The 437,344-nt window shown below is 44.3% G+C and overlaps 4 protein-coding genes across 9 annotated transcripts; 2 read left to right on the top strand and 2 right to left on the bottom strand.

Moving 5' to 3' along the window:
• Positions 1-46,535: 46,535 nt before the first annotated feature.
• SH3RF3 (SH3 domain containing ring finger 3) lies at positions 46,536-297,909 on the top strand. Its single transcript, XM_054203839.1, has 10 exons — positions 46,536-47,020; positions 204,660-204,935; positions 211,894-211,989; positions 235,472-235,843; positions 248,075-248,175; positions 252,259-252,429; positions 255,746-255,996; positions 260,015-260,319; positions 284,290-284,627; positions 294,635-297,909. Exons 1-10 carry the CDS (start codon positions 46,616-46,618, stop codon positions 294,801-294,803), a joined length of 2,484 nt encoding a protein of 827 aa, XP_054059814.1. The 5' UTR covers positions 46,536-46,615; the 3' UTR covers positions 294,804-297,909.
• Positions 297,910-323,170: 25,261 nt separating this feature from the next.
• SEPTIN10 (septin 10) lies at positions 323,171-359,832 on the bottom strand. 2 transcript variants are annotated; one of them, XM_054222415.1, is made up of 10 exons: positions 359,689-359,832; positions 348,514-348,631; positions 347,610-347,805; positions 345,998-346,184; positions 338,538-338,699; positions 336,870-336,966; positions 336,134-336,302; positions 328,158-328,290; positions 325,222-325,412; positions 323,171-324,011 (listed from the first exon to the last, which is right to left on the bottom strand). In XM_054222415.1, the coding sequence occupies exons 1-10, from the start codon at positions 359,716-359,718 to the stop codon at positions 323,996-323,998; spliced, it is 1,299 nt and encodes a 432-aa protein (XP_054078390.1). In that variant the 5' UTR covers positions 359,719-359,832; the 3' UTR covers positions 323,171-323,995. The 2 variants fall into 2 exon arrangements, with proteins under 2 accessions (XP_054078390.1, XP_054078399.1); XM_054222424.1 differs by lacking the exons at positions 323,171-324,011; positions 359,689-359,832 and adding exons at positions 324,636-324,976; positions 357,544-359,466.
• A 116-nt stretch (positions 359,833-359,948) lies between these two features.
• On the top strand, positions 359,949-365,835 carry SOWAHC (sosondowah ankyrin repeat domain family member C). Its single transcript, XM_054222402.1, has 2 exons — positions 359,949-362,382; positions 363,044-365,835. The coding sequence occupies exon 1, from the start codon at positions 359,974-359,976 to the stop codon at positions 361,627-361,629; it is 1,656 nt and encodes a 551-aa protein (XP_054078377.1). The 5' UTR covers positions 359,949-359,973; the 3' UTR covers positions 361,630-362,382; positions 363,044-365,835.
• A 45,489-nt stretch (positions 365,836-411,324) lies between these two features.
• On the bottom strand, positions 411,325-422,660 carry CHAMP1 (chromosome alignment maintaining phosphoprotein 1). Of its 5 annotated transcripts, none has more exons than XM_054224044.1 (3): positions 421,857-421,954; positions 417,794-421,454; positions 411,325-415,037 (listed from the first exon to the last, which is right to left on the bottom strand). In XM_054224044.1, the coding sequence occupies exon 3, from the start codon at positions 414,974-414,976 to the stop codon at positions 412,109-412,111; it is 2,868 nt and encodes a 955-aa protein (XP_054080019.1). In that variant the 5' UTR covers positions 414,977-415,037; positions 417,794-421,454; positions 421,857-421,954; the 3' UTR covers positions 411,325-412,108. The 5 variants fall into 5 exon arrangements, with proteins under 5 accessions (XP_054080019.1, XP_054080038.1, XP_054080054.1 ...); XM_054224063.1 differs by having other exon boundaries at positions 421,289-421,454; XM_054224079.1 differs by lacking the exons at positions 417,794-421,454; positions 421,857-421,954 and adding an exon at positions 422,644-422,660.
• Between the last annotated feature and the right edge of the window lie 14,684 nt (positions 422,661-437,344).

Below are 437,344 nucleotides of genomic sequence, written 5' to 3'. Positions count from 1 at the left end.
TAGCTCTGCTTGAGGGAATTTGCCAGTATTTCTGCAAAGACGGTGTTCCTTAAAATTGGAAAACATGAAATAATCTACTCAGATAGCATTATTTAACACTGAAGAGAAAATAAATGAAATGCAAAAAAACCAACACACCTGCAAATGGCTTGAGGGCAACTAGAGCAGTTAACTCAGAGGTCATAAAGGAGAAACATATCAACATTACAACTATTTTCATGAGCATCCAACATGTAGGATGAAAAGCTGACAGTGCTTGGTAGATCAGTGGAAAATATTTCTCAAAGGAGACCTTTCAGCCTTGTTGGGATACAAGATTCATAAAATCTATATTCTGTTATATATGCCATTCTTGAAATTTCACAGCTGACCTGACATTTACCATACTGTTGGTCAAATGTGTGCATTGAAAAACAGGGGTGCATTCATTCTTATCTAACACATACCAAACTCCATGTTATGAATCAACATTAAATTATAATTGGGCATTTTTTCATTTTATTAAGAAGGATATTCAATTCAATGATTCCAGTTGTCAAAAGCTGACCCTGGGCTACATGACAAGTTGCTTCCTTCTTACCTCCAGAGAAGAAAAGGTTATGGTTGGTACCATAAAAAGACAGAGAAAACATGACTAAGCCTGGCTGACCTTCCAAAGGAGCTGCTTCTCTTGGCAGCAGGTGAATTGTTGCTGAACTTAGTTCCTTGCTGAGATGAGGTTATATGAGAGACAAGGATGAAGGCAGGAATAGCTGAGCAGGGCAGGTTCACTGGAAATCATAGAATCACAGGATGGTTCAGGTTGGAAGGGACCTTAAAGATGATCTAGTTCCAGCCCCCTGCCATGGGCAAGGACACCTCCTACTAGACCAGGCTGCTCAAAGACTCATACAGCCTGTGTTGGGTTAGAATGTGTTGGGTTGGAAGGACCTTTAAAGGTCATCTAGTCCAACCCCCCTGCAGTAAGCAGGGACATCTTTCACTAGATCAGGTTGCTCAGAGCCTCATCAAGCCTGGCCTTGAATGTCTCCAGGGATGGAGCCTCCACCACGTCTCTGGGCAACCTGTGCCAGTGTCTCACTACCCTCATTGGAAAGAACTTTTTCCTAATATCTAATCTAAACCTGCCCTGCTCTACTTTAAAACCATTGCCCCTCCTTCTATCGCTACATGCCCTTGCAAACAGCCCCTCCCCGGCTTTCTTGTAGGCCCCCTTCAGGTACTGGAAGGCTGCTATAAGGTCCCCCCAGAGCCTTCTCTTCTCCAGGCTGAACAACCCCAACTCTCTCAGCCTGTCTTCATAGAAGAGGTGCTCCAGCCCTCTCATCATCTTTGTGGCCCTCCTCTGGACCCGTTCCAACAGGTCCATGTCCTTCTTGTGATGAGGACTCCAGAGCTGCACCCAGTACTGCAAGGGGGGGAGTCTCACGAGAGCAGAGTAGAAGGGTAGAATCACCTCCCTCAACGTGCTGGCCATGATGGAATAAGCTAGGAATGAGTTTGCCTCCTTGCAGCCCACAGGGTGCCTCTATTCCTGAGAAGAGATAAAGGTGGCAGGACCAGAAGAAAGTGTGCAGCAGAAGGCAGAAGGAAAACAATAGCTTTTTTGCCCCGTTTCCTGTGGAAACAAGGCTCATGTGATGTTTGTGTTCCCTCCTAACAACTTTTGAATCTACTGGCCAACAAAGGTACGTCCTCAGAAGTCTCTAACAATAAGTATCTGACTAAAGACAGTCATCCCCAATTTGTTGCCCAGATTTGGAGAAAGCACAATGTGAACACACCTTATGAGAAAGCAACAAATCCAAGCAGAGAGAGACCTCACACGTTCTCCAGTCACCCAAAAAGCATACATCTTCTTAGACCACACAAGTCAGTCAACCCACAGGACACAAATCTGTAGGAAATCAAGATTCATTAGTTCCAGTACTTCTGGAGCAAGATGATTTTCTGAGGATGGTTTATCATCATGGGTCTGTGAGGCGCCAGAGGATTTTATGTTTTATATCTTTAATCTAAATTAGGTTATTTTTTCATTCTTCTGTTTCTCCCAGTCATCTAAGCAGAAGGCAATCAAAAGCCACAACCAGAATGTGCTCTCAGCTGTTTAGCAGCTCTGCTGATCTCAGGGCACCCAGGCCACAGCTAGGATAAAATTGCAATGCAATACAGGTGCCCAAGGTCCTGCCTCTGAGTGAACTCCTCATGGTCTGGTCTTGAAGTCCACATCCTTACAGGGCTGACAACTGGCCCAGAGGAGCTGCTCGGCAGGGATGCTGAGCATGTGCCCCTTGCAGTGGCAAGGAGCTGTGTAAAAAAGAAGGAGCTCATCTTTTGCTGTCGCAGTCACAGTGGAAAAGTAAGTATGAAAGAAAAAGAAGAGCTACCTTTATCAAAGGGCCTCCAAAATGAGAGCATTTTTTTAAGTTGTCACATTGATGCCTGGCATCAGGTATCAGGCTGAAAGGATTAACTCCCTCTTTCAGCCCCTATGACATCCATGTGTGTCCAGCTACCCTCTCTGACACATCTGAAATTCCTATCCTGAGCACCCAGCCGGAACGAGGGGACTCGCAAGCATCAGTGCCAAAATAAGTATATGTGGCCACAAGGAAGGAAAGGAGGGTTGGGTCATGATAATCTGTGGACTTGTGAGGCTTCTTACTGCTTACCTTTTCTATCAGGATGGGGGGCTCTGTGGCACATGGATATCTGTTGTCACGTAACCATCCTTCCACCCTACCTTTCGTCACATCAGAAGCAGCACAAGGACAGAGTATGTCACTGCAATATTCCTTAGTTTTATCCAGAGGGCCTCTGTCTTCCCTCAAGTCGTAGGAGAGGTAGGGTGGCATGAAAAGTGCCTGCACTACATGTCTAAAACAGACAGAGGGTTTGTATTGTGTGTGTTCTTGCTGCTGTCATCAGCTGAGTAAGGCTGATGGGACTCTTCCTTTTGCATTTTGCGTCTTCTCCCTTTTCTCCTGGGGCTGCCTGGTCCTGCCCCACCATGGTGCAGGACACTTGTGTCCAGAGATGGTGACACAAGGAGGAGGAGGAGAGAGGATTATGAGACACTTTGGTCCTTGGAGATGCTTTCTCCTTTTGTGGTAGAAAATCATCTGCTTTATACCTAAAGCTGAGCCGTCTTTTGTCTCCCAGACTTCCTTTGTCTCCCAGAAGTTTTGATGTTCGTCTTGTTGCAAAACTAATGGCTCAGAAAGAAAAATACTGTAAGAAGAAAAAGTAAAATAATTGAACAGAACATCCTAGGAATGAAAAGGCAGCACTTCTGGGGGTGTGCTTGATAAAGAGCTCCTTTCCCAGGGCTTACATTTATTTCCCAAAACACAGAATTGCAAGCACACACCTACAAAGGGCTTCCATCTTGCATTAGTATCCCACCTGCTTCAAAGGCTGGGCTCACTGATGTTAGGCTGATGACTACACGTGAGTGTGCTCATCCAGGGCTCCTCACCCTCTTCCTTTCCTTCATAATTTACCCAATCCCCTCAGTCAGGTTTGTAGCAACACCTACCACCACCCTCAGCCCTTCTCCTCCGCTTTCTACCTCCATGTGGTTGGAAAATCCGTTCTGCCCTTCACTGGTTCTGTCCATGAACCACAGCACTCCCTTTCAGCTGCTGCATTTTTTTATTAAGTCTGAAAACACAAACGTGAGTGCTGGTTTGTGTAGAGACTAGTCTGAAAAAAGTTTCCTACAGCCAGAAAGGTTTGGTTTATTTCAAACAGTATCTCTCGGGGACACTCTTCAAATTTTCCCGACTCAGTTCTCCAGTTGACTCATTACAAACTCCCAGCCTCACAGATATCTGGGAACTGAAGCTGATTACCAATAGTCACAAAACCTTATGTAGTATTTGGAGAATTTCTTCCAAATCATTAGGCAGACCATTCCAGGCTAGCTCATTTAAATATTTTTTTTCTGTTTTTCAGAAGTATGTCTTTGTACAAAGACGGCAGCAAGCATCTGATAATTACAAAGCAATTAGCTTAGCTCGAACACCAATAGTAACCATGCTCTTGTGTTTGTAGTAAACATTTGAAATAATTAACAACATTTTTCTGTGCCTTCTAGAATGTATGTAATTAACAAATTTATTAATCATGACTTCTTTCCTAGAAAGAATACTTCATGCCAGCTACTGTAGAAGCACTTAAACCAAAACCAAATGAAACCACCCTTTCCCTTGTTTCTGAGAGAGAACACTTTATATATGTTTACATGGCATGTTTATCTGTGTTTACATGACATTTTCTTCACAGTCTTTGAAAAACTCAGGTGGGCTTTGGAGAACACAGGAGGATGGATCCAAGCACAACCCTTTCTCAAATGTCCAAAAAGCCAAGGGAAGAGAGCAAGCTAGGAAAAAGTTAACCTGAAGGGCCAGGAACAAATGAAGACCAGGACACTTGAGATACACTGTTGTAGGAGCTTGTATTAAAAGTACTTTTAAGAGGCTTCTTCCTGCATTACAAACGTCTGTTGGAGTTTTGCTATTGATTTAATAAAAAGATTGTATGCTAGGACAGTCAGTAGCTCAAGGTCTTTTCCACTAGACTTTGGATATAAAATTTTAAACCAGGGATCAGTGGATATTTACTGTGTTAAACTGTATTTCAGTCCGGATTTGTGGCTTCTTTCTCCACACTATCTGTGTCTGCATGTATTGTTTTGCATTGTAATTTTTCCCTTTTGCATATATGTTGTCCTTTTCTATGCATTGATATTTCTGTACTTACTGTAAAATTATTTGCTTTACCAAAGTCTTTCCATATAGTTTCACTTAGTTTTATTCCTCGATGCATATTTTCTAGAAAAGACATTTGTCAAATGGTTGGTTTCTTTTTCTCATTGTATTCATATTTCTAAAACTTTGTCACATTTTGTGAGGTTTTATTATTTGGGGAGGAGAGAGAACTATGGGTATTAAAGAACATTATTCTCTGATACTTCTGGATTTGTTATTTGTTTTTCCAAACTTTTGCAGTACTATGAGACATTTCTTCCTTCCTCATCTTAGTTGTTCTTGCCTATCTTATTGAATTTCAGAATTTCTCTGCTGAAATCATCCAACACAAAAGATGCCAATGTCGGACAGTTTCTTTATCACCCTAACCTTTAGGGGAGCCCTTGGGATATGTATATAGTCAATATAAGTTATGCATACTTACACACATGTTGATGTGCTGTCCAAAATCAAGATGGCAATGTAGGCTGACCTTGTATTTTCTCTGTCTTTTGAAAATAGTCCAACTTAATCAGTGGTAATATCTTTGGTATGAAATTGTCAGAGAATATAGCAGTTCTGAAAAGTCAGACTACAAGTTCCTTAGTCACAGAAGGAAGGGAACAATTTTGCCTACGCTAATACTTATCAAAGTCTTTCATTAGGAAACCTTAGCATAAGGTTTTGACTTAAGGATTTATTTTTTGGAGAAAGGAAAATTTTGCAGTTTGCTTTTTGCTACTATCCACACCAATCTGACAGAGGCATGAGTCTCTGAATATTTCTACTTGCATCTTCACAACGAAAAATGAATGATTCAATTCTCCAAACTTTCTTCCTGCAGTAAATGTGGTCCAACACCGTGGACTTGTTTCCCTGTAATTATTTCTTTTTAGTGATATTGGCATTTTACTGCCGATCTGAAAGGAAATCCTCCCTCTATGCTTTTAATGGCCCATCTCTGGTGCACAGGAGAACACAAGAGATAAGAAGCAGCATGAATGTGAGTGGAAGGAGGGGAGAAAAGAAGGAAAGGAAGAGAGGAAGGCACAGAGCAATGGTTGGGTTGGAGGGAACAAAGAAGAGAAGGGGACAATGACAGGCTAGAAGGATGGGAGCATTAGCATCAAAGGAGAAGAAAGTGATGAGGATTAGCAAGAAGAACAAGATGAGGGAAAACGTGCAGAGGGAGAGAGGGAGAGAGAAAACTGGGAATGACCAAAGGTCAATATAACTTCAAAGGACAGTTGTTTATTTTTCAGTTGTTTGGGTTTTTTTTTTTTCGGTATCTGAAATTAAAATTTGCAAGCTTCTTGGGTCCATATGTATATCCATGGCTGGACACCTAGGCACCCACATGCATGCCTGTGAAGGTGAGAGGGGACACAGTGTGAGACCAGAATTAACGTGACAAAGCCAGAACTCACGGTATGCCCACAGTGAAGATTGCTGCTGCAACTTCCGTCCACAGGCACTGGACGTGTACCCTCCCCAGTCAATGGTACGTTGAACAGGTAGCTCTTGCAGCAGTCCTATTTCTCTTCCTCATGCAGCGTGCAAGCATGAGCATTATTAACGACACAACAGCAAGCCCTGCTACACATGTATTAACTTTCTTATGGATGTTGCCAAGATATTATGGATGTCTCTTGTAAAACACTCAGTATTCCAGAGCTTTACAAGCAATATTGATTGTATCTTCAGCTTCTCTCTAAAATGGGTGGTGTTAGCCTGATTTAATAGAAAAGGGAGGGAGACAGAGGAGAAATGATGATCAAATATGCCCAATAATTTCAGATGTTTGATTCCAAATGCCTCACGACTGATTTTTCAGGTTACCTCACGGTATATAGCACTTGATATATTGCAGAGGAGTTTGCAGTGATTTCAGCGGCAGCCAGCACAAGAGCTTATCACTCTGTCAGACCTGTAAGGCGTGTCTCGTGGGAAGCTAGATAATAAGGCAGGGAGGGCCTGAGACAAGGTTCTGTCAGAGGTAGAGCTTCCAGGACAGCACTCCGCTGCCTGAAGTGTGAAAATGCTCCTTCTTCCCCTGCATCCCTTTGGCTCTACCTTTGACAGTTCCTATGATGAGGAGTTTCACTTGTTTAGTCTTTACAGCAGAGGAGGCAAACTCTAGTACAGTTCATTAGCATATAATTAAACAGAATACTGTCGTTTGCACTTGCAAAGTAATTAGTTAAGTCTTTAAATTCCATCTCAGATGCCTACTTCTGCCTTATCTAGTGTAACCCCTGCCAGTCAGGCAAAGTTAGTCTCCAGCACTGTCATACCTGGTGACTTCCTATACTTGGTTTGCACACAAAACTAAACTGTTAAGAGTATAAGACCCAACTTCTACAAAAAACTTTACTATTGATTACCTCAGTAAGAGCCATAAGCTTTCCTGTCCAAACAGGTAATTGAAACCCTGCAGGACACCTGGGAATGAAGAAGTTTTACACTGGATTGCCAGAGGAGCACTTATTTGGTGTTTTTAAGTAGCATAAATAATGCAATTCTTATACTACTAGAATTTATGAGATCTGAACAGAAATCCAAGAAGTAGTAGGCATTGGAGGTGCCTGAATGATGAACCATCCTACCTGGATGGTTCCTACCAGCCTCCACTTTTGATGGATCAGGCTGCATCCCTCGGAAGTTACATGAAACTTGATCTGATCACAGGAAGCCATGCCACCTGGCAAGAGCTGTAGTTACCAGCATATTAAAGCATATATTTCACTGTTACACTTGCCAGGTAATAAGTGAGGGAATTCTTTAGTTAACAGTTGTCATCTTCAAATATCTACAGGATACTAAGGTCATTCAGACACCTAAAAAGTGAATTAACTTGTAAGAATTATTTATAGACATTTCAAGAATGACGGCCATGTACTCTCTTAAAGAGGCTGGTTAATTCATAGACATTGTAGGACCCTAGGACTGACTTGCTTCCCTACTGAGTGAATTTTGAGGAAGTTTTTCCTTGAACTAAAGGGCATGTTTCCTCCAGCCAAAGCAGGGGTCCAAATGGCTCTCTCTTGTTATGGGGCAGGGAGAAAGAGGATACACCCTGGCGACAGAGTCCAGAGACGGACTTTCCACAGAATTCCATCTTTGTATATTTTTTCCCTAACTTCCCCAACACCAACTTTGTTCTTCACATTATGTCTGGGTAAAAGGTGGTGGTTGGCACTCTCTTTATAGACCCCAGCCTCTAAAACATCAAGGGAAAACTCCAAGAAGCAGAGGAGACCAGAAGAGTGGAGCCCAGGGGCTTGCAGACACGTCCTGCCCAGTCGGCAGAGGGAAGAAATCAGTCCTTCTGCCTGCTCGAGCCAGCCTGGTTGTCTCCCTGGCTCCAAATGTATGAAGCTAAGTCACAAGAAGCTAAAAACCAAAACCTAAGCTGTTGTGCGACATTGTGTGGAGGGGAAGGAAGGGAGGGAAAGAGGGACAGGAGGAAAGACAGAAGGAGAGAGAGTGAGCAGCACTGCAATGCCTCCTCCTCATGCAACATATATTTGCAAAGACAAGTGTCTGAAGGACATCTTGGATGGCTAAAAATGGAGATAGGGGAGCACACACCTATTTTAACTTTGCATCTGCCACTGGCATTTTACAAGGGTTTCTGGGCACCATTTCCCCTGGCTTTTTCGACTCCTCCTTCCCATCAGTCCGTTGGCATGTCTTGTGGCTCAAAGCAAAGCATCACCACTCTATGCTGCAAGAGCAAGGCAACAGCACGGTCAGGACACAAGTCAGGACCTTCTTGTCACTCAACAGCTGAGCACAGGGCCAATGGGAAGGTAGAGGAGATCAAAAGCATAGCAAGATAATGGAAATATTGAGCAGTGGCCTCCTGTGATGGGCAAGAAAGGAGTGATTTTCTTTCACGGATGAGAGGAAGTAGTAACACCCTGGATTCTTCCCTTGTCAAGACCTTTACTTGGATGCAGGTGTCTCCTCATGTTCCCTGTGAGAAAAAACAAAGCTCCTGGGAGAAAGAAAAGGCAATCCTTGCATAAAGGAAGGGAAGGGAAGGGAAGGGAAGGGAAGGGAAGGGAAGGGAAGGGAAGGGAAGGGAAGGGAAGGGAAGGGAAGGGAAGGGAAGGGAAGGGAAGGGAAGGGAAGGGAAGGGAAGGGGACTTGGTGGTTGTCCTGTTTTGATGTAAAGCAGAACCCATTTACTTCTCAGTAATTTTACTTTTCAAGTAGTCCTCTTCTAACTCGCTCATTCTCTGACATTAACAGCATATTTTTCAGACAGCGTGCACTTCTAGCAGCTAAGGTCTGATATTTCTGGAATGGTCTGCAAGAGAGGGTCCTGCTTATACTTCTTGCTATAGCCACAAAGGCCAGCTCACTTACTCCTGCAAAAAGTTGGAGGGTCGGAAGCAGAAAACCTTAGCAGGGTGACACCTACAGGGAGGAGCAGACAGGACAGGTGACCAAAAAATGACCAACGGTGTATTCCATCCCACCTGCATCGTGCTCAGCATAAAAGCTGAGGGATTGAAGGCATTCCTGACCCCAGATCAGGAATCCCATTCTTGTCCGTCACTGAGGCCAGTCTGGGACTTTCCCAGTGCCTGCCGCTGATGGGATTGTCATCCTGGGAGCTTGTATATATTTCATTGTTTCATTATGAACACTATTATCTTTTCTTTTTAGTATTTTATTATTAATACTGCATTGAAGCAGCTGAGTTTCTTTCCAACTCAAAAGTCTCCCTTTCTTCTCTTCTGTTGTCTTCCTCCTTTTCGGAAGGGGAGAGAGCTTAAAGAGGACATATGCCGTTGGGTTTAGTGGCTGGGCCAGCCCAAACCACGACAGTGGTGCATAGTGAAATGTGCCAGCCAGGGCAGAAGGGCATGGGTGCCTCTGTCCTTGCCTCCGCCGAGGTGGTGCTGGGGCCGCACGACGCAGCCCCTCCAGGCCCAGGCGTCAGAGCTCATCCAGGGAATCCAAGCAGCAAAACTAAATCAGCACCTACAAGGACAGAGTCAGAAAGTGCTGGTGAAGCCAGGGAGGTGGGAACAGGCATGCCTTTGTCCCCTGTTCTTTGGGAAGTCCAAAGAAAAAGTTCCTGGCACAGGAGACAGAGCCCTTACTGGCAGCGACTACGGTGTTGCTTTGGCCCCTTCTCAACACGTGTGGTACCCTCAGGGCACGGCAAGGTGACAGAGATGAGCAGTGCCCCTTGGCCAGGCAGTGGGGCTGGGCTGGGAGCCCGCGAGGAGCTGTGATGTGGTCCTTTCCAAAACCTGAGCAGCAGCATTCCTCACTCTCCCTTGCTAGAAATCCAGGTTAGAAGGCAAAACCCGCTTCTTCTGTATTGTTTGTTTGGTTTTGTCTTCCTTCAGTTATCTCAGGTGAAATGGGAGCTTTTGAAGAAGTGCCAATATCTCAGGGTCTACAGCTCCTTGCTGCATCTTTGGGATGCAGACACCACCAGCCAGTGCCAGGATTGCCAGCTGATACATGAGCAGAAAAGTGGGACTTTGCCTCTTTCTGTAGGTAGCGGGTCCAAGAACTCAAAACTGTGAGTCTTGTGATGACCTCGCTGGGGCATCTGCTCAGCCTTGCACTAACAGAGCTTCAACAAGTGACAAGGGAAAACTGCCCAGGCTAGAGTAGGTTCTCCTGACGCACACGGTCTCCCAAGGGCAGGTGCATGCTTCCTCTCTGGGGCCATCTCTGTGCACCTCAGAAATATTTTGGCTACTCAGAGCAGTGTTCAGAGCTTTGAAAGATGGACAGCAGAGTCTGCTACACACCTGGGCTCCTCGTTCTTCTTGCCTGCTTGGATTTGCTTAGTTGCCCATCCCTCAGAGGTCGCCTTCCAGCTTTTGCCTCTTCCTCTCTGGTTGCCCATCACTCCCTTCTTCACAGGTTGATTTTCGCTTTCTGGTGGCATGTGAAGGGCCTGGCAACCTTTCCATTCCAGAGTATTGTTAGACAGGGAAAGCCATGATGAACTTGAACCAATTCTACTCTTAAAAGAAAAGCTGGCTCATTTTACCTTCTCTCCTCGGACAACCGCTGCAGGTGTTCGCTATCTGGAGCTGCTGGAGGCACCTGCAATGGAAATGTGTCAGTTAAGAGGTGGCAAGGACCTACCTGCCCAATTGCTCCCTCAGCTCTGAAAGGCCCATCCCTTGGATGGGTTTGCTCAGCTCAGCTGAGGCAGTTCTGTTGGGATCACAGCACAAAGTGCCATGGCCAAACTGCATCAGCCTTCCTCCACACTTTGGCAGAGCTGCAGGCTGCTGGATGACCTTGCTTGTCCTTGTGCCAGCAGTCCCACCTTATGGGGTGGGGGGGAGGCTTTTGTTGTCGTGCTGTTTGTGGGCCTGACCTACCTGTGCTTCCACCTGCACTGCTGCTGCCTCCTCACCCGGTGCCGCAGAAAGGCCAGCCTCCTCCTGCTCAAAGAGTTCCCCATAGTGCTCAATGAGGAACTCCACCAGCTGCATCACTTGCACACGGAAAACCATTGGTTTCCACAAAGGTGGCTGAAAACAGGTCAAACAGCCTCTCCCACTCCGGACCCTTGCTTCTGTGCAGAAAGCTGCAGCTGTGCCCAGGGCTGCAGCTTTCTGCACAGCAGCTCTACCCATCCACGAGCGATTGCTGAAGAGAGGAGGCAGCCAGGGACCTCTGAGCAGCAAAGCTCGGGGGGGGCCCGGAAGGCTGTAGCCAGCTGCTATGCTAAACACAGCTTACCTTCCCTGTCACCTGCACCAGGACATCCAGGGGCAGGCTGTGCTCCTCAGGTGGGCTGAGGAGGTTTGGCCCCACGCAGATGGCCAGGTTGTGGGCAGTCATCCTGCTGCTGGCCACGTTGCTGCTGATGTTTTGCAGCAGGCACAGCAGGTGCTTGAGGAGGAGGAGGTTGCCTTTGGGCAACTTGCTGGCCACCCTGAGGGAAGTGGAAAACAACGTTAATAAAGGAGACGCTGTCAAGACAGGTCACCCAGGCTGATCTCACCCAAGCCCACCTGAGGGAAGGCTCCCTGGCCACACCTGGTCTACAGCAGCAGGACTGCCTTGGCTGAGGGACGGCCACCTCCCTCCCTCCCTGCCCTTCTGCTTAGAGTCCCTTCATGGAGCAAGCCCCAATGCCTGCCCAAAGTGCTCCAAGGAGAGAAATGCTTCTCTGTGCCACGTTCCCCCCAAGCCTGGCCCCACAGCAGCCAGCGGTGGCTGGCAGAAAACACAGCTTTTTCAAGGAGGCCATCACTCTGCAGGCGAGTGCCGGCCTCTGCCAGTCCCTGCGCAGCAGGCAGGCTGCTGGCCACACTTACTCTTTCAGTGCTGACACCTTCTCCTGCCCGCTGGTCTTCTGCAGGGCGCTCATCCACTCCTCGTAGAGCTCTGCCTCCAGGAGCTTGGAGGGGATCTTACGGAGGAAGTCCTGCAAAGCCAAGGGCTGCAGGTGAGTGCCTGAGCACTCCCGCCGGGAACACAGGCAGCATCCCCGGCACTCTGGCTCACGAGCAGGTGTGTGGGTTTGGGCTCCTGCTCTCGCAGGTGCCCATCAGCACCGACAAAGCTGGGAGGTGCCAGGCCCCAGGTGAGCAGGCTTCACCTTCAAGATGACGGCCAGCAGGTGCGCAGGCTGGCTTTGGAGGTGGACCTCCGCTCCACCGTCCAGGGCCTCCCTGAGCTCACGGCAGGCGTTCTCGCTGGCTGCCAGCCGGAAGATCCCCTCCGTGGATGGCCCGTGCTGGTGCAGGAGAGCCAGCAGGTCCTGCAGGGCACAGAGGAGGAGAGTTGCTTGGCTGGAGACAGGCCCACTAAGGCTGGTGAACCTGTCTTAGGGGCAGGAGCAAGGGTGGGCAGCCCTGCAGCTCTCCCTGGGGCAGGATGCAGGGGTGGGTGACATGGGGAGGAGGTGGCTTTGTCCCCGAGCCCCACCTGGGGTCCCTCTGCTTGGGGCACCGTCCCTGCGGAGGAGCCAGAGGGATGGGCAGCACCAAGCCAGGCGTGCTTACCTGGATGGGTTGGGGCAGTGCACCATCCTGGCTGCAGAGATCTGCCAGGGACCGCCCAAAGAGAGCCCTGCGGCCACCAGAGCCCAACAGCCCCGGCGCCTCTGCAGCAACTGTGGTCCCTCGCCGTGGGAATGGCCAAGGCACGTACCACTTCCTTCTGCGCGTCCCGCCTGCTGCCAAGGAAAATAGAGCAAAGAGGCGTGGAGGAGAAGCGCCAGGCCAGCGCTCCCCCACCCTCTCAGCGCTCTCCCCCCTCCCCCCAAAATCAAGGGAGAGGAGTCGTTTGGGAACGGGGTGCCATGGGGGCTCAGCTCTCTCCGGCTGCAGAGCCATGGGGATGGATGTGCACTGCGGGAAAGGCAGCAGCAGCCCCGGAGCAACATGAGTGGCCGCCTGCGAGAGGAGAAGGGCCGTCCTGTCCCTTTGCCTTCTGCAAACTCACCAGCAGCGTGGCCAAGTCCACCTTGGCTGCCAGAGGGGATGGGAGGTGGCTGCTGCTTGGGACCAGCCTGCAAGAAATGTTCCGTGCTCAGCAAGCAGCCCTGCTGCAGAAAGGGCCCCCTGCGAGCTGACTCAGCCCCTGGCCATGTGTGAGAGGTGGAGACGGCCGAGATGGCAGCCCGAGCCATGCTCACCTCTGCCTGGTGCTCGACCAGCCTCTCCAGGCTGCTGTCGCGGCGTGTGGTGGCCTGGGCAAGGGGAAAAGAGCAGAAGGTCAGAAGCCATGCAGCTGATGGTGGACTGGAGCAGGCTGTGGAGGCAGAGCGGAGACAGGAGGGACACTCACAGCCTTGCGGCGTCTCAGCTCCTTCAGCAGGAGATTGATGGAGGGCAGCTGGATCACGCGGGCTCCCTCCACTCCTTCTGGTGGCCTGTGCACAGGCAAAAGAGCAGAGTGACACCCAAGCCGCCTTCTCCCTCTGCTGCCAGCCCGGGAAGCACTTCCAAGCTGCCCCGAAGCAGCCAGGCAGTGACAGCCGTGGAGCGGAGAGCAGGGCCAGTGGTGAGGCTGGGGCCGGGCGGGTGTTGGCTGGCCACAGCTGGGCGAAGGAGCTGCGCCAGCTGTGCCCGCCGGAGAGCTGCCTGCAGCCCTGGGAGCACCTCTCCCCAGCTGGAAGCGGTGTTTCGGCACAGTGCGGCTGCGCCTGGAGCATCCCCCCGTGCTGAGCACGGGTTCCCCAGGCTGCACGGCCAGGCAGGGCTTACCCAAGGAGGGCGCTGAGCCAGAGCTCCTTCACCACCCGGGAGCTGCGGAAAGAGAGGGGAAACAGCCTGAGTGCCCGCTGCGGCACAGCCCTGCCCCGTGGGGACGGCCACAGAGGCAGGAGAGAGCCCCGTGGGGCAGGAGGGAGGCGCTGCCCAGCCCTGCGGTGGGACGTGGCAGCAAGACTCACCAGAAAGTGATGACACAGGAGCCGCAGGGCCAGAGGAGGACAAGGGACTCGGCCTCCTTGCCTTCCTCCTCCTGGGCGCCATCCTCGTCTGCCCCTCTCCCGCTGCTCAGCACCTGCAACATGGCCAGGGCCAGGCAGAGCTGCGGGCACGGGGTGCTGCCACATCTGCAGAGAGAAGCGTCAGGGAGTGACCTGGAGGTGGCCAAGCGCAGTGGCTCCCCTCCAGCCTCTGCCTGCGGCCACGGGCACGGCCACGGGTGCAGGCAGCAGCAGGGTGCCGGGGGCCTGGGGTTGCTCCTTGGGTGTCCCTGCCCTGGGGCCAGGGCCAGGCCTTGCGAGGAAAGGCAGCTGGGCTCTGCCAGTCTTACTTGGCCTTGGCGATGACCAAGGTGTCTCTGAAGAGGAGGAGGTCCCTCTTCTTTGTGCACCAGCCTTGGGTCACCCACACGGGCTGGCGCTGCCGCGGCTCGGGTGCTGCTCCCGCAGGCAGGCACTGCTGCTCAGGCTCAGGGTCGTCCCTGCGGAGCAGACGGCGTCGGGCATGAGCAAGGTGGCTGCTGCGGGGCCCAGCTGTGCCGGCGTGTCCCCGAGCCGTGGGTGAGCTCACCTGGAGCCATGGCAGCAGTTGACCTGAGTTGACTCGGTGCAATGTTTCCCTTTTTCCAGTCACCAGGGACTTCAGCTGACTGCTGTGACTTTTCAAATATCATGGAGAGTGGCTTGGCAACTACCTCAGACAATTCCCACAGGACTCTGGGGTGCATCTTATCAGGTCCTGTAGACTTGTCTATGTTCGGGTTCCTCAGGTGGTCATAAACTTTGTCTTCACTTCCAGTGGGAGGGATTTTGTCCCGCAGGTGCCCGTCTTGCAATCCTTCGACTTGCAAGGTGTGAGGAGAGAGGCTGGCAGTGAAGATGGAGGCAAAAAAGTTGTTGAGAACCTCAGCCTTCTCCTCATCCGTTGTTACCAGTTTGCCACTCTTGGTCATCAGGGAGGGTATGCTTTATTTAACATTTTTTTTCTGGTTGACAAACCTGTAGAAGCCCTTGTTATTCTTATTGTCCCTTGCCAAGTTCAGTTCCAGCTGCGCCTTGGCCTTCCTGACTGTGGGAAAGGAATGGAAGATCAGCAATGAGGACTGTAAATATGCTCAAGTGACTCGCACCTGGGGTACTGGAAAACACATATGTCACACTAATTGTTATTCAGTCTCGGGTGCTTGCAAGAAAAACACTTGCACTTAGATAATTTAAGTCTATGATGGACTCAGGGACACCTTATCTAGCCGCTTGAGAATCCTGGCCTGTTGTTGAAGAAGATCAAAGCACAGTGGAAATACTATGCCTGTTTGAACACTTTAAATACCAGCAAGAACAGGGAGTCCATGCGTGCTCTCGCTAACAAGGACTCTCTCTCACTCCATGGTGCCCGCGGTCCCTGCTTGTGTGCCTCTACTCGGGTGTTGCTTCGGAGATTCCCCGGTCTGTGAGGTATCGAGATTAAACTTGTTCTTTGCCTTTCATTGGTTGTTTTGCGGTTGTTCCTGCGTCCTGCCTGCATCGGCTCACACACTGACCTCATCCCTACATAACCAGGCAGTGTCCCTATACTCTTCCCAGGACACCTCATCCTGCTTGAACTGCCTGTGCAGTTCCTTCTTGACTTTCAGTTTGACCAGCAGGTCCCAGCTCAGCCATGCTGGTCTCTTCCCTTTCTTGCTTGATTTCTTACACCTGGGGATCGAGAGCTCTTGCGTTCTATGGAAAGCGTCCTTGAAGATCTGCCAGCTCTGTTCTGCCCCCTTGTCCTCGAGGACCGTTTCCCATGGGGTCCTATTGACCAACTCCCTGAAGAACCAGAGTTTGCATTCCTAAAATTCAGGGTCCTGACTATGCTCCTCATCTGATACGTATCCTTTAGAACTGTGAACTCCACCAGTGCATGGTAACTGCAGCCCAGGCTTCCCTGGGCAGCTTGTTCCAGTGTTTGAGAATTCTTTCAGTGAAGAAATTTTTCCTCATACCCAATCTAAACCTCCCCTGGCACAACTTGAGGCCATTTTCTCTTGTCCACTCTTCTCCTTAGAGAAGAGACTGATCCCCACCTCGCTCCAACCTCCTTTCAGGTAGTTGTAGAGAGTGATAAGGTCTCCCCTCAGCCTCCTTTTCTCCAGGCTAAACGACGCCAGCTCCCTCAGCCGCTCCTCACAGGACTTGCTCTCCAGACCCCTCACCAGCTTTGTTGCCCTTCTCTGGGCTCACTCCAGAATCCCAATGTCTTTCTTGCAGTGAGTGGCCCAAAACTCAACACAGTATGCGAGGTGGGGTTTCACCAGTGCCAAGTACAGGAGTATGATCACTTCCCTAATCCTGCTGGCCACACTATTCCTGATAGAGACCAGGGTACTATTGGCCTTCTTGGCCACCTGGGCACACTGCTGGCTCACATTCAGCTGGCAGTAAGACACCAGCTAGGAGAGTTGCGCTCGATTTTTTGTGCTCTGCTGACTCCTGCACAAGCATAGCAAGACCTGCAGATCAGCCGTGCAATTCCTTCCCCTGTTGTGGCCAGCATTTGTTTTCCCTTTGCAAAGGGCCTCGACCCCATTCCACATCCTACAGGGCTCAAGTGACTCAAGAGGCTACTGACGTATTTGGAGCTTTAGGAAAAGCTGGTTTCAGAACTGGTGATGACTGTCAGAAAGGGAGGTTTTTGCATCAGTACAGAGAGATCTGATCCGCAGGACAAGAAGGAAGAACAGAATGTTGGATATAGCTGATCTGGAGTTATTAACCTAATGGAAACTGCGATCTCGTCATGTTTGAGCCAGAATGATAAGAAAGGGTATTCTGCTGTGTGCTGCATATCAGTACTTACACTGGCCAAAGAGCAGCAACGGGTGCTTCCTTCATGTATTGAGCAAGTTGGTTCATCATCTGTCCACCAAGAATTAGTAGTTGTATATAAAACCTGGAGGGTTTTATAGTATGGAATATGCTGTCCAGCATAAATGTTGTCCCTCATGTCCCTCCCAGATGATAGAAACTGCTATGCATAACATGCTCCACATGAAGCTCACATGCCAGCTCCCCAGCTGGGGAGATGTTCCAGGTGGTGGACATTTGCTTACGGAGCTGGTGAGTGAGCCAGCAAGGCCTCCTGCAAGGGATGGGATTGTCTGAGAGCGGTAAAGGGCTGCTCTGACTTAGTGATTGTCCTGGTTTGAGGTAAAACAGAACCCTTTTTTTTTTCAGTAATTTTACTTTTCAGCTAAGCCTCTTCTGCAAAATCACTCTGAAAATGAAAGATTTTGCCCTTATAAGCCTCTTTCAAATGAAGTTTCTAAATTGGTGGTGAATTCAGCCATTGATTCAACCCTAAAATCTAATTGAAATTTGGATCATATTATGGGTAAAAATTACTTGTAATTATGGATAAAAATTACCACCATGATGTCACAATTTGTCACTTAAATGGTGGAAGAAGTCAAAAAGGCTTAGGTCACAAGTCTGTCCAAAACAAATTTCTAGGTCTAGTAGAATATTCCATTCCATTCACTACCCAACCGGTGTCCAAGCTCTTTCTACAAAGTGACAGGAGAGTTTAAATTGACATTCTTTAAAATCAATTACACTTTTATTACTCTTAATATATGTCATACATCTTTAATCTAGGAAGCTTGTATTAAGAGGAAGTATTCAGGATGCTTTTCCAAATATGTGCTTGTAGCACATTTTTCAAAGGTATTGCAATGAATTTCCATTTTGTTTATAACTTTTTCCTTGGCAGATTACTTGCCTTCATGAATGTAGATGGTTTGCAGATTTTATTAATATTTTAATACAGTATTGTATAATCTGAAATGTATGACTGTGGTATATTACTAACCTTCAAAATAGATAATAAATTCAAACCGTCAGCTGGTTAAAAAGACCAAACCCAGCCTTGCAATGATACTTCCATATGAGCGCAGATGATTTAAGGTTAGCATGTAGTCAGAAGGCATGGGTGACACCACCATGTACACCATCTACTACCCACTGACAGGCTGTTCTCCAAATACCCTTCTCGTTTCCATTTTAAAGGTGAACTGTAAGGCCACGTGCTCGCTCACAGGTAGGATCCCGGTTCTGTTTGTCATGAAGCAGTTCATTACCTCTCTCAGACCAGAACCCACCTTCCCTACCTTGCCTTTAGTTCCCACAACATATCAATCGAGCTACTTGGGATTTTCTCCCAAAAGGAATCCAAAGCTTTTTCCAAGATTATTTTAAAATGCTAATTCCTGGAAAAGTATCCTCAGGCTAAAAGGTGTATGTAGGTGTGTGAGAGGCATGTGTGTTTGTTTGCCTTTCCAGCACAGCTAACAACACAGTATTCAAAGTATTCCCTTGGTACCTAGGGCCTGAATTAAATGCCAAGACCTCTTCCAGGCATTTTCACTGCTTGCTGGTTGATGGCTTTCATCTTTTTTATTTTTTCTTTTAAACTAAAGGGTGGAGACAGAGAAAATTGGATTGAGGTGTTGGCAGCAACCAAAGGTTTTGTTTTAAACTGGTGTGTTTTTCTACGCTTTCTCTGGCCCATGGTCTTGATTGCTCTGGGCGAGACTCCTCAGTAACATTAGTGAGCATGTAAATAGTACATGCGTGTACATGCATGAAGTCAATAAACTACTGTTGAAGCAACTACTGTTCAACAGCAGCGGAAAACATCTCTCTTCTGGCAGCCTGCGCAGATGTCTTTAAGATCTTGTGCCTGGAGAGAAAGGTATGTGACCCAGTCCGGCCTTCTGTATCTTGGATTGTCTTTGAAAACATATTCACAGAAAGTTAAGCTTGGAAAGACAGAATGAGGGTCATGAGGTCACAGCTGGTGCACAGTAACACAGGCTGGACTGATAGATCTCACTTGTGCCACTCACTTCAGCGTCCATGCTGGCTGGTTTACCTTCATACTGACTTCTAGCTACGTAAGTACTGGCTAAATTTTTCCAAGGGTCTCCTTTGGATATTTTCTTTCTACAGCTTATGCAGGGTCTGAAGTGCCTCTCTTGTTTTTTATATCCTTCAAAGGCAGAAAGCAGTTCTCTTCTGTTAACGATCTGAAATCAAATTCTCCGGCTGCAATACACCCCTTTCTCTCTTTCCACCCACTCCCTTTGCAATGTTCTTGTGTTCTTCACCTTCCTGTTGCAACACTACCCAGATATTTTACTCTGTTAACCACAAAAACCAAGAGGCAAAATGAATTGCTTGCTGGACAAATATTATGCAAGTCTCTTCCAGAAGTTCACAGGATATCTGTACTTTGCTTGTGGTACAAGCTGGACAAACAAAAATTAAGTTGCTTTCCTAATGGCTATACCTATATTGCCATATTCACGTGAGGCTCAAGCTTGTAGTTAAGCCCAAATTCCCCCATTATCTTAGTGCTTTATATACCGGGCCATGTCATGACTCACATCTGGAGCAAGCCAGCTGCTCACCGGTTAGTCAAGTGCTCAGAGAGACAGGGATGTAGAGGACATCAACAGATTGTACGGATACAAGAGGCTTAAGCCATGGCAAACTCACACCAGCACTTCGGCGTACCTAATGAAGACCTTACAGGCAGGCAAAAAGGCTACGCAAAGAGCAGGGAGAGCAGCAGGAACAGTTGACAGTGGCCAGGACGTACTGCAGAGATGCCTCACTCTACACACCCACAGCAACAGCACAGCCTGGTCTGCAAAAAATAAACAGGTCTGTAAAATTATGAATAATTGAAGACTTGGTAAACTTTTTGGTGTCGTCCCCCCGCCCCCCCCGCCTCCGCTAATACCATCTTTACTTCTATAATGCATCCAGATGATCTTAATTTGTAATTTAGGAGCTACTTAATTACTGTAATTGTTAAGAAAAGTTAATTTAAATGCTTAGCAGAGTCAGTGACCCAACATGCTCTATGAACTGCTAAGGTTGGGCACAAAAGAATGTAATCTTAATGTGCTGGATTTCTTTCCTTCGGGCAAATACAGGGCCAAATGTTCAAAGCTGCTTCTTAAATTGCACATACAACATCTGAGGAGACTTCTGCCTACATGTAAGAAACCTGATTTGCATGCACAAATACATCATTTAATTTAAACATATCCACACATTATTTTGACACTAAGGGAGCATGCAAAATGATGATACCCAGGTAAACACTGCAGGCAATTTTCTATGCTTCTTTCACATGAATAAAAATATAAATAATGGACCATAATTTTTCCGAACTAGTCCTTCAGAGTACCCCGTGAAATGAGAATTCTGGGTTCTGCATCTACCTCTGCAGCTTGTGATCTGCTGGCTTGATGCTTTCCTTGCAGCAGCACTGTTAGGCTTAGTTAATGACTGGCGTATTTTGAGATTCTTGATGGAAAGCCATTCTAGGAATACTAGGAATATTAATCCTCTTTTAAATACAGTTACAAATCACTCCCAGCCTGTTCATTTTCTAGAGATCTTAGAAACATTATTTTCTTTTGGGCTTTTGGGTCTTCCTGCACATTTTTCTACCCTCTTGCTTTATGCCTAAAGCAGACATTTCCATCCCCTCCAGGGCACCACACTTCAAATTCTGTTCTCTAGGTAAGTAATAATAAGAAGAGTGCTCTGGCACTGGGAGACCACACTCAGCAATTTCAACCATCTTGCCAGTGCTTGGGAAGCCTAAAAAAGGGATGATTTGAATTCCGAGTGGGCAAGGTGTGGGCATGCAAGGCAGATTAGGAGAAAAACCTGGTGAGGAAACATTTGAGACCAAGGAGGGAGAGGGAAACTGGGAATGGGACCTGGGTAGCAAGACTGGGAATGGGAGCTGGGAAGAAAGGTGGAGACTGGATGAGATTTCAGTGGAGGGGACACAGGGGGGAAGCATGAGATGCAGGTACTCACTGTAGCGAGAGGTCGCAGGGGACTGGGGAGCTGTGTGGGTTTGGGAAGCAGTGCAGAGAGCTCTGCAGAGTGGTGAGGTGAAATAAGTCATTCAGACAATGACTGCAGCCAGCGCCAAAAGAGGGAGAACTGAGGTGGCACTGGGAACTGTAATGCTGGCCCAGCATCACTAACAAGTTCACAGCAGGATGGGTTTTGCTGTGTAGGTTTTGTCCATGCAGTACCAGAGGCAAAAGTGATGTCCTGAGACATAAAATAACCAGAAGTGCTAGTTTACAGTGCAAATGGTTTGAACCGTCCTTAACATCTCTATCAGTTATAATGTAGTACAACAAGCTGAAATGTAAACAGTCTGGATATAACTAGCAATGATTAATTAGTCATTCTCTCGGAAATGCCTCATCCAAGCAGCAGCAGCTGTACTCCCAGTAAATCCACAAAGATATCTACACTTCATTCCAAAAGCTGCATTTTCCATAAGGCTGCCTGAATTCCCCTCAGAAGCTCTAAACATCCTCCCCTCGCCTTGCAACGCAAATGCAGCAGGCACAGCTGCTCCAAGGAAATTCATGAACCGACAGAGGATTGCCCAAGAAAATGCACTCGGCGAAAGCAAGCCTGATGTGGACCAGCCATGGGGGCTTCCAGGGGGCTGGGTCAGGCCGCGTAGCTGTGAAGGTGCTCCCACAACCCAGGTCTGTGCCAGGCACTCGGAAGGGGGACAGCAGACCCTACAGTCCAGCAGTAAATCAGCTTCTGTGTGATAAGATTTTGACATGCAGGCATAGCCATCTTGAGCAGCAAGGAGACTTCTCCTGCCTGGGAAGTGGTTCATACCTGATGCTTCAGACACAGCATAAATAATTCAATATTATGGCATGAAATTTCCAAATACAAGATATTTTCATCAGTTTTCATTGACATCAGCTGGCCTCATCTTCAAACAGGCACAAAGGACAGCTAGCATCATCCATGTTTCTCTCCGCTCACCGATGGGTCAGTCTTTTCAGCTTCTGCACATTTCTCCTTGTTCTCATCATGTCTCGGCCACTATTCCCACAACATTTTTTTCAAGGTGAGGTTACCACAATCAGCAATTCTTAGTTTATTCCCTCACCACACAAAAGGTATAGACTGATAAATGGATGGTCCTGGGTTAAATCCCCGACCCACATAGGCTGATGATTAAAATTGTCTCGGGACCTACCCCAGCGACCAAAACACCTGGGTCCTTCAGCAGGCACTGGATCAAACTCCGCAGCTAAATAACCCCTCAGGAAAAAAATTAACTTGCTAAAACATAATGACATCTAGAGTCATTTTAGATCCCACCATGGCCCCTGCCTTCAGCTGCTGTTTCACGAGGGAGCAGACCTCTCTCACAAGTCTTGTGCCTTAACTACCAGCCCCATTCAAATGCCTCAGATATCAAGGGCATGTCAGGTGGCAGTAAGTACCTGTGGTTAGACAAAATAAACCCACTACCAATCTTTCTCGTTTTTTGACTTGTGTACTTAATATGAATTTAAATATACATAAATCTTGTACACTTGCAATTCCACAGTGAGTGCTGGAGGCAGTCTGGCCCACACATACAATATTAAGTCACTGTGGCCCATCTGTATTTGTAGAGAAGATGAAAACATTAGTCAGTGTGGACAGATTTTGTATCTAAAGGAATAGAGATATTTTACTGGTAAGTAGTTAAAAGTCAAGGCTCTGTGAAATACCTGCAAATTTGCAGTACTTTAAATTGGTCTTTTCATCATATGACATTAACTTCAGCTGTAAATGTGCTAGTCTGTTGTTAGATATGTTGCCCTTTTTTTGCTTAGTGTGATTTATTTATTCACTCTCCAGAGTCTAATTATATCTTCGCTATTATATAATAGGTTTGAACTCTTTCCCTGTAGACGTAACCTGCAAGATCTAGGGGCATAAAATTTAATCATCTTTGATAATTATATGATGGGACCCCTGAAAATTAAGTTAGAGCAGCTGCAAAACATGTGAAATAATGAGACTTATCTATATTATAGTCCTGATGAAATCTTGCGGAGACCTTACAATACACTTTATTGACCTTCTCTGGGGTACTATAATAATACATCCTATGTCAGATCTACATCACTGTAATTGAATTTTAGAGAATTTCTGTGATGACTTAAAAATTGAATCTGCTCCCCGGTGCCTTTTCTTTCAATACAATCTAAATCCTTTTTTCATTTCCCCTTTTAATTATGAAGGTGGGGAGACTAGGAGACGTGTTATCAGTCTTCCTTGGCCTAGAGCCCTTTGCTTATGCTAACATTTTCCCATCAGAGACCAAATATTGACTATGTTTTGTGCAGAATCGACTCAGGAAGTTTTCTACTATTTTACGTATGGCAGGCAAGAGACTGGCACCGACACACCCTTCATTTCAGCATTCAAGCTCTAGCGCTGCTCTACAGTATCCGATTGCCTGTCCCCAGCTGGACCGCAATGTGCCCTATGTACCTTGTTCCAGTGAGGAGACATTGATGGTCATCCTACCTGCTCAATGGCCAGCTGAGTGGGTTGGGCTCACGAGAGGATGGATCTGACTTCCACGACGAGGACAACTCTCTCCTGGCATGACTTAGCCCAGGTGCATCTCTATGAATTAACTTTAGACATACCAACTGCACTTGGAACATATCAAAGGTTTTGGGGCAGCCTGTAATATACCTTCAATTTTGGCCTCTATCCAAAGGCACGTCTTTGCTGACTTTGAAAAAGGTAGTAGTGATGTTTGAACCTGGTCTTGTTCTGCAAATGGTTGTTGTTGCACCTTGCTCTCTCTTCATCCCAGGGTACTTATTCATATATTTTGCTAATGACTACAGACACAAAGAAAATCAAAAGGAAGTAATGATACACTTTTTAGAAAGCCTGCTTCAGGAATCCAATTGGCTGGAGTTACTGTACTGTGAAAGATGCAGCCAAACCACTTTCTCTCTCCAAGCTAATAATGGCTTTCAATAACAGCAAGTGAGACAGTGCGTGTTAAGTACATGGTGTTTCCCCTGCTAGGACATCAAGTTAGCCAGCTTTCTCTGGACGGTGCTGGGAGATCCCGTCTTTCCTTGTGTCTCCAGCTATGCCGGATTTCTCCTTACAAGTGTATTTAAGAGAAAAAATTTTAGTGTGTTTATAAAACATCTTTTCCTGATATGAAGAAATTGTCTCAGTAGGGTATGGAGAAAATGCGTGTTACTCATTACCACTCTTCCATGCAGCAAAATCTTTCGAGGGCACAACCTTTCCCTCCTCCCCTCTGTGTGAAATCCTCCTCAAGGGACAGTGACACCGCCAGGGATGTGGCACTTCCCAGCAGAGCACACAATATTTACTTTCAAGTCTCTCCACTAAAATCAATTTACTTCTGGTATCGAATACAACGGACCTATATAAAGTCAAGCACAAGGAGTGCGGGTTCTTAATGTGGTAGGGTATTGGGCTTTGACTTGCACGGTTGTGTCCTGACACAGTCGTTCCACAGAGTCTATTTTGTACCTACCCGTGTCAAATCAATGTCCGATGGCCCTGTGAATTCCTGTATGTGCTCAGGAGCTGCCTGGCTGCAAGTGAGTATGCTCCCTTATCTCTCCTCTCTCATGAAAAGTGATAGAAATGTGTAATAAAACCTTTAAAACTGGATCAGGTTAAAATAATTCATAACCATGCTTAGGTGAAACAAGAGAGCCCTCCTCTTGCTGCCTCTCAGAGTTTTTCCTTTCTTCTGGAACTGTCAATACAGATAATAATACTAAAATCTGTCACTTTATGTAACTTTTGATAACGAGCCACAATGACAATGTTGCAGGGTGTGTGTGGGGGGAAGGATTTCTCAATTAAAAAAATCCTATCTTTGCACTCTTTTGGGTACTTCTCATCTTTCATAGGCTACTTTTGCCTCAGCTCTCCTCTTGACTTTTTTGCTGTTAAATGCAAAACATAAATGCATTTGTCACCTCTGCATTTGAGGGAAAAGATCCTGTAAACCTTCTGAGAACACAAGCTATTTTTGTAGCTGAGCAAAGTACGGTTATGTCTGGGCCAGAGCAGGAAACCGCACTTAGCAAAGAAAACTAGAAAGGGCATGGCAAGTTTATAGCAAACACAACAAATACAGGCCAAAATGCACAGGGTGTGCCATTGTAATTATAAACAATCTTTAAAGAAACCGTGTTTTCACTTCATTCTCATCCTGAACAGTTTGTGATAGCTGTAAGTATGCTACAGATGTAGCTATTGTAACTATAACCATATACACTGCGCCAATCTGTATGGCTTAAGTAAACGTTCAATGCATTTGATGAAACCAAGCCCTTGGAGTATCTGCTGGTTTTCCACACTGCAGAAGGCACATTTTTGCATGTTCCAGAACTGAAGCAAATATCTCATTCCATAAATACTTGAGTGAGCCTTAGACTGAAGTTTGCCCACAGGAGAACTGGCTTTGCCTCTGGTGCTAAAATGACTGATAAAGAGCTTGAAATAAATAAATCATTGATGAAGCTTGCATAATCAGTCTTCAAAGTAGAAGTCAAATTAAATAACTATTTGTAAACCAGTTCATTTTACTGTCTTATCACAAGCAAAGCAGAAATTTCAGCTCTATAATCTATTTTCTTGGCCTTTTAACTAAGACAAATCAAGGAAAGTTAATGTGTTAGATACCGGGATTCAGTAATCTGACTTTTGGTTTTGGTTGGTTTGGTTTTAATTGGTCTGATGCTTATAAATACTGAAAGGGTGGGTGTCAGGAGGATGGGGCCAGGCTCTTCTCAGTGGTGCCCAGCAACAGGACAAGAGGTAACGGGCACAAGCTGGAACACAGGAAATTCCATCTCAACACGAGGAAAAACTTCTTTACTTTGAGGGTGTCAGAGCACTGGAACAGGCTGCCCAGAGAGGTGGTGGAGTCTCCGTCTCTGGAGACATTCAAAACCCGCCTGGACGCGTTCCTGTGCAACCTGCTGTAGGTGACCCTGCTCTGGCAGGGGGGTTGGACTAGATGATCTCCAGAGGTCCCTTCCAATCCCTACCAATCTGTGATTCTGTGTGATTCTGTGATATTTTACAGAGGCTAAGGATTCTGGGGGTATAAAATATGCATTTTGTGCACTTCAAGGCTGCAATTTGTTAAGATGTAGACCTGAAAATGTAGTGGGTTTAGAAATTAAAAACTAGAGAATAATGTGTTCATGTGGTGTAAGGCTTGTTTTAGTACAAAGAAATAGGACTGCAGTGTTGGGTATGTGTTATGTTAACCAGTGACAAATTCTGTGGCACCTGCGCTGGGTGGTCTCTAGTAGCTCTCTGCCCTTACACACCATGCACAGTGCCTACAGAACGGGCAGAGATGTGGGGCAGGAGGGAAGGCAGGCTTTTTTTGGTTGAACCAGCTGCCCAAAGCCCCAAGCCAGGTCATTTTGGAGTTAGGAACTGTTCCGGGGTAGAATGGTGTGGATACATGCTGTGGATGCTGTGCCATCCCTCTGAACCTTGTCACCTGAGAAGCTGTCCTGTGTGTTAGGGTCAAACCAGCCACCCTTTCGAGCAGGACATGAGCTGTACGTCTCCTGCTGTCGCCAGGACACTTCCATGCACAAAAGCAATACAGAGAGGTGAACTGTGGCTGGTGCTCAGATGCAGCCTCTTCCCCAACTCTTTAGGACATTTCCAGTGGCCTTTCAGCTGTTTTTTTTTTTTTTTTTTTTACCAGAACACACCATAATGCTACAGTCCAGTAATGTGGTGTTTTTCCAGTTTCCTGGATGACATTTTTTGTGAAAACTGGTTCCATCAGTGCAGAGATGGGCTGAAACTGCTCTACCAAGTCCAATGCCCCAGCTGATGGGAAATCTGAATCTTCGTCTAGCTCTCAAACTCATAATTCATGCCATCACTCTTATTAACCAAATGAAATAAATAGAAGAGGTATGCTGGCAGAAGGTAGCAGTATTGTGTTACATCCTTCCATAATAAAGTGCAAGCCAGCTTGGTGGCCCATCTAAACATTTTCTGTGGCCCCAAGGAGGGAGCATCTGCTATCGCAAGGTTCGCTGGCGGCACACATGGACTGCCTGGGATGCACCATGTTTCTGGGCCATGCTGGAGTGCAGGATTTGGGGTCATACCACAGGCTTGCTACTTGTTTGTGGTCCCTTATCAGTATCTTTTTTAAGAAGGAAATGGGTTCATTGCCTTTTTTTTTCTATTTATTTTAGTGCAAGAGATGGCCATGGAAACACACAAGTCGTGTTCTTTAAGAGCATTTAAGTTGTTTTTGTGATGCTTGACTAAAATACTACCCAACGACCTATTTCTGTAAACATCGATAGCTTGACTTCAGTAGATTCTGTGCACAATGAAAAAAATCTCCAGGAGTAGGCCCTGAAGTACATTTTCTCCAGGTTAACATTTTTTTGCTTTAATAAATAGCTATATTACCTAGATTACTGCCTTTCAGCTCCTGCCTATGTTAAACCAGTCATAATAATGATTTTGCCTTTCATAATGATTTTCTCCCGAGCACGGTGTTATTAAAAGGCAGATGAAGTCCATTACAAGTCTCATTACATTTCCTGTAAAGCTAGCATTATATATCAGATATGGAGAGATAGAGAGCGATATAATTTGCTAAGGGTAGCCTCAGTAAGGGTTTGCTGGATCTGGCCCTTTCTCCAGAGACCTGCTCTGCCTGCACGGCAGTAGCCACACACTAGAGCTGACACTCAGAAGCCTGTTCCTTCTGTGATTAGATCTTTTTTTACCTTGTAATTTCTGCTCGTACAGTATTAATTGGAAAGGCATCCATTATGGATAATAAAGTGTAATTGGTTCTCTTAAATAAATCTTCATTGTCTCCTATAAATCTAGTAGATCCAAGTCTTCAGAAGCCATTAGTTTTTTAGAAAGAGGTCAATGTGTTTATTAATTTGGTCTGTGTGAGCCTGTAAATGATGAAATAGGAAACTAGATGTACAAATTCTACGCTCTTCAGATGATGTTGTCATTCTTCTCTTCTTGATGAACTCTAGGATTTTTACAGTAACAACTAAGTATGAAAAGGATAGTGGCAGGCTTTTGAACAGAAAAGTACAGAATTTTCCAGATTCTCATAAAAGGCATACCTTTCATCAAGATTTTTTTTTTAATTAACTTTATCAATAACTTTTAGTAATTAAGCTTTTTTATTACCTCATCCAGCCATTGAAAGATTTCTGGTTAAATTAAATAATCGTCTTGTCTGGATGTTAATTTAGTGTCCTTTACTAAATGAAATACCCAGCTATGGAAAAAAGGTGGACCATAATTTGAATACTAAAAAATGTATTAACGTCACTAATTCTAGTTCAGGAGATACTAAAGTCAGAATGGATTACTGAAAGAAATAACTTCACTGGAAAAAAAGACTTACTATAATTTAAATTGTAAAATATTCTTAATGTCACTAATTCTCCCTCAATTGCTTTTTGTGTAACAAGCCATTTATCATTAGGATCATTTCAGTCAGTTGTGGTGATAAATGGGTGCTGATTTAATGAATGGATAAAGCAAGGTTTCTAGTACTGGGTGTAAGAACAGCACTAAAACCTGTATGTGTATGTTCCTTTTGAGTTCTGGGGGAAAAAGTGGTGTCCTTTTTTTTCAGATGTTAGTTCCTTGAATGTCTGAAGTCTCCTGACAAACACAGGTCCCTCATGCAAACTCAGTCATTCTTTCAGCAGCAGCATACTCTGTGTCTGCACTTCTAGACGCTGGGTAATCCCACTGCAGGATATACTTTTATATATAAGGAGTAATCTGAGCACTGACTCCTATGTAAGAGGAGGTGGAGCAGTTAATTGTTTTCTAATTGTTTTCTTGTATCGTGTCAAGTGCGACAGGAATTTCTTTTTTTCTTTCTAAAAGCCGGGGTGGAAAGGGCATTGCAGTTTCCAGGCTCCAGTCCACGACAGCTGGGTGTGGGTTACTTCAGTCTAAAGCCTGTTGCTTTCGTGAGACTGCGGTCTCAGTAAGTGGCAGACACTAAGCACATCTCTGAAAGATGTGTGGCCTATTTCTCTTCTCTAAAAATAAAATTAAGGAGATCTGCACAAGCTCGTTTCCCCGAAGTTTGGCATCTGAAGGAGTCCTCTGAGTCTGAAGGGAGAGGGGCTTGTCAAGGCTCGGCTCTTAGGAGCGGTGACAGCTTTTTTGAACTACTCTGAGCTCTCAGGTTTGTTCTTCATCAAAGAGCTCCATGTCCCTCCTAGCCACTTCTCACAGCAAGAGCTGCAAAAAGAAAGGGAGAATTACTGTAGACAGAAGAGGTCTGTGATACATCGACACCTGCAAGAGGAGCTGTTGCTATTCTGCTGCTTCTTTGCACCATCCTTTAACCTAATATTATTCCCTTCTGGGTGTCCACTGATCATCTGTAAGGCACAAAGAGGAACTCCTTTCTATCGTCTGAACGCATAATTTGTCAGCAGCTGTTTCCTACACACACACTTTTCTCTGAGGGGGTGGGAGAGAGAGCACAGACAGGTGCTCCTGATGGCATAACGCTCTCAGGTGAGTCATTAGCGGGTACATTTACATCAGCATTTTAACCCAGACCAGGAATGTCACTTTGAAGTGGTGGTCCTGGTGGTCCCCACTCACTGCCGCGTGGATTGCGTCACAGCAAAGCTGCAGGGTGTGTGAATGGGATTGCCTGAAGGAGATTAAACCAGGTGTGTCTCAGCTGCACACCTAACGTGCCCCTGTGTGGTCCTGGGGATCAGACTAGCAGTTATCCCCCCCTAAATTGTATTGTGTCAACGACAAGTCCTCAGCACCAATGGTTTTGCTCTACAAATCCATGTTTATTGAATTTTTTACTTGGTAAGGCAGACATAGCATGTCCAGTTCACATACTGAGAGTTACGGCAGTTTGTGATCTGGGGTCAGAAAGGTGTTATTCTGCTGGACGGTTTGGCAGGGAGGGGAAGAGTGTGTCCCTCATTCACCGTACAGGCCATGATCTACCTTGATGCATCCATCAGATATCCTGTGACCATGGGAACTGGAAATGCTCTTAATTTCTCCTAATATTTCCTCTGCTGCATTAAAGGTATCACGATTGGTCTTTTGCTACAGGTCTCAAGCTTGTGGCAGGACATTTGTGCGTGGAGGGCGTAGGGGAAATGGCCCTTTGATCAAAGCCTCTGTTGCAGTCGATGGGGACTGGATTCAGTGACCCAGCAGATCCCCTCCAGCCCTGTGCTCCTCCTCCTCCACCTGTAGAAATGTCAGAGAGGAGTGGATGGAAATACCCTCGGAATCAGGGGTGTAGATTGAGAACTAAAGTCAGTGGAGGGTACTGGGCTCCCAATTAATTCGGTACCCTTTTTCACAAGCTTGTTCATATGGTGGTCTTCAGTTACCTTAGAAAGCAGACACTGCTGACTTAAACACTGATTTGGTGGCATTGGAAGGAAGCTGGTCTTCACGCACAGGCTGTGTCCATCTCCCAAGTGCTCTGGGCATTGACAAGGTTGGAGCTTGGCAATTTCCAGAGCAACTTCCATGGATTTTGTCTGAGAGTCTGTAAAAAATGTCACTCTGTCTCAGTCCTGCTGGGTTGCTACCCAAGGGAAAAAGCCTGTCTTCAGACTCACTATTTTCACCAGCACCATATGATCTATCAGAAAGAGACTTTTTTCCCCAGAAAAGATACTTCTGGAATTTAACTCCCCTGACTCAAAATGATGCCCAAAGCAAGCAGCATTTGCCGGCGTTATGAAATGGCTTTCTCACCCACACTTTTCAAATGTGGAAAAGAGAGTCCTGTCTCCATCAACTGTAATTACTTCATTTCTCTCTTGCTTCTACAAAAGCCTTATTCCCCCATCAAAGCACAGCTGTATTTTTACACAACAGGACAAAACACATTGATGAATCTTAAGTGACAACATAATGCAGCTAGAAACTTTCTAAGATCTATAGTTACCTGACTTTGGAGAAAATGCACTAATTCTCAAAAATTTATTTTTTCTGTGCTTTTGAAGGGTAGAAATTACAGTGTATTACAGATGTTCCTCAAAGCACTTCCAGCTATGAAGGTGCCAAACAGCTATGGGATGTCCCCATGAGCCCCTGGCAGTACCCAGCCATGCTCTGAGCATCCCTGGAGGTAACTGGTTCGCTCAGGGGCCCCCCATCCCACCCAGCCTGTCCTCGTGTGCAGCCCTGCTCAGAGCCTGCTGGCTCTGACAACAATTGGATTGGGATATATCCAGCCTGGTAGGCTCAATCTCTCTTTGCAAACCAGTCTTGCAGCTCGGGAAATTGAGAAAGGGCCATTTCCAGCCACTTTCTGGTGACTGGCAATCCAGGGATATTTTTACACCTTCCAGTTTCTTCCACAGCTTTTGCAGCGTGCATGTGTGGGTCTAGCCCTAAGATGCGGGTCTGTGGTGATGTCTTTGTAAAACTCTTGGTTTTGATCCAAGAGTTGCATATTGCCTGTTCTGCAGTGGGTTACTCTCCACTGTGACTACGAACCAGCTCCTCCCATCTAGAGCAGACCATCCCCTCCATTTACTTGTGTGGCAAACAGGTCTCTTAAATGCAGTGCAATGGCAGAACGTTGTCCTCTCCTTTCTATTAGCCTTTTTTTTTCTAATAGTGAAAAACCACCCTTGTTTCCTTAGCATTTCTCTGGGACATATTCCTTTGTAAAATCCGCATCTGTTTCCCTTGTATTCTCCACAGAGCTGTGGATGTTATAAACTTCGCAAATTCTACCACTTCATTATTTAGCTGGGTATTAACACAGAAACCACAGAAAATAAGACCAGACTAGAGGTGATCTAGTCCATCGCTCTGCCTGAGGCGGGATGACCTGTACTTCTGTCTTTCCTGGCAGTTATTTGTCTAACCTGTTCTTAAAGGAAGTTTTTAGCCTCCCGGGGAACTTGGTCCTCACCATGTGGGGGACTGCTAACAGGGGTATAACCCTGCCTGTATATAGCCCTGTGGTGTGCTGAAAAATGCACTCATTTCCCCTTCCTAAGAGCAACCAGCCCCTGAAACCCAGGTGTATGTAAGTCACCGGAGACATCACAGCTCTGTGTGCGATGTGACATGACAGAGCTGTGTCACCTGCTGGTTTTTGCACTGGTGGTTGCAACGTGTGTTTTCCTGGGATACGGCACATCTGAGCTCGCACACCCCCATTTGCCCCGTGCTTTGCACTGCGGCTTACTAATGTAAAATCGCTTTTGACAAAGTGATATCTCTAACCATGCCTCTACCTGTTTTGTTTGGGCTGTGGAAAGAGATCCCACCTGGGCTGTGCTGTGCTCTTCTCCTCCCTGGCAGATGCTCCTCTCCTTTTGTCTGCCATTTAAAAATCTTGGCAAATTTTGCTTTGGGGACTCAAATAATAAAGCTGCTTCAGTATCTCCCTGTGATGACAGTTCCGTTTTATGCAAGGTTTTAAAAAAACCTCACTTCTCTTTTTGTACAGGGTGGTTTACCCTAAAACCTTATTGATCTCTGAGAGCTCCTTTCAGCAAGTGACAGACAGCTCTTACAAGCCTGCAAAAGCCTCCTACTTGTTTTCTGAGGCAGAATGCAGCTCATTCTGATTAAAAAAAAAAATACTCGGGTGAATATATAATGCTTTTTTTCAGAATGTCTATTGCACTATTATCTTTACGTGCCACTTCATTAGTTATTATGAAAACATAGAAATAAGCACTGAAAATGTGCTTTTCTCTCAACCACAGGTACACCAACCTCTTGACACAGCTCTGTAGCACTATCGAGGTGGAGGGGACGATGTGCACCAAACCTCCTTGTGGATGGTTTCTACAGATCAGCCTATGGTTTGGTGCTCCTGGAGCAGATGCTACCACGGGACAGCCTCGGTGAGTTATTTTTGGAGCACGGGCTTGGGGTCTTAGTCTGAAGAGCCAGTGGTAGATGAGGGCAGCGGTAGATGAGGGCGTGCAGGTAGTCTGAAGGGTTAAGGGTGTGTTTAGGAGGGCAACGGAGAAATAGCTGACAGCAGGCGTAAATGTCTGTGTGTTTGTGTGTCTGTTCTGGGGGAAGTCTGTCCCAGAGCCAGGCAGCTGCTTCTGCCAGTACCAGGCAGGGTACCAGCTGCTCGCAGGGATATACAAGCACGCGGAATGATGGACCACCTCCTCCATAGCAGGGCATTTACTCAAGTTACTGAGCACATGTTGCAAAATACCCTGCTTTTTCACTATTGTGGGAACTGGTTGCATAGGTGTCCGCAGCGTCTTTGGCAGGGGTATGCTTCCAAAGGAGTGTTAGTGTTGCTTAAGCTGTTGATTCAGCCAAAGCAGATTGAACTGCTGCTGGCCTTAGTTCTCTTTGATTTTTCTTGGCACCCAGTTCCTCTTAATGCCTTTTCTCCATTACATTTTCGCTAAACAAGATAGTTAAAACCTCAAATCTATGTTCCTGTGGAAGCAGAGACCAATGTTTCCTTCAGATCTAAAGCTGACAGCTATCTGAAATGAAGATAGGTAACAGAAAGACCCAGATTGAGCCCCATTTGTCATAGAAAGCCCTTCCTGGAGCCACTAGACCTCATTCTTCCTTTGCCAGGAAGGAGTTCAGCTGTTTAGACCTCTTTTTCCAGGATACGTGGAAGCTGCTTTGCCAGAGTCCACCAAAAGGAACAGGGACTGACAACAGAGGTTTGTATTTCAGATACTTCTGAGGTATCGATGGTAGCCTCAGCCCACACCGTTATTCAACACTTCTCCACAGCTGAGCCTTCATATTCAGGTGCCTGCTTTGGGAAAAATGCCTCGCCGATGTGCCCGGTCAACACTTCAGAGATGTATACTGATTTCTGTTTGAGCATAAACAAGGCTGGAATAGCTGCATGCTTGACATATCTCCTTTTCATCTGTGCTTCTGCATGTCAGCAGCTCCTGAGATCTGTTTTACCCATCGCCTACGGCCTCCAGAGTCTGCAGTGGTGAAGGATGTGGCTGCCCCTTTGCATCTTCCTTCATGTGCCTGGAGATCATCAGCTTCTTAATATACCTGTATCTGGGCAGCGCGTCTTGAAGAGTCGCAGTCTTTAATGGGAAACTGTCCTTCTCCTGTCTGTTAGAGAGCTGAGGGGAAACTTTCATATTCCAAGCTCTGCATTTTAGCATATTATTAACATTTGTTCGCATATTGAAGTCAAAGTAAAAGCAGGAAGCTGTAAAGCCTTATCTCTTTTCCCAGCTCATTTTGTCAGAAATATTTAAGTAGTTTGGCCCATAGTGTTAATATTACAGGGCTTGGCTGATCCATTTGCATAAACGGGCAGCAGGAAGTGATTAAATCAGTCTCAGCCCCACTGTCACAGAGACCCATGTTACATTGTCTTTCCACTTCTTTGTTGCGTGACGTTTTGTAAAAAAGTATGTGACCGTGTTGCTTGTAGCAACCTGACTTTTGACCAAAGCACATAATTCTCCAGTTGCATTTATTAAATGCCATTACTTGCATACCTACTGTAAACTAGTGTATGGTTGTAAACACCCCTATTATGTTCTGCATTAGCCCAGCAGAGGTGAGTTCCCGGCTAGATTTTTTTGAGAAAACCGTTTATGATATGATTTTGCTGGGGGAAAGAAGATCTTTCCTCAAATTTATTGTTTTCTTGCACCAGCATTTCCTCTGTGTGCAGATTTTTACAACACGCAGTAGCACCGACAACATGCAAATGTGGTCTGGAAAGGCAACGTTGTAGAGTCTGTAATTTTATTGATTATGTTCAGTTTTAAATCATGGGGTGGAAAACCTAATGTGCAATACCCTGGACTATGTAATTTATGCTCTGCAAATGAGGTATAAATGCTGCTCTGCTGGGCCACATTAACGTTTTTTGCACAAGGGTGAATTATTACAGAAGGGGTAAGACAGTATGAACTGGCCTTCCAGTTATAAGCTATTATAATTTGGCTTCTCAGATGGGAAATAAAAAGGAGAAAATTAACATAGTAGAAAGAAACCCTTTTTTTTTTTTTTTTTGTAAATAGAATGCTGGGTACATAGTGAGCATTTCTGCAAATGAAAGAAAATGTGCCTTGATTGTATTCAAGACCTTTTTGTGTTTTTCTTCTGTAAGTGATCTAGCAAATAAGTGCTCTGATTTTAATGCTCATGAGGAAGGTAAATCCCAGAGAAGCGTATGAAGAGTGCTGATTTGTGAAGGGGCACTCATACAGAAAACCCAACACGAATGATCGCTCTTCTCTATCCAGAAAACATTACGGCCTCCATGTAAACATCACACGAAAGAAAATCACCTTGAATGCTGGGCACTGGATGCTTGATTAATTACTTTATTAGAGGCAATGCATTTTTTACATAATTTCTCCAGTAAATATTTCCAACTAAACAGAAACAGAATTTTTAAGGTTTTGCTATTAGTGCCTTTGTGAGTATAATGCACTGACATATATATATATATAAACCCCTTCAAATGTATTCTGGATTGTTTAATGGTAAAAAAAATATTAATATTTCAACTTGGGGAGTCACTTAAAGTTTAATAGTGACATCTAAATGGCTCTCAAAACTAATGTGAAGTTATGAAAATAGGCACAGGGCACGTGAACAGCAGTGGAAGATTTTATCGTCCATTTTGCTGAATCCTGCAAACCTCAGGATCTTGCAATTGCGTTTCCTGTAGAAGCAAAAGCTAAAGATACAAAATCTCAAGTACTTCCTAACCTAATTTCTCTACGTAGAGATGGATGTGCACCCCTCCTACTTATTGAGGACAGATATTATTTGGAGCTGCCATCGCAAAGCACCTCCTCCTCTGACAGCTCTCCACAAGGCAAGAAGCGGAGGCCGCTCCAAAACTTCCCTTCAGGATTATCTTTGGCTCCTTGCCCTCCGCAAAACGTGTGGGCAGCATTTCACTACAGCTGTGGGTGATTTCCTATTCAGGGTTTAAGTGCAAATTAGGGGGTAGCTATTGATCCACAGCGTCTTGCGTTTCATTGGTCTTTACTAGGAAAAAAACCTCCTTTTTTCATGTTATTGAGATCTTTCAAGTCAGCTGAATTAACTATTTCCGTGAGAGAAACTGCCCTTTCACCATGTGATTCATTTCCTCTGCTATTTGACGGAGCTTGTTGACTTTTATAACCTCATTTACAAAAGCAGGCAGCGGTCACAACTTTCAGTTGACCTCAGCAAGAGCTTCTAAGTGTTAAGCTTTTCTGAAAAAAAAATTAAAAATCAGATAATTAGAGTACAGTATGAGGACGGTTTATGTCTTGCCACCAGATTTTGCATGCAAAGAGAGGTGTCAAGCTGGGCTATCATATTAGGCTGAGTTATCATATTCATTATTTCTGAGTAGATTGTTTGCTTCTCTGCTTTAAAGAGCCAATCAGCCTGTTAAATTTTGTATGCATCCAGAGAAGCCAATAATTAGCGAAATATAAGTAAATAAGTAATTTTCTAACAAGACTGCATTTAGAAAAAGTATTTCTTCAGAAAACTTGGCAAACTATAAAGAGGATTTTTTTTCTTTCCTTCTTTCCTCTCCTCCTAGTTCCACCTGGTGTTTCTGCATGGTATTGTTTTACTTCAATGTTAAATAATTCACGAGTTCTATCTCTGGTGCTACATACTTATGGGCCTCCCCTCCAACTAGTTTTCTCTGAATATTTCAGACTGATTTCTTCAGCTCACACTGCTAGAAAATACAAGTTAGTCTGTAGAAGCACCTAACATAGGGAACATAGCATAAAAGATCAGGATTGGGGCAGGAGATTCCCCAGGAAGGAGAATGGTGATGTGAACTGAAAACATCATGGCATTTCTTAAATTGGGTATTTCCAAGCTGATGGAAGACAGGATGCCATTTATGCTATTTTCTTTTATCTCACGTGCTGCATTAAATAACAAGGCAGCACTTCTTTATATAGTGAATTTTGTCATTTCCACCTTTCTAATATTTGCCTATTGAAAACGTGCTGGAACTGTTATTACCAGGCACTTACAGAATACAAGTACTACAGTTTTTCTAGAGATGAGTCATTTCTGAATTTTAAAGATAAATATATACAGGAGAAGGATAAAAAGCACAGGAAGAAGCTAAATTCCACATGTTTCCTATTCATCTTTGCAGGCACTGGGGAAGTAATTATGCCAAATGATGGTAGGGAAGAGCTATAGCTGCAGTGAGCGAAATCTTGAAAGCTCTTCTGTAGGGCATGTTTCTCTATGTGCCTTTGGAGACCTGGCTGGCTCCTCCTCTTCCTCGATGTGACACTGAAGTCGAGAAACCACAAAACTGGCTTTGGTCACATCAAGTCAGGCACTGGGGTGGGGGTGGGGGAGGGAGAGAAGAAAATACTAAGCCATGCCTACTGTCTTTCCAAGAAAGAAGTGCTGCACAAATCATTTTAGCCCCGGATTGGAGGCTGACCGATACTCATTCTAGAAATTAAGTCCTTACAAGATGTCCAAATGCCGCCTACAAATGGAACATCAAAAGACATCTTCCTATGTAACAGACCACGCTATAATCCTGGCAAGCGTGCCCTTATTAGAGCAGAACTCACCTCTTTATTTATTATTCATGAATACATTATAGTGTCTTCAGAAATATATTCTGCAGCAGGTAATCTAGCATGGGAAAACAAAAAATGTGTATGTCTAATTATAAGAGACATTGTAAAGATCCTGTAGCAGTGTACTTCCTTAGCGCTGGCAAAGGACTGCATTATAGATTAAAACAACACAAATATATTACAGTTTGTATAGTGTTTCACTTTTATTGGATGTATGTTGCTAAGAAACAAAATTGAAACGTCTCTTTTGAACCTGAAGCCTCTTGGGAGTGTGCTATTGCATATGAAGCAAATGTTTTTCACTTTAGGAAGGATTAAATTGTAGACCAGGAGAAGCAGGGAGGGTTCATTAGTAGTGCATGTTTTCCAATCTACTGTCAATGAACCCAACTATTATGGTCGTAAAAGCTATGTAAGGAGCTTCAGCTTGTTCTTGGATGAAGTGTTGACAGCTGCTTGTTTGAATATTAATAAAGTCTATTGAGTTATTCGCTGCCTGTATTGTCTGTAGCTTGAAACTGGGAAGACTTCTCTGTGTATTGCATCTTTGTGTTTCCAAGTACATGCCTGTCTGCAGAGATGGTACCCGTTTTGCTCCTAGAGATGGTATGCCTCATTACAGAGAAAATTACAACCTTGTGCTCTATTAAACATTTATTTTGGCAGCATTGTTGGTTGCTGCTTTCCCTCTTTGATTTAAAGAAGTCAATGCTGATTGAAAGAACACGTGTTCTCTCTTACATATGGTAATTAATCCTCATTCTTCCAAACTTTTACAAATAAAAGTCAAAGTTATTCCTGAACCACATGCAAGAAAATAAAAGTTAATTCTCCTTTAAAAAAAAACCCAAACAACCACAACATATTTTTAAGTCAAAAGCATGATACAGAAATGAAGAATTTTACAGTGCACAGTATTTTTTCATGTTTTAGCTGCAGATGGCTTGCTAACTTGATGATGCTTTGATTAACTTGATGGTGCAGCAGCAGTTTCAGCTGGTTGGGTGTCCCAGTTAAGGTTTGAGGAAAACACTGATAACACGATGGTTCAGGCCCTGCTGGGGAGGGGAGACCTGGAGTTTTCCCTTGCAGACGTGAGAACCAGCTACCCGGGCACTGCCACTACCCTGGGGACATGAACACAACTGCTGTGCCTATACAGTACTGGGCAGATATCACAGAATCACAGAACGGTCGGGGTTGAAAGAAACCTCTAGAGATCATCTAATCCAACCCCCCTGCCAAAGCAAGTTCACCTAGAGCAGGTTGGACAGGAATGTATCCAGGCGGGTTTTGAATATCTGCAGAAACGGAGACTCCACCACCTCTCTGGGCAGCCTGTGCCAGTGCTCTGCCACCCTCAAAGTAAAGAAGTTTTTCCTCATGTTGAGATGGAATTTCCTGTGTTCCAGCTTGTGCCCGTTACCTCTTGTCCTGTTGCCGGGCACCACTGGGAAGAGCCTGGCCCCATCCTCTTGACACCCGCCCTTTAAGTATTTATAAGCATTGACAAGATCCGCCCCTCCGTTTTCTCTTCTCCAGCCTAAAAAGACTCAGATCCCTCAGCCTTTCTTCATAAGAGAGGTGTTCTAGTCCCCTAATCATCTTGGTAGCTCTCTGCTGCACCCTCTCCAGCAGCTCCCTGTCCTTCTTGAACCGGGGAGCCCAGAACTGGACACAGTACTCCAGATGTGGCCTCACCAAGGCAGAGTAGAGGGGGAGGATGACCTCCCTCGACCTGCTGGCCACACTCTTGTTTGATGCACCCCAGGATGCCATTGGCCTTTTTGGCCACAAGGACGCATTGCTGGCTCATGGTCAACCTGTTGTCCACCACCATATGAGCAAGATGGACCTCTGGAAAAAAAAAACAGGGCTCCAGGCAAATCAGTTTTCTTGTCTGGCTGCTCTAAGTTGAGTAATTGAGTAATCCTGACTAAAACTGGAAATATTAACCAACCCCAGCTGAACACAGTCCAGTCTCTATGAGAGCACACAAATATGAGAAATTCAGTTGTCAAGTGTAAGTTTAGTGGTAACTGGGCCTTTAAAAACAATTACAACACAAGAAGATTAAACAGCTAATTTTAAACTCTTAAAAGCCTCGCAATTAGAAACATATAGATTAACCATAGCAGTCTCTTCTTCTTCCCTGCAAGGGATTTCTCTAAAACAACTGGACGGGCGTTTCGTTAGTGGTAGGATAGTGATGAAATAGTCTCCTCATGGTTGTGACAAGAAAATCGTAATGGAGGAATAACTACGATGCCATACCTGGGCCTCTGCAAGCGGGGTGGCCTTCTTGCAACCGCGCAGCTTTGACGGCTGAGGCGTGTTCTCCCCGCTGCTGCCGTGTATCCGCAGTCTCCTCTCAGTGAGGTACCGCAAGAAGAGACTTTGCCAGATATCCTCAAAGATGCTGTTGATCTTACATGTGAATTAGCGGGAAGAAATCAACAAACTGGTCAAAAGTATTTTGATATATGGGGTAAATGAATTCATCGCTAACAGAAATATCTTCCTTTCAATTTTTTAAGAAAGATCTGTGTGGACGAGACAATTTAATCGAATTTATGGTCTCCAAAGAAGAGAAAAGAAATAGAATGTATTTTTTATCATCTTATGAAACTGTAACTGACTCCTAGAGAGGTTGAGGAACTAATGGATGTCACTATAGTCAGGACCTGAAAAAGTCCCTCAGGATGAGAATAATATTCCTCTTCAGCCTTTGATGCCATCCAGACAATTTTCACCAAGATTAAAAGCTCCTTGCATCATTTATGCCAAATTTACTGCAAAGAAGGTAATCTCCTTTCCAGGTGGGTTAAATGTACAGTGAGAGCTGCACAACAGGCAACACCTGGCTTGCCTACACCCACAAAAACCCAAACTATGAAGAATGTGATAAAACTTGTTAAAAAGCTGCAGTGGTTTGATAGGCTGCCGTACTGAGACTGGCAATGGACACCGTGTATTCTCAGAGGAAGTACCATTTTAATTCACAAGTTCATTGAAACAAAACCATAATATATCACAGTCATTTTCCTAATATAGAGTGCTTTGACATTTATCATTTGGTTTTATGGTCAAAATGCTTTGCTTTTTTTTTTTTTTTCCAGGGCTATTTTTTGTCTGGATGAATTTCATGAAGACACACTGATTACACAGGCAAGCTGCAAGGGAGGGAGCAGAAGAGCCAGCCAGGGCTGCTGGGGAAGATAAGGCAGGGCAGCTGCAGAGCTCGCCTGAACACCTGCTGCCATTCCACTGCGCTGTTAAACACACACTGACCCGTGGCCAACGTGACCAGCGTGCATGTAAGGAGACAGCGGAGGTATATGGATGTCCTTCTTCCTTTCTTGACTTCAGTGTTGTGGTTAAACACAAAGCGAGCAAAGATTTCCTTGTCAGCGTTACAATACTGTCAAGATAAATTTTAGGAATATGTACTCCTTAACCAGTCTCTTAAGTTGGCGTTGAAAAAAATCCAGAGTGCAACTGAATGCATTTTCTATGACTATTTTATATGGGGGATCTCAGATACGCTCTCCAGACCTTGATGGAAGGGTAGGCTGTCACGCATACGTTGCCAGGACAGGTATTGTACAGCCAATGTACTTTGAGGGAGGTGGTCCTACTGTAGCTTCCGAAAGGATTTTCAGCCACTGATTCTGTACAATCTGTCTTTTGACAGGCAACAGAGAGGTCACCCTCTCCATGTTTAAGAAAAGCTTTTCTACAGAGCTATTGCTAGGCTTCTACGTTGGAGGGGGATGTATATGCACAAGTCCAAGTAGATGATGTCAGTTGCTCTTCCCTTATCCACCAACACTGTAGTGCCATCATAGGAGGCCACCAAATTTGTCAGGCATGATTTTCCCTTAGTGAAGCCATATTGGCTGTCACCAATCACCTCCTTATTTTCCACGTGCCTTAGCATGGCTTCCAGGAGGATCTGCTCCATGATCTTGCCAGGCACAGAGGTGAGACTGACCGGCCTGTAGTTCCCCAGGTCTTCCTGTTTTCCTTTTTTAAAAATGGGGGTTATGTTTCCCCTTTTCCAGTCCTTGGGAACTTCATGACTGCCATTACTTCTCAAATATGATGGATAGTGGCTTGGCAACTTCATCTGACAGTTCTCTCAGGACCTGTGGATGAATCTCATCAGGTCCCATGGACCTGTGCACCTTCAGGTTCCTTAGATGGTCTTGAACCTGGTCTTCTCCTACAGTGGGTGGTTCATTATTCTCAAGGTCCCTGCCTTTGCCCTCTGCAACTTGGGTGTTGTGGCTAGAGCACTTGCCAGTGAAGACTGAGGCAAAAAAGTCATTGAGTACCTCAGCCTCATCCATGTCCTGGGTGACCAGGTCTCCTGTTTCCTTTCGGAGAGGGCCCACATTTTCCCTGGTCCTCTTTTTGTCACCGACATACCTATAAAAGCCTTTCTTGTTGCTTTTGATGTCCCCAGACAGATTTAACTCTATCTTGGCTTTAGCTTTCCTAACCTGATCTCTGGCTGCTCAAGCAATTTCTCTGTTTTCTTCCCTGGCTACCTGTCCTTGCTTCCACCCTCTGTAGGCTTTCTTTTTCTGTTTGAGATTGTCCAGGAGCTCCTTGTTCATCCATGCATGCCCAACTTCCTCTTTGTTTAGGTCCAACAAAAGGAAGAAAAGACAGAGCTGACAAGTTCCCCTCCTTCTCTCTGCTTAGTATTAATATCATTCACTTCAGAAGTCCAAGAGTGCCTTAATTTTTTGAACCTAAATGTAAATAAAGCAAGTAATGTAAGCATAACTGAATGATCATTTAAACATACAGAGAAAATGCAATAGTAAAAACTGACTGCTGTGCATTCCACCGCAAGTTTAATTACATTGACTCATTCTAAAATAATAATGCCCACCATTCTTATAATGCTTTACAAGTTTGGGAAGAATCATACGAATAAGAGCTACTTCTTGTTATTTAGTAGGCAAATGTTCCCTAGCTGTGCAAACTGAGTAGTTATTGTGCTGTAGACCCTTACGAGCAAAGCAAGCATACAAGCAAGGATTCAGAAAAATTTCTATATAATCAATTCCTATTTTGGTAGCAAAAGAGTTAGCCATTTTCAAGGGGAGCATACAAATATATGAAGGCAAAGCTGAAGGTGTAATGTGCACGTACTGTCCCCAGAAATTGCCTTTGAAACCAACATAGATACAGCCACAGACAGCAAAACCCATCAGTCTCCTGTTCCGAACTGAATAGCAAGAAAGATCATGCAGGAAAAGAGCAAGGAAAGCAGAACAGGCTTTTAAAAATTCTTTTTAATTGAGACAGTAGGCGATACCTAGTATGTTATTATAATTTAAAGACAACTACAAATGAAGTCTTGGACTGCTTCAATATGACTCTACTCCCCTGCAACAGAATTTTGCCTTTTTGAGTCTCTTTTTGTCTCCAGGTACTCTTCAAAGTTAATGCGTCAAGAAGGATTTGTTTCATCCGCCACGGGAGTGAAGGCTTCCACAGCCTGAAACAGAGGAGTTGCTTATCAGCTGTCTCCTCAAACACACTCACCAACCAAGGGACGTGTGGCAAAACGTGCAGCTCCATCCCTGCGTGTAAAACAGCACCTCTGCTCAAGAACCGTGTTAATCACATTACTTAATTAGTTCACAAATAATCACTTTATGCTTATAATCTGAAGCTAGATGTTTTGGCAGCTGAGACAGGGAAATTAATAGAATCCACATTTCTTTAAAGTAAACTAAAACCTGTTACATCTTCTGTATCTCTTTCCATTCCTTTCTATGTGCTTTATCTCAGGCTTCTGAGCGTTTCATCTTTTTCTTATTTCCAAACTTAATAATCTGAGCATTTAATTTCTTAATATTTAATGTAGTATTTCCCATGGTCTCTTTGGCAAGGAGAGAAAGTATGCGTGATGATTTTTTTTTTCCCTTTCATTTCCTTCAGGCCTGGCCTAACTCTCCTTTAAACCCAGGCACAGGGAAGCGCACAAACACACACTAAACTTTTAAGCATGAAAACGCTTCTTTTGACATCAAAGGCTCTTCAAACACTTAGGAGGTGTTTTTTCTAGTTGGAGCCCAACTCATAAGTCTCTCCCTCTTCCTTTTCATAGGAGTGTGCTATTACTTGTCTCTAGTCCCTTGTGTAACTTTTATATAAATCTTCCCCTCTTTTAATCTTTTCCTCCCTTCCTTTTTCCTCACTTCTTTTTCTTCTCAGTTTTCCTTCTCCCTATCCTTGTCACGTTCCCCATTTCCTCCATCCTCCCCCATGTCCTCTGGGATGGTTTGAGAGCTCCCTCACCTCCTCCCCCTCGCAGGGGTCTAGTGTAGCTTTGCTCCAGTTTTAGCTTCTGCTCCTCCGTGATGGCAACCAGCTCGTGTTCAGGTGGGTGCTTTACAGGTGGATTACAACAGACTTTCCTTTTACACGTGTCAGTAGCTTCTTTTATTGAATAGCAAATGGTTTGCACATCTGCACCTTTTTAAAGCTGCCCCAATGTCAAGGGACCCTCTCATCATCTTTGGATGCTGGCTCTCCAGTGTTTTTCCGGATTTGGGCATGTATAACTGGGCAGCTCTGGGAGACCTGGTGACAGGTTGGTTTGGCTGCAAGCCCTGGAGTGACTAGGAGAAAGGGTGGATGAAAAGTGCCCTTCTAGTCACCAGAGGTACTCTGGATTTACACTGGTGTGTAACAGAGCACTTTTGGCTTTTATATTTTGACAGTGATATTTAAGTTCTTACCTTTGAAGGAAGGAATCTGAGGTGCTGAAACAATTATGCATTTCATTACAGATTTTCCAGTATTTCCCTCTCCTTGCTGTAGCTATGCTTTTTATCCTTAAAGGTTCTCCATTACTCCCTTTTCTTAAATTAACAGTTTTACTCCAGAGAAAGACCGAGTCCTTGATGCTGTATTTCACATTTCTCCAGGCACCAGTATTATTTATAGCTTAAAATTGTTGAGTTTGGAATTTCTTTCAGCAAGGACGTAGGTTAGATTACTGGACATTACTCAGCAACAAATAATGATCGGAGCTCTGCAACAGAAGCTTTTCTTTAGCTTTACACTTACTCCTTCTATTCTAGAGTAACAGAAGAGCAGTAAGAGATTCATGGCTTTCTGCACACTGAAATTCAGTAAATTTTACTATACAGTGTCTAGATTACCCTTATCACAACAGGGTCATCTTGCTGTATACATCAGAAGTTAACTGTGGAGTCATAAAGCTGACAGAAGGATTTTGTGCAGCCCTCCCGACACAACTCTCACAAAAAGTCAATTTTAAAAGTGTCCCTTGCGAGAGGGATAGGAGGGCTTCTGCAAGCGCTTGAATTGCAATCCTGAAAGCCAAAAGTCCTCTGTTACACCACAGGCACAGAAGAAAACTTGAGTTAGGGACTGGACTACAAATGAAAATTCTCTTTGGCAAAATTACGACGTATTTCAGTAGTAGCATCTGGATTAAGTAGGCCCTTTAATGGTACCAACAGTCAAACGTTAGCCAAAAAGGGATTTTTCAAAAGAAACATTTATCAGAGGAATGGGCCTTCTCCTGCAGCTTCTCTAAGGGGAAGTTCTGTTCATATTCCACACGGGCAAGTGTCTGCAGCTTTTTTTTTTTTTTTTTTTGTTTTAAATCTCCCGTGGTCAGTACACAACCTGCATCCGTAACTTCCAAAATACGGGTGTCTCGCCCCTTTCCAGCTGTGCCCGACCACCAGCTCTCGCGGGTCCCTGGGCACAGCCCTGCAGCCGCACTCGGGGTGCGGGTACTGGGCGAAGAACGGACCGCAGCAGGGCGGGCAGCGGGCGGGAGCCCCGGACACCCGGCAGGGACAAGAGGCGCGACCCTCGCTCTTATTTTGACCGGTTATTTGGGGACGCGCTGAAGCACCCCGCGAAACGGAGGGCGATGCAACGGGGTCCCCGCGCTGCGCCCCGCCGCGCCCGCCAGGGGGCGCCGCGCCGCCAGGGATGGCGGGGCCGGACGGGACGCGGACCCCGGCCCGGCTGCCGGCCCCGTTCCCCGGTGCTGCTCCCCCGAGGGGCAGGTTGTGCCCACCGGCCCCTTCTCGGCCCTCCGCCACCGCGACCCCCTCTCCCCTCGGAGCGCCGGGCCCTGCCCGGGCTGCAGGGGCTTCCCCCCTCCCGCCCCCGCTCGGCTGTCCTCGGCTTCCCCGAGGGGGGTCTCCTCCGCCTGACCCCGGCAGCGTGCGGCCGCACGGCCCGGCCGGCAGCCTCCGCCAGGCAGGAGGAGGGAGCCGCGGCGGAGGAGGAAGGCGGGCGGCGAGCCCTGCTGGGTCGGGTTACAGGGAGCCACGGAGCGGCGGCGAGGCGGCGGGGGCGGGCGGGGACCGCCCGCGGGGCGGCCGCCGTGCCGCGGGCGCCCCCCCGGGGCTCCCCGTCGCTCCCCGCCCCGCGCGGAGGCGCGGCGGGCGGCTCCGCCGGGCCGCGCCGGGCCCCGCCGCAGCTGCCGAGCCGAGCCGAGCCGAGCCTGGCGGCGGGGGCTGGGGGGGAGGCACGGGCGGGCAGGTGCCCTCCTCCCGCAGCGCTCCGCTCCGCGCCGCTGGCATCGCCGCCGCGTCGCACGGCGGTGGGCACCGCCGCCCCGGCAGCCCCCGAGGTCGCCGCGGCCCGGCGGCGGGGGCAGCCCCGCCGCCGCCTCCCCGCGCAGCCCCGCCGCCCCGATGGCCCCCGCCGCCCCGCCGCCGCCCCCCCCCCCGCCGCCGCCGGCCGCGGCGGCCCTAGGGGCGTCGGGGCCCTGCGCTGCCCCGCGGAGGGGAGGCGGAGGCGGCGGCGGCGGGGCGGGGGCGGAGGCGGAGGCGAGGGGGCGGCGGAGCGGCGGCGGAGCGGCGGCGGAGCGGGAGCCGGCGGCGGCGGCGGCGGCGATGGACGAGTCGTCGCTGCTGGACCTGCTGGAGTGCTCCGTGTGCCTGGAGCGGCTGGACACCACGGCCAAGGTGCTGCCGTGCCAGCACACCTTCTGCCGCCGCTGCCTGGAGAGCATCGTCAGCTCCCGCCACGAGCTGCGCTGCCCCGAGTGCCGCATCCTGGTGGGCTGCGGCGTGGACGAGCTGCCCGCCAACATCCTCCTCGTCCGCCTCCTGGACGGCATCCGACAGCGGCCCCGCGCCGCCGGGGGCGCCAGCGGCAGCCCCAGCGCCGCGGCCCCCGCGTACCCCCAGCCCGTCGCCGCCGCCGCCGCCCCCAGCGCCGTCGCCGCCGCCGCCGCCTCGGCCGCCGCCAGCCTGCGGGAGCTGGCGGCCGCCAGCCGCAGCGCCCTGCTGGGAAAGGTGGGTTCCCGGGGACGGGGGCGGGGGCGAGCGGGCCGGGGGAGCGCGGCCGGGCGGGCCCCGTTTGCCGGCGGGACGTCCCGCGGGGCGGCGGAGGCTGGGGGCCTTTCCCCGTGCCTGCCGCCGGCCGTTGGGGTCCCCCCCCGACGATGGGAGCGAGGGGAGGCTTCGCCGGGGATGTCCCCAAAATACTCCGGGCGGCGGGAGGGGGGCGGGCCCCGGGAGTCCCCGCGGGGGCTGGTACCGGCCGTCCGGCGGCTGCCGCCACACCGACGGGCCCCGCAGCGGGGCAGCCCCCGGTGTAGCAGAGCCGGACGCGGGTCCCGGAGTTAAGATAAGGCAAAGTGCCTCGAAAGCGCTTTTATTCGGCGTGTCGGCCTCTGCCAGGTGTCCGTCAGGTGCAGGCAGGAGCTGGCTCCCGCTCTCGTGCTGCCTGCCGGGGCGAGTGGCCAGAGATGCTCGGCCGGTCCGGTGCCCGGTGCTTGCTTCATCCCACCCCCGAGTTTTCCCATCCCACCCCCGAGTTTTCCCCTCCGCTCCCGGGGCGCTGCTTGGAGCGGTTGCAGCCGGGCAGAGTCCCTCTGACAGCCAGAATCGAGTGGGGTCGGAAGCTGAAGTTTCACCTCCCCGGGGAACGTAATTTCATTTTTATGTATGAGGTGTGGGATTTATTGAAGGGGAGGACTGCAACATAGGCATTTATTTATTTTAAAACTGCAGCCGAGTGCCCGATCTTGCTCCCTTTAAAATCGATGGCGAGGGTTTCATTGACTCAGAGGGGACAAGATCAATTCCTCCCAGTGTTCTGTATTATTATGCAATTCCATAGGATAAAATTTACTATAGGACCTCTTTAGGAGTTTTTGGAATGGAGACTCTGAAGACAGTAAACTTCATCTTATTTCTAATGTCATACGTATAGTGAATATATTTAATTGTCTTTGATCTTTTGTGAAATCTGCTTTAGCTGTAGTTTACTGTACAGGCTTTTGATTTGGAAAGGTCAATGCAGAGATTCCTTGTGAAGTTGTATTACTATAGTAAATGTTTCAATTAATTCATTTCCTATTTTTTTTTCTGAGAAAAATGAATAGACCTGTACCGGCGTTTTGAAGTTTTGCCTGCAGGAAATGATGGCAAATGCCATACATTGTTCCATAAAATTCAATTTTGGAGTCTGAAGTGAAATATGCTTGGCAATATTTCTGGAAGGGTAGATCCTTTATTACTGAGCTGTAGACCACAGTGATCTTCAGGTATTTAATAAAGATTTGTCAAAAGTTAAGAGAAGAAAAAAGGCAATGGCATTCTGTCCTCTGCTTTTTTTTTGCTTATTTGTTTTTCAGCTAAACTTAGGGTTGTGGCTTTGTCACAGCAGACAACTCCGCTCATCTTGAGTTTCAGCGTTACAAGAAAAAAGGGCAGTTTGCATTCATTAGGTAGTTTAAAATATGGTATCCTCACGGTCTGGTTTGGCATCCAGATCGTAGTCTCATACAGGAGGTAGGGTCTGCGTGGAAGGCTTGTTGCACCTGCAGGGTTTGTGTGACAGAGGCAGCCCTTGCACCCTGACCAAGCTTTTGTGACCATCCCGTAAGAAGGCAATCTCTGGTTTTCCTACCTTTAAATCCTAGTCAAGCCGGGATGTTACGGGCGTGTGTGGGGGTGTGTGTGTGCGCGCGCATTGAAGGAAATGCTTGATGGGGAAAGTTACTTGAGAGTAATTTTTTATCTTAATGCAAATTTCTAGAGAAGTTGACTTTTCATTATTTTGCCATTAATGGGCAGATTTTTAAGAAGTACTTCCCTAGCCATTATTGCAGATATCATACAGTAAATAAAACCACATCGCATTCTGTCGTTTTCTGACTTTGATGGAATGGAACTTCGGTGAGCATCTTCAGTTCTGTTGTTGGTTCCTGTCTGGGTTGTTATCCATCTGAATTTGATAGAAAGCAAAGTTGCACGTTGACCTGAGAATCACATTTTGGCTTTTATGGTTAACAACTGCAGGTTTTCTTTCCCTTTGCTGGGACTAATGGGTGATTCTGGGGCAGCGGGTCTGCTGGGGCAGAGTGGCTCTGTGGAGCTGTTTGCTTGGCCTTTTGACTGGCCGCACAATTTTATCCTGGGAATCAATGCAGTGCGCTTGATCCTTACAAGGTTCATTACAGTGAAAGAAAGTCTGAACTAATCTGCTTTTAAAAAAAGCAGCAGGGGAGAATAATCCTCCTTGGAGCTGCTGATACAGCTGATTGCTGAGCTGTCCTGCAGACACGAGTACAGCACCTCTCTCTGTACTAAACAATAGATGGTACAAACCCGCCTGGAATTGGGCTTTTTGAGGCTGATGCCGAAGAGCAGAATTGCATCCCTTTTGGTCTTTGGCAGCTTAGCTCCCTTGGAGAGAGCTGAAGTGATTCTTTATGATATGTACATATTTTTTCTAATTTCAGAAGTTGCTGTAGATTCGCTGCCTGGGGCTTACATGCAAATTACACTGTTTTACTAATTAATACCTTTCATTTTAGGTAATGCGATCTATAAAGTGGGACATACCATTATGGGCTTTTATGGTTAGGAAGGAAAATGCTAATTGTGAAATGTAATGGCAGAGAGCCAAGGTCACATCTATCAGACTTCAGTCTTGCCCAGATCCTTGGACCGATATGTTAGAATCACACCAGGGATCTGTTTCTCTGAGAGTTTTAATTAACCTTAGAAAGACAGAGCAGGGCCAGCTTCTGTGTTGCTCTTACTGCTGTGTCTTGCTTCTACACCTTACACTTCGGGGAAGTCTTCTTTGCGTAGACGGTATTTTCTAAAACCGACAACTGTTGTTTAGCACTTTGGCAAAACCCTGGGAGTTCGGTATTTCTTTACCCTGTCTTTGGTCCTTCTTTTCCCATAGTTTCTCGCAGACTTGGTCTATCCAGAGGGCTGAAACCCAGCGTGAGAGGGGCTGGGCTGGGGATGAACCAGCACTTGGGGAAGTTCCTAAAGTTGTCCAGGACCACTCTGCAGAAACACTTCCGAAATAATGTAGGTGTTCTAAGGTGCATGGTGCACATCTTCAGCAGGAGAGATCTGGAAGTGGTGTTTACCTACTGATAAACATTGAAAAATATTTGGGATTCTATCAATATATATAGTGGTATGTGACTTTTGTTAAGCCCGTTAGTCTCCCAACGCCTCTATTTCAGCCTGTAAAAAATCCCAATAGTCTGTTTCTAAATGTTCACATTAAAGATGCTATGTAAATGCAGAGCATGGTATTAGGCATTACAGAAGGGCCCGACTGCTGAAGGAGCACACTGGAAGGGTGAGGGAAGGAAATCCAGCATCTGTTAGAGTGGCCCCCCCAGGGGATAAAGCAGGAGGCTAAGAGTGGTTTATAATGGTAGGCGCATTACACACAAGGTTATAATTTATTGGCTCCTCTGTTTCCATTACCACTGCCGAACCGCTCGGGGAATTCAGGTTCTGTCAAAGTAAATGACTCCCTTAGATTGTTGAGGCATTATGGTAAATCTGCCTTCTTTACTGAGTGTGGGGTTTGGGGTTTGGGGTTTTTTTTTTAAACAATTATTGCAGTTTATCACTTAGAATTTTTTCAGGAGTTCTCAAGATCAAATAGCCAGCTTAATGCATGCAAGTCTTTATTAATTTTCTCCCGAACCAGACATCTCCCACTCCAGGTGCGGGGTTTATTGCTTGCTCGCTTGCAACACAAACTGAGAACAACATTTGCATGAAAAAGAAACAACCTATAAAAACAAAACGTGTCTCTCGGTTTTCCCAGAAGAGAGAGCGCGGCCGAAGCGACGGGTAGGGATGTGCCGCCTCACCAGACAGGGATGCGGGTAAGGGTAGAGAGCAAGATGTGGGCATGAAGAAAATGATGCGTCAGCGTGCTCGAGTGAAGTGACGGATGGGCTGCGCTCCCCCGCCCTGCACCGGGGGCTTCTCCCACCCATCAGCTTTGCGGAGCTATTTCAGGTGGAAGGCTGCCATTAGCTAGCCCAGGGGAGAGGCGACTGCCCTTGGCTTCACGGGAGTTTTGCAAGCAGAGGGAGCCCCGCTCATTTGCCATCTAGGCTTTTCAGTTGCTCTGTTTGTAGGAAGTGACCCCAAAGAGGCATTGAGTCATTATTTTTCATGAGAGCGCTGCCTCATCCTACACTGGATTGAACGTGGAGTAGACCTTGGGGTAATTTTCTGCTGCCGCGTTTCCTTCTCGGATGCATTGTCTGTCAGGTGAAGATCCCACCCAGGGTTACGCAAGAGGAAGCGGATGGAGTCTGCCTTTATATCCATTTATATCCGTTACCAGCAGCAGTGGGTTGTGCAAGGGACACACTTTGTCTTGGGCAGAGGAGACTCTTCAACTTGGCTTTTTAATGACCAGATTTGCGCAGACAGGAGCGCCCTTCTTGTCAGCAGCGCACAGTATCCATGGGCCCATTGATTTACCTCACTTTTGTTCTTTCTCTCTGATTTATTTGCTTCTGATACTGTCGTTTGGCTGGCCAGTGCCTGAACTTTGTCGTGAAGCCATCTAAAACAGGACTGATATTCTACGTGTCAAAGTCTCTCATCTTGAGGATTATTTTTTTTTTTTTTTTGGCTGGCAGATGGCTGAAAAATGTGTTTCAACACAGGAGATTAGCAATGTTACTAAAGGGTATTATGAAAAATATAGCCAGGAGTATTTAAAATCCCAGCAATTAAATCTGTCCTCGCAGAAGTGAGTGAGCAGTGGAGAGGGGATTGCTGAGGGGCTGAGTCAGAAGAATTTGTCATTCACTGAGCTCTTAACGCTCCTCAGAAAACCCGTCATTTGCAGGTGTCATCTTCATGGCCATCATGTTTTCCAGAAACCGAGTATTTTTACCCATCTTTGGATGATGCTGTGGATAAGCTACAAACATGCCTGATGTGACCAAAGGGTGCCAGCGCTGAGAGTGGATTTTTCCTTCTGGATCGGGGTGGCCAGCAGCGGCTCAATTGCACCTGGAAGAGTCGTGGGGCTGTGGAGAGGACTTTGTGCCAGCAGCCCCAGGCCCTCCCTGTTAGTTTGTGCCAGTGTGGCATGGCTCTGCGGGAATCCCCTTGCTGTCAAAGGTGAATGCTAAATTTAATCCCTGCGCGTCATCCCTCTGAATGATTCATGACGAACGCCGCTAATGCTTAGCGTATGTCAGTGTTGGGTTTTCGGTAGCTACTTACTTAAAGAGAGATGGACAGACTTGCTCCCCTCAGCCCTAAGATTCTGTGCACGCTTTAATTCTGGCACTTTATGCCCACCTCCCCTAAATCTCTGCTGTTTGCTGTTTGGGGAGGCAGCGCCGCTGTGGTTTGAAGGCTTGAGGTTGAGTTCTGTGCAGAACGTGGCCGCTGATCTCCGGTGAGCTGCATGAACCTTCTGAGCTTCACGTTTTCCCAGCTGAAAACCTGCCCCAGCAGCACTCACCCACCCGCGCGGGCTTCGCGACCGCCAGGGGGAAGCTGCCCTGCAGACGCAGAGTTGTTACTAGAGAGGCTGGGATTTGGGGAGCTTAAAAAGCGCCGAGTGTACGCGCTGAAGCTACGAGTTATTTTGTGCTGCCAAATGGGGTTTGGCAGAGACGCCGCGCTTTGCTTGCGGGGAACGTGGGTGTGGGGATGCAGTGACAAGCGCCGTGGACAGGCTGTAAGAGGACACGGTATTCCTTGTTCCTAATCCTATCAGTTCGTGTTCAGGCAGAGCCCTGGTGCTGGCCAGGAGCCCAGCAGGTCAGAGTGGCTGAAGGCGCTGGCTGCCCGTGCCGTCTGCCCGTCCCTGCGGGTCAGGGGGAGGCGATGCCTCCTCTTTCTAGACAAAGTTGTGTCTGTGCGGTCAATAAGCCGCCACAGCAAATGCTACGACACTATTTTCTTTACGCCGTGGAGTACTTTATGCTCTGGGAAGGTCTTTTCTTATAGTCCGGAGTTATATTTGGTCGCTGCCTCATAATTTTAGGTTAATAATCCCATTACAGTTGCAATTTGAAAAGTCTGTCTGGGTACTTCGTGAGTTTTTCACTGTTGTACTTAGGATGTCCCCTCTAATTTCACTATCTTCTTCAACATTTACTGCTATCTGTGTAAGAAGCACTGCTTAAATTTCAGATAAAAACCATAGTTCCGTCCTGCACTTCAGTTACCCACCTGCAGTATCTGTAACTATGGGACGCCACTTTCTTTGGAAGTTGTAGCTCACTCTTTCTGAGGAGCCTTTCCTTAAGCTTCAGAAGGCCGGTTATAACTAGTATTTCACCCTGATTAATGTCTTAAAGCATTGCAAGATTGTAATTGCTGACCTCTACTGCACTGGATGGATGGATGGATTCGGTTTTCAGGGACTTGGTGACTTCTGTGGACCAAAGCTGTTGGGGATGCGCAGGGTTTCAGTTTTCCAGCGCTCACTCACCACATATCAAGCTGCATTTTTGCAAGCGTTTTCACTGCGGTCATGTTAAAATCTGATATTTTACAACAGGTTTTCCCAATCTGGGGTAGGCTGTCACGGGAAGAACCCAAGATTAGTTCTAATAGGACATGAGAGCCTGGACGAAGATAAACTACGGGATTTGAGAAAGCTGCGTGACCTTGGCCTTGCCCCAGCTCCCACAGCAGCTGTGCTTCTGCAGCTGGGGAGGGAGGAACAGGAAAACCCAGTGCCAGCTGAAAGCTACCTATTTATCCCTAGTCTTGCACCAAATCAAACTGCCCCTGATTACAGAAGCCTCTTGCGTGGAGCAGACTGGTACTTTGGCTGGAAAGTTACTGGCCTGAGCATTATGCAAAAGAAAAAGTAAAAAAAAAAAAACCACCAAAGAACCAAAAACCCCCAAAAAAGGAGCGTGAAAAAATTTTAAAAAAGTTCTTCCTGGGCCTGGGAGCAGGTTCTCCCCATTTTCCAGCCCCAGATCCTGTTTCTTCTCCCAGTTCGGATTCCTCTGACAGCTTGAGCCGTGCCTTTTCCTGATGGTTCGGGGTGGCGGGGGGGGGTTGCTGATGTGCTAGTTTTCCTCGCTTTGGCTCTGTTACTGTCCTCCTCAGCAGTAATGTTAAACTCGTTACCTCCTCTTTGCGGGAAGTTTTGCTTATGTTGCTAGAGCATTGCTGAAAAACCCTTAAAATTGTTTGAATAGCTTTAAAAAAAACCCACAGCGTGTGCCCAATAATTTAATCTAATTGTCTTTTCATGTAATTTGACCGTTTTTATTCGGTTTAAAAGAACAAACATTAATTTAACGATCCATGGACATGAGATGCCTCTCAGTTCAGGGGAAGGACAGAAGGAGGGAATATTACTTTTGGTATTAAAAAGACATTTTCTTTTCAAAAGTAGAGAGAAAAATGTAAAACATCTGGAATTAAGAGCACTTTCTGCCCAGTCTTTGAAGCACAGCCTCCATCGGCTCCGCAGAACTTGCTGCGCGCTCTGTGCTGGTCGCTCGTAGCTTGGGTGACCAGCAGCCTAATCCCTGCCCAGAAGCAGGTGATGGGGCTGCATCCCTCCTCTGCTGGGGTCACTGGGAAGAGCTGGTCTGTGGCACCAGGCTCCCTCCTCCGCAATCTGCAGGCCAGCTATCGAGGGGTTAAACAGCGAAAAGCACGGTCGGGGTTTGTCTCCTAACTGGTTTCTGGCACTTTCAGGTTGGCTCCTGCCCCAAAGTTTGGCTTCTTGTCCCGCCGGAGCGGTTGGGATTTTTGGTGCGACTGGTCTGTTTGCCTGTGGTTGACCCGAGGGCAGGGTTTTCGGAGGGACGCACGTCCCCATGGACGCTGTGCGTGGAGCTGTTTTTGCAGCAGGTCTCCATCTTGTCCCGTTTTGGAAACTGGAAGGCTTCGCAGTCTGGCTTGCGGCGCTGGGTGCCAGAGGAGGCAAGGCTGTGGGATTCACTAATTAAAAAAAGAGAGAGATGGGGCTGTTTTCTTTCGCCATGGTGATCGCATAACATCAGTCAACTCAGGGATGCTGAGGAATTTTCGTCTGCTCTCCAGGGCAGGGGGACGAAGGTGCAAAGCCCTTCCCTGCTCTGCGGCATTCGGCCACGTTTTCCTTTTGAAGACACCTTAAGGACTTGTGGCAGTGAGGACTTTGTCCCTCGTGGTGGCTGTCAGCTGGAATATGATTTATCGGACGAGTGAAACTAATGCTGTATATGGTTAAGGAGCGCCTTTCTGTGCACAGAAATGGTGTTTATGGAAAGAGGTGGCTTCTTAGTCGATGCTTACAGTGTCTCTCTGCTGTTACAGCAACAGGCGTGAGAGCCTGATTATTCAGGCAAGTTAGCATTCCTTTTTTTTTCCCGAAGTTTTTTAAAGATCTGATCCAAACCAATATGAATTGGCCGTTGCTAATTTTAGCATGGTCTGCTTGCATGAGATAACAAATCCCAGTTTTAGTTTAAAGAGAAAATATTTTAACAGAAGGCTGGCAAGATCATTATCAAAATGCTAATGATCATTTCTCCTACAGTCCCAGTTATTTTCAGAGGGAGGACTAGAATAGACACATCATCTGAATAATATTGATTTTAATATGTATTACTGTCTCATTAAGCTGTTAAAGTCTTTCCCCTTCTGGACAAAGGTTCATTAATTGCTGCAGTTGGTGTATCATTAAAGTGGGTTTAGGTGCTGGATGGGTAGAGGGAAAGAGAGATCTAAGATGTTGATTGTGCCGTCTGAACAGGCTGTGGGTAAAGATATTACGGTCCTAACCAAAAAGAAAAGGATGCTGCTGTGTTTGGTGTGCTGCCTCCTGACTGCCTTCCGAGTGACAGCCAAGAAGTCAGCGGAATACAGGCGCTATCATATTTACTTTACTAAACGATCGTTTCAGTAAATATTATTGAACATGTTTATTTGCAGATTAATTTCAGGCTAATTCCAATCAAAAACTCCTCTGTGAGTTACTATAAAAAGACATGGTTTTATGAATTTACTCTTTAGTTTCTAATTCATTTCGAAACCGCGTTTAACAGGCTGCCTTTTTATTGGCTGCCTTCTTACCTGTTTTGAAATGCTTTTATTGCAGCTTGTATCAGGTTTGCTATATTGTCATCCCTGTAAGCAAATCAATGCGTTTTTCACTTCCAATAGCAGTAATAATTTATGAATTTTTTATTATTTTAACTCAGTAAAGTAGTAGGAAGGAGAAGGAAGATTTTGTTTTGATTGCGTTTTGATTGACTTCGGTTAACATTTATTTATCTGTAAACAAGACACACACACACAAATATATATATATATATGTATGTGTGTGTATAATATAGATATCTCCCTGAACGTACAGTTTTTTGACAGAAAAGCCTGTTCCAAGCATTCTTCTTGAGTCCATATCGAACTCGGTAAATTGTGCAGTGTTGCCGCCGTGTGCTGGGCACGGGTGTATGTTGTGTCCCGGTGCAGTGGCTGGTCCCGCTGCGTCTCTGGAGGTGTGCCCTCTGGACGTCACCCTCCGTGATGGAGCATGCCTGCCGGAGGGATGACAGGCTTGCATGTAGGCAGCCTCCTCTCGCACCCCAAAAATATAGATACGCGCTTATCGTGTGAGGGAGGAGGGATGTCCAGCAAGGGGAGCAGGAGTCGGCTGGAGGGGCGGCGGGGGAGTGGGTACCAGCCTGCTGCGAGGCGCCTGTCCCTGAGGGATGCTGAGGACCGTCGTGACAGGCCTTTCTGCTCTTTGCTGCCGAGCCTCCTTGCGATTTTGTGCTAAAATGTCACGAGACAAGAGACAGAAATAGCACAGGCTTTCCGTGGCAGAAGGGTGAGCTGCAGCAGGATCGAGTGGGCAGGATCCGTCAGCGCCGGGGCTGCTTGCTCCCTGCTGGCTCTAGGCAGGGAAGAGGCAGGCGTGGACGGCTTCATCTTCAGTCCAGAGCATCTTGCGCTTCAGCCAAGAGCTTTCGTGTGAAGGGCCTCGTTCTTTCGCATACTCCCTTTCTAAAACAAATCATAAAAGAGCCCTCGGAGAATACAGTCATACATACACGTTATAAAATACAGTAAAATAATAGCTGACAACCATGAGATGATTTTTTTTTTTGCTTATTCTCTTCTGCTGTGTAGGTAATCATGGTGTTAGATCATAGTGGAAAACATCTGATTGTTTATATTTCACAGTCATGTAGCAATGTAAAATCTGAACCAGTCATACCTTTTTAATGATGAAAAATCAGTACATTGTTTTCTAAAAGGAGAGTATAGTACTTTTGGTCTATACTGCAGAAAGGAAACTTTATTTTTTCCTCGCTTCAGTTTTATTTGTTCTTTTGATAAACACAGGACATCCTTTTATATGCGGTCAGTCTCACTTTTATCTGAGTATCTGTTACCATGGTAGGGCTATCACTGTAGTCATCACTGTTAAAAAGAATTTAGCACACTTTAAAAGAAAGAGCTGCGTGGGGTTCAGCGTCTGTAATAATATTGTTCAGCCAGGGAAAGGTCATTCTGTGCTTTTTAACAAACAAGAACTCAACAGCCAGGGCTGAATGGCCATCTCCCCCTCATCCCAGGCCTCGAAAACAAGGAAGCAAGTAGCTAAGGGGAAGGTCGGCGTCTTCCTCCCTTTGTCTTGCCAGCAGCACGCTGCAAGAGGTGCTGAGGTGTGGAGAACCACAGGGCTTTTGCTTTCCAGTTTCTCTGCTTCTCATGTTTGTTTCACATGGAAACACCGAAAATTTCTGTTGCTGAGAATTGGATTTGCCCATTCTAGTATTATTTTTTTTCAAATACAAAGTATAGCATTGACTATAGAGCTGAGAAGATGAACCCTGTCTGCCCCAGAATGAGAGTGGGAAATGGATTTGGTGCATCGAGTCACCGTGGTCCTCTGGGGGACGCGGGGGAGTTTGAGATGCTCTTTAATGCATCCTCTCCCAGATGTTTCACCCACTTTGAAAAAGTTACTAAAAATAGGAACTCCAGAAGCAAACTGCTGTGTTAGTAGCGATAACAGAAGATCCAGGAAAGGAGCTATGTCATCGTCCCCTTCCTGCAGCACTCTGCCGCCAGTAGAAGACATCCAGCAGGCAGGCGCAGGCAGGAACAGCCTATCCGAGGGGTGGGCTACAGCTCTGCCATCCCCCTTCCCTCTCCATGTGCATCCTCACTCCCCAGCGGGCCAAGGCACTTGCCAATGTCAAGAGCAGAGGCACTGGCACTGGTGGTTGTTGAATTGTTAACCTCCCAAATTAACACATTTGAATCCTTTCCAGCCTGTACGGCAGAGCCTGGCTTTCAGCCTGTGCATCGTCACCCTTCTCTGTGCGGTGGGCGCAGAGGGGAACCAAGAAGATGAGGTCCTTCCGGAGAGGGACCCAGAAGATGAGCTCCTTCCACGTGGATGATGAAACGCTTCATGGGTGACGGGTGCTGCTAGTGGTCGGGGACCCTGGGAGCGGGGTGTGCTCAGTGGTAGCTAATGACGGGATGACTGTACCAGGTTTACTCATACTGAAAGGCAGTACGGGGCCGTGCAGAAGATGAGGGAAGATCATTTTGGATGTTTGGTTTCCTGTGGGAGTAGGGCTCGCACGATAGCTTAATCTTAAAAATATGAGGGGAGTGTTTGTGGAGAATTTGCCCTGACAGCATTGTAGGTTGGAGTTCATGAGTGCAGTCAATAATAAGTCTAATAAGATTTGGAGAGCATGTTGAACTCTCTTTTTTGAGTCTCTGTACCCGGCTCTCTGAGCTCAGGAACGACTGCCACTGCACGGCCAAATGGCACTGATGACATTTTCCTTGATGCTACAACTGAAATGGAGTCGGTGGGCTTGTGCCATGGCATATTTGTCATCAAATTAAAACTCCCTAGACTCACCTTGCTTTGACCACTCTTCACGTAGGCCACCACCTGCTTAGAAAACAGCGGCAGCTGCCTCCTGCCTGTGAGCACGGGAGGAGGATTCAGGTGGTAACACTTGAGCAGTGCTGGGCGGTTTCTGCACTAGGACACTACCCTGTCAGAGGGGCCCTTCCCTCTTTAATTTGATCAATTGAGAATGAATTCCTCTAGTTATCAAAATTGTGATGAAGGGGCTTTTTTAAGTGTCAGTCCATTGTTTTGCATGTAGGAGTAACCATATTTCATTTAATCCTCTCCGTAGTTACCAGAGGGAAACTTTTTGTTGGTACAGGGTTAGGGTTAAAAGAGCTTGAGCTCACATTTAAAATGAGAGATCATGGGAAACTGGATAGAGTTGAGGTTCCTCAGCTGCTCTGATGCTTTCAATGAACATGTGCTTCCTTGACGAGTCAGCTCATGACTTACAGGTTTCGGATAGTGACGCTGACTCCCCGTAGCTGTGGTTCCTTTCCAATGCCGGTGAAAGAAATAGAAGCCAAACACAGAGCAAAGACTGTGGTCACCCTGAAGTTGTCTCATTAACTCATAAACCCAGAGTAATTGGCAGCGAGCAGATAAAGACTAGAATGAATCTCAGGCAAGACAGTATAGGCTACTTGGTTTTTTTGTTTTGTTTTTGTTTTTTTTTTTCTCTTTGAAAAGCTTCCTTGGCTGATGAAGCGCTTTAAAAGATGCCTCTATGAAGCTGTGTAGCTGCAGAGCCAAGAAAGTATGGGGAGACCCTGACCTTTGTAGTGTTTGGTATCCTAGCTGTTTAGTAGCTTTGTCTGAATGAACTTCAAATAAACACTGTGTTGTTTTTTGTAGCCTTTTTTTCAGTAATTAATGAAGGAAAGTGAGTAATCTGCTACTTGGCAGTGCTGCTAGGCACGTGGTAAGAGAGCAAAAGTCTCTCTCTGTAGCAGAAAGGATGAACTGATTTCTTTTTTTACTTCCATCTCTTCTTCCCCTTCAGTGCCTGTAGCTCCAAGGGACTGCAGATTTGGAAGCTGAGAGTAAAAGAGCTGTGATGCCCAAGCTGTTCCTGGGGCACGTGGGAGCCTTGGAGGCCTCTTTAGGATCGTGACTCAGTTTTGGTGGGAGGTGTGAGAAATCACTACTGTAGTAAGTAGCAATATCGTAGCACCTCAGCAGAGCCGTTTTTGAGAGTGTTGCTGGAAGGAAATATTCTCCTTCCTAGGAAGAAAAACTTGAGGAACACTGTTCGAATAGCTTTGCTTCAATGACCTGGTGCAAATATTGTTCAGGATAATGGTTTGCACTGATGGAGTTGCTGTATTACTTCACTTTAGGTCTGCCAGGTGTTACTATTTTCTACCTTACATGCCATGAATAGATTTGCCTTTTCCCTCCTACTTCATATATTTACTTTCTTTGCTCACACAAGAAGCAAAAGGAAACAATTTTGCCAGTAATAAAGGTCTCACATGGAGACCGTGTCCCTGCTGCCGTGTTCCCCGTGTGCTCAGGCTGTGGAGGGGTTTTCCTGGTTCTCCCTTGGCACGTGGCGGGACGCATTATGTTTTCACTTGGGCTTGACCAGAGGTGACAGCTCAGGAAGCCTCCATGGCCCACCCTGTCCAGTCTGTGCCCCTGTGAGGTCCCATGTCACCAGTGTCCCTTGCTGCTCACAGCCACTTGGACAGCAGCAGGTCAGCGGGTCTGTTGCCATCACCCCTGTGGCCCCTCAAGATTGTCCCCCTGCACCATCACCATCACCGCTTGGCCCCAGGAGGTCCTCCACATGGGGTGGCAGACAGCCAGAGGTGTAGAGCTGTTTGGTTGCTCAGACACTTCCTACGCATTTTGCACATGAGCAGCATTGGAGCAGAGGTGGACCAAATTAACAGTCAATGTCCAAATGGAGATCAGTAACAAGTGGTGTCCCTCAGGGGTCTGTACTGACCGATAACTGTTCAGTATCTTTATTAATGACATAGATAGGGATATTGAGCACACCGTCAGTAAGTTTGCAGATGACACCGAGCTGAGTGGTGCCATTGATACGCTGGAGGGAAGGGATGCCATCCAAAGGGACCTTGACAGGCTTGAGGAGTGGGACCATGCAAATCTCATGAAGTTCAACAAAGCCAAGTGCAGGGTCCTCTGCCCGGGTCGAGGCAATCCCCAGTATCAGTAGAGGCTGGGGGATGAAGGGATTGAGAGCAGCCCTGAGGAGAAGGACTTGGGGGTGTTGGTTGACAAAAAATTGGACATGAGCCAGCTATGTGTCCTTGCAGGTTAGAAAGCAAATCACATCCTGAGCTGAGTGTGGCCACCAGGTGGAGGGAGATGATTCTGCCCCTCCACTCTGCTCTGGTGAGACCTCACCTGGAGTACTGTGTCCTGCTCTGGGGTCCACAAGTACAAGGAACACATGGTCCTGTTGGAGCAGGTCCAGAGGAGGGCCACAAAAGTGGTCAGAGGGCTGGAAGACCTCTCCTATGGAGAAAGGCTGAAGGAGTTGTTTAGCGTGGAGAAGAGAGGCCTCTAGGGAGACCTTATTGTGGCCTTTCAGTATTTACAGGGGCCTTATAAGAACGATGAAGAGAGACTTTTTACCAGGGCTTGTAATGATAGGACAAGGGGTAACAGTTTTAACCTGAAAAAGGGTAGATTTACATTAAGTATAAGGAAGACATTGTTTACAGTGAAGGTGGTGAGACACTAGAACAAGTTGCCTGGGGGAGTTGTGGATGCCCCATCCCTGGAAGTGTTCAAGGCCAGGCTGGATGGGGCTTTGAGCAGCCTGGTCTAGTGGGAGGTGTCCCTGCCCATGTCAGTGGAGTTGGACTAGATGATCTTTGAAGGTCCCTTCCAACCCAGATCCTTCTGTGATTCTGTGACTCTTATCACCAGAGAATGGGCACAGAAAACAGGATGTGGCAGACACAGGTACAGACAGTGAAAAGTAAATACTGTGAAATAAATGTTTATGTGTTTTGGGAGGTTACAGTAGTTCAGATCTCTACTGTTGATACCTCAAACATCTTGATGCAGTGAAGATGCTATAAGGAAAATTGCGTTGTTGTGCTGAAGGGTTTCTTTGGGTATGATGCTTCCAAATTGAATATAGAATTGAATAAATATGAAGTCATTCTCTTATCTTTATTTCAGTGCAACTTTGCTGGAGGAATACTTTTCATTTGCAGAAAGGTTTATAGTGGAGAAATTGTTTGACATCCATAGCAAATACAGTCTTTTCTTTAATGTATTGTTTAAATTTCCCAATAGGGATATTCTGTTTCTGAACAATAATAGTAAATTCTTGACCTCATGTTACAGTTTCCAGTTCTTTAATAAATAATAAATAGACGCATCTTTGCTTAACCTTTTTTAACTCCACAGAATGCTTTGTAGAAAATAGTAAATATCAGTGCTCCCTTTGTAGATGAGAAGTTAAAGCACGTCCAAAGTGAGCTGCTACCAGCACGGCAGAGCCAAGGAGCGATCGCACGCCTCCAGACTTGAGCACTGTGCTGTGGTGGCACTTGATGCGCTCAAGCTCTTGTCACCATCCTCGTGTTTGGAAGGAGCATGACAGACATTTCACACCAGATTTAGTTCTGGTTAAAGAGCTTTGATGAGTTTCACCTCCTTTACTGTGTGCTACCGCTCCATTTGGCCTATTTCCAAGTTTAGTTACTTTAGTTACTGAAATTATTTTCCTGTTCTATTTCCTAGTATTAAATTGCTGTAAAATTAACTGGAAAACTACTATTATGTACCCTGTTTCTTTCTTTTGTCTTCACATTCTGGATCTTTTTTGTTTGCGAGTGTTTATTTTTCCTTTGCTTATTTTCTCTTTTATTGCGTCTGTGAAGCTTTTGTTCTCAATTTTCATGTCATTTGACGTAGGAGAGAAGCCAAATAAAATATTTCACATTTCTGTTTCAAGTTAAAAAGCAGTTTTTATGCTGAACAATAATTGTATTACAAGGAAGCCTGATGTGCCCTCAGTGCCATTACAGTATGTTGAATAAAAGGTAATTTAATGGAAACAGCAGAGTATTTGAAAGTTCACTGCATGAAAATTGGATTTTTGCCTTTTATTATTTACATTGCACCTTATTCATATTTAAGGCCACAGGGATTATCATCCTCCTTAATGGCTTTATTTAATAAAGACTTTGCATTTCACAGTATAGGATCTAATGCAGGCTTCAGTCTGTTATCAGGATTTCAATTAACTAGCTTTGGCTTCAGTTGCCCTATAAATCCTATAAATATATCTAAATAATTAATTTGCTTTCACTGGATGTTAGTGGCTACTTTTAAATACAGCTGCTATATACTTAACTGCTAAATGGTACAATTGTGCTCATAACTTGCTTATATTATGTTTTTTTAAAGATGACCTATGTCTCTTAAGGTGATGGGCTAGACCAGAACCGGTCTCCCAAGGTAAAAGACCTCGTAGAGGAACTGTAATTATGGCCGAGGACCATTGCAGCTGGGATGCAAGTGCACCTTGAATTTTGGGAGGAGACGTTAGGGACAGGTGGATGTTATGGATCAACATATCCCCTAATTGGGCTGAAGGACTTAGCGTCCTTTGATCATGGTGATGTACATTGTGAATCAAGGGCTAGACATATCTGATTCCGGGGGGAAGAGTGGTGATAAATATAGGAGACTGAATGAAATCCTGTTGCTCTTTTGGGTCTTCCCTTCCCCTGTGCAGAATCATGCACTCACGGTAACTTTGTGTTCAGGGTTTTCTTTTGGAGTGACATTTAAATGTTCTTGCTAAGGGTGCAAAACAAATAATGATGTTACCCTTTTGGTTATTGAGAGAGACAGATTTGATTTTAAGCGAGCCTAATAAACAGTCAGACTTGAAAAGGTGTGCCTCAAAAATACAGGGATAGGGCCTAGCATTTTCTGAGTTTCCCCTTGTAAATTCTCTCCCCTGCAGGCCAAAATATTGATACCCTGAAATAAGGAATCGGCCAGGGGCCGAGCTCTGGGGTCAAAACAAATAACGAATGAGTGCTAGTGGGAATCACACAGTGTGAGTGCTCAGCCAGCCCACTAAAAATGCCTCCCCTGCCCCAAAACAGAACAAAAATCAGTACCAGCAAGCTGCAGGCAGCAGCGCCGGCGTGTTGACCCCTCGTCAGTGCAGATGAAGGTGCTCAGGGATTCACCTAAGAGCAGCAGGACTTGGCAGCTGTGGAAAAGCGCTGTTGATGTGAGAGTCCCAGTCTCTTCCAATAAGTTATTCCTGCTGGCTCGCATCCCGAGGAGGGAAGATTTGAAACCTTCAGGGACCCGCAAAGACCGGGGCGCCAGTTAAATTTAAAATGCTTAAGTTGCTTTAAAAATATTTTTTCGTCTATCAGTGCGTGATTAACTGATTGTATGAACTTGAAGGGAAACATAATATTTATTAAACATAGTTCACTTAGTCATTTTGGCATTTGATATGCAAAGATTATGCATTTCTCCCAGGAGTTATATTAATAATTTCAGCATGATAACCTTAATTTTAAAAAGGGCTTTTCTTTGCTAAAGGGAGAGTTATCCGTGCATGTGTACAAGGAAGACTTTAATTAAAATTTTTGTTCTCCATTGTTTCAGAAGGTTAAAACGCACTTTCTCCCCCCGTGAGACAAAAAGACTGCTTATATTTAACAGGACTGAAAGGGTTAACGTGAGAAAATGAACACATTCAAGGTTATATTACTGACAGCTCCATTGTGTTGGCAAAGGAAAAAGATAAAGCACAGCCTCAATTTACTTCTCTTGCTAAATAGTACTTTGTTCTGTATTGTTAGGAGAAATCATTCCATATCTGGAGAAGATGGAAAACGTGAAAATCATGATACTGTCTCTGCTGACCCTAAAATAATTTTTTTAAAATCGTTTCTCCCCTTGCCCTCACGGAAGGCTTGAAAGAGAAAGCACTGTGTTTTTCTGAGGAAAGTCTGAGGACTTGAAAGGTGAGCCTCATTTTTGGTGCCCACTGCAGCAGATAAAGTATGGGGGAGTTCTCCTTATGTTTGTCTAATACAGGAAACCGATGCTTTTAGATACATCTACCATGGGAAAAGAGGACATTTGTATTAAGTTCGCAAAATATTAACCATTTGGTACATTACATTTGATTTATCCATGGTAGAGGAGATTATTGCTAGTGTTAGAGAATTGATGGATAAACTGGGGGGAAAAAAGGCAAAATAAGAGTTTGTGTCAAAGCTCCATGTGTTTCCGGTAGGCTCCTACAAGTTTCTCTGAAAACTTATTTCTATGAATTTGAACGGGAAAGGAGGAATCCTAAAAAAAATTCATTTTTTTCCTCTAACAGATGGTGTTGTTTATGGGACAGTTTTAGTAAAAATATAACTTTGCTGTAAATCAGTAGTTGTCCAGAGTAAACTCCACCCATGGATTACGCAGTCCTTCAGAGAACCCAGAAGAAGGGACACCAAGGTAGTTTCTCTCATTGAAACCTATGATTAAGGATGCTGTAATTATTTCTTGGGAGATGTTCACTTGTGCCTGCACCGCCCTCTCCTGTTGAAAGCCTCCCAGAAAAGTCCAGAGGGAATAAATCCCTATACTGCTGTAGCTTTCTCACGTTTCCTTTGGTGGTGCTCCTGATGGGGTTGTCACCTATCCCTCTAAAAAGGTTGGGAATTGCTGCCCAGAAGTTCTGTGCTGGACCAGTAGCCCTTAAATATCATGTGCATCAGCAATACAGGTCCAAAGGAGCCACATCATTGAAAACTGCTCATCTGCTAACCACCAGCTGGCAAAGCCGCTCCTGTAACAAGAAGGAAAGCAAATGAGGAAAAATATGAATGTTTTGATTCAAGAGTTGTATTTTTCTTTGAAGATTGATAGCAAGTAGTCAGTCTGTTAGGAAGGAAATGTTCCTCTCACTTCAACTCACTGCCTCAGAGTGAAACCTGCTTTTGGTTATTTTATTTCAATATAAAACATTGCTGTTTTACCCTTAAAAATGACCACCGTTACTGATTGATAGGAAATTGTCTGCTAAGACAAACAAATTCATCTGTAGCTAATATGAAGGGTCTATTGCTCCTTCCGTACAAGGCACGCGGATCTCTCTCTTGGCTGTTTGTGATCAGTCTGGTTTTCTAATATTTGCCAGTGGAAAGGCCCTGGCTCATTTCTTTCTTCTGAATCATATTTTGGTTGTCTCTTTTCCTACTGCAGTGATTAAAGCTGAGCTGGGCGTACACAGACTATAACTTCAACACAGCTTTGCTGAGCTGCAATGTATATTACTCAAATTTCTAAAATTATCTTCTACTATCGTCGTATTTAATGCCCTAAAGCCTTCTAAACCAGTTAAGAAAAAATGATGGGGTTATCCACATTCAATACTTCTTATCAGGTGTATTTGTATGAAGGATCAGAAGGAGGATGCGATGTGCCCTGGGTTTTCAGCCCAGCCAGGTTGTTTCCCGGGGGACCAGGACTCCTGGGTGCATTGAGGAACATGTCCACTTGGTAGGATGGAAACAGACAAAAGGGTCCTTAACAGGGACCTGGAAAGAAGTACTGAAAAAGCACCAGAAAAGCAGCCGACCTGCCTGCCGGGCTGTGTAGGAGGATCTGGGTCTGAACACAAAGAGTGTGTCCCTGTGCATTACGGGTAGATCGCCGAATCACAGACTGGTTGAGGTTGGCAGGGACCTCTGGAGGACATCTGGTCCAACCCTCCTGCCCTAGCAGGGCCACCGGTTGCCCAGGAACATGAACAGAGACACTGAACAACACATCAATGCAAGAGAGGCTGTGCCAGGTCATGGCAGTGAAGAGAGTGGCTTCAGAAGTAAGCAGTCCTTATAATACTGTAGACCCGCTGCTCTTGCATTGTTAGGAGTTGCATCCCTCTTTGTTCATCTTTAAAAGATGGTTTGGGCTAGTTTCTTGGTTGGGTGGGCTTTTTAAGGTTCCTATCTGTGCTGTTGGTGACTGAAAGCAGAGCTGGGAAGTCCAGTCATCACTCTAGCCACTTACCTGTGAGAGTCTTCCTTCAGACTTTGGAAATTGTCACCTGTCCTGAAAATTTATAGCTTGTCTTTGCTTTGTGGCTACTGTGAGTTAATCTGAAGTATTTATAGCTGCTATAGTTATTCAACAAACAGGTTCAGCCAAATAAGAGACCTTAGCAGAGCAGATTAATAGCAGGGAGCCCTTTATTTAACTTGGCAAGGCTCATCACAAGCCATCAAAGAAAGCAGTCACTTTGTCAGTAGTATTGAATGGATGAATATGATAAACAAAGAGGTCACGAAGTCTTACAGCCTAGTTTCCCTCAGAAACAGAAGTAAGAAGGGCTTGCCAAACAGCTTTAGGACTTGAATATAGGTGTTTTATGTATTCAAAGCATATGGGGTTCATAACTGTTGTTCCCTTCGGTATTAGTGAGTTTTCTCAAAATGCAGGAAGGAAACGGGTCTTGAAGGAGCCCAGAAGTGGCACGCAGTCCATCTGTTTTGCTGAACCGTTTCTCTAAATTAAATCCATTGCTTCCCAAGTAGAGTCGATAATGGGATGCTGAAAACAGAGTATTTTAGAAGCAATTTTGAAAGCAGTTCCCAGCGGCCTATTACAGATGCAGGTATTCTGATGATAATTCCCCGTTCCCAAGTGAGGTACTCACTTAAGGCCCCAAATCAGCAGAGGCTTTAAATGCATACTTGTGTTAATCTCCGTTACAGCAGTTTTGCCTGTGGTTAACTATAGCAGCATGTTCTCAATTAAACATGTGTCTGAAGTGTCCTCTGCAGAAATAAAGGGCTGACTTGAGGTTAGAGATAATTTTCTCAGAGTAGCTACTGAACTCCATTCAGGCTGTACCTGTCTGCATCTATTTAGCACGAGGCAACACGGGCTGCGGTGGCTTGTGTCCTCCTGTCTGGAATTGTTTAAGACCATGGCTGAAGTCTTCCACTTGACTAATTCATAAGAGAGGAGCTGAAGGAGTTCGGCAGAAGCAGGGCTATAAAACGTAATTTCAGGGTTACTGCTCTTTGTCAGCTATTGCAGGGAGGACGAGCATTACAAGTGTCACAGGTGTCTTTAATTATATATGGCCTACTTCCTGAAATATTCATAAGAAATGGAGATATGAAGTGAAAGTTCGGGCTGGAAGGTGTAAAGGTTATTCTTAAATATCAACACGGTGATTTCCCCTACCAGGTTCTCCATCTAGCAAAATGATTGGATTGCTGCATTTACAGACAAAAAAAAAGGTCAAAGCTGTTCTTTCACTCACGCATCTTCTTTTCCTTGGTAAACCATCCCACAATAACGATTGCTGTAGCTATGTCTTAAAGTCCTGAGTGCTGCAGGTATGAAAAAATCCTGGCTCCTGGTGAGCAGCCAGGGAGTGGAGGCAGTGATTTATAGGACAACGTAAGCGTTGCAGAATTCAGAAGTATACTCTTAGTTTTAGGTTTGATGCGTCCTGTGGGCCCTGCAGGACTGGTAAGTCCCGTAAAGCATATGGTTAGCAAATTGTGCGAATTCCAGTCTGAAACAAAGGTAAAAATAGAGGAACTGGTTTTAGCACTGTGGTTTTTACTGTCTGCACTTACGTTAGGATGGCGTTAGAAATCGGAACACTAAACTTTTACAGCTGGGAACAGGTGGAGGATGATGAACAGAAGGCTTGTTCTGGATGTGCAGGGGAAAGGCAAGGTGCAGGCAGTTGGACTTCAAGGGTCTGCTGTTCTAATAACGCAACTCGTTTAGGTGCAGCCCAGCACTAACCCCCCAAGGGCAGTCATCATTCATTTCTGCACACGGGAGACTGTCACCGGCTCGGCGTGTGTCCTGGTCCCAGCCCCTTGCCATGCTGCTGTCAGGCGGGGGCAGCGGAAGGGGAGGAAGGGCAGCCTTATCTTGGTGAACCAAACATCTGCAGCATCATGCTAGTGCCCCCCCATCTCTGGGGAGCGCCTGTCACGGAACGTCGTTCCTCATCTCCTGTGCAGGCAGGGAATAACCTCTCCATGCTACAATCCTGCACCGGACACCAGCCCTCCAGACACTGCTGCCACGTCCCCTGTCCTGTCTGCAGGTGGCTATCGCCTCTCTCCTGCAGAATGGCTAAACTATACGTGACCCTGCGGTGCTTCTTCCCTCTCTGCCCCGTTATGGTCTTCGCTGTGGGTGCCCATGGTGACAGCCGCATCTAGCTGCAGTCATACATGCCTCTTGGCCTCCTCGTGTGGTGTTTCAAGCCAGCTCGTGCTCATTTTTAGGAAAAGGTCATAAACTTAAGCCTTGCTTTAACCAGATGACTTACTTGGAAATTTGCTTGCAGGTGTGTAGTAATCCTACCTAGCAGTTGCTGCTGTCTTGCCAGCAAGGGCCTTGGTGGATGTGGTGTGTTGACTGTTCTCGGGTACCGCTCCTCAGGGGTCACGCTGGCACCATGCCCTGGCAGGGCCCTAGTCACTTCCGGTGCCTCCTGCTAATTCACGCCACACTCTTCTTGCTTTTAAAAGTCAGGTAATGCAGTAGAGCATTCTTGGCCTATGTTTTCCAACACTGAATACATAAATAGGACCATGTGGGCATCACCTTCAACCTCCTCTTACGGGAGACAACTGTGCAAAAAATAAAGGTCATTCTGGAAAGATCCACAAACCACCTGCCTCCCCGTGGCCTGATTCAGCAGAGGCTTCAAGTCACTTACCAGCACTTTTTTTGTAAAGGTAAGATCTAAACTCAAAGATAACAGAAAGAGCAGGAAGGGACCTGCTGTTGTTCATAGATCCCTAGAACAGCATGGAAAAATTCCTGGGATATCCTAGGAAATACAGTATACCCAGATACCCAAGAGACCATCTCTCCCAGCTGGGAACCCATTTGACGTGAGCATGGGAACAGAGTACGTCAGCCTGACACGCGAGGGATTTTGGCATCAGAGTGTGCTCTGCTGCTTCCTACCCAGTACCATCCCTCCAGCTGTGGGAATCTGGACACTGCAAACCCCATTATTTTAAAATTGTCACAAGCTGGCATTTTGTGAGGTGGCTCCTTCCTTGACTTTGAAGAGCAGCTGGTTCCCAGCAAGCCTCAGCATGTGACTGGGCAAATTGCTGCTTTCTTACCCTTTTGGGGCCCTTGGAGTTGTGTTTGAGGTCAAATCGCTCAGCCAGACACACCACCACCACCACCCTCCCCCTATTTAGGTAGGTCTTTGCTGGCATGAAGAGCTCCAGAAGTTGCCTCAGAAGAGCTAACCTGAACATGGGTTCTGTCTGTCTGCATGGGGCATAAGCGCTTGGTTGCAGCTCTTCATTAAAACATGACTGGTGATGGGCCATGAGGGGGTTTTACTAGGCCCCATGGGACTTTTTTATCGTAAAGACAAAGGGGAATAATAGCCAGTGGTCTGCATCAACAAAGTCTGGAGCTCATGATAGAGACAGGCTGTTGGATCTCTAGTTTCTCCTTGATCACAGCAGTGCTCCAGGTGTCCGACAACGAAGTCAACATACTGGGTGGTGTTTGACCAGCAAAACGTGAAAGAATGCTGGTGGCTTCTCCCAAATACCATTCCTCTGCCTGTTCCGTGTGGCTGGGCTGCAAGTATATATGTGTATATATAGGGCCAATATAGTTAAAATTTTGCAAAAATGTATAAACTCTCTGCCTTATCATGGAAGTTCAAGCTGAATTCTGGCTGTTTCATTTGTACAGCTACATGCAGGAGGAAGGAGGCTGACTTTATTCTCAGGTAACAGGACTGCCCTGCTGCGGCTGGTACTACTTAGTTTGCCAAGGGATGGGGGGGTTTGGGTTTTGTGACCATAGCTGTGCTTCGTAGAGCCAGTTGGGATGAGTTGTGGAGCCAGAAAAAATTCTGATCCTTTTACGTGCTGGTTCAGTGGTGTGTGTGTAACTTTTATGTTGGTAAGTAAATCTCTGTTATGAAAAGAAAGCTTTAAAGGAAAAAGAAAGTCTCTCTGTTCATAGCCCCAGACCTGACAGCACTTTGGTTTTCATTATTATTTATATGCAGACAGCATTCTCTGTAAAAGATGCCGGTTTCTGTTTGTCTCACACACCTGGCGACGCATTGCTCTGTCAGGAGTCTGTAGGATATGTGTGTTTTAAAAAATTAAGTGATGTGTATTGAGCTATAAGATAAAAGCATCACAATTTATATTTTATATGTGCCAGCCAAGGGCAAAACACTAAAAAGAAGGAAGAAAAAATTACACCAGACCTGAATAATTTTTATACTCAATTGTTTTATTGTAAAATGTAGTACAGCGTGTGTAATTTACCTCTTCTTGTTGACTGCCTTTGCAGAACTGTATCTGAATCATTTCCTGTTAGTGAATAAAATCAAGAGGTTTTCAGAGTTGTTTAGTCTGGGCAACTGGGAGTTGGTGTAGCTAATGTGTTCCAGGAGGTTAACCACTGTGAACTCTCTTGTCTGAGCCATTTCCCCTTTTCGGGTGGTTTTCTACCCATGCAGTTGCCTTTCAGGTAGCAAGTTATCAGCTGTCTCGCACGTAATGTGAAAGAGATCAATCTGTGGCAATGTGAAATCTTGAAAACATGTATTGCCTGTCTCTGCTATAGCCGGGGAGTGGGTAAAGGAGAGTGACTCTTCCACAGCACTGATTTTTTTCTCCCAGAATAAAGACATTCACATTTTATGTGCAGTATTTTTTTGAAAACCTCATTTTGAATTCACATAAAATCACGTTAACAGGCAGGGTATTTATCTGTAATTCACATCTTTAACTAGGAGAAAGGTGTTTCCTCCAAGGCATGTTAATGGAAATTTTTATTTACAGATAGAATCCAAAAAAAGCCATGAGGAATTTTAGGTGATGCTGACAACAGGGAGTAATTAATGCAGGCTCCTTCTGACCTGTATGCTGCTATTGCTGTGGAAAACTGGGCGCAGGCAGCGCGGCTTTACACAACGGAGCCATCTGGAACGGGCGATTACACGGTTTGCAATTAGCTCCTGGTGTCGAGATCCTCAGGTCAGAGGGTTTCTTCAACATAGCGGTTTCTGTGGCACCAAGTCACTAATCACGCACGGGATGCCTGCAGGCAATTGCTGCTGGCAGCGCTTTCTTCAGCATTTAACCTGGGCGGTTTTGAACAGCAGTCCTTCTTGTACTTTTTTTATTAACTACATTTGTGAGCTTATCATTGATTTCCTGTTCCCCCCCCCCTTTCTTTTTTTCCTTTTAACAGCGGCTGATGTATTTGTAATTAATTATTTAGTGGGCATAGTATGACATAAAAGGGAATATTTTACAAACGATTATATTTTTTCTCCTTTGTGTGGCTTTTCTCCCTGCTCTCTTGTGATCTCCCCACAGCTGATCTCATGGATGATGAAAGTAACCGCTAATGGGCTTCCACTTGTCCGCAGTTAGAGGTGTGCTCCATTTCAGCCCCTCCACGGAGGATAAATTCTCGTCTTCCTTAATGGAAATTTGGAGAGTATTTTTCACATGTAACAGAAGCATGCTAATGGATGGCGAAAGCCAGTTCCATTCTTGGGTTTCAAATTCATTTGTATAGAAGCTCTGGGTTTAATTCAGTTTCAGAATGTGCTCTTAATTCAGTAAAAGAGGAAGAATGGTGAATATGGTGGATAGTGGAAATCTGATGGCCATTATATTAATTTTTAGAAAAGAAACGCATTCTTGTTTCTCATACTGTTCACATTAACAGGATGGCTAAAACCGTGAAACTCCATTGTAAATGATACTGTACAAACCATTTTTGTACACATTTCTGTTTCACTGAAAACAGTAACCAACACTTGAGAAGCATTTTCAAAATGCTACATAAAAAAAAGCAGTATTTTTGTGGTAGGGAGTTTCCAGTAGGTTCATGGTAGACCCCGAATCTAGAGAATTAAGTGAAGGTGAAAGTCTCTTAACAGATTATTTTTTTAATGTATGTTTAACTAATACTCTACCAGATCTTCCTAGCCTGAGGGTCCAAAAGAAGCATTTATTTCCAAATACACATACCTTGACAACCGCAGTTTTTAAAAGGAGAGTTTCACTCTTCATGTATGTGAGTGTAAGGTAAGAGTGCTCGAGGTAGCTTAACACAGTTAAACAAAATATGCTGACACTAATCTGTTTGTGGTGTTTACAGAACACACTCAGTTAGCTTCTGTACTAAATTTTGCCGTATATAGCCAGAAAGGTCATCGGACTCAAATAATATTTTTTTTTTTTTTAATGAACGCTCTTTTATAAAGTCATGAAATATTACTTTCACATGCGCTCGTAGGTTTTGCGTGTGCCCCAGAGGCAAAAGAAACCTTGGGAAGTGGTGTGGCAAATGGCTGTCTCTCACCGTTGCTTTGGGGTGGGCGATGTTGGTGGGTGGGTGGGTAGGACGTGAGCTGCCATCACGCCATCCATCACACGGGGCTTCCTGGGACCCCCACCAGCTCTGCTTGCTTCCCCCCGCATTAGGGTGTGAATCGAAAGTGGAGGCCTTCAGCTTCAAACAGAGACGGAATTTAATGTGGGAAGGGAGCAGGTTGTCCAAGGGGATGAGAGGAGTGAGAAGAGACTTGGGGGTGCAGGGACCCCAAAAACCCTTCTGCTGTTTCCCTTCTCCAACTTCTGCTTAGGCTGGGAAAAAGAGAAATCAATAGCCTTTCTTCTGCTTCGAGAACCCTACCTGAATGTTTGTTACTGATTGTTTCCTATAATACCTCCTGTTTTCTCGGGAAGATCTTTGGACAGTAGTAAGGGAGATGCATCTTCGCTCAAAAGTGCGTTGTCTTCTGTGCTGTTTCTAAAAGTTGGCTTTAGCTGCCTTGTTTGGGCTCTCAAGAAAAATAACAAATAAAGAGCGTTTCAATTATGTGAAGTATATTTCTGAGAGAAGGTTAAAACTGGCCCGTTTGAATGATTAAGAAATGCAGCCAGTGATGGTTCTCCAGAGCCATAACGCAGCGTGTGTTCTGCTGGCTGCACTGCTGGCTCTGCTCACCTGCTTTCCAGTGTTTACAGCATACATATGTACGTTATCACTGCCATTTTTTTTTTCCACGTAACTTAGACCATAAACTCCTGAAAGCCAGCATCCTGATTTTACCTGCAAAGTCCCCTGTTACAGGCGGCTATTCTGTAAAAAAGTATGACCGGTAACCACAACCAGATGTCGTGCAGTACTGAAGCCTCCAGCTGCACCAGGGCACTCACTCGACTGCCCCTTATCTCACTTTCTCTGCTTGTGAAGTCAATGTTACTTAACTTTCTTCTCAAGAGGAGATTCTGTGAAGATTCCTTTATGTTTGCAGCTTTCAGTGTAATACTTTTCTACGGTCTTGCTACTTGTGGACTGGTCTATTGAGAAGTGAAGTACAGGGAAAACTGTGAAAAGGTGGGCATACAGTTCAAAATGAGCTTTTTCTGCAATAGTTTTTTTTTTTTTCTACGTGTTTTGGGTTGGTTTTTTTTTTCTCTAGGTAAATTTGCCTTTCAGAAATAGGCTCAGAAAGCAGAAAAACCGCAGACATGAAGGGGATGTTTTTTCCTTTTATTTATCCAACCACTGTTTTCTAGAAATCTGTCATAGGGCGTTTTTAGGAAGCAGTGAGGACTTCAGATCTTCACCTCTGTGTATTGTCTACAGGCTGCTCCGGATTCCCCGGGAATAGTTAGGAATTCAGGTGTGAAGTTAGATATATCGCTAGAAACATGCAGACGGGCGTACGTACAGCCTCGAGGGAGAAGGCCTGCCTGCTCTGTTTGCAGCGCACAGAGCGCTTCAGCAGCCAGAGTTTCGCAGCAAATTGATGACACTTTGGGTAAGGCTAATGGAATTGCTGTTGTACGAACACAACGCGTGCTGCAGGTGTGCCTGGGGTTAAGGAATAAGGTGTTTTACAGGGACACGTCAACAGGATTACATCGGCAGACAGAAAACACGATTCTTCAAATGCTGATTCTTAGGTTTGCAAGGGGAGATTTTATTCTTCCAGCCATGACATAGCGTTGCATTCCTACAGTCTTAAAAAGGATGTGAGAAGCAGGACTGTACTGAATACTACCAAATCCTACACTTGGTTTTACGGCTTGTTCTCTAGCCCTCTTCTGTTTCTCTGATACTTTAACGCAGCCATGAATTTCTGGTACTTTTGGATCTGGAATTGGTGGAGCTTGAATTAGAGCTTAAAAGGTGAACAATGTTTTTTTTTTACTGTCTACTGTAAACTCTCTCCACTGCAGTTAGTTATGAGCTCACCGCAACTTGGAAATGACAAAGATGGAGATGAAAAATGATGAAACCCTTAGCACATGTCGGTATTTATTTCTACTGCAAAGCAAGAGGCAGGGCAGTTTTTTATTATTTAAATTTGCTAAAATAATTGTCACTGCAATGAGTGACTGTTGGGGCATTACCTTCAGCATCTCCCATGAGCTACACAAACTAATTCACCTTGTTTGCGCGTCTTAGTGCCTGATTTTCCCAGTTTAGTGATGGGAACAGTGCTCCCTGGGGACTTGTGAGTATGCTGCAGTTATCTTACTGGAGCTAAATCCTCTTTGTCGCCTGCCTCTAGGGAAAGCACATAATGTTGCTAACGCTCAGGGAGCCCTAATGTGCTTAAATTAGCCCTACAGGGGAGCTCAGTGCTCAGCGTGGTACCAGGCTGTGGTCAGAAACAGCGGGTTTCTGTGCGTGTCACCACAAAGGGGTGTGCTGGTGGCTGCTGGGGTGCAGCAGGGTTTGGGGGCACGATCTGACAGCAGCACACCTTTGCTCAGCTCCATCATTTCCACCACCTCCCACATTGGGAGTGGGCATGCCGTGACGGGAGACACTCAGGAAAGGGGCTTCGGGTCCCTGGCTCCTGGCCCTGGCTCCTCGGCACTGATGTCTGTCCCCTCCCGCCCGAGCAGTGACAACAGCACTTGAGCCATGTACTAGAAATCACTACTTTTGATTTCTTTGCAATGTCAAAAACCTTGGTTTCTGGTTGCTGTCCTACCAGACCTGAAAGGACCACGGTACGGTTTTGTCCTGTGTTGTGGCCGGAGTTAATGCCGAGGTGCAGGTTCAGCCCTTCATGAGGGTGTGTTTCCATCTTACAATTTCTTCAGCAGTAAAGTCCATCGCAGAGGCTGCTGCCCTGGGTCCCCCCAGCCCCTTTGCCTGCTCTGACCCCACATTCACCATCTTTCAGCATGCTGAGGCAGCTTTGGGCGCCTCCATAAACCAGATCAGTGACAAGGTCCTTTAAACATATTTAAAATAACCTGCAAATAAGGTTTGCTGCTGGAGAAAGAGCATCCTTTACAACCGTAGACTAATCTTCTGCGCTGTTCTCTTGGTTTGGCTGTGGTTTTGTATGGACAACCCAATCTCTGCGTTTATCCCAAGGATGTGTAATGGACATTCCTTTTTCTGTTCTCAGCATGAAATGTAAGGAGAGACTGACATCGCTGGGCCTCAATTTCTGTGAATTTTTCATAGCTTTAACAACAAAAAATCATATACAAATTTTCCTTAGTTTCAACAGACATTTTAAACATGGAGGAGGCATATCAGCAAACAGATGTGTGTGACCACTCTTTTTACTGATCAAGGTTAATGAAGCCATGGTTTTAATTCCAGGTCAAAGGTGCAGGAGGTTTTTTTCCATGTTGTCCATGGAGATTTGTAGGCACTGTGCTACCGTATGTGGAAGCTGTTGGCAGGTTGTGTTTTATTTTGTTGACCATCTGGCCAGCTGCTGCTGTGGACCTTGAGCTTTGTGAAGGTTTAATTTCGTGTACGTTGAGGTACCATCCATTTCAAACTGTATTTTTGAAACTTGAAGGAGTAGGATATTAGATCCTTAATGAAAGGTACATTCCAACCACTTCAGCAGTTACGGATTGGAAATGGAGTGTTTGCAGGAGCAAACATGGACAAGGTGTTCTCTTGGTCCTGGAAACTTGCACTGTTGACGGAGCAGGTTGGCCAGGCTGTTGCGCACTGCAGACTGGGTTAAATTGTAGAGGTTTACTCAAAGGTTACTCATTACGTTGTAGTGTTACGTGGCGGTAGAAAATCCTTTGAGGGTTAGATGGAATTGTCCTGTGGTCTTGCAGGCTGCAAGAAGAATGGAAGAATGAAGTAAAGCAAATGAAATTTGATATAATTTTTGTGTGTTTAATGTAGAAGGCATTTTCAGTCCAAGGTGAAGTATTGTAGCATTCATTTTTTCAGAGGTAAAGATTTTGGTGGGGCATTCTTATAGAGAGGATAATGTTAATGCCAACAACATGGACATTGGCAAACGCATGTATCGTGATGCTCGTTAAATATGCCCGAGGAATAGTGTGAAGGTTTTTATTCAGAAGTAGATGCCTTTTTCCTCATCTGTTTTGTTTTCTCTGGAAGCCACAGTTGGGCTCAGTAGCATAATGTGGTTATCAGTATCACTGTGCCGCCAGTACTAGAGATTAGCCTTGTGGTGTGCTTTAAATAGGACTTAATTCAAGTTTGAGGCAAGCTGTTTGTCTGTGCTTGCTTATGGTGAGAATGTTAAGGACGTTGCATGTTTTTGTTTTTAAATAAATCAAAGCAAATAAAAAGAAGAATTAAGTAAACAATTTATATCTTTGTGTTCAGAATCGGTATTACAAAGACTACTGTGATTTTAGAATAAAGCCAAATAGAAAGCAAATGTATGTTCCAACTTTAGTTAAACTTACTTATCTTTTTCCAACTAGAGTAAGAATTATAACAGGAGTACTTACCATGAAATTTAGGATACATTTAAGGCTTATTGAAATGCTTTTTCCTTAGGTAGAATTCAAAAAAATATGCAGGAGCAGAGTCTAAGTGCACCTCACCTGTCCAACAGCTCCTGTAGGCAGGCTGTTAGAAGTAATGAGAATAGTTCTTATAAACAGCGTGGTCTTCTCCAGGCTATTGAAAAAGCCTTAGCTTTTCGTACATAGTCTTCATTTCTTGATATCCCTTACAACAGGATGCGTCCCTTGTCTTCGCTGCCCTTGACTTGTGTGCCTGGGGTTTCTCCTCCCCAGAGCACGTCGTGCCAGTGCGTTCACGCCATCCGGGTAGGAATTTCCATCGACAGCCTCCCAGCTATCTCACGCCGAAGCTGCCTTAAGCAGACAGTTTATTTACTGGAAAGACATGGGGAACAGCTTGGGGTCAGCGGTTGTGTCTACACCGCTGGGTGTGAGCAGCTGTGGGAAGGGGCCCGATGCCAACCTTGTCTCTCATCCGTGGTGCTGCTCCATGGGAGGGAGGACACCGGTGGGAACACGGAAGGTGGTGTGGGCATAGCGTGGGGCTCCCTGCCTGGCCCACCTGCCTCCTCACATCTCATCTACCTTGAATCGGTATCATGAGACCGAGTTTTAGTGTACAAAACAGCACGGGATCCTCCCCAGAAGGGCCCTCGTCTTTCTTGAGGCAAAGACAGATGGGATTTGTGATTATCCCGAGCACAAGCTAAATTGTGTTCAAACTGTCAGCGCGGAGAAACGTGAACCTGCGGCTCAGGTAAGTTGAGATGTTGTCATTGAGACTAATGAAACAGCACAGCTCAGTGCTACATTAAACAAAACTGTCTTGAGATATTCACCAAATGCACTGATGTGGAAACACGTGTTAAGAGAGACGTGCCTGGGAGCCTGGCGTGCCGCGGAGGCGAGGCATGCAGTAAGCAGCTTTTGAGAAATAAAATTACCGACTCGGTTGCTGCTGTCCTGACTTTCTTACCAGGATGGTAATACGCCGCGCTCGCACCTCAGCCATCAGCGTGTGGTGTGAAGGGCAGTGCTGTCAGTGGAAATGAGGAGGGGTAAATCTGAAGTCCCACGACGTAAGGCAAAAGCACAACAGAAATGGTGTTGTAAACTTGCTGTTGTCCTGGAAAGAACTATGTAAAGCCATCGTTATGACAGTGCATTGTATTATTTTGTCAGTGGAAGTTCACGATACAGGATCATTTGTAAAAGTTGGGTTGGGTCCCTGCTTACATAGCAAGGGGTTTGGAAAAGCTTCCCGTACGTACATCTGCTCGTACTGCCTTGTATGACAGCTGTAGAGACCTAAAATCACACCGCCACGAAGCTTCCCAGAGAACCGTCCTCTGCAGGTGTGTTTTGAGGCTGACTTTCCATCAGCTCTACTGGCTTAAACCATTGTGATTTGCTAATACGCTTTTTTCAAGATTTCTTTCAATTTAGTGGAGCATTTTCGTGCAAAAAGGAACACAGGCTGTGATCCTGTGGTGGCTGCTTAAACTACTGTCCACATTGAGATGCTCCCTGCATCATTTAATGCTGCTGCTCTCTCGATGGTTTTACTCTGCTGTGATTTACAAAGACGCTGGGAGAGGGTGCCTGTAAAAACAAGTTCCAAAGGACTTTGGCAGAGGCCTTCTGCTGTGGGACTGTAAGCACCAGCCCATGAGAGTCACCGCTGTGCCGGTGACAATAAAGAGAAATCCTTCAGTGCCGGGGACTTCCCGCGCTGGGACTACACCTCTGTTAGAGGCAGCACTGGCCTTCAGCTTTTACATATGCCACCTGTGAAGGGCAAAAGAAAAGAGCAAGCAGCTGTGATGTCTTCAACCAGAGAGCTATTAAAGAAGCGCTGTTCCGATAGCGAGCCTGGCATTATGTAGTAAAACAGGCATCACCCTTCTCTTTTGCTCGTTATACTTGTTTCTCAACTACTTCTCTCTGTTCCCATGTAGGACATGTCACACTGCATGAGAGGTGTCAAGGGACCAGCTTTAGGCTCACCAGGTTGGAGGTCCTCTTGACTCCTTTGCTATGTTATATATTTCATTTCTATTGGGATTTTTTTTGGTTTTTTTATCTGCTGTCATTTTAGAGCCATTTGACGGGAATATTTGTGAGATAAATGTTCCTCCTGCAGATAAGGATAAATGTAGGTGTGTTATGGAAATAACTAATAGTGAACACTGTAAAGCAGCAGGGAAGGAGTGGGGACAGATGGGTTTGTTTTTCCTCAGGGAATCTAAAATAAACTTGATTTGTCTTCTTTAAATCCTTACATTCAGTTGACAAAAAAATATAGGAAGTGATGTTTACTCATGTAATAGAAATATCTTAAAAACCAGTTTACATCAGCTAAGGAAATTTGGCAAGTCAGGGATTTATTTATGTATGTATGTATGTAACTGGGTTTATGGGAGGGTTGAGGCTTCACTGTACGCTCTCTGATAGTAACATAATCTGTTTCATTTTCATAGATGAATCCAAAATCTGTATTTGGCATTCTGTGTGTTCTGCAAAGGACATTTCTCTCTCAATTTAGGTCAGAGATTTACAAAGGCACGTACAACAGCTAGGCATTTAATTTTCACTTATGTTAATAGAATTAGACCAGTTTCTTCTTTCTTGCTTTTTGACATTTTTCATTTCACAGTTTTTGTTTCAATTGCTCCTGCCTGGTAAAACGATGTAGGCAAACAGGTCTGCCAGCTCTACTGCTTCCTGTAGTCTTGGTAGACTATTGCATTACCCAGTGATTCGTGCTGTGGTGTTGTTTGGGGTTTTTTTTTGGCTATCTATCTGCCATATTCCTGGATGCCCAGCAAGTCGGGTGAGCAGTAGCTCGAGCTGGACGGCTGGAAGTCCAACATCCCAGAGCAAACAGCCACTGGCCACCGACAGCCAGGCTGATGGGCTCCGGGCACATCTTGCTCACTTCGTCGTGAGGGTGAATTGCTCCTGACGTGGGTGGTAAATCTGACATGGGCAGTGCATGGCAGAACTGATGCCCGCGTGCGGATCGGGTACACAGAATCCCAGATACCTGGCTAGGGTTTTGAATTTATGGTAGGACGCAGAGCAGCCACCACCTGAATCTTCCTCTCTCTAGGACAGATTTTTCTTGTACACATGTAAGGATCTAAAATAGCCATAAGTGCCTAAAATTCTTAATCTAGAAAGCCATAAAAGCTGCAGTTAAATGTTTCTTAACCACGCTTTTCCTTAAAGCGTCCTACTTGTGAAGCTACTAAGTTACTCATTATGGGTTTTTTTGGAGGGGGGGCTATTTTAGTTTAAAAAATAATTCCTGTAGTTGTGCAGATCTTGCTTAGCCGTCACGTCCCTCGGTAGTCTGCCGTGGTGATCAACGTCGTGCCTGGCTTGAGGGAGCGTTCATTTGGACAGACATCGTCAGCTGTGGAGCACGTCCTGGGCAGGATGCGAGCGCCTTGCCCCAGGGCCACGGCAGATGTCTCAATTGCTTTTCAAACTCTTGGACTGAAATTGGTTCATTATTGCCAGTGTCCTATTTAGACCCTTTAGAAATGAGCAGTGAAAGAATAAATTGCTTGCATCTCCATTGCAATGAGGGTAAGTGAATTTTCACGAACATTGGTGTTAGGAATGTGTTGTTTAATAATTAATAATTTTGGTGCAGAAAGAGACATTGCATGGCTATTAAATACTTTTCAGGTGAGGTGGCCAAATCATGCGTCTTTTGGCTCGTTATGCTGCTCTGGTTTAAGACCGCTTCGCCTAATTTAAGTTTGCTGAGAACTACTGTATGGCAAAGGCCTCAACTTAATTGCTATTTGCAAACGTGGCTTTATTAAATAACAAGGTCCACGCTTCCTTTATGTGACAAAACACTGTGAGTTACCTGGTGATGTGTCATTGTTATTAGCATGCTAATCGTATATTAGCATGTGGAAAAATATTTTTTTTCAGTAAGGAAATACTTATTTTCAGTAAGAACCAAAGCTTTCCATCTAGCCAGCTATTGTGTCTCTGTATTTATGGTGCAGTTTTTCAGGAGTTATTCTACAACAGGCATGTAAAACGCTCTCGTACCAAATGAGTAAATGAATTTGCTGCAAATATATCTGTGGTGTCTTCAAAAATAATACAAACGCAAGCCAAGAAGTCGACAGGAACCGCTCTTTGCCCTTACACACATTTAGAAAAAAGAACAGATGCATTTAAAGGCTGAAAAAAATTATGGTTAAGTATATACCGATACTTCTGGAGTTAACATTGGGTCTTGCTACGAGCGTAAGGAGCAGAGTGCAGAGGAGCTGCACAGTTGCGTCTTGCTGGCAATGGCCAAGCCCCCCTCGCTGCAGACCAGGCTCGCGCTGCTCTTCCGTACCAGGGACTGGGAGGACTCTCCGCCTGGGGCTGGAGCTCCTGTCGTCCTCGCCTCCTTCCCAGTGTCACGGCAAAATGTCCATGCCAGGAGGGCCAGCGCTTGCTTCGATTTACATCCCCAAAATGGTAATGCCCACCCTGGAGCCGGCTGCTGGGCATGGTCCACCCACTGCCCTGCCTGCCGCCTCGGGGGTGCCCGGGCATCCTTCTTGGGGGGGGTAAACCTTGGAGAAAGCTTTTTGGTCAGCTCACGGCAGGGTACCACTGGATTCCTTTTTCTGTGGGTGAGATGGAAATGGTACAAAAATAGCCCCCTCGCATCATGTTGCTGTACTCCTGCTTCAAATTCAGCACGGAATTAAGGGTTTACAATGCGGAGAGGGCTGTGGTTGCTTATGGAAATGCAGCTAACAAACAGAGCGGTAAACTGCATTTGCTTACAATATTGTTTAATATACAAAGGTCCAATTTTCTGTGTCCTTAGTCTGAAACCCGATAATAGGCTAAATCTTGTTTGAACTGAACATGTTGTCTCCAGTTTATTTGTCCATTAAAGTTTACTGATAAATTGATATTTCTGTAATGGTTTTAATGCAAGGATTACTCCATAAATCACTATTTTAATAGAAACAAATACAATATTGATGCTAACTTTTTAATGGCAAAGCAGTGGAACGCAATTATCATGATTTATTAATAAACCAAAATAAACCAGGATCTTATGTACTGTCCAAGAAATTGCCTATTTTTTGTTTAATCAGATGTAGTAAATATGGTTTCATCATTGTTTTATAATAAGGTTTTGTATTTCTGAAATAGCTTTCCCCTTTGATATATTAATCAAACTAGCCAATTTAAGGATCGACTTTTTTGCTGCATGTTTTATTTTGCTTTTCGTGCCCAAGTATAGAAAATTACATCACTTTCCTAAGATATATTTGTGTCAGAAGTAGCAAGCCGTGGAGCAGACTGTGCTGGGCAAGTGAAGGACCCCACAGTCCACGAGCTCGGCAGGTCCTCCCTCAGTGCTGCCTCGAAGGTAAGGATTGCTCCTCAAATGGAGCGAGCCCAAGGAAATAAAAAGGAGCAGGACTATATAAAGGAGTGATGGAGATACCCTGTAAGGCCCCATCCCTCTTCTGACCCGGGGGTGTCAGCATCACCTTGCTTAACCGCGTTTCTTATGCACATTTGAACCTCACATATATAATATGTGTGATAGCTGAGCCCTAATAAAGGACCACTTTCAGTCAATGAGGTTTGTTTCTGTCATGCCAGTGCTGCTTCTTCAGTTTCCAGCTCCACTATTCAGTTTTGCAAATGCTCTGTAGTTACCACCTTGTTCTCCGAAAGCATTAGGAATTTTCTTGTGATTCTTCATGTTAACCAAAATGTCCTAAAAAGGCCTGCCCTCTCTCAGAAATCAGTACGAGTGCGAAAATCCCATCCACCTGCCTATGGATGAGAACTTTCATGGTAATTTTAAGTTGCTGTTTTCTGAAATAGCCCCTTTATGTTCCTGTTAAAAAAAAAAACAACACCTGATAATAGCTTTTTGAGGAAGCCTGCAGAACCAAAGAAAAAAACGTTTAATAATTTCCACCTTAACACAATAACAGTTGAATAAAACTATTTTCAAGCTTTATGGAAGTTACTCAGGATTTTTATTTTGTTGAGCGCAATGCAAAAATCCCATTTGTCTTGACTGCATAGTCATCAGCATTGTGCTTTCATTAGCCTAGACGGGTGTGTTGTGAAGTACATGAATGATGAAAGGTCGGTTTTACGCCTACAGCCACAGGAAAACATACACAGAAATTACAGACTAAAATTTCAGGTCCTATTTCTTCTGCGTCAAACTACAGAGCCTCCCCCATTAACTGAAATTGCTGTTTTCTTCTTCTGACATTGCGTTTCTTGGAACACCTTTTCTGAGCTTGCGTAGCGCTCAGCCTCACATTTACAAATATACCGTGTGTGTGGAGGGAGGGAGGGAGGGAGGGAGGGAGATACGTACTTACGCTGTTAAACCTAATGGAAGCTGTTAAAGCCTGAAAGAAGAGATCTCAGGGAAGAGTGTGGAAAAGAAATGGGATCCTAAAGTTACCACCGCTACCATAAATGGATTAAGAAGGTAGTGTTTAAAAATCATAAATCATAGAATCATAACGTGGTTTGGGTTGAAAGGGACCTTAAAGACCATCTAGTTCCAACCCCCTGCCATGGGCAGGGACACCTCCCACTAGATCAGGTTGCTCAAAGCCCCATCTGGCCTGGCCTTGAACACTTCCAGGGATGGGGCATCCACAACCTCCCTGGGCAACCTGTGCCAGTGCCTCACCACCCCCACAGTAAAGAATTTCTTCCTAATACCTAATCTGAATCTGCCCTCTTTCAGTTTTAAACTGTTATCCCTTGTCCTATCAGTACCCTCCCTGATAAAGAGTCCCTCCGCATCCTTCCTGTAGGCCCCCTTTAGGTACTGGCAGGCTGCTATAAGGTCTCCCTGGAGCCGTCTCTTCTCCAGGTAAGAGTTGTGAAAGCAGATTTTGGCAAAATCCAAAGAAAGTAACCAGAGTAACGGTGTCTGGAGCTGATGGCCCTTCCAGTTCCCACCACTAGTTGTCTCAAATTGGTGGTGGTGCTGTCAGGGACACTGGAGTTGGAGTAAAGGAGGGGTGACTGATACTGCACACTGGCATAACCCCCCACCCCAGATCCCTCCCCATGCACTGTCATCCAGGTAGCTGAGGGGCTTGCAGGTTCAGGTCTCTAGGCTGCTAAAATGCCTAGGAGAAACCAAAAATGCAGAGGAGGGGATCCAATAGATGTATGCATGTAGCAAAAACGTAAATGCATTTCTATCACTGTAAATTACAAATATTTTGTAAAGACAACTTATGGGAGATTTCACTTTTTTTCAAATTACTGCAGAAGGGTGTTCCTTAATAACACCTACCGGCTTATTCACAGCTTTTTTTTAAGAGTAAAAAAAGAACAAAACCAAGATGAAATAAAGGTTAGAACAACAAAAATGATTACTTTTATCGAGAAGTTTAGTTTTGACTAAAAAAACCCAAAAAGGCCCAATCAATTTGCTAAATTTGACACAAGCTCTTCTTTGTGGAAATTTAGCCCAGCTGTATGCTTTAATGGTTTAAAAGACCATTTGAGATTTTTTGCTCTTTGTTTTAGATGAATAGAGAGTTTCCTAAAGCGAGAAGTCTTTTTTTCCTCTGTCGAGATGCTGTTTCATTCCTCTTGAAGCACAAAGTTACCCCACCCCTCACATCCTCATGATTTCAGCCTTGAGTGCTGCCTACATTACTGCTACTACTGCACGCTCTTGCTGCTTTTTGCTTGAAGATGGGCTCTTCCAAGGATGTCCTCACCATCAACACAACCAAACCACGTCAGTGCCTAAGGTCAGTGCACCGTAGGTGAGCCCCTGTTGTTCTTCACAGCCTGCTTGAAGGCCATCCAGTTGCAAGGTGGTGCAATGGAAGTTGTTGAAAGAGCCTCACTGAGGCGTGCTTTGGGTTTTATATGCTGTACACAGGCTTCTTTGTTTTCGAGTTTCGCTGTGATGCAGACATTTTGCTGTTGTTTTTAAACAGTATAATTTAATTGTAATAGTTGCTGACAGGGAGAGGAAATCTGGGCCTTTGATATTTGGGTGGTTGCAGCTTTTAATGCCTTGAGGCAAAACAAGTGGTTTGTTTTCTTCAGGCACTCTGGAAGTGAGTTTGAAGATTTGGATACTGGGGAAGGGCATCTCCTTGCTTTTTTCAGGGCGAAGTTCTTTAATTTTTTATTAGCGTAGAACTTCTTATTTCCAAACTCAGCAGCGCTTTAGCAGTGTTTGGTTACCCTACGAGACCTACATTTTTGATTTACAGCTGTTTTTTCAGTGGCGTTAATACACCAACAGGCTGACATTAATACATCAACAGGGCCTAGCAAAGCTATCTGGCAAGGGCGAGACACAATCTTTGTACCCGATGCTCCGGTATTGCAAACAGTTTATGATGTCTGTTGTAGGTCCCTTGAAAATGAAAAGCTTTTGAGAAACGTTGAGATGTCTGTTCCTTTCTTTTTCTGCCCCGCACACAAATCACCCACCATAAGAGAAGACTGGAGCCTGAGGAATCATAATTTAATCCTCTCTTGAGCTGGCAATCTGCTTCAGCAAGTCCTTCGTATGTCTCTTACAGGAGCCCGCTGACCTTCTCCGAATGACACATTAAAAAACAATAGAGCCAGCAACGATGCCTCTGGAGTCGCTGCAACTTTGAGGTCAATTAATTGTCGCTTAGGATGATATATCTGAGCTCGCCATTAGTTTCTCAGCCTGCAAGGGGCTCAGGGCAGGCGTGCTTGCCGCATACGTGGCTTAAAGGCCTAGGTGTCCTTGACACTGATGTGAAGACGGAGGGCAGTATCACACCATCAGCTTCGTAAGCGGAGTTTCCCATTGATTTCAAGGACCTTTATGCTTCTATCTTGATGGCGAAAGTCCTGTGGGAGAGCCTGGCCGTGGAGCCATTTCGGGCAAGCAGTATTCGGGTGTCCTGACCAACTAGCCAGGCAAATGGCTGCCAGCTGTTTATTCAGGATCCTACTGAAGACCAGGCATCTACCTGCTTTTTACCTCAGCAAGTGTTTAGAAACTCAGAAAGGAAATATCCAGCCCAGTCTGTCCAAGCTAGGTTGTTCTCAGGGATTTCATGACACTGGTGAATGCCTGAAGATAGTTGAAAAACTCTTCTTGTAGACATAGGTCATATATAAGTAAACTGATTTCTTTTTTCCCCCCAAGAAAAAAAACAGTTCATTAGCTCCATCGAGCAAATGTGTGAACCCGCACTGTTCCATAGCTTATCTCCCTCGTTTGCTCCTGGGTCTTGTCCCCAGACAGACAGCGGCTGCCCCATACGTGCTGTTCTCCTTCCAGACTGCCTTTCTGAGTGGCGCAGCTGGCTCCCTCTCAGAAAAAAGATATGCGTGGCCTGGGGACATCAGCCCCTGAGGCTATTGCCCGCTGGCAGCTGTACACACGGGGTTTGGCTCCATCCTGCGCTGTGCCATCACCTGGGGGTCACCTCCCTGTGGCTCCCCGAGCCTGCCCTGCGCGCAGCTCCAGGCTGAGCCTCGCTGTCTTCCCTGGTAGATGCATCAGGAGAAAAATAGACATTATGGCAATTTCAGAGCCTCCTATGCAGGACTTGGATTTGGGAGGATGGGATGCAGCATCCAAACAGCCGTGTCTCCAAAAGGTTTATCCATCTTCCTACTTGCTATGTAGAAAGGGCCTCAAAGGCGTTTTAGGTTTGCTCATCTGTTTAACTTCTGGGCGATGCTGTGCCATTGATGCCTGAGTAACAGCTCTGGCATTGTTTCAGTGACAACTTTGAGCTTTTCTTCAGCGAATATATTTAATTACAGCAGCTTTTTAACTGCTGTATCTTCAATACTTCTAATATCTTAATATCACAGAGTATATATATCAAAGATACAAGCCTAAGTTCTATGGGACACAGAAAAATGCAGAACGATTTAGTAGCCATCTGCCTGCTGGAAGTAAATCAGTTATTTTTAGCATTGTTTTGGAGTAGATGTTGAATATCTAATAGAGAAGAACATTGCAATGGTGATTCACGGAAGTTATGACTTACAATAGACGTTACAGAGGAATTTAAGGCTCGTTGTCCGCCGCTCTGTGGTTGTGGGTACTGCAGCCTGTGGCGGCCCGGGGAGGCCGTCCCGGACCAGCACCAGCAGATCAGCCATCCCTTGGGGTTCCCTCTCCTTCTTGCTGCCTCCCCAGAGGCCAGCAGCTCTCCCTGCCGTGGAAATATTTCCAGGCTTTGCTCAAAATGACCACTAACAGTTTGCCGTAGCACGCTTGTCTCCTTTCTCAGCTGTGCTCTAGGAACACATTTGGTTTCTGGGCATCCGGACGAGGCAGCGGATGGGGAGGGAAGGAGGAAGGAGCATTTGCAGCAGCTGCTGCTGCTGTGGGCTTCAGGGGTGGGTTAGCCTGGGGAGACCCAGAAAACAAGAGTATTTGTCTTCTGCTTCACTAACGAGTGAGTGAGTGGCTCATGGTGGAGCTCTGCCAGAAGCATCTATTTTCTTTTGCCCCCAGAGGTGCTAGGGTGGCTCAGTTACACTCCTGGAGAAGGAGGGGAAAAACTGGCTTCAAGGCAACAGCCACCAGTCCCTTGTCACCGCAGGGAAGGCTGCCACACCAGAGATGCTGCCCATCAGGCTGGAGGTCCTGCTTGTATCCCGCAGCCAATTCCAGATAACAGCCTGTGGCTGTGAGACTTGTTCAGGTCGCACATGGATCGCGATGCTGTCAATATTGATGCAAAATGGTCTTTTGAGACACTTGGCAAGAGCTAAGTGCCATCCTGAAAAGTGTATCAAAAGAAAAGATGAGAAACCTTTTGTTTTTTTTTTTAAAAAAAGTGGTAAAACAGAGCACTTGGGAGTTCTCTGAAATATTTTGCAATGTAACACATGTCAAATATTTATCAAATGATTTTCTAAATTCAAATGGAAGTTGTGAATCCTTCTAATGATTCTGAAACTGTGTATTTGTCAAATAAACACTTCATCCAAAAATTTCACTTTACCATATTGCTGGCACTGTAATCTGTTTGCACTGCTAACAAAATCATCCCATTCACTAATCCTGACACTTGCACGCTGGCATTTCACATTGCGGCAGCTCAGTTTGAGAGGGGAGCACAAGTGCAGATAATTCAAGTGAAGTCTGCAGCAAAGGCAGTGCCGCAGGAAGCCAAAGCCAGGCTAGAGCTGTGCAAAAATTTACTGTGCTACTGGCTTGTTATTCTCCAGAAACACAGTTTTAGGGCATCTGAATTCACTTGCTGAATCATTTTGGCTAAGTATAAAACAGAAGTAATAAATCTGCATTGGTTGAAACATTTCCTTTTGGCATTTTCAAAACAAAACCAAGTCAACTTCTTATTTTGAAATTGTCATTCCAAACTTCCACTTGATTTAATACGAGAAGGGGCAGAAAATGCTTTAACTGAAGCAAAGCTTTTCATCAAACCTCCAAATAAATTGCAATAACTGGAGGACGCTTATCCTTGGTCCCTGGTTGGGTTAGCCTGCTGAAGGGCATGTGGCTCTTCACTGTGCCCAGAAGACCAGGACAGACCTCTGTACGTGGGGATGTGACCCATGCGCTCAAGAGGAGATGGTTTGAAGAGGTTCCACCACGAGAGCTGTCCTCGGGAGAAGCCCTGACTTATAAGCGCCCTCCTCTCCCCAGAGCCAGGTTTGGCAGCTGGGAGCTGTATCTGACGATGTCATCCAGCATTTTGTGGCTTTTTCCCCTGTATCTTATTGTAGCCCTGTGGCTGCTGTAGCCTTCAAAGTGAGAAACAAACCAGCCCTGCCACCTGTCAGCCACCCCAGCCCTGTCCCTGGGTGCTCCTGCCTTTCCTGGGGAGCGGGATCTCTCTCTGTTTGTGATCATGTCCATTAATCACGTTTTTAGGAGCCCATCATCTTTCACTAATTTCTTTTTTGCTGCAGATGCTTCTCCATGCTTTTCCACAGTGGGTTTCAGGCAGGCCACGGCACAGCAAAGAGTTGGAAAATGCAGCTGTTCTCGCCCCCAAATTTCCATTTTTGAGTAATAGGGCCTGCAGATCATTTTAAATGAAGCATTTAAAATTCAGATGCGAGCGGACATGATATGGGCAAGCTTTTCTCATGCCACACCACAGTGAAATTTTTGTGGTGTTTGCCCAAACACGATCGTAATTCAAGGAAACAGATGGGAACTGTACTGAGTGCAGGAGTCTCTCCAGCTGGAGAAACTCCTGCCAGCCACCGGCCGGTCTCCCTTTGCCCTCAAGCTGCAAAGCAGGTACAAGTCCTATTGCAACTACCCCTGCAGACCTTTGCATGGGAAGTAAGGGAATTTTCTGGGGAGCTTAATGATTTTTCACCCAGTCTGTGTGTTAGGAATAATGGGAATACCATGGTAACAGCGTTCCCTTGCAAGAAGGAAGTAATATTTTGATGGTGACTGCTATACAAGATGGAAACAAAACTGGTCCAAAAGCTATGATTGCGAAATGAACTTACTAAATTATAGATAAAACTTCTCTGGAATACATTACATAGTTATCTTTCCTCCACATATTGTGTCCTTTTATAGATTTTTATAAAAGGAATGAAAAAAACAGGATACGTGGGACAAATATAACAGGAAAAAGAATAATAAACACAACAGTTTATAATTTGCCATCTTACACAAGGATAAGATTTAAGCATTCCGGAGAAGACACCAGTGGTTGATACGAAGAAATTAAGAACCACCCAACCTTGCTGTAATCCCTAGCTATTGTAAATCTCTTACAGATTGAGAAAATAGATGACAGAGTCTCTTCACAGATAAGAAAAGCTTGTTTGAAAACAAAACAAAAAAACCCCAGACAAATCCTGGACATCGAAGGTTTTTAATTATTCTGGTCCTGATTGAAAAAATATTGAAGAAAAAAAGAAAGGAGGATTATTTTTTTGTAGAAATAATGCAGAACTGTTTTCTCATGTAATTTGAATAAAAATGCTGGAGAGGCTAGTGGAGACATAATTCGAGAAAGCAATATAGCTGCAGTTATTAATGGTTCCTCACCGTTCTGGCACAAACTTCTCATTCTTATTCAGGGCTACTGAGCTATTTTACCAGCCTTAATTCTTCCCACAGAGTTGTGGACGTAGGATTATCCACTTTGCAGCTGGAAGGACCAAAGAGTGGAGACGCGTTGACATTGGATTACGTAGTGACAGCTCTGGCAGTGTGTGAAGTCAGGCTCACAAAGTTGTGTCGTATTTTGATACGAGTGCCAAATGGACTCTCATCATAAGGTAGAAAAATGGAAGAGAGGTGTTTTCATCCTCAAAATCTTTGCGAGTAAGGAAGTAGTATTAACAGAATAGTTGTTTGGGGTTTTTTATTATTTTCACACATAGGAAACTGAGGCACAGACAGGCATTTGCCAAACCTGAAAGTTGGCCTGCTGTGCTAACCGGTGCATTTGCCACGGAGAAAAGGACTTTGCAGGTGCTTTGTAGGAGTCGGTATTGTTAAAGGTTCAATGTTAGTGACAAAGGAGCACTAGAAGATGTGAAATAAGAAAGACGATTCAGTCCGGCGTTGTTGCGGGACTCCTGATAAGCAGCAAGGAACAATGCTTAGCAAGAAGTACGAGAAAGGATGCTAGGAGTTACTAGCTGAACAATGTACTTTGACATACTAAATGTCTGTCTCATTGACAGACTAAACGAAGGAGTGTTTTATCTCCTGGACCCACCGGACTGACATGAAAGAAAGCCAGGACTAACCCTTAGCCCCCGGGGCCAAGTGGCATGGATTGGTTTGCACCCATGTTGCTTATGGTGAGTTCTGTCCAGAGCAGGCTCAGTCCATCCAGCCCACGTAGTACTTAATGCTGAATCTCCTCTGGGCTCCAGATGGTGCTCCAGTAGCCCTGAGGGGTTTTTTATGTTTTTCTTCTCTATTCAGAGTTTTTCACTGTCTGTTAGAGGGGTGGTTTTATTTCATGAAGCTGAAGATGCATGTTACATGACTTGGGGCATGGCATGAGGTCGTAAGACCCAAACTGAACATACAAAACCCATTGGGATAATGTTACAAAGCTGCGTGGGGTGGAGGCAGCCGTACCTGTGGTCTTCCCCATGCTTTAGTGGAGTGCTCCCCGGAGTGAGTTATCCCAAGGAGGGTACCGAGGCACTGGCTCAGGGAGAGCTGGCTGGAGCAAACCAAGACAGAGCCAAGCGGAGCAAAAATTAAGCATTGCGGATGATCAAGGCTCTCATGACTGACCTCACTCTAGGTGTAGCCAGAAAAAGGGGGAATAGATAGTAATTAATTGAACATATGCGATAAGGAAAGAACAGATGTCTTCATCAGCTAATTTGCTTTTGTGTTCACGGAAGGGGCAAAGAAATGCTCCTCAGCAGAGGAGCTTGGGATCACTCGGTGCTGGGCTGGAAGTGTCTGATACGAACTAGGAGTGACCGTGCTCCCACCCCGGTGCCATGCTAGCCCCGGCCTCGAGCTCCAGAGCGGAGCCCCAGCTAGTTTTGTAGGGGAAGAGTGGGGCTGCTGTCACCCCAGGGCTTGTTCCAAGCTCCCGCTTGAGACCTGTGAAAACACGTGTGGGCACTCTGCCCTCCTGCTTCACACAGCGCCCAAGTTAGCCTTCAAGGATGAAGAGGTTGCAAGATGCTAGGAATAAAATTACTTATGGAATGCCAGTTATCTGTGCATTTCTGTGCAGCTCTCAAATTCGTACTTGCGCTGTTTTTTTCTGGGTGCAATGCAATGGGGAGGTACAATGTCCGATAATTTCCTGCCGTGTTACTCTCTTCACGTAGGGTGCTGCGAGCTTCATGGTAGAGCCACGAGAAAAGCAAAAGTCAGAAGAAAAGCAAAACCACTACTTTAAGAATAACAATTAAAAAAAAAAAGTTGATTTATAGGGATTAATAAATGACGATAAACGTTCTTAAAGCAGATTTCTAGTGGGCAGATGGTAAGAGACAGTTTTTGTCACTCAGAATGATAGTGGTTAATTTAACACAAAAGATAAGGAAATAACAGATGCATTCATCAGTTAATTTGCTTTTCTATTCAAAGACAAGAAGAATGATAGTGACTTTAAGTAGGAGTTGTGTCCCTGGTACAATAGGAAAGGACTTATTCCGAAGACAGCAAGAATAGAAGGAGCTATTGAAGATGTCTCTAAGACGATGACAGAAAGCAATAACCAGCTACGTCTGCTGAAGTTTTCCATTTTCGTTGTTCTATCACGGAGGGTCAGATCTCTGTTGATGTAAGAGAATGAAATGTGTTTGTTAATTATGTTTGAATAAGATAACAAACTGTGATCTCAAAGCCATCTGTAAATTAAAAAACCAGGTGGCTGAGCAGCAGAACGAAGATTGCAAATAGAGGAACATAAAAATTTGGGGTGTAAGAACCACTTGTACATCTGGTCTGTTTATGAAGAAATGCGCTAAACTCTTCCTGTATGTTTAGGCTTTACCTTGAGCACAGTATTGCTGGGGATCCCCTTTTGCTCCTTGGCCATTATTTCTATTGAGAAAAGTAAATCTTTTTGCCAGCTGTGCCATGAGCGAGTTCTCCCTGAAGTGAGCTCTCTTGAGTAGAGCCAGGGATGTTATTACCCCGGTGTTATCTCTCATGCTTCACTGAAGGTGTCACTTGGGCTCCCTTTGTTTAACATTCCTGTCATTCCCTCTGCTGGGTGGAGGCAGCTCGTGTCACGCACGCACAAGGGCGGCAGGAGACAAGACCTTCACACAAGCAAGTTGTGAGACTCGCGGAAAAGGGTGCTTCGTACTCTTCTGCTTTCTTCCTCTGACCTAGATTTTAGGCTCTATCTCCCCTCCCCCTTTGGTTTTGGTTTGTTTTACTTATTCCTGGAAATGTGCTGCGATGATCTGCGTTACGGAAGAATGCTTGTCCTTCCAAATCTGAAGTTGAAACTCATTTTCTGCATTGAGCGTGTTTTCTCTGTCTCTACCCTCCTCTCTGCTTAAAGGGACCAAAATGAGCTAATTAACATGAGACTTTGCCCACCATAACTTTTCATAATACAGAACTAATTTTTCTTCTGTACTTAGTGGGCAAATAGTAAAAAAGTTCAAAAGATTTTGTTATTTGGAAACATTTGTGTAAGGTTTTTTTATATGGATGTTAAGTACAGCTTCACGTAAAAAAAAAAATAATCCAAAAATCTTGCCTCCAGATATTCCTAGTGGGCAAAAGTCATTTCCATACGCTTGCAGATCATGCGTGCAATTGATATATGTTTAAGGCGTGAATATGTGAAGTATAAGAATGCATCCAACGTAAGTGGGTACATGTTCCCATTGTAAACATGATGGGCATATCTGTTAAAGAGCTTACCTGTTTTAAGTGAAGTATGTTACTACAAAACCTTTCCTCAGGGTTATTACATTAACTGGTAAGCAGGTAAAACTAGGTAAAATTGGGTTGCAAGTTACGTAGAGTAGAACAAGGCAGAACTTGGTGTCATTTAATATAACTTCTTGGTTCTGTAAAACAAAAAAATGTTCCTCCACAGCATTTCAACACGTGCTTTGGAAAATACATCTGCCTTCATGAATGCTGAGAGGCAATGATATCCAGACGTAACTTGCAAGAATCTTGCTCTGTGTGTTGCAGGCATCTGCGAAGCTTATATTATTGCAGCCCCTCCCTGAAATGAGGAGCATTTAAGACTGTATATATATTCATGGTTAGTGTTAAATAAACCGTGCTGGAAAGCAGCTTTTAGAGTCAGCGCTGGAGTTTGATATGGAGGAGCTGTAGCTCTGTGGGGAGCTCCAAGTTGTTTCCCATCCAGTGTTCACTTTGCTCCTAACCACAGTAGGAGCTGGTACCACAGGATCATGTGAATAGCTTTAGCTCTGTGCCAAAAGCAACCAAAAAATTGGAGCTAATCACATCACCACGTGAAAGGGTTACAGGAAAAGCGTGAAGGTTTCTGGTGGATTAAAACCTGCAACCTTGAAAGGATTTGATTTTAGCCTCGTTTTGGAAAGTCTGGGCTTTCCAACAGTTATCATAGTTTCTTGGAGTTACATAAACTATTTTCCCTTCTGAAATGTATGAATGGATTGATCAACCCGAATTTCAGTTTAATTAAGCTTTTGCCTGTGACTTATTCTTTGATGTGTGTAAATATATTCTGTGTAACACCAGCTTTTATTTTCATGCTGATTTTGAAGTTCTTTAAAAGTGAGATGGGGATGCTTCTAATTGAAGCATTGGCTCAGTATCTCCAAAGTATGGTGCCTCCTAATTATTTATTACTTCCCTCTAGAGAACTATCAAAGGGACACTGACATTTCAGAACACACACTTTATAAAAAAATGCTGGAAAGCTATTTGCGAGATTTGGTAAGCAATCAGAGCCCTTTAGGATGATTTCTGAATTGGCCGTTGTAGTATATGAAGTGCACAATGAAGTTAAATTGTCATTATTAAAAATTAGCAAGTAAAAATGAGGCAGAAGCATCTATGTAGAGTGTTTCATCGCTGCAGACTCAGAATCTGAAACGCCTGTCGCATCTGCAGCTCATTATGACCTGAAATGGGAGAGCGCTTGGGACATCTGCGAGAACAATGTCTAGTGACTACTGGGGCAAGCGGACATCGCTGGCGCAGGGTGCCAGTAAGTCTTTTATCCGCGGTGTCACGTTCCACATGGCCTCCTGACAGCTGGCACGAGAGGTCATCACCGCCTTTGCAGCGCTTTTTCTTCATTTGCATTGAAAGCAGCGAGAAGCCTCATTCGTTTGGAGCTTTTTCAATGGGCAGCTGGTTGTGTCGCCCCCACACTGCCCGGGGGACGAGGGTCTGGTCTTCGGTGCTTGTGGCCAGTGGCTCTGTGGCCGTCTGCAGCGTGGGCACAGGGACACATAGCTCCTAGTGTTGGAAGGGGTGGGTGCTGCGGGCGGTCAGGACCCCTTTCACTGGGGGTTTCCTCCTGGTGTCACAGCCGTGGTGGAGGTGGGAGCGTGCATCAATATGGGCATCGCTCTTCAGAACATGCGGATGGAGGGGCCTGGGGGGTTCGAGTACTCAAACTCAGTGGGAAGTTCACAGGAACAGAAGGAGGTACATCTTTGTCATGCAAGCGTATGTGCCCCTCTCCTCCTCTTTTCAACTCTGGAACATGTGCAAATTAGGAAGATCTTGGTTTTGGTACGCACAAAGCGTGTATTTTCCCCAGCCTTGTTTTCAGGAGTAGAAGAATCATTTTAACAAGCTCTTCCGACAAAATCCAAACCAAACCTCTCTGTTGGTGTAAGCCAGGGCACTGAAGCCCCATCAGTTAAAGTTTGGCAAAGCTGTAAGCGACCAAAAGCGAGTGGGAGGCAGCACCCGGCGACCCTCCTGGGGGAGGGCTTGTGCCAGCCCCGGTCCACGCGCCTCCTACAGCCGAGGTGGTGCTTGCAAGCCACTGGCGCTGCCGTCAAAGTTTCCACTTATCTGGGTCACAAGGCCCAGACCTCACCTCTTCTCTTTAGCCTGCCACGTCTGAAAGGGCTGTCATACAGGACGTAGGTATTTGCTTCGACCTGTTGCTCGCCAGGGTAATTTGAGGCTCAGCCGTACGGGAGGAGTCAAACCGCGTTCCCCTCCATTCATCCGTGCGCATGTAAACAAGAAAATAATGGCCAAACGGAATAAAAAATTAACATCTTGGCTGGAGGGAGTTTTCCTGGGCTCGTGGGGGGAGGTGGAGGTGTGGGAGAGGAGGTGGGGGCTGTTCTGCAGGGATGGTGCAGGGCAGAAAGCAGGCGGCTGTGTTTACAGCAGCTCACTTGTCGCGAGCACAATGCTCGCAATTACCCAAGTAAGAGATGTCAGTGAACGAACGCATTTGGCAAACTATTTGTGCTTAATCTATGCCGATTTGTGAAGTCTCCAGCGGTTTTCTTTGTCCCTTGGGAAAAGGGGGTGGAGGGGTGGGGGGAGAGAGAAAGTGTCCGGTTGCCATGGTGACAGAGCAGGGCTGAGGAGAGACTTATCATATTTTTCATTTTTGATTCTCTATAGAAAATGATGTAGGTAATTACACATGTAGTGATTTGCCGTGCGGCAGAGCAGCTTCTTTTCAGGACGGTGTGGTGCATGTCACCCCATGATATGCCAAGCCCCTTTTGGAGCAGGGACACAAATGTAGTGACATTCTGGTGGGAATATTGCTGGAGAAATTGCAGCAGCGGGAAGGAGAGAGGGCGTGACAGCAGCCCTGCTCTCCTTTAAGAAACAGAATAAGATTCAATTAACAAGTTGCCAGTGGAAACCTGGATATAATTATAGCTCTATTATGCCGGCCGTGTTGTTTTCCCATAGAAAACGCAGTTTTTAATTAACTTGTGGATTTGGCACCGACACCTACGCGCACCCTGTCAGGAGTGAAGTCGGTGTTTCCCCGCTCGGGGCTGGCACTTCATAATAAGTGAAGATGCCGGTGGTGCCCGCAGACCTGCCCTCCAGCAGGATGCTCTGGGCATGGCTCTTCCCCAGCCAGGGGGAGGCAGATGTAGCTCTTCCCCGTGCATGGTATTTTGGGGTAAAGAAAGCAAAACTCAATGTTTTTTCCTCTGTGGTAATGTTATCCTTCCTGGAGGGTTCCTGAACTGGCAGGTCAGCCCCGGGGGTGGAGGGAAGGCTGGGTGGGACAGCCCGGGTTTCTGGGGGAGGAGTGGGGTGAAGGTGGCTTTCTTGAGGTGCCCAGAGGCTGTCCCCCTCCATGCAGTCCATGAGACACTCAGGGCATCCAGTGGGAACTGGGGGGAGCACAAAGTCTGGCCAGCCTCCTGAACAGGACGGGAAAGGACTGATTCTGCATTGTCAGGAGCGGGTAGGGAGGAAGGCTCTGCCAACTAGACCTTGCCAAGATACCCACATGCAAAGTCTGTTTGGGTTTTTTCTTCTTCCACCTCTTTGCCTGCCACCTTTCTCAAAGGCAATCCTGAATTACTTGAGGGAAATAAGAATATTTCAGAGGTGGCAAACACACTGCTTTTAAAATGCAAATGCGTTGTAGATGCATACACCAGGCACTGCTGTTGCTTTTCTTCCGGCATCATTGCCTTGAGAGTAGTTCCGTTTTTGACTGTAATGCAAAACCAGGAGGGGTTTTCCTACAGAAGAACATTTCACTTAGTAGCTTGTTTCTAATGGTGACATGTGTGGGGCGCTCAGGGAACAAGTCTAAAATGGAGGAGGTTTTTAAAGCAATCCTTCCATCTAGTATATTCTCCTAGCTGACAGCAGCCAGCAGTTGGGGAGTTTCCTGAGCCGGGTATTGTGCGTAGTTTGGTGGTCAGTAATGGATTTCTCTGTAAGAAACTTTTTATCATCTCTTTTTGAATCCACATACATTTTTGGCCACTGCCACATCCTATAGCATTCAGATTCACAATTGGAATTATGTTTTCTGTGAAAAGATAGTCCTTTGGTTTATTTCAGGCCTGTTGACTGATGACTTTACCCCAAATGGGCCCTAGTTCTTGTGTGATAAGCAACTGTGAATAGTCATTAGGTAACCAACTTCTCCTTAGAATACATAATTTTACTCAGCTCCTTTGTCATCTCTTTCTTCACACTGCCCGGGCTGAGTCTGTTTTGTGTTTTCTCACATGGAGGGCTCTCCAAGCCCCTGCCTGTCCTTCTCCTCCTCAGCACTTTGCTTGTTCCTCCGTGCCCTGTGGTTAATCTGCAGCTTAGTAAACTCTGAGTTTCCACATAGAAATTAACGAATTTGAATTTATTTGAATTTTTTTGAATTGAGCCTTAGATTGCATTTTTAGGTCAAGTCAGAGGAAGCAGGTTTATCCATGTGTATGCAGTTTGAAACAGCAAGTTGGGAGTTAACAGCAAGATAAATAAATGATACTCTAAAAATAGTTGCTGAAACATTTTCTCTTTTTTTGTGTGTGTGGCCAGTACACTACAAAAAATGTGACAGCCATAGCAAGCCAATGGGTATAAAAAGCCAATGGGTATAAAAAGCCGATGGATAACTTAGTATATGTTGAATGCTTCTCCGCCTGGAATGCGTTGTTTGCTTCATTTAAGATGTTCTCACCATGTGTTATTGTATCATCTCTCTATGAAAGCGATTACACCACTAGTGAACAATAACAGTAAAGCTGAGCTGCGACCACCCAGACGGCCTGGAGAAGATCCCTGTATCCGTGCAGACTCACAAATGACTTAGGTTTTGGGGTTTTTTTCCCCCCTTTTGTAATGATAATTGTGAAGAAAATAAAATGCAAAACCTGTACCGCGGTCATTCTAGGCGGGCAAAAGTTGTACTGTGGTTACGGGATTCCCTGAAACACTCGCACGCCTCAAGCCTTGAATGAGCAGCCAGGATGGGCTGAGGATGGAAACGGGCACGTACACTGGCCTGACCAACCTCCTGGGCTCAGAGCGGGTGGGTAATCAGACCAGCTCAGGGATAAAATACAGTAGGATGAAATAGTGCCGTTTTATTTTCCTTTCTTCAGAATATATATCTGAAAGAAGTCATTGCAAGGTGACCCTCAGGTGTACCGGACAACTGCATTTGGTTCGGTTCCAGCAAAACTTTGAGATCGGCTATTTACAGACAAGGGTGTGCTCTTAGTGGCTCACAGATCGGCCAGGGAAGAAGCAGACTGTGCAGTATTTCTACTGAGACTCCATGTGTGATCACAGGACGTCACTGGGAGCGCGAGGTGACAATTTCAGGTGTTACTTCTTCCGATTTCATGTTAATAGTGGGGCTGCCCTGAGGGATGCCCCACTTACACAGGAAGGTAGTCCTGGGGAAAAAAAAATAAAGGTGTTGGATATATTTTTTTTCTTTTTTTCCATCTTAATATCTGGAAACGAAGAGGAAAACTCGCGCTTTACAAGCAGACAACAGCCTGCGGACCGCACTGTGGCGAACCACCTGGCGTGCTGTATTTATGATACTGTTGGTTGTGCTGATTTTTGCTCTTGCAGAAGGCAGAGGTGCTTGGCAGAGCCCCGAGGTGATTTGTGAGCAGCGGGGTTTGGGTGCCTGGCCTCAGCGGCTCCCCAGGACTTTTCCTGAGCCTGGCAAGGCTCCCGAGAGTAATGGCAGCCTGCAGCTGAAGCTCTGTTTTCTTAAGGCATGCCACAGCCCTGATGCTATTTTGATGGGAATGGAGAGTTGTGAATGAAACGGCTGTGCGGCCAAGAGGAATGGATCGTTTTTTCATTAGTGGCATGCACAGAAATTTGGAAAAAAAAAAAAAAAAAAAAAAGGCAACAAAAATGTTCCCAGTTCTGTTCACCGCGTTGGGGTTAATGCAGTGAAACAAAGCAAAATGCAGAGCTTTTTCAGAAACTGTTTTTCATCTGATGGAAACGCTTCGGTTATTTTAAGTCAAGGAAATCCTGTGTTTCCTCAGCAGCTGTTGCAGTAAAGATGACTGGCCATTTTGCATATATATTTATATTGATGGAGGTTCTTCTTCTTTTTATTACTGAATGGCCCTTTACAAATAACAGATCTTCAGCTGGTTAAGTGGTTGGACATTTGACATATTGTTTCCTGAAAACTCACATGAAAAGATATTTGCATGGGATGGATGTGACCGTTATTACGTGGGTAGGAAGGAAATTTAGTGAAACACCAGAGATGGTGAATAGAAACATCAACGTACGGGCTGCAAGAGAGGTTACAGGGATTACAGCAAGGTTTGATATTAGGCACATTTTGGTTCAGAGACAATCTGAAAGTAGACTATAGATACTGACTCTTAAAGAAGGCGTAGAAGTGATGCTTAGGGACATGCTTTAGTGGGACTCGGCAGTGTTAGGTTTATGGTTGGACTCGATGATCTTAAAGGTCCTTTCCAACTTAAACGATTCTATGATTCTGTTTGCGCCACGGGCCCGATAATACCTTTTGGGTTGGCAGTGATTTTCAGAGTTCAACAGCATTATTATTCTGCCATGCGGATCTTGCTCGAGTGGTTCCTACCCTCCCAATTGACCCTTTTCTGAGGGCTTTGGCAACTTCGCAAGTGGCCTGCCACCTTTGTAATTCCAGTCTAGAAACAAAAGAGGATCTACTAGTAAAGTACGTACTAATTATCTGAATAGCTGTGTGATTCATCCTGGCTGTCCTCATATGGCAGAACTACTTTTCTGTGGGTTTTTTTTTTCCATAGTGAATGACAAAAGGTCAAATTTTCTTGTGGTTCCTTGCGTGAGGTTTCTGATTCTCTGTTTGCAGTAGGCAGCGTCAGGCTTTACAACAATAAGGAGCAGGAAAGTTACTTAATTGCTGTCATTTAATTTCAACTTGTCATGTTTTTTTTACTATTCATTCCCCGTGTAGTTGGTGTATTTTAATAAACCTCTATGATATTAGAAATGTCTTTTGGGTCATCGTGATACAAGGTGCATGAACCCTGTATGCCGTAAGGTATGGTGTAATTATTTTCCAGTCTTGTTATGAGATGGATTTTGTACCTTCAATTAGGATACAGAAGAAGTTGTATTACATCTGTGATCACATGGAATTAAAGAGTTCCCACGGCTGGTGTGTTCTCTGGGAAGCCACAGCAACAACCTACCAGGGAGAAGAGAGTTGGCAAAAAAGGGCATTTCAAGAAACAGGAGAGATGACTCCCAGGAAAGAGGGCAGCGAGCCCTTTCGGCTATGGGGGATTTTTCAAATGTGTCTAGTTTGCAATGACCATCCAGCAATTTAGACATAAAAGTGAGTAAATTGGTTTGGTCCGTTATTTACCAAAAGCTGCAGCTCAACGTGAAACAGAGCTACTGAGGAATTTGTTCACAGTTTTCAAAACGGGTTATGTTGATATAAAATAAATAATACAAAAGGTAAAAAAAAGAAAGGAAAAGTAAATTGAATCAGGTTTTTTTTTCAAATGAAGCACTTCGCCACAGAATGGAAATTCTCTTTTTTTTTGGGGGGGGGAGGGGGTGGGGAGGAGGGATTGGACAGAAAAGAAGAAGTCAGTAAAGCTCTGTTTAGCTGTTTTTTATTTTTTTTCCCAATGCATTCCAGTCTTTCAGGAGAAGGCTCGGTAATATGTCTACCTGGACACACAAAGGTATACAAATATCTAGTACCTAAATACATCAGCCTAATTCCACTCTTGCAGTTCAGTATTCTTGAGGGAAGGGCTCATGATCTCATTCTTTCTGCCTGTTTTCCAACTTTTCTCTCTCAGCTGAAATAGCATTTCTCAAATGACGCTAATGTCAAAATTGAGACATTCTCTTCCTCATGTATACATAGTACTGTCAGCTGATCAACGTGAAATGCTCTCATATAAATCTAGCCTTAAGTAGTGGTATATGAATTCCTGGAAAATACTGTACTGTACCAGTGGAGTGCTGTAAAGTGCCATAAAAGTTCTTCAGGACTGTGCAAACTAGAGGAGGGACATCGTGTTAGACTGAGGACACAGCTGTCTGCACAGTATGTTATCAGAAAAAAAATTGTTACCAAATAGCTAACCCTCAGATACAGAGATGTGGTAGTTTTGCTGTGCAGAGAGGTACTTTATATGCATTTTTCTCAAAAATCTGGCTCTGTGTCAAAATAACTTCCCGCTTTTTTTCGGTAATAGGAGTTCAAACAGGTGTAGCACAAGCCTGTGACAATCCCTTGGAGGCTTTCCCCTGGGAGAAGCTTTGCTCCCCGAAGGTTAGCAGTTCCACTGGGGCGGCTTCCGAGGTTCTTGTAATGCCTGTCCTCTGCTCGAGCGATGCTGGCGGCCAGGGGCCCCGCGACCTCTGCCGTGGTTCTGGTTCTGAACAGCAACCGGCTGGGCTGCAGAAATCAATTTTTAAATATTTCATGGCGGCAAGCAGCTGCCGAAAAACATGCTCCTATTTTCCATATCCCAAAATGAAAGAGAGGTTGGGTTTCTGTCCTCGTTTTTGTTTTCCTTTCCACAGTTGTGGATTTGTGTTTTGTCCGCGGGCCAAGTCTGTGTGGTTCTTGGCAGGCTGCTCGGACATTTTTCTACTGAGCTGTTATCAGAGCATCTTAGTCTGGGCTATACATGAAATAATGCAGAAAGGCTCGATAAAGAGAAACCTGTACTGTGGCCTTACTGTCTTTAATTAACGCTACGTGCGTGCGCGTGTAAGTGATAGGCGATAGGCGAGCCGCAGATGCAGCGTGTTTCATTTTGATGCTGTATTGCTTTTTTGCTCTGCGGTGACATTAATAAATTGATGCAGGCAAGCGTTTTAGATTTCATTACCGCCTGAAACGCCTTTACTTTTTGGCCTGCCCCAATTCATTTATGAGGCATCATCATGCTCAAATTAGAAAGAGACTAAGCTGTATGTGGCTGCTAAGAATTATTGGATTATTCAATTACTGCGAACGGTGCTCAAGGAATATAAAATATTCAAGAAATATTCAAGGAAAAATCCCTAGATAACCTGGCAGCATAAAGGCTACGTGTTCAGGGATGGGTATAGTCCAAATGTAGGGCCGGGGCGGTGAGGGGAAGGGGCAGCCGCAGGGCTGTGAGCGTACGCTGCTGTGGCTGCCATTACTTGGAGCGATTTAACACTCCCCTGGCTCCTCTGGTAACCTGTCAGCGTGATTTATCAGAGGAAGGGAAGGTGGTCCATGAGGCTTTCCAAGCAGAGATCCCCCCAGCTTACAGGGGGTGCTGCCGGGCGCAAGGTGGGGTTTCCACCTAGGGCTGGGGACAGGAAAAGTCTCTCCAGGCGGCGCTGCCGCCTTCGTCACCTGCCAGCTCTGGGAAGCAGAAAACAAATGGCACGTGGCCGAACCTGATACCTTCAACACCGCTTCTCTTGAGAAAATTAACCTTTTTTTTTTTTTTTTAGATGAATGACTTCAGGCAGGAGCTAGTGACGTTTTCCATGCCAAACTGAGCTCTAGGTTACCTGAAGCGGAATATCTAAATTATTTATATCACCAGGCCTGCACTGGCATCGAGCATGGGATTAGCCTGTTTTGTTCATGTGAAGGTTAGAGCCAATGGTTTGAAACAAACATGGCCTTATTAGGATTGTATCTCTGCTTGTACTTCAGACTTTGGCCATCTTTCTCCCAGGAAACCTGGGTTTGTTTTATTTTAACCACGGCTCCTTCATGGTAATAAACATTCCATTGGTGAACAGTTCCACATAACAGAGAATACTCTGGATGGTCAAAATTTACCTTCTGTTGTCTGCTAGGCTGTACAGAAGAAGGCAAGTCAATCTACAACAAAATAACTATTACAGCAAACCAAAGCGTGAATTCATTAATTTTAACGATAATGTTGCTGTTTTACTCCAAGCTTAAGTGAATATAAATGTAACTTATCAAAGAGGCTCTGGCACAACCCATCTGTGCAGGTTTTTCTAATCGCATCTTTCCTTAAACTAGCTGTGCATTTTAAGAAGGAGGAGGAGGAGGAGGAGAAGAAGAAGAAGAAGAAGAAGAGGAAGGAGAAGTAGCCGCCGACCTACCGCTGACTCCCAGCAGCATTTCCCCTTGCAGCAGCAGCAGCAGCAGGGAGCGCCCAGTGCCTCTCCCATGGTTGTTGGGGATGGTGGAAGCACGTCTGATTTTTTTTTTCTTTTGCCACTAGCACGGCTTTCCATGTTGGTTATCAGCAGGTGGCTTAGCAGGGTGGTTAGGATTCGGTGCTTTGAGCAGAGAAATCGTAAGTGAGAGGAGCTAATTCTTTATAAGGCTGGTTATCCCTTCGCTGTTATTTGCGGTACTGTGGTTAATAGGGCAACAGTACTCACTCCAAGAAGTTGAAAGGACGAAACAAAACCCCCATTGTCTCTGTAGTGATGAAGGTAATTAAAAGAGAACGAGGCTGAGAGGTTCCATATGATGTAAATCATTATCTTCAGGCTTTTCTTACACCTCAGACGTTTTTCCCCAAATGAAGTTGACAAGTATTTCTGCTCTGTAAATTTCACACAACTCAGTGATGTTTTTTCTGTTCATTGAGGGGTGCAGAAGGTTCTTGTTACGGTCACTGATTTTCCAAGAAATCTTAATAATTTGCAGACATCTAGACTCATTTAGATGCACAGAAGGAAAAAGACAATTTCATCTTGTTATGTTTTTGTTTTTAAAAAAAAAAAATGCACCCAGGGAACAGATCCTCAGGGAAATCACCGGAAACGGTTACTTGTTGAATTTATAGATCCAAACGTGTTATCCTTGGCCTTGCTTGAAATGCTCCAGTGGGATTCTGTACATTAATATCTCCAAAGATAACCATATTGATGAAGTTAAAGTCATATGGAAAATTGCCTGGTGTAATTATTCATTAAAAATTGTTAAAGCTGCCGTGAGCTTTGAATCCCAAGTCACGCTAGCGGCTGCAAGACAAAGCAGGAGACACCGTATTTTTGAGAGGTACTGTCTAAATGGTGTTTATTTGTCTGAGAATAACGTAAGTCAAAGTTGTTGTCATCATCTTCTGAAGGATCTGGAAGGGAGACTACTCGTATTTATTGTTATAATTATCACCAAACTTGACCCAGACGGGCAGAGATCATTAAACGCATTTTTAACGTTGCCCCCGCCCCCAGGTACTTCAAAGCCAAGGTCAGAGGCCAGCCAGACAGCTGATTATTTCATTTCCCTCCCCGCTGCACAGCGCAGTGTATTAGAGCGGCACTAATGTTTGTGCTAAGATTAGTAGCAAGCCATTTTTAATCTTAACTTGCAGTTGGACACGTCTGACCTATAAAGGGTAGGTGATGAGAAGTGCTGTTAGATTTAGTGGCTTTCCTCTGCAAGAGGGGAGATTGTCAATTTTCTGGCATTTCAGAACTGTTTCTTCTCCGCTGGGAGCGATGACTGAAGACAGCAACTGAAAAAATGCAAGGGGACCTGCAAGCGCTCATCAGCCACCAGGCAGTTCCCAGCCTTAGAAGTGAGCACGTTAAAGCAGGAGGTGTCCCCCCTTTATCCGGCGCAAGGACGAGGCTCTCCCTGCTTGCAAGGATCAAATCCATCAGGGTCGGTAAATTCTGATGTCAAATGTGACTTTTAAGGCGTGACTTCTTGAGTCCGCATGTCTGCAGAGAAACTTTGGAGAATGAGGTTTTTCTAGTTTTCTTTCATACCACTGCTAAATAGGTTTTTTTCAAACAATGACACAACATAACATGTTTGAAGCCAATGAGATCTTTTGATCAACTCTTTTTTTTGGTCTTCCGTGAGTCCATAACACCTGAGCTCCTGGCCCCTGCATCTCATATTCAAGCAAAAGTGCAGAAGGTGTGTTTTGACACCAACTATTTTTTTTTCAAACAATGACACAGCATAACATGTCTGAAGTCAATGAGATCTTTTGATCAACACTGTCTTTTGTCTTCCGTGTGTCCACAACTCCTGAGCTCCTGGCTCCTGCATATGAGATTCAAGCAAAAGTGCAGAAGGTGTGTTTTGACATGATTAACAGAAGTCCTATTACATCGAACAATTACATTAGATACAAATTTTCACGTTCATTTTGCAAAACGTTGCTATATAATCTTATTATCTTGCTCCTTTTCCAAACAAAAATCTCAACGTGGAATGCATGATAAAATTTCATCCTATCACCTATTTAATGGCATCGCGTGAGGGCATGGGAATGTTTCTCAGCGTGCTACTAGGGCTGAATAGTTTGTCAATAATGCATCAGCTCTTTAGCTCAGTCTCGCAGTAATCTTGACCTTGTAGCGCTCCGATTTTGGGGTAGCTTCATGCTTCACAGCCCAGGCCTCTCTGTACTGAGCTGCGTGTTTGTGCAGATATACCTTCCGCATGTATTCACAAGACTGCACAAGTGTCGTCAAGTATTTTCTGCGGGAAGCCTGTTTAATTGCCAGTGGCTCACACGGTGTCATCTACTAAAAGGCAGTTTCCTGTCAAATACCTATTTCGTTCTTAAAGCCTGAATATTGAACCAGATTCTTAGCATGGCTCATACATGATACTGGTCCTCACGTGAAGATGCTGGCTGTAGGTAGTCCCCTTCTGGGTAAGAAATTCCAGAGCACGCGGTGCAGGAAAGGTCAAACTCATTTGCGGGGAGTTGTGTTTAACTGTGCGATGCAGAAGTGAGCTTCATTACCTGCAATTAATCCTCAAGGTTCCTGAATGTCAGTTTACGGAGGCAGCCATGAATGTAGTTCATGGGAGATAATATTTGTTATTCCTGACTTTGAAAAGACTCTGGATAGCAATGTTTGTAAGTCTTTTTTAATGGGAGAGCCTACGAGGAAATTCCATGATTAAATCATCAGTATTGCGGTCTCTGCCTTAAACTGTTTTCTCATAATTAATGCCCTTTTACAACACAAGATCATGGGGCAATATGGTGGAAGATGCATCCCAATATTCTTGGCAGATTTCCACCGTTTCAGAGAAGTCCTTGGGGGAAAGGTTAATGCAGTTATTGGGCAGGTTAATGCTCCGTCGTTCCCTGAGGGCTTGTCATTGATATGGGCGGGGGGGGGGGGGGGGGGGGGGGGGGGGGGGGGGGAGTTCCCCTATAGTATTTTTATCTCAAAACTACTAGTCTGCTCAAAGAGATTGAATGAAATCTAAAAATACATACATTTTATTATCAGCACAACTTTCTCGTAGAAAATATAGGCCAAATTCTCCACGGTCATCATTGCAAAGGCGGAACTGCTAATTGTAGCTGAAAGCGGAAGATATTCTCGATTCTCTGAATTTCACCTTGGGTTCAGATTAGTTTTTGGCTCCCTATTTGCATGTGGGCCTCTGCATACGATCTTACTATTCTGTTATCTGTGTAATATGGTAGACTGGACTGAAAGTAGGTTAAAGAAGAGTGATTTTCTTGCTTTTAAGATCCAATATCAAACTGAAGATGTAATCTTATTTTGCGTTTTGATGTTGATGTGAAGTGTTTTTCAATTATTTTATGTAAACACAGCAGCTTAAAAATACTCACGAACACTGATTTTTGCATAATTGTAGGGTCTGCAACCTGAGAGACTGTTCAGTACCTCCTACAAAATTTGACCCTCCAGAGTCCAGCTCTTTCATTTCTTCCTTCCTGTTGTCTCCTATAGGAGAAGCAAATACACAAAAGGCTTCTTTGCACACTAGAGACATTAGAAAATGTTTCTGGATTAATGTAGCTGCTCACTGCTTTGTAGCCAGTTCTTAAGATGCAGCTTTTTCAGGGTTCGAATCACAACTTTCTCTCATTAGAGTGACTCTGAATTACCGGGGGAAAGGGGAAAAGGAGTTAGTGAGTTTTGGGAAAACACTTGTGTTAGTGAAAGGGCTTTTTGAATATGGAATAGCCTATTTGATAAAATGCTGCTATTTTATATTGTATTGGTTTACGAACTAAGGTCAAGCTTCGTGGCTGTGAATTAGAAACTTAACTGCCTGGATTTTAGTGCGATCTTTCTGGCAAGCGTTCAGTGATCCAGTGAAAAAATTTAATCTTCTTTCTACTTCACTGGTTTGGCCATCGTAAGCAGTGTTATTAATTACAGACTCTAAAGTAGCAGCCCTCTGACTTTTGCGACCTAGTACTCACATTGTCTAAAGTGCTGCATTTGCCACCTTCATGGTACTAATTAGTATGTTTATAATGAGCCTCCACTCCAACACTGTAATCCCCATCAGTCTACACACCTGACAGCAGCTTGCGTGGCTCAGTGGCAAACACAAAATCAGGGGAGCTGCGTTCTCTGCGATATGGAAATGGGTTATGAAAATCCGCCCCCCTCTAATTCTATCCCAAATGTATCGGTGGTTTATCACTACCCTTTCTTTATGCATAATACAAACATTATGGGTTGTGAACATTACAGAGTTTTTATGCAGAGGTTTTAAGAAGCAAGGAATGACAGTTTTGAGCAATCAAAGAGAGAAAGGGATAGATGTGGATTTTAGCATATGTATTCCTAAAAGCTAGCAAATGCTTTCCGTTTATTTTAAGAAGTAGCATAAATGGAAGGATTCCGTTTTTCAAGGCTTGCTGTAAAGTTTGCTTTTAGAGTCGTACATGAGGCATAGGTGGCAAAGGGTGCAGAGTTGTCATTTCTGAGGAGAAGTCATGCTTGTCAGCTTGCAGGAGTGTCTTGTTTGCCGAGGTGTCAATATGCTTTGACACCTAAAAGCTGACAAACCAAAACACCGTGTTGTCACACAAGGGAGACGGTTGGAAAAGGTGTGTGGTGGAAAGTGACTGAAAAACAAAAGAGAGAGAAGAAAAAAGCTTGATGTGCAGCGTGCTGGGGTGCTTTGGCCAGAGGTAACATTCAGGTTTTGGTGGTCCTTGTTACAGGATGGGCCATCTCGCAATGAATTCAGTACGGCCCGAGTTGGGTGGAGCAGCTGTGGGCTGAGCATTTGGGATGAAGAACTGCAGATGAACTTCTAGGGTCTCTCTGAGTGTTGACACGTGCTGCTGGCTGTCCCCCGTGCCGTGGCAGTGTGCTGCTGTGCCACCAGGCGTTAGTTGGACCTGCAGGGATGGCTGGTCTGGTCCCACTCGCCACCAGCCTTCCTCCTCCCCTCCTGCCACCCCTCTGAAGTTTGCTTTCGCTGTGTTTGAATATAAACTTCCCACCCGAATTTTTTCCATCTAAGGATTTAGAGCCATAGGACCTGAAGCTCGTTCTGCCTCAGAGACATAAACATTTTTATGCTGGTCCTGCCAGGCTGCTGCTAGGCAGGGCGTCTGGATCAACCCCCTGCATGTTTTCCTCACTGCTTTTTCTCCCTTTCCTTTCCCCCTCCTGCCACCGCTGGGGTTTGCCCAGCTGCACGAGGGAGCGAAACCGAAAGCAAATTAATTCTATTTCACGTTGAGTTCATTTTCAGCTGGGTTGGTTCCCTCACTGCACAGCATCCAAATATTTATGCTGGCAGGAGGAGGCTGGAGAGGAAGGATCAGCTGCAGGTGGCGAGGCGGGGCCAGAGCATCCTCTTCAGCAGCGGCACTGGTTTATACTGGCTTTATGCGCCTCCATCCCAGCACGTTAGATCAAGCTACTGGGGGAGGTGGGTTTGTCATTAAGACCTTGCAGCGGGAGCTGGGGTGGCCAAAGCACGGCCACAGAGCTCTGCCACAGTGGCTGCAGCTGCTTGCAGGAGGCTGGTGCCATCCTATGTCACCTGGCCAAGCATTGCCAGAGATCGCCTACCAGAGCCTTTCTTCTGAAATTTTTTGAGCAATAGAAGGTGTAGATAAACTTGTACTCTCAAGGACTTTTAAAAGAAGGTCCACTTGGGAGAAACTTCTCTGAATAAAGTCCTGTCACTTTTCAAATTCTTTTTAGAATTCTCCAAATTCATAATAAAAAGAAAACCTGCGATTTCCCTTAATAATAACTTCTATATATACGTAATACTAGGTTATTATTCATGCTTTTATGTTCTTATACTGTGTGAATTACACTTTACTATGTGTCACCTTTTATAAGAAATTCTACTTTTTCTTACATTTTTGTGAAATAATGCACAGTAGTTCTCGAATTTTATGGTTCCCTGAGGACTTTTGGAGTATTTAAAAGATGAGCTTGCTGTCAGCCTCCATATCTCTGCCTTTTTATTTGAAGGAAGTATTGACATCTTAATTTCTAAGCTCAGGTACAGAAATGCATTCATACAAATTTCATACAAAGCTTATGACAACCTATATTGGGTATGTAGCAGTAATAGCATTTTTCTAGCTAAATAATACGTAAATGGAATTGCTTGGAAAGCACAGACTTTGAGGGAGTTTCTTATTGAACAATTACAATGTTGAGTTGTTGGGATTTGCATATTATTCCCATCAAATGGAATTTGCGTTTTTTTTTTGTTTCAGCGTCAGGGATGCTATGCCCAGAGGTGGTGTGCCTCAAGTGTGTGCCTGGACCCAGCGTTCCGAGGTGCGGGGTCCCCCCCCAAAAGCGCTCATCGGTTTCGACTGGGTGCCGGCCCCAGCCCTGGGACGAGTGGGGCACATCGGAGGGCTTGCTGCAATCCCACTGCCCATTGAACCGGGTGTTGGGACTGGGGCTGGGATGAGGTTGTGGAGTGACTTGGTGAACGGGGCTGGTGAACGGAAGAGGGACGCCAAGGGGAAGGCGCCTGCTGGCTGCCTCCCGTTGCTTCAAATGGAGGGTATCTCTCTGCAAGTCCTCCTACAACCTGTGTGTGTGATATCCCCTCCGGGGTTAGTGTACACCCATATCTTAAGGCCAGACTAGCTTTACAGAAACTCTCTAACTTATTATTTCCTCGGGCGGCATCGCATTAATGCAAAGTGCATGCGTGGAAACGCAGAAGGCTCCTGACCTGCCTAATGCCTGGCAGTCAACTTAAGTGAGCATGAAGTCATTAACACAGGACTGTGTTAATGATTTGTTCGGACTCATGGTGTAACTGCAAAAGCTTGAGGTGACCATAATATTAATGGATGTAAAGAGGTTGCTGGCTTGCAAGCGCTCGCCGGCACGGCATTTTGGGATGCGCGCAGCGCCCTGTGCAAGCGGGGCTGGCACATTAGACCAGGGCTGTTCGTATCAGAGGCTGCGGAAACCTCCTCGCTCTCCCCAGGCTGTTTTCCTGGAGAATCTCCTTTCCACCCACATCCACCCTGACAGTTTTTCACGAGGTCTGGCGGCTCTTTGCCATGATCTGTTTCAGATGTAGGCTGCGCTTTTCCATAGGTGAGTTTGAAGCTGACCTTTTGCTGTGAATCCGCTTTTTATTTTTATGTACTTAAAAATAATGGCACCAAAATAAAAAAGTCTTCCTGAAGTTTTGTGTCGGCGGCTTGCCCTAGGAGCAGCCTTGTTTGAAGCAAATCCTACAATGGGTTTTGCAAAGGTCTGAAGAATGAAAAGTACTTAGTGAATGTTTTCCTCATTTAGAAAATATTTTTGGCTTGTCGTTACTCTGTGACTTGGCCTGAAAACTCCGCGTTTATTTGGCTCTGTTGGTCTTGGCTGCGGTGCGCGTCTTCTGCTAATCCTGGAGAGTTAATGAGTTAAGTGCAGTTACTTATTAAAGCGGCTGGCGTTGCAGTGCCCTGCAGCCACCGGGCCCGTGCGAGGGGCAGGGGGAGCCGGTGCCAGGGCTGCAGGGGCAGGTGTGGGGCACAGGGATGCCACATCAAGGCCAGCCAGGACCGTTCCCCAGCATCCATCGCCGTTTGCCCCCTACATCTCCTTTTTCATCATCGTTCCTCTGGTTACAGCCCCGCTCTGCTCCGCGGCTTACCTTGCACCTGGAAAAGCGGGTTCTGTGCCCAAAAGTGTGCGTGCTTTTTTCCCAGAGATGCTAGTAAAAAGTATTATGCCTCTGTACAAATCCTGCCTGCCCCCGTATCCTTAGATGGTCACGGTATGACTAGACTACTCAAAAAAAATAATAAACGCTTAATCCACCTAAACTACTTGCATTTTCCCTGATGAGATTTCCCAGCGTGGAGGGAGCAATAGGTGAGTCTTCCCCCACACTTTTTTTATCCCTGCTGTGCCCCTTAAAGGCCTTATTAGATGGTGCTTGCTTTTCCTTAGGAAACTGATCTTTCAGCGTGATGCTTCCATCAGCATTGCCTCTTCGGTGAAGCCCTGAAGAAGTTTGTATGGAAGGGACGGTTTTTTGTATTTTTTTTATTTAATTTTAAAGTCGGTTGTTTTCACATCTAGCAGATCCGTGCCCCCTGCTTTGGTGCAGCCCCTCATTTTTGATCAAAAGAGCAAAACAAACAAGAAACTCTTTTACCTAGAAAAAGGTCTTGATTTGTTAAATATGGCTTTTTATTGTTGAATTCTGCTTTTTAGCCTGAATTTAGACTTGCCATTAGATACTTCTGTGTCTTTCCCTGCTAGGTTAAAGCGTGCTTTATGACTAGAAACCTCTTTCCTCAGTAACAACCTGAACGTTGCTAATGAGTCACCTCTGAGCTCTCTTGGGTAAATAAGAAAGTCTTTTGGTATTGCTTCATTTCCTCAATCTCAGATAAAGTTTGTAGCATTTTCTTCAATCCAGTCCTGCTCCAATCTGTCAGTATTTTCCCCTGACGGATGGGTGGCCATCAGGACAGGACACGGTGCTCCCACAACAGCTTCATCCTTTTTTCCTTAGACTTTGCTGGTACGCCCGGGATTTTTCACCTGGCTGCGTGGGTTTAATGTAATTCAGAAGAGCCCTCCTTATCAGGCGACTCAAGACTACTTAAATAATTGACACATCCACAGTTGTGTTTATCCCCCAATTTTCGCCCTTCTCCAACTGTTACCAAGAATTGATTGGTGTTTTGTTTCAGATCATCGATGAAAATACTGAGCAGTTTTGTGTCAGAAACCAGATCCCTGTAGGCCCCATTAAAAAACTTGCTGTTGGATGATGAATCCCATTTATGATTAGAGTGTTTTCATTCATGTGTGTGAACTCGCTGTCAGCTGCTTTTTAATCGATTTAGCATCAGCTGCATTGATTTTGTGTAAGTGCTTTTAAAAAGTCGGGGTTGCTAGCTGTGTGCATCTGGGTGCCGTACGGAGGTCTGTCCTGGAGCTGTAGATGGCTTCAACCCATCAAGCTCAAGGTTCTATCAGACAACAGCAACAAGTTTGCTTGATCAGATCTATTTCCTGTAAAACCAGGTTGATTAGAATTAATTATGTTATCATATTTTCATTAAGAGCATAACTTGGACTACTATGTTTAGAAATTAAGAGACATCTATTTCATTTATTTTATTTAATACTTAGGATGAGTCCAGACTGCAGTTTATAACCTATAGAAAATACTATTTCTTTGTTTTCCACAAGCTTTCATCCATAAATTCAGGAGTGTGTGGAATGATGAGCTGCGATTTACTGGCCAAGCCATTCCTGAGTGGCTGCCTTTTCTTTATTTCTCAATTCATGTGTCCGAAAAAAACCAAATGACATGACGTATTATGGGTTTTTAAAGGGTGTTTGTGTGTGTTCTTTCCCCTTAGTTCACTCTTCTGTCTTCTCTCTGCTAGAGAGCTTGACAGACTGTTTTAGCATTACTGATTGCAATAACACACCAACCAAAATTCAGCCATGAAACACAACTATAGTGCTGATTTCAAAAGCTTTAACAAAAGGCGTCCCATCTGGAGCATCTAAAGCTCTCGTATGGTTTGTTTTAGAGTGTGAAAATTGAAACACTCCATTTGGAGAACCCAGAAGTAAAATTGTTTTTGATGTATAATGTACTCAACAGTTGTTTTCTAACACACTTGTTTCTGCTTTTCTTTTTTTTTTTATTAGTGTTATAATTCATAAACAATTGAGGATGCCATTCCATTCCTTGCGATTTCCATTTTTGTTATCTTCTCTATGCTGTATTAAACCTTGAATGAAAACAAAATTTACATGGTGATGATAAGCAGCTCTGGGTTTGATACTGCTCCAGACTATTTTATTTTATTGATGGAGACATTTATTATTTCCATTTCTTTGTCTAGTTACATGGTTACCAATGACATATTCCGTTCAACAGACTAATAAAGTGCATTTCTGTGGCACTTTCCATTCATTGATCTGGAAGTACTTTCCTGACATTCCCTGAGGACGGAGGAGGCATTGTTATTCTGATCCTAGCAAAGGAGAAAATTAGCCACAGAGAGGATAGGTATGGGACTCAGCAGCAGAGGGAAGTGGTTCATTACCTTTACTTTTACCTTACTGTCCAAGCCTGTGACTTAGCCAGAGCACTACCGAAAGTCGTCGATTCGTATGCGTAGGAAGAGAGGTGAAGAAACAATACCATCACCACCTTGCAGTGTTTCCAAAGGGTTCGGTCTTATCAGAAAGTTGTGATGCCTGGTCTGCTGATCTCACTGGGAGCCTTGAGTAGTGCAAAGCTGCACAGTCCAGCTGTTAGATCAGAGCCGAGACCGCTCCTTGCTCATGCCCAGCGATTCGGGACTCACACATGGAGCAGCCTGCAGGTGTTGTTATCAGCATCTGCCAAAGATTAGAGGATGGGTGAGGAGGGCAGTGGGGAGCTGGCGAGAACAGACCACTTCTGTGTCATTAGACAAGTTGCATCACTCTCATGTCAGCTAATTTTTTTTATCTTTTTTTTTTTTGGCACAGGAAGTTTTAAACAGTTGAAATTTCTGTAACTCCCTGGGCCAAAATGAATCAAGGAGATTGCTGCAGGCTGAAACGGTATTTTAGTCATCAAGTGGTGTGTTTTTGTGACTTCGGTTGAGAGTAAAACACAGTAAAAAGAATAATTTTATATTTGAAATGTTCCAGGTTTGTATTCATGGAGTTTGAAGAACAGAGGATTTGACAAAGCAAGCTGTGGGCAAACTAACAAGGCGGACGCCTTTCTCTCCCCAAGTTTGCATGGAGTGTTTTGGGAAACGGACTGTGCGGGCATGAGCAGGCTGAGAGGGGCAGTCAGCGACATTTAGCAGAGAAGACTCTGACAGCTCAAATTCAGGTGACAGCAAAGAACCTGAATAGTGAAGCAATTAAACAGTTGCACATTTTTGTTGAACTTAAGGGTAGTAAAGCGCTCCACCAGCCCGGGACATGAACGCTGTGATTTAGTCCTCACAGAGCAGCAAAATGAAACTGTGAGCCTGACGGTAATGTGGTGCTTTGTGCCTGGGATGAAGCCTGGCTTTTGGGAAGGTCACTTGGCAGTGTAAAACAACCTTAAAGCTAATTTTTGCATGCTATATGCTCGTAATGAGTGAGTTTCCTTCAAAGCTTCTGTCTTAAATGGGGGACTGGGGAGGATGCATTTGGGCGGCATTGCTTGTGCCAGGACTGGCCTAGCTGGAGGTGTCCCTGCCCATGGCAGGGGGGCTGGAACTAGATGATCTTTAAGGTCCCTTCCAACCTAAACCATTCTGTGATTCTGTATGCTTCTATGATGAAGCACCGTCACGTTCCTACAGCCAGTGCTGCTGAGACTCAATCTCTGTGCAAAGTTTCACTGTCTCTCTCTTGTTCCTTAACGTGACCCAGACACAGAGGGAAGAGACCTGTGATGTGAGAAACGTAGCTCTGGTAGGAGTACAGAAGTACTTGTGCCAGCCCTGCGCCTTTCCCCGCTGAGCTCTATGGTTTCATTTTGCTACGCACGTGGCTGCACGCCCTTTCTCCCTGCGGAAGCATCCTCCCCAGGGATGCCTGCTGGAAGCATTTTATGGTGCCTTAGGGACACCCTTCGTTTTGAACATGGTGGTAATTAGCAGATAGCGCAGGAAGGTGGGAAGGATTTTCTCTGGGCATGTGCAGTGCTGACCAGCTCACTTGTCCAGATTCTTCTTTGCTACTGCAAAAGAGGGAAAACAGCAAGTATGGTGACACTAGTTTCCGTGTAGGTTATTTCCTCTCATTCTAAAATAAGGAGAGCGTGAGGTAGATTTGTGTCAACAGAAGGTCATCCTGAGCAGATCTCCTTTTTGAAACATTAAGAAAAAAAATTATTTCCCCTCAAAATCAAGTAACTTAACCATTCCAGGCAGAATTTCAAGGTATTTCATCTTGGACAATACTTGCCCAAAGAAGAGATGACTTGCAGTGTCATCTGTCTGTCTCAGTGGACATGCTGAAGAGAAGATCATTTTTGTGTTAAGGATGGTTGCTCCCACTTATTAACATGATGTTTTTCTAAGTGATTTCAGTGTTTTTCATGTTTTCTGCAAATGCAGCAATGTTATTAATACCAGTCTTGATGAAGGAAGAAGCTGATATTACTCATTTACGCAGGGATGATTCTCCTCCCCTCCCCTCCCCTTCACCAGAAGAGCATAAAATACCACTTGGGAGAGTTTTAAATGCAAACTTTCATGTGGTTTTAAAAGGTGGGAGGTTTCAAACTGATACCTTCTCATCTATGGATACCAATGAATGGATAGCACGGCTTTTTTTTTTTTTTTCCTAGCAGCTGGGATAGAAAAGAAATGGAGGGGAAGGAAGGTCAGCGATTAGAGAGGAATGCCTTGACCTCTATTCCAGACTTAAGTGAAAAAATATGAGAAATACCCCCTAAACTGCCAAAACCACCTGTGGATAAGTGGTGGCTGTGGCAGTTAAGCTGTCATTCGTGAAAACTGAGGAAAGGCAGAGGGATGGCTGTTTACTTTAAACATCTTGGGGAAAGAGAGGATTTCCATGACAACACGGAGTTCGACGCTAGCACTGGACGATGACACCAAAAAAAGTCTCTTTCAAGATATCTTGCTGAGTCTCCTGACTTAGCTCCTCTGTTGCCTAAGCATTTTAGTTGAGGATGTTGAGCAGGGCATGTATGGAAAGAGTTAGGATGAAATGATTGAGCTGATGGAAATGCACCACAGCATCAGTACCTTACCTTTCTGGTTAATTGCTGATACAGTAGGATCAAGAACTATTGCCAGTGATTTACAATCTGATGTGGGCCTGTCTGGTCCAAAATTTACCCCTCTGCAAAATGCATTAAATGCTCAATTTGCAGAGATGTTGTGACATTTGTGTCCCATGATTTTTAAGTTCTCAGATTATAGACACTCTGCAAAATGAACACTATTTTTAAAAGTAAGCACTTCCCAGCCATGCTTGTATAGTGGTTTTGAAGATACTAGAGCCACGTGTTTTGTGAAATAATGCTGAAATAGGCAAGGAAGTCACAATCCCCACAGTGCAACGTATTCTGGTGCATATTGTCCATCCTGTGCTATCCCAGCCATCAGCTGTATGGGAATTGTTTTATAGGAATGGTGACAGTAGCCTGACCTGTAAAGTATAATTCCATTGTCCTCTGACAAAAGTAAATTACAGGATGGGAAGTTTGGGGAATTTACATGGACCAGTAAGAATAAGCCAAGATATGGCTATTACTAATCAAGGCGAGAGTGTTTTCCTGCCAGTTGTTCCTGCACGCTGTTGTTGTCAGCCCCCAGAGTGAAGGAGGTAGGGGGAGAGATGTATTTTAGACCTTGGTGAACATCTCTTGTTCCTGCATTGTTTACGGGAAAGGCAGTGGGAACTGGAGATTTCAGTCTTTGAAATGACTAATATGTGTGTGGGCAGAGTTGCTGCATGTGCAGGGTACCTCGTTCCTTCCCAGCTACCGGAGGCTCTGTCTGTAGAAACCTTTTTCCTGCAGTTGCTCTCCCAGTATTACCCCTGTTTCACCTTCACATCAGTGCTGGCAAGATGGAGACTGTTAATCTGGGTCAAACACACTGGCGAGCTGCTCATTTGTGACACATCTAACCATCATCGAGCCACTTCCACGTTTGGACAACCAAACAGTAAAAATGTCAGTTGCTAAACTGTTTTGTCCGCTGTTTGTTTTGGTCCCCTTTTTCTCAGGGAAAGATTTCCTGGAGGGTGAAGAGTGATTTTTACTGTCGCAGGCAGTGGCGGGGGCCGTGCAGCCACTCTCCTCCCTTTCTGCCTCTCAGGTGGCTGCTGCATCTGACCCCGTCCTCCGCTCTCTCCTCCTCCGCCTGTTTTTCCCCACCCCCCCCCCCCCTTCTTTCCTATCTGCTGCTTTATTTTAATAGTCTGGTGTAACTATCCAAGACCAGCAACGTGACTGTAATACAAAGACAAATTAGAAGCAGTGCTTTCAGCTTTCTGCTAGTGAAGTTTGCCAGGTCTCGCTGAGACAGATAAGGCCATATTAACTCTCTTTAATGACATTTGCCAAATACTACTTGGCAAGAGAGAGGGATGCCCAAGGAGAAGCAGAAACTTCTTTCTCAAGGATTCTTTTTCCCTTTATGCTTTAACATAAATGAATTTCAAAAACAACTTAAGGTCATCTAGAACTGTTTATTTGTTCCCCAAAAGAAATATAATATCCTTAAATACCATTTGAACTGTGATATATGGATGTATAGATATACAGATACATGGTTTCTGCTTTAAAAACAGTGACATTAAAGAGAAGATATTGAGGATTTTTTAACTTTTGCCTTTAATAGATCCTAGTTATTTTATGTGACATGTATTTGTTAATATATTAAAAGCTTTGTGCGTGTGTGTGTGCGTGCATTGCTTGTTTTGTAGAAAAAAGCAAGGAGAGTTTGATATAAAATCCCAAACTGCAATTAATAGCGCACTTATTTGGTCTTCAGTTCTCTGACCAACAGCAAGCAATTGGGAAAAAAAGTGGTTTAAATCAACCCAAAGCAATTCTTTCTTGCCCAAAAAGAAAGAAAAAAACCCCCTATACATCTTGTTCCAGTGTTTTGCCTCTCTCTGTGTCACATTTCATCTTCAAGCTCCGCAATAAAAGCAAATGAGATAAAAGCCCGGGTTAGAAAACCAAAGAGGAAGGGTGAACCCATTGCCTTTTTACTCAGTTGCAGATAATTATACCACTAACCCAAGATGCGAGAGGCTCAATTCCCTTTACTGCCTGGGGGGACTTGAACCCATTTCCAGGAACAGTTCCTGTAAATGTGAATGGGAGCGGCTGATCCCAGAATACCCTTTTTGCTCTGCCAACGGTGTTCCCACTTTGCACAACTTACTTAAATATTCATTAAGCGAAGAGAAAAAGCCAGCTCTCCGCAGCGGAGCCGGATGCAGAGCTTTGCCCGGGGAGCCGTGGTCCTCGGCTCATCACCGCCCTGCTCAACACCCACCGCCATCGCAGGGGGGCTGCAGCATCACCCAGACCCCCAGCTGTCCCACTTTGGGGACTGGAGGTAACACAGTTCCCCGTGCCCACAGGCTTCTCTCTTTCTTCCCAGGTAGTTTGGGATCCGTAACGCACGACCGCGTTGTAACCGTGCGTGGATGCTGTGAGGGCGATGGCTGCGCGTTGCAGAGGGGCAGGTCCGGTGCGGCTGCCTGCAGCAGGCTGGGCAGGTGGAGGAGGCTGATGTTGGCTCCCTGCTCAGGCTGGCGCTGCCTGGCCGTGGGGTCTTCGGCCAGGGGATGGCAGGTCCCCACCGAGTCCCTCCTCAGGAGCACAAAGTCGGGCATGGCAGCGGAGAGACCCAGCTCTTGCACAAGGAAGTGCATTTCCTTCTCTGCCCTTTTCCCACAGCATTTCAGGAATCTGTACCTTTGCTTTCTTCATTTTTATTAAATGTACCTGGACATCAAAGCATTCTGGAAACAGTGCTGAGGGTTTTTTTTTTGTCATTTTCCTTTTCGGCACCTTGAAACTTCATTTCCCGGTAAATTGCTACTTGTGTCCCAACTCTAATTAACTGGTTAGTGTTGGAACAGCGATCAAGGGCTTTAAAACACTCTGGGTAGGAGACATCTCCCTCAGCTTTATCAGCACATTATATCATCCAAGCCTAACCTTATCTTGCACTGTTCTTAATAACTGCTTGTCTGCTTTCCCCATAAATACCTAACCCCTTCCATCTATGCAGCTCCTTTTACTTGGGGAAAAACAAGCAGCCCTGTAAAAGACAGCATCTTGTTCCCTTCTAAGTCCTTTTGGGGGAGTGAGACCTGCAAATCATTACTGCTGGCTTCTTCTTCAGGACGGGTGGTCAGTTCTGGCTCCCGGGACCACAACTCTATGTAGGTACCTCGTTTGCCCGTATTGTTATCCCCATCTCTCTCTATTTGTCTCCCGCCTTCCTTGACATGTTTTAATCTTGCTTCTTTCCCTGACTCCATAGCTAAAAGGAACCCGATCCTTCCTTTGGCGTTCCAGATGTTATGCCAGTAAAAATATCTTGTAATGTTTTCTTTTACACGTACTTAACACACCGAGTTATTCCTTAGGTTTGTGTTTGTATGTGATTTGTAATCCCTCTGGAAAAAAAACATGGTTGCTAATCTCATTTATAGATAATGTGAAAGTATATACAAAGTTCATAAACATTTTAGCTAGTACAAATAAGCCAAAATAAAGTATTTACATGTAAATATTATGAGGATGTTTCTGTTTCTCCTAACACTATCAGTTTTATCTGTACCTCCAGGTTTTTTGTCCTCTGCTTTGTCATCAGTATCTTGATGATGTTAAAAAAATAACTATTTACAAAGTATTGTAAGGGAAGAAAAATCAGTATTGTTTAAATATGGAACTTTTTATTTCTGTTCCTTTGAAACGCACAGAAACAAAGACTGTACATAAATTTAATTTACTGCAATCCAAACTGCATACAATGATATCTTAAAAAAAAAAATTGATAACAGAATCAAGCCAGATGAGTGAAAACTAAATGTACTAGTTCATAAAATAAGCTACTATCAGTCTTTAAGTAAAGAAAAATTTATTAGTTTAACAGAGTCAGTCTGCTCTCAGTCAACTCCATTTAAAGCAAAATGTATCAAAATCAGACTTAAGATCTTCAGAAACTTTAAGTCCATTTATTCAAGTCAATGGAGCCACCTACAGATTTGACCTTGAATATCTGATAAGATATGCAGCCCAAATTTTCAAAAGCGTGTATATTAGATATGTGTGCATAAGCAAATCATGTTTTGTACTAAAATTTATTTACTGGAAGAGTGTATTTTTATAAATACAGCTTCCATAGAGGCAATACCTACTCCTGTGCTGCTTCACCGCATGCTGCTCACTTCTCAAAGGCTGGCTCTTACCCAGCAGAAGACTTTTATGCTCCGTATTTGGTTTGGCAGTGAAAGGTGGCACTGCGACTAAGCTGGAAGTGTTGAACCTGAAGGAATTTCACTCACTGAGAAGTGAGATAAGCCCTTCCAACTTCCTCACAACTTGGCTGCAGGTGGGACACTCTTTAAAAAAAACCACCCAAATTCATGTTTTAACAGTTTTGTGGCTGTTCCCCACCCTCTTTGCCATCAGTGTTGTGTCAGGCCCATGTCAAAGGAGAAGCCTCATCTTGCATTTCAGTAATGAGCAGTTTTCTGAATTGAGCCCTTCGGTGGCACCTTCTGCTGGCAGCCCGGGTGCCCGGTGGCACCGCCGTGCCAGGGAGCATCCCTGCACAGCTCCCAGCGGATGGGGAAGAGACATTTTATGGCCCATCTGATCACGAGGAGCCTACGCCGGGGCATCATTGCGCTGATGTGTGCATGGATGCCAGACCCCATGTTTGATGTAGCATCAGCATCCACGGAGAGGGTCAGGGCTTTGGCACAGCAAGACAGCTGGGGAGTGTTTACTTGTAGTTGGCAATTAAAACGTCCTCCAGAAAACTTGTCCCTGCCTGCCTCACCACTTTCTTACCCATTGGCCTTCAAAATGATTTACAAGGATGGATTTGCCAGGATGGAAAGCTGGATGCTGCTTATTCACACAACCCTGTGGGGGTGAATGCACCCGTGAGAGACGGCGTGGCCTTTTTAACGATACTTAAATTGCTTCTCTTCCTCTCTCGCTCGCTCTCTTTTGAATTGCAGCAGGATCTAAGATTGGTATGAGATGGAAGAGGAACATGGCTGAAACAACTTTGTAATAAAGCTGTGTACAGCCGTGCTGGTGTGGCTTTCCTGCGAGCTGCCTGCGGACGGGAAGGGAAGTGTTACGGCTCAGCTGGGTTCCCAGGAGCCGGCCACTTTATGGGAAAGGGCCGCTGTAGATGTGTTACCTCTTGGTGTGCTGCCAACAGTTTAGCACTGGTCAACTGAAAACAGAGCATCTGCGAGGGAAGTGTGTTCACTCGGCAGCTTCGCTTGCCCTCACTTTTCCAATCAGGTGTTTGACCTTGATAGACTTTTTCTTTTCAGCGAAGAGTTACCAAGGAAAATTTTTCATAGCTATTTCACCCCTAGGAACCTCATTATTTATTTACGTGTATTCTATTTTTGCCCATCTGAAATCCAAACATGTTTGGTACAATTAAAAAAAAAATCTCTCTCTATATATATATTATTTAAAACAGACAGTCCTCACTGTAGTTTTCAGCGTATGCACCCTCCAGCTCCCACCCAAGCCTTCAGGAAAAGCTTGGGAGAACTGGTAAATTTAGAGTATAATCCAAAGCTGACTCATCCTTTCTCTCTCTGGGGGAAGCCAAGCTGGAGAATAAAATCCATAGCCCATGACTGAAAGTACCATGCTTTATTTGTCAACCAGCTGTAGTGCTTAGGATGATCGCTTCAGTTGGAGGGTCGCAGAGGGGCAAAGTCAAGGGGGGAGCATCTGGATGAGTAGGGTGCGGACCTGATACTATCCTCAGTACTATTTGCAGATGCCGTAAGTGCTGCTCCCCGTGGAGATTGCTGTGATAATTCGCTCTGGAGGTTAAAAATCTGGGTATAGCTGTGGGGAGGTCCATGTAGATGAAAAAAAGCCTGCTTATTGCAAATACAGATGTTAACAAATACCCTCTGGACAGTTGCCGCTCATTTTCATGAGGAGTCTGGGGGTCCGTGGAGATTCCTGCTTATCAGCAGTTGAAATCAGAGAGAAACTTGCCCACCGGCCAACCTGGGCTGATCTCCTGCCCCTCGTCTCTCCAGACTGGCTCCTCTACCCTGTGCTAGAGGCAGTTTGAGCACATCAGAGCTTTGATGAATCCTAAATACGTAGTCAATACGCTAACTGTGCTCAGCAGCCGGCAGTATGCTTTCATTATGAGGAATTTTCTCAGCTGCAAGCGCGATGGTTTGACAGTACATCACCTGATCGATTTCTCATTTTTAAAAGTAAAGCGGGCAGGCTATGTTCTTAATTCCTTCTCACTTTGTGTAATTACTGCCAGTTGTCAAAAAAAAAAAAAAAAAGGATATAAAATGCTAACATCTTGATTAGCATTTTTCACTCGCCCGTCTCTAGTTGCGTCAGTGGTGGGTGAGCCAAGCAGTGGAGAGCAGAGCTCGATGTGCCCAGCTCCTGGAGCGCCTTGTCTCTGTTGTGCTTGAATTCCTTCCACTAAGCCCAAATGGGGTTTTGCTCTTTAGTACAGCTCAGGCTTCTGTCCAATCAGTCCAGATTGGCAAATTTCAGTCCAGATGGTTATGATAGATATGGTACCCTCTCATTTAATCTTGACTAAAGAAGTTTTGACAAAGGCCTGTGAATTAAGTGGGCTACGCGTAGCAATGACTGCATGAATTTCACATTTTTGCCTAGTCCATCTGCCAGGCTGAAAAGAGGGAAGGCAGGCAAACCATTTCAGTATAAATTAGGGTGCTTCAATTGCACAAATCCAATTAGTTAACAGGCAGGACATTTCTCTGCTATTACTACTATTTAAAAAAAATTCTCTTTGGCAAAATGCACGTTGAGTAGTAAATCTTTCCTTTTCAGGCTTGGTATCCATTTGGAACCTTTGTCCCACATTTACATGGAAATTTTACTCCCCTTGAACACAAAGCTTTCCTTCTCAGTGTGCAGGCTGCATTAATTGTCAGTAATGTGGACAGAAATATATTCCATGGCATTATATCATCAAAACTGAATGGGATTAATAGCCTGTCCTGTTGTTATAAGAAGTTTGGCACCGTGTGTTTTATCTGTCAGCGAGATGACTATTTATATTGGTTTTGGGTAACTGGCATAATAGCCTTAAGTGTAATTGCTTATCTGAATGCACACAATTAAAGCTGTTTTCTGAAAGGACTTTGTGCTTGAAACCCACTTTGGTGGGTACTTTCTTTGCCAGGATGGAGAGGACAGTGCAGCATGCTTCACGTGACGCTGTAGAGCAGCTCCACTTGCTGAATGTGACCCTTTTTCAGCAACAATGGCCTTTCATAGAATGATAGAATGGTTTGGGTTGGAAGGGACCTTTAAATGTCATCTACTCCAACTCTCCCTGCAATGAGCGGGGACATTTTCAACTAGATCAGGGTGCTCAGAGCCCTGTCCAACCTGACCTTGAATGTTTCCAGGGATGGGGCATCTGCCACCCCTCTGGGCTACCTGTGCCAGTGTCTCACCACCCTCATTGTGAAAAAATTCTTCCTTGTATCTAGTCTCCTTTAGTTTAAAACCATTACCCCCTGCCCTATCACTACAGGCCCTACTAAAAAGTAGTAATAGTGGGTTGTGCTTTAAGTGGTGACAACACTGCTGTAACAGTCCCCCCTGCTTCCTCATGAGGAGCTGGCTCACAGCCCTCTGAAGTTGGTGGAGTTCACGAGGCTTTGAGCCATGCTGCAGGAGCCCGGATCCTTCCCTCCGTGCTGCTTCCTCTCCGGCACAAACCTCCACAGATGCTATTCTCATCCCTAAACAGGTTTTGGCTATTGGTTCCCATCAGCACTGCTGTTGACCTCCACTCTTCTTCTCCTCATGCCATTTTATTTAACTCCTTTCATAGAGACGTAAGTGCTAATGGAAGGCAAAAACCCACAGGAGTAGTTTTCACCCACTCAGGTGTCTCCTTCAGGCATGGTCTGTGTGTGGATCCTCCTCCATGGAGGCATTTTGAATCTAAGTTTCAGCAGATTACTTCAATCTGCCTTTGCAGGATGGAGAAAAAAAAAAAAAAGTAATACATTCTGGTATTTATGCATAGATAAAAACATTAGTTCAAATGGGTATTAATAATAAGCTAGCAGTACTGAGCTGCACGCTGATCATTAGGAGAATGAAAGGGGGCAAGCAATTTACATTCTTTATTCGGTAGTAGTATTGCAGCTGGAAGGCTGAAATGCCAAATAGATTTCACGTTGGAGGTCCATTTTCACACTTTATGAAAACTGAGGTCACACTAATAAAGCACGAAGTTGGATGTGCTGTAAATATGATAAGTTTTCTGCAGGTCTTCAGAAAGTCGTGTGTCCCCCAGTGCCCATACTGAAGCTTATTTACCGTAGTTGGTCTTTTCAAATAGAGAGTGCATTAATTGAACTGCTTAAAGTTTTTGAATCCTGTACTATTCAGGTGCTTTAAGAAAGTAACAACCTAAAAATATCTGCATCCGAAAGACTGTATTTTGACAGCCCTTTAGCTGAACTCTGGGTTTTGAATAGTTGAATCTCCTAATTTGACAAAATGTTAAGATTGTCTAATGGAGATTATTTTTAGTTTTGAAGAGAAAAATATTGAGTCTCTGTTGTCTCTTCCATTCCTCAGTCATGCACAAAAACTACAGAAATATGGGTATTAAATAGTCTTTTAAGCTGTCACCCATTAATATATAGCTTCTTAAAAATAAATTGGCGATCAATAAGAAACTTAATTTTAAGGACATTTCTTGACCATGTCTATCTGTTTGAGCTAGTTGGTATCTTAATGGACATTAATGCAGACATTTTTAAAAAATGAAACAAGAATAACTTGCTGAAGTAGCTGGTTATTTTTAACACACAAATGCACTGGTTACAATGGTTTTTTATTGCTACGGGAATAGCAGACAACACTAACAACAACACAAGATTAAAATTAAACATGTTTTTTAAAAAAGAAGGTTGTTTTGAAAATACAATTAGGAGATGGCAGGCTCTAACTATATATTTCCTGTAGAGCAGTTCTTCTTAAGTTGCTTAATGCAGTTTTGTTTCCCAGAATGTCATTTGTATATGATGTTATTTTTGTTGAATGCGCACAATTACCCACAGAACCTTTCTGAATTAAAGCTAATACAAGTTCTGGAACGTATAATTATTTGTTCATGATAACCGCATGCTGCCTTTCACGCGTGATTTCTAACAGTAAGGTAGTCTTTAACATGTTTAAAAACCCAGGCTTGGAAAAGCAAGCATGGATATGAAGCGGTAGGTTTTCAGCAGGATTTACGCACAAGCTGAGGTGTGTTCTCGAACCGTGACATCTCTGTGCTCGCAGAAGAGCCGTCTCCGTTGACATAAATACTGCGAGACCTGCAGATCTGCCCATACGCAAGTGTTCAGCCAGGCGAGGCAGTGCTGGGGCAGTGACTTGAGGACGCTCAGCTCTATAGGCCACTGGCAACATCTGTATAAGCTAAAAGCCTCCGTTTTAGAATGCGCTCGCTGCCCCCCAGCCCCAGACCTGGGGGGCCCTTCAGGAGCAGACTAGCCACATCCACACCACATAGCCCTCAGCCCCTAATCTCCTCAGAGCCCCACATGGTCTTTGGTGGTCCTAAGACATGATTGAGCATCTTTTAGTTCTGGGTGTACACTTATGCATGTTTTTAGTTCCAGGTTTCTGGGAGCACCAGAGTGGTGTGTTGGTAACATGAGGAGAGGTCCTCCATGTTCCTCCTCACCTGTGTTCGGTGCCTTGGGACCATGGGAGGAGAGCACGCGTAGCGTTTGAGGACACTCACGATGACGGGCTGATACAGCGTTAGAGGGGGAAAGCTGTAAGGAGGACACAGACAAATCTGGGGCAGTCTTCACCATGCCATCCTGGGAGATGCAGTGACATATCCCAGGACCACATCCAGAGACTGTCTTGAGGACACCAAAACAGAGCAGGCAGTGGGCAAACAGCAAGGAGCGGCTGAGCCATCAGGAGCCAGCACTTGGCCTTGCTCCCTGGCCTGCTTTTATTTAAGAGTATAGCCAAGCAGTACTGAATTACAGCAAAGCAAACCTACAGAACATCTGCTCACTGCAAAGAAAGTAGCAGGAGAGTGCAAGGAACAGACGACATTTGACATCTCTATGTTCAGGTAGTGGAAAGGTTGGAGTAAATGTGTAACAGGTTAAATTAATATAGGTTTCTTTTATCGACATGTCTGGTAAAAATTGCTTAGCTAACCAGGCTAGTTCTTTCACTTTTATCTCTGGTCAAAATGATGTGTAATCTAAAGAAGCACATGGTTGACAGTTGGGCATCGCATTACAGTCTTGTGTTGCAAGTAGAATTGAGTGCGCTTAACGAAAAAGGCTGAAAAATTTCCTTCAAAGCAATTTCTGTGAAAACATTGGGATTTTGGCCAAAACATTTATGTGGAAAGCATCTGCTTTGACAAGAAAATGAAGACAGAAATACCTGAAAATTGGAGTCTCTTGCTCCAAAGCCATCCCGTGGTGGTGCAGAGCAGCGGTAGTTTGGGTGCTTCGCGTCCCCAACCCCTTGGTGAGCTATATTCCCGTCGGGGCTGTATTTCCCACAGGGTAGCACAACTTTTTTGCCATGCTGTGCAGGATTACGCTTCTTTCAAGGACAGGCTAAATTTCAGTATGTTGGTAGCAACGGCGCGAAGTGTATTTCGGTGCTCACAGTCCGCAAGGCCTAGTCGGCTCACAAGTTTTTAACGGTTTTAATCACCTGAGATGTACAGTCTAATAGCACAGCTCTCTAATGAGACTTGGCCCCAGTCTACCCTGGGACCTCTTGCCAGCATAACTTTGTTGAGCTGAGCCGTGATAAGGTATGATTTGTGGCTGGCAGGGCTCTGCCAGCCAGAGCTCCCGGCGCGGGCACAGCTACGCTGCCAAACCTGCTGCTGGAGGAAGCTCGCCTGGCACCAGGGCAGCTTGGCCCCGGTGCCGACCACATCCCGGGCAGAAGCTCGTTAGTTTGGTAGAGCAGCACCTTCTGCGCCCAGCTTCCCACTCGCCGCCGCGGAGACCGTGTTCTGCCGTATTTAATTTATCACATCAAATCGTGGGCTGTGGTTGCCTCCTTCATCATATTCCCTTCCAAGGCAGCTGTACTGGACATCACCAGCACCGTCCAGTGCAAGACCCAAAGATGGATATCCGAGATGGAGGCAGGAACCTTAAAAACAACAACTTGGTTGCTGTAATTTGCAGTCTGATCATGCCTTTTTCGCTCAGCAGTATCCCTGACAGGTCCCATACACTGCGTACAGCTGGCCATGTTGGTCCTGTGCCAAATGAGAATTTCCTGGTGTGAAAAGAATCCTCAGTTGTCTATTTTGAATCCTTTCTGGGCTTCCAGTATAGTATAAATCATGTTTAACTGGGCTGTAGAGCTGGCACTGAATACCTTGAAGCAAACCCGTAAATCAGAAAGTGAAAACTGGGTGTTATTGTCCACAAAATACAAAATGGAGTGCCTTATGTTCCCCAAATTACTCTTTTATTGAGCCATATTGCAATGATGATGACTATTTTTGAATGGGGCGCTAACATATATTTTTTCCTCAGGCACCTAGTGGTCACGCTTCCCTATGTAATTCCCTCAGTGGAAGAGTAGAAGCAGGCAAGAGCCTGTTCTCCTGCATCCCTGTAAATCCAGGCAAACTTAATTTGCTGGAGCAGAATTAATCCACTCTGTACTTATGCCGGTTCAACTCTAGTCATGGTCTGGTCTCTTATCTATAATAAAGGCTACTGCTCTGTAATAGCTTGTGGAGAAGTAGAACAGAGGAACACAAATTCTTAATAGTAGGGTTTTTGCTTGACGGACAAAACCTCAAATCAGAAAAACATAAGGCTGATGAAAGACTTTGCTCATGTCTTTCTAAAACCTTCGCAGCATCTGTGCTGGGCAAAAAAAAGGGAAACTGGTTTGCAGGCACAGTTTTCCAATAGCAGGAGAAGTCCAGGGGCACTTCAATGCTGGATTTTGCTCTTCCATCATATTCTATTAACGTCTCAGAGCAAAGGTGCCTGTTTCCTGAACAGATAAAGCTGTGCTGCCAACTGCAGGGTTTGTGGCTTGGCAAATCCCACCCTGGCTGCCAGCTGCCCTAATGAAACTAATGGGAGGTTCATCTGCAATGTGGAGAGTCCTGTGTTCGGAGAGGTTTTGCCTTTGAATGTTGACTTTAAAGTGGCAAACCGCAGCAGGCTGGGTTTAGATGGCTCTTAGGCTTTATTAAGTGCTTTTTGGTTGACTATACTGGGTGATCACTCCTGTCTTGTCCTTACTGCATGATCCCGTGTATGCCACCTTGGCATTGGGAGAAGTCCCAGCTTTCCAAAGGAAAGACGTGCTGCCAACCAGCCTTGCCAGTGCCACCCCTCTCTCACAGGCGGTGCCATACAGGAGTCTGTGGCACACCTGCTGATAGGCCATAAAAACATAACAGCGGCAAGCCCAGGCATCCCTGAATTTAAATATTTTGGATATAAAATCAAAGGGCCTTTATGGGTTGCTCGATGTTCGAAACGCGAGTGTCAGCCCAGCTGCACTGCAGCCCTGCTCCTTGTTAAGCGCTTCACAAAGTGCTTCATGATCCATGTCAGAGCACCCGGACCCACACCATCCAGGTGCTTTCTGGGATGTTCTGTAATCCAAATGACCATCTGACCAAACTGGCTTAAATGTTGTATATCCCATCATTAACCATTATAGAGATCAGCAAGGGAAATGCAGAACGTTTTCCACCCAGGCTTGCAATGTTGCATCAAACTTTTTTTTAGGATTGACTTGCAGCCAGACTGGCATGTTCTGCTCCTGAATAAAACAGAGAGGTGAGTACTGGGAGGCCCCATTGTCCACCCTAGCCACGTCCAGAATGGCCACTGCAGTCTTTGATTTTCCCAATCTGAAGTCCTGTAGCTGGAAGAGTGTTGCCAGGCACTGAAAGATCTTACTGCAAATAGAGAGGGAGCTTCTCAGAAATGATGCTAAAAGGGAGCAGTCGCAGAGAAAGGCAGCAGTATCTGGGACCACCTGGAAGGTGGAAAAAATACACCATAGTCTGATGGATGAGATTAGGAAGACCTCACTTTTCACCCTCTTTTTAAACTCTTCATTCCTTAATCTGTGTCTCCAGATTTCCTTCAATTGGCATCCCAGACTGAGCACTGCTAGATAGAAAAACTCTTTGGGGACGTGTGGTGTGGAGTCTTGAAGGCCTCCATCAGTGTTGGTTTGTGTGACAGGGTACAACATGCATGCTTACAACGACCATTGCTGGCTGATATGGCCAGGTGGGTCCTGAGACCTGCCACTGGTGTAATGGCAGTGTTAAAGGAGACAACATATTTGGCTATTCTGAGAAAATGGTTACGGAGATCAGGAGACCGTGAAGGATTATTGTGATCAGGAGAGCTGTGTTGATCTGGACTAGAGACACAAGCCTCTCCCACCCACTCCCCATGATCAACGTTACTCCTCTTTGGGTGTCTTTCGGTATCTCCCGCTACAGCTCTCCCACACCTTTCTGTGGAGTATTGTATTCTCCTGGCCTGGGCCATGAGCCTTGGTCTCCCGGGCTCCTGTGTGGTCCCTGTAGAGACACCGCAATGCTGGACACACCTTGGCACAGCCAATATTGTGTTTCGTAGAAAACTGAATGGTTTGGACAGAACCGGTTTGGGAAATTGCCGGCAGGACATAACAATTAGGACCCTTCCCTCAGACCTGAAGGACTGATGCTCAGATGCCTGGGTTGAATTGGGCAGGGCAGGCAGCTGTGCCTGGCTGGTCCTGTTCCGACTTAACACCCCAACTACTGAGCTGTTGTGGAAAACACCGAACCCCCCCAGTTTTGCTTTAAAACAGGACGGGGGAAAAGGTGGATGCTGCCTGTTTTCATGAAGGGGCAGAGTTTTCCTAACAGCATGGTGCTGATATTACTGCAGGCAAGGACAGGGGCTTTTGTTTCCAAGTTGGCTCCAGCACTCAGATCCCTGAAGATTTTAAACATCCCTAACTATGTCTAAACAAAATTTGCCTAAATATAATCCTTCCTTTGTCATCCTGACTTCATCTACGCACGCAGCTTTAGTGGTGTGACTTTTCTCCTGGCTATGGCAGCAAAAATGTTACCTGTGTACTCGGACAGAGAAATGTTTGGAAACGTGTTGATTAACGCAGAGTAGTTGAAACATCTGCGGTACTTTTTCCCTTGTGTGCGGCGCATTAGTGGATCAAGAAAATAAAGAAAATGAGAAAGCATTCAGAGTTATCAAGCAATGGGTGACCATCTACATGAGCTGCAACATTTCTCACACCAGTCTCATGACATGGATTTCCTTGCTGCAGTCCTTTCTCCCAATAGATTTTCTGTGCTGAGTGGATAATGTTTCCAGATGGTGACAGGAGGGCATTTTTTCACCATAAACCAATATGCATTTAGTTTCAGGCCACCTTATGTTTTTACAAGATGCAGTTTTTCTTTTCAGAAAACTATTTGAGAGTGAAATTGAATAAGGGTGTTTTAATAGTACACGAAGTATGTGGGTGGCTTTGCTTGCTGTGTTTTAGGAGATGCTGCACCTTCAATTTAACAGACAATGCTACGCTTCACTAGACCATTATATTACTCCACTATTCCTAACATAGCAGTCATATCGAAATTGTATTGCTACATTATACAAGTATGGTTAATTAAACCCAGATATCAGCCCAAGCTCATACAGTAGCTGCGTGGGGGTAAAGGAGAAGCAATGAGTTAGGGGAAAAAATATATATTCTAGAGAAAAAGAAAACGAAAAAGAGAGGGAGGGAATGGGGACAATTAGAGACAGAGCACCGATGGCAGGAGAGCAATTGGATGGCGACCGCCAGTGCTGCAGCCTGACCTGTGCTCTGTGCCCGGCAGCCATGATGAGTAATTAGGGGGCCTACTAATTTTTTTGCAACATTGTTAGAGGAAAAGACATACCTTACCACATGGAACTAAAGAGGGATAGCACAAATGAAGCATAACTGACAGTTTTTAAGATAGATGTTCAACAAAGGTTTACATAATGTCCCTGAAGTGCTAGGCATAATAGGGCTGTGGGTTTAACATGTCTGGAGTAAAAAATATGTATATCCTCTGCACTATCCTTCCTTCCTGCTCCAGCTGGCTTTTAATGCACTGTTGAAAACAATCAAGTACAAACAGTTGTGCTTGAAAGAAAAGCTGATATTCAGACTGCAATTACGTGGGACTACAAAAATTACGTGTTGGGTCTTTGATCATATTCCAGGAAGGCATAAGAAACTACAGCAGTAGTACGTCTTGCTGTTGAGCAGGGCACCCTCGAACATGTGAAGGTCAAAGCAATGCGGGAATCCTCCGCGGACCTTTGCAGAAAATCAGAGCCCCGGTGTGTCGCTTCATGTGGAGTAGCCTGCTGTCAGTCACTGCACTGTTATCATTTGAGTTTTCTTTCTATCTGGCTCATTTAAGACCAGTACCTGAGCTTCAGGGAATAGCTGGTGCTTTTAAGTGGTAGTTAAAAAAAAACACTTTTCTTTGTACTCTTTTTATTGGTGCCTGTTGACCATAAACCTACAAGGGAGAGTTCACTCTGTCACCAGTCTGTCCTTTAATACCCCATTCATAGAACGGCTTATTTCTATTGAAAACCAATACAAAGAAATCCCAAAGACACAGTTGATTTTTGGGGGAAAAAAAGCATTAGTATACTGAAGTGCTCCATGAAAGGACTAACAATGGCTGAATTATAAAACTGAGTGAGCGTAGCTGTGATGCCAGCGGTTAGTATTAAAGTGCATTTATTCATGGCAAACACTGACAAATTAAACCTAGCTGTAGGTTGGTGGGCTTTCATTTACTGCAAAAGCCTTGTTATTGTTTACGTAAATGTGGCATTAATCCTTGAACTTACACCTTTGGAGTATTAGTTTAATGTATGTTGAACTAATAAGACTGAAGAGGTGAGTTTAAGAAGGAACATGTCGCTGCACAAACTGCGTGGTTTGCTGCAGAGTGGGTGCTGGGCATCGGCTGGGATCAGGTGTGGATGTGCATAGAGCGGGCTGTGGAAGCGGGAGCCGTCATGCCTAGCGTGGCCTTGGCCGTGGGCCATGCTGCTCCCTGTCCTGCAGGGTCCCCTTGTCCCAGCAGCCTAGCTGAGGTCCCTCTTGGTAGGTCCTGTTGCACAGGTGTAGCAAAGAAACTGGGAAGAAACTAATTTTTACACAGGGAGAGTGTATTCTGGGACCTGGTTGCCCCCAGAGTAGACCATATTCAATGCCTGCCTTTGGGTTTCAGACAATATGGCAAAAATGGGCAGTTAAAGAGCAGCTTTGTCTGAATGGCCAAAACCTGTGCAAGACATTGCTAAGCACGTTGGAGAGACTCTCATGGGATAATTTCACCTTTTATCAAAAACACTGCTGCCTTCAATTGACTGGGGTTTTTTTTATTCATTAATTACCTTCCAGAGGAGGACACATTAGCATACTTTTTCTCACTGGCTGTGGTTCTTGGGAGTCGTGTAAACAACTGGTTTAGATCTCATTTTTAATTATCTTTAAAATGTGAATATAGGACTACCTTCTTTTTGTTGTTCATGAAGTGCTCCCCACCAAATTGTTGGTGACATTAACCACTAACAGACTAATCTCTTTTTCTTGATAGTATTGAATATACTTTTACTAGGCAGAGTTTCAGAAATTCTCTCGCAACTCTCCATGCTGCAAAGGCTTCTGGATAAATTAAGAAACTTCACACACATATGATGCTCCGCAGTATATAAACAAAATAAGGTTCTTCCACAATAATACCATCAACCTTTATTAAACAGAAATTCCAACATTTACATGTACCTAATCCTGGGTTATTCAATACGTGTCTATATTCTGTCAAAGCAGGTACAATTTAAATGTAAGTCTTGTGATAAATCCTTTATGGTTTTCTCAGTTTCACCCAGAGTATGATGACCTCAGATGGAAATATCCTGAATTCTGGGATAAGTGCCATATAGATAGAGCCTTATAGAGAGTCTCACACTCAAATCTCAACTTACCCAACAGTGACACTGATTAAGTTCAGATCTGAATTTAATTTTAATTGTTTGGGGCACTCCCTAAAAATTATTTTCTGCATTGTTTATATTGGAGTAGCATTTTTTATACACTTCAGTTTCACTTTTTTCCCCCTTATTTCTTTCCTTTTCTCCAGGAGCAAAAAAATTCAAAAGTATAATTGATTGTGGTGCATTTCTTTATATACCTGTCCAGTGTGGTTTTTGACTAGGCTATACTGATTGGTGAACTGCTTGAAATCAAGCAGTCAGCAGTTCTGTCGTGCTCCCCACAAGTCCTGAAGTTGTTTCTATTCCCTTTGTGAAAATGGCTATATCAGCAGAGAGTACAAAAGGAATCAAATTATACTTCATCGTATTACAAAACCACCTGGAAGTCAGTGGAAACATCCCACTCCTCTTTGCCTTCCAGGTCTTTGATCCACTTGAAAAGCCTCATCCACTGTCAGGAGGGCTTACCTCCCTGCTAACTCAGCACTACAAGAAAGTATACTTAAACTGAAGGTTAGTCTCGAAGATGCCCAACAGAGCTTTTCCCCTGTGTGTAATCTTCTTCCCAATGCTTGATTTGGGTCTTCTAGACACAGACTCAATATTGCCAAATCCAAGTATGGAGAATCCAAGAGGCAACCTCCTTTTTCCTTTCTCCTCTCTCTACAAAAAAACCCCAGGCGTTACTTTGAACCTGCAAGATTTACTTTAATCGCAGATGAGACTTGCCATCCAGAGGGACCTTGACAGGCTTGAGAGGTGTGCCTGTGTGAACCTTATAAAGTTCAGTCAGGCCAAGCGCAAGGTCCTGCACCTGGGTCATGGCAATCCCAGGCACAAATACAGGTTGGGCGGAGAATGGCTTGAGAGCAGCCCTGAGGAGAAGGACTTGGGGGTGTTGGTGGACAAGAAGCTCAACATGAGCCGGCAATGCGCACTTGCAGCCCAGAAAGACAACCACATCCTGGGCTGCATCAAAAGAAGTATGGCCAGCAGGTTGAGCGAGGTGATTCTGCCCCTCTACTCTGCTCTCATGAGACCCCACCTGGAGTACTGAGTCCAGCTCTAGGACCCCCAACATAAGAAGGACATGGACCTGTTGGAGCAAGTCCATCAGAGGGCCACGAAGATAATCAGAGGGCTGGAGCACCTCTCCTATGAAGACAGGGTGAGAGGGTTGGGTTGCTCAGCCTGGAGAAGAGAAGGCTAAAGGGGGGACCTACAGGAAGGATGCGGAGGGACTCTTTATCAGGGACTGTAATGATAGGAAAAGGGGTATCCGCCTCAAACTGAAAGAGGGTAGATTTAGATTAGATATCAGGAAGAAATTCTTTATTGTGAGGGTGGTGAGGCACTGGAACAGATTGCCCAGGGAAGCTGTGGATGCCCCATCCCTGGAAGTGTTCAAGGCCAGGCTGGATGGGGCTTTGAGCAGCCTGGTCTAGTGGGAGGTGTCCCTGCCCATGGCAGGGGGTTGGAACTAGATCATCTTTAAGGTCCCTTCCAACCCGAACAATTCTGTGATTCCGATTCTGTGATTCTGTGATTTTTTCTGTTATTCCATGACTGGATCTCAAAGAGAGCTCACTATTGAGAGGATTGGTATTGCTGCCATCTCCAACAGGCCATGTTGCTTGTGGGACCTAGGGGCTTGGGCTTATTAACAGCCCATCACTGGCAGCCCATTAACTTCACGAGCAGAGTGGCTGCAAACAGCACCCGACCTAATTCTTTCCGATTCCTTCCCGCCCAGCCTCTCCAGCATGCCTGCCTCCTGGGGCAACTGGGAATGGTGGGAGTGCAACAGAGGGGGGGAGTTCTGTGGGTCTATTCGCTGGCCTTCAGGATCCACCCCACTATGAAGACTCTCTTGCTCACGTAGGCAGAGGCGCACGCGCGCACACGTGCACGTGGAGGCTGCCGCACTGTGACCGTACAAACCCCCTTTCAGAGCCCTTGCTCGTCCCTTTAATATTTGAGAGCTATTTGGCACTCAGCAGAGAGAAGAGGAGCCGAGCGTCTCGTTATGTAACTCCTATTAGAAGCTGGCGTTTGATACAGCGTAAGTCGCGTTTCTCATCATGAGAAATAAAGTGCGTTTCTCACTTCCCTGTATCCAAATGCTAGCCTTTGATGTCTGTACTTGGCCCTCGCTTCAGCTAAAATCTCTTGTGGCATGTACTTCATAGCCGTGTGAAATAACAGCATGTTCTTCGCCCTGCCAGTTAAGGAGATGCCAAATGATGTCAAGTTGAGGTTGGAAGTGCTTTTCTGCTCTACGACCAGACAGCTGTGCTCTGGAAGCTTATTATTGCCTTTTCGGGATCTCCAAACCCAGTTGCAATGAGATTACTCCGTTCCCATTTCTTCTCCTGCCTTTCTCGTAAACTTACACCTCCCTGCTCGCTTGCTGTTGCTGCAGCGCAACAGAAGGATTAATGGAAGTTCATCTTCCCTTTTGGCCTTGATGCCTTAGTGCATTTCAAAATAAAATAAGACTGTGATAAATTGCGCCCTGAAGAAACCGGAAGCTTAGAAGGAGGCTTTAAGTTTTAGGGAAAAATTAAAGTGTCCAAAGCGACAGGCAAACTCAAGATAATTTGAAAGCTTGTAACTCCTTTCACTTCTGTGAAGCTGAGATTCTCTCCTGGACCCATCCCTGTCCCTCGTCTATGTTCTTAAAGAAAATCTCTGACAACTATTATTCTCTCTGTTATTACAACACTATGTTCTGTACTTTAAGCTTTACAGGGTGGGAGAAATGCCTAGCATGACCTTCAGTCTTTGGTATCCTTCTTTCTTTATCTTTTAGAAATACTTCCCCAAATACAGACTTTATTTTTGCTTTTTATTTCATGTGGTGTTGAAGCCGGTCCTGTGATTTCATGTATTTTTAAGTTGGTAGATTGAACTGCAGGTGATAAAGGCTCTACTTTATCCTGTAAACCAAACTGCCTTTATTAATCCCCTGGGCTTATCACGAGGCTCCAGACTTTTTACTTCCTCTCTCCTAAAAGTGAGCTTCAGAGCAGTAGCTAATTGATAGTGGGAAATGTCTGTTTGTCCGCTTGCCTGGGTACAACGCGGATGCGGTCGGGAGGAAGGGGCTTCTGGGGAGGAGAGGGCAACTGGGTCTTCCTCCCCACGCAATGCTCAGGGGTTTCTGTGATGCGGACGCCTGTCCTGCGTGAACCGAACTGAGACCATCCATTCATCTCCTAGAGGCCAACGAGCAGCCATTACGTACGCTAATGGCTTTTAGTCATTACTGTTGTGGGCTGAAGTTGAACCCTTTATGGGCTTTGTGTCTGGGGATAATAGATGAGCGTGGCAACCGTTTCCAGCTTACCCAATTTAAAGATTTTGCTATATCAGCATGTGCTTGCTTTTTACAAATCTGCTCGGTTGAGCTTCTGTATACCAAAACCCACTTTCATTTACGTCTCTGTGAAGAGCCATGAAAAGATATAATTTTGAATAACTATTATCAATATTGCAAAGGGTGTAAAATGATGTGCACTAGGGGAAGTTTATTTCCTTGTTTGGAGTTGAAGGATGTAATTTTGCACTATAAAAAGGCAATATTAATTTAAGATGCAACTGTATTGGGTATCAGATGTGCTTAATTTTAAGTTTTAATAAGTATGAACTAATCAAAACTCAAATATTTGTTCATAAGGAAAAGACTTCCAATGCTTCTGTTTGCAGGTGCCAAATTACAAACATCTTAAATGGTCTGGGTTTTAGAGTTTTTTTATTACCTAACCTTTGAAGATCAGCATTGAGATATACTGAAACTGAGGCTTTTTAAAAACAGTTCTGACACATACCTGAATGTGCTCAAAAAGTAAGGCTTTCTTTTGAGAGAGCAGGAGTTGATTTATCCCTTCCTTGCAAAACAAAACTATTTGTGAGATAATTTCTAGTCTCTACAGCCAAAAAAGTTTTTCACAACAGAAGGCTCTTTTTTTTTTTCAAGCTTTATAAGCTTTTTGCCTATAGAAGAGATTATTTTTATGACTTGCACACACAGAGGTCTTTGTGACCTACACAAGTGGGTTATGATATGGGGCTTGGTGCCACCAAGAATAAACCGATGCAACTTGCCGTGGGATGTAGTTGAAGCCGTGTATTTAGCAACATTCAAAGCAGGGTTGCAAGTTTATGAGAAAGCTTGCAAGATCGATCCAGAATTTGTGTGATATCTGCCAAAACAGAAGATCTACAGGGGACTCCGCTTTTGTGTTGAACAGTAAGCATCCTAAGACTTCAAGGAATGTACCAAACTAGTTATTACGAGGACTGAAGTATTCCAAAATGTAGTAATGCATCTTGTGTGTTTTGCAGAATATACTAGTATCGGGCATAAAATAACAATAAATTAGCTACAAATTCCTATGCAGTGTCTAATACATTAGGTGGAATCTGCTTTGTCAGTTACTTTAAATACCTCCAGCATCAGAAAAATAAATCTTAAGCTGAGGGATGGAAGCAGCCTGCGGGTGCATGTTCTGCGCTGCTCTCATGAGAACAGGCGAGCCACCAAGCCAGGCACAGCAACTCCTCTCTCTCTAAAGATTTTAGGACTCTACTAAAGATTTTTGGATGGAAGAATGGATATTTTAATGGTGGTATTGGGTGTACAAAAAAGACGAGTGCATGCAATTGCCAAATACGCTTTGAAGTCAAGTAGGCAACAACGCACAACCACAGTGAGGACCATAGCATTTTGTAATCTCTAGGAGTTGGTGATGTTTGGGCATAGAAATCTGGAAGGAAACCCCATCTGGGATTCCTTCCACCTCTGAATAGGTAAAATGAATATAAACATTCATAGAATATAACGTGTAGTGGGTTGTAAAAAACAGGTGAATGTCAGAAGACTGAAATTCTGGAAGAAATAAGAAAAATACAGATGTGGCAAAATCTGTTAGTGAAAAACAAGTGAATGCTAATATACAAAGACCACAAAGAGACGGCAGTGGTCAGGTCTTTGTAGCTCTGAGTATCTGAAGAGATAAGAAAGGAAAAGTTTGTAGCAAAGTATTACGGGTTTTTTTAGAGAAACTGAAAATCTTGTCCACCCCTTCCAATTCTGTCTGGAGGTCTAATAGAAGATACTATCTCTCAATACAAACCTTGTCTTTCATGGAAAGATTTACGTGCCTCTGTGACATGAAATCCATTAAGCAGATCTAATTAGACATCTATGCCAGAATGTCCCCCGAATTAATGAAATACATGCCAGTCGAAAGGAAATCTCAGAGGAGCACCTAAATGGGAACAATGCCCAATAAGTTATCTTTGGTTTCCTCCTTTCCCTCTGATAATGAAAATGTTCAGGCAGCCAGAATTAATAACACCATGAATGGCAAATAACGAGTCCCAGAACACTGGAAGTAAAAAAAGGCAAGTTGGACTTGTGGCCCTTTGACAAAGTAACTGAAGGAGTCAAACTGAGCATCTCAACCAAAATGATTGAAGCCTAATGCCACCTGGTACATAAATATCATGCTTCCTATTTGCATATAGCTTTCTTTTTAAATGATTTTTTTTTCAGTTTCTTAGTATTCAAGGTTATAACATGTCAAACATAACTAATGTGGCAATTTAATCAGGAGTTGCATTGCGTCTCATTTAAGGCTGAGTTATTTCTCCATCTCTGAGATACATACAGATAGATAGATAGATGTATAGCTTTTTATAGACGCCGTCCTCCTACGCCATATAGGAAATGAATGTCAAAGCAGACAATAAAGCCAGACATCACTTCCTCTTGAAATCACAAAAGGAGGGACAGGCAGGAGAAAAAGCGGGCGGCACTAGAGAGAGGAGAATAACCCGAAAGGCTCTCCAAGAATAGCGTGATGAGGAATAGAAGAAGCATGAGAGAGCCTCCCCTCCCTTTCCTGCACACACAAACCCTTCCGCATTAGGGTCCCTGCAGCTGGGGAGAGTCCCAGCCCCAGGACCTGTCGCCCACCTGCCACCCCATCCCGATCTAGAACCTGCCTCTCCACACCCGGGTGGGTGCCCTGGGAGGACGGGGTTGGGGCCGCCTTGCTCACTTCCACCTGCTCCAGAGCTGGGTTGGGGTGTGTGAGCCCTGGGGAACCCGAAGCGGGGGTTCCTACTGCCCCGAGGGGCTCAGTGCCGTGGGTGACAGCCTCCATGTAGACAAGCAGATGGTTTGCAGGGCTGGCTCCAGGTTACGAGAACCCCCAGCTTTGCATCGCCCCGCGCAGTCGGTCGGGCTCCCAGCTACAGCCAGCGACACGCTGTGTGAGACCGCGAACATCATTTATTTGACATCTCCTGTTTTCAGTTTTATCTTTCCTGCCCTTGGCGAGAGCGGAGTTTCTGCCAGATTTTGTAACAACACAGAACAAAACTTCTATTGCCTTGATTATTTTTTAATTCCCGTGAAAAGAAGCCTCATCTGCTTTAGCGGCAGCAAATAAGTGGCACATTTTAATGGCTTTATTCCCTCATAATATTTGTCCTAGATAAGGCCTGGTTGCTAATTACTCTGGCCTTGGTCCTTCCTTCCTCATTCCTGTTGAAACATACCCCCTAACATAGCTTTACTCAGCACACAGAAAAGAAGCAGTGTCAGGCTTTCTAGCTCTTCCATTGCTTTTGACTGACAGCTTAAATTAAAATCCTGTACTTTGCTGACTTTCATTAAAAAGCAAGAATAATTAGTGTTTGGGTGGAGGGGAGGAGGAAAAAAATATCAGCCTCCAAACACAAACTTGCCAACACTTTGAGCAAGAAGTTGTGACATACACAGTGTAAATAGCATCGCCCCTTCTTCAAACCTGTAGCTGGAGCGGCAGAGATTACGGCACAGACAAAACCACGCCGTGGCCCACCAGCTGCCCGCCCGTTCCCAGTTTGCACTGCCCCTGACAACCAGGAGTAAGATGCCTTTTGGATAAGCAAAACAGCTGAGCCTGGGGAATGTTAATCTTTAGGGACTCACGCCACGTAATTTTATTTTATTATAGGAGGGAGGAGAGAGGGGAGAAGAACACCATACTTTGCAATTTTCTACATAACTCTGTGCATGGGGATGTGTGTACGTGTGTATCAGATGTGTGCTTTTTCTGTATAGTTCTCAACCCCATAGAGTGCTGGCTTTCCCTGACCCCCTAGAAGCCTCCAGAAGCAGTTAGATATAAGATCGCGCAGCAGGAACTGTCCCTAGTCAAGGTCTTTTCTTTGAGAAAATTATTTTTCTGCCTAAAATATTCAAAAGGGGCAAAATTGCTTCACGCTATCAAAGATAATCTATAAAGCAAAATGCCTAGCATGCACTATTGGTTGCAATGTGCAAGGCTACATATACATTTCTGTTGTTAAACCAGGGGATTAATTTAGGCTTGGCGCGTAATGAATCAAGGAGATTTATAAATAATTGCCTTGGAGATAAGTCACAGAAAATCTTACATCTGCTTCTTTGTTAGTGCTTCTGGAGTGTAGTCATTTTAGGAAAGACTGAAACAAGCTGATGTAGATTTATTTCCTCTCTCTTTAAATGATCTTGTGGCAGGCAGTTGCTGGGTTGCTTCAGAGCAGCACACGGAGGAATTAGGATTTGCATGCACTCCTGTCGTCTGCGGGACGTCCAGCCCCTACGATTCACAGTCAGAGTTTTCCCTGTATTACTGGGAGCTCTGAATCTGGTTTTGAAGGGGAACTCAGTCCTGACATTAGAGAATAACACATTCAACTCCTCCACCGGCCGCTCCCCGCCCCCAGCGCCGTGTAGCAGACGTCCTCTTGGCCCTTACACACGGTAAATGCACCCGCTGCAAGTTTTCGGTGTCCGATAAATATATTTATGGCATCTAACCGGGAGACGTGCAGGCTAACAGGCACAGGCTGGCCCCGCGTCTCGCCAGGGCCAAGGGAGTGAAGCTGGAGCAAAACCCCGGCTGGAGGGTGGAGAAGCGGCTGTAAATGCACCAAATTCTTTGTTCTCCCCCTGGGTGTGTTTTGACCCCTCTGCAGAGAGGCTCTCGTAAATCCCCAGCAGCAGCCCGAGAGCCGGCAGGGACCTTTTTAAACCTGCTCTTTGGAGATGTAGGAAGGACGAGAGTAAAACTACCAGAATAACAGAGCTACCAGAAACTGCTAATGTTTCTTCAGCCCAGCCTCTGTTTCCAGATGAGTTTAAGCTGTTTTCCTTTCTAGTTTTATTTCATTATTTTTTTCTTGTTTCTCAGTCTTTCCAGAGATTACTTCGTCCTTTTTTTCATAAGCCGTCAATTCACGCTGTGATCTGAGGCACTGAGGAGGATCTGATGCCAAAATGCTAACAGATTTAAGGTATCAAAAGGCAAATCGCAGGAAATAACTCATTTGTTCAGGCATTCGGAGCAAACATTTATAAACTTCTTCAGAAATAATTCCCACTTCCCAAAGCCAAAAAAGTAAAAGGCAGCTTTTCTGGATGTATGGAGACGAGTATGGATAACTAAGAATAGGCTGGAGAACAGGAGAGGAAGAAGCAATCTGCTTTGAATTTTACAAGTTCTGCCTTATAAATTAAGTAAAGTAGGATGCATTATGTCCAGGAAAAAGGACCTGGACAAAAAGGGATTATGAGGACTCTGGAAAAAAACGAGGGCCTTTCCTGACTTGCTGAGTTTACCCTAAAGTGAATGAAAAGTCAGAATCAGGAAATGGAAAGCTGAATACTTCGGACATAGTCTTCATCATAGTTCTCTTAGGAAACACTGGTTCTTCACTCTGCCGGAAACGTGTGATGGGAGAGAGAAATGCTTAACTGAAAACTGGAAATCAACATGCTCTTTTCTTCCATAAAAAGTTGAAATTTTGATGAGGTTAAATCTAATTGCATGAACTGTATTCTATCAAAATAATTTGAAATAAGATGTTCCAACTTCTATTTTGATCAGTTCAATTACATTGACTTAATGAAGTTATGCCTGATTTGCACAGATGCAAGTGAGAGCAGAACCACTCATGTTTTATCGTCTTAAACATACGCTTCTAGAACTGGGAAGGATGCAAGAGTGACTGTCACATTGATCAGTGTACAAATGGGGGTAAACTTCAAGCACTCTTACACAAAAATAGCAAAAAAAAGCAAACCTAATGGACTTAACCTTGGTGCAAAAGTTGTTTATGGGCACACATTTTGGAATAAAAGTGGATGTAACTGAGAAAAGCTCATTGATTTTATACTAAACCCAGCACGTGGCTTATGCGCTATTTGTGAATGGCCTATGAGACTCAGACATGGCAGAAATGGACCTATATCTCACACAGCTGCAGCTCCCATCTGCTCCCGTGGTGTCCAGCCACTGCTGACTGGTTTAAGCTGTGATCTGCTGGTCAGGCGCACCTCGCACAGAGGTCCCAGGGAGAGAGGGACCCACTGGTGGGGTGTGAGATGTCCTTAGAGTCCCACCGCTTGTGTACCCCAGCTCCCCTTGGCTCTTGTCATCAGGAAGATACCCATTACATGGTCCTATATATTGGACACATAGAGACACATCAGCACAAAGGACTTGGCACCATGAATGAAGGAAGCTGAGACACCTGTACATTGGGTTAAGACACTGATTTATCTAGATCACCATAGGTCTATCTATTAACAGTCATATTTTACCGGAGGAGTAGTTTATTCTGGTTTAGCTGGACCCTAGAAAAAAATAACCAACCCCACCGTCACAAAGTCACCATTCTCCTTGATGATACGGCACCAAAATAAGCTGCTTCGAAATGGCACTTAATGTATCCTGAAAACAATTTGGAATAACTATAGTTAAATCAATGCAAGTACTGATGAAGCATTATTCTCATATGGTTGACAGGATTTGGGCCAATTTTTCATGTATTTCCAGCTTGTCTTTCCTTAGCATTTCTGGATTAGCACAGGGACACTCATTGCCAGGTGCAAAACAGGTAGACCCCACGCCTGCTCCTAACGTGCTTTGGGATTCTTCTCGTGCAACTTGTTCCGAGATACTTTAAATTCACCCAGCTGAATGCAAGCGTAGGATAAAGCCTTAATGTGATTTTGAGTATTGCTGGAATCCACTTTTGGCACAGATTATGGTAGTTATTTTAGCAGCGCAGAGGGACACAAAATGATAGTTTAGGGCAGAAAAATAATGAGGCTCTAATAGAGGTAGGCAGGGTATGAGTGTTTAAGCTGCAATCTGGCCAGGCAGCCAGAAGTCGAGTGGCATCTCTTTGGAGCAGAGACGATGGTTGATGTGTGGTTTGATTCTCCAGGCAGGGCTGCACGACGACCCCGGGAACAGGCTGCGGTGGGGATTTTCTGCACATTCAGAGGCAGAAGTACCAGGTCCGGGATCACCAGCAATGCTTTGGGCAGCACCTTTGGTTTCATGTCAATGTTTCCCGTCCAAAGACCGCACCGCCTCAATGTACTTATGTTCTCAGATGTGATAGAGTCACGGTCCGATGTACTATGGCTTCAGGCAGTGAAAGCTGTAACTGCTCTGCCTCTGAAGTGGAAAGTATGTATAATGCACATGGTATCAGTGACTAGTGTTTTATTCATTAAAGGCATCCTAGTTTTGTACCATTATGTCCTCAGCAGACCAGGCGGAACATATGCTTTGAATTGCGATCCGGAGGTTTAGTATACATTTCAGAAGGACTGATGTCATCTTCAACTGCACAGGGCATTAAAATATTTTACAATTGATGCACCGTATGAATAGCCATGGGTATGAAAATAATTCATACCCTAATTTAGGGGCTCTTGTACTCTACTCCGACTCTAATTAAGAGTAGAATACAGTACTCACCAAGTGTCAGAGGTCATGAACTGGCAGAGATTTTGCTTGTCAAGTTGCTGATCCTGGAAAAAACTTCATGATGCTTCCCATTGCCTTCATAATTGGCTCTGCTGTCAGTGGCACTACTGGAGTGGACAATAGTAAGCATGTCTTCACAAAATCAGGCTCACATATATTAAAAAAAAAAACAGTCTACCTGGGTCTCACTTTCCTAGACTTTCTGCAAGACTGAGTCTGCAATACAAGTGGATGAAATAGAGATGGAAGACTGGAAACAGAACACAAATGAAATGGCACTGCTTCACAAATGTCCTGTTTGCTCTCTCTTACTACTGCTAGCATTTCTATTTTGCCTACGATGACTGTAAAAACAAAAAAATGGAACTGTTTGTGCTTTTCCTCTAAATTTTGGTACATCTTTCCTCATGGTTTCCATTTGCGTTCCAACCATATCGGAAGCACAGACTATCTTTTTATTTAACCTTTTTTATTTTTTTCCCAAGCCTTGCTGGCCAGTATTTGTATAGCATGTCGCTAGGCATACGTGCAATTTTATTTTACATTGAATATTTGAGTTTTAAGGTACTGTAGATATTATTATGATCAAATAGTAATGCCTGGTTCAGATCCCAGTCTTTTATGTCCCACCTGTGAAGCTGCTCCCTTGAATAGTCCAGTCTATTTTGGTGAGACGAGTCCTGGTAGCAGAGCCAAACGCTGTTGCGCGAGTGTGATGGTCTGATTCAGAGGTTGCAAATCACCTTGTCACACTCCCACTGAGTTCCAAAGAGTATTGCTCCTGGGAGAACTCACGGCAAGTTGGTTCTGTGCATACAGGGAAGGAATTTCTGTGGACTGTTTCTCCAGGTGCTATTGTTTTCAGTTTGGGGAGAAAAGGGCTTTAATTGGGAGCTTTGTGTATCCACAATTCCTTTTTGTACTGCGCAAAGCTGCCCCTTACTGCAATCCACCAACACAGCCAATCTTAGATGCTTTTCCCAACACCTGGACATTTGAAGAAAACCTTTTCCTGACAGATCAGAAAGATATAAAAAGAATTGCATCTGTTTACTTTTAGTATGTCTTTAAGGCGAAGGGCTTCAAGTGGTACAGCAGGCTGTGGGAAGTCTCCTTCATTGGTTTTAATTAACATTACTTTGCTTGGTTAAAACTGCTGAGCATTGTGTTCCACCTAAACTGAAATAAACTGTCCTTAAGCCAAAATACACATTTCCAAACAGGAATTAGCAAAAATTTTAAATGAAAGTTATGAAAATCTGTGTTAAATTTAAATGTTATAACTTGACTATGTAACAAAAGTCTGATGTCAGCTTTGTAGATGAGGGACTTGCCTGCCCGTGTACTTGTATTTAGGAATATTTTTATTTCTCCTGGTTGTTATTTACAACTTCCCTGACTCCCTTCTCCCCTCCTCTCGCCTGCCAGGGCTCTTCTGGCTGCTCTGCTGATGCTAGTGGCCTGTTCTCTCCCCACCCACTTATTCCAGTCCCCATTCCAGCTCTTGGTGGCTGAACAATGGCTCTTGGACATCATCTTTACATCGCCTCCTTGGAGGACAAAGTATAATTTTTCCTTTTACGATCCTAAAAATGTATGGAGCGATTTATGCGATGAACTTCTGCCAAACAATTGCTTTCAGAGCACCATTAGCGAGGGCCCCTGCTTTCAGCTTTTTAACATATGACCTCAGCACATCGAAATGGCCTTTTCAGACGTTGGAAGACTCAACAAGATGTGAAAAGAAGTCAAAGTGAAAGCCCAGGAGTGTGTCATAATAACACTTAACAACTGGCCTCGTTGCAGAGCTCCTCAGGAAAAGCACATTAAGACTGGAACGCCACACATCCTTGACATTTTATATTCTTATGTTACCTTAGTACCGAGGTGTTATTAACGCACCAAATCACTGGTTGTGTCTGAACAGGATCACAAGAGCTGCCTGTTAGAAAAATGTACAACTAAAATAGTTCTTCGGGAGGAAGCTGACCAGTCTATTTTGGGAAAATACTGTAATTCAAAGGAGACGAACATTAACTGAGTATTTTCTCTGGTATTTGCTAGCTGCTGACCTTTGTGAGGGACCAGCCCACCTAACTGAAGTGGCAGAGGCCCCCTCCATACAGTCAGGGGAGAGGAATAAGCACTTTCCAGAAGGTAGTTTGATTTCAGGCTCTTTTCAAGAGAAACTCAATCCATCTATCACTCTTCATTGCCTAAATATGGAGGCAAGGGTGGCTGTGCTTCTAATTTTGGGGCCTCAAGTAGGCTTCTGAAGTCAGGAGGGATGACTCTAAGCCCATATACATAACCGTACCTAGAACCCTCATGGCTTTTTCCCTTTTGAGTGCTGAAGTTTTACGAATCCAGACATATATTACAATGACAATTCTATGCTAATATGTATAAATCTTTAGATAATAACCTAACTGAAGTGTCATTTATTCTGCGGCAATTTTAAATGAACTAGTCATAGTCTCCCAGGGTGATACAGTTGATAAAATGAGAATAGTTAAGTACTGCCCTTACAGACAGGGATGGGGCAGTGGTTGCACTAAGGAGAGCTCATACGGGCAAGGCAGGAGTTGCAGGCTGCTCTCTGGGTGAACAGGTGGAAAGGCCTGTATGGTGTTTTGCCAAAGCATGTGTATTTCTGCCTTTTTTCCTATTCTTTGTTCAGTTGTTTCTATGGGACAGGGCTCACTGTTCTCCATGCAACCAGCAGGGCAAGGTTCTTGTGAGACTCCTGAAAAGATCCTTTTGTTTGTGCAGCGAGGTGCTGGTGACTCTTTGGTCAGACACAGAGTTTGGAGCTACTTCGGACTAACTTCTCTTGATAAGACATGAGATACCAAGTACATGAATGCAAGCTAATCATCATCGTGAAGGAGAACGTACATGGTCTTAGAAGCTTGGATCCCGCCACTGGGCAGCATTTGAGAGAAACAGACTTAGACAACCAGATGCTGTTGAGATCCTAAGGGGAGGAATGTGTGAAAAGGAAAAGTTAGAAGTTAAAGAAATGTGATCATATGATGGGAGCAAACCGTAAGGCATGCAAACTAGCTAGAAATACCAACCCTTTTTCAGTTACCCATTGAAAAAAATATTGGAGAAACTTCCCCTTGCAGAGCAGAAGAGATAGCCACTGGAGAGATACTTGAAGGGTTACAGCTTGTGGAGTGAAGATTCAGTCTGCTGCTACAAGGTTCTTCAGTCATCCTAAAATTCGACTATCACCAGCAATGCTACGTTTAGGCGAATGAATGTAGAATTCAGCAAGAAATCTGTCAGCTGTATCCCTATCATAAAAACATGAAATGAAACAGTAAAGCTGACAAGTTTCCACCAGTGGTTATCAACAATAGAGGAAATTATTTAGGCAAATGTAGAATTATGCAGATTATAGACGACTTCAGGCAAGGATGTGGAGAAAAGCCAGCATGATTTTCTTAGGTATCATTTCAACACGGATGAGTGAAAAAACACAGCAGGTAGGTGACACAGGGTTTGAATAGTTGTCTGCATTTCTGAGGTGAAACTGGAAGTTTATGTTCTATGGAAAATGACAGGTCACTTCCCACACAGATCACAGAGTCCTGTACGTACAAAGTGGGAGAAAGAGGAGCTAGTTTTCCCTCTTGGAAACTAGATAATGCATCAAGGGAGATATAAAATTAAAAACAAAAGAAGGAGCAATAAAGAAGCATGGCCAGCAGGTCGAGGAAGGTGATTCTGCCCCTCTACTCTGCTCTGCTGAGACCCCACCTGGAGTACTGCATCCAGCTCTGGAGTCCTCAACACAAGAAGGACATGGACCCGTTGGAACAGGTCCAGCAGAGGGCCACAAAGATGATGAGAGGGCTGGAGCACCTCTCCTGTGAGGACAGGCTGAGAGAATTGGGCTGTTCGGCCTGGAGAAGAGAAGGCTCCGAGGAGACCTTATAGCAGCCTTCCAGTACCTAAAGGGGGCCTACAGGAAGGACACGGAGGGACTCTTTATCAGGGAGTGTAATGATAGGAAAAGGGGTAACCACCTCAAACTGAAAGAGGGTAGATTTAGATTGGATATCAGGAAGAAATTCTTTCCTGTGAGGGTGGTGAGGCACTGGCACAGGTTGCCCAGAGAAGCTGTGGATGCCCCATCCCTGGAAGTGTTCAAGGCCAGGCTGGATGGGGCTTTGAGCAGCCTGGTCTAGTGGGAGGTGTCCCTGCCCATGGCAGGGGGTTGGAACTAGATCATCTTTAAGGTCCCTTCCAACCTGAACCATTCAGTGATTCTGTGATTCTGTGTAAAGAGTTCAAACTGAGATTTTTTGCAAAGAAACTGGGTCAATGTAGTATAGAATGTCATATAAAGCAATAATCTTAGAGCTTGGAAACTGTGTTAATAGTTCAGGCAAGCAATAGGAACGCAACATTATCCCTGATGAAAAGATGCAATTATGGTATAAATGCCATTTCTGAAAACTAATAGGTTGGTTTCTAACACTGAAATACTAAGATCATCGATTTTTATTCAGCTTATGAAAGACAGAGAGGGCAAGAAGGGTGGGAAGGGGGTGGGGAGAGTCTACACAGTCTGCATAAAGCTGCTGCTTTATGTTGTATGAATATGGATAGCTCAAAACTTTGGGATCTTGAAAGCATGTGGATCAATATTAGTCAGCAGAGTCTTGGTAAAGCGTGTGGTGGTGGTAATCCTCAGATCGCTCGCCACGTTAAAGCAGAGAGAAAAATCTGTTAGGTGCTGCTTGCATTTCTGTCTGTAATGGGTGGAAGGAAGACTGGCAGTGATGTAGGGCATCACAGCGGGAGACATGCTGCCTCATGAAGACAACACTAACATGTTATTAAAGTTTGAATCAAAGATGGATGAGAATATCATACCTCAGGAAGTAACTGCCTTCTAAAATCTTCTTATAATGGATAAAGATGTTCTACCCTAGTGGCTGGTGAGGAACCTCTGATACAGCCTTCAATGTGGGCGTACAGATGTGTGGCATGAAAGAACAAGTAATATGTATGCTTTGTTCCTCAGAGGAGTCAATACACAAAACTAAGGAAAACTACTAGTAAAATTAACTGCGAGAAAACCTTTTGCTATAAAAATGCAAAGAAAAGTTTTTAAAGGGGATTATATTGGATGAGCAGATATAGATTCTGTTATGGAGTGGGACACTATCGGCGCAATCCTGTTCCAGGGTTATGAGGAAGGCAGTAATTAGAAATGAAGAAGCAATATTATAACAAAGTGAAAAAAAGAATAGGAGATGGTGATCAATATAAGTAAAAAGTTACGAAGTGTAGAAAATTGATGAGGGAAGCTAAAGACATCAGGGAAAAATCAATGGTTAGCAGAGCTGGGGACAGTAAAGATTATTTAAGTATGTTAGGAAGAAAAGATATCCTAGCAACAGTATAAGGCATTACTTGATGGAGATGGCAAAATTGTTAATGATGCAAAAAAGAGAAATCATCAATACACATTTCTGTTCTGTATTTTTTCTGGAAAAAAGCAAGGTTACGTGTATGAATCAGGTGATGAAGGTAAAGTGCTTTCCAGCTCAGTGGTGACAAAAGAGGACATTATGCATCTATTAGGGTAGAGCAGATTTACAGAGCAATTTGTATGACTTGCTAAGCTGGCCTATTCATTAGGAGGCATTAGGAATGCCTCCTAATACAAAGAAACTATGTAAATGAAGGCAGTGAGAAGAGGACTCATCTTCATATAGGTGGGGTTCTAGGACATTATATTCTAGAAGATCTAGGAGGTCATAGTTACTAGACTGCAAGAGATTCAGGGAAGTATCAACTTACAGACTCCATCCTTACTTCTTACACTTATCCTGTTTGTATCTTCTTGAAGGTCCTTTTGCATTGCAAAAGCAGTGGGAAGTGGGCACGCTGTGAGGACCAGACTTGAGATGCACAGCCTTTGACAGCCTTACCTGGATTGAGTCAGGCAGGTGGAGCTGGAAGTGGACTTGACTCTGGGTATGGGGAGGTCCGCATGGCCACATGAGTATAATTATGGGACCAGATTATACTGAGATGTTATGTGAAGATTAAGATGGGATAAAACTTTGAGATGGCATTTTCAGAAGCGCTCAGTTTTCGTCTTCTTTTGCTCCCATTTGGTTTTCATAGGGAGACCCATTTCAACACTGAATAGAATATATTTGATAATCCTCCCGGAAGCCTGCTCTGTACCAATGCTCTTGTGTTGATAAGACTTAGAGAGCTGAAACAGTGGTAACAGAGATGAAATCTACTGGCAATAATCCCTTTTCAGTGGTGTATCCCTCCAACTTTCTGCTAATCATCTGTACTTCACCACAGAGCTACTGATATCATAGCACAGAAGGAAATTACCTCTTCTGATCATGAAAGTGGCACAAAAACCTCAGCAGCATTTGTTGTGTTTTGTATTAAATAATGTCAGGATAAAAATAAAAACCTGTTAACGGCTGAGGTAATTTAACAGCTAGGAATATTTATAGTTTATGTCCCTCCCGGGGCTTCCCTGTTAGAAGAATTATTTTGTGAGAAGAAAATTGGTCATTAGCTGGGTCTCTTCGTAGCCTGCAGCAAATCATGCAGGGCCAGCAATGGCACCCCAGCTCCTCCTTCTCTCTGATATGGTTTTGCAGCCACCAAAAAAGACCTTGTGGCTTTCTCTTCTGAACCGGTCTGTGCCCAGCAGGGCCTTCTTTCAGAAGGATGTTGTTAGCTGCACTACTGCCTCTTGGGGCTTGTGCTGTTGCAAAACCCGCCCTTTTGAACTCAGGTTGATTCTTGAACTCCCAAGTCAAGACACCATCATGGCAAGATTTGTTTTAAAGTCTTGCAATTTGATTTTTTTAAAGTGTATTCTGGTTCAGAGGCATTACATCACGTTTTGAAGCTCTGCCGTTCCATGACAGCTTCTAGAAATTAACTTATATGAGTCTTTATCCATAATTAGTGTTTATTACATTTAAAGTAAAGTACTTAGTTCAGGTTGTTCTCATTAACCTAAAACCCCACATTATAAATACATCTAGCTGGAACTGTTGAGGTTTTTTTTCTTAACTTGGCTTCCTTTGTTGCTATTTTGCATTCTTCTCTTTGTAGACATTTCTCATATAAATCCATGTTCTGCCAATACACAGAAAGATTTTCTGAGCAAGACTCAATTGTAATGCCATTTACATGTGTATTGCTAAAGTAATTATCAAAAGAATTGCCGTCTTTTACGTCTTCGCAATCGAGTGTATCTTATCAGTGAATGAGTAACTCTCAAATTGTACAAATGGGTGGGCTGGAAGAGTATTTCACATATTGACGTGTTATTTCAGTAATTCCCCTCCATACGCGATTTCTCCTTATGTATTTTCAAATCAATTTTTTTCTGTTCAAAGTGGGTATTGTCTTGACGAGTCTCAAGGTCTCAGAAATTGATAGAGTTTCACGTGGAGCTCTCTCATTTGCGCTTCACGCGGTGATAGTAATGAGGGCAGTCGTGAAATGTCAGTGTAGCAGCTGTGGGTGACTCTTAGGAGACACGGCCAGGCACGTGCCATTCCTTTGCACCATCTACCAGTGCAAATGTACCGCACCTGCGGAGAAAATGGACATTGAGCATTACCTGACGATTGACAAGTCACAATGGCTCTGCTTGTGCTCCTGCTAATTTCATGCCCATGCAATTACAGTTAGACACGAATTATAAATCTTTTGGGGTGTTTTTTCTTTCTTTCTGTCTTTCTTTCATATTATATTGTGAACTCCACTAAAAGGTGATTTTATGGCTGGAGTACGAACATGTGGAAAATTAACTGAGCTTGAGAAAGGCACTAAAGCTCTTCCAGTGCATTAATTATCTGGCAAGTGTATTTTAAAACTGGTAAATCGCCCGTATCACCGGCAGAGACAGAATAGAGATTCAGACTAAATTAGGAACTAACATTTTAGATCTGATTCTTCCTTAGACACATGAGTAAGGAGAATAGCTTCTGTAATAATCATCAAAATTCTCATACCTGCCAATTAGTCCTGAAAGACATCATTCTGAGTTCTGCAGCTCATCCTCTTTGACACGCTACCCATAGTGTATGTAAAATGCAGAACACAGAATGATTTGAATTTTCTGAGCAAATTATACATCTGCTTAATAAAACAACCCCCTACATTTTAGTGTACTTTCCTAAAAGGAAATTCAAACATCATTAAAAACTTTTAGAATGTGTCATGTTTACATGGCACAGGATACATGTTTACTGCTAGAACATAGCACTTAGATGAGCTCTTTCGCTATGCCTACATTTCAGTTATTTTTTTGCTTCATCTTACAGAGAAGTCATTGTAGTGGCTGGGTGACAACATAATTTCATTGCAGAGCACCTGATCCGAGGCAATACTAGTGCAGAATTTTGATTCTGCTCTGTATTAAAGTAACAACACAGAAGAAGAAATAACAATTAGACACAAATAATCCACAGTAATAGTACTGAAAATAGAGAAAAAGAGTAAAATACATTTTATTATATAGCAATGTCCTTTTAATTTGAGTTTTCCACAAACTAGAATACCTCTCTAAGTGATGTATTATGAAGATTTATATTTACAGAAGAACAGGTTTGTTACTTTTCTTTGTCTCTAGAATAACCATTTTCTCTATTCTTCTTTTAGTAAATGGAAATGTGCCCAGACGCACTCTCAGTGAGAAAGTACTAGGTAATATATGTATTTTTTTGAATAACGTGTAGTGCAGTTGAGCTGAGTGATACTATTCTGCCTTACCCCAATGTTTAAATCACAGGAACCTCTAAAGAGAAACCAACAGGGGGAAAAAAACCCCAGCAACAATCATAACTTATTAACAAAACTGTCCTTGGGGTGATAATCTTAGAATCATAGAATCACAGAATCGCCTAGGTTGGAAGGGACCTTTCCGATCATCCAGTCTAACCATCAACCTAACTCTGACAAAAACCATCACTAAACCATATCTCTAAGCCCTATGTCTACCTGTCTTTTAAATACCTCCAGGCATGGTGCCTAATTAAGGCAAAATGTCTTTTAATAGTACATCGTGAACATCAGCATTATTCAGGACATGAAGATAGGCACATGCTAAAAGTTTTGAAGATGAGGGACTATGTGGCAAATTGTGTAAAATACAGAATATCGCACAGGTTAATAGGAATTTCTGCAATTTTCCTCTTGTATAATGGAGAAAATGCCAGTATCTGGGAATATGGCACCTCCTTGCCTCGTCCTGGGTGGCCTGGTGGCATCTCTTCTCCCCTAGCTTGATGAAGGGCTGGCAGAGATGCTAACCATCGGCAAACACTGAGGTGGGCTGCCATGGCATGGGCACGAGGGTACCTGTGAGGGCTGATGGGGGGGATAAAAGAGGTTTTGCTGCATTTTGATGCATGCAGGCACGGCAGCAGGCAGGGCTGGAGGCAGGGCTGCAGGCAGGCAGGCTCGCCCACACGGGCAGCAGGGGTGGCCGGCACCCTTGAGAGAACATGTGGCTGTGGCCAAGGACAAGTACCGTCTCTGCTGTTGCTCCTGCTCTGCTCCTCTGTGAAGGCACCGGTGGTTGAGGAAGTTCATGGAGGTTTCTTGCTCAGGTTTGGGGTGAGGAAGAAAGATGGCTGGTCAGCAGACACGTGTTGGTAACGTGGACGGTGCGGAGCAGGTGAAGTGTCATTTAAGGACTGGCAGATATCACTGCGTGGCTTTTAAACACTCTGCAAAAGGTAACGAAGAAAAATGAGCAAAAGCAGTGTAAATACCTGTTCCTCAGGTGGAAACCGGAGGTGAAGCACAGCCAGCTTGATAACTGCTCCTTGCGCTGAGCTTCAGGAGGGAACCGCTACTGGCACCGAGGCAGCTGGACTCAGATACACAGAAATAAATGCAGTTTTCCTTGTCTGGGTGCTTCTGGTGCTTATAATGGAGCCAGAGACAGGAGGAAAAGGTCCCTATGATCCAGGATCTCGCAGCTCGTGGTTTGATCCTGCAAGAGATCAGCATTTCCATGGTGGTGCTCACTTGCCTGTGAAATGGGAACTGCCTCTCCAGGAGGACTTGGGGACGGTGCACAGAACTGGCAGAGTACGCGGCAGATGCAGTGTCTGTGCTGGCTGCCAGGGTCAGACAGATTTAAAAATTTTGGCATCTACCCTGAGATACCATGGGCAAACACTCCCTATAGTCACTCGCTAGTGATAGATATCTCCAAAGGTCCGTTCTTCCTCCTTGTTTGAGACATCTCTCCAATTAGTCCAAGGACTAGTTACCTTGTTGAACTGCATGATTCTCTCCATTACCTAGAGAGGCAGCCCTTACGTTGCCGTAAAAGCCAGATGCCTACTTTCTAGGGGTGGATGAGATGCATCTGGTCTTCAGAGTCTGAATGATGCTGAAAGGTCACCTTGTGTGACGCCGCCACAGCTGTTACAACTGTGAAGTTGTGTGATTTTAAGGGCTCGTTGACTCCCATTGTCACTCTTGAAATATCACCTAAAGGCTGAATTCTAGACCTTAGGGTAGGGGTTTCTAAAAAATCTGTTATAAATTGGAAGAAAGCATAACTAACCAACTTCTGGGTATTTCTGTTGCTTTTACACTTTTTTTTTTTACTTATCAGTAAAAAGTATTTAAAGTCCTGAGTAGACCTTCCCTCTATTAAAACCATTTCATAGAATATCAGACACTGGATGTGAAAAATACCCACTGAGCAGAGGATGGAGAACAACAGGGTTTTTTGTTTCACAGTGTCTCTGAGGGAAAAAAAGGATGGTTTCATGTAAGACTGAGAGTGAATTAGATGAAATTTTCAGTGAATTGAGGGCTAATAACCACTGCACCCCACAGCCTCCAAAATGCTTTGGATTGAGTGAAACATTTTGTTTGACATGCAATGAAAGGTTTTATTTTGGTTTCAAACCAATTCAAATATTCTAAGAAATGAGGGAAATTTGTATACAGAAGTAACTTCAAATGAGAAAATCAAAACCTTTCATTTTCAAAATGTCGAAATGAAGCCTTTCCATTTTTCGCTGATTTCTTTTGTCAGAAGCTAACAATTCAGCAAATTTGATACAAATTCATGAAATATTTATGTGATGCTGAGTCTTCATTTTATTCCAATAAATGGCTTACAGTTCAAAACTACGTCCAGCTTGAGCATTGTGTCATGCTGTCCAGCCAGCCCTTTAACAACACTAGATTCTTCGCTCTTAGATATTCTCAAACCTGAATAGAGTCTGTGACAGACACTAATAAAAATGACAAATGCATATCTTTCTTCATAAAAACATAGAGTTGCTGTTAAAATGAAGAGTAGGATATCTTAACTCCTTGTAAAAAAGACTTAAATTACAAAAATGGCTGATATAAATAGTTTAAATGATGGGACGCATGACATAAAACGTAATCCACTTACTGATAACTGAGTATTTTAAAAATCTGCTTCTGAGAGTATTTCTTTACAGCATTTTCTGCAGTGTTTCACTATGGATGTCCTTGGATTTACTTCTGATTTGCTAGAGTTCTTCCACGGTTTCACCAAAGGTGCTGGGTTAACCCTGAGCACATAAATTACAAATATATATGCATGACTTGCTGTCGATTTGCATGATTATTGCAGCGAAGATAGGCCTGGCATAAGGCAAGACAACAAGCTATTGATAAGGCCAGTTGAGGCAGGCTTGGGATGCTTCGGTCTTTCTGGACAGTGCCTTGATTTATGCTGTAAATAATCAGGGGTAGGGTTTTATGTTGGAGCCTTTGTGTGGGCGCTAAATGGGATGACCTAACCTTTGAACCCATCTTTGTGCTCCAGTTCAGACGGATGGCACCGTGTTCAATGTCACAGCAAGCGTGAAAGGGGCTCCAAGGGATGGCAAGAGCAACGCGGGACGCCCTTGCTGCTGTCGGTTTTTCATTGGGGATCCTTCTCACAATTCTTTTTGCTGATAGGGTTCAAGTTTCTTGCGAAGAATTTGAAGAAAATGATTAGGAGAAGTACAGACATCCAAAATTTATAAACAATGAAGAATATTTTCAGGAGGGGGGAGAAGAGGCACTGTTAACATAATACATGCTTGTTTTGTTTGTACATGTGTACTTGCATACAGAAAGAAGAAGGATTGTCTGTTCATAGGGTAGGTGAAATACTGAATTATGTGGCAACTTCAGGTTATGGTTGGAGGGCAGATTTAATACCTAATAGTGTTAAAGAAATAGAATCTACAGAAAAGTCCAAGACAACATTAAAGTAATTGGAGTGCCTTTTCTCTTTGCTAAAATGATTACACGAGAAGAGGGTTGGTGCCAAATCCAGCATGTTCTTCATGAGTGTAATCCTGCTTGCTCTGGGGGACTCTTTGAATGGGTCCCTTTGTACGTGTCCGCCAGATCATTTGTGTGTAGCGAGGAGTAAACCTCAGCACAAAGCATGTGCTTCTGTGGTTTCTGTTAAATTGCATTGCAGCCGTGGCTTTGTTTTTTTGCTTTAAATTCAGGCTGGTTTAATACTCTGGGAATTCTGGCTTCACAATATTAAAAATGAGCACAATATAGGAAACAGCTGCGAGTCTCAATGCATATTGTTCTTGGGCTTTACAACAGGTGGCATCGAAACGCGGTCGGATTTCACTCATCCCGTAATTGCAGCGAGATAAAAGACGGGCAGAGAAGTAACTCCTCGCCGCTGGTGGTGAAGCTCGGGGTTGGGGGCGGGAGGGATGGCAGGGCATGGAAAGCAGACCCGTGGAGCAAAGCCCTCTGGACCTGGCACGCTTTCTCGGTCCTCCTATGGACTGACGAGACCTGTCGAACGCAGACGCAAACAACAGCCTTTTGCGTCTCACACCTTGTTACTGAGTGCAAAATTGAGTCTTCTGTGAGGGTGGCTAAAATAAACTGTTAATAGCTGTATTAAACAGTCTTTGGGATCCATATCGCATCTCTGCAAGACAGGCATACAAATGCTGTCCTCGTAATTGGAATTAAAGAACGTGCAGCTGGTAGTCTTCAAAGTTTCATTTTGGTGGCTTTCTCTCTCTTTCTCTTTTTCCCCCAGAAATGTAACGCTATCATCAGCTGGGGTAGCAGGTCATAGGTTTTCATTTTAATGGAGGAGGAGGGTGATAAAGACATGTTTTATTCACAGTCAGAGAATGTTTTCGTGCAGCGTGAATGGGGACTGGAGCTCATTTAGCCTTTCTCTGCAGCCTCTCAGAGCTGTGCTTTACAGAAGAACATGTTAGAATTTATGAAAGTTTCATTACTAGATTTGTCAGGCAACATCTGTCTGTTGCAAAGAAGACAAACCCGTTTAAATTCTGGAGATTAAAAGGCATGTCTCCTTACTCTTTGGTGTCAGACCTTTGTGTCTGCTGCCTGCCTGAGGCAACGAACCCGCGTCTTGCATCTGCTGAAATTAGGTGTGGATTTCCTGCTGACATTGGGGAAACAGGGATGAGGTCTCCTCCACAGGGATACACTGCCCAATGCAAGTTCCCTGTGCAGAGCCCTCCTCCATAGGAGTGCAGAACCCTAATTTTTGGCCTTCCTTGCCTTTTTTCCCACTACCAGAGAGATGCTACCTGCTGCAATAGTATAAAAACTGCAGCAACCTGAGGTCCCAGCCCTGTAACAGATGTCCTCTGCTTCCTTGGCTTTGGGGACACCTCACTATCTGACCCCAGAGTATCAATTCTCAGGTGTCAGCGTGACAAGAAAGCTTGGGGTGGCACTGAAAGGGGCTGGGACAGCAAAGGGGTCCAAGGCTTAGTCCCAGAGCTCAAACCTCATCTCTAAAATCTGATAGCAAAGTGTGCCCAACTGTCAGAGGGTCATCAGGATGCCCTGGAGAGCCAAAATAGCTTCTGAAGGGTCAAACAGTAAAGGAAAAACTCACCAATTTTTACCTTCCTTGGAAAATTATGTATGTCAAAAATGGGATAAAATCTTGCCTTTGCTCAGACGCTGACATTTTGCGATGAGGTCTTTAATTCTTGTGGGAGAGAAGAGGTAAGTGTGCAAGAGAGGTTGAGGTGAGATCTGCCTCCAAGTGAGGAGCCTGACAGAGTGCTGTGGTGGCATGAGCTCCTGAAAAAATTTAAGAGGCAATGCTCAACATGGGGGATATGAACACAGCTCACCATAATTCAGGTCTTGCTGTGTCTAGAGGTGATGCTGCATGAGGGAGACAAAACAGAAAGACAAGACACGCCAGAAGAGTGAGGAACAGGGCAGAGTCACACATTTCCCCCAGTTTCCCATGTCTAGTTCCAGAGGTTTGAAAATTTCTGTCACAGTCCCCATCTACTTATGCCACTCCTCTCTGTGAGACGTGTGGTGTAGGAGCCGCAAAGTATTTGGGGACATCCCACTAGACACCTTTCTATGGGTGCACAGGATTAGGTCCATATTAGATGTCTACACCATTTGGAAGAAGGCACTTGACCTAAACGTGTTGTATTTAGCCTCTGCTGAGGCTTTGCAGGGGGATGCCGTCCGCAGCAGCCGAGCTCTGCAGCCTGAGCCCACCGGCAAAACTGGGTCTGAGGATGCCTGCACCGCAGCAAACCCTCTTTACTTCCTCCTACCATGAACACTGGATCTGTCTGCTTGATCCATAAGTTAAATTTGCATATGCAAATTAGGAAAACTCTAGGAACATAGGATACAAGTGAAGGCAAGCTTATGCAAAAACATGGAGGTTGTTTGTGGCTAGACCACCGGGGAAGCCTGCGGCTTGTCCACGCTTAATGTTAAGTCAGGCTTAAAATCACATTAGTTAAAACAAGTTAGCTAACACATTTGCAGATGGAAATACTTTTCCTATTCTGATGTGGCTAGAGGAAACAGTTTCATGTTTGCAGTAGTGAATAACGCCTTGCCTTTTTTTGCTCGTGCTCTTTATTCTTAGAATAAGAGTGAGCACTTCATAACTAGTAGCAATAGGAGGAGGGGCAGTGGTTTTAAAGTAGAGCAGGCCAGGTTTAGATTAGACATTCGGAAGTTCTTTACAAGGAGAGTGGTGAGACACTGGAACAGGTTGCCCAGAGAGGCTGTGGAGGCCCCATCCCTGGAGACATTCAAGGCCAGGCTTGATGAGGCGCTGAGCGATCTGATCTAGTTGGACTAGATGACCTTTAAAGGTCCTTCCAACCCAACACATTCTATGATTCTGTGATTCTATAACTGGGTTATCACATCCCTGTGAGGTACTGGCGCTTGTAATACACCTCCCTGTCATGATAATCCGGTTGAAAATGTGTGCAACAAAACAAAACCGAAAGGAGAAAACGGATGATGGTTTCAGTCCAACTAAATCTTTGAGAGGGCTGATTGCGCTTGCGTGCACAAAAGAGACAAGGCTGGAAAAAGGAAAGGGGGTCTGTCAGGAAGATGGGGACCATCTCCTTTGGCAGCAGCACAGATGGGCTGGTGGGCTTTCAGCAGGCATGAAACTGCCCAGGTACCACGCAGTCTGCTCGGTCAGCACCAGCCTCGCGTCCTGGTCCCCTGCTCAGGCCAGGTGGCCGTCCCCAGGAGGGAGCTGGTGTGCAAAGGGATGGCTGCATCCTCTGCAGCTGCCATTTTTGTGATGTTTTTTTGAGACGGCTGTTTTCAAGTCGGATCACTCGGGTGATCAGTGCAACTCGGCAGCACCCCACAACCTGGAGGGGCAGCAGATGATGGTGCGAGGGGGGAGGCGGTGGTTGGGGGTCAGCAGAGTCAGGTTCTGCCTCCAGTGCTGCCCTAAAGGCAGCGTGTTCTGCAAGGGCACCTGTCCCTTGTTCTATCTTGCCTTATAATAAGCATTAGAGGCATTAGAGAAGATATATTGTCTAAGTTGAGAAATTCCTAGGTTTTTCCAATCAATTAAGCAAAGCATGTGTTAAACAACCTGTCTGGGGGATTGTATTGCCTTTTTTAGCCTTCCCTTTTTTAAAGGAGTTGATATATCTCTGGCACAAGAGAAAGAAATGGCCTAGCAATGTAAAGCAAAAAAGTATTGGGAAGCTGGAAGCCAATAAGCATATATAAGAACTCTCACCAGTTTTAATTACCTCTGTGCAATACTGATGAGAAGTTTAACAGAATGCATTTGGAGAAGCTTTTGAATTTTACCAAGTTGCATCTAATCCTTAATGCACTGACTATCCAGACACAGAGGCACCATTTTCTCGTCTGATTTACACAGACAGTCTTTTATATCAATATCTTCATGCGGTATGCAGAAAATTGTACTTCCCAAAGAGTCGTGAGATCTTTTCTTGCTATCATTTCATTTATACCATTGCTTGCTTGCTTTCGGTGCTCAGTAAGGTACTTGATATGTTTTTTCTTTCTCTTTTTTTCACCTTCCCAACCGTTCGATTTGTGTGCTGGTAGCAAATGATTCTTACTTTCAGGTTCTCTGAATATAAATCTGACATTTACACAGTTTATATGTGGAGAAATCGCTGCAGCTTCAGGAGGCTAAAACAGTGTTAAAATACAAGTACTGGAAATAAAAATGCATTTCATACCATGCATAAACATTCCTACCTATACACGTACATGCACAGAGACAACATTTGGGCCACCCACTTCCAGGCTGATGTCTGCTGGAGCAAAACTGGCTTGTAGTTGAGCAAGGCTTTGGCTACCCATGTCTCCTCCGGGTCTGTGCTCCCTCCAGCCAGATTACTGGGATTACTGGGATTTAGCATGGGACTCGGAGAAGCCCAAGCCCCGCTGTAGCCAGGAAGACTGGGCTGGATGGGGGGTGTGGTGGTGCTGGGTGCTTCACTCCGGGTGGTGAGGCTCCTTGGCTGACATACGCAACAGGAGTCCCAAGATCCTGTATTTTTAGGTGCAGCACTTCTGGGGGCTCAGCAGGGCACTGATAACCAGCTCTTCTGTTATATTTAAATATAAGTTAAACCCAGCTGCCCCTGAAGGTACCATCTTAATTGCAGGCGTAGATTGTACGGCTGGAAGAGGCCGTGGTGGCTGCTTCACCTTTTGCATGAGGCAGGCCCAGAAAACCTCCTTATAAACCACTCATAATTATTATTTTTTTTTTAGCTGTTAAAAATAGTTCACAGCATCTCCATCGCTCAGGGCAGTTGTGTGCCCATCTGTTCTGCCTGCTGTAAGTTGTTAGTTCTGGATTTGGCACTGTGGAAGAAAACTGGCACGCGACAAAGAAGAAGCAGGACCTACGTTGATTGACAGAATATTTTCTCAGTGGGAAAGTGCAGTGAACTCGGGCATAAAAAGGGATAATCCGTAAGTTATTTATCACCAGGGATCTAAATTATATTTGGAAGTATACAAACAAAGATCTCGTTTCTCTCTAGACACCATGGGGTCTACACATTCTTATGCTATCCTTTAAGATAGATTGTTGCTAAAGGAATGAATAAAAGAAGAAGTCTTTGCTGATAAATTCCCTGTGAATCCACTAGAATGCTGTTCTGAGCCTTTGCGTGTGTTCCCAGAAGCATCATGTGTCATGTTACCCTTATGTGTAGTTGTGAAAATGTGGAATTTAATCACAGTTTGTCCAAGATAATATTTTTAGGCTGTTGTAACTGTACCCATGAACCTGTTTGTGCTGGAAGATGCACGGTCCTTACTCAGGAGGAATTTTTTTTCTTCTTATCCGTAGCTAGGGAAAAAATGTAGAAGGTGGGGAGGGAAGCCTTTGAGATGAAAAAGCAGATGGTCCAAAGCTATGAGAAAGTTTAGTGGCTTAGGGTTTTAGTGGGCTTCTGGAAGTTGTAATGCCCGTATGTGGAAAACCAGATGGTACTGTAAAAGTGACTGGTACTTGTGCATGCAAAGTCTGGGATAGGACATTTTTGCCTCCAAACTATATCTTTGAATACATTATGAACTTACTGTGGACTTACCAAGGGCATTAAGAACATTGTTCTGACTGGCAAATGGAGGTGTTACTGTGTTGTGGCTCATGGAAGGCTCACTGTATTGCTCTTAAATTGCACCGCAGCAAAATAACTTTCATAAGGCTGCGGGGGATTTTCTGACAAAGTGGAAATGTGTAAACTAAAAATATCACGTCCATTTAATATCGTTGAGAGGTCATATCCAGCAAGTGCACTCCAAGCCGACACAGATGGCACATTGGTCTCCTCTTGTCTTTGTAGCTCTTTCAAACACCCATTGTCTCTTCTCCCCCCCCATCCCCCAGTGTTAATTTCTGCTGGGTTGTGTCATTGCCATCACTGTGAGTACACTGGGAGCTCAGCACTACCAGTCCCGCTTAAAACTGAAAGAAAACTAGCTTGTGAGGGGTTTGGAGAGGGGAGACAATCAGCCTTTGTCCTACGTGATAAACAAAAGGGACTCAACAGGGAGGATGAAGAGGAAGCGACGGTGCCCAGACTTATCCTGGTCTTACACTTTTTTGTGGTCACCTGCTTCTGGTCACTCCTTGGGGTTTTTTGAACAGGACTCTGGGATTTTATTTGGTGGTTTAGTTGGCTGTAAGACCTTTATTAGCCTCTCCTGGACTTGGTCTTTCTTGCACTGAATGCTCATTGCTTGCCCTCTATCATATAGCTGTCTGCTTGGTCACATTGTCCAGGTTGGCAGCTTTCTCTGCGGGAGCAACATACCGAACTTGGTGTTCCTCCTTCTGCACAATGTCACCTTTCTTCTGGATCACCTCTGAGCACTTCTTGTTCAGGATCTCCTGCTGCTCAGGAACTATCTTGACCTGCTCCTAGGCAGGGCACTGGGCTTTGCAGCACTTTGGCGTGGAGGGCTATCACTGAGAGCACCCCAGCCCTCCAGCTGGGCCTTTTGCCACGTCGACCCCACTTTTGGGTTGCAGATACACGACACAGCTGAGCCAGTGCACTCATCTGGAAAAGTCACCCAAAGCAAACAGTTTTCCACTGGGCTGGGAGATTGATTTGGTTCCGTACTAAGATGGGTGCAGAGGGAGCGAGGGTTACAGAAGAGGTAGAGCAGAGGAGGAGGAAGGGCACTGTGCCTGGCCACATCAGTGAGGCATTGGGTCACCTCAGCTGCACCCAAACAGTCAGGAAGGTGGGTGCTGGCATTGCCTCTTCCCTGGGGGTTTGTAGGTCTGGCGTCTGCCTGCACGACTTCTGTTGGTGCAGCGTCTGTTTTCCCCAGGGAGTTTTGCACTCAAGAAGCTCTGTAGTGATTTGCTTTTGGCGTTCGCCAGTTCATAAATTTATTGATCTGTAATCAGTGAGCCGTAAAAGCCGAATGTCCTTGTTGATTTGTTTTCACTTGATCAGCAAACCTGGGTATCACTCACTACAGCCTTATTGATACACACGGATGGACTTGCTGTGCTTCGACTGACACCTTTCAGGTGCCCTCAGAGCATGATTTATTATGCGTCCTTTCCCCTGCTTTTGTCAGTGACAAGCAGTGGGTACTTCATAGGTAAATTAGAGAAACCTAAGGAACGTGTAGCCAAGAGCTCTAATATGCTGTTAGCGGAACGGTGGTGATGAGCTGGGATTCTGTGTGTTACAATGTGGGAGGGGAAGACCTGGAGCACATGGATGCGGCCAGGCGTGAGGGCTGTTGCTAACCCTACCCCACTGCTGCCTGCCCAGCCCATCCAAACAGCAAGTTTCTGTTCCTTGTCACCTTACACGAACTTAAAAATAAACAAACTATTTGAACAGGAATTGGAGCATTTGTCTGAACAACTTTATAGAAAAGACTGTGGGTTGTTTTTTTTTTCTTTCTGGGAGGGAGATTTGATGCTTCATTTGTTAGTCTTGGCCCTTAGATACAGGTGAAGGCGAACTCTTTCCTGAAGCTGCTTAGGTGTGCGGTGGATACACACTCGCTACAGATACGGCCGTGACAGGATTGTAAAATGTTCTATGTGACATGTGCATTACTCAGACAACTGTTCCTGCATGAATCCCTAATTGGCGGAATATTAACAGGGGAAAACTTTTGTCTGTTTAGTAGGGAAATGGTTAAGCAGGTTTGTGGTTTTGATGAAAGATATTACGTGATGGAAGACAGAGAGGTTTTTTCTGTCTTTGTAAGAGCAATTCAGAGTTGACATTAGCTTAATTTATGAAGAAGGAGTCCTATAACATCAAGTGTTTTTTCTGTGTAGCCACTGAAATTTGGCAAAAAGTATTTATGACTTCCTAATTACTGAAAGACTGTCATTCACGCAAAGTGAAAGTGGAAGGAGGTCTGGGTGTAAGTCTTCTCTTGGCCTCAAAGGATTTTTCTTGGGAATGGAAAACATTTAAGCAGGGTATGTAGGATGGAGAATGAGAAACCTGGTGTGGTACGGGTGTATTGGCATGTAGGAGAAGGCAAGGCACTCGCTGAATTAGAGGAATAGCGATCCGTAATCGTGGAATAGCGATCCGTAATCGTTAGTGGATTAGTGGGCCGAGACAGAGGGGAGACGCAGCAGCTCCTGTGTGCTCACCAGCCCCTCTCCGGCCTCCAGAGCTGGTTGTCTCGTGATGGCGCGTTTCTGGCCTCTCAGACGTCACCCTGCCATCCCAGGTGTCTCATTCGCTCGGTGAGGTTTCCTCGAGAGCCTCCGCAGCTTTCAGAAGCTGTTCCTGCCAGACGGAGCAAACAGCCCGCTCAGAGGTTTTCCCACTCGACTCAAAAGTTCTCCCACCCTCGCAGCAGCTAGCGCTCATGGCAGTCCTGGTTTGGGGCAATTGTATCTTTTACGAGGTCCATGAATTACCTCCAGGGAGTGGAAATACCCATATTCATAAATAAAGCAACGGCCTGAATTTGTGCCCAAGTCTAATCAGAACCAAAACCATATTTCTAAAATGAAATGCCTTTTCAGCAGAGAAGGAAATACCATAACGTCCCAGTATTCACTTACTTATGACATTCTAGCTCAGCTTTGTATACTGAAAAAATTCTAAGTGTTTGACATAGGCTTAAATAAACATTTACCCTTTTGGTGATCCATCCAAGTAGAGCCCAAGGCAGCACTTGAGACTTACCCATTCATAACTGTGAGAAGAATGCGGGACCTTCCCTCAGAGTCATTCCAGCTTGATCAGCTGGGATTTGTAGTGCTGGGAAGAAAAAAAAAGAGGGCATTTTTTTCCTTTTTTCATTTTTTCCCCCCTGAAATCCATTTTTGCCATTTTGACTTTTTCTTTTCCTTTATTTTTTTTCAAATTTTCAGGTTTTTTAAGTTTGGTAGTGTGAAAACCAAGTGAAAGCCTCAGCTAGTCATGGGCTTGTGCACAAACTTCTCTGTCATGGCCCAAATTGCAGCTTGGTCCCACCGATTCCAAATTCCTGAAGTATGAGGAGTTCAGCTTGAGCTACGTGCGTGTGTGTATGCACAAGTCATATTTTGCCAAGAGGAAGGGAAATTTCCCTCAACGCCGTATAGCTGAGTTTCTCAGGCTAAACCTCTGTAATTTATAAATTAGAAATCTTGGAGAGCTGGAGGAGTGGAGAGTGCTAGGCGTACAGTGTGCTCTGGGGAAAACAGCATTGCTTTATCGTGAGCTTTTGCTGCGCTGTTAGGGAACAGAGCTGGGGAAAGAGGCTTGTTTATGGTTGCACAGAGAAACAGAGTTATCAAGGAATGTTGTAGTACCTACACAGGAAAAATTGCTGTGGATATTTGGGTTTCCTCGTGACATTTGTTGATGCTTTCAGACGGTTGTGATTCATTTCTGAAAACAGAGCTCCTCCACGTTTCTCACGGTTGTGCTAATTCCTTTATCTAATGTTTCAAGTCAGCTCTACCCCATTTATTTTGGGGGTGGTTTTTACCTTCTTAAAATACATACTGGCACGCATACTTCTGCAGAGAGTGCTTCACCTATTTTTATTCTGAAAGGATCAGATCCCTATTTCTTGTGGATTTTTAAATGCCTTTGCTTGTGCTAAGAAGTTCGAAAACATAAAGGACTGGAGTCAACTTCATTAACAGACATAAATACGAGCATGGTCTGTCTGTGAACCTTAGAATAGAGAATGGTTAGAGAAAATGAGTTGATGGTGTATAGACTTCCCCCCTTGGGTAAAAAACTCTGTTTTAAACAAAAAACAACGTGCTAACGTCTTTAAAGTGAGCAACTAAAATCCAGTTCAGTTCACATAGCTCCTACAATATACAAATAAATTGCCTGTGCATCAGTATTAGAAGCAGAATAGAAAAAGCTTTATCTTTATTTTAAAAAATTACTAAGGAGGCCTTTAACACTGTATTATAGAGCACTGGCAGATAAAATTCTGAAACTTAAACATGAAATTAAGCTTTAAATAGTGGGGTTTTTTTTTTCAGAAATCAGATGGTATTTAGAATCCTTCAGAACAAACAAAATACATTTTTACATTGAAAAGGGAGGTGCAGAGGCCTTATATTTATTTTTACTGACATAGTGAACTAGATGAGTACAATTTTCAGCCTTGTGAAGTCAACTGTTTCTAGTATTATCTAATTTCAGTTTTTATTGTGGAAACGGCAGACTAAATTTTTTGTCCTCTGCTCATTGTATTTGCTTCTCAGGTTGTGCTTCATTACTAAACCTAGGTGCCCCTTGGTTTAATAAAAGAAGATGCTGTTCCATGTTGGATTATTTTTTCCTGCAGCATGCTGTGGAGAGAGGTGCTGTCTCAGCTAATAAGCAAATAGCTCCACGAGCAGCCGAACTAATGATGCCTGCTTTTGCAATGGATGTGTGTCTCTTGGTTGATTGACTTTTAACTGAATTACGCTGCAGCTGTAGTGTGTGTTCATCCCTTAGTAGGCACCAGAGAATCCACTTCTCAGCCAAAGTTCTTCTCCCACAAGGATGCTCTGTTGTTTAGTAACACACGTTTCCACTCAAACTTTTCTTCTGTCCAAGAACTCAAAAAGACTACTGCTCCTTTCCTTCCCTTTTCCACCTCCCCTTGCTGGTGTGGATTCACCACCTTCTCCTTTGCATGACCGTCGCGATGCCTTTGAGCTCTCTGCTCTGCTGCCTCAGGTTTGGCTCAAAGTGCCCAGCAGGCTAAAAGGGCAGCTGGAGAGGCATTGTAGCATCACGTAATCCTTAGAAACAGGCTAAAAACTGAAGAAAACAATTCAGAAGTATCAGGAATGGTTCATGTTTGGGTTTTTCTTCTGGAGATTGGATGCTTGAGGGGACTCAAGCACTGTTTGCCAACCCCATGACAGCAGGAGGAGGAGCAGCAGGTCCATGTCCTCATCCTGCTTGATTCAAGGCGGATGCTCACCCCTGCAGCTCTCGCAGGACTGTGCCTTGAGCACCGGGATGGTTGCTCTCAGCCATCGCCCCTGAAGGTGCTTTGTTATGAAGTACTAAATATACTCACCAGAGCAGGAAAAGACTAAGTCTTCATGCAGCCTGTGGTAGAGCTGGGAAGGGAGCAATGTGGATTCCTGCTCCAGTGAGCATGTGCTTTATAGCAAGTGGAACTGTTCCAATAAATAAGGAAATAAATAAATAGCATCCACCCTCTGTGTGCTACACAGCTATCCAGAAGAGACGTGAACTTGGGTCATCTGCTTCTCAAATGCATGTTCTGCTCTGGAGAGATTTAACTCTCTGGCTCCTTTGATTGTCTAAGCGATGCCCGAATACCCTTCAGAATGTGGTCTTTTGCTTAAGTATGCCCTAAATAAAATTAAACTACATATTTGACCCTAAAATGGCACATGTACTTGTTGGAAATTCCCCACAGCCTCACTTTCAGAGAAGAACGTATTTTTGTGCAGATATATGTGGGCAAGCCAAAAGATATTTACTCCTTGGTTGTGGTGGGTTTTCTTCTTTTTAAAATTCTTTTGGACCAAGCTCTTACACAGGTGGTTTATACCATTTTGGGAGATGGTTTTTCCCTGCTGTTTTGAGAAGAAAGACATTTTTAAATCTTAACATTAATGGCATGCTACTTTTATGATGGCATACGGTTAATACATTGCTGAACCTGCCGTGGATTTCAGAGGTGTTTTGTACAGGAGGGTAGAATAAGAGAAATAGGCACTTCCTTCAGAAAAAAATAACAATTGAACATAGTGTTGCAGCAAATACGTAGTTATTAGGCATGTATATTACATGTGGTCCTACTTTTTTTGTGACGGTTCCTAACAATGCAGTTGATTTTCAGTTAGCTTGTCTGAACCACTGCTGAAATCAGAAGGGGCTTTTTCAAAGCATGCGTTGCTCTGGCAGAACTGCTCCAAACCTATAAACTGGAAAAATACCTTTGAGATCAGCAAGCTGCTTTGGATTTAGTCAGGTAACCGAGATGAAAGTCTGGCCCAAAGTTTTAGTCCCCCAGGATTTCCAAACCCGATAGTAACCACGCACCGAGTGACTTTAGGAAGTGGGAAGCCATTGAAATTAGTTAAGGTTTTGAACTAAGGAGTGTATGAGCACTTTATCTCTTCTTTTATGATTCCTTTGCCTTTTTTGGTCTGCTGTTGTTTTACTTACTGTTTTTACATGCTTGGGTATTAGTGAAAGAGACTGTGAGGGCAATTGTTTAAACCTCGGTTTACTGACCAAAGGCTGTAGGACAAAATTCCACTTTATAAATGCCAATAAATTCAGAATATTTTTAGACTGCCATGATGAAATTGCTGTTAGGAAGGCTGCTAGCTCTTTTAAGTGTATATTTTAAAGAAAGCATTTTAAATGACCAGTACCTCATAATTTCTCCCTCTAGTGTATAATTTAAATAATATAAAGGAATTCAATTCCTCCGAGGTTACAGACAGACAAGGACTTGAAATACTGCCTGGAGTCAGGTTGGGCTTTCCTATTAATGGGACTTATTTTTATGCAGGGAATTGCCACAGTCAAACAGACACCCTTTCACTTTAATATTCCTTTTTGTTCTTCAGTCTCTGAGTGACAACATCCTAAAAGAGCAGTGTGTGGCAGATGATTAAAAAGGACAAATATTCCAGACGACATCCTGAATTACCTCCTGAGCAGTGCTGATGGTTGCTTGAGCCCTCTCTGGGGCTGCAAAGATGATTCAATAAGCTCTAATTGAAACAAACGCGTGAGAAAGAAAAAGACGCTTTGTTGATTACCTGCACTCAGAGCTGTATCCAAAACCTGGTTTCCTCTGGGTTTTTCTCGACGTATGTGGTCAGCTGATGGTGACTTAGTAGAGGCATTTCCTGGCGCTGATAGGAATTAGCAGGCGCAGGCAGGCAGAGCCAGCGGCTGGCAGCAGAGAGGGCGCATTAAAACACATTCATCTAACGTGTGTTTCCGTATCTCGATCACATTTTGAACGGCCATTACAAAGTAATTCTGTATGGTCTGTGCATCACGTGCAAGGAAGAATGTCATTAAGCAGCAACTAAACTTCTTCCTTTGTGAAAGCAGTTAAGAACACTTTTTAGTAAAACATTTCCCCTAAAAACGTGGAAGAAATCTGAAGGGACGAGGAAGAGAAAATCTATGCAAGAAGGCGCAATGTTGCTTTCACCCATGGCGTGCATGGTTTTCTCTCAGTTTTTGCTTGCTCAAAGGAAGGTTTTTCCTTGCTTTTGCAGTGACCCCACAAATTTCGTGGGGGTTGCTCCTGGAGCAAAGTGTTATGGTGAACAACACCCAGCAGCTGAAAACAGGAATTCAGAGGTTCCAGCATGAAGCTTTGTCAGGTCTGTTATGTCCATACTCCATCCTGTTTTCCTACCACAGGAGGCATCAGGAAGCTGACCTGTCATGTATGTGGGGGCATATTGGCCTGTTTTGACCACCGGAAAATCTGTCCTTGAAAGCAAAACTCACAGGAAGTGAAAACAGTCACTTTTCAGATGGTGCAAGCCCTGTGCCTCAATCACTGCTGGCTTCTGAAAGCTGGTGTGGATGCCCACATTCCACTCTCTGCCTAATGTAGCTGTTTGGATGATTTGGTCCACCAGATGCTAATTGTGTTATGTGGAAGTGCGATAAACTTGTTTTGGGGGTAACTCAAAGTCAACCTTAATACTGCTGCTCGTTTCTTTGCATTGTACCTGTGTACGGTCCCTCGGGTTGGGACTTCCAAGTGACAGCTGGCAGGACAGGGGGATGCAGTAGATGGCTGTCATACTAGTGCTGACCCAGGCGGCATGTTCAGGTGGCACAGCATCACCCAGGAGGGATGTGTGTCCTGCAGAAGGAACAGGCACGTTTGGATGGCGCCATATTGAGGTTTTATAGGCTTTTACCCCGACTTTGATGGGAAAATGCTTTAACATGCAGACGTAACAGTAATTTTAGCTAGGCACTTAAATGGAAAAGGCACATGTACCCTGAAGCCTTTTGCAAATATTTGAGGCACCTTGGATGTAATTTGAAAATTCCCCCATCAAAAGTGGCACTCAAGATAACTGAAGTGCAGGAGTGACCTTTGTAATAACTCAACAAACTAGACAAATAGAAAGCTAAAACTCCTGTCTTGCCAGCAACTTACTGCTCTCTCCACAAATAAGCTATTCATAAAACGCTACAGAGAGGGTAAATTGTGTCACACATATTTCATTTCCTCTGTCTTCAGTATATCTTACCAGACGCCCTGTAGCTTCAAATAGATGCATTTTTTTCAGATTAAGCACTTCCTAAAAGTAATGGTCCTTGATAGCAAAACTGGAGAATGATTTGCTGCTTGATTAGAGACCAAGTCCATGAAAATAACCCTTTTGATTGATGTACTGTATTACAGTGAGTGATCCTTCCCTGCCTGATCTTTGCATGACTTGATTTGGCAAATAGCACTGCCTGTGGATGGACTATGACAGCCCAATGAATGGCACATCCAATAGAATAAATCATAGCCCAAAAGCATGAGTTCAGCTGAAACACCTAGTTGACATTGGCATTTTCTATCTTTCTTACATTTTCTTTACTTCAATTATCTTGCCTGCAAACTGCTTTTATTTTGTAATGAGTTACAAGTAGGAAATGTTGATGTAGTCATTCTTGGGTTATGTAAGTCCTTGCTTTCAGCCTTGGGAGATTTCTGGTTTCTTGCAGGCTTTCAGTACATTGCCGTTCATTGGTGGCATTCAAATTAAATGGGGCATTTGGCCCGTGAGAATTCAAAATGTGGGCAATTTAAGTAAATCACTTTATTAAACTCTGACTCACTTTGAACTTAAGATGTGTGCACTTCAAAGGGTCAGGCTGGATGTACATCTAGTAGTTCAGCAACCTACGCAATATTCTTAAAGCTGCCAAAGTCAGCTGGAAATATTGTGAGATCGAGATTTCTTTTATGTGATTTCCATAATTTCCCTTTTTTACTGTGCAGGAAGCTAAAACAATGTATGCACTGGGGGAAAGGGGAAGGAAATCTTTCTTCCAATATTTCTGAAACTCAGCATGAGTTCAGATCTACCTTGAATCTAGAAGTGGCTGAATGAGTCTTTATTTTTCCTAACCTTCTGAAGGGTCCTTATTTAGAGCTTTCAGGTTTCCGGCTCTCAGTAAATCCTTGGGAACTTGCTGAAAGCCAGGGCTGCAGGACTTGCAAACACCAATCCACGCCAAGGTTCTCCACATCTCCAGGCTTCTTCCAGCAGAGCCAGGACTCAGCAGCGGCCAGTTGTTAGGTGCTGATTGAAATAGATAAGTCTCTGTCAAAAAATGAAAAAAACCAAACCAACAAAACACCAACCTCTGCTTCAGTTAGTAAATGGTGAGATGGAACGTTTTCCCTTTGGGGATGAGAAGGATTTAATCTTTTGTGATCTGGAGCAATCTGACACAAATCCATCCCATGTTTCCCATACACCAAATGCACTTTCTCTCTCTCCAACCCAAGCAAACAGCATTGCTCAACTCCATTAAACAATTCTGTATAAATTGCTGTATTCACTTGATTGTCATTTATCTCAGCTGGACTTTTTAATCGGACCATATTTTTGGAGGGACGCAGGGCTTCTCAAAAGCACTGGTCACCTGGATTGAATGATTCCTTGGCCATTGTGTGGTGAGCAGGATTGTGAATTAATTTTCATGCTGTCGGCACACAATGTGTTTGATAACCTAACCTGTGACAATTTCAGAAGTCTAATAAATGGTGCTTCAGTTTTATTTACTGATATTTCACTCAAATATGAATGGAATCCGACCATGGAAATATTAAATTAGCTCTATCATGCCCTTCTCTGTCAGAAGGAGGTGAATTATGAACAATAAATAAGTGCTGAATGAAAGACTCTCAGAGCACTTTGCACTATGTCTGGGTTATTAGAAATGAAGCAATTCCACTTCATCTGTCCTGTCCAGGTTCTCCAGGTTCCTGAGACCCTATTAAGGGAAAATTGGTCTTCAGCATGTTGGAAGGAATGACGCACAAAACAGGAGGTTTTTTAAAAACAGTTGCTGAATTTTTAAAGCTCAAGAGCCCTCTTTTAGTGCCTTGGGACACAACAGGCAGATAAATATGCGTTATATAAAAGACGCAGATAGAACTAAGGTACGGTATTGCAAAACTGGAAGACATAGGATCTAAATGAAGTGGAACACCCTTGTTGCAGGAGAAACTGGACAGGAGGAGGAAAGGCTAATAAAAAAATCACTGCTTTGAATGGACTGGAGTTAATAGGAGGACACGATGCTCTCAAGCATCTGAAGGATAAGCAAGGAAGAGAGCTGTGCATTCATTTGGGGTCTTTGGGCAGAGAGGTTACTACGCATGAGGGGATGGGGAAGCACATGGGAGGGCGACGTGAAGTTTGGACTGGGCAGACTTTCTTATGGCACTTCTTCTGTTGCCTAGGTGGGAGGTGCTGCAGGAGTATCTGTCCTCCCCACCTTGCAATAGCTCTGTCTCCTACTGCAGGAAGAATCAGTTTGGCTTCGGCCTTCCCCCGAAGTGGCCAGATCCCCATGGGTCTCCAAAAAGACTCAGGTTCCTCGTCTCCATTTGTTAAAGGCGGTCAGATGAGCCCTTGTTAGATCTGCTCTGGTTCTGCTGCTCCCACCCATCTCTACAACCATATGGTAACCAGGGCAATTATAGCTTTTCACGAGGTAGCATAAACAGTGAGGAAAGAGTGCTGAACTGCTGTGCATGTTACATGAAGAATTAGTGCCGTCGGGGAAAAGGCTGGGCTCGCTGTGGGGTGACCCCAGCAGACTCAGGAGGGTCTCTCTCGTTGATGGGGAACTGCTGCTCCTTGGGCTGGAGGCACACGCACATCTCTTTCACGTTGATCTAAATCTACTGATCCCATTTTACCTATGTCCAGTACAAGTTCGCAGACCTTAAAGGGTATGAGTTTGGCCAATGACAAGTACTAGCATATAGCGGACCCATACGGCCTGTTTTTAAGCTGACTGGTGCAATTACAGCAGCATGAACCTCAGGGAAGGAAGAGTTGCAGCAGCCTCCTTCACCTGCGTGCCAAAGGTAGGAGGTTGCAATAGGGCTGGGGAGAGGTGGCACTTTTTTCTGTCAGGTTTTGTGGGGCATAGGTAAATATCAAGCATCTTTCTTTGTTGTCTGGTCACTGTGCGTTTGTCTACATAGGTATTACCATTTGGACCAGGAGTATGCATTTGAAGTGTCTCATCCAAACATCCTTTTGAATTGTGCTTTGGCTCTGTCACAGGATGGTCTTGGAGCACACAAATCTGATTCTTTTCAGAGGAAACTGAGTGGGAAGATGCAGTCCAGCACACCTCATGCACCCCGACTGGTCATGGGCATTTAGTTCATAGCCACAGACTGGAACCTCACCTGAGGTAAAGCTCACAAAGCACCTACAACGCAGTCCTTATGTCCTCAGCACCGGTTCTTCCACTCCTCCAATCCTCTTCTATGGCTCCACGCCATGTGCTGACGTAGGCAGAGCTTTTCTCTTCCAAAGTGTCCCGGTGAACTTTGGGAGGATGCGGTGGAGTTGGCTGAGCCTTGCTTTTCCTCAGGATTAAAGTTAGTTCCTTCCAGCTTCTTGGAACGTCAGGGGATGCTAAACCCAGGAATGGGAAAGTTGATTTGCATTTTTAAAAACCCTTTGGTTTTTTTATTGATTTTTTTTTTATCCCTCAAATATATGCGTGTAGCATCTGAGACTACAAAGTAGAAGTGATGGGTACATAGCCTTTGTCTATTCCTTTTCAAAAGCCTGAGTTATTTAATTCTTCTTAGGATAAAAATAGAAGTGGTAAATTTTACACTAGCTGACAGAGATATTTTTTTTTCTGTCCAAGTCAAGTTAAGTCAAGAACATAAATGTTAATTGTGTTCATGTATATTTCCCTGCTATGACATTAAGTGAGGGCGGAAGAAGAAGGACTTCTCCTGCATAAAGAGAATTTTTAGTCCATGATTAACATAAATCAGGAATTCAAATCTGGGTGGCTCCCAAGTGAACCAATTAAAGCATCGCAGAGCCCTGGCTTGCTCTGTCTTTCAGAAGTTGGAGGGAGGCTCTCCTGACTTCCAAGTGGAAACGCAAAAAACCCAATGTGGTTGTATGGGTTAAGGCACAGCTTTTAGGAGAGGACTGAACAAGAAAGATTAGCTTTTTTGGCCGTCCGATGAGCTAATTCTTGTCATCCTTACACTGAGCTGCAACCTCACCTACTCAGTAAAGCTCCCTTCAAATGCATTGGCCTACTTCCATGAATGAGGACAGCCGAGTCAACCCTGCTGTGATTACTGGTTTGCCGGCTCTTCCTCTTTGCAGGGGGTACCCGGCACTCTGAAGGTCTATTTATTGTTTTGATCTTGGCCACCTCTCTCTATCTTACATGATATGGTTCAAAATTTACTTTGGAAATTCATCTCATGCAAAACACTGGCTTTGTAGGCGAAGCTTCATTCAGTAGGAAAATGAAGCAGAGTGTACTCTCAAATAAGTATTTTAAATTCCACTGTGATGGAAATGGATCAGTGCTAAGGTCATCACCTTAAGGAGATTTTTATGAGGTTAAACCTCAAATTGGTTGAAAATATGTAGTCAATGTTTCCTTAAAGTAGAGACATCTATTGCTGTGTGAATGAAAATAACATTTAAAAACCTTGAGTCAGATTTCAAAATTAGGACAAATATAAGTGTTTTCTGTATCCCAAAATTAATGCTGTCTGGAAGTAAGAAATAACTTCGGAACAGAAACAGAGCCAAGGCTGGCTTTGGAGCAATTTTATTCCACAGCTAGCTATATACCTCCCAGTTACTGAAAAACAAATGTGGCATGCTTTCCCCTTTTACGTTACGCGGTAGATGACCACCAGGAGGAACCCAGGAAATATTTCCAAAGCTGGAAGCACTGAATGATGTGGAAATAATTACTCAAGCATAAAGAAGGCTTGGATTGCTTTCAAAATATTAACATAATCTTTCTCAAAACCACAGCAACAACCAAAAAAACCAGGAACGAGGGAAATTTGGATCCTTCATACCAACAGACAGCCAAAACCCTCAAAGCACATTAGCTACCCAGAAAGCATATTTATTCAGCTTTCAGCAGACAATTAGCAGGAATGAGACTTAACAGGGCAAAGATCCTCCAAGTAGGACCTGCCAGAAGAGGTTGGAATTTGATGTTAAATTGGAATAAAAGGAATTATGCTTGGTTTAGTATGTTATGTGTTTTTGAACCATTCAAAAGTTCCTATTTCTAGGTATCTCAAAATATTTCAGATTTCGAATCATGAAACATTTGCTATTCTTTTAATATGACTCATGAAAACAAGTCAGATGGATAAAAAGAAGTTGATTTCATAGGAGTATGTTGTTTTTATGCACAAGTGTATTCAGTGGATTAAATTTTGGAGTGGATTTGATAACTCCATACCCTTTTTGTTTTAGACTTGTAATGTTGTCTTCAGAAAAACAAGATAATTTTATTCCCTGGGAAAATGGCTCTTCTTTACTATCATCTTAGGCTGGTACAGACAATGTTTCCAGGAAGAGAACAAGGACTTTAATTTTTTCCCTTGTCTGCAGAGCGCTCCTTCATTCAATTATTTTCTGTATTTTTTCTGCGGCCTTCGCGTCTCTGTGATTTTCCCTTGCTGCTGCTCGTGGGATGTGCTGTGCCCGCGGCAGTGCCGGACGGGCAGGACGGGGAAGCGGGAGCTGGCCCCTTGTCATCCCTGGTCCCATCCTGCCCTTTTGGCTTGTTTGTAGTGGTGGCAAAAGACATAGCATAAGGGCTGTGACCCACCAACCCAAATCTCCATGGAGAAGTAGCAATTAATAGTACTTATTTATAAATGCCTTCAGTGCATCGGGTTAAATGTTAAAATTAATTTTAGCAGAGGTAGAGACTGAACAAATTGGTAGTTTAAAGAGTTGCTTGGCGAGGGTATTGTTTGATGTAGTCATGTTAATTATTTTTCAGGCAGCCCTATGTAATTTGGGGTTTATAAAGTGATTATTTCAGTTTCATGATGTTGTTCTCCACATTGTCTGTGTATTGACTTCTTCATTTGTTCTCGCTTGCATCTCATAGCGCTTCCTTTTTGTCCCTGCTGCTGGTCTTGTGTTTAGGAAGAAGTGGTGATCTGCACTATGGCTAGCGCAGCGTTGTTGCCAGCATTGTTAAAAAGAGCCCCAGCCTCTCTGTGCCCTGTGTGGCCTCTCGCAAGCCCTTGGCTGGCCATCAGCATTTCCCTCATGGACTCTTTCAAGAGCCCTTGCAAGGGACATTTCCAACCAGAAAGTGACAGCACATGTCCCTAGTACTTCCCAGAAGGGGGTCTGACCATGTTCATGGAGGAGCCTTCGCGCTTTAATTTCTTGTGAGCAGTACAGGCAAGCTGCTTTCTTCTCAGAGCAAGGATATGTGGCTCTGAAATTGTCAGTTTTATCATCCCAACAGAGCCCGCTGCCTAACAGATACGAATAGTGTGAAGTCAAAATGAGAAGACCAAGGTAAACAAACACAAAGGAGCAAAGAAATGTGTTTCCTATCTGAAAATGTAGAGCAAGCTATGGATAATACAGCTAGGAAAGGTCTGCACGAGATTCGTAGTCCCTGGGCATATTTCATTCATGTGAATGGTGCTTACACAGCAGATAATTTGAGCTGGTTTTACCTTCGCAGCGTTGCCAGAGAAATATTTTCATCCCTTAAAATGGGTCTTAAACAATAGCCCGATCATATTGCATGCACAGGGCGCTCCGCTCCCGTGTCTGCCGCGTTTCTTGGGTTTCTTCCTTGCATGCATATTTGTTATCACAGCAGACGACAGAGCCTGTAATGTAATAGGTACATGGCCCCGTTCCACGTACAGACAGATTTTTTTGAATTTGGACATTTTTCCATTTCACCTTCCTGGTGGTAAAACAACCGCAGATGAATAGTAAAACAGGGCACTTTCAGTACTTGGAGCAGACGCCGGATAACATTTCTTCACTCAGTAGGAAAACTCCTTTTACTTTCAAGGAAATCCAGAGCCAAGCTTGACAATTTTAGGCCATTTGCATAGCACGAAGAGGCTGGCGGTGCTCGCCTGAAAAGCACCTCCGGTAGGAGGTGTTGATCTGTAAACCACAGACCTTGCCCTCAGGGTTTCCTCTGTGAAGCGATGAAGCCCTGCAAGTGCTGGTATCAAGTACTCCTTCCATCCACCAGAAATTAACAGCAGTTTTTGCTTGCAGCTGTTGTACTATATATGTTTCTTAAAAAAAAAAAAAAAAGTTAGATCAAAGAGTATGTCTAAAATTTAAATTCATGTTACTTCAAAAACAGATTACAGAAGTGCCCCAGTTATGATAATCTTTTGTCTTGCAACGTGCTTTCTTTTGGATCTGTTCTAAACCTCTCTTCTCACGTAAGGCCTCTCTCCCCCCATCTTCTCTCGCCATTTAATTTAATAAATCATCGGAGCAAATGTGCCATGTAAATTGAAATATGCAGGAGTGTCATATGTGGTGAGAAGTGATGGGGATTAGCACATGAGAAGGAAATTCCTTGAGTAAATGCTTGCCTCTAATTCTGTCCAGTTTTGGTGTGCTTTGAAAAATCAGATTATGCTTTTTGCTTCACTAAAAAGAATCCTTTGGACTGGAAATGAAAATTGTTTACTTCATGGGATGAGCCTTATTACCAGCTATAAATAGTAAACAGCAATATTTATCTCCCAGGCAATTGTAATTTCTTGATTAGAGTATTGGATGAATAGCTGGGGTTTTTTAAGTATTCCTGTTAAACGAATAAATTTGTACAATGAATGCATGCACTCAGGTAATTTGTTTTTCAGCAAAGTATGCTTTCTCTTTTTGAGATAGGAAAATCACCTGATGGGGTTTCACCACTAAAGTTTTACATAGACAAGCTTTATCTACTCACATCCCTGAAGGTGTGAGTTAAAACCTTCCTGGTTTGTAAAAATTTGTTTTTATTTGTTAAAAAAAACCAACCACAACACATTTGCAACTCCAGACGTAATTGAAGGGGGAATTTGCCACTGGCTTCTGCTTATCTCTGTTGGAAAGGAATGGCCAATGGATGTGCCTGCACTGAAGCCTCCAGTGGATTTTCCTCTTCACCAGAGCAGGACCAGACAGCTTCATTTGCCTCCAGGAGCTGGGTCTTTTAGGAAAGCTGAAAACCTGGAGACTCCTGATGGATTTATGAGACTTGGCGCTAGCAGGGGGGTGTAGCGTTCACGTGAGTAATAGTTTGCACGATCAGTCTTCTCATTTATTAATCTTTTCAGATGTTTCCGAGCAAAACGCACGTTGTACAAATCTGTTTCTAAGTGGATAAGGAGGCATGGGGGCTTGGCACGTGGACAGATCACATCATCTCAGCAAGCTGTTGCCCTTCCGTGAGGTTTCAGCTGATACATTAACCCCAGGGCTGGGTGGGCTGGGAGCAGATGGGGAGGGCCAGGGGGGCTCCGCCAGCCCCCATTACCTCTTTCGCACCAGATCCTGGCCACATCCAGTCCTATGGCCGTGCCCTGAGGAGCCCAGAGCAGCAAATTGTCTTAAGCAGTCACTTTGGTGACCAGCCAGTTATGAAAGGTGAAGTAAAATAGTCTTTCCTCCTTGGGACAACAATTCAGGGAAATGATGGGTGGCTCAAAAGGAGTTGTCCCATGCGCACATTCCCTTTGAAATAAAACCTGTGCTCAGTGGTACACCCATGGTTCATAAACGAAAGCTAGCGGTAAGGATTTATGGCCAAATTTTACAAACATTATTAAAAAAAATTATTGCTAGGTATTACATGCATAGAACTCTGAAAAGGAAATCTATTTTCATTAAAGTTTGGAATTTGAAAGAGGGAGATGCTGCCAATAATTTTTTAAAAGTCTGATTTATAAATGAAGTGCTAATGAATAATTCCACAAATGGTGCTTCATATAGTAAAGCATGGAGGCAGATTTTCACTGCTGCTGGTACAAGAATAAATCTGAGTGAGTAAATCTGCTGCGTGTTGCCAATTTTTATCATTCTTGGATGTGGAAATACAATCTTGTGCAATATTTTAAGAATGTAAAAACTCTGCACAAGGTGGCCAATGCCTCTCTGGCAGCGAAAGACGATACTGGCACAGACCAGGAGGAGAGGAAAGCACCACAGGCGAGCTTCCTGCTTTCAAAGTTGTAGGAGCATCCTTGAGAGTACCGGTCCCTTAGTCCAAGGCAGAGTCTCCCAGGGCATGCAACGGGCTACAGCCTGCTGCTGGAGAACCTCACCGGCACCTGGGATTAGCAGGGCATAGGAAAATTTTGCCTATTCCCTATTCCCGCCCTATGGAAGAGGGACACAAGTGCATGTCCCTCTGGCTTGGCTTCCAGAGGAGCGGGAACTGCCCGGCTTTGGAGGTGGCAGGTGTGGGCAGCGCTGCCAATGTCTGTCGGAGGGGAGCCCGCACGGGAGGACTGCACCTTTCTGACCCCAGAGGGGCCAGCGGGCATCTCCTATTAATGCCAATTAGAGCTACACTGTGTTTGTTGAGCGAATGGTTTATTGCCATTGGTTAGGTTGTTAGCTTAATGAGATTAGACAAGATCTAATGAAAGAAGACTAGCACATAACGTGGTTTTAGTAGTTAAACTGCTCTGCACTGGGATTTTCTGGGACCGCTGCATGGCATGCTCTAATAGCCTGTTCACCATCACATCGTCCCTTTCCCACAGGTGCCTCGCTGGAGAGCTGTCATATTGTCAGCACTGCTATTTTCCCTTGTACCGAGCTGGCAATGGGTTGTCAGTCCCATTTAACTGGCCATCCTACATGTACATCATCAAATGATGGCATCCTTTTAGTAAACGGTGAGCTGTGCAGCTTGTGATTGATTCCTGACAAATTCGTCAGCATCGCCCCGCTATCAAACTTACCCAACTCAGCCACCTCCCGGGGCTGCTTAGCCAGAGAAGGGTTAGCAGCAAACTGACAACTGCCCATCAAGCAGATAATGATGGGAAAAATTCAATGAAAACCTGGGCGGCTAATGATGGTAGAAATGCTAGCTGGGTGGGAGAGGCAAAAGCCTGCAGCTGAGACAAGGGGTCAGGCAAGCAACAGCAAAGACCTCCCGCATAATTGAGTGTTGGTGGCCACGTTGTGGAGGAGAACAAAAACCGGCTCATCTTTGACATCTCCAGCACTTTTCAGATTATCTTCAAGGCTTGGGTTCTTCGGACACTTAAAAGAGAGGGAAGGTGAAGCTGTAACTATAGAGGATTGGAATAATTTGGTAGCCATCAGAAATCTGTAGCAGGTTACTCTGAGTTACTGCATTTTTAGGGAGCACCAGGAAGGTTTGGTGTCAAAGGCCCTTCAGGCATATGACCAGATGTCGACAGAATTCATAATAAATTAAAACTAAATGCAGGAAGGTAGTTTTAAGATCATGATGTATTTATTTTTTCAGGAGTGAAAATCATTATTGTATTGGGCCAGTCAAAGAATTATACTTCTTTTGGACTTTTATGAAAAGAGACTGGGAAACTGATGGGTGCCCTGTGTGCTTAAAATACCCTCAGGGAACTGCATTAAAACAGAGACAAGATACTGCAGGAAGGTAGAGTCTTTTCTGCCCTGCCAAGGGGTCAGTACAGCTTAATTAAGCAGAGTTTCTCGTTTCTCAAACCATGGACTATCCAGCTGTCTAACACCCTCCCCTCCGCAGATGTCATATGTGTCATGAACACAGAATTTATGTCAACATTTGCCATCTCATTGAATGCCTCCATCCTTTATCTGGGTGATAGGCCATTGTTATTTGCTGCCTCATTCTAACCAGTCATTCCCATTAGCGCTAATAAGACTGGGGTGGGGGGAGCTTTCATTTTGCATAAACCTTGTGCTGACCTTCCTCAGTGAATTTCCCCATCAAGGAAAGACTCTTTGCAGAAGATGTCACGCTACCGTAAGGACCTATGTTGAGGAAGGGGGAACAGGATGTGAATCATCTTGGAATTCAAACTGTACAAAATCTTTTATGCTTCTATGCTTCTTCCTTTTAATGTGCAATCCTTTTTTTTTTTTTTTTTTTGTTGCAATGGTATTTTTGCTGGAATACTTTTTGCAGAACAGAAGACTGGAACTCTTCAAAGCCGCAGTGCCAAGCATCTCCTCTCCCTCCTATTTCAAAATAAATCATTCTCCTGGTGGTAATGAGTAATACAGAAAAATGCAGGCAGCGAGGATTTTGCCAGGGAGAGAGAGATTTGCAGTGCTGTGCTTTGGCTTCTATGCAAAGTTCTATTTAATGACACTGCCACAGAAGGAGTATTATATTATCTGTCCCACTGCTCAAGCCTTCAGTCTCGGCATTGTATAAGCACACTACTTTTTTTTTTTTACATTTATAAGCAGCGAGTGATTCCAGAGAAATTCCTGTTCCAGCTACAAAGCTCAACAGACCCCAACTGTGTCATTACCTCACCCTATTTGGGGCAAGTCCTGCTCCTGCAGCTGCAGAGGGACTCTGCCAGCTGCCCTGGGAGGGTCCAGCTGCCCTTCCCGGCCGCGGGCACCCATTGCCACCGCGGCACCCATTGCCACCACGGCAGGCATGGCACACAGCCGGCAGGGCAAGAGGGGACTGTTGTTCCCTCTCGCAGCAAAATCAGGATCACGGGGGCGGCAGCAGAGCTGTGGCAGCTCTTCAGCATCTCTGGAAGCCCCGGAGGGAAGAGGAGCCACTCCTCATGGGGGCATGGCTGGTCCTCGCCTCTCAAAGGACACAGAGGGAACCTGGAGCCATGAAGCTGGCACTACGGATGCAGTGAGGCAAGACGCATGCCCTCCCTCAGCATTGCTGCACCAGCCGGATCCTATCCAAAGCGGTCTGCTGATCCCTAACGTTTTTTTTCTTTTTCCTGCTAAATTTTTCCTGGGTTTGGAGGGAGAGTCAGGAGTTCCCTTTTTCTGTTGGGTTAGCTAGGTTTTGCTTGACATTCAGAGACAGTATCAATGGGTTTTTGCCTTTGAACTCTGTAGTCTAGCAGAAGCAGTTGTTTCAACAAAATGAATTATACCTTGCTGTCTGAATAAAATCTTTCTGAAGATTTCTGTCTCCCAGGAGCTGCCTGAAAATGCCAGCTTTCATTTGGATAGCATGCGTTGAATTAATAATATTCATAATTAATCTCTACAACCTCACCGAGGTAGAGGGACCCCATGCCTGTCCCACCAGTATGCCTTGACCTTGACCTGAGGGGCAGATGAGACCGTTTAACTGCATTCCCACCGGTTTCTCGCTGGCGGGATAACCAAGCCGCAGCGTGCTTTACTTCCATGGTGCAGAAGCAGGTCTGCTGGCAGCACAAGGAGAGCACATCGGCTGGGTCCCTCTCCTGGCACAGCTGTTCCTTCACAAAGGTCGGCGTAAACCTGGGCTGAACTGCAAGCCAGGAGCAGGGATAGAAGCGCCTGTATCCCATTACCAACCTCCTGAGCTGCTTAATCCCTTCAGCTGAAAGCTGACCTGCAACAGATGCCGTTTCAGCGGTTTCCAAGAGTCAGAGATGTCCAGGCGTGGTGTATTCAACATAGAGGGCCAGTTTCTCAGCTGGTATGAGTTGCCCCAGCTCTGCTGACGCCGTCAGCATTACACCAGTTCATGCCATAAATAGGATCAGGCCATAATGTTTTTTAATTCGCCACAGCTCATGTTTCGCATGACACGGAGGCAGAATTTTGAGTCAAGAGGCCCAAAAGTAAAATGGCTCTTGACTCTCATTTCCTCTGGGCTGCCTTTTCACCAGCGGCTTAGGCTTGATTTACACCGCTGTCAGTGGATAATGAGGCCCGTCTGCCTGGGGATGTCGGGGAATTGTTGCTTTCAGAGACAGTTGCCACTCTGTTGTTGGTCAAGCATCTATTGACTGCTGGAGGCTGTGGCAAGCGATGTGCTTTTCTTGGGGACGCTTCTCTGAGGCTCTGGCACGGCTGTAGGATGCTTTCTGTGGTGCCTTTCCACCAGTGCCCGGGAGAAGATGCTGGCCTGGGTGGCCTCCCAGCCCTCCATCTCACATGCATATTGATATTTTTCCTGTCATTATCTTATTGGGCTTTTTAGCAGGAGGTGAATGCACCTTAATGCTCTAATAAATGAAGATACCAACCTTAAAATTTGGCAGGAGGAAGGACAGCTTCATGCATGAGGAAAGCAGTCTTTATATTAATGGTCTTCCAATTAGCAAAAAGCAATTATAGTTTGGCTTGATTTTTACAATCCTTCATTTGGGGTTCAGAGCTCATTCTCTCGGCAGGAGACCCAGAAAACGTGGCTTGCTTTGGCATTTCAGCAGCATTTTCTGGCACATCTAGGATTTATGGTTGATTTGATGAAGTTAAAGCTGGCACAGCTTTTCTGCGGGTGGAGCATTTGAGCAGACAGGTTTATACAACTCCAAAGAACTGCATCAGACTGGAGCAGAACTTGATTTAAAGATAATCTGGGGAAGGTGGAGTGTTATGGGAGAAGAGAGAAAAATACATATAAAATAAATTCAAGCACTAGATTAGATGCCTTCCTCGCTTTGCTGCTTGTTCACACTCTTGGAGTCTCTGGCATCCCCTAAATAGAAGGCAGGCACTCTAAATCAAAGCAAATGTTTTCTCTGTCGTTTCTGACACGACTCAATGTTTCCGTAGATGGGCTGGCAAATCAGGTAGGCTGTAACCGTCTTTCTCACCCACGGTGCTGTACTTGAAGTGACTGCTGTAGTGGTGGCTGCCCGTGCTTCAGAGGCATGGCACTGCCAAAAGGCGAGGGCGGCGTGGGGGGGAGCGGGGCCCTGTGTCCTGCTCGGCTGCCGTGAGCTCGCTGCGTGAGACGAAGCATCACGCTCACGTCCACCTTCCCTTGACGGCTCAGATGTTGTCACTGTCCAGACTTTCAGTGAAAACTGGAAGGGTGCCATAATATTATTTCCAATGTAAACAGGAGCTCGTCAATTGTTGGCTGCGTGTCCCAGCTCATGGTGAACATAAGCTTACTGGCGTTTGTTTATGAGTAACATCATGCTCTACCACGGCTTCTCTTCAATGAAGTTTTATTCATACACTTTCTTGGTCGTGGCAGGGAGAGTTTTCTGGTTTTCTGTGATTCACAGCAAGTGAACTTTATCTTTTTGTTCATAAAATTCCCAAATGATCAGACATAAATGCCTCATTCCTGCCACTATCCTCCCCAAGAGGCTTATGTGCCAAAATAGACTTGGAGTTGGCTGACAAGTCATTTCCTGATTTGCAGCCGTTCCAGATTTACTCAGCTACCAGCCACCCCCATGATGAGCATCGTTCCTGTTGGAATGGGAGCAGGCTTACTCCTGTTTTTTGTTTCCCTGCTATGGGTTTAAGCCTGCCAGGTGCTGGACCTTAATTCCTGCAGAAGCTACCAATGAATTCTGACTTTTTGTCATAAAACTGGGCGATGATGTGACATCTGGATCTCCTACATGCTGGAAGTGTTAACCCCTTTTGAATCTTAATCTGTAGCAGATGGCTATGGCCCATGACTAAGGTTTATTTCTTCTCCAGTATATCAAGGAAAGGATCCAGAATGCTTTCTTTCCCTTACCTAAAAGATAAAGATACCAAAGTCCCCAGAAAGTGATGAAGAACACCTTTGTTCCTCAAGTGTCTCAATTGCCTTACACACCTCAGCATTTGGCCCCAAAGTTTCCAAGGTCTATAGGTGCCGGAGCATGCAGACAAGTCTGCTAACCTGGGCTCTGGGTACCTGCCACCAGTGCATGTGCCGCTGTAATGCAGAGACAAAGGCAAAGTCTGCCTTTCTCTTCCCAAATCCTGGGATGGGCCTGCTCCTTAGATGTGTTCAGAGCTCACAGATCTATTATACAGAAGCCCAGGGAAAGGAGGTTGCCAGACTTGTTCAAAATAGCGTAGCAATTATATACCCATACGTATCATCCTTGAAAGAGCCATTCTACTCTCCCAGTGGTTGTGCCACCAGTCTAAAGGACACCTATAAAAGCTTGCACATGCGGCCTATCGAAGGTGGGGCACAGTCAGCCAGACTAGGGTCAAAAGGAGATCACCTGGAAGTAGCCTTAGGATAAGAGACTACTTTTGCCACATTGGTTGCAGAAGCAATCTGCCCATTTTAAGGAAACTCAAGCCTGAAATGCTTCGTGAACATGACATAGCAGCGGTACTGGTACTTGCAATGGCCAACATACTGTTTAACAGAGTTTTGTGATCATACAAGAGTTTCAGGAAACTTTGTAAACGTTGTGTTTGCAGAGAAAAGCCTTAAGATGCAAACCCTGAAGAGCTGCCTGCCAATAGGCAAACAAAAATAACTATTATGTAATTATGTTAAAAATCTCGATATCTTTTTCAGCTTGCGTTGTGTTTTATTATTGCTTGGGTGCAGCAAGCGCTCAAAAAAGGATGCGTAGCTGATTAAAGTAACCTTGAATTATGTGCTGAGTTTGATAATAGGTACGTAGGTCCTGTTTCTTGGTGCATGTGCAGATCCAGCGCGTACCTGCACGGCTGCGCGCTGGCCTGCGTCGGTGCGGCCGCCCTGAAAAACCCGCACAGTTCTCCTGCTCTCCAGCAGAACTGCACAAAGGAGGAGGCTGGTGTAGTGATGCGAGGGAGGCTGCATTGTGTCAGTCATTTGAGCAATTGGCCCCTGGTCTTATCCTTAGCACATACTTAACACATCTTGCCAAATTATGCGGTTGCTTAGTAATGTGAACAAATATCCCCTGGAGATTCAATAACCAAACTCATTATCACTTGTCATCTGGGCCAGGAACTGAATCCAGATCTCCAGGAGTGAATGACTGGTGTGTTAACCTAGTCTCCTACTGCTAAAATAGCAGAATGAATATGTGCAAAGTCAGCTCCACGCAGTGGGTAAAAATATGCCCTCAGTAAGAGCACAGAGAAGCTCTATTAAAAATGATTCTCATTACATAGATTCCATTATCTGAAATAAGAAATGGGAAATTTAGCATTTGTTAATGTTTTGAAGAAAGACATAAATGAAGACTAATTTTTTTTTTTATTTATTTATTTTTGATCTTGCAAAGTAAGCAATATACCAGAGTTGTGTGTGTCATCTTCTGCGCTTCAGGAGGCCGCTGAATCCCTTTGAAAACAGGATCTCATTCCGGCGTCACTTGTGGGTGCTGTTAGGTGGGTCTGCAGCGCTCACCACAGCTGTGTGCGGAGGTACCTCACCTTGCTCCAGAGAAGCTGTTTTGCTCTAATGTAGCCACACCAGCAGGGCTCATCACAACGGTGATGACACCTCCTCAGGATCCGAGGTCATATCCTGGTCAGAAATGCAGTCCTGCAGGGACATACCAGCTCCTCCGGGACTAGCTAGGTGGCACTGCACTGTGCGCACCATAAATCCGTGATCTGAAATTTTTGCAAAGTGCTATACTTTGTCTCCTGCTCATCAGCAGGTTCCTTCTGGTTCATCAGGAAAATGCAAAGAGTCAGCCAGTTTGCTTAACAATGATTTTGGCAGTGAATCCAATATTTGTAGATCTGCGCACTGAATACATATGCTGTTGGCTATAAAGATACCACATTTTTCACTCATAAGCAATCCCAGCTGCATATATGGTTTTTGGACTTCTTTTTTTTAAATTTTATTCTGGAGTAAATTTCAGACCAGCTGCTCAGCGTACAAATGCAAGTTGGTTTAATTCATGTAGAAGATGTATGCATATCAGACATTGAGGGTGTGTGTGCACTCATAATGATGGGAATTTAGAGGAGGTGCGGAGATTGATAATTTGCCTGAACAAGGTCAATACTGGCAAACATGGAAGGGAACATCTTAAGCTGCTGTTGCCCTCTCATGTAATATCTGCTCAAGGGTAAAATGGGCTTGATCTCCCTTAAGCAGCATTTCCTGTCACTTCCTCTGGACATCATTAACACAGATTAATTGTTTTCTAGAGTTCAGCCTACAGGATCTTTCCACTGTCATCAGCACTTTTCAACTTCTACTGAAATTACCTTGTCTGAAAGCAAGTTTGCAAAGTTTCTCGCAATTTTCTTGTTAAAATAGCCAACTGTTATAATGGAGACCAAATTGAGGGGATGGCATCTTCTCAGTGCAGTGTTTCAGAACTCAGTTGGATTTCTCCCCCTTTTTGTTCTATTGAGAAATTTGTATTTTTCAACTATGAAACACATAATTTCTCATTTCCTACCTGCGTGAGAAGACGTTGGTCTAGTAGCTACAGGATCTCACCGGCTGAACAGCATTTCTATTTATCTGGGTATTTTTTACAGTTACAAGTTTTTGCAGGTGTAATGGCACGTTTAGTGCTCTAGAAGTACGAATCATTAGGTATGTACTGCACCGATATGCCCAAAGGAATTTTAAAGTTACTGTCACTCTGCATCATGCTTACACTGCCTTCCTCTCATGCTGCAGGACTTCTGCGGGTTGCGTGAAAAAGCTTCAATGAGGGGTTGGCGTTCTTGCAAGGATTTGGGCATTGGCCACATCCAGAGCCAGCACACAGGTCAGGGTGCGCCGGGGCCCAGAGGTGTACCAAGCATCTGTTTGGTATGTCTTTGCCATGTGCTCTGGCTTGCATCAGCCTTTAGATTTATTGTCGGAAAGAAGCTTTCTCCTCCACTCAGGTTGCAGAGTACTTTGCTGATGTGTTTTTGAATTTTTCTTGGTACTTACCATCTCGCGTGGTGAGCAAGCCCTCTTACCAAGCTTTGCTGAGTTCCCTTCTTTCATGAGGAGCAGAACATTGGCAATGCTTCTGCCCTCTCCTGCTCTCTTCATTTACCACGTGGAAGTTACTGCTTCTGGTCATTCCTATTTGGCGTTAAGTTCATGAGAGGGTTTTTGCCTGTCGTGAACTGGAGCATGTAGAAAAAATGCCTGAGAACCTGAGAAATATATCTATTGCAACATTTCTTGTTGATTGCAGAGGGCTAGACTCAGCAGTTATGTCAGAGTCTAGCAGTCTCCAAGGGGTCTCTGTCCATAATTTCTTGACTTTTCTCATACTTGACCAGATTTTGGATTTGCTCATACTTGCTTTGTTCTAGCCTGTACCACTAGGCAATTACAGTTGAGTCATTGTTGTACTGTAATGGACTTACACATAATTTCTGAGCACAGACATATTCTTTCAAGTTCTGACTCCATAGAAACATTCAAACCAGGATGTAGACAATTCCTTAGTCGAGGTTCTGGTGTGCAGGGGGATAAGGTGGTGAAAAGAAAGCACTGGCGTCATATGGAAATCAAATTCCCTTCCTTTGAAATTCAGCACAGTAATTCCCATCTGCTCAAATTAGGATCCAGTGCTCATTCTCAGATTGGGAGCTATCATTTACCGTCATACTAGAGCTGTGGTTTTAGGGTAGAGCTGAGGCTCTAGAGCCTGTCTGGGGGCTGCTGCTGAAAAAGGAGGTTCTGGTTCCCATCTGAGCCCTCCCATCAGGTGTGCAGTCCCATTGCCTTCTTTGCGCAGCGCGTTGTGCTCCTCTCGCAGCTTGAGGACTCAGCTCAGGCAGCGTTAACCATCAGAGATTGCCTGAAGATGGGCTCGCCCATATCGTAAAACCGCACCCTTGGCCAGTTCTTTATCAGGCTCTTTCTTCTAGGTCCCATTGCTGAGAGCGTCAAGGGGGTTTCAGTGTTCTCCAGCAGCTCCACAAAGGGGGATGTCTCAGAGAGAGACCACTTGACCACATAGAATGTGTTGCTATTTCACTTGCAAACCTTGAGTCTTCAGAGATGTGCTGAAGTCACGTGACACGTGTAACTATGAATAGCTTTTTGGAGGCGGTATGATGGAATAATTAGGCATAATGAGCAGGGAAACAAAGCTTAATTGGTTTTGATGTAATGGAAATACAGGATGTAGTCTTTTTCTGGTTACTTTTATATTTTTTCCAAGCAATACCTAACTCCATCCTTTACCCCTGTTTTGCAGGTGTCTCACTCCCATACCAGAATCCACTGGCCTGAAATGGTGACCTAAGATTGTCACCCAGTGAGAAGAGTCAGGGCAGGCTGGGATCCCGTGTCAGCCTCATGAAGGAAGGGAGAGGAGGAGGCAGCATGCTGAATTAGCTGCTAGGGAAGTGTTGAGGATGGCATCATGTCTTTCTTCTGCCCCTCTCAAGGGTCGAAGTCACCTCTTCCATTTGAGAGATATGCCGTAATCCTTTCCTGAAGTTAAGTGTCTAAAATCTGTCTTTGAAAAGCAAAATACTCTTCAGTTTTCTAACATGGCTAGAGGAGAAGCCAGTGCTCCTGTTCTATACAATATCCCAGTGATTATAGCATCAGCTCAGGGTAGAAGTGCAGGAGTTCAATTCTATTTTGAAGGGATTCAAAACCATACAGAAGATGAATAAGTAATAAAAATGTATACATCAGCACTATTTTGCTTTGTTGTTAAGTCTTTTTCTGTTGCTAATATGCAGTGTATCTAATTGTAAGCCATTTCTTTATCAGCAGTGAAAACTATTTCAGTAAAAGCAGTTTATTCCACCAAGTTAGACAGTTGCCTTCTTAAACCTGAAAAAGAAATGCCCAGGCATCCCATTATTATTGGTTTGAATTATTTATAGCCCATAGCACTTTACAAGACATTCAAAAAGCAAATGCATCCCATATTTTAAGTATTACTAGGTGGTAAAAGATGCACGCAATGCAGTATAGGATTGCTATCATAGCATTTCCCATGGTGTCACTTGCCACAGAACTTGACTGTGCTGCCACAACAGTGACAACCAGGAATACTGTCATTATGGTCAGTGGGGGAGCTCTTGATTTATTTACATTCATGTAAGCAAAGTCAGAAGCAGGCCTTGGAAAATGCTAAGGTCATTGCATCTAGCGAGGTGTAGCTGCAGTTTTCAAAATTACTGTACGGCTTTGCAAGGTAGGGTTTATGAGCTGGCTTTATATTAATAGCAAATATATGTGAAATATTTTCCCCTTTGAGGTTTACAGCCCCATATTTTCTTACAGAAAAAACAAGGGTGTTAGCTTTGTTGTGTGCAGCTTTGTTGATGTCAGATGCAGGTGCTGATGACGCAGATGTGTAACTAACTGGGGCAAGATTTCAGTGCTGGTTGCTTCCCCTGGCCATTTGGGTCCTGAGATTTTGGAAGATAAATCTGAACAACGTCTCAAAAAGTTATACCTGAAGTCAGGCAGTTTTGCCTAGGAATCAAGTATTTGCCACCAAGACCCACAGAGACCATACAGCTGGGAGGGAAGGGCGCGCAGGGAAGGGCAGGAATAGTGCTGAGACTCACCCACCCCTGCCCTTCCTCCAACACCTCTGAGCATCAGATGCCCCCAGATGAAGCCATCTCCTGATACGCCTAGACCACAAGGGGAAGGGAAGACATGCAAGCGGTCTTGACCATACCAAGCTGCTCCCACATGCCCTGCCTGACCCATGCCAACAGGTTGGTGAGCACCAAGGCCGTATCCTACGTACAGCACGGCGCTTTTAGGGCTGTGGCTTCCCAAAACTCTGGAGCTGAGCACATCTGCGACTTTGACCCGTGCTCTGTGGAAACACATCCACGGATGACAGAGGAACATGTCAAATATGTCAATAATACGCCAGGATATGATTGAGAGCATAACAAGTCCTTTGATGCTCTTCACCTTGGAGAAGAGTCAATCCTCAAAACAAGCGAGCTGGCTGTAGCGGCAGAGACCTTGACACCCAGACAAGAGGGCTGCTGCTTCATCAATCACAGACATCCTTGCAGATTATGATGGGGATTTTTAGCTTTTGGGTTTTTTTTCTTGTACTTCATTAGGACCAGTGCTTAACGTTGAGTACTACATACTCCAGGTTAACCAGAAATTCAAACACTTAAGTCATTAATATCAACGTCAATGCCAGAGGGCTAGTTACATCTAGCCTTTTTATATCCTTTCCTAAAGACATTTTTCACCTAGATCAACGACTGGTGATTATCCAGTCTAAATCAGGATCCTATTATGTGAGGTAGAGGAGATTCTTTTGGCTACTGCTGAAATGTATGTAATAATAATAGCCACAGAGAGGAGTGAAATGTATGAGGTGCATGAGCATCCCGTGTGTGTCCCTTTAATTAGCAACCACGCAGAGTTCGAAATCCGAGGTGCTTCCAAACATGTGTAGCGTTCATTTTAATCATTCCTCAGAGTGCAGGAGGAAGCATCAATTAAATTCAGCATGAGAGAAACTCCTGGTAGTGGGTGCAGGAAATGAATTTTTTTTTTGTATTATGATGATGATGATGATGATGCACGGGGACAGGACTTTGAAAGCATTAACCTGAAAAGGCACCAAGGAGCCCCGTAGTATGTCAGCAAGCAGCGAGAGCACGGAAAGATCCTTAAGGCATAACTTTGACCCATATTCTGTAGATAATCAACTTTCCGCTCCCCAAAGGGGATTTGGGAGAATGACATAAAAGCGTGATTTGCATTATGAAGCCTTGTATCTTCCTTGATGTTTTCCTTGTCTGCTGCAACTACTGGTGCTTCCTAACATCAAACCGCGTGGAGGTTTGCTCCAGCCAGGGGAGAAGCTGAACTGCTCCTAATGGGAGCACCCCTGGTGCGGTGGCGGGGCTGGGGGGGGAACCTTTCCCACCACGTGGGAGACGAAGACTCACAGTGTCAGAGTGTGAGACGCTCTTTAACCTCCTCGGTACGGCAAGGCCACGGGAGGTGTGGGGCCGGCACTCCTCCAAGCCGGAGCTGATTAAAGCCCTTCTGGCAGTCAGCTGGCTAAAAAGCGGGAAGGTGCCAGTCTGTCCTGTCAGCGGGACTCAGGCTTCAAAGTGATCCCTAATAGTCTTTGTGAAGAGAGCGCATGTCAGTAAATTGTAGCTAGTGAGTTGTTTCGGGGCAAGGGACTTGGATGGGAGGGCAACACATAGGCAGGGAGAGGGCAGTCCCGCCAAGGCATCCCAAAAAATAAGATCCTCTGTTGGGGGAAAATAACAACCATAGTGGTGCTTTCGATAAAAAGAATTGAAACTCTGTGGTTTAAAAAAAAACATGGGTTTTTCATTTTTAATGGATACCAGATATTTTAATATTACTAATTGCAGCGAACAGGGGGGAAATAATCTCTCTAAATTCCTGGCGAGTAGATCTGCGCGTTCATTTCTTCAGGCGCCGTGAGCATGGAGAGCCCCAATGTGCTCTCACTCGAGAAGGTTCCCGACAGCGAGGGGACGAGGAGGCTGCTCACACGGCGCAGATGTGGATGAGCTAACTCCTCTCACACTGACACGTTGAGCCAAGAATATTTCAACGTTAGCATCTCCTGATGCAGTTTCATCTCGCTGGCTATAAAGCCTGTCCCGGTGCAAAAGAAACCTCTGCGATTTTCATGTAACTATGAGAAAAGAGCCATAGCCGTTTTTGTATAACAGGATTTGTGTGGGCTGTTGGTAAGGGCACGCTGCTGATAAATAAGGTTCAGTTGTAAAGATTCTCCAGTGACATGGGAATTTATCCACCTATTGAAGTTTACAACGGAGCTACCGAGGAAACATGTTCTTTAGCACCACTATGTATGCAGCCCACGGTGCATTTATCAAACGCCGTGTCAGTTCTGGGAAGGCACAGTTCGGGTAATATAGTATTTATGAAACTGTTAATACCACCGCAGAAAGTTCTCACAGAGTACGTTTTTTAAAGCTGCCTTATGAGAAGTTTGGACAAGGGGAAGGCAGAGGATATACTGTCAGTTTTATAGCGCAGGGCTCTGCTCTGTGGTCACGTGCAGTGAGGAAGACACAACAGAAAGAGGTGCTTCCTAGGCACCACACTTATTTATCATAAAGCACACAGTAAAAGCAGTGTAAGCAAATCAAACGGTACCTTTTGCAGAAGCATTAGGGTTTCAATAGGAATTTTGGATCCTCCCCTTCGTCAGAAATGGAATTAAGACTGCTTTCTCATCATTCACCATCTCAGTTTAAAAGCCTGCCTGCCACCATCACTGTTAGGCAGGCAGGCTCTTAACCTGGGCACTTTTTCATCCCTTTCCTGTATCAGATGGTCTTGCTAGTCATTTGTCTTCTGCTGCCTCTCCCATGCTCCCTAGAAACCCTAGAAGTGGCCCTGCTCACTCCCCTGTAAAACCATCCCTGTTTCACCCTTCAAAAACCTTGAAATACCCCCAGAGACTCCTCAGCTCCTCTGCAAATGCAGGTTTCCGTATAGAAGAATGATCACAATATGGTCCTTGAAGAACCCTATGTCACCTCAGAAAGATAAATAAAAAGATTCCTTCATTTTTAAATTTTTCTGGGTTGTTTTGTTTGGGTGCTGGAACCTGTGAGCTGAGGCTGCCAAAGAGGCTTGTGTTCTTTCAGCCCCTGATTTTCTTGATTCTCGGTGATTGAAATGATGGGAGAAGCTTCTGCACAACCTTTAAGTTAACGTTTGCATGAAGGGAAGAAGGAAGGGAGGAGAAAGATTTTCCTGGTGTGCATTTATTTATGTTTAAAAAAACCCAAACAACAAAACAAAACAGAAGGCTCTTCTCCACCACTAGCAATCCCAGCAAGATTCGCCGGAGTGGGGCTCCCTCTGTTGAGCTCTGGGAGCTTCGCCAGATGGTAAATACAGCTGCCCGGAACGGGTTTGGGGCAGCTTCATCTCCAGGCCCTTCCTTACTCCTCTCTCCTCCCTGTGGTCCATTTGGGAGAGAAAAAATTGCAATGGAAAAGTCCTGGCAAAGCAGGGTCTGGGAGTGGGACCTCCGAGCTGTGACCTGCCAGGAGGAAACCCAGCTCTGATGAGTTGTAGCAGAACTAGACCATAAAGTCCTTTCTGGGGCGGAGGTGGGAGAGGGTTTCTGCTAAGGAAACGCTTGAGTCACAAGGCAAGGAGCCAAGAAGAAAGACGTGGAAAGGCTGGAAAGCAAACCGAAGGTATCGGTCTGGGCAGCAGAGTTACAAAGGCACCACTGGAAAATGTAAGCTGTCCCGTGCTTTGTCAGCTTCCACCAGGAAAGACCAAATGAAGCAGTTACAGCACAGATTCACGCTATGGGCTTTTATGCAATACTTTTTAGTATTTTCCCCAAAATGTTCTTTTTTCTTGCCGTGACCTACTGCATAAAGAATTGTGTAAAATTCCAGGGCTGTAAATGCTGCCGTTGTGGAGGTGAAGGAGCCTCAAAGAACATAAGGCTCTCAAAATTGCACAGCGGGCTGACTTTTAACTCATTTATTTTACCGAAAAACACGCGAGGGCTGGGTTCTGGCAGGCAGCTGCGAAAACCAGGTCGTGGTCCTGATCGAAGTGGTGTCATCTGGGGAGTAATCAGTGAGAGAATTCATGTTTATTTAAAGGATTTAAGACACACTTTGAATGGAGAACACAAGGCAACCTTAAATATACAACTGCCATAGTGCCTTGAATATAAGGTTTTGTTTGGTGTTTCTCCATAGCCTTGAGGGAGCTCCTGTTTGTTTTATAGTGTGTCTCTATTTGTGGCTCTGGCAGGCTAAATCATAGAATCATAGAATGGTTCGGGTTAGAAGGGACCTTAAATATCATCTAGTTCCAACCCCCCTGCCATGGGCAGAGAAAATGGTAGCCAACTTTGCCGCCTTTTCTCCTTGAACTGCTCAAGTAGCACATCGCAGTGAGATTGCCCGTTCACGTTGCGGCAGCAGATGTTTTTTTCTGTTATTTGTTTTCTTTGGTGTTAACCCACCGCCAGCTCCTGAAGTTCTCGCTCTGGAGGTGCTCGGTGGCCCTTGCCTTTGCAAAGCAGTCAGTCCAGGCGTATTTTGGCCCGGTGGTTTCTCGTGACGCCATGTTGTGTACTTGGGTTAGAAGTCCTCTCAGCTATTGGGTGGGACTTTTTGTAGACCAGCTTCTGCTTTGAAATGTGCAGCAGCTGGTCCTTTCACCAGGACCCCTGCACAGGATTATGAGGCTAAAATTTAGCCCTTGGGATCCAGTGGCTGTTTTCTGCCTGAAAAGACAGATTCTCAGAGCATACCTGGGCTTTGTAAAGGCTATGGCTAGCGCAGGAGAGCACTACATATTTTCCTTGGTGGAGACTGCCAGCCATTCAGCTTTGTTTCAGGAGGAGATTACTTGTAAGATAAAGCTCTATATTGTTGGAATTTTCTATACATCCATGCCGCTTCATCAAGATTAACTGGATTAAAGCAGTTTAACTGAAACCAGAATTTGGCCTACAATGCCAGCAATGCGTTGACAGTACCACTTATTAAATAGCAGAGAGTCTGGAAGGTTTGGGGTTTTGCAGAACATGAGGGACTTTGTGCTGACACGGTTAAACAGCTGGCTGGTGTTAGCCACCGATTCTCTGGGCAGCGATAGCTGCACACTCACTGCTAGAAATCCAACCTGACCCTGGAAATCACGTGTTGTTTAATAGGAGTGCATGTAGTTTGAGAAAATTTTGCTTTAAACAACATGTTACGGGGAGAAAGAGATCTCTGAATGTGTAAATATTGATAGATACTGAGTGACAGGCTGAAGCAGCCTGAGATGTGAAACTATTTTAGCTGCGATTACGAGATCGGGTGAGCTCAGCATGGGACGGTCTTGCATTCAAGTTTTTAAACTTCCTAAGAGGAACAGTGTTGCCGTGTAGAACTGAGCTCTTATTCTGGTAAAGCAGAGGATCCTAAACATACCTATGTGACAAGCGGTGCAGCGGAAAGCCTGCCGTTTCTTTCTCAGTTGTTGGAAAAGTTTGAAATGTTTTTAATCTTAGTACGTACAAAGATGGATCTTATAAGGTACAATGCAGGTTGGGCCTGTTTGCCATATAAACTACAAAATAACCTTGGGAGATGCTGTTCTCTTTAAAGAGCAGTTTGTATTCCATTTGCCCATCGCTGAAGAAGATTAAAAACATACTTCGCTGTTCTGAGGTGGTGAACATCGTTGTTCGCTGTTCTTTGGGGAGCAACGCTGCCGCGCTAGAATGATGCTGTACCTGCTCACGTTCCTTTTGTCTCGTTCTGCTGAGCGTTTCCCCTGGTATCTTCACGCTAACTGCAAAAGTCACTTCTGGAAACAGCAGATAGGCTCCTAAGCTGTTTGGGCACTTCCTCTCCACGTATAAAGACCACCTCTTGGGAACGCACAGACGTGTTTCCAAAACCTCCTAGCACTTCAAAACAGTTTCGGAGAAGCATTTCACCTCCTACTCCAGGTAGGAAGCTGTGCATAGCTCAAGCGCGCATTGCCTGCACGTGTCCTCAGGTGTCACAAGGACTGCAGTCCTCTGTGGCACCATCAGCCAGGATCAGGGTCTAACCATTATGTCCAAGCCCGTAGGTAAATAAAACAGTAGAGCTTTAGTTAAGAAGTTTTATTTTTATCGTGATTAATTACTACTTATATGGCACTATAAATAAGCATGACACTTTCCAGGGCATATAAAAGATTACATTCAGTTTTCATTCTTCATGGTGCTGCTTCTATTGTCGACTTAACTACTTTTATTCTCAGAGTTGATTTTAAAGAGGCTGTACATGCAAACTGTGATTTTTCAGGCTCTTGCTGATAGTTCAAACAGAGCTGACTAATAGCGTGTTGCTGTTTTTTGTCTTCGCTACTTTGTGCAAAAATAGATTCTCTTTGATTAATTTTCCAATTATTAGCTTTGCATGAAAGCAAATGCTGCAGCGTCACGGTCGTGATCTGTCAAGCCAGGTGACCCGGGGGCGGTAGTTCCTCTGCACGTCAGTACAGGAGACAAACCATCTCACACAGAAGACAAACCACTTTTTAAGAGTTTTTGCTGTGAGATATAATGATGATTTATGATCTGTCATGCTGGAAAGTTCCTCTTGAGGACAGAAGCCACTAAAAACTCTGCAGGTCACAGATATTACAGTGGTATACATTTGTTATACCTGCACTGGCTAAAGTTTGCCCCAGCCCCTTTGTGCATGCTCATTGCATGTACAAGTGCTCTCTGTTGCTTCCTAGGGCTGACGTGTTTTAAGACCCCTCTATTGATTTAAGTGAAACATGTTCCTCTTGAAAGATGTTAAACCAAGAGCGACCGTAGCAGGTTGGACGGTGAGGAGCAAGGGGCAGTGCATAGCCCCTGCTGCCCTTCACGCCGTGGCCCTTGCCAAGCCCATCAGACATGGCTGTCATTGCCACCATGACCGAGTTGCCTGTTGGGCTTACCACTGACTACTCTGAACACCAGACTGCCTTCCACTTTGCCATCCCAAAGGGATCCAAGCAGGCGATCCACACTGATTTAAGTCACTCTCAGCTGATTTGAATGGTTGCTTTCGATGACAAGATCCGGGTGCTGGTAACGGGAAGCACCCCGTCTCCTCCCTAGCAGTCCTGCTGATGGATGCTCTGCCACACAACCCCTGTCCTCTCCAACACAGCTGCTGCAATTTCTGCGAAGCTGTTACAGATGGCAGGAAAACATATGCTGAAGTGATGCCCAGCCTGCTCGTGGGGAGCTTCCTACAAGTTGTGAGGCATAAATGCGGTCCCATGCGTTGCCACTGAATCTTTGCTTGTGCAGACTGGGAGATTTGTGTGATGCTTCAGAGTAATGAGGCAAAAAATTAACAATATGTGTTTTAATTATTATTTATGCCTTTATAGTAGTGGTTTGTGTTTCATTATAGTTTATCACTAAGATGTGAGTGCTTTTCATGACTTTTTCCTTTCTGTGTCTTTTCTTCTTGGCTTTGGAGGTTTACACTTGGTGGTACTTCGTGGAGATAAATGTGTATTCATTCATTCAGAGTAACAGACTCTTCAGATGTGCATTTGGAGGATGGGGGCTATGGAGATGTTGGAGAAATCTGAAGAACAGCAACAAGCAACATGCCAGTGTGTTTTGCTATAATGACTGAGGTGCAGCCTAAAAAAAAATAAATTACTGTCCCTAGTAGTGCTCTTATCAGGCTGTTCCAGCAGCCTGTTTGGCTTCATCCATTCCTGCTTCACCTCTAGCTCTGACTACGAACAAGACCCATGAAGTGGAAGGAAGGAGGAGTTAAACGCTCCTCCACCTTTTGCATTTACCCAATTCTTTCATCCCTTCATCTCCCTCAAGCAGGGGTCAGGTGAGGGTGCAGCCCCATGGGGCGGGCAGTGTCACATCTGCCTCTCGCGGGGGATCCCCACCTGCAGGGAAAGCCCTTGCAGCAAAGAGGCTGAGGTTTCCCTTCTTCGCACAGCTTGAGCTGCACAAGGCAAGAGCTTGGGTGAGGGAAGTTACTCTTCAGCATTAACGTGGCAGAAAAACAATCTTCTGCTCTGCTGTTGCAGAGGGGAGCTGTAGCTGGAGCCTCAAGAGGTTTCTTGGGTTTCAGGAATCTGAACACAAACTTGGTTTGAGCAAAGTGTTGGGTCATAGCTTTTCTGTCTGGGTTTGGTTTCTGGAGGCCTTGCCCCTGTGTATTTTGTTTTTGAGTTCTTATATAATGCAATGTACTGATGTCAAGGAATGGTCTTGGACTTTCCTCCTGTGTGCTTGTGAGCCAGCAAATCTGGCTAGCCTCTCTGATGATTTTGGCCAGCCTCCCTAGTTGTGCACAGACACAGAAACCGAAGGCACGCTCATTGTAGACATCCAGGCTCTGTTTGCTGTCTCAAGAAAACCTGGTTGCACAGGGAAGCTTTTATTTTCACTTCCTAAACAGTGTGAAATAGACAAAGCGTGTTTTGTAGGCACCCACACTGTACTTTGAGCAAGTATCAGACCTTTTTTGAAGTAGTGACCATCCTTCATTAAGTATCACACGTGGAAGGTGGCTCATGTTGGAGCTTGCCTTCCTTTCGAGCATGTTGGGAAAATGTCTCTTTTCCGTAATATTTGAAAATTTAAGACGTACTCTACCTGTACACCTCCCATTCTACAAAGCTTTCTACTGGGAGAGTTTACTGGAAACAAGCATGTTTGGCATTTTTTCCCCTCCTTTTGTTCTTCAGGATACATAATGAAAAATTCTCCAGCGTTGCCATTTAATTGCTTCATGGCTGTTGTTTGTCAATTTGCCAGCAGGTTTCTGCTTAACTGCTGCCATTTGACATTGCTGAAACACAAATGCAGAATGATTGAGTTGCCAACATATCATTAAGTCTTCTGCAAGGGGGGTTTTCAGCATATTAACGCTTCAGGCTTTTACGTCAGTATTGATTGCTGAAATAGAAAAGAAACCTTTGGCAGTATTCAGCATCGTGCCAATGCACATTTACTGGCAGGAAAAAGAAGCTGGCCATTGCCATGGACTGTGACTTCATCCCTTCCTTCCTTCCTTCCTTCCTTTCTTTCTTTCTTACATTCTTTATTTCTATACACACCCACACAGAGTTTTGAAATTTAATACACATCATAGCTGAATTCCAGTTAACCTAACAATAAATCAACAGGGCAAATCGATTTCTTGATACAGTCAGATGCGGAGGCCATTTAATTTTGCGGCCGCCTGCATTATGCCTGACCAGATTTCATGGCAGCTGGGGGAAGGGGTTGATGACAGGCATCCCTCAGAGCAGGAGTGCTGGTCAAGAGCTGCCTAGGAGGGAGACAGTGGGTTGGTGGTCTCCGGCGAGCTCCTGCCAGGGGAGCTAGGGTGCTCCCATGTTGGTCCTTGGATGCCAGGGTGGCCGTTGTGGAGCTGGGTGACATGGGGAGAGGAGCTTTCTGAATCTGATTTGCTTCTCACTTATGGATTAACCAAAAGTAGGAACAACAATGGGAAACTTCCCAAGATCTGCTTCTTAGGGACCAGGATTCATTAACATAATCTGACCACTTGAAAGTCCACTGAAAGCTGGACCTTTTGTCCATAGAATATCAGCAAGGAAGCTTCAAGAGTTTATTTTGGGGCTTGGGGTTTCTTTGTAATTGTGATATTGAATTTCTCTCTTTGGTCGATTGGAGCAGATGTTTAGAGCTTTAGAACGGGAAAAGCAGCTTTATTTGAAAAGGGTTAGAGGACTCTGTTACTTCCTTACCTCTGCCTGAGCCACAATAAATGCAAGCTTTACCTGAAATGCTAAAATCAAAATGGGTACTTCTGGCTTTACAGAAAGGCTAGCAAATGTCTCAATTACAGCAATTTTTTCAATTGGAGGGCGTCTTTTCCACTAAACAACGTGTTCATTTAAAAAAACGCTTCTACAGATTTTTTAGTTGAAAAGCTGTGGCTCAGAATTAGAAAAGCTGTAGCTGATAATTGAAACATTTTATTTTGGAAGCGCCTTCCCACTGGGAGTTGTAGTTTAAGTACGTTAAGCACAGATCTTTGTGGAGGGCAGTCCCCAGATGACATGGTCCATGACTAATCTCATGAAAGAGAACAGGAACACAAGCACCTAAACTGCAAATTCTCTGGGGTGCCACATTAGGGTCTCCAAATAAAACAATCACAGATTTCGAATTAAAATTTTTGCCTTGCAGTTTGTTTGTTTTGCTTGAAAGTCTGCGTTTTCATCAGGTTAAGGTATAAACAGGGAGCTGAATCATCTTCTAGCCACCTCAATGAATCAGTAATAAAAGCCCAGCACGTGTTTCATAAGAATTTCATTGATGATGTGTGAGACTGAATAAAATCCAGTTTCTTTTTCTGTACCTCTGGTACAGAACAGGGGGCTGTTCACTTTTAGCACAGTAAAATGAGGCTTGGGAAGAGAAAGGGGTTAAAAAGTAAAGAAAGAGATCTGACCTTGAACGGCTACAAAGATCTTGGGAATAGGAAGGCCCGGTCTAGGGTAAGTGATAGGGAGCGTGCTTGCCAGGCGTGTGCCTGGATCAGCAGTGGTCCAGCACGCACCTGGCAGAAGTCTTACTCGGTGTTTGATAAATTGTCTTCTCCCAGCATGAGTATAAGTAATCAATCTTTTATTTCTAAATTACTACAAGGCTCCGTAGTCTCTCAGCTTAATATTATTTTTTTTTTTCTAGTCTACTTTCAAATAGGTAATGCAATCTACGCCTTACCTAAGGAGTCTGATGGTATCATAGGCTTAATCTTTAAAATGCTGGGGAGGAGGGGGAAGCTTTGGTGTCAAGGGAAATAACTATCCTGGCAGAGAGAAAAATGCCAGTAGGATGCTGCCACTGGTTTGGCAGAGGCTGTTTGAGGCATGCTTTGTGAGCTGGCTGTTGATTTTCTTTTCTGGTTTTATGCTTTTTTTGTTATGTTTGAAGGTGTTTCCAAAATACTGGTCTTTAACTAGGTACCTTCATTCAGATACAGCAAAATCCAAAAGAGTACAGCAAAAACAAGAGGAACCGTAAATTGGTAATGAGAAAACCAAGAACTGGGGACACATCTGAATGAAATTACGTCCCCATCCAGACAACATGGGTAGTGCTGTGTAGAGCTGTGCCTGGTCGATTGCCTCCTTCACCGTGTGGTGTAGGCACGAGGACCTGTTGCACATGCTTTCCAAGACCTGCAAAGCTACTAAAGCCCTTCCTAATAAAATGACTAAGTTAACGCCTGTGCGTGAAGGTGCACTCGAGAAACTTACTTTTTGAACAGCGTGGTGTCTGCCTGCCGCAGCGACCATCTGGCGCCCAGAAGCAGCCTGAGGAGGCTGGGCTGGCAGGCAGCGCAGGCAGCGGGGCTGGTGCTTCTCCTCCTCCTCCTGCCGAAAGATGCAGGTGTAAGAGCATAAAACCTGCCCTACCAAAGCAGGTCCGTTTAATGTACCCGTCAGGATCGAAAAATGCCTCTGCTTGTTGCTTTAAGAAATACTGTAAAAAGTCATCCCAGCATCTCATTTGCTGGCTGGGGTGGGGAAATGGAGTGTTTCTGTCGGGCCACTCTACCTTCTCCCTGCAGAAAGCATCCAAGTGCTGTTCGTATGCACAGGAATGTCATCCAGAAGCACAGGAACAAGAAACACCCCGGGGAATAGCAGGGTGTTTTATTAAACATGCCTTTACTTTTTCACTGTCCCTGTAGGACACTCCATTGACAGCCAGTGCACAGAGCAGGGAACAGACTACTCGTAGGCATATATACACAACAGAAAACCATGTCATTTTTTTGAAATACGCCTCTGAAAAAAAGACTCTTATGAAAGGTTGACTTTACAGGACCCCATTAACATCCCCTGTGGTATGTGCTGCTACATACTTGCGCTGAGGCTTGCAAGCTGACTTTTAGCTGAAGCTAAATAAAATTTAAAAAGGCAGAGGGTAATACAGGAAAGAAAGCACGTTTTCTCCCTCAGTATGGGTTAAAGAGCTATTGCAGGACCAAAGCTGCAGCGGCGTCCGACACAGTTACCCCCTGCTCTGTGGGATTCAGCAAGAAGGGGAGCAAGTATCCAGGGAGGACAAGGGCAAGGGCTGTGTAAACTGGTACTTCCACCAAAAAAACGATCCATGTGATCGCAGCCTGGGTGAGGTAATCTTGCACCAGGCCAGAGTGAACTCTGGGAAGAATTCTTCATGATCAAGTGGTTTCCATCAAATAGGTTTCGCTTTTCTATCATACCAAGCTATTAACTTTTTAGGCTTTTTTGCTCTTGTGCTGTGATTTTATTTTGTTTCTTTCTTTTAATGAGAGGGAAAGCCTTTTTAGTTCTAAAAGCAAGATTTGAGGCATTCTGCCTATTCTGCTTTTCCACAGGGACAGTAATTCATAAGCAACAAAGAATATTATAACTGTTTACAGAAGCCTTCTGTGAGCAGCATGAGACTTGGGGATTTTAAAGAGTGAAAGTATTTGGTTACAGAATCAAAAGCTAAACTAAAAGCTTCAAACTCAAAAATGTTTGGAGTTGCTCAAACAAATGCAATGAAAAATTTTCAACTTGCCAACTTTTGGAACCATGTGAGTCTTCAAGCTTGTTTTGTTTTGTTTATCTTCCAAGCCTCAGAAACCAAAGCAACCCTGAAGGTCAAAATGTCTAATAATTTACCTTTACACATGTCAAGTTTTACTTGTTCAAACAGAGAGTCCTGCTTACATAGGATATTTTGCAAATTGACAGATGCTGCTGGATGGTGTTAAGAGGTACCACGGGTTTCAGCTGAGCTGCAAGAGAACAGCCGTGCCAATTCTGACATAACCGTCTTACCATCACACACATCCTAGTTGTCTTGTAAGATCCAGGGTGTAGCGTTATGTAGCAGTCAGCTGCAGTCATTGGGGTAATTTGGTCGTGGATGATCCATTGGCTTCTAGCTGAAAGTGACTTTAAGAAGGAAATTGGCGCTGGCTCGAGTTTCCTTAAAGGTGTTGCCTATTTTGTTTCCCCAGAGCATTTCTCAGCTTCCCTATGGCAAAGCCCTCTACACGTATGAGGGAAAAGAGCCCGGCGACCTCAAGTTTAACAAGGGGGACATCATCATACTGCGACGGAAGGTGGACGAGAACTGGTACCACGGGGAGCTCAATGGGAACCACGGCTTCTTCCCCGCCAGCTACATCCAGTGTATCAAGCCCCTCCCGCAAGCTCCACCTCAGGGCAAAGCACTTTATGACTTTGAAATAAAGGATAAAGATCAAGACAAGGATTGCCTGACCTTCACCAAGGTAGGGGAATAATGTTTTTTTTTTAAAAAAGAAGAGTTTAGAAAGCTACTTCTGCAGGGACTGATGGGGCGTGTGAGATGCTGACAGCTGAGCCTGGAGCACAGTGGGACATCTGCCTGGCCTCCCTGGTCAGCTCTGCCCAGGGACACCCCATGCTCCATTTGTTTCTTTCAGCTGGTTTTTTGTATGAGAAAATTAAAGCCCCGGAGCTCAGGCAGGCTACTGGGGACACGCTGATGGGGTGAATTTCCTTTATTACGTGAGGCGTCCTCTCATGTAACGTGCTGAAGGACATTGACGTCTCCCAGCTTGTAAATCCTCTTCCCTGCAATGTCCCACATACCAGCTGTGCTGCAGGACTGGGTGGGCATAAAGCCTCCCCTGGGGGCAAGCCCTGTGTTAGCATCATTGGGAAATAGCTCCCATTTTGTCTAAAGGAGAAGCCAGTGATATAGCTCATGCCATGTACAGCAAGCCTGGTATAAAGCCAGCGAAACTCAACAAGTACAACTGGCTACACACTTTCTGAGAACATTTTTCTGTCTAAAAAGCATACATTTCCTCTGCATTGAAATGTTCTGCAAGAACGACTCAATTTCAGAAAAAATCTAATGGAAATGTGTCTTCTAATGTTCCTATTTGAATCAGATGTTACAATGTTTTAAAACGCCGTTCAGATTCAAAATGTATATTGCATCATACCATATAGCAAATAGCAGCTGAAATATGCTATTGTCATATATCACAGTATTTCCTATTTTAAGAACACAAAGACATTAAAAAGCAGATGTTTTTTAAAAAGGCTTTGTTTTCTTAAAACCAAAATGTTGAATAAAATCCATTTGGAATGAGAGAAAACTGAGATATTGTGATTTCCTTTGGATTTAAAATGTCACGTTTTCCCTTTTTCCCCCACCTCCCCACCTGCTTTCTGTCTCCCCTTCCCCTCCCTCGCAATCTGTGTTGACCTTAGATGGGCTTCATGGATATCAAGAAACCCACAGTAAAATAAAGCATATCCCCTAATGTGAATTTATCGCACTGAATGCCATGGAGAACCTGTTCAATGTCATTTTCTGTTTTATTTCAGCTGTCTGTGGTTGTTATAGTATCACATAAAGTAATAACAGTTATGCTGGAAATGAATATGAAATAGATGATAAAAATATCCTTTGCTAGGATTTTACTGACCTCCTCTTTTGAGGCTACTTATTATAGCTGAATGAATTATTTGCAGCATATAATTTTCTCGCCGAATGTAACATCTTTTTCACTCGCGCAACTTTTCTCAGCAGAACGCAATTTCCTAGAATGTATCCTTCCTCATATTTATTTAACAAAAGATTTGTAAGCACTTTTGCTCCGTAGCAAGCAAAGTGTTTGATTGCAAACACTGCAGACCCTGCAACTACCCAGCCTCCCCGGAGCTGTGAATCTCTGCGAGAAATTGGGCTGCTTAGTGAGAAGCAGAAGCCATGCACAAACAGAAACTTAGCCAGAAATTACCGCTGAGATCCTATCAGTAAATATGTATTTGCTGGCGCGTTGTTTTCCTCACTGCTTGCCCAGAGGTACAATGGTGACTTTTCTGAGAAGCAGTCTTCCTCGGCCACTTAAGATATTCATTGCTTGCTTGATCTAAGAAACTTAATAGGTATGGTAGGCAGTTGTAGCCTTCTTTGTTAGAACAGGTCCTTGCCCAGACACTTTTGTATTTGATGTATTTGGTGCCATATATCAGTATACCTCCCTTACAATAACTGTCTTTGTATACTGATAGCTCTCATTTTCTCGGCTGTCCAATGTCATTCTCACATGGAGCATTTCTTTCTGCTGTATAGCTCTACTCTCAATCCCTCAATTTTCCTTTTTTTCACCCCTCGTGTTACTGTCTGCATCCTTTTATCCCTGATGACTGTGTTTTCCCCAAGGGGGTTTGGTTTCTCTTCTACTGCTATTTTCTTCTTTAGCTCCTTCTACTACATGCACTGTCACCTTGCAACTGTTTTTATGTCTTGCCTATTGTTCTCCCTGACAGTGAATAATCTATTTTTCATCTCAGGACTTTACCGTCGTGTTTTCATCAGTTTTCTCAATGCTAATTTTAGCTGTCACCTGCGCTGATGAAGGTTCCTGTTTAGCCCAGATTTGAGATCATCTGCTGATTCAGTCAGTTCCTCTGCACAGAGTCACGAGCCTGCGTTGCCGTAGATGTGATTTGTCACTCGGAGCAATATTCATCATTTGAATGTCTCAGTTTGCATCTGAAGATGCTGGACCTGATCGCAATTTCATTTACGCTATTTGTTCTTTCCTCAGGTAGAGGGATTGCATTGGCATACCGTTTATACAAACTAATATAACCTCTTTGTGTCCTGCAATGCATTTAATGCTACCAAACACTGGTAGTTATATTTTCCTTATAAACATATAATTAAGAAGAGTTTTCCTCTGAAGAGAAACTACAAGAAGAGAAATCAAATATAGGGATCTTCTGTATCACTATGTTTTGTTGCTCTTTTGCTGGTCCTTGCTTTTTCACATCCCCTTTGTTACGATGCAGTCAGAATATCTGCCAGCGTAGTAAAAGAAAACAAAGGAAGGATATTTGAATTTTCCTTGTACTAGGTTTTGGGTTTTTTTCAAAAGTAAAGCGTCCGGTTTTTCCAGAGGTGCACTGCAAGGAAGTGAAGTCTGCTTTACGCTGATCTTCCTGATCAGTGTTGCAGAAGGCTTCTGCCCTTTACCCATTTTCATCTCCTGTAGACACGACACTCTCCAGATAAAAGGACAAAGATAAATAAAATACAATAACTTTGTATGTGTAAGTATAAAACTGTGAGGGACAGAGAAACCTCATTCGTGAGTATCCAGTGCCACAAACAAAGCTCCAACCTGTCACTCTCTTGCACCAAGTGGACTGCTTCCCCTAACTCATCCTCCCAAAGTAGTATAGGGCCTGCCACTGTTCCCTCCTCTGCAGTGGCTACAAGAAGATAAAGCATCACAGATCTGTGACTTAACATATTTTTCCTCAGTGTTTGGCAGTGATCAGCCAAATCAGTCAGTTAGCAGTTGTTTTGCTCTCTGTAATGACAGGGTCCATCCTTGCCTCAGCTTTGCGCCAGTTTAACTCCCGTAGCTTCAGAAGCGTTAATCCTGATGTTCACAAGCATGGTTGAAATCGCCATGTGGCCTACGGAGTCTCATTGCATGCCCTTGGGGTATACTCATTTAATTCAGCTTTCTAATGTCTCCTTATGTCATACCCCAGTTGAGCCTGGGTTCTTGCTGTCTCTGTATTAAAAAATAACCCATCCTCTCTTGGGTTATGTGCTCTCTGATACAAGCCTTGCGCAAGAGGGCTCTGCTCTCAGCTGTCGGGGTGCAAATCTGGAGTAATTGCGCTGTTGTCTATTTGTGTAGTTACTCCAGCCTTAGACTAAGTCCAGATTCAGCCCACACTTTTGTTTTGGTGTTTGACCACCCTTCGCATGCGTGAGTTCACCTGGCCCTTTGAAGGCTGAGTCCCAGTGGTAGGTGAGTCTCAAACCTGTCAAGGTAGCATCAACGATTTCAATGCTTTATTGCTTGTTGCATTTTTAATCTCTTCAGCTATTTCCTTCATTTTCCAACGCTTTCGTTCCCAGCCCACAGCAGCATTTAACAAATGTTGTGCCAGTCTCGGAGCCGTCACATCCAATACTGGTTCCCAGCTGGGGAGTGGTATCCCAGCCCCTTCACGCTCAATTCCGGCAGCATTTGCTGTTGACAGAGGGACCGTCCCGGCGGTAGCCAGCGATTGGGATTCTCATGCCAGCTGGCAAGTGTCGGCGGCGGGTGCACCAAGCACCGTGCGGTGCCATCCTGCCACCACTGAGATGTCCCCAGTGCTCTAGATGGAGTTGTTATCTCTGCAGAATAGCAGGCGCATCTGCTTTGTATTGCCTCGTTAATGGCCGTTAATGACTAGAGTAAAAATCAGGCTGTGAATCATGACTGTTATTGGACACAATTTTGTGCTGTTTTCTCAGCAAAAGGGTTCATTTCTCCATCAATCAGATTGCTTTTTATGTGATTTATCTTTGACTTCCTCTCTGATAATGGTTATAAACTGGAACTGCAGGTCCCACGTGCCTGTCGCAAGGCTGCCCGGTCCTGATGAATAGAGAGAGACTTGAGCAAGTAGGAGAGAGCAAATAATTAGAGACTTTAGCAACAGGCATAAAAGGAGCACAAGGTATCTTTGTCAAACTACAGTGGATACCATTGGCTTTTGAAATGAGATTTGAGGCTTGGATTCTTTTATGCTGCCTGGAAATCAATTTAGTACATGCGAAACAGTGAAGTTCAGAAAGTTGAAGTGGTATGCCAAGAGATCTGTGGCTCTTTACTATTCATGATCCTTTTGGGAACCTTTCTAGGAATTTATAAGTAGCACGGCTATCCAACTAATTTAAGGTACTAAAATAGTTCATGTTGAAGCTTTCACCAGCGCAGTGTATAGAATGATGTCGTGGGCTGCGAATTCAAAGAAACTTTCTATTAATAAGGAATTTCAAAAGATGATTGGGGATTTGCTGTAATTCCTGGAGATTTTCAACACCCTTCTGAAAATGAATTCTGTAATGTAAAGCATTCTCAAGGATTTGCACGTTGCTCTCCCACAAAGATACACATTTTGAATGTCAGCATATCTTGGGATGTGCAGCTATCTGATTTTCTCATATATATGACCACATTCTGCAGCCAGACCTGACAGAGCCAAACTGAGATCAGTGCATGGAAAGGCTTCCAGATTTCATAGTAAAGTTAGAAGGGATCTTCAAAGGTCACTTGTTCCCTGCTCCATCCTTGAGCAGGATCAACGCAGGATAAACCTTTCCTGCTTCGTTCAACCTGCTCCAGGGATGGGGTTGCACAGTACTTCTAAAAAAATCTAATCCAGCGCTTCTGGGGTTTTACAGTTAAACATTTTTTTCTTAATTCCTTATCTTATGTGTGTGTGTGTGTGTGTATATATATATGTGCAAATATATATATACACCCATACATTTATACATGCATATGCATATGTATGCACGTACACACATAAGATTATATATATATATATACATAAACATATAGTGAAAGTGTAAATCCATCACATTTTGGGTTTTTAAAAAGTCTTTTAAGAAAATAGCTAAACAAATACAGAAAGTAGGAACACTCGTAACAGGTTCTTGAAGCGATGCAGTCTTTTATTTTCCTCATTTACCCCCTTTACCTAGATTTGAAATTTATGATAATCGGTCTTTTGTAAGAGCATGTGGAAACTTTGCAGAGATGTATTACTGTCAGCTCTTTACACAGATCAAAAATGTTCCGTGCAGACAGGGCTTTGGAAGGGAATGCTATCTGTTTCTTCAGGAAATTAAACGCACAAATTCTTTTTGCATCCTTCCAGCTGTAATAAATAGCTGAAGGACTCAGTCTGTGGCTGTTTCTCTGAGCTTTCCCCTAATGGATCATTCAGATGAATAATTCAAAGGAAATATTTAAACTATTTCGAAGTGCACGTGTTCAAAACGCACATGTTCAAAAACTGCAACGTACATGACATTCCTGTTCTGGTCATTTTCTATCAACGTGACTCCACGGTCTGAACATCCTGGATCAGGAATTTGCAGGTTTTTTTGCTGTGTGAGAAGTGTCTGCAAAAAACAAGCTCCCCTCGTCTCACCAGTTAACATAGATAACTTGTTACACAAGGGTGATAGACCATGTGCAGCTCTTATTTTCCTAAAGCGAATGGTGGAAATAAAGTGAGAATGGCAGGGAACTGTCTCAGCTTTCTGGAAGCAGATTTGTTTGTTTGTTTTTTATAAATTTCTGCACAGGAACAGAGGAAGATAGGATGCCGTGAGAGAATGAATAGCATCTCGGCAAACTTCACTTTGCAGTTTCTCTCAGCCCACTCCTTTCCTCTGGCCGTAGAAGATGTGAGCGTCCAGGCGGTGCCCTGCAGAGAGGGCTGCCTTCCCCAGCCTTTGTAGCGAGCGGAGCTGGCTCAGGGCTGGGCTTAGTATGTCAGCCCCAGCAGACAGACGTGGTAGCAGAAGTCCAAGTTGAGCAGCTCAGTCTGGGGAAACTCAGGGTTTAGTTCTGGTCACCTGGGCTTTTGTAATGACTGGTATGTGCTAGGTTTTAACTCTGTCAAAAGAAACTTTGAGCAATATGAATCGTATTTGCACTTTGCTTAATATCCCGTTTTATAATCACAAAAAAGTTCATCTTCAGTCAAGATTTTTGTAAGATTCCTTACATTAACTATAGCGTTAAAATGCCATTAGTTTTACAAAACAGACTTGTATGTAAACAGAAGTTGATCCATCAGTTGAATGCAACTTTATTACGTTATCCTTACCTTTTTACCTGCTTTGCACTTTCACCTCCTAATATTTTTTTTTTTAAAAGGAAAACTGACATTCCGTGCATTAGCAGCGTAGGCTAGTTGCTGAGCACCTTGTGCTTCTTGCTGGAAGTGTTTCCAGGACTACCTGTGCTCCTCTGATGCTTCCCTTTGAATTGTCTTCTGGAGGAACCAAGAGCCACAATGGGCTCTCAGATGCACAGGGGCAGCTTCATCCTAGAGAGTTTTCTCCTTTGGCTTAGAGGTGACCTCCTGGGTCAAACATTCTCCCTGTTCCTGCAATGAGGCCAGGAGTTACCTATTACCAACCACTGTGCCCAGGCCCTTGAAGATGATGGCAGCCAGCATGAGCTGCACCCATCTGCAAGGTGCTTCAGTGTACTTTGGATGGGGTGCCTGGCGTGGGACACTGGGCCAGGATTCAGGGAACATTTTTACGTGACTTATGGCCTCTTCTGTGTACTCTCTCCCTAAGTTCTCAACTAAAAACTGGCCCCTTTCTACTGAAAAAATCTGATAACGTATTTTGTGTATCTCTGATTTTAGGATGAAATTTTGACGGTCATCAGGAGGGTAGATGATAACTGGGCAGAAGGAATGCTGGGTGACAAGATTGGCATTTTCCCTATCCTCTATGTTGAGGTAAGTTCATAACAGGGGGTAGCGGGTGCTCCTCTTGGTGTCTCGTGGGGTTTTTTTGTGCCCACAAGGGCAGGATAACCTTGAAAATTCTTAAATGAGAACGACAGATTATACTGAAATAACTGAAAAGGGAATTTTTTGGTTGCTGTCCCCGAAGGCATCGTGAGGATACACTCAGTTCAATTTAAAGTGGCCAGCAAAATGTATGTCCTGAACTGCTGTTGAAGGCTTGCCTGTGTAGCATTTCTGGTGTAATCTCCACAATATGTAGGGAAAACAGGGGAGGATGATTGCAGCCGGGGTGTCTTGCAAGCACCCGAGGAGAGGTGGGTGCTGCCTGCAGGTGGGGAGCAGTGTTGAGGGCTCAGCCATTCCCTGAAAGCACAGACCTTTGGAGAGGTGCTGTTGGTGTCCCCTGTCCCAGCAGGAGCTCGTGCAGCTCCACCTGTGTGCCCAAGGTCTCTCATTCCCTGTGCGCCAGACCCATCCTTGTCCTGAGCACCTTCCTGCAGTCATTGCCACAGGGGGCTTATTTCAGAGTAAACCATAGAATCACAGAATGGTTTGAGTTGGAAGGGACCTTAAAGCTCATCTCGTTCCAACACCCCTGCCATGGGCAGGGACACCTCCCACTAGACCAGGTAAATGCTGGGACCTCATGTCCTCCAAGCAGACCCATTGTGCCACCTCTTCGCATTGCTGCGTCCTCCTGCTGGTGCTAATCCAGCTGGATGCCGCTCGGGAGAAGAGCTGCAGTGCGCAGTGATGGCCCGTGGTGACCCCGCTGGAGATGCTCCATGGTCCATGTGCCACATAGTGCCTTTGGGGGAGCTTTCCTCCTTCATGGGTGAACCAGGGGAGCAAAGAATGGATGGGCACCACAGGCATATGTATTTTTTCGAGGTGCTGCCAACTCTGCACCTGGTACTCAGAGCAGTATTGCCCTGACTCTGGTGCCGCCCTCCGGAGTGAAGCGTCTCTTGTGCCCGCAGCGGACCCTCCCCTGCTGTGTGTGGCTCTGATGCCTGCCTCCGAAATTACTTCTCCAGATTTCTTAGTTAATGATTTGAGACAAAATAGAGACAATTAGTGCCTGACTACCTAATTATTAACTCCGACAATGACCAATTTGGAATAAACCATCATTAATATACATTGCATTCCCACAGTTGACAAGAACAATAATATTAAAACCAGAATGTGTAGGAGCCATTATTGGGAAACCAGCTGCCTCGCATAAGTTAATGACTAGTTTTCCTCTATTCTGAACGCGTAAGACATTTTCAGTTTTGTTGTGATTAAATGAGAAAGCTGTGTTTCTCCCAGATTTCATCTTTTTTCCCTTCTCTTTCTTGCCCCCGGGGAATGCTATGTTTCCATCCTGAACTTTCCTGCAGAAAGAGTGAATTGGGGACCTCTGCGCAGCCAGCCACCGTGTCACCCCACCACCTTTCCCCAGCTCTAGTTTCACTTGCAGGCTGTAAGTGCTTGCACTGCCTACACACCAAACAGCATCCCGATCCCTCTCTCACCCCGAGGTATCTGTTCCCTAATTACTGCTCTGGTAGGGTGAACGGTTCAAAGCCATAGAGGAGCAGCAGCAGTTGGGAACACATGCAATGTTGTCTCACTAATGTTCTCCAAGCACTATCACGTCCCGGGTGGCCACAGAGAAGCAAGAGGTAGCGCTGTGCAGAGTGAGAACAACAATTTTGGAAGTTTCTAAAGAGATGCAAACAGCCAGGCAACCAGCACCAAGGGAGAAGAATGCAGGTCGGAATATGTGTGTGCATATACTTTCATACACAGACACACAATATATATAAAATAAATACAACTTTATATACAATTATGCATATATTTGCATATATATGCACACATATATTTGTATAAATTTGGAATCTGGAGGCTTGAAAGGCCTTTTCCAATGAGATAGTTGGGTGACATGGGCATAATACTTGTGCCATGGTTTGTGAAGCCAAAGGGAAATGATCCTCCAGACAGAAACATCAGCCACCTATTTCTTCCACATCCTGGTGGACGGAGGTCTTGTTCTAAATATGAGATGAGCTTATGCAACTGTTGGAGTTATACAATTATGTTGCTGTTGCCAGCTTCACATGTTACTTCACATTAAAAATTAAGAGGAATCAGCAAGCCAAATCCCAAAGAAGTTCTGAAAATCTCGGTGCCAATGTTTATAAAATAAACCCATTAAACAAGTAGTACTTGATTCTAAAAACACTCCTTGAGTCTGTCCAAGTCCATTAAGCGGTTTTCAAAATCTTGGCAAAATGTGCAGAATAAGCAAAGCTTAACTCTCACAGTAGCCTTCCACTTGTGTGAGCCGATGGTCGATGTGCGTGGGATTTCACATGGCATCCAAAGCCCTGCACTCTGGATGGAGCGAATTCCAGCCCGGAGCCCGTCTTTAAGGGCAGGCACTAATGTCCCCAGCTGTTCCCACGGCCCAGGCAAGAGCTCTTACCCTTGCTACAGCAGCCAGAGCGTTAGGAAACAAGCCGGTCACTTCAAGGATCTTAGAGCTGAGCATGCCAGAGCTACAAACAGGGAATAGAATCCCCTTTGGTGGGAGCTGGTCCTGGCGATGTTCTGCCATGCCCCTGACATGGATGCTTGCAAGAAAGGCTTTTTGCAAGTGCTCTGTTACAAAGGGCTTGCACACACGGACCGCAGCGGGGTGGGAAGGAGGGGTGTACCACAGCCCCGCTGGGCCATCGGCAAATTCCTCATCAGGACCCCAGAGGCCTCCCAGAGCTTGGGCTTGTCAGCCGGCCCAATGTCTCCCTAGGCTCCTTCGTTTTCTTTCCACCCTGTGCTTACTGGATTTGAGAGTGGTCCACTTCTCTAAGGGAAGCCTCGGAGGGCAACTTTTAGAGCCAGACTGTGGTGTCACAAAGCAGTGGCACAAAAAACTAGCCGAAGACATCAAAATATATCTGCTCCCTGCAGTGTTGTAGAAAGTCTGTGTCTCAGCATTATGAGCCATATAAGTGTAATGTGACATGGATTTTATGCTTTATTCCCTACAAGTGTCCAGCAAGGGTGCTTGCACACCTGCTGTGTCTGACAGCTCTCTGCAGAGAGGCTTTTTCCTGTCCCAGCCTCAGAGAAGCTACAATCATATAGGGAATAAATACTTGCAACTCACAATGGTGACTTTTACAGAATGAGTCACGCACAGTATGTTCTGTCAGGTAGAGTTTGCACTATTTTTTTTTTTCTTATTTTGTTGCTGTCCTTCGTCTCCAGTAGAAGTCATTTGGGCTGATAATTTATGTTTTAATTTGTCTACAGAAAAAACACAACATAATCAAATAGATTCTCAAGGTGCCTTCTCTCCTGAAATAAACATCTTATTAATAATCCGTATGGTTTGAAGTCATATTCTTGCTGGGAGGAGTTCTGGACCTGCAAGGAATTCAAAGTCCTAACTAAATTTATTTTACTGTCTTCAAGCTAGCTCCTTCATTCTTAATAACTGCTGTTATTGTCTGTGTTTGGAAGTTGTAAGTGTTGTGCTACTATGTGTAAAATTGAGAATAATGAAGAATAAAGTGTGTCCTAATAGATTTAAGTGTCTGGGAATGAAATCTGAGGGCAATGGTGTGCCAAGCATCGGAGGGACACATCCTGCTTCGGCAGGCAGGAACTGGAAATTCATAAAACTGAGCTGTTAGACCAAAATTTCTGACTGCAGCCCCCGATGCAAAGAAGTATTGACCGAGATCAAGAAGCCTTACGAGTCAGTGGTAGAGCAAGGCAATTATGTTGAGCGCTACTGTGACTGTAATATCAGCAAATTACAATTGATGAAGTGCCAGCCCATTGTTATAATGTTTTATGGCAGCAGGGACACTGAAAGCTGTGATTAAGTAATATTAGGAGTTTTAAAATTCTTTTTACAGAGCAGTGAAGCAGGGTAATGGGTATCTTCTCCTGTTCTTCACAGTCAAAAAGAGAAAAAGGTGGAAAGGAGGTCTAGGAGAAAGAGGGAGGAGGAGAATGGGCAGAACTGGTGGTTTCGGTGCCCTGCAGCATCGATCCACAGGACTCCCCGGAGACCCAGGGGAAAAGAATTCTTGCAAGTCAGTGTTTAAAAAGAGTTCAGCCAAAAATGAAAAAAATAAAATAAAAGCCAAAGCCAAATGCATTTCTTAAAGAAAACAATGATTTTTCATTCCAAAATTAGCTTTGCAGAGCAGAGCACCGCATTTAACGATTTTGTGCTGTGCCACTAGATCTACCAATCATCCTAAAACAGCTTAACCCGTGCAGCGGAACCTGAGCGCATTTACCAGGATCCCAGCTGTGGTTGTTGAATAGTGTCACAGAGACCCATCTTCCCAGCAGAATTTGTCCATAACTGTATAACTATGTACTTTGCTGAGGGTAACCTTGCAGATAATGCAAATGGTTGAGGGGGGGGGGGGTGTTCAGTTAATCTGAAGATGTGGAGGTTTCCAGGAGGAGATGGGGGGAACCACCCTGAAGAGAGCAAAGCCTTTCCCATAGCCCAGCCTAGAGACCTGCTTGACTTTGGGGTTCTTCGGCATTTTCCTGGTGGTGCGGCCTCCAGTCTGCCATTCGATCTGGATGGCAGATTTTGTACTTTTTTTCTCTATATGCAGATTCCCATCTTAGCCATTTCCAAATAGCCTGGTGTCCCCAGTGTCTGTCATCACAGCTACATTCTTGAAAACTCAGGTGTGTGCATGTGTGTATTTGTAGCTCTACTAGATGTTTTGACCATTTTCAACAACATCAACACATAATTCTTGCCCTGTCTGCTTCTTGTGCATGTTTTCTCTCTCCTCAATCTGTTTGATTCCTCCCTTCAGCTGCAGGACAGATGGGTCCCATAGGGATGGGACTCTCATAATGAATTCAACCTTGATGTCTGACCCGTCATTTATATATGTGTGGTCTCTGTGGCAACATACTCTGTACCTTTCAGAGTATCCTTTATGAAATCCTTCCAAAAAAAAAAAAAGGATCATTAGACAGTCATTAGATAACAATGTTTATTTGGTGCCTTTTCCAAAAAAGAATGTATGAGCTCTGTTTTTAAGGACTGTCAAAATGGTTCATTTAAGCCTTGCTGGTATCATTTAATGCTAATAAAAATGGAGGCTTTTGAAAGGTGGGTAGGAAACTAATGTAGATGATTTTAGAAAAGCTGACTTACTAAATCTCAGAGGAGCAAATTCATCCCAGTAGTAAGTAGGTGTAACACTAATGAGTTAAGAATTATACCCATTAACATCAGAATTGATTTTTTTCTGTTCTCTCTCCTTTTGTGTGTCAGATTAAAATGGAATAAGAACCTTGTAAAGCTGTAATCTCTAAGAGGTGTTCAGCCAATTTCTGTTGAAAAGCTTTATTGATATGCATTTTCAAATTTTGTAATTACATTGTTTTAAGACTTTCATTCCTGCACCTTCGTAGTTTTTAAAAAGTTGATCCTACTTGTTTTCCTCTTGCATAGAATATTGTAGAATATTCCAAGATACTTTTTGGTATCAGATTTCTACGTGAATGGAGTACAAAATACAGTTCCCATGTTTCAAATTGAAACTAAAACATGCACAATTTGTGTTGTAGGCTGCAAGAGGGACCTCAGCAAGAACCTATACACCTACTACTACTTTCACATCAATCCATGAATAAAAATTATTGATTTAAAGTACTGTTACGCACACACAAAGTAAAATAATTTAAAGAACTTCAAATAACTATGATGTCAAGCAGGAAAACTAAGAGTATTAGCAGTCAGAAGGGAGAAGATTGAACATACAATATATAATTATATATACACATTATTTTGAATCTGTGGCCCATCTTTTCTGCATAACAGCTCAATTTCTTATTTTCTGTTTTGCTTATATAAATAAAGAACCTTTTGATCTTTGATTTAATTTCTTACGTAAAATGTAAATTAGCATGACTTTGGGCAAAAAAATTTTTTAAAAATTTTGAGTGACTTATTTTAAGTTTTCTGTTAATTTCTAGCATCCTTCATGAGGTGATCGTTCATGCAGGTTCTGTAAGACTTTCCTCTGTCTTCAGGATACGAAATTGAGCTGCATTGACACCTTTTGACTTAAATGCCAGGTTTTCCCGCCATGTTAGATTAGCTGAGCTCCTCAGCTCCGTAGACCTTTTCTAATCACTCACTCCCTCAGGCTGTTTGTGGACAAGTCAATGCAGAATTGCTTTCTGGTTTCTGCATCAGGGAGCGCGTTCCTCCAAAGTTCATCTCGGGTGGGCGCCGCAGAGGGGAAGCCTGCATACAGAGGTAGGTGGGAGCGCTGTCACATTTGAGTCATCCTCCAGCCCAGACAGTCATGAGACCTGTGGTGAGCCGCAGGGAGAGCCAGAGTGTAAATTTAGACATAGCCGTAGGTTGTGAAAATTTGCCTTTGGGGAACTGACAGTTTTAGTTACAGGTCTTCTCTTGCTTGTCCTCCTGCCTGCTTTCCCACGAATGAACTCATAATTAAGTTATTCAGATTTATATGTTATGACTAATCTTTCTATTAATCGAAACCACATCCAAACTGTTATCACCTCTTATTATTTCAGGGACTGTTCAACCAGAAATTGGCCAGCTGTCATATTCAGGAATATCTTCCCCGCCCACCCCCCATTATGAGTAACAACTGAATTTCCTAGATTTTATTTTGTAAAAGTAACTCTCTAGGGTTATTTATCAAAGGTTTCCAGCCCAGCCAGCTTAAGCACAGAACCTTGGCAAATAAACCCATCTCCTGAGTCTTCCAAAAGCATATATAGAATTTTCATATCTGTATGAGGCATTTTTGACGCACTGCCTCCTAGGTGCCAAAAATTGAAGTGCAAGTTAGGTACCTTAGTAAGATGGACTGACAAGACTTTGATCTCTAGCCACAATCCACTCAAGGACTTCCAGCACTTCCCCTGCAAAATCTTGTTGGTCATCCTTCCCAGTACAAACTGACTGGGGACTCACCTGCTTTTTGCACGTGCTGCCACTTCCCCATGCTATCAGCACACGGCCCTTCCCTTTGCATCCAACTCTCCTGAGCTATGCTTGTGCTTGAATACATGTTTTCCAGCCCTGGGTGCAATTCTGCCTCATTTCTGTTATTTCTGTGCTGTTTTGGGTTCTGCCTCAAAGTTGATGTTCTCTTGTTATGGTGCTGGGGCTGCTTTCTTACAAAACAAGCACTAGCGATGAACCCCCAATTTCTCTGGACAGAGAGAACAAAATGTCTTCGCAAACTGTTGCATCTTGCTTGATATTTTCATCCATTTTAGTGTTTTATTTCTTTTTACTGTCCTTTCATCTTTTTTTATTCCACTCTTTTAAATGTCTAAATTTGCAGTTGGATGGTGATTGAAGAGACACATCTGCTGACGTGCAATCCTTCTGGCGGGTCACACCAAGAAGCAGCAGCAGCAACAGGACAGCGGTTCTGCCCCCAGTAGTACTTTTGAACTGGGAAGTACTCTTTTAAATCCTTCACAAGACCTTGCAGGTCTCTAGGTACAGTTCATCTGACCAACAGCAGTTAGATCTCTACATCTGACCTAACTGTCTGGATTCCCCCTTACCGTCAAGAGGACGACCAGGTGCTCGTAGGGAGATGAATAGGCATTGCTGCTTAAGGGAGACATCTAAAACATGTCAGATGAGCCTACTTGTAGAAGAGCCTGTTTCTTTTCATTGATTACGAGGGGAAGGCAGGGCTGCCAGCTCCAGCCTCAGGGAGGGGGAACTACTCCTTGCCTTCTGTGGTGGCTCAGACTGTGAGTCTGTGCTCTGCATGGTGTGAAGGCCCACAATGCTCATTGCACATAAAACCTGCCATTTCACCATCAAAAAATATCTATGTTCAAGTCAGTTCTTTGATGTTATAGGCAATATTTATCAATTTCCAAAAGTACCTGTCTGTCATCTACCTGTCAATGTTTGTTCTGATTTTGTTAGGGAACCTTGAAACTGCTGTGTCTTTCAGAAGCAACGAGGTGCCCTGAATGAATAAGCTTTTGGCAATGCTTAGGCATGTACAGCAAATCTTGGGGAGGCTTAGCTGCACTTGTTACTACCCATTACTTCTTTGATCTGCTCCTGGGATAGCTGAGGCCTGCCATGGGTGTTGAGGAAGTCTCTTCCACACAAAAAAAGAAAGTAGATGTTCATGTGGTTCTGCAATGTTTCTAGTAGAAAAATACCTCAGGCAAAGCATCAGTCCCTTGGCCTTTTATCTATTTAGAAGGACCAATTAAATAAATAGCACATTACTTAGGACTAGCTTTTGCCTGTGAGATTGACAACAAACATTCTGGACTTCCCAGCAGAGCTCAGCATCCTCATAGCACTCAACCAGCGGAGTGAAATGTTTCAGCAACTGCGCAGTTGCTGAAGTCCAAGGGCTAGAAATTAGCATTCCCCATTGAGCGTAGCCACTATCCCAGGGCCCTGGGGCAGCTCTAGAGCACATCATCAGTAATCTGCTCTCTCTAGAGGAGGCAGGAGAACAGGGCTTTTGTCTTTTCCAGCCATTGATCACCTCTGACAGCTTCTAAAGATTGCTTCAGCAGTGCTGAATTCCTGGGATCTTTTTCCTTTTGAAAAGAAAGTATCTTTCCGTCTCACTTACCTAGAGCTAATGCATGAATGTATATTAAGAAGCTATATGTCAACAGATACACGATTTATCTAGCAGTTAATTAAAATCCTAGAGGATTTCATTATTTCTCACACAGGCATTCTTTATTTTGTTTCCTGGTGTCCTTGTTAGTCTATGCTGCACATCTTAATTAGTTTCCTTCTTGGGGACCTTTCCTGGTGCTGTAAAACTCCAAGAGTGGAGATCTTCAATCCAAATGTAGCCACGGAGGGAAGGTGCGAGGACTTTGGGAGATGCCCCTGGCAAACTGGCTGTCTTCTCTGCCCCTTTGCTGTCGGTCACAGCCATCCGAGCAGAGAGTAAAATGTTTCCATACGTGAGTCACAGTCCTGGTGCTGGGAGTGACAAAGAAAAGTGAGTCCAGTATTAAAATCCCAGCCTGTGAAAGGAGCTGGAGGAGGTGGAAGCACATGTTATCCTTTGCTATGCCTGTGGTGGGTGGGATGACCTCCATTGGAGGGACAGGATGGACAGTTGATGTCAGGGACGCTGTGAATTATTTGATGGGGGGTGCCTGTTACATCCTCCTCTAGTTTCTGTTTTCAGAAGATGTTACATAAATATTATTCTGCCATGGTGAAGAGTCACAAAACATGGATAAGGTTGATTGTTTAAGCTCTCAAAGAGGAGTAATTTAAAGAAATAGTTTCTTGAAATTTCAAACAAATAGTTTCCTGATAGGGTGAAGCTATGAACTGTTTTTACCTCTTTCCTTACTTCTTATTGTGGCAGCTCCTGGAACGGTCAAACTGTCTTTATTCTAGGCACAAAGAGACCCGGGAGTGCATGTATGTGCTGAATGCATGCTTCAAACAACAAAAATAACATGTGAAGTTGATTTTTAGCCTAAAAATGTCATTAGCTATGCCAAAACCAGATGTTTGAGTTAAGTCTCAAATCCCATAACATTTTGTTAGGTGTTAGAGCTGAACATTGAGAAAACCAAGTTCAAAAGGCTAGAGGAGGAATCAGTACAAGCAAATTAAAAACAAAAATCAGAAACAGAGGGAAATAGTTAGAATTAATTTGGGGATCTCCATCTTTTCCAGATTTTCTCTAGAACACACAGGCTTCTTGAAGGCTCACCCTTTTGTGTTTAGTCTACCCTGTAGAAGAAATTACATACATCCTTGGTTTTGCTTACTTTGTTCTTTTACAAAGTAAATCAACCATAGTTTATTTTATGTTCTGTTGCGCCATTTTTGGGTGTGATACTGGTGTTATTTTATTCTGACAAAAGCAAGGGCTGCTGCTTTTGCCTCATCTGTGACAACACTTTCCTTCTGCCTTCCTTGTTTCAGGATTACCAGACATGTGTTTGCATGCTGAGATGGATCCGGGGACTCACCCTGTTGAAAGCTACTCATTTAAGTTGTCGTTGCTTTTTTGCTTTCCAGTCATATCTGTTCCGTCATCCCATTTCCTGCATAGCCACATGAACATGCTGATACAGGGCAGAAAGTGGGAAAACGGGAAAGGGGGACATGTGGCAACTCACACTCACTGCAGGAAAACATGACCAGGGCAGCAACCCTCACCCGCAGATACTCTGCAGGCGATGCTGCTGTTGAACTGCACTCCAAGCCATTCACATCAAAATCATGAGGTGAGGAACGTGGGGCTTTGTGTGAGCAACCTCCTCTACCTCCTGGTTGTCCCTCAATTTATGTAATTATTTTATTAAGTTATAATTTTATGACAAAGCAGCACTAGGTACTCCATAAACAAGGTTAATAATATTAGCCTTGGTTTTAAATAAGGCTGGAGGGAGTGTCCTGCTCTAAGTCTAACTTTGAAGTCTTCTGATCTGTTTAGACACAATTGAATCAATTTGACAGGAAATTTCATGAGAGAGGTTTCCATAATACAATTTTTCCATAACAGAATTTTTCTGGAAACCTTGGAACAAAGCAGGAGAGGCGCCAGAACATTCAGGCAGTGGTCACGCTGGACTCATGCTGGAGATGTTCTCCTCTTGCCCTGTGGCTAAAGGGATGGCACTGAAGGAAGAGGCAACTCTGCCTTGTGTTACTGTTTCTCGAGAAGAAAGGAACCCTGCAGAAGGAGGGAGAGCACTACTGGTTCAAGCCCTGTGTGGCTTGAGGATGGTGGGGAAAGTAAAGCATGGTGGCATGTTTCTTGATGGTGATCTCCTTGATCCCTTTTCTCTAATCTGCTTCTACGTCAGCAGATGAATAAGGAATTTACAGGCATGTTTTCCTGTTGTGTCTTTTTTCTTCCCTTTTCCTAGCCCAGGAGGAAGGACAGTGTGTCTTCCCTTTGAGGGCAGAAATAATGGCCTCAGCACCTTCCCTCCTTGCTGCAGCCTAGTGCTTAGACAGGCTTGCGTTTTCCCAGCCAAAACCTTTTCCTTCAATAGGTACCTTGTTCAGGAGAGAGAAGTGTGGTTGAATTGATTTGGTGGGTGCCTGTTTTTCCTCTTTCTGTGTGTATAAATTATTGGGGTGGAAGGAGGGCTATAGAGATGATTGATACCCCATTCCTGGCAGTCCCACAGGCCATGACAAGGTCTGGCAGCTCTTGTTGCTGGCACTGAGCTTCTCTGCCTCGCAGCAGCTGGGGGGCTGTCATGGTTTAACCCTGGCTGGTTACTGCTTTGGGCCATGCTCTGTCTCGAGCACAAGGTTTTGTCATATGGGGGTCCCTGCGGGCACAGCAGCGCTCCTGAGGGCTGAGTTTAAGGTCATAGCAAAGGCAGCTGCACACCACTCCAGCGACACATATGTCTGCTTTTGCATAGAGCAACTCTCACTCAACACATACCTGAGGTTTCAGTGCAGTACGCAGTCAGAATTAAGTGTGTTACTCTTCCTATTTGGTCACTGGTTAAAGAGAGATCAATGTACTTTCATGGCAAGTAATAAAGACATTGCCAGTGGGAATCACATCCGCATGCCTGGCTCCAATCATCCATGTGGCTGGCAGTCCTATGTAATCTTTGTCCAACCTGATTGCTGAGCATACACAAAGATCAAACTCTCGTCATCTCATATTCTGATTATGGCTATACCCTTTTTGCATCCTTAACAAATGCAGACCTGCCTGATTCATGACCATCCAGACTGCTCATCTGCTGCCACTTCTTTCTTTCTCTCCGAAACCCTTTTCTGTCCCGTAGAGCCCATGCAACTTGCCCTTACTTGCAAACCTTTGATTACTCATTTTTCTCTCTACCTATCATCTTTTATTTACTACTGAAAGATCAACCCTTGGTTTTGATCAGCCAGTGATGCCAATCACTGTCATTTTTTTCAAATTCTCGGTTTCTTCCATAGTGCTCTGCTCTTCACTGTTGTGACAAATGCTTCAAAAACATCCAGACATCTGCATCAGCATTGCTACTCCAGACTCCTCTATAAAATTGTTCTTGGCTGTGATGCCTACAGAAGATTAATGGTGTGCAAAATCCTGTGTCCATCTTGCTGATAAAGCTATCTTATTGTATATTTTGTCTATATCTATATTGTTTCTTGTCCTCCTCTTAAGTTGTACTCTCTTTGGGCCAAGAGCTGTCTTGTTGCTCTATGTTTACGTAGTATTTCTCACAATGGAGTTCTGATCTGTAGTGGGAGTTCTTCAGCATTTAATGGCAAGAATAATAAAAGTATTAATAACAAATGTCTCTGTGTGACTGCATCACATGGTGTGGTCACAGTTTGCAAAAATTCAGTTTCCTCAGGACAACTTGTCTCTCTGCCTACAGAATGTAGGTGCAACCCAGGGCCGTCCATTTTCAGAAAGGAATGTGTTAGGAAAATATTTGAGCTTGAGTAATTCCACAAACAGAAAAAAAAACAACCCAGCACTTTCAGAAAGATTTCCTACTGTGCAGATTTTTTGCTAGCCCATTAATTTTGCCATCTCGGAACTCAAACAGCATGGCCCAGAGCAGTGGTTTTCCAAATTCCTTCCAGTTGTAGCATACTAACATAAACAGCATTTGCATATGGATGTCATAAAAGTGACTAATGCCGGCAATCATCGTACTTTATTGCAGTAATGTGACACATGTGCCTGAGCATCCTAAGAGATCTGCTCAAAGCTCATTGGCGCTGAAGAAATGGCACACCTCTTATCTCGGAGTGACACCCGTGGCAGAGCAGGCTTTGACAGAAACCAGCACGTGAATCCAGCTTTAGATGAGCCTACGAGAGGGAAGGGTACTAGCTGCTTCACTGCATGACTCAACAGCGCTGGGTACGTGTCCTTTACCCTAAACCAGAAATCAAACTCAGGAAGTTGAACAAATAGCATTTTCTAGTTTGATAGCCGGAAAGTTCAATGAACCCCTTGACTGCAGCTGTTGGCAAGTCGGTGGAGACACATCTGACTCCGACCTCGGCCTTGTACCCAATCATATTTTAACATCTCAGATTCTCCAAAGAAGGCTGCAAACAGTTCCTCTAGGCGAGGGGCAGTCAGTCATGCCGTGAGCGCGAGGCTGAATGCTGCCATTTTCAGTCAAGAATTTGCGGAGTCGAGGGAATTTGTCACAGTTCAGCCTTGTCAGATTTTTCTTCCACGAGATGAGGGGGGAGGGTTGTGAACCCAATTACATCATCATATAGCACAGAAAACACATTTTCATATCTTACAGACTGGCTTTCAGAGCCTTCAGTTACTGGTCAGGCTTCCTACACTACTGAGATGCACATGACTATGCCATGAGCAACAGCCGCTGCTTCCTCATGCCGTCCCAATCTGTTGTCTACCTTTTAACAAATATGACAGCACCTTTTAACAAATATGACAGAAGTATAAAGGTCTCCCAGGTAAGAGAACCTCATGTAAAAATTGTTTAAAAATAACTCATCATTGCATAGAGTGAAGAAGGATGCAAAGAGGGAAAAGAGAGCTGTGCTGTTGTACCAGGCATCAGCACGTTTATGTGGGCAGGAGGCACTTTAAAAGGCCAGGTAATTTCCAGCAGAGTTTACAGCATAGTAGCCACAGGGAAACTACGAGACACAAACTCAGGCTGGCAAGTGAGGTCTCTCTCAGAACATAAGAAGGTGGGCCTCCCTGTCACACAGATGATCCATGTATCCTGGTTTGATGCTGCCTGTCACAAACATGGACAGTTCATCTGCCATTTCAGAGAAACACCCCAGAGCTGTCCCTAAAGAGTGGTCAGGCACTCAGGTAAAACAGCAGCACATCCTTGTCCTCACCCATATTTTCACCCCGTCTGGCAAATAGTGAAACCGAAGCCTGGGCACAGCTCTCCAGTGATGCAGCAGCTTTTGTGACGTGTGGCTGACATCCTTTAATGTTGGCTGCTCCCAGAAAAACACGCAGTGAGACCCCCGGAGCTGGTGCTGCAACTCTCCACCACAACCAGCAGCCCTGCTTTGTAGCCAGCTGTAGAAGGAGCTCCATGCACACAATATCTAACTGTACAGCCCCCTGGGACGTTGCTCTATTGCAAATGCCCTGTACCACATCCAGCGATCCTTCTCTGTCTTGTATCTGGGAAGCAGGAGCCAGAAGAATACGTAGTCAAAAATTTCTCTTTCCTATATATAGCACACACAGGGCAAAGGCTGTTTATCACAGCCCTTTAGTACTAATGTCTGCTTGAAGTGTGTATACCTTGGTTTCTTTTACAAGCAATTGAACCAAAGCATTTTCTTGGCATTTGCTTTCATTCTTCATTTCACTGCTTTGTCAGAGGTAGAGACAGCAGTACATTTATTTGTGTGCGATTCCCCACAGGTAATCTTCAGTTGCAGCACATAAAACTTAATTTTCCCCAATTGCACCAGATTTCTTTTTCTACACAAAGTTGTAAATCACAGCAACAAAGGCTCCTTGCTTGCTCAGTGTAGGCAAAGCCTTGCAGTACTTGAAAAATTACTGTGGCTCTCCCATGTGCTCCCTGTGCTGCGATTCCAAGAGCTTCCAAGAGCTTCACAGATTTATCCAACTTCATGCTTTCTGCAGATAACACTGATGATGTGATGTGTGTGTAGGCCTTTTTCTCATTGTTCACCAGAACACTTTTGTTATCAAATTCAGAAAGGACTTCAGCAAATATATGTATTTTCTTTCTTTCATCCCTATCCTTTATCAAATTCAGTTGGAAGCAAGTGTTTTCCTAAAAAAAGACATGTTATTGTTGCTTCCTTTATGTAATTGTGAACACTAAAAAAACCCAATACTTTCAAGAACAATATTTCCAGGAACAAATTTCAGAAAATGAGCAAAAGGGCATGATGTTGTGTCTGGTAGCATGTGTGCACAGTGCAACTATCAAGAAGACAGGGGTCCACACAACAACGTGAGCATGATATTGCCTGCTTCACAATCCAGTTTATAATTACTTGGGGTCACACAGCATAACTGGGAAGCCGTTTGCTTTGAGACTTCCAAGCTTGATGTGTGCATTGACTCTGAAGAGATCCTCTGCTTTGGTGGTGTTTGACTTGTCAGTTTTCACTTAATTCAAAATTTCATAGGTATTGTTGATCACCCAATTAAACAATAGCACCAGGAGCCTTGTGGAACATTAAAGAAGGAGGTAGAAAGTTGCCAGAAAACTCTGAAAACGTGAGCCTTGGCTCTTTTTAAGGCATATAGGCTCTGCAGATAGTGCTTAGAGGTCACTAGTGATGCACACAACTATGATCCAGGAACCAGTATCTTTCCTAGCCCATGCTGAAGTTTTGAGGTCCAGCTGGTTCAAGGTGAAGGCATTTCTATATTTCAGCAAAAAGCTGCTTCAGAGGGCTTCCCTTCCTTGCAGTAATGGCAGCAATGGTAAAGGGCTCATACAGCTGCCAGCTGTCAACAAGGCATTAGGACTACATCTGAACTGCTTCTGAAAGCCTCCTGAGTCCATCTTGCTCTGCTGTCCAGGCTGCTGCCCAGCATAAGGCTGCCATTTCTGCCAGCACTAGCATCTTCTGTGACTGTGCAGGTGGGCACCTGGGAGAGTCACAGGCATTTTCTGTTTAACAAGAACAAGAGTGAGGGAGACTCAGCATAGCCAGAAAGCTGGTGGTTTTCTATTAGGAAAGTGGGAGTGTTGTTTCAGGTCTCCTGTGGCTGTTCCTCCACGAGGCACTTTGAGCCAGGAGCCCAGGTGCCTGGGTGAACTCCCAAATCACTGTAGCCGTGGTCATTTCTACATCTTAGCTGAGAAACATCATCTAAGAAATGGTTTCCTGATGGACATCTTGTCAAAACCAGCATGTTCCTGTGAAGTACTTAAGTTCTGATGAGTTTTGGGTTTTGATGAAAAAATAATTTTGTCAGTAAACTCCTCACAAACTCAAACAGGGACTCTTCTGGTACTGAAATTGGTGCCAGATGGGCACCAGTCCTTCCACCGTTGAAGGCAGCTGGAGTTTTGCCACTGACTTCAAAGGAATTAGGATCAAGCCCATGAATTCATGACTGCACTTCTTATTTAGCTTTCTGAATAATTTATAAGTAAAAATAGGCTGGATTCTCCCACTCTTTCTGATGTTGAGTAAAGCTGTATTTGGTTACATTTCTTGCTTTCAAAGGAGCTGTGGTGCAGTCATGAGCATCTCATTATGAAAAAGGGTGTCCATAGAGGACAGATAGGAAGAAAAGAGAAGGAAATCCTCAGGCACATTGAAGATGCACAACAGATCTGAGATTCAAAGATGACAGATCAGAGCAATATAGTCCTCATGCTTGGAGCTGAAGGCTAGATAGCTGGAATTGTTTCAGGCAGTGGAGAGGGATGCAGAAAGCATACTTCTTTTTGGTGAATTCATCTATTTTTAATACCATTGCATTTAGTTTTATTTTCTTTCTTCTCAGCGATTTGGACATTAGTTTGCATAAAGTTACTAGCTGCACTTTGCTCCTGAGCAGACTCTGCAGCAGACTGCGCATTTTTCTGGGGTTCACCAAGCCATGTGTTTGTTCTCCATCACTGTGAACCATTTTCCATCTTAAAATTGTTTGGAAAAAAGGGAAAGAAAAAAAATATTCCCAGTTCACCACCCAAGGCTTAGTGTTTACTTCTGCTGCACGCATCATTTATTTTCATTCTGCAAGATCATGATGACACGCTCGTCCAAGCACATGCTGTTCTAATATGCTACATTCCTTCGGCCTCTCAGTGCGTTAGAAGTGACATTGCTGCTAAATGAGAAAGATCTTGTAAGACAGGGAAATAGATTGCTAAGTACCGCTGCCTTTCAAGGAGCCATGATTGGCCTGCGTTTCCCGGACTCCATACATAATTGTGTACATGTATGACCCTTATCAGGAAGGCTATCTGCTGTATGGTTTTAGGGACTTCCTTCCTTGAGAACATGCTAACATATTTAGCAGTCTTTTGGAAAAGAGAATGAGACGTATGCCTCAGCCTGTGACTGGAGGAACAGGACACCTGAAGTTTGAGATGTGCCCTAGCAAAGTATTTCTGCAGCTACTGCTCCGTGTGAATGTGTTCAAGCAAGCTCATGCACTGCGCTTCTTGTGTTTTCTGGGTGCATGGAATAACTCTACTCTCAATCACAGCGTGGGGTTTCAGAAATCTATCTTCCATGATGGATAAACCACTTGCAGAAAATCCGTTCCACATTTGCTTGTCCCTCCCTGGCAATAAATTAGAAAAAGCAATAGTGGATTGTTAGAGAATAACACAAAAACATTAAATAGTGCTTTGTTCTAGCTATAATATTTGCTCTTAAACTGTGCCTTAACAATGATTCTTCACCAGAGGATGGTGCCCAAATGAATAATTGAGATAGGATTTTGTAGCTTCTGTCCAATGAATTTAAACTGTCCATGGAGAGCTTGGGAGGCTTTCTGTAAACATTTTTAAATCTGAATTTACAAAACGTGTAAGTTTTGTAAGATGAAAATTATAGATGTATTCAATATGACTTGGTTGAATAGCCTTTGGCACAACTTTGCTAATGTCCCATTAGTAAGCCCTTGGAACTGCTGTGCATCGACAGTACTGACTTACCCAATGAACATGTAAAGTATTAGGTAAAGCATTATTTACTTTCTCCTAATGCCCATTTGAGTCGAAGGGTGTTTTTGCCATTCGACTGCAGGAGAAGAAAGGTTGTATCCTGCATTTTCAGTAGGTATAACAGTAAGGACAAGCTGCTTTAGCTTGCTGAAACGCTGCTTTTGGGGGATGAAAATGCTTTCACAGATGCTGTCCTCTCAGGGACCTAACAGAGACTGGAGGCTTTTGTATAGTTTATGCCCTTACTTACTTAATAACCTCACTGTGCTTCAGAACATAAATTATAATACTAGCAAAACTAATTTAATGAGCGCATAAGAACTTAATATTTCCTGAAAGTAACTACTCTGAAGTGAAAATGCAGTAATAAATTCAGACTGTTTATTTTAATCACAAAATCAGCTATGGAACTCCAAGTTGCCAAAGTTTCTGCAAGGCATGAAATAGGGATGTGCGTGATCTTCTCAATATTTATGAACTGTAAAGTATAAAAATTAGCAGTCCCTGGGTGAAAATACTTTCAGTCTTTCAGAGGGACATTGTGAAGAAGTCTTATTAATAGTTTTAATTTTCCTTTTTGCCCTGCTCAGTGGTTTCTTTCCAAAACCTTCAGCATGATATTTTTTCTTACCAGTTTGTTCTTTTTCATTAGGTGTGCATTGATTTGTGGGGGTTTGTAACTTTTCACTTTTAAAAGGGGCCCAAAGTAATGTATTTGTGATCTTATACCTGTATTTGAATAGCATGATCCTTTAGCTAATACTTTCCATGAAGATAGAAAAAAAGCTTACATAGCAAATGAAGCATTATTTTCCTGAAAGCCTTAATAAACTGTACTTCCTGGTTCAAACTGGCTCCAGTTTAACAAAATACTTAGGCGCCTGTGTGTAAAACTGAGAATTTAAGCAATCCTTCCTTATTTAGAAAATAATGGCATTTTTAGTCCCATCGGTGACACTTTGGTCTGTGCATAGTATCAAGTATGCACTGAAATATGTTGCTAAACCAGAAACAGAGTAAGGTCCTCTCTTTGGTAGGTCAGATATCAGTGAGAAATTAATCCATTGCTCAGACATAAATGACTAGATAACTAAAAGTATTCAAGAGCAGAATAAGACTTACTGGCCTCCGTCTTACAGAAGACAGCACCGTCAGTGAACTGCAACAACCCAGGAGCTGCTGTGTTGACCACTGTGTATCAAGGTGTCCCTTGGAGGTCTAAACTGGGCTAGAACAATTTTGCCACTACCATGGATTAGTAAACGCACTGGCATATTTGTCAGGGGAGATGCAGTAATGGTTAATTATTTAAATCTGACCTAGATTTCCCACGCTTCTATCTTCTTCCATAATAATAAGTTCCACAGTAATAATTTGTTGTTTGGACTAAAACTAGAATTAATTATGACCCACACTGGACAAGAAGCAGCTTTTTCCTTGCTCTTCATCCCAGGTGGGGTATGTAAGTAGGTGTATAACGCTGCCCATTGAAACTATAGTACATTAAATCACATTGGGTTATGAAGGGCATATTTAGTCCCATGTGGGGATAGTTAGTGCAGATGACGGTTTCTCTCCTGTATCCCCTCATCCTTAACAGAGAAATATGTTGAAACTGTTTACAGGTAGTCTCTTTTAAACCGACATGTGTCAGGAACTGGGGTGAACTGGGGTGTGTGTATATGCGTGAGTGTGTGCAAGCACGTGCAACAGAGACACGGAGAGAGAGAGAAAGTCACCTTAATGCATTCTGCAGAAAAATGAGGTTTATCTAGACACTAATAAGAAAATAATGTTGGCAGTGGAGAAGTCCTGAGTGAGGTAGCTTAATGTTTGTACCTTTGTTGCCCATATGGTAAAGTCTCAAGTACAGTGTGTAAAATAGTCATATTTGAAAGCCAGAAGAAGAAAAAAAACCCTCTCCAAATAGTCATATCTAAAAGCCAGAAGAAGAAAAAAACCCCTCTCCCTTAGTTCATATTGCATGGGCTGGCTGGCTGGTGGCCAAAGTCATGACAGCTTGCATTGTGGCGGGGAGAGCACTGTGGCTCCCTGATCAAGGTCAGCAAATTTTTAATGAACGGAGCTTGATTACTGCTCCCTTTGTGGGAAAAGGTTGTTTGGAGGTGAACAAGGCTCTGTGCACAGAGTTATCCCACGTGCGCCTGCCTTCACTCTCAAAACCAGACGAGCTGGAGCTGTCTCCAGTACAGTTCCTGGCAGCTGGGGAATGCCTTCCTGAGAAACAGGCACAGTAGCTCTATGAACTGAGGCTGCTGCATCCTTATCTCAGCATGCAGCACCCACAGCAATAGTCACTGAGACCCCGTGAACAGTTTTACTGTACCATTTCATCACACCTCTTGCATGGTAGCGTCCCTCAGATATTATAAGGCTTGCCCTCGCAAGGTTTTGCATTCCCAGACCAAGAATTGCAGGGTGGCTGGGAATGCTTGACTGGTTGGCATTCAAATCCAAGCCTTATCCCTCTAAATCATATATCGAGTTTTCTAGGACATCCTCTTGATACAGAATGGATTTGGGCTAAAATCAGTCCTGCTGTGATCTCAGGGGTATTTTACTATTTGGAATCAGCAAGGCCAGAATTTCAATGTAGGGATCAAAAATGGGTGAGAAAGCTGAGTTGTAGTATTAGGCGTTGTCGTAAGAGCTACAGCCTTCCAGAAATGTCAAATTCCTGAGACTGACTGCGGGTCAGAACTTTCCATTAAGCTTCTCCTCTGGAAGCAGATCTGCATGAAGATCCGATGACAGACACCAGAAAGCAATGCTTGTTTACATAGTCAGAGTTTAAAATAAGAAATTTGTAATCATGTTTATGTTTAAAAAGGGGTTTCTGAAAGTTCTTTGTGAAGAGACAGCAACTTTTGCTTTTACAAAGTAGTAAGCAGAACCTTTTCTCTGATATTCACAGCCTATTTGGGAAGGACTTTCCAACAAAAGCTGGGCAAAGCTGTTTAAAAACAGTTCTTTACAAAAATAAAGTGGTAGAGCTCCAAAGTATTTTTTATCTTGGCAGCCCAAAATAATTTTTTCCCAGTATTTCAGGAAGACTCTGACATTCCCAAAAAGTTCATTAGCTTGACTGTTTGGGGGAGGGGTTTTCTTTTGCCTTTAATCTTCTACTGATATCGAGAATGACTTTGTTTATATCAACACAGGGCTATTTTTTATCACTCCATGTTTAGATGCTAACTCTCTTATTGACCTTTTTAACTAGGTTTTGCTTTGAACAAAAAAGTAATTGATTTTGTTGTTTTAAAAAGAACAGCTTTGGTGTTAAATTGGATTCTAGCCATTGGGATTTACAATCTAATTCTTACAAGAGGAATCAGAGTTTTGATATTAAGAGCTGGAGTACTTCATTGTTCATATGGAGCATTGTTGTAAAATCAGGAAGTTCTAAATACTTTTTTTTTTAACTCTATATTTTCTTACGTCAAAGAGTTAAAATATATTCTTATCCTGCTTGCTGTTGACTGGCAAAGTATTTCCTCACCCTCTGCTGTAGAAAAGAATCATGCATATTTGATGTCTTTCTCCTTTTCTCCTTAATATTTCAAATAATTCGGATAGACTATCTCCATCAACTGGGTAAGCGGAGCTGTAACACCTACTTAAGGGAGGGGAACCATCTGGTTTCCTTGCAACTTGGAGCCTGCTGGCAAATATTAGGTTGTACCAATTTAGAGCATGATGAAGTGGGAAATAATGGACATTCTTGAAGAATCTGAAATGGGATCAGCTGTGATTGGCAAAAATTGGCAGGTGGAGTGCACTATGCTGGCTGTGGCTGTAAGCATGGTCTCAAGTTGGAGAGTGCAGCTGGGAAAACGTCCTGCTAATTGAATGGTTGCAGGACTCCCAGCAGCTCTGACAGTAGTGGAGCATCATTAATTGGAGGCTCTTGGTTGACTTGGTGGAAGCTGTCACAGAATGAAGGATCCTGCAAGTTGATGTTTACTTTCTAGGTGTTAGTGGCTTTATTGCCTGTTACTCAGAATGAGTCCTTGTGGAAGTGCGCGAACTTAGGAGGACTGGCATAAGGCTCGCAAGATCTATTTCTTATTTATATTTACCACTCCCAGTGGTTGGGAGTCATAAAAACTACTCAGTTGCACATTTGTTTAACTGCACACTTCTATAGTTATCTTTCCCATCCCTCTCTTTTTCCCTTTGATTTTCACTTGTATTCGGTTTCTAAATTGTCTTTGCTTGGAGCAGCAACTATTCTTTTTTTTTATTTAGAGCCTGAGAAGACCTTGTTCTCGACTGAGTTTCTTGGATGCTGCCATAATTCATACAGTGGTTATAGAAACAAAAATAGCCTGGTTTTGGTCCAGAATAGTACTACATGCACCTCTGGTTTATGTGGGTCTCAGAATAGCAGTGTACGCAAAAGCCCATATGTGTTAGCCGTGGCTCCCTTTTTCATATGTTGTTTTTATTCATTAAATGCAAACATATTGCGGTGCATCCTAGTTTAATATAAAGGTCTGTTGGCAAATTGTGGCATTTTCCCTCATCTGTTAGCACCCCTTGAGGGAAGATCTATTGGCAATGAAAGCTGTGCAGAAAGCGTTGGTGACTTCAGAGCACACTTCATGTATCATCAGTGACTGTAGCACCCCTATGCGCCTAAAAACTCTCCAGCTAGGTGAGGTGTAGCTTTCCTGTATGAGTTATGGTGGCTAGGACGTAAGAGGCTTCAGTGACAGGGTTGTCCCACCCAGCACGCCTTTGGCATTTATAAATATAGGCATGAGGTTATCTGTGATTGAATGAGGAACAGAAAACTGGCCTGAACGTCCAGGTGCTCTGCTGTCTCCGTGGGCTGTAGGCCAAGTTTTAAGCTCTTTGGGAGGACTGGTGAGATCAATTTTTCGAGTTGGACTCTGAGAAAGTCTTCCAGTGGCCATCATGCTCCTCCTTGGTTGAAGTGACACAGCTGGAAAAAGTGCCCTCGGTTTGCGTCTGCATTTGGATAATCTGTGTTGGGTGGGAGGCAAGGATATGGATTTGGAAGGATTTGGAAGCTGTACTGGATCAAAACCCTGTGTGGCAAATGTCAAGTATAGGCCTATAATGGGTCTGGGAATAGCGAGGCACTGATGGAAGGGCTCCTGCCTCCTTCCCCTGACTCTGCCACTGCAGGCGTGGGACAAGCTATTCTAGCGAATGACGGTTTTTAAATGTCATAGCTTGATGTGCACCAACTTGCAATGCCAGGTTCTAGCCTAACTCTCCTGGATGCTTATTCTGCCTCTCTTTTGATTTTCATGGCATTAAGAAGTGGTTGGAAATAACTCACCCAGCTTCAGAAAATTAAATAAATTGGGCATCTCCCTGGAGACAGACAGTAACACTGTGGAGGGTTTGGGGCAGGTTTTGGGAAACCAAGTGTGCTAGTGTGCCTCCTGGGGACCTGCCTGGCCAACTGAGAGGTGACGGATGGACGAGAAAACCAGGCTGGGTTTGGGACCTGTCCTGAGTGCCCTGTTTTCCAGGGCAGAATCCCCCTGTGATGAGCCCTGCAGGCATGCGGGCACGTAGGGCGCTCCAGACCCCGCTCTGCCCTGGGGGAACAGCCGCAATGGTTCATTGCAGGGCAGCATCCCCTTGCCAGGACCGGTGTAGGCCACCAGGAAAGGAGCTTCAAGGACAAAAGCCCAGGCAGGTCCAGTGGGTGCCATCATCAAGCTGTGACGGGCCGTTGACATCGCACCTTCTCTTCCTTTGTTTAACCTTTTTGTAACTTTTGCTTTTCCTCCACACGCAGCTCAATGAATCTGCCAAGCAGCTCATCGAAATGGACAAGACGTGCTTGGCTGCTGCCTCCGTCTGCGACGTGCCGCTGCCAACGGAGACGGCGGCAGTGGCGGCGTCAGCGGCAGCAGCGGGCCTGGCACCGTGCTCCACGCTGACCGGCGCCGGGGCAGCTGGGGCAGCCCAGCGGCAGGCAGAGGGCAAGAAGAACGCCAAGAAGCGGCATTCCTTCACCGCCCTCAGCATGACGCACAAGTCCTCCCAGGCCGCCAGCAACCGGCACTCCATGGAGATCAGCGCCCCCGTCCTCATCAGCTCCAGCGACCCGCGGGCGGCCGCCAGGATCGGGGACCTGACCCACCTCTCCTCCAGTGCCCCAGCCCAGGTAAGGGGCGGGGGGGAGAGGCGAGTTTTGGGTGCCTTTGGTGGGCGGTGCACAGCCCAGAAGACCTGGCTCGCCGTTGCCTCGCCTCTCTCAAAATGGCTGACCCTTGCACGAAGCAGTTGCATGGCAGTGTCGTCCCGATGTGGTGGTCCTTGGCATCTGTCATTCCCATCCTTGCATTAATCAGTGGTCAGGCATGAGGAGACAGAGGATAAGGACAAATTTGATTCACAATAATGGAAGACGTTTTTAAAAAAAGTAATCCTACAATTTCAAGACATTGAGGTGCTGGAGTGTGTCCAGAAAAGGGCAACAAAGCTGGTGAGGGGTCTGGTGAACAAGTCCTGTGAGGAGAGTCTGAGGGAGCTGGGGTTGTTCAGCCTGGAGAAAAGGAGGCTGAGGGGAGACCTTTTGCTCTTTGCAACTACCTGAAAGGAGGTTGTAGCGAGGTGGGGGTTGGTCTCTTCTCCCAAGTAACAGGTGATAGGACAAGAGGAAATGGCCTCAAGTTGTGACAGGGGAGGTTTAGGATGGATATGAGGAAAAATTTCTTCACAGAAAGGGTTATCAAACATTGGAACAGGCTGCCCAGGAAAGGGGTTGAATCACCGTCCCTGGAGGTATTTAAAAGATGAATAGACGTGGTGCTTAGGGACATGATTCAGTGGTGGACTCGGAAGTGCTAGGTTAACAGTTGGACTCAATGATCTGAAAGGTCTCTTCCAAGCTAGACGATTCTATGTTTCTATGAATTTGTTTGAAGGGCGAACTAATGCAACTTATGTCGCATCTCTTTCCGCCATAGAAAAGAATAATTTTGAGTGATCCTGTTACCCTGAATGTATTTGCTACCCTGCAGGGTAGCAATGTCAGTATAAAATTCATCGGGGATAAAAAATCCCTTGCCTTTTCCAGGCAGGGTGCTTGTGCTGTAAGGTTTTCCCCCTCCTTTCAGCCCTCAGCAGGAGGGTGAAGGTGTGGATACGGCCTCTGCACAAAGCAGCGCGTGTGCCAAGATGTACTGGGACATCTGTGAAGCAGCACAAGCACTAGACATGAGTGAGGGTCCCAAGCTTGTCAAGTAAATGACACCCAGGTTTTTGGCATTCAGAGTGACACATTTGGACTTTTGAGAGATGTGACAGACTGTGGCTTTTCAGTCCTTGTGCTAGTCAAGGGAAAAACCATGCACACTCTTTGCTAGAGTCATGTGGAGACTCATTCTCAGCTAGTAAACCACAAAAATCAGACCATGAAGCAGAAAGTGTCTTGACTGTTCTCCCCCATTTTAACAGAACCGGTGTGCAAAACCCCACTCATTTCGCAGACCATTGTGACATTTAGGCACAAGTGGTAAGGGACAAGAAGGGCCCTGTGTTCCCTGTAACAATTTATGATTATCAAAATCCAGCCCACAAAAAGGTTGGTTGGGTCCTTTGCAGCAGATGGGAAGACACGTAATTGGTGTCATGGTCAGAAGCACAGCTAGGGCTGGGGTATAACGAAGCCACTCCAGTGTGCCCATGGTGGGAACAGGTTTGGGGAGTGGTTCTTCTGCCTCAGGGCGTAAAGCAGGCTTGCGGAGAAAGCAGCTGAGCACATGCCTCCGTCACTGCTGGCCAAAACTGTCTTGGCCACAATCCAGGGAGGGGAGAAAGAGCCTTGGTCATTCGGATAAACCTCAGTGAAAAGAGATCTCCCTCTGTCAAAAGCATTATTGCAGCCCCAAGTACCCAGTCACCCCAAGTGTGGCATTTGCATGTATGAATACATGTCTCTGCTTTTGGGGGCCTTACTATTTGCTTTCTCGTTTGAGGGATTTAAGTATTTTCTTTTGCAAATTTTGCTAGGAATGTGGACCTGTTGGGAAATAAAGTGGAGCTGATGTTCTCACTATATTCTCTTTGCTGTAGGAGCAGCCTTCAGAAAAGTGCTTCACTGTTGTATGAGTAGCAATAAAATCACAAGAGCTACCAACATGAATTCACCTGCTTTCAGCCTTCTTAGTTAGGTCTACAAAGAGTCCAGAATTTGCCTCTTACAAAATTTACATTAAAATTGTGCAGCTATATTTATATATCTATTAATCCCATAATAATAGGGGTTACACTTTAGTTAAAAATGTCAGAAATTCAGTTCTTTCTTTACCATCTGCTAAGACCTGACATGGCTCTGAAACAATTAATGATGCAGCCTTAGACAGAAAATCAGTTCAGCATTTTTCTTTTATTCACATGGCTGAACGCCAGCCGAAGTAGCATAAACAAAGGGCCCCTGAGCTCTTACATCAAGGAGTTCGAGGCAGTGAGAATCTTGTCTTTGGATCGTTTTGCTCTAAAATGTGTTCGGCATTTTTAAGGTAAATGTCCTGTACATCTTGTTTGGGGTTTGACATCTTGACAACCTGACTCTACTGCTGCTTCAGAAGTGCTCAGGGGCGTTGCTGAGAGCATGGGCAGGTTGGTAGGACAGCTGTGTGTGTAGCTGCCAAACTTACCAGAGAGCTCTGCTGCAGGAAGATGTCTCACCTTTCTTTCCTTGCTTGAAGAGAAACCGCCCTTGAGTGGTTCTCTCTGTAACCATCTCAGGCCCCTGCTAGTTTGCGGCAGCAAATTCAGCCAAAGCATATTTCTTATAGGGGAAACAACAAATTTACAGTTTCAGTGCTGACTATCAGCAAATTCATGCCTTTCTTTTCAACATTAGCATCTCAGTTTGGTTTATTGTGTCTTTATACCACATTCTTGAATTTTCCAGGCACTTTATCATTGTTTATTTAATAGATCTCCTTATAAAAAGAAATAAAGGAATTTTGTTCAGTTTAGTAGGTATGAGCTTCTCTGGTACATATCAGGATTGGTATTTAGCTTGCAGGGAGGTTCTAAGTTTTTTAGAAGTTCAACACAGTTTTCCTATAGACTGTCCTTTGAACAAGCAGAATTCAGTTACAGGAGTTCTTGAATGGCATCCAGTCACCTACCTCAGGCAACTGGCTGGTGCCTCGCAAAACAGTCTTCTTAAAACAAGCATCCATTTTCCTTGAGGACCTGAGGCGCCTGCATCTGGGGCACCTGCTTTCTCTCTGCTGACATGAGAAGAAACAGAGACATTGAGGGTTTCTTACTCTAGGAACTTAAAATTTAGGTGCAAATTTCAGATGTGTCAGTAAATGTGGAATATATTCCACCCCTTAGAAGTGATTTCATGCATGGTACTATATTCCTGTGGCTTTTGTCAATTTTTGTGAATTGAAACCAGACTTTCATGCCGAGCTGACATGTTTTTATGAGTTGTTAGACTATTATAAGCCTCCTGCTTCTCCAGGAGGGCACAGATTTTTGCATATTGAGCACTGACATGCAGACCAGAGTATGAAATCACATGTTTTGAAAGTACTTCTGCATATCATTAATTTAATAATTGAAGACTATAGGCCTTGCATAACACATTCGTTATTTTTTAAGCAGAACCAACTCAGCTGTTTCGCAAAAGCCAAGGTGCATTTTGAAACGAGTGATGGTCTAAAAAGTATCTTCACTGACTGCAAATGTAGGAGTGCTCAAAGGTAGAAGAATCAACTTCAAGACACCTCAGCTGACTAGAATAGTCTCTGGAAGACTACAATAGCCAGGATACAAAGCATTTATTTTTCAAAGAGGTGATGTTGGGATCTTCGTTTCGCTTGCAGCCAAATTTACTTCTCGTGTGCTTTTTGTTGCATGCTGAGTATCACTCATTAAACATAAGACCTCCATCTAAAAGGCAATAGTGCCTGTCCATCATGTAGAATGTCCTATCGTGCTGGCAAAATGGATTTTTATTGAAGATGTAAGTAGTGCTGCAGGCCTGTGATGCAGCTGAAGCTGAATTCGGGTATGGGTGCAGAGGAGCAGTTTGTAACTGAGCCTCCCTGGGGAGCAGGGAAGGTCCTCCTGGACACTAATCGTGCCTAGGCCTCAGATGGCTCGTCTTGCTTCCATTTTCATCCCTTATGAATTATTCTTCCCTGCTATTTGGAAAGGTCATAGGTCAGCACTGCTCCAAATCCCCTGGTTTTTGACAGAAAATGCATCTCATGAATAATGAAGTGTGGCTCTGTGCACACCAGGATAACAGCTGAGTGAGGAAGAAAGGATCCTCCCCGCAGAAGGAGCTTCTATGTGTGTTTTGAACAACTCATCACCATGCACAAGAAGTCCATTTGTATCTGCAAGTGTTCGTACAGGCTCCTAACCAGAGGCCACATGTTCAGGAAAAGCTGAGAACAATGTCTTGCACGCTCCCAGTCCCAAACAGCGACAGTATTTGACATGAAAAATGTTCATTGAAGTGTCTCGCTATATAAATCATTTGGAAGTGTGACTCCTTATCAGTTATTTAGAAGTGCTGAATTTTAGCTGAGAAAATGTAATAGCAGAAGTCTGGTTGAGCCTTGCCTGATAACCTAAATGTGCTGACCATGAGAAGCATACAGATTATACATAAAATCCGGAGAATAAATATGAACCTTGAATTTTCAAGTGCACAACAGGTTCTCAGAAAAGAAGAGAAATTTGGATATTTTTCATCTTTGGCCCAGAGTCCAAATTCTGTCCAACCTGCTCTGCTGCTGGCTGTGAATGAGAGCTGCCTGGACATCCATTAATGAGAGTGAGCGAGCTGAAACCAAGGGCAGCTATCTCAGGAAGCGGCACTGGTCAAAATGGCAAAAGAGAAGTAATTAGTCCAACCTGTGTTTCTGTCATTTAGATCCAAATATGTCATGAAAAGAGCATAAGGCTGCTGAAATCAAACCTAAACTACTCCATGGTCTTTGTACGTTCCCAGTTCTATTCTGAATTGTTTAGAACTGGTTCCAAACATTGCCTATTCATTGCATCTCTGTTTTAAATAGCTTTGTAAAGAACTCTTGTTGAGGGTTTTGGAGGTGAGAAGGAGTTAATTATTTTTTTTTAAGCAGAGCATTTTGGGCAGGTATGTAAGCTGCATTTTTTTTTTTTTTGACTACCAACAGGTCTTTGAACGTACTCTGCGCATATTGGGACATATTACATTATCTGTCAAAACTGTTGCAAATGAGACGCATGAGCTGACTCAATCTATTGACTGATTACATAAGCTACCAAGAATCCAGGTCAAAGCAAAATTGCCTTTCAGAAACTACCAGTTTAGAGACAGTGTCTTCTCTTTATCCTATAATTCACCTCATCACAAATACATCTTGAAAGATTTTTCAAGAACTACAAAATAAAATTTTTTACAGGATCTAGGAAGAGAAGGTTGTGCTTTAGAAGGGTTATTCAACTGTGCGTGAAATCCCATTGCCTGTAAAACAAAAACAAAATATTTTTTTTCCAGATGCTCCTCAGGGTAGTAACGCAAAAACATTTTGCCACTGAAATCATTTTTGCACAGGGCTAATCCTGAGGCTTTACACTACCTGCCAGTCAACTACTGATTTGGAAGCCTCAAGAGCAAGTAAGGCGCACTCTTGGTATTTACACTATACCACAAAATCCTGTCCACCCGGCACACACTATGTGTACATGCATGACATTTGAACAGAAATGACTACAGTGTGAATTTTCCCTTTTATTTTTGTTTGGATTTTTTGTTTATTTGTTTACAACTACTGTCTCCCTGGAGGGGGACTTCTTACAGGAGGCGTTGCACAGGACCCCAATGAGTTTGTTGTGCAGTTATCAAAAGGATAATTATCAACGTGGGATTAAATTAACATCTTTTAGAGGTCAAACTTTCACTTTAAGCTTTCCTGTCACTCTGCATTTAATTTTTCATGTTCTTTGATCCCAGAATTGCAAGAAACTATTTAGTATAAAACCATTTAAAATCTCATGGTGGAGAGCTAGACACTGGTGCTCAGTGCTGAAAGGGTTAGTCTGAGAGAGAAACAAGGCTGAATAAAATATAATTCTCATGATGCTCATCCACATGATGCTTAATTAGTCCTCATTTGGGAGAACTGAGAAGCTGCAAACTAGAATAATCAGTGCTTTTATGGATGGTAATGTCACATGAACATTTGGAAGATGATGACAAAAAATATTTGTTTGTTGTTTTTTTTTCGCCAACTTGCAGCCATCCTTAGATTGCAGGATAGTGGAAACGGAAGCTCAGAAAATACGTTTATGTGACTTCTCCAGCTCTCTATGTAGCTCCATGAGCTATTCACAGAAGACATGGTCTAGAGTTATGGGCCTACTATAAGCCAAAAAATAATCAGGGCTAATGTGGTGCTAGAAGAGGCTGGCATAATATTCTGCCTCACCTTTATCCACAGCCGCAGATACTTACAGGTTCTAAGAACCCCTCAGTAAATGCTGAATCGTATAAATTTAGCTCCATTTTTTGCAGGAAGGAACTGTGTATTTATGCAGCTATTTATGCAGCTGCAGCTGTTATCGCGCACATTTGTTTGTTTTTTACACACATGCCATTATAGAAGAAAAAGTCTTACTCTAGAATTGCTAAGTCCGTTTCAGCTCCCACTTTGGTAATTAGCATTTGATGAGGCTACTTGATCTTCCATGTAACGCTTTTCATCAATACTTGGTGGCACTACCATGCATTAAGTGCTAATACATTATTTCTAGGAACATTAAGGCCTGGAGTGATTGTCACAGTCATTGTTTTATGGAGTCAGCGAATTAGAGAAACGAGTCACAGGAATCTTAAAGACCATTAGCCTGTTTTTTGTGATATTTCCAGAGGATGGTATGTCAGCCTATGCGAGTTGAATGTTTGAGTGTTTTTCTCTTATTTTAAAGTAATATTAAAGAGAAATTTAAAGTAAAGTAAGCTGTAAATATGCATTCAAGACATTAAAAGAAATTTTCCTGTGAATTAATGAATGTCATAAGTGCCCTCTGGTGAGACAGTGCTGGATTTGCTTTGAAGTCAAAATAGAGATTTCTGCTTGGTGATTTTCTAGATGATAAGAACACTCGTCTGATAGCAGCAGCAATTATTTTTCAGTGAAGGCTGCTGCAACCTGCAGTATCATTGTACTCTGTTCCTAGTTTTAATCACTGTCTTCGTGACTCCTGTTCCCCTCCAAAACTGTGTCCCATGCTTTTGCAAGGCACTTCACTAATCCCTACAGGCACCATGTCTTTTCAAATTAAACCACAAATGAGGCCTTAAAGCACTGGTGAAAATCTAAAGTAAATCTACAAGGGAGAGAAAAAGATAGTGTATGGTGGAAGTCCAGACTACTAATTCATATGCTTTCATAGACGTGTGGATGGGAAGAGAGGGAATAAATTTGAGATAAAGTTTCAGCCCAGATGAGTGGTTATTACCTTTAATTTCCCAGTCTCTGTGGGCTTGTCAGTAGTGTTTTGCCAGGCTGGTTGCTTTTAAATATATGTCAGAGCTGACACAAGAGGTAGCAACATTTCAACAGTGTATTATTTACCCAGGAGTATATGCTATAAACTGTAATAGAAATATATCATTACATATACATTAAAGTGCAATTTGTTTTGATGCTCCTGTAGTTCTCTTGCAAATAATACTGATCAGTTGGAGGAGGAACGAGATCCATCTGAGCTTAGACATTTCAGTGATTTCTGAGGAAGTCGGAATGTTTGTGCTCACCAGGAAATGCTGACCTTCAGGCTTGACAGTCATCTGCAAAGTTCATCTTTGTCAGCTGGCTTTGGCGCTCTCATTTTGCAGGACACCTGAACAGTGCCTGGTGCTGTGACTGACTTAAGCATCTAAAAATGGTGTTTGAACTGCTGTGTGGGGATGGAGAGCAGAGACCCTGTGCTCCACTGCTGTTTTGCTCCAGAGGACCACGCTGCCACTAGGACTAGATCAAGTTTAGCCAAGCCCCAAGATACCTTTGTGCAGAGAGAGCCTTTCTTCATTCTTGGCCCTCATGTAAAGTCTCCTTGTAACAGCCAACATGGAGAGTGGGAGGAAGAAACAGATAATTTTTAAGGAGTTATGAAGCTCATGAGTTACAAGGTTTTGTAAGACATTAGCTTAAGTGTCGGGGGCGGTGGGGGGAGTTGCGTTTCAGTGGTCATAAGGAGGCTGTTCTACTCACAGATAAAAAGCAAACCGTCCTTTTATATTACTACACAGCCCATGGGTACATAACCACTTACTACACCAGAATAGCTGATGGTAAAAACAAGTGGCACAGCATGAGCTGCAGTACAGGTGATGTTGCTGTGCTACTAATGGGCACAAAGAAGCAGGAATTAGCACAGAGGTATCCAGAGGGGGTCTTCAGCGTGCCTTCATGCAGCCGCTTTTCCCCGCTGGCTGGTAGCTGGGGCTGAACTGTCCCTTGGAAGAGAAGAGCTGTTGCTGTTGAGCTGAAAACATCAATAGTGGTAAGTGGTACTCAGAGGATGCCAGATTGGAGTGGGAGCGTGAAGAAGTCGGATTTGGCTGTTTCGTGGCCTAAGTAAATGGGATGAGAGTTGGCAGTGTCTAGTTCAGAAAACTGCACACCACCGTTAGAGTAAATGGCCCCCTAATCGGGAGGTGTGCTACAGTGTGATTACCCAGCAGGTCACGTCTGGAAACTCAATGGCCAAATGTTTAAAGGCATTAGAGGCTCATAAGGATACAGAGGGGCACCAAATGGCATTTTCAGAAGTGACTCTTATTACTCAGATTGCAATAAAATCCATGGGAATCAGACAGTGAAGTACTTTCTAATGCCTTCCTGAGAAAACTCTGCAAGGTGCCTGTTTTTATTAATAGGTGCGCAAGTGCCTCTTAAAAATCTGGCTGTCAGAGACATACCCTCCCACGTAAGGCTTAGCAATGGTGAGTGGCAGAGGTGGAAGAAGGATTATGATGCAAATGCTGCGTTGTTTGGGCCTTCCCTGCGTAACGCCTGTGTGTGGCTGTGTTTTGCGTGCCTGGTGCCACTGAAAGGTGGATCACGCAGGGACGTGCAATCAGAAAGGAAGGATTTGGCACACAGACCTCTCGAAAGGTGTCGAAGCAGAGAACAAAAAAATCGGAGCATAGTCTTAGATTCCCATTCCCCTGAGCAGATGAAGAGGAAAGAAGGACATGTTTAGTAGCTTGTTCCTTAGATCATGATAGCAAAAGTACAACCTGGCTCCGGGGCTAAATAAAGAAGGAAAACAAACTAAACCCTTCTACTAGCTGTGATGGAGAAAGGCCTGCTGTGTGCTTTGGGAGGTTTATTAGTGTTACCAGTAGCTGGGGATACCCACATGACATTCTAGGAATGGAAAATGGAAAGATAAACTTCCAACAAAGGTAATCGAAAGTATGAAGAAATAGGAGATTATTATCTCAAAAAATTCAGTCACTTGAAAATCTTATTGCAAAAATTATCTTGGAAAAATATCCAGCAATATGGTAGCTTATAATATGAGCTAATTAGTGATACACAAGAGAGAACAGGACCTTGAAAGAGGAGGCTTAGAAAGCCTTCATCAACTGTGCCAGGGACACAGTTTAAATACAAAGCTGGTGAACATTCAGATGCATAGTAGCAATCAGGCAGCCACTGAGAGAATTCATCAAGGAGCACAGAGGCAGATGAAGCTGCAGAGAATACTTGTGTGAAAGTAAATGCCACGATGTGAACAGAGGAGCTGAAGTCAATGCAGTGGAAGGCCAGCGGGTCCTGTGGAGTAAAACCTGATGATGAAAAGTGGGGTCATAGGCAGACTGGCAAGTACACCATCGTGTCAAAGCCTGCAGGGGAGAGCAGCTAAAGAAAAACTGGAGCACAATCAGGAGGCAGCACTGACTTAGAGTTTGAATGCATATGATACTAGGCTGTGCAAAGTGCAAAAATGAATCGTTTGTAGGGTCCAGGCTGGCACCAGATGCCACAATATTACAGTAACAGGCTATAGGCAAGAAACTGAATGTCAGGTGGGTAGAGAACATACAGGACTATGGAGACTTCTTGTTGATTATTCAAGGGAAGAAAGCAACTTTGTCATCTAGCAACACTGAATGACAATTACATGATGTCTTAATCCCTAGGACTGTATGTTAGCACAAGCGTAATAGCTCATAGAAGGTATTTGGGCTCATGCTTCCAGGAACACAGACGCCACAGAAGCCACCGCTGTCGGTGTGAACAGGCGAATGGATGACGCTAACACCTACGCTGCTCTCCGGGCTTCAACTGGTCTCTCTGCAGAGACAGGCTGGCTTAGCCCAGGGTGCCTGCAGTGGGCACTCCTGGCTGGGACAGCAGCACCTCTACAAACTCTGCTTTCACCGAGGTGTGTGGGGAGAGGATCGCAGGAGCTAAGGAAGCACGTGTCTTACACTGCTGTGATCTCCTCTGCCTTTACGGTTGCATCCTGAGGCTGTTCGCTCAGGTCTGGTTTTTTCATGAGGTAAAACCAAAGTGTTTTGTCCTACCAAGAAAGGGTGGGGACCGATCTGTTTTCTGTTTTCTTGGAGGCAGTTTCTGTAGCTTAGGGCAGGCATACACTGGTGGCAGAACATGAAGAAGTTTGAACCAGCCAATTTCTCACTTACCTCTTGGGTGAGGCAGTTGCCAGGTCTCTCTGTCCAACATCTTCCACAATCCCTAACCTCGTTACCAGCTCAAAATAACAAATGAGGGATCATTCTCGAACTATTCCTACATTTTTGGGTGGGTTGGGGTTTTCTTCTGTAAATTGATATTATCTCATTGACGTGACAGGCAGGATTAATAAAGCCTTAGTCACAGAACTGGAAAGAGTTCTTACTTTTACACAGAGGACTAAGAGCTGCCTGGAACCTTCCTTGTTTGAGCAAGCAGCCAGAAAGTGAGAGAAAATAATGAGGAAAAGGAGAGGTACTTGTCACTACGACTTCATGGTTGAGCGTAGATGTTAGTGAGAGAGGAGACAGCTTGCTGCTTGTTGCCAAAAGCTGTGGAATCATAGAGCAGTGCCTTCATATTTTGCTGCATGATTTCCCAATGATATTGTGTTAATACACAGCAAAGCAATGTAGATTAGCAACGCAATATTAAGACATGACACTGTAATAATTATGTGGGCTTCTTTGGAATGAGATGACCTTGAAATCCATTAATTAAGTGGCAAGTCTTGGTTTAATTCAGTGTCATTTGTAAGTGCAATAAAATGTCCCTATGTTTTTGGTCCCAAAATAAATCAATATTTGCTGTTTGTTAGATAGCATTTGGAAACAGAAAAGCTGCACTGGATGTCTGTGAACTGCTCAGAATCTTTTTTTGTATGTAACAGGCTCTGTCTGGACCTGCAATTTCTGCATAAACTTTGGATCCTACTTTTTAGAGCCATTCTGCGTATGGATGTGCATGCAACATTTGGTTAGACTTACTAAAAAAAGACTTCTACTCAAGTAAACCATTAGAAGTCTCACCAGACCAGCTCTATCTTATCTTTGCAGCAAAGATCTGCTGCTACAGCCCTTGGCATTACTTCAGGGGAAGTTTCCAGTCAGGATTCGTTTTTGACATAGATGAATGGGGACTTCAGTGAGACAACTCAGAAAAAAAAGTGTTTGTCCTATATACTTTTGCTGAACATTAAGCTTTGAAAAATGAATTATTACATTTAAAATTGCCTTTCAACATTAATAGCTGGAAAAGATCTGCCCAGTTCTCTATATGAGAGCGGGGATTTATTTGCTGTGGTAAAAAGGGAGTGAACTCCTACTTTCTCCATTCGGACGTACTCCTGGTGTGGGTTGTGTTGTCACCTTTTTCTTAAGGAGAAGAACATTCTTGATGATAAAAACAGCATACAGAGATGAGACTGCATTTTGGAAATTGAACAGTATCTTCTTCTCTATAGATCCATAACCATTAACCAAAAGAGTACAAATTTTCAAACAAGCTTTTGAGGGGAAAAGATTACATTTACCAAAGAAGGTACTATTGCAGAGATCTACATGTTGAGTTGATTTTACAAAGCAGTCAAGCAGTTTTGTGTTCTAAAACTTTTAAGATCTGAATGCAAGGTATAACTAAATTTCTCTGACAGGTACATGGAAAAGCTCTTAATAACCTAATATCCCCTGTGTCAGAAATGTATTTTTAGAACGTGTAAGGCTTAAAGATGTCTTTTTTAATGCAGTATCATGAAGTTAGAAAGCCTGCAAATTGATAAAAGATGTGATTTTTTTTCCTCTGTGCCTTCACCCCATAGCATTTTAGGAAATGGTGGGCATCATCTTAATCCTCGTATGTTCTTCTTTGTGTATTTTCAGGATTCCTCTTCGATTGGAACAGCCACGGTGGCTGGTCCCAGGACAAGTGCAATAATTGGAGACCAGGGAACACCACCGAAGGTCCAGCTCCCCCTCAATATGTAAGCAACTCATCTCAGTCCCTGCGCACTGTTTGTTTCCAATCGTGTGTGTGTGTGTGCAAGATTTTGAAATCTGAAAGCCTGAATCTCAGCTCAGGAGCATTCTGAGAAGGGAGAGATCGCAATTTCATACTTGACCCACCCTCTGCTGAAGCTGAAAAATGAGTAGAGAAAATTAAGACTTCCCCCTTTCTCTGTGAGCCCTTTTAGGCTCCTGGTATATTTATTACAGCTGTATGAATCACTGTGAAGCAAATGGAATGCCTCTCAGATAGAGAAAATCTCCTGGTGTAGTCCCATGCAATCAAACACATGGTACATTCATCATTAACCAGAAAAAAATGACCCAATTGCAGTTTTTCAGTGCCATAAACAAATGCAACAAATGAACTTCATATCATGGGCATATGGGCTTATTGAATAGTGTGTAGAATAACAGAAGGCTGACTAGATATAGAACAAAAAGAGTAGACTTCATTATAATAAATGTCTTCTAGCCTGGTTGGTTTATCTGGTACCTGTCTAGTTAAACTACTGAACCCTTTCCTTTCATCACATATACTTTATGAAAGCAGTAGAACTATATAGACATACACACACATACGCACACCAGTATTTTAAAGTTTTATGATATGGCTAAAACAAGGTCTGAAATCACAAACAAAATCATAAAATAACATAGCAAATGTGCTTTAAGGAGAATAGGGGAGTTGGAACAGAACCAAAACAGATTTGTTCTTGGCTACTAAGGTGAGACCTTCATACCTGATCTTCATACCGCACATCACTCACTGCCCCCCAGAGAGGTCTTATCATCACCCTGTGGTCACCCTGTGCAGTCTGTGTGGCACATAGTAGGGCACAAATTTATTTCAAACGTTGCCCAGGGAATCAGTAACTGGCAGTATTTCCAGTATTTAGTTGCTGAATCAGGACGTTTTCCAGCTCTCTGGCAATGCCCCTGCATCTGTGCCTCAGCAAGTCTCCCCTCCCGTGCTTCTCCTGTCGTCTCCCTTGTGAAGCAGCCTCGTAATCCGGTCTGTCATTTTGCATTTGCGAGCCAAGTTCCAGTCAAAGGGGAAGCGTTATCTGAAAGCTGTAGCAGAACTGGGGAGGTACAACCCTCCACAGAGCCCTGGGGCTTCTGCGTTGTAAGTATAGTCACAGGCAGCTCCCCGAGGCCAAGAACATGAGCTACCTTCTCACTTAGGCCTTTTTTTAGGGAACTTTTAATAAACATTTTAGCTTCTTTTAGGTCCTGCTCCCTAACCCTTAGCCTCACTGATTCCCATAGCCCAGAATAACTTGCTATTACATTTTTCGAGATTTCAGATTGTTGTTTTAACACTTCCTTCTCAGTTGTAGATTTTGCTGGTTTCACACTTAAAATGTGGAGAATGGTGAAACGTGTCCAAGTCCAAAGGCTTTGGTTTAAGGCAAAATCAGCCTCAGCAAATGGGATCACTAGACATGATTCCCTGCCAGAGAAAAAGCCCAGAAACCCTTTCTGGGGAGGGAAGCTGCCTGCAATCAAATTGTTTTCAGCCATGTGTGAGAGCAGGCGTCCCACCAGCTCTTCCACAGCCCTCTTTCTGCCAGCACATGGGGCGTACGCCTGTCCCCTTAGGGCTACCATGCCATCCACAGCCAGGCAGCAGACCCAGGCTGGTCCTGTTGCCGAGTCAGAGAAGCCCCCAGCTCATTGCAGACTAATAGAGGAAACCCCCAAGGGACAGGCATCCTCACTGCCCCGCACAGGTGGTGGGATTGCCAGTCCATGAAGAAAGTGCTGATGCCCTCCATTGTCCCACGGTCACGTTATGTGGTTATCACATACAAGTTTTCAGCAGTTTAGCCATACAGAGATTGGTCAGCATTGGCATATTGTCCAGGCTGGGCTGTCGTACTCCTTCTTTTAGTCTCTGCAGGGATTTTAATACTCTCTAAAGAGGATGCGTAGGCTCATTGTGATACTGGATATTCAGGCTTACTGGAGGCTGAGCTGGGGGAATTTGCAGGGAGGAACAGAAAGAAACCAGTAGGAGAGCTGGAGATTGCTGCAAGGGAAAGCAGCCTATGATCCACTTAGGGTAATTTTCCTTGCACCTTCTTCCAGCATCTCAACCTGTAAATTACATTATTACATGTAGCCCCTTGGGGAAAGGGCTAAGTAAGTCTATCTAAAATGCTCTGTCCTTGACCTCCTGCTTTACCCATACCTTCTGAATATGAGCCCTGTGTAAGCAGCAACTTAAAAAGGGGTAGTCAAAGCCGCAGTTTCTGCTCCCCCAAGTGAGTGCAGTCTGGCACTTTCTGTTATGTCCTAGCAGAGTGCAGTGCTGAAGGATTAGCACTGAAGCATGCAACCTTATTTTATGTCAGGGTGATGCATTTTAATGTTCTTCAGTTCATATGTAGCCTCATGTTTTCCATCAGGTGAACAGCTACAGACCTGCTCAGGACCACCTGGTTATATAGACTAAACAAAAGATGTGCAGGATGGTTTCTCCCATCTGTTGACTAATGAAATACAGTTTCTGATTAGGTCTTTGTACCCCGTGCACGTGGTAAACAAAGACAGGCACATCAGCCTAAGCACGCCCCAAGGAGCCGTTACCAAATATTTCATATTCTGCTCATTACTGCTGTTTATTTACTGCCTTCAGAATAAAAATAAGGAAATCTACTGGTACCATAAAGGAGTAGAATCAGGAAAACTAAGAGGATTTATTCTTCAATTATATTTCCTGGAGAGCAGAAGTAAAAAGACATGTATCATTTTTATTGGCTGCAAGTCTACAATCACAATGGTTATAGTTTTCATTATTTCTCTGGTTCGCTGCTCTAAGGTGGGCAGCAAGCCTCTTCTCACCCACCCCCGAGCCTAAGAGCATTCTGCTGCACTTTGTAGTGTAAATGCACTTTCTGTAAGTGTTTCCCCATTTGTCCTAATCTCTCTGCAATGCCTGGAAAGCACAAATAAAAAAAAAACTCAAGAAGGCACAACCTTGATCAAGAATTATCAGACATCCATTTCTGCATTTGTAGAAAGGCTACAGTACTAAAAAAATACTGGTATTTACAAAGAAAGTGTTGTTCTGTGTGCGCACTCTTGCTATCCTATCCTGACTTTCCATTATTCCCCAAAGTGCAAGCAATCATTCTTAATTTTCAAGAAGAATCTCTCTAAACAGAGAGAATATCTTTAGGGACTTTAAGTTGTTGTCATTTCACAACATTAGACACGTCCCTGAAGTAGTAACGGAAGAACAAAAGAGAGATAAAAGAAAGATTCTAAACAAAGAGAATAAATAAAAGCTGTAATTAAATAAATAAAAAGTTCTACATATTAGGTCCTCTATTAAAGATTAATTAGAATACTTGCCTGCAAAACATCCAAAGCCAAATTCTTCCACTTCACTGGCTTAAATAAAAATTCCCTTGCAGAATTTGGCCCTCTGTCGCTTTTTGGTTTACCCACATAATACAAGAATTACTGTACCAGTTCAGAATGGTTTGGTGTGTTGTGTCTAAAACTGGCCAGCATAAATAGCATTGAGAGAGCTGCAAGAAAAGCTGACTTAAATGTTTTTGAAGTAACCTACCCATAAGAAAAGTTTCGTCTGAAAATCCACAGTAGAGGTGGCTTCCACCCTGGAGCATACAAATATATACTTCATCCAGACGTTAGGCTTTGCAAAGCCTTCCTGCTCGAGTCCTGGTTACTCTGGCTGTCTCTGTAATTGCCTCGTCCTTCTGGAACTGATGCTAAGTCCTTCCCTTCAGTGCTGTTTTGCAGCAGTGTTTTGCTCTGATTGTGCCCTGAGTGAGAAGGATGTCCTATGAGTTTCTAAATTATTCCCTCCCTTTAATCTCATTAGTTATTTCCTTATTGTCTTAGCATCCAGTTGATCTTGCCTCTGCCATTTCTTGTTTGGTATGCTGTAATGATGTCCCTTTTTAACCACCGTTTCTGAGCAGTGTTTCTACTCACCGTCTGCTCTGTGGGGCTGGAGTCGAAGTGGGACAGGTGGTGGTTGGTGTCAGCTGTGTGCTTTCTTCTTGTGTGACCTCTCCCTGCAGCTACCTAGCCCTGTATGCCTACAAGCCTCAGAAGAACGATGAGCTGGAGCTCCGCAAAGGTGAGATGTACCGGGTCATTGAGAAGTGCCAGGACGGCTGGTTCAAGGGGACATCTCTGAGGAGCGGCATGTCCGGCGTCTTCCCAGGCAACTACGTGACGCCTGTTTCAAGGTGAGGACCGTTGGCCAAGGTGGATATGTCTGAGCTGGGGCTGAGAGGGATTCTGAGTCTGGAGGATGCTGAAAATAACGTAGCTCTGCTTTGAAATCACATTCCCCTTCCAGAAATTTTCTGGTGGCAATGCATACTTGGGTAACGAAACTTGCTGGTTGTAGCATGGGGTTATCTATGTTCCCAGAAGACTTCACTAGTTATGTTAGATGATGGCATTTACAACCTACGATTTTACAGTCTGATGAGCCCAGGTTTTACTGTTGTAAAGAAGCTCTTGGCTGATTTTTTATTGCTATAAAACTACTGGACATGTAACAGGGATAAACAATATAAGGAATGCTTGTGTCTTGCTTATCAGTAGCTCCTCATATAGATTTTTTCTTAAATCAAAGGTCTTGGATCATTTCGATCAAGACTAATGTTTGAACCATTAAAATTCAGAAGTGGTAGGAGAGTTCAGTAAATTGTCTGATTTTAGCTACCTTTGTCTCAGTTGCAGAAGCAGAGAAAAGGAAAGAATAGCATGTTTGGGGAGGAATGCCATTTGTCAGAGTTTGGTATTGGACAACACCAAATCAAAGGGTGTTTCTGATCTAGAGCCCACTCTGAAGTAGTCTTCAAGCTGAGGAGAAAGTTCATCAGTGTGTCCTAGACTGTTTTGCCCCACATGCTCCTTGCAGGCCAATGTTGCCATGTGTATGGCCATATATCCTTTAGAGCAACCATGGGTTTGCAAATGGAACTCACTCCTCCTCATATGCTCTCAGTCTCTCCTCCCACATGCCCACAGTCTCCACCATCTTTCTCTCCTCTCCAGAGAAAGGCACCTCATAACTCAGACAGTGTTGATTTTGAAAAATTGATCGAGGTTTGTTCCATCTTCAGTTTATGTCAAGCTTATAATATGTGGACTGAGCAAGACCAAAAGTTAAGAGCGGATTAGAAGACGATAACTAAACCTGCTGACAGTCCTAATATTACATTTCAGTCAAAAAAAACCCCATTAGTTCATGGGGTCTTCACTGTTCATCAACCTAAATGTATTTACCTGATTTTATAGAGCCCCTTGGCTGCCTTCACTCCTTGCCTCTTCAGCTCTTAATTAGTAAAGAAGTTTGTGCTGAAGTGTTGGTGATCTGAATCAGCAAGACTTTATTAAATGCGGCATGTCACAGCTAGAACAAGACAGAGAGAAGTGCTAAAGGGCAAAAGTGCTTTCCACAAAACCCGAAAGCAGCTTTATGATTATATTTATGATCCTGTGAGCTAATTAAGTTCCTCTGTAAATCACCCTCAGTGAGAACAGCGAGAAAAATCTGATAGCGACAAAATCTCCTATTTGCTGCACTTTCTACTTACTTTGTTCCCCTTTGACAGCAAAGCAGAGAATTAGATTCATGCATGTTTTTCTGCCACTTCCTACAAAACCCAAGAAAAAGAAGTTGCCCATGAATTTAATAACACGGAACTAGATTTACAAGATGCCAAAGCACGTGTGGAGCAGTGCTCCACACATGGTGGAAAAAGGACAAGACCCTTTAAATGGACAGACAAGCAGAGAAAATTTGCCATATCCAACATCTATCCAGCTCTGTGTGAGTCACAGTTTCTGTACCTGTCGGTGTGCATGTTTGCCTGAACACAGCTTTCCGTGGACTATTAGGTGTGCTTTTCTGGCAAACTCCATCTAGTGCAGATGGCCAAGGCAGCTCCAGCTGAACCTTGCTGCTATCCTGCCAGCTCTTCACAGCAGATGACAGACAGTCAAGATTTCCATCTGGTGGGATTCCCAGCTTTTCCCTACCTGGAGGCTGATGAAAAAAAAATTGTATTAAAAAAAAAATCAGGTTCATTTAGCAAAATGTAATCTGGGCAAACCTTGCACGATGAGATGAGTCAAGGATTTTATGACACTACAGTGTTGTTTTTCCTCCTGTGATTTTGGGGGGAGCAGGGACTGGGCAGAGGTGATGGCTGTTTTTTGCACTTTTGGACCATATCTTGCAGCCTGTGTTTGGGTTTCTTTCCATCAGAATTTCATTCTTTTGGCTCTTCCCTTTTCCACTCTTAGTGTTGCTTCTTCTGTCTTTCTTGTCCTCTGAACTGGGACAGATTGTTTAGCATACTCTTTCTTTCTGCTCTTCACCTCTCTGTGTTCTCACACAACAATTTTGGGGCCCCAGAAGTTCTCCCAATCCCAACCCCCATAGGTTGGCCTTGCACCCTTTCTGTTATCCTCTCCTCCCTTGCTAACCCCCTGCACTGTCTCATTTCCACGTCCTCCACCATACTTTGTTCGGCACCATATCCCCTCTGCTGTGCTTTCCTGGAGGAGGACCTTGGCACATGGAGCAGCCCAGGAGAGAACAGCACAAAATGAACCTTCTGTTTCATGGCGTCTACTCCTGGGGAAGGAAATTATTCAGGAACCTCTGTAAGAAACTCAGAGAAAGAGCTGCTGAGCAGCAGCTGAGTTTGTCCATTGGTGTCCTTCTGTCCGCCCCAGTGATCTCCTGCCCCCCTCAGAGAGTTTCTAGCTCAGTGGTAAGAGGATCAAGACCTGCTGAACTCATTGCATAGGACAAAGAGCCTCGTTCCTTCCCTCTGAGGTCTACCCAACCACTCAGATGAAATACAAACTATTCATACAGTTTAAGTGAGCAGTGAAAGAAGGGCCGATTATTGTTTGGATTTTCTTTTCAGTAAGGTCAGCTGCATTCCCTTCTCTTTTGCGTTTCCTTAGCAAATCTAAGCTAGGGCTGGTTACACTGGTAAGGTAAGTGCTCAGCCAAGCCAAGCCCTGCCATGTCTGCTGCTTTTCAGTCCCTTTCAACAGCCACACACAGACCTGGTGTTATCCATCTTTTTTTTCACCCTGTGGGGCTGTATGCAGGTTTGGTCCTAAGAAAAGATCTCTGAGTCTGTTTTAATTATCACTCCATTAGTGCCTGTAAAATAGCCTCTGGCACGCAAAATGACATTTGGGAGATATCCGTTTCTTCTGAATTTAGATTTGTGATTTTACTAGGAAGTATTCAGACAGAAAAGTAGCTTAAGAAAACAAGTGATGAGAAAAATTATCTTTTCCTTTTTTACCCTGCACTTCTTCCCATAGGATGAAAGGGTGAAAATATCTCCAGCATGCTTATGACTGTGTCCTATAAAGATAAATATACATCTATATCTCGATTTACTTCAACACCTGAGAGGATATCATGTTGAACCCCCTAAGTACCTGGGGGCGCTCATCAGCATTGTGGCTGGGTATCAACGTCTCCGCAGTGTGCTTTTGCTGTGCCTTGTCTCCATGCAGGGTGCCGGTGGGAGCCGGGCAGCCCAGGAACAGCGGAGCTGGGGGAGCTGTGACAACAAAAGGAGCCCCAGGAACCATCCACCCCATCGGGGCTGGTCACACCAACGCTGCCACGGCTGTCAGACCGGTTGTTCCTATCACTGCTCCTCAGACGCATCCCCAGCTACAGGCGGCCTCTCCGCAGCTGAATAACTGCTTGAGGTATTCAGCTCAGCAGCCAGCCAGCCAGACCCGCAACGCCATGCAGATGGGTATGTGTGCAGCCCCGCCGGTGCCTCTCGGCCTGTGTCGGCGGGATTGATGTCTCACCCCTCGAGCGCAAGCCTTTCGAATCCGCCGCTTGTTTTCTCGTTTTAGTCACAGCTCAGTCAATGTGGAATAGAGTATGTTTTATTTGCTTGTAATATTTATGGGCTTCTATTGATCTCTGGGAACCACGTTGTGTTTATCAGATTGTTCTGTTGCTACAGCTGAAATAGATTATAGTGTTTACAAATATTTATACAATTTATCTGAGTGAAAGCAAGCACCCTGCATACTGAGGAGATTAACAGTTCTGAGTCCAGTTGGCTTGCTGATGGAAAAATACTGCCCTTATCGCAGGGCAAGTAGTACACGACTTAAAATTAAGAAGCATTTCACTGGGCTTCAGGGATGAAAGGTATTTATTAGGCAGAACAGGACCCGGTATTAGTGATAAAGCAAAAGATCTGAAAAATACTGCCACCTTTTTGAAATGAGAATAAGAGCTTCTCACACCAGGGGGCCTCTGTTCTTTCCAGGTTCCCTTTCTGATGTACAGCACAATTTTCTAGAGTACAATTTATTCCCTTTTCCCTGATGTTAAGCAGCTCTGATGTCGAATAAAGTAAAAGTAAATCCTGTGGTGGAACTTTATAGCAAAATTTAAAATGTTTTGTTTCTGATATTTTATAGGGATGTGAGCCATTGTGTTTACAAAGGCATATCAGTAAGGACTGTGACTGCTGAAAACTGAGGTCTTAGATACAAAACAGAGCAAGCACAAATGAGAAATACACTGCGGTGTAAGTCATGGATTCATACCTTTTGAAGCCAGAAGGCACCGCTATGACCACCTACTCTCACCTCCTACACAGTCCAGACCAAAGGGAAGGAAACGTAATCAAATATGTGTGAATCTGAATATCCAACAGTGCAGACTCTGCTCAACAAACGGTGGCAGTTTACACGGCATCTGTGTCACACTGGGGAATAATTGACTTATCTTCTTTTTGCCTAGTTGAGAAAGTGATGCTTTCCCCTCAAGTCACACCTTTCCAAAAGCCCTTCTGCTCTTACAGTGCAAAGGCAGAAACGTTCCCTCCTGGGCAAGGCTCTCAGGAAGTGTTCAGGTGCTCCTGGTGCCTCCTGTGCCCATGCTGACAGGCAGACAGGCTTCCCCGAAACTCAGGTGACATATCATTTTGCCCCACACACCTGGCATGCCCCACACCTTCCTTCCACCGCGCTGCTGTGCTACATTTCCAGCAGCTTCCCTGATTTAAGATTGCTCCACTCTGACATCTTAAAGTGCCAAGGAGTTGACAGGCAGGGTGATCCAGGGACCACAGAGCTGCTCCAAAACCTCCGAAGTGGGGAGTTCTTCAGTCCTTCCAGAAGGTTCATGAGATTGTTGTTTTAATTAAATAAACTTTTGCCAGGATAAATAAAGGGGGTTTTTTTAATTATTATCAGTATTTTTCTCCATAATGAATGCCCTCACCAGTCTCCTGCAGACCAGAGCCCCTCAAAAGGTCTCTTTAGTCCTGCAGGACAGGGCAATGCACACTGACTTTTGGAAAAGCTTTCCAAGGGAGGCAAGCTGGCACAGTATTCAAGTCACGTTTCTGTTGGCTTGCAATATACATGAGTAACAAATCAATTTTGCACAAGGCCACTAATGTAGGAATACACCCAAAATGAAATATGAGTGGTGTAGAACAAAAATAGCCTTCAGTGAGCATTGCTAATTAATAGCATGTTTGATGCAGCACAGTCCAGATCCAGAGATCCCAGAGCAAAGGCATACATTGTAACAGTAAGCAGATGAAATTACAGAATAAAATGTGAGAGCTCTGCTCAGAGTTGATTTTTCTCAGGCCATTTACTTTTCTGTCTCTTTTGTGTTTTCTGTTTCTTTTGTGTTTGGAAACACCGAGCCCTATATGAAAGAAGTAATGTACCTAATATGATTAGCAAATCAGCCTTCTGCATCCAGGTACCTGCAGTGAAATTCCATTATTACGCTTTTCCTCTAAATTTAGGAAAACCATTGATCCCTACAGCCAGTAGTTCAAAACCTTGACCCTGCAAGCTTAACCATCCTGGAAAATTAGATTTCTGGCAGCAATGGTTGCTCATCACAGAGGTCCCAAATGGGGAAACTAGAAGGAGGGAATCACTTCAAGTTAACCAGTGGTGCCCTGTCTGGCTCTCTAGAAAGGAATTGCACTTTCCAGTATATGTTCTTGGTAATCCAGGGAGGGGGGAAATGGTAAGTAATAGTAAGAATAGTGTTGAAGGTGTCTGTAGTAACAACTTCTAGGCCCTTCCTCATGCTACACAGTAAAATCACATCAAGTTCAAGACAGGTTAATGATAGTTGTGTTGATTTGCTGTGAGCAACATTAATAAAAAGAGATGTTATAGAGTCAAGGAGTTACCGTGAGGGAGAGTCATGTGAACTTTGGAGGTGTTAATCTGATGATCGCTGGCCCATCCTGTTCAGTATCCCTTGGGATAATAGGGCAAAAGGTTGGGGGATGAAATTCCCTTCTGGCAGGAGTGCTCAGCAGGTGTAGTGAGTATGATTAACGTCACTCCTTATTGTTTCAATCCCTGGTAATGGGTGTCAGTGTTAACCATAGAAACAGAAAAAATAGTGGTTTGAGTTGTTCTAGCATTGTTGCTCAGTTATAAATTGAGTGAACTCCAGCTGGTCCTGTGTAAAAATGTGTCCTTTGGATGAATTTGTACGAAAACCGCAGATCAGAGCGGGTCAGAAATTTTCAAGAAAAATGCTTCTTGGTCAAAGAAAAGCTGATTTGTTGGACTCAAAGCTTTTAACAAAAAGGAATAGATGTAGTTCAACCAGACTTGAGCCATGAAGCTGTCCTGGCTCAGGTTGCAAAGGAATAGACAGCTTCGCAGAGCTATTCTCCGCAGAGGAACAGTGCAGTGACCAGATCCTATGTTTTCACATCCCAGGTGAATGTCCTGAGACTGTTGTGGGGCGGGTGAGTAGGTTCTGCTCAGAAAAATGTTCAAAGGTTCAAGTTTTACACTGAGGCAGAACTAAACCAGACTACGAAACCTTGAAATCATTTTGTGAAATGGGCATCTTCCAGCCAGTCCTACTATTGAATTGTTTAAGTGAGGGGATGTCTGAGTGTGGACTCGGCTTCTGGTCTGTACATACTTGAAGGAGTGTTACACCTAAGCAATCAACCAACCCGGAAGTCAAAGGCAACATCATCGTGGAAGTAGACCTGGAGCTTTCTCATACTTTGTGCAATGTGAGGCACGCAACACGCTCCCAAATCCCTAGAGAGCTGACCTCAGCAGTGTGACATGGCCACCGTTAAACAGACGAGTGCTAATTCCTGGTTCCTAGTGCTTGTGGGCAGGGTTTCCTCAGCAGGGGCAGCAAGACTAAAAGGCACTGCATAGTCCCTTAGGGACTTTGCTGGCAGAGACGAGGCTGAGCTCAGAAATCCTCTGGTGGATTTCTGCTTAATTTATCTTGTGCAGCACAGTGATGTGCTGTTGATCATTTTGTTGGGGCTGAAACAAGAGACCTTCCTTTGTAATTGCCGTCTGCGAGGTCGGTGTGGATCATCTGGGCTAACCCTTTAGGTCTCAAGTTGCGTTGCTCCAAAACCTGTCAAGTTAGGAGGGGGTCCCGGAGGTTGAGAAAACAGCTTAGCTGGAATAAGATAAGGTATTTTAAAAACACAGTAGGCTTGCTATTTATTTCCAGGCATGGGCAGAGGTGGTCAGGCCATTCCCCAGTCACATCTCTAGGGAAGACTGGCCATTTTGGTGACTGCAGACAGGTCTTTCGCAGCCAGGAGGGGAATTTCTAGGATTTAGACAAAACCACTTGCAAGCTGAGTTATCCTGGGTTAAGGCTAAGGTCTTAGCTCTCTGTTGAGCCCTGATGCCTCATGGCAGTGATGGCCACCAAAGGGACAAGTCATGGCAGTTAGTTCATGGAGGTCTTAACCGTGCTCTGTCCTCCCTCCACAGCTCACCCCTCGGTGCCAGCCCCAGAGCGTCCCACAGCCACGGTCTCGCCCCTGCGGACGCCCAGCTCACCCTCCCGCCTGCCAGCAGCAGCCATCCGGCCTCACCCCGCCATCTCTCCGCAGCACGGCCACCAGCCACCCGCCCCAGGGGCCCGGCCCCTCATCCCCCTCACCTCTGCCGCCGCCGCCATCACCCCACCCAACGTCAGCGCGGCCCACCTCAACGGTGAGGCTGGCAGCGGGCCGCTGGGTGGCCCTGTCACCCCTGGCCCCACTGGCAAGGCTGAAGAGAGGAAGAACGAGAAGGTAAGGGCCACTGTGCCATCGCTGCACCCCACACTCCCACTGCCCCTCCCTCCCATGGGGCTGTCAAGGAGGGACCCTGCCACCACACGGGAGGGTGGAAGCTGGTTTTCATCGCCTGGCAGGTTGGGCATCCTCATCTCACATTGTTTTCACGCTTCATCCTTTCTCCCCCACCATCCCTGGTGCTGCTCTCGCGTTACCCACTCGTGGGTGGGAAACAGGGTTGAGCCACTAATGGGCTGAATTTGTGTGTTTCTTCCAACGATCGGCACCCGGATCTGCAAATTTACAATGGTGCAGAAAGCTGTTATAGCGGGCTCTTGGTCACCAAAACTGGATGGCCAAGTCAGAAGCCGTCTGCCTCATTTCGTGGAAGACGGTGATGGTGGTACCAGCCCTGGGGCAGGTGCCACAGACACAGTAAAACACTGGATTATGAATGACAGGAGATGGTTTACTGCTCCAGAAACATCTGTTTCCTGCAGAAACTTTCATTGCAGTGGCACAGCCAAAAGGGGAGAAGGGAATTAAATACGGCTCATTGGGACGTAAGTACCATGCACTGAAGGTTCAATCATGTAGGAGCCAGCAGTGGGACTGATATCTGAGTGCCTGTCCCTTGTACACCTTGCTGTGCTACAGATGAAGCATGGAGAGTTGCTTTAAGCGCCCAGCCTTTTAGGTTGTTGGTGAATATTTTGCTTTCACCAAATGTTTACATCATGTTAGCACTTCCTATTTATCAATGCTGAGAGCTATCTCCATACTGCCTAGCAGAGCCCACTGATAGAAACTGCCTGCTGGAAGCAAGCTCCTGCTTTGTGTCTGAGTAGGAGGAAGAGATGTGGCGGTTTGCTTTTCTTTTGGACGGCAAAAAAAAATCCTTTTCTGTGTTGAGTGGCACATATGGGGTAAACAGTTGCTTTGTACATGGTAATGCTGAGGTTGCAGATCTTACGTGTAGTCAGGGTCCCAGATAACCCGTAGTTTCACAAGATGAAGAATACAAGTTTTAAAACTTAATCCTGTCTTGAATTTTCTCTGAGTGCCTTTCGGTGAGAGAAGGGTGTAGAACTTCTGTTCGGGATATGAAATTTCAATACTTGTTTGCAAAGGATAACTTCCAAGTGTGCATCGAGGACTGCATGCTGTGCGAGCGGAACAATATGTGCTACTTCTGCAAGTCCAAGGAATTATATGGTATTCGGCAGAAGGTGGTACATGTGCGTGTTACCTCAGAGCTTTATGTACTGGCATATTTAATACTTCCTAAAACATATCATGCTATTCTTTAGGTCCATATATTTTAATTTATGTGGAACTGCACACTGAAATTTCCTAGGCAAAATTATATCGGGTCCCTTCCTAAGATACTGGTTAACCTTTCTCAAGCTTTTACAGCTTTAAGTTACTGAATTTGGATGCAGGGAAGTAAAGTTACAGGTTTCTTGAGCTCCATGGATGAGGGGGAGAAGCAAATAATATACCACATCATTGCAATGAGCGTTGCCAAAGACCATTTCAGTACCTGGGAAGTATCAGAGAGAAGTGACAAAATTTTTATCTCTGACTGGATTGGGTAGTGTATAACTGCCCTGTGTTGAACAATATATTCCTGAATGTCATATTTCACCTTAATTTTAGAAAGATCTGAGTTAATGATGCTTTCTTTCCTTTTAGAAGCAGTGACTGATATTTGGCCGGTTAACTTGTGTTCCTGTTCTTTGCATAAAGCCAAATATTTCTTTGAAACAGTTGAGAGCTTAGATAATGCCAGACTAAAGACATATAACTATTCAAAAAGGAATCTGTGAGTCAGAACTGGAGCCATATCTGGAACCACACTTGATATTTCCAAAGTGGAGGCTGGTTGGGCAGGTTTTTTGGTAAACAGGGAACATTCATAACACTCAGAAGGAATATCTGCGGGGAGAGGCAATATCTGTTATCAGTACATCTGATAGGAAAAAACAGACAAGTCTGAGGGGCAAAAAACAGAAGCTAACTAACAAACTGCCAGATAAGCAAAGATTGGAAGCAATTTATCTGAGTTCAGTTTCATTATATTAATCAGTCAGGTACTTTGAGATGAAAGGAACAGAGGGGATGTTAGTAAGAGGAGCGGTAATAAGGTCTTCAGCTCTACTGAACACAGAACGGAAGAAATGCACAGGTAATTATCTCCTGAGAAACCGAGATTAGCAAGTCGTATCTGAGGTAAATTGTGATGTGCCATAAAATAAGTATTGTTGCTGGAATCAACAATTTTTGATGTCCCATCAAATTATTAATTTCAATCCCAGCTTCATCTTTCCAGTTTCTTTTCTAGAATTCCCTTGAGGATGAGGGCTGAATGGTAAAAGGGAGAATGGCTGTTTCGGGAAACATTCTCTTGTTATTAACCACATTTTTCTTTCTCATTCTGATTGTCAGTGTGGGTTCATTACAGTACAGGGGGCATACGGTACGTATGAAGAAGCAGTTTGCATTCTGGGATGGACGTGCTGAGGATTTACCGGTTTTCACAGTTCTGTTGTAGAAGATGTTTCTGTGAGGGCTATGGAGATAAATTGCAATTTTTGCATTTATCGTTCTGATATAGTCAGATTTATTCGTGCTTGGGAAATTTTCTTCAGATGATAAATTTAGCAAGGTTGGTTGGCTGCTTGAAGGCCATGCTGGGAGATAGTGAGAAAAAGTATTTTAAGGTATGATCTTCTACCAATTTATGTTTTATGGTTTCCCACCTGGATTTCATTCAGGGATACCAAAGGTAACATCAAGGGGTGGCTGCTGTAGTGAGTCTGTATATGCTATTTGGGTTGCTTGTTCCAAGATGGAATTGTCTTTACCTTGGGAACAGGCTTCCTGACTGTACTGGTGAGGTAGTCACTGTTAATGCTTTCCCCTGTGCAAATGTTTATATGCCAATATCACGGGTTACTGTTGGTGTGCAGCAGTCAGATATAGGCACATCCCAAGGTTTCTCTAAAATAAAGGGACTCTGATTCCAGTGTTTACTCTTGTTTCCTTGTGGTTTCAAGACAAGTGGCAGAAATAATTCCAAGGATCATGGTTTTCAGCTCAACAGGAGTGGTTTTCTTGCTCATCTTCTATTAATATAGCAAATAAATCCGTAGGTCTGTTTTTTGTCCTCTCTAGTCCTCTACTTCAGCTTATTTCCTGAAGGTCTTGATCAGGACTTCCAAATCTGCAGGTGAACCTTGGCACCTACATTCATTTAGGCATCCTAATAATAGCGTCTTACTGTCATACTCCTGCTGACCTTATCAGGAGGTAAAATACGACCTCCATGTCAGTCTTCACTTGTCAGTCTGCACCTAACTCCAGAGGATCCTATCTGCAACTGGGCTTGTGCTCCGCTTCTCAGCTCCTTGACCAGCCTCCTGTCCACTTAGGGAACAGTTTCAAAGCTGCTCTCGGGTGCCAGCTGCCAGTGGTAGATGATGAAAGACTAAGCAATAGATAGTGCTTAAGTCCACTGTGCAACAGTGCTCAAAAAGTGCTCTGGCAGCCAAGCAGGCTTAGAAGTAGAGCGCTTGAAAATCAAAGCTGTTTCAGTGCTATACGGATGCAGTACAAAGCAGCAGGAAAGGCGGCTCACACAGAGGCAGTGCAGACACTACAGGAATAACAAGTTGAGGACTGAATAAAGGCAAGAGAGCAGAGCAGAAGTCAAAGAGGTAACAGTGGTCAGGGCAGCATAGGAGCATTAGCAGCTGCTGGGAGATATAGCAAGGCGCACTGGAGAAGGGATGCCAGTGGGGAGGGTGGAGGTGAAGGGTGCTGTCTAAAGCCCGCGGGGAGGCGTCCTGAAAGAGGACAGTTGGAATATAGGGGCTGAAATTTATCAGGCAGTTTAAGAGACCAAGGTGTAAAGGAAACTCTTTCCTCTTTTTCTCAAATATTTCCTGCTTAAGGCAAATTTTTCTTCTTTTTCGAAAAGGAGGTTTTCTTTCCCAGAAGGAAAATAATAATTCTCCCCCAAAGTCACTCTATTCCAGGTTAGGAACAGGAGTGTCCCAAAGACATCGGAAGGACAGGACGGAGGTAGAACAGAGAGCAAATGGGGAACACTCTTCTTCCTTTAAGGGTGTGGGGGTGGTATCAGGTGTCCTTTGAGCTCTCGCTCCATCATTTGCTAATAATATCTGCATGTGTAACCATCTGCAACTCAGAGAGTTCAGTCCCAGTTCCTGAATCTTCTGAACATCTGAAAGAAAGGGACGGAGATCCTAGCTGTGGAATGGAAGAAAAACCCTGTGATTTGGGGACTTTTTTAAATGGGGACCCTGCTTTTTCAGTCATGATGAGCACGGCCCAAGTTCAACCAGTAGATTACAGCTGAGAGCTTGTAATTATGGCATGACTACTGCTTTGACCTCGGTCAATTTTTGCTATAATAGTTTCTGCTGTACATAATCTGGGCTGATGCTTAATACCTCTGATAAAACCACTTGTTTGAATGAATTAATGCATTTCTCATTAAATGTGCTCCTCATTACGTTAATCAAATCAAGCAAATCATGCTGGGTGGTTTGACCACTGTAATTAAACTTTCTTTAAAATCCACTCATTTGGCTTTTGATGAGGATTTTGATTAAACTCTTCCAAAATGTTCGGCCCAATATCTGCTAAAGAGGAAAATAAGAGCTTGCACTAGCAAGCAAGCCATTAATTCATCAGTGAGTTACACCAATTCCTTACTGTTTTACCTAGCCAGAGTATATAGAAATATTTGAAAATTGGCAGTGTAAAATTAAATGTTTCTTACAAGTGTGCTGAGAGAACAAATCTGTTTGCAGCTTTAAATTTAGTGACTGTGTCCCTGGAATATATACAGGATCTGGAGGAGCAAGTCACAACAAATGGGAAAATACACTGGGCCACTGTTTACTGATGTTAAGATCACAAGAGACACATCTTCAGAAAATTATTTTGAACGTGCATCAACTGTTTTGCATGTGAAGACTGAATCAGTAAACATCTGTCTGTTCTCACCAGTGTCACTCACTTTCTTAAATATCAGTCCTTCTGCTCAAAATAGCTGCATTCCTCAAATGATACAGTATGTTTGGCATGATCCTGGTCTAAGGACTACATTACAAAATAGAACAAGCCAAGGCCTGTTTTCTGGCCCTGCAAGTGTCCTTGCATGATTTGCATCCACACTTCCAAGCTTTCTTCTTCATCCAAAATCGGGTGACTGCATCCAGACTGCTCATTGACAACAGTCCTGGTACATGGTATGGCCCAAACCATGCCCATAAGTTGTCCTGGGAGAGTGCTAGTTGATATAAGCCCAGCCCACAATGATTAATGGATGCGGACCAGGGTTTGATGCTAAATCCTGGCCTTGTTTCATATGCCAGTGTAGACACGACCAGAGAGACTTCCCTCTCCACCGCTCCCCCTTTCTGCCAGTGCCTTCCTCTGCCTTCCCCTAATTTGCAGCCCAGTGCCCGGTCCCACCAGGCAACGTTCCTCAGTGCAGACCTGCCGCCTGCACGCTTAGTCGCCCACACTGTCTTTACACAGGGTTGGAGACTAGATCAAAGGCCCTTTGAAAATTTGGCTTTGGAAACTCTGAGATGCTCTTTGGCCTTAGTTCACATTACAGCTGTCTGTTTAAGCTGTCAGTTGGTAGGACTGAAACAGCCTGAAGGACCTGATCCTACATGGTAGTGCACCTGCAGTTTTCACTTCCTCAGTGTTAGTCTCTGCATTGCAACTTCTTCTCATATTAACTTGTCCCTGAGTCAAGAGGATTTGTTATCGTTTCATATCCGCTAAAGAAATGTAATTCCTTATCCAGAAAATGAATGATCAGTCTCAAAAGTGAAGTGTTGAGCACTTGCAAGGACTTTGTAGATACAAAATGGCATGACAAAAATAGTGGTCGCCCTGGGATGAGTAAAGGAAGCTAAGGACAGAGTTGATGAAAGTAGATTTTTCAGATACAAAGTCAATATCACTGACCCTGAATTTTTGGAAGAGGAATTCAGTCTTCCCAGCAGATATGAAATGATTTAATATTTTTCATTTCGTAACCGGTTCACCTAAGAAGGCCCCCTAAGTTGTACAGGTATGAAATGGAATGATAACAACTAAGTGACTAAATGGAAACAGCACAAGACGTAAGAATGAACAAACTGCCCAAGAGCAGAAGAGCCTGGTTTGAATTCTTAGAATAAGTGCATAAAAATGAAGAAAGCTTTAAGAGGAAGGAACATTGGAATAATGTAAAGGAAATGTAAAGGTTTGCATCAAAAAGATAAAGAATAAGTTCTGTGATTCTAATTTGGATACTCTGTAAGACATCTGAGTTGATCCTGGAGCCACCAACACCAATATTTCACTGACCATTTTCAGAGTTAGATTTGACTTTTCAGTTTAACATGTATTCCAGTTTGGTTTTGCTAAGGATTCTCTAATCTGGAATATTTTTGTTCAGTTCTCTCAAGACCTGTGCACAGAATACATACTGTTAATCCATTTCCTCTCAACAAAGGCGAGGGGGCTGTCTTCATCACAAATGAGCCACTGCTTCCCATGCTCCAGAAAGAAAATCTTGGCTCTGTGACCAGCAAGTGATTCACCAGAAACTTGGCCAGGGAGTGGAAACCTCTTTTTCTGGTCATGTGAATTCAGGCCACAAAGTTCTGTTTTAGGGCAGAGAACTCGTGCTTAAAATCTCTCCAGCACCTTCTCCTTCATCGTTTGTGTTCAATTTGAAAGGACAAAAACCTGGCAACTTGCTGATGAATATTTTAAGGCTGGCAAATAACCCAGCCAAAAGCATGAGCCCCAGCTGTCAAAACACAGAAAACTTCAGCTTTACAATAAAACAGATTTCTGTTATTTCTGACTGGCTAGGATTCTTTTGCTTAGATCAAGGGCAATAAGCCATTGATCAAAATTTCTTTTTCTTCTTCGCATTTTTGATGTTAGGAAATGCTTTCAAACTCCCCACAGATATTTCAAGCGTTGACTTTGCTGCCAAGAAGTCTCCAAAAGCTATTCCTCTTCTTTCTCCTCTCCCCCCTGCCTCTGCTTATCTGCCTCATAGTGCTGTCACAGGATTTCTCAAGTGTCCGTGGTGGATTTCTCTAACGCCATTTCAAGTGGTTCGGTGCTGCATTCTGTGGCCATAAGGGGAAGCAGATCCAGGGGAAGCAGATCCAGGGGAGGCGAGGACGAAGAGTGCTTTAGCTTCGAGAGGAAATTCAGTTTATCTACTAACTGGAGGCAAAGCTGTTTGGATGCCAAGGCACAGCATTCTGCTGGCACCTGTAGAGACCTAATTTCATAACACAGAGGACCCACGGGCTTTTACTAAATCCTTACTGCTGCTTGGGGAAGAAAGTAGAACTGACAAAGAAAAGGCATGCAAGGGAGTGCTGGAAGCAGAAGGCTGGAGGCGTGTGTGCGCGCGAGTGCGTGTGCATGTCTGCGTGTGAGCATCCCAGCAGTGGCGTTCCCATGGCATTCCCCTGCCTGCAGAAGGAATCACACAGGACCAGATGGCTGGATGGGGCCAGCCTGTGGGAGGGGATGGCAAGCATCTTCCTGGATTAGTCGGGTGAAATGTAAGCACTCTTGTGGTGTCAATGGGAGACATTGACACATGCCGGCTGTTGAGGGATCACAGGGGCCAGTCCCAACCCTAGACCGCACAACTCTGCAGCTGAGCATCCCATCATAGCTTCTGCCCTGTCCCTGCCCTGTTCCTGAGGAACGTGGTTTGATCCCTCATTCCCTCGTAACATCTTTGAGGCTGCTGAGCAGCCTCAAACTGCTTTGAGCAGCCTGGTCTAGGGGGAAGTGTCCCTCCCCATGGCAGGGGGTTGGAACTAGATCATCTTTAAGGTTCCTTCCAACCCAAACCATTCTATGATTCTAGGAACTTGCAATGTGTCGGTGTTGGTGGCATCATGGCCTCCCACATGTCGAGGACTCATTTACTTTCCTCAGTAGTTTTCCAACTATGAATTCACAAGCCAGTAAGTCTTAAAACCACCAAGAGGGTATCTCAAGTGCCAATGCAGTTGTTTTATGGAGGCAAAGTTCGAACTATCCTGTGAAAATCTGCTATACTCAACTTTTCAGTGCCTGTGTTTCTTTTTTTGGTCACGCAGGTACTGGCATTTTGTCCTTGCTTTTCTCTATAGTTATGCACAATAGATGGTCTAAAATATCTTGTGTCAATGCAGAAATATTTCAGTAAGATCTGTTAGAAAAATTACATAAACTAAATGAAATTGCAGCTTCTGACAAACATCAGTACTGTAGGAACAGCACGTTATAACAGACAACAGATATCTGTGGCATGTTTCTGTTTTTATCATGTAACTCGAGGGCATAACCAAGTTATAGCAAAGGGATATTTATCTTATTTTGTACATTTTTGTTTATTTTTCATTTTGCAGTAGCAGCAGAAAGATTCACAAGCCCTCAGCTTTTCTTTTGCCAAATGGTAAAGCCACTTTAAAGTCAGTCTGGGTTGTTATTTTTTTGACTGAATGTCTCAAGCATCTAGTAATTCCCTTCAGACCAAGTCAAGACATAGAGTCAGTGCTGGTCTCTGGAGGACTGAAAAAAAAATGTTCTTCTTATGCCCTCTGGAGAAAACATCAGTCTCAGGAATTCTGAAAGTACACCATGCAAAAGTTGCTTTTCAGACACTACATCTGCAGGCTGCCTGTAATCAATTAACACAGGGTGTCAAGCAGTCAACCTTTTAAAAACCAGTTCATTATAAAGGCAGAACTCAAACTGTTGCTTTGCTTTTTTGCATGTATTTTCTTTGGTTCATATTCACTGATCTGTTTCTGTAAGTTAAGACTACAGAAGATAAAATATTAACCTTCACTCACAGCTCACTCTATTCCGCACGCTAGCAGCAGACTGGCATCGGGCTTCATCACCAGATGCCCGAGGGAGAGAAGAAGTAATTTAATGTGAGTCCATGGCCAACTTATTTTGCGGTGAAGTGGATCTCCTGTACTATAGTTTTTAGTATCAATTCATGATCAGTTCAGAACTGGTATATTTTAAAATGGAACTAGCTGGCTTTTTTTGATGACTTCAGAGATCTCTATTCCCTTCTGTACAACATTATGTTATTCTTCATATCTTAAGTTTTGAGACAGAAGTGGGGGGAGATCGAACAGGCAGATCCTATCAACACGATGGTGCTTGCTGTGGCAAGGGAAATGCATCAGCTAGGCTTTGATCAGGACATAAGAGAGAGAACTGATTTCCCAACTTTTAAAATTTTTCTGGACAGGGTTTTTGTCGAAGACAGATACTCTTGGTTGTCAGGCTTAGAAGCAATCTGGCCAAGAGATACAGCTGGCCAGCAGGGAACGTGGCACAGAGAAGGTAGGAAGGATGATGCCCCCACAGGCCTGGGATGGCTTTCCCTTTACCAGCCATGAGAAAGTCAGATGCGTGCTTACTACCCACCACAGATCTCTGTCTAACTTTTCTTAAAATCATTCAATTAAGATCATTCTGCAACTTCCCTGAGCAATCTATTCCTGTCCTTTCATATCCCTAGGGCCAGAAAGTTCCCTATTATCCCTCCTAAATCTTCTGTGGCTACAAATGAATCTTGGCTTCTTCATGTCCTGCTCCAGATGAACAGCTGACCAACTTTCTTCTGACAGCCTTCTATGTATTGGAGAGCTAATAATGTGTTAAGTCCTCAAGAATTCTCTTCCTTCAGCCTCACTGAGCCCAGTTCCTAGCCTTTCTTCATAAGTAATGCTTTGGAGGCCTCTGATTTTACTTTCAGCTCTCCTCTGGGCAGTCTTCAGCTTGCAGGGGTCTTAGAGAGTAGTGCCCCAGAGTGGAGTTTTGCTGAGATCTTGTTAGTGACAATTAGGATGGAATAAACACTTTCCATGGCCTACATATATAAGATGTTTGTGATCCACTGTATCTCCCATGTCCCTTTCTGCAGAGCTGCTGGCTGGCCAGTCACTCTTTATTTTGTATCTGTGAATTTAATTTCTTCTTCCTAGCAGTAGCATGTTGTACTTGTCTTTGCAGATTTCACCATGATACTTTGGGATCATTTCTCCCTGTTAGGAAAATTGTTCTGAATTCTTACCCTGTTCATCATTCTGTTTTGGTTTAACCCCCCCAGGCAGCTCAGCCCCACACAGTCACTCACTCAAACCCTGCCACAGTGGGAAGGGAGAGAGAATCAGAAGGGTAAAAGTGAAAAAACTCATGGATTGAGATAAAGACACTTTAATAAGTAAAGCAAAGGCTGCACATGCAAGCAAGGCAAATACAAGAAATTCATTCAGTGCTTCCCATCGGCAGGCAGGTGTTCAGCCATCTCCAAGAATGCAGGGCTTCATCACACGTAATGGTTACTATGGAAGACAAGCACCATCACTCCGAGTGTCCCCCCCCTTCCTCCTTCTTCCTCCACATTTTATTGCTGAGCGCAATGTCATATGGTGTGGGCTATCCCTGTGGTCAGCTGGGGTCAGCTGTCCCAGCTGTGTCCCCTCCCAACTTCTTGTGCACCTCCAACCTGCTTGCTGGCAGGGCAGCATGAGAAACAGAAAATGCCTTGACGCTGTGCAAGCACGGCTCAGTAACAACTGAAACAGGGATGTGTCATCAACACTCTTTTCATCACAAATCCAAAACATAGCACTATATCAGCAACTGCAAGGAAAATTAACTCTATCCCAGCTAAAACCCGTACACCTTCCAACTGCTTGCAGACTTAGTCAGCTCAGTGCCTGTTGCTGGTTTTAGAAGTGCACTTTCTAGCTCACCTACCAAGTAATTAATAAAAAGATTGACTAGCACGGAGATTAAGACAAGCCCTGTTGGTACCTGCTTGAAATGTTCTCCCAGTTTGTTAGAAAGTCATTAACTGGAACACATTGCAAAGCAACTGGTAGCATTTGGTTGTCTGTCTGCAGTTTAAGTTCTTGCATGTATGCTGCTGAGTTAAAAAAGAGGGAGAGTGCAAGATTGGAACACCCACATTGCTCAAACACACACATTGCTGTCCTACAGGAAGAAGCTGAAAGAACAAACTTGTGCAAGATATTCATCATATTGCCTGCTCTACTGTGACAAGATTGTCAGATACAGCAAAATCATCATAGTACAGAAGCTACAAGTCATGATTGCTTAACTAATGGACTACTAATTCTGTTATCTTCATAGACAGAGACATTCCAATCAACCATGATCAAATTGAAGATGAGACAATTCTAAGTCAATGTTTACCCATACTGTTTTGCTAAAATGAATATAAGAAAGGCTGTCAGTCTTTCTGTACAGACCATCAGTTGATCAGCCGCTACGGTCAAGGGGAATTTTTCTTGCACTGTTATCTGACTTGTGTAGAGGGTTTTTCGTCTTCATCTATGGTAGGCAGGCTCAGAGATAGACTATTATGACAAAGCTGTCATATCTACTCTAATGCAGTAGTGATTTTATCTTTATATAATTTCCATCATTTTCAGATGTGAGGTGTATGTGACCAACATCTTCACAGAGGCATTTTTAGTTTGTGTGTTAAAATTGACCATTTCTTGCGGTTAGTTGGCAGGATCCACCGTTTATTTCAGGTCACACTGGCCTCATGCATCAGTCAACTACTAAGCAGAGTAAATAGGAATATACTGTATATGTGTTGTCATTACTAATTATTTCTGCAGTAGTCACACATGAAAACACCAACCAGATGTCACTTCCTCATTGCATAGCACGCTCCAGACAAGCAACAAATTCATGTCCAGAAAGCTGTTGAAGTTACAGATGTGATTATGTGTGTAACCCATGTGAGATGCGGCTCACTGGCTGCACCACTGGAATTATTTTACTACCAGCTTTGGCATAAAGCATGTCCTTGGACATCTTGGGTTACCCAAATCAGCACAAGCCTGGCAAACTACAGCAGGGTAGGTTTAGATTAGACATTGGGAAGAAGTTCTTTACAATGAGGGTGGTGAGACACTGGCACAGGTTGCCCAGAGAGGTGGTGGAGGACCCATCCCTGGAGACATTCAAGGCCAGGCTTGATGAGGCTCTGAGCAACCTGATCTAGTTAAAGATGTCCCTGCTTACTGCAGGGGGGTTGGACTAGATGACCTTTAAAGGTCCCTTCCAACCCAACACATTCTATGATTCTATGATTTGAGCTAATGCGTTTTGTCTCACAGTTGGGGTAGGATGAGGAAATAGAGAACATTGGCTTAGGTGGCACATGTGACAGGTTGTAATTAGTTAAATCAGTGCAACTCAATTGCATTTAATTATACGGTCATACCTGCAGGTCATGTGTCAGGGAAGAGGAGGATAAAATAGACAAAGGAAGGGACGATAGAATGGAGGGATAGGATTGCAATGTAAAATCAGGCTTAGTGCAAAATGAAAAAAAGCCACAGTGCTATTGACTCCCCTTCTCTGCTTATACCTTAGTTGTTCCTTTTGTTTAGCTCTGTTTTTCATTGATGATGCTTCTTACTCAGCTCTTTAATTTAAGAAACGGCAATTTTATACTCCTGAAGACCTGACTTCAGTATAAGGGTACTGGAAGCTTTTTGTAGAAAATGGTCTTTGATCGCTCTGTTTTTATTTTTTAAGTAACAAAAAGATGAAACTAGGAGAAAATGTGAAATACAATTTTTGCTGAAGAGAGGATGCTCTTATTACAAATGCTGCCAGGGCTTGAGCAGCTTCTCGCAAGCCTTTTTCTATTGCAAAGCTTACTAGTAATTACAAGCCAATTGTTCTGACATTTGGAAAGCTACAGTGCCTTGGTCACTTTGTCAAAGAAATTGTCATTTACATGCCTGGGCATTCCACTGACACTGACAGCCACTTACTCTGCAATCCTTTAAAATGATTCTGGGATTGTTTCCTCATGTTTTAAAGAGCATACATGACCAATTGTTCCCTATAAGAGAAAAGGACTTCAGCCACCTCTGCGTGTCCCAGGAGTAATTCACAGGGCATTGCTTGGAAAAGTAGTAGGACTAAAAATGCCTGTAGCACGGCTGACAGGGGAGGTTGCAGAAACCTCAGCTGCTTTGCCTGCGAAGCTTATGCACCGTAATAATTGATCGCACCTCAGTGGACCAGACAACAGCTCTGTCCCTGTGCGGTGCTGCCGGGTGCAGTGAGGCCTGCAGTGCTCATGGGTACAGAGCACATGGGACTCCCTGCACTCCCACAGACACCGGGAGGCTGAGCTTCCCCAGAAATAATCCGCCAGCTTGAGCACATTGGTATTTCTCTTCTTGATGCTAATAAAGTATCACTTGCCCTGTTTGAGACACGCTGTCATGAGGGCAGGAGGGAGCAGGGGCAAGACCTGATTTTTTTAATGCATGAAATACATTAGGAATCATTTTTTGAACGCTCAGGATTGATGCTGAGGGAGCTGCCAAAACTGAAGAGCAGCCTTCAGAGAGAGGGAAATTTTCACACTCGTGACTTTGATGGCATCAAGGACCTGCTTCTACAACGTCAGACTATCTGAGAACTGGCAGGGCCCCTCTCATTCCCTCCCCTCACCCAGTCCAGGCTGCCCCAGCGGCAGTGCGAAGCCCAGCTAATTTTCAGAAATATGTGGCCTGAGCAAGAGGAGCTTCTGCGCCTAGTACACGCAAATCCTGGCAATTTTTCATTGTCCACAGGCTGCCCTTTTTCTCTTCCATGGGGAATTGATTTTAAGAGAAGAATATACCTCCTGTGATGCCTGAATTTTCCACAAGCAATCTTCCCTCTGAGTGCAGGCCAGCCCAATACTGTTTAGTTTGTTGGAAGTGCTGAAATTACAGCCTGAGGTGGCACAGCTGCTGGAACAATATCAACCAAGTGGGAATAGATACATCAGCGACAAGGGACAAGATGACCTCCACTATTCCAAACATTTTACCCACATGTTTCTGCTTTCCATAAAAATACAAGTCTCAGTTGCCTGTCATTTAATAAGATTACAAAGCAAGACCAAGCAATTTTAACTGTTTGCTTCTGAAATTAAATTCATCCCTAGTGAATGGGGAGAGCCAGAGCTAACTACGTGTAAGATTAGAGTATGTCAAAGCACATCCTGACTTCTGTCATTGATTCTCTTTCATTCAGGTGTTCAATGAGTGAGCTTGCTCTGGCTTTCTGCAAAATGTGAGTGTTGCTCCCGGTGCTCCCCAGGACCAATAAATCTTTTTCACTTTGTTATGAGAGACAAAGAGCAGCAAGCTAACCAGTCAGACAAAATCATCTTATTTAAAAACACTAATTCTAAGCAGTTTGTCTAGCAGTTAATGTATTTATACATCTTTTTCTCATTTCAGAATCCTCTGCTGTCAGTGAAGCTGTGATAGATTCTCCTCTAGTTTGACTAAATGAACCTAAAGTTTCAGAAGGATGCTCATACTCTGTCCAGCTGTTTTGCTTAAATCCTCTGAAAAGTACAGTTAGTCTACTACAGTTGCCTAAATCATCTAGTCATGCTTGATTTATATTAAAACAAAAGTTTAACATTTGCTGCATTTCAGTTTAGGGTAGCTCTTTGAGATGCGGTGCATTATGTAGAAGACCCCCATGGTGGCTCCAAGGAAGCCCTTAGGACATACAAAGGCAGTGCAATGCCAGATTAGGAAGCAATCTGGGCTCCAGGAAGCAGTAGGGCCTTGTCAGCCCCATCACCAGTACTTTGTGGCTCTTGGTGCAGAGTGAGCACTGCAGCCCTTGATCTCCGATGTTTTGCACCGCAGAGTTGGAGCTGAGGAATCCAAATAGCAGTTGCAGGGCTGTGAAAGTGCTCTGGGGTTGCAGTTCCCAACCTTTTGTGTCTCTTCCTTGGCTGACACTGCATCCTGCCGGCTGCCTTTTGCCCTCTCTCAGACCCCTGCAGCTGAGGAAGTCTCTCAACAGCTGATTTCCCAAAGCTAGGAGGGCACAGGGGAGAGCTCATTCCTGGCTTTGTCCTGTTTCCTATACTTTTGCCCAAATAGCTAATTTTTTTATCATAGTAATCATTCTCACTGTTTTTATGATCTCTACGTAGTGAGGTGGAGTCACCCTGTGTATGCTGTAAGCACTGTTTCATTTACCTGTTGGGACTTCCTGAAGCAGAGGTTGGATACATACCACTATTTTAATAGCCCTTGCTAGATCTGTTCTCCATTAGTTTGTTTAATCCCCTTTGAACCTGTTCATACTTTTGGCTTCCACAATACCGTGCGCATTAAGGCTCCATTTAATTATGTGTTGTGTGAAAAAGCGCTTCCTATTTTTTACTTTCAACCATTTGTCTGATAATCTCATTAGGTTCACCCTAATTCCTGTATTGTGGGAAATAACCGATCTGTTCCCGAGTTACCTTCTCTGTGCAGGCAGGGATTTTGTAAGCCACTATCATATTTCCTGTCAGTTGTCTGCTTTCCAAGTGGGCATCTCCAATGTACAGGAGTTGTTACACACTTCTCATGGTCCATGCTGCCCTTCTCTATGCTGTACATACTTCTGCAATATCCTATTCCAGCTGTGGTGTCCAGAACAAGACACACCGTTCAGGAAGGTAGGCATGGCAGGGCTTCCCGCAGGGCTGTTTTCTGCAGATATTTTTTACCTCTTTCTCTAGATTATTCTTAGCAATTCCCAGTCTTCCTTTTTGCCTTTTTGACACTGCTGAGCATCAGGTTTTCAGAGTGATTCCCTTTCTGTGTGAAAGTAGGCAGTCTAGAGTGAGTAGTAGCATGGGAATTCTTGGGATTTGTAGTCCCAGAGCGCACACTGCATTCACTTTTTGTCCAGTTTCACAAGGCATTAACATCACTCCATTCCACTGTAAGAGAAGATCAGGTTCGTGACCACCTGAGGAACATGAGCATACAGAAGTCTATGGCACCTGATGAGATTCATCTCAGAGTCCTGAGGGAACTGGCTGAGGTAGTTGCCAAGCCACTCTCTGTGATATTTGAAAAGTCATGGCACTCAGGTGAAGTCCCTGGTGACTGGAAAAAGGGAAACATCACACCCAGTTTTAAAAAGGGTAGAAAGGAGGACCCTGGGAACTACCGCCCTGTCAGCCTCACCTCTGTGCCTGGGAAGATCATGGAACAGATCCTCCTAGAAGCTATGCTAAGGCACATGGAGGACAGGGAGGTGATTCCAGATAGCCAAGCATGGTTTCGCCAAGGGCAAGTCCTGCCTGACCAGCCTAGTGGCCTTGTATGGTGGAGTGACTGCATCAGTGGATAAGCGAAGAGCTACAGATGTTGTCTATCTGGACTTCTGCAAGGCCTTTGACATGGTCCCCACAACATCCTTCTCGCTAAGTTGGAGAGATATGGATTTCATGGGTGGACTGTTTGGTGGATGAGGAATTGGTTGGATGGTGGCATCCAGAGGGTGGTGGTCAATGGCTCAATGTCCAGATGGAGATCAGTGAAAACTGGTGTCCCTCAGAGGTCCACACTGGGACCAGTACTGTTCAATATCTTCATCAATGACTGGGATCGAGTGCACCCTCAGCAAGTTTGCAGAGGACACCAAGCTGAGTAGTGCTGTTGACATGCGTGAGGGATGGGATGCCATCCAGAGGGACCTGGACAAGCTTGAGAAGTGGGCCTGTGTGAACTTCATGAAGTTCAACAAGGCCAAGTCCTTGGGATTTGGGTTCTTTGGCTGGGTTGGGGCAACCCCTGGTATCAATACAGGCTGGGGGATGAAGGGATTGAGAGCAGCCCTGTGGAGAAGGACTTGGGGGTACTGGTACATGAAAAGCTGGACAGGAGCTAATATTGTGTGCTCACACAACCATATCCTGGGCTGCATCAAAAGAAGCATGTCCAGCAGGTCGAGAGAGGTGATTCTGCCCCTCTACTCCGCTCTGGTGAGACCCCACCTGGAGTACTGCATCCAGGTCTGGAGTCCTCAGCTCAGGAAACACATCTACCTGTTGGAGCAGGTCCAGAGGAGGACCACAAAAATGGTCAGAAGGATGGAACACCATTGCAAGGGGGTTGGACTAGATGACCTTTAAAAGTCCATTCCAACCCAATCTATTGTATGATTCTATTCTATGATTCAAATTTTTTGCTGAGTATGGAGGTGTATTGTCTTTAAGGCTCTTGATTTCTACTTGAATTCATAATTCCCATTTAATATGGGGGTAGAATTAAGTGCCTAGAAAACGGGATTCACAAAATCTGACAAGCAGAACAGGTATTTAAGCCGGCAGGAGATACTAGTACGGGAAGGGTAGCTTCAATCTTGTTTTTTCACTCTGAGGAAGCTATCTGCTTCCACTTGGGATTCACAGCATGTGCCTAGCTCTGCAGGGTGCCAAGGTTTCCTTCCAGAAATAGAGCATGAGGATTCCTTATACAACTGAGCAGGAACCTTGTTCATGCTTGGGCATCCCACATGTGAAGCACTTGCATGAAACTGTTTGATTGAGTTTTCTCCCGAAATGAGATGGCAGACAACATTCCCCAGGGGCAGTATGTATGCTTTACGTCTTTCTGTATAGGCTATGCCCAGGAGTAGGAGAGTGGATCAGAGAAGGGGAGATCTCAATGCTTTTTGCATTCCCTTATTTGTTGTAGGACAATCAAAATCCTGGTTGATCGCTGAGTGAAGAAGGAAGCTGAATGTCATTATGTTCAAGGATATCATGCGTACTCCCTTCTTTTGTGTCCCCAGAGAGGTTGCTCACACTTCAAAAGAAGAGATAGACTAAAATCAGAACTAAACCACATCCGTCTGAGCTTAGTTTTAGAGATAGTGGCTGCTTGGAAATAACTGGAAATGTTGCCATGGGTTTCATGACAGCCATGGTTTCATCACATTCTTTGGTGTTGTCCTTGCATTTCACTTTATCAGTACACAATTTCAAGTTACTTCATCACAGCAGTAGTTTTCAGTTCCCCAGTGCTTTGTTTCAGCTAAAAAATATCACTGAAAACTGTCATTTGGGGCACGCAGTAAGTTGCGTATCTTAACAACTTTCCATCCTTTTCATAACCATCACCTATTCCCTGCATACCAGACCAGGAACAGCAATGAAATACAGAACTATCCATCCATCAGCTTCTCCCTCCATCGAACACAGAAAAAAGATAGTATCAGTGTAGCAGATCATCTGTCCCTCATTTCATCGTTAATCCTGTTAGTGTTTCTTTTACCTTCTGCCTGATATGAATTCAGCAGCCTCCAAGAAGCTCACCAATACCTGAGACTCTCTGCTTCCACTTCAGGTTTTTTTTCTCTTTGAGCTAGCCTTTAACTTTGCTCCAGTGTTTGAAAGATCTAATATACTGTCTAAATTGAATATTCAAATATATTTTTAGATTCCCTCTTTATCTCTTTCAGGAGTCTCTAGAGCCTTGCATCCTCCTCAGTTCAACAAAAGCACGTGATGAAGTGCCTATGTGCTTTGCTGTACTGGGATCCGAACACTAATTTCTTCTTCTCAGTTTTGTTTTCAGAACATTTGAAATTCCCAATCAGGTCTAGCTGCAAGAGATTTTACTTATTTTCTCCTGGCTTTAATACTGGGTATCTTCAAATTAGTGACCATAAGTCTAACATGTTTGTGCATGCATGTATGCATGTTACTATCGCTGGGATTTAAAGCTAATGATACTATGATCCTAAAATCCTTTTTGCTCCTGGCATGTAACTTGTATACTGAGGTTACAATAATAGCCTTCTGTCCGGAAGCAGTTGTCTCCATGAAAAACTAAATCTTTGGCAAGTATTTCCATACAATACACGATACAAAACTAGTCTCCCTAAAATCAGAAGTAATTGTGTAGTAAGTAATTACTGTTGTCTTGTTCAGTATGTCATCTATGCTTCATGAGAAATAGTGGCAAACTGCAAATGATAAATCCATATCCTAAGACATCCCAGACATGAAGCTTTCCTTTGAGACGATGCGGGGTGGGGGTTGTTCTTTTTAAATAATTATCAAAATCTCAAGTCAAATAATTTTACAGATTTTAAAAACCCAAACAGCGCTTTTCCTAAAAGACATAATCCAAAATACCACCTGCTTTTTCAATGCGAGCATCAATCACCAGTAGCCAAGTTGGAATCAGAATAAAAATGCACTGTTCTCCAGACACTAGCTTAAATTTACTGAAACAAGTATTGACCAAGTTAAACAAGAAAGAAAAGTGGTGGTTTGGGGGTACTGACTGATAGATTAGTTACTCATTTGTTCTGTAGGGCTCAGGGCAGCGTTTAAACAGTTTTGTTTCTCTTTCCTTCATTTGTAAATGAAACCTTTTTTCTCCCTCTGGCTCTCTTATCTATTGATGTAGCTGGGGTTGCATGAGAAATGACCTAATTTCAGTGGCTGGAGCCAGTTTTTATATCAGCCTCAGTAAAATTTCCTCATTTATTTAATGAGCCTGGATAGGTAGGAAATTAAGTATTAGGAGCTGCAGATGAAGAAAACTAAGCCAGAAGTTTCTGTTTATTAGGGTGGGTAAAAAAAAAAAAAAAAAAGGAAGATCTGTATTAATATAGCCAGTACATATAATTGGTATTTGGATTATGGCATGATTATTACTTTGCAGACAAGGAACTCTGTTATCACTCAGTCATCAACGAAGTAGCTGCATTCTGTGCTCATCTCATCTCTGAAGCTGAAAGAAGAGCTAGTTATTATCTTCAAGTAGGGTTATTAATGAGGGGAAAAATCATCCCCAATTACTGTGAAGCAAAATATTTCAACATTTACATATCTGAGGCTTTAATTTTGATCTAGTCCTTCATGAGTTCTTAAGCTCAGGCTGTATTCACTTTTCCAAACGTTCCCACAGCAACTTATCGAGGGGAACTTGCACCTGTCCAAGTGCCGGCTGCCCCAGGTGTATGCTTTAGGGTCACAGAAATGCTGCCAATGCCTTCCTTGTGCTGCCAGAGACTGTTTCCCACTGAGATTCCTTCGTGCAACACCGTAGGAATGGAGGCTCAAGCGTAGGCTTCACTAGAGAAGTAAGAAATTCTGACCTGCCTATACAGTCTGTGTTCACAGTCCTTTTTTTCTTAACTAGAAACAGTCTGGGATTTATTTGAAAGAGCTAGTTTCACGCTTTTGCTTTTTTTTTTTTTGAACAAGATCTTGATCCTTGTGAAATTGATGGTTTGGAAGTTTTGACTCTGAACCTCCTAGAATAAAACCTGAGCAACACAAAGGTGATGGTTTAAATTCAGTTAAACCTGTGGGCAGTAACCAGGAGATGGGAGAAGTGCTGTCCATACTGTGAATCCGTCCATCCACACAGATGTGAGGGTTTGACCTTGGCAGGTTCAGGAGGTAGGAACATCAAACACGGTTTGCAATCAATTGGAAATATAGCTACTAGACAAAGAAAACTCAATAATTACACAGCTGTTTCAGTAGATTACAGATTTCCTAGAAAACAATAAAACAGCCATCTGTGAATGGAGAAAGTAAACCATCTTTTTTTTCATTCAAAAGCTTAATTCCTGAAAGTCATCAGATTTCTGTAAACTTCTTGTCTCTCTTCAAAATCCGCAGAGTCTGTAACCAATCAGTGTGGATTTCTCTACAGCATTTATGCCCATTAATGCTTTGTTGATTTACAGTGAAACTGATGAAGAAAGGACTGTCTTGGACAGCCATATAAATATTAAATTAATTTCTTATGAAGGATGACTGCTATTACACTAAATATTAAATGAATTCATAATACTTGGACATTTGCGATAAATCACTGCTGGGAACGCATACTAACATCCCATTCCAAATCTTTTCTTCTTTTTAATATTAAAGCCGTGGAAAAGGACCGGTTGCTTTCAAGGAAATGTACAGCTTTGTAACACTGCGGTCATTAACGAATTCCCACGGCACAAGGACATTTTAACTTATTCCCATTTTACAGATGGGGGGAGGAGGCATGAAAGGGTTTAGGTTGAACTGCTGATCACAGGAGGTTCAAACCCAATCTGTTTCTCCTGAGAAACATCACAGTAAATTATCAGCTCCTGACAGCCCTTGTTTTGCTTGAAGTGCTCTGAGCACCATCGGCAGAGGATCTGGCAACGTGATACCAGAAGGCTGGGTGCATTTGCCAGAGTCAAAGGGAGAAAGAGCTGGATGTCATGTCTAATCTCCAGACACCCCAAGTGGGTAGTATCAGTTCACCTCTAAATATCTTGCCCAAGGCCACGGTGGGAAGGATGGGACTCCTCAGGTTTTGACTAACAGGACGAGACTTGGCAGCTGAAGTAAGTCAGCTTCTTTCTGTAGAGAACATAGATCTCAGCCTCAGAAGTTTAGTAAAATTCTCAGTGGACTAAGACGGGCTAAAAATCAATTCTTCATTTTTCCTTTTGTTAAAGTAGAACAAAGGGTACATCAGCAAGTTCATTACAGCTCTCTGTTATCTGAGGGACAGTAGCTTGAGTGTTGAAATTTACGCCAGGGCTAACCGCGTAGAGTGGAAGCCGTTCTTGTAAACAAAATTGAATGACTGGCAGACTCATCTGCTTTTTAACGTGCAGATGGGTGTGAATATATGCATCTCCTCCTTTCCAAAGATTTTTGCTTCTATGCCTTAAATGGTCTAAGTCACACAAGGTTTTTCTAATGAAAATTTGCCAAGGTATTTAAATTAGAAGCAAAAATTAGAAAAGCTGCTACCACATAGGAATATTAATTGTTCATTATACAGGGCTTTAGTTCACATAGTTACTTTGCATGTGCAAAGCTGCCAATTAAAGAGGCTCGAAGTGCTCACTGCTGCACAATAGCCGTTTCTCCAGAGCCCCACAATGGCTATTGTATTCTGTCACTGACCTTTAGACACCTTCAAACGCATATTGACACAGTATGCTGGGATCATTAGAGCTATTGTTTCAGTGCTAGGGAAAGGAGAGTTTTGCAATTTCATGAAGAGCTTTAAAATTTGATATAATGATGACAGCAGTGATATTTCTTAATTAGAGAGTGAAAGAAACACTAAAGTATTTTTCTGGTGCTTCAGGTGAATTCCAGCATGCACACCTACCACAGATCCCAAAAAAGTCCCTTCTCATCCTGGAAAGAAGGTGTTTATCAGGGGTCTTTGGTCTGCCTTTCTATTGTTGCCAGGGGAATTTATTTAGTATTTTTGACCTGATGGTGCCATATGGCCGGCCTCCCTGAGCTTCATGGATTCTGCCTGGATGAACATCTTGGCAGGATGGATCTTTTCACCCTGTAAGTGACAAATGCCCTTTTAAACAGAGCGTATGGTTGGAGCCGGTGGTATGCAGGAGACTGGGATCTGGAAGTGTAGTTCAGACTCTACTCTTCAAAAATCGGTGGACTTCTCTCTGTGTTAACAACTATGCTTCATTTTAACTCTTCCATGGCTTAACATCTAAGGTATTTCTGTTTTCTTACAAATCCGTGACAGCTAAAGAGTGCAAATAAGAATTTTGGGAGCAGAGATATCAGATACTCCAAGTACATTTATTGTAGTAAATCCAAATATCTTCTAAGAGCTTGTATTTATTTTATCGTAGTCCTCCTATTCTTTAAAGCTGCTTTGAGAAATTACTTCAGTAGTCAGCACATAAAAGGCATCATTTTAAACCTTTCATGGGACATTTTGTCTACAGAGAATAAATAAATTACTGGCTTGTATTTCTAAAGAGTGTTCCTGCTTGAAGATAGAGAAAGAGTTTCTGTTCCATAAGTATTACAGTTGCTGGGTTCATTCTTATCCCCTGGGATCCTATTATAGAACAAATTATCAGATATAGCTAAACTTCACAGCCCTCAGTCTCTGAAGATAGTCTTGGGTAATGGGTTGTGCTTCTGACAGAAGAGGAAGAAATCTAACAGACCTTTCGCAAAACTTCTCATGTCATTAAAAAAATGGAAAATTTACTGCACAGCATTGCTGGTTGCAGCTCTAGCCTAGCGGTGTGGAGCGTATACTGGAGGATGGCCAGTTTCTGCACACAATCCCTCTACCCAAAACACTTTCTAGCTGAAGGACGTAATATTTAGTATTTGTGTGTGCTTGAGGTAAACGTGCAGCAGGATTTCTCACACTGCTATAAAACCTATAAGGTCAGATGTGTTTATTCGGCAGTGCAAGCTGAACGTTTTGGATATTTTTTTCACATTAATCAAAAGGGTGCTGTTATCTTGTTTTCATTCCTCTGTATCAGAAACACTTGGAGAACTTTGAAACCTCCCATGCGCTGCCACTGCAATTGTGAAGCGTGAATTTTGTGGTCTGTCTTCAAACATCAAGGTGATAGCCTTTCCTTAACACATGAGGGGAAGAGACGCGAATAGCTGCAGCTCTGTGATGCGGGATGTGAAGGAGAGCACACGCTGGAAAGCGCTATTAAACCTCTGTCTTATGCCTCCGTTTTCCCTACAGTAAATCTGCATCAGGTAGTAATTGAGGCAGTAATGATTGAGCGCTTCTCTTGCAATGGGCTGGGATCTGAAATCTCTCCTCAGTCCTTTTGCTTCCCAGCCGAGGTTTTTAGCCATAGGGGCCGATTTGTTACTTTTGGGTACTCTCTCTGTTGAGGGACAAGATTCTCCTGGAAGAGAGAAAGCAGCAATTTGATTTCTGCCTTCTCTACATGGGAAGTTTGTACCTTTGCTGTCCCACTGTAACTGCAATATTTCTTTCAAAAGGCACATGATCACTGCCTGGGTGGATTTGAAAATGGAGATAGTCATTGCAGTATGTTAGGTCCTTACTCTGCTGAACGAGTTGAATCCCTGTTGGACGGGGAGGGATTTTCATAGGATCTTTATTACTGAAAGCTCAAGTTCTACATGGATCCACCTCTAGTCGTGGCAGTTTTGAGAGGTTCCCTGCTACACACATTGAGATTTTCCAAAAGAAAAACAAAGAGAGTTGGTATGTCTGCTCACTGCCCATATTTCGTTTGGTTCCTTTGCAGAAGGAGAAGAAGAGCGGGCTGCTGAAACTTCTAGCAGGAGCATCAACAAAAAAGAAGTCACGCTCCCCACCGTCCGTGTCCCCCACACACGACCCCCAGGCCGCCATCGAAGGAGTCCTGCAAGGGGCAGTGGGACCCGAGCTCTCCTCCCTCTCCAGCCACGGCAGGGCCGGCTCATGCCCTATTGAGAGTGAAATGCAGGGAGCCATGGGGCTGGAGCCTCTGCACAGGAAAACAGGCTCCTTGGATTTGAATTTTTCGATCCCTTCTCCTGCCAGGCAGCCCCTCTCTTCCATGGCAGCTATTCGGCCAGAGCCCAAGCCTTTGCCCCGGGAAAGGTAAGCTGTGTATCTCCTGTGGTTGCCTGCATCCTCAGGGAGCATTTGGAGGAGGGCTGCAAGGGTTGCTCACAGTTTTGCTGCTCTGTGGATTGACTGTAGGTGTCTCAGCTGTCTTTTAGAAAGACAGGGCTTACATGCATCTGCCCATTGAAAATCGTTTGACACACAGTGCAGGTTTAATGTTCATTGGTTAAAAAAGTGGTGAGCAGCACCTGTCCATGACGCCGTACAGCCCTGGTCTAAATATGGAGGACAGCAGTGCTTTCTCAGCCCAAAGGGTGTAAAAGCTGTTGGCAAAGGCGACTTTTTAAGTGGGATCCCTGTGTTTTAATAAACTTATGGAGTTGTCATGTGGCATTTCCTGCCTGGGGGCAACAGGGGTGATGTGTTTGCTCATCAAGGCCCTTTCTGGCCTGTTCTGCAATATCAAAGACTGTTTCAAATTCTCCTTGTTTAGGATACTTACAGGTAGTGCCATCTTCAGTGACCTGTTACCAAGAATGCAGCTCGTTTCTAAAGAGGAATGTACCAGTGATTCTGGAGTTCATTTCAGCAGCCTGCTCTGCACCTTGGTACTGTAGAGTAACTGCCCTTGGAAACCCAAAAGAGTAGAGTAGGAACAGCAAAATACAAAACCAGGTGGAGAGAGAGATAACTGACTAGAAACAAGGGTAAAGAAAAGAGCTCGGTCTCTATGTGCAGAGTCATATTGGCTTCAGGTAAATATTTTCTACAAGACTGCAGTTTGAGGTCTGGGAAGGGAACAGATAATGCACTGATATGATGCTATTGAAATGCTTTCCACTCAAAAAGTGATTGAGGAGAACATGTTTTTTACAAAAGCATCAAAGAGTTTTCAGAAAGCAGTCTAGGGAACTCTCTGGAGTTGATATTTAAAACAATTTTGAAACAACAGTAAAGTTCCAGAAGTTTGGAAGAAACTGTTTTTGTCTGAGTATATGAATGAGGCTGAAGGGCAAGCCACCTGACCCCAAATCCAGTTGGGATCATGGAGAAGATGATGCAGGGCATAATAAGGGATACTACAGGACAGTTCATACCTTACACGGTGTTTTACTGAATTCGGGTTGAAATTTGGTTGGGAAGGTAATAATGACACTGTAACATATTTAAACTTTTATAAAGCGTCTGGTTTGTTACCATAAAATGTTTCCCTGAGTAAACTGTACACATCTGACACAGCAGACACTAAGTGGTTTGAAAACCGATTCGCTGGCATCAAACCTAACTCTAAATCAGAAATCCCTAGAAAATGATCGTGTATGTATTTGGTGTAGGCCAACAAGAGTTGGGTCTTGGACCTGCACTGTCCAGCATAAAAACTTTGGTGTTGCAGAACGGAGGACTGAAGTAGGAGGTAGGTGATGAAGGGTGCAGACCCATTGCTACAAAGCTAATTCAACACATTGGTAAGGAGAACACAGAGTAACAGCGTATTTCAGAGGAGCCAAATCTGAGGCAAAGTGGAGTGGCCTCAGAGAAGCATCAGAAGAATGATGGAAGATTTAAAACAATATACTTGCAGTGAGTGATACAGGGAGCTCTGGTATACCTGGTAAAGAGCAGGTTTACGAATGGCTTGGTAGCAGTCTGTAAGAAAATGCAGACAGACAGACATGGGAATTTTTTTACTCTAGATTGGGCATTTTGTCTGAAAGAGATGCTGTTGTTCAAGCGCAGCTATTTGACTTGAGGCAGAAATAAATACAGGCAAGTCCTTCAGCATTGTAATGAAGGCAGTGAGAGCAGACTATCACAGTAGTCTCTTGTCCTTAAAATCCATGAAAAAGCAATTTAGTAAAAGGAGTGAAAAACCAATCCCTATTTAGGTGCACTTAATTTGGTCTACATCAGTTTAGATTAATGCTATAAGAAAAGCTAAATCAATATAAACCAGATTTTGCACCAGTGTAACTAAATCAGTGGAATGCTGCACCTTTAGTTAAATGTGGCTATGGAAAGAAGCTGGGAACAACATCCCGTGACAACTTCAGAGCTGGCTGTTGAGTTGCTGCTCTCAAACCTTTGCCGTAGAGAAGTCCAGACGCATTATTTAAGATGCCAGGGCTAGTCCTATATCCTGCAAATTTGTCAGATCACCTCAGGATGGTCCAGACAATGAAACATTTAATTGATGACAATTTTAAGTGGCAGAATAAAACCAGAGGAACATGGGTTAGCTGCATCTGCTCAGGCGTGCTGGAAATCAGGAGAAAATAAGATTTAGACCGTTAAAACTGAGCACATACTTCCAATTGCAGTATATGGTGGTAAGGAACTTACTCTGATTTTAAGCATTTTAATTCCTGAGTCTTAAATCCGAAAATAAGCTATAATTGAAGTAACCCTAATTATACACAGCAGGCAAGATTCTCTAATTGATTTATGAATTAACTTCCATATCATTGGTGTATCTGCATTCCTTAACCGATCATATGGGTTTTTTCATGCCCGTAATGGGAAATATTAATTACCTTCATGCACTAGGAAGGATAATGCTTCGTCCTGGAATAATCTGAGCAGATACATTAAACACTTGTCTCCTAGAAATTCATCCCACATCCATCTGTGCTCATTAAATCATCAAATTGCTCAGAAGTACCAAATTATATTTTTTTTAAAACAAATTACGGTTTTCAAACCACTTGTTCTTTTCACATCTGGCAATGGAGGAACTCACATTCAACGTCACTCAGCTCCATATTTTGCTTGTTTGCATTTTGGTGCATTTCATCCACACAGTAGGAGCAATTCTTTGAGAAAGAAAAGGGAGGAGAGGGAAAAAAAGGTTAGATAAACAGATTCAGATGCTGGATGAAATTTTAAAAAGCTGCAAAGCATTTCAGTGCACTTAGCTGTACTTGGCTTTCTGTCTCCCAACGCCCATCTGTGCGCACAGAGACAGAGCCCTGAAAGGTTGGAAGAAGTAGCACATTCCTTAATATTTACGGCATTCGAAATGAGGCTCGCGCAGGCAGCAGAGCACCGCTACTTCTCCCATGGAGGCTGGCTTACAGCTCCAGCGCTCGCCACATCCAGGCGACTCATCAAGCCCGAGCGGTCGTGCCACTAGCCATATTGGAGGTGCATTAAAAGGCTCTGACTGCTCGCAGCTCGACGCTTGCGATTTAAGGGAAGTGCCTATTCCACTGCCTGACAGCGCAGCCCTTCGTGGGAGTTGCAGCCAGTCAGAAGCAAGGTGAAGTGAGCTTCGCCCTCTCGGAGATGCTGCTAATGTTTATGCTCTCGTTCATTTTTTGAGATGAACGCCTCCCCTCGCACAGGGAGAGCGAGGAAAACAATTATTTTATCTTATCCTACTTGATATTCCAAAACCTGGTTATGGAGGGCTGGATTAGAAAGGAAATTGCTTCTAGCTCTCTTGTCATTTAGCCTTGATACTTAACTGGCTTGCTGGGATAGTCACTGCCCATCTCTGGCTTCTGGGTGTAGTTTCCCGCTATTGGTTTATAAAACCACCTTCCTTCAGCTGCTGTCTGCCATAAAGCATCCAGCAGTTTGAGCAGCAGAGCGGAGAAATTTCCTGGGTGGTGTCCATGTCACTTTATGTTGCAGTGATTGACTGTCAAGTGACTACCCCATCAGGCTGCATGTGCCCCACATGCTCTTTTCCACCTACCACTCCATTCAGTTTCTGCTGGTGCAGGAAACAGGACCAGTACAGGGATGCACCGTGGTCAGGCAGAGCCTGGGCCGCAGTCTTGCCCGCATCCCACCGACGCTGTCGGCTCACGTGGGAGAGGGGTGTGCTGTCTGCCTAGCAGCGCCAAAGCAAAATACTTTCCTTGCCACCCCCTTCAAGAAAATATGACCATACATTAGGCAAAACAGGAGAGCTGAGCGTGCATGTGTGTGTGTGCGTGAGTCATGTTCCCCTTGCTGCCTGGCACTGTTCCCAGATGCAAACCTGAGTAAAACATGTCACGCATTGTTGACTCTTTTATAGTAACTGGCACTAATTCTGCCATGTTATATTCTGATAAAGCGGTCGCATCCAGACTCACTGTCACGACTGGCATATCAGTGCTGTGTTTCTATGGTTTTCGTGGAGCCTTCAAGCAAGTTGCAACCACAACAGTGCTGCAGAATAAGATGGGAGCAGTGAGTTTGACTTTTAAAATAGACCCCTCCATGTTTCCATGTATCCTTTCTGCAAATCACTGCCATGTTAGAAATTGAGCTCCCAATTCAAGGAAGCGTTCAAGCATGTGCTTAACGCCCATTGACTTCAATCTTTCTGTGCATGTATATCTTCTTTGCCAAAAGGGAAAGCAAAGAAAGGGTGGTTGTTTTTTTTCTTTCCTGGAAAGTGATACTAGAGAAATGACCCCAGGAGTAGGTTCTGACTGAACAGTGGCATGTATGCACACGGTTAAGTGCTTCTCTGACTAGGGATACCTGCCTTAGGACTGAGAAACTAGAATTTACCATCTCAGAAACTGAATCCTGCAATATTTCCAGCAGAAGGGTAGAAGATCCAACTGAGATTTGTTCTTCTAAGGCTGCTGATTCAGACACCATAATACAGTGAAGCGGGTTCTGGCTTGTAGTGTGCAGAGGCACTTTGCAGGTCTCTGCAGTCTGCCAGTAAAAGCATGGAAAAACAGAGCTTCACTGATAGTAAGTTCACGGGGCTACGTGCCTCATTTTCACTGATTATCTTTCCCACACAAAACTAACTGTGTATCCCTAACACACAAGTGACCAGTCGCAGGACTGGACTCCTGAAACCTGTCCTGAGCGTGTGATACCTTGACAAATAGAAACCTGCATTAAGCATCCGAACTCAAGCACTCTAAATGGGACCAGATTGGAGGTTAGCCCTGCAGACCTAATTTGCATCACTGTCCATCTGGGGTTTTTTTAAGTTCCTCTAGCTCCATTAGTGTCCTGGATGTACACATTTACTCACTGAGCAGATACTCAGTATTTTGGGGGTTTTTTCCTCAGTATCCAGGCCTGAGCCCAGCCCTTAATTACTGATCAGTTCTGATCAATACTCTTCAGTGCCTGTCTGTGCACGCTGACAGAGAGCCTGCATGAGTAATTTAGACCAGACAACTGACTCCTACGCAGCGAGGGTGCATGAGATGAGTCTCACTCTGTGGAAAGTGCGGCACGAGGCTTTGCAGCTGGAGGAGTCAGAGAAGCCACTTTGCCCACACCTGCGCTACTCAGTGAGTTTCGCTGTGGTCACTCACTAGACATCCTCCAACCTCTGTGAAAAACTGGGTGGCTTTGGCAGCCACACATCTCTTCCATGTCACAGCCTTGACTCACGTCCAGAGCAGGACATCTTGTACACTAAACAAGGCAGGCATCTTATGGGAAAAATCGTATGCAATCATGTAATGAAAGATTATGTTGCACACAAGCAATAGTGAAGTCATGGGCAATTTTAGTTGCCTGTTTCAGATTCATGGGTGTGAAACATTTCTGTTCTGTTAAGGTAGTGGATGTCTCTATGCATCCACATACATGACATTCTTAGTCAGTTTGCTCTTTTAAAGGAAATAAACCCAAAACTTCCGTCACGTAACATCTATTTAAGGTTAGGAGTCTTAGCTGCACTTTGCAGATGTCAGCAGCAGTAGTAAAGTGAGAACTGGGTGGGAGAGGTGTTTGTTTTGATTGCAAGGATGAGTGCTGTGAAGACATGGGACGGTGGGATTGCCAGGTCTTTGCTGACAGCAGAGGGACAGGGCTGATGGACCCATTCCTGTCTGTCAGTGAGATCATTGTTGCCAGGGTCCCCGTCCTACCCTCAGCCCCAGTGCCACCCTCTACCCATTCAGTCTCCTGCCCCACCAGACATCATGTCCCAGCCCCAGGCCCCCTCCCACCCAGGCTTTTTGCTCTCCCAGACTTAGCTCAGCACAGCTGCCCTCCCCAGCAGCCATACCCACACCTTCTGTCAGAGCTTCTAGTTTTCATCATGCTCCCATTTCTCCCTTGGCTCCCAGTTTTCTCCCCTCAGCCTCTCTCTGCCTCCACCCTCTCCTTCCCCTTACTCCACTCTCCAGCTCCCTGAGGTTTCCCTGCCCATGCAAACCCCATCCCCTGTCCTTGCTGATACTTCTCCCAGCCTTTGTCTTGGGCATGTATTTTGTCTTGGGTACCAAGGATCCTCCCTAGGCCACTGTCTAACCCAGCCAGTCCCCTCCAGGAATGAAGTGCCCACCCCAAGGATGCCACAGCAACCAGCAGTGGGGAAGTCCAACATCAAGTCTGTGCCCTGAGATAAAAGCCTGTTGCTGGGAAAGGAAGAGAAATGCAACCTCTGAGATCCTGCAGAGCTAGGACATTTCAGAGCATGAATCATCAGAGATTTTACCTTCATTTCTCATACAAGCCTCTACTAAGCATGTGCCATTTTGGGGTGGTTTGAATGCTTTTAACCTGGCTGAGCACAGGTGATTTTCTGAAGGAACATCATCCTTGACAGACCAGCAGGGCCACAGGACAGGTCTTTGCTCCTAAGTATGGGAACCCAAGAGCAGTTTGTGGAAGCCCCCACCCAGGTCCTGCTGGTGCCGCAAAACCCCTCATCTTATTCCTGGAGTTGATGAGACCGTTTGGGCCGAATGTGGGACCCTCAGTCTGACACAGTCAGCTGCTGTGGAGAGTTTGGGCTAAAATGGTTAACATTTGGCAGAATTACAACTATCTGAAAGTACGATTTACAACAGAAGATACCAAACATTGTTAATAATAGGCAGAGGTGGTTGCCACACTTGTCATCACAATTGTTGCCCAGCTAATTAGCCTTTTTAAAATATTGTAATTTAGAAGTGTAATGTGACACAGACAAAATTGAGATCACTCTGAGATCCATCTAAAATGCCAGGAAGCAGTTTGGTGTAAGAAAACCTACAGTTTTATAGTAGCTTCTCAAAGAAGGGACAAAAGGGGAAATGAAAAAGAGAGATATAAATAGAAGTCTACAGGACTGCCTTTTTGGGAGTGAGGGAGGATGTCTGGGAGAAGGGATCTTTTCTGCCAAAAAAATATGGCTAATATATGTATTTGTAGTTCAGTTCCAGAGGATAAACTAGGCTGAGATGCCACCTGGAGGTCTGGAGGGGCGGCACAGCAGCGGTACCGTGCTGCTGCCCGCTGCAGCGCTCCCCGGGCTGCCTCTCCCAGGCCCTGCCTCAAAAGCCTCTCAAGGGAACAAGCATGAGCATCTTTTTCCATCTCTCACGGAGGATTTCTTAGCCGATTTGCAAGGTCTTTCATATCTAAGATTTCGTTATTCTATCAAAAACACTTTGGTGCTCTCCTATAAGGTACCGTGGTTAATTAAATTTAAACCGTAGCATTTGGGGTTTCCTTAAATGGGAAAAAGTACTTCATTTGGTAATGCAGCAACTGAGATTTGTTTTTCTAAATCTCTAAGGAGATGCTGTGTGATAAAAGGGCTGAGATGCCCTTTTATGACAATGGGCACATTCCTGTTGAGCGTGGTCACCTCCCTCCTCATGTGAACCATTTAGGGACTAGCAGCTCCTCACTCCTAGGATGTAGTCTGGCTTTAAAAGGATGGCTCTGTGCTTAGGGTATGACACAAGGTGCCGGCAGTCCCAGTCGGATCTTTGAGGCAACCCTGCCCAAGACACCACCTTTTTCTTTGTTTCTGTTTCCTTGACCTGCCAAAAGGGCCCGCAAGTGCCTCTGCACCACCCGGCTGCCCTTGAGGTCCAACCCTCTTCTTTCTCAAACCCTCTTCAGATCCTGGTCCAGAGCTCCAATGCTCTGTGATTGTGCATAGAGTTGCGAGATCTGAAACTTGGCATCATCTTAGCTACAATTGTTCCACTCTGATAATTTAATTAATCAACGCTGCAGCAGAGTGTTTGAAATAATGTGTGCATTCATTTGCATAATGGCTGTAATTGGCAAAGCTTCATAATATAAGTGTAGCAGTTCCACAGATGATCGCGTGATAGACCATATTCCTGCAGCCAGCCAGGAGCACACGTTTCAACCTCTGTTATTTGCTTTTTCACAGAGGAAGGAAGTGACAACTAGATTTATTGACTGAAGGACAGAGAGGATCGGCAGATTTTTGATGGCACTTGAATACATATATTTCCTACATGACTCTGGTGCTGTGTCAAGATAAAAAGGCTGTAATCAGGTTTTAGAGTAGAATGCTTTTCCAGGTAACAGGATGATTGGCTGTGGAGGTGTCCAAACATAGAGCCAAAGCTCGTATTTTCACTGTGGAGTCCCCAGTTTCAGAACCTCACCACGTACCTGAGCAACATCTGCAAGGAAAATTAGTGACCGCCAGTGAGGAATCCCTTGCTTTGGTACCATCTCACTGGGAATAGCCCCAGGGAGTGCTCCAGAGCCTTCAGTGCTCATTGAACTCAGTCCTCGAGGACAGGGTATTATTTTAAATAAATACTCGCCTTGTAACAAACATGACTGGGGCATCAATGGCCATGCAGTGGTTGTGGAAATATTAATCCTCGGGAGATGGGCTTTAAGTAATCAATTGGCATCTTTTAACTATCTTACTATATTCATTACTTTGCAATTAGCAAGACAGTTATTGATTGTTAACCAAATGCCAGATGACTGCGAAAGTACATGTGCTGAAGAAAAGAACCAGTGCAGCAGAAATATATTCCCTGCTCTGCACACACAAGTCCACTGATGTAAAGGGGCCCAGTCTGTGCCCTCAGGAGGACGCTTGCTGATAAGCCTGAGTGTAGAACAGCCGTGTCAGGATCAGACCCATCATTACTTCATTAAAATGAAGTGACACTTGAAAGCTAAGTTCCCGGAGCGCCCTGTGAATGATTCAGGACAGGAGCTCCCTCTTGGTTTGGAGGGTACTTCTGAAGTCATTTGATACCCCTCTGTTTTAGCTTCCCTTCCCCTGGTTTGAGGGACCCAAAGTACGTTCCCAAGACACATAATAAGATGAAAAATGTGAACTGCTTCAGCTAACCTCTGATGATATCACAGGCAGTTGGTGGGAGCACTGCAAACCCCATTTTTGGATGGAGCAGATGCAGTGCTGAATGCGACACGTTACGGCAGAGGCAGATGCAGCGCCGGGAGAAAGCAGGAGAGTCCCTGGCACAGGCTCAGCACACATCTGGGAGCAGGGACTGCCGCAAGTAGTCCCAGCTTCTGACAATATCTTCCCGTTTTCATGGTCTAGTTCCTGAGTACATCCCCGTCAAGTCTCCGGTCAATCTGGCCAGAGATTTCCCCATCATACTGAGTTTTAGTAGAAAACGTAGGTGTATCAGATACAGCCATTTTGTAATGTAACTTACTGATGTTTCCAAAGGTATTTTTCCTCAAGATTTCTGGTTCACAAGAAGGCAGGGAGGGAGAGGCAAGATGATTGTTTCTGACTCGACATGCAGACAGTTTTTTAATAAATAGAAGCTTCCCATATCCTGAAGTTTGTCCTGTACAGGCTGTGAGCTAGCAGGAGGCTCTGGGGCCACCCCCAAGGAACCTGCCAAGCACTGGGTGCAGGAAGGGAGGAGGAAACCTGCCTCCCTTTTCTTTCCCGGAGCAGGCTGACGTGATGCAGAGTTTCGGGCGGCTGCCAGCACTGACACATCATTAGCACTCTGGGGGAAAGGAGCCTGAAAGCAGGGCTGGCTTCTAGGTCTGGCTTTACAGGTCAGCACCAGAAATCAGGAAAGGACCTCAGTAGTCAACGGCGGCTTGCAGGTGTCACCCTGGGGAACCACTAAGGTGCCCTCTGTGTGATTTCAGGGGGGTTGATTACCTTCCTGACAACCAACCTGTCTGCTTACACAGCCCTTCACATTCAGGGGAGCATCCATGAAGTTGGGGGCTCAGGCCAATGTAAAACCAGTCAAATGTCTGGCCCAGTAGAGTCTGCCGGACGCATGGTCCCGGGCTGCTTCCGTCAGGCACAGGCTTAACTGCTGTCTGAGCAGATCTTTGTGTTTTTGTCTCCAAAGGTATCGCGCTGTCGTCCCATACCCGCCGCAGAGCGAGGCCGAGATCGAACTGAAGGAAGGTGACATTGTGTTTGTGCACAAGAAACGGGAGGACGGCTGGTACAAAGGGACGTTGCAGAGGAACGGCAGGACGGGACTCTTCCCGGGGAGCTTTGTCGAGAGCTTCTGAAGATGGCTCGCCGCTCTCGCAACTGGAGGAGCTTTCAGGGGAAACTGCATAGCACAAGAAGAGACAGCAAAGGGAAACTGGACTGATAACCACTGCCATTTTTATTTCCAAAGACTCCCCCCAGGCCCTTCAGTCTACAGCTCTGGAGATGCAGTGTCCCGCTGTGCTCCTGAGACCACGTGCGGTGCATACAGTGGTATGCTGAAGTAGTGCCTTCCACCTGGAATCACAGACTGAAAGGACGCCCATCTGGACTGTACGTAACCTAAACTCTGGCTGTTAACCCTTTGTGTAAATTATAGAGAAGATATCTTTAAAAAAAAAATAAGAGGAAAGTTGTTATATTGCTGTAACTTATTTGTCAGAGCTGCAGTGTTCTTATTACTGGCCTATGCAAGATGGATTTGAGAGTCAAGGAGGTGTGCTAGGAAGCTCTTAAACTGGGATTTTGTTTTTCCTGAGGGAAAAGGAGGGAGGGGGAGGGTGGAGAAAACCCCAGCTAAAGATCGGTGCATCGTCATGCAAGAAAGAATGAGGAGTCCAAAATGTTAATGTCATGCTTTCTATATACCTCAAAGATATGCTGCGCAAGTTTGTCAGTGAGTGTGTTAGTGCTCAGAGTCCCATACCATCCGGTGTCCCGGCGCTGCCGCCGGGGAGGTCCTGGAGGAAGTACAGCTCCACCATTAAACTGTGGTTATTTGAGCAGAATCCCTTTTGCCTGTCTTCTGCCCTTATTATATGCAGCATGGATTTTTGTCCTTCAGTATCACTTTCCATTGCTTTTTGTATGACGTACCTTTTTACTGTAAGAATTGCTCTACTTTATATATATTCCTACTAGATCAGACATTTCCTCTTTTTCATACATCTGGTGCTATTTTTTTTAATTGTTAAAGATTTGGTTTGGTTAAACAGAGAGGCTGCAACAAGATTTGCGTTCAACATACGAAATTAGAAACGTACCTGAAGATCAAGATCAGACTGCTTGTTCGTGCTTCGTAGAGGAAAAAAGAAAAAGCCGCTTGGTCACCGATAAATATATTTAGGGGAGTGTGTCCATGCAACACACATGTGCTCGCTCTCTCCTACCTATTTAGAGTGGCTGAAGACCCATGCTGAAGCACAGCGCTCTGTCTGGAGAGTGATAATTACTCCAGAATTGGAAGTAATTCCCAGAGGAGTCGTTTTAATTGACTTTTTCATGGCAATAAGAAGAACACTGCAGGTTCTAGCACGTGCAGGGACCGTGGAGTTTTCCTCTGTCGTTGCATCACGGAGACGAGAGCTGATCTGCGACAGCTGTAATTAGTGTTATCGAAATGTGATTTCTTACTGTAGAAATGTACAGTTCAGGAGACTGTTCGATTTCTTAACATGGTCAAGCTACAATACAAACCGTATCAGGCAATATAAGCTTCCATCTACCAGGGACTTAAAGGTGCAATAAATGTAAAGCGAGTTTAGCCAGTTATTCGTATGAAGTGGAATGCGAAAAAATTCCACAATATGATTGTGAGAGTATTTAAAAGGACATCGGCTCTTGAGGAATGAAGCGTGATGAAAGGCTTTTCGTAGCTGTATCCGTACCTTGCCTTTGCCAGCGGCTGGCTGTTTGCCAAAGCCCACATGTGGTGGTTGTTTAAAAGCGTGTCGGAGGCACTGTAACCTGGAGATGATCTTATTAAAAGGAAGAGGCCCGGTGGGTGAACATCATTACTGCGTTACCAGTATTTCATATGCGAAGGTGTAAGTTTTGTTTTCATTCAAGCCGTGTATACTAGTACATATCAAAACCCATGTAAGTGAGCGTTCCTGTTTAAGTTCAGCTCCGTGACTTTGTTCTCTGTAAAATAAGTTTCTTCTTGCTGTCACATGTAACAAACCGGTTCCAGAAACACAGTCCATGGCCAAGTATAGCACCTTCAAACAGGGAGGCATCATTTTCAGGGTGTTTCTTTTTATACTTAACGTTGCCGCATTTGTTCATATTCCAGATTGTAATGAGTCAGCCACTAAAAGTTTAGTTACTGTTGAGAGGAAATTGCCTTTTTATAACCAATAAGAGACTGAAGAAATGTCTTCTGGAAAGACTTGCTTGAGACTAGAGCCATATCTGTCCATTTATTTGGTCCAGATCAGAACTGGTGTCACTGCACCTCAAACAGTAAACTGCACGGTTAGCGGGTCAGTAACGCCAAAATGCATGTTATCAATTCCAATAAAAATTCTGGGCTAGATCTGTCAGAGATGAGGAGATTTTTTCTGACAAGTTACAGTGGTTAAATCTCTCTTAAAATTCTGTTCCGTGGTTGTATTTACTACGCTCAGAAAAACGAAACAGGATGGCAGCTTGCTTGCTGCCTCTTGTGTTTAGCCAGATCTAAAACGGTTCCAGATTTCCACCTTTTCATGCTTAACTCTAACAGGACAAAAGTTGGTGTGTGAGGAGGTCAAGGAAAACAGGCAGACGTCGTGTCATGAGATCAGTGCTTTAAAATATGTTTTGCAGGGAGGATGGTGGGTTTTTTAATAGACAGCATCCCTTCCAGTCATACCTCCTGCAATGAAAAATATTGGGGGGGGTCGGGGGGTGGGGGGGAGTTCTATTTTGGTAACAGCCGTTTCTGGCCCCTGTTTATTGCTTATCATCACAGTTTGGGTTACTGAGTAATCTTCTTGGACAAATCACTCCCATGCCAGGAGCACAAGTGCAGAACTTAATACAGCTCAGTGATATGAAAACGTGACCCAGTGTCATTTGGAAAGTCCTGGACTGAGAGAGGTTCGACTCGTCCTGTGGTCTAATTTTTACCTGTCATACCAGGGAAGCGGGGAGGAGGGGACATCTGCATCTCCTACAGTGGGGGGAAAAAAAGAAAAGATTCCTTCTGGAGGCCTCAGTTTGTAAAATGCCAGGTTTGCTCTTCTAGAAATGGGTTCAAGTAATTGAACAATTCCTTTGAACTTTGCACAGCTCAGAAAATGTTTTTGTTATACATGAATGTTAACGTGATTTAGGAGATGTTGGCAGATATGAGTACAAATGAACTACAATGACTGTGTTTCTGATTCTTTAAATAAAATAAACATTAAGGCAACTTGACTGAGGTTTCTCACTCTATTAGACGGCAAAGTGAACAAGCAATGTAAATGGCTCTGAGGTTTGCAAAGAAAACAGGGAAGACCCCTCTGCAAGCCCTGCTTTTTTGAGCTGACCCTACATTCTACATTTTAGGAAAGCAAACTTCCAGCTCTTCAAGAAGTTTATCAATAGAATCCCCTGGGAAGCTGCCCTCGGGGACAAGGGGCAGAACGGAGCTGGCAGATCTTTAAGGACGCTTTCCATAGATCACAAGAGCTCTCGATCCCCAGGCATAAGAAATCAGGAAAGGAAGGCAAGAGACGTCATGGCTGAGTCCAGACCTGCTGGTCAAACTAAAGGGCAAGAAAGAGATGCACAGGCAGTGGAAGCAGGGACAGGTGTCCTGGGAGGAGTATAGGGACGTTGCCCAGTTTTGCAGGGATGGGGTCAGGAAGGCCAAGGTGCAGCTGGAGCTGAACTCGGCAAGGGACACAAAGAATAACAAGAAGGGCTTCTATACGGGTAAGTCAGCCAGAAAAGGAAGGTCAAAGAAAGCGTTTTACCCCTGATGAGCAAGACTGGCAAACTGGAAACAATGGCCGAGGGTAATGCTGAGCTTCTGAAGAACTTTTTGCCTCAGTATTCACTGGCAGACTCTCTTCCCACACATCTCCAGTGGATGGACTGCAGGGCAGGGGCTGAGGGAGCAAAGTCCCTCCCACTGTAAGAGAAGATCAGGTTCATGACCACCTGAGGAACATAAGCATACTGCAGTCAATACAGGCTGGGGGATGAAGGGATTGAGAGTAGCCCTGTGGAGAAGGAATGGGGGATACTGGTGGATGAAAAGCTGGACATGAGACGCCAGTGTGTGCTCGCAGCCCAGAAAGCCAACTGCATCCTGGGCTGCATCAAAAGAAGCGTGTCCAGCAGGTCGAGGGAGGTGATTCTGCCCCTCTGCTCCCTTCTTGTGAGACCCCACCTGGAGTACTGCAACAGCTCTGGAGTCCTCAGCACAGGAAAGACATGGACCTGTTGGAGCAGGTCCAGAGGAGGGCCATGGAGATGACCCGAGGGCTGGAGCACCTCTGCTATAAGGACAGGCTGAGAGAGTTGGGGTTGTTCAGCCTGGAGAAGAGAAGGCTCCGGGGAGACCTTATTGCGGCCTTTCAGTACTTAAAGGGGGTTTATAAGAAAGATGGGGACAAACATTTTAGCAGGGCCTGTTGCAATAGGACAAAGGAGTAATGGCTTTAAACTAAATAGGGTAGATTTAGATTCTATATAAGGAAGAAATTTTTTAGGATGAGGATGGTGAAACACTGGCACCGGTAGCCCAGAGAGGTGGTAGATGCCCCATCCCTGGAAACATTCAAGGCCAGGTTGGACGGGGCTCTGAGCAACCTGATCTAGTTGAAGATGTCCCTGCTTATTGCAGGGAGTTGGACTAGATGACCTTTAAAGGTCCCTTCCAACCCAACACATTCTATGATTCTATCTCCTTTGTTTTCAGTAGTAATTCCCACATAAATAAAGGCCAGTTAAAGGTAAGAGATGCCTGAGCAGAAGTCAGAATCTCTTTCTGGATTGTCTTTTGGCGGATCTGGGATTCTTCAAAATCTTGAGAAGCTGCACTTAACTTACCTATAGAGAAAAGTGTGTAGGTCCAGAGAAAGAGAGCAGGGACAGGCCAAGAAGAGGAACTGAGGTGGTGAGGGCAAGGCTGTGGCAGAGAAGCTGTGAGGGGATGCAACAACAGAAGCAATTTGCAAGAAAAAGAGCGGCCTCTAATCCTGCTAGTGGTCTTCAGGACTGCTCAGAGGTCCCCTGGTGGGTTGAGACGGTTTGTGCACAGAGGGAGACCCCCTTTCTCCTGCCCCAGGTGGGCCTGGGCACAGTGCCAGCAGGGTTCATGTGTCCTTCAGTCTATGTACAGCCAAGGAACTGAGAGAAAGGGGAAGAGTATCATAGAATCATAGAATGGTTAGAGTTGGAAGGGACCTTAAAGATCATCTAGTTCCAACCCCCTGCCATGGGCAGGGACACCTCCCACTAGACCAGGTTGCTCAAAGCCCCATCCAGCCTGGCCTTGAACACTTCCAGGGATGGGGCATCCACAACCTCCCTGGGCAACCTGTTCCAGTGCCTCACCACCCTCACCGTAAATAATTTATTTCAAATATCTAATCTAAATCTACCCTCCTTCAGTTTGAAACCATTACTCCTCATCCTATCACGACACTCCCTGATAAAGAGTCCCTCCCCATCTCTCCTGTAGGCCCCCTTTAGGTACTGGAAGACCACTATAAGGTCTCCCCCGAGCCTTCTCTTCTCCAGGCTGAACAGCCCCAGCTCTCTCAGCCTGTCCTCATAGCATAGGTGCTCCAGCCCTCTGATCATCTTTGTGGCCTTCTGCTGGACCTATTCCAACAGATCTGCGTCCTTCTTGTGCAAGGTTGTAGGTTGTAGGTTGTACCATGGCCATCTGAATGCCCTCCTAGCCCAGGTGAGGGGCGTAAACCCATTTTTGCCACTGGCCTGAGCTTCCCATTTAGCAGGACAGTGCAGAGCAGCTGGGAGAGAGTGTGCACTGGGTCCAGATGTGTTTGCCTTCATTCAGCTGGGAGATGCCTTTGAGATGCCTTTGAGGAAGGGGCACCCACAGGTGGTGGAGATTCATTGCTCCAGTCTGGAGCACGTAGCCATGCTTTGCTAGCTTGCAGGGATGTCTTTGTCATGGGCTTGCTCAAGGCAGTCACCCGTCCAGCGAGGTGACACAAGTCTCTCTGCCTCAGTTGGCTGCTGAGTCAATATTTTAAAACATGGGAACCGCAAGAATTTGAACGTAGGCAGGCAACAACTCTCCCTCTGCTTGCCTCACCGGCTGCCCTGCCTGACAAGCAGCACGGTGAAAAATGCCGTAGGGAGGAGTCTGACAGCTATTTCCAAGCTGGTCTGGAGCACCAATCCCCGCCGCACTTCGCCAGGTCCTGCTGCCCTGGCACCTCTCCAGCCCCCGCTGCCAGCGCACGCCGCACACCTCACCCAGCCTTCACACCACATGCCGCCCTTTGCTCCTGCTCCAGCACCTGATAGGGATCCCAGTCGTGCTTTGAAAGAAAAATAATCATCGTAAAATTGTTACATGGCTTGACTATTCCTAAACGCTCATGGAGAGCAGAACCACCTGGACAACATCTGCAGGGCTTTCCTGCGGCCAAAAGCTCTTCCTGACATCAGCAGCTCCTTATAACATGGTGAACCTGGCAGCTACACAGCTTGGCTAGTCGGTGCCAAACCAAATAAATGATCTGTGCTAGCAGGGAAGCCAAGAGGTGATACAGTCTGGAGAAGGCCCTGTCCCCGCATCCCAGCCTTTCATGTAGCAAAAATAACTTTCCATGCAGTCGCAGATGTATTTCCAATTACTGGGGTGCGGGTGTCTCCCCTCCCTTCAGAAAATGACTTGATTTTTCTCAGCCGCTGAGCAGCACCACCTGCCCCATGCTGCTGTGGAGGGACCAGGAGCCAGGGCACCAAGGGACTTGCACCAAGGGGTGTCCTCTGGACCCCCCCATCCCTCCCAGCAGCACGTTGCACGTTCCCCCCCTCGTGTTTATAGGTACAGCTCTGTTGCAGGCGAGCCCATCCCCACGTGGCCCCCTTCTTTACTCCCACCCCATGGAGGCCCCTGCAGCTCCAGGGAAAGTCAACCAGCATCCCACCAACTTGGCAAGGAAGTCACTGGAAGGTGCTCTTTCTCATCAGCTGAGATGTGACACGGTGTTTTAGAAAAGGCAAATGAAATGGTCTTGCGTGCAAGATTATGAGCTTTGCAACCTCCTGTGTGCATGTGCATGTGTGTGTGTGTGTGTGTGTAGAAACCCACAAGCAAGGCATTCTGCCGGGGAGTGGGGCCACCCTGGTGGTACCTGGCTGCCCCTCTCAGGGAGGGCATTGGAAAGAGGAGGATGGCTTTTTAGTTAGGGGTGAGTGTCCACAGGGGAAATGCCATGCCCAGGGAACCCTGGGCTCGGTTGGTGCCATCAGTGCTGCGCAGCTGGGGAAGCTGCTGAATGCGCCCCAGAAAAAGGTGGGGATGGGTGATGGGGGAGATGCCTTCAGTGGCAAGGTTGCTGTTGCCCAGGGGCTCCCCATGGGGAGCGCAGTGGTGACAGGGAGCACAACTAAGTGATGGGGCAGTGGAGAAATGAGGCCATTAAGACAGGAGGGAAGGGAAGAGTGTCTTCAACTTACTGTCAGAGAAGGAAAACATATTAAACTTGCATTTCCCATCTGCACAAGAGCTTGCTAAAGCTCATGCTAACCATGTCGGCACATGCAAGCCACCATCAGGCCCCAGAGTGCAGCTTAGTGGTGTGCACAGCAGCAATGGAGTCCCACCATCAGGAAGACACGTCCTCTGCCATCCTACCCAGCCGAGCGAGGCTAGGATCCCCAGGGAGGCCCAGGGGACTGTGGGGACAGGACGGCGCCTGGCGGCGCATCTCCACCTGCTGAGTGGACACGTGCCGTACCAGCCACGAGGAAACCTGATGGAGCCCCGGTTCCATCGCTGCATCAGGCTGGGAGTCGAAGCCTGGCACATCCCCACCGCCATCCCTGAGCCAGCTGTCAGGTCGCTGCCCCACATCATCGCTGCCACCGTGAGATGCTCGGGGTCGGCTTTCGTGTGTGATACCGCACAGCCAAGGGGTCCGTGAGCTGCCCCCCAAAACCTTTCCTTTCTCCCCAGCGATAGCAGAAAGGCATTTACTTGCTCTTCCTCATGGGTATGTCGAATTTGCCCTCCAGCTGCCCACTGGAAAATCAGCCTAGCAGAGGGGAGGGGGGCAATTTGTTAAGGTTTTCCCCCTCCCCTCCCTAGATAATTGCCTGGGATCTGCATTAATGGAAACATAAATTGACTGCCACGCGGCTAAATGACAATCAGGTTTTGTTTGACAGAGCTGGGAAGTATCTTATCCTGAACATTGGCACCGAACAATCTAAATGCAAATTGCAAAATGTTTGGGGGTAAGGAGGCTGTTTATCTTCTGATGAGGTTATATGATAATGCAGAGAGGGGCGAGAATTGCCTTTCTGTTCCTAAAGGCTATCAAAATGTGTGACGGTTAAACTGTGGGGCCAGTGTTTACATATTATTTTAATGGAGCAGACTCAGTTATTCGGGATTTTCTTTTAACAAATCACTTTTTTAAACAACATGTAGCGCAGCAGCCTTTCAGCCGTATTTCAGCAATTCTCAGGCACCCGGCTTAGCGTGGAAAATGACAGAGCAGCACCATTTTAATCCTGTTATGTCTATTGCTCCCAGCTTGTTCTCCTCTGACGGAACACATTGCTGTGCTTTGGAGAGGCAGAAAAACATTTGCTGCACTCCTGGCCTATTTCTCTCGTTAGATTAGCAGGTTCATATGTGGCAGCACTGCCCAGGTGTCGCTCTTAGGCAGCAACAATAACAGGAGACACCTGAAAAATTAAATACAACCAACACCATCGGCTTCCCAAGAGGCCACCGTCTGCTGGGGGTTATTCCTCTAGGTGGTTGTCCCACGTTGGATCCGCAGCAGCTTTTGTGCCGGTTGGTTCATTGGTTGTAAAAAAAGTTACTGTAGAAGTCAAAGCCTTTGAACCTGCTCGGCACGTCGCTCTTGCACGTTCCTCCACGCTACGGTGCCGATGCCGAGCTCCGGGGTGAGGCGTGGTGGGTACCGGGGCCGGCGTCCGCAGTGGCTCACCATGCGGGCATAAGACCTGCGCTGGCGTTTGTACCATCTCGGCATTTTTCCACAGGGAAGGCAATAGTTTTCTTTAGTCTCATCCCGAAGGGAAGAGGTGCCTGTGGCAGCTCGGTGGGGGGGTTCAACAACACGAAGCTTTCAGCAACTCGCAGAATTTGTCTCCCTGAAGTTTTTCCACTAAAAGTCTGTAATCTAATCTTCTCGGAGCTTGATTTAGGCTTCCGCATTTCTCCATAAATTAAGGAACAATCTTGAGTTTCCTCCAACATTTTTGCTCATCTGGGAGGCAGAGGAAGGAAAGGATTAATGTGTTATTTTTATTTTCGGTTTTAAAATATGTCTCATGCAGAAAAATACACACGAATCTTTACAAGGCAGGAAAAAGGCAATAGATCTGTAAATGTGACACAAGTTGTGTGTGTATAAATTGTCGGGCCCTCAGACCATTTAGTGTAGAATAGCCAAATAACTCACCCAAATCTACAATTAAAAGGACATTTGAAAGTAAGTGAATACACCAGGGGCGGCCTGGACCTTTAGGAAAGGAAATCAACTAGCGGCGATTGTAGCCCCATCGAGGAGGGGGGGGGGTGTCTGTCCAGGGGGCAGCCGGGACTATTTCGGTTTCACCCACCACCTCTGCTCCTGTGACCGAGACCTTTAGGAACCAGCCAGGGCATCCCTCCAAAGCGACTCATCGCACCGTGGGAGAAGAAGGACTAAGTTTTGCAAAGTCAGCCAATTAATGAGCGCCTGTTTAACTTAACCGTTGTTAGAAAATACAGCAGGTGATTTTCAAAGGGCTCTGACAACGTGGCTGCGAACCTGCAGCTCTCGTGAGCGGGCGAGTCAGGGAAAGCCGGCAGCTACTGTTTCTGCCGGTGGCAGTGCGGGCGGCTGAACAAGTTGAACCCGATGGATCTTGCCTTCGCAAAGCACGCATACACATGCGTATCTGTACGTACACATATATTTATACACAGCGCCATGACTGCTTTAGTACCAGCCCCTACAAGAGCCAGGCGTGCTTGCTGAGCTCTTGCAGTGCTGCAGCGCTGCCGTGCCATTTTGACTGACGCGATTTAAGCTGGCCCAGGGCTACCTGTGATGGCCTTAGAGGGGTTTGCGTTGCACGAGTTTCAGACGTCGGCTGTAAAGCAACACCAGGAACTTGAAGAAAGCCACCCCTAGGTCTGAGCTACGAATGCCCTTGTGTGAAGGGCGCGAACCTTCTGGCAGCTTCTGGATTTACTCTGATGACCTCCCACGAGCTTGGAGGTGCAGCAATAGGATTCATTTCAGAAATGATCCAATGCCCAAACTTTCTACTTAGCGTCAGAGCACTCTGGAACGGACACTTTAAAGGGAAAATGAAAGAAAAAGTTAAGTCCTCCTTCCTTCCATCCTCCAGTCCTCATAGAAGAGCCCTTAATTAAATAGTGCGGCGTTCATTCAGATTTAAAGGCAGAAAAATACATTCTTGAGCATTTCCCATGGCTTAATATGAAGAGCCGCTGCAATCTTACACCTCCATCCATTTACCCTGAGCAGAGGATAGTAAAATGCTCTGGAAACACACACCCAATTAAGGCTAAGTTTTGCCCAAGACAATTTGTTAAAAGCACTGCTTCGCTTTGTCTAAATAAATATTCATTAGCTGAGAGAGAGAGAGAGCACTAGAACACGAGAGAGGGTGACTGTGGTGGGGAGGATCAAGTCACCAGTCGCTGCTCCAGTGGGCGTTTTGTTATTTATACGAAGCAGAGAGAGACAGTGAGTGCCTGAGGCACCTTCCAGCCTCTGCATCCCCCATCATGGGGGTTGGCCATTGTGCTGGGAGGGGAGGTTATTCCAAGGATATGGAGAATCTCATCACCACCTCAATATTGGCTGGTGCCTGAAGCGATGCCTCCTCAGACATTGCTGGGTACTCGAGCGACTGGTGGGGCAGCATCTCCCCCTGCCCCTGCAGCGCTGGCAGGCAGCGCATGGCGTTCAGCACGAGCAAGATGCGCCAGAGCGGCCCGTAGCTCTTCAGCCCAGCTCCAGAAGTGCTCAGATGGCATTCATCTATTTCCAAGGTGGCCTTTTCCCTCATGCTCCCTCCCTGTGCCTGTCCAGCCGCGGCAGCCTGCAATGCAGGTCAGCATTTGAGACAACCACCCCAGGGTGGCCGCCGCTTGAGCTCCCCAGGTCACCCCATTTTCTCGCAGAATCACAGAATCACAGAATGATTGGGGTTGGAAGGGACCTTTGGAGATCATCTAGTCGAACCCCCCTGCCAGAGCAGGTTCATCTAGGGCAGGCTGGACAGGAACGCGTCCAGGCAGGTTTTGAATGTCTCCAGAGAAGGAGACTCCACCACCTCTCTGGGCAGCCTGTTCCAGTGCTCTGCCACCCTCAGAGTAACGAAGTTTTTCCTCATGTTGAGATGGAATTTCCTGTGTTCCAGCTCGTGCTCATTGCCCCTTGTCCTGTTGCTGGGCACTACTGAAAGGAGTCTAGCCCCATCCTCTTGACACCTACCCTTTAAGTATTTATAAGCATTGATGAGGTCCCCTCTCAGTCTTCTCTTCTCCAGGCTAAACAGACCCAAGTGTCTCAGCCTTTCCTCATAAGAGAGGTGCTCCATTCCCTTGATCATCTTTGTAGCCCTGCACTGGACTCTCTCCAGCAGTTCCCTGTCCTTCTCTAGGTGACCCTGCTCTGGCAGGGGTGTTGGACTAGATCATCTCCAGAGGTCCCTTCCAACCCTACCGTTCTGTGATTCTGTGATTCTGTGATTCTTGAACCGGGGAGCCCAGAACTGGACACAGCACTCCAGGTGCGGCCTCACCAAGGCAGAGTAGAGGGGGAGGATGACCTCCCTCAACCCGCTGGCCACACTCTTCTTGATGCACCCCAGGATGCCATTGGCCCTTTTGGCCACAAGGGCACATTGCTGGCTCATGGTCAACCTGTTGTCACCACCTACTTCAGGTTCGAGCAGATGCAGTGAACTTTTGTCCCACAGCCCTGCTGCCCATGATATCGGGCACAGCATCCCCCCAGCTCAGCGTGTCCCTGGCGGGATGCAAGGATACAATCCCAGTGGGTGACCAGGGGATGAGGGAGCTGCTGGCCCACCCTTGCTGGGGCACGGCAGCAGCTCAGAAAGTGACACCCACCCAGTACCTCATTACTCATAAACTCCTCTTGCTAAACAGCTATAAAGTGATTTATTTTGTCATTAACCTTATCTTGCTTTCTAAACCTGACTTAGTTTCTAAACTATATTAGTTTTTGCACTTCCATTAATCTCCTTGGCTTGATAGACTAAATTAACCTTTTTGAGGACAGATTATTTTCTTTTCTTTAACTTTTTAATGGTCAAACAAATTCAGGGGATTATTATTTTTTTCTCACAAATTTTCCTTTACTAAAATAGTGGAAGCGCATGCGTGCTCATCCCTGTAATCCAAGCATCAGGGAATTCTTCTTCCTGAGCTCTCTGCTAATTTTTGTATTGAAGCCTTCCTACCACATCCCAGATGTTAATAAAATTGGAAATGAGCAGTGCTAAGGACGCAAGTGTATGAGAGAGACAGAAAAAAAACCCGATGAGGGACTGTCCCTCATATCAATAAAATCTGCCGCATTTCTCCAGGCGGTGTGTGAAATATAGCGGGCACATAATCCGCCTGGCAATAAAAGGCTGCCACATGACTCCCCGGCACCCGGGGAGCTATCATTTTCAATTAGGAAAAAAAGCCTCTGGCGTGCGACGGCAGAAGAACCGAACGCAGTTAAGGCAAAATTTAGTTTCATTACGGCTCGATGCAGATTAGAGCTTTTCTTTGTTTTCACACCGTGTCCCTCTGACATCGTATGGGAGGCACTGCGGCAGCCCAGGCTCTTCCAATGGCCCGAGCGCAACTGTAACTGAATAAAGGAGACCCTAAAGCCATGTTTTTAAGGGGAGCAGAGCACAAAAGACCTTTGTAGCAAGTCTAAAACTGCCATCCTCACTGAGCAGAGTGCTGTGATTTAAACAAAAATCGGTTTCTGGGGTGCTGGATAGCAATGCCAGTAATATCTGAGGATGCAAAAACTGTCTGTTTTCTATTTAGATGGGTTTCAGGCCTGATTTTAGCCCCTTTAAGCCACCGCCTTTCCTTGGGCCAAACTGTGATAATATGAAAGTAAAAATCCACCCTTGGTGCCCACTCCTTTCCCTCGTTTGACAACAGCAAGTGCTCGTATGATGCAGTAGCAAAGTGAAGGAAGGCACGGCGCCAGGCCTGCCTCTGACTTAATAAAATTACAGCAAATACAATATATTACTCAGAACACATCTCTTTAATGTCTCACTTAAATCTCCATCATAGACTAATAAGTGTAACTCAACTCTTACCTCGGGTTTTCCGAAGTTAATCTCCTACAATATTGACTTGCGTTTATTAAAGCATTTCTCATATTTTTAACCAAATACATTTTACAACCTAGTCCTGGACAGGTCTTTTTCTTTTTAAATGTGCCAAATTTATTTCTTCTCCCCCTTTTTTTTTCCCTTTTCTCAAATGTTTATCAAGTGTTTTCAACCCAGGGAGAGAGATGAGAGCTCAGATCAGCCGCCTCGCTGCCGTGCCCGGCCCCGGCACCACCACGATGCTGCTGTGGCCACCCCACGCTTTCTCTTCACCGTGGGTTTGCTCCGGGCTGGGCAGGAGCTGGGGCACACAGAGGGAAGCGGGTCGGCCACAGTGATCGCAGGGGCTGTCCCAGCATCCAGGGGATGCTCGATGAGAGTGTAGCTCCAACCCGATGGTGACAGGGCTGTCACAGCTGATGCACTGGCTACCGCGGGACCACGAGCCCCCATGGGAAAGCCGAGCTCGATGGTGGCATTTTAGCAGACAGTGCAGAAGCAGGACACACCAGGGCCGCCCAGCAGAGGAGGAATAACCATGGGCTTATTTAGGGATGTAGACTGAGTTGCCTGAGTCCAGAGCTTTTATTCCTCCTCACCTGCACAACCAGAGAACCAAACCAGAGCCATGGGGGGTCTCCAGAAGAATTTCTGCATCATCTTGCGGCTGGGGTCCTTCACAAACAGAACTTGGACCCGGCAACCCACGCAGACGCCCTTGAGTTACTAAGACTTGGGAGTTATTTCATCTCCTTTCGCTGTGGCTGCTCTTGGCCAAGCTGCTCTTGGCCAGCAGCACTGAGTCCTTCCTTAAACCTCTTGAGACAGCCCCAGCCAGCAAGAGAAAGGCTGCAGCAGAGCTGTGAGAGGGAGGGAAGAGGAAGGAAAAGAGAAGCAGACCGCAGAGCAGGGCAAAAATCCCAGGCAGGGTAAGCGGAAGTGGGTGGCCCCAGTGGTATGTGGTGGGACTCACCCATCCCTCCCTTGGGATGGTCATCAATATGGCTGCCTGGCCATGCTGGCGGCAAAATCCCCCTGACACTAACACCCAGGGGAGTGGAGGCGTAATGCAGACGTTCAATGCTCAGCTCTTCTCCCTCCCAGTCAACCCCAGCCCATTTCTGTCCTCCATCCCCTGTGGCCCCTGAAGCTAAATATCAGCTCTCCATCCCTGTAACTCCATGGGACCTGTGAAGCCGTACAGACACAAAGCGGACAAGCACATCCATCGGCAACAAGTACAAAAGAGCTCCTGGCTGCTAATATATTTACCCATTCCTTGTGAAAATAAAGGGTAGAATTACACTAAATGAGTGTTTTTGCTGCTCTAATCTGCCATTTGGGGAATTATCATATTTCATGCATCCAGCAAGATGTGCTTTACCTCTGAAGTAAAGAGCCTCAGCACGGATGTGTGTGCACAGACTCACCCATGTAATCGCCCACAGCTCTGCCTCTTATCGCCTACTCAATTTTTGTGCAAGCCTGAAGTGAGTCCTAGTCCTGAGACAGTAATTACCATGCCTATCCCTTGTCTTACAAAATGGCAAAATTTCATTCTTTGACAGCTGCTCATATTAGGCTCAGGAAGGTTATTTTTCAGCCCTCCTGGCCACAGAAAAATACCGTCCTTGCTTCAGAGCTGCACGCGGACAGGCAGAGATCCCAGGGCCCCCGCAGATACCAGGAAAGAGCAGGGAAGAAGCAGGTTCAAGTCCCAACTTCAGGATCACTGGGTCTCCCCTCTCTCCCCCAACTACAGCACCTTCCACTTTCACATTTTAACCACAGGGGCTTCCTGCTAAGTGTCCCTGACCAGGTTGCTGCCATGCCACTAGATAAATACGCTGTCATACTGCTAGTACGTAACCTCGAAGCACTGCGAAAGGCTAAAAGTTGGTACCAACAGCTCCTCTCGAGTTGTCTGGTACCTGGTACCAACAGCTCTGGTCGAGTCATCTCCCCACTGCATCAGGCTTTCAGGCTTGGTCAGGAAGGGTCGGAGATCCTCACACTCCTCGCAAGTCCGTCAGGGCTAATCCAGCTGTTAACACCAGTGACAGACCGAGGGGCCCAGCCTGAATGACCACCCAGTCGCTCACAGCTGAGCTGGTTGCCCCGTGCCCATCAACAGCAGCCCTAGGCACAAGCTCACACCCTTGGCCGTGAGGCAAGGCACCCCACCGACTTCCCACGGCTTCGTTTCTTCGGGGCATAGAGCAGAAGAGCAGTCTAGTCAGGAGCACATGTCCTGGCAGATACCGGAGCTGATGTCAAGCTGATGTCTTCTTATTAGTCTTTATAGAAAATAGGATGCTGCATTTGCAGCCAATATGGGGCTGGGAGGTGTTACAATCACAAGTGAGGACAGAGAAATAACACAACGGGGCCCAAAAAGTTTACAAATCATGTACAGACAAAGAATAATTGCAAAGTTTAATCTGGAGAAGGTGCAAGCCAATATACTTGGGGAAAATAATCAAACCCATAGATATTTCATGAAGGAGGCACTCTGAAAGCCAGGGCTAAAACAAGTCTGCAGGCAAGAGATGAAGCGTGAGTGTGTGCATGTGTGAACACGAGAGAGCAAACAGCAGCCTGGAAGAGCACAGCTTTTCTCAGCGGGAATTACACTGCACTAAAAGCATGGGGTCGTATTGCAGTTTTGAAGACACTGAGATTCGCATTTAGTTTCTTCCCAGTCGATGCTGCGATACCATTATCTGGGGGGGAAGCATGCAGAACCCACCCTGCCCCTGGGCAAGAACCCCTGCCTTGTGAAGAGCCACAGGAGCCTGGTGGCTGTCCCTGGGCTCAGGACCCGGACTGGGTGGTACAGGAAGCTCCACGTGCCCCCAGGAAGGTGGCCCCAGCACTGCTGGGGTTCCTCACTCCGGCTGCCTTCCTTTGGGTGCTGTGGCACACGGTCCCACGCTGCAGAAGTGACAGACTGTGCATCAGTGCACAAAAAGGTGGTGATTTGATAAATCAAAAAGCAAACCCTCCCAAGCAGCGCTCAGCAAGCTCTTATGTTCAAATCTTCTGCAAAAGGATGGCAAACCTATAGGTACCTGGAGGGTGCCTATAAGAAACCTGGAGAGGGACTTTTTACAAGGGTATGTAGTGTTAGGATGAAGGGTAATGGCTTCAAACTGGAAGACGATAGATTTAGGTTAGATATTAGAAAGAAATTCTTTACTGTGAGGGTGATGAGACACTGGAACAGGTTGCTCAGGGAGGCTGTGGATGCCCCATCCCTGGAAGTGTTCAAGGCCAGGCTGGATGGGGCTTTGAGCAGCCTGGTCTAGTGGGAGGTGTCCCTGCCCATGGCAGGGGGCTGGAACTAGATGGTCTTTAAGGTCCTTTCCAACTCTAACCATTCTATGGTTCTATGAAATGTTACTTGTTGTGCACGCTATGTTTGCACTACATGAACCAAAAGCTTGCAGGTAACCAGCTTTGGCCTGGCGCTGCATTCCCAGGGAAGAGTTGCATCCCGCTGGGATAAATCATACAGCTGCCCGTCCTGCTGCCAGGAACTCGCTGTCAGGCTGCAGACACTACGGCAAGCGGATCAGACCCCCATGACCTACAAATGAGATCACAGAGAGGGACAGAAAGAAAAAGAAAGCTGGTGCTGGGCATCATCCCTGAATGGGAACCAGCAGACGAGGAGACAAAGTTGGAGATTACTTTTCCTCTCTGCCAAAAGGCTCAGTTTTCAACCCCAAATTATTTGAAGGTAGTAGCCCTTCCCCTGCTACCACCGGCTGAGCAACTGGGGCATTTACCTGAACGGCAAAGAGCCAGAGGCAGTCCTCGCCTCTTCCCAAGCAAAGACAGATCGGCCCCATCAGGCTCTGAGGATGATCCTGCAGCCACCAGGCCAGGCTGAAGCTCAGCCATCCTCCTGCCCACCTGCCAGAGACAGACCACTCGCCATGGGCAGTGTCCCTTGCTGCCTAGCCCAGCCATAAGGACTGTTATTCGGATGTTGTCCGTCCCAGAGCATCATCAGGACGCCCGAGGCGTGAGCATGGGAGCCCAGAACAAATCGTCTCCGTCAGCTTGAAGGATGAACCTCACATGGCAGATGAGTGTTGAGACCACACTGACCCACTCGTGCCTGAGAACAAAATGTTTCATTGTGCCCAGAGGAGCAATCTGTGCAGAATGAAATGAAATTACATGTTTTATTTCATTGGGTTTTGTTCAGAAAGGAGAAGAAAAGGCTTTCTCTTCAGGGACCTGTAGGAAACTGTCATTTAAGAGCCAGGACTCAAGTACCCTCTTTGCCTCTGACAGAGAGAGAAAATACTCCTCCCGCCTCTGCTGGCTTCCAGCTAGTAAGGGAGTTTTTTCTTCTGCTGTCTCTGCCATTTGCTGCAACAGAACTGCCCCCATCCTACTTCCCCTCCTCAAGAGGACCAGACATCACCCACTCCAACCCTACAAGAAGTCATGTCAGAAATCCAAGAAGGATTATCTTCAAAAAAAGGGAGTTTTCAGTTGTTTTACCTGGTTATATCTGCACCTTTAATCTCTACTTAGAACTATGTCCAAATCCAACCTGAGACACTGCTACAGAGCATCGCATCGGGAAGCGGCGAGCATCCGCAGGGTGCCTGATGGATCCAACATGCCTTCCAGCTCCAGTGTCAACGCACCAGGGCAGGGACATCAGCTGTGCAGCTTTCACTTAAAGGATGTTTCAGGGATGGAAATCACTGAGTATATTACCAGAAAGTATTCTTTTGGACTTAGGTAATGCACGTTTTCAGCTTTAAGGCTAAGAACCTTCCCCAGAAGACTTAGTGAGCAAGTGGCGAACGTGAAAGAGGAAGGATATGCTGTTATGTCTAGAATTAAAAGAAAATAAAACGTCCATAGTGAGAAAATACACTGTTAAACTGGTCTAAATCAAAAGAATCTCTCACATATTTGACAACTAAGACAAGACAGAAAAATCTCAAGAGTCTTCCTTGTTTAGCACCTAAACTTTAAAATACACCATATGAAATCCCCACCTTGGGAAGGTCTAGATTTTCACTCGTACCATGCCATGGCCACCCCGGCAGCTCTCCTCTCTGCCCCCCGGGTCACTCACACCCAAGACCTCGTCCCCTCCAGCCGACCTTGCACATCTCACGCTGCTGAATCCTCCCTGTTAACTGCACTCTCACGGACTTCAAACTGCCCGAGGATTTTTCCATCCTGGCTGCTTCTGAGGAGTAAAATCCTGATGGTCCTTTAATTTTGGCTTTATAAATTGGGGCTTTCACAGCTCTCCCTTGCCTGGGGGTTCGTTTTTATGCTTAAACATAATTTTGGGCTTGCAGCAGGACACAGCTCCTGGAGCTGCAGCCTCTCCAGGATGGTTATTTAGCACCCCTCACTGGCAGCCTCTATAAACTAGACTAAAACGGGCTTTAAAATACAGAGAGAAGAAATAAACCAAAAATGGACCAAGTATAAGGTCCAGAGAAACTCAGATTGACAGCAACCACAATATACCTTGCCTTCCTAATTTTCAAGAAATTACATTTCCAAGACAATTGTAATGTTCTTTAAGAATAGTCTTTCCTGCAAACGGATCTGGTGTTTCAACAAACAGAAGTCCCTGGTCTCGCATCTATTTTTATCTTTGCATCTACATCAAAACGTTTTATTTGAGGAATGTCTTTAGTAACTTTAAGTCATTAACTGGGTTTCAGCTATTGAAGGTGAGCAGGTTAAGGACGACACCAGAAATACACACTCAGAGGACACCTCAATTTGAGTTTCTCTGACATTTGGCATCGTTACAAGATTAGGGATGATTTTGTAGTCTTTCCGTTTAAAACTTGACTGAATGCTGGCGGGAGTAAAATTAGTTTATTTGAAAGCACACACATCTGTAAATTCCTCTGCAGACTTTTGGGTGGGCTGCTTCCCATTTTTAGCACTTTTCAACTTCATTTCATACCAAACAGGAAATATATTTTTTTTCCCCAACCAGTGAAACTCATTGATGCACCCGCAGCCTCCCAGGCTGTGCAAGGCAAGTCACAAATCCTGAAGTTAACACTCCTGCATGGAGGTTTTGTCTTTCTGTTAGAGGGCAGGTAATTTACTGCTTCGGGTATTATGTCCTGAGATATGACATTTATATTATTGTATTTTATAAAAAATTTTAAAGCTATAAATAATTTTTTTAAACCACATAGGATTGTATGGGGGCTTTTAAACACCCTATCCAGGCAAATTTCCAATTGTGGCTTTTAGCAATGAGCATTACAAATTACAGCTAGGCTGTAATTCTTTTATTTGCATACTTACAGTGACAGCAATCTCAGCCAACTGTTTGCAGCAATCGTTGATTCACAGCTTGCAATGCAGTATCTTTACTTATTGATCCTATAAGCTCTCCCAATATGCAAACTCCATTATATCATCCAGTAAAACTCTCGAGGATCACTCCTGACCTCGCAGGCAAAGTACTGCGTATTCAAAACATCTTACTGGCATGCATGCTTTTATTGGGGAAATCTGCTGTTCCATCTACCATAATTACATTTCATTTACCAGGAATATTATCAGCAGTGCCCTCAGGTTATTATGATCTCTAGTTTCTGGGATCATATTTTCAATGACTGGATTCATAAACTGAGCCGTTTCCAGCCCCACCAGAATATTAGGATAGGACTTCTTTGGATGTCAACATAAACACCATGCAGTCTTTTAATTAGGATCTTCCTCTTTTCTTCAAAAATTACTGAAACTGCGCATCAGTGTTGCTGGTAATCCTTAAAATTCAGCTCACTGAACTGCAGCCTCCCAAAGAGTCTTGGTACATCTCCGGTTTGTCCTAAAGTTTCTTTTCCAGGTAGAGAATCCAGACTTTCCAGGTAGATATCCAGGACACAGATCTGGCCAGCACAGATTTATGAGGGAGATGAACAGGTTTTGAGCCTTTCCTCCCCACCCTGACTGCCAGCAGTGCCCTGGCGTAGCCGTGCCACTGCTACAGGATGCCGTCAGTCAGATGGCTTGTTGGTCTCCTTCTCTCCAGCCACCTAAATATGAATTAAGTGTTTGTCTGTGTGCTCAAGTGGAAAGCAGTTTGTGCCTAGATACTCTCCATTTGGTTAGAAAGCGGCTCAGCCTCTGCAAAGCCCAAGCAGCGAGGTCAGGGATGAGCCTGAGGTTGGACAAAGGCAGGAGGCTACAAAAGACTCCCCAGCAAGTGCCAGCTCCCAGGGGCAGGGCACCACCTTCCTGGAAAGGGAAGTTCGGGATGGAGTTTATTAAAAGTTGGAGGTTTTTTTCTTTTTTTTTTTCCTCCAGATGACTACAGAGCCTCCCCACAGTCACACGTAAGCAGCTGTCCTCCCAAAGAGCATCATCACTCAGCAGCCTGAGAAAGCCCTGCCTCATAAGAAACTACGGGAAATACATTCACGAATAATTTCAGAGAGCGAAGAGTTTTAAACCCAGCCCCTTGCTCTGCCCGACTTGGAGCAGGGATTTGAAATGAGCTTTCTCACCTTTCAGACAATGATCTTGTCTACTCAGCTAGGGAATTTTTGAGATAGGTCTTCCTCATCTCCTGTTGAAATAACTTCATTTAGTACAAAAAACTGTGTCCATACAGGGGCAAAGAGTTAGAGTTGACACGAACTTGCTAATTTTTTTCTTTTCTTTTTCTTTTTCTTTCTTTTATTATCTAAATGAAGCTGAAAAATGTAGCAAGATGGACTGACAACTCAGGATAAATTACATATTAGCAGGGAAGTCCCTCCTCTGATGAGGATATACTCACAGACACTTCAGGTCCACCACGGACCATGTTGCTTCAGGAACCCCAGTATGGATTTGGAGACATTGAACATGTACATGAGTACCTGTCTAAAACCTAAGTGACCAGAAGCAACAGGATAAGGCATTTAAATTTTGGATTTAGGGAGACAAAGGTGTCATGCAAACCTAACCCAAAGTAGTCAGAATTCAGATTGTATCATCCTCTTCCTTCCATAGATCACCCTCCACAAAAGATCCTCTGTTTTGTTAATCAGCCAAAACAACAGCAGTTTGGAGAACTACGTACAAGTTTGGGGGACACAGGCCCAGGCTTAGTAGCAGTGAAAGACGTCAGCCCAAGGACCTAGTCCATCACAGATTTCCTGTGTGACTGTAACTACATGCTAAAAGCTATGATGGATTTACTTCCACGGCTCATTTTCATTGAGTGGGTGCAAACAACAAAAAAACATAATTATGCTTAAAAATCTGAGCCCTACCCACTGTGGGTCTCATTTTCCAACTGTAAATGCCATCAGAATCTTCCAGCTTCTTAATATATTTTGTGAGAATAAACACACTGAAGACTGAGAAGCAGTCAGAAGGTACTCTGACTTGCCTAAGAGATTTTTTTTCCTTGAGAAGCTAACATGAGCAAAAAAACCTTCTGTAACTTTGGAGTCAAAACACATATGCCAATCTCAAACTCCATCAGGACAGACAATGAAATTATTTCTCACATTAAGGTATTTGCATTGTGCACTTGCACATTTTAAATTATTAGGGGTATAGAATGCTTTGACCTTGGGACAAAGCTTGGATGTCATTTGTCTACTGTGAACACAGCCAAAAGACAGTGCCGCTATTTTGTATTCCTCTGCACAGTCCATCGGTATTGCCTGCTGTGTTTCTCAATGGCAGCCAGTAAGAATTTTTCACCAGAGCTTGCAAGTCAAATGAGTATTCAGCGGCGTGACAGGAGGCTAACAAATGTTAGAGGAAAGGTTGTGACAGAGTTCTGCGTGTCTCATCTCTCTGGCTGCTTGCACACCTCGTCAGACAGCTCAGCTGGTTCTACCAAAATGCACTGGGATCATCTTATTTCCCCAGGAGGCTAAAAGGACCAAGTATCTTCACTCTGCCAGCGTGAGGGAGAATGGAACTCCATCTCTGGCATTCCCAAAACGAACCCAATAACCACCATCCCACAAAACATCTGAAAGTAGAAGCCATGAAAAATCTAGTCCAAAAAGGCTATGTAAATACCAGCCCTGTTGTGAGACCCCACCTGGAGTACTGCGTCCAGCTCTGGAGCACTCAGCACAGGAAAGACATGGACCTGTTGGAGCAGGTCCAGAGTAGGGCCATGAAGATGATCAGAGGACTGGAGCACCTCTCCTGTGAGGACAGGCTGAGAGAGTTGGGACTATTCAACCTAGAAAAGAGAAGGCTCTGGAGAGACCTTATAGTGGCCTTCCAGTACTTAAAGGGGGCCTACAGAAAAGATGGGGAGGGACTCTTTATCAGGGAGTATAGTGGGAGGACGAGGGGGTAATGGTTTTAAACTGTAAGAGGGGAGATTTAGATTAGATATCAGGAAGAAATTCTTCACTATGGGGGTGGTGAGGCAGTGGAACAGGTTGCCCAGGGAAGTTGTGGATGCCCCATCCCTGGAAGTGTTCAAGGCCAGGCTGGATGGGGCTTTGAGCAGCCTGGTCTAGTGGGAGGTGTCCCTGCCCATGGCAGGGGTTTGGAACTAGATGATCTTTAAGGTGCCTTCCAACACTAACCATTCTATGGTTCTAAGATCCACTTTCTAAACATGTTAATTATTTTCTCCCCCCTCCAAAAGTGTGATGACTGCCAGGGTCTCTGCTTTTTCTAAGCTTTGGTGAAGGAGTTTAACATCTTCCTGAGGAGAAGGACTACGTCCACATTTCCACCCTGTGAGGACAGAGGAGTAAGATCTTCCAGGTGCTGAGAGCTCTGCCTCGCAGTCTCTTCTGAGTGGAAAGGATCAGCCCCTCCGCAAGAATGCAGACTAATGGGGTGGTGAAGATTTCCTATTCTCAGCATAAGGGAATGCAGAAACTGCCAGCCGGCATCAAGACTCAAGTGTTACGCACTAAAACACTCTCTTGAATTGATCAGGGACCGCAGAGCCTGGGGACCACTCATAGCTAACTGTGCCACTTATTGTGTGTGATCTATATATCCATATACACCTATCTAGACAGGTAGGAGTGAGACACATCTCTCTGCGTATGTACATTTATAAAAAAAAATATGGATTTGTATATATAAATAGAAACATATCCAAATTCTGCACACTTAGACATGAAAATCAGAGAAAAGACAGAATTTTATTCTGAAACCATTAGTTTGGTGGGTTCCTTAGTTATGAAAATTACACTCATAAACTGTGATACATAAAAATGCCAAGAGAGGTGGTTAGTTATGGCTTGCAAGTATAGGTAGCCCAAAAATAAAGAGACACCTGAAGATCTGATGCCAAAATATATTTGTGCAGCTCCATAATACTCCTTTTCAGAAAGTTTAAGGCTCACAGGAAGATTATCCAGAAACTACCCTGATGCATCTCTATAGTATTTCCCAACAAAAAAGATAAAAATGCTATTTTCACACACATTTCTGGGAAATCTTTTTAAAAAGATTTTTGGATCAGGATGAGATGCAATTGGCTTCTTGAGTTCTCAAATTATAAAGACTGATTTCAGCATTTTAAAGCCGTAGCAGATACAATCATCAACCACATGAGCTCAGAGTTCTCGTTGCACTTACTTACTTTTATACTGCCTCCTGTGCTTACAGCTTTGTTTCTACAGAAAATAGATTCATACTGTCTTTTGTGGGGAAAAAAAAAAAAACAAACCAAAAAAAACCCAAAATTGCTTATGCTGAAAGAGCTACAGAATTACAGAATCGCTGATGTTGGAAGGGGCCTCTGGAGATCACCTACTCCCACCCCCCTGATAAAAGCAGGTTCGACTAGAGGGGGCTGCTCAGGGCCAGTGACACAGTTGCTCAGTGTCGCAGGCCTGTCCCCAAAAGCGAAAGCCGCGTTCTTCGAGCGCACCCTAGCGAAAATCCTGTTAAAGCCTTTTTTATTTTCTGGTTTGAAATCCCCCAAGTATCTATAACTAGATATCGGTGTTATGCTGCCTTGATGCTAGGGCATGGATTCTAAAAAATATAGTTAGTAAAGAAAACAAGGAGAGGTAGATGCCTCACTACTGTATAAAAATCCAGGTAGTTAATTCACCTGCCTGTGAATTACACTAAATTCCTTTTTGCAGTGACAGACTGAATGTGAATTACACAAGTCTTTGCAAAGGTCTTGAAAAATCAGTAATTTTTCTTTTGAGTATTTTCCTTTCTGTATAGAGATGATGTTGTTGCTGTTATGGAAAAGTCTCGTGTTTCCCTAAGTTAAAATCATAGACTATCTCAAGCTGGAAGGGATCCATAAGGACCATGGAGTCTAACTCCCTGCTCCTTGCAGGACTACTTAAAACTAAACCATATGGCTAAAAGTGTTGTCCAGATGCTCTCTGAACTCTGACAGGCTTGGTGCCATGACCACTGCTCTGTGGAGCCTGTTCCAGTGACCGACCACTCTCTCCGTGAAGAGCCTTTTCCTCACGTCCAACTTGAACTTCCCCTGACAGCTTCATTCCATTTCCTCGTGTCCTGTCACTGGTCACCGGAGAGGAGCTCAGCACCTCCCCCTCTGCTGCTCGTCTTGAGGAAGTTGTAGACTGCGATGAGGTCACCCCTCAGCCTTCTCTTCTCCAAGCTGAACAAACCAAGCGACCTCAGCCGCTCCTTGTAAGGCTTGTCCTTCAAGGCCTTTCACCATCTTGGTCACCCTCCTCTGGACACACTCTAATAGTTTGATGTCCTTCTTATATTGAGGCACCCAAAACTGCACACAGCACTCAAGGTGGGGCTGCACCAGTGCAGAGTGGGACAATCACCTCCCTCAACCAGCCAGCTATGCTGTCCTTGATGCACCCCAGGACATGGTTGGTCCTTTTGGCTGCCTGGGCACACTGTTGACTCATATTCAACTTGCCATCAACCCAAACCCCCAGATCTCTTTCCACAAGGCTGCTCTCCAGCCTCTCATCCCCTAATTTGTACCTATAACCAGGATTACCCTGTCTCAGGTGGAGAATCCAGTACTTGCTCTCGTTAAATTTCATATAGTTCATGATTGCCCAGATCTCTAGCCTATCCAGATCTCTCTCTAAGGCCTCTCTACCCTTGAGGGAGTCCACAGCTCCTCCTAATTTAGTAACATTGGCAAACTCAATGGACATTCGATTCCTGCGTCCAGATCATTTTTAAAAACATTAAAGAGCATTGGCCTTTAACTGTGGCATTAACAGAACTCTAGGGAGCTCCACTGGTGACTTGCTGCCAGCCTGATGTATTCCATTTACTCTAACTCTTTGAGCCCAACCTGTCAGCCAGCTGCTCACCCAACATATTATGGACTTGTCTAGCTGTGTCTGGACATTTTGTCCAGAAAGATACTGCGAGAGATAGTATCAAAAGCTTTGCTAAAATCCAAAAAACCCACATCTACTGGCTTCCCTTGATCAGTTAGGTGGGTGACCTTGTCATAAAAGGAAATTAAGTTGGTTAAGCAGGACTTTCCCCCCATGAACCCGCACTGGCTATGACCAATGACTGCATTGTCTCTCAGGTGCTTTTCAAAAACTCCCAGAATAACCTTCTCCGTAATTTTACCAGGCACTAAAGTGAGACTGACAAGCCTGTAATTCTTTCTTCTTACCCTTCTTGAAAATTGGAACATTTGCCAGCTTCCAGTCAACTGGGTCCTCTCCAGACTCCCCAAACTGTTGAAAAACAGGGGAGAGAGGTCCCATGATAACATCAGCCAGCTCTTTCAGTACTCCAGGATAAATCCCACAGGGCACCATAGATTTATGCACTTCCAGTTGGAGCAGCAATTCTCAAACAAGTTCAGTGTCGGCTGGGTGTTTATCATCCCCCCAGTCACGGTCTTTCAACACAGGGCTCCGGGGGTCCCAGGGCCCATCACTGGTGTTAAAGGCAGAGGCGAAGAAGGCATTAAACATCTCTGCTTTGTCTATGCCCCTATTTGTGAGGTGACCCACCTCATCAAGCAATGGACCAATGTTATCTCTGATCCTCCTTTTGTTGTTAACCTATTTTTAAAAGCCCTTCCTGTTGTCCTTCACAGTGCTGGCCAGCTTGAACTCTAATCAAGCTTTGGCCACATGAATTTTCTCCCTACAGTGGTGAACATCATCTCTGTAATCCTCTCATGTTGCCCGTCCTTGCTTCCAATGTCCATATAGTATTCATTTTCAAAGTCCAGTATATTCTCTACCTAATTTCACAATGCAAATCTAGATATGATTCTGACATCAAATTTAAGAGAGAGATTTAAGATAAAATCACGTATGCATCCTGACTGTATCTTCTCATGGCAAAGTAATTTTAAAGATATAGTTAAGAATAAATACAAAAATATATATGGAGTGTATCCTAAGGAAAGGATCAAAAAGGTAAAGACTTTGGACTTGTAAAGGCAGTAAATAATCTCACAGTAGCCACTTGCAGAAGGTACCATAACAATAAAGAGACCTTAATAAATGGTCCTGAAACCATTTCATCTGCAGGATAAACCCCTCTGAAGTGTTCAGTTAAAAGGCCCACAGCTAACATAAACTACAGTGAGGCATAGAAATTTTTTTTTTTTTTTACTACCACTATTAATTCTCCACTTTCAGGAGATTTTGTTAGCTGTTCCTTTATAATTCTTTGAACCGCATTTAACTGTCAGGCGGCGATGTGCACTTGTGCCCTTATCTGATACCTCATCTTTAGGCAAACTTCAACAAAACAACTATGGAATTTCCCATACTTACAGATGACTCTCAACTGCTTTAATGAATATCAGGAAAAAAAAAAAGAAAACCCCACCGGCTTTCTCATTTTGTGCTACCACTGAACAAACTCCCTTTAACTGCCACCTGTTCCAAAGACCTGCCCCCAGGTGCCTGCACCAGTTTTGTTTTGCTGCCGAGTCCTGCAGGCCCAACACGCGCAACTTGAACACAAACCCATATTGACCAAGACATGTGGCATCCCTACGGTACTATTCATTGTTCCCAGCTGTCAAAGCACAGCACATCCTCCAGTACCGGCCAGGCGCAGAGCTATCTCGGTCAAACAGTACTTAACCATCTCAGGCTTTGTCCTGTGCAAAGTGGCCACACTACAGGCAGCTAAATCTGTCTTCTGGTGCAGTTTTGTACCGCTCGTGAAGAGCTTCAGCCAACTAACATCAGCGGCTGTAATAACCCACGTAGGGATAACTGAACGCTGACAGCACACATCACTTAATTGTAATTACATTCTGCCCAAGATCACTTGATAGCACTTCCAAATCTACTGCTCAGTTAAAAAAAAAAAATTTTTTTTTTTCATTTGGCTGTTACCTCCTTTAAAGAAGGCGTATCCTTTGTTTCTAATAAAACAGATACTGGCCCAGTCAATAGTACAAAGCCAAACAAAAAATAGTCTTTCATAAGCTACATTTTGCTCACAAAGGAGCAATCAGACAGCAATCACAGGGCCTGGCCCTGGCCCATTATTCTTCCCTTGAGAGAAGGATCAGTTACGTGCTGGCTGAGCGTGCAGGCTAAACCCCCATCTCCTCTTAACCCTTCCCTCCCATGTTACAGCCTCCCGTGCCTGTGGAGCTGAAAGAATTAGCAGTTTGACTCTTTCCTGATCAATGAAGGGTTTTCATATCTTAGCATTTATTCCTTCCCATTGCTACAGAATTGAAGCAAAACAATCTTATATGGTTTGCATCACTGTGTGAGTAAAATAGAAGGTGAGTTCGGTCACTGGAACAGGCTCCCCAAGGCAGCGGTCATGGCACCAAGCCTGTCAGAGTTCAAGATGCACCTGGACAATGCTCTTGGTCATATGGTTTAGTTTTAGGTAGTCCTGTGAGGAGCAGGGAGTTGGACTCAATGGTCCTTAGGGGTTCCTTCAATTTGAGATATTCTGTGATTCAGTACAGTGGTATATGACAAGTACATCACATTGCCTTTCTGGCACAGTATGCAGAAATCACCTATTTTTTCTAATCAATAAGTTACTTAAGACATTTAAACTAGATGTGAAACATTCATATTTTTCAGATTAATGTGAACTCTTACTCCTTGTTTTTAATAACATGGGAGGGAGAGGAAGCAGAACAACAGAAACACTTAAGTAAAAACAATGTATTTTACTTCTACTATTTTTAAAGAGTTGCACAAAACAACTTCAGGGAACTGCACCTCTTATAGTTTCCCATTAGTTACCATGGCTACTGAAAAGATAAAAAACATTTTAAACTTGTTTTAACCTGAAGCTTTTGTAGTTAACAGTTTTTGTAAAGTTCAGCCTCTGCTGTAACTGAACACCACAGTCACAAGCATCAAAAAGTTACAGGTACTTTCCACATTAAGTTAGTAGTGTCAGATAAACTATCATGCAATGGTAAAGCACTGCAAAAATGTCTCAATAAATTATGATTAGAACGATCATATCTGAAATTGAGGACAGTGCTTGTACATAAAAGCCCATAAACAAAATCTGTCAGTAAAATCAGTAGATGGTTGAACTATGTCAACAGTTGTATTAAATAATATTTAGTAGACTAATATACCATATCATATGAAAATAGCTCTTTAGAAAGGTTATAGTCACTGAAAGGATATATTCACTGAATACTTTTGTACTACAGCATTCATATTCTGAATGGAACTTTTTATGGCAGGGACATTTTCTTTGGTACAATGCACTTAAAGTGAAAGCAAGCTGGCCACACGTAGGTAAGGCAAGTGCGTATCAAGGCAGACTCGTAACAGAAAGTCTGTGATGACAATGACAGTAATCGCCGCACCATATGCGTATCTGTACATCAGACTTCAAAATTCTTCTTTTGCAGCATGCAGCAACAAGAGATGTTTTCCAAATCCTTTAGTAAGAAACTGCACCTCCTACACCTCCAAAAGCACACTTTGAATCATTGCTTCCTCAAGTGAAATTATCGATATTGTTTCTTCTATCATCCATACTACGTAAAGCTGGAACTGAAAAACAAAAGCAAGCATATAAACTGTAACATGCTCTGAAGAATAAAGCTAAAACAGAGAAAACAAATCTAAAAATCTTCTGAAGTTGAGAGTTACTCATAATAGTGCAGATAATGGCTTCTGTTACCAAGAATTCCACTTCCATATGTAAGTCCCCAAAAAGGAGTCGAGGAAAAGGAACTCTGTAACATTACTTGAATGTAATACATTTTCCCCAAAACACAAGCAGGTTGCTAGCATACACACCAAAAATGTTAAAGCTGTCTTGATGATATTTGTGGAAATATGTGCACCCACCTAGTTTCTAATGTTTTTCATAATCTACCAGTTCTGAATAATTTCTGTACCAAAAAATCTGTTTTCAATTGCAGTAAGATAATAATCAACAAAATGTTATCTGCAGAGAAGTTGTAACCTATCAGGAAAGGGAATTAGTAAGTTAATTCACTTCTGGGTTTGGAGAAGAAAAAAATTTAGTTCAATTTAATTTAATGTTTACATACGAACATTTAATTTAACGTATACATATAAAGAAGTTGGGCATGTTATTCCAGAGACTACTTTTGAATACATTTCTGAAAGTTTACAATTTATTAGAGCTTTTTTTTTGGGAGTGGAGAAAGAAAGAAGTGGGTGGGAGGGAAGAATGTGAAACGTTTATCAAATCATATTCTACACTCAGGGTAATATACAGCCAATTTTATTAGTCTCTCGTCTCAAAAATCTGTACTAGGAAGAACAACCAGTATTATAGGACAGCAGCAGTCAGACTGCTTCATAAAACTAACATATCCTACATTCAAAACCTGAGTGCTGTAATCAAATACTATTTCGGGAATTCCCTGGATGAATTTCTCTCCCTCTCTAATTTCTCCCTCTCCCTCTTGCTCTGTTCGTGAACATTGACAGTGTCTTCATCTCTGACATCAAAGCACAGGAGTTCAAGTCGAAAACCTGGGTTCCTTCATGGAAAAAAAAAAAAAGAAAAAAAAAGAAAGAACGCTCATAGAACATACACCAATTACTCTAAATTTTAGAGCCAGTGAACCAAGCATGAGGGTATTTGACACACATTTTTCTTCTTATCACATAACAGAATAGGAGCATGTTTGTATCTTTTCTAAAAGACTACTGAAATTTGTGTTATAAAAGTGATATGTGAAGAATTTTTTTACTGCTGCCTCTGATGACTAGCATCAGTACTTACTTTTTGCGGTCCTTGTCTCTCTTCAAACTAACAAGAGGGGTAGAGACAGATGCTTGTGATTGGAGTACTTCAGCATTAGCTTTCTTCTCAATAAACATAGCTATTTCATCTTCTAGAACTTTTTTGTTTTTCTCTAATTTCAGTTTCACTTCTTGAAGCATTAGCATACGATGTTCAAATTTAGTGTGTACCTGTTTAAAGAAAGCACGCAAAAATATATTCCCAGCTAGTAACACAAGGTGGTGATATCACAATATAAAAACCCTCTGCAATTAAACAGTAAGCCCTACCTCAACTTGTGCTAAAAGTCATAAGACATTGTAGTTCTTTCCCAAAACTGGTAAGACAAAACAAACATCAACCCAGAAAAATAATCATTCGTATCAGATTGTTCTCATAGAGGCCAGGCTACTACACAATAAGTACAGGTGGCACATGGAAGGCACTAAGTCACTATTCGACTTCCTACTAGATTTTACTATACCTTGGTTATATCAAAAATAAGGAGGCCTTTAGAGAGGAAACAATTACCAACAGAGGGATTAAATCAGCATCTGTCAAGTAGAATCTACTTCCTTAAAACCAAGAGGGAAAGGAATCATACATACTTTAGTTACACACGTAGGTATTTTCATATATATACACAAAATTTTAGTATGTATATTAATTACGTTTACATATTAATATATACACACACAATACGTCTGGTTGGGGGAGTTACTTGTGGGCTGCAAGAAGTTAGCTGCTTTTCTGCAGTAATTGTTCTTTGATTGTTCTTTGACATATCAATGGATTTTACTCTCCAGATGCATTTTGATCAGTTTAAACCTGCTGTGAAGTTGTGCATGATAACCAAAGGGTACTTCATTCCACCCTTCCTCACCTCCCACTTCCCCCCACGCAAACTCTCCTAGAATCCTGCTTCTGCATCCACCTGTATTGGTGTAACTTAAATCTGAGTGGTGTACTGGTATAGAAATCAGAGACAGTTATTTTCATCTTTTTCAAAGAAGGCACTAAGAAATAATTAAGATTATTAATGTAACGGTGTGCCTGTTCTACACAGTAGAGCTGTCTGATTTTATAAATGTGTGTGTGTGTGTGTGCATATATGTACACTATTCATTTATTTATTCATTTATTCATTGCAACAGTTAACTAGACGCATTGCAAAACCAGGTATACCAATAAAAACATTCAGAGTAGAAACAGTAAGGTCCTACGCATCTGTATGTCTCGGGAGCGGTAACGCTGCACACTAGAGCAACCTATAAGGTTCCTCTAAATGAAGGATGTGAAAGCAATCTTAAGTGCGACAAAAATTCCTGGTTTTCTTTATATTCCAGATACACATACACACTTATCAGACAACAAGCAGCAAGAGTATATGACAAACGTTCTTGACCATTTTCCTATATCAGGAACTGGGAAAAGTAATATCCATAATTCAATTGCAACGTGCAGAGCTCACAAACCGCCTGGTATAAAAAATAGAAGGAAAACATCAAAGGGTACCACAGATACTGCGTAAGACCTAGCTGAACCTACTTTGAACATGGCCAAGTATTCTTCCAATTGGATAGCCTCATACTTAGAAGGACTGAAATCTGTTTTTTTTTCTCCACAAGCAGCATGGGGGACTTAACACAGTATTAAGCCTTCTTATTTAAAACATGCATCTGAATACCTCGCAAAAACTCCTACATCTTTGCTGGGAGACTGAGGTACAGAAAAGTACATTACCAAATATACACAGGTTTCCAATTTCAATTAAACCAGTGTTTGACTATAAATACACATGACCATGATAGAGTCTGGCAGAAAGTAGATGAGAAGATCCTGTTTTGCCAGTCCAGCTTGACAGGACTAAATCTTCAACAATATATTCAAGAAATATTCCACATCTCCAAACATTCTTAAGGCAGCTGGGAATAGATGAGATTTTAAAAACAAAACAAACCCAACAACACCCCTCCACCCACCCCCTCCCCAGACTTTCGAACTTCTCAACGTGAGGGTTGAGCACGTAATTTAATAACTAAACCTGGAGGTCGTACAAGCATACACACCCTACTCTCCTGAGCTGAAAAACAACCCATGGGATTTTTTCCAGAAATCTTGTTTTTTACAAAGCAACCAATGCATGAAAAGCACCTACTGGGCTGCTATGGCATATCGATGTTTCCCAGCATACTCCTAGAGAACACGAAAAAACATGCAACCATATTCACCACACTCTCTTACTTCACCATATCACCTCCTACTCCATTGACTTGTCCCAGCTATCCACCAAAGACTTTAGACCATAAGATCCATCCCAAAAAAAGACTGCCATTTATAGAATCATAAATGTTTTAGGTTGGAAAAGACCCTTAAGATCATTGAGTCCAACCATTAACCTAACACTGCCATGTCCATCACTAAACCATGTCCCTCAGCACCACGTCTATTCATCTTTTAAACACCTCCAGGGATGCTGATTCCCCCACCTCCCAGGGCAGCCTCTTTCAGGGCTTGACAACCCTTTTGGTGAAGAAAATTTTCCTAATATACAATTTAAACCTCCCTGGTACCATTAAAAGCCATTTCCTCTTGTCCCATCGCTTGTTACTTGGGAGAAGAGACCAACCTCCAACTCGCTACAACCTCCTTTCAGGTAGTTGCAGAGAGCAAAAGGTCTCCCCTCAGCCTCCTTCTCTCCAGGCTGAACAATCCCAGCTCCCTCAGATGCTCCTCGTAGGACTTGTTCTCTCATTTGCCTGTGTCTAATCAATCTGCTAATCAAATCAATTTGTGTAATCAATCTGCTTTTGATTTTAAGCATTACTGCCCTCAAAATATTAGGAAATTATAAATATCAACTAGTTGTGATTTTGCTAAGAACTTAACCGTTCCAAATCTCAGCAAACAAACTGAAGACAGACAGACATGCTTACCTGGTGCTCTGCTTCTTTCAATACAGCTTCTTTCTCCTTCACTTTCTGCACAAACTGTTGTCTCATCTCCTCCTCTTTTCTTTGCAGTTCAAGGTAGAACTCGTGCCTCTTTGCCTCATAGGCCTCCTGTAGACTGAAGTCCAAAAATGTTAGCAAGTCTCCAGCACGCTGCTTTATGCAATGTGGAAAACCAACAAGCTGGATCATTATTTAAACAATTAATATTTATCTGAAATATTAATTTCTACAGCATACCACATAAAAATTCATAAACAAACCTAAACAGAAGCAAACATCTTACCTTTCAAAATCTTCATTTAAGTAAACAACCCTGAGTAAAATTATTTATGCTAACAGCTCCTGGGCAATTTACATTTCAAAGTAAATACAGCACTTTAGGAATCTCATGTTCTAAAAGACTTGAGTTATAACTTTCTGTCTCCAACATGCATAACCTTTTTCTTTAAGTTGCTTATTAATAAGACACCGCAATTGCCAGAAAAATCCCCCCAAATTTCCGCACTGTGAAACCTCAGTCTTAGAATAAGACATTAAAAAACAATGCATCTGGAGTATTAACACAACAAACAAACTAATTATTCCTATATGAAAAGGAAGGAAAATAACAGAAGCTTCAAAATATGTAGCACTCTCTTAATGTAATATCAAAATTTAAATATGGCAGAGTTACATTAAAATAGAATAAATACAATTTCCTCAGCAGTTCAACATCCAAAAGAGAGGGTTATTTTCCAACATGCATGTTGTGGTTTTGGCATGTTATGGTACCTCAAACCGGGACATTGCATCAGCCAAAACCTCAAGACTGCTTGTTTTTTCTTGAATCCCCTCTCCCAGAAGCTAATATACTGCATACATATTACACTTATATTTGAAATTATATAGGAGGTGTAAATTAGTTCAGATCATTGAGCAACTATACGGCAACAGAACTAAATATCAAGTAAGTAAAACATTTCCTTACTTTTGAATCTATGCCTCCCTTCCTTTTTTTTAAAAAAAAAAAAGTTACTGTACTAGACATTTCAGTACACAAGACAACTTTTTTCCTCCAAGCAACAGGCACTTGAAATTGAGCAACTTCTTTCATAACGAAGTACATCATAGCAAATTAAAAGATGCTGGTAATTTATTCATATACTGTTAGAGGTTTCACATTTTCAGGGTCTGTTACTACCCCTGGTATCACCACAGTGCTGGTAGGAAAAGTCCTGCTTTTCAGGGAGAAAGGAATGGAGTTTGTACACAAATGTATCTCACACACGAAAGAGCATGCTACCTTTGAAAAGCATACCCGCTGAATGACACAAATTCTTCCAACAAAACATTTACCACAAACTTCTCACAAGTCGTAAGAGTCCAGAGAGGCAGAATTGGTGGATCAAAACTGTGCTAATGCTTATTACACAACCAAAAGGATCTATCCAATATCTTGTAGGACATAGGGCTTTTACACGGATCAAAACATGGATAATATTCTAGCTCTTTATTCTGGGGCTATTGTCTTACACCATTCATCTCTTCTAACACTTCCTGAGAGCTGACTAGTCAGCCCTTCTCAGCTGTCATGAGGTACTGTCCTTTGCCAAGTATCTCATGCCTAACACTCTGATGGAATATATATATGTATACCAAATATTTAAATTTGCTTTATATTTTTAATACACTTACACACTATCATACCAGTTTTTAAGTCTCATCTTTAACTGTTTCTATTATCTTATAAATGGAAAGTCTAGTCTCACCAAAAAAAAGGACACTGAAAAACATAATTACTTAGAGCAACAATAAGCTTAAACAGCTCTCTTCTATATTTAAATTTACGATGACTGGGCAGTTTCCCAACCCTAAAGTTTCTTATTTGTATTCCAAATATAATCTAAAGAGAGGGATGATTCATCTTGAAACTGCACGTGCAGACTTAATGTTTGTAAGATCTCAAGGTCAGAGCACGTTTCCTATTTGTCTTATTTGAGCAATACATTGCAACAAAACAAACTCAGAACAAAAATCTTTTGGGGTTTGGTTTTTTGTTGTTTTTGTTTGTTTGTTTGTTAGCTTGGTTTTGGGTTTTTTTAATCAGCTGTGAAGTAATTTAGGTTACCCTGAAATTGTATCCACCAAGCGAAATGAGGGCATGGTTTTCACACAGGTATATTAACTCACACTACCTTTAAGTTTAGACGGTGTATGTAATAGCAATAAAGCCACAGCACAGGTTTTTCAAGTGCTGGCAATCTCACCGTACCCACTTTTGGGCCCTGTGTCAGTTCTGCTAGCTAACATCTTCCCTTTGGGTGCAATACAGCCGCTAGAGCAACTCATGCTGCAATCGCACCTTCATTTCATTACGTGGGCATCTTTAGAATCATAGAATCATAGAATGTGTTGGGTTGGAAGGGCCCTTTATAAAGGTCATCTAGTCCAACCCCCCTGCAGTAAGCAGGGACATCTTCAACTAGATCAGGTTGCTCAGAGCCTCATCAAGCCTGGCCTTGAATGTCTCCAGGGATGGGGCCTCCACCACCTCTCTGGGCAACCTAAGCTTAGTTTATCAAGTAAATGCAATTTTTTCTTGAAATTAGTGAAAGATTAACTTTGAAGACACTGGATTTACTAAGTAATCAAATTACATGTATAAGGAAGAGGAGAAATAAAAGCTTATTTTTTAAATCCTCCCTCCTCCTGGACTGAATTGTTCCGGAAATCACAAATACAAAATTAAAACAAACTTCCCTCTTCTGTTTTTGGCCTATCAGCAACATAATGATCCAAACAGTCTTTGGTTTTAGGAGGTTTGGGGAGGAGGAGAAAATAGTTCGCCAGATCTTAAGCCAATCTTTTCAACATTACTGCACCTACTGCACACAGTAAAACGCTTTTCGGTTTACCAGAAGACTGGTTTCACTGCTTCTCATATAGCACATTATGAAAATCAAATTCACCCAGTTCTCTCATTCTTCTCGGTTGGACCTCTAGAATTTTATACTCTGTTCAACACCACTTGCAAAATTAAGATGTTGAAGATAATTATCTAAATAATGTATTCTTAGTGAGGTTTTGGAGGAAAGGAAGGGATTGTGAGGCAAGTCTACACCTTACTAATCCATTACATACCTCATAACAGCACTAGCACCTACCTTTCTACAGAAGCAGAGCTGTGACATACAGTTTTCCTATCTGCGTAAGACTGAGAACAGGGAAGCCTAAACACAAAGATGCAAATCAAATACGTTATGTTCAGAAATAAAGACTCTGATTGAAGTGAGCTTAGCTCTCAGTGGACCACAATGTTTGTGCACTTTGAACAACACAGATATTTACACAATGTTTTACAGTTTGTTCATTTAAATTTTAAAAAGCTTTCCAATTTGAAAACTGCACTTGTAAATTTTTGCAAACCATTTGACTAGCAATTAAGGTATATCAGACAAATTAAAAAATTTCAAAGTTAACAAGTGGCTGGTATTTTTAGCATAGTCCCTTGACTCAGTGAACTACCTAAGTTGATATTAAGCAACACTAACGATGTGGTAACCTAAACAATTACCATTTTCCCAGTGGAGGCATGAAAAACAGCTACTTTGGATGCAGTTCAGTCTTACCATAAGGAGTTTGAAATATTTAGCTCAAATGCAAAGGTCTGCAGTTGGTCAGATGAACTCCATTCCCAAGTGACTTCTTAAGGAAGAAGCCTATTTGCCTTTCATATTGGGCTTCCTTTCTTAGAAAAGACAACCAGAGTCATATCAACCTTCCTCTACATGTAAATGTATTCACATTACTGAATCCTTCCTTGTTTTCTGCCATCATCCTCAAAATAGAATGAAAAATAAACATGTTTTTGTTCAAGAACTGCAAGGTCTGAATATCCCCGTTTCAGGGAGGAATAAAGCACGGAATATATGATTGCTCACATATTGAGAAACTGAGATGTTTATGTTACAATTCTGTTTAGCTGCAATTATGTTGAAGAACAAATTGTAATTATAAGCACAGAAAAACAACTAAACAAGAGAATGATTAACGTCAGAGAATCTAAATACGCAAGCATACAGCCTGAGTATCAATTTCGGCTTTTTTCAACAGGCCCCTGCCTATTAGTTTTCTTCTTTCAAAACAAGAATGTCTCCTTAAGCAATAACATAGCTTGGACTGGAAAATGGACTTACAAAATGTCCAACTTCAAAACAGTAGTAATCCTCTCCTCCCTTGCAAACATCTAAGATTACTAGGTGTGTATATATCTAGAAGTTTGCTCAAGCACTCTTCATGTTTAGATTTTTGTTTCAAACTTTCACAAATTTTTCCATTCGGGACATCTCAATTATGTCTTGCTGAGATTGACCTGAAACCAGGAATTCATGTTCCTAATGGACACAACTGGACCATCAAAAAGGCAGGACTAGTCCATCCACACAAAAAAAAGAAGTCTGTCTTTACTTTTCATTAACAGCTAAATGCAAATCCCTATTTCAAGTATTAAAAAAAAATGATAATAAAAGCAATTCCTGGATTTTACATCCAACAGATATTGCAAAAAATGCATAAACCATCCCCCAAAATACTCTGCTATCCATTGACTTCATTACATAAATTTTGCTGTAACAGGCTTTCCAAGCCCATGCCTGATTGGATGCTTTTCATGGCTTGGAAAACAAATTATACCTATATGACTAATTTTAGCTTTCAACACTATTCCATTTATTCCCTGAAGCACCACATGGTGGATTCTTCATTTTTGAAGTGGTTTACCACATGTTATATTTTAGTCTGATATGATACATACGTGACTGTAATTCTCATGACCTTTTGGAATGATACCCCGCTATGAAACTAAACTCTTCTTTTAATAAAAAAATATGTATATTGTTTTTGCAAGCTATATGAATGAGATTAAGTAAATTCCAAATTACCCATTAATTTAAGTTATGCTAATTACTGTTATCCAATTTAAATTAATAATGGTTCAATAAAATGTCGGTATAAACCAGGTGTCCTGAAAGCAGCAGAATTAATAGCCAAAATTCCTAGGGATGATTTATGTCCTATTCTCCCAATGATTGTAATACCCAAAGTCCTGCCTACATCCTTGCACCTTCTTAACTATACAATGAGTGTCCCTCCATACTTCCTAAATATTCTTTACTTATTGTGAATACTCGCGTGGATCTTTCACGTGCAGTAGCCTTAGACAATTCCAAATTACCCATGACCTTCTCATCCTAGTGCAGTACTGCCAAGCTCCCAACAGTTTCAAAAGACAATACTTCATTCAGAGGTAATGATTTACTGACAACAAATGCAGACTGGCTGGCCAACAACTGGCAGGAGCAGAGATGATCTGCTTTTCCTGCAGTGAGAACACTAACCATGTAATCCCCTGGAAGCATCCAACCCTTCACTGAAGTTTGAAAATGGAGAACTGGTTCATAAGTTATTAGGGAGAGACCAACAGGCTGATCACATAAACTTCATTTTCCCTGGAAATCTGGTTAATGCAAAAGTTAATTCTTAGAATGCAATTGCAAATAAACAAATTAAAAAGTTACTATGACACGAATTCACAAAAAGTATAGGATTAGGGAATAGGTATTTTTAAAAGTGTGCACAAGACAGTCACTTCAGACTACTACTATCTTTATTTTCCCTCTTCACACCTAGTAATAAAGATGGAAATATATTTTTCTGTTGTGTGCTGAAACCATCTCTTTCCATGTCTCCCATAAAAAAATAACTCCTTGCCAACATGTTTTTTCACACGTAAGAGTGAAAGCCTCTACAGATGTCTGCCCACAACCTATCTCACAAAGTATCTGAAAATCCAAGAATTACTGGTTTTGCTTTGCAGTGACATAAAATTTTGGATGAATAAACTACTGTTGTACTTTTAAATGTAAAAGAGTGGTACAGGAACTTCACAGGCAGCTTTTTCACGACATGCCAAAAGGCAGGGCACGTTAGCTACTCAAGTGTCAACGTTCAAATGCGACAAAATCCACTGCAGTAAAATCAGCCAATTATTCAAGTCTAGCAGAAATTTTCTAAATTTACATAAAATAACCCAATTCAGATTATCAAATTTACTATGTAGACAACTACATCACAGGCACAAAATATGACTTCTCAACATGCATTTTGATCATTATTTACACAAGTAGCATGAAATTTTAATCATCAGTCATATACTGCTATGCAGTATTAATGATATTTTGTAGCTCTTAGAATCCATGTGTATATATTGCAAACATCTTTAAGGACAAAGAGGATGACCATTTAGTAACACATTTTTGCCTAGAAGAACAGGATAGTCCCTATTCTGGAAGATATTTAAATTTACAAGTCAACAAAATGGAAAGCACTGAACTTCCTCTATGGAAAGAGACGCTTTCTATCACACTGCTGAGGATGACACTTTTTATCATTTCCTCTGTAGCTTCATAAAAAACCTTATAGGTAAAACAGTTCTATGGAGGACCATTTTTATAATCTAACTCTTATCTTGAGTCAAGATAAGACTTGCAGTCTTACGCTGCAGTCAATATTGCCATGAACAGATCTCTAAAAAAACCTTTCCCTAGACAGAGATAACAAGATATCAGCTGATAGTGCATGTTCTTAAACTTAAGCCTAAACCCAATGAAAAGACTGTGGTCAGTTGCAGTTGGTTTTAAACCTCATTCACCTTTGGTCCTCTATTTATGAAAAGGATTTTTTCCTTTCTTGTTAAGAGAAATGTCAAGAGACCACTGTGATTCATGGTCAGCTCAAGATCATCTGAATGAACTGATCTTTCAATGTGCCTTGACATTAAGACTTCAGAAAGAAGTGCCTCTTCCCTGGGCACATTATTCTTATTTAATTATTGTTTGAACAATATATAAATTAGACCTAGTCAAAGTGAAAAAACACTCTACAACTGCAACTGCCTTAGAACTCCTGTGCAAAGTACAGGTGAAAGCAAAGAATTTAAGCCACTGAAAACAATTATTTGGAGGGAAGCCATTTAAGAGTAATTTATTTTTACCAGAAAAGAATGGGTAAAAAGAGTCTGATCACTAAGTAAAACAACAAGTAAACAAACCAGTTGGTTCAAAGCACTAGAAACTGGTTTTAATGCAAAGTTGTATTTTGTTTTCATGTCTGTTTTAAGTTGGTATTTCCCACCATGACCATGAACAACTCCTGAAGCATCAGTTCTTCCCCATCCAGATTCTACCCACTTACAAAATACAGTCCCATCCACAAAATGACCAAAGGAAGTTGGAAGAGGGAGAGGGAGACGACAGAAGGGAAATAAAAGATCAAACAAACTGGATACAGAAATTGTAAATACCTCCTGCAGAAAGCAGCTTTACTACATGAAACAACCAAGCGTCTGTAACCCTCTGCTTAACTTTCCTTTGGAATCCTCTATTAACTTCCTACAGCCTAGGCAAGAGATTTCTTGACCTGAAAAGGCTAGACATTTGTTATTACGGCAGATAATGTGGGAAGCCAACAGTGTAACCAATGATTTTGTAAAAGTTTTTGTTTCAGTTCCTTCTGAACTTTGAGTCCAACCAAATCATTGTTCAGAATCAGACATTATTAAGAGAAAAACTAAAACAGCATGCTAATATACAATGAAAATAATTCAAAAGGCATAAAGTGCATGTACCTGAAGAAAACTGACATTCTCCATGACAAAAATGAAAATCCCCAGGTTTATTCTAAAAGAGAAAGACTTCAGAAATACAACTAGCTTGTATGCCTTTAAAAGCAACGCTCATATAATCCCATATACTTCTCCATGAAGATGACTGAATGAACATACTTAGTCTGACTTTAAAAAAAAACAATTCTTTCCCTCTTGGAAGGGAGGGTATGTATGAACTGTGCTCTGTATTGGGTGATAGAGTCAAATGTGAAGTGAATGGATGCTGAAAGCAAGTGCTGCATAAGAAGTCCTTTACCTGACTGGTTTGTTCTCAGGGCCAATGTCTCTGAAGCCCATCTCTTCCAGTCTGCAGCGTCTGTACAACTCATAATGTCGTGCATGAGTCTGCTCTCTTAAGTCTTCCATATTTGTGCAAATAAGCATCTCGCGAAGCTTTATGAAGTCACAGTGGTTCTCATTTTCCACTAATCAGTTAAAAGACGAAGATTTTATTATTATGCACAAGTAGAAAAATTGTCAAAACATATTTTAAACAGCATTGAGATTTGTTTATTTTGTTCACTAATTATATTTCCAGGAAAAGATATCTCATTTATTATACTGCTTATACTTACAATTACTAATATACGCATTGAAGCACTAACTGCAAGTACTGGTGAACATGTTCCAACACACCCTGATTTCCTGTTCAAGTTGAACAACAGTAAATTTCTATCTTTTTTTCATCCTTATTTACTGATAATCATAAAACTTTGACATTTGGTAGTCCTACATGCACTGCCACCATACTAACCTACCCAAATATTACATCCACCATCTCACAGCTTGATTACAGGGATGCATCAGTGCTGATGAAACCAGCAGTTAGTGCACACCTCAAGTACTAATTGTTAAAGTCCTTAAACTGTGGATCCAAAATACAATCAATGCGGCATCAGTGGATAATACCAGCTCCTTTTAGTATTGCTGAATTTTATACTTCAACAACAACCACCAAAATCTCATAAAAATACCTTTGAGAATTCATTTACCTTGTACAATGCCCCAAGGGTACTGGCGAGCTCTCACCATTTTGTTTCCAATTCTCACCTCTTCCGTACTTCCAACTACGGCAAATGGCAAATGCCCCTGTAAACAGTTACACCGATACAGTCTTATCTCTCAGCATTCTTACGTCAGAACTGAAAAGCAAACCCTTCAGAAATAAATTAGGGGAAGAACCCCACCATTTCAGGAAAAGCCAACAGGCAGTTTCAAACCAAAAACCACTTTGAAGAGATCAGTAACTAGTCAAACTACTGGTACAAAAGTCAATCTACAATTACTAAGCGAGGAGGAGCAGCTGATAGACCAGACGGGTGTGCTGCCAATTCAGAGGAACCAGGACAGGCTGGAGAAATGGGCCAACAGGAATCCCATGAAGTTCAAACGAGAGCAATGCCAAGTCCTGCGTACCAGGAGGAAGAACCCCATGCTCCAGCACATGCTGGGGGCCAACTGTCTGGAAAGGCACTTTGCAGAAAAAGACGTGGGGTTCCTGGTGGACAACAGGTTGGACCTGATTCAGCAGGTTTGCCCCAGTGGCAAAGGCGGCCAAGTACGTCCTGAGCTGCCTTAGGAAGAGTATCATCAGTAAATAGAAAGCTGCTCTAGAACACATCCCTCTGATCTGCGTTCAGGCAGAGTTCATGTCCCCAGTAACAGTCACAAGACAATCACAGGTTTGAACCCGAGGTATGGTTACTGCTGTGGGCTCGGCCAAACGGCCAGAAATACAGGCTGGGTACTGACTGTCTGTGTGTTGATCCTCAACAACTGACCAAATAAAAAATAAATTAAGAAAATAATTAACCAGAAAATAAATCACTAACAAAGCATGAAAGGGGCTAAGTACCAGACTACCACCCTTTCCCACGGCAGAAGGACCTCTTACTGAACGAGAGCCTGCACAAGTGACAGAGGTTGGGACTGCAGAGCCATACACTCTGGCACACCGGCTCCCCCTCCCTGCTTTCAAACCCCAGCACATACAAACTTATGTTCGCACGCATCTACAAACATAGGCACATGAAGAGCAAATACAGACAGAGTGCTCAAAGCAAAAACTTCTCACTTCACAAGCCTAGTTGAAGCTGGCAGATACTCTTGGGAGGATCTAAAAGGACAACAGTAAAAAAGGCAGAATTATATCTGACTTTTTAATCCCCAGAGAAAATTTGTCCTATTTCAAATATAAGTACTAAATAAAAGGAAAAAGCAGATGGAAGACTTGCTATCCTAAAGACCAAAGAAAATAGGAGAAATGAGTCACTTTGAATATCTTCCGTAACAGATGTAAGGTAGTATTTGCTGAGGCAAAGAGCACAGCCAATCCATCCATCTATGTTAGCAATTATATATTAATTAACCAGAAATTAGAAAAAAGTATTTATGAGTGAGAACCAGATTTCTGTTGCTGAGCCAGAAAAGAAAAAGCCTTCTAAAACAAGTGGTATCAACAGCAGAGGGATAGGAAGATTTGCAAGCAGAGAAAAAAAAAAACAACAAAACATATGAACTTTTTAAGGAGAGAGCAAAATAAACAAACTTGTTACCTACAAACCTATAAGCCTCAAGAAAATGGTGAAAAAAAAGCATGAATCAGCACTAGAGACTGATGCTTTAGTACTGAAATATCAATGTTTTTGTCATTTACTTACATTCATGATGGTATTAATTTTAGAAATGGTTTCATCGTCAGTTGGAAACTGGTATATCTGGACGCCATTACTAACTAATTCACGCATGATTTTGTTCTTGAACTTCTGTAGTTCAGTTTTAGAAATGCTGTCTGCTTTGCCTATAATTGGTATAATGTTCACCTATTAAAGACACAAATTATATGAAATGTGTAAGACTTAAATTTTTAGGTGACATCTTTTATAAATTAAATTGTTTGGTGATAAGTTCTTTAAAACTTCCCCCACAGTCCAAACTTTTCTGTCAATTGATATCAAAGCTTCACAAACCATGAAAAACACGTTCATTGGCATAATTTAACAAAATAACAACAGATTATTTAATATACTCCCTTAAAATTAATTGATTCTGAGAAAAGAACAAGGAAGGAGGTCTCATGCAGTGGAGTACTCAGAAGAACAGCAACACCTACTTATTAACTAAACAACATTAAGTATTTTTGTCTCTGCTAAAAAAATAGGTTGTTTTCATTTATAGCACCAGGGGACACGGTTCAGGTGTTAAATGAAAGTTGACAGTTTAAATACATAAAGAAAAAGAAGCTGGCTACCAAACCCTGCCTAGCCCTGAGCCTCTTCCCTGGGTTCCCTTCAGCTACAACAACATCTTGTTCATCTCACCACTGCATGGTGGTGGTGAAGGAGAACTCATTTGAGTTTCTCAAGTATCTACTCCGAGTACAGGAATGACGAAGGAGAACTCACTTGAGTTTCGCAAGTATCTACTCCGAGTACAGGAATGACGAAGACTGAAGAATCTTTCTTACTAGTCTTTACACTAATTATTCAGAACTCAAAATTCAGTTCTACTGAGCTAAACTGACCTATTTCCTAAAATAGTTATGACAGTAACTTAGGAAAGTAGTAGGTGCCAATTTTTTCTTTAAGATACTATCACCACTCCCAAAATATACATTTTTTTCACAGCTAGATACAAAGAATTAATGCCAATGTCCAAATGTTTTGGAAAAACAATAATTCTTCCAGATTTCAAAAGACAGAGTTTTACAGAGTTCCTTGATCATCGATGCAAAAAGGAAGGAGAAAAAAAGAAAAAAAAGAAAAAGAAAAAACGAAAAAAGAAAGGAGAAAAGAGAAAAAAGAGAAAAGGGAAAAGGGAAAAGAGAAAAGAGAAAAAAACTTGCACACTTTCTTTTTATTCTTCTGTATATTCTGTGTGAATGGAAATGCTTAAGCATGGACCGTCAAGAATGGATGATTTTGAAATAGGTCTTCATTCTTAAGCAAAATGTCCAAATGAAAAAAAAGCATGCCGACTCCAAAGTATGACTTCTAAGATTACCTGATGATAGTCTTGAATTGTGTAGCATACGCAACCTAAGCATGTATGGGGTAAAATATCTAAAATCAAATAAAATGCTAGAATATTTTTTTAATAACTGAGTTAAATTAGTATTGTATAAACAATCTATTACAGCTAGGAGTAATTCACAGCTTCAATCAAATTAGCTGAGGGACATCAATTTAGTTTTTCTATCATATAGCTTTAAAAATGGATGGAACCCAGAGTCTTCAGGATTAAATTAACCTTTACTCTGTCTTTTCAACAGGAAAGTTTTTCAACCACTTGTTAATTAGGAGAGAATTTCTTAGACAGTGAATAGCAGAGAAAGACTGCTGAGGAGACTAGTAACAAAAGAAAAGCAAAATCGCCAGAAACTGTGGTTACAGCTATCAACTTTGATGTTAAATCACAACCATTGCATTAAAATTTAAAAGCAATACTACTCTGGCTTCAGATAAACAATAAACAAACAAAAAAAGTTATCTTTGCTTCATCTGTTAAACAAAATTAATTTCTGCTTGCAGCATTTGAGGTTTACTTGAAAACTGGTATCTCGGTACTTTCATCCAAGAATAACATTAATTGAAAGCACACGTTTGAACTAACAAGAGACTTAAATTGTATACAGACGTGCCCCAAGTCCCACTGCTCCCTCCTATGCCTACTGCTCACTCGGAAACCAACTGACTCCCTCCCAGCCTCTTCCCCGGCTACAACTCTCAACAACTACAAAACTGAATTTTGCTACAAAGCTATGGGCCATTAATACAGAATCACTTTAACCCCACATAAAAAGTCTACACTTGCAATAAAACCAACAGTCCTGCCCTTCCCCTTGCCTGCAGATGCTCATTGCCAGGTAGAACTAAAATCTGTGCAGCTGCCCAAGGAGACAGATTACTTTTCAGCGTCATCAGTAAAGCAAAAATCTGTAGCTTTGAATTTGAATCAGTTCCCTCATGCAGGGAACTGGCTGCCCAAAACACTGCAGCATGCACAATGGGAAGAAGCAGCTGAGACTGCCTCATTCAATAGCAATGCAGAATGACCATATAAAGTCACCAGGATAAACTCTATCCATGCACATTACTTCTCTGTTTGCTACCACCAAATTCAGCCCCTGATCACCCTTCTGCCTGAAATGCAAAGTGTTGCTTCCTCCCCTCAATTAGAAAACTTGCTATTACTCTAACTTAAGACTTTCATGTAAATCCTTACATTAATGTCAAAATATCTGTTGCCCCTTTACGCTATAGAGAAGGAAAAAAATACATATACTTGAAATTACTGTTGATTGATATCTTGTAGGCTGGTTGAAGTGTATCTCCACAAAAAAAAAAAGTCGAGTGTTTATGGGTAAGGTTGAAGGGGAAGGGAAATAAGGGAGATCTTGTGCTGGGAGTATGCTACAGACCACCTGGCCAGGATGAGGAGACAGATGAAGTATTCTATAAGCGGCTGGCTGAAGTCTTGCAACCGCCAGCCCTTGTTCTGGTTGGGGACTTCAACCTGCCGGGTATCTACTGGAAATATAACACAGCAGAGAGCAGGCAGGCTAGGAGGTTCCTCGAGTGCGTGGAAGATAACTTCCTGACACAACTGGTACGTGAGCCTACCAGGGGAGGTGCCTTGCTAGACCTACTGTTGACAAACAGAGAAGGACTAGTGGGAGATGTGGTGGTCAGAGGTCGTCTTGGGTTTAGTGATCATGAAATGGTCAAGTTTTCAATTTGTAGCAATGTAAGGAGGGGGGTTAGCAAAACCTCCACCTTGGACTTCCGGAGGGCGGACTTTGGCTTGTTCGGGACACTGGCTGAGAGAGTCCCTTGGGAGACAGTCCTGAAGGGCAAAGGGGTCCAGGAAGGCTGGACGGCCTTCAAGAAGGAAATCTGAAAGGCCCAGGAGCAGGCTGTCCCCAGGTGTCGCAAGTCTAAAGGGCAGGGAAAATGGCCAGTCTGGATGAATAAGGAACTTCTGATGGGACTTAGGAATAAAAGGAGGGTTTACCACCTTTGGAAGAAGGGACAGGCAACTCAGGAGGAGTACAGAGATCTCGGTAGGTTATATAGAGAGAAAATTAGGAAGGCAAAAGCCCAGCTGGAGCTCAACTTGGCCACTAACATTAAGGACAACAAAAAAAGCTTTTATAAATACATCAACTAAAAGAAAGCCAGGGAGAATCTCCATCCCTTACTGGATGCTGGGGCGAAAGTTGCAACCAAGGACGAGGAAAAGGCTGAGATACTTAATGCCTTCTTTGCCTCCATCTTCAATAGTCAGACCAGCTATCCCCAGGGTGCTCAGCCTCCTGAGCTGGAAGATAAGGGTGGAGAGCAGAACAAACTACCCATAATCCAGGAGGAAGTAGTCAATGATCTGCTTCTGCACCTAGATGTACATAAGTCTATGGGGCCAGATGGGATTCACCTAAGAGTACTCAGGGAGCTGGCGGGAGAGCTCACCAAGCCTCTCTCCATCATTTATCAACAGTCTTGGTCAACAGGGCAGGTGCCAGATGACTGGAGGGTGGCTAATGTGACACCCATCTACAAGAAGGGTCAGAAGGAGGATCCAGGGAACTACAGGCCTGTCAGCCTGACCTCGGTACCAGGAAAGATCATGGAGAGGATCATCTCGAGTGAGCTCTCACGGCAAGTGCAGGGCAGCCAAGGGATCGGGGCCAGCCAGCATGGGTTTAGGAAGGGGAGGTCCTGCTTAACCAACCTGATCTCTTTCTATGACCATGTGACCTGCCTTCTGGATGTGGGGAAGGCTGTGGACGTTGTCTGTCTGGACTTTGGTAAGGCCTTTGACACCGTCCCCCATAGCACTCTCCTAGAGAAGCTGGCAAATCATGGCATAGACAAGTATATTCTTTGCTAGGTTAAAAACTGTCTGGATGGCCGTGCCCAGAGAGTTGTGATTAATGGGGTGGAATCCTCTTGGCAGCCGGTCACCAGTGGTGTCCCTCAGGGCTCAGTTTTGGGGCCAGTTTTGTTTAATATCTTTATCAATGATCTGGATGAGGGGATTGAGTGCACCCTCAGTAAGTTTGCAGATGACACCAAACTAGGTGGGAGTGTTGATCTACTTGAGGATAGCAAGGCTCTACAGAGGGACCTGGACAGGCTGGATCGATGGGCCAAGGCCAACCGTATGAGGTTTAATAAGGCCAAGTGCCGGGTCCTGCATTTCGGTCACAACAACCCCAAGCAGCGCTACAGGCTTGGGGAAGAGTGGCTGGAAAGCTGCCCAGCAGCAAAGGACCTGGGGGTGCTGGTGGACGGCCAGCTTAACATGAGCCAGCAGTGTGCCCAGGTGGCCAAGAGGGCCAACAGCATTCTGGCTCGTATCAGGAATAGCGTGGCCAGCAGGAGCAGGGGAGTGATCGTGCCTCTGTACTCGGCGCTGGTGAGGCCTCACCTCGAGTACTGTGTTCAGTTTTGGGCCCCTCTGTACAAGAGGGACATTGAAGTGCTGGAGCGTGTCCAGAGGAGAGCTACCAGGCTGGTGAGGGATCTGGAGACCAGGTCATATGAGGAGAGGCTGAGGGAGCTGGGCATGTTTAGCTTGGAGAAGAGGAGGCTGAGGGGAGGCCTCATTGCCCTCTACAACTACCTGAAAGGAGGCTGGAGAGAGGTGGGTGTTGGCCTCTTCTCCCAGGTGAATAATGACAGGACCAGAGGAAATGGTCTGAAGCTGCAGCAGGGGAGGTTTAGATTAGATATTAGGAAGAATTACTTTACGGAAAGAGTGGTCAGGCACTGGAACAGCCTGCCCAGGGAGGTGGTTGAGTCACCATCCCTAGAGATATTTAAGAAACATCTAGATGTGGCACTTCAGGGCATGCTCTGAAGGGCAGAGATTGTAGGTTGTTTGGTTGGACTTGATGATCTCAAAGGTCCTTTCCAACCATGAAGATTCTGTGATTCTGTGAAAAAATTTCCAAAGATTTTTTTGAAAAAAACAAACAAACAAACTCAACTCCCACAAGGTACGCTCATGTCATTTCCTGACTCAACAGTAATCTGTATATAATTCTGCAAGAATGACTTCTTAAAAATGCAGATCTATTAGTTGAATAATCACTAGTTAAGCATACAGAAGATCCCCTTAATCTGCGAATGAAACCTGGATGGCCTGTAGTGATTCAGTCCTAAGCAAAACTACAGGATTTTCCAAAGTCTAAAAGCTAGAGGCCAAATTCTTAGCTAGTCATCCAATTTATAAGCACTAGAGAAAAATTAATTGCCCACAGATATGTCTGTTTGTTTCTCGGAGAATTACAGAGTACAGGATAACCCTATCCTATTCCAAGAATTCTTTTTACCTCTGAACTGTGTAATCTGGGCTCGTTTTGTACCAAGCAGACCAAAACAAAAGCAAAACAGCGTACATGTGGTGGATTTAGGAAGAAACTGAAGACAACTTATGACATAGATTTATACATTTGATGTATGCATGTTGCTGGACCACCTTCTCTTCATGGAATCCTGTACTCGGCGAACGCACCCTGAGACTTCCACATCCTGGGAAATCCCGAGCTCCGAATTGCCACTAGGAGAATGCAGTACTAAAAGTATCACAAACACGTTCCATAATGAGATGGAAACCAAACTACAGTTAAAGTATATACTTGTGTGTGTGTGTGTGTGTGTATACGTATATTTCTCTAGTAAGATCATAAAGTAGAATCCCTTGCAAAGGGATAAAACAACAAAGTTACATGTTGTTGATGTTCTCTCTGAGCCAAAGCAGAACCAAAAATTATTTAGAGTAGGTGGCTAGAAGCCAAAATCTCCCAAAGCAGAATTACTTGTGCTTTATCCTGATGGAAAAATACTTTCTCAGGATGCTAGGACTCATGGATCTATTTCCTTTTCTTTTGGAAGCAACAATGTTTTAAGGGGGAGTTCGGTGAAGAGAGGGCGCAACCTAGAAACCAAGTATTTTTGTGGTTTAACACAACCTCCAAAACTCAAAGCAGAACAATACGCTCCATGAAACTGTCCCATTTGATAGTATCAAGGCTCTTTAGCTATCAGTGCATATTACAGGGTAGTTTCACAAACGTTCCAATCTGGCATAAACCAACACCATAGCAGAAATAAGTGACCCTGCTCTCCCTTACCTGTGTCTCACCATTCCTCCCCCTCACTTGCTCTGTGCTATTGAGAAAGTCCAAAAAAATGCAAAATACATCCACAAACAAAATGACAAAAATACCAAATGTGCTCATCAATCACAAATGTGGCATCAACAGCTGATTTGACCCCTGTTATCTTGAAGAAACATCTCATGAACAAGAAAATGCAGAAAGAAAAATAGCTCTAGTAAAGCACAAAAGAAAGGGCGAGAGGAACAGCAAATGTGGTTACATTTTCAAATTTCTCAAAATTTCAACAAATTAAAACCAAATGATGACGGGTTTCTTAAAATGGGTTTAAACTTTTAGCTTCATCCAGTTCACACAGCCGCGTAACAGAAGAAAGTCAGGAATTTAGGAAGTGCAAGTAATCACATTAGAAACTGCTATTTTAAAGCTTTCAAAACAAATCAAGATGTAAAGTTTAAAACACGAATGCCGCCTATCTTAGAAAAAGCCATGCTGGCAAGGAGTTCTGTTCATGGCACTTGCCTCTTCAGTTACCTATAACAAAGCTCTCCGCCCTGCTGCAAAGCTTTTTACATGCCAACTTCCCAGCAGCTGCAAAACTTGACAGTGAACTAGAAACAAGCTTAATTAGAAATATTGCAGCACTCATGGAGGGTACCCTATCCAATCACACTAAGATGTTAACAGTTTGTTAAGAGTAAAGTTGGGGTGGTTCTTATGCTTTTTACTTCTGTTTGGTTTTTTTTTAAACCTCGTTGTTCTTTTTTCAAAGTTCTTGATGGATGCCTGTCTCTCTCTTTTTGATTTGTAAATGAACAGGTGACGAACTGCAAGCTACTTGCAGAACTAATTTATTCTGAACTTAAGGTATACCAGTACCAAAAAACATCCCCAAACCAAACACGCAGATACAGAACTGAAAGGTGGAAGAGGATCTAAAAGCCGCAAGATGCTTCAGAGAGTAAGACAAATTCTTAGAACTCTGTTTCAAAGTCTTACCTTGCTGTCTAGGCTTTTCATGGTTAACAAATCTAGAGTTTTTAGGGAATGGCCTGTAGGTGAAATGAAATAGAGGCAGACATGGATGCGAGTGTCATGGTAGCTAAATAAAGAACGTTTAATTTTCAGTTCTTCCTGGAGATAAGCTTCGAATTGTGCATCTATATAAACCACTATTGGCTGACAGCTGTAAGAAATAAAATTTACAACCAGAGATTAGCTAGGCCTAAACAAAACCAGACTAAGAAAGGAATTCCTCTTGTATTGTTTTGTGGATTTTTGCTTTACGTGTCAAAAGGTTGCTCAAGTATCTACCCAGTACAGCAGAAAATTAAATGTACAGAGTAATCTTAATTTCTGAAACGCTACTAAAAAAAGAATTGTGCACCTAATACATTTCCTAGCTACTATTAGTGAAAAAAGCTACGTAAAGTTAGTTATGATTATAACCGATCTTCCCAAGTGATGTTTTAAATTTTTGCCATCAAGCTGTGCAACTGTAGAACTCTTAGATACAAGGACGACACAAGAAACTCTTAGGTACAATACAAGAAAAGAAAGAACATGCAATTACCAGTACCAAGAAATAGGACCTCCTTTATCTTCTGAAGATGAAGTACTGTACATGAGAGAGCTCTTAAATAATAGACAAAAATTGAAAAGGAGGAACGTAAGAGAAGAATGTAAATCTGATTTGCAGCTAAGTACAGTTTAAGCATACTTTATCCTACTTAAAACAGCAAGCAGCGTGCCCTTACATTTTTGCTGCTACGCAGAAGTAGTTGTTACACACAAAATTAAAAGAAGGACTAAAAGGCAGCTTCTACACCACATATCAAAGCCTCTAATATCTATACTAATATCTACTTGCATCTCATTCATCCAAGTCACTAGCAGTAGCTATTTTTCATTCATATCATAAACCATCGCTCTCATGATAATCTTAATGTGACTCTCTACCCTTCATTTATAATTACCACCATTTAGGCACTCATACAGCACAAAAGTTTGCTAAAGTTCTTTGCAATTAAGATGAAAGAAACAAAATCTGCTGAGAGACAGTTCAGTATTTTCAAATCTTCAATTCATAAAAGCAGAGACTCAAAAAAAGTTCTGACAGTAGTGTCGTACCTTTACATCTTCTGATTAAGCTGTTCAACATAAAAAGCAAAGAAAACCATATGATGTTCCTTCCAGTTTAAGGTCTTCAATATGTTCCAATCAAATTGTTAAAAACCCTATAGATCTAATCTATATAATCTACGGTACTTTATAAACTGTTTGGTTGTTTAAAAAGTCTCCCATTGACCTTCTCCCTGCTTTCCTCCACCCCAAATGAAACGCTAGTGACTATTGCACATTTTATTGCACATACATTTACAAAATATTATATCATAAAGAAAGGGCCAGAGTTCATCTGATTTTTCAAATCATTTCCTAGATGAGAAGACAAATATGCTTACTTTGGTACACAGAGAAAACAGCTAACCAAATATTTGAAACATAGGTAAGACAAATATTTACTACAAAGCCCAAAGAAAAATCAACTTGCAATTGAAGACCAGAACTTCTGCATACCATAGCAACAAGAGGGCACTAAGAGGGCACTTACCTATCTTCTTTGTTTATCTGGTCACCAAATCCCACTGTATTTACAATGGTCAGCTTCAAAAGAACATTGCTTTCCTGGAGTTCGTATGTCTGGGCTCTAAGTTGTACACTTGGCAGAAAATGCGATGACACGGGGTCATCAAAATTGGTGTTAAACAAACTGTTTATCAAGGTTGATTTCCCACTTCCAGTTTCCCCTAAAGTTAAACAGAAAGGTTGGGGAAGATATTTTGCACATCAAATAAATACCTACTAAGCATAGAAAGTGTTACCACAGCAACTCGACAAATTTACACAAAAACTTGTCAACTGATTTCTCCGAGCAAAATGGTTGCCTGCATTCCTTTTTCATAATGAGCACTAAATATCTTTCAGTTAATTTTTTCATCCTACAGATAAGCGAGAGTATCCTGCTAATGAGTAATAAGCAAAACTGTCTCTTGACACTTTGGTTTCTTTAAAAGTGTGAACTAATTTCCTACAGATTTAAAAAAGCCAAGTAACTAGCTGTGAAACCACGGGGTTCAACACAGGGTTTTTATGGATAAGGGCAAAATACTAGAGCAAACATTTGGTAAGGATAGAAAGACTTCAGTAACACCACCTTGGAATGTTAGGATTTTTTATCTGAAGCTCTTTGTTACAGTAAAAATAGAGCATAGCCAAATTTACTCAAAAGAAGCTGCCCATAAATCACTAAATGCATGGCATCCATTTTCAACATTTTTGGTCTTCATATTGTTTATGAAAATGCTAAATATAAAAACAAAGGACAGATACAAATAAGCAAAGCTGGGGAAAGAGGTGGAATTATAGTTCATGCTTTACATTAAAGAAGGAGTTTAACATTGCAACTGTTGGATGGGTACGCTACTAAAGCCTTAAGCCACCCAGATACTACTCACCAATGCAAAGAATGTTGAAGCAGAAGCCCTGCTTGATGGATTTTTTAACCAGTTGATCAGGTAAGCTACCAAAACCAACATGCCCGGACAAGGATAAGGTTCGATACCCATCATTTTGCTATAGAAAAATAATTTTAAAATATGTCAGTGAGGTGAGCTGCAAAGCAATTAGCAATGGCAATAAAGGAACTCTACTAGGACGCTAGAACTCATTCCTTATGATTTACATGGAACAAAGAAAAGCAAAAGTCTGAAAAAAAGATCTGGCAAATCAACTTTATTCCAAAATTTTACAAAACATTCAAATTTACTTTGCAGGACTATTTGCAGGCTCAAAGTAATGTCCACGTTTTGCAAAAAAAAACACATGAACAAAATAAAGTAGACAAGTCCAACTGAAAAAGTAATCTGAAAACTGTAACAGACGGAAAATAGATCACAGTTGGTCTGCTCTTAGAAATGAAGAAAAAAAATATTTAAAAACAATTTAAGCAGCATAATTCAAAACAGAGACCATAATCACAGGAAGGTGTATGTTATCAATCAGAACTCACTCCGAGTAGCTGGAATTGAAATTGTTATTTATGTAAAATAATACAGTACCTTCACACCAGGGCTCTAGAGATATATATTATTAGAAATGTCTGGAGGTGCACATTCCCTTTCAAACTTCAGCTAGCAATCTAGCATCATGAAATCAAGGTAATAAGCATACTAAAAATGTATAAGATTAAAAGGAAATATCTTGGTTCATAGCAATGAACCGTATTTTTAAACAAGCATTCCATATCAAAAGGGTAAACAGTGACGGGTCCCTACTATTCTTTCTGTTTCCAGTCCACGTGTCATTACTGGTTCCTGAGGACATGTATATAGCCAACAGTATGAAAATTTTTATTTAACGCTTACAAGCCTATAGAAGTGCCACCTTTTATAATAGGTATGCATTGCAAATTTCAGAATTCTTGTAGCTAAAAGGATATGGACATTCCTGACAGCAAATACTTGTCCTCTTCTTGTATTGCACAGTACTTTTTGTGGGGGACTACGGACTGCAGTAACTCTAATTTTAGACTATTATAATCAGATAACTCCATTTTAGACTAATATAACAAGGAAAAATGTATAAGCAAAGCGAACAATTCAAAGAGAAAACACGACAGCTTAGAGCTATAAAAAAAAAAAAAAAGGGTCATTCAAAGCATGTCTGAAAAAATAAATTCCTCAAGGTATTCTACCATATGGAAATTACTATTAAAAAGGGCTGAGAAACACTGAAAACTGTTAGTATCCTGTTCATTTAAAGACAAGTGTATCATCTGAGACAGAGTGGCGGCACACCTAACAACTATAGTTGCACAGTCTGATATTCAAACCACCTCTATGGCCACCAATAGAAGACAGTTCCTCTAAAACAACCCATTAAGCCTCCACACCAAAAGCCAGTGCAAGAGGCTCAGCATAACCCTAGACGGGAGGCCTTTCATCTTCATGTCACCAGCCTTAATCCAAAACGTGCTGGGCTACCCTCAAAATCCCGGCATAACCGGGAGTTTGTTACTCTCCAAGAAAAAAAACAAACAGGCGGCTTGGATTTCAGCGGACAAACCACGGATACCCAGAACCTTACTGACCGTTTCCAGAGGTCATTAGAGTAACTACTATGTCATCCACAAGAAACTATCTCAGGATCAGAAAGCGTTTAGCTGAGGAAACTGGTATTACAGCTGTATTTGCTGTTCAGAGCTATGTGCAGAAACAGACGACTGGAGTCCTCAACCATTAACTCCGTAGCCACTGTTATACTGGCTGTTTATCCTTGAAAATTTGACTACATTTCTATATGAAACCGAGGACAATGAGAAATAATAAACGTGAAAACAAGGTGCCTTCTCTGTGCTTTGCTCAGAAAGCTATGGCTCTGCTTGTACTCAGCAGACATCTGGCTGTATCAGTACTTAAAAATTCATTTCACATGTCCCAGACAGTTAATGTCTCTGTATTTCTAAGTTTCTCCAAAGATGCTTCTTATGGATATATACGGCAGTCAGGAAGGAGAGTAACAATTTCTGCAATAAATATTTATGCAATTGCCAAGGTCTCAAATTTGCTGCTATTTTAAGATAGCGTATTTCACCTTTCTTCAGTACATAAAAGTTAATTTAATGACACTACACAGTTATGAGTGAAAATTAAAACCATTTTTCTGGAAATATAAAACATATAAAAGTACATGGCAAGTTCTCTGTAATTTCAGACACCAGACAAAACAGTCCTGGTAAATTTTACAAACAGATTACAGAACCTGGTACTTAGAAGAACTTTCCCCAGTAGAGAAATTATATTTTATGCACAGCTTGCTTCAGCGCTGTCCTGGGGGAGGAAGAGACATAGCATCTTCACTTTGTGCATGCAGACATGATACAAAGCTATTAGTGGAGATAATAAAGGGAAAGACTAAGAGAGAAGAGAGCAAGAACATGAATCTCATTCACCCCACGTGCAATTTAGCACCTTAGCCACAAGATCACTCTTTCTAGTTCTTTCTGCCAGAGGTAATGACACAGCAAACCAAAAACACTAACCACCACCCCCCAAAACCTCATACATTTACCAGTTGAGTGTGACCCGACTATGAGAATGTCAGCAGGAGAACATACGTAACCACAGGACAGGGGAGAACAAGAATTTCAAGCAGAAATATTATTTATACCATTCATGAGAACATGTTTTAATGTCTTGTCCTAAAGTTCTTCTTTTAAAGAGAAGGTTTGCAAGGATGATCAGAAAGGGACAATTCAGGGTCTCAAAAAACATTTTTTACAGTGAAATAGCACAGAAACATAGTCTATGTAAGTTCTTTCAAGAAAATGACCAGAGTTGACTTGATGACAGTAGATATAATGAGGAGACTTCTGGTACCGCGCACATGCAGAAGAAAAAACCCAACACTACATTAATAGCAAAATTTAAAAGCTAGAGACAGAAAGATCCAGAATCTATTTCTATTTTTAAAATATATCTACTTTTTTAAGGATTTTCACTGCTACTAAACTGCTCATTTAGTTGTCCCAAGACACAATGAAGTCTTTAGGAATCAGTTTCACCAAAAATGCTGCGATAAAAGTTCTTAATTTAGACTACAAAACTTTCAGGAAATATGACGCAGCTCAACTTGAAACAGTCTTAGTCACATTGATTTAGAAGCCTACATTCTGGCATTTTTATACTTCTGTTCTCCACACAACAAACATTACAGGACCCAGAGCTACTGTTCCCATTTGGAAACTCGCCTCCCTCCACCTTCTTTACGGAAGAATCACTTTGTGAACCTGTTCCATCTGACATCACTTGGAGCAGTCTCTTAAGAGAAAAGCAATAGCTTACGTTTTTCCTTCTGAAATTTTCCAAGGGCATCATGTGTCTCCCCCTCACCGCCAGCACCTCATACAGCTTCACTCTGCTATGGTCTAACAAATACACAGAGAAATTAAATCCACAAAACTGACCACGTGATGCCTGCAGTCTTACTACTTCTCAAAGAAATAATACATCACCCAGTGGAAAAACAAGTTACTACCGTATCACCAGTTTAGAAAAATGGTGACAACTCAAAAATCAAGAAATATAAATCATGCTGAAAGCAATTAAGTCACCAGATTAGCCAGTCTTTTCAAATTAGTATCCATTGGATGGAGCAGCTAAATTATGCTTGAGGACAACATCTCATCCAACTTCATTTCGTGAATAACTCAAAGCTTGTAATCTGGATGCTACCAGAGCTGTCATACTCCTGAAAATACTTCCTGTTTCTCACTGCTTTCTCAGAATTCATACTCTCATTAAAACAGCACGCCATTTAGATAGCTTGTGGTGGTCCAAATCACATCTCACTCTTTCCCTTTTTAAAGGGTTGGTAGTGTAGCTTTCATGGAACTGCATCTCTATTTCTGCAAATTCAATTAATTAAGTATATTGGTTTATAGAAAGTCGCCTTGCCCGTTAAAAACAGAGTGCAAAGGAAAATCATTGCCTGAGACAGAAGTAACATTTTAAAATTCTTTTTTTCTTTCAGAAACAATTTTTTAAAAAATTAAATATCTTTTAAATTTGACACATATTTCAGACTAAAACTGCACAACACTGGGCCATTCCACAGCAAAAGCTGGGTTGCAGGCTACGCACATCTGCATAAGTCCCCTGCAGAACCGGACTTGCAGTCCAGGCAAATAACTACTTGCCACTCTGCTTGTCGAGATGACTGAAATTTGCTCTCCAAAGCTTGAAGAAAAAAAAAAAAAAATTGTAGGCAGCAGGCGAGGATCCTGCCAGGCCCAGGTGGCTATGCAGAGACCCTTGGAAGGATGCCTGGGCATCAGCCACAAGGGCAGACAACACCACGTTAACGTGCCCGTGAACACTCCAAATGTGACTCTTTCAGAGCTTTTCCATTACCATGAACAAGTGTGGACATTCGTTAAACCAGAAAATCTGCTTTAATCTTCCAATACCAAATTGCATTACTCCCTTCAGTCAATTGCTTTCCTAATAACCAAAGTTACATTTAATCCACTAAACATCAATGTTGCTATTGTCTCATAACACAGGAAGGAAGTAGAAAACTAAACAGAGTTTGGAAGCAAGTAGAAAAATACCTTCCATTTTTGGGTAGTTAAATTCTAAAATGTAGATGTGTGGTGTAGGCATGCATACCATTAACATCTCTATGTCGATAAACGTGTGTGAGAGAGAGACAGAGAACAGATGGGATGAGTAGAGGGAACAGAAAGGAAACCTTGGCAAAATAACACACAAGAAAGAGAACAGAAAATACAAGATGAGGTAGAAAAAATACAAAGAAAGAAAAGTCCACAAAGATGCAGAGTAGGAAAGGAGATACATTAGAAATTACATGGAATTAATGCATCGGTCTATTCTATAAAATAAAAAGCAACACACAGGAGTCAAGAATGGAACAAAACAGTCCCCCAAAAAAGGTGCGCAGAAAAAAAACTATTGGCCAAAAGATGATTCAGTGAAAACTCATTTGACAAATTTCACTCGCGGTTGTCAAATCATTTATTGAACATGACAGAAACAGTAGACAACTTTTAGGGACTGGTCCAAACATCAGAAGCTCAGAATTCTTCTCTCAGCTCTTGCAAATGACTTATTACATGGCATTCTGGTGCACCAACTCTTTTCCTTTTCTAGCCCACTTCAACACACAAGACAGCTGAAGTTGCCTTAAACCACAGGTTGACACAAGATTTCCTTCATACAGGTATGTATGGAGAGACCTTGGAAGGAAACTTTAAAAAAAAAAAGCGGGGGGGGACCTTTTTGCCCTACTTTTGTCTGAAGAAACTTGAGGCAGGATAGAATCTTCTCAAATGCCCTGAAATCACCCAGGATGGACAGAAGAAAAATGACAGTCTTGTCAGAAGAGAACAGAGGGCATGGTGTGCAGGCTGCTACTGAAGACAACTTCTGGACTGTATTTTGAGGTATTTAGGGGCAAACAAACAAGCAGAGACACTTTGCTAGTTTTCCAGTTGTGATGAGGTGATTCCACAGACACCAGCATATTCATTTGTAAGTGCCACTAAGGCTTCTCTTCTCCAACAGGTGTTTCAGTAACTTGAAAATCTAGTATATGTAGTACCTGTTCCTCCGTATTTCCCCAAAGGGAGAAAAGGATTCTGGGGCAGGAGTTGGCAGGGCTCACTGATAGGGCTTTAAACTAGATTTGAAGGGGGAAGGGGTCAATAATTTCATGCTTGCCTGTGACAAACAGTGGGGCAGAGGGATGGAGTCCTAGTAAGGGCTCTCAACTTGTTGCCCTAAGCCAAGCCAGAGATGACACACCGGGACACCCCAAGGGAATCCAGGGGGATTCGTGCAAGAGGGTGACATGGCCAGCCCAGCTGAAGTGCCTCTACGCGAATGCACGCAGCTTGGGCAATAAACAGGATGAATTAAGGGCCACTATGCTGCTGGAAAGCCATGACATAGTGGCCATTACTGAAACTTGGTGGGATGACTCCCACAACTGGAATGTAGGGATAGACGAATACAAGCTCTTTAGGAAGGACAGGCAGGGTAGGAGGGGAGGAGGTGTTGCCCTCTACATCAGTGACCAGCTAGAATCGATGGAGCTCCATATGGGGAAGGACGATGAGCTGCTTGAGAGTGTATGGGTTAAGATTAAAGGGAAGACAGGGGAAGGTGATGTTACAGTAGGGGTCTGCTACAGGCCACCTGACCAGCAGACCCAAGCAGATGAGGCCCTCCATAGGCAGATAGAAGAGGCTTTGCGTTCACAGGCCCTGGTTCTTGTAAGGGATTTCATCCACCCTGACATCTGCTGGAGGGACAACACAGCAAGGCACCAGCAATCCAGGATGTTCCTGGAATGCATAGATGACAACTTCCTCCTCCAAATGGTAGAGGAACCAACAAGAAAAGGTGCTATGCCGGACCTTGTTCTCACCAACAGGGAAGGGCTGGTGACCAACGTGAGGCTCAAGGATAACCTTGGCTGCAGTGACCACGAAGCGATAGAATTTAAGATCCTCAGGGCAGCTAGAAGAATATATTCCAAGCTTACAACCCTGGACTTTAGGCACGCAGACTTTGATCGCTTTAGGGATCTGCTGGCCAAAGTGCCATGGGAGAAAGCTCTAGAGGGAAGGGGGGCCCAGGACAGCTGGTCAGTATTCAAGGATCACCTTCTCCGTGTCCAGGAGCAAACTATACTGACAAAGAGGAAGGCAGGAAAGAATGTGAGGAGACCTGCCTGGATGAACAGGGAGCTCTGGACACACTGTCACACAAAAAGAAACTTTATAAGGAGTGGAAGAAAGGACAGCTAGAATGGGGGGCATATAAGGAAGCTGTCCGAACAGCAAGAGACCTGGTGAGAAAAGCTAAAGCTCAGTTAGAATTCAATCTAATCTAGCCAAAGAGATCAAGGGAAACAGCAAAAATTTCTACAGGTACATTAATGGTAAGAAGACGACTAGGGAGGGTGTGGGCCCCCTCAGAAAGGAAACAGGGGAGCTGGTGATAAGTGATATGGAGAAGGCCGAGGTTCTCAACGACTTCTTTTCCTCAGTCTTCACTGGCAAGGGCTCCAGCCACACTCCCGGAGTCACAGAAGACAATGGAAGAGGTTGGACAGAACTGCCCATCGTAAGCGAAGATCAGGTTCATGACCATCTGATGAACCTGAAAGTGAACAAGTCCATGGGACCCGATGGGATACACCCACGGGTACTGAAGGAACTGGTGGATGAGGTTGCTAAACCGCTCTCTATTGTATTCCAAAAGTCATGGCAGTCTGGTGAAGTCCCCACTGACTGGAAAAGGGGAAACATAATCCCCATTTTCAAAAAGGGAAAGGAGGAACCAGGGAACTATAGGCCAGTCAGTCTCACCTCTGTGCCTGGTAAGATTATGGAGCAGATCCTCCTGGAGGCGCTGCTGAGGCAGAAGAATAACGAAGAGGTGACTGGGTACAATCAACACGGCTTCACCAAGGCCAAATCGTGCCTGACAAACCTGGTGGCCTTCTATGAGAAGGTCACAACATCAACAGACAAGGGGAGAGCAACTGATGTCATTTACCTGGACCTGAGCAAAGCCTTTGACACTGTCCCGCATGACATCCTGGTCTCCAAGCTGATAAAATATGGGTTTGATGGACTGACAATTCAGTGGATAAAGAACTGGCTTGACGGCCGCACCCAAAGAGTGGCTGTCAATGGGTCCATGTCCAGGTGGAGGCCAGTGACAAGTGGAGTCCCTCAAGGATCAGCACTGGGACCGGTCTTGTTTGACATCTTCATCAGCGACATGGACAGTGGCATAGAGTGCACCCTCAGCAAGTTTGCTGACGACACCAAGCTGTGTGGGGCGGCTGACACACTGGAGGGAAGGGATGCCATCCAGAGGGACCCTGACAGGCTGGAGTGGTGGGCCCATGCCAAACTCATGAAGTTCAAGAAGACCAAGTGCAAGGTCCTCCATCTGGGTTGAGGCAATCCCAAGGACCGATATAGGCCGGGCAGTGACTGGCTTGAGAGCAGCCCTGAGAGGCTCAACATGAGCCGTCAGTGTGCACTGACAGCCCAGAAAGCCAATCGTATCCTGGGCTGCATCAGGAGCATTGCCAGCAGGTTGAGGGAGGTGATTCTCCCCCTCTACTCCACTCTCGTGAGACCCCACCTGGAGTGCTGCATCCAATTCTGGAGTCCCTACTACAAGAGAGATATGGACGTGCTGGAATGTGTCCAAAGAAGGGCCACGAGGATGATCAGAGGGCTGGAGCACCTCTCCTATGAGGACAGACTGAGAGAGTTGGGGTTGTTCAGTCTGGAGAAAAGAAAGCTCCAAGGAGACCTTATAGTGGCCTACCAGTATCTTAAGGGGGCCTACAAGAAAGCTGGTGAGGGACTTTCTAGGATATTGGGTAATGGTAGGACTAGAGGGAATGGATTAAAACTAGAGATGGGACAATTCAGACTGGACGTTAGGAAGAAGTTCTTCACCATGAGGGTGGTGAGACACTGGAACAGGTTGCCCAGAGAGCTGGTGGAACCTCATCCCTGGAAGTTTTTAAGGCCAGGCTGGATGGGGCTCTGAGCAACCTGATCTAGTGGGAGGTGTCCCTGCCCATGGCAGGGGGGTTGGAACTAGATGATCTTTAAGGTCCCTTCCAACCCTAACAATTCCATGATTCTATGGTTCTATTGCCTATGGATAGATGTGGCAAGAGGCAGCAGGTGGGGAATCAAGACTTGACGACAGAAAAGAAACCAGTTCCTCACATCTAGTGCTCCATGTGCCAGGCAAAGGATGATGATGACGGTGCTGGTTCGGATGGGACTGATCAGCTACTGCTATGCAGAGGAAGAAAGTGCTCGGTTTTGTGGTCCACACACAAAAGCCTCTCTTGACCTGTGTGTTTTCAAGGAAGGAAAAACACAGAAACGGAAATCTGGTGCAGCCCTCTGAGGTGACCTTGACACAGAAAAATATGCCTGTATCAACACTGGTATCACAACTGCAGTCACTTTCGGAAGATCTGCACCTTTTTGGCTGTGCTGTCTCAGCTGTGCCTGTTGCAGCTTTAGCACTGTGTTTCCTGAAGAGCAGTAAGTCAGTCCTCTTTGCCCTTGACCACATCAGCCCCTTGTTGTTGATGTTCCTTGTCCGAATGAGAAAGCAACGCTGGTCTTGGATGCGACAATGGCGGCTGCTATCAGAAGGCCTCTTTGACCGCAACAAGGAATTTTTCCCCCCTCCCTCCTTTTTAATTAATAAATGACAAGCACTGTACGCTGCTGTACGGGGGCAATAGCTGCCAGAACTTTCCCAGAAGTCAAATTTTCAAAACCCAGAAGTACTAAATACTTGCATCTCAGACTTTGTGCAGTCTGATTGTAAATAGATTTATAGCAGGCTGCATTCTGAGAGTGAGTTTACATTTCTTTTGCAAAACAACTGAAAACAAAATCTTTCCCACAATGCAGTAAGGAACACTTTATCAATTATACAGCGTATGTTAAACTAGGAAATATTATTTCATATCAATATATTTTATATCATTACATTTACATCATTTACATTTATAAACCTAATACAAAACCACCCTCCTCCATTACAAAACTATGTTATACCTCTGCTTTTACACTCTGTTTTTACAGTATTCTATGTAAATCTTTCCATGTACATGCTTCTCTTTTCCCCTACCAGTTCTGGGGAGGGTCCCCACCATTTAGTGGACTCCCAATCCCGCTCTCACTCACTTTTGCTGATTTGCTGCATTTTTCCACACTCTTCACGTAAACATCAACCGGCAAAATCATTTAGTCTTGTTTCTTGTACTTTGGCTCTTAGGTTTTTTTCTTTCCATGTTTTTCGGCCTCCCACCGGAGCCAGCCTGTCAAGTACTGACTCTCCACCTCGCTAGATACACACATTATGTACGAAGAGAGAAAGCTTATATAAAGTTAACGCATTGCACTACCATATACTGGAACTGCAAAGGATTCACACAGGCCTTACAGAGAGAACATGTGAAATGGAGCTCTCTGGGCGGAAGCCCCAGCAGAAAGCAAGCTATATGCTCAACACTCAAATTGTGAGGAAGCGGGGGAACATGAATGAAGCTCTTTCACTCTCAGTCCGAGGTTGGCCGGGACGTGGTCGGGCCCTGTGATGGCTCTAACAATGGTCCAACAAATAACTCCTTCAGTACCCAAACTCAAAGCAGCCCCTCGTCCTTCTCGCGCTCCCGCTCCCACGCCGCTCCCTCGGGTGTGCCATCGGGAAGCAGAGCAAGACATTGCCCCGCATGAAATCACTCCAAGGAAAGGAAACTTCAAAAGAGTAACAGCTGTTTTCCATTTTTTTCAGTTCTTGGGGCAGCTTCACATACAGCTCTAGTGGCACAACTGAGGTGTAACAGCACAGCGGCCACAATGAGCCAAGAATCACCAGAGGCAGGTACTTCATCTACCTTCCCGCCACCAGAAAACGCAAAAGCAGTGGAGGATTCTTCCCCAAATTCCTCCCACTCCATGTTATTTCTGGAACCCTTTGTGTTGCTGAGGTGTAAAACACGGCAGAAAACTCACGTCATAAATGCATCGATTTATTCCACTCTCAAAACCAGAGCTAATTTTCCAGCACTAATGTGTGGATGGGTTCCGCGTCTTCAAAGCGCGGAGCTGTCAGCTTTGCCATTATGCACGAGGAAAGTGTTTCTCCAATAGCCAAGATTCAGCGCTACAACTCATCACTTGGAACATGCGATACTCTACGGGAGCTCTACAAAGGGCGACGGCTGAAACCAAGATCCTTTAACAAGTTTTTTAAAAGCCTGGCAACTAAGCGCCGTGCCCAGGCGACCCAAGTCCCGCACCGAGGCGACCTTCCCCCGCCCCGCCGGCTGCCCCGGGGCGGCCCCCGACCCCCCTTGGATGGAGCTCCTCGGTACGAGCGGCATTTCCACCTCCCCGCAGGCTGTTACCGCCGCCCGCCCTCCCCTTCTGCCGCAGGACCCGTTCCCGGGCTGACACCTACCCCCAGCGCCGGGGCTGCCCAACAGCCACCGCGGCCGTTAACGGTCGGCGACGCCCCCCGCCCCGCACGGCGGAGGGGACTTACCGGCTGCCGACCGGCGAGGGAAGCGGCCATAGCCCGGCGCGGCGAGGCGATGGAAGGAGAGAAAGAGGTGGAGAGGGCGCGCACCCCCTTCGGCCGCCGTGACGGGGCGCTCCCGGCCGCCGGGCGGAGGCAGCGCCGCGGGCGGGCGGGGCGCGGTGGCCGCCCCGCCGCCGCTGAGGCTGGCGCTCGTGTCGCGGGGCGGTGGCGGAGGCGGCGCGGGCCCCTCCCGGCCGGAGGGTGGCGCGGCGGGGCCGCGGCGGCGGCGGCGGCAGTGATTGCCGGGGCATGCCGCCGCCGGGAGGAGGGGCTCGGGTAGCGGCGGCTCCGCCGCAGCAGCAGCAAGCAGCAGCGGGAAGAGCGGCGGCGCGACGCGATGGGGCAGGAGCGGTGATGGCGGAACCGGCGGAGCTGCGGCAGGAGTCGGTGGTGGGGTTCCTGGCGGCCCGGGGCGGGCGGGCGCGCAACGCGGAGCTGCTGGAGCATTTCCGGGACTGGCTCAGCCCCTCGGAGCCCGGCCGCCGCGCCGCCGCCCGGCACCGCTTCAAGGAGCTGGTCAACGCCGTGGCCACCGTGCGCCAGGAGCCCGGCACCGGCGTCAAGTACGTGCACCTCCGCCGCCGGTACTGCGCCCCGGAGACCCCCGCCGCCGCCCTGAGCCCCGGGGAGGAGGCGGCGGCGGCGGTGGGGGACAGCGCGGAGCGGCCGAGCCCGCCGCCCTCCCCGCGGGCGGGCGCTGAGGAGGCGCCGCCGCCACCGCCGTCGGCGGGCGAGGATGCCGGCGGCAGTCGCCCTCAGCCCGCGGCGCAGCGGGGCGAGCCGCCCCGGCCGAGCGCGGCGGCGGGCGGAGGCCAGCGAAAAAGCTCCCGGCGGGGGCCGCCGCCCGGGCGCTGCGGAGGAGGCGGCGGCGGCGGCGGCGGCGGCGAGGAGGCTGCGGTAGCGGCGGGCCCGGGGCGGCCTCCCCCTCCGCCGGTGGAGGAGGCGGGGGCGGCCGAGGTCGCCCCCGGGGCGGCGGCGGGGAGCGGCCGCAGGGGCCTGCGGGAGGCGGCGCGGGGCGGCTCGCCCCAGCTGAAGCGCGGAGCCCTGCCCGGGGGGGGCCGCGGCCGCGGCGGCGACTCGGACAGCGCCTCGGTGGCCTCGTCGTCCGCCGAGGAGGAGGGGAGCACCACCGGCGCCGTGGCCCTGGACCCCTTGGAGCACGCCTGGATGCTGTCGGCCTCGGACGGGCGGTGGGAGAGCCTGGAGGGGCTGCTGAGCTGCGAGCCGGCGCTGCTCTGCAAGCGGGACTTCATCACTGGCTTCACGGTGTTGCACTGGGCCGCCAAGCACGGGCGGCAGGAGCTGCTGGCCACACTGGTCAACTTCGCCCAGCGGCACCAGCTGCCCGTGGACATCAACGCTCGCACCAGCGGCGGGCACACCGCACTGCACATCGCCGCCATGCACGGCCACGCCGAAGTGGTGAAGCTGCTGGTAGGAGCCTACGACGCCGACGTGGACATCCGTGACTACAGCGGGCGCAAGGCTGCGCAGTACCTGCACCAGGGCACCTCAGGGGACATGCGGAGCCTCGTGGGGGCCCTGGAGGAGGAGGAGGAGGAAGGGGCTGCCGGCAATGGGAGCGGGCGCTGGAGGCTCTCCAAGGTGTTGCCTTCCAACCTCATGAGCTACCGTCTCTCCCACCACCACCACCACCACCATCACAGCACTGGGGAGGAAGCTGAGGGCACCGAAGGGGCAGCAGTGCCAGGCAAGGGCAAGGAGATGACCAGGAAAGGCTCCGGCAGCGGGCGGATGAAGCCTCGGCTTAATAAGATCCGCTTCAGGACTCAGATCATCCACAACACACCCTCCTTTCGCGGTGACACTGAGGAAGAAGAGCATGAGGAGAAATCCCTGAAAGCGTCGTTCAAGCTCAGGCCAAAGTCCAATGTCTTTGGATAAGGCCACGGAGCAGGAGGTCTGGGAGGTGGGTGCATGGACCAAAGTGCCCTAGGGCGTAGCGCAAAAGGTGAGGCAGGTATGAGTGGGTGCTCATCTACACTCACGTACTCCGGGGAGATGTGTCCTGAGTATCTTGCTTTAACTCAGTTTGGTGGGGCCAGTGAGCCCAGTGAGTCAACAGGGCTCTGGTGGCTTACAACTCCCAAGAGCAGCTCCTTCGACTGGGCCCTCAGTGCTGAAATCAGAGGCAGCGGGTGTGTTGAGAAACGCTGGGGTGTTTAAAAGCTGTGCTCCTTTCTCTCCAAAGGCAGGCTTCCGGATGGGAAACCTGTGTTAGGGAATCTGCTTGGATTAGCGTGTTGAGTGGGGGAAAGAAAAGTACAAATCCTGTACTCAGCGGGTACTATAAACTACTTAGAAACAACTTGCTATGTAAGAAGAACACCTCAGTAATATGCAAATATACTTTAAGTTTCTCTTTAACAGCAATACCACCTGGCACAGAGTGGAGTTGGGTACTCAAAATGAGATGGTAGATAACGGTTTCCTGTCAGAATCCAAGCTTCAATCCAGCAAAGACTTGAGCCTATGTTGACTTTATTCATTGAAAATTGCCTGATTTGACATCATGAATATATTAAAAAAAAAAATCCATTGCACTGCAAATAATGAATGAAGTTGACCATGTGCAGAAGTCTCTGCTGTCTGAGGTACTACTGAGCTTGCTTATTGCTGTTGGAATACTAATACAAGGTAATGGAAGCAAAGAATCTTTTTATATATTTGGTATCTTCTGTTTTGTCTTAGGCAAAGCAATTTTATTTTAATCACTGTGAATTCTCAAGTGCCAGACATAGCGCAGTTCCAGTTATGAAGTCTGGTCAATTCTTGTTAATGTTGTTTGTGTAACTCACTGCATTTAAAATCAGAAAATTGTGTTGTATGTGCTATCTGTGAAAGTCGTTCTCTTTTAGAAAAGAGCACAGACACCATTGCATGAAATCTTCAAGACACTCTAATATGGTCCTGTAATACGTAATAGCCACAGGTCTGTGTTCACTAGCAACTTGTGTGCCAATCCCTTCAACTGACTTTGTGCAGAAATGGAAAAAAAAAAAAGTAGGGGAAAAAAAAAGGGAGGAGGTGCGAATTCACACACAAGGTGAATAACCAGAACTCTGAAACTCTGTCCCTGTTTATCATCCTGAGTGAAAGCAGTATAATGACATAGTCTAGTAGTCTAGTTAAGTGATGGCAATGGTGTTTGAGTTCTTTTAAACCTGTATTTCTAGAGAAGTGGTAACCAAGGCTTTGAACTGTTGTTTAACGACCTAGTAAGTCTTAATCTGATTGATGAGCCTATCCGTCTGCTAAAGCTTTCAGAAACCTTGAATCTTGTTTCTCTGCTTTAAAGGTAGCAGTTCCAGTGAAATATAGGAGGCAGATTTGTATCCAGACTCGGCTTTCCTTAAGAATGAGGTATTGAGCTGACCCTGGATCCTGAATGCTGCTCAAGGTAGAAGCTCATCTGTGCTTAGATGTTAAGGTACGACCAGTTTCAATGCAACATTTGTCGAAGCGTGTTTCAAGTTGGCTTCCTCAGAATGTACATGCACCTCTGGCTGGTAATTAACCAAAAGTAGATAGGCTTTGACATGTTAAAATCCAAATTCAAGACACTGATTAAATGCATACCACGAGCTCTAGAACACCTCGCAGGGAAACTGCTGCTGGGAGTTGTGCACTTTCAAGGGAACAGCTGCCTGTAGCTGTTGCTGGTGGCTTACATTTCTTGTAGCGACAGGGGAAGGGAGTGCTAACGATTCATTGGATTCATTGAGTTCACAATTTCTGCACTTTGTGTCAAAACCTAATAAATGACAGTATTTGCATAGGCATGTAAGCAACACTTAACTATTCCTGGGAAAAGTTACATAAAAAAAATTGAATCTCTGCATAGATGCTGGTCATTACTTTTGTGCAAAAAGACTAGAAATTGTACAGAGGTTCAGCTTTAGATTATAATTTATAAGCTATATTATTATAGATTTCATGTGCCTTCATTTTGGGTTGGTTGCCACAAATGTGATGGGTAATATCGGTCTTGCAAAGCACTTTGGCTTTACGTCTGTGGGACAGGACCAGAAATTTTCCCTCAGCCCTTCAACAAAAGGGCCGGGGGGGACGGGGAATATCATACGAATTATACTGTAGATCTAATTCTTTTGTAACAGAGAAGAGGATTAAATGCGTAAGTCTTAAACTTCCTTCACTCTGGAAGATAAATAGCTTTTTAGACTTCTGTAGAAAGGAAGTTTTCTGACTGATCACTTGCAATGTGAGCCCTCTTCAGCATGGCCACTGCTGAATTGAGCACATATTCCATGCAACTACCTATGTCCAAACCTTACTGAAGTAACTTTCTGCTTTGAGAGTTTATAGTTCTTTCATAGGAGCTGTTGAGTGAACTGTTTGTCTCTTCATATGCAAATAGCAAAGAATTGCACAAAAATACTGAGTCTTAGATAGCTGTCAGGGTCTGGGGAAAAAAAATTGAGGGTTTCAGTGCTTTGGGATTTGAAATATAGCACACTTTGGATTTTAAAAGACTAACTGGAACATAGTTTTGTCTTGCGTAATACAGTAGATCTTTGGCAATTACTAAGGGAACTTGAAAAAATGGTAAAAAGATGCCTCACTTACAACTCATTATTTGAAGTATCAAAGTGAAACTTTGCTCCTCTTATACTGTTTAGCTGTCAATTAATGCAATTTCACCATAACAGCCCAAAGGTCTTTGCAAGATGGGGTGCAACAGAGCAAACATCTCTGTTGGTGTTTGAGGTATGTTGACAAATGGCTAGATAACCACTAGTGTCTCTCTGCGCTATGGGACGAAAGCACTTTGATTTCACATTATGACTTGTCACATTCCACGTGGTTACTTTTTATAACATGAGCTAAAACTTAAGTTTTGTTTGGAGGTAGGAAAGGCTTGATGCCCTGTTTCAGAATATTTACAGTCTAACGGTACTCTTGAGTCAAATATTTTGGATACATTGCCTAGAAAGATGTGAATTTGAAATAAAGTTGTATGGTACAGAAAACTGGAGCACTTAGTGGTGTCTTTAATGGTATGCTTGAAGTTACTGAATGTGTGTTCACTTTTTATGATGGTGTGTAAGGCAGCAAGACTGTAATGTAAACATTTGATATCTTTTATTGTATCCTATGTTTGAAATATTTTAGAGGCCTGGAAGCCTGTCAGGTTTTATTAATACAACTTTTTATGGGTGTCTTTCTGAATGGTTATGAGTTAAGAATCTGTAAGCTTCAGTTTTACTGAAATAAAAAGAGCCCATGAATTGTTTATGCTTGAATTCACTTCTGTATGGTACATGCTTAGGCGCTGCTTGCATATTGGCTTCTTGGCTGTTAAAACTATGTAACGTTTTGTCTTTTGGGTTGTTTTTTTTCGTTTTTTTTTTTTTTGTTGTTGTTGTTTTTTGTTTTTATTTTCAATCGTGAAGATGTCTGATACAGTATAACACTCAGAGTAAGACAAGGAAAAATACAGTTGAGTTGTTTGCAAGACAGTAACATTTTTCTTTGGCAGTTACTCTCTAATGGCTCATGTCAAAGTAAATGAAGACACAACAAGTTTTTTTGTAGAGAAGTATGTCTAAATAAGGGCCTGGGAGAGTGGCATTGCTTAACTTAAAATAGCGTCCTGACCTTATTTCTATGCAGCTAAATATCTCTGACTCTGGGAAGACTAATACTAGTTTTGGTCACTGTGTAAAGGTCAATACCTAATTAAAAAAGGTTTAGGATTAAGGCTTTTTATAATGTGTCTTAACTACAGCTGGCAGCTTCTCTAAAGGGAAGTTTAATTTCGTTACCAAGCTAGACAGTGGGATTTTGGTATATCTAAAAATTCTATTAAGCTGTTGCCTTACCAAAATATATGTTAAAATTAGTAAACCTCATGCTGCCAGTAACACCTCTCAGAGACATCCAGATTTATGCTTAGACTGAAGAAAGGCTCGGCTGTTACCGTGCTGGTGGATTAGGATGCATGCAGCTCCAAACCAAGTGACCCCAAATCAGTAGTCTGGGGACACTGGTGAGAGGAGAAAGGAGGGGGAGGTGTTTGTGGAAGCTTAGGGGAGAGTCCGGGCATGGGGGAAGCAGCTGAGGTTGTGCGGGAGGAGGAGGACTCAGTAGGAGAGGAGTCTACATGAGCCTTGCTGATCATGCAATGGCTTGACTAGCTGTTTAGAAAATTGTATCTAAACATATATCCCGTTTCCTACAGAATAACACTTGAGAGAGATGACTTGCTGAGAGCTCTAATGTAAATTCATGTCTGATGCTAATTAGTTGGTCCTCTTACCAGCATTTCTCAGTGTAGCTAGTACAGTTTGCAAAAGCACAAATAACTCTTGTGTTGAGTGTAGCTCCAGCTGTTGCAGGAGAGTCCTGGTACATCAGAATGGTCCCACTTAACTTTAGACTTCTCACTGGGAGAGAAGCCCTTCAGCATTGCATTGCTAACTTATTTTTCCATTGGCTAGAAGGGAGGGGTAAGAGGACTACAGTCCTGACTTAATATGCCTTGAGTTATGTGGAATGCATGTGAACCTGAAGGCAATAGATTAAACTTGGGAGACTTCATCCAGAAAAAAAAAGTAGTTTAGTCATGCATTTTGTTTCCTTGTTTGCATTGAAGACAAGAAAAAAAAAAAAAAAGTCAGTTTTTCATGTCCTCAACTGAGTGTGGGGAGAAGGAAGAAGTCTGGGATTACTATTAGGGATTGGGAGAGGGACTAGCTGTTCAGTTTGTGTTAAATCGTGAGCAGTTTGACAGAAAAAATAAAACACATTATTTTGAATTTCCAATTTTGTCGTAACGAAATGTCTTGTCTTATCATTTTTCGGCTGTTGCAGAATTTATCTTATATCATTTTTCAGTTTAGCCAAAAGGGGTATTGATGTGTCCTAATACACACATTATTGGGAAAACTGAGACAAGCTACCAGGTTTTGGTTGTTTTTAATAAAACTGTGTTACAGGTGAGATATTTCATCTTCTGTGGCAAAACCTGAAGAAACCCTATTCTGAGATTTTTACAAGGAGTTAAGATGCTAGTGGCATGTGGAAGAATGACCTTAAAAGCAGGTCAAGGTGCAAAAGCATTCTGTGTTCTTTCAGATAGAGTAGTCATGCCGAATGAACCATTGTCGTTTAGGTGCACCTACCCTTCTGTATAGACAGCCCCAAACTCTCTCCTCCCCCAGGTGACTGGGAAGCATGAGAAGAAGCTAGCAAGTTATATTAATCTATTTCCAACGCGCCCTTATTTCTTTAAAAGGCAGTTTGCAAGCCTGTGGTAAGACCGTCAAGGGGTGACAATGGAAGTCAACAGATCTGTGTCCGTACATGCCTCTGCATCGATGCGGGTAAATCCCTGAAGCTTTCTGCTGTCAGTCTAAAGCCGCCAGCCTACAGAATGCAGCCTTGCGTCAATCCTTGTCCATGAAGAGAGACTTTGGAAACTTAAGATTGGATGTTTCTAAGCACCAGAATAATTCAGTTGCTTGGGCTGTATCTAGAGCTAGCCCTAACTTTAGTTGAAACACTGGGCATTTATTTCCTAGGTATTTTTCCCGTGAAGCTAGAGGCCTTTCACTTTTGCTAGCTGGCTGTTGAGCGCTCCAGTTATTTCACTTTTCAGTTCCTTAGAGTGCCTGAGAAACTGGTAGTAGAGTGGGCATAAATAGCAGGTACCTCTTTTTGAAGCTGGGTGGGGTGGTTGGTTTTTCTGATGGTGTGGGGTTTTTTATGTTTAAAAAAAGATAAAGGATGTCCACAGCATTTGTCGGGGCACAGAAATCCCTTGGGACAGTTCATACTAAAGAGGTGCTGTCCCTGTTACTGCTTTCAATACAGAAAGACCAAATTAACTGTGCAGGCTGTAAAGACGTGCTCTGTTCACTGGACATAAACTTGCATGTCAGAAAGCCTCAAAGTACCAGAAAAAAATGTTTGTAACACTGGAATATATAAGGACATTTATATTTGCTATTTCTTTTCCTTGTTACCTATCACATAGTATCTCACTATAGGTCTGTCTTATGGAAGTAACTGTGTGACAATTTGGGAGAGTAGAATTAAAGGGATGCAGCTAGGTCCTGCTGGTTCAGCTGCCTCCTGCAGCAGGACCGCTGGCTACCAACCTCACTCTTGACTTCTGCCTCTTAAAACTTCCCCTTTGGTCACAGATAGGCTGAATGGCATAGACCGCAGGTATCGTAGCTGCCACCCCACGCAGTCTGCAGCTGCAGAGTGTGGGCTGCAGCACTGGTACATCTGAAGCCTTTTGAAGCTGCTGGCAGTACTTCTCGTGATGGGGGTGGAAGCAGAGATGCTACGTCATTTCATCTGGCTGTGACATTTATGCAGATATTACACTTTCACAAGTGAATAAATGGCATGAACTGAACCACGGATGAAAGTGGAGTGCTTAGGAGACTTTTACATTTAAGTAGTGCCAACTACCTTGTATAACAGATATGGCTAATGGGAGTATGTTATCAATCTTTAGCCACTGCTAGAAATCAGTTGGATCAACACTGAACAGCTGCTACTGGAAACTACTGCAGAGGGGTTGCTGCAAAATTATCCTATCTGTTCTTAAGATACGACATTTGTTAAGGATGTTTTTTCATTGCATAGGAGTTGCAAAATGAGTTAGTTGCATGGTGGGTAATAGCTTGCATTACTATATCCCAGTAAGTGTATCTTTTAAGGGCTGTATAGTAGTAGCTCACTGATAGCCATCACAGTGATAGGAAGTATTGGGCTTTTGGGTTTTAACCTGAAATTCTCTCATCTTCTAAAGCTTGTTTCAAGTTCCTGTAGCAATCTCAAATTCCTTTTAGCAAAATTTTTGTTGATTAAAGTCATCCTCAAAAGACTCATTGCGGGGGGGAGGGGAGAAGAAGAGTTGTCTAACTGAAAACACAGATGCTCTTGGCCACAGAAGTCCAGAGTCTTCCATATTTTAAAACAAAACCATTTCTTCAATTCATTATAAAAATGCAAAACAGCAAAAAAACCAAATAACTTGTGTTTGATCTGTAAGACGCGCATCTCCAGTAACAGTGTCACCCCAGAGTGCCCACATCTGTGAAGTGCTGGGTGGTTCTCAAACTTGTGTGTGCAGGAGAAATGTGGTAGTGGCCTTTCTCCAGAGTTTATATTTGTGGGGCTCAAGCTAGATGAGAACCCAGACCCTGATCTGGAGTAAATTCACCTGAAGTAATGTTTGTCAACAGGCGAGTACAGATAAATGGAGGCTTCTGCTGAGGGACTGTGTTTTTTGCTCTCTGATAGCCAGCTGTACAGAACAGCAGTCACGATTTTTACATTGTAGCAAAGTTTAAGATTTAACCTCTCAGAACAGATGAAAACTCACCAGATTCTGAATTAAAATGGGACTCCTCCTAGACTGGAACACCCTGGCTGAAAACAAAGCAACCAGTTTTCCACTAGATAGCAAAGCCCTGCCATGAAAATGTCTCGCTGATGGTGCTTGGCAAAGTGCAGAGCTCTCAGGGGTGCCATGCTGTGCATGTTCATTCATCCATTCTGCACCTACCTCCTTCTTTCCTGGCTACTTCCCATTATTTTCCTATTTTTTAGTAGCTTGAATTGCACAAATGTTGATTAATAGATCTATAAAGCTCAGAAAATGGGGATGGCTTCAAATAAGGAGATCTCTGTTAAGAATTAAATGGAAAAACTAAACATACGCTTTTCTCTTCTACTTTAAACTTCAAGAGTGGGATGAAAAAAATAGCATTGATGATAAAGGTCTCCACATAAAGCATTCTAATTGTAGAGTAGACAAGAAAACTTAAAGTTGGTGAGCAAATGTAGAAAAAGACCACGCTTTCTCCTCAATGATTGCGGTATTGTGTACCTTAAAGGCAACACTGTGAATAATAGACCACTTTGTACAAGAAACACTAAGCATAGTTCACAGGATTTCTATTGATTATTCCATTAGCTGTGTCAAAACTAGTGTCTTTTATGATGGGTCATAAATGTGAGTTCTGTCTAACCTGAATGCCCACCTCATCCTCCTTTGCAGGTAAGTCCCTTCATCCCTGCATAGACAAATTCAAATTCTGGAAAACTTTGTCTCACATCCTATTAAAAGTAGATGACTGTAACTTTACAGGTGACTAATCACTTTGAAACTTCACTTCCTTACACACCCTTCAAACTGAATGCCTGAGCTAAAGACAAGGGGGGAAAAAAGTAACCCATCTCAAACATGCCAGCTCACACAGTGACTGAGTAGTACAAGGCAACAGCTCCTTTTTTTGATCACTGAATGGCTTTAGTGTTCCCCATTCCACACTGGTGCTCTTCAGGGGTCCTTTTCTAGTGCCTGGTTTAAATCCCGCTGACCTCTACAGAAAACAGCTATTACTCTAGTGGATCGAATTGCCTACTCAGAGAATATTGCTTTTTCCCCAGTGATCTTTTTAGAAAGGAATTATTACCATGAGGTACAGAGCTATTGTTGCCAGGATAACTTTCTATGGTCCTTTACGGCCTCCTGAAGGTTTCACCTGCTCTTTTGACTTGAAGTTGAATGAAACAACAGGGAAGTGATACTGAGGAAGTGAAATTTGATTGATTGGGAGTGGAGGAAGTATATCAGGCTGTCAAAACTTCTGTTGACAGCACTGCTGCTACTACTGGTTGTAGGTTGGTATTGCTAAATCACAGTTGGTATGCCGTTATACCAGGTGTTGTTCAAATACAAGAAAGGATGCAGCTCCTCACCCACTGTCCCTAGAATCTTTGTAGCCTGCTCAAACGGTGGCAGCCAGGCAGGGATCATATATGCAAAGCAGATCAAGTGTATATGTACACAAACAAAAAAGAAAAGGCATGCCACTTTTGGCTAGATGTTTTCCTACTTTTCCCTCACACCTCATTAGGACTCTCCTGGGAGCTAGTCAACTCATTTAACTTCTAGAACATTTGGCATTTGTGAAATTTCAGATAGCATTGAAGGGATATCGTTGGCCTAAATCTTCAAACCTGCATTCTTAAAACCTAGTTTAAACAACACAATTGAATTCAGGCTATACTGATTTGATATTCCTATGAAGGAACTTAAGCCCAGCCTAGTCAATTAATATATGTGAAAATCAATGTGTGACTGCAAGACTGGCTACAAGGCATTACCTGACAACTTGCATTTAGAACCTGGGCTTGATACCTAACTACGGTAATGATGAGTGCTACAGAAAATCCACTTTGGCTGTTCCTACACTAATGTTTACAAAACAACTGCAGGAAGAAAAAAATCTCAGTTAAAAAATTGATATTTGAAATTTAGTCTAATTTTGTAGTGTAATTTTAACTATATGCCAGTTAAGAATCTCACTAACCCCGCTGCTCCCTAAAATCTGCTTTTTGATTTGGAAATGTGAGAAAGAAAAAAAAAAAAGGCAATTGTTGTTATAGGATCCTCAGGTTCCTATGTTTCATGACGACAGCAGTGTTACCCTACCCATACAGAGCATCTCTGGATTCTCTACCGCCACTACTAAATTGCTTCCAATCCACATAAAAGAATGGGAAACACTGCTGTAAAATATACCCCCAAAATCCTACACCTGAAGAAATGAGGCACACAAATGCTGTATGAGTTCTCCAAGTTAACACAGGAAGGCTGTGAGTAAGTAGAAAATATAATGTACTGTACCTGAAAAAAGAGCTGTTCAACCAAATTCTCATTAAATATTCAATCCTACAATCTTAAATATGGAATTTATGTGGGAGTCAAATATTTGCTAATCTTAGAGGTTTTGACTAACATCTTTAAATAGTCACAGCTTCTTCACTCCCATGAATGATAACTTTGCATTTGCTACTTGTCTCCCATTTTTTTCTCCACCCTGTGGCTTACAATAACAATGTGGCAATTCATGAATGAGTGGGTGACATTAAATGTCACTGTTAATCCTAGCTGGTATTGATGTAAAAGGTCTATTTGTATTTGCTGGCTAAATCCTGCATCTAACAGAAGGCATTTATTAGTTCTGTTGTTAGAATAATAGTTTCTTTAATGACACAGTGATGCAATATCTGATTGTGCACAGAAGCAGAAAAGACAGCTGATGGAATTACAGTGCAATTTACAAATTGCAGTCTCACAGAGAGATAATAATAAAATTTTAGGCTTTTTTTTCTAAAAATTGCTCTGTATTACACTGATTTATGTACATAGCTTCTACTCCACTCCAGAGCTATGATTAACTAGAACTTCCTTATGATTAACCTTAGCCACACTTTCGTCATGTCAAGTGCAAGAATAGATTTGGTGCCGGCATGCATCTGCCAACTCGTATTTTATCAGCAGCAGTGTTAGCATCTTGATTGAGCAGGATCTACGGGACTAATATGGTCATCAAGAAGTTAAATAACTGTATCAGGTTGTTTTTTTTTTAATCTTTTTATAGTCAAAGGAGGGAACAAGGACTTTCTGAGGATAAGTACTTTTAAACCAACATAAATTTTTATGGTAATTACTCAATAGAGAACCAGAGTTCTCCATCATTTGCACACCACAAACCATGTCACAGCAAATTATGGCATAGCAGACCAGTTGTTAGTCCACAGATTACAGAATAACTTCAAGGAAGTACCTCAGTCCAACTTTTATTTCTTTCATTATGTTCTGATAATTGCAAATTGAGCCAGACGTAACTTCAAAAGAGCCATATTAATGTACAAGCTCTATGCCATTGTGTGAATAGCCAGCTGCCTCTCCATGGACTGCCACACAATACTCCACGCCTCAAAGCTTAAGAACTGCTACTCCAGGATAAAAAGGCACCTTCCTTGATTTGGAAACACTAAAATACCCCGGAAGAACGTTTGATGTTTTGGGATCCTGGCCATCAGCAAAGCTCTGAAATAGCAAGCCAGCACCTGGAGGTGTCTTTATGCACAATTCTTGACCCTACACTATGGTTTTATGTTACACCTATGGAGGCCCACCTGGGCTTCTGCTGGAAAGACCCAGCAGGAAATTCCCCCTGCTCCATCCCCATCCTACTCCCAAATATATGCACCCACAGCCTCTTACACAGGACCGACCAGTTGTGCAGGCTGAGGCCCTTTAGCCCGTAACCCAACTGAAAGCTAAACTGCCACGGCCTTTGAAATGAATTCTGGTCTGGCTGAGGACTTCGGTGCTTGGGGAGGTTAGTTCCACCTCAGGGTCAAGAGCAGACAAACAGGGATTTTATGAAAGCACCTTTTGACTTGGACAGTGGGAAATATTTAGAAACCAAAATCCACAAAGGCACTTGGCTCTTACTTGTTTTCTCAAAAGGTATTGGGAAGATCACATGTGAGGTTGTAGAGTCTATTCTTTGGGGCAGGGGGGGTAACAGGGCAATGGATCTTGTATGACTAGCTAAACTAAGGTAATTTTATGTTTCTAACTCTGAAGTCATTCTCACTGCATCTCTTTTCAAATCGATTCCTTTTTCCGCTTCTCCTAGGAGCTCTATGGATTTGTTTCCTCACCTCATGTATAAGCGTAAGCTGTTTGGCACTCCATACAAGTAGGTACTGGTGTTCACAGTGGGGAGCTTCTGGGGCAGAGGAATGGTCATCTGCAGCATTCTTTACAAACTATTCAGCAGTCATTAATGGGAAAGAAGAAATAAAAAGGAACATTGATTGGAAAACAGAACAGATGACTAAGCAGAAACCTAACACCTCCCTAGTTTTCACTCCGTGTTATATTGAACTCCAGCTCTCCCAAGCTAAGATTGTCAAAGAACAGGAACTGAAGCTCAGAACCCATCAAGCTCACCTCTGCTCACACAAGATTTAAAAGAAACAATGGTCAGAAAGCAAGCAGTGAAAATTTGAGTTGAACTAACCAAGTCCTCCTTAACAAATTTTTGTGGTTTTGACCAAAAAAAAAAATGAAACCAGAAGTAGTGAAAAGTTTAAGAGAACAATAAAAGAACTAAATAAAAGTATTTTAAAAGCCCCCTTTAAAATTATTGGTATAAAGTCTAGCACAGCTGGCTCCTGCTTTACCAGAAAATGAATAATAACAATAACCTTCAATCAGAGCTCCTTATCCTGCCAAGGTTTCCACATTGTTGTAGCCCCTAAATGCTGTTTTGAATTTAAGAACATGATTTCTGGTTTGTTTTTTTTTTTAAATCACCATGGAAAGCATTCCATTCTTCAGCAATTTTGTATGTGTAACAGTTTTGCTGTATTTATTTTCTTTCGTTCTTTTCTAATGAATTTGGTATTTTAAAAGGGTCAGAACTGGAGCTAGTACTGATCAAGAACACTCTTGCCATCTGCAATTGAATAGTTTATATCAAAATTTTCCAAGCTGGACGTGGGGATTTCCTCACGCTATTTAATGAAAGATGCATGGCTAAATCTCCTTTACTCTTCTAAAAGTCCCAAATTCATCCTGTCTACACTATCTAGACCTCCCATGTACATTTACAGCTTTAAGCTGTTCTCTTTAAAAGCTTTGCTTGGACTCCAGAAAGTCCCTTCCTATGCAAATACCTCAGCATCGCAGTTCCACTGCAGTCTAGCAGCAGTGACTGTCACCTTGGGGCAGCAGGACAAGAGGCAGTAACCGCAGCTGGCGTTGTAGTGTTTTAAGGAACAGGCTGTGTACTGATACCAACTCAAAAAGAGCAACCCTTACGCAGGAAAACATGCATTATGCCAGCAGTAACCCAGACTGACGTGGTTGCATCTTGCATCTGAATGAGACTTTTGACCATCTTTGTATTATTTCTGTGTCTTTTTGAGCTTAGGTGGAAGGGACAAAACCTGAGCATTTGACACTGGTTTGTTGACATGAGGAGAAACAGTGACACTGTAAATTCACAGGAACTGGGGAGAAAAAAGGTAAACTAACTGTGAGTAATGCTCAGTCCAAAGGCATAGCTTTCTCCAACACTGTTTAGAGAATGCCTGACAGCTACTCAAGGCCTTTGCTTCTTACTGTAAGGGGTACACACACTGTGCCCCCAAACGAACTGGTTTTCCTGCTATGCCCAGCAGCTCTACATGGAGAAAAAGACGATGCAGCATTATGAATCCTGCAGAAAAATTACAAACTCTTATAGCCAGGGAACAGACTCCTTTACACAATTATACAGCACAGTTCAAGTACCTTAGCTCCCAGGTGCTGCAATGACAGAGCTCTGCCAACCTACGTGCTCCTTGCCTCTGAACGAGGAGGTACCAGTCCTCTGCCAGCCCCCCTCACACCGGGTGGAAGCGCTCGACCTCTTCTGAGCACTGGCTCTGGTGCTTGTCTGAACAAATGAAGCGCCGATTGAAATTGCTGTGCTGACCAAAAAATATCCCTGTCAAAAAAAAAAAAAGAGGTGAGCAGTTTCTGCCAGGTGAGAATTGGTTCACCAGTTCTAGTCTGAGGGACAGAGGTGGTTCAAGAGAAGGGAAAAAGCTATGTGGCTGCAAGCAGGGCTGGAGGCGTTAGGTTAGGACTGATGGAGAATGGCTGGACTGCCTCCTCTGGCAGTGGCAAACCGCTAGTAATCCTCAGATGTACTGTGCAGCTATACCTCTATGTTTATATGTGCTCTTAGTGCTTCCTGAACACCATGTAATACAGTTTAATTTAAACCTCTTTTACTGTCATTCCCAGGCTAATGGCAGTTATTTTCTTTGTGGCTTCTCGAGTTTCCTTAATGCCAGAATTCACACAGATGTATTTTGCAAGTACAATTTCCATGCCTTAAATTTGTATCTTACTTATGCTAATGCATTTTCCATCTAGCCTAGCCTTTCTTGCCTGTGAGGACTTCTGTCTTCTGCTTCCCAAGACAAGTGAAGCATCACCTCTCCTGAGACCAGCAAATGCTTTCAATGCAGCACTCAGCAAATAGCAACGCATGAGCAACCTGATGAAAAAATTATTGTGTAACTGAAGAGGTTGGTCCCTTAAGTGTGCTCAGAGAGTAATAAGCACAAGGAGACCAGCCAAATCAGAACAAAAATGGAACGAAGACATCCTAACTGCTTAAATATGCTTGCTTGTAAATGACAATGAAGCCTCGATAGCCAGAACCTGGTGTACCAGAAGACTAGTTGAGCTGAATACTAGCCTCCTACTGCTTGGAGTGATTGCCACCAGAAGGATCTCTGTGCTGTGTTTAAAGTTATTGTTTCTTTGCTTTGTTGTATGCCAAAATACTTTTTTCTTTCTTTTTTTTTTTTTAATTTTAAATGCACAGAGTACATAGTGTATCTGGAAAGCAAGTAAACATCACATTGCAGTAATATACCCTTTCAAATAATGACATACTGCCAAAGCACTCTGATTGGAAAGTTTCCACTGAATTATATATGAAAATGAGGCTTTATCCTTACTGTTCCGTTTACACCGCACACACCTTATGGTCCCACCTTCCATCACATTAGTACAAAGGTGCCTCTGCAAATGGATTCCTCTTTCCAGAAATAAGCATTTCCACATCAAGATGGTTAACCCATTACAAGGCAGTACAGTTCACATGCAGATAAGGTTTTAGAGCTGAGACATCCTGCCCTTAAAAGTAGGAATGTCTCTTATATTTTTCACAGAAATGTTTTTTCCCCCCTCTGTATTCACAGCAGCAAACAGCTGTTTGATAATGGTCTTGCAAAGACAGCAAATACGACTTTTAGGAAGATCAAGAAGGAGAAGCAAGCTGAAGCATGGATTGAAAACCAAGCACAAAGTGGTCTGAAAATCTGAGGTGAAACAGAAGAGTGAGCAACAGAGCTGCACCTGGGCAGCAATACCAAGGCAGCAGTCACGTTTTCCCAGCAGAATCAGTGAGAGCATGGACTTGAGACCCTCAGTCCCTCTGCTCTTAGCGCAGAGAGGCTGATGCTTCAAGGGCAGACCCAGAGGGAGGGGGCTTCCCACCCTCTGGAGTTTGCCCTGAATTGGGGCTGCATTGCAGGTGCCACTCACAAACAGGGAGGAGGTCACAAAAAATCAGTGTTCTAATGGCTATTCCTTAAATTCGTAGATACAGGAAATCTAAATGGGTTATGCTGTCAGTAAGAATTTCTGCTTACTTTAACATCCATATGGAGGTCTCTCCCTCATCATATTAAAGTTGTTTCCGAACAAGAGGTTTTGATTTTCTTCCATTGCCTCAAGACGCCTCCATCTGTGCACAGCATAGGCTGGGAGCCCCAGGCAGATTCATTTTCTCCAAGTCCTGCCAGCAAACCAGGACAGGGGCCCCTCAGGACCCTCACCAGAGGAGATGGGCAGCAGGGCCTGCAACGACTGTCTCCTTATGGCTATTTGCATCCCCCTCCTGCTCTCTCTTGTTCCCACCTGGAAAGCAACTTACAAGTACAAATGTGGGAATTATTTCGCAGAGAATCTTCAGTAATGCTGCAACATTTTGTGAATTGATGCTGGGTTTCAACTGTCTATTAAAAAGAAAAATCTTTTGAAGAAAACCACTTGTTTCACTTCTGCTTTTTTCAAAATGAAATGCATTTCTTTTCAGCTTTCTGTTTTGGTAGTTCCCTGAAATTTACTTTTTAGTAAGTTAAATATGAATGACAATGCTCAAAGCAGAAAGAATAATGCATTTATCCTGAAATTATTTTTCGCATACCTTTTGATTTCACTAGCCGTTTCTGAAAGGTTTGTGTTTCGATGCAGCTCAAAATTATTTTTTCCTCTCATTTTTTTCTGAACTATCTGTGATTCAAAACATTCATTATCTTCGCTATCCTACTTCCATGTAACTTGAATAACCAGGTCCTGCTTTCAGAGATTTTTTCATTACTGGTAATTTTATGCAGAGATTCTTAACTTTCTGATAAAAGAAATGGAAATATTTGAGATCCTTCATCTCAATAACGAGCTGAATGCCAGCAGGCAGAAGATACTGCTTGTGATAAGTTCTGTAGAAAGGATGGTTCCAGCATGTTATCTAAAGCTGAGCCAGAAAGTCAAAGGACATGAGAGGAGATGAGGCATCTTTAAAAATGCATTCATTTCAGAGCTGGCTTCAAAGCATTTTCGCTGTCAGTTAGAGAGTACTGAGAATTTGTGGTCCAGAAATTCTCAGGAGATGAATTTTAGACATTCAAACTCATGGCATTCCATGTGAATTTGTGTTTTGCTTATTCAAATTTTTCTGTGAACTCCGTTCTTGTCACTGTACAAGTCTGAGCCTCCAGGGCAAACCCCTCTAGCTATTTAAAAAAAATCTGGTAATCAGGGACAACACCGGTACCTTCCTTACATAGTTCCCTTCTCTCATAAAGTTCATTCCTATAGACTCCACCTTGAGCACACTACCCCAAGGAACTGTTTCTGTTCCCTGCTACTTTAATGGGCCATTATTTTGTGCAGAGAAGCATGTGGAACATAAACTTTGGGTATCAGGGCATATACCGTAGCCACGGGGGCTCCTTACTTGAGCAGACTGGCACAGCACTTTTAGTGTGGAATACAGCACACTTTAAAAAAAAAAAAAAAAAGATAAGAAAGGCACTCGTAAAAAAAATCATTTTGCCAATACCCGTTGCACCTAAATATCTAATGTGAAAGAAGAAAAAAGGGATTGTTCTCTGAAAGAATTTTACATCTGGAAGTGATTTTGAAAGCCAGCACATATGCCACAGGCTCAAAAAGAAGCTAAAAAAAAGTAGACAGATGGTCAGTCACCAAATTAGATGCAATCAGAATATGGAAAGATAATTTATCATATTCCCTCTTCCCAGCTTTTCATGTAGATACTGGACTTGGCAAGCTGTTAATCTGCTCTGATGAGTGCTTACAATATTGCTGGCAGCTCTGAACGCTGCCAGACCTGGGAAAAACTTGTAGTTTTCTACAGGCTTAGTCCTATCAGCCACCATTCCTAAGGTGCTGAGTGCTTTGGCCTCACTTGGTCATTTGCATTCCCCTTCCTGTGTCCGTGATTTCACAGTGCAGTAAATCCAGCATTAGGGCTCCTGGGTCAACAGTGCTGCAGCCACACAATGTAAAGTGCTGACTTACGCTAAACTTTTGCTGGCAAGTCAAGTTTTCACAGCTAATTTGTTGTACTGGCAGAGTTTGTATGTATTTTTTTAATGGGAGATCTAGTATCATCTGTTTGTGCCACTCGAGCTTTATGCTGGATCACCTGTCACCTCCTACAGCACAATTCCCATGTCATGCTCTTCCTGACCCCATGGGGATGGGACCACCGGCCCTTGCCTGATCCACGTTATCTCTGGTTTGGGATCTGGCATGTTCAAAGCCAGATCACACCACCACCTTTTCCCCTGCGTGCATGTACCTCGATATTGAGTGCATTTCAGCAACAAATGTGCTGTTCTGGTTTTTCATTTCACTTGCCCAGAAGGTTTTGGAGCAAACCAGTTCATCACAACAGCATAGGGGAGGGAATGCAGTAACCGAAGGATGTGGGGCTACTGTAACTGGAGTTGGGGAAAGCTTCCCTGACATTTCCCCTCCCCTTGGCCTTATTTTCATACCTGTGCTGTCCTAGATTACCACGTAACTTCACCCAAGCCAGAGGCCCAGAGAAACCCACCTTGCAGTGGCTCCTACAGCCTGTCCCAGCTCAGGTGCCCTGCATCGCTGAGGGATGGAGCTGGGGCCAAGCCCTGCCGTGCTGGCGGGGTTTGGCAGCTGTGTGCAAGCCATGAGCAATAAGGGTGCAGTTAGACAAAGCCTACCCGCTCCAACAGCTCCTTGTTTCCAAAGGGGAGAGACCTGCCCCTTTCTTTCCCAATACCTGCTCTTCCCCAACACACGATCCCATCCTTGCCAGCTATCTCAGCCTTCAGTGAACGGACCCGGTTCCCTGCCACAGGCCTGGCAGTGATTCACTTTTCTTCGTGGAGTTCATTTTCCACTATCTTAACGAAGTAACTCGGCTCACAGAAGCACCAATGTTTGGCCAAACGACATGGCAGCAGCAAATACTGGAGGGACCAGGGAAGAAGGGAGCAGCGGGACTCTTCTGCTGCACTGCAGCACCTTCCTGTCTGTGCTGTCGAACCACACTTTCACCATGGTCCACCACCAATGCTATTTCCTAAAATCACCGTGTCAGACATACCAGAGGCTCTCTCACACTGTAAGGTGAATATGGGCTGAGAAACCCTAAGCCAGTATGTGACCCTGGATCTGTGAAAGGTGAGAGAAACACAAGTTTGCAATCCTGTGTCCGTGCTTGTCCCCGTCCTGAGACCCATGCCACTGGCAACGGAGCCACATTAATGTTTAACTAGCATGTTTTTGCAAGGGGCAGGACAGAAACGTTCAATGCACTGTAACCGCTCAAGACATTACTTCTCTCTGGCAGTGGGGCCCTCCGATAGGAGCCCATTACAGTCCCTGTCATTCTGTCTGACCCTGGTCTAAAGCTGCCTGTCTCCAGGAAAATCCAGGAAGGACACGTTTCATCCTGCCATGTTGTGACACTTCACCACTTCGCTTCCTTCTCAGTGAGATTTAAGCTGTCAGAGACTTCCCAATTTCCATGGCGATTCAAGAGCCCGTACTGTAGATCTACAGCCACACGCTGGGAGACAGCTTTTTGTGAGATTATTTCTGGCTCTTCGGTTTCTGTGAATGAGCTGGAGAATCTGGCAGCCGCTTTGATCCCCTGGCAAAGAGGAAAATTAACACAACTGCCCTTCAAAACAACAATAAGCCCTTAGGGCACTGCCAGGTTTTCCAGAGGTGCTTTGACAAGGTTTTATCCCTCCTTAGAGCACCCTCAGCTTGGCCTGAACACAGGGGCCAGTGCTGGTGAGGATGCGGGCAAGGCATCCAAGGTCACCATGGCAGGGAGGGATGGAACCGCAGGCCTTGGCTGCCCGAGCTGCTGGGCGAGCTGGGTTTTGGCTTGCCATGGGGCCAACACACCACCACACCACATCTGAGGGGCTCGCTGTGAATGAAAGTGTGTCCCCCTTCCCCTGCCCCTCTGCGAGGCAGCTGGCTTGAGAGGGAGATGTCCTCCTCCCTGGCCTTCACTCAAAGCTGCAGTTGGGGAATTATGTCCCCCAAACTTTCCTCTGAGGGTTCGTTAATATTTTGCTCCTGTTTTAGCAAGCTTTTGGCAGATCCCTGCCCTCTTTCCTGCAAAACCATCCTGAGAGACCCAGGCTTTTTCCTCTTCGGTTACAGGAATACCAATGCCCTACAATTTCTGGTGCCAGGTGAATGTACACCTCACAGCCATGAAATGACAAAAGCAGTTAGTGCAGTCATTAAAAAAGACCAAAGCGCTCCTCCTTGAGCTTATTTCATGGGGTGCCTGGCCCAGTGGGGAGTTACCTCCACTGAAGCAGACCATACCCTATACAGCCAGGCAGGCCTTTGGTCTCCCTATAGCTTCTTCTACCTACAGGTGACGATGGGATGGAGTCCCAGCCCAAGGGAAAGACACCCTCCACTCCCAACGTCAACTATATACCATTCTAGACAACCTCAGAAAACCTTGCTAACAGTTTGAGACCCCAATGTCTCATCCAGTTTTTCATTTTTACTGTGATACGAAGCCTCAGAAGGTAACTATTCACACAAACACAAGGCACCACAGGACACAGCTTGCCAGTAGAGTCTACCTGCTCCAGCCAAGCATCCGGCTGATGGCCAGGGGCCTTCGCTAGCACACCTTCTCCTAGGTCATGTAACACGGTGGCTCCTAGCTTGGCAAATTGCTGTTGAAGCTGTCAAAAGAGAACTAGGAAAGCTTGTCAAAACCGCTTCCTACTTGGAATAGGGCACACAGTTTGATTTACTTGAGTATTGTTCTCCCTGAGATACCGCATGCTGTGTGAAACCTCCTCCAGATAAAAATAGATTGAAAAGATAGGAAATGCTTGAAGCGGTCCTAATCATCAGGACGAAAGCCAGGAGAAACAGATTGTCCCTTGTCTACTATTAACATAATTAAGGAGAAGTTAGACTCAGATCAGCTTTGGTTCCAGTTCCCCCCACCTGGCAAGCCTCATTGCTAGATTTCCTTTTCTTCAGGGTTCTCTTTGCAGAGCAGCTGGGACACTTCAGTCCTGTGCCAAGAATACAGATACTGGCATTGGCACTTCTGGTAGAGTGGCAAACACAAGTTTATGGATCTTGACAGTGCTGCGTAATCAATCTGAGTAGTAAAGACGTATGTTTTAGAGGTAGGCTTGATACCTCTGCCACTTTTTCTTGTTCCAGTAGCAAGCTTTAGTGCCATGTATTGGCCTCATCTCTAGTTCTTCCCCCATTCTATACTGAGATTGCAAAATAAAATGCTAAAAGCCTGACACTTCATTGCTTTATGCAAGGACTTGACTTTTAGCCTAATCGATCTCTTGTTTGTCAAAGCAGGAGAACCAAAAGAAAGTAAAGAGTAACAGCTGGCAACAGGTAGCAAGCACCTCTGCTAAATACCCCCACATTTGCAGAAGATAATTATTGTATCCTGAGCTGCATAGAGAACAGCACTGCAGGGGCATATACCAGTTCCTACAGGCCACTCTTTTACTCATCCACTCCCAGCACTTGATACGGCTGAATTTTAGTGCACATGAAAGCAGCGACTTTGGCCAATTCACTGTTTGCAAAACATGTTGGCATCGTCACAAGAGGGGCACCTGGAAAGGTCTACAAACAGTTTTGCCAGCTTTCTGTCAACACAAGAGGGCCACGGAAAAGGCTGAGCTGCTTTTAACTACACATCTTGCACAGACACGTTCACACAGCAAACATGGCAAGAAAGATGGATCACCCCTTGACACAGTTCCCCACAGCTGAAGCATTACAGCTGGTCAGCATCAAGGGGCTCCGCCACCCAAGCTTCTCGTTCACAAATATTTTAACTGAGGTCTGAGGCTGGCCCTTTGCACCCACAGGCAGGGTGAGATGGGGAAAACGTTGCAGAAAGTTGTGGACTTTCTAAATCAAAAAAACTCCAAGTCCTCTGCAGAAGGGCACTTTTTAAATACAGACAACCAAAACACAGCCAGAAAAAAAAATCCTGTCAGTGCTTGTCCTGTGGAGGTGAGGCCTCCTGTTTCGATCCAACTTCAGCTGCCATCTGCCACTTTTCCTCCTCGACCCTCTTCTCCGTCTGGAGCCGTCTGAGCAGACAGCCCCCCCCTGCCCCACCGGGCCAGCACGGCTGGGCAGGGGGGAGGACGTGCAAGGAGCCAAGTGAAGCCAGACAGACCCTAGCCGGAGCACTATACGGTGCTCCAGACCGTGCTGCTGGAAGCTTTTCCTCCCGCCCGAAGGTGCTCTGAGCCACCATCTGCTCCAGGCTGAACAAAAAGGGAATTACAACTGAAAGAGCTACCGAAGGATACAGCTAAATGTGACTGTGGTGCCTTTCGCCTATTTGGCTGCCTGGCTCCTTGTGACGGGTCCGTGGCACAAACCCAAACCTGACTCAGAGCTGCTCCGAGGAAGACTGGGACTTTGTTACACTGTGAAAAGCGAAGAGCGGTTGGAACCTGGGAGTTTTGCAAATGGGTATCTGGCCTCTGAAACAGAGATGGGAACCACTTGCCTTTGCTGTTGAATGGGCTGGGAGGGCGGGAGAAAGTAGTTGCCTTCATCCCTCCCCGTAGGCACACCGTGAAGTGAAGAGTCATCTAACCACCTGCAGAAGTTTTAGTAAAACAACATACGATGAAAATTTAAAAGCTTGCTGTTTTTTACTGATAAGACTGTCTTCTGGGAGTGCGGCTGCCTGACTCCAAGTAAAAGGTTGGTACTGACACTGATTGCTCTGCTGTTTACTGCAGAGAAGAGGCGGTTGCCATCCCACAAAGGGAAAGCTGAAATCTTAATGCTGTCAATAAGAAATTGGAGGAAGGAATTATTTTACCACACATGATGAGTGGCAAAATGAGAAGGAAGTTAACCACCTTCAGCCCTGAAGCCGGCTCCCAGCTTTATTGCTAAAACTAAGCAGACTGGCATGCCGGCGTTTCTGGCCAATGATTGAGTCACTTCAGGAGTCACAGATTTGCTGGTACATGCCCGTAACAACATCCACGATCTGACGGTGACTGCTGGCCCATGTATCAAACAGTAGTGAGGACCTACTTAATCCAGTTGTGTCATACTCAAATTGCTAGCTAATTAAAAATGGAAGCTTAACCCCAGATCTGCAGTGATATCGTCAGATGAGGGTATTGCTGGCATTAGATTGCTTTGCTCTCAGCATCCCATCCCTTCCAGATGGGAATTATTTGTACTTGGATATGCGCAAAGTCTTTAATTAGTATGCTCAGAGATTCATAGATGAAAAGATCTACACAAGACAAAAATACTAACAATTATTATTCCTATGGTGATCTTTTCCATTACTAACTGTTTAAAAATATGTATAATATGCTAAATATGGGTACTTATTACTTCCTTTGTTTAACTCTTTATTATTTTCATTCTTTGCAATTGTTTTTTTTTTACTCCTTTTGCTTTATCTCCTTGATATCTTCATCAGGAGCTACACCCTGTTGGGCTAAGTGACACAGAAAAGGGGGAGATAGTCACTGCCCCAGACCTTTACAGTTTGATCGCAGCACAAGGGATTAGATAAATAGTGACCAAGCACTGTGACAAAACTAGTGAGTGCAATTTGCAATAGCATCATCGGCCCACTGTGCCTGCTGGTGGGCGTCTGCAAGGCTAGGGGGCATGGCAAAGAAGGAAGGGGGCATGGCAAAGAAGGATGTCAAGGAGGGGCTGTAAGGAGGATCAGGAGGTCACTGATAATGCCGGTGGGGAATGGCTTTCTCAGTGAAAGGGGAAAAGTCTCAGTCCTTCTCTTCAAGGTGCTTCGTGGTCTAGCGCAGGGCCACTCAGGCAGGGGCTGCAGTCGCCCTGGCTAGTCAATCACATTCCTTGCTGCTGCAGAGGGTCACATTTCATAGAATCATAGAATCACAGAACGGTTCGGGTTGGAAGGGACCTTAAAGATCATCTAGTTCCAACCCCCCTGCCGTGGGCACGGACACCTCCCACTAGACCAGGTGGTGCATTTGCCATGCAGAAGAGGCACGCATGCCTTGCAAAATGCTATTTAGTTACCCTTCACATAGAAAAAAAATTATAGAAACTAGGAGGTGTTGTTTCCAGTGTTCCTCAACATTTTTAGTCACAGGATCACAGATCATTTGTACAGCAGTGCCACAAAGATTTGCATTTACAACCACAAAAAAAAAAAAAAGGCCAAAGCCTGAAGGTTTGTCTCTTACTGCTGCTTCTTTTTGTTGTAGTTCGCTCATATAGGTGAGCAGCTGCATGGACGATCGTTACAAATATTTTTCTGCAGCCTTATCCTGGATCACTTTCTTGTGTTTCACGGAACCGATCACAGACTGGGGAATGCTGATTTTACCTATCCCTGTGGCTGGAAGTGGGGTCAACTGTACTTCAAATACTGGTTTAGATGTTACCCAGATACGAGCCTGAGCAGCTGGCAGCCAGCCGGGGCTACTGCCGACAGTGACAGAGCAAGGAGATGGCAAAGAGCTGGAAGATGATGAGTTCTGACTTAATCAAACTAAAGCCGATGGCTAGACACCTCCACAAGCAAGTGGCCTGGCAACAGGCCGAGTCAGAAGTCTTTGCCGAAGAGACAGGCTTTTCAAACAGGAAAGTGTTTGTGCAGTGATCGTTCAAACCGATTCCCTCTCATGGCAGTTTTCTGTTCCATGTAATTGTGCAGCAGGGAGCTACATCTCAGGTTATTTACTGCTTTGTATTAAAAAGAATAGGATTAAGAAGTTAGGAGGTACTATTTCAAAACAAGTCACTACCAGTGCAAAAAAGAAATTTAATGAAACATGTCAGAAGCTTCATCTGTTTTCGTAAAAGATCGATTCATTTTTGGCCACATTTTCTGTGTGAAGAAAATGGTGAGACATCACCAGTTTTTTATTTTGCTAGTTTTTACATTGCGTATATCCTAAATTGAAACCACTAACTCCTTTTAAAGAACACTCTATTATTTCCATAGTACAACCTGTGACTCAGATATAGAAAATCTGTGGCTAAACCCTGCTGTCTATGTTACCTGCCGGTACACTGGAAATGAGTAACCCTCAGAAGTAGAATAAACACCCTTAAAAAGGAAAAAGGCCCCTCCTTTCCTACGAATGAAAAGTTTGATAACGAACAAACATTATTTAAACAGCCTTAGCTTATTCATAAGAAAAGAAAAAAAAAAAAAAGACAGCTCAAGAGAGATACAACTAACACTAAGGACATTGGCTCTGTCAAAGCCAGGCTGGCATGCCAGACTGCTTTGGCACTAGACAAATGTCCTGCCTGTGAAGCCAATAGAAGGTAAGGAACTCCCACAACATTTCAAAGCTACAATACTACTCATATATTAATATTAGTAACGAGACAGAAAGAGAAAATGTTTTTCTCCTTTTTTAAGATGTTTGTGCTTTTTAGACATTCCAGCACTGACAAAGGCAAAAATCCACCACTTTCAGTGACGGTGAAGACCTTTGAAGAGAAGTAATAGACGACTTCCCCTTTGCTGGAGAGCACAGCTGATGGTTTTCTTCCTAAGGGTGTGTCTTCCTCGTAGGCACGTACAGCTATGATGCCATTAGCGAAGGCGTTTTAATCTGTAACTTTTAATTGCTCTTAAATAACCCTGCTTGTTTTAGCGTGACACCATCCTCCCAACCAGCTGTTAGGCCAAGTGCCTGTTTTTTCTACCTGTCTCACCCTGTATCTACCTGTCAACTCTGTGCCTTAAAGTCTCTCTTCCATGTCTCTTGTCAGCTCAGCACCTCTTAGTCTCTCACCCTTGTCTGTGTCCTCAGCACAGTCTAAATGAACATAGTAAATGCTGGAGGAAAACAGGATGCGTGGCAGGTCACTACTGGCAGAACAAGCATTCAGGGTTTTTTATGGTGGGACAAGAATTACAACCAAACCCCACTTTCCCTACATTGTACACAAGTTTAATATCAAAGGACTTAGAATAACGTTAAACATTTTGTTTGCTTGTGTATGACACATATCGGTTATCTTCAGGCATGTTTCTGGAGCAGATTGGGCTACAATGCTGATGCATGAAAGAAGACACCCTTTGAAGGGAAAGGGAGCCTTTTAGCAAAGTGAATAAAGACAGATAAAACAGGATTGAGAATTCAAATGCACAGCTGATCAGCCTGCTCCGTGGTAAGTAGAGAGGCTGGAGGGACGAGGAGCTTGGCAGGAGCCTGGGCTAACCAGTACTGAAGATCAAAGCGCAGAATTTCCCTTGATGCAGGTCAGCATAAGGCCTTGCCATCTGGCCCCAAAATATGGACAAAGAACAGTTGAGCTGTGTTTTAATACGGACTTAACTGGCATGCTGCTACTAGGGCTAAACCATAAAACTGTATTTCTTGCTGGAATGAATGCTAACCCTCACTGGCTAAACAAAACGGACTTTTTTCTTCCTGAGGTAAACTCCCAGCACTTTTCCACACACTGTGTCTAATCCTGAAGATCCACATACCTCTTGGGATAGGAGTCATCAAGTACATGACACATTTGAGTAGTGCTTCCCCTCTTTAGGGAATGCACTTGCAAGGAAAAACAGGCTCAGTGAAGCCACCTGGAAGAAGCTATTCTTTGGAAGAAAAGCTAATGACATATTGCTGTGGTAAGGAACAGTGTTGCAGACTCGTAATATAAAATATGGTGCATCCTGCAAAAATAACTCCGAGTCCCTGAAATATAGCACCAGCCTGTACTGCCAGTAATTCATGCACCCATCACATTTGTTAACAGGCAGATGACAGACCCTGAAACCACACACACACACACACACAGAGTCTTTCATCAGTCATGATGCTATAAGCATGGACAGTTACATGTGAGTGACAGGAGATGATGCTGGGGGCGTGGAATCAGATGAAAATGCAGAGATCCTTTAGAACATAAATCTCCTGTCACTCCTCCAGAGGAATACAAGATTTATTTCTGAATATAGAGAGGTGGATGTGTCTTGCTCAAGTACAGCTTTCTAAAATCCAAAAATGGTTGCTTAGGCTTCCTGTACGGAGGTGGGTGTCTGAAACAAGACAGATGAAACGTCTTCTGGAGATGCCTACGTGCGGCTGTTGTTCCCTGACCACAGAAGTCCAGGCCCTGGGCTGGGAGGGTGCAGTTAGCGTTCAGACGGCCACAGACGGACAGGGGATCGCACCAAGAACAATTAATCATTGTGGTGTAGGCAGTGCTTAGAGCCGGACACCATGCCCCAGCTTCTCTTCTTTTAGGCAAATAGTCCTACGACTGCAAGAAATTCACCAAGAGCACTCCCGTCTCCAGGAGCAGGGTTTGGTGGGAACTGGGTATTATTGCTCCAGAGAGAGACTGGTGTCCAGCTAATCCCCCTGTGAGGTGGCAGCTCACAGCTGCCATCGAGTTCCAGAAACACACATTTTTGGGGGCTGACCCAAGCATAACCATCTCCTGCTCTGGGAGGTTAAATGGAGGGCAGGCTTCTTGGGGCAGCACAGGGCAAACCTTCCTCCGTGGAGAAACGATGGGAGAGACACCACGTGAAAAAGACTCATATGGGAATGATGCTCTCCCTCACATCTCTGCTGTCAGCCCGGGCTTTTCTGCTCTCCCAGTGCTAGTTGACGTGGAATGAATCGCTACAGCAGCTTGATGAAGCAGCAAGCCGTGAACACATTTCCTTGTGTTACCTAATGGTGATACACTGAGGATGTGGTTAATTAGGGAATCAGCCTCACCCTGGCAGACTTTCTCAAATGAAAAAGGCTTTTTGAGGTTTGCAGACTGCTAGGTTGAAGCTGCCGAGTTGATAGCCACAGAAGCATTTAAATGTACTGCTCCCCTGCAAGTCACCTGTTATGCAGCAGTAGCCACAAATATGTAAAAAATGTAAAAAATGCAAAAGATAAAAAATCCAACCCTCTTTTTTTTTTTTCTTTATGAAGGTTTGGAGACTCGGTTCTGTACTCCACTGAGACCATAATGAAGCCACGGATACTCGTGTCAAAGAGCTATGAATGGGGGGTGAAAGTAATTTGCTGCCAAGGGTGCCAACAAACCCACATGCCGTCTGAGTGGACTCCATTTTTGTAAGCATAGGCAGCTATGGCTTTCCTTCTCTGTGAACAGTACCCCTGCTTCTCACTCTGGAAGAGGATTTTCTCCCTGTTCCTCTTTGCAGGAAGGGGATTTTTGTGTTCGTTTGTTTTGCCTTTTCCAGTGCATTTGGAGCTCTAGATCACAGATGTATTTGTATGGGTAAAAAAAAGGAACACGGTTTAAAGAAACGTAACTAAACCTAATTATTGTAGATATGGTTGCTAGCTCTGGCCAGAAAAATACCTTGTTTCAATTGTTTATAACTTTGAACAGATGGTCTGAAATTTTCCATTCTCTGACTTCAGTTTGATTTAATCAGGGGCTTTGGGCAGGGGGAAAGGGTGTTTCTTGTCGTGTCAGCTGTGGGAGATCAAGCACTACAGAACACCAAGGGACCAAGTGTTGTTTTTCATGTTAAAAAGTATGTAAAGGTTGCAATGTCACCATCCTCGGGAGGAAGGAATTGCAGTTTGGCATGAAACATGCTTTTTCCTATTTCCAAGTTACAAATGTCTGAAAAAATATGCTGCATATGCTCAGAAGAGACATGCTAGCAACTTTTACCTTTATTTTCTGGAAACGTGGTTCAGCTTAGAGCTGAGTAGGTCCTTCTCTATAAATGCAGTTCCTTCACTCTCTTGACCATCCTGGGTACAGGCAGAGGAACGGAGACTAGGAAGCCTTCCTCTTCTGGGTTTTCAGTCCCAGAAAGAATTTGAGAAAGAACCCTTCCCGCCAGGCTTACCTTGGGTTACTGGCTTTGACTTGAGAAAGTGCCAAATAATGCCAAATGCTCCCAAATGCTGGATCCATAACATCTCAAGTAGGACATCCAAAATAATTAACACACACAATATGGACACTTCTGACACAGGTCTTAGTTCCTGTGGAGATAATGCCACCCCCATGGCTTGCATAAGCCATCAGATGGTTGTTGACATAAGCCACGTAGAAAGTCTTCTGAGAAAATAATTTTATTCTCTGAACAAGACTTGAGGGGTGTTCAATAAACAGGGCTTGAGATCCTATAAGGAAAAAAACTAAAATATTGCATAGCTGACAGTGAGTGTTACCCATGCAGGGACTGCCTGCTGTCCATTTGCACTGAAAGGGAGTCCTGCAGAAAAAAGTGGTGTGTATAAGACACATTCGCCATCCGGCCCTGATTATATTTTCCTCCTCCGCCGAATTACCCTGGTCAGAGAGAAACAAGTTTGACCCCTGGCATGTCACCCTCCACAGGTAGACTGGTACGTTTGCCGCTCAGAAAGAAAAAAGAAAATCCAAGGGAACTCAGACGGATTTTGGCCCAATATCCAAAATACTGGACCCGGAAGTTGTGATAAATTTTTCAAAGGTCTGAAGTACCCTTGGCTCTGGTAGTTTTAGATTATGGCCTTAGGGAGCGTCAGCCTCATTTATAACACGACTCTGGTGTGATCCCTTACCTGTTTCTGCCTTCTTTGCAGCCGGAGCTAGCACGATTGTCAGTGGTGGCCCTTCGGAGTGCTGGTTAAAAGAGAACCAGGCACCTTACAGAGATGTAACTCACCCTCTGACATACCCCTGTCTAACAGCAGCGGCGAATCCCCACTAATTCAAGTGCTCACCTCTGCAGCGGGGAAGGAGCCTAAATTTATGAGTGAAGAGACACAAGTGCTTGTCCCAACAAAAAAAACCAAAACAAAACAAACCCAAAGTCATGAAAGCAACAACGCTAGCTATTTAGTAATAATTGTGCTGTGGTGGTTGGAATGCAACATGAAGATATATCTAAAATCTGCCAGGGAGTTGCATTGCAAAAGAAAGTTGTCAACACATATGTGGTTGAAATAAGAGTAAATAAATTGCCTCCTTTACCTCCATAATAAAAGTTTCCCCACTGTATTCTCATGGCATATAATACATTTTTGTTAAGACATAGTTGTGCCTCATTTTTTTTAATATCCAATCTGTTTTATTTTTCTGTTTTATTAATGAACTTAAATTCCAGCAAGTTTGTTGTGTGAGTAAGCACACAAGAGGACAGGATCCACCAAAATACATCCACGTGTCATTCCCGTGGCCAGGGGAGTGTGTGTCTGGTCCCCTGGGTCAGCTGGTATTGCATTCTACCTGAATTTTAATTTTCTGTGGGCATCAGCCCATCTAAGTAAGTGCCAGCCTGCTTGGCAGGGGAGTGGGGGAGGCGTGGAGCCTTCTCAGAAATAGGGGCTTCATCTGAAGCTCAGGAAAAATCAACACTTTACCACCATTTTCAACAGAGCCTGTGCAGAAATGAATACTGCTGGTCTCGTTCATCTCCCAGGACTGCAACTTTTTAACTCCCCAAAGCAGCGACAGGCTGTTTGCTTCTCTTTTGTGTACAGTTGTAAAGACTGAAGCATCTTTAACATGTCTGTGTTGTTGTTTTTTTTTTTGGAAATTGCCAGTGGCGCTTGTGGCAATGGACTGGAAAGATTGCAGCCATGTGCAGAGGAACCGCTCCCTGGCTGAAAGCCAGCCAACTCGCGTCCTCTCCCGTTACTGGATTGCAAGTATCAGGGAAATGATGTAGTTCCTAAGAACTGCTGAGGCCAACAGCTGAAGTCTGTCTGTTTTTAAATATTTCCCCCCAGGCCACAGACAAAAGTTGCCAAGATAGACTGAAACACATTTTAAGAGAGCAGCAAGTTGGGTACTAAAAGCCCAGCTCCACAGGTGGAAGAGGCCCTCCGTGCAGCGTGGCAGCAAGGGGGAAGAGCAAGAAGGGAAGGAAACAGCTGGACTTGGTGCAGATGTTCCTGTTGGAGCACAACGGGCAGGAGCAAAGGCTGTACCAACGAGGCAGGAGTCATCCCACAACAAAGCCAAAGACAGAAAGGACCAAGTTTTCCAACTTCTTTCTATGCATTGCCAAAATCCCTCAGGAACCCCTTCAAGATTTCATCCCCAAACCTATGAAATATGATCACGGTGATTTCATGGGATTTACTGCATTGACAGGGAAAATGACACCAAAAATCTTTTTGGAAAGTCAATATTTTTAAACCAGGATTTAAATCAAGGCAGAAAAGTAGTTCAAATGCAAACACTGTCTCCTTGGCTAATCCTACTCAGAAATCTTTTCTTAGTATGAAATAAAAAATGCATGTTAAATCCTCTCCTGTTTAGAGCAAAGCCATTTTAGAAACTGTTCTTGCGTAGACTACATCCAAACAGCACTTAAAATATGGCAGAAGCTTTATTACGTATCTCTTAGCTTAACTGCGTATCTCTTAGCTTAATTGAACATCAAAGTGAAAGACACTGAAAGGGTCACAGAGCAGCCAGTGTCGTTTCTGGTCACAGGAGGAAGCTTTCTTGTCTGCAGAACCTGAAGTTCTCTCTTCTCTTTCTTGAGCGAGATCTTCTGCGGGCAAACCAGGGCCTGGAGAGTCATCATTAAAATCGGACGGCGGCTTTGTTCCTATCCTCACTGCGAATCATATCAAACCTTGACGCCTCACTTTTCTTGCCAATAGTGCTTTAGGGTGATGGACAAAACCCACGTGGGTTCATCAATTACCAGTCAAGGAAAAAATTCTGTTATCAGTTAGTCCAAACTCCCACAAAACACAAGCTCTAGGAGTGTCCTGAAAGAGTTTCGATTTGAGTCAAAGTTACTTCTTCAAACAAGAATTCATGCAGGGAGTCTTTTGGCTTAATGCTGTGTATGTTTGGAAAGAGGTGGTATTTTTTTAACCGTAACAGCTTGCTATGAGACAAAAAAACAGGTTGAAGGAAGACTTGCTTTTAAATATGTCAGTGGTAATAAAAGCATTCACATTTGTTCCAGTAAATTTAGCATCCAAAATGAAGCTTTAATGCTACCTCTATTTTATTGCATGCTGAACTCATGTGGTCTTTATTTTGTATGAAAAAAAAAGAGAGAAAACTCTTTGAGAAACTAACTTTCAATGTTGATGTGCTTTAATGGTTAACTGAGGCCTACTGCCTCCTCTCCTCTCCTCTCCTCTCCTCTCCTCTCCTCTCCTCTCTTCTCCTCTCCTCTCCTCTCCTCTCCTCTCCTCTCCTCTCCTCTCCTCTCCTCTCCTCTCCTCTCCTCTCCTCTCCTCCCTCTGGTATGTTTTTACCACTCTCATTAGAGTGGAATGCGAATGCCTTCTAACCATGCATTAAATGATGCCCCTAGGAGCTGTCATACCTGGTGTGCTGTCTTCCCTTATCATCTCCCCAGGGCAAGATGGGTATCTGCAATGTTTTGGTGGAGGGTTTTTTTAGAGGTACATGCTGCTCTGTGTTTATATTAGGTTAGACAGATTGAAGAAGTACACTTGATACTCACAGTGGATGACAACACATTTGTGTAATTCCAAATGTCATCTTAGTTGTTTGCTCTATTTATTTCAACACTTGTTCTTCGCGTTTTTTGTGGCTTTAACCCCCTTGCCCCTAACACGAGCTGTTTCATACTTCTTCTCCAGAGCCCTGTATGAGCTACTTTTGTAATGGTATGTTAAAAAATTGCTTGCCCTCTGCCGTGCATTCCTGTCCCAATCACAAGTAGTGTCCCCCTTGCAATTGTGGGTGGGTTTTTTTGTTGAAAGTTACTTTTTAACATCATTATTTCTCTGACCTGGCTTTTACTACCCGTACGCAAGCAGTTGCATCAGCACAACCCAGAGGGACGGGGTGAGCAGCTGGGCTGGGGGATGAAGTGGGAAATTCTTCAGCTGCTTTCATTGCCAAAGCAAACACATTGTGTACCTACACCATCAGCACATGGTGACCAGGCTTTCAAAAAAAAAAAAAAAAGAAAAAAAGAAAAAAGGAACAAACAAAACCCCCACGGTACAGGAGATGCGTCATATGCAGTAGAGCATGTGGTAGAGGACAACTACCCTGAGTCTGGTCCTGTGGTGAGGTTTCAGCATGAGGAGCCTCTTGTATGAGCCTCTGTGTCAGAAGAACGTTTGCTGCGCTGGGGTACGTGGCAAAAAGCGTGTTTCCTGCACCTAGTCATTTGGTGTGAGGTGACATGAAAGGTGGACGTTCCCTGTGTTGCTGTTCCCTATAACCAATCGTAGGCTCAGAGTCCAGGCCCCTAATTCCCAGTTCTGAAGGGAGGCAGAGGGAAAAATCTGATGTTCTTGGTGAACAGCATGATGGCAACTTTCATGTCCCATGAGCTCTTTCTAAAATCTCACATCTATATTATCAGAAAAAAAAATGTCCTGGGAACGCTGGCACGGTGGTGGACATTGTGGGACTCTCATCCACACCGGGACAGCCGGTCCGTGTACTCCAGGGCAGCTCTTCCAGCGTGGATTCCTTGTTACACCGAATTTATTCAGAAGAGCTGTGCTGAGATAAGCACTTTAACAAGCGTGCAGTTTCACCCATGCTTGGGGGCTGCACTGCTTTGACTTAAACTTGTCTAATTGCACTGATGCAAAACCCGCGTAGAGGCGAGCCCCAGGATCGTCAAATCCCAGTAACTTGTTTTTGACTCACGGCCATGCTGAAAAAAGGCAAGACTGTGCTTGTTTAGTCAGCAGATGAAAGTTGTCATACTAGAAATACCATTATGGCAAGATTAGCAGCGTGTGGAACTTGTAATAATTAGTTACCGTACCAGCATATAAATAGAAAGACAAATTGCTGACAAAAAGCTTTTATATATTTGCTGTAAATAAAAGTAAAGATGATGGGTGTTTTCAAAACAAGGAGGAGGTATGACAGTTCTTGTTTGACCTATGACACATCCCTTGGGATGAACATTTTTTTTCCTCGGGAGGATTATGATAAAATTCCCATGGTGGGTCACTCTGTCTGTTTTATTAGATTTTAGCCAAACATCTGCAGGATATCAAACTTCAATGTATACAGATTAAATCAGTTCTGGAAGAAGTATCAGCACTCTCCTGCAAAGCATTAAAAAGGAGGCTTTCTTTATGAGCTTGGCAAAAAAAGCATGAAGCATTGAATAAATTCTTGTAATTTAGGGAAGGGACGTGTGTGTTATTGTTGTCTAAAAATTAAAAAAACATTAAAAAAAAAGAATATGAAGAGCAACAAATGCTCTTGGCAATCAGCACGAGGACAGTCCTAGCTCCTGCTGGGGGGGGGTATTCAGCAGCTGGTGGGCATGGAGGGTACTTTGTGGCAGACGCCGCGGTTTTACCCCGGTGCTGTGAGTGTGAGCTACCCAGGGCTGTGTGTTTGAAGCACAGAGCCCTGTCCCTTGTGGCTTGTGGCCGGCCCCGGAGCGCTGCCCCATGCACCAGCAGTGGCCTGCAGAGCATCTGCTCCTCTCTCCTGCTGACAAACTTCATTTAATCTTCCAGCCAAAGGACACCAGAGGTCGCGTTGTCTCCTTTGTTGTTCCTGCATAAATATTTCCTAAACCAGTGTCTTGAAAAGTATTTCAGCCTCAACTGGCTGGTTCGGCAGACATCCTGAGAAGCCTGTATAGACACAAGGACACAGTATAGGGGCGGGGAATGGAGTCAAGACACAGCTGGTAACCAATGTATATTCCCTCTCATGGAAGAGGAGGGCCAAGAAGATGATGAGAGGGCTGGAGCACCTCTCCTGTGAAGACAGGCTGAGAGAGCTGGGGTTGTTCAGCCTGGGGAAGAGAAAGCTCCAGGGAGACCTTATAGCAGCCTTCCCCTTAAAGGGGACCTATAGGAGAGATGGGGAGAGACTCCTTATCAGGGAGTGGAGCGATAGGACAAGGGGTAACAGTTTTAAACTGAAAGAGGGGAGATTTAGATTAGATATTAGGAAGAAATTCTTTCCTGTGAGGGTGGTGAGGCACTGGAACAGGTTGCCCAGAGAAGTTGTGGATGCCCCATCCCTGGAAGTGTTCAAGGCCAGGCTGGATGGGGCTTTGAGCAACCTGGTCTAGTGGGAGGTGTCCCTGCCCATGGCAGGGGGGTTGGAACTAGATGGTCTTTAAGGTCCCTTCTTACCCAAATCATCCTATGATTTGTGAAAAGCATGGCACATAACAACGCTCCTACCAGGACAAGCAAATCTGATGGAAAGTGGGAACTTCAGTATCATGACCACACATGTACCACTCTTACAGCTAACTACACCACCTGTGGGAAGCCTCACATGGGACAGGCCCTTGGCACGTAACCTGCGCCTGTGCCCAACACATAGCGTGTGCGTGCGGCAGGTCGGCTTTGCGTGGGTAATCCTCTATAGCCTGAAGACTGCAATCAGTGAGACGGGCTTTCTGGAAACTTCCATAAGAGTCTCCAAGTGACACACCCCAGAAAGACGGTCTGTCATGTCTCCACAAGATTCACAGATGTTTTCTACACAGCCACATCCTTTGAAGGTAGAGTCCCTGCATTCCCAAAAGCACACAGGGCTGTACACAACCACAAGCACAAATCGTATGTTCATATTTTGCAGTTATTTTAAAAGTAAACAGACTCCAGAATTACCTTCAATGAAACTGTATGTTTGAAGAGTTTGAGCACCATGTGGTAAATGTGGCTGGTACGAATATTATGTTGTAAAGACGCTGTAATTTTTATGAGCTTGCCATTATCCACCCTGGCTGTAAGGAGTTAAATCAGAGGTGAGTTATTGGAGGGGAAAAAAATGGGAAAGGCTGATGGTAAAGCAAGGTGGAGCTCAGCTAATACCAGGAGTCCGTTGCGAAGCAGCAGGGATGCTGTGAGCTGGGGAATGCCCTGGGGAGTGCCTGGGTGGTGGGAAAACAGATCTGGAGCTAGGAAAAAAGAGGAGACCCAAACCTGAAAGATGCTGGCCTGCCAAAGGAGCCAGGTGGAGGCCGTGTGTGTGTGTGTGTGCGCGTGTGTGTGTGTGTGTCAAGGGAATTGACACCACCACCTGGTGTTGACTCCCTGCAAGAAACACCCGTAATAAAGGGTGACTCCTTGAACTCAAGAATAAGAGCAACTGAACCAAAAGCACCTTGCCAAAGCTTAATAGGAGTGACTAAAGTTAATGGGGAAATGTGTACATGGGCTTCACTCCATTCATCCCCTCCTTGGCACTCCACCTCCCTTTGGATGAATAAGCAGTGCTTTATTTTGACAAATCTGTGTTTGGATCACTGTGGCTGGCAATCATCTCACTACTTCTTTACACATTTGGGTCAGATCTTGGCTTTTGCAGCTGGGGGAAGGAGCGCAGAGTTTTGGGGAGGAGGCAGCCCCCCATCCCCAAGGCCTGCCCCAAGAGCACCCGAGCCATCCCCTGGTGGTACCCACCACTCTCCACCAACTGATGGAGGAACATGGACAACAGGCTCAGGCTGGGCAGCTAAAGCTAAACTAGATCTCATCTGCTCTCAGCATCAGCCAGACCCCCCCAAAGACAGAGGCTGCCGGCTGCCTGTCGGATTAACAGCTCTGGGAAAGGGTGTGGGGAGGAGAGGCAGGGAAGTGCCCCACATGCATAGACCTACCCCAGTGAGACCCTGCACAAACCTTTTTTTAGGACCTCAGATGGTTTTAGGAGAAATAAGAGACCGTTTGGAAATACACATTAAGCCATAAGACAATAAATATGGGGGGGGTTTCCTACCAGAGTGTTTTTGTGTGGTTTTGCATACAGAAATAAATGCTACCCAAAGTTTGGTGTTGCCTGAAGTTAGGTAGTTCATGCTTGTCATCGTTGTTTAAGTGACTATGCCACCATAATCAAATACATAAAATGATTCATGTTAACTTAGATTGGCGTATTAAGAAAGCACTGTAGCTTCCAAGCACAGATTAGACAGGCAGAGGCATTTAGAATAACAATATATTGCAATGTAAGGTAGTGGGAGTATACAGTAAAATAATAAAACCAAGTAATATAAAGAAATGCAAGATTTATGATTCTTCAAAGATTCTCAAGATTCTTCCTTGACAAAATCAATATAATCAAATTGCTCACAGGTAATGCTTCCTTTCCTTGGGCCTACCTCAGCTGTACCCAGGATGGGACTTGGGTGTGCGTGTACTGCAGCGCGAATGAACAGAGAAGGTGTTTTGAACTTCTCCTCCACCAGAGATCCACATTCCTGAGAACTGGTTTATCATCAGGACCCACCAATGTGCCAGCCTGACCGCTCCAGCCCACATCTCTCACATACTCCATGCACGCCTCGTGTGCTGCCGGTGACTCAGGGCAGGTGGCAGAGACAATACCATCAGCCTTAACTGCTAATGTCAGAAATCATGTCCTACCAAAAATAATCTGAAAATCCAAGGACCTTATGAACTCAGCTCACCTGCAGGGGTTCGAACTCCTTATGCATCACATATGATGGCAAAAATAACAACTCTAACTCAAGTGCTGAAGCACGGCCACAGTGACATTTAAGAGCCGCCAAACACATTTAACAATTGCATGTGGAGAGCAGCGATTTCCCTCTGTGCTCCACCCAAGAAACTGGAACAGCACTATTTGCAGTCGTGATTATTCTTAGCGAAGTTGCCATGGAACAAAGCCTGGTTAATCCTAATGGACTGATTCAGGAACAATCTCTCTCTATAATCTTATTGCCTAATTCTGTATCACTCCCATTAGGTTAGTATTTATCCAAGATGTAAGAGCAGCAAGATTTTCAAGGAGTTGTTATTTCACTATGTTGAGCGGTAGTGGTACAGTCCTCTTACTAAGAATAATAGTGGATGTTTTTGTTTCTCTCTGAAGCAGGCAGAGTGAAGAATTTTTCCTTCCAGAAGCAGATTAAATCTCTGTTGAATTTTCCTTGAATTCATAGGATTCAGTACACATGAATTCATATGTTCCTTTGAGCCTCGGAAATTACAAACATTCGGTCAGTGATACTTTCTCGTTTGCCAGCCAAATGAATGTTTCGGAGAATGTGCATAGAATACGACAGATGGGCTGTTAAAAGAAGGTATTGGTTTTTGTTTTCCTGTTGCCAGCTTCGCAGCCACCTTGCTTCTACCACCAAGCACCAGTTCTGACCTCTTCTATTTACTGATAGCAATATACTGATAGCAATATACGGTAACAATTCTGCAGCATATGGCGCTGCAGAAAGGGCCCCTAACATGGTCCTCCTCTGTCTCAATGTGAAGCTGGCTGAAGAAAATGTCTGTGTACACACTACCTACCCTCCTGCACGCCCAACTACTTGTTCCTTGTCCCAGCTACTTGCTGTCACACCTCTTCTTCAACCGATCTCACAAAATCAAAATTTACTGCTAACTATTAATGCTCGATGACCCAGTTTAAAAGACAATTTAAAAAAAAAAATTAAAAAAAAAAGCGTTCACACAAGTCATGGAGGAATGTGCTACCACATGTCCTAGGATGAGATGGCAACGAGCTGACAACTCTTCGAATTAATTTCGAATACCTCACAACCCTCTTGGAAACTAGGCAGGAACTGGTATTTGTGCTAGCATCCCCCAGTGAATGCAGACAGCACAGCGGGAGCCTGTGCAATAAACGGCCCCGCTCTGCAAACAAGTTCATGGGAAAAAAGCTTGTGCCGTGTCCAGTCACCCAGTTCCTCCCGGCTGCGTCATACAAGGGTATTGCGAGGCTCCCGAGATAGCTAACTGGTATATTGCGACATAGCTCTTAAGAGCAAGGCGTGTGCACATACGTGTGTGTGTGTGTGTGTAAGTACCACGGGGAGAGGTGTTTTCTTCATGACTTTTTTTGATAATTAACACTGCAGGAATTAAATCGCGGTCAGGTAGTGGTAAGGAGATACTGGGGAAAAGAATGCCATTCATGTTTGCAATTTGCCTCATACAGAAACACGTACACAAATAATTGAATAAATCCCTGGAATAAATCCCTGGAAAAAATCATGCAAGCCTCCTGCACACACAAGTGAGCTTGCAGTGATTAAAGCCACAGCAGTTATTTCCTTTAAAAGAAAGAGCACCATAAGGTCACTGCAGACACCACCACTCTGTTGTCTGCTAGAGATTATGGGGAGCAACCTAATGTAATTTTAAAGTACCTCCTCACTGGAATGAATTTCAGAAAGATATTAAAACCAGCACTGACAATAGGGGTATTCAAAGCGAAAGAGTGTTTTGATGAAACAGATGGCAACCATAATTAACTCTGTCATTTTCTCCCATAAACCACATAGTTTTAACTCAATTAGCTGGCCTATTTTATTTTTTTTTTTTTAATTAAACAAACCCACTTGCATCTAATCAGCAACCCGTTTATATCCAAACAATAAAATAGCCGGTTTTAAGAAATCTGGATGGGAGACAGCCCAGGCCAACAGCCATCAAAGACTCCGGCGGCCGGAGGAGGCTCCAGCCTGGCCGGGGAGCAGCGGGTCTGCAGCACCCGGCTGCCCTCACACCCCGACAGCGCTCCCCCGATGCTTGGGATCCTATCTTTTTGTTTACATTAAGGGTAAAGAATACATCCTGCCGCTGCTGCAAAGCAATGTAAGCTATGCTTTTGCAAGCCAGCGGCGGTGGTTTAATTCTTTTCTGTATTATTTATCAGCAAAACTGGAATCTTCAGCTATTTGGACATAAACGTGCCGACATAAACCAGAGTAGATAAATTATTCCAGTTCTGTTGTAAATGCATAGGTATTCGAATCCTTCCTTGCTGCTTCAAAAGCACAATGAAGGCTATGGCAGCGGTCCCGCCTGAGATCATTTATCACACTTATTTTGCCAGTTTATCTTGCAGCAGGAGATCATGACTCAAAAGTAGCATTTGCTTTCAAGTGATGTGACAGCCTTTGGTGACCATTTTTAATACAATTAAAATGTCCCGACAGCTTTACCTGGGTTTCTTTAGTAGGAAGTTAAATTTCAAAGGATTTCTCACTGACGGGTCTGAAAGGTCAAATTAGGAAAGTCTTCTGACTTCTTTCTCCTGATGTTTTGTGCGATGCCTTAGTGTGGATGTGTACTAGAGAGGTCTGAAAGTGAGGGAATTAAGGATTTCTGATTGATTTTTACTGTAAATGAATCAGGAGGGTTTCAGATTCCCATGGCTAAGGCGGTGCGTTTGTGTTTCCCCCTACTTCCAATGACATTATAACCATGTCCAGGCCAAGTTGGTCGTTTGGCTTATCCAGTTTCATCGCTGCCTGGAGTAATGAGGGCAGTGAGAAAAATGCTGGAGCTTGCCCAGACCACAGCGAGCCAACGTAAAATAATGAAGGACAGAAGTTTTAGGACTTGTTTGTATTTTATCTCTGTAAACAGCTTTTGCCTCAGTAAGTCAAGTAGGGCACGGCCGCCTCACTCGGCAAAATTCCTGAGGATTTCAAGGGGAAAATTGACTGCAGATGAGCAGGCTGCATCTGAAGGCAGTGCCTTGGAGCAAAGGCGCTTTCTTCCTGCTCATCAATAGCCAAGAAAGTGCCGTCAATGCTGGAAGTGGAAACATCCTAAACTGGGGTGAGTCAGGCTGGCGGTACCGCCGCCTTGCAGACACATTTCCTACAGCAGCACCAGCCACGCCTGGACTTGTGTTTTCAGCTTTTCAGCTTGGAGGCTGCCCCCTCTCTGCTCAGACGCGGGGAAGCTTAATCTGAGTCTAAAATTTGGCTTCTCGTGTGCATCTTTTCCATCTCATTGGTTCCCTCTGGTGCATTACTGGGTGACCGTGGATCACGCAGCCCCCTCCCCTGCGTGAGCCTAGAGGCGAGAAGCTGTGCCAGGGTCTTTCATTCACATTATCATGCCAAGAGAAAATATTAATTGCTATACATAGAATCATAGAATCACAGAATCGCCTAGGTTGGAAGGGACCTTTCAGATCATCAAGTCCAACCATCAACCTAACTCTGATAAAAAACATCACTAAACCATATCTCTAAGCACTGTGTCTACCTGTCTTTTAAATACCTCCAGGGATGGTGACTCTACCACTTCCCTGAGCAGCCTGTTCCAATGCTTAATAACCTTTTCAGTGTGAAAATTTTTCCTGATATCTAATCTAAGCCTCCCCCGGTGCAATTTGAGGCCGTTTCCTCTTGTCATATTGCTTGTTACTTGGGAGAAGAGACCGACCCCCCACCTCGCTCCAACCTCCTTTCAGGTAGTTGTAGAGAGCAATAAGGTCTGCCCTCAGCCTCCTTTTCTCCAGGATAAACAACCCCAGCTCCCTCAGCCGCTCCTCATAAGACTTAGTCTCCAGACCCATCACCAGCTTCGTTGCCCTTCCCTGGACCCACTCCAGCATCGTTTGCAGAAGCAGCGGGGACCAGCCCCACGTGCTGCACGAGCTGGACTTGTGGGGAGTGCTCGTGGCCCTGCTTTACCTTCTCAGCTCCTGGCGGTCAACGGGCCCGAGATTTTAAACCCTCTCATCAGCCAGAGGCTGCCCCTCTGCTGTGTGCTCCAGCCGCTGTGGACTGTACTTCAATCCTCTTTGCGCCTACAGAGCTTATCCCCAGCACAGCAGGCTGGCGTTTGGTGGTTTCCAGTACAGCCCCGCTCTTCAATACCGCCACGGGAAGGGCAGGCTTCCGCTGAAATTCCCTTAGCGTGGTTTTTTGTTGTTTTTTTTTTTTATCAAGATGAGAGAAGTAACGACCTAGGGAACAAAAGAGCGATTATTTTTTTTGGAGATTACATAAATATTTTAAGCATCCTTGTAAATAATACACGTGCTATGGGAATGGGATAACTGCACAGCAGGGAGGGGTGTCAAAGAAAATAAACAAATGCTTTAAAACAGAGGACTCGGATACAGTGGTGAGGAAAACAGTCCTAGTAGGGCTAAAAGTAATTCACCATAATAAGGATAAAAGCTCAGAGCCATTTCTGAACGTATCATCGATGTATTATTTTTCTGTATATGTATTTAGCATGTTTAAAAAACGATGCCTTAAACCTGATCTACTAATAAATTGCTCTGTAGCTCCCTCTAATGGATAACTTTACCAAAACCAGGTTCAGGGCAGCAGCAAGTAATAATGAGATAAAAGCGCCCTTAGTGAAGCATGAAATCAAGGTCTTCGTGGCGGAATAGTTGTCATGTGCACAAACCCACAGCGCTGTTATCATTCCCCGCCCATCTGTCATTTTATTTTTATCTCGGTAAATATTACAGCTCTTCTTAAAAGAGCTTAAAGGAATAGTGAACTAAGCCAAGAGGCAAAGGGCCCCACAGCCCCAGTGGGGAGGAAGAAGTGCAGAAGCCAGGCAGGCTGCAGGCACCGGCTGCTCTTCCGCATCCCGCATCCCACAGGAGGCTACACACATCCCACAGGTTCAGGCTACAAGCAGCCACACGAGCCCTGCGTGGGGCACACCACCATCCAGAGAGCCTAACCGTGCTTTATAATCCTTTCGTTAGCCTAAGAGCGAAGCATTAGCTCTAGCAAAGCCTGCAGTCTAGGAGGTGGCTGGCGCCTTCCCTGCTCCCTGCCAGGATTCCCGGCACAAAGTCTCGCAGCCGGGGTTTCTGTGAGCAGGATGACGAACTCAACCCCCAGACAAACTTCTTTGCAACTACAGCAGAGGTACTGCCTGCCCAAGAAATCCCAGAGCAAACTAAAAGGTTCTTATAACAAGGAGACTAAAAAAAAGAATTACACAATACAGTAATGCACAAAGAGCAATGACAGAGTATAGGATCATTTTAAATGTGATTGCATCCACACTGAATTAAACAATTAATTATAAAAAGCTGTATATTAAAATTCAAAGAGAAGCCAGAATACCTCTTGTGCAGATTAATATGTACACCAAAGATTGCAACACATGAGTGGGGATTTTCACACCAATCTTCTCTATCACTTTGCACCCCTACAGTCGCAGCTAACACCACGGAGATAAGAGCAATCAAAAAGGGGTAAAGTCTGTTCAGTTTCCAGTTCTGAAAATTGTTTTAGCTCTGAGATCCTCAGAAGTCAGACATGGGAAAGTTGTGACAAAACAATCTCTTATGTGTGAACAAGCAATAGCAGCAAAAGCCGCATTTTATTTGCACGCACATGACAATTTTTGTCCAATGCGTATTTATTTCGCATGCATAACAGGAACATATTATTTGTTTAAGGGTTTATTTGTGTCAACCCCAACCTGCAGTTAGCCACAACAATTATTATCTTGTTTTAGGAGAAGGCAATATTCCATATTGTGAATTATTTCCAATGCTGACTTTGAAAGCAAGATGCTGTTTTAGAAGCAGAGGAAGAGTAATAATGGACAGTAGGCTGGGTACAGAGCAGAACAGTATCTGAAAACAAGAGGAAAACAGCATTGCACTGTTCTAATGTAGGGTTTAATCCCCACAGAAATAATGCAGCGAAGGAATAGCATTTAACATTCTAACACATGTTGAATTTTCTCACGGTGATGTAGAAAACATTTCATTTAAGAGGGAGTCCGGTCGCTCAGCTGATACAAGCCCCAGAATGCTCAGTGGCAGGGTCTTGGAAGCATCCTGAGGTGACACAAAGTGAAGGAACTCATTCAGACAGCAATATTTTGGTCCACATAGGCTACACATGAAAGTGTGCATGCACTTCTGCTAAGAAATATGTAATTACCACCTACCATTCAGCCCTGCCTGACTTTTTCCACCCTTTCTGCAGAACAACGGGATGCTTCAGTTAACCATAAACCCAGGCCCTCGGAAATTATTATGGTTTAAAAAAATCTATTTACAGTAAAGACTTTTTCACAGACTAGCTTCTGTTTTAGAAATCACACAGGGGAACAGTTCAACAAAAAGGGAACAGTGCAGGGACGAAGGTAGTTGGGCAGCTGAGAGCAGTAACACCTTAAGCCAAAGCCATAGCAGAGAGGTCATTACATTATCTCTTTAGTGCACATATGGTCTTCGTGTAAAGCCTTCTGTCCCATCTGTGAGGCCGTGGAACCAATCTGTGTGTTACTGACACGCTGAGACATCGTTTCAGCTGCAGAGCTGATTTCCTCCAAACTCTTCATTTGGTCATTATTGGCTTCCTTGTTCTCCGTAACAAAACAGCACGGGATGTCACCGGGACAACTCAGGTCTGTAGCAACTGCATTGCTGAGCCCTTCTAATGTTACATATTTGGAAACTCTGCAGAAGGAAGGAGAACTGAGGGACCTTTAAGATTCCTCCTATGTACGTCCCCCTGCATTTCTTTAATTTTCCGAAAGAATCTTTCCTCAGAGTCAGCACGGTATTAATGTTTATAGAATGCCGGTGACAAGCAAAGTATTCATCCTCAATATCTGCTTTTATAAATTTTATCAGAACTGTAAAGATTAAATATTTGCCAGGACCAGAAAAACTCTGGACCATCCTTCTGAACATTCTTGAAGACATGTGCAACATTTGCTTTTCTCCAGTGACTGAGGAACCCCCTCAAACTCCGTGAAAGAGGATATACAGCAGCCTTGCAAGGACGTTAGCCAATTCCCACAGCACCCTGCCATGCCACCCGTAGGGTCCCATGGACTTCTGAGTTGAGTTCTCTCAGGTAACTCCTGACTCAACCCTCACCGCTGGTAGCTCTTCCACTCCTTCCACCCTTTCGCTAACCACAGAGGCCTGGGAGACCTTTTTGATGAAGACCAAGACAAAGGCAGCACTGGGTACCTCAGTCTTCTGTGTGTCTGCTCTTACTAATCCACCCACCCCACTCAGTAACATTCCCGCATTTTCCTTGTTCAGACTTTTTCTACTAATGTGGCAGTAGCAGCTCTTATTGCCCTTGCTGTCCCTTGCAGTGTTCCTAAATCCCGTCTTTGTAGCCTGCCCCTCTTGTACCGCTTTTTTGCACTGGAGCTCTGTCATGAGTGCCGTGTTTCGCCAAGCCAGTCTCCTGATAAATCTTCTTGGGATAGTCCATTCTTGGCAGGTTGTCCTTAATGACTTGCTAGCTTTCCTCAGCTCCTTTAACCTTCAGAGTTGCCTCACATGTGATCCCACCACCTGGTCTCTTGAAGTGTATGTTCTGTACGGTCTGCTACTTGCCCCCATCAAGATACTGAACCCCACTATTTCATGGTCACTGCAGCCGAGTCTACCACTGATTATCCAATCTGCAGCCAGTTCTTCCCTGTCTGTGAACAGCAGACCTAGCAGTGCATCACTCCAATCGCCCGTCCAGTACCTGTATCAGAAAGCTGTCCCTGACACCCACCAGAAATCTCCTAGGTTAATTGGATCCTGCCATGCTCCCTCTCCATCACATGTCAGGGGGATCGAGTTCCTCGCAAGAAAAAGCATCTGTGATACAGACTTTCTCAAGTTGTTTAAAGAAAGTTTTGTCTGCTTTTTCACTCTGGTTGGGAGATCTGCAACACATTCTTATCATGATGTCACCCTAAGTGATGTCTCTGATCCTGACTCACATGCTGTCTCACCAGGCTGTTGTCCATCCTATAGAAGCACCAAGCACCCAAGCCACTTTTTCACCTGTAAGGCACCAGTTTCCTCTCTTCGTCTTCCTGCCCTGTCTTTTCTGTAGAGCCTGTAGTTGTCCATCACAGCAATTTAGTGGTGTGAGCTGTCCCATCACATCTCAGTTATTCCAACAGTGTCATTCTGTGACCACACACAGCTCTAGTTCCTTCATCTGTTGGCCAAGCTGCAAGCATTTGTGCATATACACACACTTGAGGTGTAGTCCTCCTTTCACCATCTTATTTTTTATGAGGTGTCTCCTGATCCCATGACGCCCACATCCTTTATTTTCCACTTCTTTCACATGTTTCGTTCACTTAATTGCAGGTTGCCATCTCCTTCCCCCATCATTCTTAGTTTAAAACTCTCACCAGGTTTACCAGCCTGTTGGCGAAGATGCTGCTCTTCCCCTACACTGTGAGGTGGATCCTATTTCTCCCCAACAGCCCTCAATCCTTACACAGGGTCCCTGAGCCATAAAAGCCAAATTCCTCCTCCATCCCTCCCTAGGAGTCCTTGAGCCTCAAACACCAATCATAAAAGTCAACACCTTGCCTACACCACCAACTTCACAGTCTGGTGCTGACCCACGCAATCTGTCCGTATCTCTGCAAGCCTTTGCCCTTCACTGGCAGGAACAAGACCATGCCCTGGGCCCTCCATTTCCATTATCTGTTATTTTTTGAAAACTACTTTTTTTGTTTTCAGACTAGTTCCTAATCTTTATTGTTTTACAGATGAAAAGGTACACAGGACCCATGCTTAAGGAGTTATCAGAACATTTTTGTGCTGTGAACATTTGACTATTCCTAACTAGAAGTACACAGCACACATGCTGTAACTGATAAACTCGTCTTCTACAAAATCAGGATGACAGCTACCTATGACAAGTATCTTTTTTTCTTAATACAAGCATTCCGTTTTCCCCATTAGGTTTAAAGTTTATTTTTCTTTTTCCTTTCGAAAGGCAGGAGGCTTTACTTAGGTTTGGAAATTACTTAAAAGGAGTTGCTTTTCCTCAATATGCTTCAAGTTCTACAGCTGTGCACGGAGGGAAAATAAGGAGTAAAATTAAATGCTGAGTGCACAAAGAAAAAACCAACTGTTTTTAAATTTTCACTTGCAGCACTAGAGGAAGCCACTGGGAATCAATGCCTGCTTCTCCACTAAGTTTCACTGAAGCTCTGGAGTTCAAGGTTTTGGGTTTCAGAAGGTTGTACACTTGGAAGAGTCAAGTGCACAGTCAATATTAGTACAAGCATCTGAGAAAGGGAACCAAAAAAAATCTGTTTCTGATACCTGTACAAACCTCCGTTGCAGTCAAGGATTGTCGAGGTACAATGAGAGCTACCCCGCAGCTTCAACAGAACAGCAACTCTCAGCCACTATCCCAAGGCTCCAAGCTCAGCTAACGAAGAACTAAGCACAGACATACATAATTTATCCATTCTGTTGGGGCTTATCACCTGTGGCTTTGGCACTCTTTCACAAGGCATAAGAAGAATCTTGCCTGGAACATTCAGTAAGATGCAGACTAAAAAGGTAGACAGGCCATGAAAGAAAAGACCAACCCAGCAGACAACTGACAAGCAAGAGGTAGACAAGAGAAAATAATACAACTGAGTTGTCGGGACATCCCTGCTGAGCAACTCAGCCAGCTTCTTTTGATGCAGCCCAGGATGCGGTTGGCTTTCTGGACTACGAGCACACACTGCCTGCTCATGTTGAGCTTCTCGCCACCAGCTCCCCCAAGTCCTTCTCCTCAGCGCTGTTCTCAAGCCATTCTCCGCCCAACCTGTATTTGTGCTTGGGATTGCCACGACCCACGTGCAGGACCTTGCCCTTGGCCTGGTTGAACTTCATGAGGTTCGCATGGGCACACCTCTCAAGCCTGTCCAGGTCCCTCTGGATGGCATCCCTTCCCTCCAGCATGTCGACTGCCCCACAGAGCCTGGTGTCATCGTCGAACTTGCTGAGGGTGCACTCAATCCCATTGTCCATGTCGCCGGCAAAGATGTTAAACAGCACTGGTCCCAGTACTGACCCCTGAGGAAACTGGAGGGTTTTTGTTTTATTTTTGTGTTAGTTTGTTGGTTTGGTTTTTTAATACATGTTAAACTAAGTCATGTAAACACACAGGAAAGAAAATATAAAGTATTACACTCGTACTGTGAGGCGTTCATATATATATTCCATATTTTATAAGAATATGAACATGCTTTTGAAATGTATTACAAAGCATGTACAGAAAGGTTAGAATTGAGGTGGAATCCTCCACCTTCATCTATTTGCTTTTCAGTTTCATATTCACTTCCCTGAATTTTACATTCTCAAAAGCTTTTAAATTGATTTATCTAGCTCTGATACTTTCTTGAGCAACCTTTCTCAATCCCCATGGAAAGTAAGCAACAAAAACATTCTTACATGCTTATACTTCAGAAGTGCAATTATGTGACCAAAACTTACTTGAAGTTCCTTCAGAACAGGCCAGTACGGTAGGAAACAGTTTGGCTTCTTCCTCTCTCTTCTCCTTTTAAAAAGACGTAAATATGAGCATAGCAATGGCTGCGGTGACCTCAGTGCGCTCATGCTGGTAAGATACGACAGAGCTGTTCTGCATCACTCAACAGTCACGATCAAAAACCCCTCCAAAGTACAACACCATGAATCCATAGGCAAACCTTCAATAACTATGTTTTCTACAAGATTTTCTGCTTCTAAAATTTTATGAGATTATACTAATATACAAAGAGAAGGAAAGGAATTTTATGTATATACAACCTGCTACATCCAACCCCAGAATAATTTTTATTATTTTTAAGCATGATAAAAACAAAATCTAAGGATATTTACAAAACCCCATAAAAACTCCCAAGTTTAATTTTACTCATCTCTATTACTTCAATGAGATCTCTTTCCAGCCCCACTCTAACTGGAGCTCTACCACTTTCCCTACGCTCTAAATACACTGTTTCAAACAGACTTCTCATCTTTTACCTCCCAAGGTCATTACTTCATAGCCCACTGCACTCCCTGCATAGACTGTATTTGACGTTTGTCTACCACATTTCTCAGCACAGGCTATAAACAGCCTTTGCGGGAAGGAAACAAAAAAGAAATCGAGTTGTCTTCTTTACAACTAAGGTACATAATTATATTTTTCTCAGGCAGGAGCAGCCCACAGAGTTCAGAGAGGGAAGGAGCTGCAGTTATCTGCAATACCTGTACTGTAAGTAAACTTTGTGTTTGCTCCAGTTACTATCTCCTGACCTGATCGTGTTCTTTCCCAACCAAACTCCACCTCCAAAAGAAACTGAAGTTAGAACTCCCCAGTACTGACCCCAAAGGGTCCCTGTGCTAAAGAACAGCAATGAGCGAGACAGTCACACGCAACGCCAAGGACTTTGATAAAATACCCCTGTGACTTAATACGCAGCAATTTCTGGAAACTGCAGACCTCTGTATTTGCTTCACAGTCTAACATATAAAATAAAATCAGTAACAATTTCAACTGAAGCTATTTCAGACAGTATCCAAGGATGAAATTACAGCATTAGGCATATTTCAAGCAAATTCTTTCACTGGTAAATCCTGAAGTGCTTCGCTTGCATTTCTTTCTCATGCCAAAAAAGAATGATCGCTATTTGTACTCAAGAGTATTCATCCTTCTCCTCAGCATCTACATACAACAGGTCATCTGAAAGGGAAACAATAAATCCACAATCTGATCTCTCTATTGGTGTCCTACAGTTCCTTAGAGAAATTAGTTAAATCAGTTTAGATTCCAGCAGACCCTCCTACACATCTTAAGGATCTCAAATTAGCACTGTGTAAGGGAATGGCGAAAGAATACTTAGTCTGGACAAAAAAACACACACCAGAAATGTCCTTCAACTTCCACAAGGCTTGTACAACATTCTGTACTAAGAGAAACCAGAGAGTGCCCATCATATCTGGATTTAAAGAGACTGAATGCCCTAACATCAAGGGGACTTGCAGAATTCACCTCGAAGAGTTATAAAGTACACTTTGGCAGTTGTAAACCAAGATTAAGAAACCAAGTAGTCAGTAAGGGTTTTAAAAAAAAAATAAAAAAAAAATAGAGAAGCAGCATCAAGCCTTGATGATGAATTTCCAGAAATCAACAAAATTAGCTGGTAGAAAGTAATGAGAAATGTCAGTAGTGAGACATCGAACTGTAAAGGTGACACCACTTCCAATTCAAACAAATCCTTCTTTGATTCCTTCCTTTTATTAAAATAGCATCTTTTTAACCAAATGAGGTGCCAAGAGTGATGAAATGATAGCAGAGGAGAAAAACAGCTTTTACACAAAGTAAGACTACGCTAGCAGAGCCTTAATAGTCAAGTGCTCGCCTTTAGATTGATCTATAGTCACTCCTAGGAAAAAAAAATATTCTAGAATTCTAGTCTGGACCCCATGAAAGGAAACAAAGGGGAACAGACTTAGGGGTGTAGAGTGGATTTGGTCCTGTGTGAGAGGACCCTGCAAGAAAGCTTGCTCTTAATAACCAGCACTGAGAAGTCACCCAAGTACAGAGCTTCAAAGGCTCTTCTTCCTTCTAGAAATCCTCTTGAAACACAAAAGATACCAGACACAGGCTTCAACGAAATCAACCTGAAGCTCTTAGGTAGGAGCTTACACCTGGAGATTTTTAAATTATTATTTATTTTACACTACCACCTTCATATTCTAAGCCAGTATTTACGACAGCTTAAGTCTAGGCATAATTTAGTATGAGGAGGATGAAACTTACCTTGTGCTACCCCCACTTAAAATCTACACTCCTGATGAATTATAACGTACTTACGCTTTTTGAACAGTTAATATGCGAATAGCACAAAAGCAAGCATGCTAAGTAACAATGCACAAATTCCTGTTTTCCATGCTTTCCCTCATTTACACGTGTTTTTCTGAAGCAGACAGGAAATTTAAACTAACCTTGCTTTCACAGGCTGATGACTGGAAAGTTGAAGTATTCAGAGCAGAACTGCAGGATAATTTTACATCTCCTGTTGCTAAAGATACTTAAAAGACAATATGTTCAACATGAAAGGTTTTGGTCTTGATTTGGAAAAAAAGAAAAACAGCCAATGCCAAGTTGGGTTTCTTTTTATTGTTAAAAGATTAAAGCATAACATTTCACCAAATACAAGTAATTTAGGGGTTTTCTGACATTACAAACATCTGAATCATCAAGAGAAAGTGTTGAGCTATACATAGTCTGACGTTAATTCATCAATTTAATGTATATTAGTACATGCTTAAAACATGGCCAAAATACAGAATCACAAAATAAGTACCTTGATGCTTCTAAATCTGAGACAAGTATATCAGAAAATTGAGTGCAATAAATTTCCAACGAATGACTACACACTCAATTACAGCCTCAGGGCAGAATTATTCCAGAAGGATTGGTAGTTTCTCATGCCTGGCTCGTTCACATTCAATCTGGGGAGAATTTCAATTCTGAGAATTTGATAAAAACATTTTGAAAAATACGACATTTAACAATTGTGAAAAAAGTTCAGTCTTCACAGGAATATATGGATTGCTTGCCACTCCAGTCCTTAATTGCCTGTCTGTTTTAGAAATCTTTACAAAACTAATTTGTATCCATTTTGGTTTCAAAAACATAGTACATCTGAAAAATAAAACATGACTCTACTGATGGGTAATACAAAGACATGAACACATATTTAAAATTACTTTCAGAAGTAAATCATTTCAGTAATACAGCTATAAGACAAGTTAAACATAGTACAATAAACCATGCATCTTCTGACTTGTCAGATCAGCTAAACTACTTGGTTAACATACAGCAACACTTTTGAACACTTCTGTAAATTCAGCTTTTCTAGCACAAGGGAAAAAAACAGATTAAATTTGTTCTTCAAGTGGTTCAAGGCTGTCCAAGTGCTTTTTAGGTGTATCATCACTATGACGGCTTTGGCAATGGGTTAAATGTTTCTTAAAGCCTCGGGGAAAATTTGATTCAAAATTACAACGTGGACACTTCAACAAACTTTGACCGTGAGCAGCAACATGGTTTTTAAGAAGAGACTCCAAGAGAAAAGCCTTGCCACATATTTTACATTTGTATGGGCTTTGAACATTATGCTTGTTAACTAAATGGTGCAAGACAGCACCTTTTTTCATTGCACGACAGCAACAAATTTTGCAATAATACTTTCCCTTGCCACGCTTCATGTATTTTGCTATTTCTTCCTCGGAGATGAAAGCCTCTTTCTCCTCGGTAAACTGCAGCACACACTGTGGCTGCATGGGAGTAGTTGCATCCATTTTTCTCTCTTTTCCGTAATCAGATGACTCCATATCATATTGCTCTTGGTCACTGTTGGATTCTTGCTCCTTTATCTCCATCGAGTCCATCTCGGTTTTTCCACACTCACTGCTATTAAGTTCAGAATCTGAGTTCTCCTGGTTTTCCTTCTTGGGCTTCTTTTTTGGGCATGAATATAACATGTCTTCTGGTGATTCTTTGGCTAATATTGATTGTTCATCCTGTGAGAATAAATCATCCAGTGGTTTCTGGTCATCTAAACTGTGAGAAAGAAAGTCACTCTCACCAGACTCACTAGGTGTCTGGGGCTCAGAGGAAAAACCCGGAGCAGACTTGTGAGGCTCGGAAAACAGGATGTTCTTCTGGATTTCAGAAGGTACAGTAGTTTCAGCATGTCTCTGGACATCAGAGGATAAAGCAGCAGCAGGCTTCTGCATTTCAGAAAATACATGCTTTTGAACATCAGGGGAAACAGCAGATTTCTGGGAGTCAGTAAAAATAGCTTGTTTGGGGGTCTCGGGAGAAACAGAAGGAGTAGGTTTCTGGGAGTCAGTAAAGAGGCCATGTTTCTGAATTTCAGGAGAAGTAGATTTCTGAGACTCTGGAAAGGAACTATGCTCCTGAACTTCAGGGGAAATGGGAACAAGTTTCTGGGCTTCAGAAAATAGGGCATGCTTCTGGACTTCAGGAGAAACAAGAGCTGATTTCTGGGCTTCAGAACACAGAGCATGTTTCTGGCCTTCAGTCGAAACAGCCGAAGTAGACACCTGATTCTGGGGCTCAGAAAAGACACCACGTTTCTGGGCATCAGTAGAAATTGAAGGATTAGATTTACGAGACTCTGGGAACAGAGCTCTTTTCCGAGGTTCAGGGAAGTGACCCCTTTTCTGAACCTCAGAGGAAGCAGCAGAAGCGGATTTCTGAGTTTCAGAAAAAAACATAGATTTCCGTGACTCAGAGAGTTTCCAAGATTCAGGAGATACCGAAGCACCAGGCTTACGGACTTCAGGAAAGAAAGAAGGCTTCCAAGAGTCAGAGGAAACAGTGTGACTAGACTTTCGAAGCTCAGGATTAACAGGGGCAGAATGCTTCCATGTGTCAGGGGACAGAACAGGTTTCCAGCCTTCAGGGTAAACAGATGAGATGGGTTTCCACGGCTCAGAAGAAACAAGAGTAGACTTCTGGGATTCAGAAAAGGATGTAGATTTCCACGAGTCAGAAACAAGCCTCCTAGGCTCCGGCGACACAACAGGGCCAGGCCTTCGGGACTCAGGGGCAGACCTCCGGGACTCTACAGACACTGACATGGCAGACTTTGGAGCCCAGGGAGAAACCGTGGAAGACTTCTGCACCTCATGAGGTGTAGATCTCCAGGGCTCAGGGGAAACGGTTGGACCAGGTCTCCATGACTCTGGTGAAACTGCAGGAGTGGGCCTCCGGGTTTCAGGAGAAGAGGCAGAAGCAGGCCTACGCATTTGAGAAGGATGCCTCCGGGGCTCAGGAGACCCAGCTGGGGCATACCTTCGCGGTTCAGGGGATACTGCTGGAGTAGGTTTCTTTGGCTCTGGTGACACAGCTGGGGAGTATCTGCGGGGCTCTGGAGACACAGCGGGGGAATGGCGACGGGGCTCTGGTGATACAGCGGGGGAATGCCGACGGGGCTCTGGAGATATTGCTGGGGAATGTCGACGGGGCTCTGGAGACACAGCCGGGGAATGCCGACGGGGCTCTGGAGACACAGCCGGGGCTGGCTTCTGTGGGTCAGGGGACATAGCAGGGGATGGCTTCTGTGGGTCAGGGGACACAGCAGGGGCTGGCTTCTGTGGGTCAGGGGACACAGACGGGGACGGCTTCTCTGAGTCTGGGGATAGAGCTGAGGCTAACTTCTCTGGATCTGGAGATGTGGCCCGGGATGACTTTTCTGGATCTGGGGACGTGGCCTGGGCTGACTTCTCTGTCTCTGAGGAAGTCGCCTGAGCCAGCTTCTGGGGCTCTGGAGACCCTGAAGATTTCGGAAGCTTGGGGGAAACAACAGGTTCAGATTTGGGGAGTTCAGGAGAAAGGGCAGGTTTGCGCGACTCAGGGGAAAGGGTAGGTTTCTGTGGCTCCAATGTGACACTTTTTTTGGAGGAATCTGAATCTCCTTCTACCTGTTCTTTCCGTTCCTCATTCCACTTCTCAGGTGCTGCATGTTGTGCTGTGATGTGATAATATACGTTGCAATACATCTTGCTGGTAAAGAAACATTTGTGGCAGTGAAACAGTTTTGCGCTTTTTTGATAAAATATAAGTTTACCCAAACCAGCAGCATCCATTTCGTCACAATACTCTGGGTGTATAGTACCCATATGAATTTGTATGTTTTCATAGTCCGTTCCTCTGAAGCTGCAGTGATCACACTCTAAGCGCTCTGTGGTTTTACGTAGTATCTGCAACATGTCCATTTTTCTATGGTCCGTAACAGTTTTCACAGCACTGCACCGTTTAAAGAACAAGCTTCAGTTCCTGCAATAAAGGAAAAAAATCTGTATAGTTATCTGTCAATGTTAATTTCAACTCTTTGCCATTCCTAAATAACCACATGTGCTTCCCCCCCCCCATTTTGGAAAGCATATCTTCTGCATAAGTACTACTTCATAAAGAAAGGTACTAACTACTTCATAAAGAAATCCAAATATAGGTCTCTCCAATTTCTTCACATCATTTTACATCAGCAGAACTTGAAAAACAAAGCTTATATTTAACAACAGGCCTTCCTATCTATGTAAGAAAATCTGCAGGCAAATGATAAAAAAAGAACCCAGATGATAAAGAGATAAGTTTGTTTTATTTGATAAACGTGACTTGCTTTCTCAGTTGTCTTTTCTTCCCAGATTTGAAGTGGTTTTATTTACATTACATATGTAAACTGAAAACAAAAAGTACTTTGAAACAGTGGCACTGAGATAAAGCCATTTCAAAACTGCATTTTCATTATAAAATTTCAAAACAAAATAGCTAGTTTTGACAAAGACAAAAAAATTTCAAGAAGAAAACGGCAGCCTAAAGCCTAGGCTCTGTTTTCGCCTGTTAAATGCTCTTTTCCTTTCACTAATTACATGAAAAACAAAAGCTGCTGCTCATAAAGACTTTATCCATTATGAAAATAATTTTTTCCATTCCATTATTTCATCTGCTGCCCTAATAACAAAAATATTACTTAAAAAAACAGCAGTGACTTTTTTCCAGTTGGTGTAGTTGACAGCCCTCTGTATTCAAAACATTGTCTGCCTCACCCCAAAGAGAAAGATGGAAAATTCTCAAAATTACTGTTTTTGTAAGACCCTAAAACAAAACAAAACAAAAACCCAAAACAAAACACAAAAAAAACCCCACCTAAATACAGCATCTGAAATGCAAATAATTTTTAATGATTTGGCTAGATTCCACTATTTCCAACAGAGTTTACCGGGATTCACTACTACAATAACCAGCAAACCAATTCTAACCACATTCTGCAAGTAATTTTCACCTAGATGTGGGAGGTATCTCTACGGTGAAAAGGAATATTTGGACACTTATGTGAAATGCACAGGCTTTTTTCTTGAAGGTTCAAATTAACAGATGTTACATGATTATCATGCTAAGCTATCAACCTAATTTTGAGCGTCTTGTAAGACACACTGTTTCAAAACACACAAAGTTTTTGTGTCATTTTAACATTAATTTTCCTGTTTAAATATATATTAGACTAACAACTAATCTAAAAATATGCATCCAAAGCAAGTATTCCTAATTTATTCCTAAAGCGTTTTTACCCTGGTTTCTTATGGAAATGAGGCCTACACAAACACATTGCCCTACAGTCAATGCCAATCAAATTAGACAAAGCAATCCAGTCTCATTTTAAATTTCTACAAGTTTCATGAAAATCAGGAACTGAGTAGAGAATGAAAGAAATGCCTCCACTGAGGCTAAGGCTGAACCACTTAACAGTTACTGTCTCTGTTTAGCCTGTAATCAGTACATAAACGGTCAGTATGCGAATAGTCTTAAAACCTACAGAACATGTAGGGTCTGATTGAGCTTGTAATTAGGGAAAAAGAAAAGGAATTACAAATGCTACAGCAGTGAGCTGGTTTGGGGCAGAACAAAAGTAAATTAGCAGTGCTGCTAGAGGATGACATGTATACAGAAAAAAAAAAAAAAAAAAAAAACCACAAAAACAGGAAAGGGGGATTGGCTGAGGAGCAGAGGGCACAAATCTCTTAAGAATCATAGACTGGCTTGAGTTGGAAGGACCTTTAAAGGTCAGCTAGTCCAAGCCCCCTGCAATGAGCAGGGACATCTTTAAGCAGATCAGGTTGCTCAGAGCCCCGTCCAACCTGACCTGGAATGTTTCCAGGGATGGGACATCTACCACCTCTCTGGGCAACCTGTTCCACTATTTCACCACTCTCATTGTAAAAAATGTCTTCCTCATGTCTAGTCTGAATTTTAGTTTAAAACCATTGCCCCTTGTCCTATCACAACAGGCCCTGCTAAAAGTTTGTCCCCATCTTTCTAAGAAATAAAGGTTCACTAGCTCAGCTGCTCATGGAACAACTTCTTTGCACACACTATGCATACACACTTCACATTAAGTCACAGGAATAGGAAGATTTCCAATCAGGAAGCACAGTGGGATCACAGATAGCTTTAAGAGGGATCCTGCTTTACATCTATGAGACAAATGAACAGCATCTGCCCACAGGCTAGCTACACATGAGAAGTAATCGCACTGCTCTACAAATACTGAAGTGGAAGGACCTTTTGGGTATAAATTGCAGTTTCCCAGCACTATTAGCAGCCATACGAAAGACAACCCAAAATGGAGTTCACTCTGCATTTGGTGCTGACCACGTAACACTTCCCAACATCTTATAACAAACTTTCTATTCCTTTAAAAGATCAAAACAAAACAGAAAGACAATGGTAGCGCTCAGTGGTCTGTATCTCTGCAACAGCAAACAACTTGTTAACTGAAAAAACCCAAAGCAAGACATGTCTTAACACTCCAAAAGACCTAAAAGTCTTCAGGAATTACGGTTTGTTTTTTGGCTGCGGAAGTTAAGGCAATGGGAGGACAGGAAGATTTCAACTTGAAAGCCAAAAATTATGAATTGATCATATGAGATGAAGATTTATATTTTTTTTACAAATCACAGCAAAACATCATTAGGACATGAAGGACATACTACACTGATCACATTTTCAGAACTGAAAGAGAATTTGTCACTTACAAAATTGGTGTTAATCCCGAATTGTCCATTTTCTTTTCTCTAGAAAACCAAAAAAGGCTTTTTCAAACTGAATTTATCATAGCTTACAATGAAGTTTACCAGATAATCTCTTCTACCCTCTTCATAATTTCCCTCCTCTTTACACATTACCTAACTGTTGCCCTTTCTGGAGTTTTCTGTTATTCACTCCTCTCAACCACACTTCACCCCACCTCCCATCCTCATCTTTTATTCAGTCCTATCTTACTTTACAATGGAAATCTGCACTTTCTTTCCAAATGCAACAGTGAGAAAAGGTCCCTGTCTGTCTTCCACAAATAGTCCAAGTTGCTGCTAAGCTTTTTTGACCAAAAGGTTATTCTGGAACTGGAAAAGCTACTTCCTCTTTTTCATTTCCAGACATCCGAAGATTGACATTCAAGCCTCTGGCATAAGAAATAATGCTAAAGAGTTGAGGATACTTTCTCTCACACCACCATCACTCGCCATTTTTAATTTTATAATTTCAGTACACTGTAGCTGGCAGTCACTTAAAAAACTGCCTCTTCTGCTGAAATCTCTACTTGATTGAGGCATGCTACTGAGCAAGACAACTCTTTGGTATTGTGGCACCTTAGGCCATGACTCCAATGAATAGTAAATCTAGTTTTAGAATAGTTACTGTGAGACCAGTAACAAACTTGAACAGTGCTGAGCCACTATTAACTCATGCTGTCAATGCAAATTTGCTGAAACACTTCTGAAGGAGTAAATTCTGAAACGTTGCTGGTTCACTTAGCACATACCTGAATAGCTAGTCTAGCAGATTTTCCTGTCAGTCTCTCCTGATCGCTTCTTACCTTAAGCTCAAATGCCCCTGTTTCCACATAGCTCTGATTACCCGCCTCCTCTATACTCAGGTTTGTCACACAGAAAACTGCCTGCTTCACATTTTTTGCCATCAACTCCTACATCAGAACTTGTTTTGCGCTGGATACTGCCTTACCTAGTTGGGTGAAAGTTTTGAGGAACAGCATGTCACTAAACAGTCCCACGCCAGCAGAGCCAGCCAGGCTAGAAACTATATGCTCAAAATCCAGGTCCCCATGGCTTTGGACCTGCACAAACTGTGATGAAATCTGTGCTCAGTGGCATCTTTTTGGCAACACTAAAAAAGATGGACCACAGTCCCTCTGTGCAAATGCTTTACTACAGACATCAAAGGGACCTAGCTCTGCAGTGCTCCAACTCAGGCCCATAAAAAGCATACAGAAAGTAACTGGTGCTACCAAACTGGCAGAGTGCTCCATGTGTGCTGCAGAGAACTTGACCAAATACTAAAACCAAACATCGTTCTAGTTGTCTGAAGCCCTTTGAGAGAAAGCATGAATTTCAGGATGAAGATCAAGTTGTCATGAGAGGCAGGTCCCCCATGAAACACAGCAGAAGGGAGATGATGCTATACTACCTCTCAGCCTGTTGAAGACTCCTAGGAAGGACTAACAAGCTTCCACACCTCTAAGTACAGACAACTGCTGTGCAGACCCCATGCCACTTTGTTTTGTGGAACACTCTGACAGGTCCTACGTGTTTTGTAAACAGGATACTCAGCATTGCCTCTCGATAAAGACTCAATCCTGGTGAAAACAGAAGCAGATAATAAGGACGTGCAACACACATCAATGATGCCAGCACAGCTGGGAAAGCCCTCAAGGATAAAGTCCTATATTTTCTGTGATTCCCTACATCCATATTGGATTCCCTATGTCCAATGTGAGCTAAGACTTAAAAATGGTGCTGCCATCAGTGCAACCTTGAAATGACAGACAACACACCAGTGGGAAGCAGAGGTGTCCAATGACCTCCTACTTAACTTCAAGACACCATTCTACCTATGTTCACCAAGCAAAGGACAAAGTCAGCCTGTACTTCTATGAACGCTCAACCTTCCTGTGATAATCCTCCAATCTTTACAGAGAACCACAAATCACACCTCTACTCTGATAAGCACAACCACTGCACAGGAAGGATGGCTGTTAATTTTCATCAGCCTTGGAAGTTTCTCACAGTCAAACAGTCCAGTCAGATCCTCTGTCAGTGAGGAGGGGCAATGGTAAAGTTTGTTCCATGCACAAGAAAGCTGGATACAGCTGCATCATTGCTTCTACTAGCAGGATCAGATCCAGACTATTGCTGTGTTTAAGCAAATGGAAAAATGACACATTCTTGCAGTGCCAAAAAGTAAATGGCAGTCTGGTGGCAACACGATGCTTCTCTTGAAGCTACATCCCTGTGTTGTGACTGATAAAAGAAACAGAAGTTTAGCTCCCAGAAGAAGCTGCACACAAACATCCCCAGAGTGCGGTAGAGCAGGCACTTCACAAGGCAAATGGCAGGTAAGAGGGTCAGGTCTAACACACTGAGAACAAGACAGGCAGCACTGTGTTCCTGCTAAGCCAGCAGCGTCCACAGCAATCTGACCGCATCCTCACAACTGAACTCCCAGCTACCAGCCCATCTACATGGGCTAAATCCCATCAGCAATGATCGCCAACCCACAGCTTTAACATTACACACTTAAAAAAGGTACAAACACCCTGACCTGACCAGCCACTGAAACGGTGAGATACGCTGTAAGAACACGTGAGACACCAGATCCAGGCAGGAAATGGCTGTATTATTTGGTCCCGTATTTCCAGGAAAGATTCGCGTCAGAGGAAAGTTGAAATGTGACAATACTTGATGCACATGCAGATGATTTAAAAAGCACAAAGGGTACAGAACTGCAACTATTTTGTACAATTTCTACCTTTGCTAAGAGAATGACAAGTCTACACAGCAACACTAGTTATGAATACAAGATCTAACAATAGTATAAACTGTAGAGTAGTATCAATGGACCTATAACAGATTCAGGGTAGGAAAAATTAATGTCATGTTCTTCTGATGGGGCTTTCTAACTCAAGTTCACAATGCTCCATGGATAGCGTCCAAAAATGGCCCCAGAAACTTGCTTTTTGCAGTGCTGAACCTGAGTTAATGAAGTGCCACTGGACCCACCACGGCATACATCCAGTCAGGAACTGTGAATTAGGGTTGTGAATCTTGGTGATGTGAAGCAAAGAATTCCATTTACATTGTCCTGAAAGCAAATGAGGTTCAAGGGGAGCTTACGGAAGTGAAAAATGAAATCCATGGTCTCTACGTTCCTAACTTGTAAACAACTCGGTACAAGTCAAGCTTCCAATTACCCCTCTTGCTTCTAACAGTGCTGAACTGTTACCGACTAAGGCAGCTCCCATCTGCACAGTCAAGCACCAAATCCTCCCAACACCTGCACCAGCTGCCAGAGGCCACTGCAAGCCCCAGCCGCCAACACAAACGAGCCTCCTCCAGCTCAGAAGTCGCCTCTAAAACGCCGCTCAGAGCCGAGGCGCTTCATCCATCCCCAACGCTGTACGGACACAACTCGGCGACATGTTTTTCGAGCCTTCGCTTTCCATCGGCCTCACCGACCTCGCCGTCCCTCCCGGCGGGTATTTCTGTCACGCGTGAGGGGGGACAGTCCCGCCGGCGACACGGCCCGGCCACGACTCGCTTTCCCGAGACGTCTGTCCGTGGGGGAAAGCACAACTCGCAGCGTGCTCCACCTGCTCCGCCAGCCATTGCTTTTAACTTTCTCCTGGGGAGGGAAAGGGTGCCGCGGACCGGGCTTTTCCAGAGCAGCCGGCTTCGCCCCTACCCGCCGCCCCCCCCGGGGCAGGGGGCCCCAGGCCGCCCGCCCATTCATTCCCGCACTGCCGGGCGGTCTCCCCGCCACCTCCCCTCTCCCTCCCCCCAGCCGCGGCCCCGCCGGTTGTGTGTCTCCCCCCGCCCCCGGCACCCACCGCCGCCCGCCTGCGCGATCCGCAAGGGCCGCCCGCTCCCCGGCGCGGCGGGGGCTGGACAAGGGGAAGGCCCAGGCCCGGTGCCCAGGGGGAGGGGAGCGGGCCGCGGCCGCCCGCTCTGTGCCTCCGGGGGTGGCGGTGAGAGGGATCCCCCCCCCCCGCCTTCTCCTCCTCCGCCTCCCCTCGCCCGCACTCACCGCTGAGGCGCCGGCGGGGCGCACCCCCGCCACAACGGCGGCAACGGCAGCGCTCGCGGGCGCGGGCTGCGCGAGGGGCGGGGAGGGGGAAGGGAGGGGGAAGGGAGGGGGAAGGGAATGGGGGGGGGGGGGGGGCGCCAGGCAGGCGGCGCGCGGCCGAATAGCGGCCGCTTTATCGCTTCCCCCCCCCCCCGCCCACCGCCATGGGCCAGCCCGCCGCCCAACCGGAAGCGCCGGCGCCGGGCGGCGGCCCCGCCCCTCCTCTACCGGCAGGGCCGCGCGCGGGGCCTAGTCACGTGCCGCCGCTGTGGCGGCGGTGGGGGGGTTGGAAGGGGGGAGGAGCGGGTGCCGCGCCCCCACAACACCCCCTCACCTCCCGCCCCGCCACCGAGGCGGTGCGTCACGTGCCACCCCCCACCTCCGTGCCCCGCCTAGCCGGCAGGGGGCGCTGCCACACCAGAGGGGGCTCGCGCCCCGGCCGTTGGCGGGGGGGGGGCAGCCAGACGGCGGCGGCGGCTGCTCTCAGCCGCCCTTTCCCCCGCCAGGAGGGTCCGTTGCGGCCCGTCCGCTTCCCGCTGCCCCGCGGGTGGAGCCGGGGGTGGTTGGCGGCTCGGGAAGGTGGTTCCTCAGGGTTACCGGGGGAGGTCGGCACGGTCAGCCCCCAGCAAGGCTTTGTGTCCTCGTCGGGGCCGGGGAGGGTTCCCGGTGAGCGCGGAACAGTGCGGTGAGGGGGCAGAGCCGCAGAAAAGGTTGCGGCTTCCCCGAGTGAAGCTTTCACAGCGTTCACCTGAACGGCGTCTGGGGTGAGGCTCGGCTGCAGCTTCGGTACCTTACACGGGTGCTGGTGTCTGCTTTCTGTCTGGTGTGGGGAGGAGGCGGAGGGGCGACTTCATGGCTCTGCAGCTTCCTGAGGAGGGGAAGCGGAGAGGGAGGTGCTGAGCTCTTCTCCCTGGTACCCAGCGATCGGACGTGTGGGAAAGGTTCAGAGCTACTCCAGGGGAGGTTCAGACTGGACATGAGGAAGCGTTTCTTTACCAAGAGGGTGGCCAAACACTGGAACGGGCTTCCTAGAGAGACGGTTGATGCCCCAGACCTGCCAGTGTTTAAGAGACATTTGGACGATGCCATTAATATACCATGCTTTAACTTTTGGCCAGCCCTGAAGTGGTCAGGCAGTTGAACTGGATGAACACTGTGAGGCCCATCTTACTGAAAATATTGTCTTTTCTCTGTCTTTTTCTTCTCTCCATACTTTTCTTCCTCTTTCCCATTTCTTTCCCTTTTCTGTTTAATCTGCTTTTTCCTTTGCTTTTTGCTTTTCTTTTTTCTTCACTTTCTTTTCTTTTATTCTTTTCTTATTTTCTTCTTATTCTTTCACTTCACTTTTCTTCTGTCTTCTTTCCTTCTTTCTTTCTTTCCTCCGTTTTTCCTCTCTCCCCTCCCCTTCCCTCCCCTTCCCTTATTTCTTTTTCTATTTTTTCTAGTCTTTTTTACTTCCTATTTTCTTTTTTCTTTCTTTTTTCTCCTCTTGCTTCTTTTTCCTTCTCTTCTCCCCTGCCTTCCCTTCTCCTTTTTTCTTTCCTTTTTTCTTTCCTTTCTTCTATTTTTTTTTCTTCTGTAGTCACAGAGCTCCAGAAATCAGCAGGAATACAGGCCAAGCAGCCCCTCTTTCCTGAAGAGCAAGAACATGAAAAATGAGTATCAGAATCCCCCCATGTGCATGGCACAAGGGCCACCTTCATGGAGGAGGGAGCAGGCATCTAGCCAAAACGGCCCAGGAAGGCAGAGGAAGGCAAAAAAAATGCGGGGACACTTGCTAGCCCACCTTGGGGGAAAAAAAGCCTTCCTCCCTCCAGCTGCAAGGCACAAGAGGCTAGCTTTGTGGTGCATGAGCAGCAGGCAGTAACCTAGCCAAAATGGAGCAGAGGGGCCCTGGGAAGTGGTCATGCTTGATGCTGCAGAGGAAGGCAAAAAAACCCCAGGGACCAGTGCCAACCTGCCCCAGGGGAAGATTCCTTCCTGACCCCAGAGCTAGTGATCAGCTATTCCCTGAGCATGTGAGCAAGACCTGCCTCCTCGTCCCACAGGCTGGTCACATCTTCCAGCAGATGCCCAAGCCCTATTCTCCCTCAACCTGAAGACATCTCAGGAGCTTCTGAGAGCAGCAAAAGGCCCCCAGCATGATCGACCTTGAAGTCAAGAATCCTCCCCATACCTGCCAGGACACCAGCAGGTGCTCCAAAGCACTGGGACCCCTTGCAATATCTGTGCATCCCATTTCGTACAGTCGCTGCCCCTGGCTCCACAGAGGACAAGGATGGTGAGCTCTGCAGTGCTCCTCAAGAAGGCATTCCCTTGATTTTGCCACTGCTATCCAGCTGAAAAGGATTTCCCTTCATCAGATGAGCTTTGAACATGGCCCCACCAGGAGCCAGTCTTGCAGCGGAGAACCTCCAGAAGCCTCCTTCAGCCTCCAGTCTTCCTCCCTCAGCCTTCTCCAAGTAATTCCACTGGCTCCTCAAGGAGTTCCTCTTGGATGTCTTTGGGCTGCCCCCGGGCCAGCTCTGTGCTGATGGCCAAGCCAGGCAGGCTGGCAGCAGGACACGGGAAGATCCTGCCCCAGGGCATTGCAACTGCTGCACTGCTGGACGGTGGCACCATGACATGGGGGTGACGGTGTCCCCCATGCACATCCCCAGCCACCGCCCTTCTGCCCAGCATCCTTTGCTGGAAGGTCTTTGGGTTGCTGGCCCCAAAGCAGTCCCTGTGCCCAGGAGGCCCAGGGGGCTGTCCCTGCCCTTGGTGGCCGTGCACTGGGCACAGCTGCTGGGTGTCCCTGACGCATCCTTTGCCACTCAGATCCCAAAGATAAACCCAGTGCTGTTACTCTTCCCAGGCCATGACAGAAACCAACCCTGCAGCCCAGAGACCGCCCCCTATTATCCATCCCCGCTCTGTGCTAGAGCTAACGTTGGACTACGCAGCAAGGAGGACTGTTACAGATCTCCTCCAACTGAAATTTCTAGTCTAGTCTGTTCTGTTCTATTCGTCTGAGCTGCGGTGGCTGTCAGCGCAGCTCCAGTGAGCTATTCAACTGACTCAATGCAGGTACCTGCTCCAGGGCAATCTACATAGCTCCTAGGCTTTACTGACCATACTGGTGATGGGCTCGTTCAGTTGCCTAAAGATAAAAAATGAGTGCTCTTTGAAGTGCCCCAGGGTATCTGAGACATCTGCACAGGGCAAGTGAGTGTGACACAGAGGAACTGCTCCTCCTGGAATGGGCACTGGAGGCCAGGTAGGAACCCCAGAGCAATTCAGGTGTCTCTGTGTACTTCTGGTTAGATGAATGCATCAAACAAAAGGTTTGTGTTTACGGAGAACTTACATACCAGGACACACACCTTTATAAGGCATTGAAATAAGGGTGTATTGATTTGGAGCTGAGTTCTTTCCCTTCTGTAGGCTCAAGGTGTAACATCAGGTTAAACTAATTTAGCTTACAGCAGAAGAAGGCTTTTTTTCTAAATTAACTTACTATATGTTCCATGACTTTTTTTTTTAAAATGCCAGCATGTCTTTATGGGTTTTCTGAGGTCCAATATCTTCCAAGGTATCTCTTCCTGCATTATATTAAACTATTATGTTAAATTATAAACTTCTTCCTAAATTATAAATGTTTTTCTCCCATCAATCCCTAGTAGCCATTTTCAGCAACACTTGAAAAGATCGTGTTTAATCCAGGAAGTAGTCGTGGGCCTTTTGTTAATACCATACGCTTTTCAGGCCGTCAGCTGAATGTTATTTAACACCAGTGCTGGACCATGCTGGGCTGTACTGGATCAGTTCATGGGGCTTGTTCAGTCTTTCTGTTTTCTGCTACAGTCCGTACAATGCCAGGAAAGGTCCTTCTGAGGTAAACTTTCTTCCCTTCGTTGTGAGGTTACTAAAGCAGAGCTAGACAAGGCTGGACTAAGCTTGATGTTAGACTTTCTTGAAATTTGGCCAAGACAATTTTCTCCTTTATATTATTTGTGTAGCTGTGTTTAGTTCTGCCTGTTCCAGGACCTCCACATTGTTTATTTTGGCTGACATTTAAATATAAATATTTAGTTCAGGCAGCCACAAATAAAACTTCTGATAGTCTTATATCTCTCCCGTGACTGCCAGCAGGAACTTGTTTAGTACGGTGCTGTTAAAGATTCAATTTGTCATTGATGCGGTTATTGTTAGACTTCCATATTCTTAACGATAGCACTTCCCCAGCCTATTCACTTCACTGTACCATAGGTGCAGATACCAGGTAAGGTAAAAGATATGGTCGAGAAAATTAAACTTATGTCCAGTTCTCAGGCGTTCTGAAATAGTGACATTACATAAGGCCATGTCCATTTTTAGTGCCTTTGGTTTTTATCTCGTGACTATTAGACCTTTTTTAGTGCTTCTGAATAAATAATTGGTCTTTTGCTAAATATTTTTGGCCAGTGTATCTGGGATGCAGGTTTCATCAGCAAAGCTCAGATCTCCAGCCTTAAGCTGTAATTTGAGGAACTGACTGGAGGGTCATTGCAGAAAAAAAATCACTGAACAGCACGACAAATGCATACGCTTCTCGAGTCATAGGAGGAACATCAGGCTAGTTAACTCCTGACTGGCAATTACAGTGTATTTAGCATCTGTAAAGGTTCTGGGTTGTTTTTACACAGGTTCTGTAAATTTGTAATATTTCTGCTAATACTGTTGAAGTCCTTCTGAAAGTTAACACCACCTAGGGCTGGATGTAGGTGCTTTTCATTGATTCATTCAACACTCTCACGTAATACAAAAATATTAACGTTTCAAAAGAAACTCCACAGAACTGTAGTTGTTACTGTCACAATTCATTTCCCTTTTCTTTAATAATTTTTTGATTATTCCTTTCCTCTGTTATTCTTACATTCTCTTTTTGCAGAAACTTGTCATAAGAAAAGCACGACAGTGGCAAATAGCAAATGGTTACAGGAAAGTAAATTAGCAGATTCAGTATATTGTGAAATTTCACCCGAAACACTGCCCTACCCTCCGCTAACTTGGGGCACAGAGTCAAAAATACTGTCTTCACAACATTTTACTTGACGTCCAATTATATAGCACTGAAATGATAAAAACTTTTAAGACCAATATATTTTGGAGAGAGCTTAAACTGAAAATTCAAACCAATATCTGACCCAGATTAATTCAGCAACTGCAGGACCTTCAACATAATTCATGTTCCCCATTTCTTATTTTTTTGCCCAATCCGATAGTCAGGGAAGGAAAGTTACACCCCATTGTTCGTTTCTCATAGCTCGTTCCCTGACCTGTGCCTGAACCTCACTTTCCTAGCACTATTTAGAAAAATGTTGGCCAGGCTTCCTCCTTTCTGTAGTCACCTGGCTATTTCATGTTGCTCCATAAATCTGCTTGGCTTGCTGGCCACGCTCCTGATTGCTGTTTTTGCAAACGACCCATCCTTTTAGTACAGGCACAAATTAGTTTCAGTGGAGTTATGCTGGTTTACAGCAGCTGAGAATCTATCCCTCGCTGTAAACCTCTGCAGGCAAAAGTGATACTTAAGGACTGGATTTTTTGTCCTCTGAATTAACATCACTGAACTATAGATGAGTGTAAAAATTATTATTCTGAGAATGAGAGTTCTTGTGAATTCTCAGTTGGCTCTGGAAAGCATATTTAATACAAACATTCAGAAACTTGTCTTTTATGAAAGGTTTCCAGCTGGAGATTTGATTTGACTCCAGATAGTACAAACCGTGCTGAGATCTGTGCAGAACTAGCTTTGGCCTTGGAAATGAGAGAGGTGGAACTCGTAGTTTCGTGTTGATCTCTTGAAAACATCTTTAAATAATAATGTTTTCTAATGGTAAAATTCAAAGTTATTTGTCACATGGAGCTTCTTACTATGCCTTCTGTCAAGAAAATACTGTGAAAATAGCTTCAGCCATCTCCATGAGCATTTGGTTCAGAATAAGTTTCCATAATTAACCATCATCATTAATATGAATAATTGTATTTTTGTCGCACTTTTGGCTACATTACTGCAAATTTTTAAAAAAAAAACAACCAAACGAGATACAACAAAGACAAAAGGTGAATGTGTAAAAACTCCTGTGAATTTGAAAATACCTGTTTAAAATTTCTCACACATACCCTCTCCCTTGTGGATTTTTTGGAGCAAGTTTTTTTTGCCTCATAAATGTCCTTTGTTCCTGGCACCTGTGGAAGAGGGATCACTGTCGGTGTGCAGCCAAAGTAAATAGCAGTACCTTCACGCCCTGCCAGGCACCCTGCCCTGCAGGTCAGTGGGGAGGAGCACCCCGGTCGGCCGGGGGCTCAGCCGTCCTCTAGCATCAGGATGCCATAGAATCACAGAATGGTTCGGGTTGGAAGGGACCTTAAAGACCATCTAGTTCCAACCCCCTGCCCTGGGCAGGGACACCTCCCACTAGACCAGGCTGCTCAAAGCCCCATCCAGCCTGGCCTTGAATACTTCCAGGGATGGGGCATCCACAGCTTCTCTGGGCAACCTGTTCCAGCGCCTCACCACCCTCACAGGAAAGAATTTCTTCCTAATATCTAATCTAAATCTACCCTCTTTCAGTTTAAAACACGTAGCAAGCTCTGAATGAAGGAGACTCGACTGGCCTTTTGTGGCTGCTTCCCTCAGCTCAGACCCGTAGGATCCCAGCAGTATCCTTCCTTTTTGTTGATTGATTGTTAGAGACTTAATTGATGATCCCTCTCCCAGAAGCATTCTCTGGGCAGAGCTCTCTGCCTGAGGAGCAGGCGCTGGCTAAGCCCTGCAAACTGGCGGCTTGGTGTGAGCAGGCGTTGGTACCTAAATTCGCCTGGCTGGAGGATCAAGGCCTTAGTCATCTATGTAAAAATCAGATCACGCTGTTGAATTAAGAGGCAGCCCTGTTCTTCCTTTGTCTCCTGTCCCCCGCCTTTGATATCTTGATGTCACTCCAGAGGATTTCATCTCCGCTGACCCTCAGCAGCTAGAGCAATTTGACAGAAACACGAACTACCCATGCCATGTAAAATAAAAGACACTTGTGGAAATCCTTTCTCTTCAGTAGAGCATTTCAAGCAGTTTGCTGCAGTGACGCTGGTGCTAGCCAGCAGCCTGGCAGGGGTAGCCATCAATCCGTATTAACCCAGCGGCCACTGTAGGGTAACTGCAAAGCCAGCCAGGGAATATCGGTGGTACATGGAGGTGATGGCTGTGGCTGTGGCTCTAGCCACAGGCTTTCCAAAAGCCTTGTGCACCTTTGGCAGTTAATCCTTCCTGTTGGGCAGGCTGGCACAGACTCATGGACACTGTCGCTGTGACAGCCCTGGGGAGCAGGCTGAGCTGAAGCACCGGGTCCATAGCAGGGGTCCTGGCAGACGGGGGTTAGTTTCGCTGCTTGCAAGTTCAGAGGAACGAGCACCATGGTGTCCCTTCTGCAGGACACCTTTCATGAGCTCCACCGCCAGTCTCATCCCCCCAGCAAAGACTTCCACTGCTTCACCGTCGCCCGCAGCAAGGTAAGCAGGTGGGATGAGTCCGGACACAGGTGTCTTCCCGAGCATTCGCTGATGGTAAAAACGCCAGCAAGGTAAAAAATAATTAATTGCACTGTTATGCTTCTGGAAAGGAAAATCTCTGTTGATGCCAAAATTGCATAACACCTTGGAAAGCTGTCAAACAGCCTTATAGTAATGCCGAAAAGATGTTTTGAAAAGTGACATAATTTAAATCCTTTCTTTTATATTGAAGACTCTTTCGTGCCTGCTGAGCAAGATTCTAACGGTAAACTTTTCTCCAGAGAAAGCACAAATTTACATTTCTTTTTCAAGCATTGAGTTCTACGAGACTTCCATTCTGCTGGCATTTGGAAGTCCTTGACGGGTTTTGTTTGAACCATGGTACATCATAGAACAATACAGATACAAAAAAATCTCAACAGCACAAGGCTAAACACCCATCATCAAGAAATGAAATAGCTAAGAGTTCAGTGGAAGCAGTAATTTACTTTTCTATGTCTTATGGCACAAGGATATATTTGGAAGCACTTCGGACACAAGGGCTTCATTCCTCTTCTTAAAAGGAGCTATTTTTTAAAAGGGAAATTACCCACCTTAAAAAAATCACCTCATATTTTAAGTGTGTTTGATACAGGAGCTGCCAACATTTGCCACCTGAGGGTCCCAGGCTTACCCTATGGGGAACGGAGAAGTCCCTCAAAACCGCTTTCCCGCCCAAGTAGAGCTGCTTGTAAACTTCAAAAACTTTGAAACATTACCCAAAGCCACTAGCTTTTTCAAAAAAGCTGGTACCTGTCTCCCTGCTCAGCCGTACCGTCAGGTAACATTTAGCAGTGGTCTGTCACACCTCGCAGGCTGCTTTTAGAGAAGCAATATTTTTTTCAGCAGTTTTGGCTAAGTTTTCAAGAAAACCAATCCTGTACATGTAGTGAAAGTGTAGTGAAAGTGTTGCGATCAACCATGGTTCTTGGTTGATGGAGAATTTTTTGGTTCCTTCCACCTCTAGATGCTGCAGGAGAAAGCCAGCACTGCAGGTTGGGTGCCTGTCACCTCTTCTCTGCAGGCTCATCTGCTTTAGCACGTAGGACTTACATTCAACGTTCCTGTGCCAGGAGCATCCTTTAGTTCAAACCCACCCTCCTTCTTCCCTGGTATCAGCCATCTCCCGTGCGATGTGTTCTTGGGGGGCAGGACCTTGCTCAGTCTTCCCTCCCTCTTTGTCCTGATCTCCTCCCTCCTTCCAGCTTGAAAGCACCGTTCCTGAGCAGGGGAAAGCAGCTTTTCAGGTGTCCCAGGAGAGGTCCGAGGAGGGTGTGCTGCCCTCCTCATAGGCATAGGCTTCCCCTTGGTCTCTGGGACATATTTTGCCTGACACCCTCAAGGACAGTAACTGAATTTCGCAGATCCACATCCTAGTGTGGATTGTGTTCTTCCCACGACTGACTTAAAAAACAACTGGTCGTTTCCATCCAAGTCTTCAGTTAAAAGCACACTTGCCACTCGTCCCCAAGCCTGGTACTTGCATTTTGCACTATTGCATTTTATCCTGGTTTTATTACTCCAGATATAGCACTAGCTGACTCCTGCCTCAGTCATTGATGGAAATAGCATGTAAAATTGACCCAAGCCAGGTAATAACCTGTCTCCGCTGTGGTTCTCGTTTCATCCCAAGTGTTTTGTCTTTCTATGGTTTGCCAGCCCTTTCACTTAACTCGCAGTTCTTTAATTAGTTTCCGGCTTCTATAGTTCACCTAATAATTTCCATTTAGCGTGGAATCAAACACTTCATTTAATTCCAAATAAATCAGATGTACACCATTTACCACACTTCTTGGCCAAACAAAGTTAATTTCTATTCTTTTTTCCACGCTGTTGATTTCTGTAGGTGAGCTGGAGTACTTGAAGGATTCCCTTGCAACCTAGTCAAGAGAAGGTTTTCCCAAAGGAGGTGAAGAAACTCCATTCAGGATTTTTGCTGGATCAGCAGTTACAGAGGAAGTATTGCACTAGCAAACAGAGAATACATGAAGTCTTAGAAGCTGTCTGGTGAATGAGACTTTTTTGTATGGTTAAACTTCTTTCTAACTTGTAAAGAATTTATTTCTCTACAGCTAGGGATTTCACCTGATTTATGAAATCATGCTAGAATTTCATGAGTCTTGCCCCCTTTCAGTTCATATTATGATGAGAGATGCTGGCATATAGTTTGCAGTTCTAGATGATCTTTTTTGCCTAAGCAAAATGTAAAAAATGATCATATTCACCCATGAAGTTTCTCTTTCAGTGAAAATGTCAACAGTTTGAAGGCATGGAGTACAATCATAAAAGACAGCTATTTTATTTCATTTCATTCTTTCTTTTAGGCCTCTAAATTACTTTCTGGAATTGCCTTTTTGTTCTTATAACACGGTAATGACTGTAATGAATAGAGCAATAAACCTGTTACCTAACACTGTAGGTATGGAAAAATCATAAGTCATTGGAAGTATGTCTTAAATACCCATTGAATGCATTTCTATCCCATGTAACACATTTGCAAATGTTTTCTTCTTAGGTATTTGATCTTTAAATAAGGAACTTAAACATTTTCAATACACAATCAACTTTAATGTTTGTATTCCAGGATCATGTTGTAAATTCAGGAAAAAACACTGAGTCTATTCAGCTGGGGAAGTGTTTCCATTTTTCATTTGCCATTCCTAAGGTAATCACATTTAATATTCCCTTTTTAATGGGTTTGGACTTTGCCCTGTGTGGAGGGCTAGATTACCTCTCTTGAGTATTTCAGTTCACTTCGATGGATTGTCTTGAGGTGTAGTTTTTCAGGGGAGGGGATGCAGAACACCCAACTCTGAACTAAACAACGTTGCTGTCAGTGGAGCGAGTCCTCTCTCTTTGGTAGCAGCTGCAGGAGCGACAGAGACCCGGCTGCTCTGCCAGGTCCCCCCAGGATGGAGAGCCGGGAGCTGGGAGCCAGGGCCTGCCCTCACCAATGGGTCTGTGGTGGACGAGGAGGTCCAAGGTGGGGGTTGTTCTCTTTTCCTAAGTAACAAGTGATAGGATGAGAGGAAACGACCTCAAGTTGCACCAGGGGAGGTTTAGACTGGATATTGGGAAAAATTTCTTCACCAAAAGGGCTGTCAAGCATTGGAACAGGCTGCCCAGGGAAGTGGTTGAGGCACCGTCTCTGGAGGTATTTAAAAGACCGGTAGATATAGTGCTTAGGGACATGGTTTATTGGTGGACTCAGCAGTGATAGGTTTACTGTTAGACTCAATGATCTTAAAGGTCTTTTCCAACCCAAACAATCCCATGGTTCTATTTTATCAGGTCAAGCCAGGAAATGCACAGCCAGCCAAACCCCTCGGAGCAGGGCGGGAGGGGGTTTGGGGTCATTTTGGTACACCCAGGGCCCTGACAGATCCTCTCTCCCTCAGCAGTAGGGCGTTTGTCCTGGGGTTACATCCAGCAAAAGGGCTAAAGAGGGAAGGAAAACACCTTTGGGGCTGTGAGAATGGCTAGTTTGGGAACAGCACATTCAAACCTTGATCCTGCAGTCCCCCGTACTCTGGGTCCAGAGCTGGAGCCGGACCCGGAGCCAGGAGCCGGGACCAGCTGGGGGAGTGGGAGCTTTTTTCTGCTGTACGCCTGCAACGTGAGGCTGTGCAGCACCCAGGGCATCTCCACATCTCCTTTCTGTTCTCTTCTGCTCTGTGAAAGAGAAGTACTTTGAACAGCAACGCCCTCCTCTCCCTTTACACCGCTGAAAAATGGCTGTGGCAGCTGCAGACCCTCTTTGCTGCTGGACGGCTGTCACGGGTCTGCCTGATCAGTGTGTATGGGGGCTGCGGGGCCCCAGCAGGACCACCCCACCTCTGTGTCAGTGCTTCAGGCAGGTTTTGAACCATGGTCATCCACAACTTCTCTGCAATTCCAGGTACAGTCAGCATCCAGCCTGTCGTCAGCTCATCCTTCCTCTTTCTCACCATCGTATACAGCAGTGGCCCAATCTATGGTCTCCTCTGGAGTCCCAACCTCTTTCCTCCTAACACTGAAATATTGACATATTCCTAGCCCAATTTTATTGCATTCATGATCATGTTTTAAAATAATCATATTTGGTGAGGATTATTTTCACGGAATCACGGAATCTTCAGAGTTGGAAGGGACCTCTAGAGATCATCTAGTCCAACTCCCCTGCCAGAGCAGGATTGCCTAAAGCACATCCCTCAGGGCTGCATCCAGGCGGGTCTTGAAAATCTCCAGAGAAGGGGACTCCACAACCTCCCTGGGCAGCCTGTTCCAGGGCTCTGTCACCCTCACTGTAAAGAAGTTTTTCCGTGTATTTGAACGGAACTTCCTATGTTCTAGCTTGTGCCCATTGCCCCTTGTCCTGTCGCTGGGAACCATTGAAAAGAGCCTGGCTCCGTCCTCCTTCAACCCACCCTTTAGATACTTGTAAACATTAATCAGGTCCCCCCTCAACCTTCTCTTCTCCAGGCTAAAGAGTCCCAGCTCTTTCAGCCTTTCCTCATAAGGGAGGTGCTCCAGTCCCACAATCATCTTGGTTGCCCTTCGCTGGACTCGCTCCAGTAGTTCCCTGTCCCTCTTGAACTGGGGAGCCCAAAACTGGACACAGTACTCCAGTTGTGGCCTCACCAGTGCAGAGTAGAGGGGGAGAATGACCTCCCTCGACCTACTGGCCACAGTCTTCCCTATGCAGCCCAGGATGCCATTGGCCTTCTTGGCGACAAGGGCACACTGCTGGCTCATGGATAATTTGCTGTCTACCAGGACCCCCAGGTCCTTCTCCTCAGAGCTGCTTCCCAGCATGTCCGCCCCTAACCTATACTGGTGTTTGGCATTCTTCCTTCCCAGGTGCAGGACCCTATACTTGCTTTTGTTGAACCTCATTAGGTTCTTCTCTGCCCAGCTCTCCAGCCTGTCCAGGTCACGCTGGATGGCAGCACGGCCCTCTGGAGTGTCGGACACCCCTCCCAGCTTGGTATCATCAGCAAACTTGCTGAGGATACACTCTGTCCCCTCATCTAGGTCATTAATGAATATATTGAACAAAATTGGTCCAAGTATTGACCCCTGAGGGACACCACTCGTTACAGGCCTCCAACTGGACTCTGTGCCGCTGATCACAACCCTCTGGGTTCTGTCACTCAGCCAGCTCTCGATCCACCTCACTGTCACCTCGTCTAGCCCATACTTCCTCAGCTTCCTAATGAGGATGTTATGGGAGACAGTGTCAAAAGCCTTGCTAAGGTCAAGGTAGAATTTTGTGTTTATTCTTCTCTGTCTTCTTTTCTCGTGCCACAGACAGGGTGAGGAATGTCTTTGGCAGCAACATGCTGGAGTACACAGTTAATTTATGTCAGGGGCATTACAGTTTTCTCATCCGAATGCCCAAGAACATAATTATACACATATTGGCGTTTCTAGATGCTGATGATCTTCAACAGCTGTCAAAAACATGCAAGAAATTCCAGCAGGTAATGATGTCAGATATCGGTGCTTGTATTCAAGTTCACTGTTAAGAAATGATGTAAGATGGGACTTCACATCAGTCTCATTCAGTAGAACCACCCGCATTTCTGTGGTAACCAGAGATGGAAAGTAGCAGAAGACGGACTCGGGCACAAATCTGTAGCAGCAGACCAGGTCCTTCATGCGGTGGATAATCTAAACCCTCTGTCTGGCCAGCTGCATCCTTCTAGAGTTACTTTTCTCTCTGTTCATAAGATCTGGCAATGGAGATCCTGACTCTTTTCAGTGGTGCCCAGCAACAGGACAAGGGGCAACAGGCACAAACTGGAACACAGGAAGTTCCATCTCAACATGAGGAAAAACTTCTTTCCTTTGAGGGTGGCAGAGCACTGGCACAGGCTGCCCAGAGAGGTGGTGGAGTCTCCTTCTCTGGAGACATTCAAAACCCGCCTGGACGCGTTCCTGTGCAACCTGCTGTAGGTGACCCTGCTCTGGCAGGGGGGTTGGACTAGATGATCTCCAGAGGTCCCTGCCAACCCCTACCAGTCTGTGATTCTGTGATTAAAAAGAAAATAAAATCCCCACAGGTTTTATGCAGAATATTTGTATTTTACTTCAAAATATATAAATAATTTTTAAAGAGCAAAAAGAAAGAGCTTCCCACATCTTCATCTTTTTGTATCTCCTGCCTCTGCACGTGCTGGGAGGCAATTATGGATTGGCCATGAGTCAATATGCCATTTCTGTACCCAGACGTACCATTTCTGTACATCAGTCTTTACCCTTTCAGAGAGTATTTCATTTTTCTAATCAAGGCTGCTCGTTGGAATTGGGCAAAGAACACCGCAGTCACAACTGCAGTCCCACGTCTTCTGTGCCTGTGGCCATTTGAATCAAAATATTATATTTATATACATTACAGTAATAAGCCTCTGATAGTATTTACCTAGTTGTAGATGAGACATGCAAATGGGATGTGTTCAGTGAGATCGGGATGTGGCATAACAAAGTGTAAACAACAAAATCCGTATCTGGAATACATTTATTTTTTTAGTTATGCAGCAGTGAAGAGATTTGGGAGAGAGTAAAACTGTTAAGAGAGAAACCAGCTCTTGGTAAGAAGATGACGAAGTTTTTGGTCTTCAAGAAGCCGATGAACTTCAATGAAAAGCCCAAGCGGATGCAGAGAAGACAGAGCGCATTCTTTTACGTCACTTGGAATTTATCAGGTAAGGCTCAATAGGTTTCCCATTTGCTTCACATATTCTTTCTGTCAGAGGAAACAGTTATAAATAAATAATAATAACCGGAGAATTTTAAGTTTCTCCTCTCATCATTGGAGACTCAGACAGCACCAGCAACTCGCTAGTCACATTTCCAGCTGATTTTTAACATTTTATATTACATCAGATGCGGGGGGAGAGTACTAAGTTAGGTTGATTTTTTTTTTCCTTTTTAAGCCTGCTTTATTTTGAAATTCAATCCAATTTTTTACATAGTCAGTGGTTTTTGCCACAAATTGTATTCACATCTTTGTTTGGGCCATTCAGGACTAATACTGCAAATAAAGGCTAACAGAGAAGCTGCCTGTGGCACTAGAGCGGTGCTGGCCCACCACGGCCGGGGAGGTGAGCCACAGACCTCCACGGACTCTCTGAAAACAACTTACAGACATTTGATTTTAAATGAAAAGAAGCAGCAGAATTTGCTTAAAAACTGCATCTGCAGTTGTCAGAACGATGTTTTGGAGTTGAATAAGCTTCTCTATAAAACTGCAACAGGCACGAATGCAGGTTTTTGTACTGAATATTTATGTTCCACCTCAGTTTTCTCTAACACAATAGTTCATGACAGACTGGAGCCCAGTTCCAGTTTGACACAGGGGGATTTCCATATTGCAAAAAGTGGATGACCTCAGCACTCAATAAGAAACAGGGCAACAGGCATTCAGGGAAGCTATCAAGCTGGTGAAGTTGTTTATTAAATTTAGGGCATTATATTTTAAAAGCGAGAAAGCAGATGGCAGCGAAGTCAGCTGCGACGTAACCAGCCCCAATTCCCATTCCGCAGGGATGCTGTATCTCCTTTCAGCAAAGCTGAATTTGCAAAACAAAGTTACTATTGTGGCAATAAAGCTCTCACGCCAGGCTGAGTTTGCACAAAGACAGGCATTTATTCAGTGTCATCCGGAGAAGCGCGGGGCAGGCGGCAGCTCCTCCCTCCTGGCTGCCCCGGCGAGGAGAGCAGGCTCGGGCCCTGCTGCATCCCCGTGCAGGAGAGATCGGGGCAGGGACTTGGAATTGCATTCGGCTGCTTTGGCCATCGTATTTTGCAGCGTTACCATGAGGTAGACGCTCGCTGCCAGCGGGCAGTGCCCCCCGAGCCCCGGTGGGGTGAGGGGCGCAGTCTTCCCTACAGCTACA

Source organism: Rissa tridactyla, chromosome 1, assembly GCF_028500815.1.
Source record: "Rissa tridactyla isolate bRisTri1 chromosome 1, bRisTri1.patW.cur.20221130, whole genome shotgun sequence".
NCBI lineage: Eukaryota > Metazoa > Chordata > Aves > Charadriiformes > Laridae > Rissa > Rissa tridactyla.
This window is presented reverse-complemented; position numbering and strand designations above follow the sequence as displayed.

What these genes read in the sequence shown, in the direction of transcription:
- SH3RF3 (XM_054203839.1), top strand. Translation starts at nt 46,616, where the DNA reads ATGGACGAGTCGTCGCTGCTGGACCTGCTGGAGTGCTCCGTGTGCCTG. An exon ending in TACGTGACGCCTGTTTCAAG is followed by an intron (nt 252,430 to 255,745) that starts GTGAGGACCGTT and finishes GTCTCCATGCAG; the next exon opens with GGTGCCGGTGGGAGCCGGGC. An exon ending in AAGAGAGGAAGAACGAGAAG is followed by an intron (nt 260,320 to 284,289) that starts GTAAGGGCCACT and finishes GTTCCTTTGCAG; the next exon opens with AAGGAGAAGAAGAGCGGGCT.
- SEPTIN10 (XM_054222424.1), bottom strand. Translation starts at nt 357,702, where the DNA reads ATGTGGTCAAGGGCAAAGAGGACTGACTTACTGCTCTTCAGGAAACAC. An exon ending in AAATTAATACCATCATGAAT is followed by an intron (nt 336,967 to 338,537) that starts GTAAGTAAATGA and finishes AACTGTTTACAG; the next exon opens with GGGCATTTGCCATTTGCCGT. An exon ending in CCCTTGGGGCATTGTACAAG is followed by an intron (nt 336,303 to 336,869) that starts GTAAATGAATTC and finishes TTAACTGATTAG; the next exon opens with TGGAAAATGAGAACCACTGT.
- SOWAHC (XM_054222402.1), top strand. Translation starts at nt 359,974, where the DNA reads ATGCCGCCGCCGGGAGGAGGGGCTCGGGTAGCGGCGGCTCCGCCGCAG.
- CHAMP1 (XM_054224079.1), bottom strand. Translation starts at nt 414,976, where the DNA reads ATGGACATGTTGCAGATACTACGTAAAACCACAGAGCGCTTAGAGTGT.